The following is a 576716-nucleotide window of genomic DNA, read 5'->3' as shown; positions in this document are numbered from 1 at the left end:
AGATACACCAAAGGGAATCCATAAAGTATTTCTTTTATGTGAAAAGATGAAAGTTCTTGACTTAATAAGGAAAGAAAAAAATTGTACACTGAACTTTATGAAGTTCATCATATGATAAAATTATATTGGTAAAAATGTAACATACAAGTTTAGATGCTGTCCATGGTTTCTGCCATCCCCCTGGGGTTTTGGAATGTATCTCCCATAGATAAGGTGGGGAGCTACTGTAAATGCATCTTAGTTTTTCCACATACTCACCAACACTTGATATTGCCTGAGTTTTTGATTGTTAATAGACTTACAAGGTTAAAGTGCTATTTCATCGTGGTATTCATTTGTAGGTCCCCGGTGTTACTGAGACCTGATTCATGCTTGTATTGTCTATTATTCATGTCTTTTTTAGAGAAATTGCTATTTCAAGTCTTTTGCCATATTTTTAGTTGTGTCACCTTTTTATTGTTGAGTTGTTTTTCATTCATTCTAGGTAAAAGGTTTTTTTTTTTTTAAATCAGATATATAATTTTAAAATATTTTCCCTATCTGTAATTTGTCTTTTCACTTCTTCCCAGAATCTTTTGTTTTTTGTTTTTTTTTTTTTTGTGGTTTTTGGCCAGGGCTGGGTTTGAACCCGCCACCTCCGGCATATGGGACCGGTGCCCTACTCCTTGAGCCACAGGTGCCGCCCTACCCCAGAATCTTTTGAAGCACATGTTTTTAATTTTGATGATCTATTTGATGAGTTTGTTCTATTATAGACATTATATTTGAGGTCATATTTAAGAAATCCTTAACCAAACTCTATGAGATGAAGACTTTTCTCCAAGGTTTTGAGGGAGAACTTTTATAGTTCTGCCTCTTTTGAGAAGATGATGGTCTATTTTGATTAATATTCACAAATGGAGGAGGAAGGGACTAAATTCGTTCTCTTGCTTTTGGATATCCTGTTGTCCCAGCCCGAGTTGTTGAAGACCACCTTTCCCAATTCAACTGACTCTGCACATTTGTCAAAAATCAGTTTACCATAAATGTGCCTTTTTTACTTTTTTTATTCTACTTGGATTGGGTTTAACTCCATCTTCTTTTTCTACTTTCTCAAGATGAACACTTACATGATGGAATTGAGACCTTCTTTCTTTTCTGAGATAGGCATTTTAAGCTATAAATTTATTCTAGGGTCAGCTTTCATGACATCTCATAATTTTTTATATGTTGCATTTTCATTTTCATGCATTTTGTTGCTTTCAGCAGATTCACAACAATGGATCTACATGTGAATCTCTTTGTATGTACTCCAATCTGTGTTTGTTTAGTTTATTAACTGTGTTGATTAATACTGCTCAGCTAATTTTGGAAATTTCGACTATTAATTCTTCAAACATTTTCTTGGCTTTTTTTCTTTTCCCTCCTTCTCAGATACACCCTATATAATTATTGGTATGCTTGATGCTATCCGACAGGTCCTTGGGATCAATTTTTCTTTAGTCTTTTTCTGTTTTTCCAGATTGGATAATTTCTATCTTTCTTCAAGTTCATGGATTCTTTCTTCTCCCATCTTGAATATTTTCTGATACCCTTCTAGTGAATATGGATGTTTTTCTCTGCTAGATAAAATATTTGAGGACACTCAGATATAGTCGTTTTGACTGTTACTTTTTCCTGAGAATGGTCTCACTTTCCTGATTCTTTGTATGTCTCATACTTTTCTTGGTGGTAGTGTTAAAAAAATATTTTGCTGAAAATACATTATAGCAACTATAGATTCTGATTTTTTCCTCCAAAGTTTGCTGTTGTTAGTCTTTGTATGTTTGTTAAGTAAATTTTCTGTGCTAAATCTATGAAATCTCTGTGCTCTGTGATGACTGTCTTCTTTTATCTTTTCTCTCTGTTTGCTGTTTTGTTGTTTGGGCTTTGTCGTCGTCTTTTGTTCAATCCTTGCTATTCTTTTTAAGCCTATCTTCTTAGGAGTCACCTTTGTCCACAGAGCTAAGTGGCAGCCAGGGGTTAGATGGAGGATCACACACAGACCCCTGGGTTACAGCTTCCATCCTCTGCCAGTAGACGTGTACCTGAGCTGGGCAGCACGTGCAGAGGCTGGGCCATTTCCAAGTCTTTCCTGGCTTCTGTTTTCCACTGAGTCCATTCTTGTCCTCTTTGTGTATGCTCGCGGCTCAGGAAAATTCACCAGCTTGGGCTTTCTTGAGTCTCCTGTGTGCGCTGACACAGCCTTGCCCAAGCACGTGCTTGTCACATCAGGGAGCACAGCCTAGTACTCTCAGAGCAGCAGCCCCTTCTGTTCACCTGCTAATGAATTTGTCACTTTAACATCTGTGCCGCTGGGCATGACTGTGGCTCCTCACTTCAAATTAAGTGAGCTGCTTTCAACTGTGTAGCTTTGCTGCCAGTCCTCATCCACACCCTTCAAACTGAGACTTGGGAGGTGGGGTAGGGGGAACTGAAACACCACCAGCAAGAGCACCTCCACGAGTCCCGAAGTTTTGCAGTTTCATCCATGAGCACCTCTCCAGTTGTTGTACACCTGTGGTCATTTCCACAAGGGTGAGGTGGTTGGTTTTGTCCATTTTGTGAAGTTGTTAGGTGCTTTGCAGGGAGAAGTTTTATTAAACTCCTCACTTTAAAAACATGTCAAAATACATATATAAAACATACACATATATTTCTTGCTAAATAAAGCTAAATCTTTAATTAAAACATAACACTATATAGTATTTAAATAATTTAAAAGGGAATATGTGTTATTATGTTTTAATTAAGGGTTTAGCGTTACATAGCTCCAAAATAATTCTGGACACATCAACTAAGAATTATTGCTATTTTAATTGCTGTCAGCCTGGCAGATAGAAGGTAAGTCCAGGAACAGGAAGACTTCCTTAGACTTCTCCCAAACTGAGAATAAGCAACTCAGTCACTGCCCTCCACTGTGACCTACAGCATGTTGATAGCCTGGGGAGTAAGGCCTTCCAACCACTGTACCTCTGTCTGTTTATTTTACTACAAATTCAACCTGAAAGGTGTGACATTTATTAGGTTAAGACGGGGGAACTTAATCTTTTCTTATGATTCTCAGCCATCCTTTCTCCTGTACCAAATTTGTTCTTGTCTATAATCCAGGCAGATTTTCTAATAAGAAAAAAAAAAAAATTATTTAAAGTGTATTTCTGATAAGATTCCAGTGTTGTGCCCGGATCTTGAAATCCCCCACAAAGACCACCAGGGAGCCGAGTCCGAGGAAAAAGCAAAAAAGCCATTTTATTGCAAGTTCGAACTTGGGCTCCCGGGGTCTCCACTACAATGGATCTGAGCCAGGAGCCCTGAGCTCTGGAGCAGGGGGTTTTTATGGTCCAGCACAGCTGGTGGGCATGCACAGCTTGAAACAAAGGGGGCACTTCTGGATTGGTTAGGTGGGGGGGGGTCCCTGATTGGTGGACAGTTGTCTCATGATTCTGGGGAATTGCCTGGGCTTGCCTGAAAGGTGAAACTTACTGAGTGAAATGGCGGCGGTGGGGGGGGGAGAGAAACTTTTAAGATGGCACTGGTCTGGTTCTTTCACCAGCACAAGTTGAGGCCATTGCTATGTTTATGTGTGAATTGATTTCATCTCTAACCTTGTCCTTCACACAGATCTCTTTTTCTTATTTCCCTTCCCTGATTATGAGAATAATACATGCTTCTTATGAAAAGGCAGAAAGAAGAAAAGTTAAAATCACCCATCCTTCAGACTATTTGCAGCACTGGCTGACAGACGAGTTTGTTTGCTTCCAGTTGTCTATTATGTGTGTGTAACTTCCTATCACTGTGGCCAGACTGCCAATATTATTTATATCCTGCTTCAAAAAGTATAATTTCAAAATTATAAAGTCAATTCAAGTTTATGGTAGATATTTGGAGTATCCAGAAGATTTGTAAAACTGGTGTGGTTTTTTTCATTTGTGTATATTTGGTTTTTATTTTATCAAATGTGATGGAGGACACAGGGCTTGCATATGTCTGAGTTCCTGCGGGGAAGGAAGCACAGCCTGTATGATCCACCATGCTAAAAGGTTCACAGGCATGAGTCTTGGGTCACCCTGTTTACCCTGAGGAAATGAAACCAAAAGGGACCAGCATCTGAAAATCCAGTATCATGGAAAAGCACAAACACTGGTGGGATGTCAGGAATCACCTCAAAGCTGCAAGATGTCCTCTGCTCCTCAGAACAGAGTGTCAGGGAGTGGACTCCCTCGGTGTCGGACAGTGGACCCACTCCCAACTCACACAGTAGCAAATGAACTTAATATCACATGCGGGGCGCCCCAACCACCACCACCTCATGCAGAGTGTGTTTGATTGCAATCCTATGGGTGTGAAGACAGATATTTTGTTTCCATTAGTCAGGTGGCCTTTTGAAAGTGAACAAAGGTGGTTGTGGTTTAACTGTCCCTATTTTCTCTCGTGACACCCTAGCCACAGCCTGAACAACCCCAACCGGTAGAGGCCGGTTTGACTTTGAGCATTTCCACGAATCAACCACATTCAACAAAACAGGCAAACAAAGGAAGCCTGAGAAAATAAAACACCGCCAGCCACACCAGCGCCCTCCTGCCACCCACTCTGTGCCGCCCACCACCTACTTCCCCCTCACTGCCCAAGTTCAGGGCAGCCCAGGCTGACTAAGGGAAGGAAGGTGCTGAGACGTCTGAGACCACAGAAGAAGTTGCCTGTTGCCTGGCCGGTGATACCAGCCCCCAGAGTTCTTAGGGGGTCACATTTCCTCTCTGCTTCTGTGCCTTCTCAAGGCAGAAACACACATCCCTAACTAGGGGCCGGGTGTTTGCCCTAAACAGGTCTGATCAACTCCAGGACTAAATCTAAATTATATGTAATCTTTCTTAAAGCTAGTAGGTCTTATTTTCAAATAGGAAATTCTGCCTGGTTTCCCAAAGTGCATGTTTACAGAGCTTAAGCTTATTGTAAATGAACATAAAGGACGTTCCCAATGTTAAATGAGAGCTTGTTTTAGTTATACTATATTAAAGGTTTTTTTAATTTTAAAAGTATTTATTAGAGAATATAGAAAAATGCATAATCACTTATTGTTTCATCCACCTATTATATAGTCAATATTTTGTTTTATTTCTTTTCCGAAATACACAAACACATATGCAAATGAGTGTCATGCTTGCACTATTATTCACCAGAAAAAACAGTCAAAGGGCATGCACAAATATTTCACAGGAAAAGAAATGTAACAGTTACAATGCAAATGTTATATAAAATGCAGAAATTAGGAGCAGAGCTGCTAAAGCCAGGTTGCTAAGGGTCATATCCCTGCCCTGTTTCTTCACAGCCGTGGGAAGTTCCTCAGCCCTCTCTGCCTCAGTTTCCCCATCTATAGGACAGAGATGATTGCATGCATCTCACAGGGTTCTGGTGAGAATTAAATGACTTAACAGGTACTTAGACCAGCACCTTATACACAGCACAACACAAGTGACTTTATTATTACTTCATTAGGATGCTAGGGACACTGGATTTGTACCTTTGGGTATAAAAGTGAATTACTGCATTGGAATATGTTCTTTTGAACATGAATAAACTCAGTTCGTGTAGGATGCCGAGAACAAAGGGGGCAACTAGGGACACACCGAGCAGCCCGGCTGTGACTCGCTGTGAAGTGTGACCCCTGGTCCACTCTTCCTCCTGCCACACCACACAGCCGCCTTTCTATGTGGCCTTTGTGTGCTGGGCTGGGAAAGTACCTCATCTGGAAGGAGTAACCTACCCCTACCTCAGAAATGCTCCTGGGCACTCCAGAGTCTCCCCTGAGGTGACTCTGAGCACCTCCAGGCCCCTGTCATCTGTGGAAGGGGTGGGGTGTCACGAGGCTCCGCATCTCCAGAGGGCACCCTCAGTGCCCCAACTAACAAGTGTTAATAGGTGCCTGCACATGTCCTTAAGAAAATTCTCATTGAATCCTTGGAGGATGATGCCTTTGGCAAAGAACCAGTGCATGTATTGTTTTGTTTTTCCCAACTGAAAGTGGGTGAAGGGAATGACACACGATATTGCGTGGGGGGTGGGTGGGGTGGGTGTATGTATACAGGGTGGCCATAAAGTTCATGTGCAATTTAAAATAGTGGAACTTTATGGCCACCCTGTATATAAATAAATATAGGCTCTGGGTTTAGAGACACCTTGTTTTAAATCGTGTCTATTATGACCAGGCCTGGTGGCATGCACCTGTGGTCCCAGCTAGTAGGGAAGCTGAAGCGGGAGAAGTGGTTGACCCAGGAGGTGGACTTTACAGTGACCTATGACGCCACCACTGCACTCCAGTTCAGGAAGCAGAGCAAATATAAAAATAAAACACAATTAAATTAAATTAACTCTTACCTAAAAAATAGTTACCTCATCTAACTTTAACATTAGCTACCTTAAAGTACCTACCTTAGATTACCTACCCCCAGTATGTAGATAAACTCAGAAGCTTTCTGACCTATAAACAGTGAGTCATGGGAAGGACCCCTAGAGGACTCCTGGGTTGCCTGGTGCATGGTAGGAACTCACAGAGGCCCTGTTTCACCCAGCTGGCCTCTCTGTAGAGAGGTGAGACTAGAGATCATTGTCAATGCCTGTGTGCGTGTGGGGTGAGGGAGCGGCATCTTCTATTTCTAAAGCAGAGCTCCTGACAGCCCAAGTCAATGCTCCCGGGGACCCGCATGTGCCATTATTAACCCATCTCACCCACACAACTCCAGGGGACAGGGCACTATCACTCCACTTCACATGAGCAAATTATGGCACATGGAGCTCAAGGAACTTGCCTGAGGCCACTCAGGTACTAAACACCAGACTCAGGACTCAAACCCGGGCTCCCTGGGGCCAGTGTGCTTGTGTCCCATGCCTGTGTCCTGCAGCCTTCCTGGGTCAGTGCAGCTCTCACAGAGACAATGTGAGATGCTGGGACACTGGTGCACAGCTGCACACACAGCACAAGTCCCGTTAGATGGTGTCCTGTTGCCACTGGGATGTCCCAACCAAATGAATCTGAATCTCATAACCATTAAAACAAAAGCATGATGGGCTACTTCAGTGTGGCTGTGGCTCCTCTCAGAGACAGCACCTTAAGGAAAACACTAACCACTATCTCAGGGAAAAAAGTAGAAATGTGGTATCAGACCATTATTACAATCAACACATAATGTCATAGCCCCATTGCTAGGCTGTTTCTTACTTTGGACTTTCCAATCAATTGCATCAAATTAAAGTGCACACAGACAAAAGTGGACTATTTTTTTTTTTTATGTTCTAATGTTTATTCCATAGTAAGCATCGAAATTGTTACACATTTTCACTTCGTTTCATGTCTACTTATTCTGGCAATGAGATGGTAACAAAGGTTAATATTTTTCAGACACATCCATCTTTAGATTAGATGAGTGTTCAAAGCTTAAGTTAACCTGTGAAGTATTCTATTGCCAAGTTGATCATACAAAGTTAAATATATATGTATGTATATTTTAGGGGGAGTGTTTTCTTTTCCCTTAACTATGTCAGGCTTCCTCCCTGCTCATATAGCACTAATTTTAAGTGCACATTTGTAGACAAGAGACCTGATAAAGGATACTAACTGTGATTCTGTACCTTTAGCAAACTGTTGGTAATATTTTCATTCTTTTATTTAATTAGCAAATCTATTGTCAAAATATTAAAAGAAAATTCAACAATAATATAGGCACCTTGTGGACTTTGATTGTGTAAATTTATTGTGCTATAATGAAAAGCAAAGCACAGTATTCAAGCAGCAGAGTAAGCTGCTTCAGGAATTGTAAATGGAAGGATTTCAGCAGTGATCTGGCCGCAGGGTACTGAGGGGTGAGGCTGGAGCCTACACTGAGGCCGTGAAGACCTGGGTTGGCGGGAGGTGCTGGTGTAGACTGTGGGGAGAGGGGAGCTAAAGGCTACCCTGGAAGCTCACTGTAGTTGCAGGATAAAGTTTCCTGTTTTCCACAGGTTTGAAAAATGAGCATACAAGACTGACATTATATGGGAACTATTATAACCCAGATCCCAAACGTTAGCCCAGCCGGATTCTCAGCAGACACTTTTGGGGTCAATACACAATGAAGGGAAGATGACCCCTCTGTGCCACCGTCTGTCAGGGGCTGTTCCCAGGGCAGCAGACACCTGTCCTTCTGATCACACAGAAGGCGGCGGCCGCGGAGTAGACCATGCTCTTGACCAGCAGGAGGAGGTAAGTGTAGCACGCAGAGGTGTTTGTGAGCTGCAGCTGCAGCGATTCTAGGAGAAGACAGTGAATTAGTTTCACCTGTTCTTGGCAGCCGAGATGGAGTAATGGGGGCGGAGGGTCCCAGGGTATTCATTTCTGATGATCTACACCAGGGGTTCTCAAACTAGGGCCCGCGGGCCACATGAGGCAGTGTGATTGTATTTGTTCCCATTTTGTTTTTTTACTTCAAAATAAGATATGTGCAGTATGCTTAGGAATTTGTTCATAGTTTTGTTTGTTTGTTTTTTTAACTCTAGTCTGGCCCTCCAACGGTCTGAGGGACAGTGAACTGGCCCCCTGTTCAAAAATTTTGAGGAGCCCTGATCTACACTGCAGTGATATCTCACCACCACTGAAATCTAAAAGTCAATGCCCACCAACACCACCAACACTAAGAGCAAGACAACTCATCATCCTTCAGCTTGGAGTTGATTCACACCCTCTCCTGAGTTCACACAGAACACTCCTAAATGTGAACAGGTTACATTTTTAATGAATGGGTGTAATCCTAAATAAAAATAGTTGAGATATATATGTTTTAGAACTTCTTCATTTTCTTCACTCCCACATGTCTCTAAGTAACAATAATAGATGATATTCATTAACCATTAAGTGCCAAACACTCCTCTGAGACCTCTTGATGTAAAGCTTTAATCTTATATGTATTTAATTGTTATAATAGCCTCAGAGACAGACAGACATGATGTTCATTCACATTTACAAAGAAAGAAACTGAGGACAGTGAGAGAAGTAATCTGCCTGATGATATACATTTAGCAAATGCCAGAACCCAGATGTCAACCCGAGTAATCGGACTTTGAAGAACAGAAGCTGTCCTTACTACTCTGGAACTGCAAGTTCCACAAACGCCCCAGACATACATAGCAAGCTGGAGCGTAAACATGAAGCTGCCTTGCTGATACGAAGCACGTGAGCCCTTGTCACACACTGTGCGTGTGAAGAGAGCTCCAGGGAGGGCAACCCAAGGAAACTTGGGGGGGGTTACAGCAAGTGGGGCGGGGGGGTTGGACAAGTGGGCATTATATAAACTGGAGAAAAGTGGTTAATCCTAATTCTCTGAGCTGTTTGGTGGTGGCACATTCACCTGTCCTTCCTAAATGTCTCTTACTATGGCTACGACATTATTGGTTAATTACTTTGATATCCTTTCAAGTTGTATAAGAAAAGTATGGTGTCAAGGAGTGAGTATGGGTGGTCAGGAAACCACAAGGCTGAGTGTCTTTCTGTGGAAATTTCCATTTTGTATCCCCATTATCATAGAATTCCCAAACACTAGGCCTGGCGTGGAAAATCATGCCAAGAAGTATTGTGCTCATAACTCTCTGCATGTGGTCACATGAAGTGCTACTGCCACACTACCTTGCTTAGTGTGACAGCTAAAGTCCAGAGCCAGTGCTGGGGATGGAGGAAAGCTGAGCACAGCAGGACCTGAGGCTTCCAGTCACATTCTTAGTGACTGTAGGAGGAGAAAGGGCCAGAAATCGGGGCTTATTCTGAGCCTGCTCCGTGAGATACCCTGTACAGAGCTGTCACTTCTGTGCCCTATCGCTTTAATAACTGAGTTTGGTGCAATTATTCTCAGTTGGAAGGTGACAAAAGCATTACTCACAAATGTCAGTCTCTTACCCATCTTCATGCTACTAATCACCGAGGTTCTAGGGCTAAATTCCACTCTGTGGGCTCCGAAGCCCGTGCACCGCTCCAGCCCCAGTGTCTATCCATGGTGTGTCGGGGCCCTGGCTTTGGAATTTCTTATTATGTGATTGTATTGCAGAGAAAAAATAGCGAATTTAATAAATATAGAAGAACTTCTTTTGATGCCCTGATGTGAAATCCCATACCTAGCTGTGTGACGTGTGTAACGGACAATTTTAGCTCACTGCCCACATCCGTAAGTGGAAGAAAAAAGTATTGTACCACCTCGAGGGAGAGTTACAAGGATTAAACAAGAAAATTAATGCAGAATATAGCCCACGGCCTTCTGTAAAAACCACTTGGTAAGTCATTCAGTAGTAGTTCATTTGCTACCTGCTAACAAATTCTAAAGACTTAAAAAAAAAAAAATAGAAGGGGCAGCGCCTGTGGCTCAAAGGGGTAGGGCACTGGCCTCATATGCCGGAGGTGTGGGTTCAAACCCAGCCCCGGCCAAAAACCACACAAAAAAAACAAACAAGCAAAAAATAGAGGCAAGTTGGTATGTTTTCTTTAGAAATTTAGAAAAACTGAGACACAAATGAGTGAAATCTGAAATCAGTTTAGTAAAATAGTTCAGAGCAAACTGGTAGGTTTCTGTGCTAATATGACTCCTAGGAAATGGTGGATGAATATCAAATGTCATACTCATCTACTCTGCAACATCCAGCTGTTCTGACTTTTCATGCCTGGAAGTTCAAATTTTAAGACGATCAGGAGGAAAAAAGGAACACAAAAACTTACCGTTTTCATGATCATCTTTCACACAAGGAATAGAAGTGACAACTAGGAGAGAGGAGAGCAAGTTAATTGTTCATTCCCATTCCTTCACAGGCTGCATGTGTGTAATGGTGTGTTGTGTATATGTACGTGCATATAACATCTATACATATATGTACATCCATGTATCTTTGTCTATCTCCGTGTGTGCATATAGACATATATAATATGATATATATTATATATTATATAAAGTCTGTCAACAGGAGGAAATTCATGTTACTAATGGGTTTAGAGAGTGTGGGTAACTTATCACAAGTCATACTAGTCAATGGTATAGCCAGGGTTCAAAAGCTAATTGTGAGGGACTAAAAGAAATAAGATATGTGGGAAGTAATTTGTAAAAATGATCCATAGTGGTAGACAGAAAATGAGTTACAGAGAGACAATATAATTCCACCATTGTGTACTAAGAAATTCTCTTCTAGTGTCCTAATTACTCTCATCAAATGGCCTGGTTTATGATGGGAGCCCAGCATTTCAGTGCAATTCTTTCTGGAGATAGACAGATAGTTCTGTGAATAAAACCTGAAGTGAGGGTTGAATTTATATGATGTTAAAGAAAAATGTTAACATATATATAAACACATGATTTTTCAAAACCAAAGAAATTAGTCTCAATGGTTATTTTGGTTTATTCTTTTCCTACCCGATGTGTTTTTTTTGTTGTTTTTTGAGACAGAGTCCCACTATGTTGCCCTTGGTAGAGTGCTGTGACGTGGCAGCTCATAGCAACCTCAGACTCTTGGGCTTAAGTGATTCTCTTGCCTCAGCCTCCCAAGTAGCTAGGACTTCAGGCACTTGCCACAGCCTGTCAGGTCCAGGGTTCCGGGGAAAGGAATAGTCCCAGGCTATTTTTTGTTATAATTGCCATTATTGTTTAGCAGGCCTGGACTGGATTCGAACCCACCAGCTCCAGTCTATGTGGCTGGCACCCTAACTTCTGAGCTGCAGACACCGAGCCACACTAGATGTGTTCTTGTCCATGTAGATATAATTCTGCTATGCAATGTTCCAACTCAACTTTCAATAATATTTTTTTTTGGTGTACTCTAAAAATGAATTTAAGGTATTGGTTTGGGGTAAGTCCTAGGAAAGAAAATTACTGGATGTTCAAATATCTTCACAACTCACCCTAATGGGTCTTAAAATTCTTCCCCGGACCCCTGTGGTTACATTATTCATTACAAGATCATTGAAAAATCACTTATCTCCATGATTTGATTGAGGTAAAAAGAATAAAGTAACAATTCCTCATAATAGAATGTATATGTGCTTCCTAAAATTTCTCTTTCAATCAAGACTGAAGCAGATTAATCACCAACATGGAGAAGATTAATTTTATCTTCCTTCAGAATCACCTCACTGAGTATATGACATAATCACTTCCATATTCTATTTTTAGCATTTATCAGAAAACAAAATTCTTCCAGGAAGCATCATTAGAAATCTTCTGTAGAATTACATTAACAAAAAGTCCGACTAGGTCGGATGCCATGAAACTACTTGAAAGAGTCATGTATTCATTTTAGAATTTAGTGCCAAGTAAAAAACACATGACAAAAGTGGAATTTCTCTCTTGTGTAATATTCCTTTCCCGGGAACCCTGGACCTGACAGTGCTTTTTGTTTTACCTGGTGTACAAATCAGAACCTCCCTGGACACTTAAGCACATTGTGTACCTGAACTTGGCACTTTGCAGATTTGCCTCCTCTTGGCTGCTTTGCAGTCAAAATAGAATATCAAGGCTGTTTTCTGTAATCTTACTTTATAAAGAGAGGATGTCAATGAACCCAGTGACTATGTGGCTGAACATGCCACGCACCACGCTGGATTTCTGAAAGCCAGCATATTCATCAATGGTTTCCTTTACTCTGTCTCAAGTCCCAGCAGAAAGTCAAGGTAAGAACAGTTCAAACCTCATTTGAACATTGTAAAAAATGTTCTAAGGATCCAAGAGGATAAAGACTTAATTGAGAAATCTGGACTGGTGCAAAGCAAGATGTTTCCACGTTTTGTTATGTGCTTGTTCCTAACTGGTTGAAAGAGACTTGTTAACCACAGGAACAAGTACAAAACAATTTCTTCTTACGGCCACTGTAGGCATTTTAACTGCTAAGTTCATACTTAGGGTGCCGACACACAGTGAGGGACGGGACCACCAGGCCGGGACACACTCAGCCCCACTATCTGGACGTGCACAGCAGCTGCACCAAAGGGGTTCCTTAGGGGTAACATGACTCAATCGTGAGTGACCTGGGTGGTTAGGGAGACAGTACATTCTCTTCACTGTGGGGCATCCTCCTGGGACAGTAACTCATCCCCATCTGTTCCTCCACGTTTCCACCAAGCCTGGCCTACACTAGGAGCACAGAAAACATTCACGGAGCTGCATTTACCAATGGCGGGAAACATGTTCATTACGGAGAACAGGAGTTTGTTGGTGCATGTTACCCACAGCAGCCCTTAATGATGAAAATTTACTTTACGGTGTTATATAAAACAAAAATCAAAGAAACCTGAGCATAAACTTTCTGTTTTATGCTCTGGCTTCTACAGGTGAACATAATTTTGTCTATTATGAACTCACTGTCTGTATGTTAAACTTTATATATAGCAAGATTGAAGTGAGTGACTTTACTTGCCCAATAGAACATTCCTGAAAGATGTGTAATTTTTCTTATTTGCCACTTAAGTAAAATCATTAGAAAGAGACACAGTTTTGGAGCACTTACCAGGTCCTAGGGTGCTGGGTGCTGTTGGGGATGTCACATATGTCCTGGGTGTTGTTTCATATAATGCTCCTAAAATGTACATATAAATTTAATATTTTGGATGATAAGACTGAGGCTGGAAAGCTTAAGTAAATGTTTCATTTTTTTTTCTTTACACTCCACACCATTTTAATTCTACAGGGAAGTAGCAGGACCTTTATGCCATCATTAGGTATATCAACACTGAAGGAAGATTTATATTTGTTTTTCAGTACTACTGACAGAATAGGTGGGGGTTTCTATTCACATGCACATACCTATCTTTACTGGAGGAAAGAGAATCTCCCGGTCAGCTCCTGTATAACTCTCGTGTTTGACGACACACTGGTGCTCTCTATCGAGTGACATTTCAGGCACAGTCAGCCAGCTGACTGTCATGTATGTGTCACCAGTCTTTCTGGTGTCGCCCTGCTGGGATGCCAGAATACTGTTGTCATTCTTTTCTTTCCAATATACCTTGATGACATCAGGGAAAAAATTCTCAAGAAGACACAAATATGTCCCAGCCTTATGGAGAATTATCTCAGCAAGTGAAGGAAGAAAAATAGTGGGCTTGGGGGCAACAGCTGCACCCTGGTTTTTATCTGTGAGGGGGAAATGGAATACCAAATAAAAAGAATTATTAGAAACATGTACATTTGATGCTTTGGAACAACGTTTTGCCTAACAATAGGAAGAAGAGATGCCGTTGAATGAGTTCCTCCCATGTCCTTCACCTTCAATAGCATGCAGGTTTATTATTGAGTTTATTTAACACATGTGAAAATAGGATCGAGAAATAAAGTAACTTGTTAGAAGTCATACCCCTCAAGTGTCAGATCCTAGATTCAATCCAGGCCTTTGTTCTCTCTGCACCTGCTGTGATACAGTGTGATTTTTAACTGTCTCAAACCAAGGCTTCCAACCTCCATGAACACACTAATTTGTTGAAATCTCTTTTGTTTCATCACAGTGGGGTGTGCTTTCCAGGTGGATGGGGCGGGGGGCAGGGGAGAGGGTAGGAGACCAGGTCACTTTAAAGATCTCTTTACAGATGAGAATCTGGTCCCATCTAAACTGCTCTCTTTCCCATCCCTTGTAACTTATGTTCTCTTTTGTCAATAACACACATTCTCATGTTCTGCAATTCTGTGTAGCCTCACTCTATATTTAACTGATTCTGGGACATACCGCATTTATTTCCCATACGAATTAATGTCAAGAGAAAGTTTTCCCTTTTTTTTTTTTTTTAACACTGCAGAATCATTTGTTTTAATGGGAATCTACAACCCCGTGTAATTACAATCTATCAGGTTGACTGTGGAGCTTCACATGTGTGTCCCATGACCAGCTCTGAAGTCCGTGGAGTTCTCCTAGTGAATTTCTGACTTGATATAACATCTCACTCTCACATCTGCGTCACTCCAGGTTTGGGGATGGAGCAGTATTGGAAGCTGCACTTCCAAATGATTTATGACATCTCAAATTTAGAAGCAAAACAGTAACACTCCCAATCTTCTATTAAAAATTTTATTATTTTCAGAAATGCTCTTGTGTTTTCTTATCAAGTAATGCACTTTTCAAAATTTTGTTTTGCTTCAGAAAATGTTCACCAAAAGCATAATGTATTTTGGAATTTCGTTTGAACTTTGAGCATGACTAAGATTATACAAGGATGTATTTTCTATACTTGTTTTAATATGTATGAATTTATACTTTGAGTGAGATGATCTATTCAGATCAGCAAATCTATATTCGACTCCCAGTGTCTCTCCCAGAGTTTATATCTACCCTGCATTCTATTTAACTGCTTGGAGCTCCATTACTCTCTTCATTCTAACCTGCCGAATAAAGTGCATGTGTATTAGTGTAAAGTTACAAGATGTGGCTCCAGAGTTAATTGCAGACAATCTGCCAAAATATGTCACAAAGCATCCTATGTTTCCATTCTATGTTTACAAAGTCATAGCACTTGAATCTGGGTTGTTAATGGATTGTACAATTATTTTATTCTAATATATGAAATTATAAATGTTTAAATTATTTCTAATTTTATTTCCAATTGAAGCTCGAATGCTTTGGGCTAGTTTGAAATTAGTTTAATAATATAAGAGTCAATTTCTTAAGAAACAAATCATGAGATTTTTCATTTGAGAAGGAAGAAACTTCTTGATGGTTTATGTCTATGTAGCCAAGCTTGTGATTTTTATGCCAAATCAGTAAACATATATGGTAATATTAAATTTTTGAGCATGCTGTAAATATTATTGGGTCATAATATGCTTATTTTAATTTCATACATTTTACTTAGTATAAATAGTATTTTAATTTTTAGAGTAGTAAGAAAGCATATATTTTTCCAACCACACACTTAGTTTTTAATTTTAGAAAGCATGTTATAAAAGATAAGATTAATTTCATTTGCAATTATACATTGTGTTCATGAAATTTAGCCTCTAGTTAACATATTAACAAACCTAACTTGTATCATAGCCACTTGTATTTCTTGATGGGAATATTTTTGATTCATTGTAATAAAGAAATGGAAAATCAAATGTTAAACATGGAAATTTTCTGTGCAGTACCCACAGAGTTTATTGTCTCTTCTGCATTCCCCTGAGCTAGAGTCTTTAATTCATTCTTTTTTTTGAGACATAGTCTCAAGCTGTCGCCCTGAGTAGGGTCGCCCTCACAGCAACCTCCAACTCTTGGGCTCAAGCTATCCTCTTGCCTCAGTTTTTCTATTTTTAGTAGAGAAAGGGTCTCACTTTTGCTCAGGCTGGTCTTGAACCATGAGCTCAAGCTGTACACCCACCTTAGCCTCCCAGAGGGCTAGGAGGATTCTTTAATTCATTTTTTTAGTATAAAATGAATATTGAACTTTCATAACTTTCTCAATGTCATAGTTAAGTAGTCACTACACAGCATACTTGATAACATATAGTTAATGCTTAGATCATTATCTTGCATGATTTTGTAAGACATTACTTTTACAATGTACTTATTAAAGATGATTTTCATGCTGGAAATTTTCTTCATAATGTACAGAATGGTAACTATTCTATTTATTTGAATAATGAAGACAATTCTTTTTTTATTTATTTAAAAATATGAACCTTTCTGATTTATTTACATACATTCCTTTACCTAATCAAAGGTATGTTTGAGTTAAATTTCCTAAGTTGTTTGTATTTCATAAGAATGAAGCAGTATGAATTCCACATACATTTATGATATTTCAACTACTATTTCAACTGAAATTGCAATATTTTAAAAGTATGTATGAGTCAGTATGTGTTCTCTGTTTCTTGGTTTTTCCTCTCATCAAATATTTTATAGCTATTCAGTATTTAAATATGTGTTTCTTGTTTATGATAAGTTTCCAACTATATTTAATTGATTATAAATATTATTGATTCTCCATATAAATTTTAAACATTTTTTCTCATAAATATGACCAGAAGCCTAAACTTATTGACTATAAATTTTAGAACTAATTAATGTTGTTGTGGGGCATGATATTAAGACAAAGGATTAAGACTTAAAGTACATTAGAACAACAGAAATAAAGAAATAAACATTTTAATGCACATTTTTCTTGTCAAGTCAGGAAAACTCTGCTAAAGAGAAACCAATATGTACCTCTAAATTTCTATTTCTTTTACTTTTTTTTTTTTTTGGTAGAGATGGGGTTTAGCTAATGCCTGGACTGGTCTTGAATTCCTAGCCTCAAGTAATCCTCCTACCCGGGCCTCCTAAAGTGCTAGGATTACGAGCATGAGCCACTAATTCCTTCCTAACTTTCATTTTTTTGTACGTGAGTGGATATTAAGAAAACCTTCTATTTGAACAAGCAGAAGCAGAGTTGAATGCTCTGGAGAACTTCTGCTCCATAAATGTAACTGACTGAGAACTACTCTATGTAGTGAATATTCAATATAATTCCCTCTTTACATTTGAAACTGGAGAACATTTATTAGGCACCCACTATGTGCTGAACAATATGCCTCCTTATTCATGGTATCTCATTTGATTCTCAAACAACTCTGCTGGGTTCATGCTGTTAATGCTGTTATCCCATTTTATAGATGGAAAACAGACTGGAGACTAATAATCCCAGTTAACTAAGGGGTAAGTTGTGGAGCTGGAGTCTCAGGTCTGCCTGAATCCAACATCCAGGCCTTTTCATGATACTTCTGACCAACACAGATGGACACATGTCCACCCATGTTAGCATCTATCCCTAACTTACCTTTAATAATAAACCTTGACCCAGGACCAAACACTTCAATGATATCATCACATACCTTGTGTGTGAGCATGCTATAGAGTCCTCAGGTACACAAAGGCAAGTCCTATTTATTACAATATTTGCACAATGTTTTATGTTTCATTTAGCAGAAGCATTTGCTTTAAAATCTCTCCCAAGATTTCTACATCAAATGCCCATCACATCCCACTTTTTCCTAAATATTCTGTTATTCCAATTTAATCATTATTTACCTCCCCTATATCAACTTAGAAACATATATTCTTCTGATACCTACCTGTGACAATAAGTTTTGTTCCACTACCGAAGACTTTCTCATAATAATTCCACAGTGATTCATTCCATATCAAAAACTTTAGACTGGCGGCGCCTGTGGCTCAAAGGAGGGGGCGCCGGCCCCATATACTGGAGGTGGTGGGTTCAAACTGAGCCCAAGCAAAAAACTGCAAAAAAAAGAAAATAAATGAACAAATAAATAAAAATTTTAAACTAATTGAGTTTCCTTGAGTTCTTTAAATCCTAATGCCAATATGATGGCCTGGGAGTCTCAAGTGACCAGGGCCCTGGTCCTGGATCACTTTGCTTATAACAAGTTCTATGCCTGAGAAAATTAAACAACTTAAAGTTTTTGGTGTTTTAATTATCTAGAAAGATCTGTTATGTGGAAAGAAAGGAAAACTCAGACACTGTTGAGGGGGGACTGCAAGCTAGTACAACCTCTTTGGAAAGCAGTATGTAGATACCTCAAAGGGCTAAAAGTAGAGCCACCATTTGATCCTCTAATCCCTCCACTAGGTCTTTGCCCAAGGGAAAATAAGACATTTTATAAAGAGGACACTCACAGTCAAATGTTTATAGAAACACAATTCACAATTGCAAAGATGTGGAAACAACCCAAGTGCCCATCAATACTACTCAGCCATGAAAACGAAGGTGATCTAATGTCTTTTGTAACAAGTGGATGGAAGAAAACCATTCTTTCAAGTGAAGTATGGCAAGAATGGGAAAGCAAACATCACTTGTACTCAGTGGTAAATTGGAAATAATTGATCAACACTTATGTGCACACAGAGAAGTAAAACTCAATGGAATTCAAATTGGTGGGAGCAGGGAAGCGGGGATGGGTAAATTCATACCTAACGGGTACAGTGAGCACTTTCTGGGTGAGGGGCTCATTTATAACTCTCACTTAAAATACACAAACTATGTAACCAAAATGTGTATACCTCTGTAATATTCTGAAATTTTACAAAAATTATCTAAACACTATCATGTGCATGTAAATAAATTCAACATCACCACCACCACTGAAGTGAGACTAAAATGAGATAAGATATAAAAAGCAATTAGATTTAAAATGATACAGAAATATAGGAAGTTATGATTATGATGATGGAGGTGATCATTATCATTGTTACAATTAGCAAATTATTTGCTATGACTGTGTTTCAACATCACACCTTAAGCTCATAGGCCCAAATCTCTTACTAACAGAAATTCAGCACTTCAGAGGTGCAGTTAGATCTGTGGCAATTAATTAATCATTTCCTTGTTCCTCCATTTTCTTTCCATATCACTCTAACTTGACTGGGATTCTCAAAACCATCTTCCCAAGAAACATGCTTTTCACACATTGAGACTTACTAGGTGTTGCGGGACCAGAGACACGAATGAACAGCAGCTTTGCTGTGGGTGTAAACTCGCTCCTGTAATTGTTAAGTCAAGAAACAGACTACATGAGATGAGATGGCATGTAGTGAAAATCTTTATTCAGGGTTTTGATTTTATACTTTTTTAGTTACGTACACTCTTAATCTATCATCTGTTAGTTCCATCATTATCTTATTTTACCTATCTGAAATTAACTTGAAAGGAAATATTCTGTTATCATATCAATACAATCACTTTTGTAGTAAACCTCTTCTTCTAAACACTGACTAATTTCTGGACAGGTATCTAAATAAAGATCACAAAAAAGAAAAGTAGCCACAGGGGAACAGAGTTAATGGAAGAATATCTTCAAGCCTTCACTCAGTTTACTCAGTATGAAGTAACGACTGTGTCTTTCCCTCAGGGCAGAGCACCTATAGACCTCTGACAATATGTTGTTAACGTACGTCAACCCTCTGGCCCATATCTCTGAGGAAGGGCAGCATGCCCTTTGATCTCAGGCTTCATGGGGCATACAGCTTCAGAGAAATGACTTATGGAATTTATAACTCCAGGGAAGTCAACTCTGCATGTATCCCATGGGGGCCCAGGTCCCTTAAGCCTCTGGAAGAAAAGCAAGTCATTTTAAACTCACACTGAGTTCACTTTGTGTGCTTGATGTAGGATATGTTTATTTCTAAATATTATCCTACACTAGGCTATAATTTGCCTTATCTGCTTTGTTAAGACAATTAAAGGAGCACCCTTTAAAGTCTAACACCCTTTGTCAGTACATGGAAATGTTTTTGTGTTGTCCACAACATGGCTTTTTTCCCAATCAACAGCACAAAATATTTATGTTCCAAGGTTTCACTAGAAATTTCAACCCAAACTTATTTCTGTCCAGCTCACGCCAAAGTCCAGTTTGAAACATCTGACTATGCCCTTCCGGAAAGAATGGCCAGAAAAATAGCAGGAGACCCACTCATCAATTCCATCTTCCTGTTGTCACCTTAGATCACTGAATGCTATCTGCCTGTCCCTATCTAATGAGTGTCCCCATCTGCTTATGACATTAAATGCTACAATGCCCGTAGCACTCATAGTACCCAGAGGTACTATATAATAGATTTGTTTAAAAATATTCCTTTCAGTTTCCAAAATAGATGCTGAAGACAATGTCCACTTTTCATTTTCCTCCTAAAAAATTCATACATTAATGTCTTTTTCTCACATTACAATGGGAAAAAATATCAAATTTGAAAATTTGTTATGCTTCTTTTTATCAGTTAATAAAAAATACGTATTCCACTACCGTTTTATCCTACCTTGAAGCGAAAACTTGTATTGCTTGCTGGATGATCACAGGACAGGCCTTTCTTCTTCTCCTTCCCTTGATCTCCCATTTTGATTTAGTGGTTTAACTATACTTGTTTTTTTTATTTGAGGTCTTGACAAACAGATTTTACAATTATACAGCTTAAACAAACAATGTGCCTTATGGCGAGTCTCCTTTTCATCCCAAGAGGTTGATTGTTCTGTGGAGTCCAGCTCAAATAAGACACAGGATGGAGAAGGGCACTACTAACCGCAGCTCTAGGCTAGAGACACAGACATGCCAATTTCAACAGGCTGAAAGTTCCAGAGTATAGAATGAGGCTTTCTTTCCCCAAATTATCCCTCATACAGGAATTGCCTTATGGTACAGTCTCTGTGTAACATCTCATAGTAAAAGAAGCCCTTCTATCCCTCAGCTTTGATCCAAAATACTACATGAACAAGATACCGACATGAAATGAACTCAGATAATTCTGTTTTGGCGATAGCACTGGTAAAAGATAAAAGGAATGAAGCTTAAAATCAGTTTGGTAATTATTACTCGGGGCTAAGTTCTCTGCAGTTTATAATCACTTTACACCTATATTGAACAACAGAATAAATGAAAAATTGATTTCCTTTTATTTGGGGAGTGGATATTTTTTTCCTGGGATAACATATTCAGAGACACCATCATACAGGGATTCCAGAGTAAGCACTCAGACCTCAGGTAACTTAGAAAGTTTCTCTAAGCCAAATGTTTCAGATGCACCAGAAGAGTCTGAACAAAATTGTAATGAAATGCAAGGACAAAAAGCCATATGTCTCAATTTATATTTATGTTGATATAATTTTTAACTTTGTAGGTACAATCCGATTATGACATAAAATATTATAAGAAGTTTTTTGCCATATTAGTCTGTATTTCTGTAAACTGATTTATTCATGTGGGAGAAAAAAATCTTTTTTAACCTTCTGAATATTTCTACTGGAAAACAAGGGATCACCTTGGATTCAGGCAGATAATATTTGACATAATGCATAAAATGTCTTAATTATTTTAGAAGTGGATATAATTAGTCATAGGAATAGAAAGGATTCTGCAAATAGTTAGATTTTTTCTGAAGTGAGATGTAGATTAGATGGTGGTAATGCACTTATCTATATTCATGAACTTATAAAGAACTCTAGTGGGTACTATTTTGAACTCTTGCCATTATGGTAGATAATTTCCATGTTTAATTCTTACAACATCCACTTGAGATAGACAACCTTCATTGTATAGATCAATGAGAAATCAGAAATTTCCATACTTGCTCAGTTATTGACTAATATTAAGGACATTTGAAAAGAATGTTCATGAAAGAGTATGAACTCAAAAAAGCCAGATCTGTTGGTCTGAGCTACATTAACACCACGGCACTCTACCCAAGGTGACAGAGTGAGACAGAGTCTCAAAAATAGATAAATAAATAAAAATGAATCAGAGACCCAAAAATAAATAAATAAAAATGTATCTATTTGAACAGTTAGGCTACACAAGTGGGACTAGAACATAAGCTAATGGTCCAGATCACGCACTTTGGAATAGACAAGTCTCAGCTAGATGCCAAAATTTGCCACCTAGAATCTAGTAACTAGTCTTGTGACTAGGAAAGTACCTGAATTTTGCTAAGCCTCAGTTTCTTCATCTGTGAAATGGGAGTAAGTGGAACTTCTATGTATAGTTGCTGAGGAATGAGAGAAGGCACTGAAACTATTCAGCTTGGTGTCTGCCTCTCAATAAGCAGTAGTTAAGATAAATTCCCTCTTTAAAGGATAATACTGACTCATTTGATTAATTTCTTCCGATACAATATATAGCTTTTACAGACAGTAACTGCTACTCAAAGGAAAGCCATGAGCTCATGAACCCAAGACCTACTTCTTTGGCAGCCACAAGCCAAAGAACAAAGGCGGAGCCCAGTCACAGCAAAAATCTAGAATACATATTCACCAGCCTGGTAGTTTGTGAGCACTGGGACTGTTTCTTGTTTACCCTTTTATCTTCAACAACCGGGTCAAAACTGTTTTCAATAAACATTTGTTGAGAGAATGAATAAACAAATGAAGATGTAAAGCCATGAAGATTCTTCTCATTGACCTTGGAGTTGAAATGGCTCTTTGAACTTGCAAATTCTGTTAAAGTCAGCCATCTCCAGAAATACAAGAGTTATAATACATGGATTTTGACTGGTCTCAGCCCAGCTTAAGAAACCAGCACAACCAGAGGTGCATGTGATGACATTCCATGTTTATTTACTCTAAGAATTAACTTCATTTTCTGCACTGTTGTTTGGGATGTGATCAAAATTCATATTGTAGATTAGGAAGGTTACCAGAAGATGTCAAAACAGAGAGGAGAAACAATTAAAAGTTTTTCATTTTGATATCTCTCACTCAAAAGACGTACAAAAGGTATATTGAATCAATAACTTTCACCAATGATTTAGAGATGTGACCCTCAATACATTTTAATTTGCAGTCTGAGTCTACCCTGTGTGTGTGTGTGTGTGTGTGTGTATTCTAAAAGTAGAATTTCAGTCTGCTAACACACAGGAAAGGGAAGAAATCACTTACAAAACCATTTTGTTTCCATACCCAGCAGTCTGTAACTAAAAAATTCCTTTTATATACTGAGGCTAAAAAATATCACGGAGTCAAAAAGATTGATTGCAATGTACACAGCTATGATTTAATAAAAAAAAAAAAAGGTTGATTGCCTAAAAATTATATGTCACTTTTCTGTTACTACGGTAGAAATATTTAAAAAACTTACTTACCGTACCTGTGGCTCAAAGGAGTAGGGCACCAGTCCTATATGCCAGAGGTGGTGGGTTCAAACCCAGCCCTGGCCAAAAACTGCAAAAAACAAAAAACAAACAAACAAAAAAAACCTCTTACTTACCATGGGAGTTACAATGAGCTAAATCCCTGCTTCAAGTATCTTGATCCAACCTTCACTGTTACACTAGTCTCAGCTCCTACAAAAATCACAGACTTCTAATCTTCATGACATGACACAACCAGAAGTTTAACAAATTTGTTCTGCCAAATCAATCTTCTGGGCTCCTTCAGAAATTCTTTTTTTTTTTCCTCTAGAAATTCTTGAACATAGATTTTGTGAAGTCTAATAGTTTGTAATTTTTATTAATACTTGAATATTGACCTCCTAAAATGCCTTTTTTCCACCAAGGAAGGAGTTATTGAAAAGCGCCAACAGAAAATGGGAAGGGTAATAGCAGGAGAAAAAAAGGCAGCCAGCCCAGTTGGTCAGCCTACTACTTTTCTAAATTATCAGGAAAAGTATTATTCACAGAGTTAAGTCTTTTTTTTTTTTTTAATTTCCAGGTGTTCCATTGTGTTGAAACTGCTCAGAGGCTGTATCAAAGTAAAGGCCCTCTGCTTTCACCAACACAGGGCTTCTATGTTAGTAATTTGGAAAAATATTTCTAGAAGGAGGAAGCACTTTGATAACTGAAAAATGTAACTGTGCCAACACAGATGTACTTGAGAAATGTAAACAAGTTTCCATTTTCCAAAACCCACTTTTACCATTTGGTGACCAAGGCACATGAGAAAATGTGTTCTGAAATATTTTCTTATCTTTCCTGGAACCACAGAGGAAATTTATAGAATTCTATCTCCAATAAAAGAATAGATTCCTTATTTCAACTATATCAAGAAAAAAAAATCAGGTTCTCTGACATGATGAAGGAAGGGCCTCTTGGAGGCTGCTCTGCATCTGAGCAGGCTCAGGGCTTCCCTACTGCAGATGAAGGGTCCAGTTTCAAAGACTCAGTCAGTACAGGGCCTGATAACTCTCTGCCACTCAAGATCCCACTTATTTCCAGCCTAAATCCTGTGAGCTGACATGTCCTCTGCCCCCAAGGACGAAGTTGTGAATTGCTTACAAGGGGCAACTGTCCACCCACAGGTGCTCACAACCAATTGGAAAGGATTACAGGCTGGATAGAAATTATGTCTGGAAAGGGCTTTTTGTTCATGGGAACCCTAAGCTATTACTACTTGGATCTATCAATTAATTACCCTTCGCACCTATTGTAGATGGAATGATGCCCGATTGTTCCCATTTTATCTTCTGAGTTTTGTTTCTTTTTAATTCCAAGACCATGACTATGATCAGAAGTCTTAGGAGTTGTCTATATTTCAAGAACCATGAGGGATGTAACTAAGAAAATGCAGAGGGAAAGTGAGGGAGGTGGTAGCCTACAAGAGACCACGAGCATGCCACTCTCAAGGGAAGAAGTGTACATTGCAGGCAGTTGCCTAAGCATGGGCAGCTCTTCTGAAAAGGTATATTGTGAAATCCCAGAGAAGCAATGCAGGAGAGCAGGACTGAAGGGAAGGGTAAAGCCCTTATGCATTGGGCAAGATCAAAGGGATCTGTGGGAGGCATTAACACATGAAGAAGATTAGGAGGATAGAGTATGGGGTACCATACCCACCTGCTCACACCCCACGGGTTGTGGCTGAGTTATGGAACGGCATCACCTCCTCCATCACCACAGACCTTTGACTGGAAGGACCTGGGAGCTACCCTGGAGTCTGTGCATAGTATTTGCACAAGAGAACAGTCACAGTAAGGACCTGGTGGCAGCCAACCCAGGTTTCTGCAGCTGACACCATCCTGTGCCCTTGGGTGCATGGTGCCCAGTCTGCATGGGCACTGATTTGCAGCACCAGCCTTCATGGTACCCCCACAAAGATGAGGAAGAAGGGGTATGAGAAAACATTGCTCTGAGCCATATCCTGTGACTGGTAGCCAAATGCTTTGCCCCTCTGCATGGTGGCATCTCAGGACAGGAATTGCCTACAACACTATGGGCTCCCATCTCAGACGTTTTGGGTGGTGACCTCAGTAGTTCCTGGAGGTGGAGAGCAGGGAGAGCTCCACAGTTTCTAGGCCACTGGAACGACCCCAGACAATGCAACTTGGCATGGGTTGTCCTAGAGCCTGTGAAACAGGCTGCTGGCTCTGGCACCCTGCCTTCCGCCCCTCAGAACAGCCCTCTGCCCACCTAGCCCTGCTCTGACTCTGAGGCCCTGCTCAGAAGCTTCTGACTTTTTCCCAGCTAGACTCTGAGGCTCTGATGCTACAGTCTAAGGCTCTATACCTGTCGTCCAGAGCCCCTGCCAGGCATGGGACACTCCTCAGAGACCCCAAGACCCCACTCTAGAGTTAATCCCATGATCCCAGGGTCACCACAATTTAATTTTTTTTTATTAAATCATAACTTTGTACATTGATGCATTTATGGGGTTCAGGGTACTGCTTCAATATACAACGTGAAATACTTACATTGTACTAAGTAACACATCAATCACAATTATACTCATTTCTTAATAGTTTTGAAATGTACCATTGCATCATCCACATTAGGGATATACCCACCTAATACCCTCCCATGTCCCCCCTCCCCTCCCCTCTCTCCTCTTCCCTTCTACTTTCTGGACTATAGTTATGTTTTGCCATTTGTATGAGTGTGTAAGTGGTTATATATTGATTTCACAGTAGTATTGAGTACATTGGATACTTTTTTTCCCATTCTTGAGATACTTTACTAAGAAGAATATGTTCCAGCTCCATCCAGGTAAACATAAAAGATGTGAAGTCTCCATCTTTTTATGGCTGCATAGTATTCCATAGTGTACGTATACCACAATTTCTTAATCCATTCATGGGTTGATGGGCACTTGGGCTGTTTCCATGTCTTGTCTATTATGAATTGGGCTGCAATAAACATTCTGGTGCAAATGTGTTTGTTGTAAAATAACTTTTGATCATCTGGGTATATACCTAGTAGAGGAACTGCAGGATTGAATGTAGGTCTACTTTTAGTTCCTTGAGTGTTCTCCAAACTTCTTTCCAAAAAGGTCGTATTAGCTTGCATTCCCACCAGCAGTGTAGAAGTGTTCCCTTCTCTTCACATCCTCACCAATATCTGTAGTTTTGGGATTTTGTTATGTGGGCTAATCTTACTGGAGTTAGATGATATCTCAAAGTGGTTTTGATTTGCATTTCTCTGGTAATTAAGGATGATGAGCATTTTTTCATGTGTTTGTAGGCCATGCGCCTGTCTTCATCAGAGAAGTTTCTGTTTGAGTCTCTTGCCCACATAGAAATGGGGTTATTTATTCTTTTCTTATTGATTACTTTGAGTTCTCTATAGATTCTAGTTATCAGACCTTTGTCAGAAGCGTGACCTGTAAAAATCTCCCATTCTGAAGGTTATCTGTTTGCTTTATTTACTGTTCTCTTGGCTGTGCAAAAGCTTTTTAGTTTGATCAAATCCCAGTAATGTATTTTTGGTATTGCTTCAATTGCCTGGGGGGGGGGTCCTCCTCAAAAAATATTCTCCCAGGCTGATTTTTTCAAGTGTTTTCCCTGCACACTCTTCTACTATTTTTATAGTTTCATGTCTTAAGTTCAAATCTTTTATCCAGTGAGAATCAATTTTTGTTAATGGTGAAAGGTGGGGGTCCAGTTTCGGTCTTCTATAAGTGGCCAGACAGTTCACCCAGCACCGTTTGTTAAATAGGGAGTCTTTCTCACACTGAATATCTTTGACAGGCTTGTCAAAGATCAAATGGCAATAAGTAGTGGGGTTCATCTCTTGGTTCTCTATTCTGTTCCACAAATCTACCACTCTGTTTTTGTGCCAGTATCATGCTGTTTTGATTACTATAGATTTATAGTATAGACTGAAGTCTGGTACTGTGATACCTCCTGATTTGTTATTATTTCTGAGTAATGTATTTGCTATTCCAGGTTTTTTCTGATTCCATATAAAATGAAGTACTATTTTTCAAGCTCTTAAAGTATGACAGTGGTGCTTCAATAGGGATTGCATTAAATCTGTACATTGCTTTGGGTAGTATGAATGTTTTAACAATGTTGATTCTTTCCAGCCATGAGCATGGTATGTTTTTCCATTTGTTAGCATCTTCAGCTATTTCTTTTCTCAGAGTTTCATAGTTCTCCTTACAGAGATCTTTCACGTCCTTTGTTAGGTAAATTCCCAAATATTTCATCTTCTTTGGCACTGTTGTAAAAGGAACAGAATCCTTGATTGTTTTTTCAGCTTGACTATTGTTGGTGTATATAAAAGCTACTTACTTTTAAGTATTGATTTTGAATCCTGAGACACTGCTGTATTCCTCGATCACTTCTAAGAGTTTTGAAGTTGAGTCCCTGGGATTTTCCAGATATAGAATCTTATTATCAGTGAAGGGTGAGAGTTTGATTTCCTTTAACCCTATTTGTATACCCTTGATCACCTTCTCTTGCCTGACTGTCATGGCTAAGACTTCCATTACTATGTTGAATAGCAGTGGAGACAGTGCACATTCTTGCCTCATTCCTGATCTGAGTGGAAATGTTTTCAATTTTACACCATTCAATATGATATTGGCTGTGGGTTTGCTGTAGATGGCCTCTATTATTACAAGATATGTCCCTTCTATGCATATTTTGTTAAGAATTCAAATCATGAAAGGATGCTAGATATTATCAAAGGCTTTTTCTGTATCAATTGAGAGAATCATATGGTCTTTGTTTTTTATTTTATTGATGTGACGTATTATATTTATAGATTTGCGTATGTTGAACCAACCCTGTAACACTGGAATAAAACCAACGTGATCATGGTGTATAATTTTTTTGATGTGTTGTTGAATTGTGTTTGCTAAGATCTTATTGAATATTTTTGCATTGATATTCATTAATGATATAGGTTTATAATTTTCTTTCTTTGATGGATCCTTTCCTGATTTGGGACATAGAATGTGTTGGGAAGTATTCCTTCTTTTTCTATGCTTTGGAAAATGTTGTATAATATACTTTCAAGAGGTGCTAGTTCCTCTCGAAAGGTTTTATTTATTTATTTATTTATTTTTTAGCTTATAAACAGAAATTTATTACAGTTTTTGTGGTTAGAAGTCCAAGATCAGTGTGCTAGCATGGTCAGGTTCTGCTGAGGACCCTATCCCAGGTTACAGACTACCATCCTTTTATTATTATTATTATTAAATCATAGCTGTGTACACGGATATAATCATGGGGCATCATTCACTAGCTTCACAGACCGTTTACCAAGTTTCACATATAGCCATGTAAGATGCACCGCTTGTGTAATGCCACCAATCCCCTTCCCTCTACACACATCTCCCCTCCCACCCCTCCCACTCCCCCTTCCCCCTATTCTTAGGTTGTAACTGGGTTATAGCTTTCATGTGAAAACCCTAAATTAGTTTCATAGTAGGGCTGAGTACATTGGGTACTTTTTCTTCCATTCTTGAGTTACTTTACTAAGAATATGTTCCAGCTTCATCCATGTAAACATGAAAGAGGTAAACTCTCCATCTTTCTTTAAGGCTGCATAATATTCCATGGTATATATATACCACAATTTATTAATCCATTCGTGGATCCATGGGCACTTGGGCTCTTTCCATGACTTAGCAATTATGAATTGGGCTGCAATACACATTCTGGTACAAATATCGTTGTTATAATGTGATTTTTGGTCTTCTGGGTACATGCCCAGTAGAGGGATTACAGGATTGAATGGCAGATCCATTTTTAGATCTCTAAGTGTTCTCCATATCTCTTTCCAAAAGGAATATATTAATTTGCATTCCCACCAGCAGTGCAAAAGTGTTCCCTTTTCTCCACATCCACGCCAACATCTCTGGTCTTGGGATTTTGTGATACAGGCTAGTCTCACTGGAGTTAGATTGTATCTCAAAGTAGTTTTGATTTGCATTTCTCTGATGATTAAAGATGATGAGCATTTTTTCATAAGTCTGAGGGCCATGCACCTGTCTTCTTCAGAGAAGTTTCTCTTCAAATCCCTTACCCAGCCTGTGATGGGATCCCTTTTTCTATTCTTGCTAATGCGTTTGAGTTCTCTGTGGATTCTGGTTATTAAACCTTTGTCGGAGACATAACCTACAAATATCTTCTCCCATTCTGAGGGCTGTCTGCTTGCTTTACTTACTGTGTTCTTGGCTGTGCAGAAGCTTTTTAGTTTGATTAGGTCCCAGTAGTGTATTTTTGAAGCTGCTTCAATTGCCCGGGGGGTCCTCCTCATAAAATACTCTCCCAGACCGATTTCTTCAAGGGTTTTCCCTGCGCTCTCCTCTAGTATTTTTATAGTTTCATGCCTTAAGTTTAAATCTTTGATCCAGTGAGAGTCTATCTTAGTTAATGGTGACAGGTGTGGGTCCAGTTTCAGTCTTCTACAGGTTGCCAGCCAGTTCACCCAGCACCATTTGTTAAATAGGGAATCTTTTCCCCACTGAATGTTTTTAATTGGCTTGTCAAAGATTAAATAATGGTAAGTAGCTGGATTCATCTCTTGGTTCTCTATTCAGTTCCAGACATCTACTTCTCTGTTTTTGTGCCAATACCATGCTGTTTTGATCACTATAGATTTGTAGTATAGTCTGAGGTATGGTAGCGTGATTCCTCCTGCTTTGTTTTTATGTCTGAGTAATGTCTTGGCTATTCGAGTTTTTTTCTGATTCCATGTAAAACAAAGAATTGTTTTTTCAAGATATTTAAAGTATCACAGTGGAGCTTTAATAGGGACTGCATTGAAATTATATATTGCTTTGGGTAGTATAGACATTTTAACAATGTTGATTCTTCCCAGCCATGAGCATGGTATGTTTTTCCATTTAATATTTTCAACTATTTCCTTTCTTAGAGTTTCATAGTTCTCTTTATAGAGATCTTTCATGTCCTTTGACATGACATGAATTCCCAAATATTTCATCTTCCTTGGCACTACTGTGAATGGGATAGAGTCCTTAACTGTTTTTTGAACTTGACTGTTGTTGGCTACCGATTTATGAATGTTGATTTTGTAACCTGAGACGCTGCTGTATTCCTTGATCACTTCTAAGAGTTTTGTACTAGAGTCCCTAGTGTTTTCCAGATATACTATCATATCATCAGTGAAGAGCGAAAGTTTGATCTCTTCTGACCCTATGTGGATACCCTTGATCGCCTTTTCTTCCCTAATTGCGGTGGCTAAAACTTCCATTACAATGTAAAAAAGCAATGGAGACAATGGGCAGCCTTGTCTGGTTGCTGATCTGAGTGGAAATGATTCCAATTTTACTCCATTCAATATGATATTGGCTGTGGGTTTGCTGATGGTCTCTATCAGTTTAAGAAATGTCCCTTCTATACCGATTTTCTTAAGTGTTCTGATCATGAAGGGATGCTGGATATTATCAAAAGCTGTTTCTGCATAGATTGAGAGAATCAGATGGTCTTTGTTTTTAATTTGTTTATGTGTCAGATTACATTTATAGATTTACGTATATTGAACCAGCCTTCAGACCCTGGGATAAAACCGACTTGGTCATGATGTATAATTTGTTTGATGTGTTGCTGGATTCTGTTTGTTAGGATCTTGTTGAATATTTTTGCATCTATATTTATTAGTGATATCGGTCTATAATTTTCTTTTCGTGTTGGGTCTTTTCCTGGTTTGGGGATCAGGATAATGTTTTCTTCATAGAACGTGTTGTGTAGTCTTCCTTCTTTTTCTACCTTTTGGAACAGGTTGAGTAATATAGGTACTAATTCCTCTTTAAAGGTTTGGTAGAATTCAGACGTGAAACCATCTGGTCCCGGGCTTTTCTTTTTAGGGAGGTTGTGTATGTTTGATGCTATTTCCGAACTTGATATGGGCCTGTTCAACATTTCCACTTGATTCTGGCTAAGTCTTGGAAGGTGACATGCTTCCAAGTATTGGTCAATTTCCTTCAGATTTTCATATTTCTGAGAATAAAGTTTCTTGTAATATTCATTAAGAATATTTTTGATTTCTGAGGAGTCTGTTGTTATTTCATCTTTGTTGTTTCTGATTGATGAGATTAGAGATTTTACTCTTTTTTTCCTGATTAGGGTGGCCAAAGGTTTATCTATTTTATTGACCTTTTCAAAAAACCAGCTGTTTGATTTATTGATCTGTTGTATAATTCTTTTGTTTTCAATTTCATTTAATTCTGCTCTAATTTTGGTTATTTCTTTTCTTCTACTGGGTTTGGGGTTGGAATGTTCTTCCTTTTCCAGTTGCTTGAGATGTCCCATTCAATTGTTAACTTCCTCTCCGTTCTCTTGAGGAAGGCTTGCAGTGCTATAAATTTCCCTCTTAGAACTGCCTTTGTGGTGTCCCAGAGGTTCTGAGTGTTCATGTTTTCATTGTTGTTTTGTTCCAAAAAGTTGGCAATTTCTTTCTTAATCTCATCTCTGACACAGCTATCATTCAGCATAAGGTTATTTAACTTCCATGTTTTTGTATGAGTATGCAGATTCCTGTTGTTACTCAGCTCAAGTTTTATTCCATGGTGGTCCAAGAAGATGCATGGAATAATTTCTATTCCTTTAAATTTACTGAGGTTAGACTTCTGACCTAAGATGTGATCAATTTTGGAGTAAGTTCCATGGGCTGATGAGAAGTATGTGTATTCAGTTTTGTTGGGATGAAATGTTCTGTAGATGTCTGCTAAATCCAAATGTTGGATGGTTAGGTTTAAATCTAAGATTTCTTTGCTCAGCTTCTTGTTAGAGGATCGATCCAACACCGCCAAAGGAGTGTTGAAATCTCCGACAATTATGGAGCTGGAGGAAATCAAGTTGCTCATGTCTGTTAGAGTTTCTCTTATAAATTGAGGTGCATTCTGGTTGGGTGCATAGATATTAATAATTGAGATCTCATCATATTGAGTATTACCCTTAACAAATATGAAGTGACCATTCTTGTCCTTCCTTACTTTTGATGGTTTAAAGCCTACTGTATCTGCAAATAAAATTGCAACACCTGCTTTTTTCTGATTACCATTTGCCTGAAATACAGATGACCATCCTTTCACCCTGAGTCTGTATTTGTCTTTTAAGTTACGATGTGACTCTTGTATGCATCAAATATCTGGCCTGAGTTTTTGTATCCAGTCAGCTAATCTATGCCTCTTTAGAGGACAGTTTAAGCCATTCACATTAATGGAGAGTATTGATAAGTCTGGTGAAGTTTTGGGTATCGAGTTTTTCAAAAGTCCAGTGGGCATTTTAATCCTTTCACCAGCGTGGAAGTTGGAGTTTGATCCGAAGTTTCTGAGTGAGTTTACTTTTGTGCTATAGGATTGGGTTGGTCATTATGGAGGATAGGTCTGAGAATATCCTGAAGAGCTGGTTTGGTTATGACAAATTTCTTCAACATATGAATGTCATTAAAGTACTTAATTTCTCCATCATAAATGAAACTCCGTTTAGCTGGATACAAGATCCGGGGTTGAAAGTTATTTTGCTTTAGGAGATTAAAAGTCGATGAACACCCTCTTCTGGCTTGAAAAGTTTCAGCAGAGAGATCTGCAGTCATTCTAATATTCTTCCCTTTGAAGGTAATGGTTTTCTTTCTCCTGGCAGCTTTGAGGATTTTCTCCTTCATATTAACTTTAGTGAAGTTAATTATGATATGCCTGGGGGATGTCTTATTGGGGTTGAGTCGTGCTGGGGTTCTGAAGCTGTCCGCTATCTGAATTTCAGAATCTCTAGGCATGTCTGGAAAATTCTCTTTCATAATTTCATGCAGAAGGGCCTCTGTGCCCAGCAAGGCCACTTCATCTGTTTCTGGAACTCCAATGATTCGGATATTCGCCTTCCTCAAATTATCCCAGAGCTCTCAAAGAAAATGATCCATTATTGCTCTCAATTTCTCTTCCTCTTTGAGAGTTTGGGAGCATTCAAAGGCTTTATCTTCTATGTCAGAAATCCTTTCTTCTGCTTGCTCCATTCTGTTGCTGAGGGATTCTACTGTATTTTTCATATCTTTGAGGGCTGCAAATTCTTGCTTCAGTGTGTCTAAGTCTTTGGTGGTTTTGTCTTTAAATTTGTTAAATTCTTGCGACAACTTTTGAATTTCTCCTCAAATTCCTAATTCCACTTTGTTAATCTTGTCTGCAATCCAAATTCTGAATTCGATTTCTGACATCTCAGCCAGTTATTTATGAATGGGATCTTCAATTACATCTGCCATATCTTTCCTTAGGGAGGTTTATCTATTCTGGTTAGCAGAGTTTTTCCGCTGATTCCTCCCCATGGTTGTTTTACTCCCTTTGATTTTTTCCCCTGGGCCTTTGTCGAGGGCCTGTACAGTGTTGTGGCCTGAGAAACTGGGGCCCTGTCTGGTGTGGTGGGGCTAAGTGGTTCTGTCTTTTTTTCAGCTGGTTTCTGTTCCACCCTAGTGAAACAGATACTCTGGATTGAAGTCTCAGCTGTGGAGAAATATCAGCAATTAAGTCACCCCATCCCCCACCGGCGAACAATTGGAAAAGAAAAATCAAACCTTCCTACAACTGTGCGCCCAGGGCACCACCTGATTTGTCCTCAGGTGATTGGTTCAGTTCAAAAGGTCCAAATCAATTGTCTCAGTCTGCACCTGTCTCGGGTGAGAGAGTTTAAGAGGTCTCTGGGAACTGGATCACAGGTGTCTGGTGACTACTCTGGTGTGGCTTGCTCCAGTGCTGCGTGGAGTCAGGAGGAGCCACCTAGCCAATAGATCAGTCTGGGAAGGTTGCTGCCTCGTTCCCCACCTTGTACCACTGTCATACCCAGTCACTGATAGCCCTACAGTTGGCTGACCCAGTTGCCTGTAGTGAATCAGTACTCTAGGAGTTTGCACCTGCCTGAATCACAAGGAAGTCTGCCAGGCCACTGCGCTCTGCCTCTCTCTAGCAGGAGGAGGTGAGGCCTGACAACCTCGGGCACTTGATGAAGGTTGTGGGGTTTTCACTCAGGTCCAGACTTGCCCCTGATTAATGTTACTGACAGAACAGAACAGAACAACTCTGCGGTTCCCCTGCAGAAGAGAAGCTGAATTGAGTTCCAAATCAGCTTGTCTTTGCTCTTGTATTGTCTATAGGCTGATGATCCCCTGAGGGCCAGATGCGTCTTAGGTTTAGTAAAGTGGACCTCTGGGTCAACCCTGCCCTGGGAGTTTCCCCAGTTTGCAAATTGGAGCTGCCTCAGGCAAATCCTATACTCAGAGTCTCTGGTTGCCCAGAGAGACAGGGGGTGCGGCTTCAGAATATTCAGTAGTGAGCTGTATTGCTAGCAAACGAAGGCTGCTGTTTTATGGCTCAGGCAACCGCTGCTCCGGTGGAACTCCCTTCCGGCCAACTGTCCTCTCTCCGCTCCTGTACCCCAGAGTCTGCACCGACTGGCTGCAGCCCAGCACTGTCTACACCCCTCGAACAATTGCCCAATAGTCTGGACCCCTGGGGGACAGGCCTCCAGACCTTGGAGTGAGAGCAGAGGGGAGCACGGGGAGCACTGGGAGCCTGGGGTTGCAGGCAGAGAACACACACAGTTCCACACAGTTTTATGCCTGGCTGTATTGTCACCAAAAGACAGCTGTCACACTGTGCCTCAGGGAACTGCCACTCTGGTGCAGTCCCCTCTCCGCCAACCAGGACTGGCCTCCAGATCTCAGTGTGAGTGAAGGGGAGTGCTGGGAGCTCATAATTCCAGGTAGAGACTATATACAGTTATACAGTTTTATGCCTGGCAGGAGGACACCGTGGCATCCTAGTAGGGGAGGTAGGTCCAGTTTTTAGAGGGTCTCTCCCGTGGAGTGTAGTGGGAGGACCTTTGAACTCTGCCCGATTGTTTGTGGGTCACTCTGAGCCGTTCTCATGGGGGAGGGGATTCCCATCTGCTTGGTGATGGATTTTGTACCTTTTGTTTGTATCCTTGTGGTCGCAGCTCGCCTCAGCGGGGTTAACGTGCGTTCTTCAACCTTCTCTCTTAGTGCAGCTCAAATCCACCAGGTTACTTGCTGAATTTTTGTCCTTTAACTCTCCTACTGGACGGGAGCCTCTGTGGAAAGCTTGCTTCAGTCAGCCATCTTGTTTCTTCCCCCCCCCAGACTACCATCTTATCACTACATGTTCACATGGAGGAAAGAAGCCTCTTGAAAGGTTTGATAGAATTCAGATGTGAAGCCCTCTGGTCCTGGACTTTTCTTTTTAGGGAGATTTCATATTCTTGATGCTATTTCAGTGGTTGATATACGTATATTCCAGGTTTCTAATTCTTTCTCTTTGAGTCTAGGAAGGTGGTGTGCTTCCACGTATTGGTCCATTTCCTTCAGATTTTCATATTTCTGGGAATAGAGATTTTTTACAGTAATCTATAAGCATTTTTTTGAATATCTGAAGTGTCTGTTATTTCTCCTTCACCATTTCTGATTGACAATGTTAAAGATTTTACTTTTCTGTTTCTGGTTAGGTTAGCCAAAGGTTTATCAATTTCGTTAATCTTTTCAAAAAACCAACTTTTGTTTCATTGATCTTCTGAATAATTCTTTTATTTTCAATTTCATTTAATTCTGTCCTACTTTTGGTTATTTCTTTTCTTCTGCTGGGTTTAGGGTTGCACTGTCCTTACTTTTCCAGTTGCTTGAGATGATCCATTAAATTGTTGGCTTCCTCTCTTTCTGTTTTCTTGATGAAGGCTTCCAATGCTATAAATTTCCCTCTTTGGACTGCCTTTGCAATATCCCACAGGATTTGATAATTTGTGTCTTCATTATCATTTTGTTCCAAAAATTTGGTGATTTCCTTCTTAATCTCGTCTTTGACCTAGCTATCATTCAACCTAAGATTATTTAGCTTTCATGACTTTGTTTGAGTATGAAGACTCCCATTGCTGTTGAATTCAACTTTTATTCCATGGTGGTCCCAGAAAATACAACAAATAATTTCTACACTTTTAAATTTGCTGAGGTTAGACTGGTATCCTAGGATATGACCTATTTTGGAGGATGACCTGTGGGCTGATGAAAAGAATGTATATTCAGTTTTATTAGGGTGAAATGTTCTGTAGAAGTCTGTAAAGTCCATTTATTCTACGGTCAGGTTTAAGTCTAATATTTCTTTGTTCAGTTTCTTCTTGGAGGATCTATCCAAAACTGTCAAAGCGGTGTTAAAATCTCCAACTATTATAGTGTAAAAAGATATCAAGATGTTCATATCCATTAGGGTTTGCTTTATAAATTGAGGAGCATTCTGATAGGGTGTATAAACGTTTATTATTGAAATCTCTTCATGTTGAGTGTTTCTCTTGACCAATATGTAGTGACCTTCCTTATCTTTCTTTATCTTTGTTGGTTTAAAACCTATTGTATGTGCTACTAAAATTGCAACCCCTGCTTTTTTCTGATTTCCATTTGCCTGTAATATGCACGTCCATCCCTTCACCCTGAGTCTATTTTTATCCTTTAAGGTAAGGTGAGATTCATGTATACAACAGATATCTGGACAGAGTTTATGTATCCAGTCAGCCAGCCTGTGCTTTTTTAGAGAACAATTTAAACCATTTACATTAATTGGGAGAATTGATAAGCCTGGTTGTATTTTGGGTGTCATGATTTTCGAATGTCCAGTGGACATTTTTAATCCTTTCACCACTGTGGAAGTTGGGTTTTGTTAAAAAATTTCTGGATGAGTTTACTTTGGAGGTAGAGCATTGTGCTGGTCATTGTGGAAGATGGGTCTGAGAATATCCTGGAAAGCTGGTTTAGTTATGGCAAATGTTTTCAACATGTGTATGTCATTAAAGTATTTGATTTCTCCATCACAAATTAAACTCAGTTTAGCTTGATACAGGATCCTGGGCTGGAAGTTGTTTTGGTTTTGTTTTAGGAGATTAAAGTTTGATGACCATCTTCTTCTGGCTTGAAACGTTTCAACTGAGAGATCTGCAGTCATTCTGATATTTCTCCCTTTGTAGGTGATGCTTATCTTACATTTGGCTGCTTGCAGAATTTTCTCCTTCGTCTTAACTTTGGCAAAATTAATTACAATGTGCCTAGGAGATGCTTTATTTGGATTGAGTCTTGCTGGGGTTCTGAAACTGTCTGCTATCTGAAGTTCCATATCTTTTGCAATGCTTGGGAAATTATTCTCAAAAATGTCTTGGAGTAGAGCATCTGTACCGTTAGGATCATTCTCTTCTCCTTCAGGAATTCCTATAAGATGAATGTTTGGTCTTTTGGAGTGATCCCACAGCTCTCTCAGAGAATAATCAGTTTTTACTGTCCATTTGTCTGCTTCTTTGAGTGTTTGGGAATGTTCAAAAGCTTTGTCTTCAGTTTCAGAGATCCTTTCTTCTGCCTGGTCAACTCTATTATTGAGGGATCCTACTGTGTTTTGGAGCTCCTCAATTAACTTTTTCATTTCCTTGAGTTCTGCTATCTCTTTTCTCATTATGTCCATATCTTTGGTGACTTTGTCTTTGAATTCATTAATTTCTTGAGACAACTTTAGAACTACTCTTTGCAGTTCAATTTCTATCTTTTCTTCCATTCTATGTATCTTAATTGCCATCCATATTTTTTAATTCAATTTCTGACATTGCATCCATTTGTCTATGCATGGCATCTTCAGTTGTACCTCCTTTGTCATTTCTTGGGGGGGGGTGTTGATCTACTCTGGTTATTCATGTTGCCAGAGGTATTCTGTTGGGTCAACCCCATATTTATTTTACACCATTTGGTTATTAGAACTGGTAGGGTGAGATTTAATTGAGGTTCCCAGGTAGAAGAGATAGCCCCTTACCAAAGCACTAGGCTTTGTAATTGTGGCTTGTCTCCTACAACCTTACAAAGGCCTCTTTCAGAGTTTTAGCCAGAGACTCTGAGGACTTACTTGGTGAGATAGTGCAAGCTAGCTCTGTTTGATATCAGCCAACCTCTACCTTATCCTAAAAAAACACAGTATTAGGTTTAAATCTCGACTCTGAAGAGATACAAACAGCTATAGTGCCCAGCCCCCACCCTTTGGTTCTTTTCTGCTACAGAACTCAAAGGTCACCTCAGAACATCCCCGAGTGGACAGCCCCAGAAACAGGTTCCAACCAAATTGTCTCAGGCAGTGCAAACCCTACTGAACAAAGAGGGATTCAAGGGTCTCCAATAGCACAGTTGGAGGCAGGAATCCACCAGACTCAGTCTACACTATTGTTTGCTTCTCTGCTCACAGGCCCAGCTGGAGCCAGGGGCCATGCCCCCATCCACAAGTCTCAGTCCACATCCAACTAGCCTCTGCTTGACAGATCAGTTGGGGTCAGGGGACCATGCCCCTGCCTGCCAGTCTCAGTCCACTGCCTGGCAAGCCTCTATTCGCAGGTTCTGTTGGAGTCAGGGCACTGGCCCCACCCTCCAGTCTCAGTCCACACATGACTAGCCTCTGCTTGCCAGACCAGCTGGAGTCAGGGGACTGTGCCCCCACCTGCTGGTCTCAGTCCACTGCCTGGCAAGCCTCTGTTTGCGGGCTTTGTTGGAGTGAGGGCACCAGGCCCCACCCTCTGGTCTCAGTTCACACACAGCTAGCCTCTGCTTGCCAGACCAGTTAGAGTTAGGGGACCACCCCCCTCCCTGCCAGTCTCAGTCCACTGCCTGGCAAACCTCTGTTCACAGGCTCTGTTAGAGTCAGGGCTCCACACTCCACCTGCAGGTCTCAGTCCTCACCTGGTAAGCCTCTGCTTACCATCCCTGCTGGAGACAGTGGGCCACACCCTAGTCCTCAAGTCTTGGTTCACACCCAGTAAGCCACTGCTCGAGGGTTCTGTTGGAATCAGGGGATCACACCCTTGCTCTTAGGTCACAGTCCACACCTATCAAGCCTCTGCTTGCAGGCCCAGCAGGGGCTGGGGACCAATCCTGTCTGCAGAACTCAGTCTACATGGGACAACCACTCTTTCACTGTGGGTGCCATCAGAGCCAGGGGTTCTGTACCCTGTCCTACCAGATACAGCCCAAACTGAGGGTCAATACTACCACTGGTCAAGTATATTCATAACCAGGGGACTGCTCCACCTTCTGCCGAGTGTTCCTTTCTTCCCACACCCTCTTTCTTCCCTGTTAGTCACAGATTCTGTCCTGATGGTTAGCGGTCCACACTATGCCCAGTTCTCTCAGGACAAGACCAAACACTCTGTGCTCTGCAGGGGGCAGAACTTTAGACCACCATGTGAAGAGGAAAGGGTGGACTGGGAGTTTGGACTTGTGGGGGAAAATATCTGTTCAATTTTATACCTGGTGGAATGGTGTCTAGGTTCATAAGTGGGACCTCCCCAGAGAAAGAGACCTGTAGTTTGGTGGCTCTCTCCAGCAAGGTAAAATGAGAGGTCTTTTATTCCCTGCTTGTTCGCAGATAGCCTGTGGCAGGCCCCCTGCTTGGGGAAGAGGTCTCCTGTCCTCTAGTCCATAGGCTTTATACCTGTAATTTGGTTTCTTGAATGCTCTTCCTTGGAGTCACAGCTTGCTGAACTTCTTTCTTGGCGTAGCTCCCCATCTTTGGCTTCATAGAGTCCGATTCCATCCAGTTTTTCTTTCTCTGCTCTGCCAAGGGTTGCTACTAGTCAGCCATCTTCCAAGAATTACCCACCCACCCCCCGCCCGCCTTTTTTTCTGATGTCCACAATTTAGTATAACATTTCTTGTGGAATATATTTTCTGGAAATACATTCTCTCAGTTTGTACAGTGTCTGAAAATATGTCTATGCTAGGTGACAATTTCTTTGTTGAACACTTTAGAGACTTCATGCCAATGTTTTCCTACTTTCATGGTTTCTCATGGACAATCTACAGTTTTTTTCTTTCTGGTTGGCTTCAATATTTTCTCTTCATTTTTGGTTTTCACTGTTGATGTGTAATATGCCTGGGTGTTTTGTTTTTTTCTTTCTAGTATTTATCATGACTGGGTGTGTTCTGAGCTTGTTGTGGTTTGGTTTCTATCACTAAATTTGTAATATTCTTAGCCATTTTTTTTTTACATGTTTCTTCCACTTTGTTCTCTCTTTCCTTTCTTTCTAATTACAAATATGTTTGACAATGTTGTATTGTCCACAGTTCTGCTCTCCTAGGATAATCTGCTGCTTCTCCTTTTCTTTCTCTCTGGTCTCCTTGCATTGCAGTTTGAGGGATTTCTACTGGCCTGCCTTCATGTTAACTAATTTTTTTCCTTATCTCCATTAAGTCTACAGGTGAGCCCTTCAAAAGGCTTCTTCAGGGCGGTGCCTATGGCTCAGTCGGTAAGACGCTGGCCCCATATATTGAGGGTAGCGGGTTCAAACCCGGCCCCAGCCAAACTGCAACCAAAAAATAGCCAGGCGTTGTGGCGGGTGCCTGTAGTTCCAGCTACTCGGGAGGCTGAGGCAAGAGAATTGCCTTAAGCCCAGGACTTGGAGGTTGCTGTGAGCTGTGTGAGGCCATGGCACTCTATCGAGGGCCATCAAGTGAGACTCTGTCTCTACAAAAAAAAAAAAAAAAGGCTTCTTCAGTTCTTTTGCTGTGTTTTTCATTTCTTGCATTTCCACTTGATCCTTTCATATAATTGCCATCTCTTTGTTGAAATTACCTGTGAGACCCTGCATGTTCTACAATTTTCCATTAGTATCTGTGACATATTTGTCATAGTTAAAGTTCTTGACTGATTGTTCAAATACCTCAGTCATCTCTGATTATGATGATGTCTTTGTGACTTCAGACTATATTACTTTTCACATCTTGGTATGCCTCTGAGATTTTTGGTTGAAAAGTGAATATGTGGGCAGCACCTGTGGCTCAAGGAGTAGGGCGCTGGCCCCATATAGTGGAGGTGGCAGGTTCAAACCTGGCCCTGGCCAAAAAAAAAAAAAAAAAAAAAAGAAAAAGGAAAAGTGAATATGCTGTATAATACATTAGATGCTGAGATAAATATATTTTATGTTGTTAAATGCTTACTATCATTCCTTCTGCTAGACCCTTAGTGTGGGAGTTTGTGTGAATCTAATCAGGAGTTAGGCTGGGTTAGGAGTTTGTTGTTGCTAAGTCATCAGAATACGAGTTGGTCCTTGTCAGGGCACCAGACACCCCAGGTTTCCCTCATCACCCTCTGTTCTTGTCTCCCCATTTAACTGTGCATCTTCCCTCTGTTCTGCTCCCTAGAGTGAATCGCTCTTTTCTGTGTTCCACTGTGATTATTACTGGAGGCTTGTTGGCATGATGGTGAGAGTTGAGGAATGGACATAGTCTGATATTTTCTTTAAGCCGTCATCTTAACAGGGAGGGGGCTGAAACTGGGCCTTGGGGACAACCCTGTACAACTGCCCCAGCCCCATCCCACAGGCAGAGCAGTTTCACACACATCCCCCTCCTGCGGTCAGCATCCCCTAGTGTCCTCCCCACCCCACTCTGATGACATCCCTGGTATCTGCTCCTGTGGGTTGTATTTTGTTCTAGAGTGGGTATGGGTGAATCTCAGCAGTAGCTGCTGCTCCCCTCCTACAGCCAGCAGCACCCAGGTGTGTGGGGACTTCTCTGGATTCTGCATGATGTTCGCTGCAGGAGCCTGGTGGGGTCCTGGAGAAAAAGCCCAAAAGATGGTGGGGAATCCTGCATATATGTGCCCCACTAAGGGTTCGCACTCTTCCACTAGTCTACACTCAGACCTGTTATTTCATTAAAAATGTCTAAATTAATTCTCCTTCCAGTTTTCTCTTTAGCTGAAGGGACCACATATTAGATGTCACTTTTACTTCAGGAATTTTGCATGCAGAACATCAGCATTGTTAAAAGGACAGGTACTGAAGGCAGAAACCCAGGCCTCCACATAGTTTAGTAACTCTGTGACCACAAAGTAAATCACATCCCTATATCTATGTTTCCATATCTATAAAATATGAATTGTGATAGCACCAAAGTCAAAGAATTGTCACAAAAGTATGTCCCTTTACACATAAAGGATTTAGAGCAGAGCCCGAGAATGAGTCAGGGGCACTGAATAACTGGCCTCTGTGACCCTGGCAGGCTTGCAGGCTTGCAGGCAGAACCCCAGGGAAAGGATCCAGATAGGGCATCAACCTTATTATTGGGCATCTAATATCCCTGCCCCCCTTCCTGGGAGGATCAGAGTCCTGTTCATGAGGAAGAGGGCTGGCTGGGCTGTAACACTGTCCCTCAGTTTGGAAATGAGCAATTACCCCCAACCCCCAGGAGGGCATGGGCTCCCTCCCACATCATCCACAACACAGATGGAATAAACGCGAACTTCTTCATAGAGGCAGGACAGAGTTGAGAAACCATGAGGGGTTTAAAAAGATATTTTATCTTTCAAATTATTCATATTAGAGTGAAAAGAAGGATTACATTGCAAAATTATTCTGATGAGTATATAAAATGTGTGAAATAACCAGTATCTTTGTTGATGTTCACTGATTCAGGCTTTGAGTGTGAACCACATAAATGTATAGGAAATCTTGGGACAGAGACACATAATGTGCTTATTTCTCTAGGTCTGAGAGAGTGAACCTTATCCAAGGTCAGAACCTTGAGGGGAAGTCCTGGGGAGAGGAGGCTAACCAGAGATCCCAGCTCAGGCTGTGTGGAATGGAAGTCAGTGGGCACAGGCCTGAGAGAGATTCTGTGTCATCTTGGCAACCATAATTGTGATTCCAGCAAGCTCATAAATACCTAATCTCCTCTTCTTGGGAATTATATTACATTTTAATATGAACGCAGGAACATCACATTGGGCCACAGCACCTCTTTGAATTCGACCAGGCAATGTTGTTGAGGAAAGTGTCTCAGGCTGTGCTTCAGTAAGTGAATGGATATCACCCTGTACAGTACTTGGACTTTTTAAATTTTGTCCTCATAAATTAATATTTCAGGTTTTTGCAATTTCAACTGTCCAAAACAAGCTGTAAGCAAAGAAGAGAAATACATGTGAATACATGCTATTTAAGGACTCACCATTAAAGAATTTCTTTGCTCTCTCTTCAAGAGTTGGAATGAGTGGGAAGCACCTGAGGGTCCAGTGAGAAAAGAAGATGAAATCTTCCACCAAGGACGACATCCTGTGACCCGAGGAGAGGGCAGGAAAGTCAGGAAAGTGAGGGCTTAATGCCCAGAAGGTTCAACAACCATAGTAGTAAGTGGCCTCTCCTTCATCTTTATGAAATTTGCTATATTTGAAGTAGAAGACTGGGTATCATTTTCAGCCACAGCACCTCACACACCCTGAGCAGGTGCCTTGTCAGGGAAACACACATCAAATGTTCCTAAGGCTTAGGTTTCAGCTCATAGCTGTGAACAGCTTCATTTTTAAAGTCTTAGCTGGATATTTTACAAAATATAAAGTATCCTCATCTCTGTCTTCTGGAAGTTGACATTTTAGATTTGTGCCAATTTTAACTCCCTGAAAACAACTGAAAGAAAAGAAAGTTGAGAAAAACTAACAAAACTGGAGGACTCCCATTCCTTGACCTCAAGTCACACTACACAGGTGTAGTAACCTAAACAGCATGGTTCTGGCAGAAAAACAGATCCACACATCTGTAACAAACTTACCTTTGCCCAAGGTGTCAAGAATATATGGTGGGGAAAGGACCGTATCTTCAATAAATGTTGCCGGAGAAACTGGATATTCACAAGCACAATAATGAAATAAGACTCTTATTTCTCACCATATACAAAAATAAAATCAAAGTGGTTTAAAGATTAAATCTAAGACCTGAAACTATGAAACCATTTAAAGAAAATGGTGGAGAAACACTTCAGGACTTTGGTCTGGGCAAGGAATTCTTTTTTTTTTTTTTTTAATTTTTTTTTTTATTAAATCATAGCTGTGTACATTGATATGATCATGGGGCATCATACACTCGCTTCATAGACCATTTGACACATTTTCATCACAATGGTTAACATAGCCTTCCTGGAACTCAAACGCATTAGCAAGAAAAAAATAAGGAATCCCATCACAGGCTGGGCAAGGGATTTGAAGAGAAACTTCTCTGAAGAAGACAGGCGCACGGCCTCCAGACATATGAAAAAATGCTCATCATCTTTAATCATCAGAGAAATGCAAACAAAACTACTTTGAGATATCATCTAACTCCAGTGAGACTAGCCTATATCACAAAATCTCAAGACCAGAGAAGTTGGTGTGGATGTGGAGAAAAGGGAACACTTCTGCACTGCTGGTGGGAATGCAAATTAATACATTCCTTTTGGAAAGATATATGGAATTCTTGAATGATACGCCCAACGCTCAGAAAAATCAAAGCAGCATTGGACAAATGGAATCACATCAAGCTAAAATGCTTCAGCACAGCCAAAGAAATAATCCACCGAGTGAAGAGACAACCCACAGAGTGGGAGAATATATTTGCAAATTGCCTATTTGGCAAGGGATTATTAACTAGTATATAAGAGCTCCAATAATTCCATAGGAAAAAATTAAAAATCCAATTTAAAAATGGGCAAATAATCTAAATAGATATTTCTCAAAAGAATACATACAAATTTCCAACAGACATGTAAAAAAAATTCTCAATGTCTTTAGTCATCAGAGAAATGCAAATGAGGACTACAACGAGGTATCATCTAATCCCAGTTAGAATGGCTTTTTATCAGAAAGACAAGCAATAACGACTGCTGGTGAGGATGTGGAGAAAAGGGGACCTCCTTACATTGTCAGTGAGAATGTAAAGTAATGCAACCAGTGTGGAGAACAGTACTGACTTCACTCATAAAACTAAAAACAGGGTCTCTTGTGCAGCAACTGCAGCCAGGACCCCGGGCTCGGAATCTGACGCCAAGGATTGTTTTAAGAAAATGGCAGACAAACTGGACGTGGGGGAAATCGCCAGCTTGGATAAAGCCAAGCTGAAGAAAACCGAAACGCAGGAGAAGAATACCCTGCCGACCAAAGAGACCACTGAGCAGGAGAAGCGAGTGAAATTTCCTGAGTCTAAAGGATTCCCTGTCCCCGTCATCTCGAGACCCCAGGCATGATGTGGAGGAAGAGACACCTGCAAGATAGACATGAGCCACAAGCTGCACTGTGAACCTGGACACTCCACGCTGGTGCCATTGGCCGGTGGGTCTTTAAGGGGACCCCCTAATTGGACTGCCAAATTCTCCAGTTTGCCCTGGGATGTTACAGAAAATTGCTTGATGATTAATGAAAATAAAACACACTTCGTAGCAAAAAAAAAAAAAAAAAACAACTAAAAACAGGACTACCATATGACCCAGCAATCCCACTGCTGGGTGTACATCCAAAGGAGGGGATTCAGTATATTGAAAAGGTACCTGCACACCCATGTTTATTGCAGCACTAGTCACAATAGTCAAGATATGAAATCGAGTGTCCATCAACAGGTGAATGCACAAAGAAATTGTGGTACATATACACCGTGAAATACCATATAGCAATAAAAATGAATGAAACTCTGCCTTTTGATACAACATGGATTAAACTGGAGAATATTATGTAAAGTTAAATAATCTGAGCACAGAAAGACACATCTCACACTCTCACTCACATGTGGGAGCTAAATATTACAAACAACTGATCTCATGGAGACAGAGAGTAGAATGGATTATAGTTACCAGAGACTGAGAAGGGGAGCAGGGAAGGGGAATAAGGAGGAGATGGTTAATGGGTTCAAAAATATAGTTAGAGAGTTAGATGGAATGAACAATATTTGATAGTTCCACAAAGTAACTATATTTGACTATAAGTTAGGATATACTTTAAATAACTACAAAGTGGAATTGGAATGTCCCTTCCAAAAGAAATATTGAACATCTGGGGTTATGAATACATAAATTACCATGATTTGATTAATTCACATTGTATGCCTATATCAAAACATCATAGGTACCCTATAATGAGACACAACTATTGTATATTCCTAACACTATAATTAAAATAAAAATTTGTTTTAGAAAGAGAAAATTTGAGATTTCATCAAGTGTTATAAATATAAAGAAGCAAAGTAATTTGCATAACAACCATTAAGTTTGTTATATATTAAGTACAGACACTTACAAAATGCAAAGGAACAAATATTCTTTTTATGGCAAAACAGCAAGAACAAACTATAAATAATCATAACAAAAATGTATGATTTGTATGAACATGAATATAAAAATCTACAAATTGTCTAAAATGAGATAATGTGTATTTGTGTGCACACATGCGTGTGTGTAATTACACTGTAAAATCATGTCTTGGATTAAATAGTAGACACTAGTTATTTGTCTCTCCCGTACTTCCTCCTCCCTTTCTTGTTGCCAGGATTTTCCCTCTTTGGGGAGCTCTTCTTTCTCCACCTTACACTGTTCTGGTGGAGTTTCCTTCCCCCCACCCACCCCCCAGAGTGTGATACTCACCCAATTTGACACTTTAATAGGTATATCAGCCACTTGTGCACAGTAGTGATAACACAAACCATCATTTCATCCAAGTAAGTCAATTACCATCCAGTTTTTCCAAAGTGGAGATTAAAGGAAATCTCCTCCATCCTTGTGGATGATCATCTGAGAGACGGGTCTGCAAGGGTGACCGCAGCCACAGTTCTTGACACATAGGGCAGCCAAGGACATGTGGATGGGCATGTGCACAAGGGCTGAGATAAGAGATGAAGAGATGGGCAAGAGGGTGGTTTTGACACTTTCCAGTCCAAGTTGCCTCAATCCCAAAGTCTGTACTGCTCCCTGCCTTACTTTAATTTGGATATACGTGTACAAGCACTACATTGTCTATGTTTAGCAAAGACTTTGCAATTGAGTTTCTCTCCGTTGAAACTGAAATTCCCAAACTATTGCAGTTTAGATAAAGAGGCTTAATATATATACATGAGAGCTCCAACTAAGCAAATTCCAGACATTCAAGTAGAAATCTAGAATAGTTAATAAATGGGCCATATGTTAAGAGGGAGGGAGGAAGGGAGGAAGGAAGGGAGGGAGGGAGGGAGGAAAAAATTTCCAAATGAAGTAAGTATTAAAATGTAGTTTAAAATGTATACACATATATTCCAAGACTGAACCATAAAACATATTCTAGGAAACAATAAACCCAGTTTTATAACTTTCTTTTACTTATCAGCTGATGTTAAGATCCACGAAGTTCTGTAACTTTCATGTGGTGAAGAAGAAATTATAATGGAAGTTCTACAACAAACTACACATTAAAACTTGAACTATAATAGTTAAAGCGTTCCTTAAAAGGATATTTATAGCTATTCATGTCTTTTAAATTTTTTTGTGTCAAACAGTAAAGGAATACAAATATTTTTGTTATGTGGGTAGCTTTTACAATGGCTAATTCAAGACTGTCAGTGCGCCCATCACCCAAACAGTGTTTGTATATTCATTAGGTAGTTTTGACCCATCCTTTCCTCCTCTCTCCCTCTTCTTCATTTCAAATAGTTTTTATTCCTCCATGCACCTATGTGTGCCCATCAATTAGTTCCAAATAATTGGAGAGTACAGGTGGTGTTTGCTTTCCCGTTCTTGACATACTTCACTTAGGAGAATGGTCTCCGGTATCGTCCAAATTGCTGCAAAAGACATTAATTAATGTTTTTTGTGAGTAGTACTCCAAGGTGTGTGTGTATGTGTGTGTGTGTGTGTGTGTGTGTGTGTGTGTATCACATTTTGTTGATCCTCCCATGAACTGGTAAATACTTAGGTAGATTCCACACTTCTGAGACTGTGAATTGTGCTGCAGTAAACATTCAAGTGTAGGCATCTTTCTGATAAAATACTTCTTTCCCTTTGGGTAGATACCTAATAGAGGGGTTGGATTAATGGTAGGTCTACTTTTTTGTTCTTTGAGGTGTCTCCATCCTGTTTCCCAGAGAGTCTGCTCTAATTTGAAGTCCTGCCAATGGAGCATAAGTGTTTATTTGTCTGTGACTCCATGACAATATCTGTTGTGTTTGGACTTTTTAAGAATAGCCATTCTGCTACCTCATTAAGGTTTTACCTTACATTTCCTTGATGATTAGTGATGTTGAGCATTTTTCTCCTGTATTTGTTGGCCATTTGTCTATCTTCTTCTGAAAAGCTTCTGTCCACTGTTTAATGGGGTTATTTTGTTGTTGCTATTGATGGATTGTTTGACTTCTTTGTAGATTCTGGATATTAGCCCTTTATCATATGTATAAATTGCAAATATTTTCTCCCATTCTGTAGGCATTTATTTGCTCTATTGATTATTTCCATGTTGTGCTGAAGCCTTTTAATTTATTCAGATTTATTTATTTTTGCTGTTGTCTAATTGCCTTTGGAGGTCTTAGTCATAAATTCCTTGCATGGGCTAATATTTAGAAGAGCTTTTCTTACACTTTCTTCTATAATTTTATGGTTTTATGCCATACCTTTAAATATTTTTTCATTCTCTAATTAATTTTTAGAGGTGAGAAGAACTAGGGGTCCTATTTTATTCTTGAGTGTGGGGCAATCTCATGTTCCCAACACCATTTATTGAATAGGGCTTCTTTTCCCCAGTGTATGTTCTTATGTGCTTTGTTGTAAGATCAGTTGGTTGCAGGTAGATGGTTTTATTTCTGAATTCTCTATTATGTTCCATTAATCTGTGTATATTTTTATATCAATAGCACACTTTTTTAGTTATGTAGGCAGTCCCTGAGTTACAAACATCTGACTAATTGCACTCAGGAATTTGAGAGCAAACCTACAGAACCATCTTGTTCATGACCTAGGGTCTGCCTGTATTGTCTTGTAGTGTAATTTGAAGTCAGGTAATATGATGCCTCCAGATTTTTTTTTTTTTTTTTTTTTTGCTTAAAATTTCTTTCTATTTAGGCTCTTTTTTTGGTCCCAAATGAAACATAGAATTATCCTTTCTCTATCTGTGAAGGATGACATTGGTATTTTGAGGGGGATTGCACTGAATCTGTAGATTACTTTGGGCAGTATGCACATTTTAACAAGGTTTCATTATGTATTTCCATTTGATTCTGTCACCTGCAATTTCTTTCATCAGTGTTTCATCGTTATCTTTGTAGACTCCTTACAATCTTGGTTGAGAATATTCCTAATTATTTTATTTTCTTTGTGTTATAGATACAGATACATTAGAGTGTGAAAAGTCTCAAAACTATTTATCTGGTATTTAATCCAAAAAGTTAGAAACAGAAAAATAGAAAAATTATGCCAAAAAAGAAAGTGGAAGGAAGGAAACAATAAGCACAAGAATGATCAAATATGCATCATTCATAAATAAATTAAAATGCTGGTCTTTTGAAAAGACTAATAAATTGGACTTATTACTGAAAATATAGTTAAAACAGAAGTGGACACAACACAACTAACAGTATAGGAGGAAAGAAAATTAGAGATTAAACTTTTAATTTAAATTAACTACTATATTTTTAATCTAAATTGTTATGGGTACATAATATTTGTATATACTTATAGGGTACATGTGATGTTTGGGCATACAAAGTAAATAAATTAAACCAGAAAAATAAGGGTATCCATCAGCTCAGACATTTATCATTTCTTTGTATTAGGAACATTCAAATTCCACTATTTTTGTTATTTTGTTATAACTAATTGTTGATTATAGTCACTTTGCTGTGCTATGAAATATTGTTCATTCTATCTAACTATCTAAGTATAAAAGACATCTATTACTTTTATTGTGTTGAAGTAAGTTCCTTTTACACCCAGTTTTAATGAGTTCTTATTATCAAGAAGTGTTGAATTTTATCGAAAGCTTTTTCAGCATCAATTCCCAAGTTCATATGGTTTTGTCCTTCATTCTATTGACATGATGTATCATATTGATTGCTTTGTGTATGTTGAACCATGCTTGCATCCCTGGGATGAATCCCACTTGATAATGATGAATAATCTTTTCAAGTGTTGTTAATCCACTTGGCCAGTATTTTATTAAGAATTTTTACATCTATGTTCATTAGAGATACTGATCTATAACAGCTTTTTATGTTGTGTCTGTGTTGGGTTTGGAGATTAGGTTGATATAGGACTCATAGAGTGAGTCTTGGAGTATCATGTCACCCAAGATTTGAAAAGGAAAGGAGAGAGAAAGAGAGAGGCAGTGACAGAGAAACAAGAATGGAAAGAGCGGCTCTGCACCTATAGCTCAAGTGGCTAAGGCACCAGCCACATACACCGGAGCTGGTAGGTTCAAATCCAGCCCGGGCCCGTCAAACAACAATGACGGCTGCAAGCAAAAAATAGCCGGGTGTTGTGGTGGGTGCCTATAATCCCAGCTACTTGGGAGGCGGAGGCGGGAGAATCGCTTGAGCCCAGAAGTTGGAGGTTGCTGTGAGCTGTGATGCCATAGCACTCTACCCAGGGTGACAGCTTGAGGCTCTGTCTCAAAAAAAAAAAAAAAAAAGAATGGAGAGAGCGAGGAAAGTCTTCTCAACATGCACAGCCTTGCCCAAGACCTCCTGTTGATAGTGGAAATGATAATATTGTTCATATTACTATTTGTACAATGAACAAGCACCATTCCCAGTGTTGATTTCAGAACAATGACTGACTGGATAAAGGATTCAGTACAACTAAACTTCCCACGGTGCTTTCCTAAATGTCTCACTTTAGAGATCAACACTCTAGGCCCTTAACTGGCCCAGGAAGCAGAGTGCATGGATCTCCGTCAAACTCTAAAACAGCTAAAGAACCATGTTGTCAGCTAGAGCACTGGTCAAGGCCAGGAGAAGGTATTATACTTCTATCTGTAGGACAGTCCTAGGGATGGGTCTTGGTCAGGGTGTAGCTGCTATGGAGGAAGGGAATGTAACAAGGTGGTTAGGCCTTGAGGTCAGGGTTTCTCTTTGTTGAGAATCCAGTGAAGTCAGGGCAGAGAGATAAGGGCTGGTCTACCTTGTGTATTAGGAGCAGCCACAAGGAAGGTTTTCAGTGTGGCACAGGGCAGGTCTGAGTCACCGTGTCACCCAGCTGGCACAGTAATACACTCCAGAGTCTCTTGCTTCCAAATGTTGCAGTCGCAACTTAAAACTCTTTCCTGTGCCTACTAAAGGATTGTATTTTTCTTCACTGACTCCTGATTCCACCACCAACTTGTAGTTAGAAACATCATAGTAGAGAAGGTGTCGTGGGGCCTTGCCCTCCTGGAACAGGTACCAGTGAATATAGGAGGAACTTTGTTCAATATGACAAGTGATATCAACAGCTGACCTGGTTTTCCTGGTGATTGACATCATTTTCCCTTCCAAGTTCAAAGATACCTGACTGGCTACAATGGGAATAACAACAAAAAAATAATGAGGATTTCCTTAGTAAAGCACCTGTGCAAAACAAACCAACTCCATGAACATCGCCCACTGCAATATGCTTACCAGGCAGCAGGAAAGCCAGAAGCAGGGCAGGAGCCCACCACATGTCTTCTCCTCTTTGCCTTGGAAAGAAAGGAATCAGGGGATAAGAGGAGCAAAACAGCCCCTCCAAACCCAAGTTCTACTCAAAAAGGAAGTGATCCCTGGAATGGAAGGCAGTGGGTGGGAGCTGCTCTTCTTCACTGAGCCACAGGCAGAGACAAGTGACTGTGATCTGTCTTACAAACCTCCAAGCTGTCTACCCAAAATGAGTTAGGGCCTGGGAGGACCTGCAGAGCCGCCCCGCCTTCTCTGCTAACACCCACTTCTCCAGCGCCCTCCGGTGGCAGCTGAGAGCAGCCATCTCCAGAAGAGAAGGAGCATGGGGAGGTTGGGACTGCAGCAGGTGGAGGGCAGGGATGGCAGGAAGCTGGCCTGGGTGCATCGTGCCTGGGCCCTGCGGGGTGAGCAGTCCTGAGTCAGACTCCCTCCCTTGAACTCCAGAGTTTCTTCAATATGCTGCAGCTTCCAGCATGGTCTTGCCTTTTTGTGAAGCTTCTTTATTTTTCAATTACCTTCCTTCATCCATCAGTAAGTACACTTCTGGGAAATCACTACCAACCCTGAGAAAGCTTTTGAATTAGACAACTTCAAACAGAACTGTAAGATGTAGTAAAAATTAATGAAAAAAAAACAAGAAGTATGCTGTCTTATTTGTAATGCAAAATTTGATACATATGTGGAATTAACACTTGCTTGTTGTTTATCAGAAATACCAATTGACCTGGGCATTCTATATTTAATTTGATATATATACCCTCAGAAACTCTACTGATTCCTGCAAGGTACTTGGACTGATGGCTGGATTAATGGGGGTCAAACAAGTATGAGATATTGATAGTAAAACGACAGTAATACATATGCAAGAGTAACACAGATGGTAGAGTACACACAGCACTCCACCAAGGGCAACATAATGAAACTCTGTCTCAAAAGAAAAAAAAACCTGATAGATTCCATTAAAAGGTAATATCCAAACTTCTGTTTCCCGTAAGATGCCAAACACAAATAACAGCAAATAAGGGAAAATGTTAACACCTATCACAAATGGTTAATATATCTAAAGTTGTATACAATAATTCTTACAAAGCAAAGCAAAAAATTAATATTCTAATGGAAGAATGGGCAAGAAGTATAACAAGGGATTTCACAAATGAAACATTAATCAGTATATTTATCAAATAACACTACTACTTTTAATATAAGAAAAATGCAAACCAAATTAACATTTCTCATTTTTCCTGAACCACAGAACTTGAGAGAAATTTCTATCACTTTAAATTTGATGACCTTGGGAACATTATTGAAGTTGTCCTTGTGTGAACTGCTCATCTGTTAAATTGAATTCGAGTGTACTTTGAACTGTTCCTAAGGTTTCTGTGTAAATTAAATAAGATAATACATGTAAAGTGCTTCGTGTACTAACTCCCAGATAATGAGTGCCCCAATTTACAAGTCATTATTATTATTTCTGCAGTTATTATCTAAAATACTCGATGGATCAATGATATGAACATGAAATAATGAATGAGTAAAAATAATAAAGGAAAACATGCATTTCTTTGAGGATAATCATGAACTTTATACATGTATTCAAGTAAGGTAGAGAACAGAAAATAAAATACTGATTAAAATCCATAAAATTGGAATACAATAAGTGCCCATCGACCCACAAATAGACTAGCAAATTGTGGTACATGTATACCATGGAATGTTATGCAGCCTTAAAGAAAGATGGAGACTTTACCTCTTTCATGCTAACATGGATGGAGCTGGAACATACTCTTCTTAGCAAAGTATCTCAGGAATGGAAGAAAAAGTATCCAATGTACTCAGCCCCACTATGAAGCTAAATTATAGTTTTTACATGAAGGCTATAACCCAACTATAGCACAAGACTATGAGGAAAGGGCTAAGGAAGAGGAAGGGAGGGGGAAGGTTAGGCTGGAGGGAAGGTAATGGGTGGGGCCACACCGCTGGTGCATCTTAGAATGGGTACAGGCGAAACCTACTAAATGCAGAATACAAATGTCTACATACAATAACTAAGAAAATGCCATGAAGGCTACGTTGAACAGTTTGATGAGAATATTTCAGATTGTATATGAAACCAGCACATTTTATCCCTTGATTGCACTAATGTACACAGCTATGATTTAACAATAAAAAAATTGGAATACAAAAATAATACTTTCAGGAAGCTACCAGCATCAACTCTGAAAGAGCCTAAATGTGTTTGATTAAAAGGAATTAGGGAAAGGTGCATTGGTCTTCATTTGACCCCACTCAAAGGTAAATGAGTGTTTGTGTGTGTGTGTTTGTATGTGTGTGTGCATGAGAGAGAGAGATGCAAATCCATTTTAAGAGTATTTCTGTTCATCCTCAGTTAAAAAGACACCCTCAAGTAGGATTGTGAGATATAGTGAAAAATAATTAAGTGAATAAATGAACATGGAATCATGCGGTGAAATATTTGATACATATTGAAACTAACAAGGCATTTGGTGTTTGTTTGAAATAACAATTTTCCTGGACATCCATATTTATTTGGTAATCATACCCTCAGAAACTACATGCTTTAAAGTACCTGAATATAGCTGTATTAATAGGTGGTCATAGAATTAGAGTACATTGGTGATAAAAATACAGTAATGCCTGTATAGATTCCCCCCAACTATGTTAATAAATACGTTTGGATGTGTGTTTAAAATGCTCACAATAAAAAGTTCTACAGTGTCCCTCTTAGTGGCTATTATGGCCTCTCTCAGGTAATTCTTTTCTGCTGTCACAACTGCTAGGAGTGGGAAGGGTGGCAGACTCTGGTTGATTCCCCCCTCTCTCTCAAGAGCCACATGTGCAGGGACATGAGGCTCCCAAAGGAGAAGCCCTGGAGCTGAGCCCTCCAAATCCGTATGGAGGAGGGAGACAAGTTCAAGGCCTCAAATATCCTTGCTGTGGGAAAAGTCTTACAGTTAAAAATGAGAAAAGCAAGAATGGCCATCATACTAGAATGCAATAATACTAATAATAATAACTTAACAAGGTAAAAGGAAACTGATCCCATGGACTCTAAAGGAACTATAAAGCTGTAGCAGTGAAAGGGTAATGCTGACATCAGGATGTGAAACTTCATTGAACACAATGGAAAATCCAGAAAGAATTGCTAGAATAAAATGCCAGATGGGTCATGAGAGAAACATGAAATAATAACTGAGTAAGACTATTAAAAGAAGGAAATGCATTGTCTGGCTAATCGTGAAGTTTGGACATGTATTCAAGTAAAATCAATAAAAAGAAAGTGAAACATTAATTAAAACGTATAAAACCAGGACACCAAAATAAAAATATGAATGTTAAACTGAGGAGAAACAATATATACTGCAGATATGGTAAAGACCTCTTCTAAATAAGTAACAAAAAAAAGTGAAAACATCCAACTTAACTGACAAAAATATTGTCACCTGTAAGGTGAGGGACAGAAGAGGAAAGAGAAATCCAGGATTGAGGGAAGAATTTTTAAATGCATCTTCTCTTATGATTTTGACTTCAGAACAACACACATCTCTTACCTACATAAGACATATACAAAGCAAAATGAAATAATAAAACCTGCAAAGTACGAACTGATAAAAAGGATGAGCTATATATCAAAATTGGCATAAACATACATAGAATTATTTGAAATAAGTTTCTGAAACGTTTTGTTGTACATCTTAAGATGAGAGAAAAAGTGGGGGGAGAAAGGAAGAGAAAGAGTGAAATTTGGAAAGTGAGTGAGCCGGCACACATTTCTGAAACTGATTAAAGCTATCTATGACAAACCCATAGCTAATATTTTACTGAATGGAGTAAAACTGAAAGCTTTTCCTCTTAAAACTGGAACCAGACAAGGTTGTCCTCTGTCACCTTTACAATTCAACATAGTGCTGGAAGTTCTAGCCAATATAATTAGGCAAGACAAGGAAATAAAGGGAATCCAAATGGGAGCAGAGGAGGTCAAACTCTCCCTCTTTGCTGACGACATGATCTTATACTTAGAGAACCCCAAAGACTCAACCACAAGACTCCTAGAAGTCATAAAATAATACAGTAATGTCTCAGGATATAAAATCAATGTCCACAAGTCAGTTGCCTTTGTATATGCCAATTAAGGACACAACTCCCTTCACCATAGTTTCAAAGAAAATGAAATACCTAGGAATATACCTAACAAAAGAGGTGAAGGACCTCTATAAAGAAAATTATGAAACCCTAAAAAAGGAAATAGCAGAGGATATTAACATGTGGAAGAACATACCATGCTTGTAGCTGGGAAGAATCAACATTGTTAAAATGTCTATACTTCCCAAAGCAATCTACCTATTCAATGTCATTCCTATTAAAATACCAACATCGTACTTTCAAGATTTGGAAAAAATGATTGTGTTTTGTATGGAACCAGAAAAAAACCCATATAGCTAAGGCAGTTCTTAGTAATAAAAACAATGCTGGGGGCATCAGCATACCAGATTTTAGGCTGTACTACAAAGCCATAGTGGTCAAGACAGCATGGTACTGGCACAAAAATAGAGACATAGACATTTGGAATAAAACAGAAAACCAGGAAATGAAACTAACATCTTACGGCCACCTTGCCTTTGGGGGAAAGACTCCCTATTCAATAAATGGTGCTGGGAGAACTGGATATCCACATGTAAAAGACTGAAACTGGACCCACACTTTTCTCCACTTACTAAAATTGATTCAAGATGGATAAAGGACTTAAATTTAAGGCATGAAACAATAAAAATCCTCAAAGAAAGCATAGGAAAAACACAGGAAGATGACCTGGGGAAAGACTTCATGAAGAAGACTGCTGTGGCAATTGCAACAACAAGAAAGATAAACAAATGGGACTTCATTAAACCGAAAAGCTTCTGTACAGCTAAGGAGACAACAACCAAAGCAAATAGACAACCTAAACAATGGGAAAGGATATTTGCATATTTTGAATGAGACAAAAGCTTGATAACTAGGATCTATAGATAACTCAAATTAATTCACATGAAAAAAGCCAACAATCCCATATATCAAAGGGCAAGAGACAGGAACAGAACCTTCTCTAAAGAAGATAGACAAATAGCTAACAAACGTATGAAAAAATGCTCATCATCCCTTATTATTAGAGAAATGCAAATCAAAACCACCCTGAGATACCATCTAACCCCAGTGAGAATGGCCCACATCACAAAATCTCAAAACTGCAGATGCTGGTGTGGATGTGGAGAGAAGGGAACACTTTTACGCTGCTGGTGGGACTGCAAACTAGTACAACCTTTCTGGAAGGAAGTATGGAGAAACCTCAAAGCACTCAAGCTAGACCTCCCATTTGATCCTGCAATCCCATTACTGGGCATCTGCCCAGAAGGAAAGAAATCCTTTTATCATAAGGACATTTGCACTAGATTGTTTACTGCAGCTCAATTTACAATCACCAAAATGTGAAAACAGCTTAAATGCCCACCAACCCAGGAATGGATTAACAAGCTGTGGTATATGTACACCATGGAATACTATTCAGCCATTAAAAAAAATTGAGACTTTACAGCCTTTGTATTAACCTGGATGGAAGTGGAACACATTATTCTTATTAAAGCATTACAAGTATGGAGAAGCATGAATTCTATGTACTCAATTTTGATATAAGAACAATTAATGACAATTAATGGCATGGTGGGGTGGAGGAAGGGGAGAGCAAAGAGAGAAAAAAGGAGGAAGGGGTGGGGAAAGGAAGAGCAGAGAGAGGGAAGGAGGGAGGGGGGTGAGTTCTTGGTGTGTGACACAGCTTTTGGGGGCAAGACACAATTATAAGAGGGACTTTACCTAACAAATGCAATCAGTGTAACATAGTTTCTTGTACCCTCAATGAATCCAACAATAAATATATATTTATTGTTTATATATTTATTGTTGGATATATATATATGCATAAGCCAGACCTAGTATTGCTAGTGCAAAGGATAGCATTACTCATAGTGTTCAACCAGCCTTCCCACAATATTCTGCTAAATGTCTCCCTTTGCACATCAGTTCTCTGAGCCCTTAGCTCTCGTAGGAAGCAGAGATTGGGTGTCCACCACCCCCTGAAAGATCATAGAAGTCCATGCTATCAGCCAGAGTGCTTAGATAAGGCCTGGAGAAGGCAGCTTAGGCTCTAGGAGAGTCCTGGGGTTGGTAGGGTGCAGCTGCTGACAGGGGAGTAGATGTATAATTGGGGATTATGATTCCTCTATTAGGACAGAAGAAGGTTGGGCCAACAAGTGAGACAAGGACTGGGCTACCTTGTATACCAGGACCAGACACAATCATATTTTCCCTGCGGAAGAGGGCAGATCTGAATCACTGTTCTTCATTCAGGTGGTACAGTATTACACACTAGAGTCACTTTCTACTGGTGGCAATTTACAACTCCTCTTTGAGCATTTGTGAATACGGTATTCTTCTGGACTCTTCCCTGATTTCACCACCTTCCTGGAAACAAGAAAGTCGTAGTGGAAGAGGTGTTCTCAGGCCTTGTCCTTCTGGTAACAGTACCAATGGATGTAGTTAGTACTTTATTGAACATCACAAGTGATAGCAACAGCTGACTCAATTTTCCTGGTGGCTGATATCATTGTCCCTTCCATGTTGAAAGAGATCCAAGGGGAACAACATAAAAAAAAATGAGGAATTCCTTAGTATGGAACCCTGCGCAAAACAAACTCACTGAGTACTGACCAGTGCAACATACTTACCAGGCAGCAGGAAAGCCAGAAGTAGGGCTAGAGCCCAGGACCTCCCTTCCTCTCCTAACCTTGGAAAGAAAGGGACCAGATAAGAAGATGATCAGAATAGCACTTCAAAACTCAAATTTTGCTCAAAAAGGAAGTGATCCAGTGGACACAAGGTAATGGGTGAGAGCGGGTCTTCTTGACTGAGCCATAGTGAAGTCTTCAGAAAGGGTAAGAAATTAAGCAGAAGCCTATGGAGGGCTTCTCAGAATTCTTAGCACCGATTTTTGAAGCATATTTGGATATTGATCTGTAAGCAACAGTAAATTCTAAAATGATAACTATGACTTTCATGAGAAAAACTATTCCTGAAATCCAGAGGAAATTACAAAAGTTGGGTGAGGTCTGGGGCATGCCTACATGTCACTTAGTAAAAATTGATCTTAAGGTGTTCACTAATCTGGATGAGGTAATAGAGAAGAGAGAGTTATGGAAAATGAAAGAGCTGGCCAACCTTTTGGCAGCTGCTTTTTGACTCAAGGAATTTCAGGACCCCAATGTGAACTTCCCTCAGGTACCCCATCCAAGATAGGAATCCTGGGACCCAGACACCTGACAAAAAGAGACACCTCAAAAGAGTATTCAGTTGGGGACCATTAATCAAATGGCCCCAACCAGGTGACCCCAACCACAGAATTCAGGGTGGGTGAATATTCAATGAGATAGGAATAGTTCTGGTAGTGACAAACCTTAGGAATGACATTGCTAAGAATGTTTATGGCTCCACCCATTAGGGCAGGGAGGACACACTGAAATGAATGCATAAATAAATCATTGATCCACATATGAAAAGAACCATTTGAAAAATTATAGAAAAATGGTCCTCTGTGTTGTGCGTACAGGAGGAAGCCGCACCATGGTGGACTCAGAATTCCCCAAGCTGGGGCTTTCCTGACCACCAGAATTATGGGAGCACAGAGAGGAACGATGCAAGAAATTCAGATGTGGAAATTTCAGTGAAATAATCGGCTGAGGTCGGGAGTGATGAACACTGTTCCAGCCTGTAGTGAGGCAGGTAGGTGTTGCTTCAAACCAAAGTCTCGGGAGGTTTTTACTAGAATTTTAGGGTGTATGTGTAATCTCATGAGTCAATCATGCAGCTGGTCTTTTGATTATGAAAAAGATCATAAGGGTGAAGGACAATAAGGCACCAAATCTGAGAACAATTTTTAAGGGCAGAACTAAATAGGTAACAAACAAAGCTGCCTTAGGGGATGAGAGAGGAATGGTTATGGTTACAGCCTTCAGGCTAGATTGTCTCAGCTTAAGGGCAATTTTTAACTGCCTTCCAACTCCACTGATATCCTATCTCCACTAAGATGCTAATTTCTACACAGATATTCCCAAACTAGTTTCTTGTCTATTCTGCTGAACATTCTGACCTCTCTTGCTACTGTAGGTGTGCTGAATCAGAAGTGGGGATGAGACTGAGGCAGTTTTTGCACAAGTCCTCTGGAATGTCAACCTACATTATATTTCTGCCTACATTTCTATGCTCAAAACAAGCCTAAAACTACCCTCCTCATCCCTAGCACTGAACAGGAGTTTATCCCAGTGGGAAAGGGCCAATAAACGACTGTGAAGACAAAGGAAGCTGGAAATTTCAAGTATCAGCCTCTTTTCATATATATCTTCTCAGGCTGGGTCAAGGCCTTTCCCTGCCAGAGTTTCTAAAGCAATTAAGTTCTTAATAAAATAAATTATTTCTCAACTTGGAATACTGGTTTTATTGAGAAGGATAATGATGCTACCTTTGTGGCCCAAATCATACAGAATGAATCCCACATGCTCAGTGTAACTTGGAATCTCCATACAGCCTGGAGACCATAGTCCACCAGAATAACTGAGAAGATGAACCAAAGTATTAAGAAAACCTTATCTAGGGCGGCGCCTGTGGCTCAAGGAGTAGGGCGCCAGTCCCATATGCCAGAGGTGGCGGGTTCAAACCCAGCCCCGGCCAAAAAAAAAAAAAAAGAAAAAGAAAACCTTATCTAAAATCTGCCAAGAAACTAATATAACCTGTGATAAAAACACTCCCTATCGCCCTACTTAGAATTAGAGTGGCCCCTAAACTGGGCAAAAGTTGAGCCCTTTTGGAATTCTATGTGAGCGACCCAGCATCTTACTTGTAAAAGAATTACATGCCATTACATATACACCATCCATAGATCTCACTCTAAGTGCTATTTACGAGTTTCCTTGTAGAGGGTTGTAGTTTTCAGTGAACATTTCACTACACTACATCCAGCCTGGATACTGGGTACTGCTTAAACTAGAGAAATCAATATCCCCATGAAAAACTAAGGCCCCAGTGGAGGGGCCCTATGAGGTCTTGCCAGTGGCCAACTCCTCTGACAAACTCATGGGAGTTGAGCTGTGGATTTGTCATAGTAAAGTGAAGCCAGACCTGCCTGACTCTTGTCCTAGTGAGAAAAACCAAAAGTGGATACGTGAGCCCCTATAACACCTTAAGAATTTCTTCAAGAAAAATCCAAGGTAAGTAATTTTTTAATACAGGTTAAATGATATTTCTTCTGATTATCCTGATTTTGAGCATCATAAGAATCTTTATCATCATTGTTGCCCTGCATAGAAAGGTTAAGATACCTACCCCCATCTTCCATTCCCTCCCAGTTGCATAATCCTTACATTTATTTTATTGATGTCTGATTATCATTATTGCTGGAATCCTTTGCATCCTAGACATCTTATATCACTCAGGAATAGTTCCTCTTCTCCCTCTATTTAGACATTCCTAGCACTGAAGCTTATTGATAGGCTTCCAGGATCCCATCTTTTTGCACTGTGACCTTAGTTACTCTTTACCCTTCATTACTTTGTCACAAAGCCTAGAATAGAATGACAACACAGTAGGTAGACTATCCCAGAATATTGCAACCAGGGGAAATCTGTTTGTTTGATTTGTCAGCACTCATCCCAATCCAACCAATGCAAACATCTGCCATCTGTGACCCTTTTGCTGACTTCTTAATGTCCCTCATATGAGCATTCACTTTAATCTTCCTCTGTCCTTAAAAACCTTTCAAGTTCAGTTGGTCACCTATCAAGATTCTCCTACCCCATCTTTTGATTTATTCCAAATATTCAAGATTGGCAGAGAGCAGTGGTCATGGGATCAGCTCCATCCCTAACTTACTGAACTAACAAATGTAATCAGAATCAGATGAGAATTGGGATAAGAAGGGTTGGCTCTATACAATCAGATAATGCTTGAAATACCACGTAGATAGGTTTCAGAAAGCTTGTGAATACCATGGTCCTTTTGGCTAAACTCAATATTAATAAACTTATAAATGAGTACACCCTCAGAGGCATTACATGTGCACTGCTGGGATAAATGTTCTCAGCATGAGGTCTAACCCTCCATCACCAGAGTGAGCCCAATGTTGTGCTCCTGCCCAGAGAAGGCTCTTGCTTGCTAGGTCACTTCATAATCCATTTCATCATCCTCCCTAACAATGAAAGTGTCCACTTTCTGACCCATGGACTTAAAAGAGTGGTGCTAAAAGGTTATCAGAAAACTTGGCAGCAAAGGCTTTTAGGAATAATGGCTCATAGCTATGGATTTTACACTAACAAATAAACGATCAGAAATTTGTCTGCCATCCTGAACAGAAACTTGTCTACCAAGGAAATTGCAAAAATCCTTAAGGCCTAATTAAAATCTCTTAACTCACTGGCACAGGTAGTCCTCGATAATCAGCAGGTCTAGATTTTCAGTTGGCTAAAAAGGGTAGTTTGTTCAGTTTGTTTGTTTGTTTGTTTGTTTACCGTGATGCCCAGCTAGTTTTCCTGTTTTTTTATTTGTAATGAAAAACTGTTTTTGTTTTTTTTAATTAATTAATTTTTTTCATTGTTATCTTTTAACTATGTATTTAAGTAAAAATTATCATCACAAAAAGCATTACTATCTTACAATTATCCTCTTAACTCAAACCAGTTCTGTTATTTTTTTTTAATTTTTTTATTAAATCATAGCTGTGTACATTAGTATGATCATGGGGCACCATACACTTGGTTCATAGACCGTTTGACACATTTTCATCACACTAGTTAACATAGCTTTCCTGGCATTTTCTTAGTTATTTTGCTAAGACCTTTACATTCCACATTTACTAAGATTCACTTATACCCTTGTAAGATGCACCGCAGGTGTAATCCCATTAATCCCCCTCCCTCCACCTACCTCGCCCCTCCCTCCCCTCCCTTTCCCCCTTCTCCCTATTCTTAGGTTGTAACTGGGTTATAGCTTTCATGTGAAGGTCCTACATTAGTTTCATAATAAGGGTGAGTACATTGGGTACTTTTTCTTCCATTCTTGAGACACTTTACTATTTATTTTTTTATTGTTAAATCATAGCTGTGTACATTAGTGCAATCGAGGGGTACAATGTGCAGGTTTCATGTACAATCTGAAATATTCTCATCAAACTGTTCAACGTAGACTTCATGGCATTTTCTTGCGGCACCTATGTGAATACCTCAGAAGCTGCAATCTGAGTATGAAAGATTTCCCACAAGCTGTTCACCTGGACAGGGCTATTCACCTGGATTCCCCAAGGTTCAGATCAGTTCTACAGGGCCTTTCAAAGTTGGGGTTCTCACTGCTTCTGACAGAGCTCCTTATTTACCTGATCCTATACTGCTTCCTTAAATATACTAAGGAAGTTGATAAGAGCACAAATGTCTTTGTCATACAAACTTTGGGTCACAGGCCCGCCATCTGTGAGTACCTACAGACAGCTCCAAAGTTGTTTCTTTCCTCTCACCCCAGGTCCAGCTAAACCTACATCCCTTTCAGCAGAAACAAGCCAGAGCAACTATAGACCCTTTTTAACCCCACTAGCTCACATTGTAAGAAGGAGGTACCATCAACTCCAGGGGGCAAAGAAACCATTTATATTAAAATGACATAGAGCCATAACGTATAAATAACAATCTAAATCTGATTTGTATAGAAGAATAGATGTAGCCAGAAGTTACTGCTTAATGTCACTATCTTCCCTGACAGGTGCAAAATTTGTGACTGCCCCCGCGACTTCTATAAGTAACATTGCTACTGTAAAGCCCAAAGACGTGTACTTCTACAGATCATCTTGCAATTAGAAAGCCTGAGACTTGTCTTAGAAGTACCTTTCAGACCTCTGACAACAACCAGATCATGCATATGAGTGAGAACAGATCCAACAGCCTGGTGATGCCTGATCCAGGAAATCTCTAAAATGAGAAGGTAATCTATATGAGTTCATCCCCTGCCAGTAAACAGACCCAATTGCCTGGCCCTTTGCTCACGAAACAATCTTTTAAATAATTTTCTCCCATATAGTCAGCGAGATGGATTTGAGAAAGTCCTCACATCTAGTAACCTAATACCTTACAAAATAAAACAGTTTCTGCTTCAAAAACTGCTGTCTTAGCATATTGGCCTACGTTGGGTGATAAGAAAGGGACCCACTGGGCTGTAACAATACATACCAAAACTAAAAACATATTTCTGCAATGTACTTAGATTGATAGCTGGATTAATAGATGGTCAAACAAGTATAGTAGATTGATGGTAAACTTACAATAATGCCTCTACAGATTTTCCCACTGTTTTAATAAGTATGTTTGAATATTTGTTTATAATACTCGCAATCAGAAGTAGAACCATCTCCCCTCTCAGTGGTTGTTTTGGCCTCACTTCCATCTTTTTCAGGAAATGACTAGGGCATGGGACTCTGGTCTCCCTTCTGCTTCAGGGACACCTGTTCAGGGGAATGTGGCAGGAGTGGTCTTCCAGGTCCTTATGCAGGAGACAAGCACAAGGACCTTAGAGCTTGGAATAACCTTGTATGGTAAGAAGTCGCTTAAAATTTAAAACCAAGACAGAGAAAGTTTCCATCATACTAGAATGCAAAGAAAATATTTATGAAAGTAATAAAAACAATTATGTCCAATGGCATCTAACTGCATTATTGAGAACGGGGCAATACTGGAACTAAAATATAAAGCTTCAGAGAACACAATGAAAAATCTGGAAGAAGAGCCACACATAGGCAATGTTTTATCATTGATAAAGGTATAATTCACATCAGTTAGGAAGGAATGAATTACTCAATAAATACTCTTTTGCAAATTGACTCACCATATGCAAATAAATACTGTTGAATTGCTGCTTTACCATGCGCAAATATGTTAGTAAAACATAACTGAGATATTAGTGAAACAAAACTGAAAAATGAAAAGAACTAGAATTTAACACTGACAAATTGCATATAAATGGCAGGCGAGATTAGACTCTCTAATCCTGATTCCAAGCATAGCACAAAAAAGGTACATTTACGAAAAGTAATCTTTAGTGTTCTGTTTTCCAAAAAGTAGCAAATGACTAATAGTAAATTAGAAGACGCTCTTTCAACATGTCATAAAATGTTAATATCTTTAAATCCGTATATGACAATTCTACAAAATGAAAGTAAAAATTAATACTCCAATGGAAGAATGAGTAGGAAGTATGAGAGGGCGGTTTACAATGGAAACACAAATGTGTCATAAATTATGAAATAATGCTAGCCCACATTAAAGATAAGGAAATGCAAAGGGTATTAACAAATCTCATTTTCTGAACCACAGCGCTTAGGTCAAAATCTTTATCACACAAAGCCTGTGCCCTTGGAAACACTCTTTAACTTCTCCCTGCTTCAATTGTTTATCTGTTAAATTCACTGACAATTTGAAACCTCCCGAAGTTTTTTATGAAGATTAAATAAGCATCTAAAGTGCTTACTGCAGTAAATAGCAGAGAATAATTACCCATATTTGCCACTCATTATTATCGCTTTCTCTTTCATAATTATTATATAAAATTCCAGATGAATATATGTAAATCATAAATACATAGAAATACTGTCATTTAGTTTTACATTTTATAAATAAATGACAGTATTTCTTATATTGTAGCACATATAATGAATAAGCACCATGCCCAGCCATGAGCTCTGAATGACGACTGGACTACTGATTCAGTAATACTCAAAGAAAGCATATGCATGTCTTTATAGATAATCACGAAGTGTTGGTGTGTATTCAGTTAAGATCACACACACACAAAAAAGGATTGATTAAAATGTATAAAAACCAGGAAATAAAAGAAAATTAAAGAGAAACAAAATATACTGCACATATGGTGAATAAAATATTTTCTTTAATATTTATTCTTTAATAGGGAAAGACTTCTGAATAAATGAGAAAATGTAAAAATATTCAACTAAATGAACGAAACTACTGGTGCCTCTAAGGTAAGGGAGAGAAGAGGGAAAGACACATCTAGGATGGAAGCAAAAATCTCTAACTGTATCTCCTTTTATACTTTTGATTTCAGATATATATATAAACATTTTATTTACACAAATCAAGTATAAAACAATAAAACCCATCACCTAAATATGAGAATACAAACTGAAAAAATTAAAATGCTCTATATATCAAAGGTAGCATAAACAGAGAAGGATTACTTCAAATGATTATCTGAAATAGTATTTTGAAAGTACATCCTAACTATACAAAGACAGAGAAGGGAGAGAATGAAGTTTAAAAAGCAAGTTAGCAAGCAGGACAGGAGAAACAGAGAGAGACAGGCTGAAGGGGAAAAAGAGAGGCAAAGAAGGAATCTCAAAATGGAAAACCTAGCGCTAGTGTTGTCCTTGGTAATGACAGTATTTCTTATACTGTAGCACATGCAATGAATAAGCACCATGCCCAGCCATGAGCTCTGAACAATGACTGGACTACTGATTCAGTAATACTAAATTTCCCATAATTCTGCCCTTCAAAGATCAACCCTTGAGGCCCTTAACTGTCCTGGGCAGCAGAGTGAATGGGCCTCTACCAGCCTTAGGAGAGCTGAAGAACCAAGCTGTGAGCCAGGGTGCTGGGTGAGGCCTGGAGAAGACAGCTCAGTATGAAGGGGAGTCTTGAGGTGGGGACGGGGCAGGGTGCAGCTGCTGACAGCGGAGTGGGCTGTAACAGGGGTGGTTAGGACTTGAACTCAGGGTTTCTCTTTGTTCAGAATTCAGTGAAGTTGGGGCAGGAAGTGAGACAGGGCTGGTCTATCTTGTGTACCAGTAGGAGCCACAAGCAATGTTTTCCAAGTGGCACAGGGTGGGTCTGAGTCACTGTGTATGATCCAGTTGGCACAGTAATGCACTCCAGAGTCTGTTGTTTGCACATGTCACAACAGCAGTTTAAAACTGCTGCCGGCGGCTTTATAAGCATGGTATTTCTCTGCAGGGATTCCTGAGTCCACCACCTTCCTGGAGGTACTGGAGTCATAGGAGAGAAGGCATCGTGGGGGCTCACCCTCCTGGAAGTGGTACCAGTGGATGGACCTGCTGCTAGTTTTTTGGATATCACAGATTATATCAACAGCCGACCCAGTTTTCCTGGTGATTGACGTCATTTTCCCTTCCAAGTTGGAGGATCTCTGACTGGCTGCAATGGGAACAAAACAAAAAACTAATGAGGAATTCCTTGGAATCCTGTGTAAAACAACCTAAAAAAATACCATGAACATCACTGACCAGTGCAACAGAAAGGCAACCAGAAAGCCTCAAAACTAGAAGTAGGGCTACAGCCCATTCCATGCCTTCCCCTCTTGGGCCTTTGAATGAAAGGATTAGATTATAAGAGAGCTAGAATAAATTAAATTCTACTCAGAAGGAAGTGATTCCCAGGACGGAAGGCAGTGGGTGGGAGCTGGTCTTCTTGAGCCAGGCACAGGCAGAGAGAAATGACTAAGGACCTCTCTTATAGGACTCTAAGCTGCTCACTCAGAACGGGTGGGGGCCTGGGAGGACCTCAAGAGAGCAGCCTCCTCTCTGCTTCATCCCCATTCTCCAGCACCTTCCTGTGGCAGCAGAGAGCAGCTCCTCCAGAAGAGAAGGCAGGAGCTTGGAGAGGTCAGGACTGCAGCCAAAGGAGGGCAAGTATGACAGGAAGTGGCCCTGGGTGCCGTGTGTCTGGGCCCTGTGGGGTGAGCAGTCCTGAGTCGGGCTGCCTCCCCTGCACTCTGCAGTTTCATTATGTTCCAGCTGCTGCCATGGTGTTGTCCTGATCTGAAGCTTCTTTATTATTGTCCTCAACCATCTTCTTTTGTACATCTGTGTATTTTCAAGAAACCACCAAAACCAACTCTTAGAAAGCTTAAAGTCCCTTCATTAACAGGAATCAGGAAAAGGTATACTGATATGCATTTCACTGTACTTAAAGGCAAATCATGTGTGTGTGTGTCTGTGTGTGAGACAGAGAGAAATGTAAATCCATTTTAAGGGAATTTCTATTCTCCTGCAATTAAAAAAATATCCTTATGTAGGATTGTGAGCTTTAGTAAGAAAATAAAATCATTCAGTGTCATGCAATATTTGATATACACTTAAAATAAAACTATTTATTTTGGACATTCATTGAACATTCTATGTTTTATTTGATAGGCATAACCTCAGAAACTATAATGATTTCTGTTTAGTACTTGCACTGATAGCTGGATTAAGAGGTGGTCCAACAAGTAGAATATACTGAAGGTAAAATTCTAGTAAAGCCTATATAGATTTTCCCTACTACTTTAATAAATATATTTGGATATATGTTTACAATGCTCACCATGAAGAAAGGCCATGGATGTGTAATAAGAGCTTATTCCTTTCTTTCTTTGCTGAATAGCTTTCCACACAGGAATATACTACATTTTATTTTAGTATATTGATAAATATACATCAACTATTGATGATAGTTGGCTCATTTGGACATTTTTGCTGTTATGAATAAAGGTGTTATGAATTAAAAAAAAAGAAAAAGAAAAGCCATGGAGTATGACAAGATAATTCACAAATAGGCAAATGAATGGCCAGTAAACTTGTGAACCAGTGCACCCTTTAGGCATAAGAAAATGCAAATTAACTTCACAAAGCCTCCTCATTTTTGGAACCACAGTACTGGGGTTGAAATCTTTACTACTACAAACTCCATGACCTTGAGAAAGTTAATTAACCTCTCAATTTCTCAAATTCAATGACACTTTGAACCTGCGAAGGGTTTCTTGGAAGATTAAATGATAATACATGTAAAGCGCTAGTACATGTAAGTACTAGATTATGAGTCCCCACGTTTACCATTCATCATCAATGTTATTAAGGTAATTATTATCTAAGAATTTTATATTAATTAATGATAAAATAGTAAATAACATATAAATAAAAACCTTAAAGTAAATAATATGGAAAAATAACAAAAAGGAAATAATATGAATTTGTTTATGTATAACCTTGAAGTATGAGCATATTTTGAAGTAAGGTCTGGAACCCAGAATCTAGAATATAAAAGATTGATTAACATGTATCAAAACTGATTACCTCAGGACAAAAACATGAATATGAATTTCAGATAGAAACATTTTATACTTATGTTGAGCAAAATGTTTACTTCTTTCAAAGTTAAAGACTTATTCTGAAAAAATAAGAATAACTGAAAAATTAACAGAAATAAGAAGAATATTGTTACATGTATAGGGTGAGGGAGAGAAGAAGAGAAATCGAAGATGGAAGCTAAAATCTCTGAATGCCTCTCATTTCATAATTTTTGGTTCAGATTCACATGTATGTTTTGCCCATATGAAACACATATAAAGCAAAAATAAAAAAATCAGTTTCCAAATTATGAAAATACCAACTGAAAGAAACAAACCCAGCTATATATCATAAGTGGCACAAATATAGAGAAGAATTATTTCAAATAAAATTTTTAAACAGTATTTTTTTTCCTTTTTTTTATTTTTATTAAATCATAGCTGTGTACATTAATATGATCATGGGGCACCATACACTTGGTTCATAGACCGTTTGACACATTTTCATCACACTAGTTAACATAGCTTTCATAGCATTTTCTTAGTTATTTTGCTGAGACCTTTACATTCCACATTTACTAGGATTCACATATACCCTTGTAAGATGCACCGCAGGTGTAATCCCATTAATCCCCCTCCCTCCACCTCCCTCCCCCCTCCCTCCCCTCCCTTTCCCCCTTCTCCCTATTCTTAGGTTGTAACTGGGTTATAGCTTTCATGTGAAGGTCCTACATTAGTTTCATAATAAGGGTGAGTACATTGGGTACTTTTTCTTCCATTCTTGAGACACTTTATTAAGAAGAATATGTTCCAGCTCCATCCATGTAAACATGAAAGAGGTAAAGTCTCCTTCTTTTTTTAAGGCTGCATAATATTCCATGGTGTACATATACCACAATTTATTAATCCATTCGTGGATCGATGGGCACCTGGGCTTTTTCCATGACTTAGCAATTATGAATTGGGCTGCAATAAACATTCTGGTACAAATATCTTTGTTATGATGTGATTTTTGGTTTTCTGGGTATATGCCCAGTAGAGGGATTACAGGATTGAATGGCAGATCTATTTTTAGATCTCTAAGTGTTCTCCATACCTCTTTCCAAAAGGAATGTATTAATTTGCATTCCCACCAGCAGTGCAAAAGTGTTCCCTTTTCTCCACATCCACGCCAACATCTCTGGTCTTGGGATTTTGTGATATAGGCTAGTCTCACTGGAGTTAGATGATATCTCAAAGTAGTTTTGATTTGCATTTCTCTGATGATTAAAGATGATGAGCATTTTTTCATATGTCTGAAGGCCGTGAGCCTGTCTTCTTCAGAGAAGTTTCTCTTCAAATCCCTTGCCCAGCCTGCGATGGGATCCCTTGTTCTTTTCTTGCCAATGCGTTTGAGTTCTCTGTGGATTCTGGTTATTAAACCTTTGTCGGAGACATAACCTGCAAATATCTTCTCCCATTCTGAGGGCTGTTTGCTTGCTTTACTTACTATGTTCTTGGCTGTGCAGAGGCTTTTTAGTTTGATCAAGTGAACTGGCTGGCAACCTGTAGAAGACTGAAAGTGGACCCACACCTCTCACCATTAACTGAGATAGACTCTCACTGGATTAAAGATTTAAACCTAAGACATGAAACTATAAAAATACTAGAAGAGAGTGCAGGGAAAACCCTTGAAGAAATTGGGTTGGGCAAGTTTTTTATGAGAAGGACCCCCCGGGCAATTGAAGCTGCTTCAAAAATACACTATTGGGACTTGATCAAATTACACAGTATTTTGATTATATAACCCTAAAACCAAGAGAAGAAAGAGAAAAAGAAAGACAAAGAAAAAAAATAAAAGGAAAGAATGAGGGGAGAGAGGAAGGAAGAAACCTTAAATTGTGTCCTCTGTTGTAAGTGGTAAATACAGTCCTTTTTCTAGTTATGTTTAATGTATGCATGGTGGTGAGACAGGAAACAAGATTTCAGTATAAGAGAAAAATACAAAGATAAAAATTTAAATTTCGGAAAAACGCTATCATCTAGAATTTTAATTTGTTTTTAATTCCCTTAAAAAATACAGTATTTTCTTGCATTTAGTTACTCTCACTAACTTCTAGCAGCCATCCTGGCCATTGTATATTATACAATGTTATATTCCCCTACCTTGGAGCCCCAGTAAGTGGAGTCTATTAACAGAAAAGATTTAACATAATAAATGGAAAAGGCTCTGAAATGCAACTGACATTGAAAATGTATGTCAAATGTGCTTTCTAATTTCAGGCAAGAGACTCCTTTGGCAGGGGTCTCATTTGCCCAGCCTCAAAATGAGAAGCGTACGTGACATTTTTGGCTTAGTCCAATTCTAATTTATGTTTCTGAATTGAATCGATAATTCACATATTGAAATAACAGGTGTACTGGAATGAAAAACGGGTGCTTACCATTTTTATTTTGATCCAACAGTAAGACATGTTGCTGACTTACCCCTGGCACTGCTTTAAGAAAATTCTCTTCAAAGTAGATTGCTTAATTTTATACATATATATATATATATATATATATACATTTTTTTCTTTTAATTTACTTGCCCTATCCTGATGCAGATGGCCTAGGTTCCTGAACAAAAGCACATGGATTCATACAGGTCTGAGTATAGCCAGTGGGTCTGCAACCCAGCCTGTCACTACATGAGGCCCATGACCCCAAGAAACTTATTTCAAGCCAATGTACAGATAGCTCACAAGTCCCACATAAGAAGGATGGGACACAGATGCTTGAAGAGATCAGTGGATGTGCACACACACATACGTGCGCTCACGTGCGCTCACGTGCACACACGGACACAACTGCCATCAGCAGGAAAGGCTTAACTGTACTGATTCTTATAGGTACTTGGTTTAGGCCTATGTTAAAATGAGGGGAGAAGCGACTGAGTAAATCTGGACACACACACACAGAAAATTCTCTTTGGGGCTGTTTATGATTCAACATATGTTCATACTACTCTGACGTGTTTCAATATTATCTATTGTTTATAATTTTAAAATGTTGTAATGTTTTGTGTTCTTTAAAAATCACAAGGACTGGGAGGCACCTTTGGCTCAAAGGAGTAGGGCGCCAACCCCGTATACCAGAGGTGGCTGGTTCAAACCCAGCCCCAGACAAAAACTGCAAAAACAGACAAAACAAAAAAATCACAAGGACTACCAGTAATCTACTTAATGTGTCCTGTCTCTGAAGGACACAGTGTCACCAACAATTTGGAAAATGTCTTGGCTGAAAGACTTGCTCTCTTTCATCTCATTTGTGTGAATCTGGCATTCTTCAATGCTGCGGCATCTTTGTTTCAGGTGTTCCTTTGACCATCTTGGAGAAAAGGGCTGCCTCAAGGGTGAGGCAACGCCCAACACCAGTGGCCAGACACCAAGGCCGCTAAATTATTCTGTGCTGACAGCAATGTACACAGGTCTTTCCAAAAGAAGGAAAATGTCACCATCTGCAGACCACTGAAGGAAATGAACACATTCCTTCTGGGTTACCCTGACCTTGACTTACTAGTTGAAATTACAAGTGCTCCCTAAGGTTCACAGGTTATGGATTGTCTAAAAAATTATGTCTCATCGTTTAGCTCTGAAGTATCTGTGGGTTATCCTGAAAACAGTGCTTGATTTCTTTTTGGGATTTTTTGGCTTGGTTTTTCTTTTAAACTTAGTTCTCATTTTTTTCTGTCATATTTCCCAAGGTGTGGCATACTGTCATCATTAAATCATTAATCCATGCCAGGCAGGTTTTATAGTTACATATATAAATATATATAATTATTATTATTTTGTCTCCTACCTCCCCAATTCCTGTTCCTCCACAGGTGCCCAATCGAGTGTAGTTTAGATAAGTCCTTAGATACTCTGTATCAGTGAGAACTATTCTCATCTACCTCATAACATTTTGGTCAATGGTAGACTGCATATACAACCGTGGTCCCATGAGATTATTACTGAGTTGAAAAATTCCTATGACCTACGCTGTTTCCCCGAAAATAAGACAGTGTCTTATTTTAAGGTGTGCTCCCAAAGATGCGCTAGGTCTTATTTTCAGGGGATGTCTTATCTTTCCTGTGAGTAGGTCTTATTTTCGGAGGATGTCTTATTTTCGGGAAAACAGGGTAGTAATGCTGTAGCTGTCATAATGTCATATCACAATGCATTACTCATATATTTTTGGCAAGTTGGTGTAAGCAGTCCTACTGTGCTGCCACTCATACGGAAGTCTAGCACCTGCAAGTATGCACAGTACACGGTATTAGATCATGATAATAATACCCAACTATGTGGTCAGATTACATATTTACTATACTATACATTTGATCATTATTTTTAGAGTGTACCCCTTCTACTTATTAGAAAAAAAAGTTAAAGTCAAACAGCTTCAGGCAAGTCCTTGAAGGAGTATTCCAGAAGAGATCATTGTCATCATAGGAGATGACAACTCCATGGGTGTTATTGCCCCTGAAGACCTTCCAGTGGGACAGTGTGGAGACAGTGATAGTTATGACCTTGACCCTGAGTAGGTCTAGGCTGATGTGTGTATTTTTCCCTTAGTTTTTAACAACAGAGTCCTGAATGTAATAAATAACAATAATAAAACTTAAAAAATAGAAAACAGCTTATACAATAATAATATAAAGAAAAAATACTTTTTCACAGCTGTACAATCTGTTTGTGTTTTAAACTCATTACAAAAGACTGAAAAAGTTAAAAAATGTAAGCGTTTACACAGTTAAAAAGTTATAGTAAGCTGGGCAGCGCCTGTGGCTCAAAGGAGTAGGGCACCGGCCCCATATGCTGGAGGTGGCAGGTTCGGGTTCAAACCCAGCCCCAGCCAAAAACTTCCACAAAAAAAAAAAAAAAAAGTTATAGTAAGCTAAGGTTAGTTTATTGCTGAAAATACAAAATTTGTTTCATAAAGTTATTATAGTCTAAGTGTACAGTGTTTCACAGTCTGCAACAATGAACAGTAATGCCATAGGCCTTCCTATTTACTTACCACTCATTCACCACCGACTCACTCAGAGCAATGGTTTAATGATTTAATCCATGTTCTGCCTCATCAAAGATCAGTTGGTTACAGGTTTTATATTTCTCTGTTCTGTTTCATTGGTATATGTCCTACAAGCTCCATTCATAGTAAGCACACTACACAGATGTACCATTTTCCCCATTTGTTATTATATCTCCTATGTGTTTTTTAATTTCAAAATAGTAAGGAGCTACACATGCTTTTGTTACATGTGTATCTTTTATCTTTCATTGGAGAATGCAAGTGGTGTTTGTTTTTCCATTCTTGAGATATGTGAAACTTCACTTAGGATATTGGTCTCCAGTTCTATCTAAATGACTAGAAAAAACATTAATCCATTTCTGTTAATGACTGAGTAGTAGGGCATGTGAGATTTTATATGTATATATATCTCCATTAATGGATAGATGGGATCTTGGATTGACTCCACATCTTTACAGTGTGAATTAGCTGCAATAACATTCAAGTGCAGATATCTTTTTGATAAAATGATTCTTTTCCTTTGGGTATATACCCAGTTGTAGGATTGCTGGATTGAATGGTAAGTCTGCTTTCAGTTGAGAAATCTCCATACTTCCTTGCATGGAGGTGGTACTATTTGCAGTCCCATTAATAGTATAAAAGTACTCTTTTCTCCATGCGTCCATCCCTAATATCTATTATTTTTGGATTTTTTAACAAAATCTACTCAAGCAGGGGTTAAGTAATATCTCATTGTGGTTTTAATTTGCATTTCCTAAATTATTAGTGGGATCAAGCAATTTTCATATGTCTTTCTTATGGCCATTTCTCCATCTTCTTTTAAAAACCTCTGTTCCTTTCTTTTCTCCATTTTTTTAAATGAGGTTTGGTGTTTTTTCTTGTTGATTTGTCTGAGTTCTTTGTAGATACAGAATATTTGCCCTTTATTGGATATATAGTTTGTAAAAATCTTCTCCCATTCTGTAGATGGTCTATTTGTTCCATTGATTATTTCCCCTTGAAGGGAAGAAACATTTTAATTTAATAAAATGTTTAATGTGAAGAAACATTTTAATTTAATAAAATCCTATTTTTTAATTTTCTTGTTGCTGCAATTACCTTTGGATTCCTAGTTATGAATTCTTTGCCTGTGTTGTCATATAGAAGAGTTTTTTTATTACTTTTTTTGTAGAATTTTTATGGTTTCATGCTTTACATAAATTTTTTCTGAGTGGTGAGAGTTAGGAGTCCTGTTTCATTCCTGTGCACTTGGCTATCCAGTTTTCTCAGCACCATTTATAGAACTTCTTTCCCCTGTGCATTTTGTTGTCCACCTCATCAAAGATCAGATGGTTTGATATTTGTGTTCTCTAATCTGTTTCATTTGTATGGGTCTCTATTCATGTACCAATACCATGCTGTTGTGGTTACTGTAGCCACGTAGTATATAGTTTGAAATTGGGTAATGTGATGTCCTTAGATTTCCTTTTCTAAATTTAATAGAATTTAATTTAATTTTTGTTTGTTTAAGGTTGCTTTGGCTATTGGTTCCAAATAAAGTATAGAATTATTTTTTTCTCAATCTGTTGACTATGACACGTTAATGGAGATAGCATTAAGTCTGAAAATCACTTTGGGTAATATAAACAGTTTATGAATTTTGATTCTATCTATACATGAGCATATGTTTTTCCATTTGCTTGTGTCATCAGTGATTTTTTTCCTCAGATTTTGTAGTCCTTCTTGTAGAGATCTTTCACTTCCTTAGTTAAATATATTCCTAGTGGCAAAACATAACCATAGTCCAGAAAGTAGAAGGGAAGAGGACAGAGAGGAGAGGGGAAGGGAGGAGGGATTTGAGAGGAGGGAGGGTATTTGGGGGGACCTCACCTAATGTGCATGATGCAATGGTACATTTCAAAACTATTAAGAAAAGAGCATAATTATGATGGATGTGTTACTTAATTCAATGTAAGCATTTTATATTATATCGAATCAGTACACTGAACCCCATAAATGCATCCATGTACACAGTTACGATTTAATAAAATAAATAAATAAATATATTCCTAGGTTTGGGTGGGGTTTTGTACCTATCATGAATATTATTGAGTCTATGATTTGACTTTCATCATTACTACTATTGGTATAAAGAAATGCTGATTTGTGTGCATTGATTTTGCATCTGGAGACTTTTCTGAATTTATTTATCAATATCAGAAGTCTCTTTTTGGAGTTGGAGGTTTGCTAAATACAAGACCATACCCATGCCATCAGGGAAAAGTGATAGTTTAACCTCCTCTTTCTAAATTTAAATACCTTTTATTTCTTTCCCTTGCCTGATTGCTCTGGAAAGGAATTCCAACACTATAGTGAATAGAAGTGAAGACAGTGGGCACCCTCTTTTGTCTGGCTCTTGGGGGTAATGCTTTCAACTTTCCTTTTGCTGCAGGGAAGACTGGTCCTGCCTACAAAGGGCCCAGGGGCTGCCCTCCTCTGAGGCTCCCTCTCTCCTTGTGTTTGCTCAGTCCCAGATTTAACTTTGGGGAGTTAAATCTCCCCAAAGATGTTAACTAAGATACCTAGATACCAAGTGTAAGAACTGGGGAGAAATTGACTGGGTCCCACACTTTATCAAGGATTTTCTGTGGATCCAGGGTGTCCCCACTCAATCCAAGGGTCCTGGATGTGGCGACACAGCTCTGGAGAAACACAGTGGCCCATGTCACTTCCATCACATGGCCTGCCATCCACAGCTCATGCCTGCCCAGGTCCACCTGGGGACAGTCTCCAAACTCATCCTCCGAAGGTCCATTGGCAGCCTCATTTGCCATCATGAACTGTGTGAAACTGGAGCTCACTCTCACATATCCCTGTGGCTCAAGGACTCAGGGTCCCCTTGACAATCCCCTGGGAGTCCCCGCAAACAGATCCTCCCCCAGAATCTTTCATCTAAAGCAGTGTTTTCTACCTTTTTTATCTCATGGCACACTTGAACTTACAGTTAAACTTCCACAGCACACTCAAATTATGTTCATCAAAAAAGGAGTAAAAGAAAAGAATATACTTATTGTGCTTTGAACTTCTTTCAAAAATAATTTAATGAATGAGCTTGAAAATTGTTCATGACTAACTTAGCATTTATTTTAAAAGCAGTGTCAGGCATGGCCTTCACCTGGCATGAGCAGACAGCGATGTGATGCAACATCCCCAGGCAGGCCACTTCTCAGTCAGGGTGAAGCTCACTGCTCTAGAGCGAAATGAGAGAAACATCACCCTAGGCCAGTCTGGGGGTCCTGGGGGATTGAGGACTCAGGCTGCCAGAGGCCCACAGATAGATAGTACAGAGAATCTGACCAGCAGGGGTCGGGGGAGGGTCAGGCTAAAGGGGAGTTATTTCTGTTTGTATTGTGCAATTTTTCAGTATAGTTTGGGTATGTGTTTTAAGAAAGTCAACTGGAGCACAGCAAGCATTCACATAAGAGCCCTTTGCCTCTCCTCCAGTGGCCCTGGGATGGACATCCTGAAGTTCATAATTGTACAAAGTATGTCGCCAGGCCTTAAGAGAATTAAATTAGGAACCACCAACAAAAGAAATATCTGGATCATCCTCTAATATTTGGGAACTAAATTATATACTTCTAAATGCCTAATGGTTCAAGAGAAATCTAAAAGGAAATTAGAAAAGATTTTGAATTAAATAAAATTAAAACACAATATCTAGCAATCTGTGGAATGCAGCTGAACCCATATTCAGGTGGAAATTCAAACACTAAAATGCCTTTATTAGAAGGGGGGAGGCACAATCAATGATCTCAGTTTCTACCTTTTGAAACTAGAAAAATAAAGATAAATTAAATACAAAGTAAGCAGAATAAACATAATTATGATCATAAATCAATGAATCAAATCAGAAACAGAAATAAAATAGAGAAAATCAATAAAATTAAAGTAGTTTTTTTATACAATCATAAATTTGATAAATCTCAAGGCATGCCTATCAGGAGAGACAGAAGACCCATTAACCTGATCAGGAACGAGTGAGAATGGTAAGATCATGATGAGTTGGCGTATACAAAAAGATACCAAGGGGCTATTACTAAAACAAATTCTGCTAAAGAATGGAATTTTAGATATACAAATTATTTATGGACACAACCTATCAATGCTTACTCAAGAAGAAATGACTACACTAAATACCCTGTTTCCCCAAAAATAAGACATCCTCCAAAAATAAGACCTACTTACAGGAAAGATAAGACGTGCCCTGAAAATAAGACCTAGCGCATCTTTGGGAGCACACCTTAAAATAAGACACTGTCTTATTTTCGAGGAAACTGGGTAGCTTTATATCATTAAAGAATTTTATTTTGGTTAAAACTCTAGAGCAAAGCAAACTCAAGCCCACAAGCTAACTCATGAATTCCCCCTAACAACTAAGGGAGAAATGGTGCCAAATGTAACAAACTTTTCCTGAACATTGAAGATGAGGAAATATTTCCTAACTTACTCTTTAAGATAAGCATCGACTTAAAACCAAAATTGGGCATTCAAATGACAACCTAAAAAGTACAGGCTGATGTCTCTGTGAATATAGATGCAAAAATTCTTAAGGATTTTTGGTAAATCAAAAACAGAAATACATATAAAAAAACAAAAAAAACAGAAATATATGACTAGTGAGATTTAGTCATAGATGAGATTTAGGAATAGATGGTTGACATAACATTGAAAAATCAGTCAGTATAATCTAGTATATTAACAGACATTAAAAGTCATGAAATCATCTCAACTGATTCAGAACAGACATTTGAAGAAACCCTACTTACATTCCTGATTTTTTTTTAAAGTAAAACAAAAATTCTAAATAATTAGAAATAAAAGTGAACATCTTGAACCTGATAAGGAACATCTACCGAAAACCTATGTTAAAATTAAACTTAATTGTGCTTGATTAAACGCTTTTTTCCTCAGACCAAAAAATAACCCAGGATATCTACTTTCATCCTTTATTTTCAAAAATTATGGTAAAGATTCTGGCTGGTATGATCAGGGAGGTAGAAACTAAAGGCATCACATTGGCAAAGAATAAGTGAAACTTTCATTATTTTTACAGCATGATCATCTATGCAGAACATGTGATGGAATCTACAAAAAAGTTTCTAGTATGAACAAATAAGTTTAACAAGCTGTAGGATATATAATATATATAGGAAAGCTCATTGTACTTCGAATAATCACAACAAGTAATGGAAAACTGTAATTTAAAAAAATATTTATAGAAGCATCTATGTATAAAAAGGAATAAATCTTTTAAAATATTTATGCTCCGTAGGATTATCCATTTTACTTGTACACGTGCTCTAAAGACAGTAAAATATGCAACTACTTAAGGAATCGATTATCTTTAAAAGTGATTTAAGTAAAAGAAAAACTGTGTTTTTTATGTTAAAAAACAACAAAACAAGTAATAATCAAACTTTTCTTAATAGCCACACATTTCTTTGGGAGCTAAAGCCAAAGTTTCTCATTTCTAAAATTACTCTTGCCTTTTTGGGTTTAAATGAAACCACCACAAACTTCATCTCGGATGAAATGCCTTCTGTCAAAACCTGAATTAGTAACTGTGTGGTAACATTTCAGCAGTAAAGGGGTTACCTCAAAAGGTCACGTTAACCGAATCCTGACTGAGGACAACCGCAGTTGGCTGATTAATTAATGCCAGAAACACAACGGGGATTTTTTGCTTTTGCAATTAAACATCACACTTCTAGCCAGAGAAGTGATCTTTCAATAGAAATAAGCACCCTAATATTATGTCAGATAATTGCGACCAGAAGAAAGGAGCTGTAGAGGTTTAATCTAGCTGAATATGTTCCTTTGTTTTCTCTATCAGGACTTGCTATAATTCTGTATCTTTAAATGTAAAATAAAAATATTTCTTGAGTGATTCTTAAATATTTTCCATGACAATCTTGTCTTTTTATTTTTTTACTATGTTAATACACCCTTTGATCTCAAAATATTACAGGGTACAAACTATTTTGGTTACATGACTTGCGTTTTTAATGCTTGAGTCAGGGCTGTAAGTGTGTCCATCTTCAGTTGGTGTTCATGGGACCCATTAGGGAGCATCAGGGAGGATCTTGCTCCACCCCTCAGCCCCCTTCCACCCTGCTTGATTTGCACTGAGTTTCACTTCCCTCTAAGCTGGTGTGCTCATCAGTTAGTTCCAATTTAATAGCAAGTTCAGGCAGGTCATGTTCGCATTTTATTCTTAAGATACTTCACTTAGGATGATGTCATCAGTTGCATACAAATTTTTGCAAAAGCATTAATTCATACTTTTTATGGGTGAGTAATACCATAGTATACACATACTGCATTTTGTTAATGTATTGGTGAATTGATGGGCACTTAGGTTGCTCCCACATTTTGCAATTGTGATTTGTGCTGCAATAAAGATCCACACACAAATGTCTCTTTGATAAAATGACTTCTTTTCCTTCGAGTAAATCCAGTCGTGGGATTGCTGGACCAAATGTTGGGTCTACTTCTAGTTCTTCGAGCAATCTCTATTCTGTTTTCCAAAGAGGTTGCACTAATTTGCAGTCCCACCCACGATGTGTAAATGTACCTTTCTCTCTGCATCCGTGCCAGCACTTACTGTTTTAAAACTTTTTAATAAAAGCCATTCTGACAGGGGTATGGTGATATGCCATTGGGATTTTAATTTGCATTTCCCTGATGATTGGTGTCATTGAAAGGCTTCTCTTGAAAACCTTCTGTTCATGTGTTTTGCCTGCTTTTTAGTGGTGGTGTTTATTTTGCTGATTTGCTTGAATTCTTTATAGCTTCTTGTTATTAGCCCTTTATTGGACACACATCTTATGAATATTGAATATGTAGCTTGTTAATATAGTCTCCCATTCTGGAGGCTGTCTGTTTGCTCAGTTAAAAGGTTCCACAGACATAATGAAATATTAATGCCTACTGTTTGACAAACGACCTGTAGTTTTCCAAGTGAAGTGATGGAAGGACCAACAACATGAATCACAACTTTCATATCTCTACGTGTCTAGTTTAAAAGATGGTATTTTTGGTAATAAGGAAATTGGTTTTTCTATTTGTACAGATTCTATGCAGTATGTATTAAACAGTACCCTGATTGAAATTCTCTGGAGACATTTTACTGGATTTTATAAATAAGCTACTTTTTTAGTAAAAAAGTATATTTTGATACATATTGTAATATATAGCTCACTGTACATTCTGAGCTCTCAATGCCTTTAAAGATGTCACATTACCCCATTTTACTTGGTGCAGATTAGAGCTCATCCCAGTTTGAGATGCAGTATCCCTTGCAGCATCAGCTACAGATCTGCATGTTTCTAGGCAGACAGAGAGAGCTCCTGTTAGCACAAAATACATGGGCAAGGTCCCTATTAATGTAAGAGCCAGCAACAGATTTGAGTTGAGCAAATGGCTATACATATAAGAATTCTTATCAGTTACAGATTTGTGCTATGGAATTTAAATCCTTTATTGGTCCTAAATCCTTTATTGGTCCTTTATTAACTTCTAAAATTAATATTGTAATTAATCAATATGTAGACACAGCTGACAAGGATGCTATCCTTCAGTCTATCACAGGCCAGTCCGTCCATAGTGAAAGACGTGTCTCCAGCATTAGCAGGTCTGATTACTTGCAAGTTCAACTGTGAATGGGAGCATCTCAAAAAGAATCAAGGCATCCTTTTTAGAGATCTATGCCGGTAGTTACATGATACTTTTTTCTAAATCATAAGATCCATTTTCCAGATACCTTAATTATTTTAAAAATGAAGGGGAACAACTGTGAAATACTGCAATATAATTTGTATTTGAAACTTCTAAATATTTATTGGCAGCCCACAGAGACTTTGCCTTATACCTGGCTGCCAAAATGGCAAAAGTATGACAGTCCATCGACACACTTGCCTTGGTAAAAATTTACCTTTAAGGCAGACATCTCAGAACAGAATTCTTTACTTTAAAAATGAAATAGCCTAAAAAGAAAAATTTATTCTACTTACCCAATTCCAAGAACAGATGGCATAATTATATACTATTCTCACGGGAAAACCATTGTGCCACAAATAACCCTCGTGATCTGATTCTCCAACATCCCCAATCCTCTGAACTGTAGCGCTGACAAGCTCACAAGTGACATCTCTTAAGCTGTCTTCATTCATCTTCACTTGTAAGCTGCTGCTGAAAGGTTTCTCGGGGTAACTGCAACACTGATCTTACAAGAATCTTTTTGAGCACCGAGAGTAATCTTTCTGCTTCCTAATTATTTTTTAAGTTTTTTTCTCCCCTCATTTGTCATGAAATCAGGAATCATTAGTACAATTCTTCTGTGCATTACTTCTCTCTATGACTCATAAAATAAGGAGATGAGATGAGAAATGAGGGAGCTTCAGGCTCGAGAAATAAGCAAGGATCTGTTGTGAAACAAATTCTTAAGGCAATTCCATTTTAAATCCTGACACTTAAGTTACAGTCACGTGGGAATATATCCATGCCCTTGACAGATTCCTTGTTCGACTGGGGCTCATAATTACAGTATTTTTGTTATTGCTGGGATCACTGTGACTTTATGATAGAAGTAACCAAATCCAAAGGCACACTGAGGTTTAACAGATGTTTCTCTCCTGTTTTCTAGAAAAGTCAGAGCCACATTTTGGATATTCAAACTCTAGACAACCTAGAATGATCAGTGGCATCTGACAACGTCCCCCAAACACAAACCCAAATCAAGTTACCAAGTTGCAGATCATATCCTGGTCTGTCTGCATCGTGAATAAAGAAGTGCCTTTGGGCTGAGCATCAGGAAGAAAATAGAAGATTTTTTTAAAGATATTTAAATTAGCTACTATCAATTTTGTTCAGTAAGTATATTTGGAGTTTTAAATACTGCAATAAGTTTTAACTTATTGCTATTCTGCATGTAAATCTTTGCTAGCAGAATACAATGAGAGTTACTAAACTCAGGGCACCGGCCTCAGGGAATCTTTGGTTTCCTCAGTCATATTTTACTATCATGTAAAATTTCTGAACATTTTTGGTATGATATAAATTTGTAAAGTTTGAAAAATGCCTCAGAGTCTCAAATTTCTAAAAAATAATTATAAAATAATGTTTGTTTATTTAACAGACCTTCTATGTACAGACATCACTTAATGACAAGTATCATCCCAGTGTGTTAGGAGGAGGGCAGTCCTATGAGAGCAGGGGCTGCTGCCACCTCCGTTTACAACTGAGACCACAGGCCATGGGTGGGGGGTAACTTGCCCCAGGTCACACAGCTAGAAGCAGCAAAGTGGGGGTCTAACCTCCCCAGTCAAGTACCACGGCCTGCCCAGCTCTGCATCAGGGTATCTCTTAGGTTTTGAGATGAAATCTGCTGTGCACATGGAACAGTGGCACTTAACATGCTTCGGCATGGGACATGCTGTGAAATCCCTTTAAATCATCAGAGAAAACCATCTCAACTTCATAAACACAAGGCACATAAACATAAATTCAGTGGCAACATCTCTGCCTGATTATTCAACCACAGAAAGAAGATCTGACCAGCTGTAAGTCCTTGAGACGCCGGGACAGAGGCTGACTGGGGTGCAGAGGTTGCTGAGATTGTGCCTCATGGAGCCCTGAGCCTGCCCCAGCAGCGCTCAACACACCTCAGCCTGAAGGCACTGCAGACTCAAGGCAAAAACGTGGACTTGCTGGTGGTTGACCCTTTGCTGAAGTGTGTTAAAATATATTCTAGTGTGGCCACACCCATGATACTTTATGTGCCACCGCCACAGGCCTCTTTAGTACACAGACTCTGTTATACAATGTAAGACAAGTGTAGCATTTTGCCTTTTAACACTATTTCTCAAGTACATTTTTCTTCTCTCTTTTTCTCAGTGTGAAACAATCATTCCAGGACAAAAGCACTGACAAGGGGGTCTCTCTGTTGAAAGTTGACATGGTGATATCCACCACTGACTTTGTTAAATAATAATTTACTGATTGTAATACCTCACAGACAAGGCCCCATATTCACATATATTTAGTCACCTGCTTGTGCCAGTAATGATCCATCCTCTATTTGGTGAGACTAATGTGTTGCTAAATAGGGAAAGAAAGTCTTGTGCTGTATCCTAATCAAAAGACTTCTTAATATACTGAAATTAACTTTTTTTTTTTTGAGACAGTCTCACTTTGTTGCACTTGGTAGAGTGCTGTGGCATCATAGCAACCTCAAATACTTGAGCTCAAGTGATCCTCTTGCCTCAGTCTCCCGAGTCACTGGGACGACAGGCATGTGCCACTACAACCAGCTAGTTTTCCTATTTTTAGTACAGACAGGGTCTCACTCTTGCTCAGGCTGGTCTTGAACTCCTGAGTTCAAGCAATTCACCCACCTTGACCTCTCAGAATGGTAGGATTACAGGTGTGAGCCACTGCACCCGGCCTCAAACAACACATTTTTAATAAGGGCCATGCCTTTTTATTTTGATTCACACAATAGAATTTTTTTGTCTCCTGCCTCAGATTAATTTTGTGTTTCCTTTATAATACCTACATTGCCTTGTGTTTTTGACACATGCACATGTGTTCTTTGTACAACTTTTGAAGTGATAAAATCCAACATATCGGGTGGCACCTGTGGCTCAAAGGAGTAGGGCACCGGCCCCATATGCTGGAGGTGGCAGGTTCAAACCCAGCCCTGGCCAAAAACTGCAACAACAACAACAACAAAATCCAACATATCAAAATGATTAGTATTATTTTGGTTGTTTCCCATCATGTATTTAGCCTAACGTGCTAGAATTATGAAAGGGGAACAAGGAATAATAATGGAGACATGTAAAAGGGCATCAAATCGTTTTATTATTTTTATCATGAAGTCAGGTTTTCGCTGAGAAATTGTTCTAAAATGTTCTGAGTACTCTTATTTTGAACCCACAAATCATACTCCTATCATTTTGTGAATACACATAAAATGGCACGAGACATTTTTATTATTTTTTTATCATGAAACGTGTTTTCTCTCAAAGATGGCTCTGGCTCTGAAATGTCCAAGCACTCTTATTTTGAACCCACAAAATTACGGAAACCATTGCAGTCACTTTTTTTTTTTTTTTGCTTCATGTTTAGCCAATTCAACTTAAAATTAACTAAATTACATTGTGAACTATTTTTCAAACACAAATACTTGCCTAAACATTACACAGGAAGTCATCGTCACATCTATTAGTTTTCTTTTGCCATTCATTGTATCATTTAAGAGAAAATTAACTGCCTGAGTGGTGACAAAGCTTGTATTGATAGAAACTGATTTTTCGTGCAGATCAAGTCACCTCCATCTCTGCTGGTTCTGGGGGTGGGTCAGATCTCAGGAATACAATGGGGGACGGGGGGCCCACTGGGACGCTGGGGTCTAGCCAGAAGGAGCTTGTCACAATGGACAGGATGTGAGAAAAACCTCCAAGCCTTTAGGACTAAAACGTTAGGCACTCAGTGGTGGTGTATCAGTGAGAGCCTCCTGTCTCAGGCGTGGAGGTGCACACACCTACCCCACAGACCGGGCCTCAGCTGGACATCTGGTTAATGGTAGTTGATTTCGCCTGGGAAAGATCTGTCCCCTGACATGCTGAGTTGGTCCAGTAGGATGCGGGCCCTCCCCACAGGAAGCCAGGCTCACTCACAATTAGCTCTGTCGCACAGACCAGGGGAAGGAGTGAAAGTTTTTGAATATGCCATGAAGTCAGACCGTGAAAGTCCAAGGGATAATCTCAGCAAAAGGGGCTGCACTTCCCCCTGGGCTTGATGGATTCAGCCCAGGGGCTGGCACCTACTTACTTGGAACCGTGGTTGGGTGGCGTAGGGGTGTGGACATTTCCTCTATATGCTCACATTGCTGAACAACCCCCTCACTAATTTATCTGATGTTAGGTCCTCTGCTAAGCCTTGGGAGTTAATTCATTTTGTTCCCTATAGAGAGACTTCATGTGATTCAGGGTATGACATTCAGTTACACAGCAGGATTCACAGCTTCTGTGTCCCTGGGTCCCTGTGGGGAAGGAAGCGCATCACTGTGGCCACATCCACACTCTATTATAGGTTCACAGGCACAGGTCTTAGGTCACCCTGTTTTCAGTGAGGAAATGAAAACAAAAGGAACCAGCATCTATAAATCAAACACCTCGGAAAAGCACAGACACTTGGTGGGATGCCAGAACAATGTTAGGGGAGTGGACCCGACAGTCCTGGGCATGCCCAGCTCACACAATAGCAAAGAACTTAGTATCAAATGTGGGGAGCCCCAACCCCCCACACGGCATGTAGAGCGTGTTTGATTGCAATCTCATGTGTGTGAAGACAGATATTTTCTTTCTTTTAGCTGTGGTCTTTGAAAGTTGGTGTTGGTTTAACTGTCCCTATTTTCTCTCATGACACCCTAGCCACTGCACAGCCCCAACCAGTAGGGGCCGGTTAGACTTTGAGCATTTCCACGAATCAACCACATTCAACAGAACAGGCAAACAAAGGAAGCCTGAGAAAATGAAACACCGCCAGCCGCACCAGAGCCCCTCTGCCACCCACTCTGTGCCCCCTCCAGCACCTCTGCACTCCCCCCTCACTGCCCAAGTTCAGGGCAGCCCAGGCTGATGGGGAAGGAAGGTGCTGAGAAGTCTGAGACCGCAGGAGACGTTGCCTAGGACCCCGCCGGTAATACCAGCCCCCAGAGTTCTTAGGGAGTCACGTTTCCTTCCTCTGCTTCTGTGCCTTCCCTCTGCGGAAACACACAACCCTAATGAGAGGTTTCTAGAGAGGCCTCATCGATTCAGGAGAAGCAAGGAGGAGAGCTAAAGTGAACGTAAACTTTCATAAGTCTGGTAGGTCTATTGTATTTTCACATAGGAACTTTGACTCAGTTTCCAAAAGAATCCATTTCATAGAAATAGAACCTTATTGTAAATGAACAAAAAGACTTCCCCTTGTGAAAGAAGACTTCATTTTAATTCCAATATATAAAAGTTTTTACTTCAAAAAGACTCGTTAGAAAAAATAGAAAAATACATAACACGTTTTCATCAACCATCAATCAGTTGACCATGTTGATTGATATCTTTGCAGAAATACACGAACACACATACAATTAGAACTGTGCTTCCATTATTATTCAATAGAAAAAGTGAAGGACAAGATATGACCCAGAAAGAAAAGGGATAAATAGACCTTAAACATAAGAGATGTTTATCTTCCTCATAGAGAAAAGCCAATTAAAACCACAATGAGATTTTTTTTTTTTGGCCTGGCAGATTAGTAAAATCCTGACATTGGTCTACACACTCTCAGCTCTCACACACAGGGTGGGAGAAGAGCAAAATCGGGGCTATCTCCACACAGGGCAGCTGGCAATAGCTACCCAGATCACCAGTGCACTTGTTCACACGACATAAAACACTACAATTTATTTAGCAAAAGATGGAGTATTGTCTAACAGCCAAGAACTGAGTATTGTCTTGAGGGGATTATCTCGTAGCTATCTAAATGTCCCTGTATACTGACATAAAAGTGCTGCAGGATTTATAATGAGACGTGCGGAGCCATGTGCACTGTACGCCGTGTGAGGCAGGGAATGAGAATATGCGTGCATGCACATCAGTATCTATCCAGGTAAACGTATATTCACATAAATACACATTAGAGTTATTCTGAAGCATATAAGTGCTCAACTGTATTTTCTCTTGTTACTTGTTACCACTTAAGTTCTAATGGGCATTTCTGATCTTGATTAACATAATGTACTTGGGAAAATTAAGTGTGAATTGTGGCCTTCATGATAGATCAAATACCTCCCCCAAAAATGTAGTCTACGAGGAAAGGAATTACCCAACAATGGAGAGAATGAACAATTGGGAAAATTTTGAAAACTGTTCTGGTGAGAATTAAGTGGTTTTTTTAAACGGGTTTTTTGTTTTTTTTTTTTTAGTTGAGCCATGTATGGAGTATTCCATCTCTACAAGGGAGATTGATAATGACAGCTTTTATGTCAAACTGTACAAATCTTTGCCTAAGTTTCCCATTGTACACCTGTGGATATAGCCCATGGAGCTGGTATTTGCTTCATCCGGCCATGCTCTGTGGACTTGACTCTCAGAGTCCTATCGGTAAAGGGGGGTCAGTGTAAACGTCTTCCCAGCATGAAATACTGTGGGTAGGTTGGCCCATCATTCTCTAATGAGGAAGGGAAACCTGCACAGGTGAAGAGGCAGTTCTCTTCATCAGCTTTTAGCCTAGTAAGGAAGGAAATTTTCCTATTTTCATTGAAATTGAAATTCATTGTGTTTCCACTCCAGAAGCAAATAATGGAGATGTTAAGAAGTTAAGAGCAGAGCTGCTGAAGGGCAACCCAGGACACACTGTCACCCACTGTGTGTGAGAGCTGAAAGTGTACAGACGAATGTTAGGATTTTACTAATCTGCCAGGACACACTGCCCAAAGTTGGGCAGACAGTCCACACTGTTTATAACCAGGAGCAACTATGGGAATTCCAGCGTAGGTCAGTTTTATCCCAAGAAGAAAGACAGACGGGAAATTAGGGACAAACCAGTGGCCTGGTGTATATGAGGAGAAACGTAGATTGCCACACACATCCTAATGAAAATTTTCACTAAAGCCCAATGCTTTGGTAAAGAAATGTGATTTTTTTGTTGTTTTGTTTCTTCTTCCTATTTGAAAGTGAGTGAAAGGAAAGACACATGATATTTTTGTGCGTGTGTGTGTGTGTGTGTGTACGTGTGAGTTCAGAGAAAGCTGGCTTTAAATCGTGTCTGTCATGGCTAGGCGTGGTGGCATGCACCTGTGGGCCCAGTTACTGGGGAAGCTAAAGTGGGAGAACTGTTTGAGTCCAGGAGCTGGAGTTTACACTGACCTATGATGCCACCACTGCACTCCAATTCAGGAAACAGAGTAAGACTCCATCTCTAAATATAAAAAATAAAACACAATTAAAATAACTATCACTTAAAAAATAGTTACCTAACCAATATAGGTAGATTACCTGCCTTAAATTACCAGCATTGGATTATCTACTCACAGTATGTAGATAAACTCATAAGCTTTCTGATCTATAAACACTGGGTTTTAGGAAGGACTCCTAGAAGACTTACAGGTTGCCTGGTGCATGGTAGGAACTCACAGAGTCCCTGTTTCACCCAGCTGGCCTGTCTGTAGATTGGTGAGACTAGAGATCACTGTCAGTGCCTGTGGGGAGCGGGGAGGGGGCGGCATCTTCTATTTCTAAAGCAGAGCTCCTGACAGCCCAAGTCAATGCTCTTGGGGACCTGCATGTGCCATTATTAACCCATCTCACCTACATAACAATTCCAGGGGATAGGGCACTATCACTCCACTCCATATGAGGAAATTATGGCACATGGAGCTCAAGGAACTTGCCTGAGTTCACTCAGGTACTAAACACCAGACCCAGGACTCAAACCCGGGCTCCCTGTGACCAGTGTGCTTGTGCTCAACTCCTGTGTCCTGCAGCCTTCCTGGGTCAGTGCAGCTCTCACAGAGACAATGTGAGGTTCTGGGACACTGGTGCACAGCTGCACACACAGTGGGTGTCCCATTGGATGGTGACTGTCCTAATCAAATGAATCTGAATCTTATGACCTTTAAAGGAAAATAAACTGGGCTACTTTGTTCAGCTGTGGGTCCTCTTAAAGACAGAGCTCAAGGAAAACCATGAGCACTATCCCAGGGAAAGAATTAGAACGCATAATTTCATAGCCTCATTGCTACACTGTTTGTTACCCTGGACCTTCAATTCAATTACATTAAATAAGGACACACAGACAAAATGGACTTTGATTGTTTAAATTTATTGTACCTATTTTGAAAAACAAAGCACATTATTCAAATATCAAAGAAAGCTGCTTCGGAGAGGGTAAATAGAAGGCTTTCTGGCAGGTGTCTGGTTGCAGGGCACCAAGGGGTGAGGCTGGAGCCTGTGTGCCGTCTACACTGAGGCCGCGATGACCTGGGTTGGCGGGAGGTGCTGGTGTCGAGAGGTGCTGTGGGGAGAGTGGAGCTAAAGGCTGCCCTGGGAGCTCACTGCGGTTACAGGATGAAGTTTCCTGTTTCCCACAAGTTTGAAAAATGACAATACCAGACTGACATTATATGGGAACTGAAGTAGCCCAAACGCAGAAAGCAAGCCCAGCTGAATCCTCAGCAGACGCTTTGGGGGCCAATACACAGTGAAGGGAAGATGACCCCTCTGTGCCACCGTCTGTCAGGGGCTCTTCCCCGGGCAGCAGACGCCTGTCCTTCTGATCACACAGAAGGCGGCGGCCGCAGAGTAGACCACGCTCTTGACCAGCAGGAGGAGGTAAGTGTAGCACGCAGAGTTGCTTGTGAGCTGCAGCCGCAGCATGTCTAGGAGAAGACAGTGAATTAGTTTCGCCTGTTCTTGGCAGCCGAGACGGAGTAATGGGGGGCGGGGGGTCCCAGGGTATTCGTTTCTGATGATCTACACTGCAGTGATATCCCACCACCACCAAAATCTAAAAGTCAACGTCCACCAACACCAAGAGCAAGACAACTCATCATCCTTCAGCTTGGAGCTGATTCACACCCTCTGCTGAATAATAGACAACATTCATTACCCTCTAAGGGTCAAACACTATTCTGAGATCTCCAGATGTTACGCTTTAACCTTAGTTAATATTCATAACAACCTATGAGAGACAGACAGACATTATGTTCATTTCCATTTATAAAGAAAGAAACTGAGGATAGTAGGGAGAGAAGGATTAACAATATGTCTGAAGACATACATTTAGAAAATAACAGAACCGGGATTTCAAGAAACTAAGAAGTCTAAGTACCCTGACTTCAACGAGTATGTACTCTACAAGTACAAGTTCAATAGACACCCTAGGCAACAGAAGGGCAATATAAACATAAAGTTGAATTGCTGGTATAGAGGCATCTGAGGTATTACACCTTGTGCACACAAATATCTCTCGGTTGAGTGCAATCCAAGGAAATTTTATGGCTTTTAAAGGAAGATGGGTTTGAGGTTTTAATAAAGATGGCATTATAAAAGATGGAAGAAAATGGTTAATCCAAATTCTGTCAGCTGTGTGGTAGAGTGACACATGCACCTGGCCTTCCTAAATGACTCTCGCTGTGGCTATGATATTCAGCAATTGCATTTAATATCATTTGTAGTTTTGCAAGAAAAAAATATGTGACATCCAGGAGTAAGAAAACGCTACTTAATGAGCCACAACCCTAGTCTCTTCCCATGAAAATTTCCATTTTACATGCTCTAGCATTATAGAATCAGAACTTCGGAAATATTAGTCTGTGGTGTGGAAAAGTATCTCAAAAAATATTTAAAAATATAACTTCCCAAGCTTGCTCAGGTTAGGTGTTATCGGCCCCCCCACCTTGTCCAGTACGGCAGCTGAATTCTAGAGACCCTTCAACGCTGGGGACAAAGGAAAATTGAGCAGAGCAGGAACCAATGGTTCTAGTCACACTCCTAGTGAATATAAAGGGAGAAAGGGCCAAAAAGCAGGACATGTTCTGTGCCTGATAAATGAGGTGCCCTGGGTTAGACCTTTCACATCTGTACCCTTATCTCTTCAATAACTGAGTTTGGTGTAATTATTCTCAGTTGGAAGATAAGGAAAGCATTACTCACAAAATGTAGGTCACTTACCCATATCAAGTGACTAATCATCAAAGATCTAGGGCTAAATTCTAGTCTGTGGGCTCTGAAGCCGACTTTATATCCATGGTGTCTCAGGGCCCTGGCTGTGGAATTTCTGATTATAGGACTATATCATAAAGAAACAACAGAGAACTTAATAAGTGTATGAACGCTTTATTTGATGGCCTGATTTGAAAACCCCAGATCTAGTGACATGGGTAAGGGACTGAAATACTTTCAGCCCACTGTCCTCATCTGTAAAATGGGAGAAAAAAATATTGTACCACCCCATAGGAGTATTATGAGGATGACACAAGACAGTGCACGCAGAACACAGCCCAAGTATAAAAATCACTTGTTAAGTTAGTAAGTGGTAATTCGTAGTATTAGCTAGTAACAAGGATGGAAGACAAATGAAAAAAAAAGTCTAGAAGTATGTTTGTAAGTTGCTATTATGTTTTCTCCAGAGCAGAAAAAGAGAGAAACAAATAAATGAAATCTGTTCCTTAAAATAGTTCAGAGCATATCACTGTCCTCTCTAATTTCCAGTCATCTGGAGCAAAAGCAGTACCTTGATGAATTAATATGACTCCTGGGAAATGATGGGCTAATTTAAAATATCATGCTCAGCCTATTCTGAAACATTCAACCATTACAATTTTTCATGCCAGGAAGTTCAAAGGTTAAGATGATCAGGAGGAAAAAAAACACAAAAACTTGCCACTTTCATGAGTAGTGGTGACAACTAGAAGAAATGGAAGAAAGTACTAGTTAATTTTTCATTTCCATTATTTGATAGAAAATATATATGTACATCCATATAAATATGTTATAAATATATATATTATATATAATATATAAATAATCTCTTAAATAGACACAGGCAGACATGCCTTAAAAATATGAGCCCACGATTCCAGAAATAATTGGTCCGGTTCTATGTTGTACCGTAGCTCTAATTCATATGCTATGTCTCTGCACATGAAGATGTTGAAGCTCATGAAAGGGACATGTTTTCTTTTGTGTCACAACTGGAGGAAAACACCCAAGAGCATCTGGTTTTCCTTCTGTATGCACAGCTCCTAGCACAGGGCCTGCCCCAGCTGCGTTTTCAATGAATACTTGCTCAGTGGAAAAATAGAACAAATATGAGCTTTACCATTCAGCACACGCTGCTGACGTGAAGCGTTGCTACCAAAAAGGACTTGTTCAATCCTGGAATCCACCACAGAATCCTACATGTTTGAAGGAGTCTGGGGCAGGGAGAGTTCTGGTCTGAGCAGAGGAAAGCAGCCAGACCTTACAAATCAGGCACATCCCCACATCCCCACTTTGTGCACATGTTTCCAGACATAACAACAACAATATGAATATGAGTTTATACCTGCTGAGTGATAATTACTGTGCCAGGCACTATGTTGAATGCTGCCCATTGCAGTATCTTGTCTTATGCCCAGTGTCACCTATGTGAGTTATATTATGGGTGTCCCCATGTTACCAATGAGAAAGGAGGTTTAAAGAGAGTGGGTGACTGGCCACAGGTCACATCAGTGAATGACAGAGTCAGGGTTCAAAGGGTAGTTGCAGGGATCAAAAGAAATAGGACCTGTGGGAAATAATTTGTAAAAATAATCAATAGTTGTAGACAGAAAATGAGTTACAGAGAGACAATATAATTCCACCATTGTGTTCTAAGAAATTCTCTTCTGGTGTCTTAATTCTTCTCAGCAAATGGCCTGTTTATGATGGGAGCCCAGCATTTCAATGCAATTCTTTCTGGGGATAGACAGATAGCTCTGTGAATAAAACCTGAGGTGAAAGTTGAATTTATCTGTGATGTTTAAATAAGGGAAACAGACATACAGCATTTTTTAAGCAGAAGAAAGAGTCTCAGTGGTTGTTTTGGCTTAGGTTTTTTTCTACAATTTGTTTCATGTCCATATGGATATGATTCTGGCATGCAATTTCTTTTCTTTTTTTTTTTTTGCAGTTTTTGGCTAGGGCTGGGTTTGAACCCACCACCTCCAACATATGGGGCCAGCGCCCTACTCCTTTGAGCCATAGGCGCCGCCCTCTGGGATGCAATTTTATGCACTCTGCACTCAATGAAACCTTTTGTTCTTTTTTTCCTTTTTTGGTGTACTCTAAAAAATGAATTTACAGCGTAGTTTTTGTGTAAGTATTAAGAATTAAAATTTTAGTATGACCATGATTAGAGGTTCAACTATCTTCAAGAATCACTTTAATGGGCCTTAAAAGTCTTTTCCTTTTCCCCACAGTTACTTTATTCATCAAAAGATAAATGAAAATCACTTATCTCCATGATTTGATTGAGGTAAAAAGAATAAAGTAATAATTCCTCATAATAAAATTTATATGTGTGTGCTAAATTCACTCTTTCAATCAAGACTGGTCTCAAACATGGTGAAGATTAGTTTTATCTTCCTTCAAAATCACCTCATGGATCACTCCCATCTGATCTCACCAGAAAAAAATAAAATCCTCCAGGAAAGAGCGTTAGAAATTTGCTGTAGAATTACATTTAGAAAAAGTCCTACCTAGTCAAATGCCATGAGAAATCCATGAAAAGAGATGTGTATTTGTTTTAGAATTTAGTGCAAATAAAATACAGTATAAAACTGGGACTTATCTCTTTTTGTATCATATTCTTTACACTGAAACTTACAGTGCTCTTTGGTTTTATCTAACTAGAAAAATCAGAACTGCCTTGGACGCTTAGTCACACTGCTTATGTGAACTTGGCACTTTGCATATTTGCCTCCTCTTGGTTTCTAAGCAGTAGAAATAGAAAATCAAGGCTGTTTTAGTTGTAGGAAAGGCTGTGTTGAATACAAACTGGTGGATGAACAAACACTCCATGCTGTATTTCTGAAGGTAAACATTTTCCTTGAGATTATTTCCTTTGGTCTCTCTGATTGTCCTGGAAAAAAGTCAAGGTAACAGTTCAAATAGCATTTGAAGATTGCAGAAGCTAAGGATCTGTGAAGGTAAGGACTCACTTGAGAAATCTGGACTAGTGCAAAGCAAAGATGTTTCCACCGTATTTTTTTTTTTTCTCACGGCCACTGTGGGCATTTTAACTGCTAAGTTCATACTCAGGGCGCTGACACACAGCCAGGGACAGGACCACCAGGCTGGACACACTCAGCCCAACTGTCTGGACGTGCACAGCAGCTGCATCAAAGGGGCTCCTTAGGGGTATCATGGCTGAATCACAAGTGACCTGAGTGTCCTGGGACAGCAACTCATCCCGGTCTGCTCCTCCACGTTTCCACCAACTCTGGCCTTCGCTAGTAGGACAGCAAATGTTCACTGAGCTGCGTTCACCAATGGCGAGAAAGACATTCATCACAGAGAATGGAAACTTGTTTGTGCACGTTAGTCACAGCAGTCCTTAATTATGGAAATTTATCTTATAGTGTCATATGGAATAAATATCAGGGAATCCCAAGGCCATAAAACTGCAGCAGACACGGTTATTCTGTTTGGGGATGAGCGCTTCCCGTTGTCTGTAGGTTAAATTTCATGTGTAGCAGGACTGAAGTGAGTGACTTTCTTTGCCTGATGGAACATTCCTGAAAGATGTGTCATTTCTCTTATTTCCAGACCAGTAAAAGTCATCAACAAAGGAGCTATTTTTAGCACTTACCACATCCGAGGGAGCTCGGTGCTGTCGTGTGTGTTTTTGGAGTTGTTCCGTGTGACCCATACAACACTCCTAAAAAATATACGAGTTTAAAACTTTGGATATAAAACTAGGCTGACAGAGCTTAAGAAAGTGTTTCAATTTTTTTTCTTCAAAGCCTATACTATTTTAATTCTATAGGAAAATAGCCAGCCCTTTATGCTACAATTATATGTAACAACATTTAAGAAACATTTATATTTGTTTTCCAATAATACTGACAGAATAGGTGGGGGTTTCTATTCACACGCATATACCTGTCTTTATTGGAGGAAAGAGAATCTCCCGGTCAGCTCCTGTATAACTCTCGTGTTTGACGACACACTGGTGCTCTCTATCCAGTGACTCTTCAGGCACAGTCAGCCAGCTGACTGTCATGTATGTGTCACCAGTCTTTCTGATATCTCCCTGCTGGGATGCCAGAATACTGCTGCCATTCTTTTCTTTCCAATATACATTAATAACATCAGGAAAAAAGTTCTCAAGAAGACAAAGACATGTCCCAGCCTTATGGAGATTTGTTTCAGCGAGTGAAGGAAGAAAAATCGTGGGCTTGGGGGCGACAGCTGCACCCTGGTTTTTATCTGTGAGGGGAAATGGAATATCAGAGAAAAAAGAATATTAGAGAAACACACTTTGCATGGTTTGGAACAAACTTGTGCCTAAAAATAGGAAGAAAAGTGCTCATTGAATTATCACCCACCATATCCTCTCCCCTCCATAGATTGTAGGATATTATTGGTTTTGTTCTACAGATGTAAAAATAGGTTCAAGAAAGTAAGGAACTCTCACAGCCCTCAAGTGTCAGATCCTGAATTCAAATCCAGCTTTGGTTCATTCTGCTCATTCTGTGATGACTATGATTTTTAACTGCCCCATACCAGGCCTTCCAACGTCCATGAACACACTCATTTTTTTTTAATCTCTTTTGTTTCATCACGGTGGGGCATGCTTTCCAGGCGGATGGCAGGCAGAGAGGAGAAGAGATCAGGTCACCTTAATGAGCTTTCTACAGATGAGAATCTAGTCCCATCTCAAGTGGACTCTTTCCCATCCTTTGTAACTTATGTTCTTTTTTGCCAATAATACACATTCTCGTGTTCTGAAATTCTTTGTAGCCCCACTCTTCATTTAACTGATTCTGGATTGCCCTGTATTTCCCATATGAATTAACATCCCATGAAAGTTTTTTATTTTTATTTTTAACAACACACAGTCACTTGTTTTGATGGGAATCTACATCCATGTGTAATTACCACCTATTAAGTTGACTCTGGAACTTCACATATGTGTCCCATGACGAGTTCCAAAGCCCATGGAGTTCTCCTGGTTAATTCCTAACCTCACTTCCACATTTGCAACACTCTAGGTTTTGGGATGGAGCAGTATTTAAAGCTGCACCTCGAAATGACTCAAGATGTCTTGAATGTAAAAGCAAAATAACAATATTTCCCAAACATCTATTTAAAAATCATTATTTTCATAGGATCAGAGAGCTAGAAGGAAAACTAAAAGAAAGTAGCGTCAGATAAAGAAAGAGAAGAGTTTCAGAAATATCCAATGCTGGAAGTAGAGGTAAGATGTGTACTGAGAAGAGTCCATAGATTTAGCAACAAGGAGCTCGCTGGTAACTTGGGGGAGAGCTGATTCAGTACAAGGATGGGGAAAGAAATTTAAAAAGTGAGCGAGAGGTGAGAAAGTAAAGACGATTGTGCAGATTAACCTTTAAGTAGCTTAGAAATGTAGGGAAAAATAAATGCATGGCAGAAGTTATGGGGGCCTTTAATAGTTTGTATGTTTAATAGAATCTATTTGAACATGACCACACACCAAAAGGAAGTTAGGGGAAGGAATAGAAAAAAATAAAATTACAGGATAAATAATAAAAATACAACAAAGAGTACATGAATGATTAAAAAAATAAAAATAAAAACATTATTTTCAGAGGGCAGGACACAATTATAAGAGGGACTTTACCTAACAAATGCAATCAGTGTAGCCTGGTTCCTTGTACCCTCAATGAATCCCCGACAATTAAAAAAAGATCATTATTTTCAGAAATTTTCTGTGTTAATCTTATCAAGTAATACACTTAGCAAAATTTGATTAGAAATATGCACCCATTGCCTTTTTGAGTTTTATTTTTCATACCTGCTTTAATATGAATTCACACCCTTAATAAGATGGTCTAGGTATATCAGCATGCCCATATTTTTACCCTCCGTGTCTTGCCCAGAGTTTATATCTAACCTGCATTCTATTTAACTGCTAGGAGTTCCACTATTCTCTTCATCTTAACCTGCTGAATAAAGTATATATGGAATTGGTGTAATGTTACAACATGTGGCTCCAGAGTTGTTAGCAGACATAATGTCAAAATATATAACAAAGCATCCTAAGTTTAAAAAGTCATGGCACTTGAATCTGGGATGTTAAATGATTATACCTTTATTTTTAATCCATATCTAAAATTATATATGTTTATACTCTTTCTAATTTGATTTTCTCCAGTTGCTCAATGTGTTGAGCAAGTTTGAAGTTAGGTTAATAATACAAGAGACAATTTCTTAAGAAAAGAAGAATTACATTTCTCATTTGAGAAGAAAAAAAGAATCTTGATGGTTTATGCCTATGTACCAAAGCTTGTGATCTTCATGCAAAATCAATAAATACATACAGTAATATTAATTTTCTTGAGCATATTATAAATATTAAGTCATAATATGCTTATTTTAATTTCATACATTTTTCTTTTAGTGTGAATGATATTTCATTTATTGTAGTAGTAAGACAGTGTATATTCCTCCAACCACACACTTTGTTCTTAATTAAAAGGTCATATTATGAAAGATAAGATTAATCTTAATTTCAATTTTACATTATATATTTTAGCCTCAAGTGAATAAGTAACAAATCTGATTTTTATCTTAGCCAATTGTGTTTATTCCTGGGAATGCTTTTTAATCATTGTTCTAAAGAAACTGAAAACCAAATGATGACCCTGAAAACTTTCTTCTCTGTATAACACAATTCAATGCCTCTTGTCCCTTTCCCTTAGCTGGATTTGGACTATATTTAATTGATTTTACATATTAACATTTTTCTCTATAAATTTAAACCTTTTTTCTGATAAATATGACCAGAAGCCTAAATATATTGACTTATAAATTTCAGAACAAATAAATTTTGGTGCTAGAGATGATATCAATTAAGAGAAAGGGGATTAAGATATCAAGTACATAGAATATCAACAAAAATTAAAAATAAACATTTTAGCATAATTTTTCTTTCCCCAATTAATGAAAAAGTGTGGTAAAGAGAAACACATACCTCTAAATTTCAAAGATTGTTTTCTTTCTTTCTTTTTTTTTTTTTTTTTAGAGACTAGGTCTCCATAGGCACAGAATGATCTCAAACTCCTGACCTCCAGCAATCCTCCCACCTCCGTCTCCCACAATGCTGAGATTATAGGCGTGAGCCACCACTCCCTGCCTAAATTCCATTTTCTGTATGGATAGTAGACTATCCATTTCAGCAATTAAAAGTACAGCTGAATCCTCTGGGGGAATATCTGCTCTGTAATATTATTGGCTGAGAAAAACTCTCTAGAGTGGATATCCAATACAATTCTCTCCTTCCATTTGAAACTGGAGACTATTTGTTAGGCACCTACTATACGCTGAACAACAAGCTGCCTCATCCACTCTATGTCATTCCCTGCTGGGTTCATGCTGTTATCCCATCTTACAGATTGGAAAGCTGAGGCCAGAGAATAATCAACCAAGTTAAGTAATCAGTAAGTTCTGGAGCCGGAGTACCAGGTCTGCCTGACTCCATCACCCAGGCTCTTTCACGCCTCTGGCCAACAGAGAAGGACAGGAGACCACTCTCTCATCTCTATCACAAACTTACCCATAAAAATAAACCTTGTCCCAGGACAAAACACTTCAATGATATCATCACATACTTTGTATATGAGCTTGTTAGTGAGTGCTCAGTTACGCAAAGCCAAGTCCTATTACGATACTTGCACAACATTGTCTGTTTTCCTGTAGAAGAAGCCTTTGTTTTAAAACCTCTACTAAGATTTCTACATCAAATGCCCATCACATTCCACATTTTTCCAAACATTCTTTTATTGTAGTTTAATCATTTCTTGCCTTCCCTCCACTCACCTTAGAAATATTATATTCTTCTGATACCTACCTGTGACAGTAAGTTTGGTTCCACTACCGAAGAGTTTCCTGTAATAATTCCACAGTGATGTAATCTATATCAAAAACTTCAAGCTAATCTCATTTCCTTGAGTTCTTCAAATCCTAGTGGCCTCAAGAGACCAGGGTCCTGGTCCTGGTTCACTTTGCTTATAACAAGTTTTGTTACTGAGCTAATCAGCTAACTTTAAGTTTTTGGTGTTTTATTTGTCTAAACACAGTGATGTGCATGTAAATCAATTCAACATCACTACTGGCACTGAAAAAAAATCCAAATGATACAAGATAGAAAAAGCAGTTTGATTAAATATGTTTCAGGAATATAAGCAGTTAGTATTATGACGATGGACACCATTATAATTATTATTATCAGCAATTTGTTTGCTATGATGCATTTCAGCGTGACATTTTAAGCTCATAGGCCCAAATCCTTTAGCAATAGAAATTCAGTACTTTAGAGGTGCAGTTACACCCATGGCAAATAAGCAGAAAGAATCACTACTCTGTTCTTCCATTTTCCTCCATTTTCTTTCCACTTTGCTGTAACATGCCTGGGAATCTTAAAGCCATATTCTCAGAAAATGTGCCTTTCCCCCATCTTGCTAAGTCCCGCAGACTTAATAGGCTATCTTTAGTCTTATCTGCTCTGTTAAGACAATTAATGGAGCACCCTTTAAAATCTAACGCCCTCTGTTAGTGCATGGAAATGTTTCCCTAGTGTGGTTCAAAACAAACAGCTCTTTTCCTACCCACCAAACAACATGTTTCCATTCTAAGATTTCACTAGAAATTTCTCAAGTTTCTCTACTCATCTCAAGTCAAAGTCCAGTTTTTAACTCCTGACTGGATCCTTCCAGGCAGAATGACCATAGAGGTGGCAGGAGGCCTGGTCCTCAAATCATTTTTCTGTGGTCACCTTAGATCACTAGATGTTATTATCTTCCTTGCCTTATCTTCTGAGTGTCCCCATCTGTTCATGACTTTATATTTATTTATTTATTTATTTATTTAGAAAGAGTCTCATTCTATGACCTGAATAGAGTGCCATGGCTTCAGGGCTCACAAGAACCTCAAACTCCTGAGTTCAAATGATCCTCTGTCCTCGGTCCCAAGTAGCTGGGACTAACAGGAATGCACCACCATATCTAGCTAGTTTTTATATTTCTAGTACAGACAGGTCTCCCTGCTGCTCAGGTTGGTCTTGAACTCCTGAGCTCAGGCAATTCACCTAACTCGGCCTTCCAGAGCGCTAAGATGGCAGGTGTGAGGCACCATGCCCAGCCCTGCTCATCACAGTAAATGCTACTAGCCCATAGCACTCAGGCAGCAGTAATAAACAAGGGATTCATTTTAAAAAACAAATATAAAACACTACTTCCATTTTCCAAAATGATTGTTGAAAACAATGTCTGCTTCTCACTTTTCTCCTAAATAATTCATGCGTTGAAGTCTTTTTCTCACTTTATAATGGGAAAAAAATATCATATTTGAAAATTTGGTGTACTTCTTTTTATCAGTTAATATTCTACTACCTTTTTATTGTACCTTGAAACATAAAATTTTTCCTTGCGCTTCTTCCCAGATAATCACAGGCCTTTTTCCTTCTCCTTTCCTGAGTTTTTAATCTTTTCGTTTAGTAGTTTAACGATATTTATATTTTTGATTTAGGTCTTCTCAGATAGATTTTGGAAATAAGCAGCTTAAACAGACAATTTGCCTTATGGCCTGTTTCACTTTCATCCCCAGAGGTTGACTGCTCTGTAAAGTCCAGTTCACACAAGCTACAGGGATGGAGAACACCGTTACAAACCCTAGCTCTGGGGTGGAGACACAGACACGCCAATTTCAACAGGACGAAGGTGCCACAGCAGAGGATGAGGCTTTCTTTCCCAAATGATCCCTCACAATGAGGGGTTGCCTTATGGTACAGTTTCTAGTAACCTCTCGTATTCACAGGTGCTCTTCCATCACTCAGCTTTGATCCAAAATACCACGTGGACAAGACACCGACATGAAATGAACTCAGGTAATGTTAGTTTTGGATACAGCACCAGTGGAAGAAAAAAAGGAAGCAATTTAAATGGGTTTGGTTAGCCGGGCGTTGTGGTGGGCGCCTGTAGTCCCAGCTACTCGGGAGGCTGAGGCAAGAGAATCGCTTAAGCTCAGGAGTTGGAGGTTGCTGTGAGCTGTGTGATGCCATGGCACACTCTACCGAGGGCCATAAAGTGAGACTCTGTCTCTACAAAAAAAAAGAAAAAAAAATGGGTTTGGTAATCATTACTTGGGGCTAAGGTCTCTGCAGTTTATAATTACTTTGCACATATAACAGAATAAATGAAAGAATGCTTTCCTTTTATTTTGTGAGTGGATTTATTTCTCCTGGGATATATCCAGGGGCACCATCATACAAGGATTCCAGAATGGACAGTCAGACCTGAGATGACATGGAAAGTTGCTCTAAGCTAAATGTTTCAGATCCATGAGAAGAGTCTGAACAAAATTGTAATGAAATATAAGGACAAAGAAAGCCACATTGCTCAACTTATATTTATATTGTTACAATTTTTAACTTTGTAGGTACAATTCAATTATGAAATCAAATATTATAAATAGTTTTTGCCCACGTAGTCTATATTTCTATAAGCTGATTTATTTAGGTTGGAGATAAAATCATTTTTTAACCTTCTAGATATTTCTTCTGGAAAATGAGGAATGACCTTGATGCAGGCAAATAATATTTGACATGATGCATATGACATTCTAATTACTTTGGTAGTAGGTATTATTAGTTTTAGGAATAGAAAGGATTTTAAAAATAGTTTTATTTTTTCTGAAGTGAGACATAGATTAGAGGGTATAATACTTTTCTGTATTCCTGAGCTTATAAAGGACTCTAATAAGTAGTATTCTGAACTTTTGCTATTGTGGTAGGTAATTTCCATATTTAATTTTATTTAATTCTTACAACATCCACTTGAGATAGACATAAGTTTAAGTTAAGACATGAATCATAAGTTTCTAAACTTTCTCAGTTATTGACTAATTTTAGGGATATTTGAGAGAAATGTTCTTGAAATAATGTGAAGAGAAAACAGGTCCATTATTATCTATGACCCCAACTTCGTAAAACAAAAATACAATATGAACAGATAAAATGATAGAATAAAAGTATGATTAAATGATAATGGCAATGACTGTCCACGTTACATTTTAATTTTTTATTTTGCACATTTTCCCGTTCTCTTATAATGAGTTAACATTTTTACAATTTTTATAAAGCAACAATTGGTTACTCAAAAAGAACTTGCTAAAAGACAGTCACATGGAAAGTGGATCCCCAGGAGTCAAATTCCAGAATCAAAGTCCATGCCTTCTGCTGACCATACTTCCCTTAAAACCACACCTCAGAGAACTTATGGATAGTGTCTGTGCCACATTATTTAATGGGATTGCACAATTCACACTGAGTCAATTGGAAAAAAAGTGTATCAGAAAGTCACTTTTCAGTGTATGAGTTGATTTCTCCAACTGATCTCCACTACCAGGAAACCAAAATAAATGATCTCTTTGATGTTCTTTCAATGCTTTGTCAGCTTTGTGACAGTTCTCTGGAAACTTTCATTTCAGTGGATCTAACAGGCTAGAGAAATAGCTTGTGTGGTGTTCTTCCTCATCTACGCAAAACTGCAACTTTAATGCTAGCAAGGAATAAACAAACTTATTGGACTGAATTAAAAAAAAAAAAAGACAAGTAAATCTCTTATGTCATTCTTGAATATGGCCACACAGTGAAATACCTTGAAGTCTGATGTTAACCACCCTATGACCAAATCACTACTTAATTCTTTTGACCAAGTGACAAGTTTAGCTGATTTTTTTTCATTCTTTTCTATTGGTTATTTTTAGAATTTGATAAGTGAAATATCTAGCCTGGCCTTGTTTACAAAACTTTCAATGTAGAGACACAAATGGGATGCAAATTCCCCCTCTTTTGGGGATGGATCACAGTGACCCAAGCTCTCTGTTAAGGTCTAGAGCAGGAAGAGACCAGGATGCTAAGGCCTGGACCGAGTCAGTGCATCTCGCCACCGAGACTACTGACCAAGCCAGGAGGGACCTCTGAGCCAGCACCCTTCCGTCTGCCTCCCTCCCTACTCTACCCTCCAGAAGAAAGAAAATGTACCTGTGACGATGAGCTTTGTGCCGGAGCCAAAGTTCTTGATATACCCACCGCCTGAAAAGCCTTTATAAAAATCTCTTTGTGCTTGTTTATGTATATAGTATATATATCTACATATATATACACAAAAATTGGCCCTGATGCCATAATGCAAATTACAGCTTAAACAAAATCACAATAGTGATTATAATCAGGAATTTAAGAAATAGTTCCACTCTGCCCGGGAAGTTCGAATTCTATCTGCTCCCTTCTTCCATCACATAGGTTGGAGAGTCTGTATCTTTTGTCATGATTTGTCCTCAGTCTTCAAAATCTCCTGCCTTAAATCATTTTCCCCAAGAAGTAAGTTCTCTGTCTAGAGAGTAATTTAGAGGAAATTAATACTTTCCCAATTTTCAAAGAGAAATAATAATAAGATTCTTATGTTTGAGTTTTTAGTAAACATAAAATTGATATGATTTATAGGTTTTCTGTGATTCATGCATATGGAGGATTGAGTACCTGGATGATTTTAAAGGAAATTCTTTGCATAATCACAATCCACAGTGGGGAACTTCCCATTGATAGTAGACAGAATATGAATTCTTAATGATGATCTCTTAAGCTTATTGTTCATTATTGCTGAAAGATCACTCCTTTTGTGACTTGAAAATACTCTTACAGTTTCCAGAGCATTGAATTGAAATCCTAGGCTGCTCATCACAGGATCCAAAGCAGCTCTGGGTCATTCATTTACTAATATAATTTAGTGCACCTGCCATAGCTCCCTTACCAGCTTCAGTATTTCAGCATATCTGATACCAACACAGAAAGAAAATGAAGTAAAATGGTGTCTAAATGACTCATCATTCCATCCAAATACACTAAGAATTATAGTCTGAGAACATAATAAATGCATATTCAATGACTCTTATAAGATATTAAAATTATATCTTTATACATAAAGATGTATATATATATTTAGCACATATATCTTTATACATAAAGATACATATATCTTCAGCAAGTAATTTCAGTGTTATAATTAGAAGCAGAAATATTGTGTTCACATATGAGTAGGAATTCTCATTGTGAGATGGTCAAATAATCAGTTAATAGGTCTACTTGAAAGATCAGGCTACAGAAGAGGAAATATTATGAACACATGACTTAATGTTTCTAAATATCACATAATGGTCCAGACCAGGAAATTTGGAATAGACATGTCTCAGCTAGATGCCAAACTTTAAGCAGTGACTAGTCATGTGACTAGGAAAGCACCTGAACTGCTCTAAGCCTCAGTTTTCTCATTTGTGAAATGGGAGTAAGAGGATCTCCCATATACAGCTGTGGAAGACGGGAGAAGGCACGGAAGCTATTCAGCATGGTGTCTGCCTGTCAATAAGCGTTAGCTAATATAAATTCCCTCTTTAAGGGATAACATTAAGCCATTTCATCAAATTCTTCTAGCAAACACTACACATATTGCAACATAAGCAATTTTACAAGCAGTAAAATTACTACATGCAGGAAGGACACAGCTCATGAACCCAAGACCTGCTGCTTCTCTGGCAGCTACAGTCCAAAGAACAAAGGCAGGGCCCAGAATCTAGAACATTATTCGGTAGACTGGCAGCTCGGGAGCACTGTGACTGTGTCTTGATTCCCCTTTATCCCCATCATCTGGGACCTAAACTGTTTTCATAAATATTTCCTTAAAGAATGAAGGAACAAATGAAGATGTAAAGCCACGAAGACTCTTTTAATTGACCTTGGAACTGAAATGACTCATTGAACTTGCAAATTCTACTGTTTCCAGGCAATGTGACAGGAGTCACGGTAGCATGGATTTTAACTGATCTGAGCCCACCCTCAAAGAAACTGGAACAATACGAAGTGCACATGTTGACATATCATATTAATTTACTCTAAGAATATTTTTTTGAACTGTTTCTAGGGATAAGATCACAACTAATACTCTAGGATTTGCAAGTTATCAGAAGTCTCGAAATAGAAAAAAATTCAATTTTGATATCTCTGACTCAAAAGACCTACAAAAAATTATATAGCATCAATATTACACAAATGGTTTAGAGACATGACCCTCAATACATTTTAATTTCCAACCTTATGCTATGCTGTGTGTGTGTGTGTGTGTGTGTGTGTTTTCTAAAGGTAAAATTTCAATCTGCTGACACACAGGAAAAGGAAGAAATCTTTACAAAACCAAGTTTCTATACCCAGTAGTCTGTACCTGAATAATTCTTATTTATATACTGAGGCTAAAAATGTCTCAGAGTCAGAAAAGGTTGATTGTCTAAAAATCATATAGCAGTTTTTCATTTCAAGGATAAAAATATTTTTGAAAGTTACTTACCAGGGGGGGTAACTATGAGCTTAGTTCCCTCTCCAAATGTCATGATCCAACCTTTCTGATCACACTAGTCACAGCTTCTACAATAATCCCAGATGCATCCTAATCTTCATGACATGACCAGAAGTTTAACAACTTTGCTCCGGAAAATTGGTCTTCTGGGCTCCTTTAAAAATTCTAGACATAGATTTTTGTGAATTCTAATAGTTTCTAATTTTTATTAATACTTAAACATTGACCTTCTAAATTGTCTATTTTCCACCAAGGAAAGAGTTATTGAAAAGCGTCAACAGAAAATGGGAAGGGTAAGAGCAGAAGGAAAAAGGGAGCCGGCCCAGCTGGTCAGCCTACTACTTTTCTAAAGTACCAAAAAAAGTATTATTCACAGAGTTAAGTCTTTTTTTTTTTTTTTCATTTCCAGGTGTTCCATTGTCTTGAAACTGCTCAAAGACTGCATCAAAGAAAAGGCCCTTCTGTTCTCACCAATACCAGGGCTTCTACGTTAGCAATTTGGGAAAATATTTCTAGAAGGAGGAAGCACTTTCATAACTGCAAAATGCAACTGTGCCAACACAGATGTACTTGAGAAATGTGAACAAATGTCTTCATTTTCAAAAAGCCATTCTTTCCATTTAGTGACCAGGGCAATGCCAAGTAAGAAAATCTGTTCTGGGATAACTTATTATCTTTCCAGAAGCAACAGAAGAAATTTGTTGGATTCTATCTTCCATGAAAGAATAGATCCCTTATTTAAACTATATCAAGAAAAAAAAATCTAGTTCTCTGACATGCTGAAGGAACGGCCTCTTAAGGCTGCTCTGCATCTGAATCCAGAGTCAGCAGAGGGCTTCCCTGAGTGCAGATGAGGGGTCTGGTTTCAAGGACTCAGGAAAGGGCCTGATACCCTCCTCCCCCCATATGCCCTCTTCAGATCCACACTGTCCCAGACTAACGACCAAGAGAGGACACGACCTCTGTCCCCAAGGAGAAAGGTGTGAATGTGCTCACAGGGGACAAGTGTTCACCCACAGGTGCTCACAGCCCCCAACTCAGTTGGACAGGATAACAGGGCTGGGTGGAAATTATGTTTGGAAAGGGCTTTTTGTTACTGGGAATTCTAAGCTATTACTACTATTGTCAAAGGAATGATGCCCGATCAGTCCCATTTTATCTTCTGTTTTTTCTTATTCCAGAACCATGACTATTATCAGAAGTCTTAAAACTTGTCTGTTTTCAAGACCCATGAAGGATTTAATGAAGAAAATGTGGGAAAAACTGAGGCAGTTGTCAGACTAGAAGCAGGCTGTGGGCACACCACTCTCAAGGAAAGAAATAGAAGTTGCAGGCAGATGTCTCAGCACAGGCAGCCCTTCTCAGAGGTGCATGGTGACATCCCAGAGGAGCAATGCAGGAGAGCAGGAGTGAAGGGAAATGTAACAGGGCGAGACAGATGCACTGGACAAGATCAAAGGGATCTGTGGCAGGCGTTTACACCTGGGAAAGATTAGGAGGATAGAGTCTGGGGTACCAGGCTCACCCCACCAGCCCTTAAGGGCTCCCTCCTTCACCACCACAGGCCTCTGTCTGGGAGAACCTGAGAGCTACCCTGGAGTCTGTGCAGAGTCTTTGCACTGGAGAACAGGCACAGTAAGGACCTGGTGGTAGGTCACCCTAGGTTTCTGCAGCTGACACCATCCTGTGCCGTCAGGTGCAAGGTTCCGGATCTGCATGGGACTCAGATTTCCAGCATCAGCCTTCATGTTGCCCCCACTAAGATGCTGAAGGAGAGGAGTAAATTCTGAATCAATTCTCCACTGAGCCATATCCTGTGACAGGAAGCCAATCTCCCCTCCCCTGTGCCTGGTGCTTTACCTAACAAATGCAATCAGTGTAACCTGGCTTATTATACCCTCAATGAATCCCCAACAATAAAATATATATATAAATAGCTGGGTGTTGTGATGGGAGCCTGTAGTCACCCCCTCCACCCACCCCCAGGAAAAAAAAGAATTGCCTGGAGCACGACAGGCTCCAACCTGGGAAGTTTTGGGTGGCTGCTTCAGTAGGTCCTGGGGGAAAGGACAGAGAGAGCTCCACTCTACAGTTTCTAGGCCACTGGAGCTACCCCACACCATGCAAGTTGGCATGTGTTATCCCAGAGCCTGTGAAACAGACTGCTGGCTCTGGTGCCCTGCCTTTGGTCCCCAGGTAGAAATAGCCCACTGCCCACCTAGCCCTGATCCTACCCTGAGGCCCTGCTCAGAAGCCCAGCTTCTGGCTCTTCCCCAGCTGAACTCCAAGGATGTGATGCTAGAGCCTGAGGCTCTCCCCCTGTGGTCCAGAGCCCCTGCCAGGCATGGGACACTGCCCCCAAGATGCCAGCACTGCACCTGGACCCCAAGACCCTGCTTCAGAGTTAATCCCATGGCCCCATGGTCAGAACAATTTCGTTTAACGTTTCTTGTGGACTATGTCTTCTGGCAATACATTCTCTCAGTTTGTACAGTGTCTGAAAACGTGTCTACGCTAGGTGACAATTTTTTCATTCAACACTTTAGAGATTTCACTCCAATGTCTTCTTGCTTGCCTGGCTTCTGATGAAAAAACTACTGTGTTTACCTTCTGATTAGTTGGCTTCAATATTTTCTCTTTAGTTTTGGTTTTCAACAGTTGAAGTGTAATATGCCTCAGTGTTTTGTTTGTTTTCTTTCTATTATTTAAAATAAGTGGGTGTTTTCTGAGCTTGTTGGCTCTGTGGTTTGGTTTCTATCCCTAAATTTAGAATATTCTTAGCCATTATTTTCACATTTCTTCTGCTTCGTTCTCTCTTTTCTTTCTAATACAAATTCTAATTCCAAATACGTTTGACAACATTGTATTGTCCACAGTTCTACTCTTTCTTGATAATCAGATTGCTGTCCTTTCTGCCTTTCTCATCTCCTTGCATGGCAGTTTGAGGACTTCCTAGTGGCCTCGCTTCATTTGACTATTTTTTTCCCTATGTCTGTTGAGTAACGCATTCTTCATTTCTTGCTTTCCCATCTGATCCTTTCATATAATTGCCACCTCTCAGTTGAAGTAAACTGTGAGATCCTGCATGTCCTACCCTTTTCCATTAGCATCTGTGACATATTTGTCATAGTTAAAGTCCTTGACTGATTGTTCAAACACCTGAGTCTTCTTTGATTCTAATGATTTCTTTGTGACTTCGGATTATATTTCTTCTTACATCTTGGCGTGCCTCTGAGATTTTTGTTTGAAAGCTGAACATGTTACATAATACAGTAGATACTCGGGTAAATGTATTTTATACTTTTAAATGCCTGCTACTTTTCCTTCTGCTAGACCCTTAGCGTGAGAGTTTGTGTGACTATAATCAGGGAGTTAGGCTGGGTTAGAAGTTTGTTGTTGTGAAGTCATCATGTTTCAGGAAAATGAGGCCCAATGGAGAGAATGAACACCCAAACACTGTGTTTAAGAGGAAGAAGGCTTTTAGTCAGCTGGCAGAGCAAATGGCATAGAAGAATTCAAAATGGCCTCGCTCCCCGACTGGCTTGGTCTTTCCTTTTTTATCCTCAGTCGAAAAGTTCCAGCCTGCGGGTACCTTTCTCATTGCTCAGTTTGAATCAAGTGGGAGAATCTGTTCCAGCCCGAGCAGAACTACAGGATTTCATAGACGTGGAAATTTCCAGGTCCCAGGAGTTAAGCCTACAAATTCCTAAGAGCTGAATCACCATGGGGAGGACCCCACAGGTGTATCCTTAGGGTCTCCTTGAGAAGACCTCTGTTCTCCTAGACCTCACCCTTCTTGGGTATCCTCCCTCATTCCCTCCTTTTGAGATTCCATATATATTTTATTTGGGGATCTCAGTATCTCAGTATCTTTGCTTCTGCAGGAGCTAGTAGTGTTTTATATGATTTTACTTGGTTATTAATTTGCAAGACTGGCTCCAGGGGATATACTGACTTTATGGAACAATCTGTCTGCACTACTTGTGAGCACATTTTTTTGCTGCGGTCCTTACTGTCTCATGTGCTCTCTATCATACATTTTCACCTTTCACATTCTACTTTACATCACTTTTCTACAAAATCTAAGGCATAGAGGTATTTCTGATCTGTCCTATAGTTTCTTTCCCAGCTCCTTCTGCTGCAGCACCTTCACATGGCGCTGTAGGCATCATACTTCAGAGTCACCTGGCTGGACTTTCTTATTTCCCTGGTCTGGACCAGCATTCAGATTTCAGGGACTGTGACTCCTCTCAAGTGCTCTACCCAGGCCTTAATTGTGCAATGGTGGGGAGGCTAATATACATATGGGTCTTCATGTTTGCCTGTGTCACATACTGAGTACTGTGTCCGATTGTGAGTGCAAGCTCTCTACTTGGTGCCTTCATATTCATAAAAGTTACCTTTTGTCTTATCTTAGTGGTGTGGGTGCATAGGTCACATCCCTCCTCCCCTGTTCTCAAAGTCCAAAGTCTAATTAAGACAAGTCTTGCAAGAAATTTCTTCAGGCTTCATTTATGCCTTGACCAGCCACCTCCCAGTATGTGGCTGGAGCAGGGCATGTTGACTGTCTTAAGTTACCTTTGCTTCCCATGAGCAGTGAAGCCCTCTTCAGCCAGCTATGACAAACACAGGTGAGAATCACTTACACTTTCACTGCTGTGTCAGTGGTCAGGATAATGGTGTAGGGTCCCTTCTATCTTGATTTGAGGAGGACCTGGTTCTGATCCTTAACCTGGACTTAATCCCCCAGAGAGAAAGGATGTACAAACACAAAGACTAAACAGAACACAGTTAATATACCCAAGTGGAGGTCTTCCTTGCTACTCTTCCTAGGACTTTTAACTACCTGTTCAATTCAGTCTCACCCAGTTCTTTTAAAATTCCCTGTTAAATTGCAGAGAATTGGTGGAAGCCTGCTATATATTATTTCATAAGGGTAGTACCCTGATCTATTAGAAGGGGTACATTTAATATTAAACAAGACCAGTGACAAGGCCTGTACCAAATTAAACTTTGTTTCTTGGCAGAATTTTTTGCTCTTATGGCCCTATTCATGTACTCTACTCTCACAGAGCTTTGAGGCCTATATGTCACATATAGTTTCCAGGTGATACTCAAAGATTTAGCTATCATTTGCACTATTTCTGTTATGAAGGCTAGCCCATTATCAGATCCAAACCAGAGTGGCACCTAAACCATGAGATGATTTCTCTGGGTAACACTTTTACTACTTTAGGAGCCCTCTTCATCCTGGTGGGGAAGGCTTCCACCTATTCCAAGTACCTGCAGATAAAAAGTAAGCACTAGTATTCTCTATACCTGGACAACTCAGTACAGTCCATTTTCACATCTTCAAAAGGGGCTTCCCTGTAGGACTGAATTTCAGGTGACAGGAATGGTCCCTCTCTAGCATTGTGTTGGTTGCATGTCACACAATGCTGACTGACTTTCCTGGCAAGAATGGCCAACAGAGAATGTAAAAATATCTCCCCAGAAACCTTTTAATTTTCTCTTGCCTTTGTCTTAAGTGCATGAGGCCTCATGCATACAACCTCTAGAACAAACCCCAGATTTTTACACAATAAGCTTTGATATTCAGTGAGGCAGGAGTTGGTCAACCAATGATACCCCTTGGTGTTCATAAGAGTGACCACTGCGTATGGTACCCAGACTCTTAAGTTTTGTCCCAAAGTCAACTTATCAGCCTCTTGAACCAGCATGGCCATGGCTACAAGTGTTTTTAGGCATGGGGCCATGTTTTTGAGACACTGTCAAGTTGCTTAGACAAATAAGCAACTGGTCTTGCCCAAGATCCAATATTCTGGGTGAGCACTCTCCCAGCTGTTATATTTTTTCCTGATGCATACAGTTCAAAAGGCTTGGCCAGGTCAAGGAGGCCTAGCATCAGGGCCTGCCTGCAGTTTTCCCTTTAGCCTCTTGAAGGCTTTTGGTTGTTTGGATATTTACTCAATTGGCCCTATCTCTCCCCACTTTGTAACTTCATACAATGGTTTGGCCAGTCTGCATGTTTCACATAGTCCTTCATAGAATTCCCCAGGGTTTTCATCTGGTTTGCATGACCTGAACCACCTTGCATGTCTGTGGCTTTCTGGTTTCCTTACACTGACAGCATAAAAGAATGAAACCTTTTCTTCTTTTATTATTTTTTATTTTTTATTTTTATTAATATTAAATCATAGCTGTGTACATTAATGCGATCATGAGGCACCATACACTGGTTTTATAAACAGTTTGACACATTTTCATCACACTGCTTAACATAGCCTTCCTGGCATTTACTTAGTTATTGTGTTAAGACAGTTATATTGTACATTTACTAAGTTTCACATGTACCCTTGTAAGATGCAACGCAGGTGTAATCCCACCAATCACCCTCCCTCCAACCATCCTCCCCCTCCCTCCCCTCCCTCTTCCCCTTCCCCATATTCTTAGGTTATAACTGGGTTATACCTTTCATATGAAAGCCATAAATTAGTTTCATAGTACGGCTGAGTACATTGGATACTTTTTCTTCCATTCTTGAGATACTTTACTAAGAAGAACATGTTCCAGCTCCATCCATGTAAACATGAAGGAGGTAAAGTCTCCATCTTTCTTTAAGGCTGCATAATATTCCATGATGTACATATACCATAGTTTATTAATCCATTTGTGGATCAATGGGCACTTGGGCTTTTTCCATGACTTAGCAATTATGAATTGGGCTGCAATAAACATTCTGGTACAAATATCTTTGTTATAATGTGATTTTTGGTCTTCTGGGTATATACCTAGTAGAAGAATTATAGGATTGAATGGCAGATCTATTTTTAGATCTCTAAGTGTTCTCCAAACATCTTTCCAAAAGGAATGTATTAATTTGCATTCCCACCAGCGGTGTAGAAGTGTTCCCTTTTCTCCACATCCTTGCCAACATCTCTGGTCTTGGGATTTTGTGATTTGGGTTAATCTTACTGAAGTTAGATGGTATCTCAAGGTAGTTTTGATTTTCATTTCTCTGATGATTAAAGATGATGAGCATTTTTTCATATGTCTGTAGGATGTGCGCCTGTCTTCTTCATAGAAGTTTCTATATACCAACAATAATCAAGCTGAAAAAATAGTTAAGAACTCTATTCCATTCACAGGAGTTCCAAAGAAGATGAAATATTTGGGAGTGTATCTAACAAAAGACATGAAAGATCTCTATAAAGAGAACTATGAAACTTTAAGAAAGGAAATAGCTAAAAACGTTAACAAATGGAAAAATGTACCATGCTCATGGCTGGGAAGAATCGACATTGTCAAAATGTGTATACTACCCAAAGCAATATACAATTTTAATGCAATTCCTATAAAGCTCCATTGTCATACTTTAAAGATCTTGAAAAAATAATACTTTGTTTTATATGGAATCAGAAAAAAAAACTCAAATAGCCAAAACATTACTCAGAAATAAAAACAAAGCAGGAGGAATCATGCTACCAGACCTCAGACTATACTATATATCAATAGTGATCAAAACAGCATGGTACTGGCACAAAAACAAACAAGTAGATGTCTGGAACAGAACAGAGAACCAAGATATGAATCCAGCTACTTATGGTTATCTGATCTTTGACAGCCAATTAAAAACATTCCGTGAGGAAAAGATTCTTTATTTAACAAATGGTGCTGGGTGAACTGGCTGGCAACCTGCAGAAGACTGAAAATGGACCCACACCTTTCACCATTAACTAAGATAGACTCTCACTGGATTAAAGATTTAAACTTAAGACATGAAACTATAGAAATACTAGAAGAGAGTGCAGAGAAAACCCTTGAAGAAATCGGTCTGGGCGAGTATTTTATGAGGAGAACCCCCCGGCCAATTGAAGCAGCTTCGAAAATACACTACTGGGACCTGATCAAACTAAAAAGCTTCTGCACAGCCAAGAACACAGTAAGTAAAGCAAACAGACAGCCCTCAGAATGGGAGAAGATATTTGCAGGTTATGTCACTGACAAAGGTTTAATAACCAGAATCCACAGAGAACTCAAACGTATAAGCAAGAAAAGAACAAGTGATCCCATTGCAGGCTGGGCAAGGAACTTGAATAATGAAACCTTTTAGAAGTCACCTGTAAATATCTGCAAGTTCTGGATTTTGAGGCCAAGGTTCACACAATGACAACATTAGTATTCCTATTTACAGACTTAGCATGGTTCTTAAGATAATACCTGGCTTTAAGGGTCTGTATAGAACTGATCCAAACCTCTGGGCTATTCAAGTGAATATCCAGGTTTCAATTTTTCCTGAGGTGTCTATATAGACACAACAGATAGCATTTAATACTCCACAAATTTTCTAGTGTGGCCAATAGGCAACCATTGATGAGCCTTAAGACTTCAGAGCAAATATAACCACTGTAGATAATTCTATATTTTTTGGTCAATCTCTTATTCCCATTTAACAGATCAGTTTAGTTACAGCTAAACTGTACAGCTAAACAGCTATGTCTCACTTTTTGAGATGGCATTGTAGACAAGGCTAGAATCTAATACAGGTGGACCACAGTTTTTTTCCCTTTTGAACCATTTTTCTTTCTCTGATTTCTCACTTTACTAAAAACAAATTATAGCATAACTAATTCAATTGCCAAAATAAACTGTACTTTCAGTATACTGGGTCTGATTATTTGCATAAAGTGAGCAAGAGTAATTATTAGCCATCTAGACTTCTATTCCTTTTAAAATTGACCAGGCTGGAACCTTTTATAAGGAATCTCCGGTTAGACTTGAAAGCCTTCCATTAGCCCAGGCTTCATCTGTGCCATTAGATACATATGTGCATTGGGTAAATTTCTTTTCTCTTAAGGTCCCCAAGAACATTGTGATTTTTGGACCTGTCAGAAAGTGACACTCTTTACTCAATGCAGATCAGGATATGTTATTGGTGAGGTATTTGGCCAGTCTTTTTAGTGGGCTTTTTTATTGTCCTTATAAAGTCAACCTTAATTCCTTAACACAGTCTGGACACCTCTGAAAATGCTATTCTAGTAAAAACTTTGGTAAAAACAACCAGTACATTCATCATATCCTATAGAACAAAACAGATTCTTATTGAACTTATGCAAATAACTGTATTGTCAGAAATTAAGAATACTTACAAATGGTTTTCAAATTCTGGAAAAACCAAGGAGAAAGAAAAAATAAATGTTTCAAATTCTGTCCATAAGTACATATATGGATGAAAGCTACAAATAGCTCAAGAGATAGAAAATGGTTTTCTTGACTTCTGGAAAGAAGAACACAGAAAGAATCACTAATGTTTCAAACAAAAAGTCAAAACAAATCATCTTGGTTCTATATAACTGATTTTTATTCTGTTTGAAGGTAGGTTAGCAATATACCTGGATAGCTTTCTAATTGAAGTCCTGGAAGTTTGCTTTTAGCTCAATGGTGTTCAACCTCCAAAGTCATCAGAAATTTGAATTCAAGAGAATTCGCTACCCTTTTCTAATATTTTCTTTGAAGGACAAACTTTGGACTCAGCCAGTTACAAAAAACAATTTCTGAGACGAATTAAAATTATTACTGACAATATACACTAAGGCAAACCAAAATTTTATAATAGTGGAACATACATATATAAACATGATTCACAGAAAATTAAGCATCACTTCAAATTTGATGATATTTTCTATACATTTTTAATATACTAAATAAGCATAATGTGTTTTTCAGACTTTCAGTGGTCTTAATTTTTTTTCAATTTATTTTTCAAATAAATTTGAAAGACCAAATTTAGACTTTTGATTTTGGAAGGTTTGTCACATAGCAAAGGTTTAAAACATTTGTTCAAACAAGATTACAAGCCAAAAGATTCTAAAGGAAATACATAGTTGACCCATTCTGTTTCAGGACAAAATTTACCACAAAACATCCTTTTTTTATACAATATCATTTTATTTTCTAATTTTTCTTACTCTTACAAAAACATTTTCACAAAACAGGATCAAAGTTTACAATGAAGTTAATTTTCCACTTGGCTAACCTGATAATCGGAAGATTTAAAAGACAAGATCCTTATTCTTCAACAAAGACACAGTTTCCCAAACAATGTTAACAACTAAATTATTACATCTTACAAACGAGAGACATTTTATGGAATATAACATTGATACATATGGGATTTTCCCACTCAGGACTAGACAGGGACCACCACCCCCCTATTGTTTATGGTCAGGTGAGCTCAGAAATCAGACTCTCACCCCTAGTCACAAACAGACTGCCCTTTTCAGGCCACACTCTCTGAGCTCTAGCAAGGCCATGAACAAAGCAGCCCCAAACATTCTGGGTGGTTCCACCCTGAGTAGCGAGCACACACCCTAATCCCTTCTCTATGACAAAAACTGCAAAGACCTAACAATATTGCCCCCAGGGGCCCAGGAACTGCATTCATTAATTTCTTAAAACATTCAGCTTGTAGAGGTGTTTTTCTACCTACCAAGTCCTGGCCAAAATTTCTCTCAGGGCCAATATTTACCACTAGACAAAGGCCCCATGCAGGAAACCTCCAACTCAGGTCTCCCTCCTCCTCCTGCCGGAAGTGCTGGCACTCTCCACTTCCTCCTCATGGCCCTTTGTCTGATAAAATCCCATTTTATCACTGATCTGTGGCTGTGTGTTCATCCCCCAAATCCTCGAGACCAAGGACCCACCAAAGAAAGAAATTCCAGTAATAAAACCACAACATAGGCAACATTTCTGATGTCTTTTCATTGTCCCCCTAAGTCTTACATGGCCATGTGCCATCAAAGATGTCTGACAAAGACAGGACCTATGTCCTTTACCAGATGCAGAGTTCAAGACATAAAGCAGGACACCAGAACATCTAGCTTCTCTCAGAATAGTTGGAGCAAGGAAAAAAGGACCATGTTGTCTAGACTGCCCTGTAGCTGCTGGCCTAAGTATGAGGAACATGTCTTTAGGCTTCACAGAATTCAGAGGCTTAAAATCAAGAACATAAGCTCACAGTCGAATCCAGCAAACATAAATATTTCAGAGGTGGCAGTTTTATAATCTTTGAACATTTGAACATTAATAACAAGTTTAAAAGTAATTGTATATCAAAAGATACTACAATTGCCTGAACAACAAAGCATTTGAGTCATTCTTGTTCAAAGTTTTCAATCTCCCCCAGAGACATGGTTACAGCAATCTCCTTTGCAAAATTCTCCATCACAGTTCCCAACAGGGTGGGCTTTCCCACATGTTTCCCATTTCCTTCCCTCAGACAAACCACAAACACATTACAGATGGGGTAGTAATGGGGTCACAGATGGGGTTAACGTAGAGATACAGACAGGGGCCACGCACACAATCCTTTTGCCCTATGAAGGTGGGGGTATGAAATCCCACCTATTGTTAACCATCACAGTCAGTCTCCAAGCACTCATATGAACACAATTCCAACCCATTTCCTAACCTGGGCAGTCACAGTTTGCCACTTAACCATAGGACACTTCCTCCAGTACTCCCTCTCAGACCTCTCCACAACCCCCCCTTCCTTCAATTACACAACACCCACACTCAGACTCTCTCATACACCTCCCACAGTCCTGCTGGTGATTTAATGCCCTAGGGTTGATTAGACCCCACTTCCACCCAAATTTGATGGGACTCCCAGATTGATTCTACCCTGCCTCAGACATCTCCCAGTGCAGGTGCCAGTTCCTCAAACACTTGGAGGAGCTGGCACTCCTCAAAGACCCACAGAGGGGGTCCTTTCTCTACCCAGTGGAGGCCTCCACACAGGGATGTGAAACCTATTCCTGGTGCGCTCAGCGGCTCACGTTGCCCAGGCTGATCAGGAGCCCCCCGCGTGTGTGTCCACAGGGTTGGCGGCAAGTAACAGGTGTGTTTGAGCCTCTTCTCTCCTCAGGTGGTTTAGTTTCCTGGTCAAGTAACCAGAAATGTTGTGGGAAAGCAAGACCCAATGAAGAGAACGAATGTATTTAAGAGGAAGAAGGCTTTTATTCAGCTGGTGGAGAAAATGGCATAGAAGAATTCAAAATCTCCAACTGGCTTGGTCTTCCCCTTTTTATCCTCAGTCAAAAGTTCCAGCCCATGGGTACCTTTCTTTTCTTTTCTTTCTTTCTTTTCTTTTCTTTTCTTTTTTTTTTTTAGAGACAGTCTCTTACTTTGTCACCCTCGGTAGAGTGCCATGGAGTCACAACTTAACAGCAACCTCCAGTTCTTGGGTTTAGGCAATTCTCTTGCCTCAGCTTCCAGAGTAGCTGGGACTACAGGCACCTGCCACAATGCTCAGCTATGTTTTTTTGTTGCAGTTTGGCTGGGGCCAGGTTTGAACCCACCACCTTTGGTATATGGGGCTGGTGCCCTACTCACTGAGTTATAGGAGCCATCCCATGGGTACCTTTCTCATTGGTCAGTTTTAATCAAGCCAGAGAAGCTGTTCCAGGCCTCACAGAACTACAGGATTTCACAGAAGTGGAAATTTTCAGATCCCAGGAAGTTAAGTTTCTACAAATTCCTAAGAGCTGAGTCGCCATGGGGAAAACCCTACAGGTGTATCCTTGGGGTCTCCTTGAGAAGATCTTTGTGCTCCTAGACCTCACACTTCCCAGGTATCCTCTCTCAATCACAATGGGAGTTTGTTTTTTTCAGGCCACAAGACACCCCAGGTTTCTCTTGTCACACCTTATTCTCCATCTCCCCACTTGACCATTAGTCTCCCCTTTGTTCTCCTCAGAGTGAGTCTGGCTCTTGAAGCTCTCTTCCCCGTGTTCCACTATGATTTTTTCCCCCCCACTGGAGGCTTGTCATGATGGTGAGAGGTGAGGAAGGGACATTATCTGATATTTTCATTAAGCTGTCATCTTAACAGGTGAGGGGGGTGAAACTGGGCCATGGGGACAACCCTGGCCCTGGACAACCCCTGGGACAAGCCCCAGCCCCATCCCACAGGCAGAGCAACTTCACCCTTACCCTCCCCCTGCAGTCAGCACCCCCCCATGTCCTCGCCTCCCCACTCTGATGACATCCCAGGTGCCTGCTCCTGCAGGTTGTCTTTTGTTCTAGAATGGGTCTGGGTGAATCTCAGCAGTGGTTGCTGCTCCCCTCCTACAGCCAGCAGCAAAGTGGAAGCTTCTCTGGATTCTGCATGATCTTCTCTGCAGGAGCTTTGTGGGGTCCTGCAGAAAAAGCCTAAAAGATGGTGGGGAATCTCCTACATTAGTGGCTCCCAGTGGATTCACCCTCTCCCACTAGTCTACACTCAACCCTATTGTTTTATTAAAATTTGCCTAGTTTAATCCTCCTGCCAGTTTTCTCTTTAGCTATAGGAACCACATGTTAGATATTACTGTTTCTCCATTGATTTAGGAGGCAGGACATCAAGGTTGTTAAAAGGACAGTCACTGAAGCCAGAAACCGAGGCCTCCACTATATTTAGTAACCCTATGACCACAAAGTAAAACACATCCCTATACCTCTGTTTCCTCATCTATAAAATATGAATTATAATAATACCAGTGTCAAAGCATTGTCCCAAAGATCTATCCCTTTACACATAAAAAATTTAGAACAATGCCCAAGAATGAGTAAGGGGTAAAATAACCGGCCGCTGTGACCCTGGCAGGTTTGCAGGCAGAACCCCAGGAAAAGTATCTAGATAGGGCAGCGACCTTGCCATGAGACATCTAATATCCCTGGGAGGATCAGAGTCCGTTTCATGATGAAGAGTGCTGGCTGGGCTCTAACACTGTCCTTCAGTGTGGAATGAGCAACGTGGCTCCCAAAGAGGGCATGGGCTCGTTGGGGATCAGACTCAAACATGCAGTGGGTTTACTTCCTTGTGGCCTAGTGGTGGAAATGTATTAGTTCGTATTGTAGAATATTAATATAGAGAAACAATAGACACAAAGAGATAGTTTTAAGAGCAGTGGAGCTCCAGGAGGTGGCACACACTTCTTCGTGAGGCTTCCGGTAGGCCGCTCCGAGTATCAGGCTAGCTCTGTATTTATTTCATACATCAGTTTTATAAATTTCATGAAAGCAAGGAAAACAATCCCATTGTGGTTCTTCCTACCCTTGTGTTCCTACTAACTAGATTAACCCCACAGCTGATTATATTAATTGCAGGGATTTACTTGTTACTTTTTACTGACTCATAATGTAATCTTATCAAAGTCTTGATAAGAAAGCCAATCACAGGCCAACTCAAGGACCAAGTCCTAGCTGACCCATAGTCACACACCACAGATGTGATGTTTTAATACTCTTACAGACTTGTCTCCAAAGAGATTCCTCTGGTCCAGTCAAGGTGAAAGAAGAAAAGAGATCTTTCTTCTCCTTGTCTGGTCCAGAGCAAGTCTTCCTGAGTTGGACAAAGTTTAAAGAATTTACATTTTTAACTCCCCAAAACCACTCCCTCAGAGCACACAGCCTTGCCCTGGCAGAAAGCAGCTTCAAGGCCTCTAGCCAGCTGCTGGTGAGGGGAGTGGGGATACACAAACACCAGGCTGCAGAAATATTAAAGTGACAGGATCTTTCACTATGTGCTCAGAGCCAGGAAAATGGGTCCAAATAAATTCCTCATGACTGTCTCCCTTTGTCTAGACTCTGTTCCTAATAATATTTCTAATCTACTAATAATTAATTGAATATTGGTTTCAAACTTATAAAATCATTATTATTAGAAATGCAAGCACATCAAGATATGATTCCTTCTTTAAGTCTTCCCACATGCACCCTCCAGGTCTCCATCCCGCAGCCCCTACAACACAGATGGAATAAATATGAACTTCTTCAGGGGGCCAGTACACAGTTGAAGAACCACAAGCATTTGGGGTTTTAAAAGCTATTGTATATTGCTAATTATTCAAATTAAAGTGCAAAAAAGGACTACATCTCAAAAGCATTCTAGTGATTATATAAAATGTATGAAATAACAAGCAATTCTCCTGATCCTCACTGATTCGCTCTCTAAGTCTGAGCCACATAAAGTACATGAAATCTTGGGACAGGGACACATTGTGTCCTAGGTGGTATAACTCCCAGGGTGTAAATATCATTCAAGGTCAGAAGCTGGAGGGGAGGTACTAGGGAGGGGGGAGGCCAACCGGAGATCCCAGCTCAGTTGTGTGGGGTGGAAGTCAATGGACACAGGCCTGAGAGGGATTCTGTATCATCCACAATTATACTTCCAGCAGGCTCATAAATATCCTATCTCCTCTTCCTGGGAATTATATTACAAGTCAGTATGAATGCAGGAACATCACTTTGGGCCACAGCACCTCATTGAACTTGACCAGGTGATGTTGTTGAGGAAAATGTCTCAGGCTGTGGTTCAGTAAGTAGATATCATCCTGTACAGTACTTGGACTTTTTTATTTCTCCTCACAAATTAATATTTCAGGTTGCTCTAATTTCAACCTGTCCAAAACAAGTTGTAAGCAAAGATGAGAAATACTTACGAATACATGATATACATGTATAAGGATGCACCATTACAGAATTTCTTTGCTTTGTCTTCAAGAGTTGAAATGATTGGGAAGCACCTGGGGGGGGCCAGTAAGAAAAGATGAATTCTTCCAGTGAGGACATCATCCTGCACCCTGAGGAGAGGGCAGAAACATCAGGAAAGTGAGGGCTTAATGCTCAGACAGTTTACCATCCACAGTAGTAAGTGGACTCATCTTCATCTTTATGAAATTTGCTGTCATGTTTGAAGGAGAACACAGGACATGATTCTTAGCCACAACACCTTATACACCCTGAGCAGGTGCCTTGTCATAGAAACACACATCAGATGTTCCTAGGGCTGAATTAGGTTTAAACTCATAGCAGTGAACAGCTTCATTTTTAAAGTCTCAGAGGAATATTTTACAAGATATAAAACTATCCTCATCTCTTTCACCTGGAAGTTGATATTTTAGACTCCCTGAAAACAACTATAAGGAAAGAAAGTTTAGCAAAACTGACAAAACTGGAGGACTAACATTACGTGACCTCAAATCACACTACAGAGGCATGATAACCTAAACTGCATGGTTCTGGCAGAGAAACAAACACAGCGACCAATGGAGCAGAGCAGAGAACACAGAAATAGATCCACACATCTGTTGTAAACCTACCTTTCACCAAGGTGCCAAGAAGAATATGGTGGAGAAGGGACAATCTCTTTAATAAATGTTCCTGGAAAAACTGGGCGTCACAAGCACAATAGTGAAATTAGACCCTTATTTCTCACCATACACAAAAATCGTATCAAAATGGATTAAAGACTAAATCTAAGACCCAAAACTATGAAATGATTTAAAGAAAACTTTGGGGAAACACCTCAGGACATTGGTCTGGGGCAAGGATTTCCCGAGTAATACACCCAGTGCTCAGGAAACCAAAGCAGAATTGGACAAGTGGAATCACATCAAGCTGAAATGCTTTAGCTCAGCCAAATAAATAATCCACCGAGTGAAGAGACAACCCACAGAGTGGGAGAATATATTTGCCAATTACCTGTTTCACAGGGATTAGTAACTAGTATATAAGAGCTCCAACTCCATGGGGAAAAAAATACAAAAATCCAAATTAAATATGGGCAAATAATCTGAATTGATATTTCTCAAAAGAATGCATACACATGTCCATCAGGTATATGAAACAACACTCCATGTCATTAGTCATCAGAGAAGTGCAAATGAGGACTACAATGAGGTATCATCTAATCCCAGTTAGAACGGCTTTTTATCAAAAAGACAGACAATGACAAATGCTGGTGAGGATGTGGAGAAAAGGGGACCCTCCTTACATTTTCTGTGGGAATGAAAATTAATGCAACCAGCATGGAGAACAGTACTGACTCCACTCATAAAACTAAAAACAGGAGTACCATATGACCCAGCAATCCCACTGCTGGGTGTACATCCAAAGGAGGGGATTCAGTATATTGAAACACCCATGTTTATTGCAGCACTAGTCACAATAGTCAAGATATGGAATCAAGTGTCCATCAACAGGTGAATGCATAAAGAAATTGTGGTACATATACACCGTGAAACACCATATAGCAATAAAAATGAATGAAACTCTGCCTTTTGACACAACATAGATGAAACTGGAGAATATTAAGTAAAGTTAAATAAGCTGAGCACAGAAAGGCACATCTCACACTCTCACTCACATGTGGGAGTAAATATTACAAACAACTGATCTCATGAGACAGAGAGTAGAAAGGATTATAGTTACCAGAGACTGAGAAGGGGAGCAGGGAAGGGGAATAAGGAGGAGATGGTTAATGGGTTCAAAAATATAGTTAGAGAGTTAGATGGAATGAACAATATTTGATAGTTTCACTATATTTGACCATAAGTTAGGATATACTTTACATAGCCAAAGAGTGGAATTGGGATGTCCCTTACAAAATAAATATTAAATACCAGAGGTTATGGATACATGAATTACGCTGATTTGATTAATTCACATTGTGTGCCTATATCAAAACATCACAGGTACCCTATAATGAGACACAAGTATGATATATTCATAATACTATAATTTAAATAAAAATTTGTTTTAAAAAGAGAAAATTGGAGAATTCATCAAAATGTCAGACATACAAGGAAGCATAGTAGTTTACATAATAGCCATTAAGTTTTTTATATATCAAGGACAGACACTTAGAAAATGCAAAGGAACAAATGTTCTATTTATAGCAAAAATAGCAAGAACAAACCAGAAATAATCTTTAAAAAAAAACATGCATGATTGATATGAACATGAATATAAAAATCTACAAATTGTCTAAAATGAGATAATGTGTATTTGTGTGCACACATGTGTGTGTGTAATTACACTGTAAAATTATGTCTTGGATTAAATAGTAGACACTAGTTATTTGTCTCTCCCGTACTTCCTCCTCCCTTTCTTGTTGCCAGAATTCTCCCTCTTTAGGGAGCTCTTCTTTCTCCACCTTATACTGTTCTGGTGGAGTTCCTTTTCCCCCCCACACACCCCCCAGAGTGTGATACTCACCTAATTTGACACTTTAATAGTATATCAGCCATTGGGCACGGTAATGATAACACAAACCATCATTTCCTCCAAGTAAGTCAATTACCATCCAGTTTTTCCAAAGTGGAGATTAAAGGAAATCTCCTCCATCCTTGTGGATGATCATCTGAGAGACGGGTCTGCAAGGGTGACCGCAGCCACAGTTCTTGACACATAGGGCAGCCAAGCACATGTGGATGGCATGTGCACAAGGGCTGAGATAAGAGATGAAGAGATGGGCAAGAGGGTGGTTTTGACACTTTCCAGTCCAAGTTGCCTCAATCCCAAAGTCTGTACTGCTCCCTGCCTTACTTTAATTTGGATATACGTGTACAAGCACTACAATTTCTATGTTTAGCAAAGACTTTGCAATTGAGTTTCTCTCCGTTGAAACTGAAATTCCCAAACTATTGCAGTTTAGATAAAGAGGCTTAATATATATACATGAGAGCTCCAACTAAACAAATTCCAGAAATTAAAGTAGAAATCTAGAATGTTAACTAAAAGGGTCATAAGTTAATAGAAAAAAAGGAAGGAAGGGAGGGAGGGAGGGAGGGAGGGAAAAAAATTCCAAATGAAATAAGTATTAAAATGTAGTTTAAAATGTATACACATATATTCCAAGACCGAACCATAAAACATACTCTAGGAAACAATAAACCAAGTTTTATAACTTTCTTTTACTTATCAGCTGATGTTAAGATCCACAAAATTCTATAACTTTCATGTGGTGAAGAAGAAATTATAATGGAAGTTCTACAAGAAATAAACTACACATTTAAACTTGAACTATAATCTTTTAAGGGTTTCTTAGAAGGAAATTTATAGCTATTAATGCCTTTGAAATTTTTTTTGTGTCAAATAGTAAAGGAATACAAATATTTTTGTTATGTGGGTAGCTTTTACAATGGTTAAGCCAGGGCTATCAGTGTGCCCATCACCCAGTGTTTGTTATATCCATTAGGTAGATTTTACTCATCCCTTCCTGCTCTCTCCCTCTTCTTCATTTCAAATAGTTTTTTCTTCTCCATGCACCTATGTGTGCCCATCTATTAGTTCCAAATTATTGGAGAGTACATGTGATGTTTGCTTTCCCATTCTTGACACACTTCACTTAGGATAATGGTCTCCAGTGCCATCCTAATTCCTGAAAGAGACATTAATTTGTTTCTTTTGGTGGCAAAATAATAAATACTACATGGGGTGTGTGTGTGTATCACATTTCGTTGATCCATCCATGAACTGCTAAATACTTAGGTAGATTCCACACCTCTGAGACTGTGAATTGTGCTGCAGTAAACACTCAAAGTATAGGCAAAGTATAGGCATATACTTGTGATAAAATACTTCTTTTCCTTTGGGCAGATACCCAGTAGAGGGGTTGGATTGAATGGTAGGTCAACTTTTTTGTTCTTTGAGGAGTCTCCATGCTGTTTCCCACAAAGGTTGCTCTAATTTGCAGTCCCATCAATGGGGCATAAGTGTTCCATTCTCTCTGCATCCATGACAACATCAGTTGTGTTTGGACTTTTTAAGAATAGCCAGTCTGAGAGGGAGAGAGCAAGATGGCAGCCGAGTAATAGCTTCCTTGCATCTGGGCACCGTGAGTGTGGGGAGATAGGACTCCAGGCATCTCTGGCTGGTGGGATCTGCCTATAATCATCCCGGCGAGGATACAGGGAGTCAGCGAGAGACTTCTGGACCCCAAGAGGAGGACTAAAATGGTGGAAAACTGGCAAGTGGTTGCATGTGTTCAATTGGTCTAAACCCGCCGGCAACTGTGAGTATAGTAGCAGTGAGACTGCAAACTGGAAAGGCCTTACTTGTAAACTGTTTTGGTGTCTTCGGACTTGGAAATCAGTTGAACTGCCTTGGGGAGAGCCTGAGCAGGAGTGCAGAGAACTTTGGCCATTGTCTAGAGCCCCAGTCTGAGCCACAGAGCCAGACGGAGATAATAGTGTTTGGCTGTGGGCCACAGGGAGCCATTGTGAGTGATCTTCCTCAGCAAGCTCCGCTCTCAGGGTCACAGAGCAAGAATCGGGTGGGAGCTGGTAACCTACTGACTGAGTAGCCTAAGGGCGGGGTCTGAGCCGCCTTAAAGCCCTAACCCTCAGGGGCAGAGTGAGACTGGTTTTGGCACACTGGGTACGTGGATAGCCACTTCAGCAGTGATTCCAGCGACAAGCACTTTCCTGGGAAAGCTTCTGCTCAGCAAGTTTACAAGTTCAAAGTGCCTTTTAAGAGGGCTGAAGAGAGATTTAGTGTGTCTACCTACTGGGGTTTGAGAAAGCAGCAGCCTCCAGTTGTATCAGAACTGTGATTAAAATCTCATGCCCTAGAAGACCACATGTTGCCCAGACAATATTCAACAAAATATACATACTGCTTTGTTTTTGGTTGTGTTTTTTTGTTATTGTTTGGTTGCTTTTTGGTTATTTTGATGTTGTTGATGTTTTGTTTTTTAATTTCAACCTTTTCCATACAGATTTTTTACTTTCTCAATTTTTCTAGTTCAATTATAATTTCCCATTGCTGCCTTTTTCAATAACTAGAACTTCATTTTTGCTAGTGTTTCTACTGCTATTATTTGGTTTTTCACCCAATTTTATCCTGTAAAGTTTTCAGTTTGCTTCTTTTGGTTTGATTTATAGCATTTTTGTCTTTCCTCTCAACTTGGTGGAAGTGGGTCTGATCAGGTTAGCAAAGAGCTGCTGACCTCAAGGGAACCACCCAACTGGGCAACCCCAGAAGGTGGGTTTTTTTTTAAGGTTGTGTCAAAGTACCCTACTGTACACCTATATTGCTCTGTCTCCTTCTATCTGTGCTTCTCTTCTTTTTGTCAATATTCCTTTTATCAATACCCTCTCCTTTCTCCATTTTTTTTTTCTTTTCGCTCTTTCCTCCTTTCTTTCATCCCTTTCTTGCTTTTCAACCTTCTCATCCTTCTGGTCCTGTACCAAAAGGACTCATCAAAACCTTAGTCTACAGGCATGAGAAGTTAAAGAGCAAGAGGAAGTGAAAGGAAAATTAGGGCAAGGAAACAGATAAAAGAAATCACTCATGAGGAAGACTCAGCAGGAAACTCCAAGCAACATGAAGAACCAGTCCAGAACAACCCCACCAAGGGACCATGAGGTAGCTACTGCAGAGGAATCCACGTATAAACAAATGTTAGGAATGACATAAAGGGAATTTAGAATACACATGATGAAAACAATGAAAGAAATGATGGAAACAATGAAGGAAACTGCTAATGAAGTGGAAAATAACCAAAAGGAAATCCAAAAACAGAATCAAATAAGACATGAACAATATGAAGAATACAAAAAGGATATAGCAGAGCTGAAGGAACTGAAACAGTCAATTAGGGAACTTAAAGATGTAACGGAAAGTATCAGCAACAGGTTAGACCATGCAGAAGAAACAATTTCAGAGGTAGAGGACAAAGTTCTTGAGATAACTCAGATAGTAAAAGAGGCAGAAAGGAAGAGAGAGAAAGCAGAACATTCACTGTCAGAATTATGGGACTTTATGAAGCGTTCCAACATACGAATTATAGGAATCCCAGAAGGGGAAGAAGAATGACCCAGAGAAATGGTAGCCATACTAGAGAATATTATCAAAGAAAATTTCCCAAATATCACCAAAGATTCTGACACACTGCTTTCAGAGGGATATCGGACCCCAGGTCGCCTCAACTCTAACCAAGCTTCTCCAAGACACATTGTGATGAACCTGTCCAAAGTCAAGACAAAAGAAAAGATTCTGCAAGCTGCCAGGAGTAAGCGCCAGTTGACCTACAGGGGCAAATCCATCAGAGTGACCACAGACTTCTCTAATGAAAATTTCCAAGCAAGAAGACAATGGTCATCTACCTTTAATCTACTTAAACAGAACAATTTCCAGCCGAATTATGTACCCTGCTAAGCTAAGCTTTAAAATTGATGGAGAAATCAAATCATTTGCGGATATACAAACATTGAGGAAATTCGCCACAACAAGACCAGCTCTACAGGAAATACTTGAACCTGTTCTACACACTGACCATCACAATGTATCAGCAGCAAAGTGAGAACTCAGAAATTAAAGGACAGAACCTAACCTCCACACTGATGCAAAAGATAAAACTAAGCAATAGATTCTCACCAGATAAGACGAATAGAATACTAAAACACTTATCAATTATCTCAATAAATGGTAATGGCTTGAATTCCCCACTAAAGAGACATAGATTGGCTGACTGGATTAAAAAACACAAGCCATCTATTTGCTGTCTGCAAGAAACACACCTGGCTTCAAAAGACAAATTAAAGCTCCGAGTCAAGGGTTGGAAGACAATTTTTCAGGCAAATGGAAATCAGAAGTAAAGAGGAGTTGCAATCTTATTTTCAGATACATGTAGATTTAAAGCAACTAAAGTCAAAAAAGACAAAGATGGTCACTTTATATTGGTCAAGGGAAAAATACAACAAGAAGACACTTCAATTCTAAATATCTATGCACCCAATTTAAATGCTCCCAGATTCTTCAAACAGACCTTATTCAGTCTGAGCAATATGATATCTGATAATACCATCATAACAGGGGACTTTAACACTCCTCTTACAGAGCTGAACAGATCCTCTAAACAGAAATTAAACAAAGATATAAGAGACTTAAATGAGACCCGAGAACAACTGTGCTTGATAGACGCATATAGAACACTCCATCCCAAAGATAAAGAATATACATTCTTCTCAGAACTCCATGGAACATTCTCCAAAATTGATCATTGCCTGGGACAAAAAACAAATATCAACAGAATCAAAAGAATTGAAATTTTACCTTGTATCATCTCAGACCATAAGGCAATAAAGGTGGAACTCAACTCTAACAAAAATGCTCGACCCCACACAAAGGCATGGAAATTAAACACTCTTCTGTTGAATAACAGATGGGTGCAGGAAGAAATAAAACAGGAAATCATTAACTTCCTTGAGCATAACAACAATGAAGACACAAGCTACCAAAACCTGTGGGATACTGCAAAAGCTGTATTGAGAGGAAAATTCATCGCTTTAGATGCCTACATTCGAAAAACAGAAAGAGAGCGCATCAACAATCTCACAAGAGATCTTATGGCATTGGAAAAAGAAGAACAATCTAAGCCTAAACTCAGTAGAAGAAAAGAAATATCCAAAATCAAATCAGAGATCAATGAAATTGAAAACAAAAGAATCATTCAGAAAATTAATGAAACAAGGAGTTGGTTTTTTGAAAAAATAAATAAAATAGATAAACCATTGGCCTGACTAACGAGGAATAGAAAAGTAAAATCTCTAATAACCTCAATCAGAAATGATAAAGGGGAAATAACAACTGATCCCACAGAGATACAAGAGATCATCTCTGAATACTACCAGAAATTCTATGCCCAGAAATTTGACAATGTGAAAGAAATGGATCAATATTTGGAATCACACCCTCTCCCTAGACTCAGCCAGGAAGAAATAGAGCTCCTGAACAGACCAATTTCAGCACTGAGATCAAAGAAACAATAAAAAATCTTCCAACCAAAAAATGCCCTGGTCCAGATGGCTTCACTCCAGAATTCTATCAAATCCTCAAGGAAGAGCTTATTCCTGTACTGCAGAAATTATTCCAAAAAATTGAGGAAGTAGGAATCTTCCCCAACACATTCTATGAAGCAAACATCACACTGATACCAAAACCAGGAAAAGACCCAAACAAAAAGGAGAATTTCAGACCAATCTCACTCATGAATATAGATGCAAAAATTCTCAACAAAATCCTACCCAATAGATTACAGCTTATCATCAAAAAAGTCATTCATCATGATCAAGTAGGCTTCATCCCAGGGATGCAAGGCTGGTTTAACATACGAAAATCCATAAACGTTATCCACCATATTAACAGAGGCAAAAATAAAGATCACATGATCCTCTCAATAGATGCAGAAAAAGCATTTGATAAAATCCAGCATCCTTTTCTAATTAGAACACTGAAGAGTATAGGCATAGGTGGCACATTTCTAAAACTCATTGAAGCTAACTATGATAAACCCACAGCCAATATTTTACTGAATAGCTAACTATGATAAACCCACAGCAAATATTTTACTGAATGGAGTAAAACTGAAAGCTTTTCCTCTTAGAACTGGAACCAGACAAGGTTGTCCTCTGTCACCTTTACTATTCAACGTAGTGCTGGAAGTCTTAGCCAATACAGTTAGGCAAGACAAGGAAATAAAGGGAACCTAAATGGGAGCAGAGGAGGTCAAACTCTCCCTCTTTGCTGATGACATGATCTTATACTTAGAGAACCCCAAAGACTCAACCACAAGACTCCTAGAAGTCATCAAAAAATACAGTAATGTTTCACGATATAAAATCAATGTCCACAAGTCAGCAGCCTTTTTGTACACCAATAACAGTCAAGTTAAGAAGCTAATTAAGGACACAACTCCCTTCACCATAGTCTCAAAGAAAATCAAATACCTAGGAATATACCTAAAGAAGGAGGTGAAGGAGCTCTATAAAGAAAACTATGAAATCCTCAGAAAGGAAATAGCAGAGGATATTAACAAATGGAAGAACATACCATGCTCATGGATGGGAAGAATCAACATTGTTAAAATGTCTATACTTCCCAAAGCAATCTACCTATTGAATGCCATTCCTATCAAAATACCAACATCGTACTTTCAAGATTTGGAAAAAATGATTCTGCGTTTTGTATGGAACCAGAAAAAAACCCCGTATAGCTAAGGCAGTTCTTTGTAACGAAAATAAAGGTGGGGGCATCAGCATACCAGATTTTAGTCTGTACTACAAAGCCATAGTGCTCAAGACAGCATGGTACTGGCACAAAAACAGAGACATAGACACATGGAATCAAATTGAAAACCAAGAAATGAAACTAACATCTTACAACCACATAAACTTTGATAAACCAAACAAGAACATACCTTGGGGGAAACTCCCTATTCAATAAATGGTGTTGGGAGAACTGGACGTCTACATCTAAAAGACTGAAACTGGACCCACACCTTTCCCCACTCACAAAAATTGATTCAAGATGGATAAAGGACTTAAATTTAAGGCATGAAACAATAAAAATCCTCCAAGAAAGCATAGGAAAAACACTGGAAGATATTGGCCTGGGGAAAGACTTCATGAAGAAGACTGCCATGGCAATTGCAACAACAACAAAAATAAACAAATGGGACTTCATTAAACTGAAAAGCTTCTGTACTGCTAAGGAGACAATAACCAAAGCAAAGAGACAACCTACACAATGGGAAAGGATATTTGCATATTTTCAATCAGACAAAAGCTTGATAACTAGGATCTATAGAGAACTCAAATTAATCCGCATGAAAAAAGCCAACAATCCCATATATCAATGGGCAAGAGACATGAATAGAACCTTCTCTAAAGATGACAGACGAATGGCTAACAAACATATGAATAAATGTTCATCATCTCTATATGTTAGAGAAATGCAAATCAAAACAACCCTGAGATATCATCTAACCCCAGTGAGAATGGCCCACATCACAAAATCTCAAAACTGCAGATGCTGGCGTGGATGTGGAGAGAAGGGAACACTTTTATACTGCTGGTGGGACTGCAAACTAGTACAACCTTTCTGGAAGGAAGTATGGAGAAACCTCAAAGCACTCAAGCTAGACCTCCCATTTGATCCTGCAATCCCATTACTGGGCATTTACCCAGAAGGAAAAAAATCCTTTTATCATAAGGACACTTGTACTAGACTGTTTATTGCAGCTCAATTTACAATAGCCAAAATGTGGAAAAAGCCTAAATGCCCACCAACCCAGGAATGGATTAACAAGCTGTGGTATATGTATACCATGGAATACTATTCAGCCATTAAAAAAAATGGAGACTTTACATCCTTCGTATTAACCTGGATGGAAGTGGAAGACATTATTCTTAGTAAAGCATCACAAGAATCGAGAAGCATGAATCCTATGTACTCAATTTTGATATGAGGACAATTAATGACAATTTAGGTTATGGGGGGGAGCAGAAGGAGGGACGGAGGGAGGTGGGTGGGGCCTTGGTGTGTGTCACACTTTATGGGGGCAAGACATGATTGCAAGAGGGACTTTACCTAACAATTGCAATCAGTGTAACCTGGCTTATTGTACCCTCAATGAATCCCCAACAATAAAAAAATAAATAAATAAATAAAATAAACACTGAAACCAATAAAAAAAAAATATAAAACTAGGCAATGGATTCTCACAAAATAAGATGAATAGAATAGTACCACATTTATCAATTATCTCAATAAATATTAATGGCTTGAATTCCCCACTGAAGAGACATAGATTGGTTGACTGGATTAAAAAACACAAGCCATCCATTTGCTGTCTACAAGAAACACACCTGGCTTCAAAAGACAAATTAAAACTCCGAGTCAAGGGTTGGAAGACAATTTTTCAGGCAAATGGCATTCAGAAGAAAAGAGTAGTTGCAATCTTATTTTCAGATACATGTGGATTTAAAGCAACTAAAGTCAAAAAAGACAAAGATGGTCACTTTATATTGGTCAAGGGAAAAATACAACAAGAAGATATTTCAATTCTAAACATTTAAGCACCCAATTTAAATGCTCCCAGATTCTTGAAACAGACCTTATTCAGTCTGAGCAACATGATATCTAATAATACCATAATAACAGGGGACTTTAACGCTCCTCTTACAGAGCTGGACAGATCCTCTAAACAGAAATTAAACAAAGACATAAGAGATTTAAATGAGACCCTAGAACAACTGTGCTTGATAGACACATATAGAACACTCCATCCCAAAGATAAAGAATATATATTCTTCTCATCACCCCATGGAACATTCTCCAAAATTGATCATATCCTGGGACACAAAAAAAAAATCAAAGGAATCAAAAGAATTGAAATTTTACCTTGTATCTTCTCGGACCATAAGGCACTAAAGGTGGAACTCAACTCTAACAAAAATGCTCAACCCCACAGAAAGGCCTGGAAATTAAACAATCTTCTGTTGATTAACAGATGGGTGCAGGAAGAAATAAAACAAGAAACCATTAACTTCCTTGAGCATAACAACAATGAAGACATAAGCTACCAAAACCTGTGGGATATTGCAAAAGCAGTTTTGAGAGAAAAATTCATCACTTTAGATGCCTACATTCAAAAAACAGAAAGAGTGTGCATCAACAATCTCACAAGCCATCTTACGGAATTGGAAAAAGAAGAACAATCTAAGCCTAAACTCAGTAGAAGAAAGGAAATATCCAAAATCAAATCAGAGATCAATGAAATTGAGAACAAAAGAATCATTCAGAAAATTAATGAAACAAGGAGTTGGTTTTTTGAAAAAATAAATAAAATAGATAAACCATTGGCCAGACTAACGAGAAACAGAAAAGTAAAATCTCTAATAACCTCAATCAGAAATGATAAAGGGGAAATAACAACTGATCCCACAGAGATACAAGAGATCATCTCTGAATACTACCAGAAACTCTATGCCCAGAAATTTGACAATGTGAAGGAAATGGATAAATATTTGGAATCACACCCTCTCCCTAGACTCAGCCAGAAAGAAATACAGCTCCTGAACAGACCAATTTTAAGCACTGAGATTAAAGAAACAATAAAAAATCTTCCAACCAAAAAATGCCCTGGTCCAGATGGCTTCACTCCAGAATTCTATCAAACCTTCAAGGAAGAGCTTATTCCTGTACTGCAGAAATTATTCCAAAAAATTGAGGAAGAAGGAATCTACCCCAACACATTCTATGAAGCAAACATCACACTGATACCAAAACCCGCAAAAGACCCAACCACAAAGGAGAATTTCAGACCAATCTCACTCATGAATATAGATGCAAAAATTTTCTTTCTTTTTTTTTTTTTTTTTTTGGCCAGGGCAGGGTTTGAACCCGCCACCTCCGGCATATGGGACTGGCGCCCTACTGCTTGAGCCACAGGCGCTGCCCAGATGCAAAAATTTTCAACAAAATCCTAGCCAATAGATTACAGCTTATCATCAAAAAAGTAATTCGTCATGATCAAGTAGGTTTCATCCCAGGGATGCAAGGCTGGTTTAACATACGCAAGTCCATAAACGTTATCCACCATATTAACAGAGGGAAAAATAAAGATCATATGATCCTCACAGTAGATGCAGAAAAAGCATTTGATAAAATCCAGCATCCTTTTCTAATTAGAACACTGAAGAGTATAGGCATAGGTGGCACATTTCTAAAACTCATTGAAGCTATCTATGACAAACCCAGAGCTAATATTTTACTGAATGGAGTAAAACTGAAAGCTTTTTCTCTTACAACTGGAACCAGACAAGGTTGTCCTCTGTCACCTTTAGTATTCAACGTAGTGCTAGAACTTCTAGCCAACACAATTAAGCAACACAAGGAAATAAAGGGAATCCAAATAGAAGCAGAGGAGGTCAAACTCTCCCTCTTTGCTGATGACATGATCTTATACTTAGAGAACCCCAAAGACTCAACCACAAGACTCCTAGAAGTCATCAAAAAATACAGTAATGTTTCAGGATATAAAATCAATGTCCACAAGTCAGTAGCCTTCGTATACGCCAATAACAGTCAAGATGAGAAGCTAATTAAGGACACAACTCCCTTCACCATAGTTTCAAAGAAAATGAAATACCTAGGAATATACCTAACAAAGGAGATGACGGACCTCTATAAAGAAAATTATGAAATACGCAGAAAGGAAATAGCAGAGGATATTTAAAAAAGGAAGAACATACCACGCTTATGGATGTGAAGAATCAACATTGTTAAAATGTCTATACTTCCCAAAGCAATCTACCTATTCAATGCCATTCCTATCAAAATACCAACATCGTACTTTCAAGATTTGGAAAAAATGATTTTGCGTTTTGTATGGAACCAGAAAAAAACCCGTATAGCTAAGGCAGTTCTTAGTAATAAAAATAAAGCTCGGGACATCACCATACCAGATTTTAGGCTGTACTACAAAGCCATAGCGCTCAAGACAGCATGGTAGTGGCACAAAAACAGAGACATAGACACATGGAATCGAATTGAAAACCAAGAAATGAAGCTAACATCTTACAACCACCTAATCTTCGATAAACCAAACAAGAACATACCTTGGGGGAAAGACTCCCTATTCAATAAATGGTGTTGGGAGAACTGGACGTCTACATCTAAAAGACTGAAACTGGACCCACACCTTTCCCCACTCACAAAAATTGATTCAAGATGGATAAAGGACTTAAATTTAAGGCATGAAACAATAAAAATCCTCCAAGAAAGCATAGGAAAAACACTGAAAGATATTGGCCTGGGGAAAGACTTCACGAAGAAGACTGCCATGGCAATTGCAACAACAACAAAGATAAACAAATGGGACTTCATTAAACTGAAAAGCTTCTGTACTGCTAAGGAGACAAGAACCAAAGCAAAGAGACAACCTACACAATGGGAAAGGATATTTGCATATTTTCAATCAGACAAAAGCTTGATAACTAGGATCTACAGAGAACTCAAATTAATTCACATGAAAAAAGCCAACAATCCCATATATCAATGGGCAAGAGACATGAATAGAACCTTCTCTAAAGATGACAGATGAATGGCTATCAAACATATGAATAAATGTTCATCATCTCTATATATTAGAGAAATGCAAATCAAAACAACCCTGAGATATCATCTAACCCCACTGAGAATGGCCCACATCACAAAATCTCAAAACTGCAGATGCTGGCGTGGATGTGGAGAGAAGGGAACACTTTTACACTGCTGGTGGGACTGCAAACTAGTACAACCTTTCTGGAAGGAAGTATGGAGAAACCTCAAAGCACTCAAGCTAGACCTCCCATTTGATCCTGCAATCCCATTACTGGGCATTTACCCAGAAGGAGAAAAATCCTTTTACATAAAGACACTTGTACTAGACTGTTTATTGCAGCTCAATTTACAATTTCCAAAATGTGGAAACAGCCTAAATGCCCACCAACCCAGGAATGGATTAACAAGCTGTGGTATATGTATATGGAATACTATTCAGCTATTAAAAAAAAATGGAGACTTTACATCCTTCATATTAACCTGGATGGAAGTGGAAGACATTATTCTTAGTAAAGCTTCACAAGAATGGAGAAGCATGAATCCTATGTACTCAATTTTGATATGAGGACAATTAATGACAAGGTTATGGGGGGGGGGGAGGAAAAGCAGAAAGAGGGACGGAGGGATGAGGGTGGGGCCTTGGTGTGTGTCACACTTTATGGTGGCAAGACATGATTGCAAGAGGGACTTTGCCTAACAATTGCAATCAGTGTAACCTGGCTCATTGTACCCTCAATGAATAATGAATCCCCAACAGTAAAAAATAAATAAATATATATATAAAATAAAAAAGCATATAAAAATATGAGCAATGCTATTAACAAAATTTGTTAATATTTACAGAATATTGTTTATAAAACTTCACAATAAACATTCTTTTTATGTTAATATACAATGTTCATGAAAATATACCACATAATGGGCCACAAAAATAAAAAAAAAAGAATAGCCAGTCTGCTACCTCGTTCAGGTTTTACCTTGCATTTCCTTGACAACTAGTGATGTTGAGCATTTTTTTATTGTGTTTTTTGGCCATTTGTCTATCTTCTGAAAAGCTTCTGTCCATGTCTTCTGCCCACCGTTTAATGGCGTTATTTTGTTGTTGCTGTTGATGAATTGTTTGACTTCTTTGTAGATTCTGGATATTAGCTCTTTATCACATACATAAGTTGCAAATATTTTCTCCTATTCTGTAGGTATTTATTTGTGCTATTGATTATTTCCATATTGTGCTCAATCCTCTTAATTTATTCACATTCATTTATTTTTGTTGTTGCTCTAATTGAATTGGAGGTCTTACAAATTCTTTGCATAGGCTAATATCTAGAAGAGCTTTTTCTACATTTTCTTCTGTATTTTTATGGTTTTATGCCATACCTTTCGATCTTTTTTCCATCTCTAATTAATTTTTGGAAGTGGGGAGAACTAGGGGTGCTGTTTTATTCTTCAGTGTAGGGCAATACAATGTTCCCAACACCATTTATTGAATAGGGCTTCTTTTCCCCAGTGTATGTTATATGCTTTGTTGAAGACTGGTTGGTTGTAGGTAGATGGTTTCATTTCTGGATTCTCTACTATGTTCCATTAATCCATTAATCTGATTGTTGATTATTTTTATATCAATAGCATGTTGTTTTGGTTATGTAGTCAGTCCCTGAGTTACGAACACCTGACCAATTGCACTCAGGAATTTGAGAGCAAACCTACAGAACCATCTTGTTCATGACCTAGGGTCTGCCTATATTGTCTTGTAGTGTAATTTGAAGTCAGGTAATATGATGCCTCCAGATTTTTTTTTTTTTTTTTTTTTTGCTTAAAATTTCTTTGGCCATTTAGGCTCTTTTTTTGGTCCCAAATGAAACATAGAATTACCTTTTCTCTATCTGTGAAGAATGACATTGGTATTTTGAGGGGGATTGCACTGAATCTGTAGATTACTTTGGGCAGTATGCACATTTTAACAAGGTTTCATTATGTATTTCCATTTGATTCTGTCACCTGCAATTTCTTTCATCAGTGTTTCATAGTTATCTTTGTAGACTCTTTACCATCTTGGTTGAGAATATTCCTAATTATTTTATTTTCTTTGTGTTATAGATACAGGTACATTAGAGTGGGAAAAGTCTCAAAACTATCTGGTATTTAATCCAAAAAGTTAGAAACAGAAAAATAGAAAAATTATACCAAAAAAGAAAGTGGAAGGAAGGAAACTATAAGCAGAAGAATGTCAAATATGTATCATTCATAAATAAATTAAAATGCTGGTCTTTTGAAAAGACTAATAAATTGGACTGATTACTGAAAGTATAGTTAAAACAGAAGTGGACACTACAGAACTAGCAGTATCAGAGGAAAGAAAACTAGGGATAAAACTTTTAAATTAAAATTAACTACTACATTTTTATCGAAATTATTATGGATCCATATATATTTATGGGGTACATGTGATGTTTGGGCATACGAAGTAAATAAATCAAACCAGAATAATAAGAGTATCCATCAGCTCAAACATTTATCATTTCTTTGTATTAGGAACATTCAAATTCCACTATTTTTGTTAGTTTACGGTATACCATAACTAATTGTTGATTATAGTCACTTTGCTGTTCTATCAAATATTGTTCATTCTATCTAACTATCTAAGTATAACTGCCATCTATCACTTTTATTGTGTTGAAGTAAGTTCCTTTTACACCCAGTTTTAATGAGTTCTTATCATGAAGGAGTGTTGAATTTTATTGAACGCCTTTTTAGTATCAATTTCCAAGTTCATATGGTTTTGCCCTTCATTCTGTTGACATGATGTATCACATTGATTGCTTTGTGTATGTTGAACGATGCTTGCATCCCTGGGATGAATCCCACTCGATAATGATGAGTAATCTTTTCAAGTGTTGTTAATCCACTTGGCTAGTATTTTATTGAGAATTTTTACATCTATGTTCATTAGAGATACTGATCTATAGCAGATTTTTTTTTGTTGTGCCTGTGTTGAGTTTGGAGATTAGGTTAATATAGGACTCATAGAGTGAGTCTGGAAGTATCATGTCACCCAAGATTTGAAAAGGAAAGGAGAGAGAAAAAGAGAGGCAGTGACAGAGAAACAAGAATGGAGAGAGCGAGGAAAGTCTTCTCAACATGCACAGCCTTGCCCAAGACCTCCTGTTGCTAGTGGGAATGATAATATTGTTCATATTACTGTTTGTACAATGAACAAGCACCATTCCCAGTGTCGATTTCAGAACAATGACTGACTGGATGAAGGATTCAGTACAACAAAACTTCCCACGGTGCTTTCCTAAATGTCTCGCTTTAGAGATCAACACTCTAGGCCCCTAACTGGCCCAGGAAGCAGGAAGCATGGATCTCCATCAGATCCTAAAACAGCAAAAAACACATGTTGTCAGCCAGTGCACTGGGCAAGGCCAGGAGAAGGTATTACAGTTCAATCTGGAGGAGAATCCTAGGGATGGGTCCCGTGCAGGGTGCAGCTGCTATAGGGGAACAGGATGTAACAAGGTGGTTAGACTTCAACTGAGGGTTTCTCTTTGTTGAGAATCCAGTGAAGTCAGGGCAGAAAGAGAGACAGGGGCTGGTCTAACTTGTGTAATAGGAGCACCCACAAGGAAGGTTTTCAGTGTGGCACAGGGCAGGTCTGAGTCATCGTGTCATCCAGCTGGCACAGTAATACACTCCAGAGTCTCTTGCTTCCAAACGTTGCAATCGCAACTTGAAACTCTTTTCTGTGCCTATTAAAGGATTGTATTTTTCTTCACTGACTCCTGATTCCACCACCAACTTGTAGTTAGAAACATCATAGTAGAGAAGGCGTCGTGGGGCCTTGCCCTCCTGGAACAGGTACCAGTGAATATAGGAGGAACTTTGTTCAATATGACAAGTGATATCAACAGCTGACCTGGTTTTCCTGGTGATTGACATCATTTTCCCTTCCAAGTTCGAAGATACCTGACTGGCTACAATGAGAACAACAAAAATAATGAGGATTTCCTTAGTAAAGCACCTGTGCAAAACAAACCAACTCCATGAACATTGCCCACTGCAATATGCTTACCAGGCAGCAGGAAAGCCAGAAGCAGGGCAGGAGCCCACCACATGTCTTCTCCTCTTCACCTTGGAAAGAAAGGAATGGGGGATAAGAGGAGCAGAAGCCCCTCCAAACCCAAGTTCTACCCAAAAGGAAGTGATCCCTGGAATTCAAGACAGTGGGTGGAAGCTGTTCTTCACTGAGCAACAGGCAGAGAGAAGTGACTGCGGATCTGTCTTAGAAACCTCCAAGCTGTTCACCCAGAAGCCCTGAGGGCCTGAGAGGACCTGCAGAGCAGCCCGGCCCCCTCCGCTTCAACCCACTTCTCCAGCGCCCTCCTGTGGCAGCTTGAGGAGCTCAGTACTTCAGCAGATGGAGGGCAGAGATGGCAGGAAGCTGACCTGGGTGCAGAGTGCCTGGGTCCTGTGGGGTGAGCAGTCCTGAGTCAGGCTCCCTCCCTGCACTCCACAGTTTCAGTATGCTGCAGCTTCTGCCATGGTCTTGCCTTTTAGTGAAGCGTCTTTATTTTTGTCCTGAATTACCTACAGTACTTGGAATTTTTCTATTTTTTCCTCATGAATTAATATTTCAGGTTGCTCCGATTTCAACCTGTCCAAAACAAGCTGTAAGCAAAGAAAAGAAAAACACGTGAATACATGATAAATGTGTACAAGGATGCACCATTACAGAATTTCTTTGCTCTCTCTTGAGGATGTGAAATGATTGGGAAGCACCTGGGGGCCCATCGAGAAAAGCAGATGAATTCTTCGAGCATGGATATCATCCTGCATCGTAAGGAGAGGCAGGAAAGTCAGGAAGTGTGGGCTAAATTCCCAGACAGTTTAACATCCACAATAGTAAGTGGTCTCACCTTCATCTTTATGAAATTTGCTGTCATGTTTGAAGTAAAAGACTGGGCATCATTCTTAGCCACAGCCCCTCTTGCACTCTGAGCAGATGCCTTATGGCAGAAACACACATTGGATGTTCCTAAGGCTGACTTAGGTTTCAGCTCATAGCAGTGTATAACTTCATTTTCAAAGTCTTGGATGGATATTTTACAAGATATAAAAGTATGAGACCAGCCTGAGCAAGAGGGAGACCTTGTCTATACTAAAGATATAAAAACTGGCAAGAGGCAAGAAGATCGCTTGAGCCCAAGTGTTTGAGGTTGCTATGAGCCATGATGATGCCATGGTACTGTACCCAGGGCAACAAAGCAAGACTCTGTCTCAAAATTCAAAAAAATATATCTTTCCTCTGGAAGTTGATATTTTAGATTTGTGCCAATTTTAACCCCCTAAAAACAACTGTAAGGAAAGAAAGTTTAGCAAAACTAACAAAACTGGAGGATTCACATACACTACAGAGGTGTAGTGACCTAAACTGCATGGTTCTGGCAGAGACACAGACACAGAGAACAATGGAGCAGAGCAGAGAACACAGAAATAGATCCACACATCTGTAGTAAACCTACCTTTCACCAAGGTGCCAAGAAGATATGGTGGGGAAAGGACAGTCTCTTCAATAAATGTTGCTGGACAAACTGGGTGTCCACAAGCACAATAGTGAAATTAGACCCTTATTTCTCACCATACACAAATATCATATCAGAGTGGATTAAAGACTAAATCTAAGACCCGAAACTATGAAATGATTTAAAGAAAACTTTGGGGAAACACCTCAGGACATTGGTCTGGGGCAAGGATTTCCCGAGTAATACACTCAGTGCTCAGGAAACCAAAGCAGAATTGGACAAGTGGAATCACATCAAGCTGAAATGCTTTAGCTCAGCCAAATAAATAATCCACCGAGTGAAGAGACAACCCACAGAGTGGGAGAATATATTTGCCAATTACCTGTTTCACAGGGATTAGTAACTAGTATATAAGAGCTCCAACTCCATGGGGAAAAAAATACAAAAATCCAAATTAAATATGGGCAAATAATCTGAATTGATATTTCTCAAAAGAATGCATACACATGTCCATCAGGTATATGAAACAACGCTCCATGTCATTAGTCATCAGAGAAGTGCAAATGAGGACTACAATGAGGTATCATCTAATCCCAGTTAGAACGGCTTTTTATCAAAAAGACAGACAATGACAAATGCTGGTGAGGATGTGGAGAAAAGGGGACCCTCCTTACATTTTCCGTGGGAATGAAAATTAATGCAACCAGCGTGGAGAACAGTACTGACTCCACTCATAAAACTAAAAACAGGACTACCATATGACCCAGCAATCCCACTGCTGGGTGTACATCCAAAGGAGGGGATTCAGTATATTGAAACACCCATGTTTATTGCAGCACTAGTCACAATAGTCAAGATATGGAATCAAGTGTCCATCAACAGGTGAATGCATAAAGAAATTGTGGTACATATACACCGTGAAACACCATATAGCAATAAAAATGAATGAAACTCTGCCTTTTGACACAACATAGATGAAACTGGAGAATATTAAGTAAAGTTAAATAAGCTGAGCACAGAAAGGCACATCTCACACTCTCACTCACATGTGGGAGTAAATATTACAAACAACTGATCTCATGGAGACAGAGAGTAGAATGGATTATAGTTACCAGAGCCAAGGAAGGGGAGCAGGGACATAGGAATAAAGTGGGGATGGTTAATGGGTGCAAAAATATAGAGAGTTAGATAAAAGGAACAATATTTGATAGCATAACAAAGTGTATTTGACTGTAAGTTAGGATATACTTTACGTAATAAACAGTGGAATTGAGGTGTCCCTTAAATGAAGAAATATTAAATGTCTGAGGTTATGTATACACCACGTACCCAGATTTGATTAATTCACTTTGTATACCTGTATAAAACCATAAGGTACCCTATAATGATACACAATTATTATATACTCATAATACTGTAATTAAAATAAAATTTTGCTTTAAAAAAGAAAATTTAAGATTTCATCAAAAATGTTAGAAATATAAAGCATAATAACTTATGGACAGATACATACAAAATACAAAGGAAAAAATATTCCATTTATTAGCAATAACAAACCAGAAATAATTTTAACAGAAAATATGCAGGATGTATAGGGACATGAATATAAAATCTACAAATAGTCTAAAATGAGATAACCTGTACTTGTGTGTGCACACACACGTGTGCGTAATTACATATGTAAAATTATGTCTTGGATTATGGAGTGGACACCAGTTGTTTGTCCTTCCAGACGTCCTCCTCCCTTCTTATTGCCAGGATCTTCCCTCTGTGGGGAACTCTTCTTTCTCCACCTTATATGGTTTTGGTGCAGCTCCTTCTCCCAGTCAGAGTAGGACACTCCCCCAATTTGACTTTTCTTTTTTAATTGAGACAGAGTATCACTTTATTGCCCTCTGTAGATTGCGCTGGCATCATAGCTCACAACAACCTCAAACTCTTAAGCTGAAGTGATTCTCCTGCCCCAGCCTCCTGAGTAGCTGGGACTACAGGCACCCGCCACAATGCCTGGCTATTATTTTTGTTTAGCAGGCCCAGTCTGGGTTCAAATCCACCAGCTCCAGTGCATGTGGCTGGTGTCCTAACCCCTGAGCCATGGGCACCAAGCCCCAATTTGACGTTTTAATAATACATCAGCCTTTTGGCCACAGTAATGATGCCAGGGATGATCATGTCCTCCAAGTCAGTCAATTATCATCCAATTTTTCCAAAGTGGAGATTAAGATAAAGGGCCTCCATCCGTGTGGATGATCATCTGAGAGACGGATCTGCAAGGGTGACCGCAGCCACAGTTCTTGACACATAGGGCAGCCAAGCAGAATGTGGATGGCATGTGCACAAGGGCTGAAATGAGAGATGAAGAGATGGGAAAGAGGGTGGTTATGACACTTTCCAGTCCAGGTTGCCATCACCCCCAATGTCTATACTGGTCCCTGTCTTGCTCTAGTTTGGATACACGTGTATAAGCACCACATCTTCCATGTTTAGAAAAGACGTTGGAGTTGGGTTTCTGTCACTTAAAACCAAAATTCTTAAACTGTTGCATTTTATATAAAGAGGCTTAATATAAACATGACAGCTCATCCTAAACAAATTCCATAAATTCTAGTAGAAATCTAGAATACTTACTAAACTGGCAATATGCTAAGAGAAAAGAAGAGAGGGAGGGAGGAGAGAGGAAGGGCGGGAAGGAGAGAGAAAAAGAAGAAAGGAGGGAGAAGGAGGGAGGAAGGAAGGAAAAACTTTACAAAATGAAATAACTATTGAAAAGTATTTTAAAATGTACATACGCATATTCCAAGGCTGAAACATAAAATATATTCTAGGAAACAAAAAACCCAGTTTTATAACTTTCTTTTACTTATCACCTGACGCTAAATCCACAAAATTCTGTAATGTTCATGTAGTGAGGAAAAATCATTACAAACTACACAATTCAAGACTTGAGCTACAATAGTTAAAGTGTTTTTCAGAAGGATGTTTATAGCTATTAATGCCTTTTAAAAAGTTTTTTATGTCTAAATACTAAGGGAGTACAAATATTTTTGTTACATGTGTAGCTTTTATAACGGTTAAGCCAGGGCTATCAGTGCGCCCATCACCCAGACAGTGTTTGTTATATCCGTTAGGTAGGCTTGACCCATCCCTTCCTGCTCTCTCCCTCTTCTCATTTCAAATAGTTTTTTCTTCTCCATGCACCTATGTGTGCCCATCAATTAGTTCCAAATTATCGGAGATTATATGTGGTGTTTGCTTTCCCATTCTTGACATACTTCACTTAGGATGATTGTCTCCAGTGCCATCCAAATTCCTGAAAGAAACATTAATTCATTTCTTTTGGTGGCTGAATAATACTCCATGGTGTGTGTGTGTGTGTGTGTGTGTGTGTGTGTCACATTTTGTTGATCCACCCACGAACTGGTAAACATTTAGGTAGATTCCACACCTCTGAGACTGTGAATTGTGCTGCAGTAAACCTCAAGTATAGGCATCTTTGTGATAAAATACTTCTTTTCCTTTGGGCAGATACCCAGTAGAGGGGTTGGATTGAATGGTAGGTCTACATTTTTGTTCTTGGAGGAGTCTCCCTGCTGTTTCCCAGAGAGGTTGCTCTAATTTGCAGTCCCACCAATGGGGCATAAGTGTTTCTTTCTCTCTGCACCCATGACATCTACTGTTTCTGGACTTTTTTTTTTTTTTTTTTGTTTGTTTTTTTGTTGTTGTTGCAGTTTGGCTGGGGTTGGGTTTGAACCCGCCACCCTCGGCATATGGGGCCGGCGCCCTACTCACTGAGCCACAGGTGCCACCCTGTTTCTGGACTTTTTAAGAATAGCCATTCTGATACCACATGGAGGTTTTTTTTACCTTGCTTTTCCTTGATGACTGATGTTGAGCAGTTTTTCTTGTATTTGTTATCTTCTTTTGAAAAGCTTCTGTTCGTGTCTTTTGCCCGCTGTGTAATAGGGTTGTTTTTTTCTTGATGAATTGCTTGACTTCTTTGTACATTCTGGATATTAGCTGTTTATCACATGTATAAGTCATAAATATCTTCTCCCATTCTGTAGGTGTTTATTTTGCTGTATTGATTATTTCTTTGTTGTGCTAAAGCCTGTTAATTTAATTGATTCACATTTATTTATTTTTGTTGTTGCCCTAATTGTCTTCTTTGCGTAAGCCGATACCTAGAGGAGCTTTCCCTACATTTTCTTCTATATTTTTATGGTTTCATGCCTTACATTTAACTTTTATCCACCTTGAATTAATTTTTTTTAAGTGGTGAAAAATAGGAGTTCTTTTTCATTCTTCTACATATAGCAATTCAATGTTCCCAGCAACATTTATTAAATAGGGCTTCTTTCCCCCAGTGTAGTTCTTATGTGTTTTGTTGAAGATTCATTGGTTGTAGGAAGATGGTTTTATTTCTGGATTCTCTATTATGTTCCATTGGTCACTGTCTGTATTTTTATACCAATAGCATGTTGTTTTGGTAATACTGGCAGTCGCTGACTGACTTGTACTTAGGAATTTGAGGAAAAATCTACAGAACCATCTCGTTCATAACCTGAGATGGCCTGTATAGTCTTGTTTTAAATCAGTTAATATAATGCTTCCAGAATTTTTTTTTTTTTTTTGCTTAAAATTGCTTTGACTATTTGGGCTCTTTTTTGATTCCAAATGAAGCATACAATTATTTGTTTCTATAACTACGAAGGATGACATTGGTATTTTGAGGGGGATTGCACTGAATCAGTACATCACTTTGGGAAGTTTGGACATTTTAACGTTGTTTATTCTCACAATCCACGAGCATGATATATTTTTCCATTTGTTTCTGTCACCTGTAATTTTTGTCATCAGTGTTTCTTAACTGTCCTCATAGAGTCTTTTATTGCCTTTGTTCAGAAAATTCCTAAGCATTATATTTTCTTCATTTTATAATTACTGATGTCTTAGAGTGAGCAAGCATCTCAAAATTATTTATCCAGTATTCAATCCAAAAAGTTAGGAACAGAAAAATAGAGTAATAAAAAAAAAAAAAAAAGAGGGAAGGAAGGAAACAATAAGAATAAGAATAATCAAATACAAATCAGGTAAATTAAAAAACTTGTCTTTTGGAAAGACTAATAAATTGGGCTGATTTCTGAAAAAGTAGTTAAAACAAAAGTGGATACTACACAACTAGCAGTACCACAGGGAAAAAAACTAGAGGTATAACTACAAAAGCAGAAATTCAAAATAATATAAATCAGTAAAATTCTGCCAATGCATTGAAAAACACAAAATACTCATGATCGCCTAGAAATACAGAAATTATAAAATGTACTCAAGAAGAGAAAAAGAAAGGCATAGCTTCTAATTAAATATAGTAACATTGCATATATTCCAAAGTACATACACACAAAAATAATGTCACCAGGAACTAACAGCATTTTTCTTCCTTCTTTTAACTTTTTTTAAATTTTAATTGTTATGAGTACATAATATTTGTATATATTTATAGGGTACATGTGATGTTTAGGCACACCAAGTAAATTAATCAAACCAAAATAATAGGGATATAATCACTTCAGGCATTCATCATTTCTTTGTGTTAGGAACATTCTAATGCCACTATTTTCTTTTATTTTACAGGTTACCCTCACCAATTGTTGATTATAGTCACTTTGCCATGCTATCAAATATTGTTGATTCAAACTATCTAAATATGACTGCCATCTATAGCTTTTCTTGTGTTGAGTAAATTCCTTTGTCACCCAGTTTTTTGAGTTTTTGTCACGAAGGGAGGTTGAATTTTATCAAAAGCCTTTTTAGCTTCAGTTTCAAAGATCATACAGTTTTTGTCCTTCATTCTGTTGATATGATGTATCACATTGATTGCTTTGTGTATGTTGAACCATGCTTGCATAGCTGGGATGAATCCCACTTGATCATGATGAATAACCTTTTTAAAGTGTTGTTGAATTCCATGGGCTAGTGTTGTGTTGAGGATTTTCGCATCTACAGTCATTAGAGATACTGGCCTATAATTGCCTTTTTTGTTATGTCTTTGTCCTGTTTTGATAGTAAGTTGATACAGGCCTCATAGAATGAACAAAGTAACTACTACATCCACCTCTACCAGGAGGGCAAGGATGACATGTCATGTCACCTGAGATATGAAAAGGAAAGGAGAGAGAAAAAGAGAGATAGAGACAGAAGGACCAGAATGGAGACCATGAGGGAAGAAAGGCAACTCAACATGCACAGCCTTGCCCTAGACCTCGTGTTGCTAGTGGGAATGATAATATTGTTCATATTATTACTCGTACAATGAACAAGCACCATTCCCAGTGTCTATTTCAGAACAATGACTGACTGGATAAAGGTTTCAGTACAACTGAACTTCCCACGGTGCTTTCCTAAATGTCTCACTTTAGAGATCAACACGCTAGGCCCTTAACTGGCCCAGGAAGCAGAGCTCATGGATCTCCATCAGACCCTAAAACACCAAAAGAACCATGTTGTCAGCCAGCACATACTATAGTTATCTAAAGTCATGTATAATAATTCTTATAAACCAAAGCAAAAAATTAATATTCCAGTGGAAGAATGGGCAAGAAGTATAACAAGGCATTCCACAAATGAAACATTAATCAATAAACTTATCAAATAACACTACTACTCTTTAATGATAAGAAAATGCAAACCAAATTAACATTTCTCATTTTTTCTGAAACACAGAGCTTGACAGAAATTTCTATCACATTTAATTTGATGACCTTGGGTACATTATTTAAGTTCTCCTTGTGTGAACTGTTCATCTGCTAAATTCAAATGTACTTTGAACTGTTCCTAAGGTTTCTTTGTAAATTATATAAGGTAACACACATTAAGTGCTTCCTGCACTAACTCCCAGATAATAAGTGCCCCAATTTACCAGTCATTATTATTATTATTTGTACAGTTAATGTCTAAAATACTAGATGGATCAATGATATGAACATGACATAATAAACGAGTAAAAACAATAAAAGTAATTATATGCATTTCTTTAAGGATGATCATGAACTTTAGGCATGTATTCAAGTGAGGTAGAGAACAGAAAATAAAAGATTGATAAAAATCCATAAAATTGGAATACCAAAACAAAAATAAAAATGTTAAATTACATAAAAAGAATACATCCTGTACATACAGTGAACAAAAGATTTATTTCTGAGCCACAGGAGCCGCCCAACAAAAGATTTATTTCTATAAAAGTGAAAGACATAGCGGGTACAGTGGCTCATGCCTATAATCCTAGCACTCTGGGAGGCTGAGGCTGGTGGATTGTTTGAGCTCAGGAGTTCGAGACCAGCCTGAACAAGAGTGAGACCCCATCTCTAAAAATAGCTGGGCATTGTTGTAGGTGCCTGTAATCCCAGCTACTCGGGAGGCTGAAGCAAGAGGACCACATGAGCCCAAGACTTTGAGGTTGCTGTGAGCTATGACACCAGAGCACTCCACAGATGGTGACCGAGTAAGACTCTGTCTCAAAAAAAGAGAAAGAAAAAAGAAAAAAAGACATCTTTTGAATCAATAAAGTGAAATCATCCAACTGAACTTACAAAAATATTGTCACCTATAAGCTTAGGGATGGGAGAAGGAAGAGGATCTAGGAAAGAAGCAAAAATCTCAAAATTCACCTTCTTTTAATATTTTTTTATTTCATGTCCATATAATGCTTTTATCTACACAAAATAAATATGAAACAAAATGAAATAAAACCAATCCCCCAAATATGAAATTACAAAATAAGAAAGACAAACTACATTCATATCAAAGGTGACATGAATATATAAAGAATTATTTCAAATGATTTTTCAGTAATAGTAATCTTATTGTATGTCCTAAGACAAAGAAAGAAAGAAAGAAGAGGGAAACTTTAAAAACCAAACCAACAGGGCAAGAGAAAGAGAGACAGACAGGAAGGGAGAGAGAAAGAGAATCTTAGAGGGCTTAAGTCAGACCTAGCGCTGTGAGTGGTGATGACAGCCTTGCTCATACTGTGATAAATACAAAGAACAAGCACCATTCCCAACCATGATTTCAGAACAATGATTGGATAAAAGATTCAGCACAGGTAACCTTCCCACAATGCTGTAATAAATGTCTCCCTTTACTAATCAATTCTCAGGGCCCTTAACCGTCCTATGAAGCACATAGAATGAGTTTCCACCAGCCCCTAAGAGAGCTAGAAGTACAATATTGTCAGCCAGAGTGCTGGGTCAGGCCTGGAGAAGGCAGCTCAGTCTGTAGGCGAGTCCTGGGCTGGGGTGGGGGCAGCGTGCAGCTGCTGACAGCGAGTAGGATGTAACAGGGTGGTTAGGACCTGGACTCAGGGTTTCTACTTGTTCAGAATTCAGGAAATGAGCCAGGGGCTGCTCTATCTTGCCTACCATGAGTAGCCACAGCAAAGTTTATAGTGTGGCACAGGGCAGGTCTGAGTCACTGTGTCTGACCCAACTGGCACAGTAATACACTCCAGAGTCGCTTGCTTTGAGATTTACCAGTACCAACGTAAAACTCTTATCTGTGGCTTTATAAGCAATGTATTTCCCTTGACTGATTCCTGATTCCACCACAGTTCTGCCAGTGCTAACCTCATAGTAGAGAAGGTGTCGTGGAGCCATACCCTCCTGGAGGAGGTACCAGTGGATGTAGCTGGCACTTTGATGAACAGTATCACAAGTGATAACAACAGCTGACCCTGTTTTCCCGGTGATTGACATCATTTTCCCTTCCAAGTTGGAAGATACCTGCCTGCCTACAATGGGAGGGACAACAAAAAATTAATGAGGATTTCCTTAGTAAGGCACCCTGTGCAAAACGAACCAACTCCTTGAACATCGCCCACCGCAACATACTTACCAGGCAGCAGGAAAGCCAGAAGCAGGGCCAGAGCCCACTGCATGCTTTCCTTTCGTGGACTTAGAAAGAAAGGGTACAGATGATAAATGAGCAAAATATCCTCTCAAGACTCAAATCCTACTCAAAAAAGAAAAAAATCTCAGGGAAAGAAGACAGTACTTGAGAGCTGGTCTTCTTGACAGAAAGAAGTGACTGAGGATCTGTCTTAGTCCAAGCTGTTCACACAGAAGTGGGGTCCTGGAAGAACCCGCAGAGGAGCCGGCACCACCCAGCTTCAACCCTCTTCTCCAGCGCCCTCCTGTGGCAGCTGAAAGGAGACCTCTCCAGAAGAGAAGAAGCTTGGGTAGCTCAGAACTGCAGCAGGTGGAGGGCAGGGATGGCAGGGAGCTGACCCCATGAACAGTGCTCCGGGGCCCTGTGGGGTGAGCAGTCCTGAGTCAGATTCCCTCCCTGCACTCCAGAGGTAAGCCCTTCATATACTTCAGCTGCTATGGTGGTCTTGCCTTCTTGTCAAGCTTCTTTATTTTTGCCTTTAATCATCTTCCTTTTTACATCTTTAAGTACACTTTCATGAACTACCAGCATCAACTCTGAAAGAGCTTCAACATGGCTGATTAAAAGGAATTAGGGACAGGTACATTGGTCTCCATTTGACTCTACACAGAGGTAAATGAGTGTGTGGGTGGGTGGGTGGGTGGGTGTGTGTGTGTGAGAGAGACAGAGAGAGAGACAGAGGCAAATCCATTTTTAGGGGATTTCTGTTCATCCTTAAATTAAAAAGACACCCTCAAGTAGGATTGCGAGAGATAGTATGAAAAGTAAATAAATGAATAAAAGTACATGGAATCGTGTCAATTCAATATTTGATACATACCTAAACTAAAAAGGTATTTGTTGTTTGTTTAAAATACTAATTTACCTAGGCATCCCTTTATTTGAAATACTAATTTTACCTGGACATCCCATATGTATTTGGCAATAAAAATATGCACAGAAACTGTATGGCATCTTCAAGGAACATGGACTGATAGCTGTACACATATAAATAGGTGGTCACAGAATTAGAGTAGATTGGTTGTAAATTTATAGTGATGCCTGTATAGATTTTTCTCTATCATTTTAATAAAAGTGTTTGGATATGTGTTTCAAATTCTCACATTAAGAAGTTCCACAATGTCTCTCATAACAACTGGGAGTGGGAAGAGTAGAAGACTCTGGTTGGTCTCCCTTCTGCCTCGGGGACCACGTGTGCAGGCGCATGTGACTACCATAGGGGCAGCTCTGAAAGCTGAGCCCTCCATGTCCCTATGCAGAAGACAAGGTCAAGGACATTGGAGTCTGGAATATCCTTGATGGAACAGAAGTCTTACATTTTTAAAATAAGAAAGGAGAGAATTACCATCATACTACAATGCAAAGAAAATTCTTAAATAAGTAGGAAAAGAAGTTAACTTCAATGGAATCTAACTGCAGTAATGAAAGAGGATACTGGTATTAGAATATAATGCTTCATTGGCACAGTGGATAATCCAGAAATAGATGAACGTAAGGTAATGTTTTATCATATGATAAAGCTGCACATTCGATCAATAAGGAGGTAATTGATTACTCAGTATATTCTCTTTTGGGAGTTGACTCACCATATAGAAATTTCACCACATAGAAATAAATACTGTTGAATTGCTGTCTTACCAGGCACAAATAGAGATTTTGGTAGAATAAAACTGAAAAGGGAAAAGTACTAGAATTTAACTTGATGACTTTCATATCAATGGCAGATGAGATTAAACTCTATAGGCCTGATACCAAAAGCAGAGAGAAAAAACTAGTAGCATTTATAAAAAGTAATATTCAAAGTTCTATTTTCCAGAAAGTACCAAAAATAAATGATATCAAATAAAGGAACATTTTAAATCACATATCACAAAAGGTTCAAAAGAGGTTAATATATGTAAAATAGTATGTAATAATTCTTACCAAAAAAGGGAAACATTAATATTCCAGTGGAGGAATGGGCTGGAAACATAAAAAGGCAATTCACAATATAAACATGAGTGGCCCATAACCTTTTGAAATAATGGTAGTATTCATTAAAGACAAGAAAATGTAAATAGAATTAACAAATTTCATTTTCTGAACCACAGAGCTTGGGTTGAAATCACTATTTCAACTTAGTCTATGACCTTGTGAATGTTATTTAACTTTTCCCTGCCCCAATTCCTCCTCTGCTAAATTTAATAGTAATTTAAAACTTCCCTAACTTTTTTTTTTTTAATTAAATCATAGCTGTGTACATGAATGCGATCATGGGGCACCATACACTGGTTTTCTAGACCATTTGACATATTTTCATCACACTGGTTAACACAGCCTTCCCGGCCTCCCTAAAGTTTCTGTGAAGATTAAACAAGAAATTACATGTCAAGTGCTTACAGCAATAACTACCAGAAAATGAGTACCCATATTTACCATTCATTTTTCTTGCTTTTTCTTCCATATTGTCGTATAAAATTTCAGATGGATAAATGATATAAACATTAAATAATAAATGAGTGAAAACATTAAAAAAATCATATGCATTTTCTTATGGATAATCATGAAATGTGTGCATGAATTCCATTAAGGTCAGAAAACAAAATAAAAAATTGATTAAAATGTGTAAAGCCATAACATAAAAAACATTAAAGAGAAACAATGTATGCTCCACAAAATATTTATTTCTTTAAAAGTGAAAGAGTTCTTCTGAATAAATGAGAAAAAGTGAAAACATTCAACCAAACAAAAGAAATTATTGTCACCTAAAAGAGGAGGAAAAGGGAAAAGAAATCTTGGGTGGAAGTGAAACCTCTAAACAGATCTCCTTTCATCACGTTGACTTCAGAACCAAAGATATATTTTTACCTCTACAAAACAAATATGCAAGAAAATTAAATAATAAACCTGTCCATAAAACATGAGAATAGAAACAGAAAAAAATGAGCTATGTATCAAATATAGCATAGGCAAACAGAAGATAACTATTTCAGATGATTTTTGAAAAAATATTTCAAGAGAACATAAACTATATACAGAAAGAGAGAGGGAGAATGATATTCAAAAAGCAAGCCACCAAGCAGGAACTGAGAGAGAAAGACAGAGAGAAAATCCAGGCAGCTGCAGTCGCTCACACCTGTAATCCTAGCACTTTTGAGAAGCCCAGGTGGGAGGATTCCTTGAGCCCAGGAGGCCAACGTGAGCAAGAGTAAGACAAAAATAGGAAAAAATAATAGCCAGTGGCCTGTAGTCCCAGCTACTCCAGAGCAGGTTGCAGGAGGAGGATCCCTGGAGCCCAGGAGTTTGAGGTTGGTGTGAGCAAGGCTGATACCATGACGCTCTAGCCTGGGGCAACAGAGTGAAACTCTGTCTAAAATAAATAAATAAATAAATAAATAAATAAATAAAAGAGGGTGGTGCCTGTGGCTCAAGGGAGTTGGACGCCAACCCCATATGCCGAAGGTGATGGCTTCAAACCCAGCCGGGGCCAAAAACTGCACAAAAAAAAAAAAGAAAGGAAAAGAAAAAGAAAGAAAAAATATTTTTTTAAATAAATAGAAAGAGCGGGAGAGAGAGAATCAAGAAAGGAAAAAGGGACAGAGGCAACTTCAAAACGCATAGCCTAGACCTAGTGTTGTTAGTGGTGATGACAGTATTGCTCACACTGTTATTAATACGGTGAATAAGCACCATTCCCAGCCACGATTTCAGAATAATGATTAAATGAATGAATCAGTACAACTAGCCTCCCTACAACACTCCCCCAAGTATCTCCCTTTACAAATGAATTCTAAGGGCCCTCGACTGCGGGTGGCAGCAGATAGGACAGGCCTCCATCAGCCCTGGGAGAGCTGAAGAACCAAGCTGTGAGCCAGAGCTCTGGGTGAGGCCTGGAGGAGGCCGCTCAGTCCATAAGGGAGTCCTGGGGTGGGGAGGGGCAAGGCGCAGCTGCTGCAGGAGTGGGTTGTAACAGGGGTGGTTAGGACTTGAACTCTGAGTTTCTCTTTATTCAGAATTCAGTGAAGCAGGGCAGGAAGCGAGACAGGGGCTGGTGTATCTTGTGTACCAGGAGCAGCCACAGCACGGTTTTCAGTGTGGCACAGGGCGGGTCTGAGTCACTGTCCCGGATCCAGGTGGCACAGTAACACACTCCAGAGTCACTGGCTTCCACACGTCGCAAGAGCAACATAAACCTTCTGCCTGTGGCTTTATAAGCATCGTAATTCCCTCCACTGTCTCCTGATTCCACAGTCTTCCTGGAGTTCCGAAAGTCATAGTAGAGAAGGCGCCGTGGGGCTTTACCCTCCTGGAAGAGGTACCAGTGGATGTAGTTGGTGCTTTCTAGAATATCACAAGTGATATAAACAGCTGACCAGGTTTTTCTGGTCATTGTCGGAACAGAAAGCTGAAAGCTATCGGACTGGCTGTAATGGGAACAACAGCAAAAGTAATGAGGCGGCGGCTCCCTCAGTGGGTAGGGTGCCAGCCACATACACCCAGGCTGGCGGGTCGAACCCGGCCTGGGCCAGCTAAACAACAATGACAAATGCAACAACAACAAATAGCCGGGCGTTGTGGTGGGCACCTGTAGTTCCAGCTACTTGGGCGGCTGAGGCAAGAGAATCGCTTGAGCCTGAGAGTTTGAGGTTGCTGTGAGCTGTGACACCAGAGCACTTTACCCAAGGCGACATAGTGAGACTTGTCTCAAAAAACAAAATAAATAAATAATGAGGAATTCCTTAGCATAGCACCCTGTGCAAAGCAGACAAACTCCATAAGCATGACCAATGCCAATACCTACCAGAAAGCACCAAAGCTAAAAGTAGGGATAGAGCCCAGGGCATGCCTTTCTCTCTTGACTTTAGCTAGAGAGAACCAGGTAATGAGAGGAGCACTACCCAGTTCAGATCCTAAACAAAACAAAAACAAAGCGATCCCGGGGACAGAAGGCAGTGGGTGGGAGCTGGTCGTCTTGACCTAGGCACAGGCAGAGAGAAGTGACTGAGGATCTATCTTAGTCCAAGCTGTTCACCTAGAAGGGGTGGGTCCCTGGGAGGGGACCACCCACCAGCTTCAACCCACCTCTCCAGCACCCTCCTGTGGCAGCTGAGAGGAGACCTCCGCAGAAGGAAAAGCAGGAGCTTGGGGAGCTCAGGACTGCAGCAGGTGGAGGGCAGAGAAGGCAGGAAGCTGACCTGGGTGCAGAGTGCCTGGGCCCTGTTGGGTGAGCAGTGCTGAGTCAGTCGGCCTCCCCTGCTCTGATCTGATGCTTCCTTATTATTGCCCTGAACCATTTTCCTTTTCATATTTGTAATTACACTTTTTGGAAATGACCACCAAAGAGAAAGCTTGAGAGGGCTTGATTTACAAGAACTAAGAATAAATACAATGCTCTGCGTTTGATTCCACTCTAAAGTAAATAGTTGTGTTTGTGTTTGTGATGTGAATTAGTTTTCTTGGGAATTTGAGTTCCTCTTCAATTTAAATGTGCCCCTCAAAGAAAATTGTGAGATTTAGTTAACAACAGCAACAAAAGTACAGCATTCCAAGCCATGCAGTCTTTTGGACTTAAATAAAAATTATTTCTTTTTTATCTGAATTTCCAATTTACATGAGCAGCCTTCGTGTACTTTGGCAACCATACCCTCAGGAATTGCATTGATATGTGTAAGATACTTGGGTTGATAGGTGGATAAATAGTCAAACAAGTATAGGAAATAGATTGCAAAAGTTAAAGTGGTACGTGTGCAGATTTTCACTCACTACTTTAATATGTACATTTGGATAGACATTAACAATGCTGACCATAAAAAGTAGAACAATGTCTCTCTGTGGTTGCTTCTACCTCTCTCGGGTCATGCGTCTTCTGCGGTCCATAATAGCTGGGAATGACAAGGGCAGGAGACTCTGGTGGTCTCCCCTCTGCTTCAGGGGCCACATGTGCAGGTACATGCGGAAAGAAATTCTGTTGACTTGCTACCTTACCACAAACATATAGAGATTTAGGTGCAATAAAACCGGAACCAGACAAACATGATAGTTTACATTGATGAATTAATTGCGTGCAAGGTGCTAATGAAATTAGCCTTTCTAAGCCTGATGTGAAAAATTGTGCCCATAGGAAAAACTGGTATGTTTAACAAAAAGGTAAATTCAAACTTTTACTCACTAAATGTGCTGAAAATAAACAATAGCAAGTGGAGGGAACTCTTATCACCATATTTGATAAAGGGTTAATATCACTATAATAAAAGACTTCTTATGACTCAATAAGAAAAGTTAATACTCCTATAGAAGAAAAACCATGGACTATGAAAAGACAATTCAAAGAAAATGCATCTAGATGGCCAGCAAACTTGCAAAATAGTGCATGCCCAGTTAGAGATAAAACAAATTAACTTTACAAAGCCTCCTTATTTTCAAACCCACAGATCTGGGTTTGAAATCTCTACCACTTCAAACTCTACGACCTTGAGAATGTTAGCTAACCTCTCAATTTCTCATCTGTTAAATTCGATAATACTTTACACCAAGTTTGTCTTGAAAGATTAAATAAGATAGTATTAATACATGAAAAGTGGTTAGCACAGTAACTACCAGATAATGGGTACCCAATATTTGTCATTCATTATTACTATTATTGGAGTAATTATTGTAAATACAATTACAGTTAAATTAATGACAAAACACTAAATAACAAATGAATAAAAACTTGAAAGGTCCTATGGAGCACATTGCAAGTACAAGTTGGATCTATCCAATGTAGAACACAAATGTCTTAATGCTGTAATTGGGTAAATGAGGTGAAAGCTATGTTGATTAGTAGGATGTAAGCACTCCAATTTGTACAAATAATCAACACATTGAATCCCATAATGGCATAAATGTATTAATTAAATACATTTAATTATGTATTTATGTCCAAATGACTTAATTAAAAAAAAAAACTTGAAAGGAAATACTGATAATATGGATTTCATGCATAACCTTTTAGCATGGGCATGTTTTTAAGTAAGGTATGAAACTCAGAAGCCAGAAAATAGAAGATTGATTAAAATGTATAAAAACTGAATACCTAAAGACAAAAATAGAAATTCACCACATGTACTGTACATGTGGTGAGCAAATGTTTATTTCTTTAAAAGTTAAGGACTTATTTTCAATAAGCAATTGAAAAATTCAATAGAAATAGTAAAAATATTGTTCCTTGTATAGGGCAAGAGAGACAGGAGAGTGGTCTAGGATGGAAATGAAAATCTCCAAATGCCTCCTGTTCCATAAATTGGACTTCAGGTCCATCTAAATGTTTTGCCAAAACAAAACACATATAAACCATAAAAATAAAATCAATTTCAAAATTAAAAATATATAAGCTGAAAGAAACAACATGTCAAAAGTGACTTAAATATATAGGAAGAATTATTTCAAATGATTTTTTAATATAGCATTTTGGTTGTATACCCTAAAACCAAAGACAAAAAAAACAGAGAAAAAGAAAGAAAAAAAGGAAGGAAGAGAGGAAAGGAGAAAGAAATCTTAAATTACATAGTAATTATAGTCCTGTTTCTAGGAACTAAGATTTCATTATAAAGAAAAATACAAATATAAAATTTTAAGTTTCACAAAATCTCTATTATCTATAACTTGAATTAGTTTTCTAAGAACAGGTAGTTTTTACATGTCCCCGGAAAAAAACAAAAAAGCAATAATGACCACAATGAATGAGCACTCCTGGCATCTTGTTGTGTTATATCCACGCCATTTTTCACTGAGTTCTAGAGCTCAGATGGGAAAGGATTGAATTCAGGCCTGGGGCAGGGTATGTACAAGAGCAACCTGTGACAGCATCAGGATGTCTGGCTGATTTTTCTGTTTTTAAGAGAGACGGGTTGTGCTCTTGCTGAGGTTGGTCTCCAACTCCTGTGCTTGAGTGATCCTCCTGCCTCGGCCTCCCAGAGTGCTAGGCTTAAGGGCAAGAGCCACTGTGTAGCCTTGAAAGGGCTTTATCTTACTATTACAGCCAGTAAATTTAGGGGAAGTTTTAAAATTAGAAAATTACTATTATGCAATGATATAATGAATTTAGACAACTACCCTGAACTCCTTTACAGTTCTATCATTACACAAGCTCTGTATCTCTCTCCACCATCTTTCTTTCTGTCCCCCGTTGCTTTCTCGACACTCTTCATGGGTATATTTCTCTATTTTTTCTCCCATTTTCTGTTGCCATCCATCCCTTTACATTTTCCTTCTACATCTTCCTTTTCTGTCTATATTTCCATCTCTCTATCTGCCTGTCTACCCCTATCTTTCTTTTTCTCTTTCTCTACTGGTACGTGTCTCATCTACGTCGCTTTCCATCTCTAGGTCTCTTCCTCTCTTCCTGTCTCTCCATATTATGACTGTCACACTCACTGTCAAACCTTTGTGGTTTCAGCACCTGTGCCCTCTCGGGGTTAGCGTCTGCTGATCTGCCTTCCTCGGGGAGGTTGAGAGTTTCCTGGTTCTCCACTTACTGAGCAATTTCGGATTGTATCCTGTACATTTTGAATATTCAGTTATAGGCTCGGGGCATTATTTAATCACCGTGCAGAATGTCGACATTTTTTTGTTAGCAGGTAACTGACCCAGGTAGGGGTTGCAAGCTCCTACCTGCCTCTGGTGGATGACCCCAGTCAGTCCCTTTCCAAACCTTCGCAGGACTATTCAGACCCGTCCTTTGGGTGCACTGCCCTGCGGCCACTCTGGCATCTGGGCCGTGTCTGCTCCTACTTTAGTTTGCAAAGCCTTTAGTAATGCAAGGCTAAATCGGTTTTGATAGAATCGGGTGTACCCGCCCAAATAGACCTGCCTGGTCCAGGAAGGGTCGGACTCACATCCCTCCAAGGATACAGGAATGCCACCAATTGCTGCCCTCCCCGACCATCTAAATCCCCATCCGCCATAACCCACGTGTGGAATTCCTTTCCTGATTTCACCACACCTGCATCCGGGTGGAAATAAAGACCACATTATTCCTACAGAACGGGGGATTTAGTTTTCCCTTCATTTCGCACCTTGGAATAATCTTCCATCCTTGGGTCTAGAACCTTTCAGATTTGGGGTTTTATTAATGAATCCACAGCTAAGATTCATTAATAAACGCAGGAGTCCAAACACCATTGCACAAGATTTTTTAAAATTTCCTTCCTCTTTGCTGTCTCTGTAACACGTTCCAATCCGTGGGAGACCCCTCTGGCCAGAGAGGGTGGGGTTTAGTGTTGGAGGCTGCACAGCAATATTGCCTTTATGACATCCTGTGTCCTTGTGTTTGATTCCTAAACTTGCAGGACCTGGGTCTCTCTCCCCTCCCTCCTCCCTGTGGAGTGAAAGGTCCGTTATAAGCCTTGTGCATTATAGCGCTTCCGGTCTCCCTGCCCCCTAATTGGAATAAACGCACTCTGGTATTGCCACATTGATTTTGCTATGTTCTATCCTCTTTTCTCTTCTAGCCTTTGTGGGGTTTTACTGTTTTGTTTTGTTTTGTTTTCAGCTATACTAACTCTGACTTTGCAGGGTTTGGCCATTATTTCTTCTTTGCTAACTTTCTTGGGAGAAAAGGGAGGGTGGAAACATTGTACTTACTAGTTCTCTGTTAGGTTCAGGGACCTTCCTACCCCTATGTCTAACAAAAATCCTGTTGAGGATGGGGGTTGGGGGGCCTCTCCCAGGACTCTTCACTGTAATGTCTCTTAGACAACTAGAATAGCCAAGTTAGAGGCTCTGAAAAAGGGGAGGGGGGGAGCTTATTTTCTTTTGCATCCGATGACTGGAATTTAGAGAAAAAAAAAATGGGTCTGTGGTCGTTTGATTTTCGATAAATAGGACTGATTTCTGTTATTGCTGGTTTGATGAGAACAGCCAGGTCTTCTGAGTTATTGCCAAGAACATTCATGTGTTTATTGGGGGTATGAATGCCTGGTTTTTCATAGGTTATAGAAGAATAAGATAAATATGAGTAAATTAGGTGTTTATAAGGACAATTCAAAATTTCCCGTTTCTTAGGTTTTTCACTGCAGTTTAAAGTTAGTTACTAGATGGAAATTCTGGTTGATGCATGTGATTCTGTATCAAGGAATAGGATGTGTTGTGAAAAAGATGTGAAATGTGTTCATACTGAAAAAATATATGTGATTTTGTATAATTCAGAGGTTGGTTTAAAGTTGACTCAGAGTATGGATTTGGAGGAAATAGGCAGGAAGCCAGAATGGGTGGACTTAGGGCCCCACGTTCATGTCCCTGTGTCCTGGGCAGCTCACCAGCCCTGCAGGTGCCCGGAAACCAGCAGTGTCTCCTGCCAGTGCTGTGGCCTGGAAGGGCCAGCACAGTTTCCAGGAAAGCTGAGTGTGTTCCAGAAACCTCATCCAAAGTTCCACATCCTGCCTGCTTTCCTCACAGGCTCTGTGGCCACCTAGTACATGAACACGTAAGGAACCTGCTAGTTCTGATCCACGTCTATGGCCACTGCCATGCTCCCCACTGCCTTTCCCTGGGAGGGTGGATCCTGGGGTTCCCCTGAGTGTGAACAGACAGCAGTGTGATCCCACATCTCATATGCAGTTTACTTTTCAGTTGGGAGAGAGCTGCCACACAGTGACACTATGGAGAGTTTACATGAGAACTCTTAATTCCCTGAGACTGTGTTGCTTTGGAAAAGAGGGAATAAAAGTTTGAATCCAAGCACTGTCCCCCTAGAGGTGGTGTGCCCTCAAGAAAGCTGCTGTAGGTGAGATCATAACATTCTGAATGTGCCATCTCTCAGTGGATTGCTTTTAAAATAAATGCTAAGTTAGTCTTTAGTACAATTTACTTCTTGCAAAGATATAATCCTTATATACATATAATATTTGAGTTTAAAGTCAGGCTCTATTATCTATTTCTTAAGTGACTTTGAGTGGCTTAACATTTTTAAGATTCCAAATCCCTCACCTGTCAAATATGGTTGATTATAACTCTTCAAATATTATATGTATATAAAGATTATATCTTTGCAAGAAGTAAATCGTACTAAAGACTAACTTGGCATTCATGGACGTGTCTCCCTCAGGGACTTGCCTGTTCATGAACTTCAAGTACAGCAGCAAGGAGGCGGGGCAGCACAGTGAGAGTGGACTTCGGAGCTGCCTGCCTGAGCCGCAGCCTGGCCCTTCCTTCTGCTGACCGTGTGACCAGGAGTAAGTTTCTTCATGTCACTGTACCTTTGTCTCCTTGTCTGTAATAAGCAAGACGGCAGCTACCCAACAAGTGTGTAAAGAGTAAGTGAACAGTCAGAGGGCCTGGCAAATAACAGACATTTTACCCATGTTACTATATTGACTGTTAGCATCACTCCATTGGCATTATAAATACAGATAAAATAATACAAATAAGATTACAGAAACACAAATTATTAATTTTATAATAGTAATGATCTGTTTATTCTTAATTTGCTTGAGTTTCTTGTGTATTCTATGCATTTATCCTTTGTGAGTTTTCTTCATGTGACAACTATTTTAAGCCAATCTGTCATTAGTCTATTAACTTTGCCTTAAGTATCTTTTCATTGTATGGAAATTCTTAATTTGGTAGTCACACTTTTTTTTTTGCCATATACTTTGTGTACTTGGGAGAGTGAAGAAAACCTTTCCTTCTCCAATATCACAAAAGTATTTTACATTTTCTTCTCATACTTAATTTTCAGGTTTTATTCCATGCTGATCCTGGGGTGGTTTGTGCATATAGCATACAGCACCTATCTTTTTTATGAACAGTCTGTGAAGATAGTTTGCATAAATATAAAGAGGTGGAAATGTTCAGGACAGTGGATCTCAGCCTGCAGGACGTGACCCACAGGAACTGTATTAAAGGGCCGTGGCATTAGGAAGGTTGAGAATCACTGGTTTAGGAACTGTTTTTATAGTGTTCTTTTGGGTGTGAATTAATACGCCCCATCATCTAGACAATCTCATAAACACAAATTATTAACTTTATAATAGTAATTATTATCCCAGATGCTCATCCCAGCTTAGCCTACCTCTGGCCACAGCAGCTGGACAGGTGGATAATCAGGCCCTGCTTCCTCTGAAGGGGCAGCGGCGTGGACAGGCTATTTGTCATGTCATCCTGAAAACTGCACAGTACAAACAAGGATACTGTCCACTGTTTTGGCAATGGGATGGCTGGTTTTGCCCTGAAGCAAAACCGCAAGTGTAATGCCAGACAGAATAAGAGCAATGCATGTATCAGTGACACTTGGGAGGCAAAGAGCTACAATGGAAAGGACAGAAAGCAGCTATGTACATGCAGCCTTCTGCACAAAAGGATCCAGCTATGTCAGCCTCAATGTGATCCTAATGGCTTTAGTCAGAATGAGGTATGAAATTAGTTGATATGCATTTATAAATCCTATTTTTTTTAATAGCACAGCATCTACAGTAGTCAGGAGATGGACAGCTATGGATTGAAATGCCAGGATTTGGATTTTGTGTCATCGATTTGTAGGTGTGTGATCTTCCTTAAACCACTTAATCTCTCTGTGCCTCAGTGTCCTTGATCTGCACAATGAGCTAGTGATGCCCAAACAATGTCTATTTCCTCGGAGCAGTGTGAGGTAATGCAGGCCAAAGGCTGGCACTCAGCAGGATCCATCACCCCGCAGGCCCACACTGGCCCCACCCTGCTCTCCAGCCACGTTGGCCTCATTGCCTTCCCTTTCAGGACACACACGGCAGTTCTCAAGGGCAGCCTGTTAACTGCTTGAGAATGGACGTGGGACAAGAAAGCAATTTCCCAGAGCAAAGGAAAGAGTTTCCTTTGAATTTTGAATTTCCAGGACTTGATCGGGTTGCTTGGGGGACAGATGGGAGATATCAAATCAAGAACTTTTCCAGAGGCTCAGCGCCTGTAGCTCACCAGCTAGGGTGCCAGCCACATACCGGAGCTGGTGGTTCGAGCCTGGCCTGGGACTACCAAACAACAATGACAGCTACAACCAAAAAATATCCAGGCATCATGGTGGGCGCCTGTAGTCCCAGCTACTTGAGGTCAGGAGTTGGAGGTTGCTGTGAGCTGTAACACCACGGCACTCTACCAGGGTGACATAGTGAGACTCTGTCTTAAAAATCAATCAATCAATAAATAAATAAAAAACTTTTGCAGAGAATACTTAGATGCTGGCTCACATCTGTGAAGGGCAAATGAGGAATGATCCATGCAAAGGATCTTCCACCCTAGAGGTGTTTGATGTTCCACATCAAAATGTTGATCTGGGTGTCCAGCTCTGTTGTTTAGGGACTAAATTGCAGCACTGTCTCTCAAGCTCATATAGTCTGGGTGTCCAGCTCTGTTGTTCAGGGACTAAATTGCAGCACTGTCTCTCAAGCTGTGTGGGAGTTGAGTCAGTGCCACACATCTGTAAGTCTCTTCCTGGTCTAAATTCTGATTTATGCGGTGGGAACTGGGCTTCATGTTCATGTGGGAATGGGTTTTATTGTACAGACTTGTCTTTTTAATACCTGAATGGGTCCAGGCTTATACAGGTCATGCCGTGGTACTAAAAGCCAGGAGTGGTTTTGGCAAGGGCTTATGATCCAGTCCACTATGCACTAAGACAGGAAAACACGTTTTTTATCCTGAAGTTGTGAACCAAGTCATGGTAAAGACATCAAGCTAAAGCACTAGACTTAACATGTGACAAAAAGGATGTCTATTCCAAGGAACACACAAAAGCATCATCTAATCACACTTTGCAAATACACATACGCAAATAAGAAAAACTAGTAGAATATAACCACACATTTACACATGTTTCTATATATTCTAAAATGTCTTTAATAAACTTAAATTTACTTTATATTTCTTAACTTATACATTTTAAGAGCAGGATATATAAGCAGTATGTTCCTAATGTCATGAAATTACACACACTACACACAGCTAGAAGGAAACAAACTAAGCTGTCAACACCGATGGTACTAAACAGTCTGGAGGACGGGTGATTTCTAATTGAACTTATGACACTCAAAAAGTGTAAATTTGGAGCTCCTAACAACCAACTTCTGATTTGATTTCAACATCCAGAAGAAAAGCAGGAACCCAAACATCCCCTGAGGCCGGGGCCCTGGGTCTACTAACGCTCACTGTATTCTGCTAGCAAAGATTTGTATTTAGAATAACTACTGTTAAAATGTACTTTTGGCATTTTTATTTTCATGTTTTAAAATAAAATGGGACTTTAAAAACTTAAAATGTATTTATTGATAGAACTGATGGCAGCTGATTTAAATCTCTTTTAAAAAACCCAACTTCTATGTTCTGCCTATATTCAGCCCCAGCACACGTCATTATTTGCAATGCAGACAGACCGGGGCATTATCTGCAACTTGGTAAGTTGATTTGGGTTTGTAATTTAGGTAAGTTGTTAGCTACCACTGATCATTTTAGGTCGTCTAGAGTTTGAATATCCAGAATGTGGTTTCTGCAGCCCGCACTTTTCTAGAAAACAGGAAAGAAAACATCTGTTAAATTTCAGGGTGACTTTGAATTTGGTTACCTCTATCATAAAGGCACATTGATCCCAGGAAAAACAAAAATCTCATAAGTATGAGCCCCTGTAAAACACAGGGAATCCATGAAGGATGTGGATGTCTCCATGTGACTGTAAGGTAAGCTCCAGGATTTTAAATGAAATTGCCTTAAGAATGCATGCTTCAAAATAGATCCTCGCTTGCTTATTTCTTGAGTCTGAAACTCCCTCATTTCTCATCTTATCCCTTAATTTTATGAGTTATAGAATGAAGTAATAATTCTTATTTCCTTGAAAAACAAGAGGAGATAAAATCCTAGCTACAAAAAGAGTAGGAAGCAGAAAGATTACTCTTGGTGCCAAATACAACTCTTATAGGAATGGTGTTGCCGTTATCACGAGAAACCTTTTCAGCAGCTGCTTACTAGTAAAGATGAGTGAAGAGACCTAAGAGATGTCACCTGTGAGTTGGTCACTGCTGTACTTCAGAGCACTGGGGATATCAGAGAATTAGCTCACCAGAGTTATCTGTGGTTTTCCTATGAGAATAGTGTATAATTATCCCAGCTCCTGCTTGGAATTGGGTTTAAGTAGGATGATTTTTTTTAGACTATTCCATTTTTAATCTAGGAATTCTGCTCTGAGGAGTTTGTCTTAATGGTTAATTTGATATTTTTGCAAAGTCAAGTGTAGTATAGTGGGTAGAGAAGACATTTTAACAATCTTCCCAGCCATTAGCATGATATGTTTGTCCATCTGTGAGCATCCTCTGATATCTCTTTTCTTGAGGTTTCATAGTTTTCTTTATAGAGATCCTTCATATCCTTTGTTAAGTATATTCCAGGATATTTCATTTTCTCTCATGCTACTGTAAAGGGTACTGTATCTTTGATTTGATTCTGAGCTGACATATGTGAAGGCTACTGATTTGTGAACATTGATTTTATACCCTGAGATATTGGTGCATTTTTTGATCACTTCCAGGAGTCTTTTGCTTGAGTCCTTAAGATTTTCTAAGTATAAGATTCTATCAGATCTCAGGAATACAAGGGGTGGGTCACTGGGAGGCGGGGTCCAGCCAGGAGGAGCTTGTCCCAGTGGACAGGGATGAGGAAAACCTCCAAGCTCTGCCTTCAGGACTAAAATGTTAGGCACTCAGTGGTGGTGTATCAGTGGTGGATTCATCCCAGGGCCTGGCACCTTCTTGGACCCATGCTTGGGTGGCGTAGGGGTGGGAATGTTTTCTCCCTTGGCTTATATTGTGGAACACCCCTCCCCCCCCATCACTCATTTATTTGATGTTAAGGCCTTCTGTTAGGCCTTGCTCAGGTGGGGACTCTCAAGTTATTTTGTCCCTGTAGAAAGACTTAATATGATTCATTATATGACACAGTAGGACTCAGAGCTTCTGTGTCCCTGGGTCCCTGTGGGGAAGGAAGCCCAACACCGTGGCCACATCCACAGTTTGTTATAGGTTCACATACATGGGTTGAGTCAGCCTGTTTACTCAGTAAAGGTAAATCAAATACCTTGGAAAAGCACAGACGCTGGTGGGATGTCAGGGATTGCCTCAAAGCTCCAAGATGTCCTCTGCTCCTCAGGACAGTGTTATGGGAGTAGACCCAACAGTCCTGGGCATGCCCAGCTCACACAGTGGCTAAGTAACTTAATACCAAATGCAGACAGCTCCCCCCACCCCAGCATGCAGAGTGTGTTTGATTGCAACCTCATGGGTGTGAATGAAGACCCATATTTTGTTTCCATTAGTCGTGGCCTTTTGAAAGTGAACAAAGGTGGTTGTGGTTTAACTGTCCCTATTCTCTCCTGACACCCAGGCCTGCACCAGCCCCAACCAGTAGGGGCCGGTTTTACTTTGAGCATTTCCACGAATCAACCACATTCAATAGAACAGGCAAACAAAGGAAGCCTGACAAAATAAACCCCTACCAGCCACACCAGCGCCCTTCTGCTACCCACCCTGTGCCCCCTCCACCCACCTCTGTGCTCCCCCCTCACTGCCCAAATTCAGGGCAGCTCAGGCTGACAGGGAAGGAAGGTGTTGAGAAGTCTGAGACCAGGAGACATTGCCTAGGACACCACCAGTGACACCAGCCCCCAGAGTTCTTAGGGAGTCAGTTTTCTCTGCTTCTGTGCCTTCCCTCTGCAGATACACATCCCTAACTAGGGACCGGGTATTTGCGCTAAAGAGGTCTGATCAATTCATGAGAATCAGAGAGTAAATATAAATTAAATTTAATCTTTCATTATTCTGTTTGGTCTTATTTTGTTTTCAAATAGAAACTTCTCCTTAGTTTCCCAAAACATCTGCTTCATAGACACTTAAACGTACTGTAAATGAACAAAATAGACTCTCCCAATATTAAATAAGACTGTCTTTTATTCTAACATAAAGATTTTTACTTCAAAAGGATTCATTAGAGAAAATAGAAAAATAAATCATCACTTATTTTTTATCAGCCTATTAAACATTTAATATTTTGTTTTATACCTTTGCAGAAAAACACAAACACCCATACAATGAGTGTCATGCTTGTACTATTATTCAATAGGAAAAACATATTTCCCAGAACAAAAAGATAAATAGACCTTAAAGATAGAAGATACTTATCTTCGTCTACACAGGGCAGCTGGCAATACCTACCCAAACCGCCAGTGTACATGTTCACATGACTACAATTTATTTCAACTAATTTTATAACAGCAGAAGATTGGAAAAGGCCAAAGAACAGAATATTTTTTCCAGTGAACTACCTCCTAGCTATTTAAATGTCCCTCTACATTGACGTAAAAGGGCTCTCAGACTCATATAATGAAAAGTAGCACAGAGCCGTCTACCCCGTACACAATCTGTACGAGAAAGGAGATGAGAATGTATATGCATGTACATAAATATCTGTGTGGGAAAATTTACATTTATGTAAATAAAATAGAATGTTTGTGAACTATTTGTAACTCTTATTACTTACATAAGAACTTATATACGTTCTATAGACGTACACGAATGTAATAGATAGTGAGGAAAATCAGGCATGAATTGTGGGCTCCTTTGTAGATTAGAAGCCTTCAAAAAAAAAGAAGTCCATGGGAAAAGAAATTCCCAGACAGTGGAGAGAATGCATAATTGGAAAAGTTTTGAGAACTGTTCTGTGGAGAAACATGTCGGGTTTTATTAATAAGGGTTTTTTTAGTTGAGAAGTGTACAGAATATCTCTATAATGACCATTGAGACACAAGTGTTTTATGTGGAAGTGTACAAATTTTGCCTAATTTTTTCTTTACACGCCTGTGGATGACACCCGTGGATCTGGTATTTCCATCATCTGGCCGTGCTCTGTGGGCTTTAATCTCCAAGTCCTACTGGTGAAGGGGGATCAGTGTAAAGTCTTCCCAGCATGAAATAGTGTGGGCAGGTTGGCCTGTCACCTGTTAATTCATGAACAGCAAAGAACGAGGAAGGGAAACCTGGACAGGTAAAGAGGCAATTTTTTTCACCAACTCTTCACCTAGTAAGGAAGAAAATCTTCCTGACTGTGCCTCATTAGAGGACAATTTAAACCATTCACATTAATTGAGAGAATTGATAAGCCTGGTTGTGTTTTGGGTGTCTTGATTTTTAGATGTCCAGTGAACATTTTTTCCCCCCCGATGCTGGCCGTCTGGCAACTTTTCGTCTCCCCATGGATGCCCTGGATGCCTCTCTACTGTGAGGGGATGGATGCCACGCCCAGGGTCTCATCCTGCAGCAGCCCCAGCCTCCCAGGACCCTTGGCTCTCACAACCCCGCCTGTCGCCAGCGCTGCAAAACCAGCTCTTCCCACCACCCCACTACCCTGAGTGGACATTTTTAATCCTTTCACCACTGTGGAAGTTGGGTTTTGTCAAAAAATTTCTGGGTGGGTTTACTTTGGAGGTAGAGCATTGCGCTAGTCATTGTGGAGGATGGGTCTGAGAATATCCTGGAGAGCTGGTTTAGTTATGGCAAATTTCTTCAACATGTCTATGTCATTAAAGTATTTGATTTCTCCATCATAAATGAAACTCAGTTTAGCTGGATCTAGGATCCTGGGCTGGAAGTTGTTTTGTTTTAGGAGATTGAAGGTCAGTGATCATCCTCTTCTGGCTTGAAACATTTGGCTGAGAGATCTGCAGTCATTCTGATATTTCTCCCTTTGTAGACAATGCTTCTCTTACATCTGGCTGCTTGCAGAATTTTCTCCTTTGTCTTAACTTTGGCAAAGTTAATCACAATGTGTCTAGGAGATGCTTTATTTGAAGTGAGTCTTGCCGGGGTTCTGAAACTGTCTACTATCTGAAGTTCTGTATATTTTGCAATGCTTGGGAAATTCTCCTCCAAAATCTCTTGGAATTGGGAATCTATACCTTTAGGACCATCCTCTCATCCTTCAGGAATTACTGTAAGATGAATGTTGGATCTTTTGGAGTGATCCCACAGCTCTCTCAGGGAATGATCAGTTTTTACTCTCCATTTGTCTGCCTCTTTGAGTGTTTGGGAATGTTCAAAAGCTTCATCTTCAGTTTCAGAGATCCTTTCTTCTGCCTGGTCAACTCTGTCACTGAGGGATTGTACTGTGTTTTGGAGCTCCTCAATAACTTTTTCATTTCCTTGAGTTCTGCTATCTCTTTTATCATTATATCCATATCTTTGGTGACTGTCTTTGAATTCATTAATTTCTTGAAACAACTTTAGAACTACTCTTTGGAATTAAATTTCTATCTTTTCTTCCATTCTATGTATCTTGTTTGCCATCCATATTCTGAATTTGATTTCTGACATTGCTGTCATTTGTCTGTGCATGGCGTCTTCAGTTGTATCTCCCTTGTCATTTCTTGGGGGTTGATCTACTCTGGTTATTCATGTTGCAAGAGTTCTTCTGTTGGGTCTACACTATGTTTATTTTCCACCGTTTGGTTATTAGAACTATTAGTGCGAGATTGAATTGGGGTTCCCAGGTAGTAGAGATAGCCCCTTACCAAAGTGCTAGGCTTTATAATTGTGGCTTATCTCCTACAACCTTACAAAGGCCCCTTTCATAGTTTTGTCTGGAGACTCTGAGGACCTACTTGGTGAGATAGCACAAGCTAGCTCTGTTTTGATATCAGCCAACCTCTACCCTACCCTAAGAAGCCATGGTATTAGGTGTAAATCTCAGCTGTGAAGAGATACAAACAGCTGCAGTGCCCAGCCCACACCCTTCAGTTCTTTTCCACTACAGAATTTTGAAGGTGAACCTCAGAGTGTCCCAGAGTAGATAGCCCCAGACACGAGTTCCAATTACATTGTCTCAGGCAGTGCAAACCCTGCTCAACAGAGAGGGATTCAAGGGTCTCCAATAGCACAATTGGAGCCAGGGATCCATGCCCCCGCCTGCCAGACTCAGTCCACACTACGGTTGGCTTCTGTGCTCACAGGCCCAGTTCAAGCCAGGGGCTAGACCCCCCACCCACCAGTTTCAGTCCACACCCAGCTAGCCTCTGCTTGCCAGACCAGTTGGAGTTAGGGGACCATGTCCCCCGCCTCCACCAGTCTCAGTTCACTGCCTGACAAGCCTCTGTTCACAGGCTCTGCTGGAGTCAGGCCACCATGCGCCACTCACAGGTCTCAGAGGTTCTCACGCAATAAGCCTCTGCTTACGGGTCCACTAGAGATAGGACACCACACCCTTGCCCTCAGGTCTTGGTTCACACCCAGCAAGCCTCTGCTTTCAGGCCCAGCAGGGGCTGGGGACCAATCCTGCCTGCCAAACTCAGTCCACACCAGGCAACCACTCTCCTGCTCAAGGTGCTGTCAGAGGCTGGGGTTATGAACCCCATCCCGCCAGACACAGCCCAAACCAAGAGTCAACACCATCTCTGGCCGGGCATAGTCATAACCAGGGTACTGGTCCTTCTCCTGCCTAGTGTCCCTTTCTTCCCACACCCTCTTTCTTCTCCGTTAGTCACAGATTCCACCCTGATGGTTGGCGGTCCACACTATGTCCAGATCTCTCTGGAAAAGTCCAAACACTCTGCGCTTTGCAGGTGGCAGAACTTCAGACCACCATGAGAGGGGGGAAGGGTGGACTGGGAGTTTGGACTTGTAGAGACAATATCTGTTCAATTTTATGCCTGGCAGCATGGTGTTCTAGGTTCATAAGTGGGACCTCCCTGGAGAAAGAGACCTGGTATTTAGCGGCTCTCTCCAATGAGGTAAAATGAGAAGTCTTTCATTCCCTGCTTGCTTGCAGACAGCCTACAGTGGGCCTCCTGCTTGCGGGAAGGATCTCCCATGCTCTAGTCCATAGGCTTTGTACCTGTAATTTGTTTTCTTGAATGCTCTTCCTTGGAGTTACAGCTTGGTGAACTTCCCTTTCTTGGCTCAGCGCCCCACCTTTGGCTTCATAGAGTCTGATTCTGTCCAGTTTTTTCTCCCTCTAGTCAGGAGCCTCTACTGATGGTTGCTACCAGTTGTCCATCTTCCCAGAATTCTCCTAGTTGAAATGCCTTTGATATTTCACTATTAAACATGATGTGTTTTACTTTGTATATTTTGTGGAAGAATTTTAACATAATCTATAGTTGTAGCTATTTACATAGACTTAATAATGATCAAAATATTTACTTCTGTTTCTAAGTTATAGAATATTTCTTTAAATTAGAAGTTCCAATAAAATATTAAATGTATTTCTAATACCTATCCTTGTGATAAACATAATAAATCTTACAATGTTCAAACATTCTTTTATCATATCACAAACCCTACTGGGTAATTATATTTTTCATTTAACATTTGTTTAGCCTTGTATGGCACACATTTTAGCTGTGGGACACAACTACAAGAGGGACTGTAGTTGTGAAAATTGAAATATTGTGACCTGGTTGTTTGTACCCTCACATTAATCTGAAATGCAAAAGGTCTTAGAGGACATACCCAGCAAGCCTCTGGGCATGGTGTCCTATCTCTAGCAATCCTGTCTCAAATGAACAACAGAAGCAATAACAAAAAAGACACATTTGTTTAACCTTTAGTTTACTGCTCTTTTTCGTGTTAAAAAATTCAGAATTGCATATCAGTAATGCTTGTCCTGAAAAAAAAATTTGGAAGTAGTTTGTCTTTTTCTTTTTTTTTTTTTCAGGTGTAAACTGGAAACAGGTGCCCTGTGTTCTTTTGTTTGTTTTGTTTTGTTTTTTATTATTAGGGATTCATTGAGGGTACAAAGAATTAGATTACACTGATTGCATTTGTTAGGTAAAGTCCCTCTTATAATTGTGTTCTGCCCCCCAAAGATGTGCCATACACCGTGACCCACCACCTCTCTTCCATCCTCCCCCTACCCTCTCCCCACTCCCTTATTCCCCTATTTGCCACCTCGCATTAAATCACCTACTGCCTTCGTATTAAAATAGAATACATTGGATTCTTGCTTCTCCGTTCTTGTGATGCTTTACTAATAAGAATGTGTTCCAACTCAATCTAGGTTAATGGCTGAATAGTATTCTATGGTATACATATACCACAGCTTGTTAATCCATTCCTGGGTTGATGGGCATTTAGGCTGTTTCCTCATTTTGATGATTGTAAATTGAGTGCAATAAACAGTCCTGTGCAAATGTCCTTACAATAAAAGGACATTTTTTCTTCTGGGCAGATGCCCAGTAATGGGATTGCAGGATCAAATGAGAGGTCTAATTTGAGTTCTCTGAGGATTCTTCATACTTCCTTCCAAAAAGGTTGTGTTAGTTTGTAGTACCGCCAGCAGTGTAAAAGTGTTCACGTCCCTCCACATCCATGCCAACATCTGCCACTTTGAAACTATTAGGTGGGCTATTCTCACTGGGGTTAGATGATATCTCAGGGTGGTTTTGATTTGCATTTCTCTGATGATTAGGGTTGATGAGCATTTTTTTCATATGTTTGTTAGCTATTTGTCTGTTTTCCTTAGAGAAGGTTCTATTCATTTCTCTTGCCCAGTGATATATGGAATTGTGGCTCTTCTTTTGTTGTTGATTAAGTTGAGTTCTCTGTAGATCCTAGTTATCAAGCTTTAGTCCGATTCATAATATGCAAATATCTTTTCCCATTCTGAAGGTTGCCTATCTGCTTTGGTTGTTGTCTCCTTAGCTGTACAGAAGCTACTCAGTTTATTAAGTCTCGTTTATTTATTTTTATTGTTGTTGCAATTGCCACAGAATCCTTCTTCATAAAATCTTCCCCTTAGACTGATAAGTTCAAATATTTTCCCCTACTTTCTTCAAGAATTTTTATCGTTTCATGCCTTAGATTTAAATCTTTTATCCATCTTGAATTAATTTTTCTAAGTGGTGAGAGGTGCGGGTCCAGTTTCAGTCCTTTACATGTGGTTATCCAGTTCTCTCATCACCATTTATTGAATAGGGATTCTTTTCCCCAATGTATGTTCTTGTTTGGTTTATCAAAAATCGGGTGGCTATAAGATGTTAGTTTCATCTCATGGTTTTCCATTCAGTTCCAAATGTCTATGTCTCAGGCAGTGCCTATGGCTCAGTGAGTAGGGCACTGGCCCCATATACAGAAGGTGGCAGGTTCAAACCCAGCCCAGCCAAACTGCAACAAAAAAAACTAGCTGGGCATTGTGGAGAGCGCCTGTGGTCCCAGCTACTTGGGAGGCTGAGGCGAGAGAATCACCTCAGCCCAAGAGCTAGAGGTTACTGTGAGCTGTGATGCCATGGCACTCTACCAAAGGTGACATGAGATGCTGTCTCTAAAATAAAGAAAAAGTCCATGTCTCTATTTTTGTCCCAATACCATGTTGTTTCAGTTACTGTGGCCTTGTAGTATAGCCTAAAGTCTGGTAGGGTGATGCCCCTGGCTTTGTTTCTATTACTAAGAATTTCCTTGGCTATACTGGGTTTTTCTGGTTCCATAAAATAAGATCTTAAGGCTCCACCCTCAGCCACTGATCAGCTGGACTCCTCTTAGCCAAGAGGATCCCTAAAATTGAGTTTCCAGCCATGATAAAGGAAATCCCACTTGCCTCATCATGCCCACTCCCCTTCTTAGAGATGTCCTATGTGACTCATTAACAGGCCTAAGGCTACACAAGGCCTACCTACTGGTCCTCAATATACACAACAAATCACTTGAGTCTGCTCTGTACTTTGTCTCTGATTAACAGAACCTTTATCTTAAGCATTCCTTTTCACCGACTCTTGGTCTTTCAGACAAAGCCTAACTCTTTCAGGAAATTGTCAGCTAAAGAATCTTCAAACCCACCTATAACTTGTAAAACGCCCCACCCACCCACCCCAGATGTATGCATTCACCTGTTAGGGCAAAACCAATGTATGTTTTCTATGAATTGATTTATGATGTCACCTGTAATTCCTGTCTTCCTAAAATGTGTAAACCAAACTGTAAACCCACCACCTTGAGTCTACTGCTCAAGATTCTTAGATGTGGTTCTGGGTCATAGTCCTCAAATTTGGCTCTGAATAAACCTCTTTGAATTATTTCACTATGGTTCCTTTCCCGTGGACACCTGCCACTCTGTGCTGGTGGGGGAAGAAGGAGAGAAACGTGGTGCTGCAACCAGACATCCTGTGGAAATTGGTTTCTAACTCATCAGAAAAGTTGTCATTACTTTGTGATTTCTGCTGTCTGAAAATGTTAGTGTTAAGAATCCATTTTCTTATTGTGGTATATGTACACCATGGAATATTATGCAGCCTTAAAGAAAGATGGAGACTTTACCTCTTTCATGTTTACATGGATGGAGCTGGAACATATTCTTCTTAGTAAAGTGTCTCAAGAATGGAAGAAAAAGTACCCAATGTACTCAACCTTATTATGAAACTAATGTAGGACCTTCACATGAAAGCTATATCCCAGTTATAACCTAAGAATAGGGAGAAAGGGGAAAGGGAAGGGAGGGAGGGGGGAGGGAGAGGGAAGGAGGGGGATTAATGGGATTACACCTGCGGTGCATCTTACAAGGGTATATGTGAATCCTAGTAAATGTGGAATGTAAAGGTCTTAGCAAAATAACTAAGAAAATGCTACAAAAGCTATGTTAACTAATGTGATGAAAATGTGTCAAACGATCTATGAACCAAGTGTATGGTGCCCCACGATCATACTAATGTACACAGCTATGGTTTAATAAAAATAAATAAATAAAAATAAAGTGTAAAACTTCAAAAAAAAAAAGAATCCATTTTCTTGCTAAAAGACTGAAGTTTTTTAGTAATATTGGTTACAAACAGGGAAAAGGGAGACAGAGAAAGGGAAGCCCTGCAGGGGTCCTCAAACTGCGGCCCGCGGGCCACATGAGGAGGTGTGATTGTATTTGTTCACTTTTTTTTTTTTTTACTTCAAAATAAGATATGTGCAGTGTGCATAGGAATTTGTTCATAGTTTTGTTTTGTTTTTTTTTTTTTTTTAAACAGTCTGAGGGACAGTGAACTGGCCCCCTGTTTAAAAAGTTTGAGGAGTCCTGCAAGTCTACATCTGATGTTCTGAGTTCTGACGTGGTTGCTTCTCACCACTCCACCTGGTGGCAGTTCCAGGCATAGGCTAAACCCAGACCTTAACTTCCTATGAAACCAGCTTTGCAGGTTAGATAGCCCACCAGAGGAAACTTAAACAGATTCTCTTACTTTTGAATTTTACCATTCAGGGGGAAAATATGAGATCCTATGCCCTTAAAAACAAAAGCCACTTCTATTCCCTATTAGAAAACGAGGGTATACTCAGTAGAGTTCATAAAGAAATACAGAGGGAAAAACAATTCTATCTCTTCACCCAAAGTTAACTACTAACAGTTTGTTCTATTCCATTAAACAGGCTAAGTTCTGCTCATCTTTTTAATTTGTTTCACATACATATGATAAGATCATATGTTCTATTTTATGTCTTCATGACAATACTGAGAACATTTTCCTGCTCTGCGACTGCTTCCTTGCGGTGTTTTAATTCTCAGCAAATTGCCCCCGTTTACCACCACATTAACTATTACGTCAATCGTTTGGAAAAGAAAGCCTTACAACCCTGACAAGAGTATAAGCTTTTTGGGAAACAGCAGGTTATAAAAAGCAGTCCACAAACCAAACTGCACAATCACACCCTCCCCCCACCCGCTGGAATGCCTCAAGGCCATTGTTCTTGGAAAACGACAGAAGAATAACTTACTCCAGACTAGGCTGGTGGCCAGTAAAGGGAGTAACTCCTAGATTTTCTCCAGGGCATAAATTGTTGGCAGGCTGAGAAAGGGTATCTGGGGAGAATGTGTCCTGACTTGAAAAAAAATGCCTCTCACAGAAGCCCAAGGACACTTCTACAAGGTCTTCCCCATGGTAACTCAGCTGTTAAGAACTTATAAAACTTGGCTTCCTGGGTCCTTAAAACTAATGTTTGCTAGTCGCTTTGGTAAACCCTGCACATAATTTGACACCTCCAATGAGAGGTAATATGGTAATTCCTTTGTCTGTCTACTTGTAAATCCAATAAAAGGACCAGGACAAAGATAAGCCAGGAGCTCAGCCATTTTGGATTCTAATCTGCCACTGCTCTGCTGGCCAAAATAAAATCCCTTTCTCTTTTCTTTTCTTTTTTTTTTGCAGCTTTTGGCCAGGGCTGGGATTTTGAACTCACTACCTCTGGCATATGGAGCCACAGGCACCACACCAAAATCCTTTTCTCTTCTATCATCAGTGTTCACGTGATTGCTTTCTCTCGACCAGGCCTAGATTCCTACAACACAGGCCTAACATGGGTCACCTGCACAAAAGCTTCCCCAGCCCCCTGAGCCCTGGAGGAGAAACACTCCTCTGGAAAAAGGCCATTTTATTGGTCAGATTCCAATGTCTCATTTGCATAAAGGGGGTGTGGCAGCTCCGAAGGGTGTGGCAGGATGCTGCTGATGGGGTGATTTTTTTTTTTAATTTTTTTTTTATTAAATCATAACTGTATACAATGATATGATTATGGGGCATTATACACTCACTTCATAAACCATTTGACACATTTTTATCACAGTGGTTAACATAGCCTTTCCGGCATTATCTCAGTTACTGTGCCAAAACATTTACATTCTACATTTACCAAGTTTCGAAAATACCCCTGTAATATGCACCACAGGTGTGATCCCACTGATTCCCCACCCTCTACCCACCCACCCCCTTTCCCACTTCCCCCTATTGTTAAGTTGTAGCTGGGTTATAGCTTTCATGTGAGAGTCCCAAATTAGTTTCATAGTAGGGCTGTGTACATTGGGTATTTTTTCTTCCATTCTTGGGATACTTTACTAAGAAGAATATGTTTCAGCTCCATCCATGTAAACATGAAAGAGGTAAAGTCTCCATCTTTCTTTAAGGCTGCATAGTATTCCATGGTATACATATACCACAATTTATTAATCCATTCGTGGATCGATGGGCACTTGGGCTTTTTCCATGACTTAGCTATTATGAATTGGGCTGCAATAAACATTCTGGTACAAATATCTTTGTTATGTTGTGATTTTTGGTCTTCTGGGTATATGCCCAGCAGAGGAATTACAGGATTGAATGGCAGATCTATTTTTAGATCTCTGAGTGTTCTCCATATATCTTTCCAAAAGGAATGTATTAATTTGCATTCCCACCAGCAGTGCAGAAGTGTTCCCTTTTCTCCGCATCCACGCCAACATCTCTGGTCTTGAGATTTTGTGATATAGGCTAGTCTCATTGGAGTTAGATGATATCTCAAAGTAGTTTTGATTTGCATTTCTCTGATGATTAAAGATGATGAGCATTTTTTCATATGTCTGAAGGCCACGCGCCTGTCTTCTTCAGAGAAGTTTCTCTTCAAATCCCTTGCCCAGCCTGCGATGGGATCCCTTGTTTTTTTCTTGCTGATGCGTTTGAGTTCTCTGTGGATTCTGGTTATTAAACCTTTGTCAGAGATATACCCTGCAAATATCTTCTCCCATTCTGAGGGCTGTCTGCTTGCTCTGCTTACTGTGTTCTTAGCTGTGCAGAAGCTTTTTAGTTTGATCAAGTCCCAGTAGTGTATTTTTGAAGCTGCTTCAATTGCCCGGGGGGTTCTCCTCATGAAATACTCACCCAGACCAATTTCTTCAAGGGTTTTCCCTGCATTCTCCTCTAGTATTTTTATAGTTTCATGTCTTAAGTTTAAATCTTTAATCCAATGAGAGTCTATCTTAGTTAATGGTGAAAGGTGTGGGTCCAATTTCAGTCTTCTGCAGGTTGCCAGCCAGTTCACCCAGCACCATTTGTTAAATAGGGAATCTTTTCCCCACTGAATGTTTTTAATTGGCTTGTCAAAAATCAAATAGCGGTAAGTAGCTGGATTCATCTCTTGGTTCTCTATTCTGTTCCAGATATCTACTTCTCTGTTTTTGTGCCAATACCATGCTGTTTTGATCACTATCAATTTGTAGTAAAGTCTGAGGTCTGGTAGTGTGATTCCTCCTGTTTTGTTTTAATTTCTGAGTAATGTCTTGGCTATTCGAGGTTTTTTCTGATTCCATATAAAACGAAGTAATGTTTTTTCAAGATCTTTAAAATATGACAGTGGAGCTTTAATAGGGAGTGCGTTGAAATTATATATTGCTTTGGGTAGTATGGACATTTTGATAATGTTGATTCTTCCTAGCCATGAGCATGGTATGTTTTTCCATTTGTTAACATTTTCAGCTATTTCTTTTCTTAGAGTTTCATAGTTCTCTTTATAGAGATCTTTCACATCTTTTGTTAGGTAAATTCCCAAATATTTCATCTTCTTTGGCACTACTGTGAATGGGATAGAGTCCTTAACTGCTTTTTCAATTTGACTGTTGTTGGTGTATATAAAGGCTACCGATTTATGAATGTTGATTTTGTAACCTGAGACGCTGCTGTATTCCTTGATCACTTCTAGGAGTTTTGTAGTAGAGTCCCTAGTGTTTTCCAGATACACAATCATATCATCTGCGAAGAGTGAGAGTTTGATCTCTTCTGACCCTATATGGATACCCTTGATCGCCTTTTCTTCCCTAATTGCGGTGGCTAAAACTTCCATTACAATGTTGAAAAGCAATGGAGACAATGGGCAGCCTTGTCTGGTTCCTGATCTGAGTGGAAATGATTCCAATTTAACTCCATTCAATATGATATTGGCTGTGGGTTTGCTGTAGATAGCCTCTATCAGTTTAAGAAAAGTCCCTTCTAGACCAATTTTCTTGAGTGTTCTGATCATGAAGGGATGCTGGATATTATCAAAAGCTTTTTCTGCATCAATTGAGAGAATCATATGGTCTTTGTTTTTTAATTTGTTTATGTGCTGAATTACATTTATAGATTTACGTATATTGAACCAGCCTTGAGACCCTGGGATAAAACCAACTTGGTCATGATGTATAATTTGTTTGATGTGTTGCTGGATTCTGTTTGTTAGGATCTTGTTGAATATTTTTGCATCTATATTCATTAGTGATATTGGTCTATAATTTTCTTTTCTTGTTGGGTCTTTTCCTGGTTTGGGGATCAGGGTGATATTTGCTTCATAGAACGTGTTGGGTAGTCTTCCTTCTTTTTCTACATTTTGGAACAGGTTGAGTAATATAGGTACTAATTCCTCTTTAAAGGTTTGGTAGAATTCTGACGTGAAACCATCTGGTCCCGGGCTTTTCTTTTTAGGGAGGTTTTGTATAGTTGATGCTATTTCTGAACTTGATATGGGTCTGTTCAACATTTCCACTTGATTCTGGTTAAGTCTTGGAAGGTGGTGTGCTTCCACGTATCGGTCTATTTCCTTCAGATTTTCATATTTCTGAGAATAAAGTTTCTTGTAATATTCATTAAGGATTTTTTGGATTTCTGATGAGACTGTGGTTATTTCGTCTTTGTTGTTTCTGACTGATGATATTAGAGATTTTACTCTTTTTTTCCTGATTAGGTTGGCCAGAGGTTTATCTATTTTATTGACCTTTTCAAAAAACCAGCTTTTTGATTTATTGATCTGTTGTATTATTCTTTTGTTTTCAATTTCATTTAATTCTGCTCTAATTTTGGTTATTTCTTTTCTTCTATTGGGTTTGGGGTTGGAATGTTCTTCCTTTTCCAGTTGCGTGAGATGTCCCATTAAGTTGTTAACTTCCTCTCTTTCCGTTCTCTTGAGAAGGCTTGCAGTGCTATAAATTTCCCTCTTAGAACTGCCTTTGCAGTGTCCCAGAGGTTCTGATAGCTTGTGTCTTCATTGTCATTTTGTTCCAAAAAATTGGTGATTTCTTTCTTAATCTCATCTCTGACCCAGCTATCATTCAGCATAAGGTTATTTAACTTCCATGTTTTTGTATGGGTATGCAGATTCCTGTTGTTTCTCAATTCAAGTTTTATTCCATGATGGTCCGAGAAGATGCATGGAATAATTTCTATTCCTTTAAATTTACTGAGGTTAGACTTGTGACCTAAAATGTGATCAATTTTGGAGTAAGTTCCATGGGCTGATGAGAAGTATGTGTATTCAGTTTTGTTGGGATGAAATGTTCTGTACATGTCTGCTAAATCTAAATATTGGATGGTTAGGTTTAAATCTAAGATTTCTTTGCTCAGCTTCTTTCTGGAGGATCGATCCAACACTGCCAAGGGAGTGTTGAAATCTCCAACGATTATGGAGCTGGAGGAAATCAAGTTACTCATGTCTGTTAGAGTTTCTCTTATAAATTGAAGTGCATTCTGGTTGGGTGCATAGATATTAATAATTGAGATCTCGTCATATTGAGTATTACCCTTAACAAATATGAAGTGACCATTCTTGTCCTTCCTTACTTTTGATGGTTTAAAGCCTACTGTATCTGCAAATAAAATTGCAACACCTGCTTTTTTCTGATTACCATTTGCCTGAAATATGGATGACCATCCTTTCACCCTGAGTCTGTATTTGTCTTTTAAGTTGAGATGTGACTCTTGTATGCAACAAATATCTGGCTTGAGTTTTTGTATCCAGTCAGCTAACCTATGTCTCTTTAGAGGACAGTTTAAGCCATTCACATTGATGGAGAGTATTGATAAGTCTGGTGGAATTTTGGGTATCGAGTTTTTCAAAGGTCCAGTGGACATTTTTAATCCTTTCACCAGTGTGGAAGTTGGAGTTTGATCTGAAGTTTCTGGGTGAGTTTACTTTTGTGGTATAGGATTGGGTTGGTCATTGTGGAGGATAGGTCTGAGAACATCCTGAAGAGCTGGTTTACTTATGGCAAATTTTTTCAACATATGAATGTCATTGAAGTATTTAAATTCTCCATCATAGATGAAACTCAGTTTAGCTGGATACAAGATCCTGGGTTGAAAGTTTTTTTGCTTTAGGAGATTAAAAGTTGATGACCAGCCTCTTCTTGCTTGAAAAGTTTCAGCAGAGAGATCTGCAGTTATTCTAATATTCTTACCTTTGTACGTTATAGTTTTCTTTCGCCGGGCTGCTTTGAGAATCTTCTCTTTCATGTTAACTTTAGTGAAGCTAATTATGATATGTCTGGGAGATGGCTTATTGGGGTTGAATCATGCTGGGGTTCTGAAGCTGTCTGCTATCTGAATTTCAGATTCTCTAGGGATGTCTGGAAAATTTTCTTTCATAATTTCATGTAGAAGGGCCTCTGTGCCCTTGGCAGCCACTTCATCGTTCTCCGAAATTCCTATAACCCTTACGTTGTTTTTTTTTCGAATTATCTGAGAGTTCTCTGAGTGAGTGATCCGTTTTTGCTCTCCATTTCTCTTCCTCTTTGAGAGATTGGGAGCGTTCGAAGACTTTATCTTCAATGTCAGAAATCCTTTCTTCTGCTTGCTCCATTCTGTTACTGAGGGATTCTACTGTATTTTTCATATCTTTGAGGGCTGTAAGTTCTTGTTTCAGTGTGTCTAAGTCTTTAGTGGTTTTGTCTTTAAATTCGTTAAATTCTTGAGAAAATTTTTGAATTTCTCCTCGAATTCCTAATTCCATTTTATTAATCTTGTCTGCAAACCAAATTCTGAATTCGACTTCTGACATCTCAGCCAGTTGTTTATGAATGGGATCTTCAATCACATCTGCCGTATCTTTTCTTGGGGGGGTTGATCTATTCTGGTTATTCATGTTACCAGAGTTTTTCCGCTGATTCCGCCCCATGGTTTACTCCCTTTGGTTTTTCCCCTGGGGTTTTATCGAGGGCCCGTACAGTGTTGTGGCCTGAGAAACTGGGGCCCTGTCTGGTGTGTTGGAGCAAAGTGGTTCTGTCTTGTTTTCAGCTGGTTTCTGTTTGATCCTATTGCAACTTCTACTCTGGCTTGAAGTCTCAGCTGTGTGGAAAAATCAGCAATTAAGTCACCCCGCCTGCCCACCTCTGGCCCCAGTTGGAAAAGGAGAATCAAACCTTCCTACAATCGCACACCCAGGGCACCGCCTGAAAAGTCCTCAGTCTATTAGCCCAGTTCAAAAGGTCCGAATCAGCTGTCTCAATCGACACTTGTCTCGGGTGGAAGGGTTCAAGAGGTCTCTGGGAACTGGATCACAGGGGCCTGGTGACTTCTCTGAGACAGCTCACCCCAGTGCAGCGTGGAGTCAGGAGGAGCCACCCAGCAAACAGAGTAGTCTGGGAAGGTTGACGTCTCCTTCCCCACTTTGCCCCTCCGTCGGACCCAGTCACTGGTATCTCTGCAGATGGCTAACCCAGTTGCCTGCAGTGAACAGACACTCCAGGGGTTTGCACCTGCCTGAATCGCGAGGAAGTCTGCCAGGCCCCCGCAGACTGCCGCTATCTAGCAGGAGGAGATGGGGCCTGACATCTTTGAGTGTTTGATGCAGGTGATGGGAAGGAGGTGTTCACTCAGGCTTAGCCCCGTCCCTGATGGATGCTGCTAACAGAACAGAACAGAACAGACAACTTTGTGAGGTTCTGTCTCTGTTCCTGTCGTCGCCTACAGAAGATGGGCTGTTTTGAGTTCAAACGTCTTTGCTGTTGGAGAATTGCGTCTGAACACCTCTCTGGGTCGGCCCCGCCCTGGAAGCTTCCTGGGTTTGTGAGCCGTGTCGCCGGTGGCCTCCTCTGGTTGCCCAGGGAGACAGGGGGTGTGGCCTCAGAATATCCAGAAGTGAGCATTCTTTTGTTTGCGTCCTTGTGATCACAACTTGCCTCAGCGGTGTTGATGTGCGCTCTTCAGCCTTCTCTCTTGGTGAGGCTCAAGTCCACCAGGATACTTACTAAATTCCTGTCCCTTAACTCTCCTTCTGGACGGGAGCCTTTGTTGAAAGCTGGCTTCAGTCCGCCATCTTGTCTCCCCGACCTGATTGGGTGATTTTTGTTATCTAATTTGTATTCATGTGTACTAATCAAATTCTCAGCACCCACTTTCTTACCCTATAAAGGCAACAGTATCTCCACCAGCTGGTGCAGATGCCATCTCAGACTCTGACCCTGAGGGTTGTGTTCATTATACTTGGCTTCAAACTTATCTATTCTCCAGTCCCTTCTCTGCATACTGGCCACCAGCCTTTCAAAAATTAGTCGCCACATTCCAATCCTATTGATAAAGGATAAAAAAGCCTCAGGGTTTCTCTTTGTTTGGAATTCAGTGAAGTAGGGTTAGGAAGTAAGACAAGGGCTGGTCTGTCTTGTGTACCAGGAGCAGCCACAGCATAGTTTTCAGTGTGGCACAGGGCAGGTCTGAGTCACTATGTCTGTCCCAGGTGGCCTAGTAATACACTCCAGAGTTACTGGCTTTCACATGTTTCAGTCACAAATTAAACTTCCTATCACCTCCTCGAGATTCCACCACACTATGGCCAGTATTGATGACATAGTAGAGAATGTATTGTATGGCCTTGCCTTCCTGCTAGAGGTACCAGTGGATATAGTTACTTGGTACTTGATTGAATGCCACAAGTGATAATAACAGTTGACCAGGTTTTCTTGGTGATTGACATGATTGTCCCTTCAAAGTTGGATGACATGTGATTGGCTGCAATGGGAACAACAACAAAAAAGTAACCAGGCATTCCTTATTATTGCAACCTAGGTGAAACTAACTATAACTCCATGGTCATCAACCAATGCAACATACTTACCAGAAAGCAAGAAGGCTACAAATAAGCTTAGAGCTGGCTGCATGGTTTCCCCTCTTGCCTAAATGGAAACCTCCAGATTGTTAGAGGAGCAGAATGGCTCTCAGAACTAAAATCCTAGAACTAAAATAAAATAAATCCTTCCTTCCTAAAAAGGAAGTGATCTCAAGGACAGAAGGTAGTGGGAGAGAGGGGAGACAAGATGGCGGACTGAAGCCAGCTTTCAACAAAGGCTCCCGTCCAGAAGGAGAGTTAAGGGACAGGAATTTAGTAAGTATCCTGGTGGACTTGAGCCTCACCAAGAGAGAAGGCTGAAGAACGCACATCAACACCGCTGAGGCAAGTTGTGATCACAAGGACGCAAACAAAAGGTACAAAATCCACCACCAAGTGGACGGGAGTCCCCCTCCCCCATGAGACCGGCTCTGGAGCCCCACAATTTAACAAGCGGGCATAAATTAAAGGCCCTCCCACTACACTCCACGGGAGAGACCTTCTAAAAACTGGACCTACCTCCCCTACTGGGGTGCCGTGGCGTTCTCCTGCCGGACATAGGGCTGAATAAAACTTTGGGAATCCTTTGCCGGCAACCCTGAATCCCCGGCGCTCCCCTCCCACCCACTGAGGTCTGGAGGCCTGTCCCCCAGGACTTCGGATCCTTGGGTGATTTCTCAAGGGGAGTGGACAGTCCCCGAGTTGCGACTGGTCAGCATTGACTCTGAGGCGCGCCAAGTGAGGAGAGGGCACCGGGCTGAGGGGGAGTCACGCCTCGCGGCACTTCCCTGCGGTGCAGTGCACCAACCCTCCCCGGGCACAAGACTGAATAAGACTCTGGCCTCCCCGCTGAGAGCTGAGAGCCCCTACTCTCACTCGGGGTCTGAGGGCCTATCCCCCAGGAGTTCGAATCCTTGGGTGATTTCTCAAGGGGAGTGGACAGTCCCCGAGTTGCGACTGGTCAGCATTGACTCTGAGGCGCGCCAAGTGAGGAGAGGGCACCGGGCTGAGGGGGAGTCACGCCTCGCGGCACTTCCCTGCAGTGCAGTGCACCAACCCTCCCCGGGCACAAGACTGAATAAGACTCTGGCCTCCCCGCTGAGAGCTGAGAGCCCCTACTCTCACTCGGGGTCTGAGGGCCTATCCCCCAGGAGTTCGAATCCTTGGGTGATTTCTCAAGGGGAGTGGACAGTCCCCGAGTTGCGACTGGTCAGCATTGACTCTGAGGCGCACGAGTGAGGAGAGGGCACCGGGCTGAGGGGGAGTCACGCCTCGCGCACTTCCCTGCGGTGCAGTGCACCAACCCTCCCCAGGCATACGGGGCCCAAGACTGAATCAGACTCTGGCCTCCCCGCTGAGAGCTGAGAACCCCTACTCTCACTCGGGGTCTGAGGGACTATCCCCCAGGAGTTCGGCTCCTTGGGTGATTTCTCGAGGGGAGTGCACAGTGCCTGAGCTGCGTCAGGTCAGCGCTGACTCTGGGACACGTGAGCGAGGAGAGGGCACTCCGCTGAGGGGAAATCAAGCCTTGGCGGCACTTCCCTGCGGTGCAGTGCAGGAGCCCTCCCCGGACCGTAGTATTGCGTGAAACTGAATGAAACTCTAGCTTCCCCCCGCCCCACTCCCAATCCGGGTCTGGGGGCCCATCCCCCAAGAGTTCTGATTCTTGGGGGATCTCTTAAGGGGTGTGGACCCAGCACAAACTGCGGCCGCTCAGTGCTGACTCTGGGGCGCAGGACAGAGGAGAAAAGGGTCGCCTGAGTGCCCAAACCAGAGCAGCAGTTCCCTGGAGGTAGATCAACAGCCGTTTTTTCTTTAACGGCAGAACGCTCACTTCTGGATATTCTGAGGCCACACCCCCTGTCTCCCTGGGCAACCAGAGGAGGCCACCGGTGACACGGCTCACAAACCCAGAAGCCTCCAGGGCGGGGCCGACCCAGAGAGGTGTTCAGACGCAATTCTCCAGCAGCAAAGACGTTTGAACTCAAAACAGCCCGTCTCCTGTAGGCGACGACAGGAACAGAGACAGAACCTCACAAAGTTGTCTGTTCTGTTCTGTTCTGTTAGCAGCATCCATCAGGGACGGGGCTAAGCCTGAGTGAACACCTCCTTCCCATCACCTGCATCAAACACTCAAAGATGTCAGGCCCCATCTCCTCCTGCTAGATAGCGGCAGTCTGCGGGGGCCTGGCAGACTTCCTCGCGATTCAGGCAGGTGCAAATCCCTGGAGTGTCTGTTCACTGCAGGCAACTGGGTTAGCCATCTGCAGAGATACCAGTGACTGGGTCCGACGGAGGGGCAAAGTGGGGAAGGAGACGTCAACCTTCCCAGACTGCTCTGTTTGCTGGGTGGCTCCTCCTGACTCCACGCTGCACTGGGGTGAGCTGTCTCAGAGGAGTCACCAGGCCCCTGTGATCCAGTTCCCAGAGACCTCTTGAACCCTTCCACCTGAGACAAGTGCCGATTGAGACAGTTGATTCGGACCTTTTGAACTGGGCTAATAGACTGAAGACTTTTCAGGTGGTGCCCTGGGTGTGCGATTGCAGGAAGGTTTGATTCTCCTTTTCCAACTGGGGCCAGAGGTGGGCAGGCGGGGTGACTTAATTGCTGATTTTTCCACACAGCTGAGACTTCAAGCCAGAGTAGAAGTTGCAATAGGATCAAACAGAAACCAGCTGAAAACAAGACAGAACCACTTTGCTCCAACACACCAGACAGGGCCCCAGTTTCTCAGGCCACAACATGGGCCCTCGATAAAACCCCAGGGGAAAAACCAAAGGGAGTAAACCATGGGGCGGAATCAGTGGAAAAACTCTGGTAACATGAATAACCAGAATAGATCAACCCCCCCAAGAAAAGATACGGCAGATGTGATTGAAGATCCCATTCATAAACAACTGGCTGAGATGTCAGAAGTCAAATTCAGAATTTGGTTTGCAGACAAGATTAATAAAATGGAATTAGGAATTCGAGGAGAAATTCAAAAACTGTCTCAAGAATTTAACGAATTTAAAGACAAAACCACCAAAGACTTAGACACACTGAAACAAGAACTTACAGCCCTCAAAGATATGAAAAATACAGTAGAATCCCTCAGTAACAGAATGGAGCAAGCAGAAGAAAGGATTTCTGACATTGAAGATAAAGTCTTCGAACGCTCCCAATCTCTCAAAGAGGAAGAGAAATGGAGAGCTAAAACAGATCACTCACTCAGAGAGCTCTCAGATAATTCGAAAAAAAATAACATAAGGGTTATAGGAATTTCGGAGACTGATGAAGTGGCAGCCAAGGGCACAGAGGCCCTTCTACATGAAATTATGAAAGAAAATTTTCCAGACATGCCTAGAGAATCTGAAATTCAGATAGCAGACAGCTTCAGAACCCCAGCACGATTCAACCCCAATAAGCCATCTCCCAGACATATCATAATTAGCTTCACTAAAGTTAACATGAAAGAGAAGATTCTCAAAGCAGCCCGGCGAAAGAAAACTATAACGTACAAAGGTAAGAATATTAGAATAACTGCAGATCTCTCTGCTGAAACTTTTCAAGCAAGAAGAGGCTGGTCATCAACTTTTAATCTCCTAAAGCAAAAAAACTTTCAACCCAGGATCTTGTATCCAGCTAAACTGAGTTTCATCTATGATGGAGAAATTAAATACTTCAATGACTTTCATATGTTGAAAAAATTTGCCATAAGTAAACCAGCTCTTCAGGATGTTCTCAGACCTATCCTCCACAATGACCAACCCAATCCTATACCACAAAAGTAAACTCACTCAGAAACTTCGGATCAAACTCCAACTTCCACACTGGCGAAAGGATTAAAAATGTCCACTGGACCTTTGAAAAACTCGATACCCAAAATTCCACCAGACTTATCCTTACTCTCCATCAATGTGAATGGCTTAAACTGTCCTCTAAAGAGACATAGGTTAGCTGACTGGATACAAAAACTTAAGCCAGATATTTGTTGCATACAAGAGTCACATCTCAACTTAAAAGACAAATACAGACTCAGGGTGAAAGGATGGTCATCCATATTTCAGGCAAATGGTAATCAGAAAAAAGCAGGTGTTGCAATTTTATTTGCAGATACAGTAGGCTTTAAACCATCAAAGGTAAGGAAGGACAAGAATGGTCACTTCATATTTGTTAAGGGTAATACTCAATATGACGAGATCTCAATTATTAATATCTATGCACCCAACCAGAATGCACCTCAATTTATAAGAGAAACTCTAACAGACATGAGTAACTTGATTTCCTCCAGCTCCATAATCGTTGGAGATTTCAACACTCCCTTGGCAGTGTTGGATCGATCCTCCAGAAAGAAGCTGAGCAAAGAAATCTTAGATTTAAACCTAACCATCCAATATTTAGATTTAGCAGACATCTACAGAACATTTCATCCCAACAAAACTGAATACACATACTTCTCATCAGCCCACGGAACTTACTCCAAAATTGATCACATTTCAGGTCACAAGTCTAACCTCAGTAAATTTAAAGGAATAGAAATTATTCCATGCATCTTCTCGGACCATCATGGAATAAAACTTGAATTGAGTAACAACAGGAATCTGCATACCCATACAAAAACATGGAAGTTAAATAACCTTATGCTGAATGATAGCTGGGTCAGAGATGAGATTAAGAAAGAAATCACCAATTTTTTGGAACAAAATGACAATGAAGACACAAGCTATCAGAACCTCTGGGACACCGCAAAGGCAGTTCTAAGAGGGAAATTTATAGCACTGCAAGCCTTCCTCAAGAGAATGGAAAGAGAGGAAGTTAACAACTTAATGGGACATCTCACGCAACTGGAAAAGGAAGAACATTCCAACCCCAAACCCAATAGAAGAAAAGAAATAACCAAAATTAGAGCAGAATTAAATGAAATTGAAAACAAAAGAATAATACAACAGATCAATAAATCAAAAAGCTGGTTTTTTGAAAAGGTCAATAAAATAGATAAACCTCTGGCCAACCTAATCAGGAAAAAAAGAGTAAAATCTCTAATATCATCAATCAGAAACAACAAAGACAAAATAACCACAGACTCATCAGAAATCCAAAAAATCCTTAATGAATATTACAAGAAACTTTATTCTCAGAAATATGAAAATCTGAAGGAAATAGACCGATACTTGGAAGCACGCCACCTTCCAAAACTTAACCAGAATCAAGTGGAAATGTTGAACAGACCCATATCAAGTTCAGAAATAGCATCAACTATACAAAACCTCCCTAAAAAGAAAAGCCCGGGACCAGATGGTTTCACGTCAGAATTCTACCAAACCTTTAAAGAGGAATTAGTACCTATATTACTCAACCTGTTCCAAAATGTAGAAAAAGAAGGAAGACTACCCAACACGTTCTATGAAGCAAATATCACCCTGATCCCCAAACCAGGAAAAGACCCAACAAGAAAAGAAAATTATAGACCAATATCACTAATGAATATAGATGCAAAAATATTCAACAAGATCCTAACAAACAGAATCCAGCAACACATCAAACAAATTATACATCATGACCAAGTTGGTTTTATCCCAGGGTCTCAAGGCTGGTTCAATATACGTAAATCTATAAATGTAATTCAGCACATAAACAAATTAAAAAACAAAGACCATATGATTCTCTCAATTGATGCAGAAAAAGCTTTTGATAATATCCAGCATCCCTTCATGATCAGAACACTCAAGAAAATTGGTCTAGAAGGGACTTTTCTTAAACTGATAGAGGCTATCTACAGCAAACCCACAGCCAATATCATATTGAATGGAGTTAAATTGGAATCATTTCCACTCAGATCGGGAACCAGACAAGGCTGCCCATTGTCTCCATTGCTTTTCAACATTGTAATGGAAGTTTTAGCCACCGCAATTAGGGAAGAAAAGGCGATCAAGGGTATCCATATAGGGTCAGAAGAGATCAAACTCTCGCTCTTCGCAGATGATATGATTGTGTATCTGGAAAACACTAGGGACTCTACTACAAAACTCCTAGAAGTGATCAAGGAATACAGCAGCATCTCAGGTTACAAAATCAACATTCATAAATCGGTAGCCTTTATATACACCAACAACAGTCAAATTGAAAAAGCAGTTAAGGACTCTATCCCATTCACAGTAGTGCCAAAGAAGGTGAAATATTTGGGAATTTACCTAACAAAAGACGTGAAAGATCTCTATAAAGAGAACTATGAAACTCTAAGAAAAGAAATAGCTGAAAATGTTAACAAATGGAAAAACATACCATGCTCATGGCTGGGAAGAACCAACATTATCAAAATGTCCATACTACCCAAAGCAATATATAATTTCAACGCACTCCCTATTAAAGCTCCATTGTCATATTTTCAAGATCTTGAAAAAACATTACTTCGTTTTATATGGAATCAGAAAAAACCTCGAATAGCCAAGACATTACTCAGAAATAAAAACAAAACAGGAGGAATCACACTACCAGACCTCAGACTTTACTACAAATCGATAGTGATCAAAACAGCATGGTATTGGCACAAAAACAGAGAAGTAGATATCTGGAATAGAATAGAGAACCAAGAGATGAATCCAGCTACTTACCGCTATTTGATTTTTGACAAGCCAATTAAAAACATTCAGTGGGGAAAAGATTCCCTATTTAACAAATGGTGCTGGGTGAACTGGCTGGCAACCTGCAGAAGACTGAAATTGGACCCACACCTTTCACCATTAACTAAGATAGACTCTCATTGGATTAAAGATTTAAACTTAAGACATGAAACTATAAAAATACTAGAGGAGAATGCAGGGAAAACCCTTGAAGAAATTGGTCTGGGTGAGTATTTCATGAGGAGAACCCCCCGGGCAATTGAAGCAGCTTCAAAAATACACTACTGGGACTTGATCAAACTAAAAAGCTTCTGCACAGCTAAGAACACAGTAAGCAGAGCAAGCAGACAGCCCTCAGAATGGGAGAAGATATTTGCAGGGTATAACTCTGACAAAGGTTTAATAACCAGAATCCACAGAGAACTCAAACGCATCAGCAAGAAAAAAACAAGGGATCCCATCGCAGGCTGGGCAAGGGATTTGAAGAGAAACTTCTCTGAAGAAGACAGGCGCGTGGCCTTCAGACATATGAAAAAATGCTCATCATCTTTAATCATCAGAGAAATGCAAATCAAAACTACTTTGAGATATCATCTAACTCCAATGAGACTAGCCTATATCACAAAATCTCAAGACCAGAGATGTTGGCGTGGATGTGGAGAAAAGGGAACACTTCTGCACTGCTGGTGGGAATGCAAATTAATACATTCCTTTTGGAAAGATATATGGAGAACACTCAGAGATCTAAAAATAGATCTGCCATTCAATCCTGTAATTCCTCTGCTGGGCATATACCCAGAAGACCAAAAATCACAACATAACAAAGATATTTGTACCAGAATGTTTATTGCAGCCCAATTCATAATAGCTAAGTCATGGAAAAAGCCGAAGTGCCCATCGATCCACGAATGGATTAATAAATTGTGGTATATGTATACCATGGAATACTATGCAGCCTTAAAGAAAGATGGAGACTTTACCTCTTTCATGTTTACATGGATGGAGCTGGAACATATTCTTCTTAGTAAAGTATCCCAAGAATGGAAGAAAAAATACCCAATGTACACAGCCCTACTATGAAACTAATTTGGGACTCTCACATGAAAGCTATAACCCAGCTACAACTTAACAATAGGGGGAAGTGGGAAAGGGGGGGGTGGGTAGAGGGAGGGGAATCGGTGGGATCACACCTGTGGTGCATATTACAGGGGTATTTGCGAAACTTGGTAAATGTAGAATATAAATGTTTTGGCACAGTAACTGAGATAACGCCGGAAAGGCTATGTTAACCACTGTGATAAAAATGTGTCAAATGGTTTATGAAGTGAGTGTATGATGCCCCATAATCATATCATTGTATACAGTTATGATTTAATAAAAAAATTAAAAAAAAATAAAATAAAAACAGCCTAAGACTAGAAAAAAAAAAAAAAAAAAAAAAAGAAGGTAGTGGGTGAGAGCTGGTCTCCTTGATCCGGGCACCAGCAGAGAGGTGACTGAAGACCTAAGTCCAGAGACTCCAAGCTCCTTGCCCAAAGGGGTGTTTTCCTGGGAGGAGTTGCAAAAGAGCTGTGCCTCTCCTCTTCAACCCACCTCTCCAGAGACCCCTGCAGAAGGAAGGCAGGAACTTGGGAAGCTCAGGACTACAGAGGTGGAGGGCAGGGATGGCAGGAAGCTGACCTGGGTGCAGTGTAGGGTGGGCAGTCTTGAGTCAGGCTACATCCCCTGTAGTCCAGAGTTTCAATACATAACCGTTGCTACCACGCCCTTGTCTTGTGGTGAAGCTTCTTTATTATTGCATTAATCTTCTTCCTTTTACATTGGTAAGTATGCTTTTGGAAAACTATCAGCATCAACTCTGAGAGAGCTTGACATTGTCTGATTAAAAGGAGTTTGAAAATTTTCAGTGGTCTGCAGTGACTCTACTCAAAGGTAAACAGATGTATGTGCGTGCGTGCGTGCATGGCGGGAGAGAGATGCAAATGTATTTATTAGAGGATTTCTGCTCATCCCCCATTAAAAAGATGCCCTCATGTAGCCTTGTGAGATTTAGAGGAAAAAGACATAAATAAATAAAAAGTACATGGTCTCATGCCATGCAATATTTGATACATACTTAAACTAAAAAGGTAATTGTTGTTTATTTGAAATACAAATTTTCCTCAGGGTCTTATTTTTACTTGTTATCAAACTGTCAGAAACTACGTGACATCTTCAAGATGCATGGGCTGATAGATGAATTAATAGTTTGTCAAAAAATTAGACTAGATTGATGGTAAAATTACACTAATGTCTGTACTGATTTCCCTTACTTTTTAATAAATATGTTTGGATGTATGTTTTAAATGTTCATAATAAGAAGGTGAACAATGTTCCCTTTGGTGGTTGTTATGCACTCCCTCAAATAAGTAATTTTCTACTGTCATAACAGCTGGGAATGAGAAAAGTAGGGGACATTGGTTGCTCTGCCTTCTGCCTCAGGGACCACAAGTGCAGAGACCGGAGGCTGCCATAGGAGCAGCTCTGAAAGCTGAGCCTCCCAGGTGGTTGTGGAGGAGACAAGCTCAAGGATATTGCAGCCTCAAATATTCTTGCTAAGGGAGACATCTTACAATGAGAAATGAGAGAATTTCCATCATACTGGAATGCAAATAAAATTTTTACAAAGTAAAAAGAAACTAATTTCCCCCAAATCAAAAAGAACTACAATACTACAGGAATGACAATAGGGCAATACTGGCAACTAGAATGTGGAGCTTCATTGGACACAATGGAAAATCCAGAAAGACAGTCACATGTAGTATTATCATGTGATAAAGTTGTACATTCAGATCAGTGAGGAAGTAAGTGATTACTCAGTATATTTTCCACATGGAAACATATACTGCTGAATTGCTGCCCTACCATGTACAAATAGAGGTTTGGGTTTAACGAAACTGAAAAGTGAAAAGAACAAGAATTAAACATTAATGAATTGCACATACATGGGAGGTGGGGTTGACCTCTATAAGCCTGATATCGAAAGTAGAATTTAAAAAAACTGGTATACTTTTCTTAAAAGTAATATACAAAGGTCTATTTCCAAAAAGGTGCCAGAAATATATAATATCCAATGAGGGGACATTTTGTCAACACATACCCTAAAAGGTAAATGTCTCTAAAACGGTGTGCAATAATTCCTACAAATTAAAAAAAAAAAAAAAAGTTAATGCTCCTATGAAAGAACTGGGAAAAAATGTGAAAAGGCAATTCACAATAGATATGTAAATGGCCAATCCTCATAAACCTACGAAATAATGCTAGCACTTGAAAGATAATGAAATCCAAACTAAATTAAGACATCTTATTTTCTAAACCACAGAGCTTGAGAGAAATTTCTATCGCATCAGCCTATGACCTTGGGAAGTTTATTTAACTTTTCCCTGCTTCAATTTTTCATCTGTGAAATTCAGTAGTACTGGGAACTTCCATAAGTTTTCTATGAAGATTAAATAAGATTATAGAAGGAAATTTCTTACTATAGTAACTACCAAGGAAATAGTACCCATTTTTATTGTTAATTATTGTTACTATTTCTATAGTAATTACTGTATAAAATACCAGATGGCTCAATGATATAATCATTAAGTAAGAAGTGAAGAAAAACACTAAAAAAGAAGAAATGCATTTTTGAATTATTATCACAAGTACGAGCAAGCCTGTATTCAAGTAAGGTCAGAAAACAGAAAATGAAACATTCATTAAATCGTATAAAAGCAAAACATGAAAACAGAAATGCAAATATTATATCAGAGAAACTATATGTCCTGCAGATATGGTAAATAAAAAATATATTTCTTTAAAAGGAGAAGGCTTCTGAATAAATAAAGAAAAATGAAAAGATACAACTGAAGTGGCAGTAATATTGTCACCTATAAAATAAGGAAGAAAAAAGGGAAAAGAAATCTAACATGGAAGTAAAAATCTCCAAATGCATCTTCTCTTATATTTTTTGCCTCAGAACCCTATAAATGTTTTACCTTTACAAAACAAATATAAAACAAGATGAAATAATAATGCTTATCCAAAAAATATAGAAGCACAATATGTCCAAGAAGGACAACCTATATATCCAAGGTGACATAAAAATACAAAGAATTGGGCAGTGCCTGTGGTTCAAAGGAGTAGGGCACCAGCCCCATATGACAGAGGTGGCAGGTTCAAACCCAACCCCGGCCAAAACTGACAAAAATAATAATAATACAAATAATTATTTTAAATGATTTTTTGAAACATCACTTTGATTGTACATCCTAGGGACAGAGAGAGGAGGAGAGAGAGGTGGGGAGAGAGAGAGAAGTTGAAAAAGCAAGAGAGCAAGCAGGAAAGAAGAGAAAGAGAGAAATAAGGAGGGAAGGAGTGAAGGAGGGAGGAAATGTAAAATGTATAACCCAGACCTGGTGTTGTTGGTGGTGATGACGATATTGCTCATACTGTTGTGAGTACAATGAATATTCAGCATTCCTAGCCATGATCTCTGAACAATGATTTAGATAAATGACTCTGTACAAATAACCTTGCTCTCCTAAATGTCTCAGTTACAGATCACCATTCTGGGCCCTTAACTGTCCTAGGCAACAGAGTGAATGGGCCTCCTTCCAGTCCCATGACTTCTACATATAACACTGCTATTGTAAAGACCGAAGACGTGTGCATCTATACATAACCTTGCACTTGTAAAGCCTAACTCTGCATTCCAGGGCCACCACGGACCACGTCCAAACCTATGGGCAAGCTTGGGAATGGATCCAACAGGCACAGTTGTCCAATCCAAGAAATCTCCAAAATGAGAAGATCATCTTTAGGAGTTCATCCCCAACCAATAGACACAATTGCCCAGCCCCTTGCTCACGAAACTAATTCTTTCTCAGAATACTTGGGGAAATGGATTTTAAATTATCCCTTCTAGTCCCTGGTGCCTCACACAATTAAACTCTTTCCTCCACAATAACTGCTGTTTCAATATGTTGACCTTCACTGGGCAGAAGGAATGGGACCCGATAAGCCCTACCCATACATACTTACACTGAAAATGTATTTGCTGTTTATCTAAAATACCAATTAACCTGGGCATCCTATATTTTATTTGGTAACCATACCCTCAGACACTATGCAGGTATCTTGTACTTAGATTGATAGCCGGATTAGTAGGTGGTCAAACAAGCATAGTAGACTGGTGGGAAAATTAATGAGATGCTTACACAGATGTTTTAATAAGTATGTTTGGATGTTTGTTTACAATCCATGTGATAAGAAGCAGAACAACGCCCCTTTCAGTAGTTTTTCTGGCATCTCTCATGTGACTCATTTGCTGCTCTCCTAACATCTCACAAGAAGATGAGTGGGGAACTCTGGTTGGTCTCCCTTCTGCCTCAGGGACTACATGTGCAGGGACTTGAGACTTCCCCAGGAGCAGCTCTGAAAGCTGAGCCCTCCAGGTCCATATGAAGGAAGCAAGTTCAAGGAGCTAGGAACTTGTAATGTCTTTGCAGGGAGAAAAGTCTTACAGTTTAAAAATAAGAAAGGATAAAATTGCCGTCATACTAGAATGCAAAGAAAATTCCTAAGAAAGTAATAAAAGAAGCTAATTCCAACAGAATCTAACTACAATCATGAAAACAAGGCAATACTCATATAAGAATATAAAGTTTCATTGAACACAGTGGAAAATCTGGAAACAGATCAATTCAGGTAAGATTTTGTACATTCATTGAGGAAATTGATTGTTCCACATTGTTCTATTTACCAAAAGGTACCACAAAGAAATAATAAAAAGTAAGGTGGGCATATATTCAATTAAGGATAGAAAACAGCAATAAAGGATTGATTAAAATGAAAAAAGATCAGAATAATAATGTCTCTAGTAACCAAAGCAACCTATAGATTTAATGAAATCCCCACTAAAATACCAACATTATTCTTGGAAGATCTTGAAAAAATAGTTCTTCATTTTGTATGGAAACAGAAAAGAACCTTGTATAGCAAAGGAAATTGTCAGGAATAAAAATAAATCTGGAGGCATCACTTTAGTAGATTTCAATTATACTACCAATCCACAGTCATCAAAACAGCATGGTATTGGCATGAAAGTAGAGATGTAGATCTACAGGAGAGAATAGAAAACCTATAGATGAGAAGTAGATATCTGGAACAGAATAGAGAACCAAGAGATGAATCCAGCTACTTACCGCTATTTGATTTTTGACAAGCCAATTAAAAACATTCAGTGGGGAAAAGATTCCCTATTTAACAAATGGTGCTGGGTGAACTGGCTGGCAACCTGCAGAAGACTGAAATTGGACCCACACCTTTCACCATTAACTAAGATAGACTCTCATTGGATTAAAGATTTAAACTTAAGACATGAAACTATAAAAATACTAGAGGAGAATGCAGGGAAAACCCTTGAAGAAATTGGTCTGGGTGAGTATTTCATGAGGAGAACCCCCCGGGCAATTGAAGCAGCTTCAAAAATACACTACTGGGACTTGATCAAACTAAAAAGCTTCTGCACAGCTAAGAACACAGTAAGCAGAGCAAGCAGACAGCCCTCAGAATGGGAGAAGATATTTGCAGGGTATATCTCTGACAAAGGTTTAATAACCAGAATCCACAGAGAACTCAAACGCATCAGCAAGAAAAAAACAAGGGATCCCATTGCAGGCTGGGCAAGGGATTTGAAGAGAAACTTCTCTGAAGAAGACAGGCGCGTGGCCTTCAGACATATGAAAAAATGCTCATCATCTTTAATCATCAGAGAAATGCAAATCAAAACTACTTTGAGATATCATCTAACTCCAATGAGACTAGCCTATATCACAAAATCTCAAGACCAGAGATGTTGGCGTGGATGCGGAGAAAAGGGAACACTTCTGCACTGCTGGTGGGAATGCAAATTAATACATTCCTTTTGGAAAGATATATGGAGAACACTCAGAGATCTAAAAATAGATCTGCCATTCAATCCTGTAATTCCTCTGCTGGGCATATACCCAGAAGACCAAAAATCACAACATAACAAAGATATTTGTACCAGAATGTTTATTGCAGCCCAATTCATAATAGCTAAGTCATGGAAAAAGCCCAAGTGCCCATCAATCCACGAATGGATTAATAAATTGTGGTATATGTATACCATGGAATACTATGCAGCCTTAAAGAAAGATGGAGACTTTACCTCTTTCATGTTTACATGGATGGAGCTGGAACATATTCTTCTTAGTAAAGTATCCCAAGAATGGAAGAAAAAATACCCAATGTACACAGCCCTATTATGAAACTAATTTGGGACTCTCTCATGAAAGCTATAACCCAGCTACAACTTAACAATAGGGGGAAGTGGGAAAGAGGGGGGGGTAGAGGGAGGGGAATCGGTGGGATCACACCTGTGGTGCATATTACAGGGGTATTTGCGAAACTTGGTAAATGCAGAATGTAAATGTTTTGGCACAGTAACTGAGATAACGCCGGAAAGGCTATGTTAACCACTGTGATAAAAATGTGTCAAATGGTTTATGAAGTGAGTGTATGATGCCCCATAATCATATCATTGTATACAGTTATGATTTAATAAAAAAAAAATCCCACAAAAAAAAAAAAAAAGAAAACCTATAGATGAAAGCAGGCTCATATCGCCATCAGATCTTTGATAAACAAAACAAAAGCATACACTGGGGAAAAGAATATCTATTCAATAGATGGTTCTGGGGCTCAGTGCCTATAGAAAAGTGGTTACAGTGCCAGCCACATAAACTGGGCATGGTGGGTTTCAACCCAGCCCAAACCAGCGAAGCAACGATGACAACTGCAACAAGAAAATAGCCAGGCATTGTGGTGGGCACCTGTAGTCCAAGCTACTTGGGAGGCAGAGGCAAGAGAATCACTTGAGCCCAAGAGTTTGAGGTTGCAGTGAGCTGTGATGCCATGGCACTCTACCAAGGGCAACATAGTGAGACTCTGTCTCAAAAATAAATAAATAATTAAATAAGTGGTGCTGGGAGAACTGGATAACCACATGTAAAAGACTAAAACTGGACCCACGCTTTTCCCCACTTACAAAAACTGACTCACAAATGGATAAAAGATTTAAATCTAAGGAATGAAAAGACAAAAATTCTAGAAAAATGTGTGAGAAAAACTCTTGATGGTATTGGCCTTGGGAAAGGTTTGAGGAAGAAGACTCCATCAGCAATTGCAACAATAACAAGGACAACAACAACAAAATAAAATGGGACTTCATTAAGCTAAAAAGCTTCTGTACAGCTAAGGACATAGCAAAGTAAACATACAACCTTCAAAATGGGAAAAGATATTTGCATGTTATAAACCTTCTTTGAAGAAGACAGACAGACAAATGGCCACAAACACATTAAAAAAATGATGTCATCTCTAATCATCAGAGAAATGCAAATCAAAACCACCTTGAGATATCACCTAACCCAGTGAGAATAGCCCACATCACAAAATCCCAGAGCTGAAGATACTGGAATGGTTGTAGCAAGAATGGAACACTTTTACACTGTTGGTTGGATGGCAAACTAACATAGCCTCTTTGGAAAAAAGAATGGAGAATCTTCAAAGAGCTAAAAGTAGACCCTCCATTTGATCCTGCAATCTCATTACTTGGTATCTACCCAGAAGTAAAATAAAAAGTAATTTCGCATAAGGATATCTGCACTAGAATGTTTACTGCAGCTCAGTACACAATTGCAAAGATGTGGAGTCAACTCAAGTGTCCATTAATCATGAATGGATTAATAAACTGTGGTACATGTACACCATGGAATACTATTCAGCCATGAAAAAGATGGAGACTTTACATCTTTTGTATTAATCTGGATGGAGTTGAACATCTTTGTCCTTGGTAAAGTATCATAAGAATGGAAAAGCAAGTATTCAGGGTACTCAATACTAATATGAACCAGTAGGTGAACAACCATATGCCTACTCAAGAAAAAAACACACTTAAAGTCAAGGATGTGGGGAAGGGAGGGAGGGGAATTGGTGTACTCTTACCTAACAAGCACATCTCCCAGGTGAAGAACTCAGGTACAAATTGGCCTTTACCTAACAAACAGAAACAAGGTAACTTAATCGTTTATACCCTCGTATTAATCTGAAATAAAAATAAAAAATATTAAATTAAAAAGATACAATACATGTTGCACATCCAGTGAATAAAATACTTATTTCTGTAAAAGAGAAAACCTTCTTGTGAATAAACGATAAAAGTAAAACATTCATCTAAATGGACAAAAGTATTATCACCCATAATGTAATGGAGAGAAGAGGAAAGATAAAGCTAGAATGGAAGTGAAAATCTCTAAATACATCTCCTTTATAATTGTGACTTCAAATCCATGTAAATATTTTCCCTATACAAAACAACTACAGAACAAAATAGAATAACAAAACCCATCCCCAAAATATGAGAATACAAACTGAAAAAAAAAAACAGATGAACTATACTATATCAAAAGGTAGCATAGACATATAAAAGAGAATTATTTCAAATGTTTTTTTGAATCAATATTTTGAGAGTATATCCAAAACTATATAAAGAAAGAGAGAAAGAGAAGGAACCTTGAAATGTAAGCCAGCATGCAGGAACATGGAGAGAAAGACAGAGAGACAGTAAAGGAGAGAGGGAGGGAGGGAATCTCAAGATGTATAAACTAGACCTCCTATTGATAGTGACAGTGATAGCATTGCTAATACTGTGTTCATACAAAGAATAAGCACATTCCGGCCATGATCTCAGAATAATGATTAAATGAACAGATACATACAAGTAACCTTCCCACAATGCTTTCTAAATGGCTCCCTTTAAAAATCAATTCTCAAAGCACTTAGCTGTCTTAGGAAGCAGAGTAAATAGGCCTACCCCAGCCCCCCCAAAAGTGTCAAAAACCAAGCTGTGAGCCAGAGCGCTGGGTGAGGCCTGAAGGAGGCAGCTCAGAGCTCAGTCTGTAGGGGAGTCCTGGGGTGGGGGGTGGGGGGCAGGGTGCAGGTGCTGACAGCGGAGTGGGCTGTAAGAGAGGTGGTTAAGACTTGGACTCAGGCTTTCCCTGTTCAGAATTCAGTGAAGTCAGGGCAGAAAGAGAGACAGTGGCTGGTCTATCTTGTGTAATAGGAGCAGCTATTTTCAGTTTAATTCAGTTCAGTTTGCAAGTTTTTCAGTGTGGCACAGGGCAAGTCTGAGTCACTGTGTCTGATCCAGGTGGCACAGTAACACACTCCACAGTCACGGGCTTCCAGATTTATCAGCAGCAATTTAAAACTCCCGTCTGTGACTTTGTAAGCATTGTGCTTCCCTAGACTGATTCCTGGTTTTCGGGGGGAGTAAAATGTTTTTTGTAGAGAAGTTGTCGTGGGGGCTCGCCCTCCGGGAAGAGGTACCATGGATGTAGTGGGTACTCCATGGAATATCACAAACAATAGCAGCTGACCCTGTTTTCCTGGTGATTGACGTCATTCTCCTTTCCAAGGTGGAAACTTTCTGACCAGCTGCAATGTGAAGGACAACAAAAAAGAAGAAGGAGGAATCCTTAGTATTGGCCCTGTGAGAAACAAACCACCGCGTGAGCATCGAGCGTCGACCAAGGCAACTCACTCACCAGGCAGCAGGACAGCCAGAAGCATGGCTAGAGCCCACCACATGTCCTCCCCTCTCAAGAAAGGGACCAGACGATAAGAGAACCAGAATAGCCCTGAAAACTCAAATTCTTTCAAAAAGGAAGTGATTTCAAGAAGCATGGGTGGGAGCTGGGCGTCTTCACTGAGCCACGGGCAGAGAGAAGTGATGAAGGTCTGTCTTAGTCCAAGCTGTACATCCAGAGGGGCAGAGCTAAGAAGCACCTGCAGGGAAGCCCCCTCCTCTCTACTTCAACCCTCTTCTCCAGCGCCCTCCTGTGGCAGCAGAGAGCAGCCCTGGCCAGAAGAGAAGGCAGGCAGGGCTCAGGACTGCAGTAGGCGAGGCTCGTACAGCAGGAAGCTAACCTGAGGACAGAGTGCCTGGGCCCTGTGGATTCAGGCTCCCTCCCCTGCACTCCAGAGTGTCAATGTGTTACAGTCCCTGCCTTGGTCTTTCCTTGTGCTGAAGCGTTTTTATTATTGCCCTGAATCATCTCCCTTTTAACATCTGTTTGCGAAAAGCCCCACAAACTCTAATAAAGCTTGAATCTGCGTGATTAAAAGAAATTAGGTAAAGACACATTGGTCTGCATTTGACTATACTACGGATGTGCATGTGTGTGCATGTATGAGAGAGAGATGAAAATCCATTTATAAGAGAATTTGTATTTATCCTCAATTGAAAAAGACACTCTCATGTATAATTGTGATATTTAGTAAACAAATAAATGAGTAAACCAATAAAAAGCATTTGGTGCCATGCCATGAAATATTTGATAGATACATAAATTAAAAAGATACTCATCATTTATTTCAAACACCAGTTTACCTGGGCATCCTGTATTAATTTGTAACCTTAGAGACTACATGATATATTCAAAGTACTTAGATTGACAGCTTAAGTAACAGGTAGTCTAAGAATTAGAGTAGATAAAGAGTAAAGCTACAATAATGTCTAAACAGTTTCCCTTGCTATTTCATTACATGTATTGGATATATATTTAAATGTTCAAAATAAGATTGAACAATGTCCTTTCTGATGGTTGTTATGGCTTCTCTGAGGTCATTACTTTTCTGCTGTCATAACAACAGGAATAAGAAAGGCAGAAGACTCTGGTTGGTCGCCCTTCTCCCTCAGGGACCACAGGTGCAGAGACATGAAGCAGCTCTGAAACTGAGGCCTCCAGGTCCTTATGCAGGAGACAAAATCAAGGACATTGGCACCTGGACTACCCTTGCTGGGAGAGAGGTCTTAAAGTCTAAAACTGAGAGAGGAGAGACTTGCCATCTACCAGAATGCAAACAAAATTCTTAAGAAAATTTAAAAAAAGAAAAAGAAATTAACCCCAATGAAATGCAAGTTCAGTAATCAAAGAGGACAATGCCAGCACTCCAACATAAAGCTTCATGGAACTCAATGGAAAACCCAGAAATAGATCCACATACAGGAAAGATTTTGTCATGTGACAAAGTTGTACAACCAGGTGGTGAGGAAATAATTGATTATTCAATAAATTGTCCTTTGGAAATTTATTCACCAAAAAACTGGTGAATTGCTGTTCCATTATGCACATGTAGAAATATTGGTACAACAAAACTGAAAAATGGGCCAGGTGTGGTGGCTCTAGCACTCTGGGAGGCCAAAGAGGGTGGATTGCTTGAGCTAAGGGGTTTGAGATCAACCTGAGCAAGAGAGAGACCCTGTCTCTACTCAAAATAGAAAACTCAGATGGGCATTGTGGCTGACGCTTGTAGTTCCAGCTACTTGGGAGGCTGATACCAGAGGATCACTTGAGCCCAGGAGTTGGAAGTTGCTGTAAGCTATAATGCCACAGCACTCTACTACCCAGGGTGACAGAGTGAGACTCTGTCTCAAAAAAAAAAAATAAAAATAAAAACACTGAAAAATGAAAAGAAATAGAATTTAACATTGATGAATTATATATACATGGGAGGCAACATTGACTTTTATAAGATAAACCTGATGTCAAAAGTAGAGACAACAAAATTGGTAGATTTTATTAAAAGTAATATTCAAAGTTCTATTTACCAAAAGAAGCCAATAATAAATAATAGCCAATGAGAGGAAATTTTTGCAATATATATCCTAAAAGGTTACTATCTCTAAAATTGTATATAAAAATTCTTTAAACAACAAAAATAAAAGAAATACTAATACTCTAATAGAAGAATGAGTAGGAAGTATGAAAATGCAATTCACAAAAGAAACTTAAATGGCTGGCAAATTTATGAAATAATGCTACCACTCATTGAAGATAAATAAGTGCAAATGGAATTAACAAATTTCATTTTTGGTACCAGAGAGCTTGAGGTGAAATTGCTATCACATCAACGTATATGATCTTGGGAATCTTATTTAACCTCTCTTGCCTCAATTTCTCAGTTGTTAAATTCAACTTTACTTTGAACTCCCCATAGGGTTCCTGTAAGGATTAAATAAGATAATGAACATAAAGTTCTAACCACAATAACTACCAAACACTAAAAACCCATGTTTACTATTCTTATTGTTACTATTCCCACAGTAATTGTTATATAAAAATACACATGGAGGATCGGCGCCCGCCCTCCAGAAGAGCTGCGCTGGGACCTGTGACTGGTGCCTGCCAGACCTTGGTAAGAGCTGTCCCGCAACACAGAACCCGCGATCGGTGCCCACCCGAACTCCAAAAGAGCTATGCTGCAACCCGCAATCACCACCCACCTGGACCTTGGGAAGAGCTGAGCCGCCACCAACAACCCGCCCCGCAGGACGTTGGTAAGAGCTGCTGGGACCTGCGACCTGCGCCCCCACACACCCTGGCCTCCACACACCCTGAACAGGAACTCTAGGAGCCACACAACCCTGCGTCCTCCCTCCTGTACCCTCCCTGCCTCCACACCGGCCTGCTAGTCTGGCCAAGGACTCTGGTAGCCACGTGCCCTCTGGAGCCCTCCCTGCCTCTGCGAGGAGCCCTTCTACTGGCCAGAGACTGCTGGAGCCTTGGGCTCTCTGTGCCAAAGTCACTGGGCGCCAGGCACTCCCAGAACCGTGTGCACAACCCCCCACCCTGTTGCTGGATCCAATCCACACTCTGGAGCTGCTTCCACAAACAGAACTCCCTGGCTGGGGCAGGCCCAGAGAAGCTACACAGGGTCACTCCCTACAAAGATCCAGCAATAATAGAGTGATCCCACTGGGGTCCAATCTTAGAGAGACAACTCCCCAACTCTGAGGATGGCCAGAGGCAATGGTGAAAAACAATCATGAGGCGAAATCAACAGAAATACTCCGGCAATATGAATAATCAGAGTAGATCAACTCCCCCAAGGAACAATGGGGCAGACACAGCACAAGATCCCATGCAAAAACCAATAGCTGAGATGTCAGAAATCGAATTCAGAATCTGGATAGCAAATAAGATCGAATTAGAATTCCAAGCAGTAACCCAAAAGATGTCTCAAGAATTCAAAGAATTCAAAGACCAAATGACCAAAGATTTTGACACATTGAGACAAGAAGTTGCAGCCCTCAAAGATCTGAGAAACACAGTAGAATCCCTAAGTAACAAAATGGAGCAAGCAGAAGAAAGGATTTCTGACATTGAAGACAAAGCTTTCCAATGGTCCCAAACTCTCAAAGAGGAAGAGAATGGTGGACAAAAACAGATCACTCTCTCAGAGAACTCTGGGATAATTTGAAGAAAACCAATATTCGTCTTATAGGGATCCCTGAAAGCGATGAAGTGGCTTCACAAGGCACAGAGTCTCTTCTCCATGAGATTATGAAGGAGAACATTCCAGACATGCCAAGAGACTCTGATATTCAGATAGCAGACAGTTTCAGAAATCCGGCATGACTCAACCCGAATAATACATCCCCCAGACAAATCATAATCAAGTTCACTAAAGTTAATATGAAGGAGAAAATTCTGAAAGCAGCCAAAAAAAAGAAAACCATTACCTACAAGGGGAAGAAAATTAGAATAACTGCAGATCTCTCTGCTGAAAGCTTTCAAGCTAGAAGAGGATGGTCATTGACTTTTAATTTGCTAAAACAAAATAACTTTCAACACAGGATCCTGTACCCAGCTAAACTGAGTTTCATTTATGATGAAGAAATTAAATACTTTAATGACAGTCACATGTTGAAGAAATTTGCCATAACTAAACCAGCTCTCCAGTATATTCTCAGACCTATCCGCCATAAAAACCAGTGTAACCCTCCACCACAAAAGTAAACCTACCCAGAAAATTTTGATCAAATTCCAACTTCCACAGTCGCAAAAGGATTAAAAATGTCCACCGGACTATCAAAAAGCTTATCAAAATTCTCAATTAATGTGAATGGTTTAAATTGTCCTCTAAAGAGGCACAGGTTGGCTGACTAGATACAAAAACTCAAACCAGATATCTGCTGCATCCAAGAATCTCATCTTACCTTAAAAGACAAATATAGACTCAAGATGAAGGGATGGTCATCTATAGTCCAGGCAAATGGAAAGCAGAAAAAAGCAGGCATTGCAATCCTATTTGCAGAGGCAATAGTCTTTAAACCAACCAAAATAAGGAAGGATAAGGATGGACACTTCATATTTGTTAAAGGTAAAGCTCAATATAATGAGATTTCAATTATTAATATTTATGCACCCAACCAGAACACACCTCAATTTATAAAAGAAACTCTAATAGACATGAGCAACTCGATTTCCTCCAGTTCCATAGTAGTTGGAGATTTTAACACCCCTTTAGCAGTGCTGGATAGAGCCTCCAAAAAGAAGCTAAACAAAGAAATTCTAGATATAAACTTAACCATTCAACATCTGGACTTAACAGACATCTGCAGAACATTTCATCCCAACAAACTCAATGCACATTCTTCTCATCAGCCCTCAGAACATACTCCAAAATCGACCACATCCTAGGCCACAGGTCTAACCTCAGCAAATTTAAAAAAATAGAAATTATTCCTTGCGTCTTCTCAGACCATCATGGAATAAAAGTTGAACTCAATAACAACAGGAATCTGCATACCCATACAAAAACATGGAAGCTAAACAACCTTATGCTGAAGGATAGATGGGTTATAGACAAGATTAAGAAGGAAATCTCAAAATTTTTGGAACAAAACAACAATGAAGACACAAATTATCAGAACCTCTGGGATACTGCAAAGGTAGTCCTAAGAGGAAAATTTATAGCACTGCAAGCCTTCCTCAAGACAACAGAAAGAGAAGAAGTTAATAACTTAATGGGACATCTCAAGCAACTGGAAAAGGAAGAATATTCCAGCCCCAAACCCAGCAGAAGAAAAGAAATAACCAAAATCAGAGCAGAATTAAATGAAATTGAAAACAAAAGAATTATACACCAGATCAATAAATCCAAAAGTTGGTTTTTTGAAAAGATCAATAAAATAGACAAACCTTTGGCCAACCTAATCAGGAAAAAAAGAGGAAAATCTCTAATTTCATCAATCAGAAATGGTAATGATAAAATAACAACAGACCCCCTCAGTAATTCAAAAAATCCTTACAAGAAACTCTACTATCAGAAATATGAAAATGTGAAAGAAATCAACCAATACCTGGAAGTACGCCACCTACCAAGACTTAGCCAGAATGAAGTGCAAATGTTGAACAGGCCTATATCAAATTCTGAAATAGCATCAACTATACAAAAGCTCCCTAAAGAGAAAAGCCCAGGACCAGATGGCTTTACGTCAAAATTCTACCAAACCTTTAAAGAAGAACTACTACCTATATTACTAAACCTCTTCCAAAATATAAAAAAGAAGGAATACTACCCAACACATTCTACGAAGCAAACATCACCTTGATCCCTAAACCATGTAAAGACCCAACAAGAAAAGAAAATTATAGACCAATATCACTAATGAATATTGATGCAAAAATATTCAATAAGATCCTAACAAACAGAATCCAACAACACATCAAAAAAATTTACACCATGACCAAGTGGGATTTATCCCAGGGTCTCAAAGCTGGTTCAATATACGTAAATCTATAAATGTAATTCAGCATGTAAACAAACTAAAAAATAAGGACCATATGATTCTTTTGATTAATGCAGAAAAAGCTTTTGATAACATCCAGCATCCCTTCATGATCAGAACACTTTAGAAAATTGGTATAGAAGGGACATTTCTTAAACTAATAGAGGCCATCTACAGCAAACCCACAGCCAATGTCATATTGAATGGAGTTAAATTGAAATCATTTCCACTTAGATCAGGAACCAGGCAAGGTTGCCCATTGTCTCCATTGCTCTTTAACATTGTAATGGAACTTTTAGCCATTGTAATTAGGGAAGAAAAGGTGATCAAGGTTATCCATATAGGGTCAGATGAGATCAAACTTTCACTCTTCTCAGATGACATGATCATATATCTGGAAAACACCAGAGATTCTACTACGAAACTTTTAGAAGTGATCCAGGAATACAGCAATGTCTCAGGCTACAAAATCAACACCCATAAATCTGTAGCCTTTATATATCCCAACAATAGCCAAGCCGAAAAAAACAGTCAAGGACTCTATTCCTTTCACAGTAGTGCCAAAGAAGATGAAATATTTGGGAGTTTATCTAACAAAGGATGTGAAAGATCTCTATAAAGAGAACTATGAAACTTTAAGAAAAAGAACAGCTGAAGATATTAACAAATGGAAAAACATACCATGCTCATGGCTGGGAAGAATCAACATTGTTAAAATGTCTATACTGCCCAAAACAATATATAACTTTAATGCAGTTCCTATTAAAGCTCCATTGTTATATTTTAAAGATCTTGAAAAAATAATACTTCGTTTTATATGGAATCAGAAAAAACCTTGAATAGCCAAAACATTACTCAGAAATAAAAACAAAGCTGGAGGAATCATGCTACCAGACCTGAGACTGTACTATAAATCAATAGTGATCAAAACAGCATGGTACTGGCACAAAAACAGAGAAGTAGATGTCTGGAACAGAATAGAGAACCAAGAGATGGATCCAGCTACTTACCGTTATTTGATCTTTGGCAAGCCAATTAAAAACATTCAGTCTGGAAAAGATTCCCTATTTAACAAATGGTGCTGGGTGAACTGTCTGCAACCTGTAGAAGATTGAAACTGGACCCACATCTTTCACCATTAACTAAGATAGACTCTCACTGGATAAAAGATTTAAACTTAAGACATAAAACTACAAAAATACTTGAAGAAAGTGTAGGGAAAACTCTTGAAGGAATCAGTCTGGGTGAATATTTTATGAGGAAGACTCCCCAGGCAATTGAAGCAGTATCAAAAATACATTACTGGGACCTGATCAAACTAAAAAGCTTCTGCACAGCCAAGAATATAGTAAGTAAAGCAAGCCCTCAGAATGAAAGAAAATTTTGCAGGTTATACCTCTGATAAAGGCTTAATAACCAGAATCCACAGAGAACTCAAACATATTAGCAAGAAAAGAACAAGTGACCCCCATCTCAGGGTGGGCAAAGGACTTGAAGAGAAACTTCTCTAAAGAAGACAGACACACAATCTACAAACACATGAAAAAAAGCTCATCATCCTTAATCATCAGAGAAATGCAAATTAAAACTACTTTGAGATATCACTTAACCCCAGTAAGAGTAGCCCACATAATAAAATCCCCAAACCAGAGATGTTGGCGTGGATGTGGAGAAAAGGGCACACTTCTACACTGCTGGTGGGAATGTACACTAATATGTTCCTTTTGGAAGGAAGTTTGGAGAATACTTATAGATCTAAAAATAGACCTGCCATTCGATCCTATATACCCAGAAGACCAAATATCACAATATAACAAGGACATCTGTACCAAAATGTTTACTGCAGCCCTATTCATAATTGCTAAGACATGGAAGAAGCCCAAGTGCCCATCGACCCACAAATGGACTAGCAAATTATGGTACATGTATACCATGGAATATTATGCAGCCTTAAAGAAAGATGGAGACTTTACCACTTTCATGTTTACATGGATGGAGCTGGAACATATTCTTCTTAGCCAAGTATCTCAAGAATGGAAGAAAAAGTATCCAATGTTCTCAGTCCTACTATGAAGCTAATTTATGGCTTTCATATGAAGGCTATAACCCAACTATAGCACAAGAATATGGTTAAAGGGCCAAGGGAGGGGAAGGGAGGGGGGAGGTTAGGGTGGAGGGAGTGCATTGGTTGGGGCCACACCTATGGTGCATCTTAGAATGTGTACAGGTGAAACCTACTAAATGCAGAATACAAATGTCTACATGCAATAATTAAGAAAATGCCATGAAGGCTATGTTGAACACTTTGATGAGAATATTTCAGATTGTATATGAAACCAGCACATTGTACCCCTTGATTGCACTAATGTAAAGAGCTATGATTTAACAATAAAAAATAAATAAATAAAAACAAAAAGAATACAGATGGAACAATGATATGAACATTAAATAATAAATGAGCAAAAGCATTAACAGACAGGAAATGTGCTTCTTTATATATAATCAGGAAGCTAGGGCCTGTATCCAAGTAAAGTCAGAAAACAGAAGATAAAATGCTGATAGAAGTGTATAAACCCAGAATAGCAAAACAAAAATACAGGTATAAAATTAAAGAGGAACAATATGCCATGCAGCTATGACAAAGAAAATATTTCTTTAAAAGTGAAGAATTCTTCTGATTAAGTAAGAAAAAAATGAAAATATCCAACTGAATTGACAAAAATATTGTCACCCATGAGGTGAGGAAGGACAAGGGAAGAGAAATCCAGGATGGAAACAAAAATCTATACATGCATTTTCTCTCGTAAGTTTGACTTCGGATCCACATAAATGTTTAACTTATTCAAAATAAATACAAAACAAAGTGAAATAATTAAACCTGTACCAAAATATAAAAGTACAAACAGAAATCCAGAGAATGAGCTATACATCAAAGGTAACATAAAAATGTAGAAGAGAATTATTTTAAATGATTTTTTTCAAAACAATTTTGATTGTATACCCTGTGATGAGAGAAAGAGAGAAATCTGAAAGGCAAGTGAGAGAGACAGAGAGATAGAAAGAGAGGGAAGAAACTCAAAATATATAACCCAGACCCAGTGTTTTTAGTGGTAATGATACCACCAAAAATTACAATGAATTAGCACCACTCCCAGCCAAGATCTCTATACAATACTTGGATCAATGATTCAATATAACTAATGTTCCCATAACCTCTTCTAAATATCTCCGTCTACAGATCAATGCTCTGAGCCCTAAACTGTCATAAGAAGCAGAGTGAATGGCCCTCCAGCAGTCCTAGGAGAGCAGAAAAGACAAAAATGTCAGTCAGAGTGCTGGGCTAAGGCCTGGGAAAGGCAGCTCAGGCTTCAGGAGAGTCCTGGAAGTGTGGGGGGCAGGTGCAGCTGCTGACAGGGGAGTGAGATGTACAAGTGAAGATTCTATAGAACTCAAGTTTCCTCTATTCAAGATAAAGTTGGGGCAAGAAGTGAGACAGGGGCTGATCTATCCTGTGTACCAGAAGAAGCCACAGCAAGATTTTCTGTGTAGAAAGTCAGGTCTGAGTTACAGTGTCTGGAAAGGAGAGAGGAAGAGGGGACTCTGAAAATGTATAACGCAGACCTGGTGCTGTTTGTGGTAAGGAAACCCCGTAATAAATACAGTGAACATGCCCCATTCCCGGCCATGATGTCAGAATAATGATTAGATTAATAAATTCGTTACAACCGAGCTTCCCAGGATGCTTTTCTAAATGTCTCTGCAAATCAATTCTCAGGGCCCTGAGCTGTCCCAGGCAGCAGCGTGACTAGGCCTCCGCCATGGCTAAAAGAGCTGAAGATCCAAGCTGTGAGCCAGAGCGCTGGGGTGAGGCCTGGAGGAGGCAGCTCAGTCTGTAGAGGAGTCCTGTGGGGAGGGGGGACAGGGTGCAGCTGCTGACAGGGGAGTGGGCTGTTAACAGGGGTGGTTAAGACTTGAGCTCAGGGTTTCTCTGTGTTCAGAATTCAGTGAAGGAGGGGCAGGAAGTGAGACAGGGCTGGTCTATCTTGTGTACCAGGAGAAGTCAAAGCAAGGTTTTCATTGTGGTTCAGGGCAGAACTGAATCACTGTGCCTGATCCAGGTGGCACAGTAATACACTCCAGAGTCGCTTGCTTCTAGATTCGTCAGTAGCAATTTAAACCTCTTATCTGTGGCTTTAACAGTACTGTACTTCCCTGGACTGATTTCTGATTCCACCATCTTCTTAGAGTTAAGGAAGTCATAATAGAGAAGGCGTCGTGGGGCCTTGCTCTCCTGGAAGAGGTACCAGTGGATGTAGTTGGTACCTAGTTGAGTATCACAAGTGATAGCATGAGCTGACCCTGTTTTCCTGGTGATTGACATGATTCTCCCGTCCAAGTTGGAAGCTATCTGAATGGCTGCAATGGAGCAACAGAAATTAATGGGAATACCTTAGTATAGGCCCTGTGAAAAACGAAATCAACTCCGTGAACGTGGACCAAGGCAACATACTCACATGGAAGCAGGAAAGCTAAACGTAGGGCTAGAGCCCACCACATGTCTTCCCCTCTTGGCTTAGAAAGAAAGGGACCAGATGATAAGAGAACCAGAATAGTCCTGAAAACTCAATGTTTTTCAAAAAGGAAGTGATCCATAGGATAGAAGCAGCATGGGTGGGAGCTGGTCCTCTTAACTGGACCACAGGCAGAGAGAAGTTACTGAGAATCTGTCATAGTCCACGCTGTTCATCCAGAGGGGTGGAGCCAAGAAGGACCTGCAGAGCAGCCCCGCCCCCTCCACTTCAACCCGCTTCTCCAGCGCCCTCCTGTGGCAGCTGAGAGCAGCCCTCTCCAGAAGGGAAGGCAGGAGCTAAGGGAGCTCAGGACTGCAGTAGGGCAGGGCAGGTATGTCAGTGTAACACATGGAACATCCTGAAAAAAATGGGAAAACTTTTTTGTATCTCTTTAAAATCTTTTCACTCTTTTTAAGAACTAAAACGTGTTTCAGGTTGGGCAGGGGAATATCCTTTTTCTTGGTGCTACAGGAGATGGCTCAGCAGAACTATATAGACGGGAAGAGTTCTGGGCCGAGTGCAAAGACTTGTTTCCAGATGGATCACAGCCATCAGCTGTGGTTGAGCAGCAGTTTTCTGATGCAGACAGCACTCCTTTTAAATACTCTGTATTTCTGCCTATGATTAGGAATTGGTACTTTTATGTGAGAGTCTTCCATTTTCCAGAAAATTAATAGATCTATTTCCTTTTCCTCAACCACTTGTCCTCATTTTTTCTGATCCTGCCTCAGGGATGACTGTTGAGCTTTTGGTAACAGAATCCAGCATCCTTGAGTCAGCCCATCAGCAGGTCGATAGAATGGCCCCCTGTAACCGCTGGAAGAGGCAGGGAGCAACCCCAGGCCAAGCAAGTTAGGGACTGCCCAGCAGCTGCCAGGGCCTGTTTCACTCCAGGGAATTCCCACCTCTTTCTCCCCAAAAGGGTGCAGCTCTGGCCAAACTGAACCTTGCTGAGGGGACAGAAACTGATTTGAGAAGCATGGTGACAGCCTCAGCCATTTCTCTGAGGAAGTTCCCCCAGCATTAATACTGATACCCTGGTTCTCCCCACTTAACTTGTTCAGGATACCTGTTGGGGATGGAAGTCATAAGGCTTAGTAGATTTAGGGAAATTGGTTCAGATTGCAAGCTCATTTGCAGTTCCCAGGGATGGGGGTACTAGGCCACCATTTGGGTAGGGTTGTGAACATTCCAGCCCTGGGGTAGGGCACTTGAGGTGATGCTTCAAGTGCCATTTGTGGTGGCTTTGTTCTCTTTGCATTCCCATTTATTTGATATGCCTTGGCCTTTCATGGTTAGGATCCCCTGTACTGTCAATGTTGTTGTTTGTGAAGTTTTGTTGCAACATGAGGAAGCTTTATCAGAAAGCTGATCGGCAAAATGCCGAATTGCAAAGGATTTACTAGAGAATGGTGCCACTGTAATCCAATGTAGTGCTGGAATGTGAGGAAAAGTGGCAATTGAACGAAAGTGTAAATTATTATCCAGTCTTACAACTGGAATCATTTTGTCAAAGGTCAGGTAAATGTGATGAGATCTTATATGGAAAGCCCGAAATAAAGTTAATGGTACCAGAGACACCTCTACTGCAGTGAGTGGGAAAGTCATTATATTCTGTTTCAGTTAACAGTCATTTTCCTTGGGCAGCACCTGTTCTGGGCCTTCTGCTGCAGCCTCCTAGGCAGATCAGTGGGAGGGAGGACTGGCAAGCATGGCTGGTGGTGGGTGGAAAGGGGGAAATGGGAGTGAGCACCCACTACCCCAGTCCCTTCCCAGGTGTCTGCGTGTCATGGTAGAGAGGGGCTGGTGCCTGCTGGCTCCCTAGAGGCAGCTGTGATGCCTGCTGCAGCTGGGGTGAAGGCACCAGGAATTCATGCTGATTGGGCCCATCCCAGAGGTCAGTAGCCACGGAGCCTGGCCTGGGGCAATTGCTATCACCACTGCCCTCTCAGCCCTGTGAGACAGGCTGGAAGAATGTGACGAGCTTCAATCGCATGCCCACTAAGTTCTGTCTTGGGAATGCGAATGGCATTGTTGCCAGCTGGGCAACAATTTGACCAGGAGACACACCTAGCTGTAGCCCGGCAATTTTACAGCAACATCAGATAAGGGCTTCACTGTGCAGGAACAGCTGGCAACATCCTTTGAGACAGTCCAAGCGAAAGTGTGAAAACAGTTGCCCCAGATTTATACATAATCCGTGCAGTTTTTTTAAAAAAGAAAGGACATTGGCCAAGCTTACAGAGGACTTCAGGTGGCATGAAACCCCCAGGAAAGAAAATGGTCTTTTTGTTTCAAGTCCAGGGTTCAGACAATAAAGCAGGGGGATGAGGCCCCTCTGCCTCACTAGTAGCTCCAATCCAAGTATTCCCCAAGGAGCGCTGGACAAAATTGGCAGTGTGGACTCAATTGATGTGAAACCACACAGACAGAAGCAGTCTGGTAGGAACACCTTCCCTGGCTGCCACCCAGCCCTTGACACCAGCTGTGCCTTATGCTCCAAGAGCCAGAGGGGAGACAGTGGGGGAGGGGCTGGGCGGCAGCGAGGCAGCAATAAGTGGTGGCTGAGACGTTCATCTCAGTGGACCCAGGAGGCAGATCTGAGAATTCGTTTAAGAAGCAACCGAAGCTCGCGCTGCGGAGTGGGCACTGCTAATCTCCTACTGGATGAATACGATGGCTGAAGAATATACAGAAGACCACCATGGTCCTTTGAAGCTCGAGGCTCAGCAGGCCTTCACATCACTACAGCATTGGCAAGAAGAAAGGTACCAAAAATGAGTGAGGCCATTTACATTGGGATCCTGCGATATACAAAGAGAATCTAAATCCCCATCCCAATGAGTATAAATAGGGCACCATTGATGTGCCCTAATGGTATTGTACAAATGACTGTGAATGATACCCATTTGCTTTTGACCGGCAGGATCCTGGTACTGGGGTGCCCTTGCACTGCTGCTGGACTGTGTGAAGGACTTTAAAAGGGCTCTCCTGACTGGTTTGAAGGGAGCTTAGTGAGGGACTTGTGAATCTTTCTATTGAACATATTTTCAAACAGCAAATTACTTACCTGAAGTTCCTAGGAATGGCAGGTTTCTGTCGTGTCTGGATTCCAGACTTTGGACTGATGGCAAAATCCTTGTGTGGGGCCCTTCCAAGGACAGATGTGGAGCTACTGATCTGGATCACAGACCATCAAAATACCTTTTAAAAACTTTTTAAAAGCAGAGTCTTATAACTTTCCCTGCTTTGGAGTTGCCTGACTTACCGATCTGTTCATGAAAATCAAGGACTGACTGCTGGAGTCTCAGTGCAGATTCTGGAAAGCATCCCCCACCTAGCAGTATACCTGTCAAAGCCATTGAACAATATTAGGATGGGATGGTCTCTGTGCCTCTGGGAAGTAGCCACTACTTGGGAGTTGCTATTCAAGAATGTGTCTATTCTCAATCCTGCCATCCTGTTTCCAGCCAAAGAAAAGTACACAGAGCTGGTACAGCAAAACTGCAAGTGGCTCATTAAATTATCATGGTTCCTTTGGTCGCTGGGAATAAGCCTTTTCAACATGACTGTTGAGAAGTTCCAGAGACTAGATAATCTAACAGGATAAGTCTTCCAGATAATCCAATGCCAGAGTCAAATTGTGATCTTTTTATTGGTGCAGCTTGATGGACAATGAAGGGCTGGGTATGTGGTGACCATGGCAGTGGCACTGCCACCTAGGATTTCAGCCCGGAAAGCTGAGCTGATTGCTTTAACCAGAGCTCTTCAGTTATCCAGAGGGAATAAGGTAAACATTTAAATTGACTTTCAGAATTTTTTAATGATAGAGGATATTCATGGTGCCATTTGGAAGGAAAGGAGTCTCATGATGGCAGGAAATAACGATACTAGTTATGCCACTGAAATAATGGTCCTGGTAAAGGGCATGGCTGGGCCTTAGCTGGTAGCCAGCATGGCAGAAAGAAATTAGGCCACTGTCAGAGCTACTAGGAAGGTAATGGAGGTGAGCTATTCCTTGGGGACCTGGAGGCTGGATTTGGATCCTCTTTGAGAATACTAACTGGCACTCTGACTTTTGGGATGGAACAGTTAAATGGAGACAGAGTTCTCCTGGACTCATTCTCCTCCCCAAAGCTGTGGTCCAGCCTCTAGTGAGGCACCTACATGAATGCACACGCCATGGGCATGATGCATGGACAGACTGGGCAGGACCTCCTTTGGGAGCACCCTGTTTGCATTGGACTTTTTTGTATGCTCAAAACAATACAAAAGGGGCTGCACCTGTGGCTCAAGGAGTAGGGCGCAGGTCCCATATGCCGTAGGTGGCGGGTTCAAACCCAGCCCCAGCCAAAAACCACAAAAAAAAAAAAAAAAAAAAAATACAAAGACAGGCAACCTATTACACTAGGAACCCAACGTTTGTGAGGATTCAATGATTGAAAAAAGTTTATTTCACTCAGATGCCTAAACTTGCATTAGTAGATACCTTTTCAGGGTGGATAGGGTAGAGGCTTGTCCTACCCAAATGTCAAAAGTGTTTGAAGCTCTGAAATGGGCTCCTACCAAGAGATGCCAGCACCAGACAGGGCTTTTGCCAAGTCCCTGCATGCTTGAGTTCTTACATGTGTTTGCCAGCACAGAACAAGAACAGGCCTCAGCAACAGTGCAAATGAGCATCAGCAGTTCTGGGAAAGGGCCAAGCAAATGGAGCGTGGCATGCCAGCAGGCTGCTGCAGAGACAGCTCAACAGCGAAGGGTATCACCATATTTGGCTACTCCATGGTGTGTCCATCAGGGAAATCTTTGCTTCCCACCATCTGCACCTGGATCTGCCAGATGTCCTGTGGTCACCCAGGATTCTCTTTGAGTGGGTAAACGTGGTAAACCATTTCTCCAAGGAGCTGGACTCAATGAACTCAATGATACCTGTCATCAAGGTGTTCATAGACTCCCTTCCTCCATACAGAGTGATAACAGACTCTCTTTTGTTTCAGAGGTAACCCTGCAAGCAAGCAAAGCCCTATATCTACAAGGGAAATTTCATGTATCCTGGAATTGATGAAGGAAACCCATCTAAAGTGGGACAGTTTTGCCCTTGTCCTCTTACAAATATGGCCTAGAAGAAAGCTTAAACCCCTAAGAAATCACTTCTGAGAGACTCTTGCTAGTGTTGTGCCCAGGAGTTCCACAAAGACCACACTGCCAAACAAGTCAAATTTACAGCAGAGTCCTTTTACTGAAGAGCCAGCCGGCGACTGCCTCAGTGTCCCAACATGGTGTTTCTGAGAGCAGCCCCCGGTGCTTAAGGGGTCGGGTTTTTAAGGCTTTGTCTGCATCCTGGTTGGCATGCAGGCTGTCTGGGTGCATTCGGGTGGTGGAAGCAAGCAAGCACTGTAAAGAAGCAGAAATTTGTGGTTAGTTAGCCATACGTCATACATCTTTGTTTTAGTATTTTCCCATACATTTTAGTTCCAGTACTTTTCCACCGTACATCTTTGTCTCAGTATTCTCTCCACCTGGCATTGTTTAAAGGTCAGTCTGGGGATAGTCAGTTTGTTTCCCAGGCCCAGGAGTTAGTCAAGCGAGAAGTTAGTGAGTACTTTCCCATCTATCTTGGGAGTGAACCAGACTTACCCCTTTTTGTTGAGGGCTTGCAGCCCGAAAATTTGTCAGGAGTTAACTGGTATTTTTCCATTATAGCCTAGACTTAACACTAGCAGCCCAAGGTAAATATGGCAATATAAAAATGAGTAAAATAAATCACAGGAGATCAATATGTCAAATGAGTGGGTCCGGTGCTAACTGATGAGTTTGCCTCTTTCTGGTCCCTGCTATAAAGAAAGAAGTGGAAGGGACCCTAACAAGTGCCTCTAACAACTCAAACGTTATTGAAAATGTCAGAAGTGAAACCTTTTGTCCACAATAGCAGGATAAAGAGTCCCATGGAGAAAGAGTACGCAAGCCCCCAGTACAGTGGAGGGGCCAGCATTTAGGCCATCTAAAGGGAAAATCTTGATATTTTCACTGGTCTTTCTTTGGGTATATGTCTTATCTGTAAGATGGAGAAATGACTCCTTTATCAGTATTTCCCTGGAGTATTGCCTCTTCTGCTGATCTGTCTTGCTGCTGGGTTTGTTATCCTAAACCTCTTTTCAGTGCAAGAATTTCTGTAAATGATTTCTGAATTTGCAGAAGCCAGTCTCTCAGATAACTTACAGGATGAAACCAGTAGTTTTTCACTGAGAGGTCCCATGTTTCTTTCTAACCCTACTCTGTATCAGACATTGGGTACAATGCCACAGTTCATTTCACCTTGTCGGTTCCCACTGTTGAACTTGTTGTTTATGATTTCCTTTTCCTGGTAATCTGTTGTGGTACATATACTGCCAAAGATTTGCAATGCGTAAGGATAAAGATTTCATCTAAAACATCGCCCCAATTAGCTCATGACTACATTGTACCTCCTTGTCCACTTAGGATGACTCAGTAAGTGGAGACAGAATTCTCCCGGACTTATTCTGTGACACAGAGCCTTTGGCCCCTCCTGAGGCACCCGCGTGAATGCACACATGGGGAGTGTGATTCCTTAATGGATGTGTCAGGACCTCATTTAGGAGGATTCTGGTTATAAAAAAATACACAACAAATAACTCAGAGCTTCCATCTATGACCTTGAAATAACCCCACAACAGAAAAGCAACATGCTACACAGAGGACCCAACATGTGGGGCCCACCCTTTCAATGGTTGGCCAATGCATTTTACTCAGATGTTAAAATGACTGGAAACTTCAAACATTTTCTTGTATTACTCATCTCAGGATGAGTAGAAGCTTATCCTACCCAAGCAGAGAGAGCATCAAAAGTCACCCAAGTCCCAATAAGGAATAAACTTATTCCTAGGTATCGCTCCCTTCTTCAATACAGAGTGATAATGGATCTTCCTTTGTATCAGAGGTAACTCAGCAAGTAAGTAAAGCCCTATGTCTAGAATGGAAATTGCATGTATCCTAGAGACCTCAATCTGTGGGGAAAAGGAGAAAATGAATCATACTTTAAAAAGGACTTATAGCAAAATTAATTTAGAAAACCTACCTGAAGTGACATAAGGTACTGCCCCTTGCCCTTCTCCAGATAAAGGTAACCCCAGATGCGGGTATCCATTTAGCCCCTATGAAATAGTTTATGGCAGACAGTTTCTAGCATCCAAAGGTATGTGTGGTAACAAAACAGTGAAGAAAACAGATTGAAGCAATATATTAAACAAATAAGTCAGATACTAAGCGTTATACATGACTTCGCCTCTTCTAGGTTCTCGCCACAGCTGGAGGCCCCCCACACCTTTAAACCAGGAGACCAAGTTTTGCTTAAAGCCTGGAAAGAACAAGGAGCCAAACAACCTTCAGAGAGGTGGAAGGGACCCTGCGAAGTGCTTCTAATACCTTGTTGAAATCATCAGGAATAAAACTGTATTCACCACACCAGAGTAAAAAGGAGCCCCAGGGAAGAGGATCCAAAACACCAGTGGATGGGCCAGCCTCAAGGCAATCTAAAACATCCGTTTCAAAGGAAGAAAAAAATAAACAAATCTTCCATCTAAAACATTGCCCTAATTCAGCAAGAAGTAATTTAATAATTACGTTGTTGCTCTTCATAAATATGGAAGGGTAAAACTGACAATGTGGAATATGTAACAAGGTGAATGGCCTGAAACAAGGGTAAAAATGTTTTCTATCTCTCTAAAACCTTCCCCACTCCTTTAAGGAGTTAAAACCTACAACCTTGACCCAGGCCAGTGGTTAGAAGGGGCAGAGGATTGTTCTCTGTTCTTTGTACAACAGAGATGTCTTGAGAGAATTGTCTAGAGGAAGGTCATGAGATTATCTTAGCCAAAGTTGGGGTGAATCAGAACCATCAACAGTAGTTGAACAGCAACAGCCTGAAGCTGAAAACCTTCCTATTAAACAGTTCATGTTTCTGCTCAGGAACAGGTCCCCAGTACTTTGATATGGGAGTCGGACAACCTCTTCATTTGCAGGCAAATTCCTTCTCTTCAAACCACTTGTCCTCTTGATTCTGATGCAGCCTTGGAGACAAGTGCTGAACTTTTGGTAACAACGCTGCTATGACTACAATAAATAAGCACCAGCACCCCTGCCCATACCCTCCCCATGATAGCTAAACAATGATCGGATAAATGATTCTGTGTAACTAACCTCCCCACAGTGCTGTCCTAAATGACTCCCTTTACATATCGACCCTCTGGGCCCCCAAGAGTCCAAGGAAACACAGTGACTGGGTCTCCATGAGGCTCAGAGAACTTAAAGCCATGCAGACAGAGTCTCGGCTAAGGCTTGCAGAAGAGTCTGAGCGGGGAGGGGCAGGTTTCAGCTGCTGACAGGGGAGTAGAATGTAACAGGGGTGGGTAGGACTTAAGCTCAGGATTACTCTTTGTTCACAATTCAGTGAATGCAAGGCAGGATGTGAGACAGGGGCAGTTTTATCTTGGACACCAGGAGAAGCCACAGACAAGATTTTCCGTGTTGCATATGAAAGGCCTGAATCTAGTGTGGCTGCCAAAGTGGCATAATAATACACTCCGGGGTCACTTTCCTCCAGATTTTGGAGCACCAAGCTACCTCTCCTCCCTGTGCCAGCATAAGACGGTATTGCCCTGCACTGATTCCTGATTCCACCACCTTCCTGGAGTTAAGAAAGTCATAGTAGAGAAGGGGCTGTGGGCCCTTGCCCTCCTGGTAGAGGTACCAGTAGATGTAATTGATACTTTTTGTTCAGTATCACAAGTGATAACAAGAACAACTGACCCAGTTTTCCTGATGATTGACACCATTCTCTCTTCTTAGGTGGATGATATTTGACTGGCTGCAAAGGGTACGATAATAAAAAATAAGAAGAAATTTCTTAGCATGACACCCATAGAAAATAAACAAACTCCATGAGCATCAACAATGCAACATGTTACCAGGAAGCAGGAAAGCTACAGCCCACTGCATGCCTCCCCCTCTTGGCCTTGAAAAGAATGTGACCAGATGACAAGAGATGAGAAAACCCCCTCAAATTCTACTCAGAAGGAAGCGATCCCCAGGACTGAAGGCAGTGGGTGGGTGTTGGTCCTCTTGACTGAGCCACAAGTAGAGAGAAATGATAAAGGATCTGTGTATGTCCAAGCTGTTCATCCATATATTTTAACAGAATCCCTTGATTCAATTGCAGGTTGCCAAGTTCTCACTAAACAAGGTAGGAGACTTGTTATACCCCTGGGTAAACACAGTCCAGCAGTGCCATAATGTCATCCTAGTCTCAGGATGGAGAGGGGTGGAGCCTGGAAGTACCTGCGGTGCCCTCCTGGGGCAGCTGAGAGCAGATCTCTCCAGAAGAGAAGGAAGGAGGATGGGAGCTCAGGAATGTACATATAGATCAGCGAGGAAGTAACGGATTATTCTATAAAATTTATTCACCATATGGAAAAAAATATTATTGAATTGCTGCCTTACCATGTAAAAACAGATTTTGGTGTAAAAAGCCTTGAAAAACAAAAAGCTCTAGAATTTATCATTGATGAATTTCATAGAAATGGCAGGTAAGATTGACCTCTCTAAGCCTGATACCAAAAGTAGAGGCAAAAACTGACGTATTTTATTAAAAATAATATTCAAAGTTCTATTTCCCAAAGGTGACAAAACATATAATAGCCAAAAAGGGGAAATGTTGTTAACACGTATCATAAAAGGTTAGTAGCTCTAAAATAGTGTATAATTCTTACAAACCAAAAAGAAAAACTAATACTTCCATGGAAGAATGCGTGAGCTGCACGAACAGGCAACTAACAAAAGAAACCTGAACTTATCAGATAAAGCTAGCACTTACTAAAGGCAAGGAAATGCAAATAGAGTTATGGTCATATTTTCTGAACCACAGAGCTTTGGTTGAAATCTTGGTCATATCAAAGACTAAGACCTTGGGAGCTTTACATAACTTCACCCTGCCTCAGATTTTCATGTGTTAAATTCATGGTTACTTTGAACCTTCCATAAGATTTCTGTGAAAATTAAACAAGTCATTACATGTAAAGTGTGAGCTGTAGTAAAAATTAGAGAATAAGTACCCATATTTACTATTTATTATTATGACTATTACTATTCCTACAGTAATTATTGTAAAAAATTCTAGAGGGTCAATGACATAAACATTATATGACATTATAAATGGGTAAAACATTAAAGAAAATGGGGCGGCGCCTGTGGCTCAAGGAGTAGGGTGCTGGTCCCATATGCCGGAGGTGGCAGGTTCAAACCTAGCCCCAGCCAAAAACCAAAAAAAAAAAAAAAAAAAATTAAAGAAAATGAAAGGCATTTTTACGGATAATCATGAAAAGTGGGTATTTAAGTAATGTCAGAAAATAGAAAGTAAAACATTAATTAAAATATACAGGCCAGGCGCCGTGGCTCACGCCTGTAATCCTAACACTTTCGGAGGCCAAAGCGGGTGGATACCATGAGTACACAAGTCCAAGATCAGCCTAAGCAAAAGCGAGACTCCCCACTCCCCATCTCTACTTAAAATAGAAAAAAAAAGAAACTGAGGCAAGAGGATCGTTTGACCCCGAAGTTGGAGGTTGCTGTGATCTGTGACACCACAGCATTCTACCCAGGGGGACAGCTTGAGACGCTGTCTCAAAATATAAAATAAAATAATAAAGTAAAATAACCAGAATACCAAAATGAGAATAGGAGTATTAAATTAAATGGAAACAATAAAAGCTGAACATATGGTTTAAAAAGATGAAAAACTTCTTCTGAATAATTGAGAAAAAGCAAAAGCATGCAACTGACATAACCAAATAATTGACAGGGTCACCTGTAAGGTGAGGGAGGGAAGAGAAATCTAGGATGAAAGCAACAATATCTAAATGCATCTTCTTATACTATTTTGACTTCACGTAAATGTTTTACCTATACAAAACAAATATACAACAAAATTAAATAATAAAATGAATCCCCAAAATATGAAAATACAAACTAAGCAAAAATGACTAGCTCAATATCAAAGGTGGCATAAACATATCCAGGAAAACTATTTCATATGATTTTGTTAAGTATTATTTTCATCATACATCCTAAGACTAAAGAAAGAAAAAGAGAGGGGAAAAAATTAAAAAACAAATGAGCAAACAAGAAAAGAGAGAGAAAAAGAGAGACAGAGACAGGAAAGCAAGGAGACAGGAGAGGAAGACATTTCAAAACGCATGACCCTTGCTGAGTGTAGTAACATCGTTCATACGGTTACAAATACGATGCATAAGCACAATTCCCAGCACAGGTCCCTAATAACGACTGGAAAATGACTTACTACAACTAACCTCCCACAATGCCCTCCTCATAAATGTCTCCCTTGACTGATCAATGCGCTGAGCTCGCAACCATCTCAGGAAGCACAGTGAGTGTGCCCCCCCGCCCCAGCCCTACAAGAACTATTGAACCAAGACTGTGAGCCAGAGTGCTGAAGAAGGCAGCTCAGACTATAGGAGAGGCCTGGGGGCGGGGGGACAGGTGCAGTTGCTGACAGCAGCAGTGGGTTGTAAAAGGGGTTAGTAAGCCTTGAGATCAAGGTTTGTCTTCGTTATGAAGTGAACGAAGTCTATGCAGCAAGTGTGACAGGGGCAAGTCTCTATACTGTGTACCAGGAAATGCCACAAGTTAAGTTTTCAATGCTGCACGGGGCAGGCCTGAGTCACTGTGCCAGACCAGGTGGCACAGTAATACACACCAGAGTCACTGGCTTTCACGTTTCTCAGTAGCAATTTATAACTACGATCATGGCCTTGATAAGCACTGTATTTCCCTTGACTGAATCCCGACTCCACAAGCGTCCTGGCAGCACCGATGTCACAGTGGAGAAAGCGCTCTATGGGCCTGCCCTCGGGGGAGAGGTACCAGTGGAGGTAGTAGGTACTTTGTTGAATGTCACAGGTGATAACAACAGCTAAACCCGTTTTCCTGGTGACTGACACAGTTCTCCCTTCCAAATTGGAAGCTACCTGGCTGGCTGCAATGGAAACAACAAAAAATAATGAAGAAGTCCTTAGCAGGGCACCCCATGCAAGACACGCTCAGGCCCTGAGCACTGCCCAGCAGCATACTCACCTGGGAGCGCAAAAGCAAGAAGCAGGGCCAGCGCCCACTGCAGGCTTCGTTCCCGGGACTTAGACAGAAAGAACCCGATGACCAAAGGTGCCATAAAAACATAGAGAATTAGTTCTGCAGGAGCAGAACACCCTCAAAACCCAGATGCCACTCAGAAAGAAAGTGATTCCAGGGGGGAAAGGAGGTGGGTGGGAGCCGGTCCTCTTGACTGAGACACAGCCACGGAGAAGTGACTGAGGATCCGCCTCAGAAACTCCAAGCTGCTCACTCAGAAGGGGCGGGGCCCTGGGCGGCCTGGGAGCGGCCCCGCCCTTTCTGCTTCAAGCCTCTTCTCCAGCGCCCCCCTGTGGCAACTGAGGGCGGCCTCTCCAGAAGGGAAGGCTGGAGCATGGGGAGGTCGGGACTGCTGCAGGTGGAGGGCAGGGATGGCAGGAAGCTGGCCTGGGTGCAGAGTGCCTGGGCCCTGTGGAGTGAGTAGTCCTGAGTCAGGCTGCCTCCCTGCACTCGGGAGTTTCAACGTGTTACAGCTGCTGCCTTAGTCTGGTCTTGTGCTTAGACTTAATATCATCCTCAATCATGTTCTTTTGTTATATCTGTAAATTCGTTTTCAGGAAACCACCACCAGAATCTGGTTTGAACATGCTCGAATAGAGGAATGAGGAACAGAGATGTTGGTCTCCATTTAACTCTACTGAAAGGTAAAAATACACGTGTGTATGGCAGGGGAGACAGAAAGAGATGCAAATATATTTGTTAGTAGATTTCTGTTCATCCTCAATTAAAAAGATTCCCTCAAGTAGCATTGTGAGACTTAGTAAGAATAAAAAAACAAAAGCACAGGCTGTGATGCCATGCAATATTGATACATACTTAAACTTAAAAAGTATTTTTGGCTTATTTGAACTACCAACTCACCTGGGCATCCTCTGGTTATGTGGTAAACTTATGCTCAGAAACTACATGATATCTTCAAGATACTTGGATTGATAGCTGGAATAGTAGATGTCAAAGAATTAGAGTAGATGGATGTAAAATTACCTATAGAGATATGCCCTGCTATCATAATACATGCGTTTGGATATATGTTTAAAATGCTCAAAATAAGAAGTCATTATGGCCTCCCTCAAGTAACTGATCTTCTGCTGTCATCACAGCTGGGTATAAGAAGGACAGGGTCTCTGCTAGGTCTCCCCTTTGGCTCAGGGACCACATGTGTAGTAAGATGAGGCTGCCACAGGAGCAGCTCTGAGCGCTGACCCTTCCTGTTCCCTATACAGGAGACAAGTTCAAGAATATTGTAGACTCAAATGTCCTTGTCAGGACAGAAGCCATAAAGTTAAAAATTGGAAAGGAAAAAATTGCTATCATACTAGAAGGCAAAATTCTCCACTAAATAAAAAAAGCTATAGAGCCACGGTAATAAATAGGAAGCAATACTGGCACTAGACTGGACAGCTTCACTGAATACAGTGGACACTCCAGACAGACATCACATAGGCAATACCTTATCATATGATAAAACTTTACATTCAGTTCCGTGAGGAAGTAACTGATTATTCAACAGATTCTCTTTTGGGAATTGAATCACCATATGGAAACAAATGTTTTTGAACTTCTCCCTTACCAGGCACAAGAAGAGATTTCAGTGTAACAAAACTGAAAATGAAAAGAACTAGAATTTAAAGCTGATGAATTAAATATATATGGCAGGCAAGAGTGACCTCTCTAAGCCTGATATCAAAAGCAGAGACCTCAAAACTGGTATATTTCACTAAAAGTAATATTCAAATTTCTATTTCCCAAAGGTGATAAAATAAATAATTGCTAATGAGGGGAAATTTTGTCAGCACATAAAAGGTCACTATCTCTAAAGTGGCATTGAATAATTCTTATACATGGCCAGGTGTGTTGATTCACGACTATAATCCTAGAATTCTGGGAAGTTGAAGCAGCTTGAGCTCAGGCATTGGAGACCAGCCTGAGTAAAAATGAAACCCAATCTCTACTAAAAATAGAAAGAAAAAAGAAACTAGCTGGGCATTGTGGTGGACACCTGTCGTCCCAACTACTCAGGAGGCTGGGCACGAGGATCACTTGAGCCCAAAAGTTTGAGGTTGCTGTGAGCTATGATGCCACAGCACTCTACCCAGCAAACAAAGTGAGATTCTGTATTTAAAAAAAAAAAAATTCTTATACATTAAAAAGAAATTAATATTCCAATGGAAGAACGGGCAAGAAGGATGAAAAGGTAATTGACAAAAGAAACATAAATGGCTCGTAAATTTATGAAATAATGCTAGCACTCAAAATATTAGAAAATGCAAATTAAATTAACAAATCTTATGTTCTAAATCATAGCATTTGAGTTTAAATCAGTATCACACCAAAGTTGATGACCTTGAGAACCTTATTTAACTTCTCCCCCGCTTCAGTTTTTCATCTGTTAAATTCACTGGTACTCAAATTCACTAAGCTTCTCACAATACTCTACCCCAAATACCTACCCTTACAAATCAAGACTATGGGGCCTTAACTTTCCTAGGCAGCAGAATGAATGGGCCTTCAGGAGCTCCAGGAGAGCTGAAGAACCAAGCTGTGAGCCAGAGTGCTGAGTGAGGCCTGGAGAAGGCAGCTCAGTTTTGGGGAGCATTGGGTGGGATGGAGGGGCAAGGTGCAGCTGCTGACTTAGGCCTGCAATGTACAGTTGGGGTTTATGTGGAGGTCAAGTTTCCTGTATTCAAGATACAGTAAAGTTGGGGCAGGAAGTGAGACAGGGCTGGTCTACCTTGTGTACCAGGAGAAGGCACAAGGAAGGTTTTCAGTGTGGCTCAGGGCAGGCCTGACCCAGGTGACTCAGTAATAAACACCTGAGTCACTTGCTTCCAGTTAGAACAGTAGCAAATTAAAACTCCAGTCTGTGGTTTTAGGAACACTGTATTTTCCTAGACTGCTTCCCAATTCCACCGCCTTTCTGGAAGTAAGAAAGTGATAGCAGAAGTATTGTAGAACAATATAACAGGACATACCAGTGGATGAAGCTGGTACTGTGTTGAACTCACAAGTACTCGGTTTGGAGTACTAGTTTCTATTCAAAGTGAAAATGGTGCTCCCTTTGTAGCCAAGATCACACAAGATGTTTCCCAAGTCTTCCATATAACTTGGAATCTCCATACACCCTGGGGACCACAGTCCAGCAGAAAAATTGAGAAGATGAATTATACTATACAAAAAATATTATCTAAAATCTTCGAGAAACTAATCTGATCTTTGATATTGCCCTACTTAGAGCTGGAGTGGCCCCTAGAATTCAGCTCAGGTTGAGCCCTTTTGAAATTCTATATGGAAGACTCTTCCTGTTCTCTCACTATAAACTAAAAGCCTCAGTAGCTTACTTGTTAAAGAATTAGATACCATTAAATAAATACAATCTGCAGGTCTCACTCTAACTGCTATTCATGAGTTTGCTTCCAGCAGGTTGTTGTTCCTGGTGGACAATCTGCTACATCGCATCTGGCCTGGAGAACTGTTTAATCTGGAGAAACCCTGACTAACAAGGCCCCAGTGGAGGGCCCTATGAAATCTTTCTTGTGGCAACTCCTCTGTCAAAATTATTGGAGTCAAACCCTGGATTCATCATAGTCAAGTGAAGCTAGCCCTGCCATACTCTTGGCCCAGCAAGGAAAACCAAGGGAAAACTTTAGGCTCTCAGGAGTGGAAAAGTGAGCCTCTGTCAGACCTTAATACCTCTTCAAGGGAAATCCATGATAAGTAATGCCTTTTACCTTTTTAATGGAGGTTAAACAATATGCTGTCCTGATTGTTTTCATTCTGAGCATCATAAGAATCTTTACCCTTGTTGTTGCTCTCCATAGAAAGCTGAGATACCTACCCCCACCTTTCCTTCCCTCCAGATGCATAATCTTTACACTTGTTTTACTTTTTCATTGATTATCAGTATTGCTGGAATCTTCGCATTCTAAACACCTCACATAACTCAGGAATAGTTCCTCGTCTCCCTCTATTTAGACATTCCCAGCACCCAGGCTGACTGATAAAGCTTATCCAGGATGCCACCTTTTGGTGCTGTGACCTTAGCCACCCTTTTACCCTTCATTCTTTTGTCACACAGCCTAGACTGGCATCACAACACAGTAGTTAAAACTATCCAGAAGTATTGCAACAGGTCAAAATCCATCTGTCTGTTAGATTTGCCAACATTTATCCAAATCCAAGCAACACAAACATCTGCCATCTATTACCCCATTTCTGATTTTGTAGATGTCCCTGACATGAGTCCCCACTTCACTCTTCCTCTGTCCTTAACCACCTTTCAAGTTCAGTTGGTCAAGTTCAGTTGGTCATCCATCAGGATCCCTCTACCCAATGTGTTGACTTGTCCCAAGCAGAGACAAAGAACAAAGGCAGATTTGGTGACAAGTAATATTCAAAGTTCTATTTACCAAAATATGCCAAAAATAAATGGGTAACTATGAAATTTTTGAGACAGACTTCATTATAGTCCATTACTTCAATTCCAAGAAACATAGTCAACAGCATCCTTTCCGATTCACTTGTGCAAATTTCAGCTTGCTCAGCTTATTGGCCATGGCAAATTTGTTTCTTATAGGTGATGGCAGAAGGGCTTCATTTGTTTCTGCCTGTGCAAATATTATATTTCTTGATTTTTGTGTATCTCAAAACTTTTCTAATGACCTGTGTAATAGCAACTGAGCTACATTTTTCCACACATATCATAAAAGGTTAATAAAAGATTCATATCTCTAAAATAGTTTATAATAATTCTTACAAAAGAAAAGAAAAGATTAACATTCTAATGGAAGACTGGGCAGGAAATATGAAGAAGCAATTCCCACTAGAAATATCAGCGACCCCTAACCTTATGAAATAATGTTAGCACTCATTACAGATAGGAGATGCAAATGGAATTAACACATCTCATTTTCTGAACCACAGAGCTTGAATTGAAATCTCTTGTCACATCAAAGTCTAAGACCTTGGGAATGTTTTTTAACTTCTCCCTGCCTCAATTGTTCATCTGTTAAATTCACTGGCAATTTGAAACCTCCCTAGGTTTCTGTGAAGATTTTAAAAACTGTGTGTAGAGTGCTTACTTTGATAACTACCAAAGAATGAGTACCCACATTTACCATTCATTATTGCTTTTTCTTTCATAATTATTAAAAAAGATTCCACGTGGATAAATGCACTGTATAATGCATGAGTAAAAACATTAGAAGAAACCATTTGCATTTCTTGATAGATAATCATAAAGTGCAGGCACGTATTAAATTAAGGTTAGAAAACAGAAAACAAAGGATTAAAATGCATAAAATAGGAATATCAAAAAAATTAAGTAAGCCCAATATATGCTGCACATATGCAAATATTTTAAAATATTTATTTAAAAGTGGAATACTTCTTGTTAATGAATAAGAAAAAGTGAATAAATTCAATTAAATGGACAAAAGTATTGTCACATATAATGTAAGGGAGAGAAGCAGAAAGAGAAATCAGGGATGGAAGCGAAAATCTCAGATGCATATCCTTTTATAATTTTGATTTCAGATCTGTATAAATATATTACTTATATAAAACAAATATAGAACAAAAATAAAATAATAAACCCATTCCCAAAATATGAGAATACAAACTGAGCTATATATCAAAGGTGGCATGAACATATTTTTTGGAAACAGTATTTTGGCAGTAAATCCTAAAACCATATAAAGAGAGAGAATGAGAATGAACTTTCAAAGCAAGCCAGCAAGCAGAAAAGGAGAAAGAGAGAGAGACGGGAAAGGAAAGCGGATGGAGGGAATCTCAGAATGCATACCGGCTCCAGTCAGCCAGCCTGGGTCCTTTCAGTGGGGAATCTCAGTCATTTGCATTTACTGAGACAACTGACACCTATGGTGATGTTCTGTCCCTTGTGGTTTCTGAAGGTCTGTCTCTTAGATTTATCACTTGTGCCATTGTGGAAGCTAGACTTTGTCCTTCTGTTTCTGGGTGTATTTGGTGGTGGTCCACTGTGATGGTCAGTGTAAGGAACGGGTCTGAGTACTTCCTGCAGAGCTGGTCTTGTGGCGAATCTCCTCAAAGTTTGCTTGTTAATAAAACATTTGATTTCTCTATTGACTATGAAGCATAGTTCAGCAGGACACAGAATCCTGGCCTGAAAATGGTTTTGCTTGAGAAGGTTAAAGACAGATTACAGCTCTTGGAAAAGCAAGTACCAATGTACTCACTACTGATATGATAGCAAGAGATAGATAATTACAGGCCCACAGGAGAGAAAAACACAATTAAATTCAAGTCAGGGGGAGGGAGAGAAAAGCAGTGGGGTTGATAAGCTCTCACCTAACTGGTACAATGTAAGGGTATACGGCACACCAGCTAGGTGAAGGGCTCAACTACAACTTGAACTTTACCTCACAAATGCACACAAGGTAACTTAATCATTTGTATCCTCATAGTAATCTGAATTCCAAAATGCATTAACCTGGATCTGGTGTGTTTAGTGGTAATGATAGTATTGCTTCTACTGTTATAAACACCATGAAAAAGCACCATTCCCAGTCATGATTTCAGAACAATGATTAGGTAAATGAATCAGTACAGCTAACCTGGCCACAATGCTCCCCAAATGTCTACCAAGAAATTCTCAGGGGCCTTGCCTACCCAAGGCAGCAGAAGGGACAGGCCTCCATCTGCCCTAGGAGAGGTGAAAAAACCACGCTGTGAGCCAGAGTGCTGGGGGAGGCCTGAAGGAGGCAGCTCAGTCTGTAGTGGAGTCTGGGGGTGGGGATGGGGACAGCTGCTGACAGGGGAGTAGGCTGTAACAGGGGTGGTTAGTGTAGGATAATATTTAGAAATAAACATATCCTACATATCAAGCACACAAAGTGAACTCAGTGTGAGTTTTAAATGGCTTGCTTTTTTTCCAGAGGCTTAAGGGACCTGGCCCCCCTGGGACACACATAGAGTTGGTTTGCCTGGAGTTAAAAATTCCACAAGCCCATTCTCTGAAGCTGTGTGCCCAGTAAAGCCTGAGATCAAAGAGCATGCCACCCTTCCTCAGAGATACGGGCCAGAGGGTTGACGTATGTTAACAACATATTGTCAGAGGTCTATAGGTGCTCTGCCCTGAGGAAAAGACACAGTCGTTACTTCATACTGAGTAAACTGAGTGAACGCTTGAAGATATTCTTCTCCCCTGTGGCTACTTTCTTCTTTGTGATCTTTATTTAGATACCTACCCAGAGATTAGTCAGTGTCTAGAAGAAGATGTTTACTGTAAAAGTGATTGTGTTGATGTGGTAACAGGATATTTCCTTTCGAGTTAATTTAAGATAGGTAAAATGAGGTAATGGTGAAACTGACAGATAATAGATTCTAAGTGTGTACGTGACTAGAAAGGTATAAAATCAAAACCCTGAATAAAGAATTTCGCTACATACCATCCCATCCGTGTAGTCTGTTTCTTGACTTAATAATTACAGGAGCGAGTTTACAGCCAGACAAAGCTGCTGTTCATTCACGTCTCTGGTCACGCAACAGTTAGGACTTGAGCTCCGGGTTTCTCTGTGTTCAGAATTCAGTGCAGCAGGGGCAGGAAGTGAGACAGGGGCTGGTCTATCTTGTGTACGGGGAGCAGCCCCAGCATGGTTTTCAGAGAGGCGCAGGGCAGGTCTGAGTCACTGTGCCTGGTCCAGGTGGCACAGTAATACAATCTGGCTTCCAGATTTCACAGCAGCAATTTAAAACTCCCCTTTGTGGCTTCATAAGCATTGTACTTCCCTGTACTGACTCCCGATTCTGCCACCTTCTTAGAGTTAAGGAAATTATAGTAGAGAAGGTGTCATGGGGCCCTGCCCTCCTGGAAGAGGAACCAGTGGATGTAGCTGGTACTTCCTCGAATATCACAAGTGATAACACGAGCTGCCCCTGCCTTAGTGGTGACTGATGGCATTGCCCCTTCCAAGATGGAGAATATCTGACCGGCTGCAATGGGAACAACACAAAAATAATGAGGGACTGCTTATTGTGACACCCTGTACAAAACAAACAAACTCCCTGAGCATCAACCATGCAGCACACTTACCAGAAAGCTGGCAAGTTAGAAGTCAGGCTATGGCCCCCCACTGCATGCCTTCCACTCCTGAGCCCGAGAGAAACAGGGACCAGATGATCAGAGGAACAGGACCCCCTCTCAGAACTCAAACCCAACTGGAGGAAGTGATCCCCAGGAGAGAAGGCAACACATGGGAGCTGGTCTTCTTGACTGAGACCCAGGCAGAGACAACTGAGGCTCTGTCACCGAGGACTCAAAGCTGTTCATACAGAAGGGGTGGAGCCTAGAAGGACCTGCAGGGAAGCCCAGTTTCTCAGCTTCAACACACCTGTCCAGCACCCCCCTGTGGCAGCTGAGAGCCTTTCTCCAGAAGGGAAAGGGAATGGAGAGTTTAGGACTGCAGCAGGTGGAGGGCAGGGATGGCAGGAAGCTGACCTGGGTGCAGTGTGCCTGGGCCCTGTGGGGTGAGCAGTCCTGAGTCAGGCTCTCTCTCCTACAGTTATAGCTGCTGCCAGGGTCTTGTGTTGAAGCTTCTTTATTATCGCCCTGAATCACCTTCATCATTTGTAAGTATACTTTAAGGAAATCATTGCTACCACTCTGATAAATGCCCAAATTTGCTTGATCATAAGGGTTATAAGGAATTAGGAAAAGGTACATTGGTCTGCATTTGACTTTATTCATAGGTAAATGGATGGGAGAGACAGAGGCCAATCCATTTGTTAGACGATTTCTGTTCATCCTTAATTAAAACATTCTCTCAATTAGGGTTATAAGATTCAGTAAAAAAAAAAAAAGAATAAAAAGTACATGCTATCATCTCATGCAATATTTGATGCATTCTTAAAGTATTTGTTGTTAATCTGAAATACCAATTGACCTGGATATTCTATATTTTATTAGGTAACCAAACCCTCAGAATTGGTATCTGCAAGTTACTTGTATGGACAGCCATATTAATAGGTGATCAAACAAGTACAGTGGATTGATGGTAAAATTACAGTAAGGCCCATACAGGTTTTCCCTCTGCTTTAACAAATATGTTTGAATATATATTTAAATGATCATACTAAGAAATAGAACAATGTCCCTCGTGGTGGTTCTTTGGCCCATCAGGTAATTTGTTTTCTGCTGTCATAACAGCAGGGAGGGCAGGGGTTTCTGGTTGGGCTCCTCTCTGCCTCAGGGAAACACATGCAGGGACATGAGGCTAGCACAGGGGCAGCTCTGAAAGGTGAGACCTCCAGGTCCTTTGCAAGAGAGAAGCTCAAGAACCTTGGAGCCTAGAATTACCTTGCTAGACAAAAGTCTTACAGTTTAGAAATAAGAAAGGAGAAAATTTTCATCGTACTAGAATGCAAAAAAAAATTCTTAAGAAACTAACTTCAGTGAAATCTAACTACAGCAGAGAAAGAGGGTAGTATTGGCACTAGAATATAAAGCTGCGTTAAACACAGTGGACGTCTTACCATATGATAAAATTATACATTCAGCTCCGTGAGGAAGTAATTGTGTATTCAATAAACTCTCCTTTGAGGATTGACTAAGCACATAGAAATAAACACTGCTGAATTGCTGCCTTACCATGTGCAAATAGAGATTTTTGGTGATCGATTTGAAGATGCTGAGCCATGCCTGCATCCCTGAATGAATCCTACCTCATTGTGAGGAGTAATCTTTCAACCTGTTGTTTAATTCAGTATGCTGGTATTTTGTTGAGGGTTTTTACAATTATGTTCATCAGAGCTTGGCCTATGGTTTTCTTTTTGTTGTGTCTTTGTCTGATTTTGAATCATGGTGATTTAGGCCTCCTAGAATGAATTTGTGGATATTCCCTCCTCTTTGACTTTTTGGGATAGTTTAATTAGGATTGGTGTTCTCATCTGAATGCTTGGCAGAAGTTAGCAGTGAAGCTATCAGGTCCTGGGACTTTCTTTGATGGAAGACTTTTTATTACTGCTTCTGTCTTTGTACTCATTAGCTTTTTCAGATTTTGGATTTCTTCCTGATGGAATCCTGGTAAGCTGTGTCCAGGGATTTATCAATTTCTTCTAGGTTTTCCAATTTATTGGCATTTAGTTGCTCCTCATTGTCTCTAATGGATCCCTTGAATTTCTTCAATATCAGTTATCAAATCTCCTTTTTCACCTTTAATTTTGTTTGCTGGGGTCTTCTCTCTTTTTTCTTAGACTGGCTAAAGGTGTGTCTATTGTGTTTATCTTATCAAAAAATCAACTTTTTATTTCACTGAACTTTTATAATTGTTGTTTCAATTTCATTGATGTGTGCTCTGATCTTTATTATTCATTTTCTTTTACTAATTTCCAGTGTTGCTTGCTCCCATTTTTCGAATTCTTTGAGATTCATTGTTAGGTTGTTATGTGAAGTTTCATATTTTTCAATGTAAGTGTTTATTGCTATACACTTTCCTCTTAGTCCTGCAATTTCTATATTCCCCAAGTTTTAATATGTTGTGTTTTCATTTTCATTTGTTTCCAGAAATTTTTAAATTTTCTTGATCTCGTCATTGACTCACTGGTTATTCAGGGGCAAATTGTTTAATTTCCAATGTGTTTGTATAGTTTCCAGTTTTCCTCTTGTTGTTATTATTTTAGAGACAGAGTCTTACTTTGTCATCCACAGTAGAGTGCCGTAGCATCACAGCTCACAGCTCTTGGGCTTAGGTGATTCTTTTGCCTCAGCCTCCTAAGTAGCTGGGACAATAGGCATCCACCTCAACGTCCAGTTATTTTTTGTTGCAGTTTTGCCGGGGCCAGGTTTGAACCCACCACCCTTGGTATATGAAGTCAGCACCCTATTCACTGAGCCACAGGCACCCTCCTCTTGTTATTGATTGCTGTTTTTATTACATTCTGGTCAGAGAAAATACTTGATGTGATTTCAATTTGTTTGAATTTTGAGACTTGTTCATGGTCTACTCTATGAAGCATCCTTCAGAATGATCCATGAGCAGGAAAGTGAAACCTGCACTCTGTAATTGTTGGATGAAACCTTCTGTAAAAACCTATTAGGTACATAGGTATATAGTGAAGATTGAATCCAATGTTTCTCTGCTGATTTTCTGTCTCAATGATCTGTCCAATGCTGAAAGTGAAGCGTTGAGGTCTCCAATTATTACTGTATTGGGGTCTCTTTCTCTCTTTAGCTCTGATAATATTTGCCTTATATTTCTGGGTTCTTTGCTGTTGGGTGCATATGTGAGGGATACCCTGAATGTATCCAGCCATTGTTAGTATATTGTTTAGTAGTAGAAGGCAGGATACTTTCTGGACAGTCCTCTTATATAGAATTGTTATATCCCCTTGCTGAATTCACTTCTTTATCATTATATAATGACCATGACCATCGTTGTCTTTTGACAGCCCACCTGCCCCTGGAATGTACATTATCTGACACAAGTATAGCTACTCCTGTGCTTTCTTGGTTTCCATGTGCATGGAATATTTTCCCATCCTTTTACTTTCAGTCTATGTGTATCTTTATAGGTGAAGCGTGTCTCTTGTAGACAACAAATAACTGGTTCTTCTTTTTAAATCCTTTTCAGCTATTCTGTCTTTTGATTGGAGAGTTTATTTCATTCACCATTCAATATTATACTGAAAGGTAAGGACTTAACTGCTGCCATGTTGTTATTTGATTTCCAGTTGTTTGTAGTGTAGGGGTGGCCAACCCCCACACAGCTTGTGGGTATCCCCAGTGCTTGGGGGCGGGGGATAAAAGAATGAAGGAAACAAAGACAAAGACACAGAGTCGGAGTTAAAAGAATTCAAGGAACAGGGAGAACCCTTTGCTCTGGGTGTTTATTACATACATTATCACCAAATTAGCAAGTCGATGACCAAAGCAAAACTGTACTATTCCTCATTGTTCTTGCAGTGTTTCCGATTTCAACTAAGCTACTCTGTAACATTTGTAATGCTTACATTCCACTCTTTGAGGAATGAGATACAGTTTAAAGAGCAAGGAACTGGACTTAGAAGCAGGATGCAAGAGCAAACAAAGGGTGAGACCAGGAACACAGCAGCCAAAAGAGACAATAAGTCTCTAAGTCTCTGCAGGCAGATAGAAAGGCTGAGGCCATAGCCACGTTGGGAGCAGGGGAGGGAGAAGCTGTTCTTCCTATCTTGACTCCATGAGAATGTTTCTCTTTTACAGAAAGCCAGCTCAGTACTGTTTGCAGCTTCTAGCAGCGGCTCATTATGTCCTCTGAGACCTTTGTATAGGCTCTGAGGAGGGTGGTTGAAAGGTCAGGCCCCAGCAAAACATTTCTTGTCTTCTTTTTCAAGGTCTGTGCTGTCATGTTCAACAGACTTTAGGGGCTCCTGATACACAGTGGGGTCTCTCTGTGTGTATGCACCTCTTGGACAGTATTCACCTCTTCTGTCTTCCCTTTATTCCTTTATTCATATCTGCATTCCCTCACCTATATTTAATATAAACTTTTCAAGAAAAATCCAGTTTATGTACGCTCAAAGAGGGCACGTTCCTCTGCCTCTGATTCCTCCATTTCATCCGCCCATATCTCCACCCACATTGTAGGACCCAATGTGTTTATAGTACAGTTCTAACAACATCTCAAAGTGTAGATAACCACAATCTTTTAAAGAACAGAAAACAAATAATCTCTGTGACTCTTTTTAATTCAAAAAACCAGAAAAGGACAATTTAAGAAAAGGACAATTGTGGGTCCATCTTTTTTAACCGCAGATGCAAAACTCTTAAAATATTAGCAAATTCTTGCTCATCATAAAAGGACCATGCAAAGGTTATCGTACAAATGCAAGAATAGTGCAACCATGGATAATCTACACATTAAAAAAAAGATAACAAATTTCACTTTAGCAAAAGCATAGAAGTCATTCAATGCTGATTTATAATAATAAATAAATTGATCATGGTAAACTCAAAACAAAAATCAACATAGAAATTTGATAAAGGTCATCTTCTAAAAATTTATAGCAAGCCTGATAAACTATCAGAACTATTTCCATTTAATTTAGGAAAAAGAAAATATGTTCACTATCGTTGCTAACATTCATAGTCTGGAGAATCTGAGGAGCCCAGATAATGTAGTAAGATAATAGCCCTTAAGAAGAAGGAGACAAAGATATAATTTGCTGCTCAAAAGAGTAGCAATTTAAAGGATGTGAATTAGTATGATAAGGAATTTAGTAAACTTTTCTTATACTCATAGAACATCAACACAGAAAAATCGGTAGCACTTCCATGTAATAGCAATAAACCATGAGAAGTATGTTTAAAAAGTCATCCTCTGCAAGGATCTGAGGTGCCTAGTAACGAGCCTCATGAAAATATATGTAAGAACTTCTTAGAGAAAAATATAAACTCTTGGTAAGAAACATAAACTAGGGCGGCGCCTGTGGCTCAGTCGGTAGGGCGCTTGCCCCATATACCGAGGGTGGCGGGTTCAAACCCGGCCCCGGCTGAACTGCAACCAAAAAGTAGCCGGGCGTTGTGGCAGGCGCCTGTAGTCCCAGCTACTCAGGAGGCTGAGGCAAGAGAATCGCTTAAGCCCAGGAGTTGGAGGTTGCTGTGAACTGTGTGAGGCCACGGCACTCTACCGAGGGCCATAAAGTGAGACTCTGTCTCTGCAAAAAAAAAAAAAAAAGTAAAGAAACATAAACTAAAATCTGAATAAATAACAAAGTACAACAGACGCAGAGGGAAAGATTTGCTACAGTGAGGCTGTTAAGGATGAAACGCAGCTTCCCATTTACGATTGGGACTAAGGCCAAGATACCACTCATCTTTACCTTTTCAGAATACTGACCTGGAAGCCTTAACCTGGGCAGTAAGGTTACAATAATGAGTAGAGGTTAGAAGGATTGTAAAGGAAGAAACAAAGCTGTTTTTATTTGCAGGTGATACAAAGAATTAGTGAATAAAATTAGAAAGTGTAACAGATTTAGACAAGATTGCTGGATGCAGTGCACACGGACCCTCTCATAAGCAATTACATCCTTTACCAGTAACGAATGAAATTTCCCATGATGAAATTTAAAATTGCTGCAAACTTATTTGCCTTGACAAAACATTGTCAGTCCTCCAAACAACATGATGTCTCCCTTTTCTTTTTGCGGATTAATTTTAAATGCTTAAATATTTCCCTATCTGGGAGCTACAACCCTTCTCCTATATGAATATTCACTTTAAACATATACCATTGATAATCTGATTGCTCAATTCATGTGTATGTTAATTTTAATTATTCACAAAAACTAATCTGATAAACTCACTTCAGCTTATGACTTGGCTGTGTAAATGCTGGGGGCAGGGGTAGAGAGGAGCTTTAGCTGTTGGTTTAAAACAGACTAATTCATAGCTGGGCGTTGTGGTGGGCACCTGTAGTCCCAGCTACTCGGCAGGCTGAGGCAAGAGAATCGCTTAATCCTAGGAGTTGGAGGTTGCTGTGAGCTGTGTGATGCCATGGCTCTCTACCCAGGGCCATAAAGTGAGATTCTGTCTCTACAAAAAAAAAAAAAAAAAAAAAGACAGACCAATTCGGTCAGAGGCCTGAGCTTCAAAAGAAGGGGCAAATAGACACAATGGTTGGCTGAGCTACACCAATGACTTTTTCAGTACAACTCGCTCGTTCCTGTACTCCCCAGGTTGGACACAGACAGGGGAATATCAGTGTGTCCAAAAGATAACAAATCCCATATAGGCTTGATGTCTAGTTGAAGTATAAAATTTTTATTCCCACATTTCTCCTGAGTGGTGAATATGCACCATTCCCAAACATGATCTTTGGACAAGGAGTGGATAAGTGACTCAGTACAAATAACACAATGCCCTCCTGAATATCTCTGGTTACAGGTCAAACCTATAGGCCTTTAACTACCCAAGGCAGCAGAGTGAATGGGCCTCGCCAGCCCCTAGGAGAGATGAAAAAACTATGCTGTCAGCCAGAGGCTGGGCTAAGGCCTGAGAAAGGCAGCTCAGTTTGTAGGAGAGTCCTTGGGTGGGGGTATTTGTGGCAGGTGCACCTGCTGACACAGGACTGGGATGAAAAGTGGGGATGATGTGGAGCTCAGACTAAGAAGTCTGGGAAGGAAGTGAGACGGGACTGGTCTGTCTTGTGTACCAGGAGCAGCCACATGCAAGGTTTTCAGTGAGGCGCAGGGCAGGTCTGAGTCACTGTGCCTGATCCAGGTGGCACAGTGATATACTCCAGAGTCACTGGCTTCCAGATTTCTCAGTACTAATTTACAACTCCTCCCTGCACCTTCATAAGCATGGTATTTCCCTGGAGTGAGTTCTGAGTCAACCATGGCACTGCAGTCATAGGAGTAGTACAGAAGGTGCTGTGGGGCCCTGCCCTCCTGGGAGAGGTACCAGTGAACATGCTTGGTACTTGTTTGAGCATCACAAGTGATAGCAACAGCTGACCTGGCTGGCCTGGTGAGTGACATCATTCTCCCTTCCAATCTGGAAGATGTCTGATTGGCTGCAAAGGGAATACAACAAAAATAAAGAGGGTTTCCTAAGAATGGCACCACGTATTCCCTCAGAAAAAAAAAAAAAAAAAAAGAAAGAAAAACCACCTCACGAGCATCTATCTTTGTAACCAACATACTTACCATGAAGCAAAAGAGCTAGAAACAGGGGGAGAGCCCACCTCATGCCTTCCTCTCTGGACTTCAGAAAGACCAGACGATAAAAGGAGCAGAATAGCCTCTCAGTACTCAGACCCTACTTAGAAAAGAAGTGATCCCTAGGACAGGAGACAGTGGGTGGGAGCTTGTCTTCCTGAGTGAACCACAGGCAGAGAGAAATGAATTAACTTAGAAGCCTCCCAGCTGTTCACCCAGAAAGGTGGTTTCCTGGGAGGCTTACAGAGCAGACCCCTCCTCTGCTTCAACTCCCTTCTCCAGTGCCCTCTTGTGACAGCTGAGAACAGCCCTCTCTAGAAAAGAAGGGACATGGGGAGCTCAGGACGGCAGCAGGTGGAGGGCAGGGATGGCAGGAAGCTGACCTGGGTGCAGAGCGCAGGGCCCTGTGGGGTGAGCAGTCCTGAGTCAGGCTCCCTCCCTGCACTCCAGAGTTGCAGTGTGTTACAGCTGCTGCCAGGGCCTTCTCTTGTGCTGAAAATTCTTTGTCATTGCCCTGAACCACCTTCCTTTTCACATCTGCAAGTACAGGAAGCGCCCCGCAAACTCTAACAAGCCTTGAACCTGCTTGACTAAAAGAAATTAAGAACAGATATGTTGGTCTGCTTTTAACTGTACTGAAAGGCAAACGGAAGTGTTTGTGTGTGTGATACAGAACAGTTTATTTGAGGATTTCAGTTCTTCCTCAATTTAAATGCCCCCGCAAGTAAGATTGTGAGTCTGGTTAAAAAATAAATAAATAAGCACCAGGTTCAATCCCATGAAATACTTTGGACATGCTTAAATTAAAAATTCTGTTGTTTATCTGAATTTCCAATTTACCTTGGCATCCTCTGTTTTCTTTAACAATCATACCCTCGGAAAAATGCATTGATATCTGTAATGTACTTGGCTTGATAGACAGATTAATAGGTGGTCAAATAAGCATAGTAAATTGATGGTAAAAATTAAAGTGATGCTTTTACAGTTTTCCCCACTACTCTAATCAATATGTTTTATGTGTGTTTAAAATAATCACACAGAGAAGAACAATGTCCCTCTAGGAGTTTTGGCCTCTCAGGCAATTCATTTTCTGCTGTCACACAGCTGGGAAAGAGAAGGGTGGGGACTCTGGTCTCTCTTCTGCCTCAAGGACCACAAGTGCAAGGATGTAAGGAAGGACTTGGTACCTTACCACTTACAGATAGAGATTTGGGTGCAATAAATCTGAAAATAACAACAAAAAGAAAAACTGGGTTTTAATGTTGATGAATTACATTTAAGTTGCAAGTGAAATTGGCCTGTCTGAGCCTGGCATGAAAAGTAGTGACCATAAGGAAAAATTGGTAGGTTTAACTAAAGGTTATATTCACCCTTGTTCTCACTAAAAGATGCTGAAAATAAATAACAGAAAATGCAGAGAAAACTTACCAACTTATTTGATAAAGGGTTAATGTCTTTACAATAACATATAAGACTTCCTACAACCCACTAAGAAAAATTAATATCCTGTGGAAGAAAGGTCACGGAGCATGAAAAGAATTCACGAAAGACGCAGTATAAACGGCCAATAAACTTGTGACCTAGCACACCCCCTGGACATGAGGTATGTGAGTATATTTTACGTAGCATGCAGCCCAGGATGGCTATGGATGGGGCCCAACACAAAATCATACTTTAAACATTATGAGAATTTTTTGTAAGGGACTTGTAAAATTAATAGAAGACAATAAAATTGCCACCCAAAACTCACGTTTGATGAAGTATCATTGCATGATACACCAAGAAAATTTACACCCAAAAGCTTTAAAACTCTATAAATCGTGCAAATCTTCCGTATTTTTATACACAGACCTTTTTTTGGCTCATCAGCTTTCATTAGCCTTTATGTATTTAATGTGTGGTCCAAGACAACTCTTCTTCTTCCAGTGGAGCAGAGAAGCCAAAATGTTGGGCACCCCTGGGGTAAATTATCATGTGGAGTTTGGAAGAATCTTAGGAAGGTGTCAGTGAAGCTGACGTATAATGTGTATTCATTCCACAGATGGTTGGATGATGAATGGAATTTTCTTAGGACCAGACTGGGCTGGGGAATGGGTAAGAGCAAATGACTCTTATGTAAACTATTACTGATCATCCTGGACTAAAACAGGAGTGAACGTCAGAGGAGACTGGAAGCCAGAGGGGGTGGACTTGGGGTCCCCAGGTCATGTCCCTGTGTCCTGTGCTGCTCGCTGGCCCTGCAGGTTCCCAGAAAGCAGCAGCGTCTCCTGCCAGTGCTGTGGCCAGGGAGGGCCAGGATGGCTTCCAGGGAAGCTGAGCGTGTCCCAGAAACCTCAGCCAGAACTCCAAGTCCTGCTTTTACCCACAGGCTCTCTACCGTGCAGGGGTACTCAAACTGCAGCCACAGGCCACATGAGACGGTGTGATTGTATTTGTTCCCGTTTTGTTTTTTTACTTCAAAATAAGATATGTGCAGTGTGCATAGGAATTTGTTCATAGTCTTTTTTTAAACTGAGGGACAGTAAACTGGCCCCTGTTTAAAAAGTTTGAGGACCCTCTAGGGTATGCACTTCAGGAACCTGCAGGTTCTGGTTCTGATTCATCTCTGCGCACTCCACAAGGCTGCCTGGGAGTGTTAGTCATGGGGCTCCATCCAGGAAGAGCAACATGATCCAACAGCCATGTGATCCAACAGCCACGTGATCCAACACCCCACACGCCGGCTACTTCTCAGTCAGGACGGAGCTGCCAAACGGGACACTCTGGAGACTTTTCTTTGAGAATTTGTAATTCCCTGAGAATGAATGTATTGCTTTGGAAAAGACAGAATTAAAGCTTGAGTCCAATCACTGCCTGCTAACAGGTGGTGCGTTTGGGGATAAGGTGCTATAAGTTGGGATAATCACACCCTGGATACCCATCTCTGGTGTGTCAGGGATGGTACTTGTTTGTTCTTAAAATAAATGCAGAGTTAGTCTTCAGTGCAATTTAATTCTTAGAACAATGTAATCTTTCTACTAATACTTGAAAGGAGGTATAATCAACCACATCTGACAAATGATATAACTGGAATCTTAAAAATGTTAAACTGATCAAAGTGACTTAAGAAGTAGGAAATGGAAACTGAGTTTAAACTCAAGTCTAACAAATTCCCAAACCTACGCTACCATGCATATTTATTAAATTCAATATAGAGGCTTCTTTTTAATCTATAAAGTATAAGAGATCAGGAAGATTGCAAAACGCAAGAGTATTTCTCAGATGCCAGTAAGCAAAGAACATGGATTTTCTTGAATAGTGTTCATTCAATTAATTTTCGTGGACCTTTTTTTGAGGTCTTTCTTTTTTAAGAAAAGTAGTAGAAATTTTTTCTATGACTTTTCAGTTAATAGTCAATGGTCTTTTGGAGAAAGACTAATTTTTTAAGTTTATAACAAAAATCCTTGATCTATTAAAGATCGACTACCCTGTATTCAGACCCAAACATTGCATATATTTATACTTTCTTTGCTAGCATGAAGTATATGTAACTTATTCACATTTTGCATCTGAAATTGAGGGTTATTGCAGTTGACTAACTTACTGAGGTCACCTAGCTAAAAAAGGATATATCAAGAATTTAAACCGAACTGTCCAGTTTCCAGAGACTGTGCCCTAAATAAACTGCTTGGCTGTTTATGATTCAGGGCTTAGTTTCTGTCTTCAATGAGTTGTTATATTTTAATACAAAATAGGATGTTGTTATTACTTCCTGTCTTTAAAAGTACAGTATTTCATTGCATTTAGCTACTTTCGCTGACCTCTAGCACCCTCTCATGGCCATTGGAGGTATATCATACATCTTATATTCCCATATTTTGGAGTCCCAATTAAGTGGAGTCTATTAAGAGCAAAGACTTAACACATTTAATGGAAAAGCCCTGGAATGTGTTGGACAATTCCAAATATATGTATAATGTACATTCTAGTTTTAGAGACTCCTCCTTGCAGGGCCCTCATTTCCCCAGCCTCAAAATGAGAGGAATGGGTGATGCTTTTGGCTTATTACAGTTCTAATTTATGTTTCTGAATTGAATTGACTATCCAGATGTTGTAATATCATGTGTGACACATATAAAATGAAAAATAGGTGCTTATTATTTTCATTTTGAGTCAATAATGCATGCTGCTGATCCTTTGACATTGCTCTAGGAAAATTATATTTGGAGTAGGATTCCTTAATACTTATTTATGTATGTATGCATTAATTTATTTGCTTGCCACTATACTAATGAGGTTGGAGTAGGTTCCTGAACAAAAGCACATTGATTCATGCAGGTTTTCTGAGTGTATATGTACATAGCATAGGCAGTGGGTTTGCAACCCAGCCTGCCACTGCACGAGGCCCATGACTTCAACAAACATTTCAGGCCAGTGTAGAAGTAGCTCAAAAATCCCACATAAGAAGGATGAGATTCTGAGGCTTGAAGAAACAGGTGGATGTGCGCACACATATGCACGCACTCACACGCGTGCATGGACATATGTGCAATCAGCAGGAAAGGCTGAACCGTGCTGATTCTTACAGGTACATGGCCTATCTAGAAACGAGGGAAGAAGAGCTTGAGTAAATCTGAACATGCACACACAGAAAACTCTCTTTGGGGAGTTTATGATTTGACATTTGTCTGCACACCTGCCATGCTTTGTAATGTTTAAATGTTTTAATGTTTTGTGGTCTTTAACCATCACAAGGTCTTTAACCATCACAAGGACTATTGACAACATACTCAATGTGTCTTGTCTCTGAAGGACGTGGGATTGCCTACAATTTGAAAAATTCCTGCTGAAAGATATATTCTCCTCCCTCATCTCATTTCCGTATCACAGAGCTCCAGGAGGTCTTGGCTCAATGCCTGAATCTAGCAGTGTTTGCCAAGGCAGTGCTCCAGGAGTGCTTTGCTCATCTTGGAGAAGAAGGCTGCCTTTAAGATGAAGCCACATCCAAGACCAAGGTCCAGTGGCCAAGGCCAGCTGGATGGTTCTGTGCTGCCAGAAAATGTACACAGATCGTTCCCAGAAGGAAAGTGTGACTACCCACTGACCACAGAAGGAAGTAAACACATTCCCTCTGGGTTACCCTGAACTTTATTTGCTAGTTGAAATTACTCTCTGAGATTCAGAGGTTATGTATTCTCTAAAATTATGTCTCTATGCTTAGCTATGAGGCTCCCATGAATTATTCTAAAATCAACACTTTCTTTCTGTTTTTGCTTGTTTTTTTTATGCTCTTATATTTTTTTCTGTCCTATTTCCCTGTGTCTGGCATACTGTCATCATTAATCTGTGCCAGCCATGTTATATAGTTTTGTTTATTTTATTCTTTCCTCCCCTTCATTCCCTGTTCCCATTCCCAACAGGTGCCCAACCTAGAGCATCTGAGATACATCCTCAGAGCCTCTGTACCTGTGAAAACTACAATCATGCATCTCATAACAATATTTTGATCAAATGCAGACTGCATATACAAACGTGGTCCCTTAAGATTATTATAGTCACACAATTCCTATCATCCAGTAATGTAGCTATCATAATGTCATATCACAGTGTCTTACTCACATATTTATGACAATGATGGCGTGAACAAGCCTACTGTGCTGCCTCTCATACACAAGTCTAGCACATGCATTATGCACAGTACACAATATTAGATCATGATGATAGTAAATGACTACGTTGATGGTTTATATATTTATGATACTATACATTTTATCCTTATTTTAGAGTGTATTCCTCCCACTTATTTAAAGAAAGAAGTTAACTGTAAAAGAGCCTTAGGCAGTCCTTCAGGGGTCGTCCATGCGAAGACTCTGTTACCATAGGAGATGACAGCGCCGTGCATGCTGTTGCCCCTGAAGACCTGGCAGGGGGACAGGACGTGGAGGTGAAAGGCAGTGGTACTGGTGGTCTCCACCCTGAGTAAGTCTAGGATAACTTGTAGACTTGTGTCTTAGTTTTTATCAAAAAAGTTTTATGTGTAAAATATAACTAAGACCACAAATGGAAAACCACTTATAAAATAAGGATATAACTGGGCACAGGGGCTCATGCCTGTAACCCTAGCACTCTGGGAAGCTGAGGCAGGTGGATTACTTGATCTCAGGAGTTTGAGACCAGCCTGAGTAATAGTGAAACCCGTCTCTACTAAATAGGAAAAACTAGTTGGGCATTGTGTAATCCCAGCTACTGGTGAGGCTAAGGCAAGAGGATCACTTGAACTCAAGAGTTGGAGGGTGCTGTGAGCTGTGACACAACCGCAATCTACTGAGGGTCTCAAAGTGAGACTCTGTCTCAAAAAACATAAAAACAAAGAATAATGATATAAAGAAAAAATATTGAGAGGAGATTAAAGATGGCGACCAAATAACAGCTTCCCTGCAACTGGGAACAGCGAGTCTGGGGAGACAAGACTCCAGGCATCTCCGGACAGTGGGATCTGCCTATAATCATCCCTTTGAGGATACAGGGAGCCAGCAAGGGACTTCTGGAACCCAAGAGAAGGACAAAAACAGTGGAAAACTGGCAAGTGGTTGTGTGTGTTCGATCGACCTAATCATGCCGGCAACCGTTAAGTACAAGCAGCAGTGAGACTGCAAACTGGAAAGGCCTTACCTGTGAACTGTTTCAGAGTTCTTGGACTTGGCACTCAGTTGAACTGCCTTGGTGAGAGCTTGAATAGGAGTGTGGAGAACTTTGGGCATTTTCTGGGGCCCCAGACTGAGCCACTGAGCTGGGCATAGGAAGCCATTGTGAAAGAACTGCCCCGGCAAGCTCCACCCTCAGGGTCTCAGAGCAAGGATTGGGTGGGTCAAAGTAACCTACTGACTGAGCAGCCTAAAGGCGGGCACTGAGCTGCCTTACAGCCTTAATCCTTAGGGGCAGAGTGAGACGGTTTTGGCACACTGGAGCCTTGGGCTGTTGCCCTGGGTAGAGTGCCGTGACATCACAGCTCATAGCAACCTCAAACTCCTGGGCTTGGTGCCGCCCAGACCTCCATAAGAGCTGTGCAGTGACCCCCGACCAGTGAGCCGCACCCACTGGGCCTCCACATTCCCTGACCAGGAACTGCAGGAGCCACGCAACCCTGGGTCCTCCCTCTTGTGTCCTCCCAGCCTCCACACTAGCCCGTTTATCTGGACAGGGACTCTGGTAGCTGCGTGCCCTTTGGAGCTCTCCCTGCCTCTGAACAGAGCTCTTCTCCTGGCCAGAGACTGCTGGAGCCTTGGGCTCTCTGTGCCAAAGTCACTGGGCGCCTGACACTCCCAGAACCATGCGCACTACCCCCAGCCCTGTTGGTGGATCTGGGTGTGTCACAGACCGGAGCTGCTTTCACAACCAGAACTCCCTTGCCAGAGCAGCCCCAGAGGAACTACACAGGGTCACTCCCCACAAAGATCCAGCAACAATAGAGTCATCCCGCAGGGGTCTAATCTTGGAGAGACACCTCCCCAACTCTGAGGACAGCCAGAGGCAACGGTGAAAAACAATCATGAGGCGAAATCAACAGAAAAACTCTGGCAATATGAATAATCAGAGTAGATCAACTCCCCCAAAGATCAATGGGGCAGAAACAGCACAAGATCCCATGCACAAACAAATAGCTGAGATGTCAGAAATTGAATTCAGGATCTGGATAGCAAATAAGATTGAATTAGAATTCCAAACGTTATCTCAAGAATTAAACGGATTCAAAGACCAAATGACCAAAGATTTTGACACATTGAGACAAGAAGTTGCATCCCTCAAAGATCTGAGAAACACAGTAGAATCTCTCAGTAACAGAATTGAGCAAACAGAAGAAAGGATTTCTGACATTGGAGACAAAGCTTTCGAATGCTCCCAAACCCTCAAAGAAGAAGAGAAATGGAGAGCAAAAACAGACTACTCTCTCAGAGAGCTCTCAGATAATTCAAAGAAAACCAATATTCGTCTTATAGGGATCCCCAAAAATGACGAAGTGGCTTCACAAGGCACAGAGTCTCTTCTCCATGAGACTATGAAGGAGAACTTTCCAGACATGCCAAGAGATTCCGAAATTCAGATAGCAGACAGTTTCAGAATTCCAGCATGACTCAACCCAAATAAGACATCCACCAGACACATCATAATCAATTTCACTAAAGTTAATATGAAGGAGAAAATTCTGAAAGCTGCCAGACGAAAGGAAACCATTACCTACAAGGGGAAGAATATCAGAATAACTGCAGATCTCTCTGCTGAAATCTTTCAAGCTAGAAGAGGATGATCATCGACTTTTAATCCCCTAAAACAAAATAACTTTCAACCCAGGATCCTGTACCCAGCTAAACTGAGCTTCATTTATGATGGAGAAATTAAATACTTCAACGACATTCACATGTTGAACAAATTTTCCACAACTAAACCAGCTCTCCAGGACATTCTTAGACCTACCCTCCATAAAGACCAGTGTAATTCTCCACCACAAAAGAAAACCCACCGAAAAAATTTTTGATCAAATTCCAACTTCCATAGTCACAAAAGGATTAAAAATGTCCACCAGTCTCTCAAAAGGCTTATCAAAATTCTCAATTAATGTGAATGGTTTAAATTATCCTCTAAAGAGGCATAGGTTGGCGGACTGGATACAAAAACTCAAGCCAGATATCTGCTGCATCCAAGAATCGCATCTTACATTAAAAGACAGATATAGACTCAAGATGAAGGGATGGTCATCTATATTCCAGGCAAATGGAAAGCAGAAAAAAGCAGGCATTGCAATCCTTTTTGCAGATGCAATAGGCTTGAAACCAACCAAAATAATTAAGGATAAGAATGGACACTTCATATTTGTTAAAGGTAATACTCAATATGACGAGATCTCAATTATTAATATTTATGCACCCAACCACAACGCACCTCAATTTATAAGAGAAACTCTAACAGACATGAGAAACTCGATTTCCTCCACTTCCATAGTAATTGGAGATTTTAACACCCCTTTAGCAGTCCTGGATAGATCCTCCAAAAAGAAGCTAAGCAAAGAAATTTTAGATTTAAACTCAACCATTCAACATCTGGACTTAACAGACATCTACAGAACATTTCATCCAAAAAAAAACTGAATACACATTCTTCTCATCAGCCCACGGAACATACTCTAAAATTGACCACATCCTAGGCCACAAATCTAACCTCAGCAAATTTAAAAAAATAGAAATTATTCCTTGCATCTTCTCAGACCATCATGGAATAAAAGTTGAACTCAATAACAACAGGAACCTGCATACCCATACAAAAACATGGAAGCTAAACAACCTTATGCTGAAGGATACATGTGTTATTGACGAGATTAAGAAGGAAATCACCATATTTTTTGAACAAAACAACAATCAAGACATGAACTACAAGAACCTCTGGGATACTGCAAAGGCAGTCCTAAGAGGGAAATTTATAGCACTGCAAGCCTTCCTCAAGAAAACGGAAAGAGAGGAAGTCAATAACTTAATGGAACATCTCAAGCAACTGGAGAAAGAAGAACACTTCAACCCCAAATGCAGCAGAAGAAAAGAAATAACCAAAATCAGAGCAGAATTAAATGAAATTGAAAACAAAAGAATTATACAACAGATCAATAAATCCAAAAGCTGGTTTTTTGAAAAGATCAATAAAATAGATTATTATTTGGCCAACTTAGCCAAGATAAAGAGAGTAAAATCTCTAATTTCATCAATCAGAAATGGGAATGATGAAATAACAACAGACCCCTCAGAAATTCAAAAAATCCTTAATGAATACTACAAGAAACTCTACTCTCACAAATATGAAAATCTGAAAGAAATCAACCAATACCTGGAAGCACTCCACCTACCAAGACTTAGCCAGAACGAAGTGGAAATGTTGAACAGGCCTATATCAAGTTCTGAAATAGCATCAACTATACAAAATCTCCCTAAAAAGAAAAGCCCAGGACCAGATGGCTTTACATCAGAATTCTACCAAACATTTAAAGAAGAACTAGTACCTATACTACTAAACCTCTTCCGAAATATAGAAAAAGAAGGAATATTATCCAGCACATTCTACAAAGCAAACATCACCTTGATCCCCAAACCAGGGAAAGACCCAACAAGAAAAGAAAATTATAGACCAGTATCACTAATGAATATAGATGCTAAAATACTCAATAAGATCCTAACAAACAGAATCCAACAAGACATCAAAAAAATTATACACCATGACCAAGTCGGATTTATCCCAGGGTCTCAAGGCTGGTTCAATATACATAACTCTATAAATGTAATTCAACACATAAACAAACTTAAAAATAAAGACCATATGATTCTTTCAATTGATGCAGAAAAAGCTTTTAATATCCAGCATCCCTTCATGATCAGAGCACTTAAGAAAATTGGTATAGAAGGGACATTTCTTAAACTAATAGAGGCCATCTACAGCAAACCCACAGCCAATATCGTATTGAATGGAGTTAAATTGAAATCATTTCACTTAGATCAGGAAGCAGGTCAGGTTGCCCATTGTCTCCATTGCTCTTTAACATTGTAATGGAAGTTTCAGCCATTGCAATTAGGGAAGAAAAGGCGATCAAGGGTATCCACATAGGGTCAGAAGAGATCAAACTTTCACTCTTCGCAGATGATATGATCGTATATCTGGAAAACACTAGGGATTCTACTACAAAACTTTTAGAAGTGATCAAGGAATATAGCAATGTCTCAGGCTACAAAATCAACACCCATAAATCTGTAGCCTTTATATATACCAACAATAACCAAGCCGAACAAACAGTCACGGACTCTATTCCTTTCACAGTAGTGCCAAAGAAAATGAAATATTTGGGAGTATACCTAACAAAGGACGTGAAAGATCTCTACAAAGAGAACTATGAAACTCTAAGAAAAGAAATAGCCGAAGATGTTAACAGATGGAAAAACATACCATGCTCATGGCTGGGAAGAATCAACATTGTTAAAATGTCCATACTGCCCAAAGCAATATATAACTTTAATGCAATTCTTATTAAAGCTCCATTGTCACACTTTAAAGATCTTGAAAAAATAATACTTTGTTTTATATGGAATCAGAAAAAACCTCGACTAGCCAAAACATTACTGAGCAATAAAAACAAAGCAGGAGGAATCACGCTACCAGACCTGAGACTGTACTATAAATCCATAGTGACCAAAACAGCCTGGTACTGGCACAAAAGCAGAGAAGTAAATGTCTGGAACAGAATAGAGAACCAAGAGATGGATCCAGCTACTTACCGTTACTTGATCTTTGACAAGCCAATTAAAAACATTCAGTGGGGAAAAGATTCCCTATTTAACAAATGGTGCTGGGTAAACTGGCTGGCAACCTGTAGAAGATTGAAACTGGACCCACACCTTTCACCATTAACTAAGATAGACTCTCACTGGATAAAAGATTTAAACTTAAGACATGAAACTATAAAAATACTTGAAGAAAGTGCAGGGAAAACTCTTGTAGGAATCGGCCTGGGTGAATATTTTATGAGGAGGACTCCCCAGGCAACTGAAGCAGTATCAAAAATACACTACTGGGACCTGATCAAACTAAAAAGCTTCTGCACAGCCAAGAACATAGTGAGTAAAGCAAGCAGACAGCCCTCAGAATGGGAGAAAATATTTGCAGGTTATACCTCTGATAAAGGTCTAATAACCAGAATCCACAGAGAACTCAAATGTATTAACAAGAAAAGAACACGTGACCCCCATCTCAGGGTGGGCAAGGGACTTGAAGAGAAACTTCTCTAAAGAAGACTGATGCAAAATCTCCAAACACATGAAAAAAAACTCATCATCTTTAATCATCAGAGAAATGCAAATCAAAACTACTCTGAGATATCACCTAACCCCAGTAAGAGTAGCCCACATAACAAAATCCCAAAACCAGAAATGTTGGCGTGGATGTGGAGGAAAGGGCACACTTCTACACTGCTGGTGGGAAGGCCCACTAATACGTTCCTTCTGGAAGGATGTTTGGAGAATACTTAGAGACCTAAAAATAGACCTGCCATTCGATCCTATAATTCCTTTACTAGGTTTATACCCAGATGACCAAATGTCACAATATAACAAAGACATCTGTACCAGAATGTTTATTGCAGCCCAATTCATAATTGCTAAGTCATGGAAGAAGCCTAAGTGCCCATCGATCCACAAATGGACTAGCAAATTGTTGTACATGTATACCATGGAATACTATGCAGCCTTAAAGAAAGATGGAGACTTTACCTCTTTCATGTTTACATGGATGGAGCTGGAACATATTCTTCTTAGCAAAGTATCTCAGGAATGGAAGAAAAAGTATCCAATGTACTCAGCCCTACTATGAAGCTAAATTATAGCTTTCACATGAAGACTATAACCCAACTATAGCACAAGACTATGGGGAAAGGGCCAAGGAAGGGGAAGGGGGGGTTGGTGGAGGGAGGGTAATGGGTGGGGCCACATCTATGGTGCATCTTAGAATGGGTACAGGCGATTGCACTAATGTACACAGCTATGATTTAACAATAAAAAAATATATTGTTATATAAAAAAAAAAAGAAAAAATATTTTTTACAGCTGGCCAATGTGTTTGTGTTATTATAAAAGAGTCAAAAATTTAAACAATTTATAAGTTTACAAAGTTAAAAAGTTACAGTAAGCTCAGGTTAGCTTATTAGTGAAGAAAAATTTTTGTCATAAATTTGCTGTAGCCTGAGTGCCCAGTGTTCATTAAGTCTCCAGCAGGGTGTAGTAATGCCCTGGGCCTTCCCATTCCCTCGCTACTCACTCATTGACTCACTCAGAGCAACTTCTAATCCTACAAGCACCATTCATGGTAAGTGTACTACATGGCTGTAACATTTCTTATCATTTGTTTTTTTAATATCTGTTTTTTATTATTTATTGTTTCAAAATATTAAGAAGCTATAAATATTTTTGTTAAATGGATAGCTTTTGTAATGCTTGAGTCAAGGCTATCAATGTATCCATAACCTGAATAGTGTTCATTGTACCTGTTAGGTAGGATTTTGCCCCTCCCCACTTGCCGCCGCCTCCCCCTTGATTTCAATGACTTTTACTTCTCTAGGACAACATGTGTGCTCATCAGTTAGTTCCAGATTAGCACAAAGTACAACTGGGGTTTGTTTTCCCACTCTTGAGATATTTCACTTAGGATACTGGTCTCACGTTTCATCTAAATTGCTGCAAAAGACATTAATTTATTTATTTTTATGGCTCAGTAATACTCCAGGAGATATATATATATATACCACATTTCGTTAATCCACTAATGAATGGATGAGCACATGATTGAACCCACATTTTTACTGTGTGAATTTTGCTGCAATTAACATTCAAGTGCAGGGGGCTTTTTGATAAAATGACTTCTTTTCCTTTGGGTATATTCCCAGTAGCAAGATTGCTGGATCAAATAGTAGGTCTACTTTCAGATATTTGAGAAATCTCCATAGGGTTTTCCATAGAGGTTGTACAAGTTCGCTGTACCACCAGTGACAGTGTATAAGCATTCCTTTCTCTGTGTGTCCATGTTCTGGAATTTTTAATAAAAGCCATTCTTGCAGAAGTAAGGTGATATCTCATTGTGGTTTTTATTTGGATTTCTCTGATGATTAGTGACACTGAGCATTTTTTCATGTTTTATGACAATCTGTCTATCTTCTTTCGAAAAACCTTTGTTCATGTATTTTGCTCATTTTGTAATGGGGTTCTTTGTTTTTGTTTTTGTTTTTGTCTTATTGACTTGTTTGAGCTCTTTACAGATTCTGAATATTTGCCCTTTATCCGATGTATAGTGTGTGAAATTTTCTCTGTAAGTTGTCTATTTGCTTTGTTGAATATTTCCTTTGATTTGAAGAAACCTTTTAATTTTAAAAAATCCCATTTATTTATTTTTGTTGTTGCTATAATTGCCTTTGGGATCCTAGTCATGAATTCTTTGCCTCGGCTGATACATAGAAGAGTTTTTCCTACATTTTCTTCTAGAATCGTTACGGTTTCATGCCTTACATTTAAGTATTTTATTCATATTGAATTGTTTTTTGTGAGTGGTGAGAGATAAGGGTCCCATTTCATTCTTGTGCATGTGGCTATCTAATTTTCCTGGCACCATTTATTCAATGGGACTTCTTTTCACCTCTGTGTGTGTGTGTGGTTTTTTTTTATCTGCTTTGTCAAAGATCAGTTGGTTGAGGGTAGATGGTTTTATATCTAAGAGCTCTGTTCTGTTCCATTGCTCTCTGTGTCTATTTTTGTACCAATACCATCTGTTTTGGTTAATATAGCCTTGTACTATATTCTGAATTATGTTAAAGAGATGCCTCCAGATTTCTTCTTTTGGCATTTGGGCTTTTATATGGTTTCAATTAAAATATAGAATTTTTTTCTTGATTTGTCAAATATGACATTGGTATATTAAAGGGGATTGCATTAACCCATCCCTGTGGACAGTACAGACATTTTAAAATGTTGATTCTACCTATCCATGAGCATGATAGGTTTTTCCATTTGTTTGTGTCACCTGCGATTTCTTCCCTCCGTGTTTGGTAGTTTTCCTTTCAGAGATCTTTCACCTCCTTGGTTAAGTATATTACTAGCTCTTTTATTTTCTTTGTAGCTATTGCGAATGTTATTGAGACTTTGACGTGACTCTTCTAAATTGTATATTAGTTTACTTCACGTAGTCCTATATTACTCTCCATGTTTGCTATGTCAGTCTTATTCTCCTCTCTGCCTCTTTGAATGACTTGGTTATCTCAAGGTCCTTGTCTTCAAGCTTTGAGATTCTTTCTTCCCAGTGGTTTACTCTGTTGCTGAAGCTTCCTGCTGTATGTTTAAATTAAGCTCTGTCATCTCTTTTCTTATGTTGTCTAGCTCTTCAGTGACTTTTTCATTGATTTCTGGAAATATTTCTTGGCTTCTATTGTTAGTTTTCAACTTTCTCTTTGATTTATTCGCCTTATTTGCCATCCATGTTCTGAGTTCCATATCAGTCATTTCAGCAATTTCCTCATGTTTGGCGGCCACTACCATAGCTCCATTGAGATCATGTGGGGTGTCTGTTTTGTTTTTTGTGTTGCCAGCGTTCTTTTGCTGGATCCTTCTCATTTGCCTCCTCTTCTCTCTGGTCTGGGCTAATAGGTTTTCAGCGCATCTGTTGTCCCTTGCTGAGAACTCTCCTTTTAGTTAGGGGAGGCAGAGGACCATAGATGGAGCTCTTGTGTCCTACCTGGAATGTTGACCCATCAGATAGGTGAAGGGTGGGTGCACCAGGAACCTGTGGAACAGCTGCTCTGTTTCCATCTGTTCCTCTATGGTTATCTCAGTTTAAGCTGGTGCTGGATTATCTTCATGCAGGGTAGAAGATTGTTCCTCAGTTCATTGTTGAAAGTTCGAGTTGGGGGCTAACAGTGACCCTCTCCTCCAAGGCTGTTGTTGTGGGGGGTTGCTCTGCCCATGGTCACCCATTGTAGGTGACAGTGGCAGCTGGGTGAGGCTATCTAGGTATTGCTCATGGGTGACTGGCTATGGGCATTTGCTAAACCAAGTCCAGCAGTAATAGCTTCTCAGACCTCATGCATTCCTCATGAAACCTTGGGCATTTAAGTGATTCCACAGCCCAACAGCAGTGGTAATACTCAGGGTTGTGTCTCGGGGCCCAGGCTCAGCTCTGAAATCTCAGGAGTGTTGTTTCAGGCCCAGTAGAGACCCTGGAGCCACAGGGTTAGAGCACCTTGCCCAAGCACAGTGAGCAGCTCAGGGCTGGGTCTGGTTGTCACAGGCCAGAGCTGTACCAGTGGAGGGCTGGGCTGTTTAGCCAGCACAGAGCCTAGTGATGCCCATTCATGTGGGCAGGGGTTTGCCAAAGTGGCCCAGGGACTGTGGAGGCAGGCCAGGGCTATTGGCTGGCGGAGGTTCTCTACCCCCCAACCCAGGTCCCACTTATACAGTCACCCAAGGCTCCCTCCTCTGCTCAGATCCCATGCTGGAGGGAGGGATGCTCAGCAGCCAGTCACAGAGCATGACACGGGGGGGTGTCTGCTCTATCTGTTCCCTCCCGGTCTGGCAGGGGTGATACAAAGGCTACTGTTGGAAAGCTGAGTCCCAATCAGACTTGACTATAGATGACCAAAAATCATACTTACTACAACAGCCATCAATCTCATAATTCATATGAGGAATTGCTGAGAACAAGACAATTTCCTGGCATGCCTGGAAATCTCTTGACTTGGAAGCAACACTTAACACCGTGCACCTGAGTGTTCAAGTTGGCATCAGCTGGCAGCCACCAGCTCTCTGCTGCACCTGCTCCCTTACGTGAGTCCTCTGCACAGACTCCAAACAGTTCCCTGATCAGTCCTGAGGTCTACAGTGGTAGACAGGGCCCTCGCAGCTTGAGTTACTTGCAACTTTTACTCCTGTCCTTAAAAGCGGTGCCCCTGTGGGCTGCTTCTACTGTGCTATCTTTCCCTCTTTCCAGCACTGTGAATTGCACTGAGGCACCCAATTAATCCCTTAGAAAGTAAATCATGCTTGTGCATCAGAATCAGCCACGTCCTGTTAAATGGACTGTTGCTGTCCTGGGCTCTGCAAGTTGTTCTCCCTGTGTGTAGGTGGTACTTACAGGGAAGAGCCAGCTGAAGTGTTGTACTTGGGGACTGTGACCAGCTGAAGTCCCTCCAATAAGCTCTCGAATGTCCCAGGCAGTGGGAGAACCCTGGGGCTCCCAGGGAATTCCTTGTTCTTCAGTCCAGCAGAAGTTGGTGGAGGAGGGAGGCAGGTAGGGCAGGGTCCTGTCAGCTTGCCTTGGATAGGTCCTCAAACTACCTCAGCAGGGATCAAGGTGCTGGGAAAAGCCACTGTGCAGGGGCTCAAGCAGCATCACCACACCAGAAAGTCTGCCTTGAGGAAGGGCCCTCTGGGATTCCCAGACTGGCTGGTAGGGCCATCTTCACTCTTCCCCTGCCTCCTCTGACCTGTGAATCTCCTTCTAGTGTCCAGATGAAAACTTGCTGAGCTCACCAGCAATGGCACCGCAGATTGGGAATTTCCATGCTGAAGGACCCCCCAATATGAAAGTGGGGCTTTCCTGTGGGGGAAGCGTGCTCCGCCAATTTGCGGTGGCTCAGACCTAACTAACTGTACCATCTTTTCAGTTCTGCAATGTGGGCTCCCTTGCCTCCCACCTCTGTGCCCCCAAGCAACCCAATCTAATCCTTGGACTATGGGATCCAGTCTGCATGCCTGTTCCCTGGACCCCCAAATTTAATCCATGACCATGCCAGGGAGAAACGTGCTGGGCCTGAAAGGTCTGAGGTGTGCTCCAGCAAGCCTAATGCCCCACAGCTTCCGGGTCAGCTCTACCCTGGGAGCGCCAGCAGGTGGCTCTGGGGGGGCACTCCAGGGATTGTCGGGGGCAAGGGGCTCCCAAATTGAGCATCCTTAGGTCCACAGCAGGTCCTCAAAGGGAAACGAATGCATGGGCCCCACTCTGTGGAAACCCCAGTATCCTGGGCACAACAACAGAGAAGAAATAGCTGTTGGGGAGAGTCTCTGCTCAATTGTCCCTCTTGGCTGCAGTATGCAGGGGAGGGGGTGGTAGAACAAGTTAGAAGGGAGGAGACCTGGCACTCCAGCCCTCCTTACTCCTCTCCCTGGATGGAGGCCTGCACGGCATGTCCAAGCTCAGGGATCACGCAAATTCTGGGCAGTAGTTTGGAACAGTCTGGTGGGAACAGGTGACATGAAAACTGAAGGGCTGGAGTTCCAAGAGGCAGACAGAGGAACGCTACGTCTGGAGAGCAGTGTGGTGCCCACCATCTCAGCGCTGGACAATGGCGACAAGGAAGGGGCTGGCAGCCCAATGCTTGATTGTCAAGAAGCTTCCATTTCAGCAGTGGCAGCAGCCCTTGGGTTTCTGAGGATAGAAAAGCTCTCAGCAGCTCAGAGGCCCACTGCCTACCAGAGTTGAGAGGGAAGAAGGAATGAATGAAACTCTCCCTACTCTGTCCCCCAGGGGCCAAGCCTCTCTGGGGCGGTTCTCTGCCAGTGTCTTTTAAATAAAGGTATCATTTATCCTTTATACCATACTTTTACCATGTCATTTCTATGTATAGGGATGTTTAGATACACAGATACTTGCCACTATGTTACCATTGCCTGCAGCATCAGAAGGCTGCCTCGCTGTGCAGGTACACAGAGCCTCAGAGCGAGAGGCCGTTCCATGCAGCCTCCTATGCAGTAGGCCACGCCATCTGGGTCTGTGTAAGAGCTCTGTGATGTTGGCACAATGGGAAGATAGCCTCACATTTCTTAAAGTGTATCCTGTTGTTATGTGACACAGGACTGTGTACAATATTGTTCATGAATGCTATACTTTCAATCTATGTACATGGCAACCATTTCCACGTGCCTGTGCCTGTGGACCTGTGCCCCTCAGTCACTGTTCCTCTCTGCTCCACACTCCACAGGCGGCAGCCCTGTGTGGTACCCACCCACTCCCCAGGGATGAGCACTTTGCTACCACCAGTGAGCTGGGATGGGACCCTCACAGGGTCTCCTTATTCTGGGATTAGCCTTTTCCTGGGATGTCCACCCAGGATTTCTGTACAAGGGAACATACACACTCAGGTTCATTAAATCCTGCCAGCGCTGCCGTGTTACATGAAATTCTAACTTTCCCCCATCTGATGGCCACCAAGCCCTATCTTAATGTTGTAAGAGGCACATATGGGATCCTTAGGAAAGTGAGGGCCCTTTTCATACTTGGTATTCATGGACGTGTCTCCCTCAGGGACTTGCCTGGTTGTGTACTTTAAGTACAGCAGCAAGGAGGCGGGGTAGCACAGTGAGAGTGGACGTTACAGCCACCTGCCTGAGCCGCAGCCTGGCCCTTCCGCCTACTGACCAGGTGACCAGGAGCAAGTTTCTTCAAGTCACTGTACCTTAGTATCCTTGTCCATAATAAGCAAGACAGCACTGCCTGACTGAATTTTGTAAATATTAAATGATATAACACATATAGTGCCTGGCAAATTAACAGATATTTGACACGTTATTAAATGGACTATTATCATTACTTTATTTATATTAAAAATACAGATGAAATGGCAGTGCATGTACTTCAGTGGATAGGGCGCCGGCCACATACACCCAGGCTGGCGGGTTCAAACCTGGCCTGGGCCAACTAACAACAAATACAACTGCAACAAAAAAATAGCCGGATGTTGTGGCGGGCACCTATAATCTCAGCTACTTGGGAGGCTGAGGCAAGAGAATCGCTGAAGTCCTAGAGTTTGAGGTTGCTGTGAGTTGTGACGCCATAGCACTCTACCCAGGGCAACATAGTGAGAGTCTGTTTCAAAAAAAAAATAATCAAACAGATGAAATAACATAAAATAATATATTCAAAGGGTTCCGAAATGTGTATGTATTTTTAAAAAGTTAAAACTGTATTAAAATGGTAACATTCATGTCACATTTGACTTCTGCAATTACAAGAGGTGCCCAACATGTCTGTGTTCATCTGTTGTTATCTGTGTATATTGAGTGTTACCATTTTAATATAGTATTTAACTTTCTTAAAATGTGTATAATTTCGGCTCCCTCGCATATTATTATCATTATAGTAATTATCTCTTCCTCTTGATTTGCATGAGCTCCTTGTGTATCCATTTATCTTTTGATGAGTTTTGGATGCCATGAATATCTTAAGCCAATCTGTCATCTGTCTACTAAGTTTAAGTGTCTTTTCATTAAATATGAATTTTTAGTTTTGTCATCACACTTTTTCCCCCCCATATACCTTGGGTAGTTAGGAGTCTTATTTAAGAATAAACTCTTCCTCTCTAATATTGCTAAAGTGTTTTACATTTTCCTTTCATGTTTATTTTCAGATTTTATACCATGCAGATCCTGGGATCAGAATCTCTGACCTCCGTGAACTAATCTCTCAGCATCCTGTTTGTGCACTCAGCACTCTTGTAGATGAGACACGAGAGGGGACACAGAATGCAGGGCAGGGTGATCTGTGACAGTGTATCACTTAGCGGGAAAAGAAGGGCCAGTGTCTATCATATTGATTCCAAATGCAATAAGAAGGTAGAAGGGTGGAAGTACAGGTGTGAACAGGTGAAGGCTTTGTTGAGGATGTGGGACGGGAGCCGTACTTGAGGGATGGGGTTGGAAGCTAGGAGAGAAACATCCTGGGAGAGGGGAAGCATCCCAGAGAGGGGAAGCATCCTGGGAGAGGAGGTTGCAACAGCGTGAGCCAAGGTGGAAAAAGCAGGTGGGATGACGACTAGATGCACCTGAAGGCAGCAGCAGGTGAACGTTGGGCAGGTTGGGGAGCTCTGAAGGCCAGCAGAGGCTACAGGAGTCAACAGGACACACAGCAGACATCCATCGTTAGCATGCGTCTGAGTGGGAGAGGCAAGGATCAGATGTGTGCACGGCTGTGCTAGGTGTTCAATGTGGGGTGGGGAGCAGGATAAACTAGAAAGACAGGAGAGAGGGAGACCAGAGAGACACAAGCTGCAAGTCGTCTTCCCTGCGGGTGAGAAGGACCCTACTCGATTGGGCAGTAGAATATACTGCAAGGATTTTGAGGGGGAAAAAAATAGTAGGAGTTTGTAATCTGGAAAATGAAGCACCAAAGGAAGCTCCTGTGTCTTCCAGCCAAGGATCGTGAAGAATGGGAGAACCTTCAGGGGGGGTCCTGTCATGGGGTTTGGAGGTCTCAGTCACATACAACATGGTCCCAGTACACAGTAGCTGATGCTTAGCGAGAGCTTGACACGTGTTACATGTGGACTCAGAAGCAATGACTGGACATGGCAAAGGAAAGTGTCCTTGGACAACTGGAATACAAACCGAAGGACAGAGATCACTCCTGCCTCCCCCATCCCCAGCACCCACAGCAAGGAAGAAAAATTAGCACTGTTGACAAAAAGGGAACAATCAGACAAGTAGAAAGACAAGGGAAATTATCCTGAAATCTTAGGGAGAGTTTGGAGAAGTTTGGTAGTGTCACCTAATGCCACAGCAATCACTTAGTGATCACCGTTAGGCTTTCAGAGAGCAGGCGTAACGACAGCTTGATATTCCTCAACAGGGGGAGGGTGCAGGGCATCACCCATGTGCTGTGCTTAGGGACAGGGAGCCCCTGCTTGTACGATGCGTCAGGAAGTTTCTCCAGCACTAACAGCAGGAGCACCCACGGCAGGCAAGGCGGAATAGACAACTCTGACACGACCTCCCAGAATCTGACCATGTGAGTGTCTGAGGAGACTGGGAATCATCTGGATTTTTAGAAACCAAAAGAATATCTAGACATCCATGAAAGAGCCTCAAGGTACCAGGTGGCCTTTGTGTGGATTTAAGAGTTGTGGCTCGATTACCTTTTAAGTCACAAAAGTCAGTATCATCTGCCATTAAGAGATCTTTAAAAAGTATAATCAATGACAAAAAAAAAAGTTTGGATGAGCTTATTCAAGTAGAGTTTATTTGGATTTATGAACAGTTTATCGGACCCTCGCTGCGTGCCTTGAACAAGGCTGCTGGTGATCTGCTTGGGTGGTCTCCTGCTGGTGTTGTGGGACATGATCATCATAGAGCAGGACTAAGACTGGCCGGGCTCAGGGGTGTGCAGGACCACGTGGCTCTCGATTTTCCAAGTCTGTCAAGAGAATGTCCGACACTGTCTTCTCCATGCAGCCACGAGGGTGCGATTCCATTGTTCAAGGGCCAGCAGAGGCCTCATGCAGGGAGAGCAGTAGCTACATCATCACGTAGAGAAACTGCGCAATCCCCTCATCTCCAAGGTCAGGCACATGATGTTGGTAAGGTTTTTAGTCGGGTTTCCAGTAAAAGCCAGGAGGCCCCTCTTAGTTGGCCTCCTCTGAAATAGTAGCAGAGCCCTGGCAAGGCCAATCCATTGGCCAGTCTATTTCTAAGGCTCCGAGGTGGTCAGCCATGCAGCGTACGTGCAATAAGACACTGAGTTCCAGTCATCTCTGGACTCACTGAGTTCTCATGACTTTTTTAGTCTCCCAAAAGGTGTTTGTCATAATGGGCCATCTAAACCTGCTCTGAGCTCATGTGAGGATTTTTCTAATAGGCTGATGATGTGCTTCTTTATGTAATCAAAGAGAGCTCAGAATTCTGACCCTGCACACTCTACTGGGCAGGCCAAGACATGAAAGAGATTTTCTGGGTGATTCAAAGGCTGCCCCAGCTTTGTCAGGAAGAGCAGGTGGTGACACCAGCATAGTGCAGGGACATTTTCCTATCCTGGGGCCCTGGCTACCCTAAGATGTCATTAAACATTCAGATTGCCAGACAACTTTACTTCACAGTTCTATCCATCACACAGGTATAAGTGAGTGACTGTACCTGGTATTTGTAGGAAGCCACTCAGCTGCTTATGTAATAAGAACCATGGGCTCTATTTATCTGACTCATCACTACTGAAGATCTGCATACCACTGGGGTTCTGTGAAGAATCTTACAACATGGAGAGGGGGCTCAGATAGGGCCAAGGCCTGGGTAAAGACCATTTAAGATAAAATGTAGCTCCAAACTCACCATTCAACTCACTAATATATGACCCGATGATGTGCCTACCATGGGTTGGTGGCTTGAGAACTTGAACTTAAATTAGACTAGTGAGAAAGGAAAGTGGAAAGAATCTCCACACTAGTAACCACAGGAAGCCCTTAAAACTACTCACCCGTCCCTTAGAAAATCCACAAATGTGGAAAAGCATGTTGAAGTCATTTTCAGGGACATTTCTGGAGAATACCATCATCTCACTCCCATCCCTCCATCTCTTCTTTTTTTTGTTTCTCTAGGGATTCTTGGATTTTGGCAATTCCCAAAAGAAAGAATCAGATCACTTTCACTTAGTGTTAACAAATACAAAGGCATTTTTAAACAACAAGAATACATAGCTAACTAAAAAGATGTTATTTTGGAAAACCTCATTAAGTTCATCCTGGAACATATATCTAACTATTTAGGGCTATACTTACCTGGGTCTTGTCCTGCCAAACCGCACAGAGTGAGAGCCACTGGGAGCAGAGTGTGAAAGGAACATCCAGGAGGTGTGACCATCATCTTTGTACGACATTAGGTGCATTTCATTGTTGGAACTGGTATTTTAGTGGTGGCTTTCAACACCCCACGTGTTGTACTCTCAATGTCAGGACTGGCTTTCTATTATAAACCTTACTCCGCTGCCTTCCACTTGCTAAATTATCACAGTCATGCTCCGGGGCAGAGGCACTTGATTGGCTTGCACTAGACTAGCATTTGTGATGACCCAGTCCCCTGTAAATTAGCCCCTGGAATAAACTCTTGGCTCAATATTAATTTCTGATTAACACTTAAGAAAGTCTAAGTCAGCATCTACCAGGAAGATTTAAACCATGAATCAGAAATCCATACCAAATTTAAAAGTCTAACAATACACATTCTTGATCATACTATACTATATAAACAATTATATTAGGAGTAAAGAGTTGAAGTCAAATGAAATATTTTTGTTCCAAGCATCCTCCTCCAGATAAAATAATGGCTCAGTGAATTGACTTCTCTATTCCATCTGGTCTAATTTTTCATGTATCCACACACATAAACATGCCAGAAAGAAAAGTGAACAAACATGAGGCTGGTGGGAGAAGAAATTGCTGATTATGAAGGTTGTAAGGTTGTCAGTGATTCATGGACTGGGAGTCCACGGCCAGTGCCAGTAGGGGCTCTGTGTCCACAGCTGTTATTTGTGCTCTAGTGATTGCTGGATGTCAGGGGACACCAGTGACCAGCAATGACTGGAGTGGAGGCAGAAGGGGAGTGACACAGGGCCACACAGCACAGCCCAGTAGGAGAACAAGCGTATTTCTGCACAAATAACAACTCCAATATATGCTGTTTCAAGTAGCGCATCCAACTGGAACAAAATTTGAAAATAAAAAGACTCATAAAAAGGAATTAGTGTTACTGTTGAAGACTACCAAAGGTTTATTTGGAATGACACAGCACTGAAAACATAATCTGTTACAGATGATTTGTGGTTACAGCATACATCACCTATCTTTTTTTTTTTTTTTTTTTTGGACAATCTGTGAAGATGGGTTGCATAAATATAAAGAGGTGGAAATGTTTAGGAGCTGTTTTGATAGTGTTCTTTTGGGTGTGGACTAATATGCCCCATCTTCTAGCCAGTCTCATAAAGGCAGAAGTGAAGACTACTTAGCTGCTCATCCAGCTGGCCTATCTCTAACCACAGCAGCTGGACAGCCAGAAAATCAGGCCCTGCTTCCTCTGAAGGGGCAGCGGCGTGGACATGCTATTTGTCATGTCATCCTGAAAACTGCACAGTACAAACACAGATACTGTCCACTGTTTTGGCAATGGGATGGCTGGTTTTGCCCTGAGGCAAAACCGCAAGTGTAATGCCAGACAGAATAAGAGCAATGCATGTATCAGTGACACTTGGGAGGCAAAGAGCTACAATGGAAAGGACAGAAAGCAGCTATGTACATGCAGCCTTCTGCACACACATAGATCCAGCACTCATGGGAACTAGCTGTGTCACTGTGTGTCCACATATATGTATAGATGTGTTGGGAAAGAACATGGAGAAGTTTTGCAGCAGTTTAAACACAGTAAACTTGAAAGGGAGAGAGAGCACGTGCTCACACTTGGGCAAGGGAATAAAATAATCTGGTGCTACAAGATAATTTATCACATCTTTTCCAGGGCATTCACTCAACACCATACGCCAGAGACAGAGAAATTAAGGTCCGGTCTGGAGAAAGCTGCTTTAGAATTGGGATGGGATCAAATGCACAAGTCCCCACAGCTTGGACAAAGCACAAACAAACCTGTCATCTACAACAGGGGAATGAGTGAGGACTTTTGCCTTAATTTACTTTTTTTTCCCGCATACATGCTCCATTGACACATCCTCCCAAGCTTCATCTGGCATCAGTCTGTAAATCATTAAGAGCATCAACAGCAAAAGCGAACTCTTCAGGTTTTTCACGAGGGTTTAAAAACCTGATCACTGAGCTCTTTCTGCAATACTCGTTGCCCTAATCCAAGCGCCGGGTAAAGTTCTCTGGAAAGAGGCCCTTGTAGGAGGCGAGGTCTCGGTACTGAAGCCAGTCTGATTCCTTCACCCCCACCAGCCAGCCTGCATCCTGCAAGACAAGAACAGGGCTTTCAGCAAACTGCTGGCAGAATCCATACTGTGACAATTATCAGTAACTTGTTACAGTCGTGTGGTGGTTCTGCACCAAGATGTCCCATCACAGGTAAAGTGGTGTGCTGTGATCAGTGGGAGGACCTGTCCCAGGTAAGTTGTTGGTGAAAAAAAACAATTAAGGAATCAACATTTGTAATGATTCATTTGCTGTATGAAGCATAGTTAACTAAAGATTAATAATATTATAATTTTATATAAAGTATAGTTAATTGAAATTAACTGGATTATGGTAAGAGTTGTTAGGGAGGAATGGATTAGAATACAGCCAGTGCAAACAGAGGAATGCCCAGGTGAAAGCATTCCATGACCAAGAGTATTACCTGTCCCGGGGTAACAGTTGAAAAAAAGTCTTGAGGTTCCTTGGGTTAGAATATAGTGCTGGCTATATTACAAGGCTGTGGAGGGTCTTGTATTTCCTTATAAGAAAAAACTCTGACCTCCAAATCATATCCTATAAACCCATAAACCACACTATATAGGGCTTATCAAATACTACCAGGTAGATATGTGCTGCCTGATATTATTGTTGCTGCTATATATGATACCTAATTTTTCAAGTGTATATAAATTACAAAGCAGTTTGATGTTACGGCATTCTTGCTGGAGACATTCATACACTATTTATAAATTATTCCTCGTGAACCTTGGTCTGTTTTACAGGAGTGCCATCATAATAATGAAGACATTTATCCACGGAAAGGTTCAGGAACCATCTACATGTGTTCATACAGAATAGGAGATAATACTCCAAACTGAGAAACAGAGGCTGCTGTCTGACTTTGGACTACCAAAGATAAGCAGAGTCTAAGCCAGAAAAAAAGCTGAGTTGGAAGAAACAGTATGACAGTATGAAGGGAAATCAGTGGGAAATGGCTATCTCTATTATGCTCACCAGTACAGGAAAGATATTCCACCTCCAATGGGGAGGGCCCGATTTAATCTGAACCAATCCCCATTACAGGTCAAGTACATCAGATAAAACAAGGTCTCAAAAATTAATGAAAAAGCTAAAAACATTCCTTTTTGATATAATCTGAGACTATAAATTGATGCTCCCATATAGACTAAAAATATAAGCGTTTAGACAGGCCAATTTTTGAAGACAGAAAAAAACACCAAGAAAAAAATGGCTCAATAAAATAACTGATAATATATCCTAGCTGATGAGGAAAAGCACCCTCTTTAGAATTATGATGTCATATATGTGAAGGACAAAGTTACACTTTAAAGTAAAAGATGGTAACAAAATACATGTATTTTCTAAACCTGTAGTATAAAAAGGTCATTTTTTCCCCCAAGTGCCTATATTTGATTTTATTTATGGTGATGGGAAAATCTAATAGGGCAAAGTACAGTCAAGCATTTTAAAATTGTTTCAATAAAGAAAAAATGTAAAGAGCTGCCACAGATCTACAAAGATGCAGACTATCTAACACATATATTCTGAAAAACAATGTATCTAATAAATACTAACCAGTATCAATCTTTAGCTAAGAAAAATAGGAAAAATTAAATTTTAGCAGCTGCTTAAACAAGGATTTCCGGTTTTGGTAATGTCAGAATAGCTTGTATTAGACAAATGCTCCTGCACAGAGCAATTATAAACACCAGAATAACTGTTTTTCTACGTACGTATATATATTTGAAACTACATATGTATAAATACAAACGACTGTGTTATAAAGTATGGCACAAATACTATACTGGGGTGGGTATAAGTAATGGATATAACTATTTGAAGACAGTGAGTGGTACAAAAAGCAGACAGAAATTAGAGATTTAACCCTTGATGCAGGGTTAGTAGAACTGCACTGTGCGAGATGTATGGTAATATGGCTTTTCCCCAAGCTTAGCCCTCAGTCCACATGATGCAGACATTCAGGGGATAGAGTGTAGGGCTGCCAGAGCAGCTGTGCTTTTCCAGAGAGATATCCTAAAAAGGAAAGAGCCATGGAGGGTATCCCTGGATATATAGAAAAACTTCTTTGAAATCCTAAGTGACCCCCAAGCTATAAAAGCATTAAGGATCTTCCAAGAACCCTGGGAGAAAGCAATAGCAAGAAGGCTGGAAGAAATTAAAGAATGGAGGGGAAACTGATGTTAGCCTTTGAATCCGACTAAGTTAGGGGGGCTTGATAATCCCCTCAGATTTTCTATGAAAATCTCAAAAAAGGTCATGTATTACAGGTACAGACAACATCCTAAGAATGGCAGAGCTGAAACACCCTAAAAAGTATAAAACAAATTTTCATGAATTCAATGTAATTATCCAGTAGTTTAAATGATTTGTAGTGCAAAAATAGGCAATCTTCACATAAAGAAAACAAAATCCAGACTTTTTATAATGTATTGTCCATCTGCTGGGTCTAGCATCAATGAAAAATTACTAGGCATGAAGAAAAATAGGAAAATATGATCAAAAATATCAAAAGAAATCAATACAAATATGTCCTGACATGATCCATCTTTTGTAATTAGCAGTAAGAAACTCAAAGCAACTATTATAAATATGTTCAAGTACTTAAATTGAAAGACAGTAATATTTTTTTTTTTTAGAAGTGACGGGCTGAGGTGGAGCATGATGGCGGACAGGACGGACGTGTAGCCCACCTCTCCCAAGCCACCAGGTGAGAGGAAAGGCGGTCTGGACCTTCCCTGTGTGTGGATTATTGGAGTGGACAGACAGCTGGAGACGCCCAGTGAACTGGCGGTTTGCTATATCTTAGGGGTAATTTAAAAATCACAGACTCTGTTGAGAGATTCTTCCCTGCTCAGCCATGCCGGCCAGAGGCCCCTCCCCTACGGAGGTCAGCAGCTTGTAAATGCTGACAAAATCCAATTGACAAATAATTAATCCTGAACTGAGGGAGGCATCTGAAAGGAGAGCCACTCAAAACCACAAGGAACTGGGCAAACCGTTGGACAATTGAAGAGAAGGGATCCTGCCCGGGAAACAGACATTTTGAACTACCCAAAAGGGTGGGCACCTTTCCCCCAGGTGTTGGAGGGAGCTGGAGGTTCAGGCTGTGCGGCGAACTTGCGGGCGCCCATCCAAAACTCTGAACCATAAAACTCAGAATAAATCCCCCGAGTGCTCCAACCACGGGAACTGGCTTGAAGCCTAGGACCCGGCTTTGGCTTCTGGAGCCGCGAAGCTACTGAAGCCGCGGACTGGCTTTGGCTGCTGAAGCCCCGGGAACCAGCTACAGGAGATAGAGCCGTGAGCCCGCCAACGACCGCGCGAACTCAACACCACTCCCCTTATGGCCGATTGCAGTCGCCAGTTTGCAGGGGAACCTGGGAACAGAGTGGAGGGACTTAGGAAGCGTGGACACCTGCACTGAGTGGGAAGGTCGGTCGCAAGTGCTATCTGGAAAAGAACAGCCGAGGTTGCACAATTCTTAGGCGACAAACTTTTACGGAAACTCCAAAATGGCGATCAGCCATGGAAGGTGGTTACCATGGTAACGGTATAAACTGTAAACCAGGTATAAGTCTCGGAACCACTCACAGTGCCACCTTGTGTCCAGAAAGTATACTGCAGTATGACTATATTCCTACGAAAGTTGATCCCTACAGCAGACATATAGATACGTGTAGGTATATTTCTACACACAAGAATATTTTTGTAGTTGGTGCCTTTTTTTTTGTTTTGTTTTGTTTTTGGTTTTCGTGTTTCTTTTTTTGTTGTTGTTTTGTTTTTTTTCCTCACCATTTTCTTAGAGGAGATTTTGATAATTTTTTATTATTACTTTTTATATAGATATATTTTTAATTTCTGTCTTCTAATTTTAATTTCTTCTTTCTTCTCATTTAACATTCCTCCTAACACCACTTTTTTCTCTCTTTTTTTCCTTTCTTTCAATTATTTTATGATTATCACTATTTTTATTGCAGTTGTTCTTATATTGCTGTTGTTGTGAATGTTGTTTGTATGTTTATGTGTTTCCGTCTGTCTCTGTATCTATGGGCCCATGTGCCTGTAACCTTTGTATCTATTTATTTGTTCATTTGGTCTCAATGAGCTTGGTGTTACGACCTGCAACCCTGAGCCCTTAACACTCCCCTCCACTCTCACTCCGTGATCTGGAGACCTGCCCCCTCAGGAGTCCAGATTCTTGGGTGAACTCTCAAGAGGTGTAGACCGGACCTGGACTGCAGCTGGCCAGTGCTGACTCTGTAGCAAAGGAGCGAGAAGACAATGGTCGGCTCAGAGGGAATTACACTGGAGAGGTGGTGCCCCAAGGTGCAGAGCAACAGCCGTCTTCAGCAATAACAAGGCCCACCCCCAGATATCCCATAGCCTCTCCTCCTGTCTTCCTGGGCAACCAGATGAGGCCGAGCATCTTCTCAGATGGCAACCACCATGGAATAGACCTGGGACTGAAACACAGGCCCCGTGAGTAAAAGGGTTTTCCTGAGACGGTACCGACCTGGGTGGAACACGGGGACTAGAAAACACATCCGCAGAGCCGGGAAACTCCTAGGGTGGGGCTGATCCAGAGAACCGCTCTACTGAGCCTAAGACGCACCTGGCCCTTAGGGGATCACCAGCCTATAGACAAAGGAGGCCAAGAGGCTACAGCCAACAACTGATCGTGCTGCGAATACAAACCCGGAGGACTAAAGACAGGGCCTGAGGCACAGATTCTGGGAACTCAAATCAGCCTCTCCTCTGCAGAAGAATCTGGCAAGGTCAGAAACAAACTCCCACAGGATTGTTCCCTTCACCCAGTAACATAAATTAAGGGTGGGGCTGGAACTGAGTGAACACCTCCAGCCTCTATCAAGTGCCCGAGGTTGACAGGCCACACCACCCCCTGCTGGATAAAGACAGAGAATAGCGGCCTAGTTGAGCAGACACAGACTACCCTGTGACTTAGGCAGGTGCAAACCCCTGGAGTATCTGCTTACTGCAGACAACAGACTGGGTCACAGCCCTGTGGGGCTAGCAGCGATTGGGTGTGACAGAGCTGCAAGGTGGGGAAGGAAGCATCAATCTTCCCAGACTGATCTATTTACTGGTGGCTCTTCCTGACTCCACGCAGCACTGGAGCAAGCCATTTTACAGCAGTCACCAGACCCCTGTGATCCAGTTCCCAGGGTCCTCTTGAACTCTCCAACCCGAGACATCTGCTGACTGAGACAATTGACTTGGACCTTTTGAATTGAGTCACTCACCTGGGGACAATCCAGGTGGTGCGCTGGGTGTGTGGTAGTAGGAAGGTCTGATTTTCCTTTTCCATTTGTTGCCTGTGGTGGGTGGGATGACTTAATTGCTGGTATTTCTCCACAGCTGAGACTTCAACCCAGAGTAACTGTTTCACTAGGGTCACATAGAAACCAGCTGAAAACAAGTCAAAACCACTTAGCCCCTCTACGCCAAACAGGGCCCCAGTTTCTCAGGCCACAGCACTGTACGGGTCCTCGACAAAACACCAGAGAAAAATCAAAGGGAATAAAACAATCATGGGGCGGAATCAGCGGAAAAACTCTGGTAACATGAATAACCAGAATAGATCAACCCCCCCAAGGAAAGATATGGCAGATGTAATTGAAGATCCCATTCACAAACAACTGGCTGAGATGTCAGAAATCGAATTCAGAATTTGGATGGCAAACAAGATTAACAAAATGAAATTAGGAATTCGTGGAGAAATTCAAAAGCTGTCTCAAGAATTTAATGAATTTAACGACAAAACCACCAAAGACTTAGACACACTGAAACAAGAATTTGCAACCCTCAAAGATATGAAAAATACAGTAGAATCCCTTAGCAACAGAATGGACCAAGCAGAAGAAAGGATCTCCGACATCGAAGATAAAGCCTTTGAACGCTCCCAAACTCTCAAAGAGGAAGAGAAATGGAGAGCAAAAATGGATCACTCACTCAGAGAGCTCTGGGATAACTCAAAGAAGGCAAATATCCGACTCATAGGAATTCCTGAAACAGATGAAGTGGCCTCACTGGGCGCAGAGGCCCTTCTGCATGAAATTATGAAAGAGAATTTTCCAGACATGCCTAGAGAACCTGAAATTCAGATAGCAGATAGCTTCAGAACCCCAGCATGACTAAACCCCAATAAGACATCCCCCAGGCATATCATAATTAACTTCACTAAAGTTAATATGAAGGAGAAAATTCTCAAAGAGGCCAAGCAAAAGAAATCTATTACCTTCAAAGGGAAGAACATTAGAATGACTGCAGATCTCTCTGCTGAAACTTTTCAAGCCAGAAGAGGGTGGTCATCAATGTTTAATCTCCTCAAGCAAAATAACTTTCAACCCCGGATCTTGTAACCAGCTAAACTGAGTTTCATTTATGACGGACAAATTAAATACTTTAATGACATACATATGTTAAAGAAATTTGCCATAACCAAACCAGCTCTTCAGGATATTCTCAGACCTATCCAACATAATAACTAACCCAATACTCTACTACAAAAGTAAACTCACTCAAAAACTTTGGATCAAACTCCAACTTCCACAATGGCAAAAGGATTAAAAATGCCCACTGGACTTTCGAAAAACTCAATACCCCAAATTTCACCAAACTTATCAATACTCTCCATTAATGTGAATGGCTTAAACTGCCCTCTAAAGAGACATAGGTTAGCTGACTGGATACAAAAATTCAGGCCAAACATTTGTTGCATACAAGAGTCACATCTTAACTTAAAAGACAAATACAGACTTTGTATGTGTATGCAGATTCCTGTTGTTACTCAGGAATGAAAGGTGAAAGGATGAAAGGATGAAAGGGAGAAAGGATGGTAATCCATATTTCAGACAAATGGTAACCAGAAAAAAGCAGGAGTTGCAATTTTATTTGTGGATACAATAGGCTTTAAACCAACAAAAGTAAGGAAGGACAAAAATGGTCACTTCATATTTGTTAAGGGTAAGACTCAATATGATGAGATTTCAATTATTAATATCTATGCACCCAACCAGAATGCACCTCAATTTATAAGACAAACTCTAACAGACATGAGCAACTTGATTTCCTCCAACTCTATAATAGTCGGAGATTTTAACACTCCTTTTGCAGTGATGGATCGATCCTCCAACAAAAAGCTGAGTAAATGCAGAACCAGCATAAAGAGGAAATCATAGTAATAATTCCATCTTCTCTGATGTTAATTTGCTGTCTTGATTTTTGATTTTTGTAATTATTTTAAAAGCGCATAAATTTTTTAATTGTAAAAATTTTAAAAACTATTAAAATGACTTTGTTTCCAAAAAAAAAAAAAAAAAAAAAAGCTGAGTAAAGAAATTCTAGATTTAAATCTAACCATCCAGCATTTAGATTTAGCAGACATCTACAGAACATTTTATCCGAACAAAACTGAATACACATACTTCTCATGAGCCCATGGAACTTACTCCAGAATTGATCACATCTTAGGTCACAAGTCTAACCTCAGTAAATTTAAAGGAATAGAAATTATTCCATGCATCTTCTCGGACCATCATGGAATAAAACTTGAGATGAGTAACAACAGGAATCTGCATACTCATACAAAAACATGGAAGTTAAATAACCTTATGCTGAATGATAGCTGGGTCAGAAATGAGATCAAGAAGGAAACTGCCAAATTTCTGGAACAAAACGACAATGAAGACACGAACTATCAGAAACTCTGGGACACTGCAAAGGCAGTTCTAAGAGGGAAATTTATAGCACTGCAAGCCTTCCTCAGGAGAACAGAAAGAGAGGAAGTAAGCAAATTAATGGGACATCTCAAGAGACTGGAAATGGAAGAACACTCCAACCCCAAATCCAGTAGAAAAAAAGAAATAACCAAAATCAGAGCAGAACTAAATGAAATTGAAAACAAAAGAATAATACAACAGATCAATAAATCAAAAAGCTGGTTTTTTGAAAAGGTCAACAAAATAGATAAACCTTAGGCCAACCAAATCAGGAAAAAAAGAGTAAAATCTCTAATCCATCAATCAGAAATAACAAAGACAAAATAACAACAGACTCCTCAGAAATCCAAAAAATCCTCAATGAATATTACAAGAAACTTTACTCTCAGAAATACGAAAATCTGAAGGAAATTGACCGTTACTTGGAAGTACGTCACCTTCCAAGACTTAATCAAAATCAAGTGGAAATGTTGAACAGGCCCATATCAAGTTCGGAAATATCATCAACCATACAAAATCTCCCCAAAAAGAAAAGCCTGGGACCAGATGGTTTTACGTCAGAATTCTACCAAACCTTTAAAGAGGAATTAGTACCTATATTAGTACTCAACCTGTTCCAAAGGTAGAAAAAGAAGGAAGACTACCCAACACGTTCTATGAAGCAAACATCACCCTGATCCCCAAACCAGGAAAAGACCCAACAAGAAAAGAAAATTATAGACCAATATCACTAATGAATATAGATGCAAAAATATTCAACGAGATTCTAACAAACAGAATCCAGCAACATATCAAACAAATCACACATCATGACCAAGTCAGTTTTATCCCAGGGTCTCAAGGCTGGTTCAATATACGTAAATCTATAAATGTAATCCAGCACATAAACAAATTAAAAAACAAAGACCATACGATTCTCTCAATCGATGCAGAAAAAGCTTTTGATAACATCCAACATCCCTTCATGATCAGAACACTTAAGAAAACTGGTATAGAAGGGACATTTCTTAAACTGATAGAGACCATCTACAGCAAACCCACAGCCAATATCATATTGAATGGAGTTAAATTGGAATCATTTCCACTTAGATCTGGAACCAGACAAGGCTGCCCATTGTCTCCATTGCTCTTTAACATTGTAATGGAAGTTTTAGCCACTGCAATTAGGGAAGAAAAGGCGATCAAGGGTATCCACATAGGGTCAGAAGAGATCAAACTTTCGCTCTTCACAGATGATATGATTGTATATGTGGAAAATACTAGGGACTCTACTACAAAACTCTTAGAAGTGATTATGGAATACAGCAGCATCTCAGGTTACAAAATCAACATTCATAAATCGGTAGCCTTTATATATACCAAAAATAGTCAAGTTGAAAAAACGATTAAGGACTCTATCCCATTCACAGTAGTGCCAAAGAAGATGAAATACTTGGGAGTTTATCTAACAAAGGACATGAAAGATCTATGTAAAGAGAACTATGAAACTCTAAGAAAAGAGATAGCTGAGAATGTTAACAAATGGAAAAATATACCATGCTCATGGTTGGGAAGAATCAACATTGTTAAAATGTCCATACTACCCAAAGCAATATATAATTTCAATGCAATCCCCATTAAAGCTCCACTGTCATACTTTAAAGATCTTGAAAAAAAAATACTTCGTTTTATATGGAATCAGAAAAAAACCTCGAATAGCCAAGACATTACTCAAAAATAAAAACAAAGCAGGAGGAATCACGCTACCAGACCTCAGACTATACTACAAATCGATAGTGATCAAAACAGCATGGTACTGGCACAAAAACAGAGAAGTAGATGTCTGGAACAGAATAGAGAACCAAGAGATGAATTCAGCTAATTACTGTTATTTAATCTTTGACAAGCCAATTAAAAACATTCAGTGGGGAAAAGATTCCTTATTTAACAAATGGTGCTGGGTGAACTGGCTGACAACCTGTAGAAGACTGAAACTGGACCCACACCTCTCACCATTAACCAAGATAGACTCTCACTGGATTAAAGATTTAAACCTAAGACATGAAACCATAAAAATGCTAGAAGAGAGTGTAGGGAAAACCCTTGAAGAAATTGGGTTGGGCGAGTTTTTTATGAGAAGGACCCCCCGGGCAATTGAAGCTGCTTCAAAAATACACTATTGGGACTTGATCAAACTAAAAAGCTTCTGCACAGCCAAGAACACAGTAAGTAAAGCAAGCAAACAGCCCTCAGTATGGGAGAAGATATTTGCAGGTTATGTCTCCGACAAAGTTTTAATAACCAGAATCCACAGAGAACTCAAACGCATTAGCAAGAAAAGAACAAGGGATCCCATCGCAGGCTGGGCAAGGGACTTGAAGAGAAACTTCTCTGAAGAAGACAGGCACACGGCCTTCAGACATATGAAAAAATGCTCATCATCTTTAATCATCAGAGAAATGCAAATCAAAACTACTTTGAGATATCATCTAACTCCAGTGAGACTAGCCTATATCACAAAATCCCAAGACCAGAGATGTTGGCGTGGATGTGGAGAAAAGGGAACACTTTTGCACTGCTGGTGGGAATGCAAATTAATACATTCCTTTTGAAAAGAGATATGGAGAACACTTAGAGATCTAAAAATAGATCTGCCATTCAATCTTGTAATCCCTCTACTGGGCATATACCCAGAAGACCAAAAATCACACCATAACAAAGATATTTGTATCAGAATCTTTATTGTAGCCCTATTCATAATTGCTAAGTCATGGAAAAAGCCCAAGTGCCCATCAATCCACAAATGGATTAATAAATTGTGGTATATGTACACCATGGAATATTATACAGCCTAAAAAAAGATGGAGACTTTACCTCTTTCATGTTTACATGGATGGAGCTGGAACATATTCTTCTTAGTAAAGTGTCTCAAGAATGGAAGAAAAAGTACCCAATGTACTCACCCTTATTATGAAACTAATGTAGGACCTTCACATGAAAGCTATAACCCAGTTACAACCTAAGAATAGGGAGAAGTGGGAAAAGGAGGGGAGGGAGGGGGGAGCGAGGGGGAGGGAGGGGGATTAATGGGATTACACCTGCGGTGCATCTTACAAGGGTATATGTGAATCCTAGTAAATGTGGAATGTAAAGGTCTTAGCAAAATAACTAAGAAAATGCTACAAAAGCTATGTTAACTAGTGTGATGAAAATGTGTCAAATGATCTATGAACCAAGTGTATGATGCCCCATGATCATACTAATGTACACAGCTATGATTTAATAAAAATAAATAAATAAATAAAAGAAAGTCAGTAATAATGAAAGAATATTGATGAGAAATCTCAGCAAAGAAATGAAAACCATATGAAAGGATAACATAATATGAATAGAACTCCACCACACTTATCAATTCTCTCAATAAATGTAAATGGCTTGAATTCCGCACTGAAGAGGCACAGGCTGGCTGACTGGATTAAAAAGCACAAGCCAGCCATATGCTATGTCCAGGAAATGCAGCTAACATTGAAGTTCAAAACAGGACTCAGGGTACAGGGTTAAAAAACAATATTTCAGGCAAGTGTAATTCAGAAGAAAGGAGGGTTCACAATCTTACCTTCAGACATAAGTGAATTTGAAGCAACTAAATATAAGAAAGGTAAAGATAGTCACTTCACACTGGTCAAAGGAACAATAGATCAAGACGACATTTCAATTTTAAATATTTATGCACCCAACTTAAATGCTCCCAGATTCATGAAACAGACCTTGATTGTTCTGAACAGTCTGATATCCCATAATACCATAATAGTTAGGAACTTTAACAACCCTCTGGAGGAATTAGACAGATCCTCTAAACAGAAACCAAACAAACACACAAGGGACTTAAATGAGACCTTGGAACAAATGGGCTTAATAGACATATACAGAACACACCACGGCAAAGCTAAGGAATACACATTCTTATCAGCCCATGGGACACACTCCAAAATAGATCATATATTAGGAAACAAATCAAACCTCAATAAAATTCAAATAATTAAAATTATACCTTGTATCGTCTCAGACCAAAAGGCAATAAAGGTGGTACTCAACTCCCACAAAAATTTTCATCTCCACACAAAGCATGGAAATTAAACAACCTTAAACTAAACGACGGTTAGGCTAAGAAAGAAATAAAGGAGGAAATTATTAAATTCCAACAATAATGAAGCTACAAGTTTAAAAAAACCTGTAAGAGGGAAATTTATTGCATTAGATGCCTACATCTGAAAAATAGCAAGAGAGCACATAAGCAATCTAATGAATCATCTTAAGGAAATGGAAAAGGATGAGCAATCCAATCCCAAACCCAGCAGAAGAAAATAAATGACCAAAATTCAATCAGAAACAAAAGAAATTAAAAACAAAAGAATCATTCTCAAAAATCAATGAAACAAAAAATTGATTTTTTTTTATTTCTAGTTAGTCTGACCAAAGGTGTAAATATTTTATTTTTTTTTTCAAAAAATCAACTCCTTGTTTCATTAATTTTCTGAATGATTCTTTTGTTTTCAATTTCATTGATCTCTGATTTAACTTTGGAGATTTCTTTTCTTCTACTGGGTTTAAGCTTAGATTGTTCTTCTTTTTCCAATTCCTTAAGATGGCTTGTGAGTTTGTTGATGCATTCTCTTTCTGTTTTTCACATGTAGGCATCTAAAGTGATAAATTTTCCTCTCAAAACTGCTTTTGCAGTATCCCACAGGTTTTGGTAGCTTGTGTTGTCGTTGTTATGCACAAAGAAGTTAGTGATTTCCTCTTTTATTTATTCCTGCACCCAACTGTCATTCAACAGAAGATTGTTTAATTTCCATGCCTTTGTGTGGGGTTGAAAAATAGATTTTTTAAAGATAAATAAAATTTATATGAGTTTGACCAGATTAACTATAAACAGAAAAGTAAGATCTCTAATAACCCTAATCAGAAATAAAAAAAAAAGAAATAACAATAGATATCACAGAGATATAAGAGATTATTTCTGACTACTGTAAGAAACTCTATGCCCAGAAAATTGACAATATGGACAAAATGGACCAATATTTGGAATCATACCATCTCCCTAGATTATACCAAGCAGAAATAGATCTCTTGAACAGACCAATAAAAAGCCCTGGACCAGATGGCTTCACATCAGAATTCTATCAAACCTAGACAAAGAGCTTGTACCTACACCAAAAGTACTCTAGAACAGTGAGAAGGAAGAAACCTTCCCAACATGTTCTATGGAGGTTAGGCCAAGAAAGAGATGAAAAAGGAAATTATTAAATTCCAAAATCACCCTGATACCAAAACCAGGAAAAGACCCAACTAAAAAGGAAAACTATAGACCAATTTCACTAATGAATATGGATGTAAAAATACTCAATGAAATGTTAGCCAATAGATTGTAGCTACACATTAAAAAAATTATACATCATGATCAAATAGGATTCATCACAGGGATGCAAGGTTTGTTTAATCTATGCAAATCCATAAATGTAACTCACCACATCAATAGAGCAAAAGCAAAGACCATATGATCCTCTAAATATATGCAGAAAAAGCATTGGATTTTATTCAGCATTCTTTTCTAATAAGAACACTTAAGAGTACAGGCATAGATGCCACATTTCTTAAACCAATTGAAACCATCTATGACACACCCACAGCTAATATCATACTGAATGGAATAAAACTGAAAGCTTTTCCACTTAGGACAGGAACCAGACAAGTATGTTCACCATCACCACTAATATTCAAGTAAGTTCTAGCCAATGCAATCAGGCCAGAGAAGGATAACAAGGGAATCCAAATGGAGGCAGCACAGGTCAAACTCTAACTTTGCTGATAAGATCTTATACTTAGAACCCTGAGACTCAATCACAGAAAACCCACAAGACTCTTGGAAGTGACCAAGAAATACAGTAATGTCTCAGGGTATAAAATCAATGTCCACCAATCAGTAGCCTTTGCATACACCAATCACAGCCAAGTCAAGAAACTAATCAAAGACACAATTTCCTTCACAGTAGCTTCAAAGAAAATGTAATACCTAGGAATATACCTAATAAAAGAAGTGAAGGATCTCTACAAAGAGAATTATGAAACTCTAAAAAAGAAATAGCAGAAGGCATTAAAATTGGAAGAATATATCATGTTCTTGGCTGGGAATAATCAATATTGTTAAAATGTCTATACTTCCCAAAGCAATCTATAGAGTCAATCCAATCCCCATTAAAATGACATCATATTTTGAAGATCTCAAAAAAATAGTCCATTTTGTATAAAACAAGAAAAAAAACCTGTATATCCAAGGCATTTTTTAGCAATAAAAACAAATCCAGTCATCACTCAACCAGACTTCAGGTTATATTACAATCCACAGTGATCAAAACAGCATAGTATTGGCACAAAACAGAGAGAAGACACATGGAACCGAATAGAACATCAAGAGATGAAACCAATCTCTTATAGCTATCTGACCTTTGATAACACAAACAAAAGTATACACTGGGGAAAAGAATCCCTATTAATAAATGGTGCTGGGAGAACTAGATAACGACATGTAAAACATTGAAATTGGACTCACACCTTTCACCACTGACAAAAATTGACTCAAGATGGACAAAAGATCTAAGACATGACGTGATAAAATCTTAGACAAAAGTGTAGAAAGAACTCTTCAGGATATTGGCCCGGGGAAAGATTTTTTTTTTTTTTTGTAGAGACAGAGTCTCATTGTACCACCCCCAGTAGAGTGCCGTGGCGTCACACGGCTCACAGCAACCTCCAGCTCTTGGGCTTACGTGATTCTCTTGCCTCAGCCTCCCGAGCAGCTGGGACTACAGGCGCCCGCCACAACGCCCGGCTATTTTTTTGTTGCAGTTTGGCCGGGGCTGGGTTTGAACCCGCCACCCTTGGCATATGGGGCTGGCGCCCTACTCACTGAGCCACAGGTGCCGCCCCCGGGGAAAGATTTTATAAAGACTTCAGTTGCAATCACAACAACAACAAAAATAAACAAATGAGGGCAGCACCTGTGGCTCAAGGAGTAGGGTACCAGCCCCCTACACTGGTGGTGGCAGGTTCAAACCTGGCCCTGGCCAAAAACTGCAAAATAAATAAATAAACAAACAAACAAATGAAATCTTATTAAACTGAAAAGTTTTCACACAGCTAAGGGCACAACAATTAAAGCAAATAGACAACCTTCAGAATGGGAAAATATGTGCATGTTGTAAGTCTGACAAACGCTTAATAACTAGGATCTATAGAGAACTCGAATTAATCAACAAAAACAGCAAACAATCCCATCTATCACTGGGCAACAGACATGAACAAAACCTTCTTGAAGGAAGATAGATGTATGGATAACAAGCATATGAAAAAATGCTCATCATCCCTAATCATCAGAGAAATGCATATCAAACGACCCCCAGAAGTCACCTACTGAGAATGGCCCACGTCACAAAGTCCCAGAGTAGCAGATGCTGGTGCAGGTGTGGAAAGAGGAACTCTTTTACACTGTTGCTACAACTGAAAACTAATACAGCCTCTTTGGAAAGAAATATGGAGAACCCTCATAGAACTCATATTAGACCTCCCATTTGACCCCACAATCCCACTACTAGGCATCTACCCAGAAGTTGAAAATCATTTTATCATTAAGACATTTGCACTACACTGTTTATCGCAGCTCAATTTACAATCACCAAAATGTGGAAACAACCAAAATGCCCATCAACTCAGGAATGGATTAACAAGCTGTGGTATATGTGTACTATGGAGTACTATTCAGCCATAAGAAAAGATGGTACCTTTACATCTTTTTTATTAACCTGGATGGAGTTAAAAATATTCTTCTTAGTAAAGCATCAGAAGAATTAAAATGCAAATGTCCAATGTACTCAATTTTATTATGAAGCCAGCAGATGATCTAATATGCTCCCACATAGTAGAAAAACTTAATTCAATGCAAATTGCAGGGAGGAGGGAACGAAGAATGGGGGAGGGGGTGCAGATTGGTGTATGGCCTCACTTAACAGGCACAATGTAGGGGTGTATGGCACACTACATAATTTGGGGGTGTGGGACATAATTCAAGAGAGATTTGACCTAACAAATTATAATATTGTGACCTGGTTGTACCGTCATATTAACCTGAAATTAAAAAAAAAAGTTACACACCCACAAAAAACCACCCAAGCACCAAGCATATTATAATCAAACTGAAGGAAACCAAAGATAGTGAAAATTATTAGAAGTTGTCAGGGAAAGAAGAAATGATACTTTTATACATAAGACAGCTGATATTGAATTGTAAATAGTAGAGACCAGAAAACAATGAAACAACATCTTTAAAGAGTTGAAAGAAAAACCATGTGTAAACTTCATGAAGTTCACTGAACTCAGTAGACTTGTAACCTGATGTTTTTCACTACTTTTGGAAAACTTTTGGCTATACTTCCTTTCTTTGATTTATTTACTTTTTTTTTTTTCTTTGTTTTGTTTTGTTTGCCTCATTCTCATCCTTCTTTTACTTTGGGATTGCAATTATACATATGTTAGACGTGGTTATGTGCACCTCAAAAGATTGTTCTAAAGAGCAGGTAATGATGGCCTGTACTCACAAGCCCTTCGGCCCTTTCTAGTTGGCTTCAGACTCTCAGAAAATAGCAACATCTTCAGGAAGTGACGATGTCCAGCTGACCCTCAGAAAAAAACCTAGGTAGTCTGCATTATCTTGCAATCTTAGCTTTTACCTGGTCAGCTTCTGAATCCGATGGAACCACCAGCACCACGTCACCCCTGAGTAGGGTAAGTTCATCAGAATTCGCTGCTTCAAAATCATGCAGTGTTTCCACCTGCCAAAGATTTTATGAGTACAGATTAATTTTAAAAAGAAAAGAAGACACAAAATCAGTTTCCCGCCAGATTATAAGCAGATTCTTTTTCAAGCATTCTCCAAGCCACATAAAAAGATAAAGTTATGTATCACATCCCAGGAAGAAGAAGTCCGATAAGACAAGAAAAAAAATCCTGTTCTCGGAAATGAGGCCATTTGCATGTATATACGTAATGCAGTGTCCTCTGCAATAGCTGAAAGTGTTATATTAATTAATTTTAATCCATCAAAATTGTGCTAGAAATTTGCATTTTATCATCCTGATGCTTTATTATTGTTTGTTGTTGAACTTGAACTAAAAAATGTCCAGCTCAAAGTTCCTCTGACTCCATCTTCTGCCAAGTAAGTTACTAATCAGGAAAAAAACACTTGCATGTTATACAGGATTTATTCCATTACTTAATTAATCCCTGTGATCAATTTCTCTGTAAATAAACTTCCTCCCTTTCCCACTCTACCCTTTATACCATGGCAGCTGTTTCCTTATTTTACCTTTTAAAATTTATTATAGAAAACATATTAAAAAGCAGAAGAAATAGTATAATGAAGCCCAATGTCCCCACCATCCGCCTGAATGGTTGTAGTCAGGGCTGGTTTTATCTGCCCCGTGTCTTTCCACTCAACCCTACCTCCAAGATTAAACAATCTGCTTTTAATATGTGTATTTCATCATAAAATGAAATAAATTATCAAATGTCAGTGGGAAATGGTTATTTTTATCACAAAATTAATTTCTCTGATGAGAAAATAGATGCGCAGAGAATGAGGTGAATGATCACCCTACCGTGAGTGGAGAAGCCAGCGGTGGGCCCAGGAAGCCAGGACCTTGCCTGGCACACTGCTTCTGTAAAGGTCCCCCACTGAACAGCTTCTATGACCCCCACATAATCCTCTCCCTTAATTACTTGACCTTTTGAGTTGTTCCCAGAAATGGTAGATTTTCAGGAGCTGAGATTCTGAAGGCCTAAGCACAGGCCTTCTGACAAAAATCACCATCCCCCACAGGCTGCCCCCAATGCACACTGACACCATGTCTGGTCCCAAGACCCACGACCCCTCCTTTTAAAGCCCATAATCTCCATTAGTGGGGAATGGATATCAGGCAGCTTCTGCAGTTCTCCTGACAAGACATCTATTCTATTGAAAATCCCTCTCTTCCCTGGCAATCCTCATTGTCTCAATAATTGGATCTTTGTACGATGAGCAAGTGAACCTAGACTTCTTGTGCCATAATTAAAACAGAACCTGGCAGGACATAACCCCCTGCCCACTGGTTTAACTTTTCCTCCAGATTCATTCATTCAGAAATCCATTCTATCCACCCATCCCTGTATGAGGCGGCAGGTAGCAGTTTCTTTCTACTGAAAAGAGAACAAGACAGAGAGAATGAATATCACTGCTACTGTTGAATCCTGCCCCCCAACACAAATTTAACTATTCTTCCAAAGAAAAAGAGCTGAATTTTAGAAGTTAATATTCTGTGCAAATAAGCAACTCAAAATCTAAGCTGTTGGAACTTTAAATTATTTTGAACCTCATAGGAATGTGATTACAGGTAGCTGCAACTTTTGCTTCTCTGATTACGGATCAGCCTTTTTCTTTACCTATGTTGTCTTGGAAAATGTTACAAAGGACCAATGGGGCCAGGGAAGACCCCTTCCCTCTTCCTGCTGGTCTTAATTCCAGATGAGCTTCCTCCTTTCCTCTCTCACACAGAAACCTCAGGACTATCACACACACTGTCTAAGACAGAATGTCAAACACACCCTTTTAAATTGGCAAGGAAATGAAAACACGCTGCAAAGAAAAAAAAGGAGACCCAGAGAAAAGAAAAAACAAAACAAAACTGTAACTAATTAGATTTTTGTACCTCACAAACCAGCCCTGAGTAGGAAACGTTATAATCCTACTAAATGTCTTTGTTTTCTGCCTGCACGAGTGAGACCTTAATTTCTAACTCCAGAGCACTGACTCCACCCCTTTGCTGCGTGCTACTCCGGTAGCTAGTCTTGGTTTTTTATTTGAGTAAACTCTTTAAACCGCATTCCGATCCTTTCTATTATTTCAGGTTGACAATTCCTAGTCTGGTTCTATTAAGGAGGATTACCTACCTTTAACACTTAGCTTAAGCCATTGTTTTTGGCTATGTTTTAGGGGTAAAGTTTATGTTTATACTGAAGTTTATAAGGGTCCAAGTAGTCTGCCTTAAGCAAAATCTTCTTCCCATTAATTTAGGTTTCTTTTTATTATTCTTTTTGGTAGAAGCCCAATCATATATTTATTCCCTTATTTTCAAAATATTTATTACCTCCCTATTCTGTGTCATATACTGTATGAGGTACCAGAGGTGACTGAATTACTCGTGTCTCCTACCCTGCAGAGGAATACCCGGTCAGGGACCACGCCAGCAAACAGGTGATTTGAAAGTTCTGGTCTGAGCCAGGCTGGACAGACTCAAGGCCTATCCGGGAGCACAGGGGAGGAGTGGAAGGAATCAAGCTGTCCTTTACCCAGGGGCACACCATTTCCCCCCTGGTAAACTTCCCTTTAAATATTCTTTTTTAAAAATATGCAAAGATATTGCTGTAGTTCTTGCCTGTCCAGCAGCATACATGGAAATCCTGTCATTTTCCAAGGTGATGTTGGGGTGAAGGGAAAGCAGTTCAGAGAAAGATTATAGACTGCAAAATAAACGTAAAAATCGAAAAAGCAAAGGTTTGACAAAAGGGAATCAAAGAAAAAAGAAAAAAAGGCAAAGGGCCAAGAGATCTTAATACATTGAAAAGACCTTGTAGAGGAAGCCTGGAGGCAATTCCTGGGAGGCCTCCCTTGCAGGTGCCGACTGGTCAGCAGCTCCCAGGGCAGGTGCGGAAGGCGCGGGCTGAGTGTCCTCCAGGGGCTTCTGCTCTGCCGCCAGCTCCAGCACCTCACTGCTGGCACCAAGAGGAGCCACGTCCTCAGTGGCCACCTTGGGCTCTGCACCTGTGGGTGTTTCTTGTTCTCCCTCCCCTTCGTGGTTGGAGGCAGGCTCTATGACGACAGAAGGGATGACCTTCTCCTGGGGAAGGAAACAGGTGGTGGTGCCAAGCACGGCCTGGGAATCAGGACTGGCTGGTCCTCTAGGACCTGCCTCAGCCCCTACCCGCTGCCTGGGCAGCCACTTCACGTCCCCACTCAGCCAACTGCGTGCTCCTCCCTAACCAGGCTGGAACCCTTGGCCTTTGGGCCTCCATCATGCCACCCAGCCTCCTTCTGTGTCTTCTGAGAGTGAAACTCTCAATGGGGTTAATTTCTGGATACTTGCCAGCCGTGCAGTTTGGTGAGAATGAGGATTCTGTGGACACCGGGAAGCGCCAGGAGGTGGGGTAGAGAGTGAGCCACACAGAAGGGCGAGAGGGACAACCCTGAGAGGGGCTGTAGGTGCACCCCCACGTCTGCCAGTCTCATTCTGGTGCCACTGAATACCTGTACTTACCTGAAGCTGACATTCAGCCTCCTGCGGTTTTTTTCCTCCAGAAAAAAAATCCTTCCACAGGACCCCCCAAATTGCCCAAAACCCTACACATATTTTGTGGTGAAGATCTTACGTGGACTGTCAACCTACCTGCTCTCTGCCTGTGCATTATATTTAGTGCCCACATTGAAGCTACCGGGAGGGGCCACAGCCCCCTACATCCACTCCCAGTACTCTAACTTCTGCACCAAAGGGTCAGGCCCTCCATTTCATTTGTTTAACAAAGATGAGCAAGGAGGGAGTTTCCTTAGCACAGTGGGAGTTGGGAGATGTTTACTGCCTTTCAGATCAGTTCTGCATTCCCTGGGGCTATCGGTGGACACCAGCACTTCCAGCTGTCAATGTGGCCAGAACAGTAACTCTCTTTCAGCAAGCATAACAATATACAAACCCTCTCCTGGCACTGTGACAATCTATGGGGGGAAAATGGAATATTCTTTTGAGTGACCCCTCCACTGTTATCTGCCCTTTTCCTAGTGGGATGAAAGGGATAATTCACTTTCAAGCCTTAGGCAAACCGTGGAAAGGTTTTTGGAAATTCACTACAAGTAAAATCCTCAGGAAAAAGGAAAGCATACCACCAAGCCCACACTTCATATTGCCTTTCAGAAGGCAGAGTGGGGGGCAGGTGCCTGGGCTGGCGGCCTCCAGACCCTAGAATACGTGAGTTTGTTGCCTTTGGATACTGTTCTGAAGCCGGGCGGTGGGGGCAGCTCCGATGGATGCTCTGAATGGCCTAGTTCCCATTGGAAAGGGCAACATAGCGATGAGCTCTTGGTGAAAGGACCCTGGCAGAGAATTTAAGACACTCAGAATAACAAGCATGGAACAGGAATATAACAGGAATAAGGTTTAATGACCAGGGTGAGTTCCCACCATGTGTCCAGCACTAAGCTAAGCACTTTATGGACATCTTCTCAATCACATGTCTCTCCACCCTCATTTTGTGCATCTAGGCTTCACTCCTCCTCCCCATCACTTTACTCCATAGTTTCCTTTTCCCCTGTCTGTGCTTAAGCCCAGTCAGCCATGGTGTGTTGATACTGACAATAGTGTTGATAGTGATGATGAGACCAACCTTTCCGAGAATTTGGTAATAAATTTTTGGGGTGGAGTCACAAAATTGCTACAAACTTACTCCACATCTGAGAGGTTATCACCATTAACCAAGAGACAGAGACACTCTAACCAGCACCACCTCCCCAGCAGCTCCCTCCACCAGGACACTTACCTGAGGTGCTGCTGATTCTGGTTCCTCTGATTGAGGTCTGTCACTATCTACACCCTCAGTGGTTTCTGTCTCAACTTTGGCCTCCTCTAAATCTACTCCCTCCTCAGCAGGGAGAGCTGCCTTCTCTGGCTCTGCTTCCTGCACAGGAGCCTCCTCAGCTGCCACATCAGCCTCAGTTCCAGGTATCTGTAGAGCAAAAACCAAACAGGCCACGTGTGTGTCTCCATGAGCCTCAGCTAAGAGGCAAACTCAACCCTTTCTCTTCTCCCCCTCTCCTGAGGCTATTCAGATCTCAAACTTTCTTTGCAATGTATTGAATCCCAGGATTCGAGTGCAGCAGATTCTGCCATCTGTTCATCAGAACTTTGACTTGTTTTCTTCCTAAGCATCCAGCAACTCTACATTCCTGAGCTTTCCCTGCAATTGGGGTAGCAAATGGAAGTTAAATGAAAGTGACATACGGTATTCAGAAGACAGGACTTTTAAGTGTGTGGTCTCCCTCCAAGACTATTTTCATTACTCATGGTTGAAACCAAGAATGTTACAAGGGTATATGTGAAACTTAGTAAATGTGGAATGTAAATGTCTTAGCACAATAACTAAGAAAATGACAGGAAGACTATGTTAACCAGTGTGATGAAAATGTGTCAAACAGTCTATGAAACTAGTGTATGGTGCCCCATGATCACATTAATGTACACAGCTATGATTTAATAAAAAAAAAAAAAAAGAAAGAAAGAAAAAGAAACCAAGAAACGGGATCTTAGGGTACATGTGAGTCACAAGATGGAAAGAGTCTGGGCCCAATACCTGGGTCATGGAGGAAAGCCACATAAGAAAAGCAATGTAAACCAAAATTAAAATGGTAAGCCACTGATGACTTAACAAACCCTTTCTTAGCCAAGGGACAGCAGAAAAGCTTAAAACCGAGATCTTAGATCTTAGCTACAAAGGGAAGAGAGATCAGACACACCTCATTATACTACATACTCCTGCAATTTGGAGTTTAGATCAATTACAACAAGAGGTAAGGACATGCAAGGCAAAGGTTAAGTCATACCGTCAGGCCTTCAATTTGCTTAATAGATTACACTGAGTCAATGTACAAAGGGTGCCAAAAAACAGTACATACCCATTTTAAGAAAGGAAAAAAATATATTAAAATTGCAGTATTCAATATATACCAATAAAAAAGATGAATGAAAGTCACAGTGAGCATCTCGTTTAATTGTAGAAGTCAAATGTGACGAGTATTACAAATTTAATATGGATTTTTCCTTCCTTAAAATGTGTATATATATATATATTTGCACCTTCTCTATTGTGGCTTAACCTCAGATCAGCAGACTTCTTTATCTTAACTTATAACTTTCCTTGCTACTGATACTTGAGATTCTTCATTCATTCTGGAGAATGAAGGGACCATTAGTTTTGTAATCAAATATGCATTATAGCACTCCAAATATCTGCAGAGCCAATTGGCTAGCAAAAATGCCAAAATCAAACTCTGGATTTCTCTTTATTAAGATAAGTACAATAGAAAACAGTAAGAATTTTGTTTCTGAGGTTGGAACCCAACCAAAGACAAGTTTTAAGTAGTATTTGAAACTTGAAATAATGAAACAAAGTCCGATCAGAAGTATTAATTTTGAAGAAATTGGAGTCCAACTGTTTCACAGGATTCTGACATCAGACCAGGTTTAGGAGGTAAAATTAGAAAGGCTGAGGAAGAAAAATATTAGATTGATCTTATATAATACAGCCAGGATATATATTTCAAAAATTAATCTGGCTATCCGATGTGATAGGCATTAGCCATTTCTTCTTTTTTTCTTTTCTTTTCTTTTTTTTTTTTTTGCAGTTTTCGGCCGGGGCCAGGTTTGAACACACCACCTCCGGCATATGGAGCCAGCGCCCCTCTCCTTTGAGCCACAGGCACCGCCCAGCCATTTCTTTTCTTTACTGAATAAGCTGTACCCAGTTCAACTCACTAAGTAAGGAAGTCTTAATGTTGTAAATATTAACTCTCAAACTTAGAAAATTGAAAAGGACAATGTTGAGTGCTTCAGGGTGGGCATCAGAAATTGGAGATGGCGAACTCAAGCTATGCACCTATATTCTTAATAAAGATATTTTAAAAAAACTTTCTGCTGATTCAAATTGATAGGTAAATGCTCAAAATGGAAATAACCTGTTACAGAATGCAGTACATTTTTCTACAACCTGTTTTATTTGGGGGTGAAAAATGTTAGCGGTACTATACTGTTTATTACATGTATAAACATCGTGCACATTCTTAGTGTGTTTACTTCCTAGGGCTCTTACACAAGTCTCCTAATATGAAAATACGTCCCTGCATAACATAGGTACCTTGACCCAAAATGCAGTTACTAGCCATGACATATTTCTTTTTTTCTACCCTGTCACTGAAGTACCTATGTTCAAAAAAATAAGCCTTTTACATTAATTGTAACAGATAACTTATTTAAAGTGAATTATAAATTTTGATAATTATTGAAGTAGGGTAACAGGTACATGTTAACTTATATTTTCGTGAATGGCTGAAAATTCCTACAATAAAAAATGTATTTAAATACTTGAGAGAAGAGAGATTAAAGATGGCGGCCGAGTAACAGCTTCCCTGCAACTGGGAACAGCGAGTCTGGGGAGACAAGACTCCAGGCATCTCTGGCCGGTGGGATCTGCCTATAATCATCCCTTTGAGGATACAGGGAGACAGCAAGGGACTTCTGGACCCCAAGAGGAGGACAAAAACAGTGGAAAACTGGCAAGTGGTTGCGTGTGTCCGATCAACCTAATCACGCCAGCAACCGTAAGTACAAGCAGCAGTGAGACTGAAAACTGGAAAGGCCTTACCTGTGAACTGTTTCGGTGTTCTTGGACTTGGCACTCAGTTGAACTGCCTTAGGGAGAGCTTGAGCAGGAGTGTGGAGAACTTTGGGCATTGTCTGGGGCCCCAGACTGAGCCACTGAGCTGGGCGCACGAAGCCATTGCAAAAGAACTGTCCCAGCAAGCTCCGCCCTCAGGGTCTCAGAGCAAGGACTGGGTGGGTCAAAGTAACCTACTGACTGAGCTGCCTAAAGGTGGGGACTGAGCTGCCTTACAGCCTTAATCCTTAGGGGCAGAGTGAGACGGTTTTGGCACACTGGAGCCTTGGGCTGTTGCCCTGGGTAGAGTGCCGTGACGTCACAGCTCATAGCAACCTCAAACTCCTGGGCTTGGCGCCGCCCAGACCTCCATAAGAGCTGTGCAGCGACCCCCGACCGGTGACCCGCACCCACTGGACCTCCGCATTCCCTGACCAGGAACTGCGGAAGCCACGCAACCCTGCGTCCTCCCTCCTGTGTCCTCCCAGCTTCCACCACTAGCCCATTCATCTGGACAGGGACTCTGGTAGCTGCGTGCCCTTTGGAGCCCTCCCTGCCTCTGCACAGAGCTCTTTTCCTGGCCAGAGACTGCTGGAGCCTTGGGCTCTCTGTGCCAAAGTCACTGGGCGCCTGGCACTCACAGAACCGTGCACACCACCCCCAGCCCTGTTGCTGGATCTGGGTGTGTCACAAACCGGAACTGCTTCCACAACCAGAACTCCCCACCTAGAGCAGCCCCAGAGGAACTACACAGGGTCACTCCCTACAAAGATCCAGCAACAATAAAGTGATCCCGCAGGGGGCTAATCTTGGAGAGATACCTCCCCAACTCTGAGGACAGCCAGAGGCAACGGTAAAAAACAATCATGAAGTGAAATCAACAGAAAAACTCTGGCAATATGAATAATCAGAGTAGATCAACTCCCCCAAGAATCAATGGGGCAGAAACAGCACAAGACCCAATGCACAAATAGCTGAGATGTCAGAAATTGAATTCAGGATCTGGATAGCAAATAAGATTGAATTAGAATTCTAAAAGTTATCTCAAGAATTCAATGGATTCGATACTCAGCCGCGGGGCAGCCGGTCCAGAACAGAAGAAGAGATAACATCAAGATGCCCAGGAGTGAGGAAACTGTACTCCAAAATGATCCTAATGAAGCAAAGTGTGGAGCCCATAATTCTGAAACATCAGAGAAGAACCAAGAAGAGGAAGACTTCTGTTTAAATAACTACTCTCCTCATCTAATAGAAACAATTAACGAAGTTTCCAGGATGAGCATTGCTCATGAAATCATGGTAAATCAAGATTTCTACATGGAAGAGAATGTTTTATCTCCAAACAGTCTGGAAGACAGGTTCATGGAGACATTGTACAATGTTTTTTGGGACCATTTAAGAGAACAACTCTTGAGTAATCCTCCCAAATTCACTTGTGCTCTTGAACTTATGACTGAAGTTAAGGAGGTTTTGCTATCACTGCTATTACCACGCCACATCCGCCTAAAAAATGAGATTAAAGAAGTTCTGGACATGGATCTCCTCAAGCAAGAAGCAGAACATGGAGCCCTAGATGTCTCTCGTCTCTCTAACTACATTCTTAGTTTGATGACCCTGCTATGTGCACCAGTTCGAGATGAAGCAGTAAAGAAACTACAGAGCATAACAGATCCAGTACAGTTACTGAGGGGCATCTTCCATGTTCTGGGCCTAATGAAAATGGACATGGTGAACTATACCATCCAGAGCATTCGACCCTACCTGCAGGAATATTCCATCCAGTATGAAAGAGCTAAATTCCAGGAACTCCTTGACAAACAACCCAATCTCCTTGATTACACCAAGAAATGGCTAACCAAAGCAGCCACAGACCTCATTACACCATGTCTGAATTCTCCTGACATCCCCAGCTCCTCCAGCATGGCCTGTTCACCTCCAGACAAGGCAGCTAAGAATTCAGATCCTCCCAATCCCATAATGGTGCTATACCAGGGCTACCTGAATCTCCTCCTCTGGGATCCTGAAAATGAAGAATTCCCTGAGACTCTGCTGATGGACAGAATCCGGGTCCAGGAAATGGGGTCCCATTTGCGCCACTTGACTATATTGGCCTCAGTCTTACTAGTGGCTAGAAGTTTCTCTGGTTCAATTTTATTCAACTCACCTGGATTTGTGGATAAACTGAAATGCATAACCAAGGCTGTGACTGAGGAATTTAACTCCAAGCCTGAAGAAGCTATGTTGAATGTGAGTGAACAGGTGTCTCAGGAAATTCACTGTGGCCTCAAGGACCTGGGCTTTACTGCCCTAAGCAGTGAAAACACAGTATGTCTTATAGGACAACTCCAGAACATCACCAAGAAAGAAAACCGTGTCCGTAGTATCATTGATCAGCGCCTCCTTTTGTTTCTCAAATGCTGTTTGGTTCGTGGCATGCAGGAGTCTCTGCTACACTTCCCTGAAGGCCTTAATCACATCGAAGGAGAGTTGACAGAACTAGGCCGGAAGTTTGTCAAGCTGATGCATCATAATCAGCAGGTATTTGGCCCATACTATGCTGAGATCCTAAAAAATGTTGATACTCTAGTTCAAGCACAAGAAACAGAAGTGGAACCTATCTGATAGTGCTGGACTCCAGCCATGGCAACAGGGACCCAGGAGAGAGGGCTCAGCATGTTCCTGAGATGATATCACCTGTGGCCAGCAGAGAAGCCAGCCATCTCCCTCACTACAGCCGGGATACAGGGCTACAGGGGTCAGCATGTAAACACCAGCATGTAAACACCCAACCCCGTTGGTTAATAAACTTCTGAGCTGCAAGAAAAAAAAAAAAAAAGAATTCAACGGATTCAAAGACCAAATGACCAAAGATTTTGACACATTGAGACAAGAAGTTGCATCCCTAAAGATCTGAGAAACACAGTAGAATCCCTCAATAACAGAATAGAGCAAGCAGAAGAAAGGATTTCTGACATTGAAGACAAAGCTTTCGAATGCTCCCAAACCCTCAAGGAAGAAGAGAAATGGAGAGCAAAAACAGACCACTCTCTCAGAGAGCTCTCAGATAATTTGAAGAAAACCAATATTCGTCTTATAGGGATCCCCGAAAGTGATGAAGTGGCTTCACAAAGCACAGAGTCTCTTCTCCATGAGATTATGAAGGAGAACTTTCCAGACACGCCAAGAGATTCCGAAATTCAGATAGCAGACAGTTTCAGAATTCCAGCACGACTCAACCCAAATAAGACATCCCCCAGACACATCATAATCAATTCCACTAAAGGTAATATGAAGGAGAAAATTCTGAAAGCTGCCAGACGAAAGGAAACCATTACCTACAAGGGGAAGAATATCAGAATAACTGCAGAACTGCAGATCTCTCTGCTGAAACCTTTCAAGCTAGAAGAGGATGGTCATCGACTTTTAATCTCCTAAAACAAAATAACTTTCAACCCAGGATCCTGTACCCAGCTAAACTGAGCTTCATTTATGACAGAGAAATTAAATACTTCAATGACATTCACATGTTGAAGAAATTTGCCACAACTAAACCAGCTCTCCAGGACATTCTTAGACCTATCCTCCATAAAGACCAGCATAATTCTCCATCACAAAAGTAAACCCACCCAAAAAAGTTTTGATCAAATTCCAACTTCCACAGTCACAAAGGGATTAAAAATGTCCACCGGACTCTCGAAAGGCTTATCAATACTCTCAATTAATGTGAATGGTTTAAATTGTCCTCTAAAGAGGCATAGGTTGGTAGACTGGATACAAAAACTCAAGCCAGATATCTGCTGCATCCGAGACTCGCATCTTACCTTAAAAGACAGATATAGACTCAAAGTGAAGGGATGGTCATCTATATTCCAGGCAAATGGAAAGCAGAAAAAAGCAGGCATTGCAATCCTGTTCGCAGATGCAATAGGCTTTAAACCAACCAAAATAATTAAGGATAAGGATGGACACTTCATATTTGTTAAAGGTAATACTCAATATGACGAGATCTCAATTATTAATATTTATGCACCCAACCACAACGCACCTCAATTTATAAGAGAAATTCTAACAGACATGAACAACTCGATTTCCTCCACTTCCATAGTAGTTGGAGATTTTAACACCCCTTTAGCAGTCCTGGATAGATCCTCCAAAAAGAAGATAAGCAAAGCAATTTTAGATTTAAACTCAACCATTCAACATCTGGACTTAACAGACATCTACAGAACATTTCATCCCCAAAAAACTGAATACACATTCTTCTCATCAGCCCACGGAACATACTCCAAAATCGACCACATCCTAGGCCACAAATCTAACCTCAGCAAATTTAAAAAAATAGAAATTATTCCTTGCATCTTCTCAGACCATCATGGAATAAAAGTTGAACTCAATAACAACAGGAACCTGCATACCCATACAAAAACATGGAAGCTAAACAACCTTATGCTGAAGGATACATGGGTTATAGATGAGATTAAAAAGGAAATCACCATATTTTTGCAACAAAACAACAATCAAGACACGAATTACCAGAACCTCTGGGATACTGCAAAGGCAGTCCTAAGAGGGAAATTTATAGCACTGCAAGCCTTCCTCAAGAAAACGGAAAGAGAGGAAGTCAATAACTTACCGGAACATCTCAAGCAACTGGAGAAAGAAGAACACTTCAACCCCAAACGCAGAGAAGAAAAGAAATAACCAAAATCAGAGCAGAATTAAATGAAATTGAAAACAAAAGAATTATACAATAGATCAATAAATCCAAAAGCTGTTTTTTTGAAAACATCAATAAAATAGATAAACCTTTGGCCAACGTAACCAGGAAAAAAGAGTAAAATCTCTAATTTCATCAATCAGAAATGGTAATGATGAAATAACAACAGACCCCTCAGAAATTCAAAAAATCTTTAACGAATACTACAAGAAACTCTACTCTCACAAATATGAAAATCTGAAAGAAATCGACCAATACCTGGAAGCACACCACCTACCAAGACTTAGCCAGAACGAAGAGGAAATGTTGAACAGGCCTATATCAAGTTCCGAAATAGCATCAACTATACAAAATCTCCCTAAAAAGAAAAGCCCTGGACCAGATGGCTTTACATCAGAATTCTTCCAAACATTTAAAGAAGAACTAGTACCTATACTACTAAACCTCTTCCGAAATATAGAAAAAGAAGGAATATTACCCAACATGTTCTACAAAGCAAACATCACCTTGATCCCCAAACCAAGGAAAGACCCAACAAGAAAAGAAAATTATAGACCAATATCACTAATGAATATAGATGCTAAAATACTCAATAAGATCCTAACAAACAGAATCCAACAACACATCAAAAAAATTATACACCATGACCAAGTCGGATTTATCCCAGGGTCTCAAGGCTGGTTCAATATACGTAAATCTATAAATGTAATTCAACACACAAACAAACTTAAAAATAAAGACCATATGATTCTTTCGATTGATGCAGAAAAAGCTTTTGATAATATCCAGCATCCCTTCATGATCAGAGCACTTAAGAAAATTGGTATAGAAGGGACATTTCTTAAACTAATAGCAAACCCACAGCCAATATCGTATTGAATGGAGTTAAATTGAAATCATTTCCACTTAGATCAGGAACCAGGGAAGGTTGCCCATTGTCTCCATTGTTTTAGCCACTGCAATTAGGGAAGAAAAGGCAATCAAGGGTATCCACATAGGGTCAGAAGAGATCACTCTTCACAGATGATATGATCGTATATCTGGAAAACACTAGGGATTCTACTACAAAACTTTTAGAAGTGATCAAGGAATATAGCAATGTCTCAGGCTACAAAATCAACACCCATAAATCTGTAGCCTTTATATATACCAACAATAACCAAGCCGAACAAACAGCCAAGGACTCTATTCCTTTCACAGTAGTGCCAAAGAAGATGAAATATTTGGGAGTATACCTAACAAAGGACGTGAAAGATCTCTACAAAGAGAACTATGAAACTCTAAGAAAAGAAATAGTCGAAGATATTAACAGATGGAAAAACATACCATGCTCATGGCTGGGAAGAATCAACATTGTTAAAATGTCCATACTACCCAAAGCAATATATAATTTTAACGCAATTCCTATTAAAGCTCCATTGTCATACTTTAGAGATCTTGAAAAAATAATACTTCTTTTTATATGGAATCAGAAAAAACCTCGAATAGCCAAAACATTACTCAGCAATAAAAACAAAGCAGGAGGAATCACGCTATCAGCCTGAGACTGTACTAAAAATCCATAGTGATCAAAACAGCATGGTACTGGCACAAAAGCAGAGAAGTAGATGTCTGGAACAGAATAGAGAACCAAGAGATGGATCCAGCTACTTACCGTTACTTGATCTTTGACAAGCCAATTAAAAACATTCAGTGGGGAAAAGATTCCCTATTTGACAAATGGTGCTGGGTAAACTAGCTGTCAACCTGTAGAAGATTGAAACTGGACCCACATCTTTCACCATTAACTAAGATAGACTCTCACTGGATAAAAGATTTAAACTTAAGACATGAAACTATAAAAATACTTGAAGAAAGTGCAGGGAAAACTCTTGTAGGAATAGGCCTGGGTGAATATTTTATGAGGAGGACTCCCCAGGCAATTGAAGCAGTATCAAAAATACACTACTGGGACCTGATCAAACTAAAAAGCTTCTGCACAGCCAAGAACATAGTAAGTAAAGCAAGCAGACAGCCCTCAGAATGGGAGAAAATATTTGCAGGTTATACCTCCGATAAAGGTCTAATAACCAGAATCCACAGAGAACTCAAATTTATTCGTAAGAAAAGAAAACGTGACCCCATTTCAGGGTGGGCAAGGGACTTAAAGAGAAACTTCTCTAAAGAAGACAGACGCACGATCTCCAAACACATGAAAAAAAGCTCATCATCCTTAATCATCAGAGAAATGCAAATCAAAACTACTCTGAGATATCACCTAACCCCAGTAAGAGTAGCCCACATAACAAAATCCCAAAACCAGAAATGTTGGCGTGGATGTGGAGGAAAGGGCACACTTCTACACTGCTGCTGGGAATGCCCACTAATACGTTCCTTCTGGAAGGATGTTTGGAGAATACTTAGAGACCTAAAAATAGTCCTGCCATTCGATCCTATAATTCCTTTACTAGGTTTATACCCAGATGACCAAAAGTCACAATATAACAAAGACATCTGTACCAGAATGTTTATTGCAGCCCAATTCATAATTGCTAAGTCATGGAAGAAGCCCAAGTGCCCATCGACCCATGAATGGACTAGCAAATTGTGGTACATGTATACCATGGAATACTATGCAGCCTTAAAGAAAGATGGAGACTTTACCTCTTTCATGTTTACATGGATGGAGCTGGAACATATTCTTCTTAGCAAAGTATCTCAGGAATGGAAGAAAAAGTATCCAATGTACTCAGCCCTACTATGAAGCTAAATTATAGTTTTCACATGAAGACTATAACCCAACTATAGCACAAGACTATGGGGAAAGGGCCAAGGAAGGGGAAGGGAGGGGGGAGGTTTTGGTGGAGGGAGAGTAATGGGTGGGGCCACATCTATGGTGCATCTTAGAATGGGTACAGGCGATTGCACTAATGTACACAGCTATGTTTTAAAAGAAAAATAAAAAATAAATAAATACTTGAGAAAATTGCATCTTTTGTCTTAAATAAGCATTGATCTTTTTTGTGGGTGTTTCTGGTGCTCCTGTCGGGAGTAATAACAAGAACATCAATTAGCACAACATGGTAATCCCAAGAAAAGTGAAAAATTACCATACTTTGTTGTTAGAGAATTAATAGGCATTTTACAGGATACTTTGCACCTAATAAAGTTTCTTCCACATTGAAAACTATACTTAAAGACAATGTGCATACAATCGATTGATGAGATCAAATGGTAGAAAGCACGTTGTATCACAATTCTAAGTTAGTTATACTTTCCATCTGTCTGGAAAAATCGTATCTATGAATATCTTTGTGGTTTCAACAGCTTTGAGCCAGATGGATTCTGTGTATATACAGACAGTATGGGCAGAGAAGCACACGTCACTAAACACAGTCAGACATATTGCTAAGATCAAAAAACAGACATTCTTTTGTTTCGTAAGCTACTTCCCCAAGTGATTATAAATACTTACACACATATATGGGTCATGTCAATATGTTAATAACTGGATTTTACTCTCAACAGAATTGATACTACCTCTCCAAAAGAGGATATATTTCTGATGTATTGATAGTTTTGTCAAAGGTAATTTTTAAAACTTGTTCCATACAAACAAAATGTTCATTATTATCCCACAATTTGTCTCTAGCTCTTGATACATCTATGAATTTGGTTGTATCATATTTTACTATCACAAGATATACACGTTACAACTTTTCCTCTATTAGATAATTTATTTTTTTAGCATTTTATTTATTTATTTTTAATTAAGTCATATACACATAGATCATGAATACATTTATGCATATGTGGGGTACAACGTGTTGATATTATAGCATTTTAAAGAAGAGCTTAAGGGTTATACCTGCCTTGATTGGGCCCATATGTTGTGAAATACATAGAGAAACACAAGAATTTCTGTCACTGCTTCAAATCAGAAGTAGGCCGGAGGGCTAACCACACAGCTGTGAGATAAGGCGTTACTGGCCGGATACACCTAAGACCAGACGGTGTCGCTGCTGTGACACCAACCACCAGCAGGTGGCGGCGAAGAGCTCCATCTCACAGGGCTCTGACATTCCTCACTTTTGACAGGAGCAAATATCCTAGCCTTGGCTACTTTGCAATTTACCTGATTTCTGTTAACAGAAAAAAAATATGTATCATGTAGAAAATCATAGATAAGAATGATGATAGAGTCATCCAAATACTGAAATTAACAATGCTGGCAAAAGTAGAATGCTAAGGAACCTGGCACTTTGACTATAGAGAGGAAAAGTCAAACAATTTGAATGATGTACTTGGAAAGAAGTTAACACTATGCCACTCATCTCTGAGTCCATTAGTACGCTGTTTAATTAACACTTTGATTTTACAGAGCTCAAAAGAATTACATAGGCGGGAGCAGTGGCTCATGCCTGTTATCTTAGCACTCTAGGAGGACAAGGTGCATGGACAACCTGAGCTCAGGAGTTCGAGACCAGCCTGAGCAAGACAGAGACCCTGTCTCTACTAAAAACAGAAAAACTATACAGGCCTGGTGGCAGGGTCTATAGTCCCATCTCTTAGGAAGGTTGATGCAAGCGCACCACTTAAGCCTAAGAGTTTGAGGTTGCTGTGAACTATGATGCCATGGCACTGTAGCCAGGGGACAGAGTGAGACTCTGTCTCAAAAGAAAAAGAAATTACGTAAGCAGGGACTACTGTATTACCTCATAACTGGGGTGTCCCAGTCCTTCCTCCATGTCTGGAATCTGTTCAACATTTTTTTGCTTTTACCAAAGCGCTTCCAGTAAATATTTACAACTGCAATAGAATTACAAAATAATACAAATAACACAAAATAACATAAAATATGACACCATTTACTCAGATCAGGTGTTACCTCTAGATAAAATCAAGGAAAAGGGTAAAAAAGTTTTCACTGAGAAAAGTTATCCCTCTTATTATTATTAATAATAACCATATAGTTCTGCATATTCGTTCCAATCTGTAGATCTAGAAAAGAAAAAAAATTTTCTATGCTCTGCTTGCTATAGTAGCAAGTATGTTACACCTGTTAGGAAAAGCCACAATGATAAATGACTGTTATTTGCGCTTTTAAAAAATGTTGACCATGAAAACCTGTGGACTGATACGGAGGAAAATATTTCAAGTCTTTGACGTTCAATGGTATCAAAATTTTCTCTTCATTTCCAATATGAAGAGAAACATCTTTATCCTACCTTCTGCCAAAACTCTCTTAGAAAAATATATTTATGCTGGAAAACACCTAATACAAAGAGAGACTTAGCAAGTTCCCCCGACCTCTGGGATAAACGTCTGCTGTTCACTGTATATCCAAGGGGTCTGCGAGGCGCCGGCACCAAGACTATTGCTAACTTGTCTGTTCATCACACAGAAGTCACGAGGACCAGCAAGGAACCTTCTTGGAGATGCACAGCCCTGGCTTCACACAGTCCTCCTTACTTTCTTATCTTCTTACCACTGGAAAGCAATGTGACTATAGCATTCATGTCAGAGTCCTTTCAACTCTAGTAACTGCATTAGCAACATTTTCTGGAAACGGCATGCCATGAACACAAGGCAACAGCAGCCTGGGTCTTGGTCCTGCAGACAGGGAGACACAGCGGGTGACACAAACTAGTCGGTCCCTCTAGGATAGAGGTTCTCAACCTTTCTAATGCCTCAATCCAATAATAACAGTTCCTCTGGGTCATGACCCACAGGTTGAGAACCGCTGCTCTAGATGATGTTGCAAACGGACGTCAATAATGCCTGAGACCTCATACACGTGAGTCGGGACAGACTGTCGGAGAAGCTGTCATCTCTAAGGTTTATGTCAGTTACTTACGTAGCTTCTTTGTTGCTGTCTTCTTGGTAACATGAACTCTTAGCAACGCCTGAAAAGCAGCTTGCCAGTCATGCAGCTAGTCTGGACGGCTACTGAGGAACATTGATGTTCCCCCTGCCCAGAGTGAAATCCCAGGCTTATTCACAGGGTAGCATTCTGAGAATAGGTAATTTTCTAATTAAAAAAATAGTGGGATACCATGGATTTAAAAATCATTTTTTAAAATTTATGGTAACATTTTGACATCTATTTTTGTTCACTTTCTACACATACAGGGGCTTTAGCTACTCGCTGGACACAGGATCATGTTTCTTAAAAAATTATATTAATGGCTAAATATATGCCTATCCCTGAGCACTAGTTGGTTTCCATTTTTGAGACGTTATACATAACACTGTGAGATAAAATTCTGGTTAATAAAGAAACAATTGTTTAAGCTGCATTTTTAAATGATTTATCTACTATGTACAGCTCTCCTTATTTACGATGTCTTCATTTAAGTCATTTTTTTGATTTTTGCTCAACATTATGAAAAATTTCAAACAGAGAATAATAAAAAGAATCACACAGCAAGTACCCAAGTACCCCATCTAGGATCTTCAACTGACACATTGCCACATCATTTTATCACATCTCCCCCACCCCCCCATCCAGACCGATTTGGTTCACCTCTCAGTTAACTGAATAGACCTTCATAAAACACTTTTCAGGAATCCCGTGGGAATTCTACAACCCTATTTGATGTCTTTTTGCTGCTTTCACATATGACTAACTTTGACTTGGGGTAAAATTACCACAGTGTGATTTTTGTTTTCAAAGTCTGCATGTTGTTCTAACAGCTTCCGCACTATGGTATTGAGGATGTTCTAGGCCCAGCCTGATTGCTTTGTTGTAGGGCTTTTCTATTTCCAATCTAGAGAACTTGGAGAACTTTTCCGATCTAGAGCTTGGAGAACTTTTTTCTTAAACTTTGAATTTAAAAATGCACAGGACCCCATTTAGGTGCTAGTCTCTCGTTAAGTTTGCCTTTTATTGGTGATTTCCTACGACCCACATGCAAGAATCCCATCCACCAGGTCAACTTCAGCTCAGGTGTGTTTTCCTCTGTGGGTCATTATTGCTTCTACAACATTCTTGCGGTTTCCTCCTTAGAATGAGTCCCTCCCCAGGAGCCGACTCTTCACCCAGACTTATCCCTTGCTTCTGTTTTTCTCTTTGTGTTAGGAGAACTACTCCAGTGCCTCCTTGTGCCATTAAATCAATAGTTCTCTGCAGTTGCTTCGGTCTCGGCCATTTCTTCTGCATGTTTTAATCTGACACCACACTGCCTCCCCTTAAGATCTTTTCCCATATCATTGAGTGACTCTCTTATTCTCCACATGGCTGCCTTATACTCACATCCTTCATCTTCTGTTTCACTTATCTTGGATTTTATTGGCAACAAAAGAATGACAATTTTCAAATTTTGCCTTTGGACTTTGAGGACTTTTTTTTTTTTTTAATTTCATGTTCTCTAAAGAAAATGTTGAACTCTGGTATGTAATCCTTTCCTTCTTTTAGTATTGCTCTACAGCCCTGCATGCTATTTTTAAAATGTATTTATTTCCTTAGTTATCTTAAAATGAGGTACAATCTCTCTAGGCCTGATGTTTCCAGTAGACAAGGAAATGTTTTCTCTGTCCTATTTTAGTTACCGCGCTGGGACTCTTAGATACCCTTTTCAGAACAGGAGCCAGGGAAGGATGTATTAAGTCTTCACATACAATCACACCTAATCTGAATCCCTCAAATCTATGTCTCCAAACAAGGATGTACTTGTGCAAGAGGAGCAACAGATTGGGGACGGGACACTGAACCCCCCAGAACACAGCCTGACACCTACACGCAAATGTCCACTGAATCAAAGAGGAAATGCGCATGGGGGTCCTATTCACGCAGACGCATCCCTAGGAAGATGGAGGTAATAGGCCACAGTCCAGCAATTCTGAGAAGGAACTGAAATTTGGCAGTTAAATCCATCTTGACAAGCAAACTTAAGTTTGGTGAAATATTTAAACAACAAAATACAGCAAAGACAAAAGTAGTTCCCCAAATAATGGGTCAATTTTCCAGGATTCTAGCACAATTCTAGAAACATCTTAACCTCTGTCTCTTTGCCATTTATATGTTCTGGAAACTATGCTAGCCATAGTTTAATTTCATTACAGTTTATTTAAAAAAAAAAAAAAAAGAACAGTGGTCTACTTTACATCGTTTGAGTAAACTACAAGAGCTGACAGAAAAGGGAATTTGAAGGGGTCTCTTTATAAGAAAATGGAACAAATGTGGGTACAGTTTTATTTTCTGAAAAGAAATGACATAACTAAAAATGATTTAACTATGATAAACTATAACCAAAAAATATGTCATTAATTGGCTCTGCACTTGTATTTAGCTGCTTTTAAACCTAATTCTATGATATATATAACAAAACAAATATTTAAGTCAGTTTTTTCCTAAAGAATATTTTCATTACTTGCATACCATATAAACATCTCAAAAAGGTGAAGTATGAGAATTGTCTTTTAAAATGCATCTTGTAGGCATACTGTTTGATTTTATTGTTTGGGGTAAAACTAAAGACAATATTAGCTATGTGGGGAATAAAACAACAAAGGCACCTGCTGTATCCCCAGCACCAGGCTACACCCACTGACCCAAGCACCTGCAGGCAGGGCTGGCAGGGGCCTGGGCAGGTGAGCTAGCGGGCAGGGCTGTGCCAAGGCTGCCTCCATGGAGGGGAAGAGCAGGGCACAGCCTAGCTGGGCTGCCACACCTCCCTGCTCGTGGTGCTGCTGTCAACCTCACCAGGCAGGAAGAGCCATGAACTGCACTGCCCAGACCAGCAGAGCCCAACCTTAGTGGCACCAGGCACTGGTTTCATGGAAGACGGTGGGGGCACGGATGGTTTTTTTTGTTTGTTTGTTTTTTTATTTATTTTTTTATTTATTTTTTTTTATTTTTTGTAGAGACAGAGTCTCACTTTATGGCCCTCGGTAGAGTGCCGTGGCCTCACACAGCTCACAGCAACCTCCAACTCCTGGGCTTAAGTGATTCTCTTGCCTCAGCCTCCCGAGTAGCTGGGACTACAGGCGCCCGCCACAACGCCCAGCTATTTTTTGGTTGCAGTTCAGCCGGGGCTGGGTTTGAACCCGCCACCCTCGGTATATGGGGCCGGCGCCTTACCGACTGAGCCACAGGCGCCGCCCTGGGCACGGATGGTTTTAAGATGATTCCAGCACATTCTGTTTATTGTTACTATGACTATGACAGTGTGATATGTAATTAAATAATTATACAACTCACCAGAATGCAGAGCTGCCACAGCCCTGAGCTCTGATCAGGCAGTGGCGACAGCAATGGGGAGCAACACAGCTTGACTCGCTGTCCCCCCCACTCACAGCCTGCTGTCCATCTGGGTTTCTAGCAGAACACTGGTCCCAGTTCTTTACAGGAGTTGGGGATCACGGGCCTAGACCACCAGGATGACCAGTACCTGGACATCAATCGCCTTTGTTTTGCCATCTCGATAGCAGACCAAAGAGGGCATCGAATGTGTAGGATTGCAGCATAGATAATGAACTTGAATATGGGAATTTCTATGTAGATTTTGGACAGCTCAGTCTGGTGATGTTTTATTTACAGATACTGTAGTAAGACAAACAAGAAACTGAAATCCACTACGCATCAAAGAAGAAAATTATTCATTCTGCTGGCTCTGATCAGAGACAATAGCTATGTGGGGAATTAGCTGCTTTCCTTGTTGGAAGGTCTGCGATTCCTCCAGTGGACAAGTGCCAGCTGATGTTTGCCGAGGCTGCAGCCTTCAGGATCCAGCTGCAGGGGAAGCAAACTCAAACCAGAAGGTCGCCCTGGATCCCGGAGCCCTCCCAACAGTGACCTTCCTCCCTCCTGGGGGAGCTGATGGCACACAGTACCCAGCACCTCTGGGCTCCTGTGGGTGTGCAGGTGGAGCCCCAGGAGCAGGAAATGCTCTATTGTGGCATTAGCAGCAGCCTAGGCCTGCCCATCGTCATCTTCCCTCTGACCAGCAAGCTTTCTCACAGTGGAATCCAGCTGTCCTCCACTCTACCATCACGAAAGAAGTCATCCCTCTGATGAGAGAAAGTGGCTTTCTCCAGTTTCTGGGCCAGGTCCTTGGCTGTGTTCTTTGGGCATTTCTTACCTGCCCACCCCAGGTCATGTGTTCTGACAGGGCGGCCATCTCTGCTTGCTCTCCTCGCAGCAGCCTTGCTCCTCCGCGGGGTTCCTCTCAGCTCCCATCACACGTTGCTGCTCCACAGCAGGCGGCATCTGCAGCCTCGGCTCAGCTCCGGGCCCCCTGCCCCGCTGTCACCGTCTTCCTGCCGAGATGCTTCCTGGGCCTGCTGGCTCCAGTTCGTTCCTCTGGCTCTTCTCTGCTTTGAGCTTCTTCACACAGTTGTCTGGCTACTTCTCCAATCTCTCCTCAGGTCTTTCCATGGATCCAGTTAAGTCACCATTGCCATTGAAACTATTCAGAGGGACGTCACTGAGTAATCGGCCGGTCCTGCCTCCCTTCTTCCCTCCACCTCCATGTCGCTGTCACTCAGGAGGCCGGGCAGCTGCCAAGGCCGAGCAGGGCCTGGTTGAGCAGCTCCTCAGTTGACCGCACTGAGCCAGGTTCATTCCTGCCTTCACCCTCTCTAGCCTTCCTTCCCCTTGTCCTGCAATCTTTGCTTTCCTCTAGCAAGGACGTGTCGGAACATTCATTATCACACAAACCCACTGCGGTCTTCCTCTGAAGATCTCCATTGTGCCCAGGGATGTTCAGGAGGTTGGCTTTTTAATGCCTCTTTAAGCAAGTCAGCCATGCCCGGAAAGCAATATGTGCTCACTCCACTCAGACTTGCCCAGCAGGGGGTCTGGAGCCTTAGAAGACTGGCCTCTCCCATGGTGACGGGGGCCAGTGTTGGCCTTTGGCATTGGCCCAGCCTTGGTGTGCTTTTGGGCCTCCTTCACCACAGACTGAACCCCTGTGGTGTGGCTACTACCCCGTCTTACTAAGCTGCCTCTCTCAGTATAAAGGCCACTACAGCAGTGCACACCAGGGCCTGCCAGAGCCCCAGGGGTCCTAGCATCAGGCGTCTGAACATCACCTTGGAAAACACCCTCAGCTGGTCCTACAGCCAGCTGTGGAGATATTTGGGAGTGGAAAACATGCCCTCCCATGGCTCTGCCTCCACTTCCCCGTGGCCTACAGGACACAAATGACCGCAGGAGGCCCTATGGATTATTCTGTCACCAACACAAACACGTGTTGCCTGGCAACCAGGACAGAGCATCCATTAGGGTGGAGCTGGGAGGCCACTCACCATCTTGGAAGTTGTACCCCTCACTTTGTTCCGCAAAGAGAAAGTCACATTGCTTACACAGTGCCTAGGGGGAGGTAGAAATAACCCCTAGCAACTCCTAGCTAAAGACACTTGAGGCCCTACATGGGTCCACAGTAGAGCTAGAGAGTCAGAGCTGGGCCATGCCTGCACACCATCCTGTCAGGGCAGTGTGGTGGCCCCGTCCCTGGGGCAGTCCCGTTACCCTGATGTCAACTTTCCTTTTGCTGCAAGGAAGCCTTCCCACCAAGGACCCAGGGCCTGGCCTCCTCTGAGGCTCCCTCTGTCCTGTGTTTGCTCAGTGGCAGCACATGGGGCTACAGGACTCGCAGGTCTCCCCAAAGGTGTTAACCAAGAGAGCTGGATTTCATGTATAAGAACTGAGGAGAAATGGACTGAGACAAGCAAGGTCTCACACTTTCAAGGACTTCGTGTGGATCCAGTGTGTCCCCGACCTGAGGATCCTGGATGTGGTGACCAAGTTCCAGGAAGACACAGTGAGCCAGGTCCTGTTCCTCACGTAGCCCTGCCATCCACAGCTCGTACCTCCCCAGGTCCACATGGGGACTGTCTCCAAACTTATTCTCAAGGGGTCTGTTGGACACCTCAGTTCATCACCTTGGAGTGTGTTCAACCACAACTCACTCTCGTGTATCTCCATGGCTCATGCGCTCAGGGCCCACTTGTCAATCCCCTGGGCATCCCCTTGAATAAACCCTCCCCAGAACCTTTACACTAGTGGGAAATGAAGCAGTCCAGGCCAGTCCTGAGGGCACCAGGACTCAGGCTACAGGAGGCCCACAGATGGAGAAAACAGCAATCTGACCAGCATGGAAGTGTCAGAGAAGAGGCGGCTAAAGGACAGCTGCTTCTGTTTGGATTTTCAGTTTTCCCGTATATTTATATATATTTGATCAGTTTTAGGTTTTAAGAAAATCAACTGGAACACAGCGAGCTTTCACAAAGACCCCTTTGTTCTCCTCAAAGTGGTCCTGGGATAGACATGTAGAGTCCATTTTGTACAAAGTATGTTCCCAGGACATAAGAAAATTAAATTAGAAAATGATAACAAAAATTTATTTAGGAAATCTTCCAATATCTAGGAACTAAATTTTATGCCTCTAAGTACCTAGTAGTTCAAGAGAAATCCAAAAGAAAATTAGAAAAAGAATTTGATCTAAACATAATATCTAGAAATCTGTAAGATATAGCCAAAGCCATACTTAGAGGAAAACTCGTTCATAAAGGCCTTAAGGAAAAACAGTAACTTCAGTTTCCACCTTCTGAAACTAGAAAATAAGGATAAATTAAATATGAAGTAAACAAAAGAAAAGTAATAAACAGCATAAATCAATTTAATAGGAAAACAAAATAAATAAATAACATAAAAATCAATGAAACCAAAGCTGATTTTTTATGATATCAATCATAAAACTGATAAATTTCAAGTCATGCTGGTCAGGAACGAGCAGAGTTAGGAGAAACACATTAGCAAGATCAGGAATGAGAGTGGCAACATCAGGACTGAATTCACATATATACAAAGATGACAAAGAGCTGTACACGTATTAAAAAAATTAAAAATCCTTTCTGCTAACAAATGGAACTTTAGACATACAAATGATTTATGGATTAAATCTATCAGTTCTCACTCTGGAAGAAATAAATAAGAGAACCTAAATTTGGTCGAAAATCTTGAGCAAAGCAAACTAAGGTCCACATGAGTCAGCTAATAAATTATCTCTAATAATTCAGGGAGAAATAATGCTGAGTGTTAATAAAATCTTCTTGAACTTTGAAGATGAGAAAATATTTCCTAACTCATCCTTTAAGACAAGCACTGACCTAAAACTAAAAGCAGATGTTAAAACAAAAAATTAAAAAGTACAGACTGACCTCTCTGTGAATATCAATGAGAAAATTCTTAAATTTTCTTTTCTTAAAAGTATATAATTGAGATTTATCCCAGGAATACAGAGTTGGTATAACATTTAAAAATCAGTCAATACAATCTACCATATTAGCACAAGACCATGCAATCATCTCAATTGACACAGAAGAAGCATTTGAAGAAATTCTATTTACATTTCTGATTAAAAAAAAAAAAAACAAAAAAAAACAAAACTCTAAACAACTAGAAATGGAAGGGAACTTCTTTAACTTGATGAGGAATATGGACCCAAAACCTACTGTTAACATTAAACTTAACTGTCCATGATTAAATGCTTTCTTCCTGAGAGAAGAAATAAAGCAGGATATCTGCTTTCATCACTTATTTTCATAATTACAGTAAAGATTCTAGGCAGTATGATCAAGAAAGAAGAACAAACAAAAGTCACCCACACTGGCAAGGAATAAGTAAAACTTATTTACACCACACGATCTTCTATGCAGAACACGCGAAGGAATCTACAAAAAACTTCCCAGGACAACTAAATGAGTTTAACAAGTGGTGGGATACACAATCTATGTATGAAAACTCATCGTATTGCTAAGAATCACAAGAAACAGGAAACTAAAATTTAAAAATCACCGTTTATAGTAGCATCTACATATGTCAAATAAGGATAAATCTTTGAAAAACTTTATGCTAAATATGATCATACATTTTACTTGTATATGCTCTCTACAGACATAAAATAAAGCAACTGTTTTTATTTAAAGAGTCAGGTATTTTTGAAGTATATAAATCAGAAGAAAAACTAGGTTTTTGGGAGGCTGAGGCAAGAGAATCGTGTGAGCCCAAGAGTTAGAGGTTGCTGTGAGCTGTGTGACACCACGGCACTCTACCCGAGGGCAGTACAGTGAGACTCTGTCTCTACAAAAAAAAAAAAAAAAACTAAGCAAAAAATGTAATAATCAAACTTTTCTTGACAGCCTCAGGTTTCTTTGGGACCCGCTGCTAAAGTTTCCTGTTTTTGAAATTTCTCTTACCTCTTGTTTTTCGTTTTTAACAAAACCACCACTAACTTCATCTCCGATGAAATGCCTTCTGTCAAAACCTGAACTAGTAACTGTGGTAACATTTCAGCAGTAAAAGGGATTACCTCAAAGGTCGTGTCAACCATATCCTGACTGATGACAACCACAGCCGCTGGCTAATTAATGCCAGAAACACAATGGGGATTTTCGCTTTTACAACTAAATATAACACACCTAGCAACAGAAGCGGTCTTTCTTCAGAAATGATAACCCTATTATTGTGTTAGATTATTATGACACAGAAGAAAGAAGACATATATACATATATATATATATATATACTTTAGATAACAAAAATACATCCTATATGGTACTATTCTCCTAAGGAGAAGGGACAGCAGGAGGAAGGACTGGTTCATCCAAGGATGCCCATTCAAAACCATGGAAAATAATCACTATTGATGGGCATTATGGAAATTGAATCGACGTAAAAATTCTCCCTTTTAGTTAATACTATTATGATTGTTTTTCCGTCCATTCGGAGAGATGACCTTGAATTTTTTTCTCTTTGGAGAGGGGGATCACACTGTGAGCTCTGCGTGTTAGGAAACGTCTGAATCTTTCCTAATGCTCTCTAAATTGCCTTATAGTTCACAAGGAATCAAAACTTTTGATTCTCTAAAGTTCACCTATAAGCTTTAGCTTAGGAGATAAAGTATTTTTAGAATGAAGAATTCTTCCAAATATCTCCTTACTCAATATTAGGGAAGCTGGTTTTAGTGATGGTTGGTGCCTATTCCATAGTTTGTTGAATATTTTTCATATTACTGTTAGTTAGAAAAATTATAAATCATATATATGTAGTAGTATATACATATAGTATTCATGTAGGTTCTCACTGAATAGTCTAGGGTATAAAATCAACACTCTAGTTTGAAAACACTATTGAACATGAAGTCTATGCTGCTAGGAGTTTGAGGAAAACCTTTCAGAATTGAAGCAGTTTCCATCAAAATCTAAATCTAGGTCTTTTTAATTCCCTGTCACTGTCTGCATCTTTTTAAAATCAATTATTTTCTAAATTATAACAGTAGCCAAAAATTCAACTCTATTTTTCCTGTCATTTGTTATTTACACAATCCTAAAGCTAAGGTCAACAGACAGATCACAATTGGACACCAAATGCAAGTGCCCAATCTGAGGGGTTGTTGAGGTCACCAGTGAATCTGGGAATGGCGAGAAGAAAAATCGTGGACACAGCACTACCAGGTCTAAAGGGCATGCGAGCAAGTTTCCACTAGTAGAAAAAATTCAATCTAACTGAATACATTTCTTAAATTCCCTATCAGAACTTGGCCCAACTCTATCTTTAAATGTAAAATATGGTCATTTTGCTTGAGTCATTCCTAATTTAAGTATTTTCCATCACTATATTGCCCTATTATTTCTTTTTCTACTATATTAATAAAGTATCGATTTGATACATGATCTACTCTTTACCCTGGAAAATGACCCAAGGCACCAACAGCATGAGACACAACTTTCATTTTTCTAGGTCTCTAATCTTAGAGATGTTATTTTTGGTAATAGGAAAGTTGGTTTTCCTATTTGTACAGATTCTAGAAGGCTGTAGTGAACAGTACCTTCATTGAAATTCTTGGAAGACATTTTACTGGATTTCATAAACAAACTAGTTTTCACTCGCCCTGAGTATTTTGAGCTCTCAATACTTTCATAGGAGTCACTTTATCCAATTTCATTTGGTGCATATTAGAGCTCATCTCAGTTTATTATGTGGTATTCTTTACAGCTACATGGATCAGGGTTAAGAGCATGTTTCCAGGCAGAGAGACTGATTTCCATCCTAGCACAAAACACAACCTCTAGGTCCCTATTACCATAAGAGCCAGCAACAGATCTGATTTTGAACAAGTGGTTGTACACATAAGAATCCTCATAGATTTATGATATAAGACTTCAATCCCTCATTGGGCCTTAACCAACCTCCAAAACTAATATTGTAAGTCATCAATAGGTAGACACAACCAACAAAGTTACTACCCCTCTGTTTACCAAGGGCAAGTTGGTCCCTATTGAAAGATATGTCTCCAGCATTAACAGGTCTGATTATTTGCAAGTTCAACTGTGAATGGGAAAGTCTCAAAGAGAATCAAGGCATCCTTTTTAGAGAGGCATATCTGTGATCACATGACAGTATTTTTCTAGATCGTAAGGTCAGTTCTCTGGATATCTTAGTTATTAAAAAATGAAAGAGAACACGATTGAAATTCCATCTGAACATGAGGGTCACAACAGACATGGAGGTTGTTTGGCCCACGAAAGGCATGGGTGAGAGCCACACATGAGGTAGTGAGATGGGCATGGCTATGGCAGTGAGGCAGGTGCAGGGTTGGGGGGAGGTGGTGCTCACCCCTGCCTCCTCCACCAGCTCCTCAGCCTCAGTGTCCAGTCCAAGGTCCAGCCCAGCAGCAGGGGCGGCAGCAGCAGGGGGCTCCTCTGCTTTCAGCTCTGTGGGTGGAGCCTGTTCAGATTCAACCTTGGAGTGTTTTTGTTTTGAAGGTTAGAGGAAAAAGAGTTAACATGTGAATAGATAACATTGCAGAATACCAGATAATTAATATTTTCTTTGTTATCCCATAGGCAAATAGCTTCATGACATCTAAGCTGGAAACAAAACAAAACATTTGGCATCACAGGCCTTTATAGAACTGAAAAATCTAGGAAAAGAATCTTCCTAAGCTTTTACCATCATCAAGAGCCATCATTTCCCTTTAAGTCAGAAGAAGGCCCACCATCCTGGCTACTCACTTTACTTCCTTGCAACATTTTGACCACTCACGTCCCTATGACGTCTATGAGAGATCCTACAATGGTACCTTCTGCTTCTCAGCAGAGACGGAGGAGATCACAGGAGTCCCACGCTCAGTGAGAAGGACTGAAGAAGAAATTTCGGGGCACATAGTCCTGGGGTTTTTCAGTTCTGTGAACGTGAGCCGCACCAAAGAAATCCAGGATCATCCCAATATTCAGATTAAAAAGCACTCATTTGACCTGGTCACCGCTTTTCTTTGTAGGCTGAGAGGTGCAGAGTCAGCTCCTGGCTACCACAGTCATGGATACTTTACTGCCTTGTTGTAAATTCCTGTTTAGTCCTTTGTTCTCCCTCCTCCCCCCAACAAAATTCTGAGCAATTTACTTCATATAGTAAAGTGATTCTTTAAAGAACCACAAGGCAGCACTCTCCACGGCATCAGGCAGACCCTTTGATTATGTGGGCAGGGTGACGTCTTTTTTCCCACTGTGCCCTCTGTACACAGACACCATCTAGATTCCAATCACATTTATGTTGAATCAGGACTCCAGCATCTCTTAGCTCAAGATCTTTTCAATTTTAAAATTAGCAATATAAAATAATAACAGGACATTCAAAATACCACTTTCAAGCATATCTACTAAAAATATTCCCTTTTCCCATCCTTTTTAACATAAATAGGCATATTTATCTAGCCTGATTATTTCATGAAATGAAGGGCTCATTAAGACCCTTTTTCATCAGAACACGTAAACTATAAAAAGGTTTCAAGTGTATTCCTAAAGGACCAAGAAGTCTCCAACTGAGACGTTGGAGAAATCAGTAACTTCCACCAGAAGCAGCCAAACCCTCCTCTCTTTCTCCTGTTTGTTCATCTAAGTTGGTGCACACAACAAGTTCCACAGAGAAGTAACGGAAAAGTTATGCTGAGATCACACAATATGAATAATGAATAGCCTAGCATTGGATAAGCACACAAACTGTCTTGGACACCCACCAAACTATTCGTGGTGATGGATGCCCGGGCCAGTCGCACCACCATTCTTTTTGAAGGGCATAATAAAATCAAAGGACACTTTGGGAGACAGGTGTTCAGAGATTTAATATTTTAAGGGCTTTTATAACCTTTAAGAACTGAACTGACATAATTTTCAAGAAAGGATGAGATAAAATTCACTCTAATATGCTCTCAGGAGTCCTTTATGAGAAAAAACTTCACTTTTATTGCTCAAAAAGAATTATCTTCGTAATGGAACATATTTTCATAGCAGCGAAGTTACTGTAAGTGCTTGGGGTATGATCTTACCATTTGGGAGGTCAAGGCCATTTTCTATGACAGCCTAATATCAATGACCTATACCATAAAGGGCATAGAGTAACCTGAAACCCATGAGCAGATGCTGTTCCCCTGCAAGCTGAGTCTGCTATGGAGGATGTAAATTTGAAGCCAGATGAAGAGTCAAGAGAAATTTCAAAACATGAGTCAAATACATACACCACTGTATATTTTCAAAAATGCAAAGGTAACTTAAAATGAAGAATAAATTTGTATCAGAGTCTTGGTTTCTTAGAATTCTGAAGAAATTCTAAAGTCCTACGTAAGAATGAATAGCCAGGCTCGGCACCCGTAGCACAGTGGTTACAGTGCTAGCCACACACACTAAAGTTGGTGGGTTTGAACCTGGCCCAGGCCAGCTAACGTACAATGACAACTGCAACAAAAGATAGCCAGGTGTTGTGGCGGGGCACCTGTAGTCCCAGCTGCTTGGGAGGCTAAGGCAGGAGAATCACTTGAGCCCAAGAGTTTGAGGTTGCTATGAGCTGTGACAGCACTTTACTGAGGGTGACATAATGAGACTGTCTAAAAAAAAAGAAAGAAAAAGAACAAATAGCTAGGGTGATTTCATAAATGATTCCCATTGCATTTGCTTCCTGAAATTGGACAAGGCAATGATAATACAGTATATAGAGAACATAGGGATTTGTTATGTCCCCAGAAGTCATAATAGGCATGACTATATTACATTATCACTATGTTACAAAAGCACACCAAATATTATAGGATGGCATTACTACTTAAATTCCTGACGCATAAATGTAACTAACTGATGAGTAAGGATGATGTATGATTGTACATAAAACCAGCTTCTCAAATTTAGAAATAGAAACCTTCTCTTCCTTCTAAGATAGTGTAAAATTGTAAATAGTTTGTAAAGATACAGAGAAATGCAGAGATAAATTGTGAGCAACATCTCGTGGAAAGATGTTGGAATCATGCCCTACAGCAATCATTCTTTTCCTACAAGATGCCTCCCTTGAAAACATTGACAAGGGGCTGATACCATGCCACAAAGATTTGGAGCACTGCTAATGATATTGCGTTGTTCACTCAAGTAGCATCACTGTACCTTCAGAGAAGAGGTGCACCATCAAAGCACTATTGCAGCAAATAGATACAGAGATGGCACAATGGTTCAATCCTGAGAATCAGAAATGGAATTTTCCCTTCACAGTAAAATGAGTAGGGTAGACTTGGAGCACTTTTTCTGATATCCTCTGTGCTAAGATGCAGAGCAGGTCACTGCAGAGGAGAGGAGATGGGTTGGGAGTCTATCACATCTGAAATGGCATTAGCCCTGTAGCCTGCTTCTCCAATCCTGGAATAGCTGAGTTAGTAAGAAGGGCCTCAGAGGCCTCTGGGCCCTGAGCAAGGACTGCTGATTCAGAAGGGTTTAAACTTGTACTCAAGGGGTATCCTGTGAGGCTTATGATGCAGGCTGGAGATACACAGTGGCTACCAACCTCAACCCCCACCTCACTCAGGACAGTCAAGGAACCAAATGCTGGAATGTTTTCCTGCTCCTGGAAGAGCCTGTCTAATCACAACTCTGCTGGGAGACTATTTCCTAATTCCTTGGAGGGCAGAGCCAACATTAGCAAGATTTGCAATGCTGGGCATGGCAAAGGTGAGTTCCCCAGTGGAAAGAAGAAGGTGCAAGATGCCTGCTTCCCAGAAAACATATCAAGAGAAGAGACGTGAGATGGCCAAGGACAGGCATGGAGGCTCCCAGAGCCAGCTGTGGATGGCAGGGAAATGCCCAAGGAAACTTAAAATCACTCAGTTGCAGGCCTACATCTTTGCATCAAAGTAGCAGATGGGAGTTTAATTATGACCAATTGCCTTTCCTTTTATACCTGCATTTCTTGATTTTTCTTAATCAATTTACAAATGATAAGAGAAAATCTTACTGTCCAGCTCCATCGCCTGGGCTGAGAGAGGATCATGAGCGCACATGAAGAATGAGTCTCTCTGGTTCCATTATTGACACCAGTATAATCTGTATTTGAAACATCTAACTGCTTATTGGCAGCTCTCAGAGACTCTGCCTTTCCCTAGCTGCTAAAATGGCAAACGTCTGACAATCTATGGACAAGTGTTAGACATACACTTGCCTTTGCAAAAATACCAAATTAACTTTTAAGACAAACTTATCAGAACAGAATCCTTTCTTAAAAATGTAATAGTCTAAAAAGAAAAATTCATTTTATTTAAACCCAGTTCCAAGCAAGAGGTGGGATAATTTAAGTATACACTATTTTCATAGGAAAACTATAGCATCACAAATTACCTTTGTGAACTAATTCTCCAACATTCCAAATCCTCTGAAGTTGAGCAGTGACAAGTTCATAAGTGACATCTCTTAGGGTCTCTTCATTCATCTTTATTAGTAAGCTGGTACTGAAAAGGTTTCCCCTGGTAACTGCAACACCAATCCTACATCTGAACAGTTACCAAGAGTAACTCTTTCTGCTCCCTACTCTTTCTCCAACTAAGCTTTCCTCTCCTCTCATCTGGCATTGAATTAGGAATCACAACTCTACTACGCCTCACTTCTTTCTACAACTCACACAGTGAGAAGATGAGAAATGAGGGCGTTGTAAGCTCAAGGAGCAAGCAAGGATCTATTTTGAAGCATGAATTCTTGAGGCAATTTCATTTAAAATCCTGGAGATTCAGTTACAGTAGCACGGAAATATCCAGATCCTTGATGGGTTCACTGCATTCTACTGGGGCCCAGAATTAGGAGATTGGAGTGTTAGCTGGATCACTGTGAACAGAAGTAACCAAATTCAAAGATTTAATGGATGCTTTCTCTCGTTTTCTACAAAAGTGAGAGCTGTAGAAATCTACATTCCGAATATTCAAACTTCAGACAACCTAGAATGATCAGTGGTAACTAACAACTTTCCCAAAACACAAACCCACATCAACTTACCAAATTGCCGATCACACTCTGATCTGTCTGCATTGTGAATAATGATGTGTCCTGGGGCTGAAAATCAGGGAGAAAATACAATTTAAAAAAATGATATTTAAATTAGCTACCGTCAATTGTGTCAATAAATACATTTTAAATGTTTAAAAATCCCTTTTTATTTTAAAACATTAAAACAAAAAAAAGTAAGTTTTAACAGTAGTTATTCTAAACAGAAATCTTTGCTTGCAGAATACAATGAGTGTTATTAAACTAAGGGCTCCGGCTTCAGGGGATCATGGGTTCCCTGCTTTTCTTCTGGATGTTGAAACTGAATTAGAAGCTTATTGCTATGGCTCCAAATTTAAACTTTTTAAATGTTGCAAATTCAGTCTGACTACATCACCTAAGTGTTCCTTCTAGGGGTTATACATGAGTCGTAAGTTAAAAATTTTAGAAAATATGTTCTTTGATCTAAAAAGTAAAGCTCCAAGAAATCAAAAGGAAGAGTGATCTTTAAGGGACCATTCACCATTCATTATGCAGGTAGCTGGGCTTGCACCCGCAGGGCAGGAGACCTAAGAGTCTTTCCTGGGAAGTCTAAGTAGGTCAGGGGAAAAAAATGCATAAAGAAACTGACGTTTGGGGATTCCCAACAGAAAAGATGAAACAGTGACTTGTGGTTAAAGATGGTGGATTGGACACATCTTTACCTTTATTACCTCCAGAATCCAAAATAAACAATAATAAAAGGAATCTTTAACAGAAAGAGAAAGTGCCTAAAGATTCTGACACCAGGACACCCAGGGCTCCCCAACAGAAAAGATGAGCTGGGAAATCCTACAACAATGCCCAAAGTTGATGAGCTCTATCTATCTATACGAGGTCCCTGTCAGCTTTTCAGGATCTCACTCTTAAATATGACTACTATTCAGCTAACCTGAATATTATACTATTATTCAGCTAACCTGAATAACTGAATGACTATTCAGCTAACCTCACCAGACAGAGAGAAAAGTCTGAAGTACGAAAGAGAGGAATGGAACAGAAAAAAGAAAAAGCAAGTGGAAGAAACAAAGACTTTGCAATAAAAATAGCTTCAAAAATGATTACTAATCCCCTCCAGGACAGTATATAATGGAAGGGGTTGCATTGGGGACAGGAGACAAGATGCTGCGGAAAACCAAAACCAAGTAAGAAGAGCTCTGGGAAACTGAAAAACCTCAGAAGCGAAGAATCTGTTAGAAGAGTTGGAAAGCAGAGAAAAGGAAATAGCAAAGAACTCAAGACACTCAGATATGAAAAAGACAAGTGTCACAGAAGGAGAGAACAAGAAAAGGAAGGAGAGAAATCGTCAGTGAAATAATAAATAAAAAAATTTCCCCAAACCAAAACACACAAAACCTCAGATTAAAAAGGCCCACCGCAATGGATGAAAAGAGACTCAAACCACAGCCCATCACCGTCAAATCTTAGCAACGCTGAGGTGAAAAGAAGATTCTGCACGGTTCCGAAGAGAAAGGGAAGAGGAGAGAGATGAGAGAAATGTGAGGCGCCGGGGTAGGAAGAGAGGAGTGGAAGGAGGATTTCTTACGAAATGTCGAGAATCAAAGTGACAGTTTCTCAAAGCACGAAAACATTTTTACCCCCTTAAATTTTATTTTGAAATAAAAATAGTGTCACTGGGGGGAAAAATGACAGTTTCTGAAAGGCAACACTAAGAGGTAAAACTGAGTGAAGACAAAAGCTTTAAATTCTAAGGGAGAATGATTTACAGCTTCTAATATAATATCCAAACTAACAGTCCATTATGTGTATCTCTATACACAGGAATAAAGACATTCCTAGAGGCATAAGGTTGAAAATATACACCTCTGATGTATACTTTTCTCAGAAAGCTACTCTACCCAGAAGAGGGATTAAACCGCAAAGAAGGAAGATTTACTCCCAGGAAACAGTGGATGGACAGGAGAGAGGTGAAGGCTAGCTCCAAGATCAACATCACGGCAGAGCTGGGGAGAACGGCTGGGGCAGTGCATCACAGTCACAGGGGGCCCAGTTCAGACTGGAGCAGTCCAGGACAGACAAGCCATTTCTTCAAGAAGCTGAAACCGACTGAATATCTAGTATTTTCAACAAAGTCATAAGAGATTTATACAATTACAGAGCATGAGTTTGTATTTATACAAAGGGTTAAGGGTTAGGGTTAGGGTTAAGGGTTAAGGGTAAGGGTTAGAGATTTATATTTATAATTACAATTATATAGAGATTTATATAATTACAAAGCATGGGTTTCTAGGTAAGTACCTAGAAAACTAAGCAAATCATGCAACAGACAAGCAAACAAGATCCACAATTATTACCGCATAGGAAGACGAAAAGTTGGCATAAAAAGTAAGCTTCATGACCAGGCTGCTACTTGCGTTATATCACTATAATACCACAGGTCAGAGGATGGCTCTGATGGACTCCATCAGAGGAAGGAAGCCAAAGAGAAGGGAGGTGGGAAATACTTGAGATGGGTCAATAGACAATGCAGAATTCAGAAGTAGCATTGTAAGGAACCAGGTGCACATATGAAGTAAATCCAGAAGATTTGTTAAAGGAGGTGAAAACATTTACCTCTAGGAAACAGAAAATGGAGGAGTCATTTGACAGCCTGGCGTTTTCTAATAAAAACCCTTATACACGGCTGGGCACAGTGGCTCATACCTGTAATCCTAGTACTTAGGGAGGCCGAGGATCCCTTAAGATCAGGAGCTCAAGATCAGCCTGAGCAAGAGTTCTCTACTAAAAATAGAAAATTATGGTGGGTGCCTGGAGTCCCAGCTACTTGGGAGGCTGAGGCAGGAGGATTGACCCCAGGAGTTTGAGGTTGCTATGCGCTAGGCTGAGGCCCTGGCATTCTAGCCTGGGCAACAGAGTAAGACTCTGTCTCAAAAAAAGCCAAGCAAATAAACAAAAAACCCACCTTATACAAATGTGTTGTGTTTAAATTATGTGCATTAATCACTCTGACAGAAATACAAACTTGAAAGAAATAAATGAGAAATGGGTAACAATACCAATGATAATGTATCAAGAGTTTTCCGGAAAAGAGATGCATTGTCACCTCTCTGTGTTTTGTGTGTATCCACATTTGGGTATGGGTGTGTGAGTGGGTTTTGCCTTTTTATTGGGAACATGGGGAAAAACAATGAAATTTCTAACTACAGAATTCTATTTATGAATATATCTTGTTTTAGAGAATTCTAAATGCTCAAATATTAGAACCTGTGCACGGCTGACATTCTGAGGGGAGGTCTCTTTTCAGGTCTCCCATGAAGAGGCCGTCAGAACTGAAGCCAGGAGTTCTGCAGCCGTGCCTAGGTCTGCCTCGTACCTGGGTTACACCTATCTATCTGGTGGGATACACACAGCGAATGGGACAATCCATTTGGTGGCTCCACTTTCACACTGGACAGAGCCAAGATACAGTTTCTGATCTTCTGGTGGCTCTTTTCTGGAGAACCACTGAAGAGGTAAGGCTCTGTGGAGCGTGGAAGGAGGCTCCTACAAAGCTCTCATGTTTTCTAACTATCCAACTCATATAGTTCACAACAACCTACAATCCCATTCTCTTCTTTTACAACAACTAAATCTACTGGATCTCTCAGAACAAGTTCTCATTTCTAGCAAAGGTGTCAGTAGAAGGCAGAAACCCAAGGAATAGCTGATAATACCAATGTAAGCTGAAGTACAGTCCTGGACCACTTAGTACGGACTGGGCTGCTGGACTCCATATGCTTATCTCATTTAATCTTCTCAGGAACCCTGCAATGTTGCTACGATTCTGTCTTGGCTGCTCCATTTGTAACTAGTGGGGTCAAATTCTGTGTTCTCACTCTTTAACCATTATCCTCCATCAGTGATAGAAAGACCACCGATGAAAAAAAATGTGCATGGTTCTCAGCAGATGGATCTTGCTAGAAAAGAGATTCCTTACCTGGGTGAATCCATTAAATGAACCACCAGAAGCCTAAAGAGAAATGGAAATCACAGTGTGTTATTTTTTTCATCATCACTTTTGTAGGATCAGGAAATAGCTGGGAAACAAGTTGGAAAGTAAAGACTACCACAAATTTAAAAATAATACAAAAGGTTGCTGCATGTGGAAGTGTTTAGGAAATGTAAAAGGCCATGCTGTATTATTTTAAATAGGCTGGCAAAAAAAGGTTAATTGAACAATCTCTAAAATTAATCTTTGAAAGATCAGTTTTAAAGAAAGATGGCTACTGATGAATAGCTTAGTGCTAACCAAAACCCACTTTCTCAATAATCAGAAGATCAGTCTAAAGAAGGGCCATCAGGGGTTAACAGTGGCCTCTTTTTTTCAGCCCATGGTAGAATCTGGAAGAAGCTTATTTTGGTGTTTCTGTAATATATCATTTTTATGAATGGCAATTATAAGATTCTGCAGTTTCAGTGGGCCTGGGTAGAAACATTTCATGCGCTCTTACTGGAGTGCAAACACTTTAGGAACAGTAAATTAGTCTGTGCTGTTTTTGGTTTAGCACATGTTTAGTGCCTGGACAGTAAAAATGGAAGTAGGGAGAATAAACTCAGAAAATGTGATGGTAAAATAGACTCTCATTGATTCCCAACATGGTTATTCTGCTTTCTGTGATTTTTTTTTTTTTTTTGTCAACCTATTTGTGTTTGGTTTGCACATATTTCAAGAGGTACATGACAATCTGTCACGGAGATCAGTCAGGACTCGGAGAAGATAGTGATGAAGGATGACGGAGGTGAGAGACATTAGGAGAAACAGAACCTACGGAAGTCTCTGCTAGTCTACACTACAGACCGGGGTAAGTACCTCGTCTTTGTCAGCCTCTATTTCTTGGTACAACAATCCATATCTCTGGTTAGCAATTTCATCTTCAGATAAATCTGAGTTGTTGGTGTCATTGTCTCGGGAACTAGCAGAACTCTCAGAGCTAGCGTTCCAGGAGCTTCCCAGAACTAGCGGTCTATCTATCTCCTGGCTTTGTCCCCAGCGGCTAGCACTGGCTTGCTCCTTACATACACCAGCTAGTGAGTCCCCCTCTAGTCCCTTGCTGCTCTCAGCTGTATCTAAGTGCTCCCAGTGACTACATAAGCCTTCTGTATCTCTGATAGGCCAGTGGTTAATAGAATCCAGGCAACTGGCAAATCCACCTGCCTGGCCACTTGGTATACCAGAGAATCCTAATAAATCCATGTCATTCATGGCCGAATCCAAACATGGTTGCCAGAGTTGACCTGGAATTGTCCCCCAGGAGTCCGTCTGCGCAATTATTGGCAAGCTACCGGCATGACTACAGTCTCCACTCACTGTACTTTCAGACGAGTCTTCTGCCTCAGATGAACACACATCCCTTCTGTTTCCATCAGTTCCCAGAGAATAATTAAGGTCAGTCTTAGACTGAGCTGCCACTTCAAGTTTTATAGACACATCAGCTGCCTGATTTTTCTCCCCATCATCTCCAGGAGCATTCAGCACAGTCTCACGCTGATTTGCTTCAGCATCTGCACCACTCTGTGCTGGGTGATATATTACATCATGGTTGGGAGGGGCTATTAAATTTTTTTTGATATCTTTTCTAGCTAATTCCCATCCCTCAGGGCTGGAACCTTCACTACTAGCTACAGAGTTTGTCTGGAGAGGTGGATTCAAGGTATCTGTGTGATTGGCAGGTTTAGCACCAGAGCCCTCTATAATTTCATAATTACTAATCGCTACTTGAATCCCATCATGTAGACCTTGGTCTCCATCACTAAATTCTTCTGTCATATCTACTCTTTTCATGGCTTCTTCCAATAGGTCAGTTTTCTCAAAAGAATTTTCATTGGTTTTTACACTGTCCTTACACCTTGCACTAAGATCCTCCCTAAAGTCCACTTCATTGATTTGTAAGGTCCCTTGGTCTTGCTTGCCCACTGTGGTAAGAAGATCTACCACCATGTTCCCTATACTTTCATTTCCTTTCTCTTCAAATTCCTCTGTCCCTTCCAGTGCCTTGATATCAATAGCTCCCATGTCTACCTTTTGACATGTCTCCACACCTGCCCACATAGAATCTTCTGTCTTCAGTTTCTCTTCTTCTTCATCTGAATTTTGAACATCTTCATAGATTTCTTGGAAAAGACCAGCTGTTTCCATGGCGGGCATCTCTGGGTCAGGCAAGTCATACGGCTGCCCCAACTCTGCACCAGCAGCAACGGCAACTCCAGCTTCCGGCACAGGCTTTGGGGAGAGTTGTTCATTTCCACCCGAAGAGCCTGGCCCCAGGGTACACTCACTCTGTTCAGCCACAACAGGCCCATCAGCAGAAGAAGGCATGCCGGTGAATAATCTCATGTCTTGCTCAGCTTCAGAGAGACATGCAGGGTCTTCTCCAGATCTGCCTGAGAGAATTTCCTGGCTGACACTGTCTGTACTAGGGTCAGGGCCCCAAGTAAATGCACCCATATAAATTTGAGATCTTTGAATTTCTTCGGCCAACCCACTGTCTGGAGTTTCCTCCGTGATCAGGTTACACAGGGAAAGACTTTTTGAAGAGTCAGTCTTTAAAGTATGCAGAAAAGCAAAGAAAAAAAAAATAAGATGAAAAAGATCATGGTAAGATTTGATGAGAAACTCAAAGCTCTTCAGTAGGGTAACACCAGTTAAACAAAACTACAAAGTGTTTAAATTAATTGGTTCAACTAAGGTTAAATCAATAACTAGCAAAGCCATGGGGGAAAGTTCATTCTAGATAATATATCATGTATATACTGCATATTAAATACAAAAAAAAAATCCAGAATTTACCTACCGGTTGTACTAAATCAGCGCTTGTTGTCTGTATGGGTAAAATAATAATAATAATAATAATAATGAGGCAAGAAAAGATAATTCACTAATAATTACTGGTTTAAGATTATATTTTACAACTTGTTTTGTGATGGGAATGATTTGTGTTCCAATATCATCTAAGCCTACTATAGAAAAGGCACAATTTAAACACAAAACACCTGTCATTTTCTAGAGTCAATAAGGAATTTTTATGGCTAGTACATGAGTTCTGCTTTAATAGACTCTGCATGCAATGTTTAAAGTAAATAAAAAATTCTGAGAACACCATAATAAGATCAAGCATTTTCGGTCAAGAAATTAGTGTCTCATCCTCTGAATAGTGTCAGAATAAAATCTTCTCCAAACTAATCCTATATTTACTCCTATACTTACTCACCGGTGGAAAATGATCTGATATTAACCACTATGACTGCCTAGAGGATTCTCTTGATATTCCTCCCTTGAACTCAAAGTCATTTTCTACACATAAGGAAAAATCCTGGGACGTACAGAGTTGAGAACTGTGAGCAATTATGTCCAGAAAGCCATCGTTCCGCGTTCTTATCACTGTCACAGTTCAGTTTGTCTTTTGAAACAGCCAAAGCTCCTTCTAGATGACATCTTTACCCTCACTATAACCTTCCCAGCTGGGGAAAAAAATGTGCAGTTCCAACTAAAGATATGAAATATTGGAATAGCAATAAATTGGTATTATCCCCTAGATCACCCAGAAAATTAACGAAGAGTTGAGGCTAGAATTCAAATGCCCTGAATATCAATCCATGCATCCCTTTTTATGAATATAAAAGTACACCCAACCAACTATGAAAGATACAGCTTAGTCATGGTGGTTTTAATCAACACTTTCCAGCTCTTCTCTTGAGAGCTTCCCTAGCTGCTCCAAGGGTCCTCAAGGGCACAGTATAAACCTATGCCTGCGGAAGTAAAAGGAACCATGCCTTTGTTAGGAGGGGAGGAAGTAGCAATGTCACCTCAGAAGTTCATGAATAGCTGCATCTATCAAATGTCCCTCTTGTTGTCTCACTAGCAAAGAAGAAAATATAAAACTTCAGTTGGGGAATGCAGACCACACAACCAAGGCTTTTCTGAGACAAAGGCTCCACCCTGAGGCACATCAGGCTCTATCAGAGTGAGGCCAGTCTCCCAATTTCACAGCACCAGCGAGGCCGTCACAAAGCTTTGTTTGTGGCTGTTTCCCAACTTTAAATCTGGGAGTTCACCTCCTTACACATCAGAACAGCTGAATAAGTAACATCAGTAATAATGTCTACCTTTCAATGAAGGATACATAGCAGACTCGGGCTAAAAACTCTACAAAGACCTTATTTCATCCTCTCTCTGAGGCAGGCATCATTACCTGTATTTTACAGAGGAGGAAAACTGAGGCTTAGAGAGTTTTAGAAATTGCTCAAAGTCCCAAGGCTATAAGCAGTGGAGTCTGGACTCAAACCTTCTGGCTTAAAAGCTCAAATTCTTATGAACCAAGCTTCACCGAACACAACAAGGAAAAAATGGTTCCCTGTGCAGAGTAGCCCATCCCTTCCATTTTCTCATCCATACTTTCTTTATATTCTATCTAAAAGCAACCACAAGTGTGCAGGCCTTTCACCACAATAGCTCCTCTGTCCACCCAACTATCACAGGAAGAGGCAAAGAGCACGAGACCAAAATCTTGACCTCTTGTCACCCAGGAGTCTGGTCCACTGGCACTCTCACTCTTTTCATCATGACATGTAGGTCCCGGTAAAACTTGGAACCTTCAACCAGGGGGGCTGGTGATTGTTCTCAGGGACTATGTTATCACTAAACGCATGGCTCTTCTTTCTATCACAAATAAAATAAAATATAACAGAGTTTCCAAATTTCTAGGCATCAAGATTCATGAAGATACAGAATGCTTAGTAGTCTTACCGTCCAGAGATCCCAAGGCAATGTCTGAAAGCAAAAAACCCCAGAAATATGATTAATATACAAGTCTAAAACATATAAAAACTACTGAGGTGATAAAAGTTCTTGAAATCATAAAAATTTTTAAAACATTTAGTACAAAAATGTTCAGTAGAACCTTCTTTGGTGAGGTTCCTGTGTTACCTAAGATGGGAGCCACCAGTCATAGGGGGCTCCCCAGTGCTTGAGAGGTACTGGTATCACAGAACCAAATTTTTTTTTCTAATAACTTTACATTTATTATATTCTTCTTTTTTTTTTTATTGTTGGGGATTCATTGAGGGTACAATAAGCCAGGTTACATTGATTGCAATTGTTAGGCAAAGTCCCTCTTGCAATCATGTCTTGCCCCCATAAAGTGTGACACACACCAAGGTCCCATCCCCCTCCATCCGTCCAAATTTTTAATTGTACATAATTTTACTTAGCTGTTGGGATAGCAGCTTGACCCATTCAAGTTTAAAAGGTCGCACGTGGCTAGTGGTTAGCACATGGGATAGCACAGGCCTAATCTATCTGCCTTTCACTGTGTGAGTGGACAGCTGTGTCTGAAACATGATGGATGGAGTTGCTATAACACACAAACGCACATGTATGCCACCCATCACGAAAATGAATCAAACAAGGTGTCCAGATATCAGAACTTATCACATCTCTGAGGAAATATAGAACCTAATCAACACTAACAATATTACCACCCATAATGTTACATATGGGTGCTAATACACCGTAGGATATATTATGACCAGTTGGAAGGTGAATCAAGCCTAGAAGACTAGTTCTCCAATATGTTGAATTAGATGATAACATGTAGTTTACCCTGTTTCCCCGAAAATAAGACATCCTCCGAAAATAAGACATACTTACAGGAAAGATAAGATGTCCCCTGAAAATAAGACCTAGCGCATCTTTGGGAGCACACCTTAAAATAAGACACTGTCTTATTTTCGGGGAAACAGGGTAGTTAACTGGTAAGCATGTAAATCAACAGGGCACTTCTGAGGACCGAGGACTGAATCACACCTGCTATTGGCATTATGAAGCTTAATGATCCTGGGGAATGAATCTAGACATTCTAATGACTTCGACTGTGGATGGGGAGAGTTCTCCTTCTTCCTTCCTGTGATTGAAAACTGAGGCTAAGGCTACACCCCTTTATGCCCAAATCTTTGTGACTAGAATGGATCCACGTTTAGGCACTTGGTTTGAGTCACTTGAGCCTGGAAGTCCTATCGTAAAAGTATTACAGTTTCCAGATGAGATTACAGATGCCTCACGTGGGTCTTCCTGCCTACAGAAAGCAGCCCTGTGGTTCTGACTATAACCACCCACTTGGTCGGGCCCATTCTAGCACATTCTTACAGAATGACTAAGACAGAAGAGTAAAACAGCTCCTACGAGAGTCACGGTTTTTGGTACATGGATTTGTTCTGCATTTTCTAATTATCTAGATGGTCTCTGTTTCCTTGCTTCCCAGTCCCTTAAGAATCATGGATTATAAAAGCTAATACATGTCTCTGCACGGTGCAGACAGCAATAGTGTTTTCTTCAGAAGGCAAGCAGCAAATGGGAAACATCACATCTGCCAGTCCTCAGGATCACGAAAGGATGTGTTGGCGTGTGTGACACTGTGGAGATCGCAAGATGAGGGGTCCTGCCCACAGCAAGACCACCACTTGAGACACTGGTCAGATGAGGGGACATCATTCTGAGGCAGGCAGAACCTAACGGCACTCAGCTGAAGACTTTTCTTCTTAGCCAGGTGACTCAATGAAGGCCACCAGGAGGCCAGAAGAGTTTATTGCCTGCCCCGAGGGAAGAGCACAGGGACACACACAGCTTGCCCTAAACACAGCCATATGTTTCCTTCAGAACTAAGACTTCTGAAGGTATAAACGAGGTCATTCAAAAAAAATTTTTGGAAGAATCCTTTCGTCTTAAGTCCGCACAAAGTTCCATGATTTATGGATGTATTTAATCACAGGTTCTAATAAAAGAGTTTTCTCTCTTATCTACCTACAGACGCAAGCTGTGAAATCTCACACACTAATTGTTATAGCATCTACCTTGGAAACTTTGCTTCTGCCATGAGAGAACTGAAATATGGAAAGTAAGGTAGAAGGAACCCCATAAGTTCTTTTGGCTGTCTGTCATTATACAGAGCTTTGAGAAGGAAGTAAGCGGATTTATACATACATTCATTTTCTACTTTTCTTGACCAGCATGGTGGAACCTTCGAACTTACTGACAACTACTACTTTAGCAATTCCCAAAGTAGGATTTAAAGAACATTCCAATGAATGGCAAGAAAACTCATTAAAATACATTTCTGCACTCATTAACAAATTTAGGAAACTCCAAACAAAATTACACATTTTTTAATGTCAGGACTTCTCAGCACCTTTATTGTTCTAATGAACATCTCGAATCTCCTAGAAGAAATTTAACAGAGAGCTTCTGGAAACATTCACTTAAGAACCTATTGTTTGCAAAGCATCTTTAAGGCTAGTGCCTAATCTACTTAACTTCCTACTTTATTGACATTTTAGACTTTTCTTGCTTCTATTTTACAACAAACAAAATCACATTCTAGAACAAAGCATAAATTAGACAGTATCCTATTTGTTGAGGTTCATATTGAGCTTCCCCCCCTCCCCCCAGCAGTTTACTGTCACATAACAAAAAGGTTTCAAGACCAGGAAATAGAGCTGATTCTCAGTTCCTAAATTGGGCTTTATGACATTCTTTCACTAATTTGAAGTATCTTTGCATTTGCCTAACTTCAAATGTAAGGTCCCAACCACATCCAACACACTGATACAAATGATTTCTATTTCACCAAATTTTGAGTTTACTTCCTTCTCTTTGGCAGAGAAAACTGTAAACTAACCAAGCTCCAGAGGGGTCACCCAAGGTCATTACAGCACCTGCCCCAGGCATCCCTCTGACAGCGATGCTGCGACAGTGACTGCTGGAATGGGAGGAAGGCAGACAGTGAGGCAGTGGTGAGCAGGGAGAGGCCTGGGTGGGCAAGACCAACCCCCGTCAAACCACAGAATCGCAGGAGGGACGTTTCTACAATGCAGAGAATGAGCACACCCTCATGGAGTCGAACTGTCGGGACTGGAAGACATTTCTGTTGAGGCACAATCTCCTGGTTATTTCCAACATGCCTTAACTTGCAAAGTATGAGGAAGAAAAGTAGAAAATATGAAGAAAAGTAAACCCAAAGCCAAAAGAGCTTTACTCAGGGAAGCCGTAATATGTATCATCCACACCTGGGGATTAGTAACAATCACTTTGTGGGGACATAGGGTTATGCCGGGTAGAGAAAGCCAAGGGCATTATTTAGAATAACTGATATGGATCAGGTCCTCTCTCTACCTCTCCTTCCTACTGGGAAACATTTGCCAACCAAAAATGAAAGAGGATGACAGTCATTTGAAAGGGACAAGGGTCTTCTGTTACCTTACTGAGCATTCTGAGGTTTATGAAGCGTCAGCCCCAAACATCCAAAAAGCACCTGATACCTGAGACATGGGTGAGTGGGTCACTCCGGCAGAGCCCGCAGGTGCCACCTCAGGCTTGAAAGGGTCAAAGTCCAGATCCAGCAGAGTTTCCTCTTTCTTCACCTCAGGGACTTCATTCTGTCAAAAAACACATGTATTTGCTTGAATCTGATAAGATTCCATAATACAGCCCATGTGTAATCCCTTCAAGTAACCTTACTGCACATTCCCAAAGCACTCTTAGAGAGTGGACCGTGGGGCGACTCATCCGCACATACCAGAGTCATTCAGCTAAACTCGGTTAGAGAGGCAATAACTCTGGACAAGTATAACTCAAGTCACCCTGGAACACGTCCAGGCTCCAGTCCCTGTCTTCTGTCCAGCTCCAAGTCCAGTCAACAAAGAGCATGTCCAAAGACTTGTCCTAACGCCACCAGGATACAAGGAATCTTCCCCGGCTAACTCAGAGAACTCAGATTAAAAATCACAGACCACCAGATCTATACAATGGGCCAAGCCCTGGACCCATTACAGCAACCCACTGCTGTGATGCTCCTCTGTGAAGCTGACACATCCCAGCTGCCTCTTCCCCTCCCAGAACCCTTCTCCTCGATTTACTTATCATATTAACCTATTCTTTGTGCATAATCTTACCTGTGTCAACTGGGTGTAGATGCATGAGTGAGGGAGGGGGGAAGGAAGAGAGAGAAAGCCTCTCCCAACATCTGCTGCAAAATAAGTGCTCACTAATATTCTTGGATTAGACAGAAGATAAGCCACGTAAGACACAGAATTAAAGTCCCACTAGGATAACAACAAAAACCTCTACTACTAAACATTCACATTCATTCATTTCCTTGTATCACGACACAGAAAACGATGTGGCCGTGAAGCTGGCCTAACCCAAGTTCAGATTACACAGTAAGGGATAGAGCTGAGACAAAGACCCCATAAGCTATACTACAGTAAAGAGAATTGGGGTCGGTTTTCACACAATTCAAGTTGCATGCATTTAGCATTCGATAAAAGTGTCACTTTTTTTTTTTTTTTTTTTTGTAGAGACAGAGTCCCACCGTACCGCCCTCGGGTAGAGTGCCGTGGCCTCACACGGCTCACAGCAACCTCTAACTCTTGGGCTTACGTGATTCTCCTGCCTCAGCCTCCTGAGCAGCTGGGACTACAGGCACCTGGCACAACGCCCAGCTATTTTTTTGTTGCGGTTTGGCAGGGGCTGGGTTTGAACCCGCCATCCTCGGCATATGGGGCCGGCGCCCTACTCACTGAGCCACAGGCGCCGCCCAAAAGTGTCACTTTTAAATGCTTTGTTGTCTAGAAATTGAACGTTCACACCAATGGGCAAAGTATTATATAAAAATAGAGAATTTTGGAGAAAGATTTTTACAGAATTTGAGTTATTTTAATCACTATTAATCATACACATAAAATATTAAAGCCTTAGAAATGTATGAAAAGCTGGGAGGTTTGACCAATAATACTTCTTGTACTCTATCCGTATTCACTGCAGAAGGAAAGCTGTTTATATAGAATGCTTTTAGTCTGGCATTTCCTAGTCTGCAGCGTGATTACGCCTCACATATACTTTTAAAAAATTTCACAAGGATAAATGTCCTTCTGAGAGCCCTACTTTCTTTAGTAATTATCGTCACAGAACTATCAACTAATTCCCTTGCTCTCTATTCAAAATTTACATCAGTTTTGTGTTTCACCAACTTTTGTATTGGTACAACTACATTTTTAAAATTTAGTAAACACTTACATTACCCTTAGAATATGCCCAGCTGTGTTCTAAGAACTCTGCACATACATGTATGAACATTCTTCCTGTTAGTGAACTCTGGTGCAGACTAAGGTTAACGACGCCTTATTGCTTCTAAAGCAGTTACTTTACCATGTTCTGCAAACTGTAGCTCTGTCATCAAATATAATCCTTACAAAAAATCAAGGAGACACATCATTTCCCCATTTAGCGGAATGAGAAGAATCAGCTAAACAGAATTCATCGCTTTCCCTGGGCCCCAGCAGAGGCAGGACAGCATTAAGAAGTTACACGCTACCTGGAGACGCTGCATCCCGCCCGTGGCGAGAAGCGAAAGCAGTGACAAAGTGACTCAGGAAAATCTGGGGAAGACAGATGCTTTCCTTGTCTCAATTCTGGTCACGGCTTCACGGTCCAGAGAGTGTCATGGGATGTCCAACCTGTGGCCTCCAGGCTGCATGCTGATTTTGTGAAGACTTTTTTTGCTTATCTGGGTGCCACAAAAAGTATGCCTAGACTTTTTTTTTTTTTTCTGCTAATCAGCTTTTGGAAGTGTTTGTGTATTTACTGTTTGGCCCAAGACAACTCTTCTTCCAATATGCAGGAGAGAAAAAAAATTTGAAAAGGTTGAAACCCCCTGGCTCTACAGATACGTTAAAACATATCAGAGAATACAATTTAAATATGTACAGCTTATTGTCAGACACTCACACATTAATAAAGCAGATGAACAAAAGAAAAAAAACAACTTAACAATAGAAGATGGGTTCATAACACAAGGATCTGATGCTATTTAATGATGAGATTTACTAAACAGACATGGGAATATTTTGTTATAGTAAAAAAATCACAAGTTACAAAACTGATATAGAATAATCAAATTTCCAGGCTGGTTGTACTAGCTCACACCTATAATCCCAGCACTTTGGGTGGCCAAGGTGGGAAGATCTCTTGAGCCTAGGAGTTTGAAATCATTCTAGGCAATATAACAACCTCGCCTCCCCCACTAAAAAAAATTTTTAAACAATAATCAAATTTCCAAAACAATACATTTCAGTCACTATTTAGAAAAAAAGTTATGTATTATGAAAACAAAATTAGTAAAAGTGGATAAAAGTAGGAATAGAATTATAATTTTCGATTTTTACTAAAGATTTCAACATATAGCTATAGCCACAATACATTTATAGGAAAAGTCTCCAAATCACCCTCCACGGCTATATGAAGACACAGGCACACACAAAATGATTTTTTAAATTATATTACCATCTGATCCAGATTACTGTCAGAACATCGGTATCACTTTTCCCAGGGATCTTCCATTTCTTTATTCTTTCATTAAATGTACTTTAAGAATCTTTAGCAAGCCTCCTTTATCATGCTAGATACTTATACCTTCCTAACCAGGCACAAGAGGTCAAATAAAAAGCTTAACTCAAAAGGCTTAAATAAAGTTTTCAGGAGCAGAACCAATTCAGGACTTGTTTTTCATGTAATATAAATACTTTTCATTTAAGGGTCTTTACAACTTTACAGTAAGAGTTTTAGCATTTCAAGGCCGGGTGCGGTGGTTCACGCCTGTAATCCTAGCACTCTGGTAGGCTGAGGTGGGTGGATTGCCTGAGCTCAATGGGTTCAAGACCAGCCTGAGCAAGAGCCAGACGTGGTCTCTAAAAATAGCTAGGCGTTGTGGCAGGCACCTGTGGTCCCAACTAACTTGGATGGCTGAGGCAAGAGAATCACTTGAGCCCAAGAGTTTGAGGTTGCTGTAAGCTGTGACGCCACAGCACTCTACCCAGGGCTACAAAGCAATGCTCTGTCTCAATAATTACGATGAAATGGTGGCTTAGGGAAATTTAACTTCTTGCTTGGAAGCCTGTAACAAGACTGTTACGGCTGGGCACATCACAGTTAATGTGAATAACAGTATTAACTACAGTATGTTGACAGAATCCAAGCACTGTAGATTTGCCATCTTAGAATGGAACATCTTTTGATTATTTAAAACTATGTTGTAAATCAAAACTACTTTGAGATATCATCTAACTCCAGTGAGACTAGCCTATATCACAAAATCCCAAGACCAGAGATGTTGGCGTGGATGTGGAGAAAAGGGAATACTTTTGCACTGCTGGTGGGAATGCAAATTAATACATTCCTTTTGGAAAGAGATATGGAGAACACTTAAAGATCTAAAAATAGATCTGCCATTCAATCCTGTAATCCCCCTACTGGGCATATACCCAGAAGACCAAAAATCACACCATAACAAAAATATTTGTATCAGAATATTTATTGCAGCCCTATTCATAATTGCTAAGTCATGGAAAAAGCCCAAGTGCCCATCGATCCACGAATGGATCAATAAATTGTGGTATATGTACACCATGGAATATTATGCAGCCTTAAAGAAAGATGGAGACTTTACCTCTTTCATGTTTACATGGATGGAGCTGGAACATATTCTTCTTAGTAAAGTGTCTCAAGAATGGAAGAAAAAGTACCCAATGTACTCACCCTTATTATGAAACTAATGTAGGACCTTCACATGAAAGCTATATCCCAGTTATAACCTAAGAATAGGGAGAAAGGGGAAAGGGAGGGGAGGGAGGGGGGAGGGAGGCGGAAGAAGGGGAACTAATGGGATTACACCTGCGGTGCATCTGACAAGGGTATATGTGAATCCTAGTAAATGTGGAATGTAAAGGTCTTAGCAAAATAACTAAGAAAATGCTACAAAAGCTATGTTAACTAATGTGATGAAAATGTGTCAAACGATATATGAACCAAGTGTATGGTGCCCCATGATCATACTAATGTACACAGCTATGGTTTAATAAAAAAATAAATAAATAAAACTATGTTGTCAAGTATTCCTTCCACAGTGTTTGCTGTAGCACAGTAGTCCTCCCTCATCCTTGGGGGACACCTTCCAAGGCCCCAGTGGATACTTGAAACCACTGATAGCATTGTTACACTACATTTTTTCATGTGTATTTATGCTTTGCCTATATGTGTATTTATACATGTATATACACACACAGAGGGTGCCAAAAAATGTATACACATTTTAAGAAAGGAAAAAACTATATTAAAATTATAGTACTCTCACCTTTGACTTCTACAATTACAAGATACAATTGTACAAAGAGAACAAGAGAACAAATTGTATGAGTATATATTGAGTATTACAAACTGTATTAGTATTTATTGAGTATTACAAATTTAATAGTTTTTTCTTTTCTTAAAATATGTATACATTTTTGAAACCCTCTTTATATATATATGTGTATATATATATATATCCCTAGTATAAATGTTCATTTATAAATTAGGCACAATAAGAGATTTATAGCAATAGCTCATAAAATAGAACAATTATAACAGTACATAATAATTAAGGTTATGCAGATGTGATTCCCCTCCGCCTCTGAAAAAATCTTATTGTATGTAACATTATGGGGCTGTGGTTGACCTTGGGTAATTGAAAGTGAAACCCAGGTGAGGGGGACTACTAGACAGTTAGCAGACTAGTACATTACAGACCCTTTTACACAAAACCTAGACTTACCAACTGTCCTCCAGTTTCCACCTTTGCTTTGGGTGCCTACCTACGTTATATGATCCTGCAATGCCTTAATGGATTGACATACAATTAAACTTTATAGGGAACTTTTCCTTAGTTTGTTTCATTTTGGTTCTGTTTTTACTGGAACAAGTTGGTAGGTGACAAAGTCATTCTTGGTGTAGCACCTGCTCTTAATACATTATGAAAGTCGACCTAAGGGTGTAAAGGTCGCCATTCATGAGAACAGAGTCAGCAAGGAAGAGCAACAGGTTCTGTGCTTATAATGAAGTTCTGTTATACCTCACGGATGGACAGAGGGCTAGACTGGTCAATGATGTCCCTCCTACTGCCGGGTCCTGATACTCACCAAGAATGTCCCCCATGTGTAACAACCTGAAGAACTCCACTAATAACAAAACCTAAACAGGTTCTAGAAAACATGGATTCTGGACATTAAGGAGAGAAACTGTTACATAGATTTGTTCATTTTCCTGGACACCTGGCATCTGCTATGTTTCAGGCATTTAAAATGTTACAACATGTGGTCATGTTGTAACATGTTACAACATGTGCTATAGCATTCTGCTTTCCCTGTCTGTCCTAGGAACACCATGGTATGGCAGATGGCAGGTTTTCTCTTCTATAAAGCAGGGATAATGACATGTAAATCACAGGATTGATGTCAAGATTAAATTGAATGAGACCTTGCATATGACATATTTAGGGAATATAAATATTCAGTAGGTGTTCCTGTTCTGCAGATAAGAAAGAACATTATTAGAAGCTCTGGGGTCTCAGAACCTTGGAAGATGGGGAGGCTAAATAACAGAATAATTTAAAAATATATTCAGAATACCATAAATTATACTGCTTGGTTCTCCCTGTTCAAGGAACAGAACAATGATGCTGGTAATTCACTGAGGAAATACACTGACTACATTTGGGCTTGAAACACACTGTAATTTTTCTTCCTTCCAATTTTCATCTTAATAATTTTTTCTCTCTTAAAATAATGTTAATATGTTTGCTTTGTAAAACCACAAGTGAAAGAAAAGGCAGCTGGTTCAGAAATGTGCTTCATTTAAAAAGAACAATAAAAGCCAATGTAGTATTGAAAACCAAGTTACCAGTATTTAGGCTGGCCCCTCAGCACTGCAAAGGATGAGAAGGGCCATTCCATTTCATGAACTGATTTTGCACATTGAAAATCTGTTTCTGTTTGATTGGCTACCAAAATAGGATGATTTCCTGAACTTAGAAAGTGAAAATGAAGTAAGTTTTAGGCTGGAAAACAGAGCTGTAAGAGCAGAAGAGTTCATGGTGCTGAGGGAGTCCCAGCACTCACAGGCTTGGAAGGAAGGCTGTGCTCAAGTCTGCCTGGAGCACAGCAGGCACCCAACAGGGTGGTGAACAGGGTTTGGAGGAATAAGCCTTTGGATGTTCAAAGGATAATCCCTCTGGATTTGTAAAAGGGAAACCTTATCATAGAGAGAAAATATGCGATATCATTGTTGGGTAAAGATTTAGGAAAAATAGTTGGGGGTATCTACCATGAAAAAAATCGTGAGACAGGCAGTTTTTTCCTTCCTCTCAGCCACTGAATAGAAAGATATAGTTTTGGGAAAAGTGGGACACTTTTCGCCTTGAAATTCAGGGCAGCTTCACGCTTTTGAGCCCCCTTTTAAAAATGTTCTAAGCCCATTTCTGGTGGTAGGGAATGGCTGCGGCTGATGGTGCCGTCTGCTGAGGACACCGGGAGCCCGAGCCGGGTCCTGCATGGGCCTGGTGCCCACCTCTCCACTTTGGAGCCCACCCAAGCCCTACTGCACACACAGGGGCCAGGAACTCTCAGGCTCTTATCTACAGAATTGTCCTGGAGCACAGTGGCCAGGCCTGTTTCCAGGAGGGCAGTAGGTGGGCAGATATCCCCCCTTCTGCCAGCATGGCATTTCACCTACAGAATCCCATGAGAATGGCCACCAAATGGTGCTTACATGCTCACTTAAAGTAGCTCAAATTATTTACATGGCTATAGGCCCCCAGCAAAAGATACTCCCTAAAGAAGCCCTGGAGAAACAGGAGTGTGGACATTGGATTTAAAGTCAAGTCATCAAGTTAGGATACAAAGCAGTAGAAAACATCTTTTGAAGAAAACATAGAGAAACACCCTTGCACATACACTGATGTATGTATACACATATGTGATTGTTTTAATTTTTTTGTCTTGATCTTCTGTAAAAATCTAATTTATAGGCCATATATTTAGTTTCTAGGGACATACATCTTTAAGATCTTCCTTTCTTAAAATGTTTCCCCAAATACTTGTTTCTCAGGAACAGGGGATTTCAGGGTTGTAAAGCAGTGACTGTTTGAGAAACTCTGGCTTAACACCTGATTGGGACTTTGTTCTAGAACTTCTTAGAGCCTTGAATAGCTCAAATAAGCTGCAAAAAAGCAAAGGGTGGTATAGCACCCAGGATCATACTACCAAAGACTCCCTTTTGAAGCTACTGACCCTAGTATTCCCCAAAACACTTTGGAAATGCTACTTTAAAAGAATAATGCAGGGGCGCAAGGGCAGACCACACACACACACACACACACACACACACACACACACACACACGTTTTTTCCCTAAATTATTCTTGGGAGGAAAAATAGAGAACAATGGCTTTTCCTTTGAAAGGTAAATACAAATCAAATCTGTCAAGTATAGAACATAGATGTTTTGGCACGATAATCAAATAAATGAGGTGAAAGATATGTTGATTGGTTTGATCTAACCATATCAGATTGTATTAAAAAAAAATCAGCACATCGTACCTCACATAAGCATGAATGTATTCATGATCTATGTGTATTTGACTTAATAAAAAAAAAAGAAAGAAAGGTAAATACAGAACCAGAATTCCAGGTAAGGACATTTTCCAGGAAAAAATTCTATCTATATTTAATGTTTGGGTCATTAAAGGGCTCTGCAGGCCTAATGATTTCCATTTTCAATCTCAGGTCACACTCAGGAGAGCACCATGACACTTTAGGTATAGGGGACAAATCCGCCCGAGACTGGGTATATTTCAAAAATTACATTTTGAGCTTCTGGGCAGGATTAGTATAAATGCTCCTCCCTTCCCCCCAGCACATCATAAAAATAGCAACTGGCTATACAAAAACCTATCTTCTAAATGTAGATGACTCATTTAGGAAAACATTAATATTTAAGTAAAATGTAAATGGATCATTCTATATTATTACATGTATCAGGGAAAACCTTTCCAGATACGTCTCAGCTTTCAGTTTTCAATACTGTACTTCCTTGCAGTTAGCATCTCACTGCTTCTAAGCACTTTTATTTATTCTCCTTTACCAATTTATCTGGGCACTGTCAAACACATTGCTGTCCAGATGATGTGACCCACACACTTATGGCAGGTACCTGCACACATCTAATGTTACAAGTACACTCCTGTACATGCACGTGTCCAACAGCCCCAGTATGGAGCTCTTTCAGTCACACGATTTCTAAATGCGCAGGTATACTACATTGATGTTAGCCCGAAGGCTGAGAAGTGATTAGAGGCAGCAGTTATAAATGGTCAAAATAACTTGACCAAAATGCACTTGACCCAGCTGCATCTTTCCCTGGGAGAAATCTGTGAACTCACTGTGCTGCTGTCAATGTCAGATTTGTGCTACGTGGAATCCTGATGGCTCAACACAGAGGCTCCCACAGTGTGGTCTCCAGACTGGCAGCAGCAACAGCCTCTGGGAGCTCGGGACAAATGCAGATTCCTGACCCCAACCCAGACTCTCTGAATCAGAAACTCTGCTAGAGGTGCTGATGTAACACAAAATGGGCATTTATATCTCCAGAGGAACAAGAAAAGCAAGAAATAATCAAGATGTTTGAGGAAAAGGCAACATCTGTAAATTTTTAAATAAAGTGAGACGATATCACTCAAGGAACCAGAAAGCACACTGAAATCTATACACCCCTGCTTCTTTCCCTCTTGACATCTTGATATGAGACACTCCAAGTCCTCCTCTGCAGTCCAGCTGCTGGAGCTATATGCTGCTTCTCAGATTCAAGAAAATGAGAAGAAACTTTTCTGCCCCCTCCCTAAAAAAGAAAACAATACGTGTGAGGCTGTACTCTCCAACATGCACCCCTATAATGTCTCTGGTGGTCAGTCCTTTTAAATTGCCTGGCAGACTGAAGGGCAGACGTACAACCAGAAAATTATAACAGATGTAGGTGGGGAGGTGCTTTTCCCTCCCTTCCCCACAGCCGGAGCTCACGCACAGCACCAGCAAAGCCCAGGAGCAGAGCTCTACCACTGGGCTGTGTCCATGAGCAGCTGTAGCTGGAGAAGGCTTCCCCTCTCTCTACCCAGCTCTGAACTTTTCACATCAGGTTCATTCAATGATAGCAGCAAAGTTAATGCTCCCAGGTGTACTTAGTGGCCTCTCCTGCCGTTTGTTATTTTCAAAAGTGCTTTTGTACTTTCCCCCACCACAAAGAGTCCTTATCTACAAGTCAGTAAACTGCAAATTAAAAAGAAAGAACACTTCTGAGCCTCATCATTATTTCACATGTCTGTGTGTCACGGTGTCTCTCCTTCAGCTGCTTCGTCTACTGCAAGACGTCCTCAGCTAAGTACACAAGGCTTCTGGGTGACCGAAGTCTCCATTTGTGACGGAATTGAGAGGATGCTCTCTGAGTGTCCAGGAGAGAGGAGCAGAGGAAGGGTGCTATCTCCCTAAAACACCTTCAGTTTGAACATTCACCTAGTGAAGACGACCACAAAGCCGGGAAGAGGCCCATACAAAGGGCTGCACCAACGGGGAACTAACTGTTCACGCCTGGTACCAGGGCGACGGCCGAGGAGCATCTCTGAATTCACAGACACACAATCTGCCCACACACTGATAAACATGCAATTCCTCTCCTCAAAGGAGCCATAAATCACATTTCAAACCCTAGTTTCCGAAACTCAGAATCTCATGCAAACAACAGAGAAGGAAAAACAATAGCTCAAAGCATTGTGCCTCAAAAGGGACGACAAATGATGATTCCCCACTGCATTGCTTCTAGAGTTTTTATTTTCTAAGGCCCCTGTTATCTCTGCAGTTATTGACAAGACGTGACTGCAACAGAGATATTGTTGTAATTGGTCATTTATATGCTCAGTCATTACATGATTGCATTAGTGCCACTTGCACAATGGAAATATTATTTCAGACAACACTGAGAGGAAATGACATTGGCCTGACGTCTTTGGGGACTTCCACCTGCGAAACAAAGAGATGGATTCCCATTAAGAGCAGTTCTGAAAAGTCACAACTACTCTTGAGTCAATGAGACAAATCTAGCTGCCAGCAGGGACAAGCCTCGGAGCAGCTGCTGGTGGGACACATACACCCAGGTGTCCTCGAGAGCAACAGGAACACTGACTCCATCTGCTGAATCACGTAAATGGTACAACCCTGCTGAAGGGAGACAGACTTGAACTTATTCACCTCTTTTGATTTCATTTTCCAATTCCCTACTAGGAATCAATATAAAAGAAATAACAGAAGGCACAAAACATGAATTCTTATGTGCAGAGGGTGCCAAAAAATGTACATACATTTTAAGAAAGAAAAAACTATATTAAAATTGTAATACTCAATAAATTTTGATAACATTTGTTACCTTGTATATTGTATCTTCTACCTCTCGTAATTTCAGAAGTTAAACGTGACTTGAATATTATAATTTAAAAATAATTTTTCCTTTATTAAAATGTATATACCTTTTTTGGCACCTTCTGTTGTGCATGTGTGAACATATATATACAGATGGTCCCTGAAGTGCTGATGAAGCAACAAAAAAATCAGGAGCAACCTGTGGCCAGCAACCAAAGGTCGGTGCATCCAACTAATAGGCTGCTATAGCTGAACATATTTCTACAAACACAATATTAGAACGTGAAAAATGCTCCAAAAAATTAGAGGAGTCAGGAATACATAACAGTACAATGCGAATTTTATGGTGCAAAACTGATATACACTCTGGCATTGGGAAAAAGACAGTAAGGAAATAGACCAAAGGGCATTAGTGGTTATGTCACAGTGGTGTGATTTGAGTGACTACTAAAATCTTTCATTTTATACTTCCTGGTATGTACCCAATTTTCTACAATAATTATATACTACCCTTAATAATGTAAGAATAATTTCACACAATATACATCACTGATTTAAGAATGTTTTAGACATATTAAGTAATTAAGACAAACCTGAATGATAATGAAAACCACATTGTTGGTTCTGAAGTCTGCCATTTTCCCTGGAACTGACCCCTGATAGTCCTTTTGCCATGGCAGTGCCATGGGCATCCTGGAACCAGCACTCACCTGGGAAGGCGTAGTCACGCTGATTTCTGGAACAAAGTTATCCTCAAAGAAACTGATGATATTCTCCTGCTGCAGTTCCTTTGTTGGGGTGACTTTAGGCAGAGGTGGAATGGGAGGCCCTTTCCTTGTCTAGGAAACATTAAATATAAACATTAATCCAGCCAAAGATGATGTGGGAGACATGAAGAAATGTCCTACGAACAGAACTAGATGGACAGATTGATCTCTGAATGCAACTTAGATAGAAATAAGCCTTCCTGAACCAGGGAAACAATGTTGTCTACATAGGGGCCTCTCAGATGCTGCGGTGCTCAGTATGTTACATGTATTAAACATATTTTTGATTTAGAATATTTATCATTTATCTGGTTTATCAGAACGTAACACCATGCCAAGTCAAGAAGCAGCTGTGCTTGAAAGCATGAACTAGACTGGGCTTGGAAAATAAAGATGGCAATCTTTACAGTTGGCAATCTCTACAGTTACCTTTACCCAGCCCTTAGTGTTTCTTTCTTATTTTTTTTTTATTAGTCATTTGTACATAGATCATAAATACATTTATGCCATTATGGGATTTAATGTGTTGACTATTTGTACAAATTGGAGTGCTTACATCCTACTAATCAACATAGCCTTCACCTCATTTACCCAATTACAGCATTAAGACATTTGTGTTCCACACATGATAGATCCAACTTGTACTTGCAATGTCCTCCATAGATGTGGTCCCCCTACCTTTATCAACCCACCCCCTCCCCTTTCCTCCTTCATCCTAGGCTATAGTTGTGTTTCATTTTTCAAATGCAAGTGTGAGTGATTATAAATTGGTTTCACAGTAGTACTGAGTACACTGGATATTTTTTTTCCATTCCTGAGATACTTTACTAAGAATATTTGAAGAAGCCTAAGTGCCCCTCGACTCATGAATGGATTAATAAATTGTGGTATACGTATACTGTGGAATACTATACAGCATTAAAAAAAATGGAGACTTTACCTCTTTCATGTTGACATGGATGGAGCTGGAACATATTGTTTCTTTTTAATCTCATGGTCCATACCGTTTTATTAAATGGCTACTCATACACGATATAGTACAAAAGAAATGTGAAGTGATATATAAAGTAACTGCTTTTCATGGCAGTACTTCCTAGAATGTAGCCAAAAGCCCCAAGCTGGAGAAGGTTTCATGGAGAAGAGAGGATTGAATGGACCCTTCAAAGAGAATTCTAAGAGCCAGAGTTGGCAGAAGAGGAGAGCACGCTAGCCCAACAGACTCAAGCACGGGGCGTGTAAGGAAGTATAAAAAGTCAAATAGGAAAATGGGTAGGAGAGACACAGGGACCCACGCTGGTTATCCCAGCACTCAGAGAAGCTAACACAGGAGGGTTGCTTGAGCTCAGGACTTGGAGAGCAGCCTGAGCAAGAATGAGACCCTGTCTCTACAAAAAGTAGAAAACGTAGCCAGGCATGTTGGCGGGTGCCTGCAGTCCCAATTACTTAAGCGACTGAGGCAGGAGCTCACTTGAGCTCAGGACTTTCAGGTTGCTGTGAGCTAGGTTTACGCCACTGCATTCTACTCTGGGTGACAGAGCAAGAGTCTGTCTCTAAAAAACAAACACACACACCCACACACAAAGAAAGAAACAAAAACCCAGACTGCAGATGCCTTAGTGAAAATCATAATGCCCACATCCTACACCTCAGGCCCCCCAGCTGGAAACTTCTCCATGGCACTAGTATTCCTGAAGGGACCACCTCTCCGTGAGTGCTTCCATCCACCAAAATATTTCGTCTTCCTACCTGAGACGGCGACCTAGGCCGTGCTGGTGCAGGAGACGCAGGTGCCAGTGTGTGATTCGGACTGGCCGTTGGGCTCGGGAGGGGCGAGGGCTCCTCGGGGGGCGACGGTGTCTTTGCAATGCGGAGAGGACCCGAATCACTAGATGAACACAGAGGACTCAGCAAGGGGCCTTCTAAGGAACAACACTCATGTGCTCGGGGGTCTCCAGAGAAATCCTGAAGCATCCTGACGCATAAGGTTATGTTATTAACCTGCTCCCCCTTCCTGGTTAATTCTGGCCAACAGTAAGGGTGATGGTGATAACTGGTACCAGTTACTGCCCGCTGTGGGCCAGACCCTGTTCATACACTATCTCTTCTCTTCACAGTGGCCATGCCATATTGTCCCCACTTTACAGGTAAAGTGGGGCACAGAGAGGTTAAAACAACCCTAAAGCCATCCAGCAATTTAGTGGATGTGAATGCAAGTAAAGAATTCAAGAATTCCTTTGAATTACTAAGAATTCAAGTTCTTAGTAACGCAAACCCCTGCTCTTTCAAACAAACCCTGCAAGCATCTTCCAAACACAGGCTGGATTAATTTAACTAGTTCCATTTTTTATTCACAAGCCAATCTTGCCATGTTACAATCTACAGAAAAACCTACTCTGAAAATTGTAAATTTTATATTAAAAGGCAGCCTTAGCATAGGGTAAATGAAGATTTTGTAGACATGCTCCCTGATGACATTTAAAAATAATTCCACTAATTCACTTCTCTTTCTGCACCTTATAAACCAATGACTCAACTCAGACACCTTGAAATGTACAAATAAATCATGTGCTGAGTGAGATTCAGTAATGTTTACGGAGCACCCACCATGTTCCCAGCACCAGGCCAGACACTTGGGAACAGCCCAAATGTGATGACTAAGAAGCACTCGGGACACATCCTACTCTCTAAGAATTTCTAAAGTCTACAGCTAGAAAGAACAGAGCCTATACCACCAAATAAAACGGCACATATTCAGCAGCATGGTTTGCATCTTCACGGGGCCAGGGGAGCAGGGTCCTTTAGAGAACACAGACACGCATGATTGGAGCCACATGCCAGCAATCATGTCCTCTAACAGGAAGCGCACCCCCAATCTAGGCTTAACAGAGACTCCCCTGAGCTCACTCACCACCTCGCTCTGCAGAGGAATGTTGAAAAAAACAAAAGGAACATGTGTTAAGAGGTCCTGGCTCCACTTGGTCTTCACTTTCTCTGATTCGGGAGAAATCATCAGGTGCACCTGTCCCTTCAGTTCCACGTAAGGGGGCAACCATTACTTTTTACAACACCCAAACATAACATCACTTCAATATTCCTATTCTCCTTTTTCCTTTCTGTCTAGCTCATCGGTGAAATAACGGTATTGAAACAGTAACAGTAACAGCAGAGCTCCTCTCCTTAGGTAGAGAAGGTAAGGCTACTGCTCACTTAGTACAGCAGCCATCCCAGAGACTATGAGGGCAGCTAATCCACAGACCAGGGGAGAAGAAAACTAGCCATCTGCAGAGGGATGCAAACACGACCGTACACAGAAGTCGGTGCAGGAGTATGGCTGTGTTGTCCTAACTGCATGCGTCAGAGTGCTCATGCTGACTGATGTTACAGCTGCACAGACAGACTGTCAAGACTGTCAAGTTCAATAGCATCTTATATTTTCTCTACTGAATTAAAAGAATAATGAGACATTTAACCAGACAGGTTATTGAACTTACTTAAGGAAAGCAAATGAACTACAAAGTCACAAAATGTAAAGCTAGGTCTTCCGAATCCCTAGCCTGTGCTCCCTTGAGTACCTAATGCCTGACAAGGATGGAGGAAAAGGGGTTCCAAACACAAGAGGAAGCGTGATGCCAAACCTCGGCAAGGCAGACATCCCCCTGTGGATTACTGGTCCTTCAGTGCATCTGACTGGCATCATCAAACAGCAGTATGCCGGAGAACAGAGACCACTCCCTGTCTGCCAGATCAATAGGTAGGAGGTAAGACAGTGAGGAGGTCTTACTTCCTCTGTCCTTTCCCAAAATGGATTCATCAAGGATGTCAGCCCTCATGATAAGAATCAGGAGTGCCATAGGTTTGGGGAATTCTTCTCTTCTCCAGAGAAAGTAACAAGTGTGCAACTAGAAACTATATATTAAAATTTCACACCATTGCTATCTGGCCCTGTAGAAAGCTGAGAAAGGCAGATAGTTCTATTGTGGCAATAAAAACCCTCACTGAGTAACTGTACACACAGAACTAAGGTCAGCATCAGCCCTCAGGTGGAAAGCCCCTTGGAGACTTCTATAAGGTGAAGGAAATAGCGTAGGCTGGGTGACAGCCTACAGACATTTCAACAAGCAGCATATTCAAAGTACTCTTATCAACACTGGCCTACCTGGGAGCTCCTTGAATGGTGAAGGCCTTGTCGGCGTGCTGGTCACCCAGTTTCGTCATCACTTCATATAGTTTGTGGCAAAGCTAAGGGGACAGAAGCCACTTGTGTATTAGCTGCAAATCATCCAGGTGCCAATTCAGGCTGTTCTCCCCAAGAATGAAAGTACTTATTGAGCAACTAAGAATCTTATGATAGTTTGGATGGCCTCAAGATAACAAATTCTGTACATCATCCAAATTTAAAATCCATGTCAAAACTAAAATAAACTGAAAAAGCATCAAGATATATTTATTAACCAGAGTACATATTGACTCCACTAGAAATAGCCACACAATCTCCCCAATAACTAAGAAAACATCAGTCAACAACAGAGTTGTCCCTAAATATGTTGAGACCAATTTTAAGATATTTTTCACTTGAAATCCCAACTTTACAAATGGGCTGAAAAAGAAAGAGGCTCTGAAACTGTGAAAAAAGTCTGCCAAAGATACAGAAAATTATGTGGTCACTACAAAACACAATGGCAGCATTACTAGGAGTGACAACCCACAACTGAAGAGAACAGGCAAGCGTGAACTCTTGGGATGAGACTGTGCCATTTCACTCGTCTCCAAGATAAACTTTCCCTAACTATACATTCCATATGTAAAAATAATCCATCACGACTCACCACTGCAATTTCCTTATGAAATTTGGCTTCGAGGCTGGAAACGTTTTTGAAAGTATTGACATAAAATCCAACTCGTCTACCATAAGGAAATACAAAGGGGAGAAAAGAGAAAGGCAAAGATGGCAGTCAGCAAACATGGATTTTTAACGGCAATGAAGCAGATTAAAGCCGTATTTTCCTCATACAATTTTGAATAACATTAAATAAAATACTTAACACAATGTATGCTCCACCTTTCCTCATCTGTGAGTGTATCAAAAAAGAAGAAAAAAAAGAAAGAAAATCTTTTGGCATAGAACACAACTTCTCCTGGAATTAAGTTACGACCCTAAAACAGTGGTTCTCAAACTTTAGTGTTCATCAGAATCATCTGGAAGGCTTGTTTCAGATTTAGTAGCTCTGTGTGGGGAGACTGAGAATTTGCATTTCTGACGGAGACTGAGAATTTGCATTTCTGACAAGTTTCTAGGTAATACTGGTGCTGCTGGTTCAGAGACAACACTTTTAGAACCACTCCCCTAAGTATGTGTTTATATTTTACATAGGTATCTTGCAAATGTTCTGAGATTTGACATATTTATTATTAATTTTTATAAAATATAAATGGTCCAGGTTCAGTATTATATATTATACTCCTAATGTGTTTTATAGAGGAAAAATTAATTCCAATTGGTCAGCAAAAGTAAGAGCATCCTTCACTGAGCAGAGAAATCGTCCTGGAGCACTGTGAGGGGCAGCCTGTGATCCTTTCTCTAGGACCCCAATCAGACAGAGACAGTCATTCTTAACACCTTTCTTCCTTCAGTTACTCAGCTAACAACCTGATGGCAGCATATTCAACCTCTCCCCAGCTCATTTATCAAACTCCCAGCTAAACCCCCAGCTCCATTTACTACTCACAATGGTCAGTCTCATGGTTTCCTCACCAAATGCTAACACAGAAAATCATGCTATTCATATGAACATCCAACCAAAAAAATAAGCCCCCTAACTCATGATCCTAGCATCCTATTTATATACACTCTGTGGTGGCCACTGCATACCCCAGATCATGCCATCACTCACAACTGTCCCACTTCCAAAATGGGACAATCCAGTGGTCTACCCACTAACCTAGTTTCCTAGGCCACAAGTGCCCTCACTCATTCATTTCTATTCCAACTGCTGACTTTTTTAACTCCTACGAGGTCAATGACCATTGTCCTCTAGGCCAGAGGTTCTCAATCTGTGGGTCATGACCCCTTTTTAACAATGAAAATACACTGCGGCATTAGGAAGGTTGAGAACCACTGCTCTAGGCTATGATGTTCAAACTTTGCATAAATAAAATGAAACTCAGTATTTCCTCAAAACTTCCCTTTCTTCATATATGGTCTGTCTCTTTAAGAGAAAACCTTTCCTAACCACCCAAATTATAGTTACCCATCCCATGTTACTCTCTATTAAATTATCCTGTTTGATAATAATAAATGAAATAATAAATAATAATAAATAAATTAAATTTTTTGTCTGACGTCTTGTTTTCTTCTTTGTTTTTTAGGCAACTGCCTTTATCCATCCTTCAATGTAAGCTCAAGAAAGAAAAACAAAAAGTTTCAATACAGAATTGTTAGCACCTAAAAGAGTGCTTGGCACACAGTGGTAGTCAATAAATATTTGCTGAATGAATGATACATGAATCTGACAACTGCCTCTCTCCTGTTTTATCAACATCATCTCCTCCTGGAAATTGTCATTCTGACCTTAAGCCACATTAGGCTAAAGTTCTTTAGCTACTATGAGCCCACATATCTGCTTCAGCTACTATGCCTTTATTGATGCTCTATATCAGCCTAAAAATATCCTTTCCACTAAATAGTGACTCTACTCATTTGAAAAGATTTATCTCAAGTATTACCTTTGGAGTCTTTCTTTCTTTGTGATACCTCTCTATCATTTCCTATGAATTACAAGCTCCTTGTAAAAATCATACAAACATACCCTAGAATTTCCTCTTTTAAAATTGAAATTGCACTCCCCTCTAGATAGTAGTTCATTTCTCTTCTCCTTCATATATCCAAAAATTTTAAAGTTTTTTACACATGGCAATAATGGAGGAATGGAGAAATAACAACAACAACAAAATGAGATACACTGAAAGCAATTAGCAAAACAGTAGACAGAAATACTACTTTCTTGGTAATGACATTAAAGGTAAATGGACTAAGCACACCAATCAAAGGCAGAGGTCCACAGAAGGGATAACACCCATAGACACACACAAAAGAGCCAACTAAATGCTGCCTATAGGAGATGAACTTCAAATTATAATATACAAATAGGTAGGAAGTAAAAGAACAGAAAAAGATACACCACGCTAAATTAAACAAAAGAGAACTGGAGTGCTGTAGTAATACCACATATCAGATAAAACAGACAAAATTTATTATCAGACACAAAAAGAACATTATGCAAAGATAAAACAGCCAATCCATCAAGAAGACACACTAGTTATAAACATACATAAACTTAACGACACAAAACCAAAATAGAAACCGAAGCTAACAGAATTGAAGATAAAGGAGATCCAATAACAGTTAGAGACTTCACTATCTTACTTTCAGTAATAAATAGAACAAATGGCAGAAGATCACTAATAAAGAACTTGAACAACACTATTATCCATCTAAACCTAACAGACAGAAATAGAACATTCCATCCAACATTTGGAATCACTTTGTACAGTGTGATCAGGATTTTACGCATCAATCACTAGTATTTACTATGTTCATTACGGTGGGCCCAGCATTATATGTTTCACTGTAGGAGGAACAGAAGTAAAACATTACCAATTTCAACTTCAACGTTGTGCTGTATGTTTGGAAAGAGACATATGGATTTATGAAGTAACTTGAAAATTCATGACTGCATGCAATTTCATTTTGATAGAGAGGCCCTAGATAAAGGCAGCAGGATTTACAGAAAACAAAACAAAACACAAAAGTGTTTTTAAATGCCACATTTAGGATCTACAAGCTTTCTAATTTTAGGCAAAGTGTTTAACCAATATGGTCCTTAGCTTCTCATCTATAAAAAGAAGACATAAATAATTATGATAGAGGTTATATATGTAAAGTACATGGAATGATACCTGGCAAATAAAAAGTGTCAAAATATGATCTCCCTCTTGCTCTTTCACAACACACACACACACACACACGCATGTGCCAATACACCCATATACACACACAGAGCACATAATTATTGTAGTTAAGTATTCTGGACTCACTCAAGAAACAAACTACATACAAAGGAAAGCCTAAGCCAGGTTTTGAACAAAAGGCAGGATCTGGATAGAAAAACTAGCACTGATTGATGTTATTTCCTGAGTGCCAAAATGAGGGGTTAGATTGGTTTAAAAGCATTGAAATATTTGTACTGTGTATGATCAGAAAAGGGGAAAACGTTGTTTCCAAAATTATTCCTCAGATGCTCCCTTTGTTTTGCAGTCTCTGCAAAGTCTTTTATGTTATAAACTTTGGTAAGTAGTTTACTTTGAATAAGCAAATACTACTAATATTTGAGGATGGTACATAAGCCTGTGGTAACATCTGTCAATCCTGCTTGTGAAGGCTCATCGAGATCACTAGGGGAAAAGATCAGTTACATATCCAACACATAGTAAGGAAAATAATAAGTATTTGTCTCTTGGCAATTCTGGTAATTTTCCAAGGGTATTAATTCATAGTTGTCCACTGGCAACTTCCCAGGGGTATTATCTCATAACTAGAAGTATTGAACATTGTGGTACTCAAGCCTTTTTGAAGAGCAGCTCATAAAGCAATGAAGTAAGTAATTACATTGGAGATTACAAAAATTTCTCTGTAGGGAAAAGGAAAAGAATAACTGTTTTATTTGTATGCAAATGACAACATGTGTTTGAAACAGAATATCTACTCCAAATGATGATTATCTCTGGAGAACTACAGTCTGACCTGATAGTGTCTTTAGTAAGGATAAACACCCTGATGTAAAAGACTTACATAAAGATACTGAATATAAGTATTCCATGAAATGTGAGGGCAACATAGTATTATCTCTATTTCTGAAAAACTCAAATCATTTCATATCATTTGTGATTTTTAAGAGGATATGAATAACTAAATAAATTCAAATATAAGTACATATCTGCTTCCTCTACTTCTCTAAAAGTTTTATATATTCACAATTTAAATCCTCGCTGGGAAAGAGAAGATGCCTTATTTATTAAGGTCCTACCCAGTCCACAGAGATGCCAATGTGGACCTTCTGAAAGAAGAGAAATACAGGATGTGGTCAAAGACAGAAATAAAAGGCCAGTCTACCATCATACCCCAGAAGAGGATGGATGATAAGGGTCAGAACAGTGGGAGTTTACCTAAACGGTCTGTGAAGCTAGTGAATGATGCCCCATGAATATGTCAATGTACACAGCTATGATTTAATAAAAAATAAATAAATAAATAAAATAAAATGTTGATTATGATGTGAAAAAAAAAAAAGAACAGTGGGAGTGAGAAAAGAGAGGGGGAGACCAACCCAACAGACTACACTAAAAAAATGGGACTATTTCCTTATTGGCCCTTTGGTTTCTTACAGTTAACAACTCCAAAGTTTTAAGGCTTTGGAGCCCAGCAAGAATGCTACCAAAAAGAAAAATGCAGGGGTTGAGTATCTTAATAATCAGTGAGGTAATTTCCATACATGTTGAACTTTGGGCAATGGGCTGTCATTGAGGTAGACATTTCTACAGATTAGTTTGCAGTGAACTAGCCAAAATTTCATCCAGATAGTTTGGTAGCTCAAAAATTAATGCCAAGATCCTGTTAGTGACCAAACTTGAGAACATTAGAGAAGAACATAGAAAATAACAAACTCTACGATAGTCCTTGGAAATCCAATTTTAGGGGATAAATAAAACCTCTAGAATTTATGCATCAGAAGGTGTTAAGGGTAACCACCTAGTTGGAATCTAGGACCAGAATACCTGACTTAAATCACTGTGTCATGGCAAATACAATTCTGTTTCTTTAAGGTAGTAGCATAGGGGTGCTGATGGAAATTGAGGAACATAAGGTACCACTTCCTCCAACAACCTTTAAGTTCTACCATGGGGTAGAAAAAATAGAACAAACTATAGGAAAGGCACTTAATTCCATGAGAAATGCAGAGTAGCAAAGCTGGAAGGCTAGATGAGTTCTTGGAATAAAGAATGTTCCATGAAGAGCTAAAGGGGTATGTTGTACATTGAGGGCAGCTTTCCTAATGCTTCTCCCTGAGATTTTGCTCTCCACTTGAGAAATACATCATGGGCTAAAATTGCACCACCCAACATGGCAGCTGCTAACCACACGTGGTATTTTTAATTTAAGTAAATTAAAACGAAATAAATTAAATTAAAAATGTATCTCCTCAATTTACATTACCATATTCCAAGGGCCCAATGACAAGTAGCTACCATAATGGAAAGGTAGAGAACATTTCTACTGGACAACGCTGAATCATCACAGATGATAAAGACAAGCTATTCACTGTTTTTGACTTTGTAAAGGGAACATGTACAGTCTGCATAGCAGCATTTTTACCTTGACCATAATGATGGTAACTCTTCTTGTAAGTCAACATTAAACTCTTCAAACACTTTCTGTGCTTTCTGAAATTCCTCTTCAGCCTAAAAATAACATACATGTTTACACTAAAAACCAAGCTATTTCTATATGCAATAACACCATTTAATATAAAACATAAATAGCCTTATGCATCCTGGAAACACTCTGGAAAGAGAGATTAATTGGTTAAAATCCACACCATTTCTTAAAATTAAATATTAAGGCACTTAAAACTGGCAACTAGATTGATTATAATGGTTGCTTTTGCAGTTTCTGGTTAGTTCATTTATTCTATAAAAATAAGCGCCTTCCACGTAGATTCTGCAATGGATACTATACTGGACTCACCCATGAAATACTCAGTCTCGTAGAAAGTCTAAATAATTACATTATAGGTGTATTAAAAAGAGACTTACAATGTGTATGGATTATACTGAAGGGAAGAAGGTACAGAGAAGAGAGAAGTGTTCGCAAAGAGAAGGTGGTATTTTTACTCAATCTTAAAGAATTAGAAAATGTTTGCTAAAGAAGAAGTTGGGAGGGTGGTGCCTATGGCTCAGTGAGTAGGGCACCGGCCCCATATACCGAGGGTGATGGGTTCAAGCCCAGCCCCGGCCAAACTGTAACAAAAAAATAGCCGGACGTTGTGGCGGGCGCCTGTAGTCCCAGCTGCTCGGGAGGCTGAGGCGAGAGAATCGCGTAAGCCCAAGAGCTGGAGGTTGCTGTGAGCCGTGTGATGCCACGGCACTCTACCCCAGGGTGGTACAGTGAGACTCTGTCTCTACAAAAAAAAAAAAAAAGAAGAAGAAGAAAAAGTTGGGAAAATCAGTATGATACGCAGTGGTGGAGTTCCTTGGGGTGGAATTCTAGCTCTCTCACTGTGGGGAATGGTCATATTGCCTTCCCTTTGTGCACCTCGCAAAGGCTGTCATGAGTGTTAAGGCCAAGTATTACAGATGAGGGGTTGAACAGGGTGCGTGGCATGAGGCCTCCCCTGAAGGGCAGTTGCTACTAGAGCTGCTGAGGAGCTGACATGGAGGCCATGGAGGCTCTGTCTTTGGTGTATACGGAAGGTGTAAAGGCGGGGAAGGGCAGACTGACAGTTGATAAGCCTGGACAGGTAAGATATAGCCAGACTTGAAAGGCCTTATATGCCACGCTAAAATATTTAGAATTTTTTCTATAAGAAAGAGGAGCCATTTAAAGATTTAAGGAGTAGAGAGACACATCTACGTATGCGATAGAGAAAGACCATTCAGGCAGCCAAGTGCAGGCACAGGAAATGGCCAAACTGAAAGAAAAGGGTGTAATTAGTAGGTGACTTCTTAAATCCCAAGTTTTATTTGAAGATTTCAGCTTGAGTTTCCATCTGAATCTGCACTTCATCATCAAGCGTAGACCACCACATATGGAAATACAGACACACATTACTTCCTTTGATCCTACAACATCGTAGGCAAAAGTTTATTCTCAGCAAAACGTGTGAGTCAGGGTCACCCTCTTGAACTCCACAGTAACAAATAAAAACTTTATTTTAATTTAACAAAAATGGAAATCAGCTCACAAGTGCCAGCTTTCAGTTTCAATTCTGCTCTGATTCCAACCTTCATTAAAAATAAAACATTTAATTTTAAAAAGCTGAGCTGTGTGGTAAGCAGCATCTACCCTGAGCTCACTTCCTACCTTAGAGATCCGACCCTCGTCCTTCCTCTTGGAGCTCTGTAGAGCTTCCAGATGGTGGCGGGCACTGTCGTAGTCCACCAGCTTCCTGCTGCGCTTGGCAATGCGGTTCTGCCAACAGGGAAAACATGTGCTAAGAAAGAGACACAGTCACAGAGTCTACCTTTAGCTGAAAGATGCCAACAAGCTTTCTATGTCCAGAACAGCTGATGATCTTGACTGGGCATCAAGGTAACGTGAGATTTTAGTAGATAAATGATTCCTAAAAATCAGACACACCCTGCAGTCTTTTGTACAGAAGTTATCAGATCACTATCTTCTTTTGTGATAACACTTAGGCCAACTATGCAGCACTGAAGACAGAGTTTGCAGTCAAAAACCTAAAAAATTCCAGAATTGCTTGTGAATAAACCTATACTCTCCATGATCCTCTACTCAAAATCTCTAAGTGCTCTGTGTTGAAGACAGTGGAAAACAATATGAGATTTGGTTTTATAATTCTAATAATACTCATATTAACACCAGTTCTATAAAAGCAATTTCCTTCCTAAGAAATCTCTTTTCCCCTAGTGTTTCACACTCCTCTCTGTTCATTAAAATCACGTGAACTAATGTGTCATTTTGGAGTAGCTGGTGTTCAAGACACAAGGGAGATTGTTCTAATGAGCAAGCTCTTTTCCATGGGCCTCAACTGGATACCATGAGAAAGTCTGGGAAAATGACACTCCCTGGTAGTACAGGTGAGAATGAGGTGATCTAATGGAGCCCAGTGAATTGGCATGAAGCCTTGCTCATTTCCACGACCATTTTCTCTTGCAAAGCAAAAACTCTAGGTTGCTTCAGGGAACACAGAACCATTCTGCCCACAGGGGCCAGGCAGAGATCCACACTTCTGAAGGATGAGTCATAACAAACACAATCTGGCTCTGAAGGCCTGGGAGGTTTAAAGAACCCCCTTTCCTCTAAGATACAGGGAAAGATAATTGCTACAGACAAAGGGAAGAAGAGAAAAATCTCAACCCATAGGATCTTCTTGGGCCCAAGAACTGACTCCTGTAAGAAGAGAAGTTCTGCTCCCACTTGGGTAAGAGAAGGAAACTCTTGCCCAAGACAAACCACAGATACAAAGCAGGTTGGCCTAAGACAAGGCCAGAAAAGGATAAAAGGGAACAGCACTGACTTCACTGTAAGCCTAATACTAAAAAAGATGCACTAGCTGCCTATCACTGGAGCAAGGGCAATACCTGGGGAGAGACTCCTTCCATAACACAGGCATGCAAGGGCAACTGAAATCTAATGGGGAGCAGGAAGACTGAGAAAAACTCTGGTACCCAAGAGCCCACCATATTTGAGTGAAAGAAGAAACTAAAACCAGACTTCAACCCACTAGTCTGAAAATATGATATTAAAGATATTAGAATATAAATGCAAGGCATTAGCAGCCCAATTAATGAGGGATTTGAAAGCTGCAGTGCCCTGAAAAATAATAATAGTAACAACAAAACCAAAATCCAGCTCAGGTCCTAGCCTAGGTAGATTGATTCCAACCCTCACACTAACAGCCTGAAAAAAAAGGCATGCAAAGAGAGGAGGAGCAAGATGGCAGCTGAGTAATAGCTTCCTTGCATCTGGGCACCGTGAGTCTGGGGAGATAGGACTCCAGGCATCTCTGGCTGGTGGGATATGCCTATCATCACCCCTGAGAGGATACAGGGAGTCAGTGAGAGACTTCTGGACCCCAAGAGGAGGACTAAAACAGTGGAAAACCGGCAAGTGGTCGCGTGTGTTCAATCCGTCTAAACCCGCCCGCAACTGTAAGTTCAGTAGCAGCGAGACTGCAAACCAGAAAGGCCTTACCTGTGAACTGTTTTGGTGTCTTTGGACTTGGCACTCAGCTGTACTGCCTTGGGGAGAGCCTCAGCGGGAGTGCAGAGAACTTTGGCCTTTGTCTAGGGCCCCAGTCTGAGCCGTTGAGCCAGACGGAGCTAATAGTGTTTGGCTCTGGGTCACAGGCAGCCATTGTGAGCGATCTGCCCCGGCAAGCTCCGCCCTCAGGGTCGCACAGCTAGAATTGGGTGGGAGCTGGTAACTCAGCGACCAAGTAGCCTAAGGGCGGGGTCTGAGCCGCCTTGCAGCCCTAACCCTCGGGGGCAGAGACAGACCAGTTTTGGCACACAGGGTAAGTGGATAGCCACTTCAGCAGTGATTCCAGCGACAAGCACTTCCCTGGGAAAGCTTCTGCTCAGCAAGTGAACAAGTTCAAAGTGCCTTTTAAGTGGGCTGAAGAGAGATTTAAGGTGTCTACCTGCTGGGGTTTGAGAAACTAGCAGCCTCCAGTCGTATCAGAACTGTGATTAACATCTCATACCCCAGAAGACCACGTGTTGCCCAGACAATATTTAATAACATATACATACTGCTTTGTTTTTGGTTGTGTTTTTTTTTTGTTTGTTTTTGTTTTTAGGTTTGGTTGTTTTTTTTGCTTATATTGATGCTGTTGATTGTTGTTTTGTTTTTTAAGGTCAACCTTTTCCATACAGATCCTTTTTCTTTCTCAATTTTTCTAGTTTAATTATAATTTCCCATGGCTGCCTATTTCAATAATTAGAACTTTATTTTTGTTAGTGTTTCTACCACCATTATTTGGTTGTCCACCCAATTTTATCCTGTAAAGTTTTCTGTTTGCTTGTTTTGATTTGATTTATAGCATTTTTGTCTTTCCTCTCTACTTGGTGGAGGTGGGGTACTGTGTCTGATCAGGTTAGCAAAGAGCTGCTGACCTCAAGGGAACCACCCAACTGGGCACCCCCAGAAGGTGGTTTTTTTTTTAAGGTTGTATCAAAGTACCCTACTGTACACCTATATTGCTCTGTCTCCCTCTTTCTCTGACTCTCTTTTTCTTGTCAATATTCCTTTTACCCACCACCTCTCCTTTCTCTATTATTCTTTTTTTTTCTTATCACTCGGTCCTCCTTTCTTTCATCCCTTTTTTGCTCTTCAACCTTCTCACCCTTCTGGTCCTGTAACCCTTAGTCCACAGGCACGAGAACTTAAAGAAAAAGAGGAAGTGAAAGGAAAACTAGGATAAGGAAACAGATAAAAGAAATCACTCATGAGGAAGAATCAGCAGAAAACTCCAGCCAACATGAAGAACCAGTCCAGAACAACCCCGCCAAGGGTCCATGAGGTAGCTACTGCAGAGGATTCCACCTATAAAGAAATGATAGGAATGACAGAAAGGGAATTTAGAATACACATGTTGAAAACAATGAAAGAAATGATGAAAACCATGAAAGAAACTGCTAATAAAGTGGAAAATAACCAAAAGGAAATCCAAAAACAGAATCAAATCAGAGATGAACGATATGAAGAATATAAAAAGGATATAGCAGAGCTGAAGGAAATGAAACAGTCAATCAGGGAACTTAAAGATTCAATGGAAAGTATCAGCAACAGGTTAGACCATGCAGAAGAAAGAATTTCAGAGGTAGAAGACAAAGTTTTTGAGATAACTCAGATAGTAAAAGAGGCAGAAAAGAAAGAAGAGGGAGAAAGCAGAACGTTCACTGTCAGAATTATGGGACTTTATGAAGCGTTCCAATATACGAGTTATAGGAATTCCAGGAGGGGAAGAAGAATGCCCCAGAGGAATGGAAGCCATACTAGAGAATATTATAAAAGAAAATTTCCCAAATATCACCAAAGATTCTGACACACTGCTTTCAGAGGGATATTGGACCCCAGGTCGCCTCAGCTCTAACAGAGCTTCTCCAGGACACATTGTGATGAACCTGTCCAAAGTCAAGACAAAAGAAAAGATTCTGCAAGCTGCCAGGAGTAAGCACCAGTTGACTTACAGGGGCAAATCCATCAGAGTGACCGCAGACTTCTCTAATGAAACTTTCCAAGCAAGAAGACAATGGTCATCTACCTTTAATCTACTTAAACAGAACAATTTCCAGCCCAGAATTCTGTACCCTGCTAAGCTAAGCTTCAAAATTGATGGAGAAATCAAATCATTTACGGATATACAAACATTGAGGAAATTCGCCACAACAAGACCAGCTCTACAGGAAATACTTCAACCTGTTCTGCACACTGACCACCACAATGGATCAGCACCAAAGTAAGAACTCAGAAATTAAAGGTCAGAATCTGACTTTCACACTGATGCAAAAGATAAAACTAAGCAATGGACGCTCACAAAATAAGATGAATAGAATACTACCACACTTATCAATTATCTCAATAAGTGTTAAGGGCTTGAATTCCTCACTGAAGATACATAGATCGGCTGACTGGATTAAAAAACACAAGCCATCCATTTGCTGTCTGCAAGAAACACACCTGGCTTCAAAAGACAAATTAAAGCTCCGAGTCAAGGGTTGGAAGACAATTTTTCAGGCAAATGGAATTCAGAAGAAAGGAGGAGTTGCAATCTTATTTTCAGATACATGTGGATTTGAAGCAACTAAAGTCAAAAAAGACAAAGATGGTCACTTTATATTGGTCAAGGGAAAAATACAACAAGAAGACATTTCAATTCTAAATATTTATGCACCCAATTTAAATGCTCCCAGATTCTTGAAACAGACCTTACTCAGTCTGAGCAATATGATATCTGATAATACCATCATAACAGGGGACCTTAACGCTCCTCTTACAGAGCTGGACAGATCCTCTAAACAGAAATTAAACAAGGATATAAGAGATTTAAATGAGACCCTAGAACAACTGTGCTTGATAGACGCATATAGAACACTCCACCCCAAAGTTAAAGAATATACATTCTTCTCATCACCCCATGGAACATTCTCCAAAATTGATCATATCCTGGGACACAAAACAAATATCAACAGAATCAAAAGAATTGAAATTTTACCTTGTATCTTCTCAGACCATAAGGCACGAAAGGTGGAACTCAACTCTAACAAAAATGCTCGACCCCACCCAAAGGCATGGAAATTAAACAATCTTCTGTTGAATAACAGATGGGTGCAGGAAGAAATAAAACAGGAAATCATTAACTTCCATGAGCATAACAACAATGAAGACACAAGCTACCAAAACCTGTGGAATACTGCAAAAGCAGTTTTAAGAGGAAAATTCATCGCTTTAGATGCATACATTCGAAAAACAGAAAGAGAGCACATCAACAATCTCACAGGAGATCTTATGGAACTGGAAAAAGAAGAACAATCTAAGCCTAAACTCAGTAGAAGAAAAGAAATATCCAAAATCATATCAGAGATCAATGAAATTGAAAACAAAAGAATCGTTCAGAAAATTAATGAAACAAGGAGTTGGTATTTTGAAAAAATAAATAAAATAGATAAACCATTGGCCAGACTAATGAGGAATAGAAAAGTAAAATCTCTAGTAACCTCAATCAGAAATGATAAAGGGGAAATAACAACTGATCCCACAGAGATACAAGAGATCATCTCTGAATACTACCAGAAACTCTATGCCCAGAAATTTGACAATGTGAAAGAAATGGATCAATATTTGGAATCACACCCTCTCCCTAGACTCAGCCAGGAAGAAATAGAGCTCCTGAACAGACCAATTTAAGCACTGAGATCAAAGAAACAAGAAAAAATCTTCCAACCAAAAAATGCCCTGGTCCAGATGGCTTCACTCCAGAATTCTATCAAACCTTCAAGGAAGAGCTTATTCCTGTACTGCAGAAATTATTCCAAAAAATTGAGGAAGAAGGAATCCTCCTCAACACATTCTATGAAGCAAACATCACCCTCATACCAAAACCAGGAAAAGACCCAAACACAAAGGAGAATTTCAGACCAATCTCATTCATGAACATGGACGCAAAAATTCTCAACAAAATCCTAGCCAATAAATTACAGCTTATCATCAAAAAAGTAATTCGTCATGATCAAGTAGGCTTCATCCCAGGGATGCAAGACTGGTTTAACATACGCAAGTCCATAAACGTTATCCACCATATTAACAGAGGCAAAAATAAAGATCACATGATCCTCTCAATAGATGCAGAAAAAGCATTTGATAAAATCCAGCATCCTTCTCTAATTAGAACACTGAAGAGTATAGGCATAGGTGGCACATTTCTAAAACTGATTGAGGCTATCTATGACAAACCCACAGCCAATATTTTACTGAATGGAGTAAAACTGAAAGGTTTTCCTCTTAGAACCGGAACCAGACAAGGTTGTCCTCTGTCACCTTTACTATCCAACGTAGTGCTGGAAGTTCTAGCCAATACAATTAGGCAAGACAAGGAAATAAAGGGAATCCAAATGGGAGCAGAGGAGGTCAAACTCTCCCTCTTTGCTGATGACATGATCTTATACTTAGAGAACCCCAAAGACTCAACCACAAGACTCCTAGAAGTCATCAAAAAATACAGTAATGTTTCAGGATATAAAATCAATGTCCACAAGTCAGTAGCCTTTGTATACACCAATAACAGTCAAGATGAGAAGCTAATTAAGGACACAACTCCCTTCACCATAGTTTCAAAGAAAATGAAATACCTAGGAATATACCTAACGAAGGAGGTGAAGGACCTCCATAAAGAAAACTATGAAATCCTCAGAAAGGAAATAGCAGAGGATATTAACAAATGGAAGAACATACCATGCTCATGGATGGGAAGAATCAACATTGTTAAAATGTCTATACTTCCCAAAGCAATCTACCTATTCAATGCCATTCCTATCAAAATACCAACATTGTACTTTCAAGATTTGGAAAAAATGATTCTGCGTTTTGTATGGAACCGGAAAAAACCCCATATAGCTAAGGCAGTTCTCTGTAACAAAAATAAAGCTGGGGGCATCAGCATACCAGATTTTAGTCTGTACTACAAAGCCATAGTGCTCAAGACAGCATGGTACTGGCACAAAAACAGAGACATAGACACTTGGAATCGAATTGAAAACCAAGAAATGAAACTAACATTTTACAACCACCTAATCTTTGATAAACCAAACAAGAACATACCTTGGGGGAAAGACTCCCTATTCAATAAACTGTGTTGGGTGAACTGGATGTCTGCATGTAAAAGACTGAAACTGGACCCACACCTTTCCCCACTCACTAAAATTGATTCAAGATGGATAAAGGACTTAAATTTAAGGCACGAAACAATAAAAATCCTCCAAGAAAGCCTAGGAAAAACACTGGAAGATATTGGCCTGGGGAAAGACTTCATGAAGAAGACTGCCATGGCAATTGCAACAACAACAAAAATAAACAAATGGGACTGCATTAAACTGAAAAGCTTCTGTACAGCTAAGGAGACAATAACCAAAGCAAAGAGACAACCTACACAATGAGAAAGGATATTTGCATATTTTCAATCAGACAAAAGCTTGATAACTAGGATCTATAGAGAACTCAAATTAATCCACATGAAAAAAGCCAACAATCCCATATATCAATGGGCAAGAGACATGAATAGAACTTTCTCTGAAGACGACAGACGAATGGCTAACAAACACATGAAAAAATGTTCATCATCTCTATATATTAGAGAAATGCAAATCAAAACAACCCCGAGATATCATCTAACCCCAGTGAGAATGGCCCACATCACAAAATCTCAAAACTGCAGATGCTGGCGTGGATGTGGAGAGAAGGGAACACTTTTACACTGCTGGTGGGACTGCAAACTAGTACAGCCTTTCTGGGAGGAAGTATGGAGAAACCTCAAAGCACTCAAGCTAGACCTCCCATTTGATCCTGCAATCCCATTACTGGGCATCTACCCAGAAGGAAAAAAATCCTTTTATCATAAGGACACTTGTACTAGACTGTTTATTGCAGCTCAATTTACAATCGCCAAAATGTGGAAACAGCCTAAATGCCCACCAACCCAGGAATGGATTAACAAGCTGTGGTATATGTATACCATGGAATACTATTCAGCCATTAAAAAAAATGGAGACTTTACATCCTTCGTATTAACCTGGATGGAAGTGGAAGACATTATTCTTAGTAAAGCATCACAAGAATGGAGAAGCATGAATCCTATGTACTCAATTTTGATATGAGGACAATTAATGACAATTATGGTTATTGGGGGGGAGAAGCAGAAAGAGGGAAGGAGGGAGGGGGGTGGGGCCTTAGTGTGTGTCACACTTTATGGGGGCAAGACATGATTGCAAGAGGGACTTTACCTAACAATTGCAATCAATGTAACATGGCTTATTGTACCCTCAATGAATCCCGAACAATAAAAAAAAAAAAAGGCATGCTAATTTCCAGACATAACTATTATTCCAGTCTTCACGGTCGTATACACGACATCTGACATTCATCCAAGAACTATGATATAAACAAAAACAAAAGTAAAATGACCCATGAGAAAAGATAAAACCATCAAGAGAAATAGACTTAGACATGACCCAGATATGAAAAGTAACAAATAAGAATTTTAAAATAACTACATGAAAGTATCTAGTTTGAAAAAGTCAACATGAACAGGGAATTTGGAAATTTAATAGTCAAATGGAAAAGCCAGAAATTTTAAAAATTATACCAAAGAAGAAAAGCATCTTCAATACACCACCGATCAGTAAACTCAAAAGAGTTGAGGAAATAAATAGTGCACTTGAAGACTGGTCAAAATAAATTTCCCATTACAACACAAAGAGAAAAAAGTTGGAAAAAGCTCACAGAGAATTGAGCATTCAAGACCTAGAATACAGTATCAAATGGTCTAACATAATGTAATTGACGTCTCAAAAAGAGATGAGAGAGATAGATTTGAGAAATATTTAAGGAGTTAATGGCTTAGAATTTTATAAAATAATGACGACATCAAAGTACAGACCCAAGAAACTCACAGAACCCCCAAAAGGAAAAATACCAAACAACACACTTTTTATACATCCTAGTTAAGCTGCTTAAAATCAAGAATAAGGAAAAACATGAAGTAAAAGGTAAGAATTACAGCAGGCTAATCTTTAGAAACTATGCAAGCCAGAACACATTGGAATGATATATTTAAAGCAATTTTTAAAATAAAAATGAATACAAATCCGCAGACTCCAAATTCTATATCTGGTGAAAGTATCTTCCAAGAGTGAAGATGCAATAAAATGTGTATTTCAGACAAACAAAAGCTGAGGGAATTCTTTGCCAGCATAAGAACTTTAATAGCAACAGGAGCTACCCAGAGAAATGAGTACCAGAAATTACAAAAATTAAATATATGAAACTTTTGTTTCTTTACTTTCAATTGCATAGAAAGGTAACTGATCATTCACAGCAAAAACCAGAAACAAGGTATGGGATTTATCACATATATAAAGGAAAAATATTATCACGATGATATCACAAAGGAAAGGAGGGAGAAACTCAAAGTGTACTCTTGGAAAGTTCTTAAATGAAGTGGTATAAATTATTTGAGGTTAGACATGTAAGCTAAAGATGTATATTATGAATTCAAGGGTAACCACTAAACAAAAGTTAAATAAAAAAAATAATTAACAAATTGTATAAAATAGACAGATTCCTTAACCCTAAACTAAGAAATTCTGATTTAAATAGTCTGCAGCAAGGTTTAGACATCTGTATTTTTAAAAAATCTCCCCAATAGTCCTCTCATACCCAGCTTGTCTAATAATTAGAACTATTGCAGGAGGAGATGCCTTAAACACAGCTTATTTTTTATTGTAGGAAGAAGAAAACACACCATAATAATGTAAGTATTTATGGCTTACAAAGCCTGGTCATAATCCCATGAATCCTCATGGCAACCCCCAGCATGAGTGTTGCAGGCAGAGCAGAGTGAAGGCCTTGAGGTATGGTGAACACTGTGTGTCCTTAAGGTGACAAAGCTCATTATTTTTAGCAAACATGTAAACTGCTACCTTCAGAGAGGTCTTGTCCCTTGAAGCAGTGGCCTGTGTACTATATGCAAACTCCTGTAAAGCTCTTCTTTATGGACTTGCCTTCTGGCCTGGGTACTCCTTTATTATCCTTCAAATAGCAAATCTTGATCCCCCAAAAATGAATTTGATTTTTGAAAACATCCAAAATTCAATTACTTTTATATCTGGGAATAAGGTAGAAGAATGCACTGGAAAATCTTAATTTTGTTCAAAAATAGAGTGAAGTAAATAATGTGACTCATTTTCTTGTGTAACTGACAAGTCAATTACAGAGCCGATAGCTTACCACGGGAGAAGTGACTATTTGAAAACCATAATTCATCTTGATGCATACATTTCTGTGTTAGGAAAACAAATCTAATTTCTTTACTTTTCTGATATTTGGGAAACTCAGAGGGAAAATTCAAATGCCCTAAGGAAAGCGAAATTTAACACACATTTGCTTTTTAATAGAAAATGAAATAATTCTTTTTAAATACCTTATAGTATTTAATCAAATAAATTATACATTTAATGAACAGATCTTGATAAAAAAAGAAATGAAAAAAGTTTCTTGAGAGTCTTACCATGCACTGAACTTCTACAATTAAAAAATAATTTATTATACATTTTTTTTAAAATTCAACAATACTGCAATTTGGAATTCATTTCAGCACATTGCAGTAAACACATCTTAATTGCACAGGCATGGCTGCCAAGATACAATCTAAACTACATTTTACAATAACTGCTCACAGCTGTAAGCCAGCCTGAGTTGGTGACATGCAGGCTGTCATTACAACATTGGTTTTAGATGTCAAAGCTGCATAACAGTAACTGCAACAGAGGGTGCCCTGCCAATCACAGCTGGAAAAGTCAAACATCATCCCCTTGTGAATGGTACTCTATGGCCCTCACTGATGGGCCACAGTAAATAGTTGGAAATTTGCCTGTGGTTTTAATTGCACATGGCCTATGATTTTAATGGGAATCAAGGAAGTAAATTGTGTTTCATGCTTTGAAAATTCTCCACTCAGTATTTTTAATCATAATCCTCATTTCTATCAATAACCCATTCATTACATAATCACTTAGCATTAATGTTATAAAGTGATAGAGTCTATACCGACTTTTAACTTCCATTTTCAGACTAAAGGTACACAGAATAACTTAAGTCCATTTTCACAGAAAAAAAAAAAAATCCTTCCAAATATTAAATACGGGTATCTGCACACTCTCCAATTCCAAATTGTCTTCTTGCCAAGTTAACATTGCTGTTTCCTCAAATGTTTGTCGTGTTACATAGTTTCAACAGTTCTCTATCTTGGTTGATAGCTCCAATTTTCTAAATGTGGATTGAGAGAAAGAGAGGAAGAATGATTTATTTCAGCCTCCTTCCATGATCCACATAAAGACTTGATATAAACTTCTCTTCAGGTATCTAGCAAAAGACCAAGATGATATTATTCTCAAGTCTCAGGTGTCCTCAAACTTTTTTTTTTTTCATGAGGTCTTTGGTTTATTGGACCCTCAATGAATCCCCAACAATAAAAAAAAAAAAAAAAATACTGAAAATGAATCAACTTAGACTGACTTTTTAAGAAAAAGGAGATATTTATTTTAAAATCTGAAAATAATTTAGGTAATATATATTTACTAATATATATGTGTGAATTATTTTAAGATTATATATTTACCTGAATTATTTTGAGATAATATTAACACACATTATTCTGAAATGTTATATATGTGTTTGTGTATATGTATGTACCTAGGTACTAGAAAATATAGAGTGAAAACAAGTTAGAGAATAAGAGATGGGAACAATAAAAGAGACTAAAAATATTTAGACAGATCTGAGGAATGGGGTTTGACCATTTTAGGTTAGAAAAACAACCAAAAAAAGTTCTGCCTGAAGTCTGTTACAGAACACTCAGGAGGAATTGGTGGGTAGCTGTAACACATCCAGGATACATATACATCTTGTCCACGCACATCAATATCATGGACATCTTCCATATTTACACAAGAACGAGGCCGGGGGGTGGGGGGGAGTGGGGTGGGGCAGTTAAAGTGAAACAGAACCACTGGTGAGGCTCAGAACAAACACAGACCCTGAAGGGGTCCTTCTTTGGAATTCGGATATATTGAGTCAGAACAAACACAGACCCTGAAGGGGTCCTTCTTTGGAATTCGGATATATATATGTCCCCCCCAAACAGGTGGCCAGTTCACTGTCCCTCAGACCGTTGGAGAACCAGACTATAGTTTAAAAAAAACAAACAAACTATAAACAAATTCCTATGCACACTGCACATATCTTATTTTGAAGTAAAAAAAAAAACAAAATAGGAACAAATACAATCAAACCGCCTCAAGTGGCCAGTGGGCCGCAGTTTGAGGACCCCTGCACTGGAAGGTTCCATAACTAGAAGATACAATGGATACCCCCAAAAGAACTGCCTAGGTAAATAAATGTTCCACTGGGTTGTCTTTCTAACTGAAGAGAAATAATAAACTGAAAAGACTAGCCAATATATAACCTGACATGATTTTATTTGAATCTCTGTGTTACAACACAGGTACATGTGTGTACATCTTCTGAAATTATATTTTCCTAGAAATTATAACCAATTTCTAAATAATTATCTCTGGGCATTACAATGACAACTAGGATCTTTACATTTTGTTAATAATACAAATGTCTTCTCCAGTCAATCACAATCCCTCATTTGCTTAGCTGGGTCAGACTATGAATATGTATCCCATGAACAATGTGGACAAGTTTCAAGCTATTTTGGGATTTTCAAAGGCATAGTTTTTATTTATGCTCCTCTGCTTTACTAAGTACTCTTTATTAAGTGTGATTAAATTATCATGCCATAGAGGTGATGTCAGCAAGTGGAGGAATAGGAAGCTACAGACTTCCCTTACCTTGATGGACACAAAGATTTAACACCAACACATGGATCAATTTCCTTTGTGACAAATTCAGAAACCAGTTGAATAGACCCTGAACCTTAGGCAAGTGCAAATCCAACGCTATTGAAGCCAGCAGGAAAGAGGGAGATACTTTCTCGCCATATCCTCTGCCCCAGCTCAGTGCCATGCAATAGGGAAAGACTGCCACACTCCCAGCTCCTCACTGAAGAATGAAGGAGTTGGACTACACATTCGGCATCTCAGTTTTTCTGGCTCCTACACAAGGTAGTGTCTTCTTTCTTGCCTTTCTCAGGGAACTGACTTACATGGCATAAAGTAGTCCCCTGAGGTCTACAGAAAACAAACAGCAGTTCAAACATACATGCAGACACTTGCAGCAGCCCTTGCCCTTGGTTTAGTTCAGAGCAGGCAAACAGAAACAAACAAAACACACTCCTAGGGAGAATTAATTACCGTACAAGTAGCTGTCACAGCCAGTCTACTGAACTCAGAGAAAATAGAAAAACTCTAAATCCCACCTTCTGCCTGGGGAGGAAGCATCCAACAATGCAACCTTTTGGGGGGTTCCAAAGAAAATGATTTCAGTTTCATTGTCTCAGAGCATTGACACCCAGAATTCTCTAAATGCCTGGGGATTGCTAAGAACAACAACAAAGCAGCTGGAATAATAAACAATTCTGATAGGCATTCATAATCTATGAAGGAGATGACTGGTGAGGGTCTTCTCCTGTATAGAGCCAGCCTTTAAAGATGGAAAGGTGTGGCTATTTTCTCTTATGCACAGACACCAGCACAGATAGTCAAGATGCTGAAACGAAGAAATAGGAAAATATGTTTGAAACAAAGGAATAAAATAATCTCCAAATATAGATCCTAATGAAATGGAGATACATGATTTACCTGACAGAGAATTCAAAACTGTCACTGAGGTTAGGAGAAGAATGTAAGAGCAAAGTGAGAATTTCAACAAAGAGATCAAAATATTGAAAAAAAAAAAAAAAAACACCAAACAGAAACCATGGACCCAAATATACAATAACCGAACTGAAAAATTCACTAGAAGTCTTGAAAAGCAGATTAGATCAAGCAGAAGAAAGGATTAGTAAATCCCAAGACAGATCATGAAGAATTATTTTTTCAGAAGAGAAAGAAAGAAAAACCAATGAAAAAGAGTGAAGAAAGCTTAAGGGGCATACCATCAAGTGGTCTTTAATGCATCAACTAATATGTTATGGGAATCCCAGAAGAAGATAGAATCCCAAAACTATAGACAAAGATTATTCAAAGAAATAATGGTCAAAAAGAGTTCATCACCACAAGACCTACCTCACAAAAAGTGATAAAAGGAGTTCTTTGACATGAAATGAAAGGGCACTAATGGCAAAGAATAGCATGAGAAAGTATATGAATTCTTGGTAAAGGTAAATATATAGACAAATATAGAATATTTGTATTACTGGAATAGTGGTGGGTAAATCACTTTTAATTCTAATATAAAAGCCAAAAGATAAAAGTATAATACTAACCATAACTATAACTAAAAACTATCTTTATGGATACACAATATACATAGACGTAAATTTTGACATCAATGATATTAATTATGTATTAAGGGAAAAATAAATTATAAAGTTTCTTGTATATGATTGAAGTTACTACCATGTAAGTTATACGTAATTCACAGTAGTTTTGAGCCCGGGGCCTCATGAAGCACATATAACTCATATGTCTCTTTGCCTTGAGTACCTTGAAGGTTGCATGAGTCCCAGGAAAAACAATTTTTTTTCTATTGTGGGACTCAATGTGTTTAGTTCTTATCAAGTTAAAATAGACTGTTTAATTATAATTTATTTTATGTAAGCCCAATCATAACCACAAAAAATACCTATAAAGGTAAACTAAAGGTAAGTAGAAAGGAATAAAAGGACATCCATATAGAGAAACAATGAAACACAAAAGAAGTTAGCAAGAGAAGAGGAACTAATGAACTAAAAAAAAAAAGCAAACAATTAACAAAATGGCAATAGCAAATACTTTCCTATCAATAATTACTTATTGGAGAAACTCCCTAATCAAAACAGAGTGGCTGAATAGATTAAAAAAACAACAAAAATGAGAACCAACTATGCTGTTGTCTATAATGGGCATACTTTCAATTACAGGACACACCTGGGGTGAAAGTAAAGAGATGCAAAATGATATTCTATGCAAATGGGAACCAGAAGAGCGAAAGGGTAGCTGTTCTTATCAGACAAAATAAACTTCAAGTCAAAAACTGTCACAAGAGAAGAACAGCTAATGATGAAAGAGTTAATGTATCACGAAGATAACAGCAATTACAAGGCAGATAAGGGTGTCCAGAAAGTTTGCATGCAATTTTAAATAGTTTAATATTTTAAATTGCACGCAAACTTTCTGAACCCCTGTATATGCACTTAACATAAAAACAAACACTGACAAACTGAAGGAAGAAAGAGGCAATACAATAATAGTGCAAACTTAATAACTCACTTTAAATAATGGAATGACCAGACAGAAAATCAACAATGAAACCCTACACATCTATGGACAATCAACTCAACAACGGCAGAATAAATATACTTCTCAAATGCATACAAAACATTCTGCAAGACAGATCACAAGCTGGGTTATAAAACAAGTCTTCAAAAAAACAAGAATAAAATCATCCCAAATATATGTTCCATTCACAATAGAAAGAAACTAAAAATCAAGAACAGAAGGAAAACAGGAAAATTCAAAACTATGTGGATATTAAACAACACACTTTGAACAACAATGGCACAAAGAAAATATCAAATGGTAAATTAAAAAATATTTTAATACAAATTAAAAAAAAATTCCACAATTTACAGATGCAGCAAAAGATGTACTAATAAGGGGGAGTATAATGATAAATGCCCACCTTAAAAAGAAAGATCTCAAATGAACAACCTCACATTACATCTCAAAAAACTAGAAAAGGAAGAACAAATTAAATCCAAACTGTCAGAAGTAAGGAAGAAATAAATGAAATAAAGCAAAATAGTAGAGAAAAAAAATCAATGACACTAGAAGTTTGTTTTTTGAGCAGGTACAATTAAACGTTTGGCTAAACTAGTTAGGGAAAAAAGACTCAAATAAATAAAATCAGAAATGAAAGAGGAGACATTACAACTGATGCTGCAAAAATACAAAGGATCCTAGGAGACTAATATGAACAATTATATGACAGCAAAGTGAATAATATATAAAAACAGATGAATTTCCAGAAACATACAACCATCCCAAGACAGAATAATGAAGAAATAGAAAATCTAAACACCCCCATAACTAACAAAGAGTTTGAATAGGCAATCAAAAACCTACCTACTCTCCCCAAGAAGCCCAGGACCAGATGGCTTCATTGGCAAATTCTACCAAACATTTAAAGAAGAATGAATGCCAATCTTTCTCAAACTCTTCCAAAATATTGTAGAACATTTCCAAATTCATTTTCCAAGGCCCCGATACCAATGCGAGAGAAAGATAAAACAAGAAAGAAAACTGCTTTCCCCAGCTGCCACCAAGGTGCTCCATCCTTCTGAGGAGGCTGAGGCCACACTGGGGTGAGGCCCTCTCTTCATCCCAAGACCAGCACAGTGCCCAGCAACAGTGCTAGCTAGCCCCACACTCACCTGCGCTATGGCCTCTGTCTCCAAGCTCACTTGCATCTATTCAGCCCTCATTCTGCAGGATAAGGTGACAGTCCTGGACGTTAAGATCAATGCCTCATTAAAACAGCTGATGTAAATGCTGAACCTTGTTGGCCTGGCTTGTTTATAAAGGCTCTAGCCAATGTCAGCACCCACTGGAAGCCTCATCTGCAATGCAGGGGCTGGTGGACCTGCAGCTGGTGCTGCACCCCAGGAGGCTCTGCCCCCTCCATTGCTGCTGCCCCAGCTGAGGAGAAGAAAGTGGAAGCAAAGAAAGAAGAATCTGAGGAGTCGGATGATAACATGGGCTTTGGTCTTTTTGACTAAATTTCTTTTATAGCATGTTCAACTAAATTTCTTTTATAGCATGTTCAACTCTTTATTCCTATGATAAAGAAGATAAAACCATCCTCATGAATATGGATGCAAAATAATTCAACAACATGCTAACAAACTAAGAAGGATTCCTCCCTGGGATGCAAGGATGGTTCAACATACATAAACGTTCTATGCCATACTTACATAATGAAAAATAAGAATCACATAATCATTTCAGTATGTGGAGGAAAAGTGATAAAATCTATTACTATCAGGGTGACGATTGCTTCACAGACTGTGCTGAGGAAGGTTCCTTCCTTCTCAATGTTTTAGAATAATTTCTGCAGTACGAGTACAAGCTCTTCTTTGAAGATTTGATAGCACAGACATTTGGATTCAAATAGAAAAATCAAGAGATGAAACCAGCCTCTTAGTGCCATCTGATCTTTGATAAATCAAACAAAAGCATACACTGCGGAAAAGAATCCCTATTCCCTGGATAACCACATGCAAAAAACTGAAACTGGAGCCACATCTTTCAACACTCCAAAAATTTGATTCAAGATGGATAGAAGATTTAAATCTAAGGCATGAAATGATAAAAATAGAAGATAAAAGAAAGTGTGAGAAAAACTCTTGAGAAAGTTGGCCTGGAGAAAGATTTTATGAAGTAGACTTCTTTGGCAATTTCAACAACAGCAAAAATAAAGAAACAGGACTCCCACAACTAGGCATCTACCCAGAAGACAAAAAAAAATCATTTTATCATAAAGACATTTGCACTAGACTGATTATGGAAGCTCAATTTACAATTGCCAAGATGTGGAAACAACCTAACTGCCCATCAACCCAGGAACAGATTAACAAACTGTGGAAACTGTGGTATATGTAGACCATGGAGGACTATTCAGCCACAAGAAAAGATGGAGACTTTACATCTTTTGTATTAACCTGGATAGAGTCAAAACACATTCTTAGTAAAGTATCAGAAGAATTAAAAAGCAAATATCCAATGTACTCAATTTTATTCTGAAACCAGCAGATGATCCAATACATACCCACATAAGAGAAACACTCATTTCAAGTTGGTGGGAGAGGGAAAAAAGGAGAGATGGGTAGTGTAGGTGTATATGGAACCTTTGGGTGCAGGACGCAACTACAAGAGGGCCTCTGCCTAACAAACTCAAATATTTTGACCGAGTTCTTCTACCCTCACATTAACCTGAAATTAAATAAACAAATAAATTAATTAGTTAATTAATTAAATAAACCAAATTTTTACACACACACACACACAAAATAAATAATAAAGTCTTGGCCATGAGTGCTATTTTTTAGCCAAGAAACTTCACTATGAATCGGTGGGACCAGACCTACAGTGCGTCTTACAAGGGTACATGTGAAATTTACTAAGTGTAGAATGTAAATGTCTTAACACAATAATTAGGAAAATGCCGTGAAGGCTATGTTAGCCAGTTTGATGAAAATATTTCAAATTCTGTATAAAACCAGCACATTGTACCCTATGATTGCATTAATATACACAGCTATGATTTAATAAATAAAAAAAAAAAAAGAAAGAAAGAAACTTCACTATGTTTTATGGCCAAGGCTGGTTCACATTACTGCAGATAGTTTCCTGGTGTGTGGTCATGGCTGCAATGAAGGTCGCGAAAAGTGAAAGTATGTATCAGAAGACATCTAATAGGATACTTAAAGCAAATGTTCACTGATGCTGGTTCATGACCTTCTTATCCAATAGACAGGACAGCACATGCCTATCTTAACTAAAACTCCACCTTCAGCAGAAAAACAACTGGAGTGGCCAGGGACAGACTCACAATTTTCTACATTTAACCTAAATAGTTTAACTGTATAATTTCCTGCAGAGGAAATTCCAATAAACACTCAATCCTTCAGTGCGCATTTACCTTTATAATATATTTGAATGTCAAATAAGATAAATTTTTTAAAAAGATAATTTTAGATACAGATGCAAATGAATTTGAAATACTTATATCTCAGTATTTCACTTTGAACTTGAAAATTTCAATGAGAGAAAAAATACCCAGGTGCACTATAAACACATGCAAAATAAACAGTAAATAAGTTAAGATCAGATTTTATGCTAACATTTACAAGGAAGTTTCCCCTTTCTTTCTTTCTATTATTCTAATAGAAATCCTTGTCAAATGCTATATAATCAAGTTTGAGAATAAAAAAGAATTTTTGTTAGCTCTGATTGATGGCTTTAGATTTATAGGTTTTAAAAGACTTATGCAGAGAAGTGAAAGCTGAAGCAGTTCACTAAAGTGGAAATGTGATTTCTGTAACTGCATTTCATTTCAAACTGATGGGAACAGTATAAAAATCCCAGAGAACTCAAACACATTAGCAAGAAAAGAACAAGGGATCCCATCGCAGGCTGGGCAAGGGACTTGAAGAGAAACTTCTCTGAAGAAGACAGGCGCGCGGCCTTCAGACATATGAAAAAATGCTCATCATCTTTTTTTTTTTTTTTTTTTTTTTTTTGGTAGAGACAGAGTCTCACTTTATGGCCCTCTGTAGAGTGCCGTGGCCTCACCCAGCTCACAGCAACCTCCAACTCCTGGGCCCAAGCGATTCTCTTGCCTCAGCCTCCCGAGTAGCTGGGACTACAGGCGCCCGCCACAACGCCCGGCTATTTTTTTTTTTTTTTTTTTTGGTTGCAGTTTGGCCGGGGCTGGGTTTGAACCCGCCACCTTCGGTATATGGGGCCGGCGCCCTACCGACTGAGCTACAGGCGCCGCCCAATGCTCATCATCTTTAATCATCAGAGAAATGCAAATCAAAACTACTTTGAGATATCATCTAACTCCAGTGAGACTAGCCTACATCACAAAATCCCAAGACCAGAGATGTTGGCGTGGATGTGAAGAAAAGGGAACACTTTTGCACTGCTGGTGGGAATGCAAATTAATACATTCCTTTTGGAAAGAGATATGGAGAACACTTAGAGATCTAAAAATAGATCTGCCATTCAATCCTGTAATCACTCTACTGGGCATATACCCAGAAGACCAAAAATCACATCATAACAAAGATATTTGTATCAGAATGTTTATTGCAGCCCTATTCATAATTGCTAAGTCATGGAAAAAGCCCAAGTGCCCATCAATCCACAAATGGATTAATAAATTGTGGTATATGTACACCATGGAATATTATGCAGCCTTAAAAAAAGATGGAGACTTTACCTCTTTCATGTTTACATGGATGGAGCTGGATCATATTCTTCTTAGTAAAGTGTCTCAAGAATGGAAGAAAAAGTACCCAATGTACTCACCCTTATTATGAAACTAATGTAGGACCTTCACATGAAAGCTATAACCCAGTAACCTAAGAATAGGGGGAAGGGGGAAAGGGAGGGGAGGGAGGGGGGAGGTAGGTGGAGGGAGGGGGATTAATGGGATTACACCTGCGGTGCATCTTACAAGGGTATATGTGAATCTTAGTAAATGTGGAATGTAAAGGTCTTAGCAAAATAACTAAGAAAATGCCAGGAAAGCTATGTTAACTAGTGTGATGAAAATGTGTCAAATGGTCTATGGACCAAGTGTATGGTGCCCCATGATCATACTAATGTACACAGCTATGATTTAATAAAAAAAAAAAAAAAAGAAAAATCCCATGTTTAAATAAATGAAAAGTTACCAGTTGTCTTTGATGTCAGCTTGAGGACTTTTAATTCTCCATCTCTTGTCCATGTTTCAATAACTAAATGAAACCATTCAATTCTTACTTTATGGACACAGAGTAAAATACCTTTATGTCAGGAAATTGGCCCAGGTAGGTATCCAATGTCAGCAAGGATCCATCCACTAGTTTTTGATGGAAGTCTTCCCACAGTACATCACATTTCTAAAAGAAAAAGCAAAATAGGCAGCTGGTGAATTATTTTAATTGGATACTCTTCACCAAACTTCTAAAAACTCTGAATCTGTAAAATCAGACAAGTAATACTTTCCCAGATATTAGATGCTAAAAAATACAATAAAATTTTAATGCCAGTTGGCCACCCATTCTAATTAATAATACAGGCTCGGTAAGAGCTTAATAAAAATCTACTTATGATTCTACACTACTAAGGAATGTTGAAGTGACGAAAGGTCTCCATATTCCTATGGATGGACTCTGGGGCTAAGAAACTGAGAAGAATTCCACTGAGGCAACTGCTTCTAAGGCAATTCATGAAATTAGATACCACCCTGGACTGAAACAAAAAACAAACCACTGCTTATGCTTCCACCTGGAAAGAAGAAAATTTAGTCATGTTAGCAAGGGCCTTACCCACTTACTTCTGAAAGTATCAACTATGATAAACACAATGAATTATTATTAACAACTACTATCAACTACCATAACTAAGTCAAGGCATTGATTCAACTCTTTATGTGAGAGTGTGTGTGTGTTTGTTTGTGTGTGATACACAAATAGTCATTTAATTCTCACAACAGTTTTAGAAGATCAGACCTATTGCCACCACATAGAAGAGAATACTGAAGTTCAGAAATGTCACATAACATGGCCACGGTCATTCAGTAGATTAATGACAGACACGGGTTTCAACTCAGCTCTGTCTCCTTGAATTCAAAACCCATGAGCTGACTATTACAACAGGCTGTCTCAATAGAGTAGGATTCCTGTCCCAGCTATGTGACTTTGGGAAACTGAACCTCCCTGAAGTTGAAGTTCAATTTATCCAACTAAATGAATTGATTTATATAACATCCTTCACAGAATCACAGATATACATCGGGTGCTCAAGAATGTCATCTCTACATTTCTCTCACTGCTGCATTTGGGGTCTTCTGAAAGAATCTTCTGCTTGTTCCCTAGTCTCTATGCTTTCATTCTTCTCAGTAATGGATCTTTTGATTATAGCTGGGCACTCCGCCACTTAGGATAAGGACTCTCTTTCCCAGATTCCTTTGCATCCTGGTATAGCCATGAGACTATGTTCTGGCCAAGGAAATGTATTTTCAGGGAGGGAGGGAGTGTTCTTAGTCACAAATCTCAATTCAAGAATTTTATGTAAGCAAAAAAAATTTGACTTCACTGCCTAAAAAGGCTCATCTTCTAATGTAAGTAGACCCAATGAACATGTAGTATTCAGTTTCTTCATCAGTAGAGGCCAGAGTTGTATCTGCATCTAAGGATACCAAAATCCCGGCAGCCATAAGTAGGATAACAGCCATTTTCTTTAAAAAAAAAAATCACTCTTGCACTGGCCCCATATACTGGAGGTGGTAGTTTCAAACCCAGCCCCGGACAAAAACTGAAAAAAAAAAAAAATAATAATAATCACTCTGTATTATGATAATTAAATGATAATTAAAATAAATTAAAAAGTGTAATGGCATTCTGAAAAGTTATTAACAAAGTTTCTATTATTGCAATGTAACCTGGTTCTTTGTGCCCTCAATGAATCCCCCAAAATAATAGAAAAAAAATAAATAAAGGTGTCAATAGCTACCTTAAAAAAATTCTTTCTCTATGATGAATTTTTAGTTATACACAATTAATCAGAAATTTACAAAGTATTTAGCAACATGATGTTGAAACAGTCTTTTTATACTGAAAGGTGAAAAGACACAATTACTTTATAATAGCATTTGAAAATGATGTGCATTGGCTGATTTTTTTCAAATCCATACCCTGATAGTTTTTAAAAGATGCAATATTATCAATAAGAGCTTTCCTTATTCAATCAGAAGAAAAACCAGAGTATCCCATTTGATCCTGCAATCCCATTAATGGGCATCTACCCAGAAGAAAAAAAAACCTCTTTTATCATAAGGACACTTGCACTAGACTGTTTATTGCAGCTCAATTTACAATCGCCAAAATGTGGAAAAATGCCCACCAACCCAGGAATGGACTAATAAGCTGCTGTATATGTACACCATGGAATACTATTCAGCCATTAAAAAAGATGGAGACTTTACGTCTTTTGTATTAACCTGAATGGAAGTGGAAGACCTTATTCTTAGTAAAGCATCACAAGAATGGAGAAGCATGAATCCCATGTACTCAATTCTGAAATGAGGATAATTACTAACCTAGTGCACGGTTGGGGGTGGGGGAAGGGGAGAGCCAAGAGAAGGAAGGAGGGACAGGGGGTGGGAGGTCATGGTGTGTGATACACCTCTCAGGGGAGAGACACAATTGTAAGAGGGACTTTACCTAACAAATGCAATCAATGTAACCTGGTTCTTTGTACCCTCAATGAATCCCCAATAATAATAAAATAAATAAATAAATAAAGGTGACAATAACTACCTTAAAAAAAAGAGCTTTCCTTGTGAGTAAATCTGTCTTTAGCTTAGTTATAAAGAGATTATGAAGATCAATGTCAGGACTGATCACTTCTTCCCACCCATACCAATCTGGTCAGAACTGTCCTGGAGCAGCCTTGCACTCTGCTTATAACCCATCTTTCTCAAGGCTGCAGAAATGTTCAGCTCATCACGTATCAGACCTTCCCCTGAGCTCTGGCTGCCACATCTAGATTAGGTCTTCTGTGCCTAAATGAGTGGCAATAAATCACCTGAAGTAGTGGATATGACAAACAATCGCTCTTTGTTTTATCAAAGAACTTGGGTGTGAGAGAATCCTGGCAGGCCGATGATCAATAATCATAACACGCATCAAGCACTAGCCAGGCAGACAACATACACAAAGAGGCTATAAATGTGTTGTGAGCACATACAATTATTACTTTTATTTTGTAGATGAGGAAACTAAATCCCAAGAATCTGATTAAAGAACTGGTCCAGGCCAGTGCAGTGGCTCATACCTTTAATTCTAGCACTCTGGGAGGCCAAGTGGGGTAGATTGCCTGAGCTCAGGAGTTTGAGACCAGCCTGAGCAAGAGCAAGGCCTCCCATCTCTAATAAAAGTAGAAAAATTAGCAGGGCATTGTGGTGGACACCAGTAGCTACTTGGGAGGCTGAGGCAAGAGAATCACTTTTGCGCAGGAGTTAGAGGTTGCTGTGAACTATGATGATGTCTTAGCACTCAACCCAGGGAAACAAGAGACTGTCTGAAAACAAAACAAAACAAACAAAAGAACTGGCCCACCCTCACTCACACAGAATTACTGATTCTGTGCCAGTCATCTTTCCACAAAGCAGGAATACCACTTGCTAATGTCCTGCCAGCCACATGGCACCCTCAGCTGGAAGTCTGACTTCAGGCGTTAAGACATGTCTAGGGCCAAAACCCTCCTGAAGTCAAATGCTGTGAGTGGGTTGAATTTGCACTTGTATCTAGACTGCAGATCAGTGGAGGGACCAGCTGGTGTTAAAATGGGATGGGTGTGCTTCCTGTGTGCTCTCAGTAGCAGTATGGCGGCAAAGAGGTCAAGTTCAGACATAAAGCCATACCTTGACCCACTTCTGCTAGAAATGAGCTCTTAAAACCTATACTGAGAACAGAAAAATGATATTGTTATTTTAAAGAAAAACATACTTTGACACACTTTTGCCCACATGGTTTTACAGTCCTCTTCACCACCCATGGTAAGTTTGGGATGATCAGAGAGCAGAAGTGCTCAGGCACCCTGGGTGTCCTGTCTCCTCTCATGATTAACACCATGAGGTGTGAAAGGGGTCAAGGGGACAGAAGGAACGAGCGGGACTGGGTGGGACCCTTGTGGAAGCCTCCTGGCTCTTACCTCGCCAACCATCTTCACATCTTCCCGCCCATACCAATCTGGTTCATAGACTTCGTGCAACGACTCGGTGAGCTTCATCGAGGCCTCTTGCATGCCTGGTGTTGGAGAAAAACAACTCCTGTTACACGGAAATGGGTGAGGAGTTGCTTCCCCATCCCATACATTTTGAGTGAGAGAAAAACCTTTGGTACTTGCTAGATATTTAAAGAATAATTGGGAAGTCACAACTACTGCTTGTAACTATAGTCACATCTGTCTTTGCAAGTCTCAAGATCTATCACGTTGTGAATTTGCTATTATTCACATATTCGTGATATGTATATACAGGGTCTTCAAAAAGTCCAACCAGTATTTTATTCCAAATATTAACCAGTAATAGTGTGTCCTGTGCAGTGTACAATCCTTGGCTAAGTGGCATCAAGCATTATGACATTAAGCATACTGGTCCTTAAATCTGCAGCATTCCAAAAATAAAATTAGTGAACAGACCTATATCAAGTACTGAAATAGAATCAACTATACGAAATCTCCCAGAAAAGAAGAGTCCGGGACCAGATGGCTTCACATCAGAATTCTACCAAACCTTTAAAGAGGAACTAGTACCTATATTACTTAACCTTTTCCAAAACATTGAAAAAGAGGGAATACTTCCCAACACATTCTATGAAGCAAATATCACCCTGATCCCCAAACCAGGAAAAGACCCAACAAGAAAAGAATACTATAGACCCATATCTTTAATGAACATAGATGCAAAAATATTCAATAAGATCCTAGCAAACAGAATCCAGCAACACAGCAAACAAATTATACACCATGTCCAAGTGGGTTTTATCCCAGGGTCTCAAGGTTGGTTCAATATACACAAATCTATAAATATAATATATCACATAAACAAACTAAAAAACAAAGACCATATGGTTCTCTCAATAGATGCAGAAAAAGCTTTTGACAATATCCAGCATCCTTTCATGATCAGAACACTTAAGAAAATAGGTATAGAAGGGACTTTTCTTAAGCTGATAGAGGCCATCTACAGCAAAACCACAGCCAATATCATATTGAATGGAGTAAAACTGAAAATATTTCCACTCAGATCAGGAATCAGGCAAGGGTGCCTATTGTCTCCATTACTCCTTAACATTGTAATGGAAGTCTTAGCCATCGTAATCAGGCAAGAGAAGGAGATCAAGGGTATACAAATGGGGTCAGAGGAGATCAAACTGTCACTCTTCACAGATATGATTTTATACCTGGAAAACCCCAGGGACTCAACCACAAGACTCTTAAAAGTGATCAAGGAATACATTAGTGTCTCAGGATACAAAATCAATACTCACCAATCAGTGGCTTTTATATATACCAATAATAGTCAAGCCAAAAAAACAGTCAAGGACTCTATTCCCTTTACAGTTGTGCCAAAGAAGATGAAATATTTGGGAATTTACCTAACAAAGGACATGAAAGATCTCTATAAAGAGAATTAAAAACTCTAGAAAAGAAATAGCTGAAGATGTTAACAAATGGAAAAACACACCATGCTCATGGCTGGGAAGAATCAACATTGTTAAACTGTCCATATTACTGGAAGCAATTTACAAATTCAAGGCAATCCCTATCAAAGCACCACCGTCATACTTTAAAAATCTGGAAAAAGTAGTACTTCATTTTATATGGAACCAGAAAAAAACCTCAATTAGCCAAGACATTACTCAGAAATAAAAACAAATCAAGAGGAATTACCCTATCAGACTTCAAACTATACTATATATAGTGATCAAAACAGCATGGTACTGGCACAAAAATAGAGAGGTACATGTATGGAATAGAATTGAGAACCAAGAGATGAACCAAGACACTTATCATCATTTGATCATTGATAAGCCTATCAAAAATATAAATTGGGGTGAAGATTCCCCATTTAACAAATGGTGCTGGGAGAATTGTCTGGTGACTTGTAGAAGACTGAAACTGGACGTACACCTTTCACCGTTAACAAAAATCGACTCACTGGATAAAAGATTTAAACTTAAGACACGAAACTATAAAGATTCTTAGAGAGAGTGTAGGAGAAACACTTGAAGAAATAGGCCTGGGGGAATACTTTATGAGGAGGAGCCCCCAGGCAATAGAAGCAACACTAAAAATACATTACTAAGATCTGAACAAACTAATAAACTTCTGCACAGCCAGTAAAGCAAACAGACAGCCCTCAGAATGAGAGAGATATTTGCAGGTTATGCTTCTGACAAAGGAGCATAACCTGGAGCATAACCTGCATTCTTTGATAAACAGAATCCATGGAGAACTCAAACCTATTAATAATAAAAGAATAAGTAATTCCATTTCATGTGGGCAAGGGACTTGAACAGAAACTTCACTGAAGAAGATAGACACGTGACCTACAGACACATAAAAAGATGCTCATCATCTTTAAACATCAAAGAAATGCAAATAAAAACCACTTTGAGATATCATCTAACCCCAGTAAGATTAGCCCACATTACAAAATCCCAAAACCAGAGATGTTGGCATGAATGTGGAGAAAAGGGAACACTTCTGCACTGCTGGTGGGAGTGCAAGCTAATACATCCCCTTTGTAAAGAAGTATGGAGAATACTCAGGCATCTAAATGTAGACCTGCTGTTTGATCCTGCAATTCCTCTACTAGGTGTATACCCCAAAGACCAAAAATCATTTTATAACAAAGATATTTGTACCAGATTGTTCGTTGCAGCTCAATTCATAATAGCCAAGTCATGGAAAAAGCCCAAGTGCCCATCGATCCATGAATGGATTAATAAATTGTGGTATATGTATACCATGGAATATTATGCAGCCTTAAAAAAGAATGGAGACTTTACCTCTTTTACATTTACATGGATGGAGCTGGAACATATCCGACCTAGTAAAGTATCTCAAGAATGGAAGAAAAAGTACCCGATGTACTCAGCCCTACTATGAAACCAGTTTATAGCTTTCATATGAAAGGTATAACCCAACTATAGCCCAAGAAGAATGGGAAAGAGGAGAGGGAGGGGAGGGGAGAGGGGAGGATGGGTGGAGGCAGGGTAATTGGTGGGAACACAACTACAGTGCATTTTACAAGGGCATATGTTAAATTTACTAAGTGTAGAGTATAAATGTCTTAACACAATAACTAAGAAAATGAGGCAAGAGAATCACTTAAGCCCATCAGTTGGAGGTTGCAGTGAGCTGTGATGCCACAGCACTCTACCCACAGTGACAGCTTAAAGCTCTGTCTCAAAAAAAAAAAAGAAAAGAAAAGAAAAAAGAAAATGCGGTAAGGTTTTGGAAGGGGGGAGACAAGATGGCGGACTGAAGCCAGCTTTCAACAAAGGCTCCCATCCAGAAGGAGAGTTAAGGGACAGGAACTTAGTAAGTATCCTGGTGGACTTGAGCCTCACCAAGAGAGAAGGCTGAAGAACGCACATCAACACCCCTGAGGCAAGTTGTGATCACAAGGACGCAAACAAAAGGTACAAAATCCACCACCAAGCGGACGGGAGTCCCCCTCCCCCATGAGACCCTCTAGAGCCCCACAATTGAACAAGCGGGCAGAAATTAAAGGCCCTCCCACTACACTCCACGGGAGAGACCTTCTAAAAACTGGACCTACCTCCCCTACTGGGGTGCTGTGGCGTTCTCCTGCTGGACATAGGGCTGAATAAAACTTTGGGAATCCTTTGCCGGCAACCCTGAATCCCCGGCGCTCCCCTCCCGCCCACTGAGGTCTGGAGGCCTGTCCCCCAGGACTTCGGATCCTTGGGTGATTTCTCAAGGGGAGTGGACAGTCCCCGAGTTGCGACTGGTCAGCATTGACTCTGAGGCGCGCCGAGTGAGGAGAGGGCACCGGGCTGAGGGGGAGTCACGCCTCGAGGCACTTCCCTGCGGTGCAGTGCAGCAACCCTCCCCGGGCATACGGGGCCCAAGACTGAATCAGACTCTGGCCTCCCCGCTGAGAGCTGAGAACCCCTACTCTCACTCGGGGTCTGAGGGCCTATCCCCCAGGAGTTCGGCTCCTTGGGTGATTTCTCGAGGGGAGTGCACAGTGCCTGAGCTGCGTCAGGACAGCGCTGACTCTGGGACACGTGAGCGAGGAGAGGGCACTCTGCTGAGGGGAAATCAAGCCTTGGCGGCACTTCCCTGCGGTGCAGTGCAGGAGCCCTCCCCGGACCGTAGTATTGCGTGAAACTGAATGAAACTCTAGCTTCCCCCCGCCCCACTCCCAATCGGGATCTGGGGGCCCATCCCCCAAGAGTTCTGATTCTTGGGGGATCTCTTAAGGGGTGTGGACCCAGCACAAACTGTGGCCGCTCAGTGCTGACTCTGGGGCGCGGGACAGAGGAGAAAAGGGTCGCCTAAGTGCCCACACCAGAGCAGCAGTTCCCTGGAGGTAGATCAACAGCCGTTTTTTCTTTAACGGCAGAACGCTCACTTCTGGATATTCTGAGGCCACACCCCCTGTCTCCCTGGGCAACCAGAGGAGGCCACCGGTGACACGGCTCACAAACCCGGAAGCCTCCAGGGCGGGCCGACCTAGAGAGGTGTTCAGATGCAATTCTCCAGCAGCAAAGACGTTTGAACTCAAAACAGCCCGTCTCCTGTATGCGACGACAGGAACAGAGACAGAACCTCACAAAGTTGTCTGTTCTGTTCTGTTCTGTTCTGTTAGCAGCATGCATCAGGGACGGGGCTAAGCCTGAGTGAACACCTCCTTCCCATCACCTGCATCAAACACTCAAAGATGTCAGGCCCCATCTCCTCCTGCTAGATAGCGGCAGTCTGCGGGGGCCTGGCAGACTTACTTGCGATTCAGGCAGGTGCAAACCCCTGGTGTGTCTGTTCACTGCAGGCAACTGGGTTAGCCATCTGCAGAGATACCAGTGACTGGGTCCGACGAAGGGGCAAAGTGGGGAAGGAGATGTCAACCTTCCCAGACTGCTCTGTTTGCTGGGTGGCTCCTCCTGACTCCACGCTGCACTGGGGTGAGCTGTGTCAGAGGAGTCACCAGGCCCCTGTGATCCAGTTCCCAGAGACCTCTTGAACCCTTCCACCCGAGACAAGTGCCGATTGAGACAGTTGATTCGGATCTTTTCAACTGGGCTAATAGACTGAGGACTCTTCAGGCGGTGCCCTGGGTGTGCGATTTGGAAGGTTTGACTCTCCTTTTCCAACTGGGGCCAGAGGTGGGCAGGCGGGGTGACTTAATTGCTGATTTTTCCACACAGCTGAGACTTCAAGCCAGAGTAGAAGTTGCAATAGGATCGAACAGAAACCAGCTGAAAACAAGACAGAACCACTTTGCTCCACCACACCAGACAGGGCCCCAGTTTCTCAGGCCACAACACTGTACGGGCCCTCGATAAAACCCCAGGGGAAAAACCAAAGGGAGTAAACCATGGGGCGGAATCAGCGGAAAAACTCTGGTAACATGAATAACCAGAATAGATCAACCCCCCCAAGAAAAGATACGGCAGATGTGATTGAAGATCCCATTCATAAACAACTGCCTGAGATGTCAGAAGTCGAATTCAGAATTTGGTTTGCAGACAAGATTAATAAAATGGAATTAGGAATTCGAGGAGAAATTCAAAAATTGTCTCAAGAATTTAACGAATTTAAAGACAAAACCACCAAAGACTTAGACACACTGAAACAAGAACTTACAGCCCTCAAAGATATGAAAAATACAGTAGAATCCCTCAGTAACAGAATGGAGCAAGCAGAAGAAAGGATTTCTGACATTGAAGATAAAGTCTTCGAACGCTCCCAATCTCTCAAAGAGGAAGAGAAATGGAGAGCAAAAACGGATCACTCACTCAGAGAGCTCTCAGATAATTCGAAAAAAAACAACATAAGGGTTATAGGAATTTCGGAGAATGATGAAGTGGCTGCCAAGGACACAGAGGCCCTTCTACATGAAATTATGAAAGACAATTTTCCAGACATGCCTAGAGAATCTGAAATTCAGATAGCAGACAGCTTCAGAACCCCAGCACGATTCAACCCCAATAAGCCATCTCCCAGACATATCATAATTAGCTTCACTAAAGTTAACATGAAAGAGAAGATTCTCAAAGCAGCCCGGCGAAAGAAAACTATAACGTACAAAGGTAAGAATATTAGAATAACTGCAGATCTCTCTGCTGAAACTTTTCAAGCAAGAAGAGGCTGGTCATCAACTTTTAATCTCCTAAAGCAAAAAAACTTTCAACCCAGGATCTTGTATCCAGCTAAACTGAGTTTCATCTATGATGGAGAAATTAAATACTTCAATGACATTCATATGTTCAAAAAATTTGCCATAAGTAAACCAGCTCTTCAGGATGTTCTCAGACCTATCCTCCACAATGACAAACCCAATCCTATACCACAAAAGTAAACTCACTCAGAAACTTCGGATCAAACTCCAACTTCCACACTGGCGAAAGGATTAAAAATGTTCACTGGACCTTTGAAAAACTCGATACCCAAAATTCCACCAGACTTATCAATACTCTCCATCAATGTGAATGGCTTAAACTGTCCTCTAAAGAGGCATAGGTTAGCTGACTGGATACAAAAACTCAAGCCAGATATTTGTTGCATACAAGAGTCACATCTCAACTTAAAAAACAAATACAGACTCAGGGTGAAAGGATGGTCATCCATATTTCAGGCAAATGGTAATCAGAAAAAAGCAGGTGTTGCAATTTTATTTGCAGATACAGTAGGCTTTAAACCATCAAAAGTAAGGAAGGACAAGAATGGTCAGTTCATATTTGTTAAGGGTAATACTCAATATGACGAGATCTCAATTATTAATATCTATGCACCCAACCAGAATGCACCTCAATTTATAAGAGAAACTCTAACAGACATGAGTAACTTGATTTCCTCCAGCTCCATAATCGTTGGAGATTTCAACACTCCCTTGGCAGTGTTGGATCGATCCTCCAGAAAGAAGCTGAGCAAAGAAATCTTAGATTTAAACCTAACCATCCAATTTTTAGATTTAGCAGACATCTACAGAACATTTCATCCCAACAAAACTGAATACACATACTTCTCATCAGCCCACGGAACTTACTCCAAAATTGATCACATTTTAGGTCACAAGTCTAACCTCAGTAAATTTAAAGGAATAGAAATTATTCCATGCATCTTCTCGGACCATCACGGAATAAAACTTGAATTGAGTAACAACAGGAATCTGCATACCCATACAAAAATATGGAAGTTAAATAACCTTATGCTGAATGATAGCTGGGTCAGAGATGAGATTAAGAAAGAAATCACCAATTTTTTGGAACAAAATGACAATGAAGACACAAGCTATCAGAACCTCTGGGACACTGCAAAGGCAGTTCTAAGAGGGAAATTTATAGCACTGCAAGCCTTCCTCAAGAGAACGGAAAGAGAGGAAGTTAACAACTTAATGGGACATCTCACGCAACTGGAAAAGGAAGAACATTCCAACCCCAAACCCAGTAGAAGAAAAGAAATAACCAAAATTAGAGCAGAATTAAATGAAATTGAAAACAAAAGAATAATACAACAGATCAATAAATCAAAAAGCTGGTTTTTTGAAAAGGTCAATAAAATAGATAAACCTCTGGCCAACCTAATCAGGAAAAAAAGAGTAAAATCTCTAATATCAATCAGAAACAACAAAGACGAAATAACCACAGACTCATCACAAATCCAAAAAATCCTTAATGAATATTACAAGAAACTTTATTCTCAGAAATATGAAAATCTGAAGGAAATAGACCGATACTTGGAAGCACGCCACCTTCCAAGACTTAACCAGAATCAAGTGGAAATGTTGAACAGACCCATATCAAGTTCAGAAATAGCATCAACTATACAAAATCTCCCTAAAAAGAAAAGCCCGGGACCAGATGGTTTCACGTCAGAATTCTACCAAACCTTTAAAGAGGAATTAGTACCTATATTACTCAACCTGTTCCAAAATGTAGAAAAAGAAGGAAGACTACCCAACACATTCTATGAAGCAAATATCACCCTGATCCCCAAACCAGGAAAAGACCCAACAAGAAAAGAAAATTATAGACCAATATCACTAATGAATATAGATGCAAAAATATTCAACAAGATCCTAACAAACAGAATCCAACAACATATCAAACAAATTATACATCATGACCAAGTTGGTTTTATCCCAGGGTCTCAAGGCTGGTTCAATATACGTAAATCTATAAATGTAATTCAGCACATAAACAAATTAAAAAACAAAGACCATATGATTCTCTCAATTGATGCAGAAAAAGCTTTTGATAATATCCAGCATCCCTTCATGATCAGAACACTCAAGAAAATTGGTCTAGAACGGACTTTTCTTAAACTGATAGAGGCTATCTACAGCAAACCCACAGCCAATATCATATTGAATGGAGTTAAATTGGAATCATTTCCACTCAGATCAGGAACCAGACAAGGCTGCCCATTGTCTCCATTGCTTTTCAACATTGTAATGGAAGTTTTAGCCACCGCAATTAGGGAAGAAAAGGCGATCAAGGGTATCCATATAGGGTCAGAAGAGATCAAACTCTCGCTCTTCGCAGATGATATGACTGTGTATCTGGAAAACACTAGGGACTCTACTACAAAACTCCTAGAAGTGATCAAGGAATACAGCAGCGTCTCAGGTTACAAAATCAACATTCATAAATCGGTAGCCTTTATATACACCAACAACAGTCAAATTGAAAAAGCAGTTAAGGACTCTATCCCATTCACAGTAGTGCCAAAGAAGATGAAATATTTGGGAATTTACCTAACAAAAGACGTGAAAGATCTCTATAAAGAGAACTATGAAACTCTAAGAAAAGAAATAGCTGAAAATGTTAACAAATGGAAAAACATACCATGCTCATGGCTGGGAAGAATCAACATTATCAAAATGTCCATACTACCCAAAGCAATATATAATTTCAACACACTCCCTATTAAAGCTCCACTGTCATATTTTAAAGATCTTGAAAAAACATTACTTTGTTTTATATGGAATCAGAAAAAACCTCGAATAGCCAAGACATTACTCAGAAATAAAAACAAAACAGGAGGAATCACACTACCGGACCTCAGACTTTACTACAAATCGACAGTGATCAAAACAGCATGGTATTGGCACAAAAACAAAGTAGATATCTGGAATAGAATAGAGAACCAAGAGATGAATCCAGCTACTTACCGCTATTTGATTTTTGACAAGCCAATTAAAAACATTCAGTGGGGAAAAGATTCCCTATTTAACAAATGGTGCTGGGTGAACTGGCTGGCAACCTGTAGAAGACTGAAACTGGACCCGACACCTTTCACCATTAACTAAGATAGACTCTCATTGGATTAAAGATTTAAACTTAAGACATGAAACTATAAAAATACTAGAGGAGAATGCAGGGAAAACCCTTGAAGAAATTGGTCTGGGTGAGTATTTCATGAGGAGAACCCCCCGGGCAATTGAAGCAGCTTCAAAAATACACTACTGGGACTTGATCAAACTAAAAAGCTTCTGCACAGCTAAGAACACAGTAAGCAGAGCAAGCAGACAGCCCTCAGAATGGGAGAAGATATTTGCAGGGTATAACTCTGACAAAGGTTTAATAACCAGAATCCACAGAGAACTCAAACGCATCAGCAAGAAAAAAACAAGGGATCCCATCGCAGGCTGGGCAAGGGATTTGAAGAGAAACTTCTCTGAAGAAGACAGGCGCACGGCCTTCAGACATATGAAAAAATGCTCATCATCTTTAATCATCAGAGAAATGCAAATCAAAACTACTTTGAGATATCATCTAACTCCAATGAGACTAGCCTATATCACAAAATCTCAAGACCAGAGATGTTGGCGTGGATGCGGAGAAAAGGGAACACTTCTGCACTGCTGGTGGGAATGCAAATTAATACATTCCTTTTGGAAAGATATATGGAGAACACTCAGAGATCTAAAAATAGATCTGCCATTCAATCCTGTAATTCCTCTGCTGGGCATATACCCAGAAGACCAAAAATCACAACATAACAAAGATATTTGTACCAGAATGTTTATTGCAGGCCTATTCATAATAGCTAAGTCATGGAAAAAGCCCAAGTGCCCATCAATCCACGAATGGATTAATAAATTGTGGTATATGTATACCATGGAATACTATGCAGCCTTAAAGAAAGATGGAGACTTTACCTCTTTCATGTTTACATGGATGGAGCTGGAACATATTCTTCTTAGTAAAGTATCCCAAGAATGGAAGAAAAAGTACCCAATGTACACAGCCCTACTATGAAACTAATTTGGGACTCTCACATGAAAGCTATAACCCAGCTACAACTTAACAATAGGGGGAAGTGGGAAAGGGGGGGGGTGGGTAGAGGGAGGGGAATCGGTGGGATCACACCTGTGGTGCATATTACAGGGGTATTTGCGAAGCTTGGTAAATGTAGAATGTAAATGTTTTGGCACAGTAACTGAGATAACGCCGGAAAGGCTATGTTAACCACTGTGATAAAAATGTGTCAAATGGTTTATGAAGTGAGTGTATGATGCCCCATAATCATATCATTGTATACAGTTATGATTTAATAAAAAAATTAAAAAAAAAAAAGAAAATGCGGTTAAGGTTATGTTAACCAGTTTGATGAAAATATTTCAAATGGTATATAAAACCAGCACATTGTACCCCATAATTTCATTAATGTACACAGCTATGATTTAATAAAATTTAAAAAAAGAATGGAAGAAAAAATATCCAATGTACTCAGTACTATTATGAAACAATTTACAATCACACACTTTCATATGAAGAATAGATCACAACTATGGCCCAAGATGAAGGAGGGAGGAAGGGGGATGGGAGGGGAAGGGGGGAAGTCAGATGGAGGGAGGGTGAATGGTGGGATCACACCTATGGTGCATAATGCAAGGGTACATGTCGGATCTATTAGTATATAGTATAAATGTCTTAACACAATAACTAAGTAAACAAGATGAGGTATATATTAACCAGTGTGATGTAAGCATTCCTAATTCTATATGAAATCAGCACATTATACCCCATAGATGCATTAATATATACATGATCTATGTGTTTGTGATTTAATTTAAAAATAAATAAATAAATAAATAAAATTAGTCCTAAACAACTCCAAATATAAGAAACGAAGCACTTTTAGAAGTAGGTAGAGGTAAAAATCAGATTGTAGGGCATGACAGCTGAAGGTGGCTGAATAGTTGAAACTGGTTAAGATTTAAATGGCCTAAAAATTTTCGAAGAATACTGATATAACTGTTTGCCCTTTTCCAATACAGTAAGTCCTTACTTAATGTTGTAGACAGGTTTTTGGAAAGTGTGACTTTAAGGGAAATGATAACAAGACCAATTTTACTACAGACTCATCCAAATAAATATAAATAAGAGTTAAGTTCCAGCTCGGCGCCTATAGCACAGTGGTTACGGCGCAGGTCATATACACTGAGGTTGGTGGGTTCGAGCCGGGCCCGGGCCAGCTAAATAACAATGACAGCTGCAACAAAAAATAGCCAGGCATTGTGGTGGGCACCTGTAGTCCCAGACTTGGGAGGCTGAGACAAGAGAATAACTTAATCCCAAGTGTTTGAGGTTGCTGTGAGCTGTGATGCCATGGTACTCTACCGAGGGTGACATACTGAGACTCTGTCTCAAAAAAAAAGAGTTAAGTTCCCACAGCATATTTCTGGAAACAAAAACATCACCCGACTTCTAAATAAAGACCAAAACACTTCTAATATTAAACAGGAATAAATATGAGTAAAATATATACATAATAATATTTAATAGTCTTACCATTGAGTTTAAGAAAATGGAGAAATAAATAAAGATTAATAAAAATGAGAAAGATAATTTTCCCAGGTATTCCAGTTCACAGTTGTGGGTTGGGGGAGTGTCTCTCAGGAGCTCAGGGTCAAGGAGGAACTAGACCTGGACAGAACGCAGTCCCTTCATGCTCACACTCACCCACACTCACTCAGACAGCGACCCTGCAAACACATCAGTAAAACCTACCATGCACATCTCTGGGATATGACAGGAAACCGGAGGACCAGAGAAAACTCACGCAGACCTGGGAACGTGCCAACTCCATAGTGAGAGTGGCTCCAGCCGGGAATTAATTTTTTTTTTTTTTTTTGTCATCGACATTCTAACAAAATGATGTTGAATGAAACAACATTACTTTAGGATCTGTTATATTATTAAAAGCTATGAAAACAGTTTTAAATCAAAACTCTCAGAAACCTTAAGGTACTTAAGTCAATGCTAAGTCAAACTTTAACTAGGGATACATTTGATATGTGGCAAAACTGTGGTTATAATTAATAGTAAAGATAGAAGCTTGTGAGGAGGACATGGTGACACTAAGTATCACCCCATCCTTTCCAGCCTCCCCTTCCCCCAAGCAGGCCCTGCACAAAGGTTAAAATGTAGGATCCAGGCAGCCACAGAAACAGCTCACAACTGAACACAGACAAGGGTCCAGGAAGGGCTGGGAACTTGGGGACGTGCCTGGCACCAAACTGTCCCTAACAGCTGGGAGGTGGAATCTGGTCATCTTGGTGTCCAGGCCTTCATCATTGGCGGGGGACAGGTGGTGGTGAAAAGGGGCTGGATAAAAGGGACAGGAGAAGGTATCAAAGCACTACCGTGAGAAATAAAAAAAAAAAACACTACTCATAAACTTAAGCCTGGAGAATCAAAGACAGAAACCATTTGTTAAACTGAAAACTCCACCACACGCCTCCAGAATCAAAGGTAGTTAATTCTGGGTTTAACTAGAATAGAAAAAGACAAAATCAAAGATGTCTGAAATGACAGAAGTAGGTCCTTGAAGAGTAAGTCTGAAAGTCCACATGTAAGTTGGTATTTCATGATCTCTCTTCACTCTCCAGGCACAGAACATGTCCCTTCCCTCAGAGCCCCTGAGCATGTTTAAGGATGCTGGAGACGTATAGCCCACACCAGCTGGAGTGACTTGTCCATCACCAGAGGCAGCCCTGGCAGAGTCTAGGGGTTGAGACACAGAGTGATCAAGACTCCGGGGGCTCTGATGACATACAGTCACAGTGGGCAGAGACCAAAGGTGATACGAAACCTGCATCTGGCCCGTAGTGCTCCTGAATGCTCCAGGCGAGGCAGAGGGCTCTGCTGAGGAGGGAAATACGTTATCCCAAGTATCCATAGGAACACCCCACCCTGGCACAAGAGGTAGACCCTCAGATTCATACCAAAAGTTAGTTTCCACTCTATAATTCAGGTACCAAAAGTCTTCCAAAGTTTTCGTTACATCATTGTTTTAAGTCCGATGGAAATCACAAACAATGTCTTAGGAGGAAAGAAGAACTGGGGCACTGCAGGGCTGGCCAACGTCACAGTAAAAAAAGCATAAATGTGATCGTAGGACCTTAATCACCGAGGCTAAAAGCACAGTGTTGCAATAAATATGTCTATCAGCAGGCAAAAATAACCGAACTCGGGAGAAGCAGTGATGGATCACTTAGAAAGAAGCCATTTGGGCACAGACATTGTTTCTAGAACTTCTACACCAGAGAAAGCACTTTGATGGATACCAGGGGAGCAAGCTACATCCCCTGCTCTCAAGGAGTAGAAAGACTGGCAGAGATTTTAGTGATTTAGAGTTTACTCTGCTGACAGAGTATGATGGGGAAAAAACTAAAGCTGAAATCCCAGCTCCCTTCAGAATAATTTGGCAACATTAAAACATAATAGATACTAAATCATACCTCTAGCATTTAATAATATCTAATATTTTGTATTTGTTTTAAAAAAATTAGTGACTTCCAAACTGCAAGACAATTGCCCAGCATCATATATACACATAAAAGAATGATCACTTTAATACTGGATGGAACCACTTCCCTCTCTTTGAAATTTTGGACCTTCTCCAAGACATCTAATACAACCCCCTCTATTTCCATTTGCAGTCAAATCCATGAACTGCTTTTTGCATCTTTTAACACATGTCCCATAGAGTGTACCACTTTATGTAATCCTTGCTTGAATGGTCCAAGCTTCTAAACAGTGGGGCACAGCTGCCCAATCCTTGCAGTATTTTAGACATTCTAGTGCTTTCTTAGTGCTACTCTTATCGCCATAATGTATTCTTAACCAACATGTTTTTAACTAACATACACATCCTTGGACTAGTCAAGCAAGGAGTACTCATAAAGTGGTACAATCTATGGGACATGTGTTTAAAGATGCAAAAAGCAGCTTACGGATTTGACTGTAAATGGAAATAGAGGGGATTGTATTAGATGTCTTGGAGAAAGTCCAAAATTTCAAAGAGAGGGAAGTGATTCCCATCCAGTATTAAAATAATAAGTCTTCTATGTGTATAGGTGTGTGCATTAGTTAAAAACATGTTGGTTAAGAATACATTATGGCTGAGTACATTGGATACTTTTTCTTCAGCCCTACTATGAAACTAATTTATGGCTTTCATAGGAAAGCTATAACCCAGTTATAACCTAAGAATATGGGGAAGGGGAAGAGGGAGGAGAGGGAGAGGGGAGGATGGGCGGAGGGAGGGTGATTGGTGGGATTACACCTGCGGTGCATCTTACAAGGATACATGTGAAACTTACTAAATGTAGAATGTAAATGTCTTAACACAATAACTAAGAAAATGCCAGGAAGGCTATGTTAACCAGTGTGATGAAAATGTGTCAAATGGTCTATAAAACCAGTGCATGGTGCCCCATGATCGCACTGATGTACACAGCTACGATTTAATAATAAAATAAAATTAAAAAAAAAAGAATACATTATGGCAATAAAAGCAGCAGTGAGAAAGCACTAGAAGAATGTCTAAAATACTGCAAGGATTAGGCAGCTGTGCCCCACTGTTTAGAAGATGGCAGCTCCCTCAATACAAAGCAGAAAGGGGAATTTTTTCTCATACAAACTCAAGAAAAAGAAGAAGAGTTAGAAAAGAAAAGCAGATGGTGATGTGACTTAAGAACAGTTACCCCTGGCCCCTTGCAGAGTTATGCCTACACATAACAAGTCACATAAACGAACGACTTTTAATGACACTCCCTGGGCCATGCTTCTAAATTTAGAGAAAGATTTTGTGTGTCCAACACGCCTGTGTCTGGTCTCCACTGCACCCATATGCCTGTGACTCCTAATTCCAAATGACATCATCTCTACTTCCACATCTTACCAATAACTCAAACCAAGTTCAAAACAAACTCCTCACTTTCCTGTCCAAACCTCCTCCTACTCTTTTCCCAATTCTCATGAATGTCACCTAGTTGTCCCAGCTAGAAAACCTGAAGTCATCCTGCATTTACCCTCCCAAGCTGAATTTGTCAAGATACACTAATTCTGCCTGACTATCCAACCTAGCTAGCCCCTTCCTTCCCTAACACCGCCCTAAATTGGGTTCTCATTATCCACAATTTAGAGTACATGGAATAATCCATGTAAAATGGTTTAGCAAAGTACTTGGCACATAGCAAACATTCCGATGTCAGCCATTATTATGAAAAATATTTTTGGAGGCAATATGGCTTGACAATTAAAACTATTATTTGCAATCATTAGCCTCTGTTAAAATCTTGGCTCTGTTACATACAATCTGAGCAATTTTAGGCAAAATTCAAAACCTCGGTTTTCCAAAGTATAAAATATTCATGCTGCTATCCTGCTATAAGGTTGTAGTGACATTTATACAAAATGAGGCATTTAAAAAGCGTATCTTAGAGCCTGGCAAATAAATGGTCAATAAATGATAGCTACTGCTGGGCTCGGTGGCTCACACTGTAATCCTAGCACTCTGGGAGGCCAAGGCAAGTGAACTGCTTGAGCTCAGGAGTTCAGAGACCAACCTCAGCTACAGCAAGACTCTGTCTCTAAAAATAGCCAGAAATTATGGCAGGTCCCTATAGTCCAAGCTACTCGGGAGGCTGAGGCAAGAGAATCACTTGAGCCCAAGAGTTTGAGGTTGCTGTGACCTATGACGCCATAGCATTCTACGGAGGCCAACAAAGCGAGACTCTGTCTCAACAACAACAAAAAACAAACAAACAAAAATAAAGGTTACCTATCATCATTATTATTAAATTATTGGACTAGACTTCTTTCTTTTTTTGCATTTTTTTGGCCAGGGCTGTGTTTGAATCCACCAGCTCCATATGGGGCCGGCGCCCTACTCCACTGAGGCACAGGCGCCGTCCAATGGGCTAGACTTCTAATAAATCTCCTTGCAGCTTCATTTCCGCTACTCTGAATTCCACTAACTCACAGTAACTACTATTCTAAAATCTAATCATGTGACTTATCCCCTTGCCTGCAATAACTTAACAACTGTCTTCCCCCCTGACAGAATAAAACCACAGTGTGATATACACAAAGCCCTTCTTCACACCATTCCATGTCTCGCGTAGCTCAGTTTTCTGCTTGCACCTCACTGCTCTGATTGTTTCCCAAATAGCTCAGGCTTCCTCCTGCCTCCTGGTCTGGCCATTTCTCTGAGGAATGTCCCACCACCATCAACTGCTTTCTCTAGCACACCTAATCACTTGATGACTACCTACACCCCTTCCTGGGTCCATTCAAGTTATAGGTTTTCTGGATGGAACATTCCTGATCTCATCTCATGTCTTCTGCTACGATGGCACTCAATGCATGTGTCTATTAAAATATGTATTACTACCGGATCTGGCCTTTTTCTTTATTTAACTGTCTCCCCATCTCTGCTGCAAACTCCTTGAGAGCAGGTGCCGTGCCTTGCTCATCTCTGCATCTTCACCTCCTAAAACAGTGTCAGTCACGCAAATAGTGCTCAAGAGATGTTTATTTACTGCTAAAATGAATGAGAGCATAAGCCTAAGCATCAGCAGAAATCATAAAGACCTTCAGAGAATGCTACCCAGAAATCATCTACGATAGTTAAGATGAAAGGGAGAATTCTTTTAACCCAATTTCAAAGAATCCCTGTTGAGAACTTTGGGGGCTTCTGAGAGAAGTGGAGGAACTTACAGATGAGGGACTAATGGAAACTGAGAAGCTCAGGGATTCTCCCACAGGAGAGAGGTCTCACTCAGGACCAAGTCTCACTCTGGACCAGGTCCCACTCTGCTCTGATACTGTTAGCAGGCTGCCTGTGTTACAATGTGACTAGTTGCCTAGCGTTCTTTTTTGTAAAAACCAAAAACAATTCGCCACAAAAGCATTTTGAAAATGCAAGTTATGGTCTACTTAATTGTATCCTTTGTCAAGTATTTTCCCCAAACCCCAAATGTCACTCTTAGGAATACTACTAATTCTTCATAGGACAGGACTCTACAACCCAGTAATGGGAAAATCCTGTCTCCCCCACAGGCCTTCTGGAATTGACTTTTCAGAAGTCAGCAGTAACCTGTTTCATTCTATAAAACCCTGGCCAAAATAATTTAAATAGGCATCTCCTTTTTTGGAACATCACTTACTATAACAGTAATCAATTATAACATTAATCAATCAGCAAAACCCAAGAAGGGGTGAAGCTGATGTTAGGTCCTTTCTCCTCCATATGGAGATGGGACTATTAGCAGTGGGATCCAGGCACAGCCCGACAGAAAGGCCGCTGGGATATGCCACCAGCTTCTCTCTGGAGCCTCGCTCAGTGAAGACTCCTTCTAGACCACATTAAGGAAAAAAATTATACCAGTCTTTATAAGGAGCCTTCCTTCATATCAAGGAGGTAAAATAGACCAAATTATATAGTTCACTCATTTATTCAACAAATTTATATAAAAAAATAATAGCTAACATAGAGAAAGTCCAGGCACATAGTCAACAACTATTATCATTATTGAAATAATATATAACTTCTTGTTCAGATCTTAAATAAATAATGAAAGAAATATCTAGAGTTGGTTCTGTTTTCTGACTGGGTTCTGTTTGATGACCCCTTCCTAGGTCTGTTCCAGTTATAGTCTTCCTGCAAGGAACTTCCGGAGCCCATCTCCTGTCCTGTTTGATGACTACCTACACCCCTTAAGGGTGTTAACTGTTAAATACTTAAAGTTAATACTGGGAAAGTTAATCATGAGCTCTAAGAATCTGCACAAGTTAAATTCTCTGAGCCTTACTTCTTTGCAAAGGTAAAACAGAGTTAAGGGAATTAATGACATTGATCACATCTGTGTTAGGAGATCACAAAGGTGATATGCCTAAAATGCTTAGTATAGGCAGGGGTCCTCAAACTGCAGCCCACGGGCCACATGAGGTGGTGTGATTGTATTTGTTCCTGTTTTGTTTTTTTACTTCCAAATAAGATATGTGCATAGGAATTTGTTCATAGTTTTTTGTTTGTTTTTTAAACTATAGTCCGGCCCTCCAACAGTCTGAGGGACAGTGAACTGGCCCCCTGTTTAAAAAACTTTGAGGATGCCTGGAGAGGCTTGCTCAATAAGAAGTAATGTTACTAAGTGGCCATTATTCCACTGTGTAGATGAACTCTAATTTGTGAAACCAATGCCCTACCATAAAGTCCAAGGGCAGTAAAAGACAGTGGATAAACATAAGATTCAGGAGAAAGACACAACAGTTTCGTGCCCTGCTGGTTGCCAGGCATGTGACCACAGACAAGTCACAAAAACCTCTTTACACCACATTTATCTATTTGTAATCAATTTTACACATCCACATGGAAACTCTGAGAATTAATTCTTAGAAATGGAACTGCTAGGTCAGAACACGTGAAATTAAAAAATAAAAAAAGAGAATACTCATTTAATGGCTTTTGCCAAAGTGTTCTCAAAAAAAGTTGTCCTACTCACAATGCACAAAAGGGGTCCACACTTCTCAGCTTTGCCAGCGTTAGGTATTATGACATTTGTGTTTTAAGGACAGCAACTTCCTTTTGATTCTTCTTAATACTCTTCGATTCTTCGTGACGATAAGCATTTTTCACATTTATTACTCATCTCTAGTTCCTCTGTGGCTAGTTCTTCATGCGTTTTACCCATTTCTTATTTAACCAAATTATTTTCTTTTAGTTTACTTACTTCTTTATGCCTTGGTTCACTTTCACCAAAAATGCTGTCAAAATAGTGTTTTTATAAATTGTGTAAGTTTTATGTATTTATGAATGCCAACATTTCAGTCTTGTGGTTTCTGAGTATGACCATTATAAAAACCTTGTCTACTCAAGACTAAATACTTTATTTCAGCACTTTAGCACACGCCTTTGTATACATATTTAAATCTTTACTTTATCTGGAATTGGGAAGGAGGGAGTCAAGTGTGAGATGGAGAATCTCACTGTTTTCTACTTGTCTGGCTGGTTTTCCCAACACCCTTATCAGGTTATCCATTCTCTCTCCACTAATCTCAAAATCTGGCTGATGATATGTCCCAACCATGGGTACCCGTGGCTCAGACCCAGGGCAGGGAGTGTGGTGACAGAGAGCAGGCCTGGGCTGCACACACCTCCCACTCCTGTTCTCTCCCTCCCACTGGCCTCATTTCTTTACCTTGCACCGGTGAGTCCAGACATCAGCCCCATGGCCTCTCCATTCACATGTCTTTTACACTGGAAGGACTGCAAGTGCTGCAGATCCACACAGGCACAGGCAGTCCAGGGCCACGCTTCCTGAAGACTCTCCACCTGCCTCTGCCACCTTCCCTCACCTTTCCAAGGAGAGGCCTTTAGTGTGTGTCTGTTATGTTCTTCTCTTGGGATAAGCTCTCCCTCGGGATGTGAGCTAGCTGGAGCTTTTCTTAAACAAGGTCTCAAGCTCACTCCATCTAACAATCTTACTAGAAATCTCTAGCATGTAGGTGGTATTTATTCTTAGTTTCCAGCATAAGGGCAGACAATTTTTTTTGGCAGATTCTCATGATCATTTCAATGGCAATTTGGGGGGTGGGGATAGGTGGAATGAAACACCTGTGTTCAAGTGCCCATCCTGCCAGGAAGACAAATGCCTTTGGAAATTAACACTCAATCCCACCACTCATGAATTCCAAGAACAACCTGTGTTTGGTCACAGGCAATAAAACAGCTCAGACATGTTACCTTTGATGGCTGCTAAATATCCCCGGAGTTCTCGCTGAAGTCTGGTACCCTCCGCCTGAAAGACACACAAGCCCAGAGATGCTAAACAATAGTCTTTATTTTGCATGCAAACCTGTAAGAAGCAGTAAGTCTCAACATTACTACTGCCAGAAGCTCATGCTTAAAAAAAGCATAAATATGTGCACATAAGCAAAACAAGGGAATAGTGCCCATCTGACTAGATTGCTTGCAGAGATTTTATTAAGCTCAGAAAAGCAATAAGAGAAGGCAAGAATTTGTGGAGTAGAAAATATGACCCATGATACAGCCTCCTGTATATTCAAGAGCTATCAAGTGTGCAGATCTTGACACATATGTTGTCAACAGCCATAAGGAACTGATCACCATTATTTAATATGGTAGTACCTAGCCGCACGTGGCTGCTGAACACTTGCAATGTGGATAGTCCAAACTATCCGCATAAGTACATTTTACATTTACAGTGTAAGTTTATTTTATACAGATTTTAGAGACTTAGCATCAAAAAGTCAAAATGTCTTATATAGATTACATATTAAAATGGTAGTATTTTAGATACGTTGGCTTAAATAAACTACATTATTGAAATTACTGTTTCTTTTCACTTTTTTCTAGAAAATTTTGAACTATGTATATGGTTTGCGTTGTATTTTTATGGGACTGCACTGAAACAGAGAAATTGCTAAATTGTAAATTCTGACATATCAATGCTTGGTTTGGGTTTGGCTTCCCCTTAGAAACTCAGACACTCTGAAACTAGGATTAGATTACAAGGACTTTAATTTGGAGTTAATCTAAGAAATGTTAAGAGCTGAGTGGAGAAGAGGCGGGGAAGGGAAGAAAACCAGTGCCAGGTGTTATCATCAGGCTACCACCGAGGGAGGTTGGGCCTCAGTCCCACCGTGAAACTCTGGGAGACAAAATCAGTCAAATACCATAAGATGCCCTAACTGGGGACAATGGAATCTGGGGTGTCGATCTCCTGTCAATTACTGGTTGAGAGCTGCTCCTGGGTTACACTAATTCCCCCAGGATGTCTATATAAAGACAGAGAGAGCTGCAGAAACCTCAGGCAAAAAGTTGCCAATGTTGACAGTTGCAAATAAGTCTAGTGGGCTCAGATAAGGAAGCTAGTGGGGCACACAGCTGGGCACTTACAGTGTCTGCTATAACATTACACCTGGAAATAAAAAATACACGCATTTTAACGCATGCATCATCATTTAACAAAATTGCAGAGAGCTGGCATACCTTGAGTTCAATAATAAGATAGCAACTCCAACACTCATTCCATTCCATAAGGTATTTTTCAGGGAAAAGTGGTGGTGGGGGAACTCTTTCCTCTGTATATTATGATCTAGTAGGGGAACTAAAATAACTGAGCAAAAAAATACGCACTGCAGGGAAAATTACATTTTGCATCGCAATAGCTATTCAAAGTATTCTGAAGTCAAGTACAAAGCAAAGGCAAAATGCCCATCATATTTAAAGACAGTGATTAATAAAAAGAATCTCTAAAAAGAAGTGCTTATTTCAAGACTATGCTGGACTCCAAAAGAAATTCTGGATGAGGCTATTTTGCACATAGCACTGGCATCATGAAGGATAGTGACATTATTTTCGTTTCATCTGTGCAATTTTCTCTGGTAAGGTTTTCTGTATTTGAGTTAATCTCAAGTTACTTTTGCAGCTCTGTAAGCCCAGGTACTATGGGATAAAAGCTTAAAGTCAATACAAAAAAATCTTAGTGTTAATCATTTGCTGGCATATATGAAGTTAGAACATAATGGTTCCATTCAGAATAGCAAAACAGAAATCATCAAAGTACCAAACAATTGCCTCCCTTTGTAGTGTTTGTAGTATCTCAACACAATTTCAAATCCAAACTCTAGGCTGCCCCTGTCTTGCTGAGCCAGTCGGAAACATAGTGTGATAGCAAACTGCTGCGAGCTAAACAAATTGTGGTGTAGTTCCAAAACAGCAGAGTATACTAGAAAACTATATCCAGGGAGAGGATGTGGGAAATGCAGAGAACATTCAGATGATAAACACTTGAGCAAAAGCAGAGGATGGAAAGATCCAGAAAAGTCAGGAGGAGGTCCTCGATACCACCAAGGAAAAATTTTGGAACAAAGAAGCGAGTCTCTGCCCTACTGAAGATCTATTATGTGACAGGTATATGTCATCTGAGTAAATAAAAAGCTGAAAAAAAATATGGCTTTGGGAGATTTTACTCTGGTCTATCTAAGCCATATCTCTCTACCATATCTGCTTGGGGAAAAAAGATCATACTTTCTGCCTCAGTAACATCAGGCTTGGCTGTGGAACTGGCCAAGAAAATGAATGGGAGCGACAGGTACTGCTACTTCTGAGCTGGAAGAGCCATCCCAAAGTCCTGCCATTTCTTTCGCCCGAGCCATGAGCCCCACAATGTTCCAGACAGGGGTTGCTTCTCCAATAACCTGGATCTGGAGCAAATGGAGACCTGAAGTACAGCCACTCCATTCATATTATCAGGAATGAGAAGCAAATCTCTATTGTTTCTCATTTCTCTAAGCCACTGACATACTGCTGCCAAAGTATAACCTAGCCTGAACCACCTGATAAAACAATTCACCATCAGTCGTGAAATGCTGAAATGTGGAGAAGGCTGAAATCTCACCACAATGACAAAAGTCCCACTGGATTAGTGAACGAACAAGCACAGAAGGCACTCACATTCCAGAGAGGAACCCACATTGAAAAGGTTGAGGACAAGGTGGATCATTAGCAAATGGGAGTTCAAGTGGTGGCCGAGTGATGGAAGAGACAGAGAGTAGGGAGAGAAAGAAGCATGGCTCCAGAGTCAGGTCACGGCAAACAGCTGCGACAAACTCATTATAAAGAAAATATCTGCAGCCAGACATGTGATTTACCTGGACAGATCTGCACTGAAACTGAACCCAAAACCCGACAAGGTTCACGAAGGGTTTGAAACTGGAAATGGAAACTGTTTTACAACCACCAAGCCAGACCACCTGTTAAGAAGCAGAATGAAAAATTGCCCGAAGGGAAACCCAGAACTTCACAGATGCTGCTGCTTCCAGCGCTCTGCTTTAGGACTTTGCTTTGCTGTCCGTGGTCCTTCCATGGAAAAGCGTGAGAGACACTGAGTTAAAGCAAGACTCACTTCTCATCTGGAAGGATGGTTTCCCTCAGAAAACCACACAAAGCCAGCCATGAAAACGGATGGTTCTGAGACACCAGGATTGTTCAGAGAATCCAAAAATAGCAAAAGAGTAGCAGGGAAGAACATTCTTTTCCCAAACATTCAAGGCATAAAGATGTAAAATTAAACCCACAATTAAGTATTTGCTTTTTCTTTCAGAACTAGAAAGAAGAATGAAATAATTCCGGCTCCAGTCCATACACTGGATTCGTCCTGCCAAAGGGAAACATGAATGGTTTTTATAAAATGAAGTACAAATCTCAGAAGACATTTTTGATACGAAAATGGAAGGAAGTTCAAATTGTATAATAATGGCTTACCTAAATCAGTTCAACTTAAGCAGATAAATTGGAGACTAGTGTAAATGACTTTCTTCTTTTCCCATTATTAAAATACTTAATTTTCCCCATGAGTATTAAGTTTTCATTAGTCACTCAGTAATAACCATATTGAATTGCATCTAAAATTCTGCCTGAATCAAAAAGGTTAAAGGCTCTGGACAGAAATGCTTCACATACATGTCACAGAATTGTTTATTCTCTGTAAAACCTATTGCCTAATGAAATTTCCTTAACATCATTATTCTGCATGAATCACAGATATTTTAAATTAACAAGTTCTTATGGCATTGCTCAGATTTCACTGAATTTGAAATTCATTACAAATTCCCCTGAAAATATAATTTCAGTAATTCAGCTGTGAACTGTGTACCATGTATGTATATATCTGTGTGTGCAGAGCACAGATTCAAAGTTCTTCATGCTTCAGACGACTTGCCTGTATTTTCACTTCTATTTCGTTATATCATTCTCTATAACAGGCATGCTCAAACTGCGGCCCGCGGGCCACATGAAGTTTTGTGAATTGTATTTGTTCCCATTTTGTTTTTACTTCAAAATAAGATATGTGCAGCGTGCATAGGAATTTGTTCATAGTTTGCTTTTTTTAAAAAACTATAGTCCAGCCCTCCAACCGTCTAAGGAACAGTGAATTGTCTCCCTGTTTAAAAAGTTTGAGGATGCCTGCTCTATAAGAAATGGCAAAATTATTATTCTATCTCCTGGTTATATTGACTACAGAGCTCATGGCAATAGGAGGGCAAGGGAGTCTACTATAATTAAGTTATCTGAATTCCCGAGTTATACTCCTCTTTGGACAAGATCCAAGCAGGATCTTCCACCTATAAAATTCCTTGCTCTGCATATAGTACAACAATATGGCCTTGGTGGTAGTCAAGATTCTTTACTTTTTTCGTCTGAAACATGTACCAGTGTCCAAGAGCTGCCACTTCTCAACCCTAGACAGTCCCCTAAGCCTGGGAGCAGCTTGCCCTCCCTTCCTCTTTTTTTTTTTTTTTTTGGCTGAGGCTGGGTTTGAACCACCACCTCTGGTATATGGGACCAGTGCCCTACTCCTTTGAGCCACAGGCGCCGTCCACCCTCCCTTCCTCTTTAAAGCTGTTCTTCCCCCATTCCCTCTCATTGGATCTCACATCCCCATGGGACTGGGGAGAAGGATGCATTCTCTCCAGTTCCATTTCCCAGCTGTCCTGGAAAATAAGTCAAGATCACTCTGGGTCTCATCATGGACATGCCAAAAATAGCAGCCACGCTTAAGAAAAAGCACAAAGGTCGGAGAGTGACTGCCTCTAATAGAAACATCCCCTCATTCACTTGCCAAGTGGTATTGATTCCTGCTCTTATTCCTATAGGCATTACTCAGCATATCAGCCTTTAACAACTAGAACGAAATTAAAAATCTAATTCAATAGTTAGAGAAATAGTGCAGCAAACACATCAGCAAGGAAGTTCAGAGATTATTACTCAATACAAAGAAATCACACTCCATACCTAATTCAATGTGTTTCCAAGTTGTTCTCAGTAACACCAGTTCCTTAATCATTTGCCTATATGTCTGGGGTTGGGGGTGGGGTGAAGGGAATGGGCTCCTGGACAGACAGCTGGACAGCTCTCACTTGTGTCACTTCAGCACCTTGGACAGCCACCCCCACCGCACCTAGTCAAGGTTTGCAAATTATTTATTTATTTATTTGTTTTGTTTTGAGACAAGGTCTTTCGCCTTAACTGATCCTCCTGTCTTGGCCTTCCAAAGTGCTGGGATTATAGGCATGAGGCACTGCACCTGGCCATCGATCATGTGAAGAATTAATGTATATAGTGTCGAAGGAGCAGCTATAAACACTACTGTATCAAAATTTCCTACTACCCTCTGCTAAGAGCACAGAAGAGTTACAGATGCTTTCTCATAGTCTGCCAGGTCCTGATAAGAACAGCTTCCTCAGACTGACGCAAAGAAGAGGGTCTCCTAGGGTGGCAAGTGGTCTGCAGGTGTTGAGCTTAAAACTGGGGCTGAGGGGCAGCGCCTGTGGCTCAAAGGAGTAGGGCGCCAGCCCCATATGCCAGAGGTGGTGGGTTCAAACCCAGCCCTGGCCAAAAACTGCAAAAAAAAAAAAAAACTGGGGCTGAATTAGGTGCCATGAGTGACACTTTGAAAATATACTGGGCCAAATTCTTTATTGTTTGGGTACTCTAAATTCTGGCACTAACAATTATATTTCATATTTATGCCTCAGACTTTAAGAGTCATTAAAGAGGGATAATTGTGTCAACTTACCTTCAACCCTTCTTACTTCTGCACAGAAGAAAAAAGCTGTAGTTGAGGTATTAAATGAATTAAATCAACAAAATACAGAGGAAACTAATGATTTCTATGGAATTACACTTAGGGAAGTAGCAATCACTGCACGTTAGGGGTGTCATTCCTTCATACCACCTGGTACATGACACACAGGAAGGGACTGAGTGTTACTCTGGCCCTGGCAATACTTGCAAAACCAAAACTGGTGGATTTTATAAAAAGTTATGTCATCTGGCAAATTCCTTAAGGCAACAGATTTTTCATCAATTAAACAAGCCATAGCTTGTAGAATTGACATGATTTTATGGTAAATGTAGTACTGATTTATCTTTATAGGTAACCTGTGTGATAAAAAGGAGAAGAAAGGAGAATGAAAACACCACACCCTTACAGAAAATGTTTTCATCAAATTGCCTCTATAACTTAGAAGCTAACTGTGAGTCCTTTTTAAAAGGACTCATGTGCAAAAAGCAAGCAGTACTAACAGATGTATGAAAAGTGAATCTGAGGAGACGGACCTTCACAAGGCTGGTATTTCACGGAGGTGAGTCCTGTCATCTCCTCTGTGATCATAAGCTCACAGAAGCTCTCACAGTCACATTATTATTTTTGGCCTTTGCTGACATTTTTCTCTTGAAAATGGCTCCACTAACATACCAAAATTTAAATTGGCTCAATTGCTCAGAGTTCACACAAATTAATCTCAAAGGCAATGTTAATAAATTTGCTTCTCATTTTTTGAAGCTTAGAAGAAAATTAGATTATCAAGTAGATGAGATTTAATGAGTCCATAATCAGCGCCTTGATTAACAGAATAATAAGGCAGAATATGTGGATCCACTTATGATCAAAGACGTTTGGCTACCGAGCACCACAGACTCTTAGATTTGTGAAGAAATGGCGCTCTCCCTATGACTGGTGCAAGTGCTGTTAAAATGGAAGATGGAAGTTTTTCAGAAATAAAATCATCAGGATCTCTGAAATACATATTTCTATTTCCTTGCTTTGAGCTGTTTGTAGTAATAGTAGCTGTGATTAAGAACCCAGCACTGATCCCATAAAACAATTTCTCTAATTTTTTTTTTTTTACTTCATGGATATCATTCATGAGGAATCTGGAAGGTAGACAAGACGTAAGAGTGGATGTTTGAAATCATATTCCTGGGACAATGAGGGTAGTATGCAGAGCAGAGAGGGACATTTAGGACGTATCTCGGTTCCCACAATTTTGAGAAGACTCACGATCCACTTTCCAACTATCCCTGTCATCAACTCCAAGAATACCTATAATCTGAAAATTAAATCTAACATACTTTCTACCTTTCAACAAAATCCAAATTAGAAAGCTAGCTAATAATCATAGGTACCCTTTCTCCATTTATTTCCTTTAAGCCAACTAACTTGAGTTGATAGAGGTCTCCCTTCAGATCTTCTGGAGAAACTAACCCATTGTGTGTGGAAGGGGACAGAGCTGCCTTCTTAGACCTGTCAAATCATCAAAACACGCAGACTGGAGACACCTGTGAGATATGCTTTAATGTCTTGAGTGTAGGGCCCATGAAAAGCCATTCAGTCTTTCCCATGTGCTTGTGTGTGTTTGTGTGTGTATGCATGTGAAGAGGTCTGACTTATATGGTACATTAGGGTATCATTTAAATACCTCTTCAACCTTCACTTTACTACCAGTGCCGCATATACTGGTGGAAGGTCAGGGAAGCTGACCCAAAAACCAAGGGAAAGGGTCCCCCCCCCCGAATGACAATTCTTCCGGTAGCTTCTGTGGGTGTAGATGCCACCTCTATCTACAATGTTTTATCACAACCAACCCTTAGAAAAGCGACTGCTAGGTCAAGGTACAGAGATGCATTAATGTAAAGAAGCGCCTTAGCTATCATTACGGCAGGCATAATATAATGTTCACAATGTGTCTGCAACTGTCCTTTATGGTATCTATGTTAGTTTTCCTGGGCTGCTATAACAAAATGCCACAGACTGGCTGGCACCAAAATAGACAGATAACAGCAACAAAATGAACCCATCCATTTGCTCAGGATTCTGAAGGCTAGAAACCCAAGATGGAGGTGTAGGCCTCTCCCCAGTCCAGGCAGATGAGCGCCTTCTCACCGCATCCTTGCGTGGCCTTTTGTCTGTGTGTGTGCACCCCTGTTGTCTCTCCCTCTTGCTATCAGGACACCAGTCCAGCTGGAGCAAGTCTCACCCACATGACCCCATTTAACCTTAATTATCTCCTCAAAGGCATTATCCCCAAACACAATCACATTCTGAGGCACTGGGGGTTAGTACTTTTAAGATATGAATTTGGGGAAATAGTTCAGTACACGATTAAACAATGCCCTCAAAGAAAACCTTTGACATGGCAACGTAGCTACAAAACTGAACACTGAGTGGTTGCTTTGTTCCAGAAACTGTCCTCAGTGTCACAACTCTGATAATTCGTCATCAGAGAGATGGGTATATTTTTCCAAGTGAGGAAACAGAAGCACAGTGCTGAGCACTCATCCCAAATCACAGACAACAAGCCAGGACCGGAATCCGGGTCATACAGGTTATTGAAGTCCTATAATCTGCCTCAAAAGCCCTTCTCCTGGTCCCCTGCTCTCTCCCACCTCTGTGTCCCGGGCTGCAAAGACAGGGATGCTGGGAGATGAGGGATGAGGTTGCCCAACAAGAAACTTGATCCTTGGACTTCAACAAGAATAATTTAACTAAAGGCACCATTCTCCATGCTCACAGGATGCAGCCTTCATACACAAATTAAAATACCAAGTGTGCACAAGTTTTTCTCAAAAGCTCACAACCCCACAGAATTAATTCCACGTGCTTCACATGCACAGTGGTTAAGTCTGTGGGCTCTGGTATCACACTGCCTGGATCTAAAATGTGAGTTCTGCTGATTCTAACTGGGCAACCTAGTGCAAGTTACTCACCTTCTCTAGGCCTCAGAGTCCTCACCATAATATGAGGATGATAATAAATAGTATTTACTTCCCAAGTACCTGGCATGTATCACCTAGTCAGTAAATGCTAGATGTCACTATTAATCATGCCACCCAATACCTTCTAAATGATAAACTCTGCAAAGAGTAGGTGTTCCATAAATGTTTCATTAAGCTAAGTTCTGCTACTTGTCATATTGCAAAGGAATGTCTTCAGGAGGCATAAATAAAACCTCCCTGAAACAAGTGACTTGCAATTTATGCTTCCTTGTTTTTGCTTTGTATTTCCAAGTATCAAACACACAGTTCAGTTTTTCAGAAAGTCATTTTATACTGTTAACTATTATAGTAAGAGAGGGCCCCGGAGTACACAAGAATAATTTATGCAGCTGTACAAGAGCCACTTAACAATGGATATGAGAAAAATCAAACCAATATGACAAATTACTACCTGAGGAAACACGAATACCAATGGCCAAAAGAGACATCAAGTTGGTTTCTAACATGAAATTTTTATGACATATGCTCAGTTTTCTCATATGCAAAGCAGAATTATAATTATAGATTGCTATTACCGCCAAGTAGTAGACAGGATACAAACCACGGTATAAATATGAAAGCTCTACTTAAAGAAAGGTTTAATGATAAAAACACTTTATCACTGCATTTGCCTAAGCCAGTCAAATGGGGATTGGAAATTTTAAGCAATTCTTAAAGCTTCTCAGAAGATTCTTATAATTAATCTGGTTTGGGAACATATTCAAGTGGATATACAATTAAGGAAAGCATTTCACTGTGTCTGTGTGATCTCAGGCATGCATCTATGTAGTTAACATCATAGGGTAACTCTTCAGAGACACAGCCAAATGTGTGACCTGGTGCAGAAGTCTGGAGTAGGACCCAGGAAACGATGTTTGAAAGGTCTCCAGGGGATGGCTATTGGGAACCTCAACTCTAAATGTTTCACTGTGTCTACCACTTCGGGGAGGCTTAAGTGCATTGATGGACAATCTAATGTGTAACTCTAGTATGAGATTGCTAAAAAGACACTTAAAACTGTGTGTGTGTGTGTGTGTGTGTGTGTGTGTGTGTGTGAAGGTTTATACAATTTTACCACAGCTATAGGTTAATGTATCACAGTCAGGATATGACTTTTCCATCAGGACAAAAATCCCTTGTGACTTTTTATAACCATACCCACCTCCCCCTCTCGCATCCCTAACTACTGACAACCACAAATCTTTACCCCACTCCTGCAATTGTGCCCAAATGTTACATAAATGGAATCCTACAGTATATAACCTTTTAGGGTTGGCTTTTTTCACTCAGCATAATTTCCTGAAGACTGGCTATTGTGTGTGTCAATAGCTTTATTGTATTATGGAATACTTAGAAATATACAGTACCACAATAGTTTACTATTCACGTCTCCAAGGACATCTGGGGTGTTGCCAGTTTGAAGCTATATAAATAAAGCTGCTGTAAGTTTTTGTGTGCAGATTTTTGTGTGAACATACATTTTCATTTCTGTGAGAAAAATGCCTACCAGGGCAGCTGTTGGGTTGTATGGCAAGTGTTTACTTTTTCTTTTCTTTCTTTTTCTTTTTTTTTGAAACAGTCTCACTCTATGGCCCTGGGTAGAGTGCTGTGGTATCACAGCTCACAGCAGCCTCAAACTCTTGTGCTTGAGCACAAGCAATCCTCTTGCTTCAGGCTCCCAACTAGCTGGGACTACAGGTGTGTGCCACAACACTCAGCTAGTTTGCTAGTTTTTCTGTTTTTAGAAGAGACAGTGTCTCTGTCCTGCTCAGGCTGGTCTTGAACTCCTAAGCTCAGTGCTAGGATTGCAGGCATGAGCCACCACACCCAGCCACATACTTAATTTGTCAAGAAACAGCCAAACTGTTTTCCACATGGCTATGGATCATTTTACACAATGTATGAATGGCTCGGTTTTGCCACATCCTTGCCAGCATTCAGAGTTATCACTAATTTTTATTTTAGCTGTTTTGAGACGTGTGTAGTCATATATTATGGGATTTGCATTATTTCTCTTATGGCTAAATATGAGCTGAAAATTATTTTAAATGCTTCTTCGTCATCCACATATCCACTTCAGTAAAATATCTATTCACATCTCTTGTCCATTTTCTAATTGAACTGTTTGGGTTTTGTTAATGTGGAGCTTTGATAGCTTTTTATGTATTCTGGATACCAATCCGTTCTTGCATAAGTAGTTTGCAAATATTTTCTCCCAGTCTTTAAGTTGTCTTTTCATTCTCTTACCAGTTCTTTGGCAGGAGCAGGTATGTAGTTTTGATGAGGTTCAATTTATCAAATGTTCTCCTTTAAGACTGGGTTTTTAGTGTAAGTTTATGAAGTCTTTTCTTAGCCCTAGATCCCAAAGAATTTTTTTTTTTTTTTTTTTTGCCAAAGGTTTTATGTTTTACATTTAAGTCATTGATCTATATTGTACTAATTTTCTTCTTTTGCAGTTTTTGGCCAGGGCTGGGTTTGAACGTGCCACCTCTGGCAAATAGGCCGGCACCCTACTCCTTTGAGCCACAGGCGCTGCCCTGTTGTACTAATTTTTTATAAAGTCAAGGTCAAGGTCAAGGTTGGTCTGTTTTCCTGATGGACACCCAATTACTACAGCATCCATTAAACTGCTTTTGCACCTTTGTCAAAAATTACTTGTGCTTATTTGTATAGTCCTATTTCTTGCTTATCTATTCTGTTCTATTAATCTGAGTCTACCCCTCTGCAATTCCAAAATGTCTTATTTATTACAGCTATAGAGCAGGCCGAATGATTCCTGCTTTCTTCTTGCCATTGTTTTATTTTAGGGTCCATTAATTTCCATATAAAATTTAGAAGAAGCTTGTCACTGTCTATAAAAATCCTGTAAGAATTGCAAGAAATTGCACTAAACCTATAGGTCAATTTGGTGACAACTGACATTTCTACTGGGCTGAGTATTCTAATCCATGAACACAGTCTGTCTTTCCATTTCTTTAGTCCTGTGATTTCTTTCACTAGCATTTTATAATTTTAAACACACAAATCCGGGGATGTGTTTTGTAAACTGTGTACATAATGATTTCATTTTCTTTGGATTGACTGTAAATTATACCACATTTCTATTTTTGTATTTCCGCAGATTCATTGCTAGTGCAGAACGTGATGGATATTTGTGTGTTGATCTTGTATCCTCTGACCTCGCTGACCTCTATTAGTTCTAAGTTATTTACGTCTTAGAATTTTCTATATACACAACCATGTCATCTGCAAATAAAAAGCTTTAGTTTTTCCTTTTTGATTTGCATGCCTGTTGTTTCATTTTCCCTACTGTACTACATGTAATAGCGAACATCCTAGGGGAAAAGCATTCAGCCTACCAATAATTATGATATTAACCATAGGGTTTTTGTAGATGCTATGTATCAATTCCCCTATATTTCTAACTTGCTGAGCATTTTTATCATAAATGGGTGGTTGATTTTTCTACGTCTATCAATATGATCATATGATTGTTTTCTTCCCAACCCTGCTTATATTATGGATTACAATGTTCGAGTTTGGAATATTAAACCAACCTTGCATATATGGAATAAACCCTATCTGATCAAGGTATATAATTCTTTTTATACATTTTAAAACTTAATCAGCTGATATCTTAAGGATATTTACATGTTAAGTTCATGAAACATATTCATCTGTACTTTTTCGTTCCTTCATATTGTTGTCACCTGATTTGGGTATCAAGGTGATACTGACTTCATAAAATCACTTGGGAAGTTCCCTTCTTTTCTATTTTCTGGAAAAGATAGTATAAAATTAGTGATAACTCTTTATTAAATATCAGACCTCTGGGGGTCGAGAGATTTCTTTTTTAGATTTTAAACCACAAATTCACGTTGATTGATTTTTGGTAGTTTGTGGTTATGAAGGGATTGGTCCATGGTGATTTCCAAATTAGAAATTGATCATAGTCTTCCCTCATTATCCTTTTTTTTTTATTAAATCATAGCTGTGTACATTAACGCGATCATGGGGCACCGTACACTGCTTTTATAGACCATCTGACACATTTTCATCACACTGGTTAACATAGCCTCCCTGGCATTTTCTTAGTTATTGTGTTAAGACATTTACATTCTACATTTACTAAGTTTCACATATACCCTTGTAAGATGCACCGCAGATAATCCCACCAATCACCCTCCCTCCGCCACCTCTCCTCTCCATCCCCTCTCTTTCTCCCTTCCCCCATTCTTAGGTTGTAACTGGATTATAACTTTCATGGAAAGCCATAAATTAGTTTCATAGTAGGGCTGAGTACATTGGATACTTCCATTCTTGAGGTACTTTACTAAGAAGAATATGTTCCAGCTCCATCCATGTAAACATGAAAGAGGTAAAGTCTCCATCTTTCTTTAAGGCTGCATAATATTCCATGGTGTACAAATATCACAATTTATTAATCCATTCGTGGATCGATGGGCACTTGGGCTTTTTCCATGAATTAGCAAATATGAATTGGGCTGCAATAAACATTCTGGTACGGATATCTTTGTTAAAATGTGATTTTTGGTCTTCTGGGTATATACCTAGTAGAGGAATTGTAGGATTGAATGGGAGGTCTATTTTTTTTGTGTGTGTGGTTTTTGGCTGGGGCTGGGTTTGAACCCGCCACCTCCGGCATATGGGACCGGTGCCCTACTCCTTGAGCCACAGGTACCACCCTTTTAAAGGGGAGGTCTATTTTTAGATCTCTAACTGTTCTCCAAACATCTTTCCAAAAGGAATGTATTAATTTGCATTCCCACCAGCACTGTAGAAGTGTTCCCTTTTCTCCACATCCATGCCAACATCTCTGGTCTTGGGATTTTGTGATATGGGCTAATCTTACTTGGACTTAGATGATATCTCAAAGTAGTTTTGACTTGCATTTCTCTGATGATTAAAGATGATGAGCATTTTTTCATATGTCTGTAGGCCGTGCGCCTGTCTTCTTCAGAGAAGTTTCTCTTCAAGTCCCTTGCCCAGCCTGCGATCGGATCACTTGTTCTTTTCTTGCTTATACGTTTGAGTTCTCTGTAGATTCTGGTTATTAAACCTTTGTTGGAGACATAACCTGCAAATAACTTCTCCCATTCTTAGGGCTGTTTGCTTGCTTTACTTACTGTGTTCTTGGCTGTAGAGAAGGTTTTTAGTTTGATCAAGTCCCAGTAGTGTATTTTTGAAGCTGCTTCAATTGCCCGGGGAGTCCTCCTCATAAAATACTTGCCCAGACCAATTTCTTCAAGGAATTTCCCTGCACTCTCTTCTAGTATTTTTATAGTTTCATGTCTTAAGTTTAAATCTTTAATCCAGTGAGAGTCTATCTTAGTTAACGATGAAAGGTGTGGGTCCAGTTTCAGTCTTCTACAGGTTGCCAGCCAGTTTACCCAGCACCATTTGTTAAATAGGGAATCTTTTCCCCACTGAATGTTTTTAAATGGCTTGTCAAAGATCAAATAATGGTAAGCAGCTGGATTCATCTCTTGGTTCTCTATTCTGTTTCAGACATCTACTTCTCTGTTTTTGTGCCAGTACCATGCTGTTTTGATGACTATCGGTCTATAGTATAGTCTGAGGTCTGGTAGCGTGATTCCTCCTGCTTTGTTTTTATTACTGAGTAATGTCTTAGCTACTGAAGGTTTTTCCTGATTCCATATAAAATGAAGTATTATTTTTTCAAGATCTTTAAAGTATAACAGTGGAACTTTAATAGGGATTGCATTAAAATTGTATATTGCTTTGGGTAGTATGGACATTTTAACAATGTTGATTCTTCCCAGCCATGAGCATGGTATGTTTTTCCATTTGTTAACATTTTCAGCTATTTCTTTTCTTAGAGTTTCATAGTTCTCTTTATAGAGATCTTTCACGTCCTTTGTTAGATATACTCCCAAATATTTCATCTTCTTTGGCACTACTGTGAATGGAATAGAGTCCTTAACTGTTTTTTCAGCTTGACTACTGTTGGTATATATAAAGGCTACCAATTTATGAATGTTGATTTTGTAACCTGAGACACTGCTGTATTCCTTGATCACATCTAAGAGTTTTGTAGTAGAATCTCTGGTGTTTTCCAGATATACAATCATATCATCTGTGAAGAGCGAAAGTTTCATCTCTTCTGACCCTATATGGATACCCTTGATCTCCTTTTCTTCCCTAATTGCGATGGGGAATTACAATGTTAAAGAGCAGTGGAGACAATGGGTAGCCTTGTCTGGTTCTTGATCTCAGTGGAAATGATTTCAATTTAACTCCATTCAATACGATATTGGCTGTGGGTTTGCTGTAGATGGCCTCTATCAGTTTAAGAAATGTCCCTTCTATACCAATTTTCTTAAGTGTTCTGATCATGAAGGGATGCTGGATATTATCAAAAGCTTTTTCTGCATCAATTGAGACAATCATATGGTCTTTGGCTTTTAATTTCTTTATGTGCTGAATTATACTTATACATTTACGTATATTGAACCAGTGTTGAGACCCTGGGATAAAACCGACTTGGTCGTGATGTATAATTTGTTTGATGTGTTGCTGGATTCTATTTGTTAGGATCTTTTTTGTTTTTTTGTTCTGTTTTTTTGTTGCAGTTTGGCCGGGGCTGGGTTTGAACACGCCACCTTTGGCATATGGGGCCGGGGCCAGCGCCCTACTCACTGAGCCACAGGCTCCACCCATTTGCTAGGATCTTGTTGAATATTTTTGCATCTATATTCATTAGTGATATTGGTCCATAATTTTCTTTACTTGTTGGGTCTTGTCCTGGTTTCGGGATCAGGATGATGTTTGCTTCATAGAATGTGTTGGGTAGTCTTCCTGTTCTACATTTTGGAACAGGTTGAGTGATATAGGTACTAATTCCTTTTTTTTTTTTTTTTTTTTTTATTAAATCATAGCTGTGTACATCAATATGATCATGGGGCACCAAACACTTGGTTCATAGACCATTTGACACATTTTCATCACATTAGTTGACATAGCCCTCCTGGCATTTTCTTAGTTACTTTGCTAAGACATTTACATTCCACATTTACCAAGCCTCATATATACCCTTATAAGATGCACCACAGGTGTGATCCTTTCAATGCCCCTACCCCTACCCCCCTCCCTCCCCACCCTTTCCTCCTTCCCCCTATTCTTAGGTTGTAACTGGGTTATAGCTTTCATGTGAAGGTCCTAAATTAGTTTCATAGTAGGGGTGAGTACATTGGATACTTTTCTTCCATTCTCGAGATACTTTACTGAGAAGAATATGTTCCAGCTCCATCCATGTAAACATGAAAGAGGTAAAGTCTCCATCTTTCTTCAAGGCTGCATAGTATTCCATGGTGTACATATACCACAATTTATTAATCCATTCGTGGATCGATGGGCATTTGGGTTTTTTCCATGACTTAGCAATTATGAATAGGGCTGCAATAAACATTCTGGTACAAATATCTTTGTTATGATGTGATTTTTGGTACTAATTCCTCTTTAAAGGTTTGGTAGAATTCTGACGTGAAGCCATCTGGTCCATGGCTTTTCTTTTTAGGGAGACTTTGTATGGTTGGTGCTATTTCAGAACTTGATATGGGCCTGTTCAACATTTCCACTTGATTCTGGCTAAGTCTTGGAAGGTGATGTGCTTCCAAGTATTGTCAATTTCCTTCAGATTTTCATATTTCTGAGAATAAAGTTTCTTGTAATATTCATTAAGGATTTTTTTTAATTTCTGAGGAGTCTGTTGTTATTTCGTCTTTGTCATTTCTGATTGATGAGATTAGAGATTTTACTCTTTTTTTCCTGGTTAGGTTAGCCAAAGGTTTATCTATTTTATTGACTCTTTCAAAAAAACAACTTTTTAATTTATTGATCTGTTGTATAATTCTTTTGTTTTCAATTTCATTTAATTCTGCTCTAATTTTGGTTATTTCTTTTCTTCTACTGGGTTTGGGATTGGAATGTTCTTCCTTTTCCAGTTGCTTGAGATGTCCCATTAAGTTGTTAACTTCCTCTCTTTCCGTTCTCTTGAGGAAAGCTTGCCGTGCTATAAATTTCCCTCTTAGGACTGCCTTTGCAGTATCCCAGAGGTTCTGATCATTTGTATCTTCATTGTCATTTTGTTCCCAAAATTTGGCAATTTCCTTCTTAATCTCATCTCTGTCCCAGCTATCATTCAGCATAAGGTTATTTAACTTACATGTTTTTGTATGAGTATGCAGATTCCTGTTGTTACTGAGATCAACTTTTATTCCATGGTGGTCCGAGAAGATGCAAGAAATAATTTCTAGCCATCTTGCCTCCCACACCCCCTCATTATCCTTTAAACGGCTACAGGATCTATAGTCATGTCCTTTGCTTTATATCTGATTCAGCTAATTTGTGCCTTTTTGTTGTCAATCCTACTAGAAGTTTATCAATTTTATTGCTTTTTTTTTTATTTTTTTTGAGACAGAGTCTCAAGCTGTTGCCCTGGATAGAGTGCAGTGGCATCATAGCTCACAGCAACCTCCAACTCGGGCTCAAGTGATTCTCTTACCTCAGTTTTTCTATTTTGAGCAAGGATGAGGTCTCACGTTTGCTCAGGCTGGTCTCATATTTGATCATTCAAGCAATTGGCCTTCCAGAGTGCTGCTAGAATTACAGGCGTGATTTATTGCTTTTTCCAAAGAATCAGCTTGTTGTTTCATTTATTTTCTCTATTGCTTTCCTGTTTCCACTTTCATTGATTTCTGTTCTGTTCTTATCTATTTTCTTCCTTCTGCTTGTTTTGGGTTTATTTTGTTCTTCTTTTCCAGTTTCTTTAGGTAGGAAATTAGATTATTGATTAGAGTCCATTTCTTGTTTCTAATGTAAGCATTTAATGTTATAAATTTGCCTTCCAGCATTGTTTCAGCTGCTTAGTGGAAAGATATTTTCATTTTTTTTTTTTTTTTTTTTTTTTTTGTAGAGACAGAGTCTCACTGTACCGCCCTCGGGTAGAGTGCCGTGGCGTCACATGGCTCACAGCAACCTCTAACTCTTGGGCTTCCGCGATTCTCTTGCCTCAGCCTACCAAGCAGCTGGGACTACAGGCGCCCGCCACAATGCCTGGCTATTTTTTGGTTGCGGTTTGGCCGGGGCTGGGTTTGAACCCGCCACCCTCGGCATATGGGGCCGGCGCCCTACTCACTGAGCCACAGGCGCCACCCGATATTTTCATTTTTAAGCCCTTGTATTTGTTGAACTTAAATTATTCCCCAGATAAATCCTCTTCATCCTACCCACTCAAGCATCCTACGTCTAGAATTCTAATGCTTTCTATACTTTCCCCTCTTAAACCAGACTATCTGGAAAGAGCCTCACCAAACTCAATCTCACTAAGATGTGAGCAAGGGCATTTATTACAATAGATCTCAGCTTCCTAGGTTCCACAACTTTAGAGGAAGAGAACTCTATCACTTTGCCCCTAATCATTCCTGTTAAAGATCAGATCTTTTTCATTGGTTTGACATACGCAGATCACAGTTAATCCAGAGAATGATCCCCCAAATCTTTACTTATATTTGTCACAAAGACGCAAAAAATGGGCATCAAACATAGGATTAAAAGTTTCAGGGACAAACCAGAGGAAAAACTTGGGAAAAAGTTGAAAGGATAGACAACGCACTGGTACTCACTCTGTGGTCCTCAACCAGCATGTTAGTATCACTTGGGAACTCAACAGAAGTGCAGATTCTCTGGACCCATCCAGAGCCACTGAATTAGAAACTCTAGGGGTGAGGTCCAACAATCTGTGCTGCACGGAGGCCTTCTGGGTGATTCTAATGCAGCTAATATTTAAAAAACACTACTCTGGAAGGCACAAAACTTGGCACCTCAGAATCCAGAAGGTCTAGTAACCCGATAGGAGCCTCTGAAAGTCAACTGAGGTTTTCTGAACTGTTGTTTAGTGATGGACTCAGATTTAATTAAGACAGTGGCTATCTCACAAGGTCACTATCAATATTTAATGAAAAGTGGATACACTAACATGTTCACATCATGGTCATTTGTGGCATGACCTGTCTGCTGAAGCAAACAGCAAATTTTTCCAAATGCAAGTATAATAACAATAAATAAATATTTTATCCACCTGTTAACATGCTTACTGTAGCCATACACATTTGTGTTTATGTTATTTTTTTAAACTTATATTCTCAGCCCTGGGCGAAGGGTGCAACTACCACTTGACAAATCATGTAACCTAAGCATTTATACCTTCATGTTAATCTGAAATTTAAAAAAAACTTATATTCTGACATTTCTTAATCATATATATATATATATACACATATATATATACACATATATATATATGTATATACACACTAGGTTCTAAAACTGTCAAACTGTTTCAATCCCATAAATAAACACTTTAGGAGTGCACACAGAATTATAATCTTTGCCCAGTCGGCTTCAGGTTTAGCGAGTATTTGTCAAGTTTTACCTGCAACAGCACTAGATTCTGTGGCGATAAAAAGGTAAAAGCAGAAAACAGGATCCCCAAGACCAGGAGGGGCTGGTTCAGGGTAAGGGGAGGGCATGTCCCAACTTTCAAACAGCCAACTGGAATATCTGACTCATGAGAGTCTGAATTCTCACAACTGGAGAGGATTTCGAGTTCCCAAGATTTCTTTTTTGCTGGTTTGTGTTTGAGCAAAGTTAGGCCATTACTCAGTTGTGCCCATGGAAGGAAACTGCTTAACAACACCATCATGGTCCTTCAAAAAGGGAACAGAAAGCTATAGAGATACAAGAAGAATTGAGATTGCCACTTCCTTTACTTGAATGATTATTCTTGAACTCGACATGGACTAGGGTGCTCACATCTGTACTCACTAGGATGTGCCCAAACACAGCTGGTTGTCTGGGTTTTTACTCCCCAAAGTATTTTGTAATTAACACACTTGCCAAAGTCCTGGCATCTGAGGGGGTGAGTTGATCATCAGAATTAAAGGAGAGAAACCAAGGACTTTCCTTCCACTGTGAGACTTTTTCTCTATTCACTATTCTCTAAGTGGTAAGTCAGCAGGTGGATGAAAAGTAGCTAATGTGCAAACCAGTTTTCCTACTTGTGAGCAGTTCTCATGGTGGCTCACGCCTGTAATCCTAGCACTCTTAGAGGCTGAGGCTGGTGGACTGCTTGCACTCAGGAGTTAGAGACCAGCCTGAGCAAGAGCAAGCTCCCCATAGACCCTCATCTCTACTAAAAAAAGTAAAAAAATTAACCAAGCATTATGGTGCATGCCTGTGATTCCAAATACTACAGAGGCTGAAGAAAGGATTGCTTGAGCCAAGGAGTTGGAGGTTGCTGTGAGTGATGACACCATGGCACTCTAGTCTGGGGCAACAGAGTGAGACTCTGTCTCAAAAAGAGAGAGAGGAGAAAAAAGCCCTCTGAGGAGGAAATGTTGATTCTCCTGCTGGGCTATACTCCTTCCTCTACTTAACATTCATCATGAAAAATTCCCAGTTCTTTTTTTTTTTTTTTTATTCTTAAATCATAGCTGTGTACATTTGTGCAATCAAGGTGTACAATGTGCTGGTTTCATATACAATCTGAAATATTCTCATCAAACTGTTCAATGTAGCCTTCAAGGCATTTTCTTAGTTATTCTATGTAGACATTTGTATTGGGCATTTAGTAGGTTTTGCCTGTACCCATTCTAAGATGCACCATAGGTGTGGACCCACCCATTACCCTCTCTCCACCCTGAATTCCTCCCTCCCTTCCCCTCCCTTGGCACTTTCCCCATATTCTTGTGTTATACTTTGGTTATAGCCTTCATATGAAAGCTTAGAAGGTTCATGCTATTCCCCGTTGCTCTACCCTGACTTTTTCCCCCCTCCTTATCCTAATTAAGTAGTTTATGAGCTCTGGACCACAAAAACTATAGCAATGGACCCTGTTCAGTGGGCAACCAAGAAGAGTATATGCAGACCTTTCATCTACACTCTCCCTCTCACATAAACTGCCTTTTAGGAAGGCTGGTATCAAAAAGGAAATTAGGGGTGAACCTAATCTCCAAGCCACAGGTAAAACAGACTTCTGCCACCTTTGTCTCCAACATGAACAAGCAGGGATATAACAATAACCATAAAGACTCTTGCTATTTTTATGAAAGGGGATCTAAACACAAACCCCCAAATTAATACTTTCTAGAACACTCTAGAATGGTCAACTTTCTGATTATGCACTACTTGAACATGGTCCAGTGACTACACTACAATGCACAAATTCAAATATGGTTCATTTTATATTGTCAGCAGGATCTTGGGATATTTGAAAAATATCTATTCATAGAAAAAAATATGAAATCTACATGCTCTGGGTCAGATAATAACTTTAGAATATGTAGCCTTTAGATAATGCCTTCTGCCTTTAGAGTAATTAACTATTATGTTAATGCTAAGAACAATTGCAGAGGTAACTACAATCTTGGTAGATCCCTCTTCTTAAGTTAATGTTTATACACAAAAATCACACTTTTTCTTTTAGTGTAGGCAACATATGTGAATTGACTGCCGACACATATTGGGAGACTCTGTAGAGCATTAATACATTCAGCCTTCAGTTACGTGTGTTAACTTTTAATTTGCATATATTTTAAAGGGTAGAGAGGGGCGGAGACAAGATGGCTGACTGAAGCCAGCTTTCCAGAGGCTGCCGTCCAGAAGGAGAATTAAAGGACAGAAATTTAGCAAGTAACCTGGTGGATTAGAGCTGCACCAAGAGAGAAGATTGAAGAACGCACATCAACCCCACTGAGGCAATCTGCGACCCCAAGGATACAAACAAAAGGTACAAAATCCATCACCAAGCAGATGGGAGTCCCCTCCCCCGTGAGAACGGCTCAGAGTGCCCCACAAATAAACGAGCAGAGTTCAAAGGTCCTCCCACTACACTCCACAGGAGAGACCCTCTAAAAACTGGACCTACCTCCCCTACTAGGTTGCCATGGCGTTCTCCTGCCAGGCATAAAACTATATAAAACTGTACATATTCTCCACCTGCAACTCTGAGCTCCCAAGCACTCCCCTCCACTCTCACTCTGAGGTCTGGAGGCCTGTCCCCAGGACTCCAGATTCTTGGGTGATTTCTCGAGGGGTGTGGACAGGGGCCTAAACTGCAGCTGCTCAGTGCTGACTCTGCCGCACGGGAATGAGGAGAGGACGGTCAGCTGAGAGGGAAGCACGCCAAGTGGCGGGGCCCCAAGGCGCAGAGCAGCAGCTGTCTTTTGGCAACAATAGGGCTCACTCCCAGATATTCCAAAGCCACACCCCCTGTCTCCCTGGGCAACCAGAGGCGGCCCGGCATCTACTGGGGGGGATGGATCTGGGATGGAAACACAGGCACCGTGAGTAAAGGGTTTGCCTGAGGAGGTACCGGCGTGGGTGGAGCGCCGGGACTAGAAATGCATGTGCAGAGCCAACTGCTTTACTGAGCCTAAGACGCACCCGGCCCTCAGGGGATTGTCAGCCTATAGACTAAGGAAGACAGGTGGCTAGAACTGACAGCTAACTGAATACAAACATGAAGGAGCAAAGACAGGACCTGAGGTGCAGGTTCTGGGAACTCAAAACAGCTTTTCTTCTGCAGGGGAATTTAGCAGGGACAGAAACAAATTCCCGCAAAGTTCTTCTGTTCTGTTCTGTCAGTACATCAATCAAGGTTGGGGCTGGAACTGAGTGAACACCCCCAGCCTCCATCAAGTGCCCGAGGTTCTCAGGCCTCACCTCCCCCTGCTAGACAGAGGCACAGTGCAGTGGCCTGCCTGAGAAGAAATAGATTTCCTTGTGATTCTGCCAGGTGCAAAGCCCTAGAGTATCTGTTCACTACAGGGAAATGGGTCACAGCCCTACAGGGCTATCAGTGACTGGGTGTGACAGAGGTGCAAGGTGGGGAAGGAGGCATCAACCTTCCCAGACTGATCTATTTGCTGGGTGGGTCCTCCTGACTCCACGGAGCACCAGAGCAAGCCATATAGGAGTAGTCACCAGACCCCTGTGATCCAGTTGCCAGAGACCTTTTAAACTCTCCCACCTGACACAGGTGCTGACTGAGACAATTGATTTGGACTTTTCGAACTGAGCCAATCGCCTGAGGACTATTCAGATGGTTCCCTGGGTGTGTGGTTGTAGGAAGGTTTGATTTTCCATTTCCAACTGTTGCCTGTGGGGGGAGGGGTAAATTAATTGCTGGTATTTCTCCACAGCTGAGCCTTCAACCCAGAGTAACTGTTTCACTACAGTCGAACAGAGACCAGCTGAAAACAAGACAGAACCACTTAGCTCCACCACACTAAACAGGGCCCCAATTTCTCAAGCTATAGCACTGCACTGGTCCTCAACAAAGCTCCAGGGGAAAAATCAAGTAGTGTAAAATAATCATGGGGCGGAACCAGCGGAAAAACTCTGGTAACATGAAGAACCAGAATAGATCAACCCCACCAAGGAAAGATATGGCAGATGTAACTGAAGATCCCATTCATAAACAGTTGGCCGAGATATGAGAAATCAAACTCAGAATTTGGATTGCAAACAAAATTAATAGAATGGAGGAAAATTTGGAATTAGAAATTTGAGCAGCAATTCAAAAGTCAGAATTAGAAATTCGAGGAGAAATTCAAAAGTTGTCTCAAGAATTTAAGAATTCAAAGACAAAACCACCAAAGATTTTGACACACTGAAGCAAGAATTTGCAGCCCTCAAAGATCTGAAAAACACAGTAGAAGGCCTCAATAACAGAGTAGAGCAAGCAGAAGAAAGGATTTCTGACATTGAAGACAAAGACTTTGAACGCTCCCAAACACTCAAAGAGGAAGAGAAATGAAGAGCAAAAACAGATCATTCTCTCAGAGAGCTCTGGGATAATTCAAAGAAGGCTAATATTGGCCTCATTGGAATCCCTGAAAGTGATGAAGTGGCCTTGCAAGGCACAGAGACCTTTCTCCACGAAATTATGAAAGAGAATTTTCCAGACATGCCAAGAGATTCTGAAATTCAGATAGCAGACAGTTTCAGAACCCCAGCACAACTCAATCCGAATAAGACATCCCCCAGGCATAGCATAATTAACTTCACTAAAGTTAACGTGAAGGAGAAAATTCTGAAAGCAGCCAGACGTAAGAAATCCATTATCTACAAGGGGAAGAATATTAGAATGACTGCAGATCTCTCTGCTGAATCTCCTAAAGCAAAACAACTATCAACCCTGGATCCTGTATCAAGCTAAACTGAATTTCATTTATTATGGATAAATTAAATACTTTAATGACATTCATATGTTGAAGAAATTTGCCATAACCAAACGAGCTCTTCAGGATATTGTCAGATCTATCCTCGATAATAACCAGCCCAATCCTCTACCACAAAAGTAAATGCACTCAGAAACTTTGATCAAACTCCAACTTCCACAGTGGCGAAAAGATTAAAAATGTCCACTGGACTTTCGAAAAACTTGATACCCAAAATTTTACCAGACTTATCAATATTCTCCATTAATGTGAACAGCTTAAACTGTCCTCTAAAGAGGCACAGGTTACCTGACTGGATATAAAAACTCAGGCCAGATATTTGCTGCATACAACAGTCACATTTTGCCTTAAAAGATAAATATAGACTCAGGGTGAAAGGATGGTCGTCCATATTTCAGGCAAATGGTAATCAGAAAAAAGCACTTGTTCCAATTCTATTTGCAGACACAATAGGCTTTAAACCAACAAAAGTAAGGAAGGATAAGAATGGTCACTTCATATTTGTTAAGGATAATATTCAATATAATGAGATTTCAATTATTAATATTTATGCACGTAACGTGCATAAAGATGTGAATGCACCTTAATTTATAAGAGAGACTCTAACAGACATGAGCAACTTGATTTCCTCCAGTTCCATAATAGTTGGAGATTTCTACACTACTTTGGCAGTGTTGGATAGATCCTCCAATAAGAAGCTAAGCAAATAAATTTTAGATTTAAACCTAAACATCCAACATTTGGATTTAGCAGACATCTACATAACATTTCCTCCCAACAAAACTGACTACACGTACTTCTCATTGGCCGATGGAACATACTCCAAAATCGATCACATCTTAGGTCATAAGTCTAACCTCAGTAAATTTAAAGGAATAGAAATTATTCCTTGCATCCTCTAGGACCACCATGGAATAAAAGTTGAACTTAGTAACAACAGGAATCTGCATACTCATACAAAAACATGGAAGTTAAATAACCTTATGCTGAATGATAGCTGGGACAGAGATGAGATTAAGAAGGAAATTGCCAAATTTGGGGAACAAAACGACAGTGAAGACATAAATTATCAGAACCTCTGGGATACTGCAAAGGTAGTTCAAAGAGTTAAATTTATAGCACTGCAAGCCTTCCTCAAGAGAACGAAAAGAGACTAAGTTAACAACTTAATGGGACATCTGAACCAACTGGAAAAGGAAGAACATTCCAACCCCAAACCCAGGACAATAAAAGAAATAACCAAAATTAGCGAAGAATTAAATGAAATTGAAAACAAAAGAATTATACAACAGATCAATAAATCAAAAAGTTGGGTTTTTTTTTTTTGAAAAGGTCAATAAAATAGATAAACCTTTGGCTAACCTAACCGGAAAAAAAAAGAGTAAAATCTCTAATCTCATCAGTCAGAAACGACAAAGACAAAATAACAACAGACTCCTCAGAAATTCAAATAACTTTTAATGAATATTACAAGAATTTTTATTCTCAGAAATATAAATGTCTAAAGGAAATTGACCAATACTTGTAAGCATGTCACCTTCCAAGACATAGCCAGAATCAAGTGGAAATTTTGAACAGGCCAATATCAAGTTCTGAAATAGCATCAACCATACAAAATCTGCCTCAAAAGAAAAGCCCGGGACCAGAAGGCTTCACGTCAGAATTCTACCAAACCTTTAAAGAGGAACTAGTACCTATATTACTGAACCTGTTCCAAAAGGTAGAAAAAGAAGGAAGACTACCCAAACGTTCTATGAAGCAAACATCACCCTGATCTCCAAACCAGGAAAAGACCCCAAAAGAAAATAAAATTATAGACCAATATCACTTATGAATATAGATGTAAAAATATTCAACAACATCCTAACAAATAGATTCCAGCAACACATCAAACAAATTATACATCATAACCAAGTCGGTTTTATCCCAGGGTCTGAAGTCTGGTTCAATATCCATAAATTTATAAGTATAATTCAACACACAAAGAAATTAAAAACCAAAGACCATATGATTCTCTCAATTGATGCAGAAAAAGCTTTTGATAATATCCAGCATCACTTCATGATCAGAACACTTAAGAAAATTGGTATAGAAGGGACATTTCTTAAACTAATAGAGGCCATCTACAGCAAACCCACAGCCAATATCGTATTGAATGGAGTTAAATTGAAATCATTTCCACTCAGATCAGGAACAGACAAGGCTGCCCATTGTCTCCACTGCTCTTTATCATTGTAATGGAAGTTTTAGTCACCACAATTAGGGAAGAAAAGACAATCAAGGGTATCCATATAGGGTCAGAAGAGATGAAACTTTCGCTCTTCACAGATGATATGATTGTATATCTGGAAAACACCAGGAATTCTACTACAACACTCTTAGAAGTGATCAAGGAATACAGCAGTGTCTCAGGTTACAAAATCAACATTCATAAATCGGTAGCCTTTATATATACCAACAATAGTTAGGGTGAAAAAAACAGTTAAGGACTCTATTCCGTTCACAGTAGTGCCAAAGAAGATGAAATATTTGGGAGTTTATCTAACAAAAGACACAAAAGATCTCTATAAAGATAACTATGAAACTCTAAGATAAGAAATAGCTGAAAATGTTAACAAATGGAAAAACATACCATGCTCATGGCTGGGAAGAATCAACATTGTTAAAATGTCCATACTACCCAAAGCAATATACAATTTTAATGCAATCCCTATTAAAGCTCCACTGTCATACTTTAAAGATCTTAAAAAAATAATACTTCGTTTTATATGGAATCAGAAAAAACCTCGAATAGCCAAGACATTACTCAGAAATAAAAACAAAGCAGGAGGAATCATGCTACCAGACCTTAGACTATACTATAAATCGATAGTGATCAAAACAGCATGGTACTGGCGCAAAAACAGAGAAGTAAATGTCTGGAACAGAATAGAGAACCAAGAGATGAATCCAGCTACTTACCATTATTTGATCTTTGACAAGCCAATTAAAAACATTCAGTGGGGAAAAGATTCCCTATTTAACAAATGATGCTGGGTAAACTGGCTGGCAACCTGTAGAAGACTGAAACTGGACCCACACCTTTCACCATTAACTAAGATAGACTCTCACTGGATTAAAGATTTAAACTTAAGACATGAAACTATGAAAATACTAGAAGAGAGTGCAGGGAAAACCCTTGAAGAAATCAGTCTGGGCGAGTATTTTATGAGGAGGACCCTCCGGGCAATTGAAGCAGCTTCAAAAATGCACTACTGGGACCTGATCAAACTAAAAAGCTTCTGCAAAGCCAAGAACACAGTAAGTAAAGCAAGCAAACAGCCCTCAGAATGGGAGAAGGTATTTGCAGGTTATGTCTCTGACAAAGGATTACTAACCAGAATCCACAGAGAAATCAAACGTATAAGCAAGAAAAGAACAAGTGATCCGATCGCAGGCTGGGCAAGGGACTTGAAGAGAAACTTCTCTGAAGAAGACAGGCGCACGGCCTACAGACATATGAAAAAATGCTCATCATCTTTAATCATCAGAGAAATGCAAGTCAAAACTACTTTGAGATATCATCTAACTCCAGTAAGATCAGCCTATATCACAAAATCCCAAGACCAGAGATGTTGGCGTAGATGTGGAGAAAAGGGAACACTTCTACACTGCTGGTGGGAATGCAAATTAATACATTCCTTTTGGAAAGATGTTTGGAGAACACTTAGAGATCTGAAAATAGATCTGCCATTCAATCCTATAATTTCTCTACTAGGTATATACCCAGAAGATCACATTATAACAGAGATATTTGTACCAGAATGTTTATTGCAGCCCAATTCATAATTGCTAAGTTATGGTAAAAGCCCAAGTGCCCATCGATCCACTAATGGATTAATAAATTGTGGTATATGTACACCATGGAATATTATGCAGCCTTAAAGAAAGATGGAGACTTTACCTCTTTTATGTTTACATGGATAGAGCTGGAACATATTCTTCATAGTAAAGTATCTCAAGAATGGAAGAAAATGTCTCCAAGGTACTCACCCTGACTATGAAACTAATTTATGGCTTTCATATGAAAGCTATAACCCAGTTATAACCTAAGAATGGGGGAAGGGGGAGACGGAGGGGAGGGAGGTGGGAGGATGGGTGGAGGGAGGGTGATCTGTGGGATTACACCTGCAGTGCATCTTACAAGGGTACACGTGAAACTTAGCAATAAATGTCTTAACACAATAACTAAGAAAATGCCAGGAAGGCTATGTTAACCAGTGTGATGAAAATGTGTCAAACGGTCTATAAAACCAGTGTATGGTGCCCCATGATCGCATTAATGTACATGGCTATGATTTAGTAATTAAAAAAAATAAAGGATAGAGTGTAAATTCTCAATATGGAAACCTATATCCATTAGAAAATAAATAACTATCTCTCTTCTCTTCTTTACACTCTTCTTCCTTTTCTCCTTCTCTCCCTCTATTAAACAGAGTAAGGCATTCTCCTTGCTCACTCCACTATAATGACTGTAAACTTATCCTTTCTGAATAAAACAAAAAGCATCAAAGGAAAGACTGAGAAATGCAGGCTGTTTCTGATACAAAGATATTTTCAACGTGAACCAAAGATGGTCATGGGACTCCCTGGGAAATAACATTTCCTATATTTCTGGACTATTTGCTTCATCTGATAAAATCAAATTTCTTGTTTGCCCCAAATATTGAAGTTTTATCCAGATTTGGAAACCTGCTAACATTCTTGAGAGAACTAAGGTCTTGACCTTTAAGAGTGATAATATAGTACATATACTATTTGCCCCATAACATTTGAAAAAAAATGTATATAGTGATAAAAACAGAACACCATAATGTTGCCCCATGCTGCTCACTCCTAGTGTCACATATCATTTAACTGATGTAATTAAATATTTAACCAATTGCACTTTTTTCCAGGACCTTAGACAAAAAAAAAAAAAAATCCTTACCTAGTTAAGAATAATAAAAATAATAATCCACTATTTTCAGAAAATGGAAAGTGCTTCCTAGGCATGACTGAATTACTAAGCCTCAGCCTCGTGGGGTGCTAATGACATCAAAATGCCATAAAAGTGATAGAGAAAAAAAACCAAAGAACCGATTACCTACATAACGACATGCCAGACAGAAAGACAAGGTTTCAAAGGTAGACTGTAAATTATCAAGTATGGAAACCTATATCCATGAGTAACTTCTTCATTCTAAGCCTAATCCCGTAAAGCAGAAATTTGGGATTGCCTTGAAGAGTGACAGTGACCTGATGGACAACCGTGGGAGGCTCCTGCCACTTAAGATGATGATCTGTAGAAGAGTTACCCATGTGTAGAAGATGTATGAAAACTCACCAACTGAGCACAGAAGTTGATAAAAACAGAACAGCATCAGAAGGTCTCCTCTGTAAGAGACTGGGGGCCGACTTATTCTGTGGGCCTAGAAGATAATTCTCTACCTTCATTTATCCAAAGCTCTCTACAATATTCAGTAACATGGACATGACTGACTTTTCTGCTCCTATTTTGTTCTACAACTCCTGTGTCTTTTCTCATTTTCAGATGGAAGATTACCACTATCATTCTCAGTAAAGGGAGTACCTACAGCACATATTAACCCACAGCATGGGATAAAATTGGAGACATCCAAGAATGTGTTTTGGTGGAGACTGGTCTATCTGGCTCTAAACCTCCTGGATCTCATACTGGCTCTTGGTGAGGAAGAGAAATACGGATAGCATGTCTACAGCAGGAACCCTAACACACATACAGAAGAAAGAAACCTGCATAAAGGAGCAAAGGGAGGGGAATAAAACCTGTGATCATTGTCCATGATCGGTTGTCAGCCCCGAGGCTACAATTTCCTACGTGGACACTGGTAGCTCCAGTGACAGCAAGAAAATAAACCCATATCCTTATATGGTCCCCAAGTTGAAACCCCATTTTCCAGCATCTTTCAGGCCTGCCTTCCTCCCACCCCACCTGTACGATCTCTAGATTTGAGCCATCTAGCCTCAGGGAACCCTGCTCCAACCTTCCCCTCCCTGATTCCCAGGCACACTCTCTAAGAAGATACGTTTTGGCACAGGAGCTGATGTTTCATTGTTTGTTTTGGTGAACATACCATCATTAAGAGTTTTTGGAAAACTCATCAAATTCAATGAACGCATTTTCTTCACAATCTACTTAGAATTATTCCTAATAAAATAATAAAGATAAAAAAAAAAGATGTATTCTAGCCAACTATCCAAGCCTTAGAGATCAAAACAGATAATACTAAAAATACAGCAGAACCTCTGTAAGTTGACCACCCAAGGGACTCTAACAAACTGGTGAACATACGCAGATGGTCAACATAAAGAAGTAGGCCTAGTATATATTGGCTACATGTGGTATGTGCCCCATCCGTGAAAATTAGGGCCACTTAAGGGGATGGTCAATGTAGGGAGGTGGTCAACCATGGAGGTTCTCCTGTAGTTTCTTTATCCATGTGTGTATTAAAGACATAGCAGTCCCCTAAAGGAGAAAAGCATCACAAATTATGTTTCCCAACCTTTTCTCATTATCACCTCCCCTAAGGAGTGTTTTTAGATATTTTTTCTAATTACAGCCCACCATAAAATAGCATAGATACACTGTGTATCTATTTATCAAAAGTGTATTTATCTATGGTTTATTTATACATTAAAAGAGTAAGCATTTTTTCACTGAGCAAAACCCAATTTTCATACCCTTAAGGGAGAGTTAACCCTGTTAAGAATGCATGATCTTGAAGCATGTAACAATTGAGGTCATTTTGCCCCTTCCTGCTTCTCTAACATTTAGTGGAAGAGAAGTCATCAGAAACATCATCTTTCCAATAGACTGGTCAGTCATTTGTATTGAAGGTCCAGCACAACCAAGTCTTTCTCTCCTGAGAGTCTAAAACCAAGGGCTCTTCCTGCAGTGCTTCTATCCCTCATCTTCCACCAGAAGTTCTATAGAATTAGCAAGTGCTAACCTCAAGCTAATGCCAACCCTATCTGCTCTTTCTTCAGTCTTATCACCATTTTATTTATATACCAAAACACAAACACAGTGGAATCACATCCCACTCCAGAAACTAGATGAATGGACTCACTTCTTGCCGTTTGAAGTTCTGGACGTATTCTTCAAACTGTTCATCTTTTGTCTCATCAGCTTTTCCCAGCTTCTGGAGGACCTAATTTGTGAATAAAACAAAATGGCTTGATTTAATAATGTTTTCAAAGGAAAATGTGCCTTTTCAGTTAAAGAGCACAGCAAGGCTGTTGCTTTGCTCTTCAGGAGTTTGAGGAAACTCCACCTTCAGCATTACTGCTTTGTTCCATTCTGGAAGCATTCTCAACCTGGTGGCTTTGGAGTTGAACAGACATCTGGTACAAGTCTTGATAAGTAATCAGTACTCAATTGTGTCTTCCACCTTGAACCAAAGCCATTTGACTAACGTATTAATATACTTCATAGGGATAGAATTACCGAAGCCAGGCAAGTTCTCCCCACCATCTTCCTATACTCCCTGCAATTCAACAAACACTCAAAGAGGCCATGGGATACACAAGGCCCCAGGTTGAACACAGGTCATCCAAACTGCAAAGATGAATAAAAAAAGACCCCAACGTGTAATTGTAAAAAGCATGTATCTAGTGGAATAGACAAGGCAGATTCATAAATAACAAATCAAAGACAATGGGCTATTAAGAGATCTGAGGGGGTTGCAAAGTGTTATTAGCAATATCCCTTAGACTCTAAGACTTAGAGCTAAAGTCCTCTGGGAGTGCTCTGTGGAGGTTATTTAAATTGTGCTGTTAGAAATTACAATAGAGGAGGGAGGGTAATTGGTGGGACCTCACCTACTGTGCATATTGCGAGGGTACATGTCAAATATATTAATAATAGAGTATAAATGTCTAAACACAACAATTAAATAAGTGAGGTGAAGGCTATGTTAACTAGTTTGATGTAAACATTCCAAATTGTATATAAAATCAGCACATTGTACCCCATAAATGCAGTAATGTACACAGTTATGATCTAATAATAATAAAAGAAATTCCAATAGACAAGCATGTGGCAGTGCCTTCCAGTCAAGGAAGGAGGCCTAAACAAAGATCCTTAGAAAAATCCGTTTGTCTTTTGGGACTAGCGGTGAATACAGGAATCCCCAAGTTACAAACATTCAACTTACATAAAACTTGCACTTATAAACAGAGGAGGCTATTACAGTAAGTCCCCAAGTTTTAAACATTTGGCTGATGTAACCTGTACTTACCAATGGAGGCTATTACCGCTAATAGGTAAAGGTGCCTGCTCCAACTTCATACAATTCAACTTAAGAACAAAGCTACAGAACCCATCTTGATCATAACCTGAGGAATGCCTATCGTTGGGTTTGGTTAGACCTAGAGCATAGTACTAGGGATCAGGACAGGCAGTTCTTAGAAACGCAGCAGAAAGTCACTTTGGGACAGAGCAGAAGATTCCTGAGAGCCGTGGTTAGGTTCATTACTCAATATTCTCGTATCTTGTACCCAAAACACCAACTTATTCAAGAATGTGAATACTCCTTAAACACTGCCTTCTAGGAATACACACACCCAACGACGTTACCAAAAATCTTTTTGTGAAACATGAACATTTGGGCATTAAAATATATAGTCATACAAATCACTTTTTATGAGTAGATTTTGTATCAGATAATGCAAATTTGTTTCTCAAAATCAAAGCTAAAAACATGGTCAAATTGAAACATTTAATAAGACCCTTCTTTTCACAATATTTAAAAAATTGACATATAAAATTGTATATGTGCTGCATGTTTTGAAGTATAAATACATTATAAATGGTTAAATCTAGCTAATTAACAAAGGCACAAACTCACATAATAACCTATTTTATGGCAAGAACATTACTTAATATCCACTGTCTCAACATCTTTCAAGAATACAGAATGTCATCATTAATATTGTCCCCATGCTGTGTAATAGATCTCTTAAACTCATTCTTCCTAACTATAAATATGTATCCTTTGACCAATAAGGACTTTTAATGCAAGAACAGAGTGAGAAAAATGACCTAAAACTTGAAATAAGGCGAAAGAGATCACAGGTTGTTCTTCAGGGCAATACGTAGTTTGCAATTTTGATTTGCTTCCTCTTGACTGGGCTATTTTACAATTCTATACAGACAGATATTAACATAAGGATTTCTTTCTGGTAAAGTTGCAAATAGTTTCTCTCCAATTATCTAACGAAAAGGATAACCCCAAAAGTGAGAATTTAGGGCCCTTTAGAAGTTAACCTGTTTAGTGTTTAGCCCAGCAATCCTATTCTAAAATTCCTTTATTAAATAGCCTAAAAATACCTAGCTCCTCAAATACACCTTGAACCAGTTTAACATCTTACAAGATGCTTCAATAATTAATGAGTTGAATAAAATCTTTGACATGTTTATTTTATGTTTATATGAAAATCTTTTTCTTTTTAACTTTTGAAAAATGTACTCTTTGGGCAGTGCCTATGGCTCAGTGAGTAGGGCGCCGGCCCCATATACCGAGGGTGGCAGGTTCGAACCCAGCCCTGGCCAAACTGCAACAACAACAAAAATAGCTGGGCGTCTTAACAGCCACCTGTAGTCCCAGCTACTCGGGAGGCTGAGGCAAGAGAATTGCCTAAGCCCAGGAGTTGGAGGTTGCTGTGAGCTGCGACGCCATGGGACTCCACCGAGGGCAATAGAGTGAGACTGGGCTCAGCACCTGTAGCTCAAGCGGCTAAAGTGCCAGCCACATACACCTGAGCTGGCAGGTTCGAATCCAGCCCAGGCCCACCAAATAACAATGACGGCTGCAACCAAAAAATAGCCAGGAGTTGTGGCAGGCGCCTGTGGTCCCAGCTACTTGGGCGATGGAGGCAGGAGAATCGCTTGAGCCCAGGAGTTGGAGGTTGCTGTGAGCTGAGATGCCATGGCACTCTACCTAGGGTGACAGCTTGAGGTTCTGTCTCCAAAAAAAAAAGTGAGACTCTGTCTCTAAAAAAAAGAAAGAAAAAAGTACTCTTTTTTTTTTTTTTATTAAATCATAACTATATACATTGATATGATCATGGGGCATCATACACTCGCTTCATAAACCATTTGACACATTTTTATCACAGTGGTTAACATAGCCTTTCCGGCGTTATCTCAGTTACTGTGCCAAAACATTTACATTCTACATTTACCAAGTTTCGCAAATACCCTTGTAAGATGCACCACAGGTGTGATCCCACCAATCCCCCTCCCTCTACCCACCCCCCCTTCCCACTTCCCCCTATTGTTAAGTTGTAACTGGGTTATAGCTTTCATGTGAGAGTCCCAAATTAGTTTCATAGTAGGGCTGTGTACATTGGGTACTTTTTCTTCCATTCTTGGGATACTTTACTAAGAAGAATATGTTCCAGCTCCATCCTTGTAAACATGAAAGAGGTAAAGTCTCCATCTTTCTTTAAGGCTGCATAGTATTCCATGGTATACATATACCACAATTTATTAATCCATTCGTGGATCGATGGGCACCTGGGCTTTTTCCATGACTTAGCTATTATGAATTGGGCTGCAATAAACATTCTGGTACAAATATCTTTGCTATGTTGTGATTTTTGGTCTTCTGGGTATATGCCCAGCAGAGGAATTACAGGATTGAATGGCAGATCTATTTTTAGATCTCTGAGTGTTCTCCATATATCTTTCCAAAAGGAATGTATTAATTTGCATTCCCACCAGCAGTGCAGAAGTGTTCCCTTTTCTCCGCATCCACGCCAACATCTCTGGTCTTGAGATTTTGTGATATAGGCTAGTCTCATTGGAGTTAGATGATATCTCAAAGTAGTTTTGATTTGCATTTCTCTGATGATTAAAGATGATGAGCATTTTTTCATATGTCTGAAGGCCGCGCGCCTGTCTTCTTCAGAGAAGTTTCTCTTCAAATCCCTTGCCCAGCCTGCGATGGGATCCCTTGTTTTTATCTTGCTGATGCGTTTGAGTTCTCTGTGGATTCTGGTTATTAAACCTTTGTCAGAGATATACCCTGCAAATATCTTCTCCCATTCTGAGGGCTGTCTGCTTGCTCTGCTTACTGTGTTCTTAGCTGTGCAGAAGCTTTTTAGTTTGATCAAGTCCCAATGAAATATTTGGGAATTTACCTAACAAAAGACGTGAAAGATCTCTATAAAGAGAACTATGAAACTCTAAGAAAAGAAATAGCTGAAAATGTTAACAAATGGAAAAACATACCATGCTCATGGCTGGGAAGAATCAACATTATCAAAATGTCCATACTACCCAAAGCAATATATAATTTCAACGCACTCCCTATTAAAGCTCCACTGTCATATTTTAAAGATCTTGAAAAAACATTACTTCATTTTATATGGAATCAGAAAAAACCTCGAATAGCCAAGACATTACTCAGAAATAAAAACAAAGCAGGAGGAATCACACTACCAGACCTCAGACTTTACTACAAATCGATAGTGATCAAAACAGCATGATATTGGCACAAAAACAGAGAAGTAGATATCTGGAACAGAATAGAGAACCAAGAGATGAATCCAGCTACTTACCGCTATTTGATTTTTGACAAGCCAATTAAAAACATTCAATGGGGAAAAGATTCCCTATTTAACAAATGGTGCTGGGTGAACTGGCTGGCAACCTGCAGAAGACTGAAATTGGACCCACACCTTTCACCATTAACTAAGATAGACTCTCATTGGATTAAAGATTTAAACTTAAAACATGAAACTATAAAAATACTAGAGGAGAATGCAGGGAAAACCCTTGAAGAAATTGGTCTGGGTGAGTATTTCATGAGGAGAACCCCCCGGGGAATTGAAGCAGCTTCAAAAAGTACTCTTTAACAAATGGATCAGCTTAGAAGGGTTATGCAAATACAAGGTATTGTTATTATTTGGGGAAGGGAAAGAAGCCTTATGTAACTCTCCTTGGTAAGTATGTTACAATTTAAATAGAGTGATGGCTTATTGGGTAATACTCCACCCTGGCCTCCAACCCTCTAAGCTTCTGCCTTCTTACTGGACACCTTGAATAGCGAGGTGATGGTGGCCAGCCCAGGACTTCTTGGGCCCTTAGGGACCTCTGTCTTCCTGATCAGGGATGCAAAATGTCTCTAAGGAAGAGCTGCTGCCTTGGCTTTTGGCTCCTTTCCAGCACCTGGGCAAGTGACTTTTATCGGCCTTAGCTGCAGCTGCCATCTTTTTCTCTTTTTTTTACTTAATTTATTTATTTTTATTAAGTCATTTGTACATAAATCATGAATACATTTATGCCATTATGGGATTCAATGTGTTGATTATTTGTACAAATTGGAGTGCTTACGTCCTACTAATCAACACAGCCTTCACCTCATTTACCCAATTACAGCATTAAGACATTTGTGTTCTACACCTGATAGATCCACTTGTATTTGCAATATGTTCCATAGGTGTGATCCCCCTACTAACCCTCCCTCTGTGCACCCACCCCTCTTCCTTCCCCTCTCCCTCCACTTCCCTCCTTCATCCTAGGCTATAGTTGTGTTCATTTTTCATATGCAAGTGTGAGTGATTATAAATCGGTTTCACAGTGATTATAAATCGGTTTCACAGTAGTAATGAGTACATTGGATTTTTTTTTCCATTCCTGAGACACTTTACTAAGAAGAATATTTTCCAGCTCCCTCTATGTAAACATAAAAGAAGTAAAGTCTCCATTTTTTTATGCTGCATAGTATTCCATGGTATACATATACCACAATTTATTAATCCATTCATGGGTCAATGGGCACTTGGGCTTCTTCCATGACTTGGCTATTATGAATTGAGCTGCAATGAACAATCTGGTGCAGATATCTTTATTGCCAAATGATTTTGGGTCCTCTGGATATATACCTAGAAGAGGAATTGCAGGATCAAACAGCAGGTCTACATTTAGATCCCTGAGTGTTCTCCAAACTTCCTTCCAAAAGGAACGTACTAGCTTGCCTTCCCACCAGCAGTGCAGAAGTGTTCCCTTTTTTCCACACCCACGCCAACATCTGTAGTTTTGGGATTTTTGTGATGTGGGCTACTCTTAGTGGAGTTAGATGGTATCTCAGAGTGGTTTTGGTTTGCATTTCTCTGATGATTAAAGATGATGAGCATTTTTTCATGTGTCTGTAGACCGTGCACCTGTCTTCTTCAGAGAAGCTTCTGTTCATGTCTCTTGCCCACAGTGAAATGGGATCACTTGTTTTTTTTTTTAATAATAAGTTTGAGTTCTCTGTGGATTCCCATTATTAGACCTTTGTCGGAAATATAACTTGCAAAAATCCTCTCCCATTCTGAGGGCTATTTGCTTTACTTAGTGTGTTCTTGGCAGTGCAGAAGCTTTTTAATTTAATCAGATCCCAGTAATATATTTTTGATGTTGCTTCAAGTTGCCTGGGGTGTCCTCCTCAAAAAGCATTCTCCAAGGCCACTTTTTCAAGTGTTTCCCCTGCCCTCTCTCTAAGAATTTTTATAGTTTCATGTCAACTTTAAGTCCTTTAACCAGCGAGAATCAATTTTTGTTAGAGAAGAAAGGTGTGGGTCCAGTTTTAGTCTTCTACAGGTCACCAGCCAATTCACCCAGCACCATTTATTGAATAGGGAATCTTTCCCTCAATTTATTTTTTAGATAGGCTTATCAAAAATCAAACGATGATAAGTGTCTGGGTTCATCTCTTGGTCTTCAATGCAGTTCCATATATCTACCTCTCTATTTTTGTGCCATTACCATGCTGTTTTGATCACTATCGATTTATAATATAGTCTGAAGTCAGGAAGCATGACTCCTCCTGCTTTGTTTTTATTTCTGAGTAATGTCTTGGCTATTCGAGGTTTTTTCTATTTCCATATAAAATGAAGGACTAATTTTTCCAGGTCTTTAAACTATGACAGAGGTGCTTTAATAGGGATTGTGTTAAATCTGTAGATTGTGTTAGGTAGAATAGACATTTTGACAATGTTGATTCTTCCCAGCCATGAGCATGGTATATTTTTCCATTTGTTAAGATCTTCAGCTATTCCATTTCTCACAGTTTCATAGTTCTCTTTATACAGATCTTTTATGTCCTTAGTTAGATACACTCCCAGATATTTCATCTTCTTTGGCACTACAGTAAAGGAAATAGAGTCCATGATTGTTTTTTCCCTTTGACTATTGTTCATATATATAAAGGCTACAGATTTGTGAGTATTAATTTTGTATCCTGAAATGTTGCTGTATTCCTTGATCACTTCTAGGAGTTTTGTAGTTGATTCCCTGGGGTTTTCCAGATATATAATTGTATCATCTGTGAAGTTACAGTTTGATCTCCTCTAGTCCTATTTGGATCCCCTTGATTGCCTTCTCTTGCCTGATTGTGGTGGCTACGACTTCCATTTCAATGTTAAAAAGCAGTGGAGACAGTGGGCATCCTTTCCTGGTTCCTGATCTGAGTGGAAATGATTTCAATTTTACTCCATTCAATACAATATTGGCTATAGATTTGCTGTAGATGGCCTCTATCAGTTTAAGAAATGTCCCTTCTATACCTATTTTCTTAAGCGTTCTGATCACGAAGGGATGCTGGATGTTATCAAAAGCGTTTTATGCATCAATTGAGAGAATCATATGGTCTTTGGTTTTTAATTTCTTTATGTGGTATATTATATTTATAGATTTACGTATATTTTTCCATCCTTGGGACCCTAGGATGAAACCTACCTAGTCTTGATGTATAATTTGATTGATGTGTTGTTGGATTCTGTTTGCTAGGATCTTATTGAATATTTTGGCATCAATATTCATTAGAGATTTTGGTCTATAATTTTCTTTTCTTGTTGGGTCTTTTCCTGGTATGGGTATCAGGGTGATATTTGCTTCATAGAACGTGTTGGGTAGTATTCCTTCTTTTTCTATGTTTTGGAACAGGTTAAGTAATATAGGTACTAGTTCTTCTTTAATGGTTTGGTAGAATTCTGATGTGAAACCTGTGGTGCATATTACAGGGGTATTTGCGAAACTTGGTAAATGTAGAATGTAAATGTTTTGGCACAGTAACTGAGATAACGCCGGAAAGGCTATGTTAACCACTGTGATAAAAATGTGTCAAATGGTTTATGAAGCGAGTGTATGATGCCCCATGATCATATCAATGTATACAGTTACGATTTAATAATAAAAAAAAAAAAAAAAGAATTCTGATGTGAAGCCATCTGGTCCCAGGCTTTTCTTTTTGGGAAGATTTCTTATAGTTGATGCTATTTCAGAACTTGATATACACCTGTTCAATATTTCCACTTCTTTATGGCTAAGTCTTCAAGAGTGGCATGTTTCCAAGTGTTGATCTATTTCCTTCAGATTTTCATACTTCTCAGAATATGGTTTTATGTAATATTCATTACGGATTTGTTGAATTTCTGAGGAGTCTTGTTATTTGGCCTTTATCATTTCTGATTGATGAAATTAGGGATTTTACCCTTCTACTTCTGGTTAGGTTAGCCAAAGGTTTGTCTATTTTATTGACCTTTTCAAAAAACAAACTTTTTCATTGGTTGATGTGTTGTATGATTCTTTTGTTTTCAATTTCATTTAGTTCTGCTGTAATTTTAGTTATTTGTTTCCTTCTGCTGGGTTTAGGGTTGGAATGTTCTTCCTTTTCCAGATGCTTGAGATGTCCCATTAAGTTGTTGACTTCCTCTCTTTACATTCTCTTGAGGAAGGCTTGCAATGCTATAAATTTCCTTCTAAAAACTGCCTTTGCAGTATCCCAGAGGATCTGATAATTCGTGTCTTCGTTATTGTTTTGTTCCAAAAATTTGGTAATTCCTTCTTAATATCTTGTATGACCCAGCTATCATTCAGCATGAGGTTAGTTTCCATGTTTTTGTATGCATATGCAGATTCCTGTTGTTCCTGATTTCAACTTTTATTCCATGACAGACTGAGAAAATACAAGGAATGATTTCTATATTTTAAAATTTGCTGAGGTTAGACGTGTGACCTAAGATGTGATCAATTTTGGAGGATGATCCATCGGCTGATGAGAAGAACATATATTCCATTTTGTTAGGATGAAACGTTCTGCAGATGTCTGTTAAATGCAAATGTTGAATGATTAAGTGTAAATCTAAAATTTCTTTGCTTAGCTTCTTTTTGAAGGATCTATCCAACACTGCCAAACGAGTGTTAAAACCTCTGACAATAATGGTGCTGGAGGAAATCAAGTTGCTCATGCCTGTTAAGAGTTCCTCTTATAAATTGAGGTGCATGCTTGTTGGGTGCACAAATGTTAATAATTGAAATCTCATCATGTTGAGTGTTGCCTTTAACAAATATGAAGTGACTATTCTTATCTTTCCTTACTTTTATTGGCTTAAAGCCTATTATATCTGCAAATGAAATTGTAACACTTGCTTTTTGCTCCTTTCCATTTGCCTGAATTATAGGTGATCATCCCTTCATCCTGAGTCTATGATTATCATTTAAGGTAATGTGAGATTCTTGAATGCAGCACATGTCTGGCCTGACTTTTTGTATCCAGTCAGGCAACCTGTGCCTCTTTAGAGGACAATTTAAGCCATTCACATTGAGAGTATTGATAAGCCAGATTTAGGGTATCAAGTTTTTCTAAAGTCCAGTAGACATTTTTAATCCTTTCGCCACTGTGGAAGTTGGAATTTGATATTAAGTTTCTGAGTGAGTTTACTTTGGTGGTGGATTATTGTGCTGTTCATTATGGAGGACAGGTCTGAGAATATCCTGGAGAGCTGGTTTAGTTATAGCAAATTTCTTCATCATGTGCATGTCACTAAAGTATTTAATTTCTCCATAATAGATGAAACTCAGTTTAGCTGGACACAGGATCTAGGGTTGAAAGTTATTTTGTTTTAGGATATTAAAGGTCAATGACCACCCTCTTCTAGCTTGAAAGGTTTCAGCAGAGAGATATAAAGTCATTCAAATGTTCTTCCCCCTGTAGGTTATGGTTTTTTTACATCTGGCTGCTTGCAGAATTTTCTTCTGCATGTTAACTTTGGTGAAGCTAATTATAATGTTTCTATGACAATTTTTATTTGGGTTAAGTGGTGCCGGTGTTCTGAAACTGTCTGCTATCTGAATTTCAGAATCTCTTGGCCTGTCTGGAAAATTCTCTTTGATTATTTCATGAAGTAAAGCCATCTATATCCTTCACAGCAACCTCATCACCTTCAGGCATTCCTATAAGGTGAATATTAGATCTCTTAGAATTATCCCAGAGCTTTCTGAAAGAGTGATCCATTTTTTTTATTAATATTAAATCATAGCTGTGTACATTAATGCGATCATGGGGCACATGGTTTTATAGACCGTTTGACACATTTTCATCACACTGGTTAACATAGCCTTCTGGCATTTTTTTTTGGTTATTGTGTTAAGACAGTTATATTCTACATTTACTAAGTTTCACATATACCCTTGTAAGATGCACCGCAGGTATAATTCCACCTATCACACTCCCTCCTCCCATCCTCCCACCTCCCTTCCCTCCCTCTCCTCATTCCCCACATTCTTAGGTTGTAACTGGGTAATACTTTCATATGAAAGCCAAAAATTAGTTTCATAGTAGAGCTGAGTACATTGGATACTTTTTCGTCCATTCTTGAGACACTTTACTAAGAAGAATATGTTCCAGCTCCATCCATGTAAACATGAAAGAGGTAAAGTCTCCATCTTTCATTAAAGCTGCATAATATTCCACAATGTTCATATACCACAGTTCATTAATCCATTTATGGATCAATGCGCACTTGGGCTTTTCCCATAACTTAGCAATTTTGAATTGGGCTGCAGTAAACATTCTGGTACTAATATCTTTGTTATAATGTGATTTTTGATCTTCTGGGTATATACCTAGTAGAGGAATTATAGGATTGAATGGCAGGTCTATTTTTAGATCTCTAACTGTTCTCCAAACATCTTTCCAAAAGGAATGTATTAATTTGCATTCCCACCAGCAGTGCAGAAATGTCCCCTTTTCTCCACATCCACGCCAACATCACTGGTCTTGGGATTTTGTGATATGGGCTAATCTTACTGGACTTAGATGATATCTCAAGGTAGTTTTGATTTGCATTTCTATGATGATTAAAGATGATGAGCATTTTTTCATATGTCTGTAGGCCCAGCGCCTGTCTTCTTCAGAGAAATTTCTCTTCAAGTCCCTTGCCCAGCCTGCGATCAGATCACTTGTTCTTTTCTTGCTTATAGGTTTGAGTTCTCTGTGGATTCTGGTTATTAAACCTTTGTCAGAGACATAACCTGCAAATATCTTCTCCCACTCTGAGGGCTGTCTGCTTGCTTTACTTACTGTGTTCTTGGCTGTGCAGAAGCTTTTTAGTTTGATCAGGTCCCAGTAGTGCATTTTTGAAGCTGCTTCAATTGCCCAGGAGGTCCTCTTCATAAAATACTCGCCCAGACCGATTTCTTCAAGGGTTTTCCCTGCACTCTCTTCTAGTATTTTTATAGTTTCATGTTTTAAGTTTAAATCTTTAATCCAGTGAGAGTCTATCTTAGTTAATATTTAAAGCTGTGGGTCCAGTTTCAGTCTTCTACAGGTTGCCAACCAGTTCACTCAGCACCATTTGTTAAATAGGGAATCTTTTCTCCACTGAATGTTTTTAATTGGCTTGTCAAAGAACAGATAACGGTAAGTAGCTAGATTCATCTCTTGGTTCTCTATTCTGTTCTAGACATCTGCTTCTCTGTATTTGTGCCAGTACCATGTGTTTAGGTCACTATCGATTTATAGTATAGTCTGAGGTCTGGTAGCGTAATTCCTCCTGCTTTGTTTTTATTTCTGAGTAATGTCTTGGCTATTCGAGGTTTTTTTTTATCCCATATAAAAATAAGTATTATTTTTTCAAGATCTTTAAAGTATGACAGTGGAGCTTTAATAGGGATTTCATTAAAATTGTATATTGCTTTGGGTAGTATGGACATTTTAACAATGTTGATTCTTCCCAGCCATGAGCGTAGTTAAGTTTTTCCATTTGTTAACATTTTCAGCTATTTCATTTCTTAGGGTTTCATAGTTCTCTTTAAAGAGATCTTTCACATCTTTTGTTAGATAAACTCTCAAATATTTCATCTTCTTTCGCACTACTGTGAACATTATAGAATCCTTCACTGTTTTTTTAGCTTGACTATTGTTGGTATATATAAAGGTACAGATTTGTGAATGTTGATTTTGTAACCTGAGACGCTGCTGTATTCCTTGATCACTTCTAACAGTTTTGTAGTAGAATCCCTGGTGTTTTCCGGATATACAATCATATCATCTGCGAAGAGCGAAAGTTTGATCTCTTCTGATCCTATATGGATACCCTTGATCACCTTTTCTTCCATTGTAATGGCTAAAACTTCCATTATAATGTTAAACAGTAGTGGAGACAATGCGCAGCCTTGTCTAGTTCCTGATCTGAGTGGAAATGATTTCAGTTTAACTCCATTCAATACGAATTTGGGTTTGCTGTAGATGGACTCTATTAGATTAAGAAATGTCCCTTCTATACCAATTTTCTTAAGTGTTCTGATCATGAAGCAATGCTGGATATTATCAAAAGCTTTTTCTGCATCAATTGGGAGAATCATATGGTCTTTTGCTTTTAATTTGTTTATATGCTGAATTATAATTATGGATTTACATATATTAAACCAGCTTTGAGATCCTGGGATAAAACTGACTTGGTCATGATGTATAATTTGCTTGATATGTTGCTGGATTCTGTTTGTTAAGATCTTGCTGAATATTTTTCCAACTACATTCATTAGTGATATTGGTCTATAAGTTTCTTTTCTTGTTGGGTCTTTTCCTGGTTTGGGGATCAGGGTGATGTTTCCTTCATAGAACATGTTATGTAGTCTTCCTTCTTTTTCTACGTTTTGGAACAGGTTGAGCAATATAGGTACTAGTTCCACTTTAAAAGTTTGGTAGAATTCTGACATGAAGTCATCTGGTCGCGGGCCTTTCTTTTTGGGGAGAACTCGTATGTTTGATACTATTTCAGAACTTGATATTGGCATGTTCAACATTTCCACTTGATTCAGGTTAAGTCTTGGAAGGTGACTTGCTTCCAAGTATTGATCCATTTCCTTCAGATTTTCATATTTCTGAGAATAAAGATTCTTGTAATATTCATTAAGGGTTTTTTGAATTTCTGAGGAGTCTGCTGTTATTTCATCTTTGTCGTTTCTGATTGATGAGATTAGAGATTTTAATGGTTTTTTTCCTGGTCAGGTTAGCCAAAGGTTTATCTATTTTATTGACCTTTTCAAAAAACCAATTTTTTGATTGATCTGTTGTATAATTCTTTTGTTTTCAATTTCATTTAATTCTGCTCTAATTTTGGTTATTTCTTTTCTTCTACTGGGTTTGGGGTAGGAATGTTCTTCCTTTTCCAGTTGCTTGAGATGTCCCATTAAGTTGTTAACTTATTCTCTTTCCGTTCTCTTGAAGAAGGCTTGCACTGCTATAAATCTCCCTCTTAGGCCTGCCTTTGCAGCATCCCAGAGATTCTGATAATTCGTGTCTTCATTGTTGTTTTGTTCCAAAAATTAAATTTGGCAATTTCCTTCTTAATCTCATCTCTGTCCCAGCTATCATTCAGCATAAGGTTATTTAACGTCCATGTTTTTGTATGAGTGTGCAGATTCCTGTTGTTACTGAATTCAACTTTTATTCCATGGTGGTCAAAGAGGATGCAAGGTATAATTTCTATTCCTTTAAATTTACTGAGGTTAGACTTGTGACCTAAGATGTGATCAATTTTGGATTATGTTCCATGGGCTGAGGAGAAGTATGTGTATTCAGTTTTGTTAGGATGAAATGTTCTGTAGATGTCTGCTAAATCCAAATGTTGGATGATTAGGTTTAAATCTAAAATTTATTTGCTCAGCTTCCTATTGCAGGATCTATCCAGCACTGTCAAAGGAGTGTTGAAATCTCTGACTATTATGGAGCTGGAGGAAATCAAGTTGCTCATGTCTGTTAGAGTTTCTCGTATAAATTGAGGTGCATTCTGGTTGGGTCATAAATATTCATAATTGAAATCTCATCATATTGACTATTACCCTTAACAAATATGTAATGACCATTCTTATCTTCCTTTACTTTTGGTTGTTTAAAGCCTATCGTGTCAGCAAATAGAATTGCAACACCTACTTTTTTCTGATTGCCATTTGCCTGAAATATGGACAACCATCCTTTCACCCTGAGTCTATATCTATCTTTTAAGGTAAGATGAGACTCTTGAATGCAGCAAATATCTGGCCTGAGTTTTTGTATCCAGTCAGCTAAAGCTGTGCCTCTTTAAAGGACAGTTTAAGCCGTTCACATTAATGGAGAATATTGATAGGTCTGGTAAAATTTGGGGTATCAAGTTTTTCAAAAGTCAAGTGGACAATTTTAATCCTTTCGCCATTGTGGAAGTTGTAGTTTGAGCAAAAGTTTCTGAGTGAGTTTATTTTTCTGGTAGAGGATTGGGGTGGTCAGTATGGAGGATAGGTCTGAGTATATCCTGGAGAACTGGTATGGTTAAGGCAAATTTCTTCAACATATGAATGTCATTAAAGTATTTAATTTCTCAATCATAAATGAAGCTCAGTTTAGCTGGATACAGGATCCAGGATTAAAAGTTACTTTGCTTTAGGAGATTAAAAGTCGATGACCACCCTCTTCTGGCCTGAAAGATTTCAGCAGAGAGATCTGAAGTCATTCTAATGTTCTTCCCTTTGTAGGTAATAGATTTCTTGCATCTAGCTGCTTTCAGAAGTTGCTCCTTCATATTGACACTAGTGAAGCTAATTATGATATGCCTGAGGGATGTCTTATTCGGATTGAGTCATGCTGGGGTTCTGAAACTGTCTGCTATCTGGATTTCAGAATCTCTTGACATATCTGGAAAATTTTCTTTCATAATTTCATGGAGAAGGGCCTCTGTGCCTTGCGAGTTCACTTCATCATTTTCAGGGATTCCAATGAAGCAGATAATAGCCTTCTTCGAAGTATCCCAGAGCTCTCTAAGGGAATGATCCATTTTTGCTCTCCATTTCTCTACTTCTCTGAGAGTTTGAGAGCGTTCAAACGCCTGTCTTCAATGTCAGAAATCCTTTCTTCTGCCTGCTCCACTCTATTACTGAGGGATTCTACTATGTTTTTCAGATCTTTGAGGGCTGCAAATTCTTGCTTCAGTGCATCAAAATCTTTGTTGGTTTTGTCTTTAAATTCATTAAATTCTTGAGACAATTCTTGAATTTCTGCTTGAATTTCTAATCTTGACTTTTGAATTGCTCTTCGAATTTCTAATTCCAAATTTTCCTCCATTCTGTTAATCTTTTTGCAATCCAAATTCTGAGTTCGATTTCTGACATCAAGTTTATGAATGGGATCTTCAGTTACATCTGCCATATCTTTCCTTGGGGTGGTGTTGATCTTTTCTGGTTATTCATGTAACCAGAGTTTTTCTGCTGATTGTGCCCCATGATTACTTTACACCATTTGATTTTTCCCCTGGAACCTTGTTGAGGACCCGTGCAGTGCTATGGCCTGAGATGTTGGGGACCTATTCGATGTGTTGGGCTATGTGGTTCTGTCTTGTTTTCAGCTGGTCTCTGTTCACCCCTAGTGAAACAGTTACTCTGGGTTGAAGTATCAGCTGTGGAGAAATACCAGCAATTATGTCACCCCGCCCCCCACAGGCAACAATTGGTAAAGGAAAATCAAACCTTCCTACAACCACATACCCAGGGCACCACTTATATAGTCTTCAGGCGATTGGCTCAGTTCAAAAGTTCCAAATCAATTGTCTCAGGTGGTAGAGTTCGAAAGGTCTCTGGCAACTGGAACACAGGGGTCTGGTGTCAACTCAAATATGACTTGCTCCAGTGCTCCGTGAAGTCCAGAGGACCCACCCAGCAAATAGATTAGTCTGGGAAGGTTGATGCCTCCTTCCCCTTCTTGCAGCACCGTCACACCCAGTCACTGCTAGTCCCACAGGGCTGTGACCCAGTTAGTTGTCTCCAGTGAGCAGTTACTCCAGAGGTTTGCACCTGCCTAAATCACAAGGAAGTCTGTATCTGCTCAGCCAGGCCACTGCTCTCTGCCTCTATCCAGCAGGGCGAGGTGAGTCCTGTCAATCTCAGGCACTTGATGGAGGCTGGGGGGTGTTCACTAAGTTCCAGCCCCACCCTTGTTTGATGTTACAGGCATAACAGAACAACCCTGTGGGAGTTTGTTTCTGTCCCTGCTAAATTCCTCTGCAGAAGAGGGGCTGATTTGAGTTCCCAGAACCTGTGCTTCAGGGCCTGTCTTTACTCCTGTAGGTTTGTATTCGCAGCACGGTTAGCTGTCAGCTCTAGCCTCCTGTCCTCCTTTGCTTATAGGCTGATGATCCCCTGAGGGCTGGGTGCATCTTCGGCTCAGTAAAGCAGTCCTCTGGGTCAGCCCCACCCTGGGAGTTTCCCGGCTCTGTGCATGTGTTTTTTAGTCCCCGCATTCCACCCAGGCCAGTACCACCTCAGGCAAACCCTTTACTCACGGGGCCTGTGTTTCAGTCCCAGATCTGTTCCACAGTGGTTGCCATCTGAGAAGATGCCCGGCCTCTTCTGGTTGCCCAGGGAGACAGGGGGAGTAGCTTCAGGATATCCGGGGGTGGGCCTTACTGCTAAAACGGCTGCTACTCTGCACCTCGGGGCACTGCCACTCTGGAGTTATTCCCTCTCAGCCGACTGTCATCTCCTCACTCCCATACTGCAGAATCAGCACTATCCAGCTGCAGTCCAGGTCCTGTCTACACCTCTCGAGAAATCACCCAAGAATCTGGACTCCTGGGGGACAGGCCTCCAGACCTCAGAGGGAGATGGAGTGCTGGGAGCTCAGATTTGCAGGTCATAACACCAAGCTCATTGAGACCAAATGAGCAAATAAACAGATACAAAGGCTACCAGACACACGAGTCCATAGACAGAGACACATGGACATACAGACAACACCCACGACAACAAGAAACAACTACAATAAAAATAGTGATAATCATAAAATAATTGAAAAAAAGAAAAAAGTGGTGTTCATAAAAATGTTAAAAAAGAAAGGAGAAATTAAAAATAGAAAAAATAGAAATAAAAAATATATCTGTAAAAAAATAATAAAAAATTAACAATAGCTCCTCCAAGAAAATGGTGAGGAAAAAACAGAACCAAAAAAAGGGAAAAGAAAAAAAAGGCAACAACCACAAAAATATTATTCTTGTATATATGTAGAAATATACATCTATATGTATGATGTAGGGATCAACTTTCATAGGAATATATTTATAACGCAATATACTTTCTGGACACCAGGTGGCACTGTGAGTGGTTCCCAGGTTTATACCTGATTCACAGTTTATACTGTTACCACGGTAACCACCCTACCTGGTCGATTGCCATTTTGGAGTTTCTGTAAAAGTTTGTCACCTAACTATGGTGCAACCTCAACTGCTCTGTTCCAAACGGCACTCCCAACTCAGTGCAGGAGTCCACGCTTCACAAATCTTTCCACTCCGCTCCCATGTTCTCCTGCAAACTGGCGACTGCAATCGGCTGCGGGGGAGGGTGTTGGCTGCTGGTGGCTCACACGGCTGCTGAAGGGTCCCGCAGCTGGAGCGCTTGGGGACCTTATTCTCAGTTTTGTGGTTCAGAGTCTCCCTTTTGAATCAGGACTTTTGAGTCCAGCCACCTGCCAGTTTACCACACAGCCTGAAATGCCAGCCTCCTCCAACATTCCCCATCAGGAATGCTCTGGTCCATTTAATCCCTCCTATTGTTCTGGGGGAAGGTGTCTGCCATTTCGGATAGTTCAAAATGTCTATTTCCCAGGCGGAATGCCTTCCCTTCAATTTTCCATCAGGTTGCCCAGCTCCCTGTGGTTTTGAGTGGCTCTCCTTTCGGGTGCCGCCCTCCGCTCAGGAATAAATTTTTGTCAGTTGGGTTTTGCCAGTATTTGCAAGCTGCTGTCCTCTGTAAGGGAGGGGCCTGCCGGCCAGCATGGCCAAGCAGGGAAAATCTCTACAATAGAGTCTGTGGTTTTAAATTACCCCTCATATACAGCAATCTGTCAATTCGCTGAGCGTCTCCAGCTGTCCATCCATACCAATAGTCCATGCATGGGAAAGGTCCAGACCCCTCTTCCTCTCACCTGATGACTTGGGAGAGGTGGGCTACACATCCGTCCCATCTGCCATCATGCTCCGCCTCTGAACGATCCGTTTTTGTTCTCCACTTTTTTTCATCTTTGAGCATTTGGAAGTGTTCAAAAGCTTGTCTTCAGTTTCATAAATCCTTTATTCTGCCTGCTCCATTCTGTTACTGAGGGATTCTACTGTATTTCTCAGATCTTGGAGGGCTGCAAGTTCTTGCCTCAATGTGTCAAAATCTTTGGCGATTTTGTCTTTGAATTTGTTGAATTCTTGGATATCTTTTGCATTACTCCTTGAAATTCTAATTCCATCTTTACCTCCATTCTGTTGACCTCATTTGCTATCCAAATTATGAACTTGATTTCTAACATATCAGACATTTGTTTATGAATAGGATCTTGTGCTGTGTCTGCCATATCGTTCCTGGGGGGAGTTGATCTACCCTGATTATTCATGTTGCCAGAATTTTTCCACTGATTCTGCCTCATGATTGCTTTTCACCGTTGACTAGATGGGCAGGTAAGTTGAAATTGGATTGGGAGTTCCTGGAGTTGTGGTTAACCAGCCCTTTGTCAAGGTTCTGGGACTGATGACTGCAGCTGTTTCTCCTATAGCTTTGCAAAGAACTCATACAGTATTACAGTCTGAGGCTGAGGAAACCTGCTTGGTGTGGTGGGGTTAGGTGGCTCTGTCTTTTACTCAGCTGGTTCTTGTCTGATCCTAGTGGATCAGTGACTCTGGTGAAGTCTTAGCTGTGGAGAAATACAAGCAACTAAGACACCCCACTCCTCATGGACAACAACTAGAAGAGAAAATCAACCATTCCCATTACCACACAACCAGGGTACCACCCGAGAGGGTCCTTGGATGATTGGCCCAGGTTAGGAGTTCCAAACCAATTGACCCAGTCAGTATGAACTTTCAAGTGGGAGAGTTCAAAAGGTCTCCAGCAACTAGATGGCGGATGTCTACTGGCTGCTCAAATTTGGCTCACTCTGGAGCTCTGTAGAGTCAGAAAGGCCTGCCCAGTAGCAAGTTGGACCAGGGGGCTGTGTCTCTTTCTCCACTTTGCTCTTCTTTCATGCCCAGTCACTGATGACCCCACAAGGCTGATGTCCTGCTCCCTCTAATAAGCAGATGTGCTGGGGCTTTGTGCCTGTCAGAGTCAAAGGAAGGTCAATGCCCCCTTGGCCTGGCCACTACCCTTTGCCTCGGTACTCAATAGCCACTGGCGAGTGTTCCACTTGGACTCGGTCTAATCCTGAAGGTAATAAGTCAGTTCTCCCCCAGCCACTGCACCTTTGCTCTTACAGCTCTGTAGCACCAGTATCCTTAGAGGGCAAGTTCTGGTCTCCTCTGGCAGTCCTCAGAGTTAAGGAAGTGTCACTCCAAGATTAGACCTGGTGGGATCACTCTATTGTTGCTGGATCTTTGTGGGAAGTGACCCTGCACAGCTCCCAGATGACTGCCACAGCCAGGGAGTTCTGGCTGTAGGAGCAGCTCCGGGATCACAGGGCACACGGATCCAGTAACAGGACGAGGAATGCTGCACATAATTCTGGCAGTGCCTGGCCCCCAGTGACTTAGGCAAGGAGAGTTCCCAGCTGAGGACTCTGGCCGGGTGGGGCACGGCATGGAGGCTCATGCAAGGTGGAGCGTTGGGGGTGGGACATGGCTCGCATGGCTCTAGCAGGGCAGGAGGTGAGGCTCTGGCTGGCAAGAGCAGGGCACTTGGTCCAGCAGGGTGGACGGCGCTGCTCATGAGCCTCCTCCCACAGTCTCTGCAGGGGTTAGGCTTCTGGTTCGTCAGGCAAGGGGGGAAGGGTGGACTGGAAGTTCAGAATGACAGGGAAAACATTAGTTCAACTTTTCTGCCTGGCAAGCGAGTGTTCAGGGTCACAACAGGGGAAGTGACCAGGGTCCCTCTGGGGAAGTCAACCCCACTTCCTACAGCTCTCACCTGTGAGGTGAAAGAAGAGGTCCTCAGTTCACCACTCACCTGTAGAAAACCTACAGGAACAAATGAAGAGAAAAAAAAACACAACTTTCTTAGGGTAGGGGACAGACACTTTTCCCTTGCGATGAATTTTGTACATGAAGTTTGCTTTCTTGGAGTAGCAGCTTGCCTCAGCAGAGGTGACCTGCAGTTACCACTCTTCTCTCTTAGCTCAGCTCCCAGTCTTCAGCTTAATTGGGTACTTTCTGGACATTATCCTTCCCTCTGGATGGGAGCTTCTGTCAGAGGCTGGCTCCAGTTGGCCATCTTGCCCCTCTCTCCTTTTTTTTTCTTTTTGAGGAGCCAGCACCATTCTTTACGTTGCAGGCTGTGGATTTTGAACTCTTACTATTATTTTTGGTACTAGTATTGTAACAAAGGTAGGGCAAAGCAAAATCACTCAAGCCACACTTGTAAAAGAAACAAAATTCAATGACATATCCTGTCCCATATTTTTATTCCAAGTATAACAACTTTAAGAAAGAATAATATGGACTTTTTTGATTCTTTATTCTTTTAACCTTTTCAAAAACTGTTATTTTAAAGCTAGATCTCCTCAATGACCTCCCACACACAGATATATACACACACATACCAAAAAAAAAAAAAAAAAAATCCTACAGGTAAGAGGGGAAAGGCACCTAGCATTTACCACATGGCTTTTCCTTCCCAACTCTCAGAAGTCCACTAATTCATACATTTTTAGTTAGTCTAGATCAGGTAAGCCATTGAGAAGCAACAACTCCTTATCTTGGTAACAAGGAGTAGTGTCTACAACAAGTGCTGAATTAGCTGCCTTTATTGCCATATATCTGACCAACCAAATACTATAATGATTCTTTTTTTTGGTTGGGGCTGGGCTTAAACCCTCCACCTCCAGCATATGGGGCTGGCACCCTATCCCTTTGAGCCACAGGCGCCACCCCATAATGATTCTTCTTACCAATAACTCCCATTTTTAGGTCTGGTGGCTAAGAAGTGATTAAGGGTGCAGAACAGGAACCAAATTGCAGCTAGGAACCAAATCATGGCTGGGAACTGTTCCCTGGTGGGAACGTATCTAGTAAGGAGTTCTTACTGACCTAGGGCTCCTTACCATTTTATTAGCATAGCATGGTGAGCTTTTGTGAAGGATTCTGGGAAGACAAATACATAGGAAGGGAAACTGTTATATAACCAAGCTGTTATGTAATCTTTTATGTAGCCCTAACCTGTCAATCACCACAAAGGTGGGAAACTACAACCAATCCTACCAAGAGAAAGGTGGGACAAACCCACGAGCATATAAAAGGCAGCTTGTGTTCAGACTTCAGAGTCTTTCTCCACTCACAGAGACTAACCCATTCCTCTCTCTGGAACATGTTTTCACTTTGTGTCACTTGGTGTAGCTTCCTTCTTCACTTTGACTTTGTGTAACTTCTTTCTTTTTCCTGTAATAAACTGTTTGTAAGGGATTGCTCTGTATCTGTGATCCTCCATCATTGGCTCAACTCAGAACCAGTACTCATTCTTGACGCTGGGAACTGGGAGACCAGGGAACAAGCAGACAGACCTAATGCCGTTTATTTTACCATTCTGAGTCTTCTTTTCTCTTTCCATGCCTTTTTAACCTATAAGCTGAAGATTGGTAAGCCGCAACTTGCTCAACCATCAGATTCCACCATCACCACCTCTCTTCTCATTTCTCCAATGTTGATAAACTCTCTTTACCAATGTGCCTCTATGGCTGTCTGGACAGGTTATGTCCCACATTTAAGTCTTACTATTGTTTTCTGAATCACCATAAATCAAACCCTGATTTCTCATGCTGGATCCCAATGTTCCAGTGCCCCACTGACATCCTTCTTATAGGGAGACAGCATGTCACACAAAGAGCAGAGGCTGCAAAGGTGACAGACACCTAGATCCTAGTCCTCAGAATTTCATTTAGGGGTAGAAGAGCTAACATTTGTGTGCATGCTGTCGTGATCCAGTGCCTTCAGAAATCCTAATTTATCCCAGGATTTTATCCTGCTGAATCTAGACTTGCCCTCGGAATATTTATAGATTAAATGTATAGTATCCTAATTGGCTATGAGCTGAATAATCCATTTGATACCCCTAACTTAAGACACAGTTATGCTTCTGAAGATTCCAAAATTTCTCTAAGCAATACTTCATTCTTACATTGACTCTTCCCACACATCCCATTCGACAAAAAATCTCTATCCTATCATTTAATCATGAAATTTCCCAAATCCTACATTAAACCTCCCCTGCCCAAGCATAGTTATCAGCATTGCCTTCTCCCCATTTATACTAGTAGCAAAATTCCTATAGTTATGGGCTTCCAATTAAGGCCCACACTAACTAACACTTTGGGCTTTCCAGTGCTACAGGAACTTTTCTAAGGACTTTAGATATATTAACCAATGTAATTCTTACGACAATCCTGTTATTTAGATACACTTTACAGATAAGGAGAATGAATAACTGGGTTGAAGGAACTTGTTGAAGGTCACAGAACTAGTCACTCATGGAGTCAAGATTCTAACCCAAACAGTATGCAGCATTCTACTGACAGCTCACATACCGGCTCAGACTCTATTAACACATTTTATTTCACACTTTCATTGTACTTGGCTTCTCTTCCAAAGAGTTAAATATAAAGGCTTTAAAGCAGTGGGAGCTCCAAAAAATTCTACATAGATGGGTTCAGAGGTAGCAATCTGGTTTGGAGGAGAAAGCAGTCAGGAAATCTCTGGAAGCTGTTTGCAGAGCAAACTCACTTTTTAAATTCGACTATATATTTCTTGGGGGAAGGCTGTTGGGTAGGGGTGCTGGAGTGGTTTGAAAGCCCTTTGCTCTCACTGTGGCAGGCAGGTCTGTGGGCCTGACTTGGAGAGTATTCAACCTCTCCAAACACCACCTCATCTGTAAAATAGGATTACCTTACTATCTTAATAGAAACTATTTCAAATTATTAACAAGCACATATCTAAAGTGCTTGGCAGTGTTTCCTATGCATATTAAATAATTTTAAATGTTATCCACTATTACTATCCTCATCTTACTATATTTTTTTGCTCTGTGCATGTATGTAGGCATTGTGCTACTACGAGTTGAGACTACGCTCCTCCTCAAAAGAACATAAATCTCACCGGTGCACAGCGTCAGGCAGAGGCCCACTGCTTTGCAACATCAACTTCACTGTACTCTTCCCTTCTGGGCAACCCAGCACCAGGCAGTAGAATTTAGGCCTACCTAGTGGAAGCTTGGAGCTGTCAGCTATTCTGAAACAACAGAGATGGACACAGGTCCAGGTTTTCACCAAGGAATAAAAATATACATTGAAGGGCGGCGCCTGTGGCTCAGTGAGTAGGGCGCCAGCCCCATATGCCGAGGGTGGTGGGTTCAAACCCAACCCCAGCCAAACTGCAACAAAAAAATAGCCGGGCGTTGTGGTGGGCGCCTGTATTCCCAGCTGCTCGGGAGGCTGAGGCAAGAGAATCGTGGAAGCCCAAGAGTTAGAGGTTGCTGTGAGCCGTGTGACGCCACGGCACTCTACCCGAGGGCGGTACAGTGAGACTCTGTCTCTACAAAAAAAAAAAAAAAAAAAAAAATATATATATATATATATATATATATATACACATTGAAGGGGTTCACTGCACAGCAAAGAAGCATGACTTGATTCACCAGTGCTTTTCAGAAGAGTATGAGAGAGGGAGGAAGAAAAATGGGTGAACTGAAAGACAGCAGTGCCCCTTGTAAGTTCACTCAGAGGATGGAAATACGGGTCAGATGTCCAGGCAGATCTCACTCTAATGTTGTTCAAATAATCAGAACTGTTCTTGGTCAAAACAAAAGCATATCTAAAAAGAAAGCGGTGCACATGCAGTGATAAAAACAACAATCATCCAACATCTGCAAATGATTCCTTCAGAGGAAAGTGATTTACCAGGATGTGAACAAACTGTACTTGCTGTGTTTAAAAAAATAGGGCAGGAAGAAGATAAATAATATCAAACTTGAGGGATAAACAGAGAAATTCATTATATTGTGTAACAAAATGAATAATAATTGTGTCTTTTTCACTAGTCTCAGCTCATATAGTTTCTCCCTAACATTCGATTTATAGTGTTTTAAACAAACTTAGGCATCGAAGTGTTTATCCGGTAAGTCAGAGTTCATGCAGATTCCCTCCAGAAATAAATATTCTTTGGAGAAGAAGTAATTATTCTAAGTGAAAAATGATGGTTCATAAAATGTGCTAGTAGTCCTACCTTTCTTCTGTCATTAATAAACAAAGGTATATTTTTAAAAATAATATTGTACACAGACTCACATATACATTAACAATTATTCAATATCACTCAATTTCATTTCATCAACACTACATATAAATAATATGAAATATGTTATTCTTCATGCAAATATATTGGTTTTTAAAAGATAGACGAATCTAGCAACAAATATTAAAAGGACATATCATTGCTAAATTAACCAATAAAATCTCCTGCCACTTATATAAGAGTCTCTTTGAAATATTCAGTAGAAAACATTGCATGTTTAGAATTGGGTACTGTAATTAGGGAAGAAATGATAAGCTTCAGAAACATGCTAAAAAAAGACTACAACGTATATTAAAGCGTTAACAATGGTTATTTCAGGATGGTAAGATTAAGGGAGATTTTTATTTTTTCTTTATAATTTTCTATATTTTCCACAATTTTCTCAATGATCATGTTACTAAAGCAACAGGAAAAATCATAAAAAAAAAAAAACAAATAGGAGTTTATCATGTCCTATATATAAGAGATAAATATATTAGATTCTAGTAGTACCAGTAAATGGATGCATTAGTAGCTGGTTAAAAGACTGTTCTCAAGGCTCAGTGCCAGCCACATACACCGGAGCGGGCGAGTAAGAATCCAGCCCAGGCCTGCCAAACAACAACAACTACAACCAAAAAAAAAAAAAAAAATAGCCAAATAGCCGGGTGCTGTGGCAGGCACCTGTAGTCCCAGCTACTTGGGAGGCTGAGGTAAGAGAATCACTTGAGCCCAAGAATTTGAGGTTGCTGTGAGCTGTGAAGCGACGGCACTCTACCCAGGGTGACAGCTTAAGACTCTGTCTCAAGAAAAAAAAAAAAAAAAGACTGGGGGAAGAGACAAGATGGCTGACTGAAGCCAGCTTTCCACAGAGGCTCCCATCCAGTAGGAGAGTTAAAGGACAAAAATTCAGCAAGTAACCTGGTGGATTTGAGCTGCACTAAGAGAGAAGGTTGAAGAACACACGTCAACCCCGCTGAGGTAAGCTGTGACCACAAGGATACAAACAAAAGGTACAAAATCCATCACCAAGCGGACGGGAGTCCCCTCCCCCATGAGAACGGCTCAGAGTGCCCCACAAACAACCGGGCAGAGTTCAAAGGTCCTCCCACTACACTCCAAGTGAGAGACCCTCTAAAAACTGGACCTACCTCCCCTACTAGGGTGCCACAGCGTCCTCCTGCCAGGCATAAAACTGTATACACTGTATACAGTCTCTACCTGGAATTCTGAGCTCCCAGCGCTCCCCTTTACTCAAACTGAGGTCTGGAGGCCAGTCCCGGTTGGCGGAAAGGGGACCGCACCGGAGTGGCAGTTCCCTGAAGCACAATGCGACAACCGACTTTTAGTGACAATACGGCCAGGAATAAAACTGTGCAAAGCTGTGTGTGTTCTCTGCCTGCAACCCCAGGCTCCCAGCGCTCCCCTCTGCTCTCGCTCCAAGGTCTAGAGGCCTGTCCCCCAGGGGTCCAGACCCTTGGGTGATTGCTCAAGGGGTGTAGACAGTGCTGGGCTGCAGCCGGTCGGTGCAGACTCTGGGGTATGGGAGCGGAGAGAGGACAGTTGGCCGGAAGGGAGCTACACGGGAGCAGCGGTTACCTGAGCCATAGAACAGCAGCCCTCTTTTGCTAGCAATACAGCTAACTACCGAATATTCTGAAGCCAAACCCCCTGTCTCCCTGGGCAACCAGAGACTCTGAGTATAGGATTTGCCTGAGGCTACTCCAACTTGCGAACCGGGGAAACTCCCAGGGCTGGGCTGACACAGAGGTCCGCTTTACTAAACCTAAGACACACCTGGCACTCAGGGGATCGTCAGCCTATAGACAATACAAGAGCAAAGACAAGCTGATTTGGAACTCAATTCAGCTTCTCTTCTGCAGGGGAACTGCAGAGTTGTTCTGTTCTGCTCTGTCAATAACATTAATCAGGGGCGAGACTGGACCTGAGTGAAAACCCCCCAACCTTCATCAAGTGCGAGGTTGTCAGGCCTCACCTCCTCCTACAAGAGAGAGGGACAGCGCAGTGGCCTGGCACACTTCCTTGTGATTCAGGCAGGTGCAAACACCTGGAGTACAAATTCACTACAGGCAACTGGGTCAGCCAACTGTAGGGCTATCAGTGACTGGCTGTGACAGCGGTGCAAGGTGGGGAAGGAGGCAGCAACCTTCCCAGACTGATCTATTGGCTGGGTGGCTCCTCCTGACTCCACGCAGCACTGGAGCAAGCCACACCAGAGTAGTCACCAGACCCCTGTGATCCAGTTCCCAGAGACCTCTTAAACTCTCTCACCCGAGACAGGTGCAGACTGAGACAATTGATTTGGACTTTTTGAACTGAAGCAATCGCCTGAGGACAAATCAGGTGGTGCCCTGGGTGCACGGTGGTAGGAAGGTTTGATTTTTCTTTTCCAATTGTTTGCCAGTAGGGGGGTGGGGGGACTTAATTGCTGATATTTCTCCACAGCTGAGACTTCAATCCAGAGTATCTGTTTCACTAGGGTGGAACAGAAACCAGCTGAAAACAAGACAGAACCACTTAGCCCCACCACACCAGACAGGGCCCCAGTTTCTCAGGCCACAACACTGTAGAGGCCCTTGACAAAGCCCCAGGGGAAAAAATCAGAGGGAGTAAAACAACCATGGGATGTAATCAGCAGAAAAACTCTGGTAACATGAATAACCAGAATAGATCAACCCCCCCAAAGAAAGATACGGCAGATGCAATTGAAGATCCCATTCATAAACAACTGGCTGAGATGTCAGAAATCGAATTCAGAATTTGAATTGCAGACAAGATTAACAAAATGAAATTAGGAATTCGAGGAGAAACTCAAAAGTTGTCTCAAGAATTTAACGAATTTAAAGACAAAACCACCAAACACTTAGACACACTGAAGCAAGAATTTGCAGCCCTCAAAGATATGAAAAATAGAGTAGAATCCCTCAGCAACAGAATGGAGCAAGCAGAAGAAAGGATTTCTGACATCGAAGATAAAGCCTTTGAACGCTCCCAAACTCTCAAAGAGGAAGAGAAATGGAGAGCAAAAATGGATCATTCCCTCAGAGAGCTCTGGGATAATTCGAAGAAGGCAAATATCCAAATCATAGGAGTTCCAGAAACAGATGAAGTGGCCTCGCTGGGCACAGAGGCCCTTCTGCATGAAATTATGAAAGAGAATTTTCCAGACATGCCTGGAGATTCTGAAATTCAGATAGCAGACAGCTTCAGAACCCCAGCACGACTCAACCCCAATAAGACATCCCCCAGGCATATCATAATTAACTTCACTAAAGTTAATATGAAGGAGAAAATCCTCAAAGCTGCCAGGAGAAAGAAAACCATTACCTTCACAGGGAAGAATATTGGAATGACTGCAGATCTCTCTGCTGAGGGTGGTCACCGACTTTTAATCTCCTAAAGCAAAATAACTTTTAACCCCAGATCTTGTATCCAGCTAAACTGAGTTTCACTTATGATGGAGAAATTAAATACTTTAATGATATTCATATGTTGAAGAAATTTGCCATAACCAAACCAGCTCTTCAGGATATTCTCAGACCTATCCTTCATAATGACCAACCCAATCCTATACCACAAAAGTAAACTCACTCAGAAACTTCAGATCAAACACCAATTTCCACACTGGCGAAAGGATTAAAAATGCCCACTGGACTTTTGAAAAACTCGATACCCAAAACTTCACCAGACTGATCAATATTCTCCATTAAGGTGAATGGCTTAAACTGTCCTCTAAAGAGGCATAGGTTAGCTAACTGGATACAAAAACTCAGGCCAGATATTTGTTGCATACAAGAGTCACATCTTAACTTAAAAGACAAATACAGACTCAGGGTGAAAGGATGGTCATCCATATTTCAGGCAAATGGTAATCAGAAAAAAGCAGGTGTTGCAATTTTATTTGCAGATACAACAGGCTTTAAACCAACAAAAGTAAGGAAGGACAAGAATGGTCACTTCATATTTTTTAAGGGTAATACTCAATATGATGAGATCTCAATTATTAATATCTATGCACCCAACCAGAATGCACCTCAATTTATAAGAGAAACTCTAACAGACATGAGCAACTTGATTTCCTCCAGCTCCATAATCGTCGGAGATTTCAACACTCCTTTGGCAGTGTTGGATCGATCCTCCAACAAGAAGCTGAGCAAAGAAATCTTAGATTTAAACCTAACCATCCAACATTTGGATTTAGCAGACATCTACAGAACATTTCATCCCAACAAAACTGAATACACATACTTCTCATCAGCCCATGGAACTTACTCCAAAATCGATCACATCTTAGGTCACAAGTCTAACCTCAGTAAATTTAAAGGAATAGAAATTATTCCATGCATCTTCTCGGACCACCATGGAATAAAACTTGAGCTGAGTAACAACAGGAATCTGCACACTCATACAAAAACATGGAAGTTAAATAACTTTATGCTGAATGATAGTTGGGTCAGAGATGAGATTAAGAAAGAAATTGCCAACTTTTTGGAACAAAACAACAATGAAGACACGAAATCAGAACCTCTGGGACACCACAAAGGCAGTCCTAAGAGGGAAATTTATAGCACTGCAAGCCTTCCTCAAGAGAACACAAAGAGAGGAAGTTAACAACTTAATGGGACATCTCGAGCAACTGGAAAAGGAAGAACATTCCAACCCCAAACCCAGTAGAAGAAAAGAAATAACCAAAATTAGAGCAGAATTAAATGAAATTGAAAACAAAAGAATAATACAACAGATCAATAAATCAGAAAGCTGGTTTTTCGAAAAGCTCAATACAATAGATAAACCTTTGGCCAACCTAATCAGGAAAAAAAAAGTAAAATCTCTAATCTCATCAATTAGAAACAACAAAGATGAAATAACAACAGACTCCTCAGAAATCAAAAAAATCCTTAATGAATATTACAAGAAACTGTATTCTCAGAAATATGAAAATCTGAAGGAAATTGACTGATACTTGGAAGCACGTCACCTTCCAAGACTTAGCCTGAATCAAATGGAAATGTTGAACAGGCTCATATCAAGTTCGGAAATAGCATCAACCATACAAAATCTGCCTAAAAAAAAAAGCCCGGGACCAGATGGTTTCACGTCAGAATTCTACCAAACTTTTAAAGAGGAATTAGTACCTATATTACTCAACCTGTTCCAAAAGGTAGAAAAAGAAGGAAGACTACCCAACACGTTCTATGAAGCAAACATCACCTTGATCCCCAAACCAGGAAAAGACCCAACAAAAGAAAATTATAGACCAATATCACTAATGAATATAGATGCAAAAATATTCAACAAGATCCTAACAAACAGAATCCAGCAACACATCAAACAAATTATACATCATGACCAAGTCAGTTTTATCCCAGGGTCTCAAGGCTGGTTCAATATACATAAGTCTATAAATGTAATCCAGCACATAAACAAATTAAAAAACAAAGACCATATGATTCTCTCAATTGATGCAGAAAAAGCTTTTGATAATATCCAGCATCCCTTCATGATCAGAACACTTAAGAAAATCGGTATAAGGGACATTTCTTAAACTGATAGAGGCCATCTACAGCAAACCCACAGCCAATATCACATTGAATGGAGTTAAATTGGAATCATTTCCACTCAGATCAGGAACCAGACAAGGCTGCCCATTGTCTCCATTGCTTTTTGACATTGTAATGGAAGTTTTAGCCACCGCAATTAGGGAAGAAAAGGCGATCAAGGGTATCCATATAGGGTCAGAAGAGATGAAACTTTCGCTCTTCGCAGATGATATGATTGTATATCTGGAAAACACCAGGGACTCTACTACAAAACTCTTAGAAGTGATCAAGTAATACAGCAGCGTCTCAGGTTACAAAATCAACATTCATAAATCGGTAGCCTTTATATATACCAACAATAGTCAAGTTGAAAAAACAGTTAAGGACTCTATCCCATTCACAGTAGTGCCAAAGAAGATGAAATATTTGGGAATTTATCTAACAAAGGACGTGAAAGATCTCTATAAAGAGAACTATGAAACTCTAAGAAATGAAATAGCTGAAAATATTAAGAAATGGAAAAACATACCATGCTCATGGCTGGGAAGAATCAACATTGTTAAAATGTCCATACTACCCAAAGCAATATATAATTTTAATGCAATCCCTATTAAAGCTCCACTGTCATACTTTAAAGATCTTGAAAAAACAATACTTCGTTTTATATGGAATCAGAAAAAACCTCGAATAGCCAAGACATTACTCAGAAATAAAAACAAAGCAGGAGGAATTATGCTACCAGACCTCAGACTATACTATAAATCGATAGTGATCAAAACAGCATGGTATTGGCACAAAAACAGAGAAGTAGATGTCTGGAACAGAATAGAGAACCAAGAGATGAATCCAGCTACTTACCATTATTTAATCTTTGACAAGCCAATTAAAAACATTCAGTGGGGAAAAGATTCCCTATTTAACAAATGGTGCTGGGTGAACTGGCTGGCAGCCTGTAGAAGACTGAAACTGGACCCACACCTTTCACCATTAACTAATATAGACTCTCACTGGATCAAAGATTTAAACTTAAGACATGATACTATAAAGATACTAGAGGAGAGTGCAGGGAAAACCCTTGAAGAAATTGGTCTGGGCGAGTATTTTATGAGGAGGACCCCCAAGGCAATTGAAGCAGCTTCAAAAATACACTACTGGGACTTGATCAAACTAAAAAGCTTCTGCACAGCCGGGAACACAGTAAGTAAAGCAAGCAAACAGCCCTCAGAATGGGAGAAGATATTTGCAGGTTATGTCTCCGACAAAGGTTTAATAACCAGAATCCACAGAGAACTCAAACGCATTAGCAAGAGTAGAACAAGGGATCCCATCACAGGCTGGGCAAGGAATTTGAAGAGAAACTTCTCTGAAGAAGACAGGCGCACAGCCTTCAGACATATGAAAAATGCTCATCATCTTTAATCATCAGGGAAATGCAAATCAAAACTACTTTGAAATACCATCTAACTCCAATGAGACTAGCCTATATCACAAAATCCCAAGACCAGAGATGTTGGCGCAGATGTGGAGAAAAGGGAACACTTTTACACTGCTGGTGGGAATGCAAATTAATACATTCCTTTTGGAAAGAGATATGAGAACACTTAGAGATCTAAAAAATAGATCTGCCATTCAATCCTGTAATCCCTCTCCTGGGCATATACCCAGAAGACCAAAAATCATATCATAACAAAGATATTTGTACCAGAATGTTTATTGCAGCCCAATTCATAACTGCTAAGTCATGGAAGAAGCCCAAGTGCCCATCGATCCACGAATGGATTAATAAATTGTGATATATGTACACCATGGAATATTATGCAGCCTTAAAGAAAGATGGAGATTTTACCTCTTCCATGTTTACATGGATGGAGCTGGAACATATTCTTCTTAGTAAAGTATCTCAAGAATGGAAGAAAAAGTACCCAATGTACTCAGCCCTACTATGAAACTAATTTAGGGTTTTCACATGAAAGCTATAACCCAGTTACAACCTAAGAATAGGGGGAAGGGGGATAAGGAGGGGAGGGAGGGTGGAGTTGGGTAGAAGGAAGGGGATTGGTGGGATTACACCACGGGTGCATCTTACAAGGGTATATGTGAAACTTGGTAAGCGGTCTGTGAAGCTAGTGAATGATGCCCCATGAATATATCAATGTACATAGCTATGATTTAATAAAAAAAAAAAAGACTGTTGTCAAAACATATTGATAAGTCAATTAGGATCAAGTGAAAGTCAGACCCTCAGGGACTTGCATCTGATGCACTGGCTCAGTGGTTCATGTGTAAAGTAAAGGTATCAATAGTACCTGCTTCATGGTGCTATGTGGAAGTACCAAGGATGCACAAGGAATTGCGGAGCTGTGGCACCCACCAGACAGGTAATGCTCAATAAAGACTACCATCATCATCATCATTACCCAACTATATTGAACCATTTCATCAATGGTACAAGCTTATATTTACAAACAGCTAAGGAATACAGTGGAAATATAAGATAACTCAGGATTCATAAAAGTCCTTCTCTAACAAGATGAAATTTAACAGGGGCAAAATTTAGGTTAAAAAAATTGTAACTATACAAGTTATAGTTGTATACACTGGACTTGTGTATTCAGCTTTTAATAAAAATACAACAAGATGGATGTTGGGGATGCCACGTAGTTTCTGCCTTTAAGTAAACGTAAGGAATGACTTCAGCAAATACTCAATGGGAGTCAACAGAGGGAGGTTGCTGCCAAAGCTTCTAATGTCATGTCTGCAGTAACAGAGCTCAACAGCACCCACAAAAGCAGTCCTGAATGCTGAGGGGACGAGTTTGCAAACAAAAGAAATACACAGACAGTCTGGAACCAACTAGAAAAGCCCCTCAAAGGGCAAAGACAGTTGACACCATGTGCGAAGAGAAATTTGATATAATTTGGTACATTACCAGGGAGGAAATGACCTGCGGAAAAAGTACAATCATCTTCAAACATTTGAAAAACTATCACAGGAATAAAGAATCAAACTAGTTCTGCTGGAAACCAGGATTAAGAACTAGCATCAGCAGGTTCTTAATTTTTTTTCACAAAAAGTTTTCTTCATGGATGTCTGGAAATTAAATAGTTTGTTGGTAGAGGTAATGAGCTCACCATTACAGACGTTATTTGAGCTTAACCAATACTAAGGGTGCAAGAGAAGAGACTTACCAAACAGATGAGTGGACTAAGTCCTATTTCAAATACTTTCTAACTCTGGGAATCCACAATAAATTTATCAAACTAGACATTTTCCCGAGAGAAGAATTCAAGTCACAATGAGTAGCAGGCAGAGAGGAAGGTATTTGCACTCATACTAATTAAAGACTGTGTGCCAAACAGTGCTCAGGGCTACAGGAAAAGCAAGCTGCAGTCCAGGGTCCATGACAGCACAAAAGGATGGAAGCTGTTTAATACTGGGGGGGGTGGAACTGGGGTAGAAAGGCTGGTGTGATAGGCAGAGGGCAGATTGCGGAAAGGCTCAGTTGGCAAGACAAGTGCCTTCATTTTCCTGCATAAGATCATAGAGAGCTGATGAACTGTCTCTCTTGGGGAGCCACACGATTAGGTCTGCACATCTTGGGGAATGATGTTAAGGACAGGCCACAAAAAAGTAAGACTGGAATAATGAGACAAGTTAAGAGGTTATATAAATAGCCCAGGCAATAAATGACAGAACCCGAGATAGGGAAGAGATTAATCTTTAAGAAACAATAATGTATAGTACCTCAATGGCTTGTGAGATGGAAAAGATGAAGGGCAGAGAAGAGTCAAGGAGGAGCCCAGGTTTCTGTTGGGGACACTCAGTGGGCACTAGTTCTTTAAAATAAAACAGACATCATTTTGGAAAAGTGTGAGACATTTCTGCAGTGTCTAGATAGAGATACGGTGAATAGCAGAACAATCAAAATTCTGAGAGGATGTTCTGAGCTACAGGTATTCTTTGGCAGTGACCAGGAGAAAACCCAGAGAAAACACCATGTGAAGAAAGGTGTGGACCAAAGACAGAGTCCAGAAAATCATTTGAAGAATTGGCAGGGAAAGAGGATCCTTGGCAGATAACGAGGACCAAAAGGTATGGTCAACCAGGGGTAATTCCTAGAAGCCAAAGACAGAGATAGTTTCACATGGTCTGGAGAACTCAAGCAAAATAAAGACCCAAAGACCCAAAAGTGTCCATTGGGTTTACCTACTGGAAGGTACCTGAGCACCTCCACAACGGCTATGTAGGGGGCTGGCAAGCCAGGAACCAGATCCCAGTGGACTAGGTAAGTAGGAGGTGAGGAATGAGAGACAGCAGATCAGAACCTGGGGGAACACGGAGCCAAATGAGGGCTTCGTCCTTTCTAAAATGGTTTGTAGGGCAGGAGGAACTGACCACAGAAAGTAGGAGGCTGGAGCTACAAGAAAGAGGGTCGCACGGAAAAGTTTCCACAGGGTGGCAGTTTTGTGACCTGTGATGGAAAGGTCCACTTCGCTTTGGAAGATGCACAACTATTCCTCAGAAATGAGAAACGAAGCCAGGCTCTGTAGAGGCAGAACATGAAGGCAGGCAGGCACCGAGGTAAAGACCAGATCGGTGGCCGAGAAGCAGCGGGTCTGCGCGATGATGGCCAAGATCCCAGGGAGAGGGGAGTGGTTCCAACCAGGACCGGAAAAGGCAGGAACCAGAGGCACCAGAGGCGTGCAGCTGGACTTTCAGGTGCAGCCTAAGGCCCAGCGGAGGCACACGCCACGGCCTGCAGCTACCACATTTAAGCAGTTCTGTCTCCAGCAGCCTCAAGGTGAATGCTAAGACTGACTTGCTACACGGAAAACATCTGACACCAAAGACAGTGAGACCTAGAGCTGAGCAGACCAAAACCACAACATTCGCCTTACTTTATGCCCTGAATCTCTGACGGTGTGTTGATGATTTAGATGATCTCTCTCATTCGGCCCTCCACTGGCTATGCAGAAAATACCAGTTAAACCTGCAATGAGGCACCTCCAATAAGGATTGCTATAGATTCATGTATCCGATATGCAGATTTTGACAACACGACACAACCTCCACCTACAGGCAGAAGGAGGAAAGTTCTGTGACTTCTGCATTTTGGATTTAAATCTTTTATTTCAAAGATTATTTCATCTATGTTGACATTTTACTATTTTTGAAACAATAGGATTTTTGCTGTTACCTTTGCTGCAGCTGTTTTTCAAATGCAAATCACATACTATGTGGAATAAGCTTTGCGCTTCCTTTCAATGAGATTCTGAAATGTTCCCCCAGGGCTGTGTGCTTATCCCTTCACCTTTTCCCTGCTCCGAAGTTCTGATCTAGGTCCTAAAAAAAAAAAACATGGCAAAGGCAAATAAAAAATGAAATGAGAAGAAAGAGCAAAAAGTTGGTAACTCGGACTATCTTATCTTCCATCTTCCTCCAGTGTCTCCTAAACAGTTAGTTCCTCAGCTTGGATTGCAAAGGCTGCCCCAATGACAGAAATTTCACAGTGTTTTCTAGAGCAACTACCCATGTATTTATTACATGCCCAAATAAAGTCTATAAAAATTATAGCTCTTTGATTTGGGCAGTTCCCCTAATATGAATCCAAAATTCTGAACAAGTTTCAAATCATCATAGTCTAGTGGAAATTAAATGCACCATGTTAGTAAAACGATAACTGCCTTCTCTTAATATTTTAAATTAGGCATAGAATAGAATGTTGGCAGCTTTGTAAAAAGTACCCTTTTTCCCTGAAAATAAGACATCCTCCGAAAATAAGACCTACTTACAGGAAAAGATAAGACGTTCCCTGAAAATAAGACCTAGCACATTTTGGGGAGCACACCTTAAAATAAGACACTGTCCTATTTTCGGGGAAATAGGGTAGTTGGCATTTTAAGTCAAAGAAAAAATTCACAATCTTCCATTGCATTACAGGAATAAAGATCTTTTCTTTGTTAATTAGGAGGAAAGATGAAAGCAAGGTCAAGCTACGGTAAGGTGTGACCAGACAGAAGAAAAAAACTGGTCCTACCATCAGAAGCCAGGAAGTCAGTAGGAGGAAAGGAAGCAGCCCACAAAGCAGTTCAGGATGAAAGCCTGGCAGGGCGTGACAGAAACAAGAACAAGGGCTAAGAGAACCCGGCATGATCAGCCACCGGGACCCTCAGGAGATTCAAGCCCTGGACGAGGGTCAGGCTAGACAAATTTCCAACTTTGGGTGACTCATGGTCCCTTGAGCCAGACTCCAAAAGTCCAGAAGAAAATCATACAACTTAGTCTTCTCTGAGCAAGGAGATGCCTCTCTTCACACTTTCTGTCCTTACCAAAAAAAAGAAAAGGGAAGTAGTATTGTGCCCAGATCTTGAAATCCCCCACAAAGACCACTAAGGAGCCGAGTCCAATGCAAAAGCAATAGAACCGTTTACTCACAGACTCGAGTCTGGGCTTCTCGTTCCTGGCGCAGCAGGAGGGCAGAGAAGCCCCGACCAAGAGGGAAGAGCAGTTTTAAGGATATAGTAAAGATAAAGGGGTGGGGGGGTGGGAATAGGGGCTTAGGGACCTAAACAATGTTTGAGTTGGGCTGATTGCTTAGGGGAAAGATTTACTACTACCGGGGCCAAGGGTGGGGGCCATTACCACTCGGGGCAGACACACTGGAGCCCGGGGTGGGGGAGGAAGCAGGTTGCCTATCACCTTTGGTATGCAGCTATAAATTGAAGGCTGTGGGGCAAAGTGGGGACAGTGAAGGCTGTGAGACAAAATGGAGTTAGTTTTAACAAAATGAAGTTAGCTTGGTCCTTTCAGTAGAATCATGTATACATTGTCTCCTGAATCCAGAAGGAAACTACAGAGAGGACCATGGCCTCTTCCAGACAGGACACTGAGGGGTGGTCTTTCACCTATGTCCATGTCCAGATGATCCAGTCATTCATGGGTCTATATACATGAGTCATTATGAAAGTTTTGAGACAGACTGTGTTATGGTCCATTTTTTTTTTTTTGTAGAGACAGAGTTTCATTTTATGGCCCTTGGTAGAGTGCCGTGGCATCATACAGCTCACAGCAACCTTCAACTCCTGGGCCCAAGCGATTCTCCTGCCTCAGCCTCCCGAGTAGCTGGGACTACAGGCAGCTGCCACAACGCCCAGCTATTTTTTGGTTGCAGTTCAGCCGGGGCCCGGTTTGAACCCACCACCCTTGGTATATGGGGCCAGCACCTTACCGACTGAGCTACAGGCGCCACCCTATGGTCCATTATTTATTCACTTCCAAGAAACAGAGCCGACAGTGTCCTTTCTGATTTACCCAAGCAAATTCCAACTTGCTTGGCTTATTAGTGTTTCTGGGAGGGCTTCACTCATCTCCATCCACACAGATTTTACATTTCTTGATTTTTGTGTATCTCAAAAACTTTGTAACAGCCTATGTACCTACCTATCCAAGTTCTCATTCAAAGAAAATTTACACCTGCTCACTCTGACACCTCCCAAAGTCCCATAACCTAAGACTAGAGAGAGACCACCAGGGAAGGAAAGTGCAGGATTAGCAGCTTGTCCTAAACTAGCATCCCACTGAGTACATACTGTCCTGTTCCCCTAACTTCAGAGTACTAGTCTTTTGACCTTGTTCTGGATGTGCTTCAGCTTAAGAAAATTGCTTTAATTTGCCCTGATGGGAGAAGAGTAAGATGAATCACTAGAAAATCATCTTTCAGTGTATTCACAAGCCTCCAAAGTCCTCGCTCTGTCCTCTGGCTTGTCTTCTGAGGGATTTATTTATGCACCATTATGACATCCACCTCTTACTCCGGCAGATTTCAACAGTACATTAGCCACCACATCATCAAAGCCTCTCGGACTGGCATTTGCCTTCCTGCCAATTCTGGGAAACACTTTTATGAAGATAAACAAGAATAGATAAGAGAGAATGCTCACAGCTTCTGCCCCATTTGAGCAGTCTTAAGACTTGAAAAGGCTGATGATAACATTTAGAATTAGAAATCTAGGGAGGAAAAATAATCCAGGTGCCTGGAAGGGACACAAAGGTGAGTGAGAAGGGCCCCTGAAATGCAGTGACAGTTCACACCTGCCAAGACTGCTTTCCATCCAGGAATCTACCTGACAAGGCATCATGTTCCAGAAGTCTGCTCCCCTCTATAGGTCCCCATCCTTTCAAGTTGGATTCCAGAATTCTGCCCCTTTCTATATTTCTCCATCCTTTCAAGTTGAGAATATCTAGTTCTCTGACTTTAAAACAAACAAACAAACAAACAAAAAACCTCTTGGTGAGAAAAGGGAACTTGAGAAATGCTGATCGAGCACGATGAATGGATTCGGAGCATGATGAATGGCTTCGGAGCCCATGTCCAAGGCACTCCCCTCCTCCAGGAGTCAGGCGTCCTCTCTCCTGCCTTCTGGGTTGCCTTAACTCAGAACTACTTTTGCATGAAACCTGATACCTCCAGTATCCGAACCAGAGTACAAAGATTACACCAAAATTCATTGGAAGTCTGTTAAAGCCTGCGGACCATCATCTGAGGCTTGGAAAAGGACCTAGACTTTCCCTCCCCAGTGGCCCCTTTAAGGGAAGAGCACTGTCTCATGCCAGTATTGAGCAGGATAATACAAGGAGCCACCAATCTCATTAGACATTTAAATTATTCCTCATTCCCCTCAGCTAGGGGAAGAGATGCCTTCTTTTATCACTGGCCAGATTAAGAGGAAGCTTAGAGGGGTGGCGCCTGTGGCTCAAGGAGTAGGGTGCTGGCCCCATATACCAGAGGTGGCAGGTTCAAACCGCCCTGGCCCAAAACTGCAAAAAAAAAAAAAAAAAGAAAAAGGAAGCTTAGAGCGGCCAAACTTCTAGCAACCTTATCCCGGGGAAGAGCTGCAGCAACACATGCTAGCCCGCAAGGTTCACCAGGAGCAGGCCTGCTCCTGACTGCCTGATACAGATTGTTCAGGTAATGTCAGGACACCAGGTACCCACTGTGCCAACAGAAGATGAATCAGCAATTTGAAAACACCGAACTGCAGTACAAATATTAAGGAAGATGTTGACTCGGGTAGAACCAAAAGTCCACAAAACCCTACTCAGGGTTTCTACTGGGAGCTGCACATTGTCTAAGGCAAGTGGGGGCTATTCCTACTGATGGGTATGAAACACATGAAGAAGGGAGTACTCCAGAGAAGAGAAAGGACAGGTCCCTGCTTTTCTTCCTCTTGTGAAAATGCCCCATGCTGTGTACTCCACAATTCTCTAATTTATTAGCTATTGCCTACGAAAAGTGACAATATATCAATCACAGTTCTAAATATCCTATATCCAAAAAAGGATCTAATCCTCCCAGTAATCTTGGGAGTTAGGTTACTATGACTATCCTCATTTTATTGATGAGAATACTAAATATTAGAGATGGTTACTAACTGACCTCAGTCTGATGGCTGCTACATAATCAACCCTGATTCAAGGGAGACGGTCTGATGCCAGAGTCAGGTCCTAACCACGGGACTATACGGCCCTAAAGACAGGTGCAGAGAAAGAAACATGGCCTGGTGGCCACACCCTTCCCTTTGCAGTTAAGTCACTTTCCTCCATTTTATATTCCATTCCAACTTAGGGCACCATACTGTCGGGAATGCTAATGCAATAACTAACTACTTGGTCCATACTTTTGTTAAATGGACATCATTTGACATCATCTCAATCCAAAACAAGTTATTGTATTAATTCAAAAAAATACCCTGGGCTGGAGGCAAGTTATACAAAATATGTTCTCTTCCCAATCCACTGTCATGAAGGGACACCTTCTAATTAGCTTCTGACTAGCAAAATGCCAAGGAGGATATATACCACCTACCCAGGCCCAGTTACCCCATCACACCTGTTCCAACCCCCCCACCCCACCCCCGGCACTGAGGGGCCTCTTGCCAACACTCATCTTCCTGAGTTCCTTATGGCCCATGAGTTTTTCATCACAAATGAATGTTCACCAAATGCTGCCAACTTCCCTCTCATTCTGGCAGCAAGTTCATATGTCCAGATTCTGCACCAATTAATTAGAAATCACAGGGAAGATTTTTTTGAACTTTCATTTCACCTTTATTAAAAATTTTGCTCCTGCATTTCAAGAGAAGAAATGAAAGGTTGAGATGAATAAATGGAGGTGTGGCTGGAAAAGATAGCTAGTAAGGCCTGGAATAAAATCTTTCATAAGGGACAGGATTGAGCACAATCTCTTTGAAGGAAATTGGAATAACTGCTTATCTAATTCATACCCCATTTTAACCAGGAACACAAGCAAAATAAGAATGCTTGCTGGGCAGCACCTGTGGCTCAGTGAGTAGGACATTGGCCCCATATACGGAGGGTGGCGGGGTTCAAACCCGGCCCCATTCAAACTGCAACAACAACAACAACAACAACAACAACAAATAGCCAGGGGTTGTGGCAGGTGCCTGTAGTCCCAGCTACTTGGGAGGCTGAGGCAAGAGAATCATCTAAGCCCAAGAGCTGGAGGTTGCTGTGAGCTGTGACGCCACAGCACTCTACCAAGGGTGACAAAGTAAGACTCTGTCTCTAAAAAAAACAAAGAATGCTTGCCTCCTTTCGACTTTGCAGAGACGTTGTAAAGTTTATTTAAGGCTAGAGTTTGGTTTAAAGCTAGCCTTCTGATTGGCCATGGTCTTTCTGGAACAGTGTTTCCCAAAATCTGTTCTGTAGGACATAATTTCAGGAAATCTCTATTAAAAAATTCCAGAGACAAATCTGTTTGAAAAAATACCAAATGACATATAGCCTTTATAAAGTGTCAAAGAACGTTGTTGTAAGAAAAATAAGGTAAAAATCACAGTGCCCTTAGAAATAAAAAAAATGAGCATGGGTCAAAGAGTATTTTATAAACTCACTAATTAATGAGGGAACTGGTCAGATCCTACAACCAGTTCCAAGAACCAGTTCAAAGAACCCATACGTATAGGAAATCATGAGTGCTGAAATGAATTTAAATAGAGATGGAAAATACACAGGACAATGATCAATAACATCCCACCTGGCATAATTCATAAGCCTTTCGTTATTTTTTCTGTCAGTGTGAACATACTAAGGGTTCCAAAAAGTCTTCCAAAAAAGAAGCTGTGCAATATCATTTAACCCTGCATTTCCCACACATTATTTCCTCACATAACATCTTACAAAGTTGCTATTTCATGGAACACAATTTATAGGAACATTTTCTTCTCTATGCATTTTATGCACTTATTTTTATCTTCCCTCCAAAAAACAGGTGCAGGATTGTATATGAGATATGACAATTAAGTCTGTGAACTCATCCCAGAAAAAGTGCCACAGACCTCATGGCTGAAAATCACCTCAGTCACCTTCAAAGTACTCCCGTTGGGAAGCTATGCACCACCATCAGCTCTCAGTTCACCCTTCAAAGCAATTTTGGAACTCTTTCTCTGGAATGACCATCAGAGATATTGCCATGTACCCCTTGATGTCCTGAATGCCACTGAAATGTCTTCCTTTCAATATTTCCTTTATCTTCCTTCAGGTAAAGAAAAAAGTGATTGGGGGGTACATCAGGTGAGCATGGAATTAACAGTAAACAGTTATTTGTTCACTGGCTAAAACCTCCCTCACACATGCTATGTCAGCTGGTGCATTATCATGATGCAAGAGCCCATTTTTGCACACCTTTCTCATGCTAAGATTTTCCAGTTTCTCTATTCATGTTTACTCGGTCTGCTACGCTTCTCATAGTCAGCTGATGATTTTTACACATAACTCGATGAATATTTGCAACATTTTCATCAGTTCTGCTCACAAATGGCCACTCTGACCTTGTCTTCATCAGCAACACTTTTTCATGCCTCATAAAAATGTTTAATACATTTGAACACTGCTGTTTTTCTTCATGGAATTATCCCCATAAAAAACTAACATGACTCTGATTTCATTTCCACTCTTGCTAAGTCTAACAAGAAATTTAATGTTTGTTTGATGCTCTACTTCATGCTCCAACATTCACACGATAACACGCAACAGTAACAGTGAGTGCTACTCAGCGAGACACTTCCACGTGTCCACAACAACACAGCTGGGAGACCTTGATATACCAAGGTTAAAAAACCTGACTGAACAGTTTGTACAGAGCTGCCAATGTAAGTGCCCAGTGGCAAGTTCACAAACTTAATTGTCAGACCTTGAATGAATCCAAAATTCCCAGTTTATTTGTAAGGAGATGCTCCTTGATGATACAACTTCTTCAGAAAAAAGTAATCAAATTTTAAAAGTGAGAAGAATTCAGATGTACACAGAGATGTAATCCTTGATTGACTGGTTCAGACATAAACTCCCTGATTTTGGAGACTTTTTAAAGAAAACTGTAAGTTTTTAAAGACAGGTGAAATGGTGAATGCTCCCTGAGGGAAGGAATAAAGAGACATGAAGCAGCATATATCAGAGTGACAAAGAGGACTCTGGTTCTAACAAATGAAATTCACATCGCAGACCTTCCCCTCGGAGGCTGACCTGGACAAGGCTCTTCGTCTGTCTGTCTTCTCTGAGGGAAACAAAAATGACTACAGCCTCTCCCTACATCAGGGACTATCTTCTCTGAGTCCATGCATAGATCCCAAGGTGCCCAGGAATGACCTGACATGACATGGCTAATTTCATATGGATGTGCTTTTTTTTTCAGGAGGAGCCTTCTGGCTTCCAAGAGATGAAAAACCAGTGCTCTGAATTCTAAGAAACATCATGAGCACAGTGAAAAAGAAAATAAGTGCTAAAATCAAACAAAACTAGGCCCCTCCCGATCACTTCTGAGAGCTGGATAAACTCTCCAGAACTCTTAACTTTGTTGAGCCTCCGCTTCCTCATTTTCAGAAATCAGGAGAATTTATCAATTCAAGGAAGATCAAATTGAGAACATGAGCAAAAGTGCCTATCCCAACTCTGAAGAGCATTTAAGGAGGGTTAGTTATTTTTCTTTTCTCAATTTTATCTTCAGTTTACGTTGCAATATGGAAGAGCTGACAAGAAGCTTATTTTATGCAATCCAGTTCATTGATCCAATGGATGAAACTCTACAGAAAGGTGAGTGTATTGCCAAGATCACATCTTCAATCGCCTACTATGTAGACAGATCTCTGGTTGGGGGGGGGGGTAAAGGAACTCTAAAAAGCCTGTGAAACCATCTTTATTTAGAGTGGAATTGCCTGGCAATTCTTTTTCTGCAATTCAATAAATGTCTCTTGAGCAATTCTCTAACTCCAAGAACCACACATGAGCTAGCAACATTGCCAGTGCAAACAAGGAAGCCTAGAGTGGCTGTCTAGGTTCCTAGAAACCATCTTTATCAGTGACTCCTCACATCTGAGGAGCCTTCTGTAGCAACAGAAAATTGAATCCTTTACATGACCCTCTTCCAAACTGGAAGACCAAATGCCACCATTAGATCTGCTACAAGTCCTCCTGAATCAGGGTATCTGGGCCTAGAGCCTGGAGGGTGAAATCTGGCCTCGTACCAACAAGAATAGTTTGCTTTTTCCCACTTTAGGTTTTATTTCCAAAACTAAAAGTCATTTGAGAGTGCATGAAGCATTTTCTCTTTTTCTGGTGCAAAGAATAGTGTGAACAGAATCCTCACACCAAAGTCCCCACTGCAGCCCTGCCTGGGGCCGCTGAGTGACATCAGGAAGACCCACCCTCTCCTTTTAAAATTACATGATGCCTTTTGGTAAACTTGCCTATTCCTGCCTCACAAACATGTTGTGGAGGAAGAAAAAGAAAAAGGCTCTGGGGTACTTAAAGGACTTCTGAGAGAATATTTTACATAATCTCTGATTGAGAGATTGGGAGATATTCCACACAATCTCAGATTCCATAGAGTTCTAAACACTGCAAATTCTAAACGGTCCCCCAAAGCCATGCAATGCACAGGAAATGCCAGCGCTCCAAAATTACCAAGGATTTCAGACAGATCCAACAGGGTCTGGGATTCTACTGAAAGCAATTTCACTGATGGCGTCTATCTTTAATGTTTATTGATCAACACTGTGATTATAAAGCACATTTTATACATATTGCAGGTTTTACTGGAAGTCAAAAAATAAAAGTAAACACAGCTTGTAACAGATGGAAACCCAAAGCGCGTCCTCCTCATAGAGGGTTAGACACAGTATTTTCAGTCTCACTTATTCAAATGGTTGTTTTCTAAAGAAGGAATTCTGAGCACTTTCCTAACCTTTCTGGACCACTTGAACAGAGGATAAAATGAAGTACTGGAGAGAAGCTGCTCCTTCTGGCTGCCTAGCTGGGCCCTCCTGCGTCCGCGCACACAGCCTCTGCTGTGAACACCTCCCGCCGGCACAGCAGAGATCCGCACACCTGAATGAATGATGGATGAGGGATGAATAAGCAAGGAAACTAGGAAGCACTAATAATTTTCACACACATTTCTGTGTTTTCATTTATGCCTTGGATTTTCAGGGTTCTGCATCTATTTTAAAGTAGGATCAGCACGACGTGAATTACTAGAAGAGGGAAAGTATTAAACACCACTTTGTAGGAGGCCCACCTTTCAGATTTAGTTTGAGCTTCTGGAACTGTAATTTTCATGTTCTTACATGGGTATATTATAAAGCTGAGTACACAGCCTGCATGGATTTTTTTTTTTTTTTATAGAGACAGAGTCTCACTTTATGGCCCTCGGTAGAGTGCCATGGCATCACACAGCTCACAGCAACCTCCAACTCCTGGGCTTACGTGATTCTCTTGCCTCAGCCTCCCGAGTAGCTGGGACTACAGGCACCCGCCACAACGCCCGGCTATTTTTTGGTTGCAGTTCAGCCAGGGCCAGGTTTGAACCTGCCACCCTCAGTATATGGGGCCGGCGCCTTACCAACTGAGCTACAGGCGCCGCCTTGCCTGCATGGATTTTTAAAATAAATTTGGGACGTCAAAGAAAGACTGCATTTGTGGTGTCCTGCTTTGGGGCAATATCATCAGACTCTCTTGCTTGCTATTTGGGAATACTGAAGGGGGATGTTTTAGGAAGCATAATTTGGTATATTAAAAATTACTGCATGATAGATAGGTAGAAAGAATATAATTATGTTCTAGAGACCCTGAGCGACACCCCTACAATCCTGCCAACATGTAAGTGGCAAGTGCTCCCAGAAGGCCGTTTCACTAGCTGTTCACACCATCTGTAAATGCTGGCAGACACGTCTATGGTGTATTCTCTCCATGTGCGCCTCCAGATCCATACTCCACCCTTCTCCACCCTACCCAGCACTCCAGGAAGCTGCCCGCTATGGACAACACCCTGCTCTGACCCCCTAGTTTCTGTCTGGAGTCATCCAACGGGATGAGAGAGGTGCGAGGACCTGGTTTCTGGAGCTTTCTCCCAGGCAGACACCACCAGCAGGAGCCTCATTCCCTTTCCTTCCAGATGCTCCTCATTTAACAATTATTTCTCCTCTCTTAGGTTTTGATAAGAGCTCCATCCCTTTCCTCCTCAGGCCTGGAAGTAAAATGTCCCAGCACCCTCCACTGCTGCTAGCTTTACCCTTCCCTTGCTGGGGGATACTCCCCACACGAATCCTGATACAGAATTTGGGTCTCAAAATTTCTTTTCTAATGAAAACAGATTAATAGACAATAAAGACATGAAAAAATTCTCCGTGTCTCTAATCATCAGAGAAGTGCAAACCAAAACCACACTGTGATATCACCTAACTCCGGTAAGAATGGCGCACATCATAAAGTCCCAAAGTAACAGATGCTGGCGTGGATGCAGAGAGAAAGGGGTGCTCATACACTGCTGGTGGGACTGCAAACTAGTACATCTACAGAAATTTGTATGGAGGTATCTCAAAGAACTTAAAGTACGCCTACTATTTCATTCAGCAATCCTGCTGGGTGTACACCCAAAGGAAAAAGGGTCAGTTTATAAAAAGGACACCTGTACTCGAATGTTTATAGCAGCGCAGTTCACAATTGCAAAGACATGGAAACAACCAGTGCCCACAAATACATAAATGGTTAATAAATGTGGTGTATGCATACCATGGAGTACCACTCAGCCATGAAGACAAACGGCAAGCTAGTATCCGTGTGAAACCTGGAGGTGTTACCAGCCACTGTTCACCTGAACGGCCATTTGGTGCAGGGCGCTGCTGGTCAGGCCCTAACAAGGCTGGATGAGCCGCCGTGCCGACATCTAGAGATTGTTTCTTCACTTCCAAAGATACTGCCATAGCTAAGTTGGGGAACTGGACTCCATGGCACTGGTCAAGGGCCAGGGGCCCTCTGTGCACCCAGTGAAATACTGACTAGCTATAAATTTAGTCCAGAATAAAAATGCTTTGAATGGCGGCGCCTGTGGCTCAGTGAGTAGGGCGCCGGCCCCATATGCTGAGGGTGGAGGGTTCAAAAATGCTTTGAAGATATAAACACTTTAAAATAGAAAGATATTGTGTACCTTTGTAACCTAGGAGGAAGAATCTGTTTTATGTGTACTGTGACGAGTAACAACATTGCTAATGTTTACTTTCATTGTGAGAATAAAAGTTAACAAAGAAAGAAGGGGCAGAACAGTTCTTTGAGGAGGTATCCTCAGTGTTCTCCAGAATTTCTGGCTTTTCTGTAAATAAAAGTAGAAAAAGTATCCAATGTACTCAGTACTATTATGAAACCAACATATAATCACTCACACTTTCATACGAATGATAAAACACAACTAGAGCCCAGAATGAAGAAAGGAAGACGAGGGCGAGGGGAGGGAGGAGGCCAACTGGAGGGAGAGTAATTGGTGGGATCTCATCTATGGTGCATATTGCAAGGGTACATGTCAAATCTATTAAAAGGAGAGTACAAATGTCTTAACACAACAATTAAGTAAGTGAGGTCAAGGCTATGTTAACCAGTTTGATGTAAGCTTCCAAACTGTATATAAAATCAGTACATTGTACTCCATAAATGCATTAATGTACACAGTTATGATTTAATAAAAAAATTTTTTTTTAAAGTGAAACCATTGCTCTCTCATCCACTTCTCCATTGATTGGTTTGGACAGGCAGACAGACTCCTTGGTCCAGCAACAGATGGGACTGCAAAACATTCTTCCAAGTGAAACATCACAAGAATGGAGAAATAAACACCATGTACTCAATGCCAAATTGGTAATTGATCAACACTTAAGTGCACAGAGGGAAATAAATCTCAGTGAAAATCAAGCTAGGCGAGGGGAGGGAGGAGGAGAGGATGAATAAATTCACACCTAGCTGGTACAGTGAGTGCACACTAATGGGGGAAGGGCACACTTACAACTTTGACTCAGTATGTTAAAAAACAAAGGATGTGAACAAAACATGTGTGCCTCATAATATTCTGAAATTTAAAAAAAAAAAAATAACACTTAGATCAAAGTCTTTCGCTACAGTTTAGCCAGGCATGGTGGCTCCCACCTGTGATCCTAGCACTCTGGGAGGCAGAGGTGGTGAGGCAAGAGGATTACTTGAGCTCAGGAGAGCGAAACCAAGGACTGAGACCCCCCCTCTACTACAAAAATAGAAAAACTAGCTGAGTATTGTGCCGGGCACCTGTCTCAGGAAGCTGAGGAAGGAACTTCACTTGAGCCCAAGAGATTAAAGTGAGCTATGATCACGCCACTGCACTCTAACCTAGTAGGGGTGACAGAGGGAGGGAGACTCTGTCACCAAAAAAATAAAAACAAATCTTTTACTACCTGCACTTCTCTGCTCTGAGTAATAATGAATTAAAACAATCCAACACACTTCTAAAAAATACCACTGTTGGGACACAGTGCAGCAATGGTCTAAAAACCAGTACAATTCCCCCACAATTTGTACAGTGAGCAAGTCTGAAAATACTAATCCCAAAACAATGGGTTCTGCCCACTACACACTTTTCCAGGACCTCAGCCCTGCAGTTAACAAAAGATAATTGTCACTAAAAAGTGTTTAGTAGGATGTTTTCAGCCTGCAATTGAAGTTCTTTTCACTTTTTAGTGATTGCACAACCTTTATCTTAGGAGTTTACAGAGCATGTTTTGTCGATACTAAAATGTCAATTTTCCTCCATTGAGAATTCAAGGCAATCACAATCAAAATCACCAGCTTGCTCTTCTGAAGAAATCAATAGGCTAATTCTAAAATTCATATGGAAATATAAAAGAGGAAGAATAGCCAAAACATTATCTGGAAAAAAGGACAATAAGGAAAGGGCCAAACTTCAGAAACTAAAATTGTGATGACTTCTGTCCTTCATTCAAAACCTTCTGACCTTTAAACCAAGTAAAGCCAGAGCATAGTAAAAGGAAACAGTAACAATTAACAACAATTAACTTCCTATCAGCTTTATTTCAGGTCTATAGAGAAATCCAATCCCAGGATCTTGGTGTAACGTGCAAAGGCTGTCAAATAGAAATCAACGTAGAAAAAAGCTGGGACTATGTTTTCAGACAAGTAACTGATCTTGTTTCTTGGACAAAACCTCCCTCTACAGACTGCATTCTCACAAGATAATTATTTTAGATTCACTTGATATACTGGTTCCATGGCTTATATGAAATAATACAAAAGTATTTCTTTGCCTTTTATTTACAATGATCAAGATATGTTTGCCTTCCAAAATGTTGGGTTTTTTCCTACAACTCTTGTTTATGCATTAAAAATATAATTTATAATACCTAATATTTAATTAGTCAGAATATTGACAGGATACTGTAGTTCGATCAATATGTCAACTTAACTTTAAAGGAGTAAAAGGAAATAAAATCTTGTAACTGCACTGATTCCAAGAATATATTAGTCATCATGATGAATGCATTAAGCGATAAGTATAAATGATTCTTACTTTGATGGAGTCCCTTCATCCATTCACATTTCCTCCTCTAAAGTCTTGCCACTCAAAGTGGGTTCTCAGACCAGCATCAGCCTCCCCAGGGATCTGGCTAGAAACGCAGATTCTCAGGCCCTCTGAAGAGTGTAAGTTGCAATAAGAAATCCAAGCAACTCATCCGTGCATTAAAGTTTGGGAAGCCTGATCTACATCACAAACTCAATGTTAAGCCCTATAGGTAAATGAAAGAATCAAAGTCATTATTCTGTTGGTGGGATTACACCTGTGGTGCGCCTTACAAGGGTACATGTGAAACTTAGTTAATGTAGAATATAAATGTCTTAACACAATAAGTAAGAAAATGCCAGGAAGGCTATGTTAACCAGTGTGATGAAAATGTGTCAAACAGTCTATAAAACCAGTGTATGGTGCCCCATGATCGCATTAATGTACACAGCTATGATTTAATAATAAAAAATATATATATTTTTTAAAAAGTCATTATTCTGGGCATTTGATGCAGATACAAAGATCTGGATAATGACTGAAGCTGTAATGATCACAATATACACCCCGAATGCAGGTTATTAAAAAGAAAACAGGATCTCTGTTCAGCATTTTCTCCACTCTTTTAAAGCAGAGAACTGAAAATTTCCAAGTGGTTAAGTGTTGTGGATGGTTGACTGGGTTCTGGTTGCTTATGGTTTAGTTTGCATTTTCATGAAGCTATCACAATTAGATCTTTATAAAAAAGAGGATTCTGAAAACCATTCTATGGGAAGAGGAATCACTCTGATTAGCCACATTTTTGTTCAAAATATATGAATTAAAACTCAAATACCTGGCTCACTGACACTCAGCACCTTCACATAAACAGTAACATCCAGGAAGCTTTTCCTGACCATGCCCCAAATGATAAGTAATCGCTGGCTTGCTCAAAACCGCTGATGGCTGAGCCTGCCCGTTCATGTGGAAACAACAACTAAAACCAGATGAGCTGCATCTGGTTTTAGATTTCAGAAACAATGTTTCAGGAAACTCAGACTGCAGCAGGAGATTTTAACATAGTTATAAGTAAGAGCCAATCTATATGTCAAATGCCCTATAACATTTTTTTATTTTTTTGCATGAAATAAGAAACCGCCTTTCATCTAAGAGTTGTATGCCATGGCATTGCTACTCCTGAACCAATCTTTCCTTCTTCCCCTAAAACCTAATGAGCAATCAGTAACCAATGTCTACTCTGCACTGCTTTGTGAACAAGGCATGTTTGCCCCCTTCTAAGCATCTGCAAATATTAACAACAGTCACTGCTTCCTTAGAATTTATAATTGCAGTAAATGCAGGTTTTCTCTACCTGTCATTTACTACTGCCTTCTTCCCTTTTTCCTTTTATTAGGAGTCCCACACAGACTTTGCTGGCATACAATCTATTTATATCATGCTGGGAAAGGTTCCTTCTGGGTGTCCCTTTGAGGACTCTGAAGGGCCTAGGACCTCAAGAGCTCAAATATCTACCATCACTGCCCATGTGTCCAGGATCCTAGGGGAACAGCCACAGGGATACAAATGGAAGGGCTGAGGAGAGAGGCATCCACGGGTGCACATCTCAGGCTGGCCACTTATGAAATGTAAAACAACAAACTGTCGGGACGTGGGGAAAGTGAGGACACGTCTGCTCACATTCAGGACTCGGTGTGGGCATATGAGCAGCTGAAATGCCCTTTCTCAATACCAACTGGCCATATATTCTCCTAAAGTGTTACATAACCCACAAGAAAAACAAAAGGTAATCTCAAATTTAAATAATTCACTCTCAAATAAAATTATCCAGGAAACTGGAAGACTTCACGCGGCCTTAATAAGCCAAGTACATTTCAAATCTCTTAGAGGGAGATGCAGAATGTATGTTTTCCAATTTATAATTTTTAACCCTTTTGCCGAAGGAATATCTTGCATGACTGATCTTAACCAAATGCTCTTGGGGGAATCCCTTCTCTGCACCCTAGTAATCTAGGCCCAGGGACCCTTTTCATGTCTAGAACTGAGCTCCTCAGCCACCTGGCACCAGGACCACCTGGCAGGCTCCTTGGTGCAGCAGGTCTGAGCGCACCACTCCAAGGAACTGCTTTCATTTGTCAGACACAGGCAAACTCTTATGTTTATACCCAATGTACACAATACCCAGAAGTAAGCCATTCCCCAGCATCATAAGCTTGTAATTAGAAGTCTTGGTTTGGCTGAGTGCGAGCTCCATCACCTTGAATAAGGCACCAAGGCTCTGTGGTCTCCTTTCCCCATCTGTTTATGGACCCAAATCTCCACCAGCATCCTGAACACCACTTGTTTCCTAAACAGAATCCCTACATGCTAATCCCTGCCAAGTGTAATTCAAGCTCCTGAGATACATTACATCGGTATCACTAATTTCCCTACGTGAATAATTCAGTATAAACCAGGCTCAAATAAGGGAGGAAAAGAGCTTTGGGGAAGGTTCATGATTCAGCTCTACCAATTATACGCTAAACCATATAATGATTTCTGACAGCTTCCAGCATTCAGTGAATACCCGGGAAAATCTGAGACTTGCATAACTCTAAGGGCACCCTTAGCCTTCCTATATGTCCCTTTTACAAGTCTCAGAAGAATTCACAATCATATTCTCTAGCAGCCTAAAATAAACCATTGTGCATCGTTGTGATGGCTTCGTCTGATGCAGCGTCTGTCAAAACCCTTCAAAATTGACCCGGCAAACCAGCTTCTATAAATACACTAAAAGATTAATCTGACTTATACCCAAAGATATCTTCAAGAATGCCTGTTATAAATACTTTACTTACAATAGCAAAACAGTAGAGACAAGCCAAATATACAAAAATAAGGAATTAATAAAACATATTACTGGCATTTCCTTCTCACACGACGGGTAGGCTAAAAATATAGAACCTTCCCAACCCCAAATTTCCAGACAAAATACTATTTTCAACATATTGCTGAGCTGGCAAGAAAGGAACTTCAGGATGCTGATAAGAATTAACCAGAGGCTTTGTCCCTCGGGGCACCTTCCACTGTTTTGACAGCAGCTCTGGTTGGACTAACCAGGGACAAAGCTTAGACTTGCCAGAGCCGGAGTGCAGAACCTTGAAGAGACTCACGCCCTTTTCTCCCCATCCCTGGATAAGGCTGGGACCCTAGGGGCTACATCTTCAGTGTGAATTAATTCACTTGTAAGCAGTGATTCAGAACTCGACCTGTCCCCAGAAGAGCACAGGAAAACGAAATAGAAAGAAACCCTCCTGTGAAGTGCGGAACAGAGTCTGGCTTCCCTGCATTAGAGGCCCACAGTCCCACATAAGGTCAAGTGGAGAATTTAATTTGAAGCAGCCCTACGCTGATGAATCCACATTTCCTCTTATTGGTGGTGCCACCTCCCAGGGCTGCACTTGACCACCACAGATCTCCTCTGTAGGAACTTAACCTCACCACTGTCCTTGAAGTATTCCCACGGGTCAGGATCTAAGGAATAGTGTAATGAAGAATGCTAAACCCAGTAACAAGTGCATGTCCAGAATCTACCAAAAAACAGAGGAAAATATTCATTTTATTACATAAAAAGGATTATAATATAGATAGTAAAAAATTATTAAGTTTAAGTAGGTAGTTTAGATGACAGGTAGACAATGAACAGGTAAATAAATCTAAGGGCTGTGCAGCAAATATGTTACCAATGGCTAAAGATCTACAGGGATAGAATTATGTGTGTTCTCACTTTTTTCTCATAATTTTTAGTGTCTTCCATCTGTTCTACAATACATACATAGTTTGGAAAAAAATTTTTTTAAGTTATTGAGCAAAAGCTAACCTTGAAACAGTATCTTTTCCTGGAAGAAAATATTCGACCTATCTTTTGGTTCTACTAAAGTAACTACTAGCAGAAGCACTGATGTGGACATTGCATCCCTTTTACCATTATTAGATACTTGCTGTATGCCAGACCCTGCTAGGCATAAGAGGAACAAAGTTGAACAAGATCTAGTCCAGGCCTTCAGGAGCTCACAGCTGAGACAGAGTTTCAGAAATGTACCAAGTGTAAAGCCCAGCCATGCCTGACGGGCTCACACACCAGATACTCGGGAACACCAGGGAGAGCACCCCACACAGCCTGCGCCAGCAGAGAAGGAATGCCTTCTGCAGGAAAAAAGCCTGGGCCTTCATATGGAAGGATGGCTGGGAGTAACTCAGGCAGAAGGGAAGGGAAAGGGCACTTCGGGCAAAGGAGAAGGCGTGTACCTGGCCCCACCACCCTGCACTCTCCGCTCCCTGCTCTGCTTCATTTCTCTTCGTAGCAAACATCACTCTATTCTTCACGTAGTTGTTTCCTTTGTATGTTATCCATTGTAAGTTCCACAAAGGAAGGCCTCTGTCTGGAGTACTGCTGCGTCCTCAGCATCACAAGCGCGCTAACAAACCGACTTGCAGAAATGAAGTGAGAGACAAGAAACAGAAGCCTGAGCACAGAATGATACTACTCTTCTGTTCATGGTTGCTAAGAGTGTGGCAAGACTGTGACACCAGGTTCCCAGGAGCAAAGGGGACGCCTTGAGGAGAACCAGGGCATGATATGGGCCAGGACAGCTGCGCAGAGGGCAGATGGAGGGGTGGGAAATAGGGAAGCTCAGGAGAACTGAGATGGCTGTGCTCAGGGCTGCCAAGGAAGAGAGAGACTAAGCCGAGACGCAGTAACCGGCATGGCCACTCACGCATGATGCTACTGCTACTTAACCTCCACACCAGTGCATGAAAGCCACGCAGCTGTCATGGCTGTTGCTGCGCCTTCAGGTATGATGGATCCTATGCTAGGCTCTTAGAATCTCTAGGGGTACAGCTATGACAAAGACCCTTCCCTCGCAGCATTTATATTCTACTAGGAGAATCCAAAAAAGAAAATAAAAAACAAAATGATTTCAGGTAGTATTTCGTGTGCTATGGAGAAAAATAAAGCAAAAGGAAAAAGAGAAAAGAGTTGTGAAGCATTTAAGAGTAAAAAGCACAACAGAAGCTACCTAAGAATGTTCAGAATGCCCCACATTGACTTCACTGCAAAGCACTCGTCTTTTTGGGTTCGCATCAAGCACTTACCTTTTTAGAAACTTTCTCAGCACAAATTCTAGAGAAAAGCCCATTTAATCAAGAGCACATAAGAGTTGGCCTTAAAGAAAGGAGCCCACAGCACACAACCAAGGGCAGTGAGCATGAGCATGGATGGTTTGGGGCCACCACGCCATCTCGTGGGCTTTGCCACCCACACACGACAAATGCAGGGGGATGCCCCTGCACAAAACCTGTTCTCAGATCCCAAAGACAGAGGCTGGCCTGTATGGCAACTCAGTTCTGCAATTAGGGGTCCAGTTTTAAATTGCATCTTGGCTTGCTCAAAGAACTAAAATATTTCTGGGCCAAAGGAGTTGTCTCCAGTGCCAAACTTTCCTCAGATTCAATCTGAGGGACCACTTGAAACACTTTGATTAAAGCTATTTTTAGTCCCCAGGGTGGTAGAAAGAAAGGAATATAGGAAGTAGGGAAGAGGTGGTTACCAAGCTTCTGGTTGAGAAAGACATGAAGTGTTTTCTTTTAAAGGAATGTTTGTAGGTTAAGAGATGCAAAACAACCTGTTACGTAACAAATTTTTGCCATCTGGAAGAAAATCGCCTTAAAAAGACAGTGGCACATGTAGAGTGTGAGTCCTGAGACACACTCGGTGGGCACCACTGGACTCCAGCGACCCAGGAAGTTCAACCTGGGAAAAACAGGCATCTCAAGTGACAAAAGAAAGTAACAGCGCTCACTGGTTTTGTAACTGGCACCTCTGTGAGAAACAGACTTCCACGTTAAGAAGCTTGTTTTCTGCATTCTTCCACTGGAGTCACCCCCTTTTAATTTATCCTGGCAGCAACACACTAAACAGGAAACAGTGAGACATAAGGAAATTATATAGATTCTGAATCCAAGAACAGTTTGTTAAATGAAAAACTAAAGTCACAGAGGACATGCTCTTTTCATGTTCACGTTGTCACGATGTATGTATGTCACCATGTGTTTTCCGCCCTTCTCGGGTTCCTCACAGGCCAGCTGCCAGCATTCTGTGACGTGGCCGTGGGCAAACCCAGCAGGCACACTCCCGGAATCACAATCGGTACCCAGCCATATTTCTTCAGCTAATCTCTTGATTCTGACAGCAGCAGATAACAGAGCACAAAGGCCTGTCTCATTTACCACTCACCCATCCAAGGTGAACACAGATAAAGGACAAAGAGCTGCAAAATCTAATTTTTAGGTTAGGAATAAGAGATGGTGGCTTCTATAGAATGTCCTGGAAGAAAACTAGGCTGGTGGTTTCAGCTGCACTGGGTTTCCCAGTGGAATGGAGAGCCGGGGTTCCAGCAACAAGCTCAGTCAGCTGCCCTGGCAAGAGGCTCCAACATCCAACTGAAGCCCTGAGTCCTGTTAAATAGAAACTAATGGATGTTCCACCTTCTCTGACTGACAAATGAGGATGTCTAATTCTAACAACTTCATTTATTGCATCTTTTTTGAATTTCAGATTGATATGAGGTTTAGGACGATTAGCTTACATTGTGTTTGTTAGGTAAAGTCCAAGTTGTAGTTGAGTTCTTGACCCAGGAGGTGTGACATATACCCTTACACTATGCCCATTAGGTGAGAGCACACAAATACTCCTCTCCCCCACCCCCACTTGAATTTAACTCAGTTTTTATCTCGTGTGGGAGTGTAGTTATTCATCTATTGGTTTCATATTAGTATTGAGTACACTGGATACTTACTTTTCCATTCTTGTGATACTTTACTAAAGAGAATGTTCCTCAACTCCATCCAGGCAAATAGAAAAGATGCAAAGTCTCCATCTTTTTATGGCTGCATAGTATCCCATGGTATACACAGAACAGTTTATTAATCCATTCATGAGTTGATGGGCACTTGCACTGTTTCCACACCTTGGCAACTGCAAATTAAGCTATGATAAATATACGCGTTCAAATGTCTTTACAATAAAATGATTTTTTTACATCTGGGTAGATATTTAAATGATATTGTGAGATCAAATGGAAGGTCTATTTTAAGTTCTTGAGGATTCTCCATACTTCTTTCCATAGAGGCTGTATTAGTTTTCAATCTCACCAGCAGTTTAAAAGTGTTCCCTTCTCTCCTCATCCACGCCAGCGTCTGCTGCTTTGGGACTTTGTGATATAGGCTATTCTCATGGGGTTAGGTGGTATCTCAGAGTGGTTTTGATTTTAATTTCCCTGATAATTAGGAATTATGCGCATTTTTCCACATGTTTTTGGCCATTCAACTGTCTTCTTTGGAGAAGGATCTGTTCATGTCCTTTGGCCTCTGATAAATGAGATTGTTTGCTCTTTTCTTATTGATTAGCTTGAGTTCTCTATAGAGTCTAGCAATCAGCCCTTTGTCAGACGGGCAGCATGCAAATATCTTCATTCTGAAGGCCATCTGTTTGCTTAGCTATGCAGAAGCTTTTTTTTTTTTTTGAGACAGAGTCTCACTATGTTGCCCTAGGTAGTACCATGGCGTCACAGCCCACAGCAACCTCAAACTCTTGGGCTTAAGTGATTCTCTTGCCTCAGCCTCCTAAATAGCTGGGACTACACATGCCCACCACAATAACCAGTATTTTTTGGTTGTAGTTGTCATTGTTGTTTGGCAGACAGGGCTGGATTCAAACCCGCCAGCTCCGGTATATGTAGCTGGCACCCTAGCCCCGAGCTACAGGCGCTGAGTCTATGCAGAAGCTTTTTAACTTGATCATCTCCTATTTTTATTTATTTTTGGTGTTACTTCAATTGTCAATAGAGATTTCTTCATAAAATCTTTTCCAGGCTGATATTGTCAAGAGTCTTCCCACACTTTCTTCTACAGTCTTTATCATTTCATGCCTTAAATTTAAATCTTTTATCCATCAAGAGTCAATTTTTATAAGTGGTGACAGGTGCGGGTCCAGTTTCAGTCTTCTACATGTGGCTAATCGGTTCTCTCAGCACCATTTATTAAATAGGGAATCTTTTCCCCAGTTTTTGCTTTTGTTTGGTTTATTGAATATCAGATGGAGATATGTAGCTGGTTTCATCTCTATATTTTCTATTCTATTCCATGGATCTACATCTCTCTTTGTGTGCCAGTACCACACTGTTTTGATCACTACACACTTGTAGTATAACCTGAAATCTGGTAACATGATGCTTCCAAATTTGTTTTTATTTCTAGAATTGTGTTAGCTATTCAGGTTTTTTCTGGTTCCATGTAAAACAAAGTACTATTTTTTTCAAGTTCTTTAAAGTATGACATTGGAGTTTTAATGGGAATTACATTAAATCTGCAGATTGCTTTGGGTAGTATGGACATTTTTACAATATTGATCAATCATATCTTAGGGCACAAATCAAATCTCAACACATTGAAAAGAATAGCAATTATACCTTGTATATTTTCACACCATCACAGAATAAAAGCAGAACTCAACTCCAACAAAAATTTCAACCCCACACAAAATCATAGAAATTAAACAGCCTTAACAAAAAAAAAAAAAAAAGAAATTAAACAGCCTTACACTGAACAACAGCAGTTTCAAGGAGGAGATAAAGACATGATTAGAGTTCTTGAACAAAACAACAATGAAGTCGCAAGCTATCAAAGCCTGTGGGATACTGCAAAGGCAGTCCTCAGAGGGATATTTATCCCATTAAGTGCTCACATCCAAAAAACAAAAAGAGTGCACATTTACTGCATATGTGTAAGCTGTGCCAAGAACCATGAAACATGCTTTAGTTCACATAAGCCTCATGAATGCCTTATAAGGTAGGTACCATTATTAGTGCCATTTTGCAGATGAATAAACTGAGCCTTATAGATATGTGTAGGTAGCCCACTGTCAAACAACTATTTAGTGATGAAACTGGGACTAGAAATCCAGGTCTGTGCTTTTTAATACCCTATTGCTTCATGATGCTGAGCCTGTGGGTCATCTCAAGTCAAGGTCACATGCTCTTTGTGCAGCTGACACCTCTCAACCTGGACTGATGGCTGAAATCATTTAACAAGGCCTTCCTTAAGCTATTGTAAGTCCACTCAAAACACAAAAGCAATACCATAAAGAACCATAGTTCATCTGTTTCCTGTAGAATTCTGCTCACTGATTTACAGCATCCACAACAATGCCCCCAAAAATCTTTCCTTTCCAGGATGCACTCCACGTTGCAATGTGATCCTGACATCCTCCCATGAAGACATGAAGCCTACTCCTCCATCCTTGAGTTTGAACTTAGCCATGTGATTTGCTGAGGCCAATTGGGGCTTGATAAGTACCTACTCAAGTGTGTACTTTCTTTTGCTTGGGAATCCTGGGTATACCTCTCTGTGGGCAAACCCAGGCTGGTCTGCTGGATGATGAGGCCCACAATGACAAGCTGTCCTCACTGCCACAGCCAATAGCAAATCTACCACCAGGCAGGTGAGTGAGGCCATCCTAACCCATCCAGCCCCCGTTGAGATAACAGCAAGGGAAGGAACAAAAAAAAAAAAAAAAAAAAAAAAAAACCAGGTTGGACACCCCTGCTCTAACAGTTAAACAAGGACTTGCCTGAGATAAGCAATATTGAAACAACTGCAGCTCACCCACTGCCGGACACTAACTAACTGCCCCTCTGTTCCACGAGCCACAACTACAGCCTTCATTGGAAAGAGACTGGTTTCAATAACATTCCCCTGATAATTGACCACTGACCTTGGTCTGGTTCTGGCTGCTTTACAGAGGCTGGGCACTGAGTGCCTTCATGTCCCTGCTTTACCCTTTGACCTATGAGCCTAACTGGAATACACATAAATGTGAGTCTCCACCCCAAAGTGAACATGGGATATGAGCTGCATATACATGTTTGCTTACTACAGATGCGTGCTGCCCCTTCATGAATATTCAGAGCTTTTCCTATATCCTGTTGAATGTGTATACTTAGCCCCACCACCACCACCATTCAGCATAAATTCCTGTCTTATTTTCTCTTCAAAGTGCCTGCTTTGGCCTCTGCTGGAAACTGATTCCCATCCACAGGATGGCCAGCCTGTGGCTTGTAAGCCTTCATAGAAATAAATCCTCTCCAAATTTATAAACTTCATGATTCTTTGATTCGTCAGTCCACAGTCACAAGCACAATGTATGTCTGTTTCATTTTTTGTTTGCAGCCTACCTTATTCCCCAAAATTCTAAATTGAGTTCCTCTCCTAAGGTGGATCCCAAGGCTGGCTGTAGCACAGTAGAATCACCTGGGGGGCTTCTAAAAAGTACTGACACATGAGACCCGATTCTGATTTCACTGGTCTGGGCTCAGGTCACAAGTCGGGTAGTCTATTCTCTAAAATCAGACTGTGAGGGTTTGAACTCGAGCTGTGCCACTGGCTAACTGACACATTATTTTACCATTTGTTCTCTCAAACTTGGGCTATCAGGAAACTTTTAAAATCCATCTGCTCATTAAAGAAAATTAATCCCTTCACTAGGAAAGTTATCTTTGATGAAGTATCATCATCAGACTCTAAGCCTTTTTTTGAAGAACTGTTGGAATCTCAGTATTTGAAGGCCCAGTAACCAAGACCATCAGCACATACATGGTTAAACTCAGGGGGCTGGCTCGTGGCCACTGCTGTGTGAGCTCTCAGGCAACTCAAGTAAAGTCTCCTACATATTCATCTTTCCCATCTGGAAATAAGTAGGTGTTAAATGATGAACCACAAAGTTCCCTTCGAGCCCTGAAAGTAAAGACTGCATTGTAGTTAATAGTCTAAGCTTAACACTCAGCACCTGGTTCCTCTCATAAAGTTAAACCGTGAACCCTGTCTCACCCTCTGAAAGTGTCGCGCTTACAGCTCGGAGGAACAAGCACACACACGGGTCATGCCCGAGTCACTGACTCAATCAAGTCAAGAACTGCTGAGGGCCCCAGCTTTCTAAACCATGTGTCAAGCACTATGCTGGGCACCACAGGAGAGAGAAAAAGCAAAATGCTGGGATCCCTGAGCTAGTCACATTTACAGAGAACTGGAAGAGACTGAATAAACCCACAGAGCTTCATTCATGATGGGCACTTGAACCAAGGAAGACAGTACTACTTCTGGCTCAGATGAAGGAAGGTGAATGTTTGTAGTCCCCAAATTCATATGTTGAAACTCTAATCCCCACTGTCAAGGTTTCTTGAAGTGGAACCTTTAGGAAGTAATTAGGCTTAGATGAGATCCTGAGGGTAGAGCCCCCATAATAGGATTAGTGTCCTATGAGAAGAGGAAGAGACTCCAGAGTTTCTTCACTCTGCTACGTGAGGACACAGCAGGAAAGGGATTGTCTGCAAATCAGAAAAGGGTTTCTCACCAGACCCAAAATCTGTGGTCACCTTGACCTTGCACCTGTGAGAAGTAAAATATCTGTTGCTTAGCCCCTTCAGTCTATGCAATATATTGTTATAGCAGCCCAGACTCACGAAGACAGATGGGCATTCCCCAAAAGGTGGGACTTACAGATGAGAGGCCAAGAAGAAAATAAGGAGGAGAAGTGAAATGGGTAGAAACCTAGGTGGGGAAAAACATCATTCCAAGGACGGAAAGGTGAGGCTGAAAAAAAATAATGAAAACCTCAGCAAAGAAGCATGGAACAACCTCCCCTAAAAGATGGGAAAAAACCTTCCTTTTTAATCCTAAGCAAAGCACATCGATAATTTCAATGACTTCCAATAAACTCTGACATTCAAATGGGAAAGCCATCATTTTCTGGCAGCACTAAGCAGTTAGTTGTCTGACAGGGTGAGGCCATGCTAACTGCTCTGTGGTTTCCTTTCTAATGAAATCAATTAATTTTAAACCATGTCTCAAATTGGGGTGATGTCATTTATAATACTCTGACAGCGTCAAGATGGAATCAGTAATTCATAAATATGTATTATCATTTACTGGCACAGCAGAGAAGGGAAAAGTGAATGAAGACTTAAAGGCCTCTCACACCCTTCAAGTGACAGCTCCAAAGCAAAAAACAAGGATTCTTACACACAAAGGGCTGTTAAGATTCACAGTCTCACCCTCGGAGGCAATATTGGGCTCATAACAAAATCCTCAAAGAAATCATGATTTGATTACGAAAAGAGAGAGAAAAGAGAGGAGAGGGAAATGGAGATTAAGGAAAACAGAAAAGAAAGGAGAGAAAAAAGAAACAGAAGCATCTGGTATTTGTGATGTACCCTTCTAAGAATGCTACAAGCAAAAAACAGCAATACAAGGGGTGTGTCTTCACACCCACACTTCCCCTGCCTTTAAGGGGAAAAAGCTTCACTAGAAACAGTTTAAAGCCATCAATAGTCTCAGATCCAACTTACTCAAATGTTTATGCAAGTTCTCCTTCTTAAGCATAGTCACCAATATCTCAATTCAAAAGCAGTACCTGGAAATCAGCTACATTTGCACGCAGTTGGAAAACCAATTTTTAAACATGTTCCGTTTCCCTATTTGAATTAAGATGCATTATCTGAGGATTTTTCAGACTGATCACTACACATATTAAATACTCATTAAGTATTGAATGGTGACGGTATGGATGAGCAGGTACCACGACTCATGCAGTACAGCTTATTAATTGCTCACATAAAAGAATTCATCTGTACATTGGAGAAGACCTTCTAAATCAATCCTTTCTCATTCACTTATTTCAGTCATTTATTCTCAAAAGCTATTCTCAAATTCTATTTGAGAACTTAGTAAACCAGACACCAATAATAAATATTGACCAAGATCAAACTATTTCATTTCATGGCATTTGGTAAATATCCATGCTGCACTTTTCCAGGAGACTACGAGCTCTGCAAGAGAAAAGGACTGAGTTATGCAACTTTCCAAAAGTCAAAAAACCACAAAGTAATGAAGTTGGGATTGGAATCCAGGGATCTAATCCCCAAGCCTGAATTTCTTAAGAGAGCTAAGTAAATATTTGTTGAGTGAAATATTTACACCTGATCCATGACTTTAAAACACCTTGAGAAAAACAATAATACACATATTTTAATGAATCGTATTTGAAAACAAATATTATTCCAAAGTTATTAGGAAGAATTCTGATTTAGTTATATATGCTCTCTTAGGGAAAGTGTAAAGAAAACAAAATTCTCTAATAATCTCAACAACCATCAAAAACCACCACATATTCACATTTGACATATTTTCTTTTTATTTTACTACAATTATTTGTTTAATTTTACACTTCTGCAATCATATTTTCTTAAAACTATATCCTAAGAATTTTAACACCTTATCGCCTATTTTTCAAACTTCTAAACTTTATCACTCAATAATATTTTATTACAAGCCGCTCGCGGGGAGGTGGAGCAAGATGGCGGCCGAGTAACAGCTTCCTTGCATCGGGGCACCGTGAGTCTGGGGAGATCTCTGGCTGGTGGGATCTGCCTGTCATCACACCTGTGAGGATATAGGGAGTCCGCGAGAGACTTCTTTAGACCTCAAGAGGAGGACTAAAACACTGGAAAACTGGCAAGTGGTCGCGTGTGTTCAATCGGTCTAAACCCGCCCGCAACTTCCACAGGCACGAGAACTTAAAGAGCAAGAGGAAGTGAAAGGAAAATTAGGGCAAGGAAACAGATAAAAGAAATCACTCATGAGGAAGAATCAGCTGAAAACTCTAGGCAACATGAAGAACCAGCCCAGAACAATGCCGCCAAGTGACCATGAGGTAGCTACTGCAGAGGATTCCACCTATACAGAAATGTTAGGAATGACAGAAAGGGAATTTAGAATACACATGTTTAAAACAATGAAAGAAATGATGGAAACCATGAAAGAAACTGCTAATAAAGTGGAAAATAACCAAAAGGAAATCCAAAAACAGAATCAAATCAGAGATGAACGATATGAAGAATGTAAAAAGGATATAGCAGAGCTGAAGGAACTGAAACAGTCAATTAGGGAACTTAAAGATGCAATGGTAAGTATCAGCAACAGGTTAGACCATGCAGAACAAAGAATTTCAGAGGTAGAAGACAAAGTTCTTGAGATAACTCAGATAGTAAAAGAGGCAGAAAAGAAGACAGAGAAAGCAGATCGTTCACTGTCAGAATTATGGGACTTTATGAAGCATTCCAACATATGAGTTATAGGAGTTCCAGAAGGGGAAGAAGAATGCCCCAGAGAAATGGAAGCCATACTAGAGAATATTATAAAAGAAAATTTCCCAAATATCACCAAAGATTCTGACACACTGCTTTCAGAGGGATATCGGACCCCAGGTCGCCTCAACTCTAACTGAGCTTCTCCAAGACACATTGTGATGAACCTGTCCAAAGTCAAGACAAAAGAAAAGATTCTGCAAGCTGCCAGGAGTAAGCGCCAGTTGACCTACAGGGGCAAATCCATCAGAGTGACCGCAGACTTCTCTAATGAAACTTTCCAAGCAAGAAGACAATGGTCATCTTCCTTTAATCTACTTAAACAGAACAATTTCCAGCCCAGAATTCTGTACCCTGCTAAGCTAAGCTTCAAAATTGATGGTGAAATCAAATCATTTACGGATATACAAACATTGAGGAAATTCCCCACAACAAGACCAGCTCGACAGGAAATACTTCAACCTGTTCTGCACACTGACCACCACAATGGATCAGCAGCAAAGTAAGAACTCAGAAATTAAAGGACAGAACCTAACCTCCACACTGATGCAGAAGATAAAACTAAGCAATGGACTCTCACCAAATAAGACGAATAGAATACTACCACACTTATCAATTATCTCAATAAATGTTAATGGCTTGAATTCCCCACTGAAGAGACATAGATTGGTTGACTGGATTAAAAAACACAAGCCATCCATTTGCTGTCTGCAAGAAACACACCTGGCTTCAAAAGAGAAATTAAAGCTCTGAGTCAAGGGTTGGAAGACAATTTTTCAGGCAAGTGGAATTCAGAAGAAAAGAGGAGTTGCAATCTTATTTTCAGATACACGTGGATTTAAAGCAACTAAAGTCAAAAAAGACAAAGATGGTCACTTTATATTGGTCAAGGGAAAAATACAACAAGAAGACATTTCAAATCTAAATATTTATGCACCCAATTTAAATGCTCCCAGATTCTTGAAACAGACCTTACTCAGTCTGAGCAATATGATATCTGATAATACCATCATAACAGGGGACTTTAACAGTCCTCTTACAGAGCTGGACACATCCTCTGAACAGAAATTAAACAAAGATATAAGAGTTTAAATGAGACCCTAGAACAACTGTACTTGATAGACGCATACAGAACACTCCACCTCAAAGATAAAGACATTCTTCTCATCACCCCATGGAACATTCTCCAAAATTGATCATATCCTGGGACACAAAACAAATATCAACAGAATCAAAAGAATTGAAATTTTACCTTGTATCTTCTCAGACCATAAGGCACTAAAGGTGGAACTCAACTCTAACAAAAAAGCTCGACACCCCCCCCCCCAAAGCCATGGAAATTAAACAATCTTCTGTTGAACAACAGATGGGTGCAGGAAGAAATAAAACAGGAAATCATTAACTTCCTTGAGCATAACAACAATGAAGACACAAGCTACCAAAACCTGTGGGATACTGCAAAAGCAGTTTTGAGAGGAAAATTAATCACTTTAGATGCCTACATTCGAAAACAGAAAGAGCGCACATCAACAATCTCACAAGAGATCTTACGGAATTGGAAAAAGAAGAACAATCTAAGCCTAAACCCAGTAGAAGAAAAGAAATATCCAAAATCAAATCAGAGATCAATGAAATTGAAAACAAAAGAATCATTCAGAAAATTAATGAAACAAGGAGTTGGTTTTTTGAAAAAATAAATAAAATAGATAAACCATTGGCCAGACTAACGAGGAATAGAAAAGTAAAATCTCTAGTAACCTCAATCAGAAATGATAAAGGGGAAATAACAACTGATCCCACAGAGATACAAGAGATCATCTCTGAATACTACCAGAAACTCTATGCCCAGAAATTTGACAATGTGAAGGAAATGGATCAATATTTGGAATCACACCCTCTCCCTAGACTCAGCCAGGAAGAAATAGAGCTCCTGAACAGACCAATTTCAAGCACTGAGATCAAAGAAACAATAAAAAATCTTCCAACCAAAAAATGCCCTGCTCCAGATGGCTTCACTCCAGAATTCTATCAAACCTTCAAGGAAGAGCTTATACCTGTACTGCAGAAATTATTCCAAAAAATTGAGGAAGAAGGAATCTTCCCCCAACACATTCTAGGAAGCAAACATTACCCTGATACCAAAACCAGGAAAAGACGCAAACCAAAAACACAATTTCAGACCAATCTCACTCATGAATATAGATGCAAAAATTCTCAACAAAATCCTAGCCAATAGATTACAGCTTATCATCAAAAAAGTCATTCATCATGATCAAGTAGGCTTCATCCCAGGGATGCAAAGCTGGTTTAACATACGCAAGTCCATAAACGTTATCCACCATATTAACAGAGGCAAAAATAAAGATCACATGATCCTCTCAATAGATGCAGAAAAAGCATTTGATAAAATCCAGCATCCTTTTCTAATTAGAACACTGAAGAGTATAGGCATAGGTGGCACATTTCTAAAACTGATTGAAGCTATCTATGACAAACCTCTCTTAGAACTGGAACCAGACAAGGTTGTCCTCTGTCATCTTTACTATTCAACGTAGTGCTGGAAGTTCTAGCCAATACAATTAGGCAAGACAAGGAAATAAAGGGAATCCAAATGGGAGCAGAGGAGGTCAAACTCTCCCTCTTTGCTTATGACATGATCTCATACTTAGAGAACCCCAAAGACTCAACCACAAGACTCCTAGAAGTCATCAAAAAATACAGTAATGTTTCAGGATATAAAATCAATGTCCACAAGTCAGTAGCCTTTGTATACACCAATAACAGTCAAGATGAGAAGCTAATTAAGGACACAACTCCCTTCACCATAGTTTCAAAGAAAATGAAATACCTAGGAAGGAGGTGAAGGACCTCTATAAAGAAAACTATGAAACCCTCAGAAAGGAAATAGCAGAGGATATTAACAAATGGAAGAACATACCATGCTCATGGATGGGAAGAATCAACATTGTTAAAATGTCTATACATCCCAAAGCAATCTACCTATTCAATGCCATTCCTATCAAAGTACCTACATTGTACTTTCAAGATTTGGAAAAAATGATTCTGCGTTTTGTATGGAACCAGAAAAAAACCCGTATAGCTAAGGCAGTTCTTAGTAATAAAAATAAAGCTGGGGGCATCAGCATACCAGATTTAGTCTGTACTACAAAGCCATAGTGGTCAAGACAGCATGGTACTGGCACAAAAACAGAGACATAGACACTTGGAATCGAATTGAAAACCAAGAAATGAAACTAACATCTTACAACCACCTAATCTTCGATAAACCAAACAAGAACTTACCTTGGGGGAAAGACTCCCTATTCAATAAATGGTGTTGGGAGAACTGGATGTCTACATGTAAAAGACTGAAACTGGACCCCCACCTTTCCCCACTCACAAAAATTGATTCAAGATGGATAAAGGACATAAATTTAAGGCATGAAACAATAAAAATCCTCCAAGAAAGCATAGGAAAAACACTGGAAGATATTGGCCTGGGGAAAGACTTCATGAAGAAGACTGCCATGGCAGTTGCAACAACAACAAAAATAAACAAATGGGACTTCATTAAACTGAAAAGCTTCTGTACAGCTAAGGAGACAATAACTAAAGCAAAGAGACAACCTACACAATGGGAAAGGATATTTGCATATTTTCAATCAGACAAAAGCTTGATAACTAGGATCTATAGAGAACTCAAATTAATCCACATGAGAAAAGCCAACAATCCCATATATCCATGAGCAAGAGACATGAATAGAACTTTCTCTAAAGATGACAGATGAATGGCTAACAAACACATGAAAAAATGTTCATCATCTCTATATATTAGAGAAATGCAAATCAAAACAACCCTGAGATATCATCTAACCCCAGTGAGAATGGCCCACATCACAAAATCTCAAAACTGCAGATGCTGGCGTGGATGTGGAGAGATGGGAACACTTTTACACTGCTGGTGGGACTGCAAACTAGTACAACCTTTCTGGAAGGAAGTATGGAGAAACCTCAAAGCACTCAAGCTAGACCTCCCATTTGATCCTGCAATCCCATTACTGGGCATCTACCCAGAAGGAAAAAAATCTTTTTATCATAAGGACACTTGTACTAGACTGTTTATTGCAGCTCAATTTACAATCGCCAAAATGTGGAAACAGCCTAAATGCCCACCAACCCAGGAATGGATTAACAAGCTGTGGTATATGTATACCATGGAATACTATTCAGCCATTAAAAAAAATGGAGAATTTACATCCTTCGTATTAACCTGGATGGAAGTGGAAGACGTTATTCTTAGTAAAGCATCACAAGAATGGAGAAGCATGAATCCTATGTACTCAATTTTGATATGAGGACAATTAATGACAATTAAGGTTATGGGGGGGGAGCTGAAAGAGGGATGGAGAGAGGGGGTGGAGCCTTAGTGTGTGTCACACTTTATGGGGGCAAGACATGATTGCAAGAGGGACTTTACCTAACAATTGCAATCAGTGTAACCTGGCTTACTGTACCCTCAATGAATCCCCAACAATACAAAAATAAATAAATAAATAATAATAATATTTTATCACATGAATAAATCCCAACTAGTCCAATCATTTCCCTGTTGTTAAATACTTGGGTTGCCTCCAAATTTTTACAATAATAAAGTAATGCTTCAGGAACCTTCTTCTCAACAATTCTTATGTGATTTTCCTATTGCATTAAAATAAATCCCTAACATTTTCAATAAATGCAGCTGAGATAAAATATTTCCCCAAATTGTGTGAAACTGGGTGCCCAACTTTGTTTTAGATGTCATGTAGTTCTGTACGCTTGGTCTAGGGCGCTGACACTATCACCTGGGACCTAGGTGGGGACTAGAAGACAGAACCCCCTCCATACTGGAATCATCAGGAATACTACAGACTCTGGTCAACTATGCAGGGCTGTGTGAGAAAGCAAGGCATACAGGGAAGCTAGGCAGAAAAGCAGCTGTGGAGGAGGTCCTCAGGTGGCCAGGTGGTGGTCACATGCCTTGATAAGAAGGCTGGCAGTCAAGGACAGAGCATAGTTGAGGAGAGAAGGCCATGGAGCATGTGGCTACTTGGGTCCTGGCATTTAAGATGATGACAGACAGCCACATCTCAGTGCCACCATCAAGAACCAAAGATGGCACTGAACTCAATTAAATTGAGGGGAGGGGGTTTGGTAAGTTCTCACCTAATAGGAACTTTACCTTGATTAGATTCTGGGTAAGACAAAGAACATTCCTGTTCCATAAAACACATGAATGGGACAATGGGAGCAATGAATGAGTAAATGGTACACAACTCCTACTTTACCTTACAAACACAATGTAACCTAATCATATGCACACCCATATTAATCCGAAATAAATAAAGGAAAAAAGAAAGAACCAAGGATGACACAAAACCAAGAGCCCCTCAAAGATGCTAGGATAATCCAAACTCTCTGATACTCGGCTCAGTCTAATTACTAGTAGAGGCTGAAACAGAATGCCATCTACAGGAAATAAGACTGTGTCTTCCTTTCAATATTTTGCTATATCATCTCTATCCTAAGGCACCACCTTTGAACTAAGAATGACTATTTGGAGGTTAAGGTGGCAAAGAAACCCTATCCAACTAGACATACATTTCACCTATAAATGGATATCAGGGAAAAAACTTTACCTTCCTGGAATGAATCTTACTTCCTCCAAGTAAATAACCCTTTTAAAATATGGTTTAATATGATTTACTATAACTTCGTTTAGGGTTGCAAACCATGTTACTCCAAGCCCCTGTTTGCAGGAGCCATGCTGATGGAGCCAGGAAGCTAGTATAACAGTTTGCAAAGGCTGTCACAACAAAGTGTCACACACTGGGGTGCTCAAACATCTCATCTGCATTTTCTCACAGTTCTGCAGGCTGGAAGGCCAAGTTCAGTGTATCAGCACGTTGTTTCCACGGCATCCTCTCTCCTCGACTTGCAGACGGCCACCCTCACGTTGCCTCTACACATGGTCTTTCTCTCTGGGTGTGCTCTATGTACCCTGATCTCCTCTTTTTTTAAGGACACCAGCCATATTGAATTAGCCCCCATCCAAATGGCCTCATTTTAACCTAATCATCTATCTAATAACCTATTTAAAGGCCCTGTACAAATTTTAGGGTTTCCAATATGAATGGGAGTGGGGGCAAAATTCAGATGTATCAATGGGGAAGAGGGACTGGAGCCAGAGGCAGGCTAAGTTCCTAGAATTCCGGGACCTTCATCTCCTTCAAACCATCCCTCCCTTTCAACTAGAAGTCACCCATTTCTTGCAAATCAAAACAACCCTGAGATATCATCTAACTCCAGTGAGAATGGCCCACATCACAGAATCTCAAAAAACTGCAGATGCTGGCCTGGATGTGGAGAGAAGGGAACACTTTTACACTGCTGGTGGGACTGCAAACTAGTACAACCTTTCTGGAAGGAAGTATGGAGAAACCTCAAAGGACTCAAGCTAGACCTCCCATTTGATCCTGCAATCCCATTACTGGGCATCTACCCAGAAGGAAAAAAATCCTTTTATCATAAGGACACTTGTACTAAACTGTTTATTGCAGCTCAATTTACAATCGCCAAAATGTGGAAACAGCCTAAATGCCCACCAACCCAGGAATGGATTAACAAACTGTGGTATATGTATACCATGGAATACTATTCAGCCATTAAAAAAAAATGGAGACTTTACATCCTTCGTATTAACCTGGATGGACGTGGAAGATATTATTCTTAGTAAAGCATCACAAGAATGGAGAAGCATGAATCCTATGTACTCAATTTTGATATGAGGACAATTAATGACAATTATGGTTATGGGGGGGGAGCAGAAAGAGGGAAGGAGGGAGGGGGGTGGGGCCTTGGTGTGTGTCACACTTTATGGGGGCAAGACATGATTGCAAGAGGGACTTTACCTAACAATTGCAATCACTGTAACCTGGCTTATTGTACCCTCAATGAATCCCCAACAATAAAAAAAAAAAAAAGAAGTCACCCATTTCTTATCTTTTCCCCTATTTTTATCAGCGTTTTGTATAACAGTTTATTAGGTTTTTGTAAAACAGTTCTGTTTAAAAGAGAAAATGCTAATAGGCAAAAAAGCACTAAAATAATGGTCAAGGCAACATTTGTAAAATTATCACTTTCCATTTAAAAATCTAAGAGAAAGCCGAGCACAGTGGCTCACACCTGTAATCCTAACACTTTGGGAGGCTGAGGTGGGTGGATTGCTTGAGCTCAGGAGTTCAAGACCAGTGTGAGCTAGAGGGAGACCCCATAGAAAATTAGAAAAATAGCCGGGTGTTGCAGTGGGCACCTTAAAGCCCCAGCTACATGGGAGGCTGAGGCAGGAGGATTGCTCCAAGCCAGGAGTTTGACGTTGCTGTGAGTGGTCACACCACGGCACTACTAAACCCAGAGCAACAGAGTGAGACTGTCTTTTAAAAAAACAATAATCTAAAAGAGAAGGTATCTGAGTACAAGGCTTCATATGAAAATACCAATATTAACAGGAACCAGCTTTATGGGAAATACGATTCCTTATGAAGAGGTAAAACTCTTTGTTACCATAACCAAAAAACAAAAAAAACTAAACAAAACAAAAAAACCCAATGATTTTGGGGAGAGTACTTTGAGACAAAAGCATCTTGTCCTGCCATCAAGCTACTGAGAAGCTCAAATTCTCTTGAAAGTCATTAGCTTTTTTTTTTTCATTAATGTGGTTTCTCAATAGCTTTTTTTTTTTTTTTTTAACATGTGATCTCGCTCTGTTGGCCAAACTGGCCTCAAACTCCTGGGCTCAAGCAATCTTCCTACCTCAGTTTCTCAAATCTTTAGCTTTTTAAAAATACACATGGGATACAATCAATATAAAAATGCATTGTTACCCATAAATCCTTCAGATCATACTCTAAAGAGTAGCTGCCCAAGTAGAAATATGCTGTCATCAAATGGATATTGGTAAACCAAGCTTTAAACTGCAAGAAAACCTTATATATTTGTTGCTTTGCACTGTTCAGAAAATCTCAAATTGGAAATAATCTGAATTGTCTGTAAACAAATAAATGAAGTTTAGTGTTTACACCATGTCCCAACCCCAACGGCAATATTAATCAAACTGTGCGATTACTGTGACTCCCCTTTGGAATCTATGCTGAAAATATAGACAGCCTTTAACATGTATTGGGTAGCCATAACAATACAAAAGGTATAAATGGTAATATTTATATATTCTATTATTTATATTTATATTTTTCCCATTATGTAGTATTTGAATGTAGGTTTCACTGGCAATACCTCTAAAATTTACAGACATATTAAACATTGTTGCAAATTAACTTTTCCTAGTATCTTCACGCTTCCTAAGATTTTAAGAAACACTAAAATGAGTTCTTGCTTATTATTGTTCAAGTATTATGGCAAACCCAAATTAAATCAATTTAAGTAGACTATCTACATAACATGTAATTGGGAGTATGCAAAGAATCCTTCCTTCTAAATTAAGAACAGTGATTACTCTATAAAGGAGATGAGCTAATATACACCTAACTGGAGCAAATAAGTGTTATCACACATGATTGCATAAAGAACTGGCTGAGAAGTAGCCTTATGATTATCATGATTACAAGGACATTCTGAAGCTGCACCTTGACTTAATAGAAAAAGTGTGCTGTATTCATTTACTGATGTTTTCCCCGGGACAGGCAGCACCTACTTTCCACAGCTCCTTCAGATCACGTACTCCGTAAGAGTATCTACCCATGTGCAGATATGCGTTCTCGTCAAACAGATGTTGCTAAGCTGAGCTTTAAACTAAAGAAAACTTTATAAATTTGTTGCTTGGTTAACTGCTAAGTATAATGCAACATTATGCCTATTCCATTATAAAAAATTAAAATTTTTAATTACCATACCCTTGAATAATTTCTAGCATTAGCTAGCATTTTAACGTAAGTGGCTTAAATTTATATGTGCATCTGTACTACAAATATTGTATCTCTGTGATTATACACTTATAACTAAAGAAAGTAAATACCAGCTCACATTATATTAAAAAACAGAGCTCCTTGTAGAGTAGACATTCCTAGAAAGCATTGTAGAACTGGAACAGAAAAATAAAACAAAAGTCGAGTAACATAAAGACAGCCGGGCACGGTGGCATACATGTAATCACAGCTACTCAAGAGGCTAAGGCAGGAGGATCCTTGGAGCCCACGAGTTCAAATCCAGCCTGGGAAACATAGCAGAATTCTGGCTCTAAAAAAAATAATAATTGTTTAAAAATTATAATAATGGCTGTTAATCCAATGGTTTCCATTTTCTAATACATTGATATAACCTATATATTAAAAGTATGCAAAAGCTTTTTTGTTTTTAAAAAATTTACAGGGAGGTATGAATTCAGAAAGTCTTGGGATAAAAAGCAAATCCAAGTTGAGAGCTTTGGCAGGTGGGAAGGTTAGAACACATGGTAGCAACTGCCAGAGGCAGTTATGAGTTCCATTTTGAGTTGGCTGACCATGGCACAAAAGGTGGTGAAAAAGTGGCATTAGTGGCCTGCTGGGGTTTTATGCATCTGTTCTTTTTTTTATCATGTAGAAATAGAAGCAATTTTCATAAAACAGAAAACCAAATGTTCCAATTATGTTACATTTGTCAGGTCACAAGTTTCTTGGAAATAAATTACTGAAACAAATGACTTACATTTCTTCAATCTAAATGGTAATTCTCCATGACAGCACAGATTTTACATAACACAATGTTCAGTGCAAATGGATGTTCAAGTAGATTATTACATGCCAGCCTATCTGGAAATTGCCCTAACGAGTCCTGGAAAATGGAGGCCCAGGACTCCCAGGTCGTTTTGGCAAGGCTCAATCTCAACCCTAAAGCAGGCTTTTGAAAAAGAAAGTACATGCCAGAAGTATAGCAAAAAAAAAACCATAGAAGTTAGTGATGGATCCCATATTAGCAAGAGAGCCTTGATGGGGAGGCCAGGCTGCAAGATTCTTTTCTCTATTTTCCTGGTTAGTGAGATGATATAGTATCATCTGGAATCTAGCTAGACCGGTAACACATTTCAGTCAATGACAGACCACACACACAACAGGTGTCCCATAAGATTATAGTGGAGCTGAAAATCTCTATCTCCTAGTGACGTCACAGCCATCACAATGTAGTAGCGCACACATTATTCACACGTTTGTGATGATGGTGGCGTAACCAAACTCTTTACACTGCCAGCTGCATAAAAGTCTAGCACATGTGATTGAATAGCGTGCACAATGCTCAATAATTATAACAAATGATGTTACTGGCTTACACATGTACTATACTGTACTTTTTGCCATCATTTTAGACTATATTGCTTCTACTTTAAATAAATTAATTGAAAAAGTCTCATGCAGGTCCTTCAAAAGGTGTCCCAGAAAGCATTGCCACATTGCTGTCACTGGAAATGACAGCTCCTATGTTATTGTCCCTGAAGCCCTTCTAGAAGGACAAGGTGTGGAGGTGGAAGACAGTGATACGGATGATCCTGACCGTGTGCAGGCCTAGGCTAGTATGTGTGTTTATATCTTAGTCCTATGCGTCTGTAGTCCCAGCTTCTCAGGAGGCTGAGGCAGGAGGATCTTTTGAGTCCAGGAGTTTGAGGTTGCTGTGAGCTACGATGATGCCATGCACTTTACCCAGGGTGACAGAGTGAGACTCAGTCTCAAAAAAAAATTAATTAATTGGGCGGCGCCTGTGGCTCAATGGAGTAGGGCACCAGCCCCATATGCCGGAGGTGGTGGGTTCAAACCCAGCCCTGGCCAAAAACTGTGCAAAATAATAATAATAATTAATAAAGTAAAAAATAAAATTTTTTAATTTTAAAAATAGCATATACAGTAAGTATATAAAGAAAAATATTTTTGTATAGCTGTACAATGGGTTTGTGTTTTAAACAGTTATTACAAAAGAATCAAGAAGTTAAAAAATATTGTAGTAAGCTAAGGTTAATTTATTAATGAAGAAAAACATTTTCTTATAAATTTAGTGTAACCTGAGAGTAGTGTTTATAAAATCACAGCAATGTACAATAATGTCCAAGGTCTTCACACTCGTTCGCCTCTCATTGACTTACACAGAACAACTTCCAGTCCTATTATCTCCATTCAGGGTGTATCTTTTTATAGCTTTTCTGCATCCTTTATACTTTTTCTGTATTTAGAAAAAACAAATACTTCCCACTGTGTTCCAATCGCCTACAGCAGCAGTAAACAAGCTTTTAGGCAGCAGGGAGGACAATTTTTCCACAGACTGGGGTTGGGAGGGACTGGTATGGAGACATGATGTCTCCACCTCAGATCCTCAGGCATTAGATTCTCCTAAAAAGCACACAACCTAGACCCCAGGCAAGCAGCTTCCAGTAGGGCGCTCACTCCTGTGATCCATGCCACAGCTGATCCGACCAGATGCGGAGTTCAGACAACAGGGATGCTGGTGATGGGGAGCACCTGAGATACAAATGAAGCTTCACTTGCTGGCCTGCAGCTCACCTCCAGCTGTGTGACGCAGGTGCTGACACACCATCGCCTGGTACCATCTGCACCCTGGGCATTGGGGTCCTCAGGCCTATAGTATTCACTATGGTCAAAGGCTGCACAGGAATAATACATGTCCCATCCAGCCTGGGTGTGTAGTCGGCATACACTACACTACAGGATTGTGTAAATACACTCTGCGGTGTTCGCACAACGATGAAATCACCTGAGGATGCATTTCTCAGAAGGCACACCCATAGTAAGCAACGGAGGAGTACACAGGGAATGGAGAAGCTGAGAAGCCAAAAGGGAATGGGGAGGTGTTCCAGAGATTGGAGAATGTGGACGGCTTCTCCCACAACCCGGAGATACCCAGAGAAGTGGTGTTATTTACAAGGCAGAAGCCAATGTGACCCAGCAGACTAGTACCACAGCAGATCAGTCCATAAGAAGCTGCTGCTGAAGAGCCACCAAGGTGAAGCTACAGGAAGATACCATGGGTGTCCCTTCCACCTGCCCTCCAGCCTCCTAGCGGTGCCTCTTACCAGCCAATCCCAGCCGGAAGCCACCTGACACAGGGCCTGGGCTGTGTAGCCTGGGGGGTGCAGCCCCCATGTGTGCAGAGGGCAGGCCCAGGCCCCATGTGGTCCTTGCAGGTATCACAGTCACTGTCCTCAACTCTGAGGAGGTGGTTACCATAACCAGCTTTGGTGTGGCGCCTTTAGCCTCTATCAGGAGAATGAAATGCATTATTATTATTATTACTGACAATGTGGTGTCACGATTGCTATATGCAACATGGTCTGTACCTGCTTTTGAAGACTCTGAGCAGAAATTGTTCTGCTCTTCTCAAACCAAAAACATTTGTACTTCCCTTCAGTAATGAGGAGGACTGGGGTTCCAGGGGCCCTGGATGGTGAGACTGCCTGAGCTTCTCCCAACCACAGCTAGACTGGCCCAGCCTCAGGCCTCCAGGTGCTGGTCCCACTTTTCCAACTTTTTTCTAATTTTAACATTGGATATTTTGTAGTTTTTTTATTACTGTAAGATAGATGACTTAATAGGTTTACAGAACAAGTAGAAAAGAAATGCAGACATGATCTACACAACATATACGTGTGTTCCTCTAAGTGGTGAACGTGCATAATAAATAAAGAATCCACAAACCCAAGGCATTAGCTTTGGTATCATATCAAATGGGGTTTACAGCCTTACAAACTTTACATTTGTCAGACATGTTGCAAGTATTTCTTCTGAGTTTACTGTTTTTTTTTTTTTTTTTTGGAGACAGAGTCTCATTCTGTCACCCTCAGGAGAGTGCCATGGCATCACAGCTCACAGCAACCTCAAACTCTTGGGCTCAAGCAATTCTCTTGCCTCAGCCTCCCAAGTAGCTGGGACTACAGGTGCCCACCTCAACACCCAGCTATTTTTAGAGACGGGGTCTCGCTTTTTGCTCAGGCTGGTCTCGAACCTGTGAGCTCAGGCAATCCACCCACCTTGGTCTCCCAGAGGGCTAGGATTACAGGCATGAGCTACTGTACCCAGCCTGTGTTTATTTACTTTTTAATATTATAAATATTTATGCTGTGCTCTGTTGACCTACACAATATAGACTTTGAAAGTTCCTGTCGTCAAACCTACCAGTCCTTCGTGGTTTCCTGCGTTGACTGCATGCTTAGAGCATCTTTCTCACTCTTAAGATCTGATAAATTAATTTACATTTCCTCTGATTGTTTTATTGGTTTCCTTCAATAAAACATTGACTACTTTCTAACAGTTAAAAAATTATATGTAAGATGCTATTCGAAATTATAGTTCTAAATAGCAACTAATTAATACAGTAACGCATTTAATTTTCACAACTACCCTAACATAGTAGCTACTATTAACATCCCCACCGTGCAGATGAGAAACCGAGGCTTACAGAGGCGCGGTAATGTGACTAACATCGCACACCTGGTGTGAGGCAGAGCCGGCATTTCCATTCAGGCTCTACGTAGATTCTCAGCGCTCAGACACATGCCAGGCCGTCTCTGGAATGGATTTTGATGTTAAGTGTGAGGGGAAGATGTAAAGTTTTGTTTTTCTTTCCTGAATAGTCAGCTCACAACCCTAGCAACATTACTGAGCCATCTTTATTTCCCACAATGAGTGACGCCAACTTTATCACATATATTCCAATTTTCCTTGACATCACATATGCACCAGACAACAGAGATGAGTCATTGCACACTTACAGATGCAATAACTAAGACAACTGAGAGGTGATATATCAAAATCCCCCCTGGAGACTTCTGCCCCCACGACATCTGGCCAGCAGACCATGAATCAGCCTCTCCAGTGGCCCTGCACAAACAGCAGGAGCCTCAAGACACAAATGAACACTCAGAACAACAATGAAAATTAGAATTCCAGCCGAACTACTGCTTTCTCATTAGGATTCACCCTAATCACAAGATTTAGGAAGCCAAAATGAGATTCACAACTGCAGCTGGTGTTCACACACTCTTTGCCACTTGTAAAGGAAGGAAGATATCTGGCCTAAAAAATGTAACAAACAAACCAAAGGAAGCTTATCGCAAGAATAAAGATATAGGAATAAATAAAAGAATAAAGCGGAGAGTTACCAACATCATCTTCCCATTCCCATAGGGCAATGGGTAAGTTTTTTATTTTATTTCTTCTGCTTTCCAAATGTATCATTGTTATTACCTGAATAAAAATCATTATTAAAACATTTCGCAAGGACAGAATGGTATAAGTCGACACAGATCCTGAGTTTCCTGTTGCATCCTTCATCTGTGAAAAAATTTACTTTCGGGCAGTGCCTGGGGCTCAAAGGAGTAGGGCGTTGGCCCCATATACCAGAGGTAGTGGGTTCAAACCCAGGCCTAGCCAAAAAAAAAAAAAAGAAAAAAAAATTTACTTTCAACACTGGGCACTGAGGATACCATACCAAAAAAAAAATTTTTTTTAGTATTATGTATAAAAGTTTGATTTCTTTTTTTTTTTTTTTTTGAGACAGAGTCTCACTCTGTCACCCTGGGTTGATTTCTGTAGGATTATCATAGCTCCACAGCAACCTCAACTCTTGGGCTCAGGTGATCCTCTTGCCTCAGCCTCCCAAGTAGCTGGTACGACAGGCACCAGCCATGACGACCAGCTAATTTTTCTATTTTTAGTAGAAATAGAAAGTAATCCACCCACCTCGGCCTCCTAAAGTGCTACAATCATAGGCATGAGCTTATAATAGTTCGATTTTTAACATGGAGAATACAGTCATCGGTATCTGTGTAATTAAACATTAATTTTTAAGATGTTTATGAACATACAAAATGGACAGTGAGCATTGCATGTCAAAGCTGGGACTCTAAGGGAAGTCTTCCTCCACCTTGAAGATCCACACCTCACGTAAACTGCCAGGGACTAGAGCTAAACAGAGAAGTGGCCGCCCTGCCTGTGACCTCCTAACCTGGTAGGGCTGCAGTGTCAAAGGAGTCCCCTGTAGCCTCCTATACCTACTGTTGTAGTTTTTAATTCACCTTCTCTAAATCTCTTAAAAAGAACCTTCTAAATGGGCACTTTGTAAGTCTGTGTAGGTGGCCATTAGGCTAGAGTTCCTACAGGTGGCGCTCTGCAAGGTCACAAGCTCTCAAGGACACGACTGATAACTAAAACACCTTTACAACATGCCTTTGTAGTGATCTTCCAATGCTGGAAAAACCTAAAACCTTCCAAAGGAGTTATAGCATTGTGGAAAGGTCTGATAAAAAAAAAAAAAAAGAAAGAAAGAAATGAACAAACAAAACAGCCTCCTAACAGTGAGCCCCACCAGTCACGCTTGTAATTTCTCTTCATTCGTTCCCTGTAGTTCATTTCCCCAGGGTGGAACTAATCCCTTCTCCACACAGCAGCCCTACAACTGTTTGGTTTTATATCTTCAGATATTAAATTATGGCAATTTTCCTTATAATGTGCTGCTGTTCTGTCTTCATTATTTTTTCTTGTTTTCATACTTAGCCACCTGAGAATACCTAGAATGAACCATCTGGGGCCTTCCAGGAAATCATCTGAAGTGTGAGTTAGATACCCAGATTCTTTTTGGTTTTACTTTTAAAGAAAAAGCCTAAAAATGAGACAGAATACTTGAGTCTTTATTGTGTCTAACACAAGGACGATGGTGTTAGGCCTATGGTTATGACCCTGAACTTAATCAGCATCTGTACCCTGCCTCACAACAGCAGAACAGTGTGACCCTGGGCAAATCACTTAACCTTCCTGGAATAGTTTCCTCATCTTTAGAATGAAAATGATAATGTTTACCTGAGAAACTAAATGAAATAATATATCTAAGGCTCGTGATAAACTTTTAATAACTGGTAGCAATTATTATTATTTCTTAAAGAAAATCTGCATGGGGTTCTGGCCAAATACCTTCTTCTATTCTAGTCCACAAACAAATCAACTTTACCAATGTAGAAGAAACAGAAACAGATTTTTATGTAGCAGGTATAGGCAAAAGGCATCCTGCATTATTATAAAAAAAAAAAAAGCGAAGAAGAAAAAGCTAAACAAATGACTCCAAAAACTAATTTTTTTTATTGTCTGGATTTATTGAGGGCATAAAGAATTAGGTTACACTGATTGCATTAGGTAAAGTCTGTTTTACAATTGTGTCCCACCCCAGAGGTGTGCCGTACATCATGACCCCTCATCCCCTTCCTTCTCCCCTCCCCCTACTTCCTTATTTCCCTGCCCCCCCACCACGTATTAGCTCATCTACTGCCTTCATATCAGAATTGAGTACATTGGATTCTTGCTTCTCCTTTCTTGTGATGCTTTACTAAGAAGAATGTGTTCCACCCCAATCCAGGTTAATACAAAAGATGTAAAGTCTCCATCTTTTTAATGGCTCAATAGCATTCCATGGTGTACATATACCACAGCTTGTTAATCCATTCCTGGGTTGGTGGGCATTTAGGTTGTTTCCACATTTTGGCGATTGTAAATTGAGCTGCGATAAACAGTCTAGTGCAAACGTCCTTATGATAAAACAATTTTGGGGGGGTAGTTGCCTGGTAATGAGGTTGCAGGATGAAATGGGAGGTATAATTTGAGTTCTTTGAAGATTCTTCATATTTCCTTCCAAAAAGGCTATATTAGTTTATAGTCCCACCAGCAGTGGAAAAGTGTTCCCTCTCTCCACATCCACGCCAGCATCTGCAGTGTTGAGATTTTGTGATGTGGGCCATTCTCACTTGGGTTAGGTGATATCTCAAGTTGGTTTTGATTTGTACTTCTCTGATGATCAGTTTGTTTTTCATGTTTGTTAGCTATTCGTCTGTCTTCTTTAAAAATACGGAACAGTCCACAAATTTGCGTGTCATCCTTGTGCAGGGGCCATGCTAATCTTCTCTGCATCATCCCAATTTTAGCATATGTGCTGCCAAAGCGAGCACCAAAAACTAATTTTTAAAAAATCAAAAGGATAAAAGGAACAAGTCACATGTGGACAAATGTACGCCCGTGGCATGCCAGGTTTCAAACGGCACACTGGGGAAGTAAATCCCAGCCCTGTCCTGTCAGTCACAAGTTCTCACAGCAGTTCTTCCCTTCTCCACATGCAGAGGCTAAGAAATGGAATCCCCTGGAAAGAATAATCCCCCACTATAAACCAGAACATTTGCATTCTGGTTTATACGCTTTATTTTCTTGCGAAAGTCAGCTGCAAAGAATCCTGGGACACTGACCAAGCTTCCTGAAGGCAGGAAGAACATCACCTCTTTGGTTTTCTTCTGAAAACCAGCACTTGACACAGTGCTTCATATATCACAGAATTCAAGGGACAATTTTGAACAAATAAGAGGGTGGTAGAGGGAGAAAAAGGCAGGGAAAAGAAGAAGGAAATAAAAGGAGGAGGAAGAAAAAACGGCGGGAAGGAGGGAGGAAATGAATGAATGAATGAGTTAAGACAATGCCTGTGAAGCCTCCTGGAGCCAGCTCTATATCCCTCTTTTGGCAAATACAAACAGCTTAACATTGGAGACAACACAGTAAATAACTCTGCCACCTATGCAGGCTCTGCTGTAAGTGACAACAGACACAACTACACTGTATTTAGAAATAAATGAGATCAGACGCTGACACTGCCACAGGGAATCAAGGAGGCCATGCACCCTCACAGGTGGTGCCCTTCAAGTAACCCTCAGCTCTTTCAGGAGAAAACTCACATCCACCATTGCAAGGTCAGAAAGACATCAAGAATAACCAAGTGTGTACTTAATCCTGAAAGCTGGTTCCACGACCTGCTACGCTGCACTCAACACATAAGCCAGAAGAATCACAGACAAAGAGCAAGTGCTGAAACCTACTGCAGATACAAGGGATGAGCAAGTTAGGTTTCCAAATGTGGCAAATAAAAATTCATGCAATAGGGCGGTGTCTGTGGCTCCAAGGAGTAGGGCGCCGGCCCCATATGCCGGAGGTGGTGGGTTCCTAGCCCCAGCCAAAAACCGCCAAAAAAAACCATGCAATATTTTATACATAATATACTAAAACCAATTTCCAAAGAGTTTGTTTATGTAAATTATATTTTAATATGTACCATATTAGATTTTAACTGAGAAGTTTTTAAAGACATTACATCATTTAAAATACATTTCATGTCAATGTAAATAACACCTGAGGACATTCCTTATGGTTTTTTTTATGTTTTCACCAATCTCTTTACTGTTTACTGTCTGGCTTAGAAGAAGATAGCTGAACTCCAGTATCTGTTTCTGCATTTAACCTGCTGGGGTATTACAGGTCACGTAGCCTCTGGAAAACTCTTCCGCGCCTTCTAAAAGAATGAAAGTAATAAAAGCAAATAGCATCTTAGTGATGTTACAAAAATAATGCTGGCCTCACAAAGCCTCTATAAGGGGCTCCCGCAGAAGTCCCTAGACCAAGTTTTGATAATTATGACTCTAAGCCAACTAGGTACGAATAGAAAGTCTATGAAAACACCTAATAGGGGTTTCCACCCTGCTGAGCTGGTGTCTACCAATGGTTTCTAGCTCTCCTACAGTGCACAGTGACTTTGACAGTGGAGACACAGAAACACCCATTCTTGGCCCCAGTCCAGGGCTGTCTCCAGTGGTCACACTTCCCTGGAACACTGGTCCAACAAAAATATGGCAACACTCTGCACCACAGGTGGACTTTGCTTTCCCTTCTAGCACCATTATTCAGAGAACAGGATTCATAAGTTTCAAAGTAGGTGTAAGTGACAACTCAACCAAGTTGCTTCATAATGTAATATACTCAATAGGCTGTCTTTTCTTGAGTGTTTACAATTATTAACTTAAGTTCAGTGATCAGTTTGTACGTACTGAAATCATAAGAAATAACCTAACGTCCTAAGATTTAAGAGATGTTTCATTCAGAACTTTTTACAAAAGAGGCAATAATTGCATCATGTCAATAGCTGCACTCTCAGAATCATCCCTTATAGGAGAAAAGAATAATCAAAGCTAATAATGGGAAGACATCCTTTATATCTATAGCCAAATCTAGAGTAATGATGTTAGTCCTTACACCTGAATTTAATTCTGAGCGAGATTCTCTCTCACTAAACATTCTGCCTGTATTATGCCTAGGTAAAGAGAAGCACAAAAGATAAACACACACACGGTACATCAGACAATGCTCTCCGGCCCATGACTTACAAAGAAACACGTAAAAGCAATGTGGCCTAAAAAATTGAATGATTCTCCGAAATCCCCAATTGAATTCTGATGCTTATGTACACTTACCGATTCTCTTTAGAGCACTACTATAATTCTATGTACATAAAATACCTCCCTAGACTTTGTTCCAATTCTGCAAAAAAAAAAATTAAAGACCTTTCTACTTAATTTTTATGTCTTTCTTTTCCTAGTACTGGAGGCCAGAGCAAAGATGGCGTACATACGTAGCATTCAGTTCTCCATCCCTGAAGTTCCCCAGTGAGATGCTACAAGACCAAAAAGCCTCTGAATTCCAAAGTGTGTGAAACTCTGGATTCCTTATCTCCTTCTTAGAGGTTTGCAATGCACAGTGGCAAAACAAAGGCCCTGGGAAAACAGAAATTTGATTATGCTGTCTTGAACCTCACTCCTTTTTTGTATAACATCTATCTACATCACCAAACCCCAGAGACTCACTCACTCAATTGTACATTATCCTCTGATATCAAACTTGGGGTCACCAAAGTCCTGCGTATTAGATGAGATACCCGGAAGGGCCAAATCTATAGGTGGGGTTATTTTCCCTCAGCCAGCATCCCAGAGGCCGGGACTGTTCACCATACACGTAGGTCCTATTACCTGAGTATGAGAAATTACAAGGAGGAGGAGGATCGGGAGGTGGCTCTGAAAACCTGGCATCGTTACACATGTTCTCGAAGCAGAGTCCCACACCGGCGTTCCCCTACTACAAACTCGACTTATGCCCAAGGCAGCAAACCTTGTAGGTATAAGTCTATCTCAAAATAAAATTAGGGTCTTCCTTTAATCAAAGTCACATCTTATGTTAAAAGATATGTTTGTAGTTATAAAATTATACATTTTTGAACACTCTGGCAAAATTTGAAGCTTGGAATTGGCTAATCATATGTTTAAAACTGTATCAATCTAACAAGAAAAACAGTTCACTTTCCACTCATTTCATCCATTTCACAAATATTTACTGAGACTCCAGGCTGTGCCAGGCCCACTCAGGACACTGAACAGCAACAGAAGAAACAGGCTGCTGCCTTACTAGATTGTTCAGCTATGTTGGGACAACAGACAGTGATTCTAAATAATAAGTAAAATATTAGCCTATTAAATGGCAAAATGTGCCAGGGAGGAATGTGAAACAGGAAAGGCGGTAGGAGGGTTGGGGAACTACAATCTTAGAAAGGCTGGCAAGCTGATTATACAAGTAATTGATACAGGGCTCCCCCACTCGGTTCTGGACAGGGGACCCCCACATACACTCACTAGGCCTGACTGAGCTCAAAAATCACACCCATCTCTAGGCACAGACAGGCCCCCCTCTCCAGGCCACACCCTCTGGGCTCTAGCAAGGTGATGAACAAAGCAGCCTGAACAAAGCAGTTCCTTCTGGAGCAGGAGCACACGCAATTCTTTGCCTAAGGCAAAAACTTTGAGGCTCTCATTTCTGTGCTTAATTTTAAGATTATTTTCTGCCCGCAGGCCTCTTGCCAATTGTAGCATACTTTCCCAAAACCCCTGATCTGCCCGATTGGAAAAGCAGCATTTAAACCCCCTAAACTTCAGGGGGCTTCCCACTGGAATGCCCCACCACCACCACCACCACCCACTGCTAGAGGTTCTGTTCCTCCTCTTTTGCTTGGTATCAATCTTTCCCTGTCAATAAACTCTGTCCACATGGTGTGTGGTTTCATTCTTCCCATCCCGAGACCAAAGACTCAGCATAGAGAGAGATTCCAGCAACATAAAGGCCTAAGGTTGATAACCCCTGGGGACGGGCACTGCAGGAAGATGACACTGTGAGTGTAAAAGCCCAGAGAACTCACGGGGATATCAGTGTGGGTGGAAGGGAAGGAGTTACAAAAGACCACGGACACAGGGGACGGGTCACGTAAGACTTTGTGGGCCTTGTGCAATCACTCTAGCTTTCTTTCTGAGAAGAAAAGTTGTTGGGAGTGTTTGCAGCAGGAGAGACTGCCAGCTTTCAAAGAAACAACCTGATCACTGATTGAAGAAGAGATTATGGTACAACGAGGGAGGGGCAGGGGCAGCTAGGATGCTCTGCAGCAACTCGGCCAGGATATCCTGGTAGTGGGTATTGCTGGGGTGATGACAAAGTATAGAATTCAATATCTTTTCTTTCAGCCAGGAAGATTAGCTGACTGAATGAAGACTAGGGGAGAGAAAGCAGTGCAGAGTGACTGGCTTTTTGGACTGAGAAAGTTGAGAGATAGTGAAAAAGACTCTGGAAAGAAAAGGTTTACAGAAGCGGGGGTGGGGAGGGTAGGGTATTTTTTTGCACACATGAAGTTTGAGATGCTATTGCACACCCAAGGAGAAATGTCTAGTAGGCAGTTTCAGATACAGATCCGGAGTTCAGGAGAGAATTCACCTCTGTGAGTTGACCACCCAAAGGACTGTAATACGATGGTCAACATACAGAGGGGGTCAACATGAGAACTAGGCCTACTGTATCTACTGTGGTGCATGCCTGGTCTATGAAAATTAGGTCAACTTACCAAGGTGGTCAATGTAAGGAGGTGGTCAACAATGAAGGTTCTACTGTATATACGTGGGGTGATCTAGCTGTACATTAATGACATCTAAAAACATAAGTCTGGGCTGGCTCATACCTGTAATCTCAACACATTGGGAGGTCGAGGCAAGAGAATTGCATGAGGTCAGGAGTTGAAGACAAGCCTGGGAAACATTTACCTTTACAAGATATATCTTTTAAAAATGTAAGAAAAATTAGCAGGGCACAGCGTCACAAACCTGTAGTCCTAGCAACTTAGGAGGCTAAAGCAGGAGGATCACTTGTGCCCAGAAATTTGAGGCTTCAGTGAACTAGGAGGATGCCACTGCATGCCAGCCTGGGTAAGAGAGTGAAACTCTGTCTCAGAAAAAATAATTTTTTTAAAGACTCTGGATGATGTCTACACCAAGTGAATAATACAGATAAAAAAAGAAAAGAAGTCCAAGAACTGAACCATGGTGAACTCTAACACGAAGAGGCCGAGGAGATAAGGTAGAACCAGCCAAAGTGGGAGTGAGACTGGTTTTCTGGAAGCCAAATGAAGAAGATATTCCAAGGATGAGTGAATGACAAACTGCCACATAGTTCTAAGAAAGGGAGTAAGGTACAAACTGAGAGCTGACCGCTGAATTAAACAACGTGGATGTCACTAATGACAGTTGAAGTGGCATGGTCTGATAGAAAGCCTGACTGGGGTGGGTTCCAGACAGAAGAGTAAAAATAAAAAATATATAGTCAACAGTTATCAAAGAGGGGTCAGGGCAAGCCCAGGGGATACCCAAGACCTTTCTGTGGATACACATGGAAACTAATCTTTTTTTTTTTAATTTCAGATTCATATGAGGGTAAAAACAATTAGGTGATAATGTCTGCATTTGTTAGGCAAAGTCCCTGTTGTGGTTGTGCCCCTCACCTAGGAGGTGTCCCATACACATTGTGCTCATTAGGTGGGACACACCAATCCCCCTCCTTCCGCTCCTTGTCCCCATCCCTTTTTCTCCCTCCCCCCAACTTGAATTAAATTGGATTTTTCTCTTGTGTGGGCATGTATTAGTGTGTCTACTGGCTTCATATTGGTGTTCAATACCTGGACACAGCTTGGAAACCACTCTTCTTCCCTCGTGTGTACATGGTATAATTTTCCAGGGGCTCTATGAAGACATCTTACACTGACAGCTAATGAAACGTGTGCTTGTGTTTTCTCATGTTTTACATTTTTCTTTAATTTCTAATGTGGAAAATACCATGAATACAACCCAAATAAACCAAAATTCTTTACAAGCACCAATTCTTTTTAAGAATATAAAGAAATCCCAAGACTAAACGGTTTGAGAACTGCTGAGCAGATAGACAGACATTCACGCATACACTGAGAGGGTGAATGAATGAGTTGTCTGAGATTTTCATCCGTGTATCCTGGTTATTAATCTCCTGCCAGATGAGTAGTTTGCACATGTTTTCTCCCATTCTGTGGCTTGTTTCTTGGCTTTAGCGACTGGTTCCTTGGTTGTGCAGAAGCTCTTTACCTTGATGTGGTCCCATCTGTCCACGTTTGCTTTGGCTGCCTGTGCTTTTGAAGTCACGCTCAAGAAATCTTTGCCCAGACGCATGTCCTAAAATATTTCCTCACGTTTTCTTTTAGTATTTTCACCGTTTCAGGTCTTAGATTCAAATCTTTAATCCATTTTGAAATCAAGAGATGGGGATCTCTTGGGGGTCACGCTCCATGCATAATGCTTCCCACGCTGCAGCTTCTCCCACTTCCACTGTCTGAGGTTCTGTGTCCTTCACATGAATTTTTAAACTACTACTAACCATGAGCTTGCCCCAGAAGGTGGAATGGTGCAAAGCCTTAGCCCCACAGGACACACAGGGACACATCTAGTCAAAAGCTAACTGTTCAGTGCGTTCTGGGACTGTCCGAAGGATTCTACCTGAAGCAACAGTATTCATTCGGGGCTGAATGTTAAAATGCATAGGACTACCTCATACTCAAACACAAGTCCATAGATTCAAACTCTCTTTATCTTTATTATATTTTTTTCTAAGGGGAAAATTTGGCTTAGAATGGTTCACCATACATAACAGTAGATAATATGTTGACAATAGCAGGGCTTATTACTGATGGGAATAGGGATTACTTCGATAATCTGTCAAGATTAAAAGAATCACAACCATCCAGTTTATTCATTCTCAAGGATTATGTTCATCAGAGCTCCCTTTCATTAAAAATACCTGAAGAGCCCAAGATTATATTTCTGTACGACAACAGCTCTGATGGCCATTCCAGAAAAAGAGTTCCAAAATTTCTTTGAATGGCAGGTCTATTTTTAGACCTCTAAGTGTTCTCCAAACATTTTTCCAAAAGGAATGTATTAATTTGCATTCCCACCAGCAGTGCAGAAGTGTTCCCTTTTCTCTACATCCACGCCAACATCTCTGGTCTTGGGATTTTGTGATATGGGTTAATCTTACTGGAGTTAGATGATATCTCGAATTAGTTTTGATTTGCATTTCCCTGATGATCAAAGATGATGAGCATTTTTTCATATGTCTGTAGGCTGTGCACCTGTCTTCTTCAGAGACGTTTTTCTTCAAGTTCCCTGCCCAGCCTGCGATGGGATCACTTGTTTTTCTCTTGCTTATACGTTTGAGTTCTCTGTGGATTCTGGTTATTAATCCTTTGTAAGAGACATAACCTGCAAATATCTTCTCCCATTCTGAGGGCTCAAGAATGGAAGAAAAAGTATCCAATGTACTCAGCCCTACTATGAAACTAATTTTTGGCTTTCATATGAAAGCTATAACCCAGTTATAACCTAAGAATATGGGGAATGGGGAGAGGGAGGGGAGGGAAGGGGGAGGATGGGCAGAGGGAGGGTGATAGGTGGGATTACACCTGTGGTACATATTACAAGGGTAGATGTGAAACTTAGTAAATGTAGAATATAATTGTCTTAATACAATAACTAAGAAAACGCCAGGAAGGCTATATTAACCAGTGTGATGAAAATGTGTCAAACTGTTTATAAAACCAATGTATGGTGCTCCATGATCACAGCTATGATTTAATATTAATAAAAATTTTTAAAAAGGAAAAAAAAATTTCTTTGAAGGGTGACCTAGGCGCTGTCATCTGTGCACAGCTTCCTGAGGGGAGTACCTCAAAGGTGACTGCAGTGACATTCCACAATGGGGTATGCAGCACTTTTTCTAGGATGAGTTCACAAACTTTACTTTCCAACCCTGGATATCAGTGGAGTAAAAAGACTTTGGAGATCAGCTGACCTGGGCTTGACCCTTTCCCAGATGGGTGACTTTGGCAAGTTACTTAACATATCTGAGACTTAATCTCCTATGTAAAATTGGGATTTAATAAGTTTGTGAGGGTCAAATAAAGCAAGATCTCCAAAGAGCCTACTATAAGACATCGCAAACAGTAAATATTAAATAAATGGTGGATTTTATTTATTTACTAATTTTTTAGCATGTCAGAAATTGAGCACAAGCTATATACCTTTTTAAAAAAACATGAAATAATGGTATCAGGACACAATCATAATAAGCAAGGGAGACTAAAGCATTTATTGGGGCGATACTCACATGTAGATATTTACAGTGAAGCTATTTGCATGCACCTTGATGATGAACGCCTCCTCAGAGGACAGATGTTCCATCAGGTATTAACTCATTCATTGAGTGCTACTACGTGCCAGGTGATGTGGTCCACCGTGAGAACACTAAAGACAGCAAGGCAGACTGTTTTCCCCTGGGCAGCTCTCAGACCAACAGGGAAACCAACGGAGCAAAAGTGCAGTTCAGAGGGATGAGCCTACGAGGGAGGCAGAGGGAGAAGCCCACAGGGCTTACCACCCCCCAAGTCCTGTGGTCTGCTCTTAATGCAGAAAAAACTCTTGAAAGTCATTCCTCTAGACTCTGCCCCCACTGTCACCACTGTGACATCCCCCAGCTCACTGAATCCCACTCTGTAATGACAAGGTTAGAGAAAGACGGGACTCTCATTGTGCTTAGGGAGTTTTGGATTTGATTCCCATCTGCCTAAATCCATGACAAAGACTTGGTTACAACTACTTTCTTTGTTTCTTTTTTTTTTGAGACAGAGTCTCACTATGTCACCCTCGGTAGGGTGCCATAGCATCACAGCTCACAGCAACCTCAAATGCTTGGGTTTAAGTGATTCTCTTGCCTCAGCCTCCCAAGTAGCTGGACTTACAGGCGCCCGCCACAACACCCGGCTGTTTTATTGTTGTTGTTGCAGTTGTCCTTGTTCAGCTAGCCCAGGCCGGGTTCGAACCGCCAGCCTCGGTGCATGTGGCCAGCAACATAACCACTGCGCTACAGGTGCCGAGCCAACTAGTTTATTTCTATATGTGAATATCTTTCTAAAAAAAAATTAATATCATTAAAAGCCCTTTTTTCTTATATTTGATGTGTTTCAATCCATTTTAGTCAATGTTCATTTGACACTATTATCATGGCATCTGAGGCTACTGAAAGCACCTTGGAATTGGCATCTGGGTCCTTTAGAAGTGACCCTAAGTGGTTTTTTAAAATGATGTTCCAGACACATCTTGCACATTTCCTATGCACACAAGGAATCAGCTTTTTCTCCCAAGAGCTCTGGAATTAGGACATTTTCATAGGAAATGGGGCACTATGACAGGGCTGGCATTACGTCTAGGCCTGAAGACCCCGTCCCTGCTGTCAGGTACGTCATTTGCTGCCACCGAGCATCATCCTTTTCCAACATGCCATCTATGAGGGAATGTGCCCTGAAGGCAGGTACGGTCTGCCAAAAATTAAAAACCCCCACAGGGATTCGCTGTTCCTTCTTCATGGGTTATTCTTGGCACTGAGATTTGAAAGGTCAGTTTTTGATGAAAAAACTAGGAAATCAACATTCCCAGGCAGCAGGATTCCTGAAAATTTCCCCTCTGCACTCACCAGGGCACATGGCCTGATTCCACCGCTGCCTCTGCAGAAACGCGAGCAAGACGGAGCCACGTCCATGGGACTTCTACCTAAATAAAATGGCCGGGCTTGAATCCAATGTGCCAGGGCATATGTGTATTTTGACCAAATAGCCACCATGTCTACATTTTTGCCATGAACTTCAAGTTTTAGACCAAAATTTCCTGTCTTTTCTGAGTAAAAATTACAAAACACTCATCTCTAAATTCTCCATGATAACCAAGGAAGATGGCAATCTCTACCTTTGGGAAACAGTAAACTGCACGTTCCAACACTCAGACCTCTAGGTCCATGACTCCGATCATCATGATAATTCATACAATTATTTACTGGGTACCAGGTAGGGGAGAAGTATCTCATTTCTCCTCCCAGCAACACTATGGGGTAGATACCACTGGGTTTTTTTTGTTGTTGTTGTTGTTGTTGTTTCCATTTTATGGTGAGAATTCTGACAATTTGCGAAGCAGTGCCAGACGCAGGTCTGTCTGACTCCAAGGTGCATGCACTACCATGACTCCTTGAGAAAGAAGCAAATAAGCACCCTGTTCCAGCTGGCAGGATAGAGGGCAGGCGAGAGGAGAGACGCAGAAACCTGTCAACCATGGCCGGGCACTCCCACGTGTTCTTGTGGAGTAAGGACGTAGTCCGAGAGTGACAGCCCAGTGCTAAGATCATCCCTGTACCACATACTTGGTTTAAGAAAAATACATTCTCTTTACACATAAGGATCTTTGGAGAAACAACAGCGCAAAAGGTCTTTATACTAGGTTCTGCTGTTACTTTACACATCGCAGAGCCAAATTTAGCCTAAGCTTTTAATACATGGATCCATTAAATAACCTCGCGGTCTGCTGTGCCAGTGGAATTTTCCTGTCTACTCTAAGAGGCTATTTAAATGCAGCAAAGGGCTATTTTTGAAACATCTTTGGCATCATTTAAGTATGGTATATGGTAGAACTTCTCAACTTTAATAATGCTTCAGCACTGATTACTTAATTCTCCTGATGGGAACAGTCAATATAAATATATGAATGGCTCTGGGTAGGATACACAGAGGTTTTTCCTTATGTAATCTTTAAACCAGGGGACAGTGAACTTGCAGCCATCCTGAGAGATATTTTTTCTTCATCTCTTTGCACTGAGATAACATTCTCAGATTTCTTCCGAATTTAACTTTCATCTTTTTTGCCAGTTTAAATAATCTCATCCTACAAATACATGGTGTCCCCAAAGTCACCATACCTAGGCAAAGTGACAAGTTGTAGCTACATGTACATTTATTTACAAAACATCTATTACAAAACTTTACAAGATTTTACTAAATATTCTCTGCATGTTGGCCACCACTTTCTACATACACATGAAGTCTTCTCTCCCACTCAGGCAAACACATTCCAAGAGATCTGTTGTTGTGCAATTTCCTATGTATGGAGACTTTTGGAACACACCATCATACAATGAACAACACCAAAAGATGCGCCATGAAGTCCAGACATGGTACCAAAAAATGCCTGTAGTTACACATATTGCCAACAAGAAGGCAACCATCTCAGTATTTGCTTAAATATGGACACTTTTTATTGTGGAAAATTTACAACATACACATAAGTACAGAGAATAGTACAACAAACCCCCTATAGATATATACCACCCAGATTCAACCCTTATCAAGCATTTGGCCATTCTTGTGCCCTGTGTCTATCCTATTCCGATCAGAATTTTTTCAAAGGGTGTTCTCGAGAGTGAAACAAACCTTCCATCAGAATTCCAGGGTCTGAAATGTTGTCTGTTCTAACAACAGGATGGGAAGCAGCAGTAATTCCTTCAGACTGCCATCTCATGGTACCAATCTCGGACTATCTCAAGAGCATCTGCTCAGTTTCGATGCTCCTCTAGATAGTAACTCACGCTTGAAAAAAATCAAGATGTAGAAGTGTCAATTGCTCGTGAGTCATCTCTAAGCAACACGACTGATCTTTTCTCTTACATCCACACTCTTGTGGAAAGACAAAGTCTGAGATGGAAAGAGCAGTCTAGAACTAACTCAGGGTCTGAGATGAAAGCAGTTGCCTCTGACCAGAAGCACAGAGGTGCACACTATTTACAATCTGCCTTGCCAAGGAGTTGAGGTCATAGGGCCAAATTCTGCTTCTCATGTGACATCATTCTCGTCATTCTTATTTACTGATGACCTACACTATTCTGCACCTGTGCTTAGCATTATACATCTTTTCTCTAATCTCCAACAAGATAGATCTTCTTATCTTCAATTTGTAGATGAAGAAATGGAGGCTTAAAGAGATTTGATGACATGTTCAGCAGAGTCTAGTTTAGAAAACAAGTCCTCCCCACTTGAAAGTCTGTGTTCGTCTTCTTTATTATAGACTTGAGTCCCAAGTAGTATCAACCAACATATTAGGAATGATATAAGTACACACAGATAGACACACATAAAATCCACACCTATGCTGAAGATCGAGGGCGCTAATGAACAGAATGAATAGTACCTGTGCAAAACCTCATGAAAATCTGAGACCACATGGTTTCTTACTAATCTGATTAATGTTTTTTGACTCCAAAGCAGGATAAACAAGGCAAGGAGCCGAAGCCATGCCAGTTCACATGCTCCACAAGCCTACTGTATTTCAAAACACCTTCAATATTAGAAAAACACTCAGTGCCGAGGCTTCCTGGCAGGTGGGGCAGAAGGTTGGGCCGTTATGACTCTTTAGTGCCAACAAAGACCCATCTTGACCTCAGACGTGCTTCAGAGGAGGTGCCTCCCAGGGAAACAGGAAGCTTAAACTCCCTGAATATTTAAGTCCAGCTCATAGAAGGCTCTCTGATACCCAAATCGCATTATGTACTGAAATCAACTAAAAGGAGAGTTGGAGAAATTTTGACAGGTAACTAATAAAAGCTCGCCAAAGAGAAAGCACCACATTACAACCTGAGACATTCACTGGGGTCTCGGCAATGCACATCCAAGTATTCTTACCCTAATTCTTTGAAGACAATATCTAATTAGCAAATGTCTTAAATAATGAAAGACACGGTTAAATAGTATGAAAGGTGACGCAGTGATGAAACTACTTCAGTGTACTAAAGCATCACACCACTTACCTGCCAATGTCTTTGGCCCATTCCAAAAGAAAGCTGTCATAATTACTGTGACTGCCAACTGTGCTCGTTCTCCATACCACAAATTATAATATTTACTCTGGCATTAAGTTACTTTATAGTCTTGAGTAATTAGCCAAACTTCTCAGCTTAAAAATTCTCTACTTCAGGGCAACTGGTGGGAGGAGAGAGGGCAATTGGTGGGATCTTGCCTAATGTGCACAACGCAAGGGTACACTTCAAAATAACTAAGAGTAAATTATAAATGTCTTACCACAAAAAATAAGTTATGGCTCTGTTAATCACTTTAATTTAAGCATTCCACGTTGTATAATCAAATCATCACATTATACCTCATAAATGCATACAGTTATGATTTTAATTGAAAATTAAATTTAAAAAAGAAAAAAATTCTGGACTTCAAACAGTGCATCAAATTCAATTAAATAAGTTATGAGTTTTTATCAGGAAACCCCCTAGCCCAGACAACCAGGGAGAAAAAAAAATACTTTCACAAAACCTGTTAGAATTGACTTCAATTCTAAAGTTACTATTTCTTTCCCTCCAAATCATCATTATAAAGATCTCTAATGACACTAACTTTAATATGTATTTTCCTGAGATCATGACCACAATGGTTAAAATTTAATTGAAGATTTCATGAGCATCTGGAGTTCAAATGCCTTCCTCCACACCCTTTCCTGTTGCCCAACAGATATCCAATCAAATAAGAATAACAGCTTAATAATAAATTACAAGAATAATAAGGAAGCCAGCAAGAAGTAGGTATGTCCATTTTTTAGAATAGAAAGTGCCATATTTCTATTAATCAAATTCTAAATTTCCATTAAACCAATTGATATCACAGTTTGACTATCAAACATCAAAGTAAACGCTCAGGTAATCTGAGATTCAGACCAAGCAAGTGTGAAAAAAGACTCAAAACAATCAATGTCCCTTTCTGGCTTAAAGGAGGACAGTCACCACACACCTCTTGATTGGGTGTGTCTCCGGGTCCAGACTGTATCTAACTCTCACACCCTCACCTACCCCACTCTGAGTCCCACCTCGTCCAGTACTCCATCTCTCATTCCTACTTTTGCCCTAATCCTCATCTCAGGGTTTATGGCCCCGTAAAGCTTACACACAGGATAAGGACGACTGTCTTACACAATACTTGGCCATTTTTTTTTTCAAAAGCAGAATGAGTAGCGACTTGGTTTCTAGACTATGTCAACCTACCGCAGCATCACAACTGTGACAGCCCATTGTGTGCACTCTCTAAGCCATAAATGATAATGTTTACTCTAACATTAAGTCCTCTATAGTCTTGAGTAATAAGCTAAACTTCGCAGTGTCAAAATTCTGAATTTTGAATACTAATTATATTGAAGTTTGGTTGCATCTGAACAAAAATGGTCATGTCGAATGTCATGTATTCTTGCCAATACTGGAGTTATTTCATCACGACAATTTTGTAGAATATTGTTTCTGCCCAACCTTGATAAAACAGAATTATCCCTCCAACAATTCAGACTTTGCGTTTGATATTTACACAGTATTTCAAGTTACACAGCTCTCAATTACTAAGAGAATGAGAAAGTTCAGGTTGGAGTAGACATGCTAACCAGATACATCCTCAATCATTGTCAAGTTTTGTACGGCCAGAGAGGGCATCTGTGAACACACAGTAACAAATGTTTGGACCTTGTCATAGGCAAGATTTTAGAGATCAACTCAAATTTGTGTTTAGAGATCAAAACAATTCAGTGGGGGGCATCATGATCACACAATGAGTAAAAAATAACAAACTGTCCTGTTCTTGTTGCTTGAGATGAAATTAATTCCCAGGGACAGTATCAGACAGGGATTCAAAGGATGTCTTCTTTCAAACAACATTCACAGGGTGTTAAAAAGTGCCCTGGAAAGCCAAGTTAGGTAACTCAAAAGGTGGTTCTTTTGAGAAAAATGGTACCAAGGTCAAAGATAGATGTGAAAGTCTAAAAAAAATTGTTTCATAAAATGAAAAAGAAGCTATATCTGAAGATAAGCTATAACTTAATGTTATAAAACATTTTAAATATGTTAAGAATTAATACATTAATATTAAAAGTTGGTACCAAATGTTTCAAGTACAGTCTTAAAAGTTCATGTATACCCAAGCGGTGAATAATTTGAGAGTAAATCTTCTCCCAGTGGCCTCATAGTTGGGAGAACTAAATGCTAAATGTCATTATCATCATTTGGGAGAGGGTAAAACATACCACACAGCTACTTACTGATGGAGAGGGAATCAGTATTCCAGGTGATCTGCATCCAAAGCCCACTATGGTCTTTCTACTACACCATATGCCTCTTGTAAAATGAAGACCCCTTATTTAGCTTAGGGCTAAGTCTAGGGCTTTCTGAATGTGGGGCTCAGTGGTCAGGTTTCCTCTGACTCCCACCCCAACCTCTCCAGTTCCCTAAACTAAGATAATTTCCAAGTAAAAGTTATCCCAATCCATCCTCTCAACCAAGACACAATAATTGACAAACCCTAGAAGTCCAATGCCTTTCTTTCCATAAACCCTGCTTCCTAAGTTAGAAAGAGTTCCCAAAGTGGGTGGATTTGGCCAAGTTCCCCCAAACCTCATTCTTCCTCCACCACTAACAACAATAAGGTCATAACCAAACTGCTGACAAGCCTATAGGTACACTCAGCGGGCCACTGTCACCTCCACCCTCCATCTACCACCCTAACACTGGTGCAGAGGGACTTACTACATCCCTTTATATCCTCTAAAGTCAGTCTCTCCATCAGAATCTCTCTGAGCTCTCTCACCATAGATATGATCTTTCCCTCCTCATGACCGCCATGGCCCAGTCTCAGCTACGTTTAAGTGGAAAGAGAGACGACCTCCAAATCTAACGACCTTGATCAAAATTACCTCATTATGCAATCCTCCCTGATCTTGAGCCAGTTCCTTAGGCTCTCTGCATCTTAGTTTACTAATCAATAAAGTGGAAATAGCAATGCCTACATCACCACGGATTAAGTAAGACCACGTGCTTTGCTAAGCCCAGGACAGCATCTGGCATCTGCTAATGGTAAGGTTGGGCTGGTAAGGCTGGGCTCTTTCATTGCACTGACACACCTTCCTCTATAGCTTCTTCTGACCTTGTGTTATCTCTTCACGTAAATTACAGGTTATTGGAATGCACACATCGCTTTAGCATTTCTCTTTGTAACTTACAAAGCACCTGGCACACAGTAGGGCCATGACACATACATTGGCTACCAGATACAAACGAAAGGCTTTCCAGAAGAAAGAAACCGTAAGGTATTTTAACAAGAGGTCAAATAGTTACTTATTTTTATATCTACAAAAGGATCTATTTCACTCTAATGAAACAAACTATTCTTTCAGTGTAGGAATATTTCCATTAATTTGCTTTGATATTCTTCAAAATAATAAAATGAAATAAAATAAAAGCTCAAAGAAGCCCCAGTGTACCCTGCCAAATGTGGATTCTAAGGGAGCGAAGCCTGCTGAGTTAACCAAGGTAACAAGTGGTGTTCCAGGGTGGCTCTTAACATTCAAATCAAATAAAAATATTAAAGGACCTGTAATTTTCCCTTTTTTGCTCTCAGTTCTATCACAGGAGCTAACTGCCTCTACAAAAATAGCAAGTGTTAATTTGCGACATTACTTCATAGCTTCAGTTTGGAAAGAAAAATGCCACATTCAGTCCTGCCCGGTAACCTGCTTTGATTAACCTGCATTCCATCAACAAACACGTAAGGGGAACCTACTGAAAGGCCGCATGCTGCTCTGGGCTCTGATATGGGAGCGAACGCACAGTCAAAAAACCCCAGAGCTTGCATTCAACTGGGGAGATATATAAGAAGACCAAGAAACAAAACATGTAGTGTGTGAGATGAAGCTCGGCTTGAGATGTGAGAAGGAAGCCACACCTGAGAGAAACGGAGGCGGGGGAGCTGGCACACGGTGGCAGACAAGCTCAAAGAGGGGAGGAGGGGCATGGGGACAAGTGGTTACCCCAGGGCATGGAGAGCTACTGGGGGGTGGGGAAGGAGCCTGGCGAGCTCTGGCGTCAGGACGCTGGTGGTCGTGTGGAACAGGGCTGGCAGAAGTCACGGGAAGAAGCAGGGCTGGGAGACTGGCTCCCTCAACAGGTGAGAGGGGAAGGCGGCCTGGATCAGAGTGGTGAGGAGCAGCTGGATTCAGGTACCTTCTGAAAGTAGAGCTGCCATGATTTATTGATGAACTGGATATGCGGCAGAAGGAGATGAGTCTAGAGTGACACGGCTTCTGCCAGGTCTGTATACAAGATACGTGAATGATTCCAGGGAATCCCAATTCTTTCCAAGCACCTGTACGGATGCCCACAACACACCTGCCTGAAACCACCGTGTTCTCTGAACCCTGTACATGAGCTCTCTGGGGGACAGCAACCTACCTCACTGCGTGTCTACCGTGCATCAGACCTTGCGCCAAGTGCTTTGAATTCACATGCTCTTTCCCAAAGCCTTGCGAGGGAGTGGTTATTATACTTTTTTATTGTTAAAAGGCCTGAGAGTCAGCAGAGGGAGGTTGGTGACCTGCCTATAGCTAGATCCGGGGGAGAGAGGGCACATATGAACGGGGTGGCATTTATTCCATTCCAACAATTTCTGCCAAGAGAAAAAGTCAAGCCAGTATCACTAAATTTTCATACTTCTCTAGAGGAATCTGAAATTCAGATTATTACATGGATTCTCCTGATACATATTTAAACGCATAGGTTGAGGGGAAAAAACTAACAATATATGTGTCAAAAAAAAAAATCTTGCCCAAAGCCCATCCCAGCAAGAAGATAGAGACAGCCTCACTCATCATCCTAAATTATTTCTCTATCTGGTATAAGTAATATTTTTTTTCAAATGATGATCTTAGGTGATACAAAGGCAATCAAGGAACCTAAGAAACCTTTAAAAAATCAAAACACATGTATTTCCAGGCAGGGATAAGAATCAAAAGAAGAGTAAAAACTTTAAGACGAATGGCTGTACCACCACAGTAGTCTGTGTCACATACTGAATACACCAAAGGGAAAGAACAGAAACAGCCTATGCCCTGCAGGAGAGCAACCTGCCACGGGAGACAGGGGCAGAAAGCCTACTCACAGCCAGTCCCTAAGCTCCATGACCACAGAGGAACGTACACACCTTTCACACCCCGGATCTGCTCCCCCGGACCCCCTCCTACCTGCCCTCCCTTGCTTTCCCCCACAACTCCCCCAGAATGGTGATCATGGGCACATGGTCAGGGGCTGATGCACAGGTGGGGAAGACAAAGGTCAGGCTAAAATGCTCCGGATGCAAAGGTTGTATCTGGAGTCTGGGCTGGAGGACTCTGCTCCCAGACTCTGCCCACCTCCCTCCAGCCCACGGCCAGCACCCCTGGGCAGATGGCCTCCCCATCGGTCCTTTGCCCAACTATGCTGAGTCCTACTCACCCCTCCAGCACCTTCTCCATGCCACAGCCCATATGGCTCTTCCAACATGCACATCTGATCCAACACATGCCTCTTCCCAGCTCCTGCAGCTTCCTACTGACTCTAGGGTAAAGCCCTATGCTGCGTGGCCCACACAACAGTGCAACAGTCACTGAATAAGTGGGAAAAAGTATCTATTCTAGATTATTTCCCTTTATGCTACTCCACTTTGAGTCTTAGGATAAACCTCTGCGCTGAATACCAAAGAACAAACCTAGCTCTTGTCAATCATTAAAGGAAACTGGAAAGGCAGAAAGAAACAATGTCTATTTTATCTTATAGTTTGGATACAAATATTTAAGAATAGGCTCAGATTCATGGTCATCCCTTTTGATTATCTGTCAAACTGGAAATGATCATGACGTACCCGATCATACAAGTTCATGCAGATTTGTATGTATCATCGCAATTCCATTTAATAGGACCATCACTGCGCAAGTTCTATTATGTTCAATGATAACTGCCCCCTATCGAATATTTCCCCTGAAAATATAAGAGAAGAATAGAAAAGGGGCTATAATAAATTACTAACTTCAGCAGATCATGCACTTGACCCACAAGGCTCTGAATCAGCTCTATAACTGGGAGTTCAAAGTAAAACACATACCTTTTTTTATACAGTCAATTATGAACATTTTAATGCAAGAGATATGAATCAAACACTGTATACGTTTCCCAAGCTGAGGTGAATCATCTTTTTAATTTTTCCACAATTAAAATAGATCTTTATCATCTCTCACAAACGAGGCAGAAATTACTCCTACCAAATACCAGTAATACTCACAGAAAGCAACGTTAGGGTCTGATAAACGGAGCTAGTCTTAGGAACACCCACCAGTAACCCTCAATAGAACACAGCGACACCATATGCTGAGTTACCTTTCAATTTAAAATTATCTTTCTTTAATCGTGTTTGTGGGAAATTGTATTCTTGTTTTGTTTTTATAGTACTGAAATCTGTCGATCTTTTTGGGAATGGTGTCCGCCTTGGTCCCTGGCTCACACAAGCCTCTCTACCCCCAGGTCCCTTATGTAGCCACCCTCACTTCTCTGAGAACACTTCTCCTTTTAGCTTCTTAGCGTTTATCTTCATTCTGTGCAAGCTTATTTTTGTATATACCAGTAGGGTACAGAATAAAGCTGATGTCCTTCTTACAAAATGATGAATTGTTGGCCTAAATAGATTTGTTGAATGATTCTAATATATCTTTATCTTTATATTTCAACTTTCTATATTTTTCCACTGATTGGTCTGTTCATGTTTGTAATATTTTAATATCTGACAAGATAAGGTCTACTGCCTATCATTTAAATTTCCTCCGCTTACATCATTATTTATGTTTGAAATGTTTTAATATCTGATAAGACAAGGTTTACTTCCTTTCACCAAAATTTTCCACTTTAAAGTTTGTGTTTTATAATTTTTACCTAATTCCTCACACTCTTCGTGTCTATTCTAGTTTTGGTTTGGTTCATCCTCCCAGAGTTTGTTAATTTCCTTAGCTTTTTCAAAGAACTGATTCTTTTTCAAAGAACTGATTTCCTAGCTTCTTGAGTAGAAGCTCAAATTTTAATTAATTTATCCTTTCCTGTGTAATATAGAAGCATTCCCAGCAACTAGTTTTCTGAGAATAGCTTTGTTTGCATCCCTTGGCTTTTAGCCTGTAATGTGCCTGTTGCCATTAATTTCTACATACTATCTAAATGTACTTTTGATTTCCTCCCTTTGACATAAGTTACTTAACAAAGCTCTTTATCATTTTTCAAGTGCTTGGATTGTGACAAACCTGTGGAGTTATTTTCCAATTCTCTGAGTTGTGGACAGAATGTAGTCTGTGTGATTTCCGGCTTAAATAGTGTAGTGAGATGAACTTTACAGCTTGATATAATATTATCTGTCTAAAGATTCGTAAAGCACAGGGAAAGGACACATACCAGACACATATGTATTCTTAGTGAACAGGACACAATTAATAACCCATGTCTTCCAGGTTATTCATGAATATATACACACATACACATACATTCTTGGTTTAGGGGACATGAAAAATCACTCACATTCTCCCACTTACATATACATACAGCTGACCCCTGGACAACACAGGTTTAAACTGCGCAGGGCCCCTTAGGTGAGATTTTCTCCCACCTCTGCTACCTCCGGGACAGCAAGGTCAATCCTTCCTCTTCCTCCTCCTCCTCCTCAGCCTCCTTAATCTGAAGATGATGAGGATGAAGACCTTTTCCACATCCACTTAATGAACAGTAAGTCTATTTTCCTTATGTTTTTCTTAATAACATTTTCTAACTTAATTTATTATAAGCATTCAGTATATAATAAATATAACATGCAAAATATGTGTTAATCGACTGTTTATGGTTATCAGTAAGACTTGTATTCAACAGTAGGCTATTAGTTTAGTTTTGGGGGAGTCAAAAGTTATATGCAGATTTTTGACTGGTGCCAACCCCCTATGTTATTCAAGGATCAACTGTAAATATATATTTATTGTAGCAACATAAATTGATATGTTAATACAAATAAAATTATATATTCAGTCTGTAGCATGCACTTGTATTAATATTTCATCAATAATAAATTTGAAATATTTAAATACAAGAGAGCCTCCATACTTGATCACCCCCTACATGAGCACCATAAGCTGACCTAATTTTCATGGACTGGACATGCACCACATGTACATTTAAGTACAGCAGGCCTCGTTCCTTATGTTGAACACCTCAGTATATTGACCAGTTTGTTACAGTCCTTGGGTGGTCAACTTGCAGAGGTTCTACTGTATTTCTTTAAACTTTAAATGTTGTAAATATTATTTTAATAATAAAATAACCACTGGATTTAATATAAATAAATTAACAAAGCTCTTATTTTCCAATACCACTCACTCCAACATTTCAGTATTATAAATTTCTCCATACAAAGCATGATGATAAAAAATATCCTTCTTACCTTTTTATTTTCTTATATTCCTAAGAGTGGAATTACCAAGTGAAAGGTTATAAACATTTTAAGAACTTCACTCAACAATTTGGGAGAGGGGTCCTCACCCAGAGCTAATAAGTTGTTTCTAATTTTTTATCTTTGACGGTTTATTTTTTTTTTTTTGGCTTGAATGACATTTGGTTTCTTAACTAAGAAAATGCTACAAAAGCTATGTTAACTAATGTGATGAAAATGTGTCAAACGATCTATGAATCGAGTGTATGGTGCCCCACGATCATACTAATATACACAGCTATGGTTTAATAAAAATAAATAAAAATAAAAATAAAAATAAGTCATATACACACAGATCATGAATACATTTATGCATATGTGGGATACAATGTGTTAATTTTTTTTTTATAGACACTCTGACATGGTTACATCAAACCAATCAACATAGCTTTCACCTCATTTACTTGATTATTGTGTTATGACATTTATGTTCTACACTTGACAGATTTGACTTGTACCCTTGCAATATGCTCCATGGGTGTGGTCCCGCCTTTTACCCTCCCTCTATCATGCCTCCCCTCCCCCAAACTCCATCCCACTCCATTTATCTCCATCCTAGTCTATAGTTGTGTTCTATCTTTCATAAGACAGTGTGAGTAAATATTATCTTTGACAGTTTAATAAAGTAAAAGATAAAATCCTAATTTAAATGCTTTCCTTTTATTATGAACTGATTGACCTTTTTCATATCTTTCTAAGTTATTTTTATTTTAAGAACTATTTAGGCCAATCATTATTTTAATTGACTAATAAGTCAATTAAAGACCTTTAGATTTAATAGGAAAATAAATCACATATGTTTCAAGTAATATATTTTAGTTATTTACTTTTTAATATTACTTAATCCATTTCTAACATACTTGTTTTTAAATTTTTATGTGATCAAAACTATACCAGTGTTTTGTTGTTTTTATTCTTAGAAAATTCATCCTTATAACAAATTTAGTAATATATTAATTTTTATATCATATCTAAATTTCATTTATAGCTACTCCATCTGAAAAATATTTTCGTTTTGGCAAAAGATAAATCATGATTTTCCCAATTAGCTGCTTTTTCTACGACTGACTATTGAGGAATATTTCTTCAGTTTTTTTTATAATCCTTTCCTTTATCACATTAATGATTTCCTACTGTGTCTGCCTTTTCTAGAGTTTATATTTTAATCTCTCTGGGGAGTCTCAAACAAATATCCCATTGCTTAATTGTTTTACTTATAATACGTTAAATGTAAAGAGGACAAATTCTCCAATAGTATAAAAGAATCCAAAATATTAATATGTACTTTCATCTGATTATCTTCTGTAAGGATTTTTTAAAGTTGATATTAAGCTAAGAAGTGCTTTAAAATATTTAGCCTTTCTGAAAGGCTTTTCTTTCTGTGCATTCAGATATCTTTGTAATATCACTTACCTTACAGCTATAGCTCTCAGTATATAATTTTCTTTATAGTCATATAATTCCCATGCATTGCTTAGTAGGGTTGCCAGTCTATATTTTGTTATTCCACACAGAATAATTTTTACCATCTTCTAGATATTAATATATAAAGAAATAGTAGTTGTATTTATCTCATACATTCTAATGCACTAAATTTATCATTCAATGATTTAAATGATCACATGAGTTTAATCTGAATATTTCAAGTTTTCTTTGTATTTATCATGTCACATGTTCATGTTATAATAACATGGTCGTATTTCATGGTCCTTTGAGTCAGCCAGAAATTTCAGATTAACATTAAATAAGTATTTAATGGGGAGATTCTTTTTATATTCCTGATTTTTAAATAGTACAACTTATCTCACCATGCTCTGCTCATTGATACTCACCATGAACACCTTAATTAATATATTTTTTCATCATGAAAAAGAAGGTTTTATCATTAAATCAGGAATGGATAGAACTTTATCATAACTTCTATACATATATTGAAGTTATTACCTATTGATTAACTACATTTTTAGGTTACATCATAGGAAAATGCCAATCTTTGATCCTTTTTTATCTAGAAAATGTGGTGATTTTCTATCGTTCAACCTAATATATTAAATGATATGCTAACTATTGAACCATTCTTGCAATGAAGAGAAAACACCTGCCTGGTTATGGAGGCTGATTCCATTAATGCCCTTCTAGATTCACTTTGTCGCTGTTTCTATACGAGGTTTTGTATCTACACTCATTAGTTAGCTGGGGCTCAGTGCTCTTTGTTCAATCTTTATTATAAGGCAAAGACACTAAGACATTGCTATAAAGTGACAGGTACCAACATCACCCATGCTGACACTGAGCCTAATATTCAGCAAGTTGCTCTGCCACAGGGGACCATATTCAAAAGACAGTTACAAATGACTGCTTGTTATGCTGATTCTCATCTTTTCCTTGAAGCTGGTTAGCACTGAGACCCTGAACCCTCTGGAGCCTGCCTGTCATCCAGCTGTTCTCTTATGCCCTAAGGCAGACTTTGCCCCACTGCCAGCGAGCAGTGCTCTCTCACCTGCCACACCGAGCCAAGGCCTGCCGTGCTGCAGTGGAAATCAAGAGACTCTCCAGGCATCCAGACACCCAGGTGTCATCCACAGCCACCATCCCCAGTGCTTCTCCCTCACTATTGCAAAATTCACCTGCCACTAATTGGAAGCACTCCTTCCCATGAAGCAACTGTCAGACTGCCCTCTCTACTCCAGATCTGTTAAAATAACACCCCATTAAAAACAACCTCCCTTGGGAGATGAGGGCCATAACCTCTATTCTACTTCACACTTAAATTCTTTTTTATTTGTTTGTTTTGTTTTGCTCAATCCAACTTTTGAAGTTTCATTTTGTTACAGGTCCTTTAAAATCAAACAATCACTTTCTTCATGGGCTGGAATACTCAATGGTGTGTTCTAATCTTAAAATTTATAAGATATTAAAAAATCCAACTTGCAAAAAAAATAAAAAAATAATCCAACTTGCACTTTATTCATCTTTTTATTCTATCCCTTCCAATGTCTACACAGCAGTTCTGCTCTTTAAGTGATTGCTGGATTAAAAATACTAACATTATTTCTCAGAGATAAAACAGTGTAACAGGAACATCAGTGCCTCGGTATCCTGCAGAACTGCCTGGAATCCCACCTCCACTGTGGGTCTCGTCTCTGTTTCCAGGTTTCTAATATGGACTAATCACAGCCATTTAGATTGAAGACAGTTCTCTAAAGGGCGCACTTTAATCACGATGCTTTCTCCTCACCTTCACCACTCCCCTTCTCATCTCATTGTCAACAAAGAACCCCAGAAAGGTACAGAGCACCAACCTATTTCTCATCTCTCCAAAGCAACACCATTAACTCCTACAAGGATCAATGTCGAACCATCAGTAAATGTTCTTTGTGGCTCTAAAAGAAAGCCCAAAGCAGTGTTTCTCAACCTTCTTTACGTCACAGAACACTTGAGCCTACAGTTAAACTTCAGCACACTTAAATTATGTTGATCAAAAAAAAAGAGTAAAAAGAAAAATTACTTATGTGCTTTGAACTTTTGTAAAATAATTGAATTAATGATCTTTAAACATTTTTGCAGCACCCCTAAGAGCCTCTTATGGCACACCAGTCGAAAATCATTAGCCCAAAAGAAGGCATCAAACAAAAACCCTTGAACCCACTGGTTTCACCCCTGCCTATTTGGGTCATGACAGAAGATGTTGATGGCAAGCCGTCTGAGGACAGCCGAGACAGTGGACTGTGCCCCAAGCCGTCTGAGGACAGCCAAGACAGTGGACTGTGCCCCAAGCTGTCTGAGGACAGCCGGGACAGTGGACTGTGCCCCAGAGGCCCATCCCAACCACCAGGCAGTCCTCCCCTCGTGGCGCCCTCCTCCACGTCACTCAGCAGTCCAGCTTACGAAGTCGATCCTGTGTGGTTTCCAACTGCTGCTTTAACAAATTACCACAAACTTATTGGCTTAAAACAACACAAACTCACGATTTGTTCTGAAGGTGGGGGATCTGAAATGGGGTCTTATCAGCCCGACCTCGACAGGGCTGTCCTCCTGGAAGCTCCGGGCGAAGAGAACCTATTGTGCTACTTTTTCTAAAGGCTGCCCATGTCCTGTAGCTCACTCAGACTTCTGTGGTCACGTCTCATTCGCTGATTCTTCTGCTGCCTCTCGCCTTCATTAAGGACCGTTGTGATTACACCGAGCCAACTCAGACATCAAGGATCATCTCCCCATCTCACAATCCTTAACTTAATCACATCTGCGAAGTCTCTTTTGCCACGGAAGGTAAGATTTTCACAGGCCAGAAATTAGGATGTAAACATATTTACAGGTGCATTATTCTGCCTGTGACAATATCCAAATCCTTGACATTCCACCCTGAGATGACACACTGAGAACACTGCATCACATTTACAGTGTTCCCACCACCACCACATACCCCAAGTCACAGAATTGGGAGGAAACAGACATGCCAAAATTGAGGGGCATTCTACAAAATCCCTGGCCTAGAACATCCTGAGCAAATTAAGGCTGAAGACTGCCTGATGTCCAAAGAGACTAAAAGGTTAAGGTGTGATAAAGGACATAACTGGTGAAACCTAAATTGGGTCTGGAGAGGTGACACGCTACCGTATCAATTTCTTGACTGTGATAGGGCACTACTTGACAACTTTTCTATAAATCTATAAACTTTTCTACACAAAAATCACATTTCTCAGAATTCCAAAGCAAAGGAGAGGGCTACTTGAACCACTGTTTTGAAATACTTTCTATTATGTCAACCTCTTTGGACTCTTTAGGAGCCAGATTCTACCTAGCAGGTAAACCACTTTGATAACAGGCTAGGCATAAGCTTACAGCTACACATGTCCATGCTTCCACAGTCCTAAAACAGTGGTCGGTTTCCAAGCCCCTGCCCTGTGTACATGGCGTAAACAGAAGCCATAGGGAAAAGCCTGCCCTCCGAGCCACCCATCACACAGGCCGGAAAGCCAGCATGCTAAGGGCTCATCAGGTCCAGCGTGCTAAGGGCTCATCAGGTCTAGCTCACTGCTAGACCAGCATCCTAGTGCCCATTCTCCCTGCTCACATCACCTTGTCATTTATATGACGCCTCCCTGAGGCCTCAAACAACTGCCAGAATCCAGAGTGGACAGTGCTACCAAATCCAGCTGAACTGTATCTCAGGCCCTGCTCTTATTCTGGAAGCAAAAATAAGAAAAGAGATACAGGTTTTAACAAGCCTGACAAATATGCGAGCATGTAAAGCATCACAGCTGATGTCTTTCCTCTTCAAGGGACACAGGACAGAGCAAAAAGGACTTAAATTATGTTGCAAGATTTTTTTTTAATGTCTCCTCATAAAACCCCTCTTGTAAGAGGCCCATGGGGGTTTCCCCATATAAGGCCACGCCTGGGTGGTGTGCAGGGTGGGGAGCGCCTGAGCATGCCGCCCTGGCCAGCTCTCCCAGGTGCAGCCTCGTGGTCCGTGCCTGCTGCCCCAGCCATCTACCTCTCTGCAGCCAGGTGTCCTCATGTGTAAGAGTAAGGGCACAGCGCTCTCTCGCCCCCGGCCCGTCGTGAAGCTGCCTGGTAAAGGCGCCTTGCCTGTCTGCCCCTTTCTCCCGCCTTCTCCTCACTGAGCAGCTCCCTGTCTCCCCCACATACCACTCTGACCCTAGCTCGGCTTTGGGTCCTACAGCATACCTGATCAGCCCCCGCAAAGTCTTCATCCCTGAAAGAAGAAAGGATGGTAGTTTTACCTCTATTATATATCTCCCATCCCCCAATAGATTAATGCCACTAATTGTCACTACCAACACCAATAATCAATACCAACATCAAACAGGAGAAACAGCTGTGTAGAAGTGAGGCGTTTTCTGAGCAACACCATGGCCAGTTTAAACGAGCCGGTTTCTTTTTGTTACTGCATTACCAGTCCTTTCCCTAGACGATGACAAATCATCAAGAAGCAAAGAGCTTTATTTTAAGCCAAAGCAAAGCTTTCTAAAAGCCCGGTGACTCCAGGACACAATCCTATATGCTGGGAAGGTGAGAGGAGGCCGGTCATCAGATCACAGGCGGCTGAAACCAGCGCTCCCCTCTCAGGCTTGACTCAGATGAACAGGAACTATTTACAGAGCCAGTTAATAGAGTAGTGTCACAGTCAGCAGAAGCAGGAAATTGTGGGCGGCACACACGAGGGCGAAGTCACAGCTGGGTTTGGATGCACAAGGGCTCTCATCTTCAGTGAAGGTTTCCTTTGATTTCTGTTTGATTCCACTGCCACCCAAGCCCCTCAAAGCCAACTTAAGAGGTTATCTGCTCACCTCCCCCCTTGATACTGGATTAGACCTAGAAATCCTCCTGCCCAAACTCAGGTGCCATGACCACCGGCTCAGAACACTCTTAGACATTCTGTCAGAAAGGCTGTCATCCCAGCCTGCCTGAGGGCATCCCTAGAATTCCACGGGGACAGTCAGTGAGGAATCTGGTTCAAACAATAGTCCATCCTTCTTAGAGCCAGTAAAAACCACACTCTCTGGTCTATCAAATTGAGAGGTGCTAAGGAAAAAGATCTGGATGTCCAACTGTGTTCTATAAAATCTCAACCGTACAAATCTCTTTATTTTAACAAAATTGTTCTTATCATACAAATTAAAGAGTGGTTACCCTTCGGTAATAGACTGCAGCTGTTTTTTGTCAGTGAACATGTATTATATTCACAAATGTAAAGTATCTATTGCTTTTTGTGCGTGTGTGATGAGTCTTATTCTGTCACCCTGGGTACAGTGCCGTGGTGTCACAGCTCACTGCAATCTCAAACTCCTAGGATTCAAGCGATCCTCTTGCCTCAGCCTTCCCAGGAGCTGGGCGTACAGGCTCTTGGCACAACACCCAGCTAGTTTTTCTATTTTTAGTAGAAACAGGGTCTCCTTCCTGCTCAGGCTGGTCTTGAACTCACGAGCTCAAGCAATCCACCTGCCTCAGCCTTCCAGAGTACTAGGATTACAGGCGTGAGCTACTGAGCCTGGCCAAGCATCTATTTCTAAAAATGGAAATTTAGTTCCAGATCACACAGAAAATACTCAATAATCATTAATTCATCCATTCCATGACTATTTTATAAAACATACCCTATTCAAAAACCAGTGAAAAGGGGAAACAGAGTAACATAACAAAGGAAACCCAATGACTCCCAGAAAATTCACAGAAGGGCACATGCACGGAAGAAGCCAATTTGGTAGAGATTGTATTCTAGAAAAAAGGTAAAATTCTAGTCTTTGATGATTTTTAAAAATAGAGGCTACCATGTTTTGAAAACCTATAGGCGCTGTGCTAGACTTTTACTTGCATTATCTACAAATTTTCTCAATAATCCTTTAAGTTAAATATGTTATACATTTTATAAATGAGGAGAGTGAAATTTAGGAAGGCTTAGCCAGGCATTGTGATGGGCGCCTGCAGTACCAGCTACTTGGGAGACGGAGACAAGAGAATCGCTTAAGCCCAAGAGTTGGAGGTTGCTATGAGCTATGACACCACGGCACTCTACCAAAGGCGACATTAAAAAAAAAGAAGAAAGAAGAAATTTAGGGAGCCTAACTGACTTCTCCATTGCCGAATAACAACTAGAAGAAAACATGGATCTGTCCATCTTGACCTAGGTTATAAATAACCAAAAAGGAATGCAAAACATTTAGTAATACAGCAAACAAAAAATATTTAATTTCAATAATTTCTTTTTTTTTCTTTTTAGAGACAGAGTCTCCCTTTATCATCCTCAGTAGAGTGCTATGGCATCACAGCTCACAGCAACCTCCAACTCCTGAGCTTAGGTGACTCTCTTGCCTCAGCCTCCTAAGTAGCTGGGACTACAGGTGCCCGCCACAACGCCCAGCTATTTTTTGTTGCATTTTGGCCCAGGCCAGGTTCAAACCTGCCACCATCGGTATATGGGGCTGGTGCCCTACCCACTGAGCCACAGGCACCGCCCTTAATTTCAATAATTTCAACTTATGAGTTCATGTAGACAAAGTCAAGGAGCACAAAGACAAAACCACAAAATGAGAGTGCAGACAGGGAGGGAAAGAGAAGTCAGGTGGCTAAGTGCCCAGACATTAGGCCAAATACCGTGTTCAGTGACCCAGCAGTCCCACTTTTGGGTATTCATCCAAAAGAACCGAAAACAGGATTTTGAAAAGATACTAACATTCCCGAGTTCACTGCAGCACTACTCACCATTGACAAAATGTGAAACCCAAAGTCCATCAACAGATAAAGAGATAAAGAAACTGCAATACATACATACAACAAAATGTGATTCGCCCCCGCCCCCAAAAAGAAAGAAATTCAGCAATATGCAAGAATGTGGACGAGCCTTGGGGACATATGCTCAATGAAGTAAGCCAGGCACAGAAGGACAAACAGCACATCTCATTCCCATGAGGTATCTAAAACAGTCGAGGTCCTAGAGTCAAAGGGTAGGGTGGTGGTTTCTAGGGGCTGGTGGGGAGACAGAGCTGGGGAATCACTCAGCAGGGGGCATGAAGTTTCAATTCAGCAAGTTCTAGACATGTGCTGTACAACCTGGTACCTGCAGTTACCAAAACTGTACTGCAAACTTAAAAAACTGTTAAGAGGGCAGACCTCAGGTTACAGCGTTCTCGCAATAGATTTCTTTTTAAGGAGGTAAAATCTCTTATCTGGGCAGCAGGATGGTACTTGTCCCACAACATGATTATTTGACTGACCTCTGTGTGCTGCTCTGATGCTACACCTTCAGTCTCCCTTCTGGAAGGCACAGCCACAATAGGAATTACCCTTTTGACTTCTAAACCCTGGCGGAAAGTTTAATTCCATACCTGTTATTTGCAGGAATCCAGAAGCAATTGAAACAGGGCTGAAGTCTACCCACTGGCCCCAGGTTGTCACACCAAGTCCGCCTGTGTTCACCTTGCCTGCAGGGTGAAATATTTTTCCCGTGCATTGGACTCAGACAGAGAGTTTAATAAACTCCCGATTACGTAAATGACAGTAAATAGGAGCTGCTTATTAAATCCTTGATTTTACTGACAAGATGAATCACAGGTAAACAGAAGAGCCTGGTTATCAGAAACAAAATAGATCCCAAACAGGCTCTGCCTACACAACTTAACAAAGTAGGCTAAGTGTTTTTTTCTTTTTTTGAGACAATGTCTTATTCTGTCACCCTAGATAGAGTGCCTGGCACTATCATAGCTCACAGCAACCTCAAACTCTTGGGCTCAAGCGATCCTCTTGCCTCAGCCTCCTAAGAAGCTGAGACTAAAGGCGCATACCGCTACACCCAGCTAGTTTTTCTATTTTTATTAGGGACAGGGTCTCACTCTTGCTCAGGCTGGTCTTGAACTCCTGAACTCAAGGGAACCACCTGCCTCAGCCTTCCAGAGTACTAGGATTACAGGAGTGAGCCACTGTGCCCAGCCAAAGTGACACTGACACTGATCTGAGGACACACTTCTGATTTCTTCTTTTCCAAGCTCTAATATTCTAGGTCAGGCATCCTCAAACTTTTTAAACAGGGGGCCAATTCACTGTCCCTCAGACTGTTGGAGGGCCGGACTATAGTTTAAAAAAAAAAACTATGAACAAATTCCTATGCACACTGCACATATCTTATTTTGAAGTAAAAAAACAAAACAGGAACAAATACAATCACACCGCTTCGTGTGGCCCGCGGGCTGCAGTTTGAGGACGCCTGTTCTAGGTTCAATAAACATTGTAGTGAGGCTGATTTTTGTTTTTGTCCTTTTACGACTATTACTGCGAAAATGCCTCTAGACTTTCCAAAGGGGTCTTGGAAACTTGAACAGAGTAAGCTTTATCCAAAAGAACCATCGGCATGGCTGATGTCTGTAAATCACACCCACAGAATCAAGTCCTTTCCTGCAGCCCCACCACTTTTCTCAAAGGGTTTCAGAAGCATTGATATGTAGAGACCCTTGAAAGAAAAGAGAAAGAAAATGTCTGTCTATCTTAGTCTGCTTCTCTGCAGGAAGGGGAATTGAGATTATCAAAAGGTTCCCAGGGTCTGTTTGCCCACAGCTGAAGATGAGGGCCACATCCTGCCTGGGGGGCGCCTGAGAAGAGGCACAGGATGTCACAGTCCGCCTCTCCATGTGGGTCTGGGGCACCTCTTTAGCACACCTCCTGCGACCAAAGGAAATAAGTGTCGGGTATCAGGTTTTCTCAGTTTAAAGAAGGTGCCTCCCCAACTGGTCCAAATAGACATGTGGATTATACATGTACACCCAGAGCCTCTTTTTTGCCATCTATTCTAAAGGAATATTTAAAACATATAAATATAGCACTAATTTGCCACCTTGAGAAAGACAGTGAAATCCAAAGAAAATAAAAATAGCTACCATTTACATTCTGTGGAATTATTATGCCCTGTGCCAGTACTTCAAATATTAGCTCTGCTGCTAACGGCAGTGTGAACAAATCGGCATCATTGTCTGCATTTTACTAACATGGAAACAGGTTCTGAGAGACGTATCCACAACCACACAGCTAGGAAGTGAGATGGTCAAGACACAAACCCACAACTTGCTGTCTCCAAAGCTCTGCCGCCATCCTGAACCACTTCCAAATACACTGTACCCAAACCTTCCAGTCATCCTAGCACCACAGCTTACCTTCCACCAAAGACACCCTTTCCAATGTGTCTCGGCTCCCTGCAAACAGTGTCCTAAGAGCATCCTTGGCACCTACCATTGGCACAAGACCTCCCACCTCACAGGGACCTTCCACATCATGATTCAAGAGGAAACACCAAGCAGGGGCCAAACCCCAATGCTGCCCATTGATATGGTCTGCACTGAGGTGCTGCTCTCCAACTAAATAGAATAAAAATGCCTCACAATGCTTCCACAGAGGTCTTAGCCAAAGAGATCAATCTCTTCAGCAGATAATCTAGTGATTTCTAAGTCCTCAAGCACCTGCTCCTTACCCCTTGTTCTGAGCTGTCAGTATTTCTCCATCTCTGCACCTTCCACAGTATGGATCCTCACACAGGAGGTCCAGAATGCAGAGAAGAAATAATGAATAAATGAAAGTATATTCTTAAGTTGGTCAGTATGAGATTACTGGTGTTTGATGATTTTCACTTCACACACAAAAATGGCAAATCAAGGAGTTCAAACTAAATCTTAGGACAGAGGCTTAGCTGTAAAATTAAAGGCCAAAAACCACAGTAGCCTCTATAGAGGTCAAAGTCTATTGCTCTGTCATGCAGCTGTGCTAACGTAAGGAGCCCAGGGCGCTACGGCAGTGGGGTAGGTGGGAGATCCCAGCTCTAAGTCTCCTGCTCCGTCATGCAGCTGTGCTAACATAAGGAGCCCAGGGCGCTACGGCAGTGGGGTAGGTGGGAGATCCCAGCTCTAAGTCTCTTGCTCCGTCATGGAGCTGGGCTAACGTAAGGAGCCCAGGGTGCTACGGCAGTGGGGTAGGTGGGAGATCCCAGCTCTAAGTCTCCTGCTCCGTCATGGAGCTGGGCTAACGTAAGGAGCCCAGGGCGCTACGGCAGTGGGGTAGGTGGGAGATCCCAGCTCTAAGTCTCCTGCTCCGTCATGCAGCTGGGCTAACATAAGGAGCCCAGGGCGCTACGGCAGTGGGGTAGGTGGGAGATCCCAGCTCTAAGTCTCCTGCTCCGTCATGCAGCTGTGCTAACGTAAGGAGCCCAGGGCGCTACGGCAGTGGGGTAGGTGGGAGATCCCAGCTCTAAGTCTCCTGCTCCGTCATGGAGCTGGGCTAACGTAAGGAGCCCAGGGCGCTACGGCAGTGGGGTAGGTGGGAGATCCCAGCTCTAAGTCTCCTGCTCCGTCATGGAGCTGGGCTAACGTAAGGAGCCCAGGGCGCTACGGCAGTGGGGTAGGTGGGAGATCCCAGCTCTAAGTCTCCTGCTCCGTCATGCAGCTGTGCTAACGAAAGGAGGCCAGGGTGCTACAGCAGTGGGGTAGGTGGAAGATCCCAGCTCTTTCTATCCTACTTTTCTGCCATACTGGACCCATGAGATGGCAGGAGTCCATGCCACAGGGTAAAGGTCGCAGCTCTACCCCCACCACCGTGTCCACATCCAGACAGTGGGGAAGGGGAAAAGGGACCTCAGGATGAAGACCAAGAGGTTTTATATGCTCTGTCTGCTCATCTCCCCCAGTCAGAGCCTTAAGTCACACGGCTACATGTAGCCATGAACAAGGCTGAGAAATGTTACTTTTAATTAGACAGTCTTATCACAGCAAAATATCAGGGTTTGGTAATTAAATACAAAGGGAAGAACAGATATTAGGGAGCAGCCTGCAATCACTGCCATTTAGTAAGAGTAAGAATTAGAATTGTCATAAAATGCTCCAATTTCTAGGAAGGCTCATGCAAAATTGAATTTAAAAGCTCTGGAGAAGCATCTGGAAAGATGAAAATGGCGTTACTGGAATAAGCTTAAATTAAGTGGAAATCAGAATTCTTTGCACACTCAAGTCACTGAGAAGCAGAAATAGAACACGCATGAGTTCTCTGAGGGCTGAGAACACATCTGCCCTTTGTAGAAACCTTCCCTTTCCAACCTGAAAGAGCACACACCCAAGCTCTGCTCTCTTCTTCCCCAGAAGGTCACACTTGGCAGCACATCTTTCTTTTACTTCTGGTGCTCAATTTAGGATGAGATGGAAAGATTTTCTAAGATGTTCATCTTGTAAAACATGAAATAAACTCAGATACTCAGGAATTCTTTAGGATCATCCAAACTCTCTTTGGAGGCACAAGGATCCCAGAGTACAATGCCTCCTTCCCAGGTCCTGCAAGACTTTGAGCATCAGATTTATTACAGTAGTTTAAGTTGCAGGGATAAAACCACCACACGATCAAAACAGGTAACTGTTGCACCAGAGTGCCCCACTTTAAGAAAGACTAGTATGTTAGAAAAAATACCTTCTCCGAAGATAAGAAGAGGGAACCGACGATATAAATATGATGACACATACAGCAATAAACACTTTCTCGGTACCAGACCATACTGAATTTCTCCCCTCCCCCAGCCACTACAGAAAAACCTGATTTTTCTCAACTCAACCCCACAGAAGAACATCACCAGGACTAATGAAAAGAACATTGCACTGCAAAACTGAACCACACTTCCAAGATCAAGTCTGTATTTAAGTAGCTAAGTAGTCTCCAGCAAACTGCCTAACCTTTTCCTCTCTGCGCTTCAGTCTCTCCATCTGTGCTATAATAATAGCATCTACTTCATGGGCTCATTGTCAGGGTTAAATGAGTTGCTAGATGGAAATGGCTTATAATAGTGCCTAACAGATGGTAAGCACCCAATTCTTAATGCAAACCATCCTGGGCACAAGAATTAAGATGCCCTGAGTACAAATTTTCCCATAATCCTTTATTATGGGAAAGGCTAACAGGGGAAATAAAACCTGGGATCCCCAGCTCATAGAGTCCTCTTTCCCAGAGCAGGATGAAGATGCCTCCTTCCTCCATAACAGCCTGGCAGAGAGGCTATAAAGGAACTAAGAGGAAAATCTTCCCATCTATGAAAAAGAGGCAAAGAAGGAAGAAGGAAATATATCCCAATTTCCCCCTCCTCCCTTTGAATGGATGGTGTCAAGGTCAGAGGAAGCTAAGGCCCTTATTCTCTACCACGCACTTTGGAAAAATTACTTCTTGGGCTGCCCCCACTCACCAGCTGAGGGCACAGCTACCTCACTGCAGCTACACAGTGCAACCAGGCTAAGAAACCTGAAGGTTAGATCCCCTGAGCTGCCCTTGACACTCAGTGGTAAAGACACAGGGGCCAGCTGCTATAGCGGTGGCCATGTACCTCTATAGCAAGAGCTGGGGACCAGAACCCAATGCCAGTCCAGCCCGGTCCCCCAGAGGCACAGAAGAAACCAAGGTGAGGTTGAGCCCATCAGAACGTCCCATGCCACTGGGCCTTGCATGAACCCACCACATATACAAGCAAGGAAAGCCACTCATGTGAGCAAGAGATACTGCTCCCAGAGGACAGGAGGCGGAATGTAGCGCTCCAAAGAACCCCTGCCACCGTGCAACCATTTGGGGGGATTTTGGGGTTTTTTTCCTCTTAATTTTTTTATTAAATCCTAACTGTGTACTGGAAGAAAAAGTATCCATGCAACTATCTGTACTACAGTTGTCTCCCATCACCTACACAGACTCCACCAGGACATTCCTATGCACATGTGAGTTGTAGTCTGAGTTTAAAATGGTGACCACTCCCCCACCTAACTCAAACACCAAATGTTGACAGGTTCTTGAGAGAAATGTCCCTACAATTATGTGTAAAATATAGGAGGATAAAATTATTCATTCATTAGATGAATAGAAGTCCTTTGGGGAAACAGCAATGAACAAATGCAACTCAGCAACACCAAACTTATTACTCACAAATACAGGCATTCTAAACTCTCACAGTTGTGGATGTAAGCGTAAATTTGGTGCAACTTTGCAAAACCATCCGATAGTATCTCCTAAAGCTAAACAGTGCCTGCCCTAATGAAACAGTAATTCCACTAACAAGTATTCATCCAAGAGAATAAGTTTTGTCCAACAAAACGTGTAAGAATGTGTACAGCAGCCTACTCATAATGGCTTAACACTGAAACAAACCATCTGGACTGGAGAATGGATAAACAAAGAGTGAGGTATTGTACAGTGTGATACAAAATCAATGAAAAAGAAAGAGCCACTGCTGCACACAGCAAGCTGGATGAATCTCAAATGCATCATGATGAGCAGAAGCAAAACTCAAACCAGTACACCCTCTATTGTTTCATTCACATAAAGTTCAAGAACAAGTGAAACTCATTTGTGGCCTTAGAAGGAGAATAGTGGCTACCTGTTCTGAAGTGAGCTGAGGATAGGAGCTATTAGGAGGCAAGAGGCATCAGGGAGCCAGCGGATTCTGGAAATGACGTGTGGCTTCATCTAAGCAGCAACTACACAGATTTTAAATGCTTATATGTGTATATATGTATACAATTTTTATATATCTATAAAAATGTATCAAGATGTACACCTAAGATTTTGCTACTTACTACATGTATGTCATACTTCCTTCTAAAAACTTCCAAAAAAGCACACATAGAGATGTTCTTACTTGGTCTTCAGTGTGAGAGGAGGGTCAACAGTAGTAACGTGCCACCCACAGAGGCTGCGTTACACCCAAACTCTGTGGGACCTCATCTAATGTACCCTGGAGATAATGAAGACTTGACCATCGTCACCTCTGATAGAGGTCTCTTTTCCTCTACACAGGGGCCACTTCTACACAAAGATTTCTATTTGCCAGGGAAATTAACAAATTGATAAACCTTTGCTAAACTGAGCGGGATGGGAAGAGAGAAGACTGAAATTACTCAAGTCAGGAATGAAACAGGGGACATTACTACAGACCTTACAGGCATATGAGGTGTGTAAGGAAAACTGTGAACAACTATATGACAATAAAAAAACTAAATGAAAAGGAAAATTCCTAGAAAGACGCAAATTATCAAAACTATTTTAAAAAGAAATAGGAAATTCAAACAGACCTAAAATAAGTAAAGAGATTTTATTAGCATTCAAAAAATTTTCCACACATTAAAAAAAAAACAAGGCCTACTGTGAATTCTACCAACATTTAAAGAAGAATTAACACCAATCCTTCACAAACTCTTCCAAAAATATCAGAAGGGATAATTTCCCAACTCATTCTATGAAATCACTGTTACTCTGACACAAAAACCAAAGATATCATAAGAAAACCACAAAGCAATACCCACAATGAATATAGACACACAAAGCCTCAAGAGAATACTAAAAACAAACAAAAAATCAAGTGTAAAACCTAACAGTCCAGTTCCTAGAAAATGGGACATCTTCCACAGTAGAACAAAATTTTCCTCTGAGTTTTGACCACTCTCCCTATTAGGCACTATCAGCAATCTGCTTACCACGCACTTCATAACAAAACAGGCGAGATCAATATAATTATCAAAAAATCCCCCAGACTTACCCTATCTCCTCCTGTCACCTACCAAAAATATGCAGCAGTTCCTTGCGGCAAATATTTCACCTTACTGTACTTTTTGTGATCACTACATTAAAACAGCATTAGTCTAAAATTATAATGGATTTTCTAGAATCAGATTACAGAGAATCCAATCTTCCAAGCTATACAAGACTCCCAATAAAGAATTCATTTGGCCCTTGGTGAAACATTTCAAATTTGACCTTTAGAAAACTGATTTCTTTGAAACCAGGTAGTCTTTTTTATGCATAAGGATATTTTTTAAGCATCCCATAGAACATCACTTTTCACTTTTCTCTCTACTACATTCAAGGTAGATGTGCAGTTACTGAGTGGTAAAAAGTCTTATTCCCCATATCATAACCCTGAAGCTAGAAGCTCATAACCACCATAAAAACTCAACTAAACCCCCTGCTTTAAAATGATATGCTTTACAAACTCATTACGTCTTAAGACTCACCCAAGGACCTTTTTAAAAATTATTTTCTCAAATTTTAATTAAGAGATATTGATTTGGTACTTTTGTAACTAAGCCCAAGAATCTGCAGCTTTAACTTGTCACCCCCTCCCCAAGTATTCCTGATGACACTGCTCTCAAAGTACTTAATTGCTAGATTCATTCTCTATGCTTAACAGGAGCAAATAGGGGCCAATGAAGGTCCCCAGGACAGCCCTACATCATAGGTCTCATGTCCCAACCCATAGTTCAGAAATGCTAGTGGTCCCCTTGGTCACGAGCATTTTATAAATGGATGAAAACAGAAGTATGGACAACATTTTCCTGGAGACGCTAGAGAACATATAATGTTACAGAAATCTGTAGGTTAAAAGGCAGGATTACTTACACAGATTTCTCAAACACTGTGGAATCGTACAGTGTGTGAAGGGAATTACACTGTTCTTCAACCTACTAGGCCATAATACCATGAGTTGGGACATTCTCCGAAGGCTCACTCCATCTATACTACTCAAGGGTTTGCAGCCATATTCGTTAAAGGAAAAGACTGACTGTTACAAAAAAATTCTCTTCCAAATTTAAGATTCTTTCTAAATTGAAAATCATCTCTAGCTGATAAGCTGATTATTCCTAAATCTCAGACCACTGCCAGCAAAGTAATCAAGTCGATGCCCGTAATTAAGTCAAGCTGGTGTCAGCTTTAACCATGTTTCTCTCTCATGTCTGTCTCTCTCTCTCTCTCTCTCTCTTTTTCTCTCTCTCTCTCTCTATATATATATAAAACAATTTATTTTAAAACATCAAATAATTAAGTTGAATTTGCAAATAATTTAATCAAATAAATTAATTGAATTTGCAAATAATTAAATTGAATTTGAATGCAATCAAATCTTTTAAAGACAAATAATCTTTTTAGATGTATGACATTTTAAAAATTTGATGCTTTCATTTTTATTTTGAACGTCTGATGGTTTAGGATAAAAGCCCCTACACTCAACAAATCCATGAAAGCAGACTGGGTCAGAGTTCACTGCTGTGTACAAAGAGATCTTTGTATTGCCAACAATTCAGAGGGTTAATCAGTGTTCTAGCTTTGTGTCAAGAGGGCAACTATCACCAGAAGGACCCTTCAACCCGTGAAGGTAGAAATCTGATCACACTAAAGGACTACTATTGCAGTAGGACCATCTGGTTAGGGTCCACGTTTGCCTAAATACCCAAATGGCAGAAGAGATCGTGGTTCGGCCAGTGTTTAGAAGTGATTCTGTATTCTACAGCTCTTATTTATGCCCAAGGGGCAAAGAGTCAGTGATACAGGATGCTTCCTGATTCCCACGCTCCCCACACCTTCAACTAACACTCAACTAACACTTAACCTGTGGGTCGCAACCCCTTTTTAACAATGAAAATACATTGCGGCATTAGGAAGGTTGAGAACCACTGACTAACCCACTTCTCTTGATTGATGGCTGCAACTCATTCTTAGGATCTTAGCTGGAAATCTACCTTCTTCAGGTAAGTGTGTTCAATCCTCTCACTCTAGATTAATATGGGAAAACTGTGTTTTCCCCTTTTGGAATTTATAATTAATAACTCTATATTATTATGTATTATTATACATAATAATGTATGTATAATACATTGTACATGTAATGTATACAAAGGCTTTTCTCACTATCAACTCCTGCTGCACACTCAACCACAAAAGCTTTGTTGACTTCTGTATCATGACTAACTAGCAAGTGCCTTCCACATATTAGATAATTAGATAAATGGCTCTAAATGAATGAATTATACCAGATTGTCTTACAATAGAATAGATAACTGTGTCTATTAGAGCATGTAAATTTAACAACCTTTACTCAACAAGTGTTAGGTGCCATGACAAGGGTCAATTTATGCTGGATCCATGTGTATTTTATTAAATCACTACAGGCACTTTATGATAAGAAAAAGCATATATAATATATATGTGTGTATGAATATGTTCAATGATATATTCAAGCTATTCCCACTTATAAACTAAGTTTTCAACTAAATAACTGCATAAGACTAAGATTAAAATGACCAGAACAGTGATTTTCTGATTTTTGTACATCTGTTCTAAGTAGATTCAAGGCAATCAAAACGGATATATGATTATAGCGGAGAAAATATTTCAAAACTAAGATCTCATCTTTGGCTTTATGCAATATCATTCCCAATAAGAGATTCATTCACTCAATATGTGTTCAGGAAGTATATCTACAGCCAAACAGTATACTTAAATTTCGATTTCATCAGTAAGAATGAAGTTTCAGCATTTCCACGTTGAAAGTTAGCAGGCAGATGTATTCTCAGGAAATCATGATTACTATCACTTTAATTTTATATAATGTTGTATACATGCTCTCATCATATTCTTTCAGAGGTAAATTCCTTTAACTCTGTGATGATAGCATTTCCATTATTTAAATGTGAGCCATTACTGAGACTGTCTGGAAAATTATATTTGCAACACAGGAAACCTTTACATACTTCATCTACTTCACATACTTCACAGAAGCCCATTGGCCCACTATGTCCTCAGGAATTCTACTCAGATGGACCCTAATGTAAATAGATAGAATTTTTTTTAATTGTGTTTGAGCAGCAAGATGGAAATTTCCAGGCATTTAAAAGTCAGAACAATGCATCTTTTTTTTTTTTTTTTTTTTGCAGTTTTTGGCTGGGTTTGAACCCGCCACCTCCGGCATATGGGGCCGGTGCCCTACTCCTCTGAGCCACAGGCAGCACCCTGCATCTTTGTTCAAAATATTCTTTCCTTTCTCTACTCATTCCCTCTCAAGGTTCTTCGCAATGTTCTTCTGTTTGAAACAAAATCATATATGTGTGTGTTTATGTATGTAAGTTACATATAATAATATATGCATATGTTTGTTTGTATACACACACATACCCTTATACGAACTGAAGTGGCCCAAAAGAGAATCAACTTCCAGGGAAGAATACCAGAGGTTCTCTAGGGTACAGCTTTTCAAACTGTGGGCTTCAAATGAATTTAGTATGTACTAAGAAGAATTTTCTTAAAAGTGGAATGGTGCAGTGAAATAAAACAGTGCTGATGTTAAATCTTCCCTAACTTTGGAACTCTGGCACTATAGGCAAATCTGCAAAATCAGTGGTGGCACTATTAGTGTGTGTGTATAAGTAAATCTGAAAAGAATAAGGCCATTCATTGATAAAGTACTCACATATGTGGAGTTCAGGCATACTGAGGCTGAGTAGAACCCTGGGTTCTGGCCCCTTCCCTGACCCTGAACCCCACCAGTGAGGGAGCCACTTGTTCATTGTGGTACTCACCCAAAGACAGGAATGACATCTAAATGCTGGACTCCCCTTGGAGACCCTTTACCATGAGGCCACAGTAAAATCCACTGACGCCCATAGAAAAGTGAACTCCCCAAGGGGTTCCTGAACTTACTATAAGAAACAGGGACCCCCAAGGAAGAGTATAAGATTCTTATGATGATTGTGTGGGATAAAAAAAATCATTTAATTTAAATATGTGTAGAAATAGGACCTAAATTTGTACTTCAATTAAAGGGGGTCATACTGTTTGTAAGAGTATTTATCAGCTATGATTAGTGGCACTGGTCCATTAAAAAAAAAAAAGATGATTTTTAAGTGTGAAGTATGGGTCACACATTCATCAAAAAATAAATATGCTATCTTGTAAAAAAAGGATGGTAACTTTTACTAATGCTAAATCGGAGTTCCTCCAGTTCTGATCCCCTATTGTACTCAGTCTTTGGGAAAGAAGGATGCACAGGTATATGTAAGTTTGCACGAATTGTAAAAAATGGAAGAAGTCAATCTTAAGTCTGTTAAGAATGTCCTTCTTATTTTCAATTTTGGAAGTTTCTAATACAGCTAAGAAAAAGACCTTTGTGCAAGAGAAGATATAAGCTTTGCAGGCAATGAAAAATTAGATAATCTCCAAAGTGTCGTCAAGCATAAATGTGGACACAAAAGCTCCCCTTGTACAGACAAGGTGCCTGGGTCTCACAGAATTTCCTGGACAGACGAGGGTCTTCCTTCTTCCATGCTATTTACATGTGTGTGCCCACACGGGTACATACCATCCACATGTTTCTCTTTGAGAACAAAACTAAATGTGGGTATCCACAAGGCGTTAACTCAAAAAAAAAGAAAGAAAGAAAATAAAAAAAGACCAAATGTTACATAAGTAGACATGTTGAAGGAAATGACATTGCTTTTCTTATGGTATCATTCAATCAGCATTAGTCTGAACCTCACAACTCTGCTGATAATTGACTATTTGACTTACAAGAATGACAATCCCACACAATTCAGCCTAATATTTATAGAGTTCCCACTGTGTACAGAACCCATAAAGATAATTACATTTGACGTACCATTTTCACAAAATGACAAAGCAAATGACAGTGAAACCCTTACAACATCACGAAAGTCATAAAAAGAATTATGTAGAAGCATTTTCTAAGGCAATGTGTTTGAGGGAGTAGGAAGTTAATGAGCAAGAACACAGAAAGGCAAATCAGCACATCATCATCATTCAATACATACAATTCACAAAGCAGGTGGTCCCTATCCTCAAGCACCTCCAATTTAGTTGAGAAGATGGAATACATGAAATAAAAACTGCACCTAAGATTATTATATAATAATTATTCAGGCATACAAACTGAAATAAAGAATATCAAACTGGACAGGTGCTTAGAATTTAAATAGTCTAACTCTCCCACTAAAAAGAAAAAAACTAATGCTTTAGGTTATTCTGCCCCTGAGAGTCATGCTAAAAATTGTTTGAAAGGGGCTCGGTGCCTGCAGCTCAAATGGCTAAGGTGCCAGCCACATACATCAGAGCTGGTGTGTTCAAATCCAGCCCAGACTTGCCAAACAACAACGACAACTACAACCAAAAAATAGCCGGGCATTGTGGCAGGTGCCTGTAGTCCCAGCTACTTGGGAGGCTGAGGCAAGAGAATCACTTAAGCCAGGGAGTTGGAGGTTGCTATGAGCTGTGATGCCACAGCACTCTACCAAGGGCAACAGCTTGAGGCTCTGTCTCAAAAAAAAAAATTAAAATTGTTGAAAGGCAGTGCTTCATTCATTTAAATACTGCATAGAGGTCAAGGAGGGTTAATACTAAATAAATGCCACTGATTTCACAAACAGATGAAGATGGGCAAAAAATAAATTCCTGAAGAATCAAATATTTAAATAGAAAGGCTTCTGGCTAAACGTGACGGAGTGACTATTTCCATCTCATCTCAAAGCCCAACTAAAATGACACAAAGGAATTAAAAAGGTGTAAATACACAAGTACAAGAATAGGAGATGGGGAGGAAAGGAAGGGGGAAGGTGGGCGGAGGGAGGGTGATTGGTGGGATTACACCTGCGGTGCATCTTACAAGGGTACATGTGAAACTTAGTAAATGTAGAATGTAAATGTCTTAACACAATAACTAAGAAAATGCCAGGAAGGCTATGTTAACCAGTGTGATGAAAATGTGTCAAACGGTCTATAAAACCAGTGTATGGTGCCCCATGATCGCATTAATGTACACAGCTATGATTTAATAATAAAAAAAAAAAGAATAGGAGATGGAAGCAGCATTAGCGCATAAGTCAGTTCAATACATTTTATAGAAGGTGAAAAAGAGGATGAGGGAATGGAAATAAATCAGCAGAAAAGAGGAAACTACAAAACAAAGTGCCTATCCAGGAGCAATCAGCAAAAAAGCAGCCAATTCTCAATGCAGTTACACACACAAACACACTCAGCATTAGGACCCAGTTCCACCAAGTACTGTAGAAAGAAGGGATGAAGCACACACTGACAACAGGAAAATGTTTGGAAGCCTAGAAATACAAAATAGTTGAAATGCCAGGTCTCTCCCTTGATCCCAACACAGGCAGGGAAAGACCCAAGATGACAGGTGTGCAGCAGGTCTAGGAAAAAAAACAGCCTGGATTGTAAAAAAAGGGCAAAAACAAAACTCCAAAAGGGGTGTCTCCACAGTGAGAAAACAATTACATTATTTGATACACTAAACCTTGTATACATTGATAGGCATTTGACATGCCTGATGAAGAAAACATTTTAAATAGTTCATAGAAAAGTAAGCAAAAATATTTTTTACAAAATAGGCAATCATTAACTCCAGGGAAAACAAAAAGCTGCATGAAAAACTTAATCCTCAAAACTTGAGCAAAGAACATCATTAAGAAAAAAACAAGCCAATATCTGAGAGAAAATACAAAATGTCTCTATGACAAAGGACTCATATCCTTACCATACAAAGTACTAGATGTCAGTAGAAAAAAGATAAGCAACACAAATAAAAAAAAGGGGGGGAGAGGCAGAAGACTTTAACAGACACTTTGACAAAAGAAGATACAAAAATTACCAATAAGCACATGAAAAGGTGCTCATCAGGAAAATGACAGTAAAGGAATTAAAAAGGTATGAACAGAAAAAGACAGAGAACAGGACAGGCAAGAGACCTGGTAAGCATTCAGGATGATTTTAAGTTCTGTAACTTGATCTAGGTGGTAGCTATGCAGATATCCATATACATAGAAATTTATCAAGCTGGGAACTTAAAATCTGTACACCTTATTCAACAAAAAATATACTTCAATCTTTAAAAAGTCAATCTTAAGCAATCAACAATTTTTGTTATAACACATAATCCCAGTAGAGGGAGAAATAGAGAAATGAATGGAAGAGAGCTAAAGCTTTACCTATCTTCACCAAACACGTAAGATAGACCAGGAAAGAGCCAGGCATGGTGGATCACACCTGGAATCCCAGCACTTGGGAGGCTGAGGCGAGGGGATTGCCTGAGTTCATGAGTTCCAGACCAATCTGAGCAAGAGCAAGACCCCATCTCTAAAAAAAATAGCTGGGCCTTGTGGCCGGCGCCTGTAATCCCAGGTACTTGGGAGGCTGAGGCAAGAGAATCGCTTGAACCCAAGAGTTTGAGGTTGCTTTGAGTTAAGACATCATGGCATTAAATCTGTAGATTGCTTTGGGTAGTATGGACATTTTAACAATATTGATTCTACCCAGCCAGGAGCATGGTATGTTTTTCCATTTGTTAACATCTTCAGCTATTTCTTTTCTAAGAGTTTCATAGTTCTCTTTATAGAGATCTTTCACATGCTTTATTAAGTAAATTTCCAGATATTTCATCTTCTTTGGCACTATTGTAAAAGGAAGAGAGTCCTTGATTGTTTTTTCAGCTTGACTATTGTTGGCGTATATAAAAGCTACTGACTTGTAAGTATTGATTTTGTACTCTGAGATGCTGCTGTATTCCTTGATCACTTCTAAGAGTTTTGAAGTTGAGTCCTTGGGATTTTCCAGGTATAGGATCATGTCATCAGCAAAGAGTGACAGTTTGATCTCCTCTGACCCTATTTGGATACTCTTGATCTCCTTCTCTTGCCTGATTGCCATAGCTAAGACTTCCATTACTATGTTAAATAGCAGTGGAGACAGTGGGCATCCTTGCCTCATTCCTGATCTGAGTGGAAATATTTTCCCTATTAAAGCACCATTATCATACTTTAAAGACCTTGAAAAAATAGTACTTCGTTTTATATGGAATCAGAAAAAACCTCAAATAGCTAATACATTACTCAGAAATAAGAACAAATCAGGAGGCATCACATTACCAGACTTCAGGCTATACTATAAATCTATAGTGATCCAAACAGCAGGGTACTGGCACAAAAACAGGTAGATTTATGGAACAGAATAGAGTACCAAGAGATGAACCCAGCTACTTATCATCATTTGATCTTCTACAAGCCTATCAACAATATTCAGTGGGGGAAAGACTCCCTATTTAACAAATGATGCTGGGTAAACTGGCTGGCGACCTGTAGAAGACTGAAACTGGACCCCCACCTTTCACCATTAACAAAAATTGATTCTCACTGGATAAAAGATTTAAACTTAAGACACAAAACTATAAAAATACTAGAGGAGAGTGCAGGGAAAACAATTGAAGAAATTGGCCTGGGAGAATATTTTATGAGGAGGACCCCCCCACCCCGGGCAATTGAAGCAACACCAAAAATACATTACTGGGATCTGATCAAACTAAAAAGCTTTTGCACAGCCAAGAGCACAGTAAGTAAAGCAAACAGACAACCTTCAGAATGAGAGAAGATTTTTGCAGGTTATGCTTCTGACAAAGGTCTAATAACTAGAATCTACAGAGAACTCAAACTAATCAATAAGAAAAGAATAAATAACCCCATTTCTATGTGGGCAACAGACTTGAACAGAAACTTCTCCGATGAAGACAGACACATGGCCTACGAACACATGAAAAAATGCTCATCATCCTTAATCATCAAAGAAATGCAAATCAAAACCCCTTTGAGATACCATCTAACTCCAGGAAGATTAGCCCCCATCACAAAATCCGAAAACTACAGATGTTAGCATGGATGCAGAGAGAAGGGAACCCTTCTACACTGCTGGTGGGAATGCAAGCTAATACAACCTTTTTGGAAAGAAGTTTGGAGAACACTCAAGGAACTAAAAGTAGACCTACTGTTCAATCCTGCAATTCCTCCACTAGGTATATACCCAGATGATCAAAAATCATTTTACAACAAAGACATTTTCACCAGAACGTTTATTGCAGCCCGATTCATAATAGCCAAGACATGGAAACAGCCCAAGTGCCCATCGACCCATGAATGGATTAACAAATTGTGGTATATGTACACCATGGAATACTATGCAGCCATAAAAAAAGATAGAGACTTCACATCTTTTATGTTTACCTGGATGGAGCTGGAACATATTCTTCTTAGTAAAGTATCTCAAGAATGGGGGGGGAAGTATCCAATGTACTCAATACTACTATGAAATCAATATATAACCACCTACATATGAATGCAAAACATAACTATAGTCCAGAAAGTAGAAGGAAAGAGGAGAGAGAGGGGAGGGGAAGGGAGATATGGGGGGAGGGAGAGAGATAAGGGAGGAAGGATGGTATTTGGGGGGACCTCACCTAATGTGCATGATGGTACATTTCAAAACTATTAAGAAATGAGTATAATTGTGATGGATGTGTTCCTTAACAATGTAAACATTTTGCATTGTATATCGAAGCAGTACCCTGAACCCCATAAATGCATCAATGTACCAAGTTATGATTTAATAAAAAAAAAATAATAATAATAATAAAAAGACCTCATAGCACTCTACAGAGGGTTGACAAAGTGAGACTCTGTCTCAAAAAAAAATAAAAAAGATAGACCAGGAAATAACTATAGAAGCGTATTTGTGGGAAATCTCATGGTCAGTATTATCGCCTTTGTGAAGTAAAAGGTTGAGGAGAGGGAGACAGGGGACTGCTGTTTCCCATAATGAGCCTTTTACTAATATTCAGTTTCTTAACTGTGCACATATTTATTGGATAAGATTAAACAAAATTATTAATTATTTAATATGTATTTATATAAACATGGGATGGGGAAAGTCTTTTAAGAATGCCGGAGTGCATCTTCTATTTTGCTAGCCCGCCATCCACTACCCCGTTTGTAGTTTGTCCTTCCTCTTTCGCCGTGACGCCATGTTGTTCAGAAGCATCTCTCCATCCCTGGCTTCAGCAGTGGCTTGTGACTCAGGCCCAATCCAACCTGTGACCCTGGCCCTCTGCCGTAGAGATTTTTTTTCTCCCAGAGATAGGCACAAGGCCCAGTTTGAGCCAATGAGAGCTTTAAAGAGCCCTGTGAAAATGCTGAAGGAAAACCATGGTCTTGCCTGGAGCTGCTGGCAGCCATCTTGCCCAAGAATGGAGTTGACAGGGTGCACAGCCCAGACAAGAGGTGGGGAGAAGGTACCTGAACCCTGATACCTGCAGATGAGCCCCTGGTTCCATCCAGGCCAAAGTTTGTCTAGCCCTGCCCTTTCCATGATTATAATAGGCAGCATCATTTACTAGAATGGATTGCTACCTAGCAACTGTGTGACCTTGGGCAGGTCACTTAACCTGTTCCTCATCTATAATAGCAGAGGTAGTAATAGTGCCTAGCTTGCAGGATCAAATAAGTTAAAATATGTAATACATAGCATTACATATTTGATATATGTGTATAAGAATATGCACATAGCTTAATATAGATACATATTTCTATTTTAAAAGCTCATTTAAATTTATATATACAAGAACATACATAAATAGCTAGTTTTATTATTAGCAATTAAATTTCTTTAATTGTTTTTAAAGTCTCAGTTTGTCACCCTCAGTAGAGTGCTGTGACATCACAGCTCACAGCAACCTCAAACTCTTGGGCTCAAGCACTTTTCTTGCCTCAGCCTTCCGAGTAGCTGGGACTATAGGCGCCTGACACAACACCTGGCTATTTTTAGAGACAAGGTCTTGCTCTGCCTCTGCCCAGTCTCAAGCGTGTGAGTTCAGGCAATCCACCCTCCTCGGCCTCCCAGAGTGCTAGGATTACAGGTGCAAGCCACCGTGCCCGGCCTAAGTTCAATGTTCTTGTTCTAATTCCTGCAAGTAACAGGATCTTCACCAATTCAACCACCCAAAAGAGAAACCATAAAAAGCCAACCAAAAGATTTACGGAGCTGTGCATAAAACATGAACCTTCTCTTTATCAGAAGAAATTATCAAAAACTTAAAAAGTAAATAGAAAAGGAAGAATGTTTGTAACCTTTAGGATTCATGATGTTTTTATCCCTTACAAATAACAAGATGGAGATGCTACAGGAAATGAGCAAAAATATAACACACAATTCACAAATAAAAAACCTGAAATGCAAAATAATTTGCTTTTTAAAAATCAAATGGAATGAATCCAGAACTAATTTTTTCCTATGACACAGCTAAACATTATTTTAAATTTTATTATCCAGAGTTGCCAGTGCCTCGTGGGCTGCTGGTGAGAATGTAAATTGGTACAACCTTTCTGAAAGGCAATCCAACTATAATAAAAATAAGCAAATCTTTGACACAATAATCTTTCTTCTAGGAATTTATGTAAGCAGATAATTAAAGGTACACACAAAATTACATTCTCCCTTTAAGTTTGCTTATTGACTTGCATTTCTACAAAAAAATTAGAAAATGAATGTCAAAAAATAAGTTATTCAGTGAAATCCATACATTTCAACATTGTTCAGTAAGTTAAATTGGTTTTGTGGGGTTTTTTTAAATTTTTTATTTATTTTTTTATTGTTAAATCATAGCTGTGTACATTTGTGCAATCAAGGGAAGTTAAATTGTTGATGGAAAATACGCATCAATATAGGTAGAGAAGGATATCCATAATTATCAAATGAAATAAACAGGTAACCAAACCATACAGTATGAGCCTGTTTTAGCTGCATAAATATTTATATATACATACATCTACAAAAAGATATAATGACATACACATCAAATTATAGTGAAATATGTGGTAGAATTATAAACTTCCTAATTTTCTAAGGGTTTTTTCTTATATGTATATTTTATTCTTACATGTATATTTTATATGTATGTTTTGTATATTTTATTCTTTTCCCAATGAAACTTTACTATTTTCAGTAAGAAAGATTTCAAGTTTATTAAAGACAAGTCACCTCTAAGAAGTGATTTCACTGTTGCATGTAAAGCTAAAAATGCATGCAAGCTGTTAGGTGGAGCACAGATGATAAGAAAGTCAAGGGAGGGCGGCGCCTGTGGCTCAGTCGGTAAGGCACTGGCCCCATATACTGAGGGTGGCGGGTTCAAACCTGGCCCCGGCCAAACTGAAACCAAAAAATGGCCAGGCGTTGTGGCGGGCGCCTGTAGTCCCAGCTACTTGGGAGGCTGAGGAAAGAGAATTGCTTAAGCCCAGGAGTTGGAGGTTGCTGTGAGCTGTGTGAGGTCATGGCACTCTATCGAGGGCCATAAAGTGAGACTCTGTCTCTACAAAAAAAAAAAGAAAGTAAAGGGAGTGGAGTCTCTTTTAAGAAAATCTGGTTGTAACGTTCTATGAAGCAAACATCACCCTGATACCAAAACCAGGAAAAGACCCAAACAAAAAGAGAATTTCAGACCAATCTCACTCATGAATATAGATGCAAAAATTCTCAACAAAATCCTAGCCAATAGATTACAGCTTATCATCAAAAAAGTCATTCATCATGATCAAGTAGGCTTCATGCCAGGGATGCAAGGCTGGTTTAACATACGCAAGTCCATTAACGTTATCCACCATATTAACAGAGGCAAAAATAAAGATCACATGATCCTCTCAATAGATGCAGAAAAAGCATTTGATAAAATCCAGCATCCTTTTCTAATTAGAACACTGAAGAGTATAGGCATAGGTGGCACATTTCTAAAACTGATTGAAGCTATCTATGATAAACCCACAGCCAATATTTTACTGAATGGAGTAAAACTGAAAGCTTTTCCTCTTAGAACTGGAACCAGACAAGGTTGTCCTCTCTCACCTTTACTATTCAACGTAGTGCTGGAAGTTCTAGCCAATACAATTAGGCAAGACAAGGAAATAAAGGGAATCCAAATGGGAGCAGAGGAGGTCAAACTCTCCCTCTTTGCTGACGACATGATCTTATACTTAGAGAACCCCAAAGACTCAACCACAAGACTCCTAGAAGTCATCAAAAAATACAGTAACGTTTCAGGATATAAAATCAATGTCCACAAGTCAGTAGCCTTTGTATACACCAATAACAGTCAAGATGAGAAGCTAATTAAGGACACAACTCCCTTCACCATAGTTTCAAAGAAAATGAAATACCTAGGAATATACCTAACGAAGGAGGTGAAGGACCTCTATAAAGAAAACTATGAAATCCTCAGAAAGGAAATAGCAGAGGATATTAACAAACGGAAGAACATACCATGCTCATGGACGGTAAGAATCAACATTGTTAAAATGTCTATACTTCCCAAAGCAATCTACCTATTCAATGCCATTCCTATCAAAATACCAACATCGTACTTTCATGATTTGGAAAAAATGATTCTGCGTTTTGTATGGAACCGGAAAAAACCCCGTATAGCTAAGGCAGTTCTTTGTAACAAAAATAAAGCTGGGGGCATCAGCATACCAGATTTTAGGCTGTACTACAAAGCCATAGTGCTCAAGACAGCATGGTACTGGCACAAAAACAGAGACATAGACACTTGGAATCGAATTGAAAACCAAGAAATGAAACTAACATCTTACAACCACCTAATCTTCGATAAACCAAACAAGAACATACCTTGGGGGAAAGACTCCCTATTCAATAAATGGGTGTTGGGAAAACTGGATGTCTACATGTAAAAGACTAAAACTGAACCCACACCTTTCCCCACTCACAAAAATTGATTCAAGATGGATAAAGGACTTAAATTTAAGGCATGAAACAATAAAAATCCTCCAAGAAAGCATAGGAAAAACACTGGAAGATATTGGCCTGGGGAAAGACTTCATGAAGAAGACTGCCATGGCAATTGCAACAACAACAAAAATAAATAAATGGGACTTCATTAAACTGAAAAGCTTCTGTACAGCTAAGGAGACAATAACCAAAGCAAAGAGACAACCTACACAATGGGAAAGGATATTTGCATATTTTCAATCAGACAAAAGCTTGATAACTAGGATCTATAGAGAACTCAAATTAATCCACATGAAAAAAGCCAACAATCGGGCGGCGCCTGTGGCTCAGTGAGTAGGGCGCCGGCCCCATATGCCGAGGGTGGCGGGTTCAAACCCGGCCCCGGCCAAAAACTGCAACAAAAAGAAAAAATAGCCGGGCATTGTGGCGGGCGCCTGTAGTCCCAGCTACTCGGGAGGCTGAGGCAAGAGAATCGCGTAAGCCCAAGAGTTAGAGGTTGCTGTGAGCCGTGTGACGCCACGGCACTCTACCGAGGGCGGTACAGTGAGACTCTGTCTCTACAAAAAGAACAAAACAAACAAAAAAAAAGCCAACAATCCCATATATCAATGGGCAAGAGACATGAATAGAACTTTCTCTAAAGATGACAGACGAATAGCTAACAAATACATGAAAAAATGTTCATCATCTCTATACATTAGAGAAATGCAAATCAAAACAACCCTGAGATATCATCTAATCCCAGTGAGAATGGCCCACATCACAAAATCTCAAAACTGCAGATGCTGGCGTGGATGTGGAGAGAAGGGAACACTTTTACACTACTGGTGGGACTGCAAACTAGTACAACCTTTCTGGAAGGGAAGTATGGAGAAGCCTCAAAGCACTCAAGCTAGACCTCCCATTTGATCCTGCAATCCCATTACTGGGCATCTACCCAGAAGGAAAAAAATCCTTTTAGCATAAGGACACTTGTACTAGACTGTTTATTGCAGCTCAATTTACAATCGCCAAAATGTGGAAACAGCCTAAAGCCCACCAACCCAGGAATGGATTAACAAACTGTGGTATATTGGGGCGGCGCCTGTGGCTCAGTCGGTAGGGTGCCGGCCCCATATACCGAGGGTGGCGGGTTCAAACCCGGCCCCGGCTGAACTGCAACCAGAAAATAGCTGGGCGTTGTGGCGGGCACCTGTGGTCCCGGCTGCTCAGGAGGCTGAGGCAAGAGAATGGCTGAGGCCCGGGAGTAGGAGGTTGCTGTGAGCTGTGTGATGCCACGGCACTCTACCTGAGGGCCATAAAGTGAGACTCTGTCTCTACAAAAAAAAAAAAAAAAACTGTGGTATATGTATACCATGGAATAGTATTCAGCCATTAAAAAAAATGGAGACTTTACATCCTTCGTATTAACCTGGATGGAAGTGGAAGACATTATTCTTAGTAAAGCATCACAAGAATGGAGAAGCATGAATCCTATGTACTCAATTTTGATATGAGGACAATTAATGACAATTATGGTTATGGGGGGGGAAGCAGAAAGAGGGACGGAGGGAAGGGGGTGGGGCCTAGGTGTGTGTCACACTTTATGGGGGCAAGACATGATTGCAAGAGGGACTTTACCTAACAATTGCAATCAGTATAACCTGGCTTATTGTACCCTCAATGAATCCCCAACAATAAAAAAAAAAAAGAAAGAAAATCTGGTTGTAAATACAAAGTCTTAAGAACATATGTAGTCTCTAGTCATTGAGAATCTGCACTAGAGAAGAGGAAGAGGCTGAAGACACAGGAAAAGGAAATCGAGGTGGGAGATGTCTAAGGAAGAAGCCTTCCACAACAACGTGCTCTGCTCGCCCTTCTCCAGCAGCTTCCTCTTGAGCTGGGCTGAGCAGCTTCACCTGGAGTCCACCACACTCTTTTCCCTTTTTGCCAAGCATGTCCTGATGCTGCATTGACCAGAAAAGGGAGCAGAATTTCCCCTGGGGCAGAACCCATACTCTCAGCCTCTGGGTGTCTTTAACCCCCTTCACTAGATGTAATAGGCTCTTTTCATCAGCAACTTTCCCCAGGGAAGAAGATGGGAAGCTGGAAGCCTTTCCAGAGGCTATGGTATACCTCTACCCCTCCAGTACCCCTACCCCAACAACTGCAGTCACAGCCTACATGTGACCTTAAGAAAAAAGAGGAGTTTTCGTCAATTCATAGGGTCTGCAGGCTCTGTAAGAGAGATTATGTTTTCTTTTCATTTATTTTAGGCATATTAACAGCTGGTGACCTAGATTAAGAAATAATTTAATATGTGAAAAGGCAGACCATATCACTAAATTCCTTCACAGATGGAAGGTGGATTCCGTGAAAACCTTCAGACTTAAGATTCAAGCAATTACTTGGAAGGGAGGGAGGAGGACTACCTACAAGTGGGTAAAACGCAGTATAGAAATAAGATAACAAAACCGGGCTCAGCTCCCAAGGCCACCAGATCCCTGGCTACTTTGTGCACAAGTAACCAGGGCCTAGAAAAGGGCAGGAACCTTGCTAATTCAGCTGCTGAGGGAGCGGCAGGAGGAGGATCACGTTAGTTCAGGATGAGCTTGGGTAGATATTAAAAGAAATACAATCCTCTTACTGCATTGAGAGTGTGCATGTGTGGAGGGAGAGACAAGCGGCAGCCACCAAGCCTCTGGGCCTGGGGACAAAGGGATCAGTGCCCCCTCTGCTCAGCTCAGACCTGAGGGGGCAGCCTGCGCACGGGTCTGAAGAGGGAAATTCACTGTCATAGTCTGCAACAGGGCAAATCTGACTTCCAGTCAAGCAGGAAAACACTAAACACCCCACATCCAGGACGGAAAATACTGCCACGTGAAGGAAAGCACGGTTAACTGATACCGATCATGGAGCTCATTAGCCGGGGTTCATTTTCAAGTACAATGCTCAAACTACAATGTACTCCGCTCAGGACACAGATGAAGACACTGGCGTGGACCCGGGTTTCAGGCGTGCACGACTCTACGGTGAAAAAATAAGTGACTATGGCGATTTACTGGGGGGCTTGCAAAACTACAGGGAAACCAACCGTGTAACATGGGTTTCGTTTTAAATTCAATTAAAACATCCCCCTCTGTGCTGAAATGTGCAGAGAAACACTGTTAGGTTTGGGTCATATATGTTTCTGACTTTCCATAGAAGGGCACTGGCGTCAAAAGAGTGACAAATATATAGACCAAAAAAAAAGTATGTGTATCCAGATCTTTGTTTTTAACTCCAGGATTCACTCGACAGCGCCGTATAAAGCGGTTGGTTGGTCCAACCCTATTTGTCTAAACAGATTTTTTTGGTGGCTACTCTGCTAAATCGTTATTTTCTACCGCACCACCACCACCACCCGCGAGGAAGGACGGCTGCCGCAATCTCCTGCCCGGATCTGGGGGCCGCGTCCCCGCTGGACGCCTGCGGGCGAGCTGCGAGCGGGCGCCGGGAGACGCGCTCTGCTCCCAGCGCAGCCGGCCAGCCGCCGCACCTGCGGCTGCCGGCGCTCGGCGCCCGGCGGTGGACAGCAACCGTCCCGGCGGGCTCTGGGAGCCGCGCCAGCCGCGAGGGAGGTTCCGGGGGCCGACACAGCCCGTGCCTCCGGGGCTCGGGGTCTGCGGGTCCCTGGCGCTCCCGCCTCCCGGCCCGGTCCCCGCGGTACCCGGGTCTCTCTTTGCTGCAGTCGCCGCGCGGAGGGCAAAGCGTCCCCGCGTCCCCGAGCCCCCTGCCCGGACCGAATCCGCAGAGCGCCGCACCCCAGGACTCAGGCCCCGCACCGCCGCAGCCGGAGCCCTGCCCGACGCGCCCCCGCCTCGCGCCACCTCCCCGTCAGCCCGCCGCCCTCTGCCGACCTTTTCTTGCGCGCGGTTGAGTCGCTTCTGGACGTTCTTGGCGAAGATGCCCGTCTTGATGTCGGCCATGGCTGCGGGTGCCGGGAGCTGCGAGGAGCAGAGCGCGCGGCGGGCCGGCGGCGGCGCGGAGGAGCGGGAGGAGGAGGCGAGGGGGGAGGAGGAGCGGGAGGGGCAGAGGAGGAGCGGGAGAGGAGGCCGCGAGCCGGGAGGGGTGAGGGCGGCGCGCGGCGGCGAGCCGGCTTACCGCCCCCCGGCGGAGGCGGGATGCGTCGGGACTGGCCGCGACTCTGAATGATGGAGGGCCAGCAAAGAAGAGAAGGAGAAGCCAGAGGCCAAAATGACCAGCTAGTTCCTACGGTGGAGGGGAGAGAGTCAGGAGGAGAAAGGGGAGGGAGATAGGCAGCAGCCCCAGGGCCAGGAGGCAGCTCGGGGGTTCTGCCGCGTAAAGTTTGTCTTGGGGGAGAGTGAGAAGGCCTGAGCCTTCAAAAAAAAAAAGCTTGGGGAGGAGGGGTACCTAGAGAGAAGTGGAACCCCAGGGATGTGGAAGACATCAGGATTGGAGCTGCTTTCAAGCTGAGGGTGATGGGCTGGTCTCCTGCTGCTCTCTGGAGACCATCCTGGCCAGACGGCTCCCCTCAGCACTTTGCCCTGCCCTCAGGAGGCTCGAAGTCACTGCGGGGCGGTGGAGCTTAAGGAGAAGAGTTGGGAAGGGAGGAAGGGAAGGAGAGACATCGCTGACACCTGTTTAATCTTTAACACAAAACTGGGAGGAAGGAGATCTTTGCTGGAAAAGATCAGCTCCTACAAGACAGGTGCTGTGATTCGGTCGTCTTTGAAATTCCTGTGCTAAGCCTAAATCCTGACATAGGCCCTGTCCCGGAAATGGAGCCTGACGTTTCAGCCTCTTAACTTCCTTACAAACCTTCTGGCAACCTCACCAGGCATTCACCATTCTCTGTAAGCTTGGCAGAGGTAAAAATAATAAGGATAAATTCGTCCTAGGCCTACCCAGAGCCCTCAAAGGCTCTGACCAGTAGTCAGACTATTCATACTCAGTTGTTGAGGAGAGAAGTCCGGTGGTGCCCACGAGAGGTTGGGAGTGGATCAAGCACCTGAACTCTGAGTCGAGGTGAGCAACCCCCTATACTCCTGGAGGAAAACATTACTTTGACCTCAGTGACCTGCCCCCTAGTGTTCACTCCTGGGCAGTCCCTTAGTCCCCTCACCTGGATTCTAGAAAGATGCTATGACTAGCTTTAACCGCTAATACACAGTGAAAGTGATGCTATGCAAGTTCCAGGCCTCAGCCTTGAGAAGTCAGGCAACTATGGTGTTCTGGGGAGCCCTGTGATTCCGTGTGGGAAATTCAGCTACCTTGCTGTAAACAAACAAACAGAACTCCAACAAGAGACCACATGGAAAGGGAGAGGCCCTGAGATTACTTAGGAGAAAAAAGCCAATATATCCCAGCATCCCCACTTAGCCCAGCCTCCAGGCAGCGCACTGACAGAATGTAGCCGTACAAACAGCCATCAGCAAGGCCAGCAGAAAAACCGCCCAGCTGATCCCAGCCTACAGTACAGAACGGTAAGCAAATGAATTGTCACTGCCTCATTGACTTTGGTGACGATTTGTATATAACACAGTGGGTAACTGGAACACCTGGTCTATTTGCTTAGCTCCTGTTTCCCTAGGATGATAATCTTTCCTAGTTTGCCTAGAAATGAAGGGATTTCCAGAACACGGGATTTTTAGTGCTAAAATTGGGAAAGTCTTAGACAAACTGGGATGAGTTGATCACTTACCTCCAGCATCTCAAGTAAATAGACGTTTACTTCAGAGAGAAGTAATGGGAAATTTGATTTCTCACCATAGGGTCAAGATTAGGGTCCAGAAACAAGGAATTTGAGTTGCTTTCCTCAAACAGTGGCCTTTAGAACCTCGGTTCTGCCTTGGGGTCTTGATCATGGTATAAGTTCCAGAATGCTGGCCTACACCAGACGTGTTCTGGAGAATGCTTCATGGTCACTCTCACACTGCGAGTCTCAGACCCACCTCTGCTCCCTCTAAGACATCAAGGGACAGGGGTGCCACATACCAGATTTACTTTTTTTGTCTGTTTTCCTAGAGCCCAAACCATCAGGGTCCATTGTAGTAGCCTTTGTCTCTCTTTCCATTTTACCCCACATTTCCATTTACCCACATTTTTGGAACTCAGAAAACATCTCTTGAAAATGAAATTGCAAGTGATTAACTTTTCTTCTTATTCCCATGTCCAAATCTAGTTCTGTAAGGTGGGTGGAAAAGGGAAGCTTGTCATTTCTTAATAATTCTATTTGGAATACATGGTGAGCAGATTAAAAATTGCTATGTGCAAACTGTTATCAAATCATTTGACTCCAACTGAGAAGTAAATCCTTGTCCATTTTCCAGTTGCCATGTGGCTCATTCTAGCCATTAAGGAATATTGACTGAGCACTTTAGCTGGTACTTAGCAGCTATTCTACCAGCTATTTGTTGAAAATTGCAGGTACACATGAGGCTAGTCAATGCGCACCCATCATGCCACACATGTGCTGGAGGTGAGAGATGCACGCTCCTCAAGAAGTCTAAACTGGCCTTCTTGAATTCTTCCCCAGAACCTCTTTATCAAGCTAAACCTAGCATGCTGGAGTTGCACGTATGCTAACAGTACAGGTGGCTGTAGCTTGCCAAACCCAATAATGCAGGTAAAAGAGACCCCTGAAATGTGTCAAAGTGTAGCTTGGCAGATCTTTAACTATTCTTTCCATTGTGCAATAATGCTACTGGTATAGGGGAGAGGAGGCATGGGGGGCCCAGCAATAATGATTTTAAACACTTTTATGCCATACAGTGGAATCTTTTTTCATAAAAATCTTATGTAGGACCCAGTAACCAAATGGGCCTATCTGGTTACAGAGAGTGTTGGGCGCTCAGAGCCCCACCCATCAGGCCACGTCTTTACCAGTCTCAGAACCACAGTATGCCCCTGCGACATCTGGGGTTCCACAGGACAAGATGATCACAGTGAGATCATCTAACGCCAGAGTGGTAGGATTGTGCTTGTGTGCACGCTTCTCTCATTCTTCAACACTACTGGGCATGCCCACCATTTCCTGATGGCTTGTACCTCTTCCTAGGATTGTCTGTTTTTTTTTTTTTTTTTTTTTTTTTGCAGTTTTTGGCCAGGGCTGGGTTTGAACCCGCCACCTCTGGTATATGGAGCCGGCGCCCTACCCCTTTGAGCCACAGGCGCCGCCCAGGATTGTCTATTTATTTTTTCCCCTCAGTCAGGAATATGTGACTCATCCAATCCAAATAGATTTACTATGAATGAAAAGTGATCACACTTCTCTCCAGTTTCTGGGACAAGCTTAGTAATATACTTAATATTTATTTGGGGGTATTCACAAAAAAGTAGCACAATTCCCACCCCAGATCTTCATCCATGTAAGGAAGAATTCCTGAATCAAATTTCACTTTGTTTTTATTTTCTTTACAAGGATAGACACAAAAATTAATTTTTTTGAGTTTATCAGGCACTTTCACAGTATACCATTTTGGGAACACTTCCAGAGCCTCTCCCTGGACTCAATGCCTAAGCCTTTAGTCCCCCAAAACATCAAATTTCACTTCGAATCATCTTCCTTCCTTCTAAATGGCTCTTCAGATTGGTTGATAAGTGAAAATGTGAATTATGGCAGGTTTGGATAATGGCCAGAATAGGCTCAGAATTACTACTGTATCATCACAGAACTCATCTTCTAACATGTTTAAGGCCCAGAAGTTTATCCTCACCTATCTTTGTATCCAGTCAGCCCAATTTAGACCCTTAAAGGAAGAAGATGTCCAGATCCATCTTTGTTGCCTGATGTAATTAGCTACAGCTTCTTCCTAATTACTGGGTTTTTGGTATCATTGTGTGGATAATTATGAAGGCATTCAATTTAAACATTTAGTTGAACCTAATTGGAATTTTGCCCCCAGACAAATTATGACCAGTTTTCATACTTCACTCTTCTTTGAAGACTCAAATGAAATTTTACTTTCTCTCACCAATGTTAAACGAATGTGGTAGCACAAGTAGGGTGCTCTACAAAACTAAACTTTGAGGAGCTTGTACATTTCAGGTGAGAACAATCAAGTATAGATTCAACTCTTCAACTATACGGCTATCTACCTTTTAGTTCCACATATATTTTTACTACACTTTGCCTGCGTGACTGCCCTTTTCCTCTCTTAATTTAACGAAGCCTAAAAATAACAACTTCCTAACTACATTAATAATGCATCACTACTAATGTATCCATCCCAAAATGCTAAATAGGGAGCAAGAGCTTTTTTTTGCACAGAGTCACTGGCCACTAAAGAAAACAGTGACAGTGTTTGAAATTACCTAATAATTTTAATGTGTTTAGTGCCATGCTTGATGTTTTCATGCAAAGTAGATGCAAAGCACCTCCTCTACCCTGAACAAATTGCTTGAACATCACTTAATAGCTTATAAGCCAACTGAGAGGTCAGGGAGCCAAGCAAAGCAGAAATTCTAATTAGCCACAACTCTTTTCAAAGAGACAAGTTCCTGCAAATGTTTGATGCTATTTTCCACGCACAAGTAAGCTATGCAAATTCCATGTACAATGCAGTAATCAGCACGTTTATGCTACTGAGACCACCTTTGTGATTGCTTTTCTAGCTCTACTATTTTATCAAGAATGGTTTTCCAGCTTGGACAAACCCCAGCTTTGTAACAGCAATCTACTTCAAAACCTTTTAACAAATGCTTACTTTTATCACAGATTGACAGATTTATTTGGTTTGATGAACCTGTTTTGGGTTAAATTGGTCCATGTTTTTATTTTTATATGAATGTAGCTATCCAGATGTGCCCGCCTTTTGACAGGCAGCTGCTGCTCTCTCACCTGGATGTGTCCTGACACAACCTCATGGAACACGAGGACTCCCCCAAAGGTGCTCCTGGAGCTGTGGCCACCTGCACAGTAGAGGGATTACCTGGTGCCATGGGTTCCCTCCACTGTCATGTCCCTCCACTCAGAGCCTTCACTCTTGATGCTTGACCTCACTTGACCTAACCCAGGGTTATGGTATGATTCTGTATAGAGGAAGCCTAGACTAATTATTGTGTTCACCAGGTTGCAAACGTATGCCTACTCCCCTGCGATAAAGCCTCTTCCCTCTCCTCGGGCTACAAAAACGTCCCTTTGTTTTCACATCTAAACATTACTCACTCCCTTCGCTAAAGACCCCCAACATGCTGTGCTTGGATCCACCTCCAGGAAGATTGAGGGAATTGGATGTCAATGTCAGGAATTGTTCCTATTACTATCACTTTCAGTGTCACTGCTATAGTTCGGCACTGAAGTTCAGGCCTAAAAAAGGCTTCAGAGGGCTAGTCTAGGATGGAATCTGTTGTGGATTTAATCATGTCTCCTAAAAAGAAGGTATGTTCAAATCCTAGCCCCTGGGTCACCTCATTTGGAAAAAAGATCTTTACAGATACAAGATGTAAATTAAGATGAGGTCATCATGGAATAGAGTGGACCCTTAATCCATGGAATATTCCTGATGTCCTCAGAAGAAGACAAGCAATGCAGAGAGACACACAGGAGGAGGATGCTATGTGAGGACAGACGTAGTGGGAAGACGGCCACGTGACACCAGGAGCAGAGACTGGAGTCACAAAGCTGCTTGCCAAGGATGGCTGGCAACCGCAGAAGCCGCCAGAGGGAGCAGGGCCCTGCCCACAGCTTGATCTTGGACTTTTAGCTCCGAGAACCGTGGGGAATACATCACTTTTGTTTTTAGCCACCCCATTCGTGGTACTTTGTTGCAGCAGGCCTAGGGAACTAAGACAGACTCCAACCTGTTTCTCCTCAGAAAATTGATTCCCCCATCCAAATAGCTGGCAAACAGATTTAGAAAACCAAGATCATCATTAGTTGGAATAGCCTGGGTTCATCTGTTCCTCTCTTTCCAAACAATGTATTCTGGTAAGTGTGTGATTGGCCATTATTTTCCTTCTTGATTTAGAGAAAAAAATCAGTAGCTTTCAAGCCTGTGGCGGAGTGGATTGCCCAGAAACACAGGCTGAGATACAGACTGGGGTGCACGTTGATCAGAAATCAGTGAGACTATGAGAGGAAGTGATAGCAAGCTGGTTTGGCAGAGGACAAAGTCCACCTGCCAGGCAGGCCTGTGGCAGGCGTGGCCCATCCTGGCGGGCTGTGTCCTGAGCACAGCTCATCAGGTGTTCCCACTAGTCACCCAAGGAGAGGTGCAATCGCAGCTGCTGGAGCTACCCTGAAGGCGCTGGCAGCTACAGGCTGGAGACTATGGAAGAGGCATCTGGGCAGCAGGTCAGTCCCCTCCTCACTGTGGTTCCAGTAGAGTGCTCCCAGCACATAGTAGGTACACGTTCTTCAGTCTTCCTCTCCAAAATATCACACTGTTTCTTACCTTCCCACATTTTCATGCCTCCTACCTACGCTGGGATGTTTCTGAAGGTACGTACTTGCCCAGAAGTTCAAAGCCCAGACTTCTACATTTGAACATGGTCTGTCTCCCCTTCACTGATGAAGTTAATTATGGCCACCGTGTCATCAGTGTTCACTGGACAGATACCATTTCTCCATTTATAATAGATAAGAACCTTGTACAGAGAGAATTTGAGACTATGTAAATATACTGTTTCCTGTCAAACTCTTCCCTCCCCGTCTTGAGCATGCATTCTGCTTCTTGCCTAAAAGTCTCTTTTCACTATTATGGTGGTGAAAGTGGTGGTTTCCTAACTACGCCAGTGCTACTATACTGACTGGCCGGCCGTCTGCTGTGTGAGGAGCTTTCTCTTTCTTCTCATTCTATGTGCATTACCTATTATCAGTCTGGACTCATGGATTATTTATTGAATCTATTATTGTTCTTATTTACCCTAATGATCAGATTATATCAGACATGGTCAATAAAGGCCCCTTCACATTTTTAAAACACCTTCATGATGTTTTTTGGCATTTTTTTTTTTTTTTAGCACAATAAGGTATTCCTTAGAACAGACTTAGAAACACAGACTCATCTTGTATTTTCCCTGCCCTTGAATGAGCCATTTCTCCATGGACCCTTCATTTCTTTTAGTGGTAAATAGTATTTAGAGACCAAGATCTAGGCTCTGGGTTTGCTCATTGCTTCTAAGTCATTCACCAGACAGAGTATATTGATACATACATGTATATAAATATAAAATAATACATTTGTATTAATACTTCTGATCTGAATCTATCCAAGGCTCTTGTTTGCCTTCTCCCATTACATACTTCTGCCTCTCATCTTCTGTATTGCTCTGGCCCCCCAAAATATCACTCATTTGCTCAATTCTACAACATCCACCAATACTTTCAGAATGTTCACACCACCACAACAAACAAGCCAGATAAGATCAGATCAGATCAGATAAATTGTTATACAGAAAAAAAAAAAGATTTGATTATAGTTTTTTTCTTTAGACCAAAGTAAAAGCATGTGTTGAAAACTTATTTGGTATTCTTGCATTAAGACAGACATATACGCCAATGAAATAGAATGTAGACCTCAGAAATAAACCCTCATATATTTGGTCAATTGATTTTCAACAAGAGTGCCAAGACCATTCAATGGAGAAAGGACGATCTTTTTCACTAATGGTGTTGCGAAAACAGAATAGCCACCTGCAAATAAATTAAGTTAGACTGTTACCGTATATCATATATAAAAACTAATTTCAGATGGTTCAAAAATGTAAATGTAAGACCAAAAGTTATAAAATTCTTAGAAGAAAACATAGGAGATACCTTCATAACATTGGATGTGGCAATGATTTTTTTGGAGATGATAACAAAAGCACGGATAACAAGAGAAAAATAGATAAATTGGACCACATTAAACTTAAATACCTTTGTGCATCAAGTGACACTATCAACAAAATGAAAGACAAAGCATAGTATCAGAGGAAATTTTGCTTACTATCTATGTGATAATGGATTAATATCCAGAATATTTTTTTTAATTCTTACAATTCAGCAACCAAAGAGTATACAACCTGATTAGGAAACGGGCAAAGGACTTGAATAGACATTTCTTCAAAGAAGACATACAGTGGCCAATAAATACATGAAAAGATGCTTAGCACCACTAACCATGGGGGAAATGCAGACCAAAACCACAATAAGATACATCTTCCTGCCCATGACAATGGTTACTATAGAAAAGAACCACAGAGCAGAACACAGCAAGTGTTGGTGAGGATATGGAGAAATTAGAACCCTTGTTCACTATTGGTAGAAAGGTAAAATAGTGCACCTGTAAAGAAAACAGTATAGCAGTTCCTCAAAAATTTTAAAATAAAATTACCTAAAAAATAAAAAATTACCATATGACCCAGTAGTTCCACATCTGAGTATATACCCCAGAGAATTTATGGCAGGGTCTCAAAACAATATTTTCATAGCATTATTCACAATAGTCAAAAGTGGAAACAATCCTGGTATCCATAAACTATGAACAGATAAACAAAATGTAGTGTGTATGTACGATGCGTTTGAGTCAACTTTATACAGGGCTGAAATTCTGACACGTGCTATGTCATGGATGGATGAAACTTGAGGACATTATCCTAAGTGAAGCAAGCCTTTCACAAAAGGACAAATATTATGTGATTCCATCCACAAGGGCTGCCTAAGATAGTCAAATTCATAGAAACAAGAAGTAGAATGGGCCTAGAAGCAACAAGGGCCTGGGAGCAACAAGGAATTGCTGTTTAATGAGTCAAGTTTTATAACATGAAAAGTGTTCTGGAGATGGAGAGTGGTGACATTGCACAACAATGTGAGTGCACTTAATGCCACAGAACCGTACACTTAACAATGGTTAAAACGGGGTGGTGCTTGTGGCTCAAGGAGTAGGGTGCTGGTCCCATATGCCGGAGGTGGTGGGTTCAAACCTAGCCCCGGCCAAAATAAAAAAAAAAAAAATGGTTAAAACGGTAAGTTTTATGTTATGTGTATGTTACCATAATAAAAAAATTGTTTAAACTTTTTCAAGGAAGTATTTTACTCCACGGAAACAGGTTCATTTGTTACTGTTTGCATTTAGTTCTGGGTTTTCCTCCATCCCTGTGATTTTATTACATTTGCATATGTAAAACATTAATGTATGTCCCAAAGGCAATTTTATAGAGGTAAACTCAGAGAAAGGTCTTCCCTCCCCTCTGCCCCCTCCTGCCTTCCTCTCATCTCCATCCCCATAAGTGACAAATTTCACTAGTTTTTGTATTATTATTATTATTATGTTTCTTTTTACAAAATCATGCAGATATACGTTTGTTTCCTAATTTTCTCTTCTTCTTACATAAAAGGTTGCATACTGTCTACATTCTTTTTTATTTTTCATTTAGAAATATATTTTCAAAACTTGTTCCTTTCATAGAGATTTTTCTCATTCTTTTTTTGAACCTAGGTAACATACTACATAGTATGTGCAGACCATGGCTTATTCAACCAACTATTATTTTTTCTTATTTTCCCCATGCTTCAATTATCTCAGACTTGGCCAGTGAAAGCAAAAAATTTACAGTATTTTACAGTGACAATGCTGTAATGATTAACTTTTTGCACATGCTTTTTCATGTTGTTAAGTGTGTATCTTCAGGATAAATTCTTAAAAGTGAAATCTATAGGTCAAAGAATGTATGGATTAGTAGTTTTGCTCAGTATTATCAAATTATCCTCAATAGGATAATGCCATTTTATGGTCCAATCATTAATATGTGAAAGTACCTCTTTCCCCACAATCTTACCAATCTTGTCAACATTTCAGGGTTTTGTCAATTTGATAGGTCAGAAAAAACTTTAGGAATTATATTCAAATAAACAACAGATTATTTCCTAAATGCTTTAAGAAAGTTGTGATGAAAACTTGTGGGTCTACCATAATTCCAAAATCTGAGTCATCTGCATTTGTAGGTCTGCTTCTATTGATGTTTTTATAAACAAAATTGTGGATGACATTTCCCTGATCTTCATGTGTCTTATGCTTTTCAAATTTTATGATAGGTATTGTAGATAAAAGAGTAGAGATTGAATTATATAATATTGTTTCAGAAAATGGTATACTTTTTTTTTCATGAGGCATCTAGAGGGTTGGTCTCTTTGCTCTTCCTGGGAGTTAAGCTGGGAGAGGGATCAGTAGCAGCTTTGGTTAGTTTCAGCTCAGCCGTGGTTCTCTTGAAAGTGAAGTTAACCCCTTCCCTCTAGCAGGGCTCTGTAAAAAAATTTATCAGTGCAATACAAGACTATGAGATTTCTCTCATGTTTCCTCCTTCTCATGCTACCCAAGGGCTGATCTCCCTGATTCCATTAGAAGGTGGGCTGAGTGGCAGCTGGGAGTGATTTAATTCATTTGATTTATCTTCCAGTTTAAAGAGTTCTGAAAGTGATGTCTGACCCTGGCAGCCTGTGACACACAGAGTGACAAAGAGATAGCTGCAGCCATCACAAATTCATAAAAAGTGGGAGAGGATTTTCGAGCTGGGAGGTGCTAGTTCTGCATTCGGGGCTTCTGTTAGTCTTCTATGTCTGTTATAACATATTGCCATAAACTTGGTAGCTCAAAATAATACAAATTTGGGCTATTAATGGTACCTGTAATCCTAGCACTCCAAGAGGCTGAGGCAGGAGGATCATTTGAGCTCAGGAGTTTGAGACCAGCCTGAGCAAGAGTGAGACCCTATCTTTACTAAAAATACAAAAATTAGCCAGACACTGTGGCCCAGATACTTGGGAAGCTGAGGTAGGAGGATCATTGAGCCCAGGTGCTGTGAGCTAGACTGATGCCATGGCATTGAAGCCTGGGGAACAGAGTGAGAGTCTTTCAAAATAAATAAATAAATAAATAATTTAAAAACCCCAAAAATTCAATATCTTACAATTCTATAGAAGACTAAGGTGAGATCAAGGTGTTAACGGGGTACATTTGTTTCTGCTGTAACAAAGTAACACAAATTTCCTTGCCTTTTCCAACTTCCTAAAATTCCTTAGCTCACCACCCCTTCATCCTTCCTCAGAGCCAACAAATGTCGATCTGAGTCCTGCAGTTTCTGTCGCCATCTCTTTAGTTCTCTCTTCTAATCCCTCCTCTACTTTAAGAGCCTGTGTTGTTTACATTGAACCAAGGAGGATAATCTCCCCAATTCATCTTAGCCGAAGAATTGCCTGAATTCTATCAGCAACTTTAATTCCTCTTTACCCTATTACTTAACATATTCACAAGTTTCATGGATCCAAACAGGGACATGTTTGAAGGATCCTTATTCTACAGTGAGTACTTTCTAGATTCTTCCTTGTTATGCCAGCCCACATTAAACATTCGCTTGGTTTCTTTTGTAGAAAAGTCTCTGACTGGGGCAGGTCCACTTTCCTGCCATGCTGCAGGGTGGGGTCTGTGGGAAGCAGGCCCTAAGGTGGAGCCCAGTGGGCAGGGCAGTCTCAGGAAGGGTCCCTGGACTCTGCCCCTGTGGAAGGAGATGGGGTAGTGTCTGCGGGCTGCTATAACGAAGAAACACAAACTCTCATGTATCTGGAGGCTGGAAATCCAAAATCAAGATGTGGGCAGGTCTACGCTTAGCCTCTTTTAGCTTTTAGTGCTGTCAACATCCGCGGGCCTGTGGCTGCCCACTCCGTTCTCTGCCTCCACCATCACATGGGCTTCTCCTCCTCTGCTGTCCCTGTATGTCTCTTATAAGGACTCGTCACCACATTGAGGTCACACCCAGGTCATCCAGGATAATTTTATCTCATCTTTTAAATTTATTACATCTGTAAAGACTCCAGGTCCAAATAAATTAATCCCCATTCACAAGTTCTGGGGATTAGGAAGTGGACATATACCTTTGGGGGCTGATGGGGGCAACATTCAACCCAGTACAGGAGAGTAGAAGGCAAGATTGGGAGAAGTAGAGTTGAAATAGATGCCCACCTGCCTCAGTAAGTCACACAGAAAACTCTGGAACTGAGATGGCCCATCAGATTTCTCCCGCATTGTTCAGAAACATCCAAACCTTTACACTGCTGGCTCAGTCATAAAATGTGAGCTGTTCCTGGAAGGACAGGGTGGTTGCAGTCCAGGCAACCCCTATAGGGCAGGTGGCACTCTGCACAGCGGGGGTAAGAGTTCTTCTTTGAAAGGGAATCTGGACATCACATTCCATGCCCATCCCATTGTCACCATGGCTTCCCACCAGCCCTGTCTGCAGAGGAGGGCACTGCTGAGTTTCTCAGTGGCACCAGTACATTCCTGACAACCCCAGTAAATGGTGGATCTTTCATCTTCCTATAACGTGATCATCTGTTGAGTTTTCTGGTCTTACATAGGCTATCCTCTCCAGTAAGGCCCCTTCCTGAGTCCTTTCTTCTAATTTTTTTTAAGTTTTTTTTTTTTCTTTTTTATCTGACAGCATTCTAAACAAGCGCTGAGCCAGCAGGGCCTTCCTTGAAGGGGCTTTGAGTGGCCCATCCATGCTACCAGAGGGGTAACTATTCCCACCTGTGGAAATGGCTGTGCTGCATGCAGATTATTTAGACCTCATGTGTCTACATACAGTGCCTCAATGTCATTTTAACTAAGTTCTTAGTTTATCTAGTGTGCTATTTGGGAAGAAGCAATTATGTTTCCCAACCTCAGCAGCCTTATCAGTAGTGAAACTTCTCCAACCTTTGAATTCTTGATTTCAGTTATGCTTTCAGTTCTAGAACTCCCATCATCCATTATAACATCCAGTGTGCACTAAAGATCACTGTCTTGTCATTTAATTTCTTGAGTATATTAATCACAACTATTTTAATATTCTTTTTTTAAAATTGTTTTAATTATTTTATTGTTGGGGATTCATTGAGGGTACAATAAGCCAGGTTACACTGATTGCAATTGTTAGGTAAAGTCCCTCTTGCAATCGTGTCTTGCCCCCAAAAGGTGCGGCACACACCAAGGCCACACACCCCCTCCTTCCCTCTCTATGCTCTTCCTGTCCCCACCACTCCCTCCTTCTTTCTCTCTGCTCTTACCTTCCCCACCCCCACTGTGACCTTAATTGTCGTTAATTGTCCTTATATCAAAATTGAGTACGTAGGATTCATGCTTCTCCATTCTTGTGATGCTTTACTAAGAATAATGTCTTCCACTTCCATCCAGGTTAATACGAAGGCTGTAAAGTCTCCATTTTTTTTAATGGCTGAATAGTATTCCATGGTATACATATACCACAGCTTGTTAATCCATTCCTGGGTTGTGGGCATTTAGGCTGTTTCCACATTTTGGCAATTGTAAATTGAGCTGCAATAAACAGTCTAGTACAAGTGTCCTTATGATAAAAGGATTTTTTTTCCTTCTGGGTAGATGCCCAGTAATGGGACTGCAGGATCAAATGGGAGGTCTAGCTTGAGTGCTTTGAGGTTTCTCCATACTTCCATCC

General features: G+C 40.3%; 2 protein-coding genes, 1 non-coding gene and 3 gene segments (V, D, J or C); 1 reads left to right on the top strand and 5 right to left on the bottom strand.

Moving 5' to 3' along the window:
* Positions 1–7298: 7298 nt before the first annotated feature.
* LOC128559986 (T cell receptor gamma constant 1-like) lies at positions 7299–52235 on the bottom strand. The segment is given in 5 exon segments: positions 7299–8298; positions 10745–10786; positions 13516–13584; positions 13812–14138; positions 52041–52235. Coding segments are annotated over 5 exon segments (624 nt in total).
* A 38025-nt stretch (positions 52236–90260) lies between these two features.
* On the bottom strand, positions 90261–150876 carry LOC128559987 (T-cell receptor gamma chain C region C7.5-like). The segment is given in 7 exon segments: positions 90261–90795; positions 95751–95819; positions 96044–96370; positions 104184–104217; positions 127536–127553; positions 150260–150564; positions 150669–150876. Coding segments are annotated over 7 exon segments (939 nt in total).
* Positions 150877–211680: 60804 nt separating this feature from the next.
* Positions 211681–212284, bottom strand: LOC128598278 (T cell receptor gamma variable 4-like). The segment is given in 2 exon segments: positions 211681–212012; positions 212111–212284. Coding segments are annotated over 2 exon segments (375 nt in total).
* Positions 212285–264093: 51809 nt separating this feature from the next.
* On the bottom strand, positions 264094–563452 carry AMPH (amphiphysin). 3 transcript variants are annotated; one of them, XM_053608793.1, is made up of 21 exons: positions 563183–563452; positions 427731–427811; positions 396437–396491; positions 376349–376443; positions 372436–372531; positions 351822–351929; positions 350115–350200; positions 344512–344587; positions 343842–343924; positions 341432–341570; positions 339629–339757; positions 327906–328022; positions 324340–324363; positions 322388–322414; positions 319534–319566; positions 315570–315626; positions 310891–311016; positions 286685–286870; positions 284728–284997; positions 281797–281898; positions 264094–265310 (listed from the first exon to the last, which is right to left on the bottom strand). In XM_053608793.1, the coding sequence occupies exons 1-21, from the start codon at positions 563249–563251 to the stop codon at positions 265203–265205; spliced, it is 2067 nt and encodes a 688-aa protein (XP_053464768.1). In that variant the 5' UTR covers positions 563252–563452; the 3' UTR covers positions 264094–265202. The 3 variants fall into 3 exon arrangements, with proteins under 3 accessions (XP_053464768.1, XP_053464771.1, XP_053464770.1); XM_053608796.1 differs by lacking the exon at positions 563183–563452 and adding an exon at positions 444241–444338; XM_053608795.1 differs by lacking the exon at positions 310891–311016 and having other exon boundaries at positions 563183–563443.
* Positions 290690–292195, top strand: LOC128598440 (T-complex protein 11 X-linked protein 2-like). 2 transcript variants are annotated; one of them, XM_053608798.1, is made up of 2 exons: positions 291008–291960; positions 292011–292035. In XM_053608798.1, exons 1-2 carry the CDS (start codon positions 291023–291025, stop codon positions 292033–292035), a joined length of 963 nt encoding a protein of 320 aa, XP_053464773.1. In that variant the 5' UTR covers positions 291008–291022. The 2 variants fall into 2 exon arrangements, with proteins under 2 accessions (XP_053464772.1, XP_053464773.1); XM_053608797.1 differs by having other exon boundaries at positions 290690–292195.
* On the bottom strand, positions 507788–507894 carry LOC128560512 (U6 spliceosomal RNA). The gene has a single exon (XR_008373010.1). It is a non-coding gene; the product is annotated as a U6 spliceosomal RNA (small nuclear RNA).
* Positions 563453–576716: the final 13264 nt, after the last annotated feature.

The sequence above is a fragment of the Nycticebus coucang genome, chromosome 11 (assembly GCF_027406575.1).
Source record: "Nycticebus coucang isolate mNycCou1 chromosome 11, mNycCou1.pri, whole genome shotgun sequence".
NCBI lineage: Eukaryota > Metazoa > Chordata > Mammalia > Primates > Lorisidae > Nycticebus > Nycticebus coucang.
This window is presented reverse-complemented; position numbering and strand designations above follow the sequence as displayed.

What these genes read in the sequence shown, in the direction of transcription:
- LOC128598440 (XM_053608797.1), top strand. Translation starts at nt 290,690, where the DNA reads ATGCCCAGGAGTGAGGAAACTGTACTCCAAAATGATCCTAATGAAGCA.
- AMPH (XM_053608793.1), bottom strand. Translation starts at nt 563,251, where the DNA reads ATGGCCGACATCAAGACGGGCATCTTCGCCAAGAACGTCCAGAAGCGA. An exon ending in GCGTGACTACGCCTTCCCAG is followed by an intron (nt 328,023 to 339,628) that starts GTGAGTGCTGGT and finishes GTTTTTTGACAG; the next exon opens with AATGAAGTCCCTGAGGTGAA. An exon ending in AGAGTGTGATCGGCAATTTG is followed by an intron (nt 311,017 to 315,569) that starts GTAAGTTGATGT and finishes AAACACTCCAAG; the next exon opens with GTTGAATCTGAACAGGCTCC.